This window comes from Rattus rattus, chromosome 1 (genome assembly GCF_011064425.1).
Source record: "Rattus rattus isolate New Zealand chromosome 1, Rrattus_CSIRO_v1, whole genome shotgun sequence".
In the NCBI taxonomy this organism is placed as follows: Eukaryota; Metazoa; Chordata; class Mammalia; order Rodentia; family Muridae; genus Rattus; species Rattus rattus.
In genome coordinates, this window is record NC_046154.1 from 10,101,632 (window position 1) to 10,678,347 (window position 576,716).

Below are 576,716 nucleotides of genomic sequence, written 5' to 3' on the forward strand. Positions count from 1 at the left end.
TTTAGAGAGTATGTGTTTATCTACAGATACACACATGACTATTTATTTAGAATTGAAGACACACACAAAAAAAATATGTGTTCCTTTAAAATGAGAATAGAGAACAGTCGTGGGCCCTGGCAAGTGCTTTTATAATACATTTATGACTATGGAAAAACAAACATAAACTTCTCTTACACGTCTTATATGTCCTCTCTCTCTCTCTCTCTCTCTCTCTCTCTCTCTCTCTCTCTCTCTCTCTCTCTCCTTTCCTTTCCTTTTCTTTCTTTCTTTTTTTTTTTAAGGACTGGCCCCACAAAGTCATAGTGCCTTCCACTCCTGCATTCTGCCTATAGACCCCGGTTGTCCCCAAAGGTGCGCTGACACAGCCAACCGGCTGCTTTAAGGATGCTCTGCGGGACGAAGCGGCGGGATGCAGCCGTGACGTCACGGCCCCGCCCCGCGGGGTGATGCTGCAGCTGCCGCGGCGGGGCCGGGGGCGCCGGGCTGGGACGGAGCTGTACCCCGGAGAACCAGGAGCCCAGCCTGGGAAAGGGATGCCTCCCGTCTGGACGCACAGGTACCGGGCGTTGCCTCCTGCGCCGTCCTCCCAGTTCCACGGCTTTGCGCCGGGAGCAATGCTGCTTAGGCCCCAGGATGATCCTAGTGCCCAGGCTGGGGGCTCCAGGCGGGCATGGAGACCTTTGTTCTTCTTGGGTGTTTAGTGAATTAAGCTGAAAGTGGAACCTCCGGGGCGCAGCACCTACAGGCCTAGAGGGAGGAGCAGTCTGGTAAAATTTGCACCCAGCATCTGCTATGTTTATTGAGTTCCAGGCCTGTTCCCCGCCACCTGGGCAGGTGTCATCAGCTTCCGGTTCACCTCCTCCCTGAGGCTGAGCCCTCCGGCTGGCCAGGGGGCGTTGTAAAACATCTCCCAGGATGTCTGGGTTACTGGGAACAGCACCCTGTCTTCTTACCTCTGTCCTGAGTCATATCGCTGAGGGTGACATGCTAAGGCTGACACCAGAGGGAGGCAAGCCTCCCCTCATTCTCTTCTGAACAATAACCTCTCACGACCCCTGGAGTCGTTAAAATGCTTGTTTTTCTGTTCTTAGGGGGAGGAGAGTCGGGTGCTGATAAAATCAAATTCAATGTGCGTCTAGTTGGGACTTTGGAGGCACGTTAGCCCTCAGGAAGGAGTCAAAGTCCCCGAGATGAGGTATTAGTACTGGGCCCTGATTCAGTACTTCATCCCTCTAAGAGGCCTGAGCTGTCAACTCTGAGAATCTGTAGGAGGCAAAAGGGAACTGGCCCCCAGGCGGCCCCATGGGTGGAAGCCCCCTGTTCCCGTTTTTTTTTTTTTTGTTTGTTTGTTTTTTTTTTTTTACAGAGAAGAAAGGAGAAAATGGGTTGGTTCCAAGTAAGATACTTTTTTTTTTAGTGTTCAAGTTACTGGATGTTGCTTCTTGGTTAAGTGAGTGCTATTGAAACAGCTATAACAGGTTGGGGATGGCTCGCTCAGTGGAGAAAGAAATTGCTGTCTAAGCAAGAGGACCTGAATTCGAATCTCCAGGTCCCATTTAAAGCCACCAGTAACGCTGTGGTTCGTGTGCCTGCAATCCTGGCATTCCTAGAACTAGACAGGAAGCAGAGATGGGAATCTCATGGGTGGGCTAGCCTGGGATATCCTGCTGCAAGTCAGCTGTTGTATCCCTAAACAAGATGGGAGGTAGGACCTCCACCCACCAAGACGTCTCGCTGACCCCAGAAAATGTAACTTTTAAAAAGTCCTTCATAGTGTAAAATTTTGTAAAGCATTTAACAAATATATTTTATTTTTAAACTTTATTTTTTCATTTATTCATGTGTGTGTATGTGTGCGTGTATGTGTATATGTGTGTGAGAATGTGTGTGTGTATGTTGTGTATGTGCATGTGTGTGTATGTGTGTGTGCATGTGTGTGTATGTGTGTGTGCATGTGTGTGTATGTTTGTGGGTATGTCTGTATGTGTATATGTGTGTATGTGTGTGAGAATGTGTGTGTATGTTGTGTATGTGCATGTGTGTGTATGTATGTGCATGTGTGTGTATGTGCGTGTGTGTGTGTGTGTGTGTGTGTGTGTGTGTGTGTGTGTACGTGCGCCAATGCCTGGGAAGCCAGAGAGGGCATCAGATCCCTTGGAGCTGAAGGTACAGGTGTTTGTCATTCACCTGATGTGGGCGCTGAGAACCAAGGGTCTTCTGCAAGAGCAGCAAGTGTTCCTAACCCCAGGCTATCTCTTCAGCCCAGACAAATACATTTTTTAATAAAAAAAGGTTATTCTGGACCAGCAAGATGATTTAGCCAGTAAAAGCATTTGCTACCAAGTCTGGCAATGTGAGCTCCATCCCAGGGACCCGGATGGTACAAGAGAACCAACTACTGCAAGAGCTGTCCTCCTGCTTCCACAGGTGTGTTGTGGTTTGAGTGTACACACACACACACACACACACACACACACGCACATGCACAATCTCCCTTGCACACGTGTGTAATGGTTCCTGTACACACACACACATGCATACACGCATGCACACTTGTCTGGCTTCTACACTTTTTTCATGGTTCATGCACACACATAAACATACATGTACCCACACAGGCACACACACTCAGGCATGCACATACACAGGGACACATACACATGCACACATCACACTTCCACAGGTGTGTCATGGTTTATGTGTATGCACACACATGTATGCATGCACACATGCCTTGCTTCCACACTTTTTTCATGGTTCATGTACACACATAAACACACATGCTCACTCACAAACTGGTAGATAGACAGACAGACAGACAGACACACAGACAGACAGGTGGTAGGTAGGTAGGTAGGTAGGTAGATAGATGATAAAGGTAATTCTGACCTGACTCCCACACAAACAGGAAGCTGAGTAAAGACATTCTCACACACAGCTGCCGGGGCAGGATTGTCCAGACTGCAACCACGGTCCTCCACGCCGAAGTCAAAGGGACAGTTTCTTTGTTTGTTTGTGGGTTTGTTGGTTTTGGTTTTGGTTTTTCAAGACAGAGTCTCTCGATGTCGCCCTGGCTGTCCTGGGACTCACTCTGTAGATCAGGCTGGCCTCAAACTCAGAGATCTGCCTGCCGCCTCTGTCTCCTGGTTGCTGGGATTAAAGAAAGGCATGTGTCACGAGCCCAGCTAGAGGGATAGAACGCATACTCCCTGTGTGCACTTTAGCCTGGGGGCGGGGGAATGCAGATCGGAAAGAGGGGGTACAATGCGGTGTCTCTTAAGTGGGGAGGGCCCAGGAATAGGTTCCCAGGAGAACGTGTGCTGTGTCCAACAGGTAGAGTTGGACCAAGCTCTCAGCACAACTGTATCAAAGACTCTGCCTCTGAAGAGCACAGGCTTTGAGACAGTGAAGCTCTAGGGGTCCCTAGGACCTGCCTGTGCTCTGAAAGGAGGGCTGGTCAAGCCACCGGTGTCACTTTGCAGAAGTCCCTGAGCTGTGGGAAGGAAACACACACAAGCTTAGCCTTTAATATATATATATATATATATATATAATGTATGCGAGTACATCATTCAGACACACCAGAAGAGGGCACCAGATCCCATTACAGATGGTTGTGAGCCACCATGTGGTTGCTGGGATTTGAACTCGGGACCTCTGGAAGAGCAGTCAGTGCTCCTAACCGCTGAGCCATCTCTCCAGCCCACAAGCTTAGCTTTTAAAAACTATCAATCTCGGGCTGGAGAGATGGCTCAGCGTTAAGAGCAATCCACTGCTCTTCCAGAGGTCATGAGTTCAATTCCCAGCAACCACATGGTGGCTCACAACCATCTGTAAAGAGATCCGATGCCCTCTTCTGGTGTATCTGAAGATAGCTACAGTGTACTTATATATAATAAATAAAAAAAAAAAAAAAAAAAAAACTATCAATCTCTAACTAAAAGATAATTGTAACTATTTATGTATGCAGTCAGTGGTGCGGTGTGCAGCTGCAGGCCAAAGTGCGGCTTTCAGGAATTGGCTCTCTCCTACCACGTGAGTCCTAGGGCTCAAACTAGGGTCTTCAGGCTTGATACCAATGAGTGATGGCCCACTGAGCCATCACCCAGCCCCTAAAACCTTCATCCTGACTTAATCTTCATATGTGAACTGTATTTAAAGGAAGTACTACTTGAATACACAGTTCTCAGGCCCATCTGTCCTCAGTTTACAGGACAACCTCTTCCTGAGGCCACCAGATGAGTCAGTTGTTGCTGTAACAGGAGATGAGCCTCACCCCCATTACCTCAGTGTAAATCCGCCTTTTAGTCAAGGCTCCCCGTCCTTCACCATCAGCCAGTATTCCACTAGTGGCTTCGTCTCTCCTCGCACCTTCACTGTGGCTGACAGCCCTTTCTCTTTCCGACGGAAGAGCCCCACTGCCTAGGACACCTGTTCTTCACTTCTTAACCCAACTTGAAGGGAAGAACGGTGACATTCTTCTTCCTCTGTGACCTCAGTGACTCCATCCTCAGTAGTTAATGCATGGGAGGGTGAGGCGGGATGTATGGGGGGGTGGGCAGGTAGGCGGATGGACGACACCACCTGTGTGTGACTGTGACTGTGGCTGAGGAGAAGGAGGGGAAAGCGGGTGCACGGAGAGTTGGCTGGATTGGAACGGATGGTGAACACATGGTGATGGATGGTAGATGGGTGAGTGAACAGATAGAGGTTAGGTAGATTGACAGTGAGTAGATGGCGACGATGGGTAGAGTGTGGATGGATGGATGGAAGGTGGGTGGGTGGATGGGTGGATGGATGGGTGGGTGGGTGGATGGACAGAAGGTGGATGGGTAGGTGTATGTATAGATAGATGTATATGTGTACGGATGGATGGATAGGAGGGCGGGTGGGTAGATGGATGAATGGGTGAGTGGCTGGATAGATGGATGGGTAGATGGATGAGTGGGTGGGTAGATGGATGGATGGGTGAGTGGCTGGATAGATGGATGGGTAGATGGATGGGTGGGTGGGTAGATGGATGGATGGGTGAGTGGCTGGATAGATGGATGGGTAGATGGATGAGTGGGTGGGTAGATGGATGGATGGGTGAGTGGCTGGATAGATGGATGGGTAGATGGATGGGTGGGTAGGTAGATGGATGGATGGGTGGACAGACGGACGGACGGATGGGTGGATGGATGGGTTGGTGGGTAAATGGGTGGGTGGATGGCTGGATAGATGGAAGGATGGGTCAATGAATGGGTAGGTAGGTGAGTAGGTGGATGGATGGAGTGGGTGATTGGTGGATGGATGGATGGATGAGTAGATGGATAGGAGGGCAGGTGGGTAGATGGATGGATGGGTGAGGGGCTGGATGATGGATGGGTAGATGGATGGATGGATGGATGGATGGATAGATGGATAGGTGGGTAGATGAATGGGTGGGTGGGTGGATGATGGTTGGGTGGGTGAGTGGGTGAATGGATGGATGGATAGGTGGGTGGACGGATGGGGGGTGGATAGATGGATGGGTAGATGGATGAATAGATAGATGGTTGGAAGGTTGATGGGTAGATTGATAGTGGATGAATGGGGATGACAGTGGATAACAGATGAATGGATGGTAGATTGATGGATGGTGGGTCAATGGATGGTGGGGAGATGAAGGCATGATGGTGGATGGATGGATGGAAGAGTGATAGATAAATGAGCAGAGGGTGGATGGGTAGATGGATAGTGACTGGATGGAGGGCAGTTGGTAGATAGGTGGGCAGATGGAGGGGTAGGTGAATGGACAGAGAGCAGATTGACAGAGGGTAAATACGTGGAGGGTAAATGAGCGGGTGTTCCGAATCCTGCTCTCTCTGTGTGCAACTGTGCCCACCTCTGCTCTCTCCTGAGGAGCTGCCTGGGTGGAGGGGTAGTGCAGGAGCCTTGAGCATACAGGGCGCGTAATTTCTAAATTCGTAAAGAAGGCAGTGACACCAGTAGCGTCTTGGGGCATGGCTTCAGACTGAGGCTTGACCTAGTCTGGAAGGCCAGCCTTCGATGGTCATCTTGGTAAATGATGCTGGGGTTGACATGGAACCCAAGGCTGAGAGAAGTGCAGTGGTTTGGGCGCCTACCTCCCAGGACGTACGGCATATGTACCTGGGCATCCGGCAGACTTCCAAGACTTCTTTGCTCTGATGTCTTTGTTCCTCTCCTTGGGCTAACAAGGGAAAACATTGGGTACAGCGCGTGTGAGTCAGCATCGAAATCAATTCCTTTAGTTTATAATCCAGATTTGTTTCATAATGGCAGAACATGGTTGGACGCTCAGGGAAAGGTCTCTGAGCAGCAAACCCTGGAGGGCACGGGGCAGAGAAAGGTTTTTGTGTTGCCAGTTCCCTACTAGGCTCTGGGTGGTATGAAATTGTCGCAAAATATAAGTACATTGGGAGTGAGGACTCTATTTCTCACCCCATGATGCTGTTTCAAATTCATTCATTCATTCATTCATTCATTCATTCATTCATTCATTCATTTGCGGCTCTAGTGATAGAGCCTGGAGCACACTAGGCAAGGGCTCTGGTACTGAACCACATCCCCAGAACCAGTTCATTCGTCCTCCCTTCCTTCCTTCCTTCCTTCCTTCCTTCCTTCCTTCCTTTCTTCCTTCCTTTCTTTGTTTCTTTCTTGAGATAGGGTTTCTCTATGTAACAAGCCCTGGCTGCCCCAAACTCACTTTGTAGACCAGGCTGGCCTGCCTCTGCCTCCTGCGTGCTGGGCACAAAGGTGCACGCCACCCCACCCGGCTCTATTTTTTTCTTTCTTATTTATTCCTCTCTCATATATTGCATCAGTCTCTCCTCCTTCCTTGCCACAAGTGCACCCCAGATTCATTCACCTCCCCTCAGAAAATAGCAAGCCTTAAGGGACATCAACCAAATACAGCAGAACAAGCAACCATAAGACCCAGCACAGACTCACACATCAAGGCTGGACAAGGCAACCCAGTAGGAAAAAAAAAAGGGGTCCCAAAGGCAGGCAAAAGAGTCAGAGACAGCCCACACCGCCACTGTTAGAAATACCACCGAACACCAGGCTACACGGCCATGATATATGTGCAGGGGACCCATGCAGGCTCCCTGATCTCTGCAAGAGCACTTGAGCCCAGTCCCTCGATTCTGTGAGCCGTGTTACCATGGTGGCCTTGATCCTCTGCTCCTCCAGTCCTTCCTCCCCCTCTGCAGGACTCCCCGAGCTCTGCCTACTATTTGGCTGTGGGACATTGCATCTGCCCCCCAGTCACAGGATGAAGTCTCTCTGGTCTCTCTGATGCCCATTATCCTGCACATCCTGCAGACGGGACAGGTTGGAGGTTTCCTGGCTGGGCTGGTGTCCCGATCCCACCACTAGAGGCCTTGCCTGGTTACAGAGGACGGCTGGCTCAGGCTCTGTGTCCCCATTACTAGGAGTCTACGATAGTGTAACTGCGGTAGGTTCTATGGGGCTTCCCTTAGAGTGAGCAGTTCAAACGCCATAGAGGTTTACGCTCTTGACTGGAAATTTACTTGTCAATAATGGTTGAAAGGAAAGGGCTCGAGACCAGCATCATAGCACAGCACAGCACAGCACAGCACAGCACAGCACAGCACAGCACAGCACAGCACAGCACAGCACAGCACAGCACAGCAGCACAGCACAGCACAGCACAGCACAGCACACAGCCCAGCACAGCCAGCAGCACAGCACAGCACAGCCCAGCCCAGCACAGCACAGCACACAGCACAGCACAGCACAGCACACAGCACAGCTCAGCACAGCACAGCACAGCACAGCACAGCACAGCACAGCACAGCACAGCTCAGCACAGCACAGCACAGCACAGCACAGCACAGCACAGCACAGCACACCACAGCACAGCTCACCACACCACACCACACCACACCACACCACACCCACACCACACCACACCACACCACACCACACCACACCACTCTCCCCCCAACCCACACCCCCACCTTTGCTGCTTCGAGGCAGGCATCTGGCCCCTTTGGCCCCTGTGATGGAGTGGGTATAAACACAGGAACTGAGCTGACGCGGTGACTTTCACCGTATGGAGGAAGGGCTATCTCTTCACGAGTGAACCACCTCAGTGTTCAGCCCCCAGGCGGCTCCTGCCTTTCTGAGCGTCTAGTCCTGTGGAAAAGAAGGAAAGGCAAGATCTGCCCAGACACCTACAAGAGGGTCTTTTTGTGTCTGTCCTGACTCAGACTATCTGGGGATGACCCCTGGAGTGCTATAGGACTGGCATTCTCTGTCCCCACCCCCACCCCCACCCCCAGGTAAGGGGCCCTGCTCCAGGGGCTGGAGAGATGGCTCAGCGGTTAAGAGCACTGACTGCTCTTCCAGAGGTCTTGAGTTCAATTCCCAGCAACCACATGGTGGCTCACAAACCATCTGTAACAGGATTGTGTTCATATACATAAAATAAATAAGTCTTTTAAAAAAAAAAAAAAAAGGAGGGGCTTGCTCGAAAAAAAAGAAAAAAAAAAAAAAAAAAAAAAAAAAAAAAAGGAGGGGGCCCTGCTCCGTCCCCTGAGCACTGGGCTCTGCTTGGGGACAGAATGCTGGGGTTGGGAAGACAGGCAGAATGGATTCTGAAAGATTCAGTGCACACTCAATTTTCCCCAAGTGGATGGCAAGTGGACCCTAAGAGAAGGGGCTCATGGGAAAGATGGCGGCTCCACCTAGGCCTCCGTGAAGTAACTGTTGTCCCTAAATGGCCTTCCCTCACAGCGACGCCCACCAGCCCTGCCTATGATGATCCCCCCAGCAGGCAGCACCCCTCCGGGAGAGGCCCTCATCCCCAATGTGGCTCCTCAGGACTTCTGGAGGTCTCCCATCTCCAGCTACTCAGGGTCCGTGACACGACACATCAGCCACCGGGCCAACAACTTCAAACGCCACCCCAAGAGGAGGAAGTACATTCGGCCCTCTCCACCCCCACCCCCCAACACCCCATGTCCCATTGAGCTGGTGGACTTTGAGGACTTGCACCCGCAGAGGTCCTTTTGGGAGCTGCTCTTCAATGGCTGCATTCTGTTTGGAATCGAGTTCAGCTACGCCATGGAGACAGCGTATGTGACTCCAGTACTCCTGCAAATGGGCCTGCCTGACCAGCTCTACAGCCTAGTGTGGTTCATCAGCCCCATCCTCGGTGAGCCCCGATGGTGGACGGCCTCTGGAAACCTCCGGAAGCTTCCAGAAGCCTCTGCTGAAGCAGCTTGAGGGACCTGAGGGGACAAGGGAGGAGTTAAGTTCCACTCCTTAGTCTGGGGCTGTGGGAAAGCACAGGTATGGCCGGCCACATCCTGGATTCTAAGTTCTTTGATCTATGCTGGAGGGTAGGACAGGTACTTAGCAGACCCCAGGATTTTCTCCCACCAAGCTGGCAGTGTAGAATCTGACCCATGGAGTTGATGAAACTAGGGGGGCAGGGGCGCGGGGGCGGTGCTAGGATTCCCAAGGAAGGTCCCAGGGACTCGGTGTCTTGTACAATCCATAGAGACCAGGCCTGGGTAGCTCGGGTCTGCAACTTCCGGTCTGCAGCGCGTGTTCTTACCGCCAACCGCGATCTTGTTGCCTTAATGTTTCGGCCTTGGGATGTTTGCTTGCCCGTAGCACCTTGGGAGTGTGAGCTTCTTTAGCATCCCCGTGGGCGCTGGAAGCCCTGGCAATAACACCGGCCTGCTCTGTTTCAGGATTCTTGCTGCAGCCTCTGTTGGGTGCCTGGAGTGACCGATGTACCTCAAGGTTTGGAAGGAGACGCCCTTTCATTCTTGTCCTGGCCATAGGTCTGTTGTTTGGCATGGAAAGAAAGAAACAAAGAAGGAAGGGAGGGAGGGGCGGAGAAGAGAGGGGTTCAATTGTTTCCTTTTAGGAAAGTTGAAACATTTTGAGCACAGGCAATTCTCAGGCCCAACCTTGCCTGAGTCAACACTAAGAATAAATCATTTAGCTCTTTGTTTGTTTGTTTGTTTGTTTGTTTTAATGAGCTAATAAAGTTCATCTTGAACTTAATCAGTTTGATAGGATAAAAGCCCTTTCTGTAGGCGACTCCTACAGGCTCCTCTTTAAAAAAAAAAAAAAAAAAAAGAATTATTTATTTATTCTATGTATGTGATGAGTACACTGTCGCTGTCTTCAGACACACCAGAAGAGGGCGTCAGATCCCATTACAGATAGTTATGGTTACAACACATGGTTGTTAGAAATTGAACCCAAGACCTGTAGAAGGGGAGTCAGTGCTCTTTTCTTTCTTTCTTTCTTTCTTTTTTTTTTCCGGAGCTGGGGACCGAACCCAGGGCCTTGCGCTTGCTAGGCAAGCGCTCTACCACTGAGCTAAATCCTCAACCCGGGAGTCAGTGCTCTCAACCGCTGAGCCATCTCTCCAGCCCAAGACTACAGGCTCGTGTAAAGTCCTCAGTCTCAACCTAGGAAGTGAGTGGGTGGGGACAGAAGGGCTCCGTTTTCTCTGGTGACTTTGTCTCTCTGTTTCTAGGGGCATTGCTGGGCCTCTCGCTCCTGCTCAATGGAAGGGACATTGGTATGGCCCTGGCTGACACAGCCACCAATCACAAGTGGGGCATCCTCCTGACGGTGTGCGGGGTGGTGCTGATGGACTTCAGTGCAGACTCAGCAGATAACCCCAGCCATGCCTACATGATGGATGTGTGTGGCCCGGTGGACCAGGACCGGGGCCTGAACATCCACGCCCTCATGGCGGGTGAGTACTCTTCCCCAGCTGCATGGGGTTTAGATGTGTGCCCTGGGGGGGGGGGGTCCTTCCTTACCTCAGGATCTAAAGATAAGTCGATGAATTTCAAATATATAGGTCAGCATTGAAGTGAAATGTCCCGCCCACCGAGGAGAGAGCTGACTCCTACAAGCTGCCCTCTGACCTTCACATGGGCACCAAGACACACACACCATACCCCAGAATAAATAAATAGAAAATACTTATCCTGGAACTGGGGATGGGGCACAGTTGGTAGAGTGCATGCCTAGCTTGCACAAAACCCAGGGTTCCCAGCGCTATATAAACCAAGTTTGGTGCTCACCTGCAATCCCAGCATTTAGGAGGTAGAGACTGGAAAGAAAGAAAGAAAGAAAGAAAGAAAGAAAGAAAGAAAGAAAGAAAGAAAGAAAGAAAGAAAGAAAGAAAGGAAGGAAGGAAGAAAGAAAGCCAGCCAGCCAGCCGGCCAGGTGTGGTGCACGCCTTTAATCTCGGCACTCAGAAAACATGCAGATCTCTGCGAGTTCCAGTCCAGCCTGGTCTACACACGGAACCCTAGGCCAGCCAGAGTCACACGGTGAGGCCCTGTCTCTAATACATAAGCCAGTGGACTGTCCCAAATGCACTGGGTGGAGGAGGAGCCTAGAGAGAAGGACCAGAAGTTAAAACTTTTTACTACTCTTTCAGAGAAGCTGAATGAGTTCCCAGCACCCACACAATTGCCTGTGGCTCCAGCTACTGTTGTTCTAGTGCCTTCTTCCTGTCTCTGTGGTACTGCATAAAAGCACTGAACACACACACACACACACACACACACACACACACACACACACACACAGTCACACAGATACACAATCCACACACACACACACACATACACACACACAGAGTCACATACACACATACACACACAGACACATATACACAGACACACACACACATACACACACACACACACACACACACACACACACATACACACACACACACACACACAGAGTCACATACACTCATACACACACAGACACACACACACACACACACACACAGAGTCACATACACTCATACACACACAGACACACATATACACAGACACACAGACACATACACACAGAGTCACAAACACTCATACACACACAGACACACATATACATATACATACACAGACACATGTATACATACATACACCTACAGACACAAATGCACAGAGACACATACCCACACATACTCATATATACAGACACACACACATACACAGACACACATTCCCATACACATGCACATATACACACAGACATACACACGCATACACATATACACACATACACATATATACATACAGACACATACACACACAGGCACATATACACATACACACACAGATATACACACTCATACACAATCACAGACACATACATATACATACACTTACACACAGACATACAAGCACACACGTATACATTCACACAGACACACACACACACAGACACACACACACACACACACACACAATCTTGAAGTAAATAAAGAGTATGTGTCTTTTGAAACCTGAAAAGGTTGGGCATGAGTAGTGAATGGCTCCTGAGACCTTGTGGTTGCACAAACTGTCCCTGCCCACCCTTGTTTCCTGCATTCCGCTTAAAGACATCGTCCTCCTGGCACATTAGACGAGTCATCAGGGCCAGGCTATGGGGACTTTAAACAGTGAAAACCTTAGCATCTTTTATTGTTGCAGGCAAACACCATGACCCAAAAGCAAGTTGTGAGGACAGTGTTTATTGGGCTTACATTTCCACATTGTATTCCATCGCTAAGGGAAGCCAGAGCAGGAGCCTGGGGGCTCGATGTGGAGGGAGGCTGCTTACTGGCTTTCTCTTTACATCGTGTTCAGCTGATTTCTTCTAGAACCCAGGACCACTAGCCAGGGGATTGGAGCACCAGTGGGCTGGGTCCTCCCCCACCAGTCACTAATTAAGGAAATGCCCTACAGGCTTGCCTGCAGCCTGACCTTATGGAGGCGTTTTTCACAGCCAAGGTTTCTTCCGCTAAGGTGACTATAGCTTGTGTCAAGTTGACATAATTTAGCTAGCACAACCCAGGAGAATCCATGGACATGCAGGAAATGAGGTGACAAGCAGGCCCGGCCAAAGACCGAGGTCACCCTGTGCCACCTCGGCTGGGCCTCGGGTCTGGGGCAAGTCAGCCTTTGTCTGTCCTGGGGATATCCTTGAATGAATACAAAAATTACGAAAACAAACAAACAAAAGACCTCAAGAAGTAGCATGAGGTTATTAACAAACTGTTTTGAGTAGGCCGGGTCCCAAATCTAACACAAATACAATGTCTGGGGTGTTCATGCCTGTGAATACATGCTGTGCTCACATGCGAGCATGCCTGTGTTGTGCTCAGTGACATGAGAAGTGTCCTTACCACAGTCAGGGACAAGGCAGGCATACACTGACCCCAGGGCGATTGTGCTGAGACGGTGGCCAAGGGCAGTCAACCTTGTCAGACTGTGTGACTGCACCTACTAAGACTTCCCAGGACATACCGATAAGTAGTGCAAAAATTCAGCAGAGGGTTGGGGAGTTAGCTCAGTGGTAGAGCACTTGCCTAGCAAGCGCAAGGCCATGGGTTCGGTCCCCAGCTCCGAAAAAAAAAAGAAAAAAGAAAAAAAATTCAGCAGAATGCTGGGGTCTCAGTATTCCATTTTTCTAAACATTTATTCATTTTATGTATGTGAGTACACTGTCACTGTCTTCAGACACACCAGAAGAGGGCATCAGATCCCATTACAGACGGTTGTGAGCCACCATGTGGTTGCTGGGATTTGAACTCAGGACCTCTGAAAGAGCAGTCAGTGCTCTTAACCGCTGAGCTGTCTCTCCAGCCCTCAGTACTCCATGCTAAAGTCAGAGCTGGGATACAGCTCAGTGGTAGAGCTCTGGCTTAGACGCCCAAGGCTGGAGGTTTGATCCTAGCGACACAGGCAGAATAAAAGAGAACAGTCATCCACGTGTGCTGACTGTGCCCCAGAACCAGGGGAGGCAGAGGCAGAGGATCATGGGAGTTCAAGCTCAGCTGCTCTACACAGTGAGTTCCACGGTGGCCGGGTCTGCATAGCAAGACTTGTCTCGAAACAACAAAGGGCCATTCAAACGGCTCCGTGGGTAAAGGTACCTGTCCCAGCCTGAGCTGTCTGATCTCCCAGAACCCACGCGGCAGAAGGAGGGAACCAACTCCTATAAGCTGTCCTCGGACCTCCGCATGCGCACTGTGGGACGCACCACTACCTGCCCCGCCTCTAGAATTAATGAAAATGTCATTTAAATGTTTTAATTAAATAGGAACAACAAATATTTAGAAACCTCAAAATGATATGAAAGAAAAAAAAATCCCATTCAAAATAGCAGTTTGCGGGGGAGGGGTGAGAGGGCTCAGTGGTTAGGAGCACTGGTTGCTCTTGCAGAGGACCTGGGCTCACAGCGCACGGGACTCCAGATCCAGGGTATCCGGCATCCTCTTCTGGCTTCCGCAGCCTTCTTGTACATACACGGTGTATGTAAACTCAAGCAGGCTCACAGACATATATGTAAAATAAACGAAGAAATAAAAACCCAAGGGTTGGGGATTTAGCTCAGTGGTAGAGCGCTTGCCTAGCAAGCTTGAAGGCCCTGGGTTGGTCCCAGCTCCAAAAAAAAAAAAAAAAAAAAAAAAAAAAAGAAAGAAAAAACCTTAAAACAGAGCCATGTGTGTGTGTGGCAATGTATACCTTTAATGCCAGCGCTTGGGAGGCCGTCACAGATTAATTTTATTTTATTTTTATTCATTTATTATATATAAGTACACTGTCGCTGTCTTCAGACACCAGAGAGGGCATCAGATCCCATCACAGATGCTTGTGAGCCACCATGTGGGTGCTGGGAATTGAACTCAGGACCTCTGGAAGAGCAGTCAGTGCTCTTAACCGCTGAGCCATCTCTCCAGCCCACAGATTAATTTTAATATCTTAAACCTACCCTTGTTTAAGGGGTGCCGGTCTTTGATGGTTCTTCCAAAAAATGAATCAAGAGCTAATTATTAGGACCCCAAATTCACCCGTGAGATGGCTCGGTGGGTAGAGACACTTGCTGCCAAGCCTAATGACTCTCCAGTTCCCACGGGCCCTCCTCAGAGGTGACTTTCCTCATGGTAGCCGCGAACAAGGATGGCCAGGGGACGTATGCCTACACACAGGCGTGTATGCTGCAGATGAGGTCTTGGTGCATCTGTGCTGCACCGAAGCTCAGGTGGGTATCTTAAATCGGTGGATTGGTTAGGACCAAACAGCACCTTCCGCGGCTCTAACAGTTCCTTCCAAACCAGAGGACTGGTTTGTCCTTCCGCTCCCTGCCCTGGAGCCAAGCTCCAAGGTTAAAATGGAGAAGGGAGAATTCGGTTGACCCTGGGAGCATGTTAGGAATACCTCGGGGGATTTGGGAAGCAGCTGCCCTTACATTTTCTGGGGTGTCGATGGGACAGATGCTTCCTGGGTCCTTGGAATTGACTTGCTACTTCATGTTCTTCTAAGAAATGACTCCACCTTTGCTGGGGTCCCTCCCTACCTGTCTGGATAGGACACTGAATCCCTTTTCTCTCCGAACAGGTCTTGGAGGAGGGTTCGGCTACGTGGTCGGAGGCATCCACTGGGACAAGACCAGCTTTGGGAGGGCCCTAGGGGGTCAGCTCCGCGTCATCTACATCTTCACAGCCATAACCCTTAGTGTCACCACCGTGCTCACCCTGGTTAGCATCCCCGAGAGGCCCCTTCGGCCGCTGGGAGAGAAGAGGACAGCTATGAAGAGCCCAAGTCTCCCGCTGCCCCCTTCCCCACCTGTCCTGTTGGAGGAGGGGGCGGGCGACACCCTCCCGTCTACTACAGCCACCAGCTTGTACGCCAGTTTCTCCAGTCCCATCTCGCCACCCAGCCCACTCACCCCCAAGTACGGCAGCTTCATCAGCAGGGACAGCTCCCTCACAGGCATCAATGAGTTCGCGTCGTCTTTCGGGACCTCCAACATAGACAGCGTGCTCATCGACTGCTTCACGGCGGGCCACGACAATTACTTGGCTCTCCCCAGCAGTGTCCCCAGGCAGGCCATCAGTGTCAGCTTTCCCCGGGCCCCCGATGGTTTCTACTGCCAGGAGAGGGGACTGGAGAGGAGAGAGGGGCCCCTGACCTTGGGCTCGGATGGAGATGTGCTAAGGGTAGGCTCTCTGGACACCTCTAAGCCACGGGCCTCGGGGATTCTGAAGAGGCCCCAGACCTTGGCTCTCCCGGACGTGGGGGGAGGAAACGGCCCTGAAACCAGCAGGAGAAGGAACGTGACCTTCAGCCAACAGGTAAAGGGCAAATGAGTGTCCAGGGGGAGGCAAGGATCCATCCGGTGGTCCCTGGCAGGACGGCTGGGAGCTAGGAGACCTCAGACAACGGCTAGAGAGCAGGCTCTCAGGAGAGTTTCAATGAGACAGATCATTTTTTTTTTTTCTTGGAGCTGGGGACCAAACCCAGGGCCTTGTGCTTGCTAGGCAAGCGCTCTACCACTGAGCTAAATCCCCAACCCCGAGACAGATCATTTTAATGGGGGAACAAAGGCTATTTAAACCTTGGGGGTGGGGCTGGAGAGATGGCTCAATGGTTAAGAGCACTGACTGCTCTTCCAGAGGTCCTGAGTTCAATTCCCAGCAACCACGTGGTGGCTCACAACCATCTGTAATGGGATCTGATGCCCTCTTCTGGTGTGTGTGAAGACAGTGACAGTGAACTCACATAAACCTTGGGGGTGGTGAGGAGGGGTTTGCAGAGTGAGTGTACATCATTGACCAGGGCCAGGGTGCTGGGGTGCCTCATTTGCATAAGGAGGAGTTCAGGTACTGCTGGACATAACCTTATAAGGGGAAAGGAAATTTAACCTTAACCTGACTACCTACCGGGCTATGTGACCTCTTCCAGTGCGGACAAAAGTTAGGGCCCAGGGCTCCGTGTGTCGGACATGTAGGCCTGGGGAGCAATTCTACTCCTGCCCATCTCAGAAGCACGAGATTTCCAGGGTTTGGCCACACCTAGACCCCACTCTTGTTCCAGACCTGCTCCCCTCCCCCACAAGCTCTCCAGCCGCACAACTGCCCACGTGGGCCCTGTGAACATGGTGCCAACATAGCTGAGTCTCAAAGGAAGATGTAACACCACGGCAGGCTGCAGTGTCTCTCAAACCTCCCCAGTGTGAGCAGTCGCTCCTACTCATGTCTGACACTAGCTGACCCTGAAGGGCTACGTGCTCCGGGGTGTCTTCTGCAGAGGGACAGAACCTTCCGGAAGGCTGCTTGAAGCACCTTTAGTATACCTCAGATTGGCCTTGAGGCTATGGCTGCTACTGGAGGTTACTCTCAGGGCCTCAGCTGGCCAGGTGCTTGCCTTGTGAGGGCCAGAGTGAAAACTGGTGTCCTCTACATGTACATACGTGCACCTGTATCCATGTGCACGCACACATACACGCACGCGTGCGGGCACAGAGACAGACAAGCAGGCAGGCACAGGGCACTCACCACCTCGAGGTGGAGGTTTCTTTAAAAGCAAGACCGCCTTCTGATCTAGGTACACATTGTCTGTGCGCTTTTGGCCTCAGGGCCCTCACAGGAGGAGAGAGAGATTGGGAATGCAATGATTCTAGGCCACAGCTCTCTGAAGCATCTAACCTGCACAGGTCCTTCTAGGGAGGTTGTTCTGGAGTCAGGAGGAGTGGACCGTGACCCCCGAGACACCAGGTCTACTGCCTCTGCTGGGGGGAGGGTTCTGCAGTGCGTGGCTGCTCCTCCCCGGGAGGCGTGCCCAAGTTGCCGGCCTGTTCAGCCAGTTGTCTCCAGAGGCAGTGTTTCCTAACTGCACAAATCAGGGGCTTGTCTTCTTTGTTTTGATGACATCCAAGTAGTTTCTCTGGCCCATTGTCAAGTGGCGTGGACTATTTCACAAAACCCAGGGGGCTCCCGTCATCCCCCCTCTTCTCTCATTCCCTCCCACCTTCCATTCTGTCAACAGTGTGGTTTGGGAATAAGTTCTTTGAAAATAGTAAAAACGTAGGCTGCAGAGATGGCTCAGCAATTGAGAGCACCGGCTGCTCTCCCAGAGGTCCTGAGTTCAATTCCCAGCAACCACATGGTGGCTCACAACTGTCCGTAATTCCAGTCCAGAGAATATAATGCCCTCACACAGACATACACGTGGGCAAAGCATTAATGCACAGACAGACAGACAGACAGACAGACAGACAGACAAAATAGTTAAAATTGTGGGCTAAGGGCTGGGGCTGTACCCCAGTTGGTAGACAGCTGCAATTCAGTCTTTGGCTCTCCAACCACGGATGGCTGGTGCGTGCGTGTGTGTAACCCCAGCACCTGGGAGTTTTACAAGACACTGTTTCAAAAAGAAAGTAAGCTAAGGGTTACCTGACGCTTTCAGCTGTCCTCTCCCACGGGCCTGATAACAAGCTTCGTTGGTATGGCTGCTCTAGGGTCCAGAACCACAGACTTCCCGTTTCCTTTTCTTACAAAGATAGCCAGGTGCCCACAGTGCCACCCGCCCCTGTCCAGAGGCGCCCTTGCCACCCCTTCCTCCTCCTCATTCTCCAAACAGCTCAGTTCTGGGATTCGTTCGTTCACACTGGAGTCTGTGCCTCCAATCCAGGCCGGGCCTCTGCTTTCATTCTGCTGACAGGGGGGTGCCTGTGCTCAGGAGGGACCCCCTTGAGGGATGAGGTGTCCTCTGATGTGGCTGGCTGTCCCCGACCTGTGCAGAGAGGGCTTTATGCTGGTCACCCTGAAGTAAGTTTTCACAGCCTTCTCTCGTGGGGAAAAAGCAGTGAGGGCGGGCTGGGCTAAAACTGATCTGCATTTCACATGTGTGCGATGTACACACGCGTGCACATATATGTGGAGGTCAGAGGTCAACTTTGGGTCTGCTTCAGATGCCATCCTCCTTGCTTTCTTTTCAGACACCAGAAGAGGGCGCCAGATCCCATTACAGATGGTTGTGAGCCACCATGTGGTTGCTGGGATTTGAACTCAGGACCTCGGGAAGAGCAGTCAGTGCTCCTAACCGCTGAGCCATCTCTCCAGCCCCCTCCTTGCTTTCTTGAGACAGGGTCTCTCGGTGGCCTGTGACTTGCGGATTAGGCTAGGCTAGCGGACCAGCAAGACAGGGAGGGACTCTTGTCTGTCTGCCTCCTCAGTGCTGGGGTTGCAAATATGGGTTTGGTTTCTTTTTCAGCCTTGATTTGGAGGCTGCAATTCATATCTCACGGCTTCATGGCTTCATTTACCAACTGTCCCTCTCCCGTGACCTGCATTTATTTTAATTGTATCTCTGCTTTTCTGAGGGGTTTCCTTCTTCTGTGTGACACACACACACACACACACACACACACACACACACACACACTTACTTACATTCTCTCACAAACACCATGCACACGTACGTACATACATACATACAATAATATTTATTATAATAATTATTATTATGAAATTAAAGGTTAGAAAAGACAGAGGTCCCTCCAGTGTGTGCTGTGGGCTGTGTTCGGTTTCTCAGCACACCCTGTCGCACACCTCTGTGGGGTGTGGGCCAGATGGCTCTGACTTGGTTGGTGTCCGTGGCTCTGTTCCAGGTGGCAAACATCCTCCTGAATGGTGTGAAGTACGAGAGTGAGCTGACGGGCTCCAGTGAGCAGTCGGAGCAGCCGCTGTCTCTGCGGCGTCTCTGTTCCACCATCTACAACATGCCCAGGGCCCTGCGCAATCTCTGTGTCAACCACTTCCTGGGTGAGCCGTGGAGCCCTGGTCTGCGACGGGGTGCAGCCAACATGAGTTTAGTAATATTCCATGGGCTACAGGGACAGCGCAGTGGGTAGAGTGCTTACGTGAATCCTAGTCCCAGCACCGCGTAAGCCAGGTAATGCCGAGAATCCCAGCACTCAGGGCGGAGGCCGGGGGAGCAGACGTTTAAGGTCACTTTTGGCTATATAGCAAGTTCTATGCCCTCATGTAACTTAAGGCCCTGCCTCAAAATTAAATGATAAATAATAGGGGTGGGGAGAGATGGCTCAGTCACTACAGTGCTTGCCACACAACATGGGGACCAGAGTCTGGCTCCCCAGCACTGCATCATCATCATCATGATCATCATGATCATCATCATCACCATTAACACCACCACCATCACCATCACCACCACCACCACCATCATCACCATCACCACCACCATCATCATCACCATCACCACCACCATCACCACCACCATCATCATCACTATCACCATCATCATCACCACCACCATCACCACCACCACCATCACCACCACCATCACCATCACCACCACCACCACTATCACCACCACCACCATCATCACCTAGACATGGCAGCACACATCTGTAATGTCAACACCGGTAAAATGGTGGCTCACAACCATCTGTAATGGGATCTGTTGCCTTCTTCTGGTGTGTCTGAGGACGGCAACTGTGTACTCACATAAATAAATTTTAAAAAAAATGAAAAGAGGGGTTGGGGATTTAGCTCAGTGGTAGAGCACTTGCCTAGGAAGCGCAATGCCCTGGGTTGGGTCCCCAGCTCAAAAAAAAAAAACAAAAAAAAAAAAAAAAAAAAGAAAAGAAAACAAATTCCTATCGTTCTGGAAACCAAATTTCTCTCACTATGGAAACTGTCACAGATCAACCAAAATGGGGGCACTTTGCAGAGGTCCTTGGCCCTGGCTAACAGGCCCAGGCTGGCCTTGAACCTCCGACCTCCTCGCCCTCCCTCCCTTTCTAATGCTGAAATCACAGGTGTGAACCACTCAGCCTGAATGTTACTCCCTGGCTGGTAAGAGTAGCAGAAGGTGGGGCGGGACCAAAGTCTTGGTGGCCGCAGGACACAGCCTCTGTCCTCCTCTAGGGTGGCTCTCCTTCGAGGGCATGCTGCTCTTCTACACGGACTTCATGGGTGAGGTGGTGTTTCAGGGCGACCCGAAGGCGCCACACGCGTCGGAGGCGTATCAGAAGTACAACAGCGGCGTGACCATGGGCTGCTGGGGCATGTGCATCTACGCCTTCAGTGCAGCCTTCTACTCAGGTACCTGCTGACTGCTGCATGCATGCACTCTTCCTAGTGAGTGAGCAGGAGGCCATATCCGCAGCTGCGTGCCCGAGGTCCCCCTTCAGGGAAGGCACCACGGCTGTGTTTTGTTCAAGTCAGTAGCTACTGCTGGGCCTACCAGCTGCATTGACTGGACCCAGGGTAGATACCTGGGGTTCAGAGGCCAGTCCTGTGGGTGTCAGGCCTCCAAAGAGGAAGCACACCAAAAGGGACATGACTGGACTCGCACAGACCTAGTCTCTCTCTCTCCTTCCCCTCTCCCTCTCCTCCCCCTCTTCCTACCCTCCCCCTCCCCCTCTCCCTATCCTCTCCCGTCCCTCCTCCTCTCTCTCCCCTCTCCCTACTCTTCCTCTCCCCCTTCCCCTCTCCCTACCCTCAGCCCATCCTTTTTCCCCTCCCTTTCCTCCTCTCTCCCCCTCCCCCACCCACACTAGCAGAGTGGGGCCGGGAGCAAACCACGAGGTCATATAAGGCTGGTATGTGGCTGCCAACTCCATCCTTTGTACAAGGCTTTGTAGACAGTAGGGCCGGAGGAGGCCTGGGAAGGAGGCAAGCAAGTATCCAATGGTAATGTGGGGGACAGGAAGAAGCAAGAGCGTTGAGTGCAGGGTGGGCTCAGTGGTTAAGAGCACTGACTGGGGTTGGGGATTTAGCTCAGTGGTAGAGCGCTTGCCTAGGAAGCGCAAGGCCCTGGGTTCGGTCCCCAGCTCCGAAAAACAGAAAAAAGAAAAAAAAAAAAAAAAAAAAAAGACTGCTCTTCCTAGAGGTCCTGAGTTCAAATCCCAGCACCCACACAGTGGCTCACAACCCTCTGTAATGGGATCTGATGCTCTCTTCTGGTGTGTCTGAAGACAGCTATGGTGTACTCACATACATAATACAGATAAATATTTAAAAAAAAACAAAAACAAGTGGGATGGCTCAGTGAGTAAAGGTGCTTACTGCCTGATGTTTGATCCCCAGAACCCACATAGTGGGACAAAAAAACAAATTGTCAGGGGTTGGGAATTTAGCTCAGTGGTAGAGCGCTTGCCTAGCAAGCACAAGGCCCTGGGTTCAGTCCCCAGCTCCGGAAAAAAAAAAAAAAAATTGTCCTCTGACCTCCACACATATGCCCCAGAACACCCATATCTCCCCTACCCCAGCCCTACCACTCATGCTAAGTGAATATTTAAAAAAAAAATCTTTTGGGGTTGGGGATTTAGCTCAGCGGTAGAGCGCTTGCCTAGGAAGCGCAAGGCCCTGGGTTCGGTCCCCAGCTCCAAAAAAAAGAACCAAAAAAAAAAAAACCAAAAAAAAAACAAAAAAAAAAAAAAACAAACAAAAAAAACCCAACTTTTTTTAAGTACAAAGCCACTCTTGGCTCAGAGCCCACACAAAGAGTACGCTGGGGGGAGGGGAGGGAGGAGTTGGGAGATGTAGCTCACGGTGGGAGATAACAGTATGTCTCCTGCCTTCCTGCTTAGGAAGGACGGTGAACAGAGGATGTTTATAGGCTGGGGTAGAGCTCAGTGCAGTAGTCTGTGTATGTTCTTAGCGTGTTTGAAGCTGAGTCCCGTCCCCAGAGACCCCAAAATTGATGCTCACTTGTGCGCCTGGGGTGAGCACTTAGGGGGTACTGGGCCCCCCAGCCAGGTGGCCTTCAGTTTTACTTAAGCCATTGGCATGCCTTGATGAAGATGACACCCAGCCGTGGGTCAGACTCGCTGCTCTCATCCCCAGAGGTTTAGCCTACGATCCCAGATCCCACGTTCCTGAGCCCCTTGGGAGTCTCACAGATCTGTAGAAGCCTCGGGACTTTATGGGCCAGGTGTGAAGGAGGACACCCCAGGTCCTGCTCTACCATGCAGCAGGCCTGCAGGGGTGTCTTCCCTTTCTAGCCATGCTGGTTCCCTGTGTCTCCTCCCTCTGCTCTGCCCAGCGGAGAGGTAGAGCAGGGTAGAGGCCTGGCCACCTATTCGGCCTCTGTCCTGCCCGCAGCCATCCTGGAGAAACTGGAGGAGTGCCTGAGCGTCCGTACCCTCTACTTCATCGCCTACCTCTCCTTCGGCCTGGGGACTGGACTGGCCACACTCTCCAGGAACCTGTACGTGGTCCTGTCCCTCTGCACCACCTACGGCATCCTGTTCTCCACGCTCTGTACCCTGCCCTACTCTCTGCTCTGCGATTACTACCAGAGTAAGAAGGTGGGTCCGGTCGCCGCTCGCTTCCTAGAGGCCACTTACAGAGAACTGTCCTGTGTGAGCCCCGAGGCCTCTGTCTAGAAACGGAGGTCATCTAGGCAGAGGGCCACAGCTCTGAATGAGGGAGGAGCCCTTCTGAGTGTGTCCCCTCCACTCCTGCAGCTGCTGGCCCCTTCCTTACTACATCCAGGCTACTTCCCACGCTGAACAGGGACACCGGGGGAGGGATTCCTTAGTAACAGGGGTTCAAGGCTGGGTCTAGAGAAATGGGAGGAGGAGGAGGTTACCCAGGCCTATGCCTAACAAGGAAAAGAAAAAAGGTTCAGCCCCAAAACTTTACTCTGTGTGTGTGTGTGTGTGTGTGTGTGTGTGTGTGTGTGTGTGTGTGTGTATGTGGACCACCGCTCTCCTGTCTAGGTCAGAGGACAACCTTAGTGTAGTTGGTCTTCTCTCTCCACCGGTATACAGGTAGGTTCTGTAGCTCACACTTGACTGCGAAGCAAGCCCCTGTACTCCCTGTACCCTCTTGTTGGCCCCCAGCACGGGCTCTCTTTTGGCAGCTGCACTGAGATCGAGTTCCCCGACAGAGCTTTTGCTTCGGTTTCATTGTCCCTGATGGTCCCACGTAGCTGAAGCTGGCCCCAAAGTGGCTATCCTGTCCCCTCCACTCCCTCAGGGCTGGGACTATAAGCATGGGGGACCGTACAGTGACTCAGCTGGGTGTGAATCAGGAGTTCAAGGTCCTCTACCACATAGCGAGTTTGAAGCCAGCTGGGGTTGTGAGAAGCCTCCTGAGAACTCAATAAAGCGAGTGAAACCACGTGACTGGTTTTTGATAGAGTCATGGAACTACACAGCCACGGCCCTGGAGCCACGCTCAAGGTGCTCAAGCAGGGACGGTTCGTGCCGGCAGCCCATTTTCTGGTTGCTACCCCTCTGGACATTGGCTGAGCCTTGCTTGGTCCTCCTGTGCCTCCTGCCTGGTCTTCCTGGGCCCATTCTTTCCCACCGCTGCAGGGAGGTTGTGGCAGGTCTGACTGACGTGGCTGTCTCCCGGTCAGTTTGCAGGGTCCAGTGCGGACGGCACACGGCGCGGCATGGGAGTAGACATCTCGCTGCTCAGCTGCCAGTACTTTCTGGCTCAGATCCTTGTGTCTCTGGTCCTGGGGCCCCTGACCTCCGCTGTGGGCAGTGCCAATGGTGTGATGTACTTCGCCAGCCTCGTGTCCTTCCTCGGCTGCCTCTACTCCTCCCTGTGCGTCACCTACGAAATCCCCTCTGCCGATGCAGCCGACGAGGAGCGCCAGCCCCTCCTGTTGAACGTCTGATGTGTCATGATCTCAACCTTGGACTTGAAGGTGGTCTGCTGCAGGCTGGCCCCTGAGGAACCAAAGGCCTTGGCAGCCGGCCAGGCTCCCAGTGGGATGTAAATACAGGCTAAATAAACAACTGCAACAATCGTATCCAAGGTTGTGAGGTCACCTGGGCCGAGCTACCCCTCCCTGGGGGGTGGGGGTAGGGGTGGGGGTGTAATGTGAAAATCATTTATCAAAAGTGAAGATGCAATTCAGAACTCAATGGTAGTTCTCCATCAAGGATGCTTTTGATATCTCCCTGCTCCCGGGAGGTTTGCGACAGTGTCTGGTGCCATTTGCCATCCAAGGATATCACAAACATCCTAGGATACACAGCCTCCTACCACAAAGGTTCATCCAGCCCAAGATGGGGAATGTGTGCACCTCTGGTAACTTGCCACATACTCTGCACATTGAATCATGGTCACAGAGTTTTGTGGGGTTTCTTTTTTTGGGGGAAGGGTCAGGCTCATAACCGTCCATCTAACATCTATCCACCATCCATCTATCTATTTACCCACCCATCCACTTATCCACCCACGCACCCACCCATCTATCTATCCATCATCAATCATCCATTCATCCATCATCAATCCACCCACCCATCTATCTATCCATCATCAATCATCCATTCATCCATCATCAATCCATCCACCCACCCACCCATCTGTCCATCCAACCACCCATCTATCTATCCATCTACCCACCCATCCATCTATCCATCATCAATCATCCATCTATCCATCATCCATCTATCTATCTATCTATCTATCTATCTATCTATCTATCTATCTATCTATCTATCCATCCATCTACCCACTCATCTACCCACCCATCTGTCCATCCAACTGTTCATCCATCTATCCATCCACCTACTCATCCATCCATCCACTCATTCATCCACCCACCCACTCATCTATCCATCCACCCACTCATCTATCCACCCATCCATCTATATCCATCCACCCACTCATCCATCCACCCATCCATCTATCTATCCATCCACCCACTCATCCATCCATCCACTTGCTTTATAGTTTGGGTCTGAAGGCTTGGTCCCCAGCCTGTGCAGTTGGGAAGTCATGGAGTGTTAAAAGGCGGAGCCTAGTAGGAGGAAGTTGGATCACAAGGCAGACCTTGAAAGGAACACCAGGATGGTGGCCTCTTCCTCTCTCTTTGCTTCTTGCTGCCATTAGCCGAGGAGTCCCTCAGTTACACCTCTCATGTGTTGCATGGGGCCACCACGAGTTTAATGCAACAGGGACCATGGCCTAGGACTCAAGATGACAAAGGAAAATAAACCTTTTCTCATTTAAGCTAATCTCTTGGGCATACCATGCACCCACCCAGGAGATTCCAGTCAGTGCCCTCTGGGGGCTGGCAGCAGTTCCTCAGGGAATATAAATGAACAAGACACCTCCCCCCCAAAATTAATGAACAGATGTTCATGCTTAACGATGGTGCTATGAACAGGTGTCTGGGCTGCTCTCTGGTGAGATGCCATTGGGCAGTGTCCTACAGAGGGAGGGGACTATCTCTGATGAGTCTGCTTGACATGTCTGAGAACATATCTCAATGTACCCAAAGAAACAATACTCTTGGAGGGTGTCAGGGATACAGTTGCCCACCTCACCTGCCTGCCATCATCTCACAGATGAACACTGAGGGTCCCTGGGTGCTGGGACTATACTGAGCCAGGCTTACAGAGAGACAGAATGTATGGGCCATGTCTCTGGGCTTCTAGTCCTTCTTAGTGACCTGGAGGGAGTTGACTTCTCAAGACCTGGAGCCACCTTCTGCCACCAACTTCTTGGCTTGCTCAAGGCTCTCTTAATGATGTCCCTGAGCCTCTCTCATCCTGCTGGTGTTTAACTGGGGAGATCTGGGGAAAGGGCGGTGTGGTAGCTAGTGTACTGGGCATGGTGTGGGGGCTAAGTGGCCCCTAGTGCCTCCATTGCATTGGTCCTGAGTCCTTTGCCCCGTCTTCAAGAGTGTATCACCATGGAGCCTATCAGCTCGCTCTGACCAGTTAGGGCCGGTTGAGCAGAAACCACATGGCCTCTGTGGTAGGATGGAGCCTTTGGCTCACAGACTCGCCCTGGACCCCAGGATGCAGCATCTTTCTGTGCTCTGCCTTTTCATCTGGCTTGGTCCTGCTCATGTCACAACACCTCGGTACTCAGGCAACAGCAGGAGTCTGCCTCCTGTCTAACCTGGCCCCGGCCTGTATTCCAAGCCCACTTCCTCCTATCCTGCCTCAGCATCAAGGCCACAGGCCCCATGCCTGTGTTCAAGTGCTGCCCATAAGTAAAGCCCTTTTCTCTGCTCAGTAAGAGCCCATGGTCCACCTAGACCCGTCCATACTGCCGTTCCTCTCAAGCTCCCCAACACCTTATTCCTGAACTAGTGAGCCCTTTCTCTGCCTCCAAGTTCTGCCTTTGTACACTTTGTGCTTTAAGAAAGTGTGTGTGTGTGTGTGTGTGTGTGTGTGTGTGTGTGTGTGTGTACCTGTGTGTGCATGGGAGTGGGAGCTAGAGATCAATAGCTAGGGCTGGCCAGTTTGGGAACTCCAGGAATGCTCCTGTCTCTGCTTCCCCAGTGCTGGGATTAAAAGCACACACAACCGACTTTTTCTGTGGGACCCTGGGATCTAAAACAGCTCTTCACGTTTTTGTGGCAAGCATTTCACCTGCGTTCCCTCCCCAGGCCCCACTCTGTGTTCGAGCTCCATGCAGTCTCTGGACCTTTTCTGAGTCCCAGCTACAGGGACTGGGCTCAGGCTTCTGCCACCACCAGGGACCATTCAACTACACAGTAAGCAGCGTTTAGTTTTCTCCAGAGTGTGGTGCTGAAAGCTAGCCTCTGCTCAGGGTTGCTCACTCTGAAAGAGAAATGACTAGGGAAGCTGCATCCAGTGTTAGCTTGTCAAATCCTGGGTCCTCTTCCTGGAACTTTCCATGTAAATATGAACACATCGCTTTTCCACATAGGGGCGGTTGTCAGCCTCTTCCTGAAAGCTGGCTGTGTCTGCACTGTATCTGACCCAGGTTGGAACATGGCTCAGGACTGCACTTCAGGCTTCCCCCCAGCAGGGGGCAGTGGAGCAACCGATGCAAGCAGAGCCCAGAGCCCCACCCACGGGTTGGCTTCCAGGCTCTTCGCTGTTCTCTAGATCACTTTAGTGAACCTGTCAGCTCATGGAGGGTTAGAAAAGGGTTTCTCCCCTCTACCCAGTGCCCTTAAGGTGGTCCCCATGGAAGAGTACCAAAACCAAAACTGAAGCCACGCTGTTAAAACAGGAAGCTGCCCTCTTTGCTCTGTGCGTCTCAGAAATGCACTGTCCCAAGTACTCATGAACTCTCTACTTGGCATTGAGGACGGATGCCTTGACGCTTGGTAGCTTTCTTTCCCATCCGCCTTGGTCACCAAGGGATATTAGGGGTGTGGTCAGCTGGCACCCTAACAACCACTGTAATGGGTGGGCTACAGGGCATCATGGGAACAGAGGTAGGTTCTCTTAAACATGCCAGAACTCACAGGCCCTGGGCTCCACTAGTCCTCTTTAGTTCAGAGCTTATGTGCAAGGTCCCATACTGTGCTTGAAGTGCTTTTCCCTGAGTGAACAGATAAGAGCATCTGAGGACAGTGCTCCTGGCACCAGGGTACCTTCTGGGCACACAAGAGCTCTCATGGCAGAGCTGCACAGAGATTCTTGACAGTTCCTTTCTGGGCCCAAGATTCTTGGAAGCTACACACTACTCAGTACCCATGGGGGACTCCCAGCACGACGCCTTGGCACTATGGAAACTGGTTTGTCACCATAGCATCTGGGAGGTGTAGTCAGGTGTCTACATTGAAGGTGGAGGGAGGGGAGGAAGGAGTGGGGACAAAGGGCAGGGAAGAGAGATCCGGTTACTTTCAGTGGGCATTTACAGGGTACCATTGTGCATGCCCCATGCCCTGCAGATACATCAGAGAAAGCAAGGAAAAGAATGTCCTGTTTGAAGACGAATCTTTATCTTAGTTGCAGCATCTACCAGGGCCAGGCCTCCCTGCACAGCCAGTCAGCCCTGTCATCTTTTCAAACCTGTCCCACTGTGACCTTCCGAGGTTGCCCCTTAACACAGAAACCACCTCCCCAGCTGCTGCACACACCTTCATCTTAGCCATGGTTTGTTCACAGGGTGGCCCAGAGGACAGCTAGCTTTGTGGCCACTGCCACCTGGTGGCCAGGATCAAAAGTAAATTCTGTTCTGCAGTGAACTAGAGCTTAGCAATCAATGACTGAAGGCGGTGACGTCGGGATGCCAGGCATAGAACACAGTCCTGAAGCAGCTGAGTCAAACTGGTCTTCCTGCAAGCTCCTGTGGGCTGGCGGTGAAGATGGCTCAGCGCTCAAAGTGCTCGCCTGGCCAGGGTGAGGACCAGGATTCGGATGCCCAGGCCCCATGTGAATGCTGAGTGATGCCACCACTCGTGGCTAGCTGCACTCTGAGAGACCCTGCCTCAGTGTCTAGAGAAGACAGCCACAGAGAAAGACAGTGTATTAGGTCTGGGCCTCCACCCACATCCTTCCCCCAAAGCCAAAACCAACTAATCTCGTTTTCTGAGTCACCCCTCAATAGAGGACAAACTGAAGGGGAGAAGGTCCTAAAACCTGTCCACCAAGGCCAGAGACATGAGGGCAGTGTCAGGACGGTGAGCGGGAGAAACGGTGGGGAGGAATGTCTGCAGTGGGCACCTGCTCCACAGAGGGTCTTCATACACAGCCTGGACGAAGGAAGAGGTCAATCTGGCCATTCGTGCATAGGTACCAAGGGGCTTTGAAAGGGCCACCTACCCAGTTACTTACCCACCTACCTGTCCTGCAAAACAGTCACGGAGCTGTCTCTGGCCTAGTAGCAAGAAAAGCTGATGATGTCCCAGACAGAATTGGGCTGGGGGTCCACAGTGCAGTTTCTGACCCGATTCATCAAGATACAAATGGCTGTGAGGGTCATGTAGGGTAGAAGGGACAGTGATGCAGCACTCAGAGCTTCATCTGCCAGGATTCCTGGGCAGGAATGAGCCCGGTAAGTAGTCTGGGAATGGGCACCTCCCAATACTGGGAGATCTAAGGGTCAGACACCTGATGTCCAAAGTGCCCAGAGAGGGAGGGCATGAGCTCCTGAGCCAGAAAGGGGTCATGTGTCCCATTCACGACCCATGCTGTGCCTCCTATGGCCCAACACCAGCAGGCTCTGTTCTGTGCACCCCAGGATCCTACCCTGCAGCATGAACCCACCACTTCTATAGATAGCTACATGGCTCGCTGATTCCCTGATTCTCTCAGGGACAGGCACCTCTCTGGTTTGGGAGTATGATTTGCTCAACTCCCAGTTAACTGAGCAACAAGGTCCATCGATTTTAAAGCTATGGGTTCAGAAACACACCTGGACCTCCCAAGGTTGACCAGAAAACTGAGGGTGTAGGCGTCCTCTGGTTTGTGACCTTTGCCCTTCTGGTGCGTGCTCATGCCTCTGAGGAAGACATCTGGTTCTCACAGCAGTTTGCATGCACAGCTCTTCTGACTAGTGTCTGGATGTTTCCAGCTACACCTGGGAGGGCACTGCTGGTCACTAGTTTACCCAATGCTACCTCTGCACTCTCCTTCAGCACAGCACACGAGGGATGCTTATCAATAGAGAAGCTACGCGCCAGACTATACTGATGTGGTTGAGGTCCAGGACCTCCCACAGTATCAAGTCCTAGGTGAGCCCCTGTGCAAAGACCAGAATGGGGCTGCAGGGCCTCCATGCCCAGGCCAAGGATCTGCTTCTCAAACAGGCTTGGGGGACCATGGGGACGTGACTGGAGTGGCTTCAAGAAGGGCTGGCCTGAGATGGGACTGCTGTTTCACCTCATCCACTCAGATGTGGGCCCTCTGCCTTGGATAAGCAGCAGTATAACCGGCCTGACTAATGTCCACAGCCTACCTGAATGAACACTAGTAGGTATTTGTGAAGTAAAACCCAGACACTTATGTATCCTAAGAACCGAATCTTGAAAAAGTTCTTGAGAACCTCTGGACTCTTACACAAGCAGAATGTAACAAGTGTCACCTGTCAGAAACCAGCTAGCCACCGTGAAACCAACTTCCTCTCCCTCCTCCCCGCCTTCCTAGTCTCCACTGACAGCTGTCCTCGCCTCCTTCTGCAGGACTTTTAGCTTCACTCCATGAGAATGTGTGCATCCCTTCTTCCTAATCTGCTCTGTCACCTAAGTCACTTCAAGTTTCATGCAGGCTGCTTCAAAGGGCAGGTTTCATTTTTATTTATGACGCAGTAGTTTCCCACAGTCTATATATGTGATGTCATATGCATGTACATCTCCTTGTTAGTAGTAACTGTTCAGTCAGCGAGCACTGTAGCTACTGTGATGTCACCAACACGTGTTTATGGGTTCTGCTGTCCTCTCTCCTTTGCTCGTATACCCAGTATTGGGGTCGTGGGGGAGGGAGGTGTCACAGAGCAGTTTTACTTTAGCCTAAGTGACTTGCTGGCTGACACTTGGGTCTTAACATTTAAGAACCAAGATAGCTGCTGCCTGGTCTCCGTTCCCAAGCTGCTTAAGGGCTAAGAATGCACACATTTAACTGCTTCCTCTTCCCCTCAAGTGGGCAGCACCTGACCCGTGCTGTCCCTAGGCCTTCCTTCCTGGCAGGCAGTTTAGCAATACACTCTCTGGGCTGTTCCTGCTCCACTTCTTGAAAAACCATGTCTTTAGTATCAAAACTTTCAGGAGAAAATGTCTCTGGTTATCAGAAGCCACAATAGTAATCTACCAGGTCCTGGTCTCTGGTGGCCATGTCTACACTTACAGGAGATCCAATGTGTGTAGTCTCTTGGAGAAACCTGGGGAGCAGTGGTTTTTGACTGTTCTCACACCGAAACCCTTTTATTCAGGTTCCTCATGTTATGGTGACCCCCACCCCACACACACCATAACATTTCTTTGCTACTTCGTAACTGTAATTTTACTGTTACAAATCATAACTGTAATTATCTGCTATGCACCTAGTATGCCACACCTGTAAAAGGGTTGTTTGACTCCCAAAGGGGTCATGAGCCACTTTCCCTACAGGGTCTGTGACACCTAGAATCTGGAAAACTCTGAAGGTGGTTCCAACCTCTCCTTAGCAGGCAGGGGATTCTTCCCTGCACATCCTAATGGTATAGGTTGAGCGGTGGATATGGGTAGCAATATCTTGGTTTTAAAGAGCAAGGGGATTGGCTAAGGCAGCTCTTCCTCCCAGAAGCACAGACCTGTCTCCAGAAACTGTTCCAGGCGGGTAAGCAAGCCAGACAACAGGGAGCAGCAAGCTTGCTTCCTCCATCCCCTATGGCTGTCTGCAGTGCCCCACCCATACCCTCCAGGGCCCATCTCCAGTGCCCCACGCACACTCCAGAATGAGACAGGGCACTGACCAATACACAGGGTGCTGTAGTGTAGCTTGGTTTTTATTTATGTCCACAAATATTTCAAAAAAATTACAAAATACTCAAATGGAGAAAACACAGAAGTCACGATTTTCTGGGTGTCTACTGTTTACACTGTGTTATCTCATGGCGAACTACTCATATATACATTTAGCTCCGAGATCTAAAGAAATGCAGCGATCAGAATGTCCGCTCGCTCCACTGCAGTGAGACGTGAAGCTCAACCTTGACGACACTGAACAAGATACGTACAGAACACGGAAAGCAAACCCAAACTTCAAATCAAAGCAAGGAAAATCCAAAAGGAAGCCAAGAGGCCAGGCTTCAAAGACGCCACAAAGGTCCAGGGCCTCCAAACGAACTGCTGTCAGTCACGGAGAAATGAAGGCTCTCAGCGCTTCACCTTGGGACAGGGGAGAAACCCAAAACTAAGAGGGAAACACTGCCAGACAGATTTCAAGTACAGACTTCAAAGTACTTCACTCTTTCTCTTTGGAAATGGGTATTAGAGAGGAAATAAAGGGTTAACTGAACGGCAGACTCAGTTAAAAGGGGAAGGAGGTGGTGGCGTGGGACAGAAAGGACCTGCCTGTCCAGAGCCTGTGGGGGTCTTCCTCAGTCCAGAGGGCTGGAGGGCAGGCAGACCATCCGGAGGCCATGTCACCAACCCCAGAGGAAAAAGATGCCTTCATGCCAAGGCGGCCAGAAGGTCTGATGACAAAAGGTTAATTTGAGCTTGCCTCCTATGAAGAACCAAAATTAAGGCAGAAATGGAATGAGAAAAACAAAGTTAAAAAACAAAACAAAAAAGCTACAAACATCTCCAACGGACAAATGGATCCTAGTTGCCCCATGCATGGCTCAGGGAGCATGAGGCTCTGCCTCCTGAGTCAGAGCCTGGAGCGGAGTGAATGCCAGCTGAACCACACACACTTCTCTCCACGGGGCCAGGGCACACCTCGTCCGCTGCCATCGATGGTCCTTGGCTAGCTAGCTGCTTCTAAATGCAACACTGCATGCCAGAGTCCAGGGAGGGTCACAGCTCTGGTAGGAGAACTCCATCAGGGACAGCGGGGCAGGAGTCAGCTCTGCTCCGAAGGCCTGCTGGAGAGGACTTCCCAGGGGAACCTGCTTCAACCAGGACCATAATTCCTATTCCAGGAGGAAACGCAGGACACAGCTTCCTGCACAGCCTGCTGCATAGCCCTGAGCACAACCATACAACCACAGTGACCCTAGGGGGTTCCTCACTCTGAAGTCTCTCAGTCGGTGGCTGGCACGGCGTGGCGTGGTGACATGCACATGAGCAGACTCTAACATTCCTTTGGCAAGCACATGGCGTAGGTCTTTCATGTGCTGGGTACTGCATCATTTTCTTGAGCTTCCTAGAATGTTTATGACAATTTATCTAGAACAATCAAACATGTGCATAACACTCTAGGGAAACTTATCATCAGACACATCCACATAAACATGCGCTTTCTATACCAGACACAGGACAGTGGGGACACCAGGGAACAGAGTCAACGCTGAACCCCTATGAATGAGGAAGGAGGCTCGCTCAAACACGCCTGCCACTGCACATGCGAGGGACAGACAGAAGTGAAATCAAAGCAGCAAAACAAAGAGCCTGTAACACTGTCCCTGCCAACCCTTGGGTGCTCACTGCTGTGACCAAACCTAGTCCCAAGCTCCTGCCTGCTTCAAACTAGAAACAGAAACGCCCATCTTTTCCCTTTAATTAAAGGGATAATTATATATAACTTTTTATTAAAAAATCAACTCTGTATTCTGTCAATAGCTGGTAGGAATTCACACTTTGTGACATGGCTGGAAAAAATAGATCAGAATAGTCGTCTGTGGACAGAAAAAAAGACTTCTAAAATTATTTATTTACAGATGTAAAAAGCCATGCTGCAGAACTGTCTCAAATTATGAAGATTTCCTACAATGTAGTAAAATAAAAGATTTTTTAAAAATTATAGCTCTTGGATTTCAAACTCATACGCCGCGTCTTTGCAAACCCCGTGGGTTCCAGAGCCCACGTGCCTCAGTGTCTGCGCGCACAGTGAAGGGTGTGAACGGACTCTAGCACCTACTGAGAAATCAAGGAAAAGAGAACTAAAGCCAAACCCCAAGATCGCAGGTACGTTTTCTGGGTGTCAGTCCAGCCCAGGACACGCCGTTTCTGGGGGACTGTCATGCAGGGAGACCTCAACTGGTCTCAGGAAATCCTCTCAACAAACAAACACTACTATGCAGATGTGTTTTTAGTTGTGGGTTTAAATATAGAGAAATCTTTAGACGATATTCCTCTTTGCTCTTGCAGCGCCTACTAGATGTAAAAGTCCTGTTTCTGCCCCCTAGAACTGGGGTTTCCACAGCAGCATAACAAATAAATAACTTATAACTGCTTGTCACCTTCTTTCTTCAGTCGACTGGAGAGAGAGGAGAAAACAGAAGAGTGGACATGAGGACGAGCTAGGTGATGCAGGAGGGACCCTGCAGCACAGGCAGAGCTGGCCAATCCGTCTGCTTATGGGTTCCACCCACCCAGCAGTCTCTCATATAGCCAAGGCGTGCTTGCATGCATCCCTCCCTCTCACCTCACCTGTAATAATCCTCCTGACTGGGTAGATGGCCACCATGCATGTGTGGATGTCCATGCAGCCACTGCTGCTCCATGGCTAGTCTCTGCAGCTCTGCTGACTGGGCATGCATGGCCTGAAGCTGGTGGGCCGCTGACATGGGGGGTGGAATAGCCCCAGGCAGGTCTCGGGGATAGGGGGTGCCTGCCAAGCGCAAAACAGGCTCTGCTACAAAAACAAGTCAAGGGAGCCATGACCAGAGCAACCAAGACAGACCAGGAAGGAGGGGAGAAAGCCTGCTCAGCAGAGCACCCACCTAACAAAGGAAGCTGAGCCAGCCCTTCCCAGGCTCCACAGAGTCCCTCCCAGGGGCGGGGCTGTTCAGTAGAGCCCCCAGGCAGGAAGGAGGCTCATACTAGTGGCTCCAGGACCTGACTCCCAGACCTTGCCTGCCCCCTTCTCCTCCCTATACCTCAAGCTGTCTGTCCGTGCCTGTCTGCTGTCCTCTGTAGCCCAGGCAGCCCGGGCTCTTGCCAGGCTATTTTGCTGTGCATCGATGGCCTTTGCACTTCAAACCCTGCCCCGCAGTCTACCTGCCGCTGTGCAGCTGGTCAATGAAACTGCTGATCTGGCCCAACCCAGCTTCTATTTGGAACCCCATGTCCTCCTCCAAAGACTTCTTACCAAAAACTGGGTGGCGTAGCATCTCGTGCTCGTGGGGGGGCTGTCCAAGTAGAGGATTGGGGAGGGTGCCCGGAGGGTAGGGGAAGCGAGCTAAGTGAGGGCCAGCAGTCAGGGGGTCAACCAGGGGGTGAACTGGGCCTGCTGAACCTAAAAAAAAAAAAAAAAAAAGACGCAGGTCCAGATGCAGCGGGTGCACGGCTCTGGCGCTCTTTCCTTTCTGCACTACCACCCAAGCTGGCTCTTGCTCATGAGGACGGAGTACCACCCGGATGCAAAGAGTCCTGGGAGCACAACAGTAAGGCAGAGAGTGTACAGAGCTCAGCCCTGACCAGCCATTTCTTGCCACCATGCCTAAGACTGCTGAGCACTGAGCTCTTTGTTTGAGAACCCAGCATAGGTGGGCGCAGCCTTGTCTCCTCAGCTCACAGCCAGGAGCCCCATACTCTACCTGGTGTATTCACCCTGGGTAGTCCGTCCTGGGTCCCTGGTGAGGTAACATTTTACCTCAGGCCCTCCATGGGCCCCTCCAGCTGTTCACACTGGCTTCCTCTCACCCCTTGGGGACCTGTTGCAGTAGCCTTCTGATCTCAATGCTGCCCCACTTTTGGGACTCATAGCCAGCCTCCCTCATAACCAACTCCATGAAGCTTTGAAGGAGTGGTTGGTGCCTCCTGTGCCTACCTCTGCTGCAGACCAGTCTTCCCACAGCCATCCAGAGAGTGGACGGACCTTCAGGACTGTGCTTGCCTGGCTATCAGTTCAAAGCTAGCAGGAGTCCTGTCCTCTACCCTCCCATCCCATTGTGGGAAGAGGCATTTTCTTTGGGCAGCCCAGTGCGTATACCCAGACCTGGCTCTGAAGACCACAAGAGCCTTGATCTGCTGTCTTCTACCCACAGCAGAGGGCTAGGCTTCCCCACTCTAGCAGGCCCAGGAATAGCAGCTTCGAGACTCACTGCTCAGGGAAGCCCGTAAGTGTGATTCTCAGACAGAAGCTGCCTTCCAGCCTTGCCCTGAATTGGGTACACACCTTGGTGGAGAGGATCCTGCTGGTGGAGGTGGAGGTGGGAGTGGATGTGTGAATGCTGGTGGTGGTGTGGAGTAACATTGAACATCTGCAGTCGTGCCAGGGGGTCGCTGGTGAGTGACGCCATACGCTCGGCATGGATGCGCTCAGCTGCCAGTCTGTCTGGGTAACTCATCTCAGGCCGCAGCTGAGGACCTGCTAGCGCCAGTCTCTCCCGCTCCAAAGGGTTGAGGCCCGGGTGGAAAGAGGCAAAGGGGTGGGGGCCAGCTGCAGGAGGGATGGTGAGGGCGCTGTGCCTGGCAAAATGCTCCATGGGGTTGGTGGCTGGGTGCAGGGGGTCCAGCTCTGGGGGCTTCACCTCAAAGCCTGGCTTCATCCTCTCCCGCAATTCCCGCTCCCGGATCTCGCGCTCTCTGATCTCACGTTCTCGGAGCTCCCGCTCCCGGATGGTGGGGTCAACATTGTACAGGCCAGGCATGTGGTAGGCCAGGAGGGGGTCGGTGGGATTGAGGGGCATGTAGAAGGGGTGGTTACGGTTGGTGGGAGACATGACATGTGGCCGAGCATATTCGCTCAGTGTCCGGAGGGCAGGTGTGTCAGGCCCAATATATGGGGGCACAGCAGCAATTGTGGTCGGTGGTGGCTCGAAGGAGGGTCGCATGTGACCTGGACCACTGAGCTGAGGGTCACTAAGACGGCCTTCATGTGCTGAGCTAGAAGCCTTCTGCTGAAGAAAAGAGGGTGTGAGGATGGGTGCCAAGCCATCTGGGACTAAGACTGGTGCTCACTACAGAGATAGGCTAGGCCCTTGCCCTGTTCCAGTGTCAGGCCAATTTAGTCCCTTCACCCCAACATAGTGACAAGGGACCTTTGCCAGGCCCAGACACCAGGATAGCCCAGACTCTACTACAGCACTCTGTTCTGTGCCTGCCTGCAGTTCTCCTTGTACGAGGGTGGGTGCCTGTGTGCACTTGTGAAAACAGTTACAGCTGTGTATCTATGTCCCAGGGAGCCCAGCAGGCTATGTATGAAACCTATTCTGATGGAAGTTTCCAATGCTGCCACTTCTAGATGTGGCATCCCCCATCCCTCCTGATCAAGCAGGTACCAGATACCCCAGCCCAAAAATGGGCTTCACAGCACAGCAGGATGCCTCTGTACACAGGGGTCCTAAATCAGCCCCCTTCCTGTTTCTCTGACACCTTGGGATTAAGGAGGAGGCACAAATCTATAGGCTGCAAGGAAAGGACAGGCCCATCGGTCAATTGAGTTACAATCATGGCTGCCGGGCAATGGCTTAGAGCCTTCAGAAAGTCTAGAGAACACACCAACAGCCTGGGATCCATGCTAGCCACCACCCCTGGCTGAGGCAGCACCCTTCAGGACTCACAGCAGCGCGCTCTGCTTCCCGTTCCCGCTCTCTCTCCCGCTCTCGCTCTTTTTCCTTCTCTTTCTCTCGCTCTCGTTCCTCTCGGGCTTTCTGTTCAGCCTCCCGCTTGGCCTTCTCAATGGCCTCCTCCCTCTTCTTGGCTAGTTTGGATCCAGCCAGAGGCATGAAGTACAGGTCTGTCCGTGCACACGAGTTGTAGCCCCGGTCCAGGTGTTTGTAGAACCTAGAGAGGTGGCAGCTCTGGTTGGGGCTCCTGCTGAAGGCTGCGCCCTCCCTGGCCTCCACCAAGTCCATCCACACCCAGCTGGGCCCAGGAACCAGTACCTGGCAGACTGGCTAGCATGGCTGGGGGTGTCCACTACAGTAGGCTCAGGGGATGGGCTCCTGGGGGGTGGAGGAGGGCTCTCTGGCTCCTCGGCCTCATCCAGAGCCTCTTCCTTGATCTGCACAGCAGGAAGTGGGCAAGATGGCACCCCTGGAACATTGCCTCCAGAAGACACAGCAGCAGAGCAGGGTGGCTGTGATGAGGAGCTGGGCCCCGCAGGAGGGGTGGAAGTGGGGGGGCAGGAGGGTGGGGTGATGGGAGGGGGGCCTCCAGGTACAAAAGGGTGCTGGGGGAATGGGGATTGCGAGGGCACCTGGTGGAGGCCGCCAGTGGTAGGGTGGGAGGCAGCAGGGGGCGGGAGGCTCTGACTCTGGGTCAGCCCAGGGGGCTGGGCGGGTGAAGAGGGCAAGGGCTGGCTCTGAGGCATAAGCTGTAGGGGTGGAGGGTGGGCTGAGGGAGGATGGTGTGTGGACAGTGAGCTGAGGGGCTTCAGGGCTGGTGGGGGTGGCAGATTGGCATTCATTGAGAAGGGGGAGGGGCCTGAGAGGTGAGGCGGATGTTTGTGGGCCTGTGGTGCTGGAAGCTGGGGAATTGGTGTGGTGGGTGGGGGTTTGATGTGAGGCATGGCTAACGGGGCAGGAGGCAAGGGCTGTTCCCTTGGGGGCTGTTGAGGCTGCAGTGCCGACTGAGAGGCTGGAAGCTGTATGGTGCTGTGAGGATGGGCTGCTGCTGGGGAGGGGCCCAGAGGGCCCTGACCTTGGGAGGGCTGGGCAGTCAGTCCAAAGGGCTGAGGAGGTCCTGGGTGCTGTAGTAGGGGTCCAGTCTGTAGGCTGTGAGGGCCAGGAGGGCCCTGACCATGCAAGGAGGGCTGGGGGTGAGGTTGTGCAGAGTTCTGGCCAGGTGGTGCAGTCATAGGCTGCAGTGGAGGATGCGGTGAGGGCAGCCGAGGGGGATGCAGGGTGGGCGTCTGCTGGATGAGGGTGTGGGCTGCAGGTGCCACTGTAGACTGAGTCTGGTTAGGGGGCTGTGAGGTTGCAGGGGAGCCCTGTGGAGGGACTGTAGTAGCAGAGGGTGTAGGCCCTGGGGTGGGAAGCTGGGTTGTCCCTGGAGGGGCTGTGGAGGGAGCAGAGGCAGCCCCACTGGGAGCTTGCAAGGCTGGAGGCTGGGTCTGCAACATCTGCTGCTGTGCTGACGAGTCCGAGTCGCTCTCATTATCCTGAGGGCTGGGGATACTGGGGGACGTGCTGCGGTTATCCTGGTCGATGTCTTTCGGGTCACTGCTGCCCTCATCATTGACACTGCGACTGTCGGAACTCTCCCCCTCACCTTCAGAGGGAGAGTTGGGGCGGCTGATCTCCTAAGGGCAGAGAACCAAGAGATGGAGCCACTAGAAAGCGGCTCTGCCCCTGCCTGTGTGGACACCACCACGGTCTGTGCAGAGGCGGCAGGGGGCTCCGCTCTTGCCTGGACAAGGCAGGGTCCAAACTCTCTCTCCTGAAGTTAGGCACTGCCTTCCCCAGGAGAACCTGAGCTTCTGTGTGGTGGTGGTGGGGGGTGTCAGGGCGTCACCGAAGCCTCACCTGGGTCTTTGTCTTTTTGGAGGTGGCCCTGTCAGTGTCTTCTGTGTCGGAGGCCACCTTCTCCCGCTGGCGCTTGGTGTTCTTCAGAGGGGACGCAGCCTCTTCCTTCACTTTCTGCGGGGAAGCACAAAGGGTGAGTCTGCGGGCGCTGTTCCTCATTCTGAAGCAAGGGTGTCCTCCAAAGGGCCAACAAGGGCCCAAAGGAGCCCGAGGTAGGAACCAGACTCCTTGGCCCTCGGAGCCTTTCCAAACACTCCATTCTGTATTTTGGGGGCCTTGGCAAACTTGTGGCAGAAGACCCTATTCTTCTAGGACCCAGGCCTCCACCTGCAGCCCCTAAACCAGGGAAATGTCAATGCCCAGGCGGGAGCAAGGGACCAGGAAGCTTGCACTGTTCCCTCAGCCCCTGACCTTGGCCGACTTCTTCACCGCCTCTGCTTTGCTGTCATTGCTGGAAGTGCTGGCAGCACTGGGGGAGTTCCGGCCACTGGATCGCACGTCCTCGTTGACAGGTGAGGCGCGGCCATCAGGACTGGCGGGCTGCTTCTTCCGACCACTGCGGAGTGTAGACATCTGCCCTCCAAAGCCGAAGGACAGTGAGCATGGATTCCCAGGCCCCACAGATGCCCACCTAAGTCTAGTCATTGGCCAAGTAAGATAAACTGTAAACTCACTCAAACCCAGAAAACACATCCTGAGGGAATGAGCAGGGCTCTGAGGGGTCAGGAGAAGTCGGTTGACTGTCCACGCTCACCAAATCACACCACAGAACATTTGTGGAGTTAATCAAACAGGACAGGAAGCCACCCAATTAGACACTGCGGTTTAGCTCTCACAGATGCCTGGCTTGCAACACACCTCTGTAAAGCCACAGGGCTCAGCTGAGCTCAGGATACAGAAGGGTGGGCCGTTCTACCCACCTGCCGCCTACCAGAAAAGCCCTCAGAGAGGTCAGTGCTAGAGAGAAAGATCCCTCAGTGCTCACTGCCTCAAGCCTCAAAGACCCTCCTGTGGTCTTAGACACACCCGACCTCTGTCAAACAAAGCAGTGGCCATTCCTGTGTTCCCCACCCTACAAACAGTTTCTCGGTGTAGCCCTGGCTGTCCTGGACTTCACTCTGGAGACCAGGCTGGCCTCAAACTCGGGAGATTGTCTTGTCTCTGCCTCCTGAGTGCTGGGATTAAAGGTGTGTGCCACCACTTGTAGCCAGGTTAGGCCTGAATTTATTTTATGGCCATCGCTCTGCCACAGCTTCCCAAGTGCTAGGATTATAGACATGAGCCACCATGCCTAGGCGGACAAATCCTCACTAAAGAACCTATACAAAAACACGGGATCAAATACTGGAAACACCACCTGCAAAGTTAGAAATATGCCCACTGGAGGCAAGTGGCCTATGTGCCTATGTTCTGAGGGACTGGGGGGGCTGGCACTGCGTTATAAACACCAGTGAGCTTTCTGAACAGCAAGTTCCCTAAACACACCACGCCCCCAAGCCCAGAGGCGAAGCTACTTACTGGCTTCAGGGAGAGCAGTGCGCAAGAGCTAGTGTGTTTCTGCCTAAACCAACTTACTGAGCCCCGAGCCCAGGCCCCCAGCTCACCGAGCCCCGACTCCGCCGCGTCCTCATGCTATGCTTCCCACTGAGCCCATCGTCCTCCTCCTTGACAGGCTTGAACATGAAGGGCGGGGGGTCCACGGGCTTCTCGATGGGTGGCAGCTCACCGTACTTCTTGAAGTGGATGCGGCAGTCTGTGCACAGCAGGATGTTTTCTCGGCCCCCGTGGTGCCAGTCTTTGGAGGCTACATGAGGGTAGGGGACGTGGGAAACCATCTCTGTGTCTGGGGATATCTGAACAGAGGGGTCCTTTTGTGGGCTCCCCTGACCCTGAGTCACGAGAGTGACTCAAAAGTATGAGCTTGGATAGATGCCTGTTCCCTAGGCAACCCAAAGCTGATGAGGAGATCACTGGTCAGTCCCATGTAGCCACCGCAGGAACAACAGAACCCTCCCTCACCATGTATGAGTCCCTCCTACCAGTAAGTAAGTATAGTCCTGACTGCTCACCGGGAAGCAAGTCAGAAGAGAGGGTCAAGTTTCCCGAGCACAACCAACACCAAGTCAACCACTGCCTGCTGCTTTTCCATCAGCACAGTCTGAGCCTGGCAGCCCAAGGCCTCGCCTGGCCCTGCAATGAGCACCTGCCCCCTGCACTGAGGGCACCTGAGGCCACTTACTGGTGGTGAAGCAGTGCCGGCAGGCGTACCCCTTCAGCTCCTGCTCGCTGTCCTCGCTGTCAAAGTCATCCTCACTAGCCGAACTCAGATCCACTGTACAAGGTGGGCAAAAGTGGAAACAGAAGAGACGCCATCATGTTCCGCTGGGAGTGCAACCAGCAGTAAACTAACCACACAGACTGAATGAGCATCCGTCACAAAGGCCCATTTTTAATTCCCCAGGAGCTGTCACCAGAGCAAAGAGCTTGCATGTGTGAGGGGTAGTACTCAAGGTCCTGCTCTGCCAGGAGGCTGATGTCATGCTGGAGTCCTGTGGTGGCCAGCACGGGTGAGTCTGGTGAGTCTGGAGTGGTAGCAGTGTACCCACAGGACTGTCTGCCCTCGTCCATCTGAGCAGCCTGGGAGTCTCTTATGAACCTAGATGGCTGCTGGCCCGCACAAAGCAAACACAGAACACTGGTGCCTCAGGGCAGTATTCAGGGCTGGGGCAGAATTGTAAAGCACTACTGTTTCATTCTAGTTGGTAGGGGCCAAAACCCACAGGGCCTCCCTGTTTTATTAGAATGAATGTCACACTAGGACTAGGAAGCTAAGCTTGGTAAAGCAAACAAAAGAAGAAAGCGGAACCTTGGGTCAAGCTTATATTTTACAAAATGTGAAAGAATGGTGAAATTTATTAGAAATACTTAAATGTAAGAATAATTTTTAAACTCTCCCACAAGTGTCAGTTTGTCAGCACTAATGTACAAACATGTACACGCTAACACACAAACCACACCATACAAATCCCTGGCTCACCAGTTCACAGGCCTAGAGCTGGACACAGATATGTCTGCATGTGCGCAGTCTCTTACTACCCTTGGCAGCGCCAAGATACCCCACTTACAGAATTCACTGGAAGGAGGTCTGGAGGGCGTGTTGACAGGGGTGGACGCTGTGCGAGTCTTAATTCTTCTGAACACAGCCTGCCTGCGGTGCCGGCGGTGGGCACGCGAGCTGGCTGCCTCTGGTGTTTTCTTCCAGTAGTAATAGAAGGTAATCAGTTCCCCCTGCAAGACAGAAGGGCAGCTGTCAGTGTGCACCCGCAGTCTCCCTGTCCTCTCGTCCTCCTGAGCAGGGTAGCAGTATCCCAGAGTGAGGCTTGACAGTCCCGTCCTGCAGCACAGCAGAGTATGACCTCACACCAGGAACCCAGACTATCCAAGAGACTAACAGGAAATAAGGTTCCCACTTGCAGGGAGCTGTTGTGAGTATGCAAACTGAGTGTGTCCTGTGCGTACGTACGGAAGCATCTGCACAGCACCCAGTGAAATCACAAGTATGTGAGGGGATGCTCACTACCTCAGAGACAGTTATCAGAGACCACAGGTGAGCTGTTGGGAGCCAGGGCCAGGAGACAAACTGCTTTCTTCTATCTCCCTTGATCTTAATGGGCACACTGCGCAAACTAGCAGGAAACCCCTGAGGCCTAGCAAAAGAAGACAGAGCGACTGACACCCTTCACATACTAAGCCTTCCTGAAAACTGCAGCGTCAGGGTATGGGAGCACCGTGGCAGCTGTATGCTGGGCTGCACTGTCACCTGTCTCCTGCACAAAGAGTACTTTCACCTAGCAAAGGCTGGCTAATGACAAACTTTAAAAAATAAAGTTTAAAATTTATCAAGTATACAAAATAATGGATTTAAAAAACCATTTTTATAAAGTGTTATTTCTTAGAAAGAGCCTGGGAGAAGTCTCTGCCTTAGTCTTAAATGAACCAGCACAGCAGGAGCAGGTTGCTCGCTGGTCCTGGAGCCCTGCTTACTCTCTCCATCTGATACTCTCTGTCTCAGGAATGAGGTGACCAGGAAAAGAAGAGGCAAAGCTGTTTTCTTGGGAGCCAGGTTCTAAGAGCCAGGAAGATAAGTAGGAAAACCAGGCAGAGATGTCTGGAGAGCATGTACAAGTTCTTGAGACTGACAGGACAGTCACAGCAGGCTGCATCCCAACACTGCCAGTGGCCGTGAGTATCTGTCCCTATGTGCAGAGGAGAGCACAACCTTGGATGTCCCTCCTCAGGTCTATGTTCACGTGTGTGTGCATGCGTGGGGGCGTGTGGGTGCGTGTGTGGAGTGAGGAGAAGCAGGATCTCTCAAGGGAATGAACTCAGGCAGGCTAGGCTAGCTGGCTGGCCCAGGGATCTACCTGCCTCTGCTCCAGCACCGAGATCACAAGCAGGCACCACCACACCTGGCTTTCTTTGGCATCTGGGAGCAGACTCTGCTTCTCATGTTTGCATGGCAATGCCCCAGGTGTCAGTACTTGGTTTTTTGAGACAGGGTCCTACTGTATGGCCCAGGTTGACCTCGAACTCATGACCCTCTTGCTTCCAACATCAGAGTTCCATGAATATAGAAGTAGGCTGCCATGCCTATTGCCAGATCCTTAATGGGGTCTATGAAGCAGGACCTGCCTGATCTACCCATCTCATGAAGCTGTGGATGTGTTTCACCCTAACGGGTCAATACTAACAAATGCCACTTACCACCAATGCTGCACAATCAGACACTGTCCCAGGCTGGGGAGGTCAGGGAGCTTCCACCAGAGCCTAGAACACCCATGCCTGGATCTATGCACCCCAGCTCAGTCCCACCTAGTACTTGATCAGCACTTGATCAGTACTCCCTAGAACAGTAAGGGAGACTCAGGAAAACCGCCGGGGGCTTTCTAACTTTTCTGCCATGTGCTGTGCCTCAAATAGCTGATGCCCAGTGGTAACTGGGCCTGAGCCTGCGGGGCTACTATGACCTTCTTCCTGCCGCTTTACTTTCCACCATCATGACTGGGGAATGAAATTTCCCACAACAAAGCTGGGCAGACACCTACTAGTGGACTTCAAAATCTCTGTCTACTGAAAACTGGGCCGCCTTAGCTTATCCTTCAAGCACTTCCTCAGTGGTGTGCTTCATCAGGGCCAGTGGGCAACTCTGTCTAATAAACCAGAGTCTGCTCTTACTCTGGAGCTGGAGAGAAGAAGCAAAAACCAAAAGCAGGTCACTGCTGTCTTCAGACACCAGAAGAGGGCATCAGACCCCATTACAGATGCTTGTGAGCCACCATGTGGTTGCTGGGAATTGAACTCAGGACCTCTGGAAGAGCAGTCAGTGCTCTTAACCCCCGAGCCATCTCTCCCCATCAAAAATGTTTCTAGGAGGCATTTGTCTGAGTCTGGTATTGCCTCACACAGTAACAATTGAGGACTTTTGTTTGTTTTTCTGAGACAGAATTGGTTCTGTGTAGCCCTGGTTGTCCTGGAACTCGTTCTGTAGACCAGTCTAGCCTTGAACTCAAGAGATCAAACTAGGGGTTGGGGATTTAGCTCAGTGGTAGAGCGCTTGCCTAGGGAAGCGCAAGGCCCTGGGTTCGGTCCCCAGCTCTGAAAAAAAAAAAAGAACCAAAAAAAAAAAAAAAAAAAAAGAGATCAAACTATCCTCCCATGGCACCCACACCCTACTTTTTTTTTCTGACTGCCCTAAGTTGTTTATTGGCTATGAATTTTACACAGATATTACGTGTATTACGGTAATGGTGGAGCTGAAGAGTGTTGTGCCTTCTCCAGGCTTCACGGATCCACCAATAGTGTGGTGGAACTTGTGGCCCTTTCCAAGGCCACACTCTTGCAGCCAGCAGATGTCAGCCCACGCATCTCCCTGTGCTTGTGGACTGGTTTGGTGATCCATTGTCCACCCTACTTCTTAAACATGAATGCTTGGACGAGTCTGTAATGGTTTAAGACAGCACAGGAGCTGACTCAGCAGTTAAGACCACAGACTACTCTTCCCAAAGGACCTGGGTTCAGTTCCCAGCACCCACATGGCAGCTCACAACTGTCTGAAACTCCAAGATCTGACCCCCTCATACAGGCATATATGCAAGCAAAACACTAATATACATAAAATAAGTTAAAAATAAAAAATAAAAAGACAGCACAAGTAGACTAGAAAAGGAGACATCAGGGATCCGTGCGGGTGAGACCTGGACCTACAGCAAACAGTAAAGGCTCCAGAAGCCAGGCTGACCTGCTCCGCCTGACTCCTTAACAGCTGAGGGCTCAGGGGAAAGGTGGCAATGCAGGTACAGCAAGCTTTGTCAACAAGTAATGACAGCCGTAACAGGAGAAAACAGCGCCCAGGGCAGAAGAAACCTGAGCACCACGGTCACGATCAGCCACCAGGGCCAGGTGGAAACCACGGTCGAGAAAATGAAAGAATATAAATTTAAAAGGCAGAAAGCCTACATGGCTAGAACTTGTAGGCATTGCTTAGGCTTTAAACAGTTTTAAGTCATTGCTGTGTATGTGTTTTGGTATGGGAATGCTTATAAAGGCCAGAAGAGGGAGCAGAACCCCCTGGAGCTGGAGTTACAGGTGTCTGCCACACACGGTGGGTGGGTGCTGGGAACAAACTGCAGAGCCAGCTCTCAGGTCCCACATAAAGATGTCTACTCACAGAAACAGTATTCTCAATAGCTCCAAACCAGAAAAGGGAAGCACGTGTGGCCAGAAGAATTAACTGGACTGTAAGTATCCATTGAAATGTTCCAGGACAAGAAAAGCTGCAAGGAGAGCTGAGAACAGCAAGAGAGAGAGAGTCAGTGGCTGCTGAGAGAGCTGTAAAGTGGGTCAGGAGAGGCCTGCGAAGGACCCAGCTGAGTAACTACTCAGGAAGAATATACAAAGGCTCACACATAAACGGTGTTAAAACCTAACTGACTGTATACGAAGAGTGTGGGTATATTCACCCCCCAACACATAGTATACACACGTCAATAATATGTCAATCAAGCTGATAAAACAATAATAAATCCAGGCCAGGTTTTATCAGCTGCCTCTCTCAAAGGCTGCCATGGCCACTGAGGGATTAAACATGGAGGATTAGAAACAGCATATTGCTGCCTGCATGGGTGGCTAGGTCTTGAGTACAAACAAAAGGACATGTTGGGAAAGCTTTGGTTCTACAAATAGGGAGTGAAGCAGCTCTCAGCCTCACCAGGAACGAAGTCAATTGCACTTTAATCAAACATGCATGGTGTGTAGCAGAGACCCGCTGCACATAAATTCAGGGAACAAAAGCTGCTGCAGAAATCAATAGCTCACTGAAACATTAACACAGGCAATCATTGATCAAAAGGCAGCTCCACAAAGGCAGCCTCGCAAATTAGCTCCTGCTTTTGCTTGCAAGCAAACACGGAGGTCTAAATGTTGTTGACACGAATGGCCTATAATAATCATTCTGTTCCCAGTGCTCTCACCGCATCTTACCATACTGTGTTACAGCCGACTCGTGTGACATCAGGTGCTGTAGCTATACACACCATGAGATGCTAATCCAATACAGAGCCTGAGAAAAAGGGGGGGGGGGCACAAAGCCACTTTTCCAATTGTCAGCCACAGGCCCCAGTTCGGTACCCTACTGGCCAGTGTTAGCACTAACACACTCTCCTTCCAATTCCTCCTGCCCTCCCACCTTTTGCAGAGGGGAGCTGGATCACAGGCAAAGCCTCCTAGGAGATCCATCAGAGATGTCTTCCCTGGATATACATACAACAGGTGGGAGGTGAGGGGAGACTACTGTTGGGTTCCAGTGACATTTCTGTAAAAGGATGAACAAGGGGAAGGAAGTGCCACACAGGCCATACACAGAAACAAAGGCAGGAGGTGGGGAGGGGGTGTGCTGCTTAGGTAAACCCTTCCTCCTAAGTGGTTAGGAACTTGAGGAGTCAACGAAGACTAACAGAGGGCTAGAGCTGTGGGGAACAGCTCCAGGGCCGCTGGCCCCATCCTCCTCACCACTTGACTTCAGAGCCTTCTTGGTTGCAAGTCTATCAAGTTCACTCACAAGAATAAAGTGTCAGTGTTCCCACAGCTGCTCCCATCTTGGACCTGGCCTAAAGCCATTTCAGGCACAAGTTCTGCTGCTGTGGCAAAAACAGCAGGCTGAGTCCCATCCCATCATGGGCATGTCTCTAGCGGACAAATGAGGAGGCTGAGGGCTGAGGCTGGCCAGTACCAGCCTGCCTGCTCACCCCCTGGTCTCATAAGCAGTTTGTTGTTCTACCATTAGCATTTGGTAGACTCCAGAATTGGGTTTGTTTACTTTTGTCAGCCAATGTAAAGCTGAGTGACTCTTGTCCTGCTCAATTACCTTTTAAAAGGTAAGACAAGTTGTCTGCCTTCTCTATCCTGAGGGGCCCATGGAAATGAGGTCTAGATCGCTAAGGCACTGGAAGCTTCTAAAACACCAAAGCTGCCCGCCCCCTTTCTTTTGGAAACAGGTTCTATGTAGCCCTGGCTTCAAACTCAGAGATTCTCCTGCCTCAGCCTACTAGATGCTCAGATGAAAGATGCCTGGCCTCCGAAGGCCTGTCTTAAGGACACATCCCCAGAGTGGGCGTGGGCATCTGTGACCACGGCATGTGTGCGTGTGTGTGTGCGCGCGCGTGCGCGCGAGTGTGTGTGTTGGCGAATAGGGCAAGGCACACGTGTGGAGGCCAGAGGACATCTTTTAAGGGTGGGTTCTTTCCTTCTACCATGTGGATCCTAGGGATCAAAGTCAGGCTATCAGGTGTGGTGACAAGCATTTTTTCCTGCTGAGTCATGTCAACAGCCCTATCCTCACACCCCTTTATTTAGCGCAGAGCATGTTATCTGCCTCCCTCCAAGACTGGGAGGAGAGAATGTGGAGGGTGTGGCTTGGCAGTGACACCAGGAAGGCCTGTCCAAGCACTCCTTCTCTCTCTAATTCTTTGATGGCCCAGAATCTATATGCGGACACTGTCCTGTGCAGGGTCACAGTAGGCACTGAGAAGTTGAACAGGGCCTGACGGTGCACAGGGTGGCCTTACTCCTGCCCTCCTGGGTTCATCTGGAACTGCAGGTGCAGGCCAAAACACAACATTCAACGTTGGGGACTGACCCAGGGTCTCCTGCTTGCTAAACAAGCGCTCTACCAACTGAGCAGCACTGCCAGCCCTGGAATCTGTAAGATGCAGGATTATGGGGGCTGGAGAGACGGTGCTGGTTAAGTCCGGTTGCTCTTCCAGAGGTCCCAAGCTCAATTTCTAGTCGCCACATGGCAGCTCACAACTGTCTCTGAGTCCAGTTTCAGGGGATTTGGCACTCTCACACAGACATAAAAACATTTTTTTGTTGTTTAATTTTTGTTTTTTTGATACAGAGTTTCTCTGTGTAACCCTGGCTGGCCTGGAACTCACTCTGTAGACTAGGCTGGCCTCAAATTCAGTGAGATCAGCCTGCCTCTGCTTCTGGAGCTGGGATCAAAGGTGTGTGCCACTACCCCACTGACTTGGAACTCACTTTATAGACCAAGATGGCCCTGAATGTAGAGATCTACCTATCTCTGCCACCTGAGTGCTGGCATTGAAGCTGTGTACCACCACTGACTAGCCCAAAATAAGGAGATAATATTACCTGTTCCTATGTGGAAGATATTCTAACATGGGGACATAAGAAAGGGCTGCGAAATAACCAATGTGGAAGGCCTTAAACGTCAGTGTTTGTGTTAATTTAGAATGGAACTCTTGCTAATTTAGAATGCCAACACTGTGCTAAAAGAGTGTTTCTACAGGGGAGCTTCATAACCACCGACCAACCCCAGAATGGAGAGCTGGTGCAGAATCTGCTGCTCCTGCTGAGGATCTCAGCATGAAGCTGTCCCTGTCTGTGGGATTGCAGGGGTGTCCATGCTCTGCACCACCTTGAACAAGGGGTCCATGCTATTTTCCAAGGAAACATTGCACCTACAGCAGACAATTAAAAACAAGACCCAAACTCAGAGAGAGGGGGGGGGAGGGGAGAGAGAGAGAGAACACGAGAACACCATGGGGAGGGTGGCCTGGTGGGGTGGGTGGGTATGAGCCATCCCTAGGAAGGGCAGTATCCCTGGGATCAACTCCAGGGATCTTCCAACTCAAGAAGCCTAGCTTGGCTCCCTGACTTCCCCGACCTTCTGCCTGGAATTACAGCTGCATCTTTTCTTGGCAGTAAAGTTTCCTGGCACACAGCCCTGTGCAAGTCCTTCCTTCCACTGTCAGATTCAAGCTGGACCTGACAATGTTGGGGGGATCTCAGGTTAGAGACTGGGCACTGAGCCACTATGTTTGGGAGCAGCCACTGCTTAAGGACTTCCCTTCAGGCATGGTAGGTAGCTCATGTCTTAAATGGCAGCACTTAGGAGGCAGAGGCGGGCAGAGGTCATAGTTCCAGGGTGGCCTTCTGGAACCACAGCCTCCAGCATTTAAAAGGCTGGGTTGAAGACTCCTGACTTAGCACAGTCTGCTTCCAGGCACGGCCTGTCCTCAGCGCCTCTTCTGGGAGAGACAAATGCAAGGGAAGTGCTCTTGGGCTTGGTTTGTCAAGAGCCCAAAGAGATGGTTCTGAACTAGGCACCCTTTTAGTAGAGGGAAGAAGAGAGAGAGAGGAGAGAGAAAAGAGGGGGGGGAGGGAGAGGAGGGAGAAGAGAGAGAGAGGGAGAGGGGGAGAGAGAGAGAGAGAGAGAGAGAGAAGAGAGAAGAAGAAGAAGAAGAAGAAGAAGAAGAAGAAGAAGAAGAAGAAGAAGAATAAGAAGAAGAAGAAGAAGAAAGCAGTCTAATTTGACAAGGTAAAATGTGCCCCTTCCTCCTTCTCCAGTTATTACTCTCCATTTATATAGCGCAAAGAAAAGGAAATAGCCTGGGCTACTCTTCAATCCCTAACACTCTGCTGTCTGGGTTCCTGGTTCAGCAGCCTACTGATCCTGTATCTATCTGGCCTTGCATCTCTACTACAAAGTACAGCCTGGAAGCTCCAGCCCCTTGCTTGGCTGGCCTACCTCTTCTTTGGAGGCTAGCTCAGTCTTCTCAAAGCCCTGTCCATACCTGCCACTTTTGCAAACCAGGTTCCAGGTACTTCTCCACCTCTTACAGATTTTCTTCTTTTCTTTCTCCTATTCCCTATCTCTCCCTGTCCTTGCCTTGTGCCAAACACTACGGTCAACCGCTGTTCCTTGACCTTCAGCCCAAGCCACAAACCACTTAAGCCATGGTGTGAAGAGAAAACTGGCTCTCACAAGTTCGGATCTCTATATGCGCACCTCCCTCAGACGAAAAATAATTCTGAGTAAGTAGACTTTAAGATTGGCACTGTGGCATATAACTGTAATCCCAGCACTTGGGAAAAGAGGGAAGAGAACTGCCTCAAGTTTAAGGCCAAAGTGATATACACAGAGAATTTAGACCAGCCAAATATTCACACACACACACACACACACACACACACACACACACACACACACACACACACACACACACACACACACCCCACCATCACCACCACCACCAACAAAATGCTCAGAACCACGAAAGCACTGGGGGCTGCTGGGGTGGGTGTCCCTGCACCCAGTGCCTTGTCGCCGATCCGGCCTACAGCTCTGCTAAAATCGAAGTATTGATTAAGTACATACATAGATTCTTCCCCCGTAGCAGCTTTATAAATGACATACCTACAATGAGCCTAAGGCTATATGACAAACTGTTGAAAGCACAGCCCAAACCTAGGGTTCCTGCCAGATGTGGAGATCACCAGGGCTCCTGTCTCAGGGACAGGCTCAATGGGAATCCTAAAACAGTGGCAAGCTGTACCACAGAACACACACACACACACACACACACACACACACACGCGCACAGACAGCTTTGATCTTTGGCTTTACTGAGCGGTTTGCTTAAATGAAGACTGCTAATATAACACCAATACAGGAACCCTGTTTTCTCAGTTGACATCCCAAACCCTAAGAAGTCAGTTGTTGCTATCAGGTTTTTGTTCCCCCAGCTGAACACTCCATTGTTTCCTGAATTCATTTTACCAGAGTTCACAATAGGGTGAGAAGGACTTCATGCTGTCGGCTCTGTCACCACATCACCTCTGCTAATGGGTCTTTTGTGTTTGTCTGTTTTTGAAGTAAAACCACACTTCTGGCAGCAGAGAAGGAAGCAGGGAAAGCCGCAGCACGTCAGATGGTCCTCCTCCATCTCATAAACAGCTTTCTCTTTATTGGCCTTCACTGTAGTGCAATCTCATTATCCCTGCACAGCATCAAAGTGACATCACTCTGGCCGCCTATAACATACACCGCAATGGAACATTTAATGACGAGAGCAGGGTGAGAGGTGGAAAACGGGAGGGTGGTGTGTGGCAGGGTGCTTTAAAGGATCATCAGCTGTATCTGTGCATTCCCCTGAGGTGATAACTCGATGGCAGGGGCTGGAGGAAACCTGTTTCTGAGCTCAAAAAGGAGTTAGGAGAAAATGTTTTTGGGTGGAAGCACATAATGAAGGTGGGGAAAGGAGGACGGCTATCTTAATACGGCGTCTCGTGGGCATGGTTTTTATGGACTCAGCAAATTATCACATACAATCTACTTCTGTAAGCTGAATGTTCAAATACAAGACAGACTTCTTCGTTAGGAAGAAAGGAAGGGAAGAGGTATTTAATTTCTTAATCAGGAAGAAAGGAAGGGAAGAGGTATTTAATTTCTTCATCAGAGAGGAAGGAAAGGAAGAGGTATTTAATTTTGTAGCAGTATCACATTTATTTAATAAAATGAGCAGAAACAAAGTTTACTCTTCAAAGTACTTGTGTGAGCCCTTGCACACACACAGGAGCACATGCAGACATTCACACACACACACAGAAGGGGTGAAGAGGAAAAGGAGACAATGAATCTCACACCTCAAGTCTTTTACTTAAATTTGGGGATTTTAGCTAAGTCAAAGATCTTAACAGAATTTGGAGAAGCCAGCACGGGTGTGCTCCCAGCCAGACTGGCTGTCTCCTGGAGGCCTGAAGCACAGACATCCCAGGGCACAAGTGTATGGGCTAGGCTGAGCTGTGCTCACCAAAGTCCATGCTCGGTCCATGTTTTTGGGTGAGTTCAATGGCTCCAAGGATTGAGGTCAGGGGAGTAGCCATGGGAAGGGAGAGAGGGAGGGAGACGAGAAAGAAAGAAAGAGCATGTACAGACCAGAATGTCTGGATTATATAAGGAAGAGCCTTTGGGGGAAGGGTAGCCCAGTTTCTGGGCTGGAAAGTTCAGGGTTGGGGGCAGGATCTGCCGGGTAGGGACTGAAGGATGCTGAAGAACTTGAAGGCCAGGCCTGCTTTGGTTTGTAAAATATGCACCTTAGCCCCTTGTCTGGGGGTCTGAACAAACACCAAGGTCTGGGAAACCATCAAGTCCTCCAGGCTGTGAACAGGGCTCCTGGAGAGGAAGAACAATCTACTGGGGTAGATGGTGCCAAAGAAGAATGGTGTGGGCAAACAGCATAGTGACCGTCCCTCACCCAACTGGCCACCCTCTTTACAAGCTGGCACCAGACCTTATTGCAGTCAGGAGCCCCAGAGACAGATGCTGGGTGATGCCTTCACTGCTCCAGTGACTCAGGAAAACCAGCTCGACCTTGCACCTTTCCCAGTGCTGAGTCCCAAAGAATCACCTCACCAAGAGGGAGAAACCCCTCAAAGTTCCCACAGATAGAAAGCTAACCTCCATCACATCTGAACAAATTCCTCATCACTCTGTGGCCAGGGAAAAATTTTCTGCAAGGAACATATCTCCTGTTCCAGGACAGCAACTGTGTTAGCACTCTCCAAATAGCCCTGTGATCCTGACAGGGTGTGTGTGTGTGTGCGCGCGCACACGCGCGCAATTTTAAAAAGCACAACACAAAACTACAGATCTTCTAGTCACAATCTGGGCCATGGCTAGGTCTCCTCAAGGGTCTTGTCAGGCCAGTTGGCTCCTACACAAGAAAGTGAGTAGTGTATTGATTGTTGGCATTCTTACTCCACGCAGGCTGCTATACTACAGCCCTATTAGGACACATGGATGGTCAATTAATGGGAACTCAATTAATTACTGCAGCTGCAGTCTTATCAATGTCTCCACCCTGCAGAGAGCTTGGGAAGATGAAGTCGATTTCCCAGAGAATTGAGAACTTCCTTAGTCATTTAGTTCCTATCTGAAAATTGCCAGATGGCACCAGGCATGGTAGTGCCTGCTTGTTATCCCAGGGCAATGGAGGTAGGACAACCAGGAGTTTAAGGTCAGCCTTGGTTACACAGCAAAGTCACACTGCAGACCACTAAAACACACCATAAGGCTCTCGGGTCCTTCCTCATAATGCAGCAAGCTACGCACTTCACTCAGCATGCTGAAGGTCTGTATGAAAATCTTGAGAGCTCTTCTGGGGAGAAAGCATTCTGTCACAATGGATACCAACCTGTCCCTGTCCCTGGCAGACACGGGAGGTGGCTGAAAGGGGTGTGATGAGCTACTTCATGGAGAAATTGTGACCCTCACTCCTCCCAGCTCATGTGCTGAGAGGTAAAGATGGTTTCTTCATGCAGAACCTGATAAGAGGTCACTTCGGGATTGAACAGAGCCACACAGAGGAAAAGATATTGAGAGATGAGCTCTGCATTCTTCCCACTCAAACCTGAAATCGCAGAAACAACTCTGGAAAAAAGCCCACCAACATTTAACTTAAGACCTTTAAAACTAGAGTTTCTAGTTACTGACAGACTCCTCTGACTGACAGGTCTTTCCAGACTTATCTCAACTGACACTCTGCAGTAAAGGACATAGACCCCCCTTTAAAACAATGTCAAGAAGAGTAGCACTTCCTGACAGCTGGCCCCCTTTCAGGGCACTAGTCCCAACAGCAGATGCTACTCTGACATCTGCTATGACTTTGGACCCTCCACATCCACTACATCTGGCTTTTAGAATGGTTCCTTCACAAAAAAACAACTGACGGCTTTCTCCACATATCCTGCCTTCTGGCCCCCAGGTTCCAGGAATGCATCCTCCTGGTTGCTGCTAGCCAAGCCTACAGCCTTACATTGCTGTCTTTCCTGATCCCTAGGGAGAGTTTCTGTTAGCCTCTTCTGATGAAGGTCATTCTCTCGGTAGGACCTTTGGTGGTTCAAGTCAAGAAATCTAGCAGAAATAAAATGAATGCCTGATTCTTTCTTTTTTCTTACTGAACTCAAACACAAAGGATGTTGGTAGACTCTAGATTTAGGATCCCAAGCATTAACAGCAGATGCCTGACTTGAGAAGATGCTCACAGGACTGGAAATCTTTCATGGGTTGAAGAATGCTTACTAGTCTTCCAAAGGACCTGGGTTCGGTTCCCAGTTACCAGATGAGCTACAACTTCAATTCTAGGGGACCCAAAGTCCTTCCTCAGGCACTCATAAACTGACACAGGCGTGCACAGGTACACATAACTTTAAATATTAAAAAAGGTGGGCAGCAAACACTCACTAGTGTGAGTCCAGAAACAGGAATACCACATAGGTATCCTGAGCAAAGGTAAAGTGTCCAATGGTTGCAGACATGGCATATTAAGTTTTGGAAATCAGAACTTTGGAGTATTTTAGCAAAGTTTTTCAAAGCTGAGGTAGTAGGTAAGTAAATGTAGATAAGTAGATGGGAAAATCACTGTGAGATTCAGAACTGAAGTTTACTGAGCTTCCACGCGGCTCTGATTATCTTCGGTCAGGGCTACTCTAAGCAATGAAACCGGTTCTTTATCCCACGGGCCTTCCGTGTGGAGGGAGGGAGGTGGTCATGTACAGGCAAAGACCTGGAGTGGGAAGCCACTGTGCCAGATGCTCTTGAGAAACTACACAAGCCTGGGCTTGAGCTGTCTTAAACCAAATGAGTGAAACCAGAGCCAGAAACCAGGTGCGCTGCTGCGTGCTTATAACAATCCCTTTACCTCCAGGAGCAGACAGCAGGATCGGGAGTTCAAGGACATCCTCACTAACTGCTGGCTACAAGAGACCTTGTCTCAAAACAAAAACAAAACGAAAAACAAAACCAAACAACAATAGAAAAACAAAAACAGGAGTTGGGAATTTAGCTCAGTGGCAGAGCGCTTGCCTAGCAAGCACAAGGCCTTGGATTCGGTCCCCAGCTCCCGAAAAAAAAAAACAAAAACAAAAAACAAAACAAAACAAAACAAAAACATCAGCCCTAAACAGAACCCAGGTCTAATGACACTTTGGCCTTAAGTCCATTTACCTGAAGAAAGTATTCCTTATTTTTTTTTTGGTTAAGACTTATTTTTATTTTTTTATGAATGTGAGTACACTGTAACTGTTTTCAGACACACCAGAAGAGGCATCAGATACCATTTCAGATGGGTGTGAGCCACCATGCGGTTGCTGGGAATTGAACTCAGGTCCTCTGGAAGAGCAGTCAGTGCTCCTAACCTCGGAGTCTTGTCTCCAGCCCGTGTTCCCTAATCTTACTGCTGTATTTTCTGGACCTGTCTTCCCATCCCTAAATGTTTAATGCTTGTGGCGCTGTGCCTGCTCAAATGCCTGCACACCACTGTGTGCCCGCTCTCTTGGACCTGGAGGTACAGGAGGTTGTGAGCTGCCACAAGGTCCTCGCTATCAAACCTGTGTAACCGAGAAGGGCAGCTGGTACACGTAACCACTGAGCCACTCCTGCCCGCCCACAGGATGAGTAACGACAGACCTGAACCTCAAGACCAAGACTGAGCATCAATCACATCTTGCAGAGCCTGCACCAGGCTGTGGACTGACCATGCAACAAGCTTCGAAAACCAATGGAAACGAGGACTCAGGCGGTGCTGTGACCAGAAGCATCCACAGTAGTACTGCTCCTGGCAGTGTTAATGCCTCCACCACCCACCAGGGAGCCCACAGTGATGTCAGGTTCACCTCTGCACCCACACTGCATCCTAGGACTGGGTACCTGCACAGCTGCCTCCACAGAGATGAAGAGGCTGCCTTCCCATCTGAGGCACTAGATTGGTCAGATGGTGTGTGTGCCCATGCATGTGTCTGTGGTGGTATGCCACTGGGCAGTAGAAGAAAAACTACTCATTATTATCCAGCCCTTCTCAACTTGAGCTGTATAGCTGAATCACAGGACTCTACTACACAGCCTCAGACAGTTCTGCGATGAACAGGACACAACTAGCTCCACTCTGCATATCTAATGCTAATGCGACTAGGCCGGGAGTCTCAGTCAGTAAGGACAAACGAGACTCAACACACCCAGCACCTTTTGTTGCACAGGACAGCTTTTGATTTACCCATTAACCCACATTCAACAAGATTAAAAACTACCCAGGGCCAGAATCCCCTTCTAGGACCCAGTAACAGAGCACAGGGCTTCCCAGGCCGTGCCCTTTTCCTGCTCTTCTAACTCTCCTGTACTGAGCACCCTCTGACAGTTCTCTACTCTCCCTGAGGCTCTCCAAGCCAGCCAGGTTCAATATTAATTCCTTCCTTTATGGGTGTGGTTGACAGTCAGGACTATACATTATCTCAAAAGTCAAAACAAATCAAAACCCCAAACAAAGAAAAGGACCAGAAATTCAGGAATAAGTTCACCTGGAAAGTGTGAACTTGAAAAGCACACCGCTTCCTTCGCCTGTTGTCCTTCCCTCAGACCACAGGTGCAGCATACAGCATACAGCCAAAGAGTCACGGTTATTCAGCCATCCTGACCTACATAGCTAGTTCTAGGACAGCTAGGGCTACAAAGTGAGACTTGTTTTAGAAAAGAATCAGGGTTAGTGATGGTGCCTGGGAAGGCCACGGTCTAACTACCCAGCTCCTGCCTAGGCCAGCTTCGCACTAGAACTAGCAGGCTCGTGCACACCAGCAGCCTCACTGCTGCCCCGCCTACCCTGCTTCCATTCTGATGAGCAGAAGAACTGAGGACTCCATATTTTATGGAACCAGTACAGTGGCACAGAACTTAGTCAACCAATGCTAGGCTTGACTCTAGGCAACACATAACCAAGAAAAATAAAATAAGAAAAAAGAAACACATATACATTCAACAGAGTATTAGTAGGATTAAGAACAAAAACAACAAGAAACACAGCTACCAATCTACAGCTGGCTACTATGGAGTTTCCAGAGCATGGCCACACTTCAGTGCAGAACGCAGAACTATCACAACATCTTGTTATTTCATTTCATAACATTGTAACTGTTTTCAAAGTTACGCACGCACGCACGCACGCACGCACACACACACACACACACACACACACACACACACACACACACACAGTGGTAATGTGGGCACTCTTGAGCTGCAGTTCTCAGCCTGTGAGTCGAGACCCCTTTGGAGGTCGAATGACCCTTTCACAGGGGTCACCGTAAGACCATCATAAAACACAGACACTTACATTATGATACATAACAATAGCAAAATTACAATTAGGAAGTAGAAACAAAAATAATTTTATGGTGGTGGTGGTGGTGTCAGCACAACATGAGAACTGTTAATCACAGTGCTAGGAAGGCTGAGAACCATTGCTCTAGAGCCTTATAATCCAGCCTATTACAGTTTCCAGAATGTGTCCCTTACATTTTCTCTGTTTGAAATTCCCAGGGGCCTGTCATGCCAGGCACATGCCTGACAGCCCAGCCCCAGGTAGGTGGAGACAATAAAATCTGGAGTTCAAGGTTACACAGTGATGTGAGCAGAGCCTGAGCTGGGTGAGGCCCAGTCTCAAAACCTCAAAGGCCAAACCACAGCTTTAGAAGGTTTAAGAGTTTTTAAGCAGGAATGGCTGCTTCCTAGTTCTGCACACCTGCTGGATAGACTGGAAATGCAGTGGCCCTCAGAGAGTGCTCCTGCTCTTAGGAGTCTGAAGGCGACCGGAAGGAGTCCCGCCCACCTCTGCCACACCCTTTATAACCATAGTCTCTGCTATCTCTTAATTTCAGTTCTCAGTTCCCGGGAGGGGAAACTCTCCCCTGATTCTATCCTTCCTTATTCCCAGTTAGATTTAGCTGCAATTTTCAAATATGCTCTTCTTAATTAAATGAGGTTCTGTTACAATCTCCTGAACTGCCCAGTGGTTTACCGTGTACAGTAGGGCCTGGCTTCACACACTCAGTCACATTGTCTCTGTCACACACCTAACATCTGTAACTAGAGATGCCTTTATAAAAAAAAAAAAAAACGGGGGTTGGGGATTTAGCTCAGTGGTAGAGCGCTTGCCTAGGAAGCGCAAGGCCCTGGGTTCGGTTCCCAGCTCCGAAAAAAAGAACCAAAAAAACAAAACAAAACAAAACAAAACAAAACAAAAAAACAAAAAAACAAAATAAACAAAACATAAAGGAAAGACAAACTCCTACTTCCCCTGCTGCCTCTAGCTTTCTGTTTGTGAGGCAGTGAGGGCAGTCACAGCCACGGCTACTGCACTCTAGATTATGTCACACTGTGGCTGCTTAGTAAATATTCACAAAACCAAAGGGTAGAAGGGATGTACTAATCCACCCTTTAAATAAACAACCTAAAACCACTTAAAGAGGACATATTGTCTTACATTTGTTTGTAAGATATAAAACCCCCAAAACTGCAACAGAAAATCCACCAGTTATTCCTGGTTTCCTTGACCACAGTTAGAGTGGTTTGGTGCAGGGGACAGAGGTCAGGGCTAAGAGGCTGACTTAGGGCTGTCTCAATTCCAGCACAGGGCCTGACTCCCTTCCATTTCACGCTTCTCTGTGTGTGCTGCAGCTGGTGTAGGCTCTCCCACGCTCAGCACATGCTCTACCTGCAGACAAGCTCCTTTCTGGAAAGTGGTTCTCCCCTACTTCTCTAACCTCGGACCCTGCAACTTCTAGCCTCCCCAGATTATTTTTTAAAATTATCTTTTTAAGGATCAAAGAGATGGTTTAGTATTGAAGAGCACTGGCTTTTCTTCCAGATAACCTAAGTTCAGGTCCCAGCATCCACACTACTTAGCATCTCACAATCTTCTACTTAGGAGATCTGACGCTGTCTTCTGGCATACATGGATACTGGATGCATATGGCACAGACATATGTGTAGGCAGAACATTAAAACAAAAAACAAAAACAAAAAAAACAAAAACAAAACTCTTATTTTTACCTAGCGCTCACCCATACTAACCACACCTAACAAGATCCACAAAACCCTTTTCCTAACTCCTGAGTCCCAGCCATCATGCTTAACTATCTAATAATTAGCCCAGGGCGTAACAGTTGACTTTCCCTATCAACAAACCACATGCCTTTACCTCCACTGTTGCTCGTAGTAGCTTTAATTATATCCCTAAAAGTATGGCCACTGACAATGGTAAGGATCTGTCTACAATGGAGACTTCTGTGCTAGAGCCACACCAGCATTTAAGGTCGGGACAGGCAAACACGCAGCTGCTACAAAAGGCTACAATGAAAATGGTTCAACTGGGCATCTGTCTGGAAAATGACAACGTGGATGAGATGTCTCCAGCGAGCTTCAGCTACTCATGAACAGCGAGCCACGCGGACGGCTCACAGAAGAGCAAGGCAATGAGGAACATGCTGTGCCAGCTCAGGGTCACAGCCAGGTTTACACTTCACATATGACAGCATTCTAAACTGTGTACAGTAAAACCAAGCTGGAGATGGCTTGAGGGTGGAGTTGGGTGGGCCCTAGTTATACTTACTGAAGGCTTGGGATCAACTCACAGTGCCTACATGGCAGTCCACTACTGTCTGTTACAGCTCCAGTTCTAAGGGCACAACGCCCTCTTCTGGCCTTGGACACACAAAGGGTGCAGACATATATGCAGGGAAAACACTATACACATTAAAACAAGCAAAAAAAACACTCCTCCAAACAACAGCAAAGTCATCTGGAAAGGCAGGCACAATGGCAGGCACCTACTGGCCCTGCTCCTTAGGGGCTAAGGCAGGAGGGTTGCTTAACCCAGGATTTCAAAACCGTACCCCACAACATAGGCGAGACCCATCTCAGAAACAAAGTTCCTGACATACTAAAACCCTGTACTGTGTACGAGGCATGTGTGGTGGGGAACTCCTAGGAGGGACCAGAAAGACTCAGATAGGGCTCCTGACACCTCCGGACACCTCCCACCATGGCACCGTATCTGCCTGCATCAGCCCTGGCTTCCCCAAGTTCCCAAACCAAAGCTCCCACTGAGCTGAGGAAGACTCACCAGTGTGACCTGTGTGGTCTGGGATCTGAAGCCCACATGGCAGTGAAGGCAGGGACCACTTTTACAGTAGCAAAAGGACATAAAACATCCCACAGACTTATGCAGTTGGCTATTTTAAAGGATATGAACTGGAATATAAGATTGAGTCAAAGTTTTGCTTCCTCTGAATATTTCCCCCAATTTTTCAGTTAACTGAAAAAATTTGAAGGGGTGGGGTGGGGAATGTGTATGTTACTAGGAATTGAAACAAGTGTTCTCACTGAGCTGAACCCCAGTCCATTCAAAAGGTTTTACTTTGAGACAGCCTTCTGCTCAGGCTGGTCTAGAACTCACTCTGCATCCCAGATGGGCCTTGAACCTGCTTTCTGCCTGCCTTACCCTCCAAATGCTTGTGTGATGAGGCCCTGCTGGCTCACCCTTTTTTCATGGAATCTTCTATCACACCCTACCCTCTGTGCAAAGCAATTTACAGAGAAGTGCATGTAAATGCAGATGCTTGCCCTAGGAGGTCAAGTCCCAGGTGGCTTTAAGAGGAAAAGGAGATGGCCGCTGGAGAAGCCCCAGTGGAGATTTCCCACCTACTGTCTCACTTTAACACTAGAGTGTCTCACAGAAGCCCTTGGCGCTCCCTGAGCTCGAGACTGGGATAAACAGACTTCCTTCCACCAGCTTCTAGACAGACCCCAGGCTCTGGCAACACCTTCCATATCTTCTACTCTACCCACACACAGTAACCACCTTCCATTTCCTTTACCCAGCACACTCGACAGAAACTCATTCATTAAACTGTTATGTCTTAATTAACTCCATTCACAAAATGAACTCTACTCCCGAGTAACACGTATGTCCACAGGAGTAACTGAGCCCTTTCAAGCAACAAAGGCAGGCATAGGCAAAGTGGTATTTCCATTATTAGCACCAGGCAAACCACACAAGAAGATAGAACATGAACTCTCAGTTCCACTCCATCAAGAAGCAGGTGCTACAGAGAAAAGATAAATGATCTTAGGTTCCCAGGCACATTTGGTCATTGTCCTTTTCCTGTCAGAGAAGGAGCCTCAAAGGGGTGCATTCTTTTCTATGCTAATGACTCCCAAAGCCTAGGGTTGACAGGATGGAACAGGCTGCCAGAAAGATCAAGGTAGGATTAGGAAATGGAGTTAAAGAACTGAGGTTTTAGCCCCTTCTCCAAACTTCAGAAAGAAAGGCCTGAAGGTTGAAGGTTAACTTGCTCACCAATGACCATATAATGCATGATCTCCCTCCATTAAACCCCAGTAAACATCTATCTAAAAAATTACTCCGGGGTTGGGGATTTAGCTCAGTGGTAGAGCGCTTGCCTACCAAGCACAAGGCCCTGGGTTCCCCAGCTCCGAAGAAAAAAAAAAGAAAGAAAGAAAGAAAAAAAGAAAAAAAAAATTACCCCAATCTCTCCAAGGGACAGAGGTTCAGGGAGCTTCTGGGTAGCTCCATGAAGATCTTTAAGAGCACTGGCTGCTCTGACCTCCAAAGGACCTGGATTTGGTTCCTAGAACTGATGTGGAAGTTCAGGAGAGCCAATGTCCTCTTCCGGTCTCCACGTGCAGTGCACAGACACATGCAAGGAAAACACACACACACACACACACACACACACACACACACACACACACCACACACTCAATAAAAAGAGAAGAACTCAGCAATGGAGCTCTTCTCCATAGGTGATTGACACACACAAGAGGGTGGTACACATCAACTTCTTGAGGACAGAAATTCATGTCCTCAGGACCCCTCCAGATGGTTCCTACACACCATTCACCTGCTGCTTGAGTCCTGTAAAATATCTTGTTAAAATATATCAAGTAAATGTGGAGTAGTGTTTGTCAGCCATCCTAGGAAACTAATCAAACTCAATTTGTATCCAGATTATGGGGTCTGAAAGGGGGTAGAGGTGGCACACACCTCAGAGTTTAGCTGTAACCTGCCTCGGTGCTGTGTAGTGTCTGAGTGGACTGATTGTGCGCTTGCTGCTACAGAGTGAAGTTCTCAGTGAGATGACAGAAATCTTTCTGTGCTAACTGTGCTCAGTAGAGGAAGAAAAGAGGTTTTAATGTTTTAGAGACTGAAGTTAAAAGTATCTCAAGAAAAGAAAGATAAAAAGGTGTGTGTGTGTGTGTGTGTGTGTGTGTGAGTGTGTGTGTGTGTGTGTGTGTGTGTGTGTGTGTGTGTGTGTGTGTGTGTGTGTGTGAGGTGTGTGTGTGTGTGTGTGGAGGTGTGTGTGTGTGGTGTGTGTGTGTGTGTTTGGTGTGTGTGTGTGGGGGGTGTGTGGGTGTGGTGTGTGGGTGTGTGTGGGTGTGTGGGTGTGTGTGTGTGTGTGTGTGTGTGTGTGTGTGTGTGTGTGTGTGTGTGTGTGTGTGTGTGTGTGTGTGTGTGTGTGAGTGTGTGTGTGTGTGTGTGAGTGTGTGTGAGTGTGTGAGTGTGTGTGTGTGTGTGTGTGTGTGTGTGTGTGTGTGTGTGTGTGTGTGTGTGTGTGTGTGTGGGTGGTGTGAGAGGAAAGGAGAAAGGGAGAGGAGGGAGGAGAGAGAGAGAGCGCTTTTCACTGCAGTGACAAAATACTTGAAACAATTCAGAAAGAAAAACAAATGTATCCTACCTCATTTCCAAGGTTGCTGTTCATGTTCTGGGCTGGTGTGGGTCTGTGGGAAGTCATGATAGTGAGGGCAGCCCTGAGTTGCCCACTCCAAAGCAGCCAGAGAATGAAAAGAATGAGAAAATGAAGAGAGGCCCCCAACCCCTGAGCCATTTCTCCAGCACACGTCTAGTTGCTCTTAACCACGAGCACTCGTCTGGAGCCATCTGAAGTGCCCGCCTTGACATACTCCACGGATGAGGTCTTCAACAGTTGGAAACAGACATGAACTTCTCGAGGAACCATTTTACACAGGCAATAAGAGGAAGTCAAGGTCCATTCTTCCACCCCAAACTAAAGGCAGCCTACCATCGACCCTTGAGTCTGCATGAAGGACATCTGAGAACACGAAGGAAGAAGCATGACGGAAAGACAACGACATGGGAAGCTCAACTTCCAGCTGCATCTCCTGACATCCTATAACCCCACTATCCACTTCTAACTCAAGTGCAGACTGCTGTAACTAAATCCCATGTAGAGCCACGCAAATCCACCTCAGATACACTGCAACTTAACACATCATCGGGGGAGTTTGACAGAACGCTCTGTTATAAGTGAGCTGAGCCAAGGTTGTTTCTGTGAGTTTCAGCCCAACCTAGGTTCCTGTAGAGTGAGACCCTGTATCAACACATACAAATGAACGAATCAGCCAGATAAGCCATGTCTGCACATCACAGCACTTACATGGCTGAGGCCAAAATAAGAGGAAGAGAAAGAGAAGAAAATTGAGTTTTAGAATGAGTGACCGAGGGCTGCAGAGATGACTCGTTGGCTAAGAGTACATAGCACTCTGCAGAGAACCAGAGTTTGTTTGGCTCCCTGTACCCAGGTCAGGTGGCTCACAGCCTCTTAACTCCAGACTGAGGGTCCTGTGCCCTCTATTGCACATCATCTTCTACATGTGTGGGCACCTACACATGTGTGCACGTCATTACAAATAATGTGAATTGGGTTGGAGATGGACTGGAGAGCCTTGAGTATGTTTATTGTGCAAGTTCACTGACGACCTACACCCAGAGTCTAGAGAATCTGATCTTCCACTGACCATAGTAAGAGAGTCCTCGTGGACCCATACTTCGTGGGTTTAAATAGTAAGCAGGGAAACTAAGCTGGAAATTCAACTTTGAACTCTCTTTTTTTCAACAGCTACGCAAAAAACCCTGCCACAATAAAGCTCCTGGTCACATGTGCTGTGCTCAGCAACATCATGGTGGAAACAACACACCAGGTGTCAAAGCTTTAGATGGCAGTGGGAACACAGCCCGTTTGCTCTCTGGCCCCACAAAACAATAAAACGTTTGTCTGTTCAGTGGTGGTTCGTGCCTATAATCCCCAAACAGGGCAGTCTAAACAGCATTATAAGTGTGAAGCCAATTCTGTTTAATGAAAAAAATTTAAATTGAAGTCATGTTGAATTTATCTAGAAGCACCGCCAACCACCATGTTGCTTATCCATCCGGGATTTTGGTGGTGGTTGTTTTTAAATAACACCTCGCTATCGTGCAGCCCATGTCGCCTCCACCCCTGCCATGGTCTCTGGGTGCTGAGACGGTATCTTCCCTGGCTCCCGGATCCTTAGAAATGCCTTTGTTTAATAGGTTTTGTTACTGTTTTTAAGCAAAGGCCTCATATACCACTTATCACACCCACTTCAAGGATCTCATACTTCCTATTGCCGCCTTAGACAACGGTATAAATCTCTGTTATGTTCTATTGGCCCTTGTGGGTTCTCACTATTTCAACCACAGCAATTTCCCCATGTCTCCATAGTTCCGTTTACAGTCTCTGGGTTTTCTATATAGTTAAACAGATCACAAGTCTCAAGTCTTTCTTTCTTTCTGTTCTCTGTGTTATCTCACACACACACTTTTCACCTAGTTATGTAGAAATTGGGGTGCAATGAGATTGACCATCCTTATTTGAGTCCTCATCTTCAAGGAGCAGCTTTTCCCATAACTATGACGTTAGTGTTTTGGGCAGTTACGGGTTTCAGATTAAGGGAATGAATGCCCCACTACTCCTAGTACCACAAGTTATCACTACTAAGAATGACAAGTAAGCTCTGCACAGAGTATGAAACGCAGCAAACTGCATTTGAGCTTAGGGTTAGGGATTAGGGTTAAGGTGAATGTCTGTGACATCAACACTGGGGAAGCAGAGGCAGGATGATCAGGAGGTCAGGACTGTGGTGGTTTATACTGGTTGTCAGTCAACAGAGCAACAATCACCTAGGAATTAAGTCTCTGGGTATGCCTATGCCTATGCCTAGATTAACCAAGGTGGAAGACTTGCTTTCCTGTGGGTGCAACTTGCCTTGGAATGTGGTCACCAGAATTCACTTCTCTACTTCCTGACAGTATCTGCCTCATGCTCTTCCATTATAACTTCACTGCTATGAAATTCTATAACCCATGGGCTGGAGAGATGGCTCAGCAGTTAAGAGCACTGACTGCTCTTCCAGAGGTCTTGAGTTCAAATCCTAGCAACCACATGGTAGTTCACAACCATCTGATGTGTCTGCTGACCCCTTCTGGAATGTCTGAAGACAGCTACAGTGTACTCATATATAATACATACATACATACACACACACACACACACACACACACACACACACACATCTTTAAGAAAGAAAGAAAAAGGAAGGAAGGAAGAAATTTTATATCCTTGAGTTGTGAATCAAAATAGACACTTCCTGCCTTAAAGCGGCTTCTACTGCAGCCAGGTGGTGGCAGCGCATGCTTTTGATTCCAGCACTCAGGGAACAGAGGCAGGAAGACATTTCTGAGTTCTAGACCAGCCTGGTTTACAGAGGAAGTACCAGGACAGCTGGCTATACAGAGAGACCCTGTCTTGGGAGGGAGTGGGGGTGCTTTTATCAGATATTTTGTCAAAGCAAGACAAGGAGCTAATAGGAAAGGCCAGCTTTGACCACAGAGCAAGTCTGAACCAGAATCAGCTACAGAGACCCTATGTCAAGCAAACAACTCCACAGATAAACAATAAAACACTCACAAACACAGAATCTCACCCCACACACGCTCCTTCACAGATGCTAGTGGTTAAAGCACTTGCTGCATAGTCACGAGGACAGAGTTCAGATCCTAGCAACCCAGGTGGGCACTTAATGAACACATGTAACCCTAACTCCGAGGCGAGGGGAGACACGACTATCGCTGGGGTTTTCTGCCTTCTAGACTACCTGAGAAAATGAGAGCTCCACGTTCAGGGAGAGACCCTGCCTCAAGAGAACAGAAGAGGGACAGAGCACACCCAACCCTCCCTGCTGGCTTCTATATGTGCAGGTATAGGTGGATGTCTATATATAAGTGAGGGCTGGCACAAATTAGGTCAGGGCCCGTGACTGGACAGTAAAAAGTAAGGTGGGGCAAAGCTTTTGTAAGGTGGAAGAGAAGGGGAAGGAGGGGAGAATCAAGATGGAAATAGGAGGACGACCCAGATCCTGGAGGTCTGGAATGGCCCTAGGTAGTTATGTACATTTCTTAAGGGATGGATTCATAGTAAATCTATCTTATCTAGGCAGGAGGTTTACATCCTTATCATTTGGTTGTGAGCTTACAGTTTAGATGTACTGTGGACTGAGAATTTAACATATCAATCTGATTGATAAATTACAGTTTATTGAGTCCTGATTTCCCCATGGAAGTTGGGACTGTGGTTAGAGTCCATGACAGGGAGCTGTGATAGGTCAGCCCCATCCTGGACTTCTAAAGCCCTGATTTTACCGGGTAGCTGGAACCAGAGAGTTCGTGGTTAGTAGAGAGCAGCCGGGAGAGATACTAATTAGAGATAAATTATGGTCGGCTCCATATGGCCCTCCAGTGCTGGAACTAACTCTAGGGACCAGTGTGGCAAGGTGCTACACTGGAACGGCCTGCTGGACCGCCTGGATCTGAGAGTACTTGGGGGCAGCGTGAAGCCGCTGAGATAAAGATACCACGCAGTGCCATGTGGCCTACGGGTGCTGATGCTACCCACAGGATAAAAGGTTCAGCCACTTTTTAACATTTACCACAACATGCAGGTGCTGGTTCAGGTTCATGTCCAGGTAACCCGTGTGCATACACTCAGGCAGGCAGACCTGTGTGCACACATGTGCACACACGCACACTCAATCTTTTACATACATAAATGAATTAATCTAAAGAAAAAGGCCATTGAGCAATATAAAGGTATTTTCTGACTTGCACACGCACAGGAATGCTCACACACAGTGACTGAGTGAATTCTGACTTGCACATGCACAGGTGTGCTCACACACAGTGACTGAGTGAATGAATGACTGAGAGAACATGGAGGGAAGTATTCTCAGGAATGGTCTGGGTGAAAAGCCTTTCTCTACCATAGCCCCAAGCAAGTAGAAGGAATCTAAACAGTTGAGAGCAGAATTACACAGGGCTTAGACAGACATTTTACATCATTCTATTACATCTACAAAGATGTTTGTACATGTGTGAAAACCAAGAAACTGTTGCAAGCTAGAGCAGTTGACATTTCCACTTCACTTATTCAACTAGTCTTTAAAAAACTAAGAGGTCCTGACTATATATTGGAGAAGAACATTTCATTTCAGGCAATAATCAGACGTACAGGTTTTTGGGAGAAGCGGTGAGAAGAACTAGCCTCACGTATTTTCCAAAGCCCCATCAGAACCACAAATTTAAAAACAAAAGCCCAGTGCATGGACTTTAATCCCAGCACTGAAGAGGCAGAGGCAGGCACATCTCTGAGTGAGTTCTAGGACAGTCAGGACTGTACAGAGAAACCCCGTCTTAGAAAAAAACCAAACAGAACAACAACATCCCAAACCTCCACCCCAAACTCTCTATCGTCCAAACACGCTCTGGCCAGAGCAGGCAGCTAATGCATGCAGCGGCAATCAGCCGGCACCACAGAGTGTGGGCTGCAGGTCCATCACCCTGGGGAAACTGAGGATACCCTATTTGGCACAGCCTCCTCCTATGGCCAATTCCTGTTGGTGACTTGGATCTTTCATAGACTTGGGCAGCACTCGCCATTACAGAATTTTGTCTTCATACAACTCAGTTCTGACAGGCTAGCCTGGAAGGAACTGGGGTTACCATTTTACCAAGAGACGGAGACCCAGGGAGCTGGAGAGGTGGGTCAGCGGTTAAGAGCACTGGGTACTCTTCCAGACGTCCCGAGTCCAATTCCCAGCAACCACATGGTGGCTCATAACCATCTATAATAGGATCTGATGACCCCTTCTGGTGTGTCTGAAGACAGCTACAGTAATATTCATATACATTAAATAAATAGATAAATCTTAAATAAAACGAGAGAGACTGAGACTACAACAGGAATCAAGCACATTTTTATCACAATGCCCTCTGGGGTTTCCGGATCACTCTGACACAAACAGATTGCACCGACACACGAGACTGCATGCCTGTGTGCTGGCCAAAGAATCCTACTATAAGTCAGGAATTTCAGGAGTAAAATCTCATTCTCGTTCTATGAAAAGTAAACACTGCCTGAGAACCAAGTAAGCACCAAGCACTGAGGCTACATGGTGTGAGGGCCCCCTTAAGACTCGCCAGATGCGGACTTGGACGTCCCTGTGCTCACGTCTAGTATCTAGGATCTTAGCCTCATCCGCCAGTGTGCTGGGAGGAATGGGAAAATGCTGTCTGAAGGGCTCTCTGTTGCTAGGATGAAAAGAGCTATAAATATGAGGTCAAAGCAATATTTAAAAAAAAAAAAACATTCGAAAGCTTCAACCACCTCTTTCTTTTGAAATGGAGAGCCACAGAAGATCAAAGGAGACCGTTGTTTGCTCACTGCTGTTCTGGGAGGCTCCTCCCTGCACCAGGCAGAGTCCCAGAGGTTAGACAGCATGATTTTAAACCTAACAGAGTCTCAAGACAAGCTGTACAGCCTCACATGGAGGGCTCTACCAATAATCCTAGCACGAATGAAGCAGGAAAATAAGAGTTAGAGGCAGCCTAGGCCAAACAGCCAGAGTGTGCCACAACTTTAAAAAGAATCAGAAAGAGCGTGTTGTACGGCGGTTTCCTGGAACACCTGAGCAAAGGCAGCAGAGGGAACCGACAGAGCTTCCACACAGTCCATCGCCTCCTGCACTCAAAAGCACAAGGCTGGGGATGAGGAAAACATCACGTTGCGAAGACATGCTTCTCCTTGCTTCCTCTGCCAGGCACAAGGAGTCCACGAGGCCTCAGCAGCTTGCACAACACCATGCTTAACCTTGGCTCAGTCAGCCTCCTCAGCCATGAGGAGCAGGCGGGGCAAGGGGAGCAGGGTTAAACTTACTGGAAATAAACTTAATCAAAGCCGAGCAGTAACAAAGGGCACCGGAGACATTTCTACTGTATCGCATCCCACAGCCTGGCCACGAGCCCGGAATTTTCATTACAATTTTTCAAAGGGAGGGAGAAAAGGAGGAAAAAATGTTTCACAAAAGCCCTATCAAGGCCCCAACCCAGGATGCCCTGCCACACAACCAAAAATCTATGAGAGGCTAGCTTTTCAGGGAGTCAAAACCCAGCATGTGGAACCTGGCAGGCCTTTTATATGGTGGGAGGGGTCCTTAAAACCACTACTGTTCTGCACTGAAGTCTCCAAGTTTCACAGATCATTAAAGGTCTCTGAACCACAGAGAAAGGAGGGCAGAGTTAAGGAAATAAATCAAAAGTTCCTCTGGGATGCACAAATGCCTACTTGGAACAGGCTTTTAGCACGAACACCCTCACACTAACAACAGGGAGGACTTTTCAAAATAAAAGCAGAGAAGAGATTTGCTCTTGTTATAAGCAATACACTTTTGGTTTAAAGGTTACATGTGCTGGAATGAACTGTGGAAGAAAGCAGGTGAACAAAAAGCCAGAAGAGCATTGTTTTGGGGGCCCCCAAACAAGTTAAGAAGCCCTGTGCTGATCAGGGGTAGGTAGGCTGACAGAGAGGACCAGGGGACTCTCTCCTTGTCATCCTGCCCTAAAATAGTTTCCCACTAATCAGAAAGAAGTCTCTTGTCTTTCTTGTGAGCCACATACAAGTGAAGACATGGGCGAGGACCTCCCTCCCATTTCTCAGGTTAGTCCCATCAAGTTCAAAACCCAGAGAAGGAGCACAGGAGGTGGCCGGGAGCTGTGGGCTTCCCTGAGTCTGGGTCGACTTCAGCTCTCTGGCAGATAGATAGAAGCCCCTCTGTTAACTTAAGACCAGAATATTGATCTGCTCAAAGCACCTCAATAGCATGCTTCCCAAAAAGAACCAAATCCTGATATTGGGAACTATCAACAACATACCAAGGCAACTAGATATGTGTCTATCTTAGGCCTCTCAAATACTCAAACATGCAAAAGTCACCATTCTTAACACACCCACCCCCAATGCAACCTTAAACATATGGAACAAAGAGACAACAGCAATAGCCAGAACTCCGTAACTCAAGTGTCCCTGAAGAAAGTCTTCATTTGAACGGTGTTCAGAACCTCAGTGGTTTTCCATTCACACTGCAAACAGAGGATAAAAAATTCCAGAGACCGTTTGCAAGATAATAAAGTAGCATGTGATGGTGACTCACTAACAGATGAAGAGAAGAAACCCAATGACAGCCAGGAGGCTTAGAATCCCACACACCTCCATGGGCAGAGCCTGCGGAGAGTGTGCCCTTGCTCAGGCGCTTGCACATGGTGAGCAGGACTAGGCTACTGGCTCAGTCGATGATCAGCACAATAAACTCACTGAGAAAAACAAAGCATGGTTTTCAATCCTAATCCAGCACACAGCCGCCTCTGTGCAAACACTGAAATAGGAAGGCCCTCTCTGGTACAGTGAGCCCAGGCACTAGTCTTACGCTGGGGCACATAAGTTAAAGGTTCTTTGCCCACTCTACAATGTGGATGGTGTTGATGTCTAGGTTTTCAAGTCTTAAAAACAGCAGCTAAAGGGGTTGGGGATTTAGCTCAGTGGTAGAGCGTTTGCCTAGCAAGCACAAGACTCTGGGTTCAGTCCCCAGCTCTGGAAAAAAACAAACAAACAAACAAACCAAAAACAGCAGCTAAACATGTACTTCCTTCCTCGAGCTTCGGACCAGACCCTCATGCTGATACAGGCGCAGTGCATATAAATACTTATGTGCGCACAGTGGAAATCCGTAAGAAGAATAAGTCTTAAGACTGGCATTTATCTAGATTTTTCATTTAAAATAAAAATAAAATTAAAGGATACAATTCTGCGGGGACAGATAAGTTGGTTGTGAAGACAGTATGGAAGGCTCCAGAAGCCTTGTGGTTCCAGTAAGTCAGCAGGTGGGTGTTTTCAAGACAGCTCAGCAAGGAGCTCCATGAATCAGGTAGGCTCGATCTCTCCTCCACTCACAAAGCACAGACCAAAAGCTCCCTTGAACTCCAAACTTTGCCAGCCGTACTAATACATACATCTCAAAGGCCAATCCTCAGAAATTATAATCCCACAATTCAGATGGACTCAAGACATACATTTCCAAAGTCAAAGAGAAAAACACAAACAGAAACAAAGGAAAAGGTCAGAGTAGTGAAACTTTAACTAAAAACTTAACATTCCAGGGAGGAGTGGTTAAGTCCGTGTCTAGTTCCCTACGAGGACCTGGGTTCTGTATTTAGCACTGACAGAATAAAACAACCACCACAAGCAGACATTTAAGCAGGATCTGGGAAGATGGCTAAGTGGTTGAAGTAATGACCATGCAAGTACCAGGAGCTTGGTTAAAAACCTCCTAACCTAGCCAGGTGAGGGCACACACCTTCAGTCCCAGCACTGGGGAAGCAGAAGCAGGTGGATCTCTGTGAGTTCCAGGCCAGCCTGGTCAATAGAGCATGTCCAGGGCTGGTAACACTGGTTACACTGAGGAATCTGTCCCAAAAAACCAACCAACCAACCAATCAAACAGACATATGGATAGACAGATAAATCCTATCTCAAAAGAAGGCAGATAGACAGACATCCCCTAAACCATGTACAGCAGATTCCTAGGAAGTTCACAGGCTTGCTAGCCTGGCTCACACACAAGAGACCTTGTCTTAAAAACAAGATAGGATTTGGGGACAGATAAAAGTTGTTCTCTGGGCTGGAGAGATGGCTCAGCGGTTAAGAGCGATGACTGCTCTTCCAGAGGTCCTGAGTTCAATTCCCAGCAACCACATGGTGGCTCACAACCATCTGTAAAGAGATCCGATGCCTCTTCTGGTGCATCTGAAGACAGCCACAGTGTACTCATATATAATAATAAATAAATCTTTAAAAAAAAAAAGTTGTTCTCTGACTGCCATGTGTGCACCCTGGCTTGTATGTATGACTACACACACACACACACACACACACACACACACACACACACACACACACACACACACACACACACACACACAGTAAAAAATAAACCAGCCAGTGGTGGTAGAAGTAGCCTTTAATCATGGCCCTTGAAGGAAAAGGAAGATGGATTTCTGTGAGTTCAAAGCCAGTCTACAACTGAGTTCCAAGATAGCTAGGACTACACAAGAAAAATCCTGTCTCGAAAGAAAGGGAAGGAAGGAAGGAAGGGGAGGGAGGGAGGGGGGAGGGGGGAGGGGGGAGGGGGGGAAGGGAAGGGAGGGGAAGGAAGGAGAGGAGGGTAGGGTAGGGTAGGGTAGGTTAAGAGCTGGAGATTGGCTCAGTGGTTAAGAGCACTGATTGCTCTTTCAGAGGTCCTGAGTTCAATTCCCAGCAACCATCTGGGATCTGGTGCTCTCTTCTGGTGTGTCTGAAGACAGGTACTGTGTGCTCTATACATTAAATAAATAAATCTTTTATTTTTAAAGTCCATTATAAACACAGTTTCTACAAAGAATGCACTGCATAAAGACAGAGCTCTCTGGTCAGTTGTCAGTTTGCATGTGTAGGATAAGTTCACGAACAGGCATAGGACACACGTTAAAAACAGCAAAGGGCCAAGACCTCAGCTTTAAAAACTGCCTTCTTTCCAACACTGACACCAAGTTTCCTCCACAAAAACCACACACCTGCTGAATTCACATAAGGGACACAGTCACACCCTCTTAGATTACTGCAGCTAAAACAGTGCCTGTTGGCATGGTGCCCTACACCTGCAATCCCAGGAGTCCAGCTGCAAGACAATCTCTAGGTTCAAGGCCAGCCTGGCTATAAAAAACCTGACTCAACCAAACAAAAACAAAATAGTCAAATAGCAGACAGGCCCTGGCTACACTGAGGTAGACAGCATTCGCGTGGGAGCCGCTACAGTGAGGCAGCACCACAACAGCCAGCATCCTTGCTGCCTAGATGCCAAGCCTAGGCTGGGAGACTTCAGACAGCACCTAGAGCTAAGCTGTGCAGAAAACAGTGGTCAGGTCTTAAGGCTCTCCATTTTGCCTGCTGACTAATGCCTCAAATCCACTCACATTGCTTCCCAGGCTGGCTGGCTATGCCAGTAAAGAAAGCGATATTTGAAGGCTTCTGTATATTTGTTTGTTTTTTAGTCTTTGAGTCAGACACCTGTCTCTTAAGTGCTGGGATTAACCCATCAACACCTAGTGAATAAGATTTTTAAAATATAAAATAAGGTGTTACAACTATGCTTCTTTCTCTTTCCATATTTAATTTTACTTGTGTGCTTGAGAGTGCCTTCAGAGACCTTAAGAAGTCAGACCCTTGAGTCAGAGTTACAGGTGGTTGTGAACTGATCCACCTGGGTGCTAAGAAAGGAAATTAGGTTCTCTAGAAGAGCATCAAGTGCTTCTGACCACCAGCCATCTTCCCAGACCCACAACTGTATTTCTAAGACAAGAAAATGGAGTGAGAGTTGGAGGGGGGAAAGTTATATATTAAGAAACTCTATTGGGCTGGAGAGATGGCTCAGTGGTTAAGAGCACTGACTGCTCTTCCAGAGGTCCTGAGTTCAATTCCCAGCAACCACATGGTGGCTCACAACCATCTGTAATGGGATCTGATGCCCCCTTCTGGTGTGTCTGAGGACAGCTACAGTGTACTCACATACATGAAATAAATAAATAAATAAATAAATAAATAAATAAATAAATAAATCAATCTATCTTAAAAACAAAGAAAAACAAAAGAAATTCTATGATTCCTCAAAGAGATGGCGTGGTGGTTACAGCACTGGCTGCTCTTCCGAGGGACCAAACTCAAAAGGCTGCTCACAACCATCTGCTATTCAGATTCAAGCCTTGTCCACAGAGAAAGTTCCAGGACAGTCAGTATTACACAGAAACCTTACCTCAACACCCCCCCCCCCAAAAAAAAGCACTGGCTGCTCTTCTAGAAGACGTGGGTTTAATTTTCAGCACCACAAGGTGGCTCACAATTCTCAGTAACTCCAGTCCCCAGAGGCTCTGACTCCGCCTTCTGACCTCCACCAGCACTGCATACACATGGCGCACAGACATGCATGCAGACAAAACATTCGCATAAATAAATGTTAGAAAAGGATGAATATACTTTGGAGGGTTAGGATTTTGAGGCTGTGTAAGCAGTTCCTAAACTTTACTGAAGAACTACGATTTCACTTAAACCTCTATTTTAACAACAAACTAGCCATCTTGGTTCACCAGGCAGAGACAGGGAGCTGAGAGCCTCGTTGTCCACTCTGCTGTGAGCAGCTGGCGATGTTCAGTATCTGCACCGGGGGACACGGGAAGAGCAGAGAAGCTTCTCGAGTGTTGCTCTGGAGCTGCCCCACAGCTGCCTGTCCTCTGAGTATCAACCCAATCTGGAAGCCCACCCCGTGTGCTCTTATGTAAGATTAGGCGTTACAACTGTTTACCTAAGGTTATAATCTGAAACTAAACAAAGCCTCCTGCTGACACTGGAGTCATCTTGATCTCTTAATGCTAACAGAGCTTAGATGACTCACTCTTCCATCTGGGATGACATGCTGACACACGCCACTCGGCCGTGGGATGGAATTCACACGGCTAGTCTACATATCATCTGTAGAATTTGCCCCCAGAAACATGGCCGATTTTCATGCTATCTAAGCATGTTAAAATTTAAATCTCCAAAACTTCCCATCCCATCACACAAAGTTAATAAAATCTAGCTGTCCCTTCTCTGGGCAACCCAAAGCCTGTGAGCTTTAATTTTGGCCCAGGTGCCCCTGCACTAAATCATACAACCTTCTGTGCACACTCATCCCTAGTGGTCCTATGCTACAACTGTCCCTTCTTTGCCACCTTCACCCGTGATGCAGAATGTCTCTCACTGAGACCGGAATGAGCGAGCGTGTGCTCTGATGGTAATATGTGGACACTTCTACCTGCACTTACAAGTGACAAGAGTTTAATCTTTCCTGAAGTAGTTGTTAGAAACTAAAACTGAGGAGGGGATCCAAGACATCCAAGACCAGTGCCTCCACGCCTCCCCTCTCTACAGGATGCCTCGTTAGGAAACCGAACTATCTACTCGCTAATCTGCGCTGCATCTGAGCGGAGCCGCTCACTATCCCACGTCTGTGAGGGTGATGCTCCTGCCCACACGCCACTGCTGCCAACAGCAGGCAGAGCTACACACAAACCCTCAGAGGGCAATTTCCCAGGAACCACTCTTCTGTCCAAATAAAGCACCCGTGTTTGCAGAGCGAAGAGAGACCATCCTTATATTTTGAGTGTAATCATCCTGAGATTTTATAAGAAACGGCAATGTATATGGGAAAATTATCTTGGGATCTATCTGTGTTGTAGGATCTGAGTCTGTCAGGCCTATTTATTTCTAACATCCAAGGCCAGGCCCATGTGACTCATCTACCCAATAGCAGAGCAACAGCACTTGGAATCTCCGAGAGACCTGGCCTGGAGGACAACAAATTACAGAACATCTGGGAGGAAGACCCTGTGTGGGGCAGAGGGGCTAGCCCTGCCTTCTCAGGAGTGCAGGACACTCGGCAGTGTTTACACAGATGCGCTACACCCAGACCCCAGTGTAAACTGTTGAGAGCTCTGCAGTGGGCAGCCTCAGTCACTCTGAGACACTGCTCAATCCTAGTTTATCCACCAATCGTACATTTTATACATGTGATAAAGAGAGGCAAATGGGGAAAGAGGAAGGAAGAACTGGGTATGTGCACAGCTGTAATTCTAAAAAGATCTGACTTGTCCTAATACCCATTCAACTATAAACAGTTGACTTCCTTAGTCACAGCCCCTATTCCCACTTCAGTGGGCAGCAGCACTCGGAGGAGAGCCAGGCCTAGTGCCTGATAACAAACACCAGAAGCCAGTGCTCAGAAAGCTGATGTCCATCCCACACAGGCGCTTCCTTCAGAGGCAAAGGCCTGCAGGGAACAGGAGGAATGCAATTCCTGCAGTGTCCTCCAAAAGCTTGGAAATCTGCTTCCACCCAGGAACTCCTGCAGGTCCTCACTCTCTTTCACCTTCCCTGAGTAACTCAAGAGAAAGGGCAGGTGACTGAGGAAAACGGTCCCAGAGTAGGGCCACCGTGTGCATGTGTGTGGCCCTGGCAGTGCAGGGCTCAGCAGTAAAATGCTTTTCTAGCTTGTTGAGTCCAGGGTTTGATCCTTAGCAAGCACGCACATGTGCACACAAAGACTTGTTTCCAACAGAAGGTAATAGGTTGGGAAGAGAAATCATTTTATATATTCTTTACAGATATTACCTTTTGAAAATGGTCCCACATGTTTAAGAGTTATCACATGGTCTCACAGGAATGAAAAAGCAAAAGGACCCAATAGCCTGCCTGAAGCCCACAGCATAAGTGGCAGAGACAACAGTAGTCCAGTGTACCAACAGTTAACAGTACTCTAGAGCCCTCTCTTTTTTTCTTTAAAGGTTTTTCTTTTTTTAATTATCTTTATTAGCTAGGCAGTGGTGGCACACATATTTAATCCCAGCACTTAGGAGGCAGAGGCAGGAGGATCTTGGTTAGTTTGAGGGTATTCTGGTCTACAGAGTGAGTTCCAGGACAGCCAGAGTTACACAGAAAAATCTATCTCAAACAGAACAACATCCTCCACCAGTAAAACAACAACAAAAAAACCAACCAACCAACCAATCAGACAAAAACCCTCCCTCTATATACCTGTGTGTGTGTGTGTGTGTGTGTGTGTGTGTGTGTGTGTGTGTGTGTGTGTAAAACATTTATGGGGCTCAAGAAGTGGCTTGGAGATTAAGAGCACTTGCTGCTTTTGCAGAGAACATGGTTTGGTTCCCAGTACCTACATGGTGGTTCATAACTGTCTGTAATTCTAGTTCCAGGAGAGCAAATGCCCTCTTCTGTATCAGACATCCATATGGTACACAGACATACATTCATGCAAAACACTCATACATATAAAATAATCTTTAAAAAATACTGATTTTGAGGCTAGAGAGATGGCTCAGCAGTTTAGATCGCTTACTGCTTTTCCAGAGGACCCAGGGCCAATTTCTAGCAACCACATTGTAGCTCACAACCATCTGCAACTGTAATTTTGGTTCTAGAGGACTCACAAACACCCTCTCTTCTGATCTCCCCAGGCAAGACAGTCATATACATAAAATAAAGTTTTTAAAAATCTTGATTTATTTATTTTATTTATACGGCTGTATGCCATATGTGTTCAGAGGTCTGAAGAGATTGCTGGACTCCTGAACTACAGTGGCAAGGGGCTTAGATGCCTGGTGTGGGTGCTGTCCAGCGACTTCTGCTCCTCTGCAGGGGCAGCACACATTCTTAAGCTATGCACCATCTCCCCAGGGTCTCCCAGGCTGACACCCAACTTTAACCTGTCAAAATGTGATTTGAACGTCCCACAGCACCAAGCTGAAGCAGAAAAAACCTTCAGAGAGATCGGGTGCTATAGTTACTGGCCAGGCCAGCAATAAACACAGGTCTACTGACCCTCCATAACCTAATCAGACAGGCTTCTATGGTAATGCCTTTCTGATGTTTCAAGTCTTCTAGGAATAGTAAAGGAAGAAGCTAATAATTCAACAGAAGAAAATGTGGCAAAGTATCTAGATTATAAGAATTTTCTATAAAGTTTCATAACCACACGGTTTTTTATCAAGGAAGTTCTGGAGCACTGGTACTGCAAAGGTGCTCATCTTTTGCAAGAGAAATGACCTTCTCCTCCTGTCTCAGTGCTCTGTAATGATTAGCCTAGCCAAGGTGACAGCTAAGGAAAACACAGGACAGGGGCTCCCCTAGCTGATTAGAACACTTAGCAGATTCACCCAATGATCAACTCCTCCCAAGCAGTCAGAAGGAGTCGGAACTAAGGACACTCAGCAGAAGTGTGCAGAGGTCACCCAGGGCTGCAGACCACTCTGCCTCCTGTATTCCAGTGACAGTGCCCACATGAAATACAGCCCAGCCACGGCAAGGGAGGGGAAGCCTTCCTGGAATGATGGGCAGAAACCTCTTACAGGGCTGCTCACAGCAGGAAAAGGCATCGTTAACTCAATTAGACCATGATGTGGGCAGCCGAGAACAGGTGGGATGAGGAGGAACTGAATTTCTAATTAGGAAACCAGGTAAGTAACACTGATCTAGGTTAAAGGTCAGTCAGGTCTGTCTTCTGCTATTCTGTTGACTAAAACTGTTGTGTCTCCAGCTGCCTAGCAAGCACGAGACCCTGGGCTGATTCCCAGCATCCAAGCCCCACCTCCGTATGAGGTTTTGCTTTAATGCTCAATTGTACGACTTTTCTTTTGTCTTCCTTGCTGCCTTTCTTTCAAAGCATCCAGATAAAACGCTGTTGAGGTTTCTTCTGTCAGACCTTTATGCCTTACAACTTTCGGCAGATAAAGGACAGAGTTTGGCAGGGCTGGAGGGCTGAGGCGACTGCTAAGGCTCAATCCCAGCACCTGTAACAAAAAGATCTGAGCTGCTAGGTTAAGGATTGGCTATCAACTTTAGGACACATCTCACTGACTTTTCCATTCAACCCAAAGAAGACTGCTACATTTGAGTCAAGTCACTTTCATTTTTTAATGTATGCAACAAACTTAGAAAAAAACGAGAGTCTCTGAAAACTTAAGGAGAGTTTCTACATCACTGCTGCTCTGCTCTCCACACCAAGTCTCTCCAGAACCTGTTCTGGAGAGAGGAAGGAAGAGAGTGTTTCCACAACAGATTCTAATATCCATAATCTGGGTTCTCAAAGGCATATCAGTTATCAGGAAATCAGTAACTACCAACACAGAGCAAAATGGCAGATTAACAAAACCCTACCATCACTTTTGTAATGGATATTCTTCATTCACCCTCTCTCAGATTAAATATCAATCATACCCCCTGCCCCAGGTCCGAGGTACTTCTGGTCACTGGGTCAGGCTTGAAGCTGCCAGCAGGGTGAGGTGGGTGGTCCACTCCCGCCTTCCTGGAGGCAGGCAATTACAGGTAACTGAGCTTGTACCCTTACAGCATCACCTACCAAGGAAGTCTCCTCAGTACACCCTCCCACAACAAGTTCATCAAAAGCGACTGTCAGCACTTGACCCTCAGTTTTTGAAACAGCAAAGGAATTTTTTAAAGCTCCCATTAAGTAACTAATAAAAACCCTTTCCACTACAAAGTGCAAATATTTAAAGCTGGGACAGTAAAGATTTAAAAGAATTTTCTCTAGAGCACAGCAACATTAATATAAATAAGTGGAGGGGAAATCCCAGCAAAATTCCATAAACCTCAATTCTATCCTTTGGCTTGGTCTATGACTTTTCACAACTACCAAATCCAAACTAGCGATAAAATGCCACTTCCCATTCCAGCCACTGGATTTAAAATTAGATGTTAACTCTTAGCGATCCCTTCCCCCCAGCTAACTCTGTTCTTCCCGTTACAACACGTTCTTCAGAAGGATAAGCACAATATGTCACTTTGCTATCTTAAAATCACTAGCTGAAGAAAAGTAGGAATCCGGAGGCCAGCCTGGGTCAGGTACTGTGCGGGGTTAAAGGCACCATTTCCTAAACCCAGATGCGAAGCAGCAGCAGAAGCTGAGCAAAGGGGGGAAAAAACAAGTTATATAAAGTCCGATTGTACTCACGGTTTCCTTATTGGGAAGCAGCTCCTTTCTGATTCTGAAGAAGTTCTTGCCGTACTGTCGGAGCCCCTTAACGAAGCGTTTCTGTGATAAAAAAGAAACAAGTGAGAGAGATGTAAAAACCAAAACCAAAACAGGATGTCAGCAAAGCAAAGATATCTGCAATCAGCAGAAAAGCAACCACAGAAAAGTCTGAGCTCGGGAATATTAGCCAGGATGCAGGCTTTCAGCGGCACAGCTGGGACCTGCTGGCAGGGCAGGGCAGCCCCTGGCCTGCGGGGAACCACAAGCAGCGCCGCGCGTTTCGGGAAAAGCAATCGGAGCTAAGGCGGCCTCCGGGAACCACAAGCTGCAGGAAGGTGCAAACAACCAACAGCCCGCGTTGCAATAAACCAACATAGCAGCTTTTCGCCTGCGGAAGCAGATGCCTTCGCAGAAGTGTCTCGGGCCGATACGGCCCTCTTCCCATCCCCTGACGGCGGAAGCCCACAAGGAGCCTCTAGCCCCAGAGCCCGGAGCCAGGAGCCTCTGGGGTCGAGCCCCCGGCCCTCCCGGTTTGCCCGACCCGGAGCAGACTTTCACTTTGCCCGGCTCCACGAACAGCTCCCACCTCCGATCCGATGAAGACTCGCAGCTACAGGTAAGGAGGCCGCGCCCGTCCCCGGGCTCCACAAAGCGCAGGGCCAGCCGGCCGCGGGCTGCTTGGCGTGTGACCGCGGCGGGGCCGCGCGGGGCGCGGGGCGCGGGGAGCGGAGGGCGCCGGGGAGGAGGCTGAGCGCGGCGAGCCTGGCGGCGGGCGGCTGCAAAAGGCGGCCTGGATCGCCGCCGCGGCCCGCTCGGCTCCGCCCCGCCCGGCCCCGCAGGCGGCCAAGCCCTCCACACGGCCTTCTCCGAGTCCTCCCTGGGAGCAGGTCACCGCATCGGCCAAACTTGCTACCCACCGGGGCCAGGCCGCCTGCCCACAGTGAGGCAGCGAAACCCGCGCCGGTCTCTCCCTCTCGTCGTGGCCACTCCGGCCCGCGGCTGAGGCGTTTGCTCCCGCCAGGCCCGGGTGTCAGCCTGCACTTCGCAAGTGATCACCACGGAAGCGCCCCAGCCAATAAATCAGCTGCCCACTGGGAAGAGGGGCCTCCCACTCTGGGTGTCAGAGACCGCGGGACAAACACAGAGAAGGGCCAGACCTGGCCTGTAAGACCCATCTACAGCCTCCTACTCTAGTCCTGCAGGCTCTGTGAGTTCCGAGTTCTCCCAGTGCTGGATATGACTCATCACTGTCAATTTTCAATATAATTGATATAGTTCAGTGGGAAAAATCTGTGAGGTACAAGAAAGCAGCACACAGTCCTTGGTATGAAGAGCAGACTTTTGGTACACTTGACTTCTGCATCAGCCATGCGATCAACAGGCAGCCTGAGCTGCACACAGCATCTCTACGGAAACTAGAGCAAGAAAGAGCTCAGTCCTCAAGGAGTTCCAATCAGCCCAGAGAAGCAAATAGGTACAGATGGATCTTGGGCCTGTAAAGAAAGCAGCAGAGGAACAAAGGGTGGTGGGTGGAGCTAGGAAGAGGAAGCTAGCTCTGCTTGACTTAGGGGATATGACAAGGAAGGGCATAAGCCTGCCAGGTGGGCTCCAGCTGGGCTCTGAGTTGACCAGGAAGGACTTAGGAACATTCTGGAAGCCCCAAGGAGGACAAGGTATGCAGAAAAACTGACTGTTTGCAAATGAGACTTAGAGGTGAGTGAGGAGCAGGCTCCACAGAGCCAATGGCAGACCAGAGGTTGAAGGTGAACTTTCCCTGGGGAGGCCCAAGTTGTGCAGTAGGAACAGAGCAGCAGAGGCTAGTGGCACAGCACTGTAGGAGGCGAGGCCCTGGGTTCATTTTAATGATTTACTATACACGTAGCACTGGGAGGGATGTGTATTAAACTGTGACTGGCTTGTAGCAGGTAAGATGAGTGCATGTAGTCAGCACGGAGCTCCAAGGTACTTCGTGAAAGCAGCAAGGGCCAGCTCATCTGTGCACCAAGGGAATCCGGAAGACAGTGGACTGTTGTGGCCTTTGGCCATCCAGAACATCTTCACACCAAGGCAGGATGGCAAGGAGCAGGCTACCAATGGGAGGGGGCAGTGTTTGTAGGTTGGAGGGAGCTTTGGAAAGAGGAGATGGTTGGTAGGAGATGGTTTGGAGGGTGGAATGCCAGACTGTGGCCTAGCAATATATAGCACGTTCACCAGAAGAGAGAAATGAAGGCGGTTATTCCAAACTTCTGGATGTGATAGAGCAGGTCAATGAGTTCAGAGTCTGCGCTCTCACAGATTATGAGAAACATCATTCGAACCAATAGTAACTATTACATATGTGCTATATCATCCCCAACCTAATGAAGGAACATCATGAAACAGATCAAAGCCACCCGAGTCACCCAGCCTCACACATCCTTGTGTCTTGATTATGGAGTCCAGTCTGTAGGTAGCTGTCCTGAGACTGTATGCACACTTTCCAGTTCATTTAACACCAGTTCTGAGATCAGCGGCTTGACCCCTCCTTCCAGCCCACTGAGTGCAGGCCCAGGCCCCAGCCCTGGCCCTTCCTCCCAGAACTCAGCTCACCATACAGCCTGTGACAAGTCTTTCTTTGCCAAGGAAAAATTTCAAACCTACAGCTTTTAAGCACACTGAACCCTAGCACCAGGAAGGAGGAAACAGTAGGATCTGAAGCTCAAGGTTATCTCTCCTCAGCTGCATAGCAGATTTCAGAACAGCACAGGCTCCATAAGACCCTGCCTTAAAAACCAAAACAACAATCCATGGGCTTTCCCATCAGCCCCCATTATCCTTCCTAGCCCTTCCAAGAATAACGCTTAACTCTGTGCTCATGTTCTGAGCCCTGATCTCGAGGCCTGTCCTACCTTTCCATTCAGATGCCTGATGATGTCAGTCTGCTTCCAGGGTTCATTTAAAAGACAGACTCGAATCCCTTTTGCTCTAAAATTAAAGTGCTGTGACCAGCTCACTCACTGACTGACAGGAGGTGTCATGTACTCAGTGTATAAAGCTGCAAAGGCAGGAATCTTGTCACATGCCACATTCCTTCCTGGCACTGGGCAGTTGGGCGTTCTCAGGTTTTTGAAACAAGTGAAGTCAGCTATGCTAGAGTTGGCTCATCATGGAAATAGACTAAGAAATGGAGAAGAAGCCACAGTCAAGCAACATGGCGCTTGCCTAAAATTCCAGCACTTGCGAGATGGAGACAGGAGAATAAGGAGTTCAAGGTCATTCTTCTGTACACCGTGAGTCTGAGGCTGCCCTGGCTCCATCAGACCCTGCATTAAAGAAACGGAGCGAAGAAACCAAAGCAAACAAAGCCACACCAAGCAGACAAGGCCCACCACAGAAAATGTCCACTCTGGGCTCTGGAAGCAGGGTTGACCTCTGTTCGTGCCACCCAGTCCAATTATTTTCTTATCCTCTAAATATGTTTCCTGGGTTTGCTTTGGTCTTTTTGCTCTTCAAAATTCCCAGGACAAGCACCACCTCCTGTGTAGGACTCAGGCTCTAAGTTTCTTGAACGATACTCACTAGTGTGCATCTATGAAGGCTGCGTCCACGAAGCAGTCCCACTGAGGACACTCACTTGGCTGTCTCACAGGCATCTCAAGCTAACTACAGAAACTTCCAGAAACACGAATCTGACATCAGATGGTGAGTGCAGATCTATGACTGCTGCCCATGCATGACAAACAAGTGCAAAGTACTCTTGGCCTTACTCTAAGAAAAAGAGGAAGTCAAAGCTTCATGTGGCCTGTGCTGTTACTTCTCTACGGAAAGCCACAGGCCTCAAACCAACCAGACATCTGCTTCTCAGGGTAGCTTCACCTTGTGGTTTACCAGAAATGCAGAGTGGCCTCTAAAATCGAAACAAAGCCAACCCCTCAGAGCACATGGTGACTATGTGAGGACTAGCTTCTGAGGCAGGCAACTCCATCCCTCTGTGCACCCGTCTCCACACGAAGACATTGATGTTTTCAATAGTAATTTAATAGTTACCATACTGACCTGTTTACAGGAGAGGAATGCTAACCACTAAGTTCATGGTCAGGTCTGTTTCTTAAGTCTTCCAGCAACTGAAATGGACCCCACACTCCTAAGGCCTTCTCTATACTTCTCTTATCCTGATGTTGTGATTCCCAATGCCAGGCTGCCAAGGGTGACAGAGAAAGAACCTGCGTGTGTTTAAACTGTGTGACTGGCTGGGTCATGCTCCACCACCTGCACCTGCATGTGGCTGCTGAGGCTCTTGGGAGGCTGGCACTTGTTTCTTTGGTACTTTGCACTTTGGGAGCAAAGCCTCACTGCTTTCTATTTATGCATCCTCACAGTCAGTTGAAACCCAAATACACCTATACTTACCCATGGCAGAGAGATCACTCTTCATCTTCCCACTCAGTTTATGAATGCGATACAGGCTTGTCACTTGAGTTCCTAGTAGGAAAAACTTAACTTCTGGCTTTAGAGAATATGACTGGGGCTGGAGAGATGACTCAGCAGTTCAGTTGTTGCTCTTTTTTTTTTTTAAAGATGTATTTATTTACTTGTTTATTTATTTACCTACTTATTTTATGTATATAACCACACTGTCCTTGACACACCAGAAGAGGGCATCAGATCCAATTATAGATGGTTATGAACCACCATGTGGTTGCTGGGAATTGAACTCATGACCTTTGGAAGAGCAGCCAGTGCTCTTAACCGCTGAGCCATCTCTCCTGCCCAACACTTGTTGCTCTTATGGGAATCTGAGTTTGATTCCCAGCACTCACATGGTGGCTCACAGCCAGGTCTAACTGCAGGTCCAGGGGAACTGACACCCTCTTCTGACCTCCAAGGGCACCCGGCACCAGCACCAGACACCACATGGTGGACTTACACACATACAGGCAAAAAAACTCATTCACATAAAATAAATGAATTACTACAAAAAAAAAAAAAAAAAAAAATTAAGCGTGAGTGCCAACATCCAATACCATTAAAGTTGTGGGTCAGCCAGTCTCCTTTCCCTCCCCAAACTCACCCTTCCCTTGCTTCCCTCACCCAGAGAATATATGAAGTCATGAAATTAAAAACTTACTCAATGTGAAAACTCTGGCAATCAGTAAAATGCTTCTGAGCGTCCTACAGCCAGGACTTAATGTAAAACTTCCTAAAACTGACATTTTGCCAGGACAGCCATGGTTACACAGAGAAACCCTGTCTTGAAAAACTAAACAAACAAACAAACAAAAACCCAACAACACAAAAGGACATTTTGAGGGCTGGCAATGTGGCTTAGCATGGAAAGAGGCTTGCATCTAATTCTGACAACCTGACTTCCAAACCTAGGACCGGCAAGATGTCCTCTGACCTCTAAATGAGTCTTCTGGCATACAAAAGCCCGACACAAACAGTCTGACACACACACAAACAGTATGTAAGGAGAATATTTCTAATAAAGACACATGTCAAACTCTGGCTTCGGATTAGAACAGAATCCCCAGACATTTTTGAAAAGATCCTAAACATACTTCTGCCATTCTGTGCTACGTTATTTATGTGGAGCTGTGCTCTCAACCTTGATATTATAAAATCTAAATATTGAATAGCTCTGAAAAACCCCAAAATGCTTAACACCCAGCATTATTAAATATTCAACCAAGACTCCTTTTATGTCAGCACGCACACCCACATTACCATTGCACATGCTTTTGTTGCTAATAAATAGTAAAGTCTATACATTTCTGTACATGTTTGATTTGCACATGTACTGTACATATCCGTCTACCCAGGGCTACCTACCATCCAGGTAGCAGGGGCTGAAAGGAGGGCATTTGAGAGGTCTGTGTGCAGCCTACTCTCCTGTTTCCTCACAGAGAATTCCAACATGGCTGTTTAGTCACAGCCATTCCCGAAACAGGATGATGCTCACAGGAATAGATGCAGGATAAACATTAATCTTGCTGCCAGGCTAATGTGTTCTGAGGCTCCTGTGCTGCTGCTTGGGACACCTGCCTACATGCGCTCACTCACTCGCTCGCTCGCTCTCAGTGCACACAGGCCTCCATGCCCTTGCTGTGCTCTCCTGTCTGTCTACCCCGAGACAGCTAGCTGGGCCTGGATAGGAAGCTTCACCGTCACTCAGCAAACAGAGCAGCAGTTTTATGTGTGTCTTGGCATGGAGAGGGTGGTGAGGTGTGCCTAATGTCACAGTAAGATGGCTGCACACTACCTTCACAGCCATCGCCCCAGGCTCTACTGCCAGGACCTTCTTGGTCCCTACAGCCACCTAAGGAGGCAAAGCTTCTACCAGCTCCACTTCAGAGACAAGGAAATTATATGGTATCCATGGTACCAAATCCTTGACTCAGGGTGGGAGGGTCGAAGGTGACATATATAAACAGGGGGAGCCTAGAGACTGGGATAGGGTGCAGACATTAAAAGCAATGTATAGGTCAGAGATAAGGTTTCTGTTTTAAAACAAAGTATTAAAAATTATCTAGGGGGCTGGAGAGATGGCTCAGTGGTTAAGAGCATTGACTGCTCTTCCAGACGTCCTGAGTTCAATTCCCAGCAACCACATGGTGGCTCACAACCATCTGAAATCAGACCTGGTGCCCTCTTCTGGTGTATCTGAAGACAACTACAGTGTACTTATAATAAATAAATAAATAAATAAATCTTTAAAAAAATCTACATATGGGCAAGTAAAGGCATCTCACTGTTTATCCTGTCTCAGCCACTTACAACCTTTTGTTTTTTATATAAAGTCCCTGCCCCCTGGAACGACGACAACAACAAAAGACTCTGAACACCAAACTGGACAGTTGTGAAAGTCATAGAGAAAGGTGAGTCCCGTGGATCATCCGTGTACCCCTAAATCATATGCACATAAGGCTCCCTCAGAAGTCATCTGACCCAGGTATGCAGCAGGGAAGAGAGCAGAAAAGAGGGGGCTAGGCTGGACCTCTGCATTAGACACTGGCTAAGAGCTTTCAAAATTAACTCCCTCTGATGAATTTTAAGTAGTGATCACAGTCAGAAACTCCACACGACTTCTCTCCTTGGGCCTCTTACATAACAGTTTAGAAACACCGTGGGTATTAGAATGAGTCCCACTGTGAAATGGCCTTCTGCTCTATCCTGTTTGCTGCACAGACTTCATGTTAATATGCACTGGTTCTCAGGGGACTGAGGAGCAAGCAGGTCTGCAAGTAAGCAACCTACAGTCATCCTCCCACCCACCCCAGAGACAGACACAAAGGTGTGAGTCCTTCAGCCAGGCAGTGGGAAAACTATCCACTGTTGCCTGAAAGGCAGAAAGGCAGGAGGAAAGGTGTCTTCATTCGGCTAATGAGGAGTATTGCAGTAGGGAAAGTACTGGCCCCTTTCCAAAGCGTGCACTGCATGCCTGGTTCCCATTCTGTGGCTACCCTGACAGAGCCCACTGGGTGAGAGTCTACTCCAGGTAGCAAACAGTCCCTCTGGTAGTCAGTCAGCATCACTCCATTGCCCTCTGAGAGTCGCTGCTATACTGCTCCAAGATGTGTCATTTGCTTTAGATGTAAGCATGTATACACTAATGAATGAATGAAAAGTGTCCTGGTGACATTCCATTTTTGATAAAACATAGCACCACAGTGTGCCTAGGAGGAGACCACGGCTCCTGGTTTCTGTCTGCAGTTTAAATACATTCCTCAATGGTTAGTGTTATTCCAATGCAGTTGAAAGTTTAATTAACTTTAGAAGTTCAGTATAGCAAACTATGTAAACTACTGTTCTTTTGGGCCAGCTATAATGGAGCACACTTTTAATCCCTCAGGAGGCAGAGGCAGAGGCAGAGGCAGAGGCAGAGGCAGAGGCAGAGGCAGAGGCAGAGGCAGAGGCAGAGGCAGAGGCAGAGGCAGAGGCAGAGGCAGAGGCAGAGGCAGAGGCAGAGGCAGAGGCAGAGGCAGAGGCAGAGATTTCCAAGTCTGAGGCCAACCTGGTCTCCATAACGAGTTCCAGGCGGCTAGCTGTCTAATAACACATTTTGGGTTTTGTGGGTTACTTTACTGTGTTTTGCCTGCATGTGCCAGAAGAGCTCAGAAGAGGGTGTCAGAGCCCCTGAAATGGGGATGGTGTGGTATAGGACAGACATGGACAGATGGTTATGGACCACCATGTATGTGGGTGCTCCAAACAGAACCCAGTCCTTTGCAAGAGCCATTTTCCAAGACCCCTCTCTCCATATGTTCCCTGAGCCAAATATGAACACACACTTTATTCAGAGAGATACTGTCCAGTTTTGTGTCCTGATATGAGGCTACATGGGCTAAAGATATGACAACCTTGGGCTATGGGCTAAGGACATGACTGAGGAGTGCTGGACCGCGTACCCTGAGCCTAAAGAACTATCTAGAGTTTCTCAGTGTCTCTCAAGTTCCCTGAGTCCCTTCAGGTCTTGCTGTAAACAGTAATGGCAGAGGTAGCAACACGAATAGCCATGATACACTTGCCCAGACAGGAGTCCCTGAGCCACTGGATAGCTAAAGAGTCAGACATGGCGTGTGGGCGTTAAGTGCTTCATGTCCTCCTTCATCCTAGACGTCCTCTGCTGTGCTCCTGCTAAGGCCAGGCCCTCCCGGCAGGGTTCCTTTTGGTGATCAACATGCTTCCTGGGCAGCAGCAGTCATCACAGGCTTAGTCAAGGTATTTTGTGCTTACTTCCTATGTGGATCTTAAGATTCTCCCCCTCACACCCTTTTATTCCAACAGCTGCCCCTCAGCTGTTGACTTCTTATGAAGGACACTCTCTTGGGACTGAATTAGGTAGAGACTAAAACATTTCATAAGCATACAATGCAACACACAGCCATACAGGCCCATGGCTACTCTGAGGACTCCAGCTACCCTGTTGTGCCCACTGATCCTGCCCTCACTACTCACCAGGCAGAACCTGGCACAAGATTAATTCTAGCTGCCTGGAGACCCTCCGCAGCTTATCTGAGCCCCCCGCGCCTTCCCAGCTACTTTTCCTCTTACAAGCTAGTGGGGTCCTTAGCCCCCTTAGTACTCCTGCTGCCAGCTGCAGGTGAGTTCTAGAAGCCACACCTGGTGCAGCTAAAGACAGATGTGAGTTCTTGGACCCTTGCTCTCGCTACCTGCTGCCATGCTTCCTCTGGCGTTCTGTGATCTTTCTCTTCCCTAAGCTGCGTCTGGTCATGGTATTTTATCACAGCAACAGGAAAGTAACTAATGCCAGCAACAGTAATAGAAGTTCAGCCACCCTGAGCCAAGTGGTGCTGGCACATGCCTTTAATCCCAGCACTGGTTACCCAGGCCAGCCTGGTCTACAGAGGGAGCTCCAGGACAACCAGGGCTACACAGAGAAACCCTGTCTTTAAAACAAAACAAAAACCAAAAACCCAATCCAAACAAACAAACAGGGCTCAAAGCTGCTCCTGAATTTTCCCTCCATAGAAACTGAGGGAGGACATATTTTTAATGTGGTTTTCGGGGTGGCTTTGTTTGTCTGTGATTGTTAGGAGTGATTTGACTTACGTAGATCACTGAAACCTTAACCTTGACAGATCGGGCATTACACACATGTAGTCCCAGCACTTGGGAGGCAGAGTTCAAAGCCAGCTTTAGCTATAGGTGAGTTTGAAAGCAGCTGGTGGTACATACAGAAGACCCTAGCAAGACAAACACAGAAAGCTAACTAAAACCCTTCAGTCTCAATGTCAGCCAATACTAATGTAAATAAAGAAGCAAACTGCTACTCCTTGGACAATAAGCAAGATCTGCTCTAACACCACCTAGTTCTGAGCATCACATATGGTAGGAAACTTGACATATGAGATACTGCCAAACTGTAGAGGGAAGGGGCTGCTTCAGGTGTTACAGCCCCCACATCTGATGACATGGAGCAAGTGGGCCTCAATCACTGGTTTATTGATTACATGAATAATCCGGAGTTGACTGTAGTCCTTCCAGATTGCCTGGCTTCATTCCGTCTGCCCATAGGCTTCCACTGTTGAGTGTCTAAATAAACTAACACAACCAAAGGATGCCTTATCTTCTCCACCAAACCTACATGATTACTAGAGGATTTAAGCTATACTCTCCCTACCAGATACCTGCTCAAGGTAAAGAATAAACAATTTTCTATTTCAATATCTTTGTGTATTGATCTACTCCTTCCCAGGCTGTCTGCTAGCAAATGAAAATTGCTTTTTTTTTCCATTCAAGGACCACAGACTCGGGGAAATGACCACATGTCAGATGGCTTCCCCCTAGCTTCCCTTACCTATGACTCTCCGAGTTACAGCAACTGTGTTGGGCACACCAAAGTCCTTTACTTCAGTGTGCTGGCCCAGTCAAGTGGGAGGCAGGGAACAGCAGACCGACAGGCGTGGAGATTCAGCTACACACACCTGCCAATTATTGGCTACATTCAGATTAAAAATAACCTGGCTCTAATAACAGAGCCCAAACAGCCATTCTCTCCCTGTGATATCATTCAAGCCTCTCCATATAAATGCTCCAGAAAGTGGTTCAGAAACATGCAGTTAAATGTTCAGCTTTCATTAACAAAGTTGATCTCGGCACAGAGCAAAGGTGGATAAAGTAAAAAGAACAGTAGCTTGGCTGTTAAAACGCAAAGGGAAAAGTCACTTCAGTGAGGAAGACCTTGATAAAACTTGTTAAGCAGGGGTAGGGGATGTGTAAGAAGCCCATTCCCCCAGGGGCAGCGGCACAGGCCAGTGCTAGAAGAGTAAAGGCTAAAGGATCCCAAGTTGAGGGGTATCCTTAGCTACATAGCAAATTCAAGAAGAGCCTGAACTACAAGAGGCTATGCCTCAAAAATATGTCTTTATAAGTATTTACATTATGAAATTATATTTATGTAAGTATAAATGTATTTACATTGCACATAAATATATACTGTTTATATATTGTTTATATGTGTGTGCATGTGTGTGTGAGTATGTACCAGTGACTGCAAATAATGAGATGCCCAGAGCATCAAATGCTCCCTTTATGGAGGTACATAACTGCACTGGGTAGCTCAACTCTGGGCAACAATAACCCATATTCATACAGACATGTGATTTTAAATCAAATAGACCACATCTGTAAGCCATTATGACTACTCGACTTCCTGAATCAGGAAGAAGCGCCACAGGCTTATTATAGTTCCTGATAAGGAACTTTATTTTCTCTTCATTTGATATTAGCCTGAGTTCCCCACTGAACTTAGTTCAGCTAAGATTATCACCTCCCAGAGCAAAGAAAACCAGCTGGGCATGGTGGTTCACACCGTTAGCCCCAGAACTTGAGAGGCAGAGGCACACCAATCTCTTTAAGTTCAAAGCCAGTCTGTGTGGTGTACACAGGACATTCCAGACCATCCAGGGATACATAGGGAGACCTGACTGAAAAAAGAAAAAGAAAAAGAGAAGAAAAAGAACACACAAGACAAAACAAAAAAGATTAAGAGCCCAAAGGGAAGGAAAAATCAATGTCTTTTTAGGAAATGCAGCCCAGTGGAGCTAAGAAGCACTTCCATCAATCAAAGCCAGACCTCGGTCATCAGTGAGATTCCTGCCAACCAGTGGTCACCGTCTCTCACCCATCACAGGCACCCTGTTTGCTCGTTCTGTCCCCACGAATGATGGCAGTCACACTCAGGCAAGTCCCTAAAGGGAGGCTCCTAGATAGGAATCTGGTATGAGCCAATCACAAGGCTGCCCTGCTGGCTTCTGTTTAGAACAATAGTGCTCCCAGGACACCTCACTTTTGCTGAAAATATTGATACTGAGGGAGCATGAACACAGCTGTGTGTAAATTACACACACAAACAGATTAGCTCTATCTGCTTCTAAGGAATACAAACACACTAATAATGCATCTGCATTCACAGTTGGAGTCTTCTGCCCCCGCCTCCCATCCGGATGTGGAATGTGGTTTCCCAGTACTTGTCTGCTGGAGAAGGCGTCTGAGGCTATGAAGGGAAACTGCCACAAGAGCTGTGGGGTTAGGGTTAGGGTTAGAGTTACATTAGTTAGAAGGCTGTGAGGGAGTCAGGAGCAGGGGTGGGGATGGGGACCCATTACTCCTGGAATCTTGGAAGTGAAGGCAAGACAATAATAGTGAGTTCAAGGCTGGGCTGGGCTACGCTGTGAAAGATCAACTCAAAACAGAAAAGTGGAAGTTATGTGAGGGATGGCAGAAAAGGCAGCAGAAGCAGAAAGTGGGAGCCCGGAGTGTTCCGACAAGCAGAGGCTCTGTCTTCTATAATAGGCACACAAAGACACATGTGTGCACACACTTGAAAGAGACCCACCCAGACACCTGCTAACAAACCCGGAAAGCTTTGTCTCCTGAAACATGTTTTAGGAGAGTATTTTATGGGAAGCAATTTTAGCTTTACAGCAAAAATCAAGTAGAGATACAAACATCTCCCACATTAAGACTTTTAAAAAGTTTGTTTTGAAAGATAAAAAATCCATAATTTTATGCTTGTGATTAAATCACGAATGCACAGGTGGTTGTTGTTTAAATAAAGGCTGGGCTCTAGTCCAGGCTTGAGCCTAATAAGGCCCCACAGCTGACCTCCATCGAGTCATTGACATTGCCCTGGCCTGGCCTGAACTTCTCATCAAGTGTGGTGTCATGAGTGTCTCATCTAGCACGGAAAGCCAGAAAGTATTAGCTTAAAAATTTTTGAGCATTTCTGGCCAGGCATGGTAGCACAGCCATTAATCCCAGCTCTCAGGAGGCAGGAGCATGTAGATCTCTGTGAGTTCTAGACTAGCCTGGTCTACATGAGCTACATGGTGAGACTGTATTAAAATGAACAAACAGCTAGCTCCAATAACAATATACAGACACAACAAAACCTAATTTTATTCTTATATGTGTGATAAAAATCCTCCAATTAACTTCTTTCTTTTATCTTTTTTTCAATGTAATTCCTATAAACCAAGAGAGGGGGAGGGGGAGAAAGAGGAGATCCATTTCTAAGGCTTGGTTTACGATGCTTACAGTTCCACCAATAAATCATCTCCCAATCTGGGCTTGGAAAAGCACTGGCCACGGTTTGATTGCTCCAGCCCCAGGTTGCCAGGCAACCAGCACAAGGGGGAAGTCTGAGAAGAGCTGACAGATAGCCAAGTGGCTGAAACAACAGGCTTCTCTCTGTCAGAAATGTGTTTCAGAGCACCACATGCCCACCTCTGCTCTCTGCTAAACACGACATGACTGTAAAATCAAAATCAAAAGGCCACTGTAATAAAAACACACTTCCTGCCCAATTACCAATTGTTAAAATGCTGTGGGGAGGCCCAGATCACACAGTGTACTGCAACAGAAACGTGACACTGTAACGAGACGAAGTCGGCAGCATTTGAGAAATCTGATCTAAATGCAGCCCTGTCATTTCAAGTCAGGGACCTGGTGCGGAAAGGAAATCAGCAACCGAAAAAAGCACCAGAAAGAAAATAGTGACTGTTAGAGTATGTTAAAGAAACAAACCAAACAACTAAGTTGCAGGTGAGGGTCACAATTACTTCATAAAAACAAGAAACTCTTCAACTGTTGACTGTGGCCTAGAGACAATGACAGTGTCTTCCCTCTAGTGGACTTCTTCAGGGTAGATCAAGAAGCCACACATATTGGTGATTCCAAGTGGATTCCCAAATGCTTGACTGTGAACTGAATTATCCGAGATCTTAAGTATTCTTAGGATAATGTTGATATGACCAGTCTGAGATTTAAGAGTTTCTGGAAACGTGTGAAGCACCCAGCCAGGACACTGTGCCAAAGGTATAACCAGCATCAACTCTGGGCAGTGTTCTGCCATGAAACCATGGTACTGAACCTGACATTTTGAATGTTCTAGAAGTTATCTGTGGTATCTGGAAGAGAGGCAATTCTTAGTCTGTTTTATGGCACAGACCCTTTGACATTCCGGCCAACCGAAGTCTCCTAAACACAGTTTGTGGTTGCCTAAACACACGGAGCTTCAAAGGGAGCCAGAGCTAATGCAATTCCACCACTAAAACATTGCTAAGGATTATTTTTACGTATATAAGTCTTGCCTGCATGTATGTATGTGCACTGCATTAGTTCCTTAGAAGGCCAGAAGACGGTGTTATACACCCCAGAACTTGACTTAAAGGTTACTGTCAGCAGCAATGTGGGTACTGGGAACCAAAGTCAGGTCCTCTTGAGAGCAGCCAATTCTTACCAGCAAGCCATCTCTCCTAACATTTTAAAAGGTGTGCTGGAGGGGTGTGTGTGCTACATGAACAGTGAAGAGCAGACCTGCCAGAGGGTCTGCTATAGGGAGGAGGTGTTGTGCACTTTCCCCACAATGTGAGCTCAGAGCACAAGGGCAGGAAATAGTTCATTATCTGATGACTAAAGCAATGTCAGCCAGTTCATGCTTGGGATACCCAGAATGATCCTCTCTCTAAACTACAAACCCACATCCTACCAAGTCTCCAGGACTCTTCTGGTGACAAGATTGACCATTCAAATAGTTCTAAGGGAATCTATTCCCAAACCCTCAACTTTCCTAGGATTCATCTGTCAGAGAGGGCCAGTTTCTCCCCCTAGCCCCATCTGTCTGTCTGTCTTTGATGAGACAGGGTTTCTCTGTGTAGCCTTGGCTTTTCTGGAACTCAGTTTGGCTTACCTCTGCTCCCGAGAGCTAGGATTAAAGGTGTGCCTCACCACTGCTGGCTTTCTTTTCTTTCCTCCCCTCTTCACTGGTGAGGCAGAGGCAGCCCCTCTCCTAGGAGAAAGCCCTAGTGCTCTCAGGGTACTGCATGGAAACAACTCAAGGGCCCAGGGCTTAAGTCAGATACATTCTATTTCTTTGTTTTCACCCAAATTAGAAGTCTTGGTGAAATACCATCCGTTAGGCAACTGAAAACAGAACCCAAGCACAGACTACACTTGGGCATTATCATGGAGGAACTCAAGTGAGTGAGTGACGCTAGCAGACCCTAATGCCATCTGCTTGTTCACATAAGCATGGCTTCCAGGCACTGACACCTACAAATAACTGACAACAGGAATAAGCAGAACATGATCTCATTCTAAGAACTAATTTAAAAGTCCCATCGTATAGGCCAGGCAGTGATGGCGCACACTGTGTACATGTAGGCTGCATGAGTTTTAGTTCGCATGCATGTCTGTGCACCATGTGCCGGGTACCTCTGGAGGCCAGAAGACAGCATGGGAACTCCTAGGCCTGGAGTTACAGGTGTTGTGAGCCAACACGTGGGTGCTGGGAACCAAACCTGGGTCCTCTGCAAGACGTTAAGTGCTCTTAACCACTGAGGATTTCTTCAGACCCCCATTTTATTTTAAATGTCAACATTTGTATATTAGAAATTACATCCTCATGATGAATAAATAAACACAAAGCAAACAAACAAGAAAACAAACCGCAATGACAAACTGTTGGTATTCTGTCTAAGCTCCACTCCCACGGCTACCTGGCACCAGCCAGTTAGGCTCCGCCCCAGTTGCCTAGCAACAGCCAGCTGTGCCTGACTATAAAGGGGGCTGCTTGCCCCTCCTCTCCCTCTCTTGCTCTTTGTTCTTCCCTGCTCTTCCCCCTTCCCTGTTCCTTCTCTTCCATCCCCCACTTCCCTTCACCTGCTCATGGCTGGCCTTTCCTCTGCTCTCCACCTCTTCTCTCAATACCACGTGGAACTTGGTGTTCAACATGGTAATGGAGCCATGTTAGCTCGGTGTACTTTGACCGGGCACGGGCCGAGATCTAAACACCAACACAAGCTATGCCAAGACAGCTAGTGATACGGCTCAGAGGATGGAGTGCTGTCAGGCACACAGGAAGTACTGAGCACACTGGAGGGTGAAACAGAAGGAAGAGAGGTTCAAATCCCGCCTGGGCTGCGTGAGAGGCTAACCTGGCATGTCAGTTTGAACAGTTGCAGATTTTGTGCTGTTTTCTTTTGAGATAATCTCTCACTATGTAGACCAGGCTGGCCTAAGTCTCAGAGTCTAAATGCTGAGATTACAGTAGTGCTACTATGTCTGGTGCCCGGGGCCAGAGGGGAAATTTCTTTCTTTCTTTTTCTTTTTGGGAAATTTCTTTTTAAGTTTTGTTTTACTTTGTACCAATTGAAGGGAGACATAGACATTCTCTGGAGTACCAAGCAAGCACTACCCATATCAACCAGACTCATCAGACTCTGGATTAACTTTATAGAACAGTGAGGCTGTCCCAGCATTCCATCTTCCTCTGTGCTGGCCTCGGGGGAGCTTCCCACATTCTGACTCTGTCCTTGCCGTATCACCCCTTCTGTTAAGGTTGTTGTGTCTGCCAGAAACCTTGTCCTGACAGTCATTTAATAACTGTCTCTCCAATGGCATTTCCTTCCTAGATACCTGGAAGGGGCCTACCTGTTGAATCAGTAGTACCTTTCCTTAGAAAGAGGGCCGACACTCACCTAAAGCAGTCTAAGGCATTAAGTCCACCAGACATCAGGGCTATTTCACTTTTGCTTTTTGTTCTTGTGGTAAAAATACTGTAGGCAATCGCACACCTACAGAGGCTGTTTCCACGAGACAGAGGACTGTAGGATACAACAGGAGGGTGGAGAAAGGGTGGGTGAAAAGGAGACAACCAAGTGAGGAGATGAGTTTCTTATTCTGAAGGAATCACAGACCACAGAATAACAGAACACTAGTCTTCTCCCAAGGCGCTCAGAGGGCAGGCGGGTGGACACGGTGGCCTATGCAATAAGATTTAATCTGCTAGGAGCAGAAAAAAAAATTTCCCTTTCCAGGCTTAAGAAAGGATGAAAGAAATGTTCCTTTCAAAAAGGAAATTAATCATCCACACATTAAGCTCCTCTGCATCTTTGTCTGTCTGTCTTAGGCCTTTCAGACTTTTTGATAAAACATACTATACTGAGGAAGCTTCAAGAAAACGAAACTATGGTGACAAGGGAATCCTACCAACTAGAATCCCATTTTAAGTTCATCCACTTTCCTCAGTCCTCTCTCCGGTCGACGGGAAACCAGCTGCTAAGCTTACCTGCAAGGGTCTTTCCCAATCTAGAAGTCATAGGGAAAGCCTGACCAGGCACCTCTATCGTCACTGTTAAGACAAAGCCCTCACACGGCAGAGACCTGACCTTCACTAGGTGAGGAAGCAGACAACAGGACTGCCCAGAGTGTAGGTGTCAGCTGCGCACCCACTTCTCCCCAGTCCTGCCTCCCTCCCCACAGCTCCTGTACGCCTGCACTGTTTTCAGCGTCTGCCCCGCTTAGAGGGCCCGAGGAGTCCAGTTACCTTGTCAGCTGTGCGCTCTCATAAACAGCAGCACTGCTATGTCCCTGTCAAGGACCAAGGTGGTGAGCACACATTCCCCTCCTACCTTTGCTTTTCCAGCGTGGCTCAGACCACTCTTACGCCCAGCCACAGGCACCACTGTAACAACTCTAAATGGCTACTTGTACCACCACAACTTTGGCCAGTACTGTCTTCTACAAATGTCCCAGTGTCCCTGTTCCCTGACCTCCTCTTCCTCACGTTAAATCCATAACAGCATCCCCTGGTGCCTCCAGTCCTAGGGTAGCAAGTCCACTTCACCATCTAGGTGGCCCATCCACTGGCCCTGCTCAGGCACCTTTAGTAGTGTGTCTGCCAGCATCACAGTTAGGGACATTCTGAACACCTTACCCACTGACCTTCTAAGGCTCTGTCTGTGTGCTATTTCTGGTGTTCTTTATTTCTAACAAAGCAGCCTGTGGGAACTACACCAAACACAAAAACTAAGGTCTTTCTGTTTACCCTTGCACAGCCTAATGTTAATCTCACAGGATCCCTACCCATCTAGCACCTCTGTCCTGATTTCCAAGTCTCCTCGTGTGGAATTCTGGATAGCTATAATCTTGTGACAGTATAACAGGGAGCACTGCAGGAGGGGGACAGCACAACATGAGGATGACATGCAGTGCCTAACAGCCAGCCAGACGTTTCCAGGTAATCTTAGGCTGCAGGTGAGTCAGTCTGAACGTGGAAGGAAGCCAACTGCACTCAGGAGTTGTGATGATGTAGTGTCCAGCTCAATCTACACTGCACATCTCATGGTATTTGCTTCATCTTTTCTATTAATGCTAACACAGAAAAGGCAAGGAAAGCAAGAATTTTTCTCTTCTTAGTCTTGGTCAAAACTGTAAATAAACCCACGCTCAGCCTTTCACGACTTTCCATGTCTTAGTCTGCCATAGAAGCTGCAGAGAGGAGGAGGAGGTCCAAGCTCAGGAACATCCATGCGGATTCTTTCCCTGGTCTTCCTACCGAGTTCAAGCCAAGGACAGGGCCAGTCCTAGCATTCCCCACCTTAAAAAGAAGCACTGGGGAATGGGGAGGAGGGGGTGCTGGAGAGATGACGGTGCAGCAGTTAAGAACACTGCCCGCCCTTCTAGAGGTGCTGGGTTCAATTCCCAGCAGCCACATGGTAGCTCGTGACCATCTAGGAAGGGACCTTCTGGCATACAGGAATACAAGCAGATGGAGCACTCCTGCATTAAAAAAGCATCAGCGGGGGTTGGGGATTTAGCTCAGCGGTAGAGTGCTTGCCTAGAAGCACAAGGCCCTGGGTTCGGTCCCAGCTCCGAAAAAAAAGAACCAAAAAAAAAAAAAAAAAAAAAAAAAAACATCAGCGCCATCACAAGTAGGGCAGGGTGGATTCATGCCTGTAACCCAGCACCAGGAAGTGGAGATGAGAAGCTCAACATCATGCTTGCTTACAGAAGCCATTAGTCATTTCCTAACATACTCTTTAACACATAATATTTAACAAGCTGATCCCTACCTTCTGATATCTGTGTCTACTACAACGGCCACTTTCTGTCTCTCTTGAGCCATCTCTTCTTAAACTGTACCGCTATTCTGATGGCTTCTTCACATCCCTCTTCTGCAGTTTAATCACTTCAAGCCCAGCTTCTCCAACCGAGCGCCCCCCTCCCCGCCCCTGCAGCCAACAAGCGCTCTTTTGTTCAACAAGTGTCATTCATTCCTAATTGCTACATCAATTTACATCTTTCACAGTTCCTTCAAATGCACCACAGGTCAGCACCAACCTCCTCCACACACATTGTCTGTGGCCTTGTGGTGCTCTGGAACACAGGGGAAAACAAATGCTCCTAGTCATGTGCTCTGTGGCCTGGGAAGGACATGCAGGTCTGTGACTACCTCTGTCTGTAAGTGCCATGCAAATGCTCAGAACACCATGTGGGACTAATGGTCTCATGATTATTCCATGAAGCTTCTCCTGTATTTCCTTTTGCTTCCTCCACCTCAGTTCCTCTCTGCTGGAGCTGTACTAAATCTGTCCTTAGAATTGCCAGAGTAAGGACCAAGTAAAGAGGTCATTTGGTAATTCTGGATTGCAAACCATGTTGAGTCAAAGGTGTGAACTGACTTTTTCATACCTTTCCCAATCACCATGGTTCTTACCCAGTCGAGAGGTAGCCAGGATCCCAGCATTAGTCAGGTCCATGACAGATTCTGACCTGGCTGGTCTTCAGTGTGGCTGGAGCACTGGGAAACTTGCATTTCCAGCAGTGAGCATACTGTGTGGACTCAGAACCCTCTTCTCCAACTCCCCCTGTTGCTAACCAGGCTGATCCTCAGAGCAGACTCAACTCTGCCAGCGACACTCATGGCAGACACAGAGCTCAAGACGGAGAGGTAGAACTGCACTCATAAGCTGCACTCAATCTGGGCAGCCTTCTACCAACCTGGCCCACTCCTCAGCTGGGTGTCCATGCTGCTCGGTGACATCCCATCTGTTCTACAAAGCTCCCCTCCAACTTCACCTCCTCTACAGCTCTCCCCACACCTGCTGGCTATCCAGCTTCTCATCCCTGGGGACACAGAACAGTGTCAGGAACAGCAGGGCACAGAAAAGTTTAGACTATGTTGCTGTCATTCATTTACATTCATAGCTAAGTTTGTCAAAGACACCATAGGAGGACAGAGTTCCCCGCCACACTGCTAAGCAACTGCAAGGTTAGTAGTGGCGCTGGCCGAAGCCTTACACAGTGTATTTGTTCAAAGTGGTGCTCGCCTCCCCCACTCCCCGGCATGCTTTTTTGAAACAGGGTTTCTCTGTGTAGCCTTGGCTGTCTTAGAAGTTACTGTGGACCAGGCTGCCCTCAAACTCAGAGAGTGCTAGGATTATAGACATGTACCACCATTCTCAGTTTGTTCCAATGTTTTTAAAACCTAAAACCTAAAAAAAAAGTACGGGGTCTCTCTATTATACAGCCCTGGCTGATCTGGAACTCTGGTCTGGAACTCACTATATAGATCAGGCTGGCCTTAAACTCATATCTGCCTGCCTCTGCCTCCCAAGTATCCTTTTTTAAAAACTTAAGTGAGTTAATTAAAAAAAAAAATAAATCAGGAGAGCAGAAACAGCAGTGCTGGGAACAGAAGCTGCTATCCACAGTGACAGTGATGGTGAGCATGGTGAGGACACCTCGAGAGCCTGGCAAGGCTGAGAGCAGTGCTGGTGAAGACATGGCAGGCAGCATACAGCTTGGTGTAAGGTGATGAACAGCAAATCCTGACGTTAGCTAACCAGCCCCAAGCACTCTGCGTGTGCAGGAGGCACAGAGAGGCCTTCTTGAGTTGTGGGAGCAAGCGGATTACATACCTCATAGTGGGGGTGGGGTGCAGCCTGCTTGACAGGAGTTTGAAGTGGGGAGAAGGTTATGCTGCTGAAATCACAGTCCTACGAGGCTGACACTTACCAAGGATGGCTGCACCAGGGTCAGAAAATGAAGTCACCTCAAAACTGAAAAGAAGTTAGGCCATCTCACAGGGTGATCTAAAAACACCCTTAAGATCTGTGCTGCTGAAGGACTGGGGATTGAGGAGGAGGATTCTAAAAGTTCAAGTCCACCCCAGTCTTTTGGGGACACGTGAGCAGCTTTGCCTGATACCTAGAGTCCAGGTCATCTCCTGCAGCAGGGGACAGTGAGCACAGCCACTGATGCCTTCTCTATATGAAGTCCATTCCTTTTGAGATTGTCAGGTGGGCTACAGGTCTAGGTCATCCGGCCCCCCATGCCTATGCTTGTGATGACCTTGCTAAACTCATTTTCTAAATTCCTCTTTGAAAAATGGATGACGAGGCTGAAGAGATGTCTCAGTGGTTAAGAGCGCTGGCTGCTCATTCAGAGGACGCGAGTTCAATTCCCAGCACCTGCATGGCAGCTCACATCTCTCTGTAACTTCAGGATCTGACACCCTCACACAGATATACATGCAAACAAAACACCAATCCACAGAACATTTTTTTAAAAAATGTATTAAAAGAAGGCTGGAGAGATGGCTCAGCGGTTAAGAGCACTGACTGCTCTTCCAGAGGGCCTGAGTTCAGTTCCCAGCAACCACATGGTGGCTCACAACCATCTGTAATGGGATCTAGTGCCCTCTTTTGGCCTGCTGTATACATAATAAGTAAATAAATTAAATTAAAAGAAATAGCAGTTGCAAGAATGCAGATGAGGGGGTTGGGGATTTAGCTCAGTGGTAGAGCGCTTGCCTAGCAAGTGCAAGGCCCTGAGTTCAGTCCCCAGCTCCAGGGGGTGGGGGGGAGAAAGAATGCAGATGAGCTTCTTATTAAAAAAACAAAGAAACAAACAAAAACCAACCAGGGAAGGAGGGAGACTAGAAGTTGAGGCCCTGGCTGGTATATGTAGGCTGACCGCACCTGTTTGGGTAGGGAAGACTAGCAATGCCTTTAATGTTAAAGTCTGCTTCTCAGGCTCCACCATTCCTTCCCATTCCACACAGCTCAAAGACAGGTGCCTAACACATCTCTGAAGCCTATCCCTGCAGATGGGGAAGATTAGAAAAACTACAGCATTGTGAATATGCACGTTAGTTTCATTTTTAAATGTATTTCCCTTTCTATGTTTTGTTTGCGTGAGTTTTATGTGTACCATGTGATAGGTGGCTGTGGCGGGCCGAGGGGTTAGGTCCTTTAGAACTGGAGTTATAGGCGGTGTGAGCTGCCCGATATGGATGCTGGGAACTGAACCTTCTGTAAGCCCAGTAAGTGTTCTCAACTACTGAGCCATCTCTCTAGCCTCAAGTTTAATAGAATATCTTTATTAATTTAGGAGACAATCTCTGGTCCATTTTCCTTACTAGGGGAGGAAAAGGATGGAATGACATCAGATCCAGATCTCCTCCTGTCAATCACATCTGCCCGCGAGTGCAAAGCTCCCCGCCTCTCTTTTCTATCATTTCTTACAGTAAAAGAAAAGCCAACCCCACAGGAAGAGGAATCTTATCTCCTTGGGTTCCTGCAACAGGCTGGCCTCCAACTCACAGATCAGCCTGCTCCCCAAACGCTGGGATTAAGGTATGCGCCACCCTACACCTGGCTCAGTCTACTTGTTATTAAACACAATAATTCTGTTTAAAATTATTAATGGGGTGGGGAATTCAGGCTGCAGCACACTTGTGGAGTAGGTTCTCTCCATCCACCTTTTTGTGGGTTTACTAGACACTTGTCTGGTTCTCACTGTCAAGAATAACCACACAGAGCACCCACGGCAAGGTAAGCATCACTGACAGTGGGAGAAGGGAGGCACAGGAGGCTGGAGTGTGTGTCACAGTAGGCAGCTTCTGGAGTCGCTCTGCTATGGAAAGAGTGCTAGGTTGTACAGCACAGCTTGTCAGTCAGAGAGGCAGTCGGCCACTGCTGCCAACTCCTTCCTACTCATCGCTGATACCTTACTAAGTCTGCATGACACTGGCAAAGGGTAAGACCTCTCTCCCCTCACCCTTGCCCACCCCCCTAGGAACTGTAATCTAGTGAGTAAAATCAGACAACTGAGGTGGGGAGGTGGTTTTTCAAACAAAGATATGAAGGGAAAAGGACCGGCAATTATGTGGTTGATTCTGTGAACTTGAGGAGTGTGCATTGGGCCTCAGTAGATGACAGCAGCAGAGGAGCCTTGCCTGATAGGTCACTCAATGGAGGTAACCTAGGCTCTATAGGAGCTTCTCGTCTATCTGACCCACTTCAATATTTTTCTGATTATCTACTAACCCTGTTCCATGTGCTGGGCTAGGTTCTGGGGACACAGAGAATTAAACTACAGTACCTAGACCCCATGGTTGAGCATGGCGACCCCTGAAGAGACATTCGACTATGGCCCAGTGGGCAGACTTGACACACTATCAGTGCCTAGGACTGAAGTGTTGGGAGAAAAGAACTGCTAGGGAGTTAAACTTGGCCAGTACTCTAATTACCACATATAGCACTAGATTCTGGGTCAGCGGACATGGCAGATGTAGTGCAAACTTTTAGTTCCAGAACTGACGTGAAAACTTACAGAGTCCTGTGGAAAGTTGGTTAGATGGTGTTTTGCTGGCACAAACAAGTGAAGGAACATGTTGATGAAGCAGACACAGGTGACAAGATGTTTCGCTAAAGCAAACACATGAAAGGACATGTGATGAAGAATTCTTTGCTAATGACACACATGTATTGGTCCTGCTTACATTCCTTAGTTGAGCTGCATTTGTCAGGACTCCGTAGAGAGAAACACCAAAAACCTTCTGGTGGTGAGCTGCAGTTTCTTGCTGCTTCTGCAGACTCGGGCTGACTGGATGCATGTGCTGAGGTAAGGCGTGTGGAAGACACATTATGTCTGGAGGGTATACATAGGACTCAGGGACGGGGTTGGATGCGGAGCTTGGCTTGCGGACACAGCTGGCTGTGCAATGCTCTTGGGTCTTGAGTCTTCACAGATTTTTGCTTCGCTGAGAGAGGCATAGCTGAGAACTTTTCCTGGTGTTCCTGCTGGCCCTGGTCCCTCCTGCTGACTAGAGGCTGAGGCCGGGCTGTCTCTACTAGGCAGTGCCCCTGCTGCTGATTCCTGTTTGCTATCCCGACTCTCCTGAATGGACTGGTGTATCATCTGTGAAGTGTGTGCGAGTGGATTGAGCTGCTGCCGACCTGGGAACTGAACTGCTGATTCCCAGACAACACAGACAGGAGCTGCTACAAAGGACCTTTCCAAACAGGTTCACCACCCCCAACCCCATCCTTCCTTTCCCACTACCTCTGGTGGGTGGTGGGATAAAAGAAAGGTTAAAGCATTTAAGAACCATCAATTAGCCATCACTAAAATAGACGTTTGAAAAAATTAAAACTACAAAGAACTCTAGAGGCAGAGGCAGAAGCAGGGAGAAATCTTTGAGTTTGAGGCTAGCCTGGTCCACATAGTGAGTTCTAGGCCAGCCATGGCTACATAGTGAAACACCATGGAAAACAAACAACTACAACAAAAGTCAGTAAACACAGAAACTAGTCAACTTTGTCAAATAACAGTATCACAGAGATGCTAGCATCGGACCCAACAGAGAAAGATTTCTCTCCAGTAGGTGATAAAATTCAGGATATTGGTTTGAGAATCCTAAACTGCTTCAAGCTTACTTCCCTGGTTAACCTCCTAGTAGTAGCTATTCTGAGGCAGGGGCAGTTCTGCCATTTCCTTTTCAGGTATTTTCTTATGCCTGAATACTCAGGAAAACAGCTCCTTGCACAGACAATAAACATTGTCCACTCTGGTTATAAGACTAAAATGCTTCAGGCTCCACCCTAGGAGAGAGAAGAGGCTGACTCAGAATCCTACACTACAGAATCAACAGATACAGCAGGGAGGGCGAGGCAGGAGGACTCAGAACTGCTCATAGGCACGCCCATTACCTCAGTTACTGGAATGGAGTTCAGAGGAGCAGGCATGAGCTTTGAGAAGCCCACAGCCTACTTACTTCAGTCTCCGCTCTGGAGCAGTGTAAGGTAAGCTTTCCCTTCTAAGCCAAGGCCCCACACTCAGATCTCCTCATCTAGCGTGCAGACACCCAGATGACTAGACCATTACAGCACAGTGAACACGGCTTAAAGCGCACGGGCAAAGCCTAGACTAAGCAGCCTCTTTTGTACTCCAGTACAGCACCCTACAATCGACAGGAGCTCTCACATTGGAGGGGATCCCTGCATTCTATTTCTTTGGTTCAGAATGTTCTTCTCCTATATATTTGCAAAGTTGGCTCTCACATGTTTTACAAGAGTGAAATTTCAGGGCTACCTTAGTAGTTCAGTGTGCTGCCCTGCACTGCATATTGCTTTCCTATGCTTTGGTTCCCCTGAGTTATCACTTGCCAGTGGGTATCAGTTCTTGTTCAGTGCCATGGCAACCCCAGGAGGGCAGGCACATTTGTCTATTTTGTTCTGCTCTAGCTTCAGCATAGCAACCAAGGTTGCCTGTCTGGATCTCAATCAGTAACCAAATCAAAACCAGATAAGCCCTTCCACCCCTGGCAATCATAGGGCTACCCTGACGACTACCTCTACAGGAGAGGGTTTCGATATCAGACAGAGGGATACAGGGGACAGCGGGCTCTGAAGGAGCTCCATCCTCAGGGCACAGTTCCTGTTTTTTACCTCCTTTCTTTCCTTTCTCCCAACACTGAATCCCAGTTTGCAGTCTAGTATGTCTCACCCTCGAAAGAGTAAGGCTCTGATGTTGACAGACACAGAATGTTCCAAGCACACACATTAAAACTAACTCTGTTCTGTTGCTAAGAAACTGAAGAAGAAAAGGGTTTCCATCCTCTTCATTTATAAAATATCCACTTTGTCTCTGGGAGAACGACATGCACTTTCTCCAGCCCCCTTGTGTCTTGTTCTCCTTTAACAGAACAGAGAAAGACGACTGAGCTGAGCAGTGCATGCCAGCTCCGCTTCTCTCCGTGTCCTTGAAACCGAGATGGAAAACCTGGTTTCAACAGCCTTCTGCCCTAGTGTTTATGAATCTTTCAAGCCGAAGACACCTCCATTGTCCCTCTCAAGCAAAAATGAAAAATGCTCAATAAAAAGTAATCTTTGACTAACATGATTACTCTGAACTACAGGTGCATCCAGGGCACGTTTGTATCCATGGCTGTATCTTCCCTCATCTCCACTCTGCTCTACCTGGCTCCAAGGTTCAAACACAAAACACAAGCACACACACACACTCTCACACCAAGAGCCCTGGATGATGACACTATGTATGGCTGGCTTTAAAAGAAAGTCAAGTAAAAATATGTGTATGAGATGATGAGTTTTAGAAAATGAAAACTGCTTTACAGGTGAAGAGGGAAAAACAGGAAAACAGAACACACCTTTGGCCACACTACAGCAAGGGGACTGGGAAGGAATGAAGCCCTGCATGTGAAGGGAAGGCCACAGCCTCACCAGCAGATTTCACAGAGGCAGAACCTTCTAATGCTTGTAGATGTCATTCAAGGATTTAAAAAACTATTTTCCTTACAGCTTGTTAAACAGTAGAATCTTTTTGAAAACTGACAGAACTGATTGCCTTCCACCATCTTTCTGTACATAGAATTGACTTTTAAAATTTTTCTTTTCTTTTCTTTCTTTCTTTTTTTTTTTTTTTCCGGAGCTGGGGACCGACCCCAGGGCCTTGCACTTGCTAGGCAAGCGCTCTACCACTGAGCTAAATCCCCAACCCCAAAACATATACTCTTTTTTTTTCCCAGATTTTTTTTTTTTATTAACTTGAATATTTCTTATATACATTTCAGTGTTATTCCTTTCCGGTTTCAGGGCAAACATCCCTCCCCTCCCCTTCCTTATGGGTGTTCCTCCCCACCCTCCCCCATTGCCGCCCTCCCCCAACAGTCTAGTTCACTGGGGTTCAGTCTTAGCAGGACCCAGGGCTTCCCCTTCCACTCGTGCTCTTACTAGGATATTCATTGCTACCTATGAGGTCAGAGTCCAGGGTCAGTCCATGTATAGTCTTTAGGTAGTGGCTTAGTCCCTGGAAGCTCTGGTTGCTTGGCATTGTTGTACATATTTTTCCCAGATTTTTTAAAATTAATTTATTTATATGAGTACATTGTAGCTGTCTTCAGACACACCAGAAGACAGCACCTTATCCCATTACAGATGGTTGTGAGCCACCATGTGGTTGCTGGGATTTGAACTCAGGACCTCTGGAAGAGCAGTCAATGCTCTTAACCACTGAGCCATCTCTCCAGCCCCATATAATTGATTTTTAATTCACTGTCTTATTTCCAGAGAACCTGACAATAAAGTCTGTCCTCTCTCCACACTACTGACTTCTTTAAACAAGGATTTGCTTCAAAGGCTGAAGGGAGTTAACCACAGGAAGCAGCCCAACCTTATGGGCAGTTGAAATATTAGGCAAGTCTTAGCTGCATCTAGCTTAGTCAGGAAGGTCTGAACATGACCCTGGGTCCCACTACAAGCATACACCAGACTGAGGAACGGCCAGCATCCATCTGTTTCCTATTCTTACAGCTGAGAACTTAAGCTGTTCATTAGGAACGGAATTAGCATAAAGCTACATGTGGTAATGCCACACAGGACCATGTCCAAACCAACAAAACAAAATGGAAGAACAAGGAGCGGATGGAAGGATAGTAGACATTCAGTTTCAAATCGGAGGAAAGGTAGGGTAGGTGTGGTGGCTATTCCTGGTTGTCAACTTGGCTATATCTGGAATGAATTACATCCAGAATCGGAAGGCTCACCTTTGATCCTGATCTTGAGGTTGGGAGATCCAAGTTTCTGACCTGGATCTTGGTATGGAGATCTTGAGGAAAAGTGGCTATGAATCCCAGGAGCTTAAGGCAAGATCTCTGAGTTCAAGGTCACCTGGGACAAAGCAAGTCCTAGACCCAGGTGGGGTGGTACACACCTTTAATGTGGGACACACCTTCAGCTGGACATTTACATAAGAACTTTGGAAGAAGGGAAGAGTCTCTCTTTTTTGCCTGCCTAACTCCCTCGTGGACTAATCCACCGCTAGATCCTTGGACTTCCATTGACAGCTACTGCTGATCGTTGTTGGAGAGTTGGACTACAGACTGTAAGTCACCAACCAATTCTCTTACTATGTTCTGTGACTCTAGAGAGCCCTGACTGAGACAGTAGGGTTCATTCTCCCGTCCCTTAGGCAGACATCATGTGATGACAGACAGGATTAGGTTGGCACACCTTTGGTTTAGACTACTGCAGAGTTCCCATAGGAAGGACCGTATTTTTCAGCTTAAAATTTTGGTCTAGATGGCTCAGTGGTCAAGAATACTTTTTGTTCTCAAGGTTTCAGTTCCCTGCACTCACATGGTGGCTCACAACTGACAGTAACTCCAGCTCCAGGGGGTCATATGCCTCTGGCATCCCCCACACCTGTCTCGTGTGCACACACCCATTACTATTTTTGAAAAACTCAGCTGGGCACGGTGGTGCGTGTTTGTCTTGAATCTCAGCACTCATGAGAGAGGGACTGGATTCCAGGCTAGCCAGAGCGTCAGAGTAAGACCCTATCTCCAACAAAACCAACCAAACAACCCTGTCATCAGAATTTCAAGTCAGCCTGGGTCACCTACATTGAAATCCCATGTGTAGAAGGCTGAGGTGAGGAAAATGCTGAATTCATAGCCAAAGGGAGTCACACAGATGATCCAATCTCAAAACAGAAAACCAAACCTGAGGGTTCAACACTGTATGGCTCAGTTGACATGCACACAAGTCTAAGATGTAATCTGAACTACAATGTTATAAAACATATATTTACATAAAAAGATCTAAGCCGGTTTTAACAATGTTCTAGCCTAGGGGAATGGCGTATATTTAAAATGATACACTAACAGATCATCTTAAGTGACGTATAGGGTGCCATCACCAGCATCGTTCAGATCACTATGTAACACCAGCAACTGTAACAGATGTGAAACCGGGGTAGGCTAGCGACAGCCTCTTCCCTGCAGCACACTGTCCCCTCTTGGCCCTCCCAGCCCCCAGCTGTTTCTTGGATGTTGACTTTGATTACATTTTCCTCTGCTGCCACAGGAACAGTAGTAAAATTCATTGTATTTCTGCCCCGCTAAGCAGCTCTGTCTTCTGGCTGGACAGAAGGAACAATGAAAACAATGTTTTCTGGAGCAGACATTGTGAAGGGGCATGAGGAAGGCATCTGTAGTGCGGCTGGGGAAGACCCCAGCGTTTGCATTCTTTAAGCGGGGAACTGCGTGGCCAGCTGCACTGCTCACTGCACTGCAGACACGCAGAAGTTAGCTTGCTGCGTCTGTGTCCTGTCAATTTTGAGAGGAGGCCATTGATGTGTATCTATGATGACGGAGTTTTAAACAGCAAGAAGAGTTAGGAACCTGTGAATGAATCCACACACATGATCAATCTGTCAGGATTGTGGATTTGATTTTTTTTAATCTAGGTGGCTCACCTCAATGAATTACAACAAAACTGATATAAAACATTTAATGGGAAGTATATTTCACAATAAAAGCTACAGTTACCCAAGATGAGTGGGATCACCCTGCTGTAATACTGTAAACAACAAAACCTTTACCTTTAATGATATGTTTTACTGAAACCAGCACAAAAACCAGCAGCCACAGAGCAGGAAGCCAAGGGCGAGCTCAGCACAGTGCAGGCGGCGGGGCACCCACCCAATCCTATAGCACTGCAAGTCAGCCCAACTCCACAAGGGAAATACAGGCCTAGAATTGAATTCTTGTTAAATTAGCATCCCAGTGTTTCCTTAATCAACAGCTGAATGCTAATTAGAAGCACAGCAGCGATGGACCCCGCACAACACAGCCCCAGAGGCTTGCACACACACACACACACACACACACACACACACACACACACACACACACACAGATTAGTAACTATAAAAGCAGGGAAGGGGGATTTCATCTGCTTTGATTGGGTGCAGCTCAGACTGTGGCCTCTGTATTATGTTTAAATGTGTTTATCATGTTTAATTAAAAACTTAATAAACTAGGATTTGTGTTTTTATTTTAACAGACTGATTTGTTTTTGTTTCTTTTCTTTTTTCTTCATAATTTCTATGAGTTTGGATGACTTCTTAAAAAGAAATGGTGCTTTTAGCATAAGGTATGTGAAATTGGTTAATCATTAATTTAACCCTCACAGACAGTATCCAGCCTTTTGCTCTGGCCAGACGATCCGGTAGGGTATGGAAAGAGTCGTCAATTTACTAAACACTCGTTCCTAAAACACCTCTCTGATCTGATCCAGTCCATCTACCATGAGATCTGCCATTAGGTGAGCTACCAAGGCAACTCTTGTAAGTGCTCTATGAATGTAGAATTTGTTTGTAATATCTAGTTGAGGAATTGGCAAAAACTAGTTGTGCTGGCTAGTTATATGTCAATTTGACACAAGCTGGAGTCATCAGAGAAGAGCGAGCTTCAATTGAGAAAAATGCCTCCATAAAAAGAGGGCTTAGAAAACCCTGTAGGGCAATTTCTTAATTAGTGATTAATTAAGTGATTTAATTTAGTGATTGAAGCCAGTCAGCAGCACCCTCCATGGCTTCTGCATCAGCTCCTGCCTTCAGGTTCCTGCCCTGCTTGAGTTCCTGTCCTGACTTCCTTCAGTGATGAGCAGTGCTGTGGAAGGGTAAGCAAACTAAATCCTGTTACTCTGGGGCCCAGGGTTTCATCACAATAGAAGCAGGACAGGAAGTTCGATTTTAGAGCAGCAGGGCTTACTTCCATCAGCCCCAACTTAACTTCCCTTAGAGTATCATCTCATCTCCATAACCCAGGAGAGAGACTACAATACAAGGGGAAGACATCCCACTGTCTGCAGAAGCAGTGGCTGCCATGCTGCTGCTGTTGCTGCTGCTGCTAATAAAAATGATGAATAAGGACCTGAAGACTTCTTAAAGTCAAAATCCACCTGCTCCCAACCCTGAGACAGGGCTGTGCTACCTCTGAGAGGTCCTGGAAATCTCAAACACAGAGGGCAGTCTAACTCTGCCACCCAAGTACTGGGATTAAAGGTGTACACCACTAAGCCGGCTACAAAAGTCTAAAGTTTAGGGTCAAATTTGGAAGCACGTAAAAGTTCTTACATCAATTCATAAATATCAACCAAGCACTCCACGTTTTCAAATGCTGGACTTGAGAAGAACTTAGTTACAGCAGAGTCTTTGCAAACTAACAGTCTGCAAGCTTGACACCGGGAGACTCCCCTCGCTGTCATGAGTAAAGTAGGAACGCAGGCAACTGGGACTAGAGGCAGACAGGCTGGAGAGACCTGGATGGCTGGACACTTGCTGCTCCTGCAGAGTTATCGCCTCCCACATTCATGCTGAGTCACAGCTCCAGGGCAGTCTGGGTTTCTCAGAGGTCTCTGATCTCCAAGAGCACTCACTGGCTTGTGTTTAAATTTTATTCAAAACAACAACAAATCTAAAAATATAACTTTTTTTTTTTTTGGTTCTTTTTTTTTTTTTTTCGGAGCTGGGGACCAAACCCAGGGCCTTGCGCTTCCTAGGCAAGCGCTCTACCACTGAGCTAAATCCCCAACCCCAAAATATAACTTTTAAAAAGAGAAAACATGTCTGTCATCCTAGCAACTGGAAGGTGAAGGCAGGAGGATTAGGAGTTCAAGATCATTCTTGGCTACACGTGGAATTTGAGAGCCTAGGACACGTCTCAATAAAATAAAGAAAAAAGAGCAACACACAGAAGATGCAGGTCAGAAGGGGACAATGGTTACAGAGCAGGCAGAAGACTGAGCTCTAAGCTCAGCTTTAAGGTACAGTTACGGTCTATGCCAGGGGTCCTCATCCTTCCTAATGCTGCAACCCGTTAATACACTTCCTCATGCTGTGCTGACTTCCAACCATAAAATAATTTCATTGCTACTTCATTACTGTAATTCTGCTACTGTTATGAATCATATTGTAAATATCTGACATGCAGGTCATCTGATATGCTACCTCCAGAGGGATCTTGACCCATGGGTTGAGAGCCAATGGTCTATACTAAGGGACAGAAGCTGAACTCTTCAGTAAAGGAAATGCAGGTCACCTTTCTGGCCCAGCAGAGGAACACTGATCTCACCATTTACAACCATTTTGTGGAAGTAACTTATGAAAATCAGATAGAAACTGAGTGTTATGATCAAATTAACACACAAGAGACAGCAAATAACCAGAATGTTTCAGGTATATTGGAACACCAAAAGGGAAAATCAAAGGGAGTTCGGCTGTGCACCTACTTCAGCTTGAAGACCTTTGTGTACCTTATTCCTGCCATTCCCAGGGAGAAACTCACCAGAGAGAATGTGGTGAACTCAACAGAAGGGGTCCCACTGACACAGCTGATGCTCTCAGAGCCAAAGGCAGGCTAAGGTAAGGAGGGACTGCCTTGTTGCCACCGTTAGCTATTCAGACTTGACGCAGATGCATCAGAAGCTTCCTCCAACCTATCAATCATCCACCATGTCCTCTCAGCTGCCTTCCGGATTTAAGGTTTCAGAAAGCAAAGTTTAGCTCTCACAAACAAGGGAACCATTAGATCCCTATACCCTGCAAGGCTACGTGGCTTTATCACGCAAACATGATAAAAATGAGCCCAAACCATCGTGCTTCCCCTGTTAAGAATCATTATCTCACACTTGGAATGTCTGCCACTTTGGAACCCTGCTTTGTTTTTCAATATGAAGCTGGATTCCTTCGGATGCTCAAGGCTCCTCATCCCCACCTTCCTGCAGCAGCAGAGCCAGCACGAGAAGAGCTGCAGAAAAGAACTCATCTTTCTTTTAGAAAAGCAGAAGTCAGGACTCTGTTGTGTACTCTAAACATTCCAGAGGGAAGAAGTGGCCATAGAGAAAGGTCAGGGTGTCAGGGCTGAAGCAGTGGGAGGTGGAGCAGGAAGTGGGGGACAGCAGGGTGGGAGCAGCGACTGGAGGAGGCGGCAGGAGGTGAGGAGAGACACTTGGAGATCAGTGCTCAGGCTGCACCCACAGCGCAGTTCCACTTGGCACAGCTGGGCAGGACACCCTGTGACACTGTGACAGGCCAAGGCAGAGGAGCATCTCAGTCTAGTGTACACAGTGGCTCTGTCCTTTACCCCCTATGTCTTCCTCTACAAAGGCTTTTGGAAAATTGAAAATTGACCCAATCAGAATTCTAGCTCCTTCCTATAAAAACAGGCTTACGGTGAACGTGTGTCAGCATGACCACTCAAAACAGCTCCGTTTTGTTTGTTTTTGCTTTAACTGAACAAGAGACTCCTGTGGCTCCGCCTTCCTCACACATGGACTTCACCCTAAGACCCGCTAACTAGGAAAATGTATTTGTGGAGCAAATGACAGCATTTCACCCACAGTTCCTCAGGTGATGCTTGTGCTGCCCCTGGGGCCAGGGGACCATCTCTTCCCCGCCTCCCAGCTTCTGCCCTCTCTCTACTGTGTCCCAGCCACCGCCTATTTCCTGCACATACCATTCACAGTGTTTACCTAAGGACTTCCTTTCTACCTGAAGTCCTTCAGGTCTCCCCCCCACTCCCCAAGTCTCTAAGGCAGTGCCCCGTCCAGCTGCTCCCACCTCAGCCTGCCCGTTTCCTGGACACTTCCCACCACTAGACACATACTGAGCTGAGTCCCTCTTAGGACTCTATCACAAAAGCACTTTTAAATACTTTTCCTTGGCATGCTTTAGAACAGAACTGAGGAACTTTCCACCAACTCTGTGTATTTCAGTTGCATTTGACCTCAAGGGCAAATGTCAGGCAGTCACTGTCATGTTGCAAAGGCACAGGAAACCTGTGAGCTATTTACAGCAACACCTTTTGAAAGTCACTGGCTGGGAGGTAGCTTCATGAGCTAGCTCTGTGGGATGGAATCGATGTGTATGGACTCCTTCCTCTCTCCATCTCCTTTGGTGTTCAATCAAGTCAATGCTTCCTGCTCTGGAGCAACTGTTCTCAGCCCGATGTCCTATGAGCCTCAAAATAAATTCAAGTCACTATTCCAGGTTCTGGTATCACACACTATCCTGCACCAAAACCAAAATCACACCAACCTTGTTTAGGAGTAACTGTTAAACTCAGAGAAAAAATCGCCATCACCTATGGATCCTACTGAGACTAAAATCCAATCAAGTCTTTCTTAGCGGTTTTCCCTTGCGTGGGACACATCGCAGGCACCTCTCAGCGGCAGCAGAGAAGGAAGGACATAGGGGTTCTGCTGTTTGTTCCTTTGAGTCAGGGTCTCGAGGAACTTAGAGAAAGGCTGGCAGGCAGCAGCACAGCAACCCTCCTGTCACACTTAACATAAAAGGGACTTGAACTCAGACCCTCATGCTTCTCAGCACTGCTGTTCCCTTTTATCATCAACAGTCTGAACGAGCCCCTTCCCCTGGAGCAGGGAGGTTGTATACATGGAGCACCGCAAAGGCCCAGGACACAAGGCACATGTGGGCTGACGCTTACCACTTCATCCTCTGTCCAGCACTTCTCGATCAGCTTGGGCACAGGCTTCTTCACCAGGCGCTGCAGGGCTTTGCCAGCATCATAACTGCTTTCATGTAGCTACGATGACAATGAGCTTCGTTAATTAACTATCATGCAGACATCAAGGCAAATCAATAACTACAAGTCTCTCACACACACACACCCCTATATTCTTTCTAGAGGAGCCATGGAAGAAAAATACTTTGTGGTACTCCACTGTCACCTGACCACTTAACCCCCATCCCCATTGTTGGGGCTGTCCCTTATGGTACAGGTACTGAAGGTTCAGTTCCCAGTGTGATGTCACTGGGAAGTGTTAGAACTTCAAGGGGGAGGACATATATGGGGAGAGAAGTCTGTTTTTTGTTTCCCACCTTCCACAAAGTGAGCAGCTTCCTCCAAAGCAGCCTCTATTGCATAACATGTTTAACAAACCTTTTACATTTCCAAGATGATTTAGCTCAGATATTTGCTATAATCGTAGAAAACTGATGTGCCCAGGGAAGGGGACAGGTAAAGCAGAGAACATTCTGGCAATAAGAACAGCATTAAGGCTTGGTGAGGGGGGTGCATGTCTTTAATCCCAACACTGGGAAAGCAGAGGCAAGCTGAGGTCTGAGGTTGAGGCCAGCCTGGTCTACAGAGGAGGTTCCAGGACAGCCAGGGCTACACAGAGAAACCCTGTCTTGAAAAAACCAAACACAAAATCAAACACGCATGCACCCCAAAACCCAAGAAAGCCGACAACTGTAGAACACGTGGCTTGGCATGGTGCTCAGCGCACACGCATGGGCCCTCAGTGCCTTCACTAATCCTGTAAGAAAGATGTGCCTGTATTTAATCTTCCAATGTAAGAACGATTGTCACACCGTCTCACAAGTGAGGAAACGATACCTTGGAAAGATAAATTCAGATGCTCACCGTGAGGTGGAAGTAAAGACTCAAACCCACCTGAAACCTCATGCTCCTGTTCCATTCTTTTGTTTATTATTTATTTATTTATTTATTTATTTATTTATTTATTTATTTATTTATTTGAGACAAGGTTTCTTCCTCTGCGTAGCCCTGGCTTTCCTGTCACCCCCTCTGTAGACCACCTGCCTCCATCTCCTAAGTGCTGGGACTGAAGGTGTGTGCTGCCATGCCTGGCTCTTACTCCATTCTTCCCAAATAATCCTGAGGATAGACTAGATTCTGTCCTAGTCTTTTTAGCTAAGTAATTTACTAGAAAGCATCAAAAGGGCCCAAAATATAGACCTTCAAGAGACATGCGGGGTTGGGATTTAGCTCAGTGGTAGAGCACTTGCCCAGCGCAAGGCCCTGGGTTGGTCCCCAGCTCCGAAAAAAAAAAAAAAAAAAGAAGAAGAAGAAAAAAAAAAAAAAAAAAAAAAAAAAAGAGACATGCACTCTGCTGTGGCCTCCACATTCCACATCTCCTGTCAGATGGTGCTAAGAACCCTGGCAGAAGGATCCTCATGACTAATCTACACCCTCAGAGCTTGTAGTACTCTCTAAAGCCCTGGCTAAGACCTGCCTGTCTCCTCATCATAGCTCAAGGTGGCCAACCTCACTGGTTCAATTAGTGAAAGAATGAAGGCCTTCCTTCAAGTCCTGTTCTCAAACAGGCCCCACCCAAGCGGACACCTGTCTACCTGCACGCTTTAAGCCTTTCCATCCGGTCTCTGCAGCCGCTGCACAGAGAGTAAAATAAGGCTGGATGTTCATACTCTGGTCAAAACAAGTGAGCACTTGTTTTGTTTTGTTTTGTTTTGTTTTGTTTTGTTTCTCTAATACAATGAGGACTTTTAATGATAGAACACGAAATGAAGCTGAATGGAAGGAAAATTTATATGCCTATTCAATTAAAAAAGCACATATTTTAGTGATAATTTAAAATAAAATCAAGTTGATCAAATTGAAACTTCTAATAAAAACCTCAAGGCAAGAAATTAATATTTTATAAGCAGTTATTCTAGTATATGGGATAATAAGGCAGCATGGAAAACTATGGGTCATGGAGAGGGTCTGCTTGCAGAAAAATCTCAGCCACCATTTTTATGAGGAAGAGTCTTGCTGGACTGGTAGGACTGGTAAGCTCCAGGTTCAGCAAGAGTATCTCAAAAACCATGGTGGGGAGGAGCGAGCTATTCCTGAGGTCTGAATCAGACCCCAGCACAAATCCCAGGTGGCGCACATGTACCGCTAGTCCCAGGGTGCAGTGCCTTGAGCCCTGAGGGCTCCTATAGTCATGTGAACACACACACACACATGATTATAAGTAACATTCTTAAAATATATTTAAAAAAGAAAAGAGGTTAGGAGCACACTAGCTGCTCTTTCAGAGGTCCTGAGTTCAATTCCCCGTATGCACATGGTGGCTCACAACCATCCATAATGGGATCTGATGTCCTCTTCTGGTGTGCCTGAAGACAGTTACAGTGTGCTCATATACATAAAATAATAAAAAGAAAAAGTGGATAGTGGTTAAGGACAACACATGATGTCAACTTCTGGTTTTTACATGAACACAGTACAGGCGCAAGTGTGCTGTGGGAACTGGCACTTGGCTCAGGGATGGCTCTGGGAGGGGTGCTCAGAAGGGAGAGTCACAAAGAGAGGAGAAGCACTCACTCTCAGGGCCTGACGTGTAGAGCAGGCTGGCCTCACACTCAGAGACCACCTGCCTGCCTCCTGAATGCTGACTACGGTTCTGCAGCCCCAGGCCTGGCTCGGCTCCATTTTATCCTCTGCTAGACCAAAAACCGGTGAGGTTATAAACAAAGCCACCAATGCTGCAGTTCATGAAATTTCATGAGAACTCTATTTTTTAAACATTAAATCTTAGGTGTCTGGGACTAGGAAATTGCCTAGAACATACAGCCCGGTCTAGGAGTGAACTAAGATCGAATGTCATTCATCCTGCCTGCCTCTGGGAGAACTAGACATAGTTTTAGGCCATAGCTGGAGAAATATGAGTGGCTACTGGACACGAGGCTGCTGGTTTGTCGGAGAATACACTGCTGCTTGCATAAGGCCCTCAGCTGACTTTCTGGTGGGGTGCTGAATGGATGGAGAGTCAGCCCACCCTTGCATATACGACTCCATCTGGACACGCCTCAGACGGCACTGATATCGAAGCAAACATAATGGTAGCCAGGCCCTCCTTTGCTCTCCAGTTCCTAAGTTCTCAACAAGCAACTGATCTTTTGTCAGCCTAGCCTCTTAACATACTCTGGCTTCTACCAATCTAAGCTCAATCAATACTTATGAACCACCACCTAGTTCTTCCCTGAAATAAACATACATACATACATACATCTGGAAAGCACAGGGATCTTGCTAGAAGGACTCCACCTTCTATCATCACCATCACCATCACCATCATCCTGCCTTGTAAAAAACCATTTATTTCAATTACATGTGTGTATCTCTCTGCATGTATGTCTGTATGTGTAGGTACATAAGTGCAGGTACCTGTAAAACTCAGGTCCCTTGGAGCTGGAGTTACAGGTGACTGAAAGATGCCTGACACTGATGCTGAGGTCAGACTTGAACCTTCTGTCAAATCACCATATGCTCTTATCGGATGAGCCACCCTGCCCCTGAGGGAGAACATCTGAATGCAGCAGTCGTTCACGTCCAGGTGACAGGAACCCTAGCTGAGAAAGTGTAGGGCAGGCTCGGTGGTAGTTTCATATCCTTTAAAAGACACTACCATCGGGGTGGTGGCAGTGTACACCTTCAATCCCAGCACTCTGGAGGCAGAGGAAGGAGGATCACTGAGTCTGAGGCTGGCCTAATTTCCAGAAAGAGTTGCAGGAAAGCCAGGGCTACACAGAGAAACCCTGCTTCATAAAGCCAAGAGGAGGGGTGAAGAAAGAGAGAGAAGAAGAAGCACCACTGTCCCGTTACCCATGGGAGGAGCTTCCACGTCTCCCAGGGGACATCGGAAAGGAAGGGCGGGGCCTATGTAAACCAGACGCTTCTCTAAATATTCACATGAAGGATAAAACTCAACTTACACACATTCAGAGACTAATGACCACTAATACAATAGAAGAGTATAACAATAGACCGGAACAAAGTTGCATGCTATCTACGGCTTCTTTCTGGGGTTTTTCATATAATTAAAAAGTCATACTTTATTATATGTATAGGAATACAATAGGATGGTTTAATTTTAAAGATTTACTTATTTTTACAGGTATGAGTATATTGGATCAGCCTGGAATGTTGGGTTTGCAGGAACTGCCCATGTGGGTTCTGAGACCGGATCCCCATCCTTGGCATCTTACCTGCTAAGCACCTCCCGACCACCGTGATCCAGTTTTAAACAGAAGAGAAAGGACGGAACCTCAGGTTATAAATACCTTCCACCCTTAAAAAGTCTGACAAATAATGAAGTTCCTGATCCCACTAAGGCTCAGTGGCTGGTCTAAGCCCTAGTGCTATAGTGCTCAACATAGTCCCTGAGAAAGCCCAACCTCCACAATCACTGCCTCGAAAAGCTAAAAACAAGACTTTTAAAAGCTATTTTTGAAGTCTAGACAGATGGCTCAATGGTCAAGAGCACTAACTGCTCTTCCAGAGGACCTGGGTTCAATCCCCAGCAAATGGCAGCTCAACTGTGTCCAAAATCAGACACAAATGCAGGCAAAACATCAGTGCACATAAAATGAAGATAAATAAAAAATATTTTTAATAAGTGTTTCATTTAAACTCAAGAGGCAGGAGTGGTGGATCTCTGTAAGTCGGAGGTCAGTCTGATCTACAGAGTGAGTCCAAGGGCGGTCAGGACTGTGTAGAAATACTCTGGGGGGGTGGGGGGGGGCAAAAAAAGGGGGAGGGGGGGGGGGATGGGACTTAGGCCAGGCTTGGCAGTACACTGGGCAGGCAGAAAGGTTTGAGGCCAGCCTGGTCTACATGATGAGTTCTAGGACAGCCAGGGCTACACAGTAAGATCCCATGTAGGACAGGGCTCCACATCCTCCTGTTTGCCTCAAGGGTGATGGGACTAGAGTGCACTTCTAGTTCTGGACTGCAGTTAACTCAAACAGTAGAAACAAAGATTGAGGGCTGGAGGGAGAACGCAGTCATGCTTCACCAAAGATACATTTTAATACTCTACAAACGATTAGGGCCCTCACAGCTCCTTACCAGCTGGGGAAGGCGTGGAGGGCAGAACCTCCTCACCCCTCGATGTGAAGTCATTTTACTCGTCTGTAACAGACCCTGCTTTAGGTTCTCAGATGGATACAGTTATAAACAACAGATTGTGGGCAGAGGGAATCTCTGGCAAACCATGGTGTAATGTGGAGCAGTGCACAGGGGACAAATTCCCATCCACACAGACCCCAGGCTACTAAGAAGATGGATTCTACCTGCTTTGGCTGAACAAGAAAGCTAAAGGAGAAGAGGTTATTGGATCTCATTACTGATGGTTGTGAGCCACCATGTGGTTGCTGAGATTTGAACTCAGGACCTCTGGAAGTCAGTGCTCTTAACCACTGAGCCATCTTTCCAGTCCAAAAGAAAATAATTTTAATGGCCATTTTTAGAGATTCAAATAAGATGGCTAATATTTTGATTAAAATTGCAAACTCTTACTGACATGAGAAATATGTGAAGATGTCCATTTTAGCTCCTCCTCCATAAAATAAATAAATCTTTAAAAAAAATTATATTCCTTACTGCCTGATAACAAGCACAGTCAGTGCCTCACTGCAGGTCTGAAGTTAACATAGATCCTGCTCCTTTGTATTGCGATCATTTTATCCCCTCGCGTGTGTCTACACCACGTGCACGAAGTTTCTTGCAGAGGCCTGGTAAAGGCATCGGCACATGACATGGGTGCTAGGAAAAAATTCTGGTCCTAGACCAGAGCAGCAACTCCTCTTTATTGCTCAGCCATGTCTCCTGCCTCCTGGTCTCCACTGAGACACACAGTGAGGCCATGCACTGCAGGCCTTGCACTGTTACTGAGGTAAAAGGTCCCAGGAGAAGGCAGGGGAAGAAACAGTGGTGAGACAATGGAAACCCTATCTGACAGCTTCGCTCTGTAGTCAAGGGAAGGCAATCAAAGCAGGATAACTGATGATTAAACCTTTCTGCCATTCTGTAGCTAGCTAGATAAAATCTGGGATTAAATGCCTTTTTTACGGGAAGCACAGAGGATTGTGTACTTTGGAACTACTGAAAACAGCACTGCGACAACCAGCCACATGACTTGGTCTCACATCTGTGACAGCAGGTGAGTGGAGAAGCACTGAGACTGACCCCCACCCACTGAACAGATGCCATTCAGGAAAACACATCCCCAGTCGTCACTATGGGGACAGCCAAGGGGGAGCAGCATGAGTTCTTGCTTATTTTCAGCCAATGAACTAGGATTTAAAGATGGGGATCTGGTAACAACGTAGGGGTCCTCTGTGAACCCACCAGCTTTCAAATAGCTCTATCGGTTTCTTTTTTCTAGCCACACTTGGCCCTGGACTGTACCTCACAGCTTTGGCCATGATGTGTCCTGTCCTTCATTCTGGCACATCTTTGTCACAGAGCGTACACGAACCTCTTATACATGTCCTCAGAAAAGCAGAGAGCACTGGACAAGCAGCATGCTTGTCTAACTACAAAGGGCTAGCTGAGCACCTCAGCATGCTCGCCACCAAGACGCACAGCAGGACACAGGCTGTGCAAGGACAGGACAGAGGACTTCCCTGCTTAAAAATAACAGCAGCGAAACAGTTGCCTTATTTCTACTCTTTAAGAAAAGTAACTGTTGATTTGAACCACAGAGCCAAAGAGGAAACTGGTACCTCCCCCCAGCTGAACCAGAAACTGCCAAGGACCCTGCCCAATGTTTTCTATAGCTTTGCAAAGACGGCCCAGGATCCGAGGCAAGGTCAAAACTTTTTTTTTTTTATTTATGCTATGTGCCTTTGGTATTTGGTCTGCATGCATGTCTATGTGAGGGTACTGAATCCCCTAGAACTCAAGTTACAGACAGCTGTGAACTGCCATGTGGGTGCTGGGAACTGAGCCCCGGTCGTCTAGAACAATCACCCAATTCTCTTAACCTATATGAGCCATCTCTCCAGCCCTCCCCCCTTTGTATTTTGTTTTTCAAGACAGGGTTTCTCTGTGTAGCCCTGGCTATCCTGGAGCTCACTCTGTAGTCCACCTGGAACTTAGAGATCCGCCTGCCTCTGCTGCACCACCATCACCAGGCTTCAAACTCTTTTAAAACATTCTTTAGTTAATGCATATGAATACACTGTCGCTGTCTTCAGACACACCAGAAGAGAGAGGGCATCAGATCCCATTACAGATGGTTGTGAACTCAGGACCTCTGGAAGAGCAGTCAGTGCTCTTAACCTCTGAGCCATCAATCCAGTCCCAGACTTCAAACTCTTAAAAACCAACCAATCAAACAAAAAACCACCATCACCAACCTAATTATACAGAGGATTATTCTGCCCATGGAGACCAGAAGAGGGCATCGGACCCTTGGAACTGGAGTGGCAGATGGCTGTGAGACACCACGAGACATAAAATAGTTCTAGCCTACAGTGTGTCCTCCCTGGCAGTGCTACTTCACATACATGGCTCAGACTTTCAGAGGTTGTTCAGCCCTGACCCTTCCTGATTAGCAGTGAGAGAGGATCATGCCACAAGAAGGAAAACACATTTCTGCATAACTGCCTAAGTTCATGTGCTCCTCTCACTCTCCCCGACAAATCACTCCTTGCTTATTACTTTCTATAATTTAATATATGTAAGTGCTTTACTGGCAAGCCTCTCAAAAGAATAAATAATACTTAATGACTGCCTACAGTTTAATTAACTCGTGATTGAACTTCTCATGGACTGCCATAAACATTAAATTATACCCTTCCTCAAAGCCGCCATGCATAGAAATCTTGTCTGAAGCCTTAACTCTCCTGCCTCGACAATTCTCAAATTTCAGCAACTTTGTGCATTGGACACAGAGGTGAGAGTACCAGCCTTAATGCCTGGTTATAAAGTATGTTATTTTACAGAGCAAGGACGAGGTCTTAATTTAAATAAGATTGAAAATGTGCACAATGTCAGAACACCTCATTTACATTACAGCAGTCATTAAAGGCTCTGGGTCTCTAGTTTCCTCATTAGCATAAACTCGAGTATTACCGCAAGGTTTCCAGCTTCTGCTGTGGCTTCTCATAGGAGCTGCCATTTCTGCCTGTGTGATGTTGCAAATAAATTTTCTTTTTGGCATGGCTCAGCTGTCAGGCACCTCTGTTCTATAATGAACCCATGAATTACATCTCCCTGCTCTGACATTGCTGGTCTCACACATCAAAATATTGTTCTTCAATTGTAATTTATAACTTAATTTAAATGTCCCTTTTCCTGTGACCTTTTTAGATCAAATGGCAGTGAGCCTGGCAGTTTCTACCATACCAAAGCACCGTTTACAATTACAGTCATTAGAGTTAACTGCAGGAAAAGCCTCAGTCAGACTGCTTTCAGGCCAAATGTTTAATGAGTGTAGTCTATTAAGAACAATGTAAGATTAGAGTTTTCTGCTATCCAAAACGTGCTATATACATAGCAAGAAACAACAAACATAACTTAGGAAGGGGGGGAAGGAGGACTTTATAATTCTTTGTATGCTTTAAAAAATGATGTAAAAATTCTTCATGAGTAGGTGTTCTGTGTTTGAGTGCATATGTGGGGGTCACAGGACAACTCTGACAGCGCTCTCCTTCCACCATGTGTGTTCCAGGTACCAGACTCAGCTTGGGAGGTTTGGCAGCAGACGATTTACCAGCTCAGCATCTCGCCAGCCTGCTTCATGTACTTAATATTAACATATGTCTAAAAAAAGGCCTTGTCAAAATGTCTTCCTCTCTGTAACTCTAATAGATTCATTCATACTCCAACATTAGTAACTAAGTACGGAGTACAAACTATGATAAATATGATATATGTATAAATTACAAGATACATAAAATACATGTCAAAAAGCTACAATTGAAAATATAAGCCTCGCATTTGCCAAAAGGTGTGGGATGCACAGCTAGAAGCCTAGCATTTGGAAGGCAGAGGCAGTTAGATCTGTGTGAGTTCAAGGCCAGTCAGGGCTACACAGTGAGACACTGTCCACAAACAAACAAACAAACAAACAAACAAACAAATAATCCTGGCATGACTTTAATCCCAGCACTCAGGAGGCAGAGGCAGGCAGATTTCTGTGAATTTGAGGCCAGCCTGTCTGATCCTCAGAGTGAATTCCAGGCCAGCCAGGGCTGTTACACAGAGAAATCCTGTCTTAGAAGAACACAACCAGCACCAGCACCAGCACCACCAGCAGCAGCAGCAGCAGCACCACCATCAGCAGCACCAGCAGCACCACCAGCACCACCACCAGCACCACCACCAACACCACAACACCAGCAGCACCAGCAGCAGCACCAACACCAGCAGCACCAGCAGCAGCAGCACCAGCAGCAGCAGCAGCACCCCACTCCCAAACCAAAATCGACCAGCATGGAATTTATTTTGTTTGGTCACTGGTCCATCAGGTATGGCCACTTAGGTACTATTGCAGCTAACTTTGTCTAAATATACTAATGGGAGCAAAGAAACAATGGCAAAAACACAGAATTTAGCTGCTTAGAAAAGGCTTGAAGGAAAGGTGCTATTAATTCTTACAAGAAAATGGAATCCTTGGGCAGCTCACCTGCTGTCGTGTTTTGGAGTAAACTCTGGCGCTGTACCCAGTTCCACAGAAAGGACCCCTGCCCAAATCACTTTCTCCTACCAACAAGGCCCCAATGGTATCCTAACCCTGAGTTACACAGAAGAGAGGTAAGCAACACTTAGTGGCCACTGCCTTGCTGTGATATGAAGCAACAGATAGGGTTTATAGAGCCCACAACCCAGGAAGAAGTCGATGCTGCAGTCCCAGGCCTACAAAGCTCCATCTAGAGCTGCTGCAGGCAGACAATGCAGTGCTCATGATGGGCAGTGGCACTTCATTTGCAGTGAACAGGTCTTGTAGCTAGAGGTGGGTAAGGGGAGGCCTGAAGTCAGCAGAGAAAAGACCCAACAGAACCAGGAAACAAAACCAACACCAGCCTAAGAATGTGGAGCGACTCTGAGAATCTGATCAGTGTGGTGGGACTAACCTGCCCGTCCTTAATCAACAGCAAACAGCACAGCCTTGGGAGGAGGTAAAAATAAGCAGCAGTTTGTCCTAGCAACACGCCAGGGTTGTACTCCTTCCCAAACACTACTGTGGTTAGAAACAAGCTGGTTACCATCTCTTGCTATAGGGATTCTGAGGATGTGCTAGACTCATAGAAAGAAGAGCCTGAGCTAGCAGGAAGACTCTCAAAGCAAGCATTAAAGGCCGGACGGCATGTCAACAGAGGCTGTGCAAGCCACTCTGCAAAGTGACAGTGAAGCACCTCTCCAAGTTGTGGCTGAGCTGAACCATCTGGCTGTCTGCAGAGAAGCCTGGGTCCACACAGGCGAGGACTTGTATTGACGACACAGACAGAACTGATCAAATATCTGTGCTTCCCAGAAACCCCTGGCTCTGAGAGACAGGGGAGTCATCTCACGTAAACCTCTTATTTTCCCAGCTGCAGAAAGGAAGAGAGAACCTGTTTTGGAAGGCTGCTGCATAAACATCCCTTGTTCTCCCTGATACTAAAAGATATTCAATCAAGGGCATCTGACCAGAGAGAAGGGAGTGGGGCAGCTCACAGGAAGCATTATGGGAACGTAAGCACTTCCTGGGACAAAATCCTTGAAGAAGCCAGTGCACCTACTTGTCTCACCTGGAGCACAGGGCCGTAGGCTGCTTTCGTCTCCAGTCTGTGGACAGCTGTATGTGACAGCACAGACCTTTCCCCCGAACTTCTGAGGAGGCCAGTTATCATCCACACATTTAACATATATAGTTCTTTTCTGAGAAACAAAGTCTTTCTTTCTTCCTGCTTGCTTGAATGAGTTCAGCCACAGCCAGTAGCTCCTTAGGGGAGAAGGGTTCATGAAAACTCAGCGACTGACTCTGCAGAGGATTCAAGGCTTGGGACATAGGATGGGTGTAAGAGGCCGTGAAAGCTCCAGATTATGCATGGGAAGGACCGTCCTGTCCAGGTCCATCCAGAAGGGAAAGGTTTCCAAACAAGTAGAGTGGATCTGGACCCTTGGCAGACATGAAAACACACATGCATTCATTCTCAGCACTCTCACAGCTTTGGAAACAAGGCAAAAAATGAAATCCTGTGCAAAAGGATACAGGGTGGGCTGGAGAGATGGCTCAGTGGTTGAGAGCCCCGACTGCTCTTCCAGAGGTCCTGAGTTCAATTCCCAGCAACCACATGGTGGCTCACAACCATCTGTAAAGAGATCTGATGCCCCTCTTCTGGTACATCTGAACACAACTACAGTGTACTTATATATAATAAATCAATTTAAAAAAAAAAAAAAAGGATACAGGGTAACAGGCAGACCACAGCTGTATCTACCTGGTGTGGCACAGGGAAAACCACTCATAACTGCTAACCTGCTCCAGAAAAAAGGACTCCCTGTGTTAGACCCACACACTAGTGAAGAACTGTTGTGTAAGTAAGGAAACACATCTGCAGAACTTACTTTAAATTGCACAGCAGTTAATGCAGAACAGCTGCTGCCAATTCACAGCAGCCTTACCTGCAGTGGCTGACAAGCAATTTTAATGTGCAAATAATTATACTTAATGTTCTGTACATAACAATAAAATTATGGAACAACAACAACAACACCCAAAGTGCTCCCACAGTAGCACATGTGAGGTTCAGCATTGGGAAAACTGGATGACAGCTCTTCAGTCTGCACAGTTCACCAGGAGTGAGCTGAAGGAACTGCCGTCTGGTTGTTAGGAAGGAAGAAGCGAGTCTCTGTGTGAACGGTGCTCTCCAGCCTTAGAAATGGAGCTGCCTCACAGCCCTGAATTAGCAACCAGAAGTAACTAACTCCACAGAGACATACAGCCCTCTGCCTGCTAAGAACAGCTTTTCTGGGAAACAGAAGAGTAGAAGCTGTGGCCAACTGGAACTACAGTCATTTGTCTCCTAAAATGTTTGGTTAACTGGATCCCAACAATACCGAGTCAGGCTCATTCAGGATAACAAACAGGGCAGCAGGAGACATTAGCAGTCATCTACAAAACCTACAGTCAAGTCGGGGACACGACAGAGAAGATGGCAGCCTAGCCAGTACACCACAGGCCGAGAGGCCAGCTGTGCCAGGCTGAGGGAGCCTGACAGAGGGAAGGAAGGGCTTGCTTTGTGAGCCTCGGCCTTCATGCCGTGCCATGTCAGACTCCCACCTCAGGAAGCCTCCACGTTTGAGATGGACAGAGGCAGGACACAACTGACCCACCCATCAGATATTCTGGGAGAGCTGTAAAAGTTCAGCCTCTATTCCACCTCCAAGTTTAAATGATCATAAGTAAGAGACAGTATGTTTATTAGTTTGTAGATGATAACCACAGTCTAAAGAAATATGAGGATTAAATTTGCCCATTCATAAACAAACTTTTGCCTAGCATGTAAAGAAAGAAATCAATGAGCATAGTGGTAGTGCACACCTTTGATCCAGCACTCAGGAGGCAGAGGCAGGCAGATCTCTGAGTTTGAGGCCAACCTGGTCTACACAGAATGAGTTCCAGGACAACCAGAGCCACACAGAGAAACTGTTTTGAAAAGCAAGACAAAACAAGCAAACAAACAAAATAAAAAAGAAATCAGTGAGCCAAACCGTTGATGTCAACAATTAAGGTCAGATTCATTCATGGGGTGAGGTGTGGGGGGGGGGTCTGGGGTAGCCTTGAGTCACTCCTTATCAGAGCTGTGGTATGCTGTTTTAGGGAAGGTGCTCTGTTAAGATAACATTTTTTTATGGAAGAATGGGTGATACTATGACATGGGAGACACTTGAAGACAGTAGCCTCAGTGAAAGAGACGAGTTCAAATGGCTGGCTATTATACAAGCGAATGATCCTGAAGTGATCTTAACAGACAAATCCAGTGACAGAAAGCAGTGAGTGATTGTCCAGGACTGAAGGATGTCAGTTAACAGAGCAGGGCTCCTTCACGAGGTGATGAAATGCTGACACTGACAGTGGCAGTAGCTCCTTGGATCGTAAACACATATTAAAACTCAAACTGCACATCTTTTTGTTTTGTTTTGTCAAGACAAGGTGTCTCTATGTAGCCCAGCTATCCTCAGACTCAGAGATCCTTCTGTCTCTTGAATGCTGGGATTAAAGGTGTGTGCCGTCAACACCACCAGGCTCAAACTGCGCATCTTAAATGGGTGAATTATATAGAATTTGAATTCTATCTTAATAACTTACTATTTTAAAAAGACAAGAAGGAAATGACAGCAGAACCTGGCAGAGTGATGCATACCTGTGCTCCAAGCACTTGGAAAGTGGAGGCAGGAGGATCTGGAGGCAGTCAAGGTCATCCCAAGGCTAGCCCTGGGCTATATGAGACCCGGTCTCAACTTAACTACTGTGGTAGTTTTAATATGAATCTGCCTGGATACTGCCATACCTCCCACCGTGACTAAACTTCTAAAACTGTGTTCCAGCACCAATTAAATGTTTTCCTTTATAAGAGTTGCCATGGCTGGGGCTATAAAGTTGGTGGTTAAAAGCACTGACAGCTCTGTCCTGAGTTCAATTCCCAGCAACCTCTGTCTACAATGGGATCTGATGCCCTCTTTTGGCTGGCATGTGTACGTGCATATAGAAAACTCATATACATAAAGTAAATAAATCTTAAAATCAACAACAACAGTTGCCGTGGTCGTGGTATATCATCGTAGCAATAGAATACAAACACCTACCAACCTCCTAGAGCCCTACAAAGAAAGGGGTAAACATACTTGATGGAGGTTCATATGAAAAGTAGGGCTGGGACCTAGACTGTGGGGGAGCCATGCAAAGAGCAGGACAAAGGCAAAGCCAGTGAGCCTCTCATCGTAACAGAGATTAAAAATGTAAGACAGGGGTTGGGGATTTAGCTCAGTGGTAGAGCACTTGCCTAGGAAGCGCAAGTCCCTGGGTTGGGTCCCCAGCTCCGAAAAAAAAAAACCAGAAAAAAAAAAAAAAAAAAAAAAAAAATCATAAGACAAACATGGTACCAGAGTATCAATGTGGGTGGCTATGATCCTCCTATCCTCGCCAGAGAAATCAGTCCAGATAAGCAAAGCTATAGCCTGCCTAAAAAAGATGGAGACATTCAACACTGAATTTAAATCCACCCTTATTTAAATGGGACCAAGAGTAAAAGATACAACTTACATTACAACATCTTTACTGACAACATTACGACTATGTCTGACTACAAAGGTAGCTATGTTTAGTAAATATCTTTATTCCTATTAATCCCTTTAAGTTTTGCTTATTACATCTCACTCCAACCTGGCCTCAAAAAATCTTTCTGCCTCTGTATTCAGGCTGTAATTACAGGCATGTGCACCACCAAGCCTGACCACAATAGTAAATTTCTATTCACTTCATTTTTAAAACTAAAGCTCCAAGCGCAAGGCCCTGGGTTCGGTCCCCAGCTGAAAAAAAAAAAAAAACAAAAAAACTAAAGCTCAAAATGTTTCCAACAGGTCAAAGCATAACCTATGAAAGAGGCTGACATGTACACACTAATGTGCTGACAATCAGTTGAGAAGGTCTTGGGTATACCACAAACCCCAACTACAAGGCGTCTGTCCACACCCTCTTCAAAGGAGTGACCAGCAGCACACAGCCCTGCACGCACCGACCCTGCTGTCAGCAGCACACAGCCCTGCACGCACTGACCCTGCTGTCAGCAGCACACAGCCCTGCACCCACTGACCCTGCTGTCAGCAGCACACAGCCCTGCACGCACCGACCCTGCTGCTGCATACTCACAGGCTCATCAGCATTGATCTGCATGAGTTACTGTCCTCAAGTTTTTTGGATTTGCATAATAAAGACGTAGCAAGTTAACTTTTTTCACTACCCTTTTTGACAAATCACTTCCCCACCCCAAAATCCTACATTAACACAAGTTAGCAATGACTAGCAACTTCATGTTGCCTTGTGTGGATAGGGCAGTAAGTACTACTAGGGAATGCCCATGAAATCAAAGTGAGGAAGAGTTGTTCACACATTGTCACAAAAGGGACTCCAGCGGTACCTTATTTGGGACTAGAAATAGCCACAACCCTGCGGTAGTTTGAATATGCTTGGCCCAGGGAGTGGCACTGTTTGGAGGTGTGGCCTTATTGGAGTAGATGTGTCACTGTGGGCGGGCGTGGGCTTTAAGACCCTCATCCTAGCAGTCCGGAGAACAAAAGGTGGAACTTGCAGCTCCTCCCAGGCCACTGATGCTGCCATGCTCCCACTCTGATGATAATGGACTGAACCTCTGAACCTGTCAGTAAATGTCCTTTATAAGAGTTGCCTTCGTCATGGTGTCTGTTCACAGCAGTAAAACCCTAACTAAGACACCCCCTAAGCACTGCAAAGCTAATACAAGCTGGGAGATGCCAATGTTGTACATTTAAGATGAAAGACTAGAAACTCTCTAAGGAAAATTCTATAGATGTATTTTTCAGACTACAAAGGGTCAAATGAGGGGGGGGCTCTTTGGTTGGCTCATCTGCAGATTCTGCCAAACCAACTTCATAATCCAAAGATCTACAGGATCAACTCTGACATAGCCTGGAGCTTGATTTGTTCATTCAACCATACAACCAGCATTAGCCTTCCCCTGTACCTACCAGGAAGCAGGGTAGGGCTCAGAAAACAAGAGGATTAGTTAACAACTGGTTGTCGACTCCTTTAGTGATCAGAGATGAAACACCACTCAGCTAATGGGAGCTTTTGAGCTTTTGCTGGAGCTGTGGGTGTGCGTGAGTAAACAAGCACGGGCAAGCGCGCGCGAGCGCGCACGCGCGCACGCACGCACGCACGCACACATAGTCTTTGGACTATGTAAAAGCTTCATCCACATGTCTAACAGCCAGCCACAGTTCAGGGAGCAAAGCTGTCCAGGTGGGGATGACAGCTCTGCTGCATGGCTATAAAATTTTACTTATGTAAATTAAAAAATAAAAGACGTTGGGGTTGGGGATTTAGCTCAGTGGTAGAGCGTTTGCCTAGAAAGCTCAAGGCCCTGGGTTCGGTCCCCAGCTCCGAAAAAAAGAACCAAAAAAAAAAAAAAAGACGCTGAGTGCTGGAAGAAAAGGTAAACATAAAAATGGCAACAAATTACTCAGAAGTTTATTTTATTAAAGGAAGATACTATGAGCCTCATAGTATCGATTTAGTAAAAATAATTCAGCATAACAGATGATCTCTTTTGTAAATGGGCAGCAGCAGAGATGGCTGACTCAAACCCATCAGGATAAGAAGGCGCTTCTAATGCTTACGGCATCAAATGTCGCACATCTACACACAAACTAACACTACCTAGGTCATAAAGAAACACTTCTAAAGGTATCAGTAACTTAGCAATCCTGAATTCACAGAGCTCACACTTCAAAGTCATTATAAGCAGCACACGGTACTCACAACATTTGGGTGACTGAGGTAGGAGGCATAGACAACCCAGAAAGCTGCAAGGCAGATGGGGCCATGCAGTGGTGCTCTGCCTTAAGAACAGGCAGAACCAATCAACCACAGAGGCAAGACTCAAAATGAGAAACTAGAGAAAGAAGGAAACAAGAAAGCTGGAGAGCCTATACGAACATCAGACACAAGAGACACCAGGACAAAGGTACAAAGGTTAGTACTGGGTACAAAGAGCTCACCCCTCCAAAGCACAAGAGCGAGTACACCCCAGTACTACAGAGGTCCCTGTGCCCAAAACATGACCTCAAAACACTGTGAAAATGAGCAGGGTCTAGGGAGGTGCTAACAGGGGCAATAAGAATGTTACAATGGTGACTGTTATTTGGGCCGGCGTTCCATACTGTACCAATCAATAATCTTGTCAGTTATGAGACAGATGAGTCGGAGGGCAAACCTTCAGGGTCTTTACCTACTGAATAACACCTCCAGACCACTGCCCTTCGACCTTAACCTCTCCCCTCCTCTCCCTCTCCCTCTCCCTCCCTCTCTCTCTCACATACACACACACACTAGAATTAAAAAACGTATGAGGCATTTTACCGAACATAAATCGTATGCCAAACCAGTAAACAAACTGCAAAGGATGAGACCTTGGAGCTGGAGGGAGAGCTTGCTGGACAAGAGCATGCATTGCTCTTACAGAGGACCCGAGTACAATTCTCTGTACCCACATCATGTGGCCCACACCACTCTGAGGTCCATCTGCAGAGGACTCAGTCCCCTAGCCTCTCAAGACAGCGCGCTCCCATATACACACAGGCACACACTTGCACATAATTTAAGAGAGCCAGGCCAGGGCAGAGCTCGCCCTTAATCATTACCAGCACTCCTCAGGAGGCAGAGAGGGCAGAGATGGGGGAAGGTGGGATCTCTGTGAGCTCAAGGACAGCTAAGGTTGAGAAACCCTATCTTGAACATGCACCCCCAAAATACAAAAAAAAAAGTTTAAAAGCATTAGGAAAAGCAAGATAATGAAAGCAAAAGCAGGAAAAGAAAATAGAAATCTGTGATAAAAGCAGTTATTTATCACCCAATATGTGGAAATTCGTCAAACTACACATCCAGCTGGAAGGAAGCAAGTTTAGTGGAGAGTAACAACAGAATCAAAACCTACTGTTCAAAGACCAATTTTGATAAATCTCTGCTTACAGTGATCCAGAGAAAACAAAGTCAAGGTCTCAGAAAAGACAGAAAGGCTGACAATTAGAAAGTCTATAGACGGGGTTGGGGATTTAGCTCAGTGGTAGAGCACTTGCCTAGGAAGCGCAAGGCTCTGGGTTCGGTCCCCAGCTCCGGAAAAAAAGAAAGTCTATAGACATTAAAAATTAAACTCAATGAACTAGAGAAAAATAAGTCAAAATGTTAAAAAACACAGACTTACATATTACTAAAGCTGACCAATATGAAGTAAGATAAACTGTGAAAAGACCTATATTTGTAATTTTATTCTTTAGATTGTCTTATTGTTTTCTATTATATAAGGTACTATTTTTTAAATATTTATTTTATGTATGTGAGTACACTGTAGCTGTCTTCAGACACCTGAAGAGGGCATCGGATCTCTTTACAGATGGTTGTGAGCCACCATGTGGTTGCTGGGATTTGAACTCAGGACCTCAGGAAGAGCAGTCGGTGCTCTTAACCACTGAGCCGTCTCTCCAGCCCCTTATTGTTATTTTAAGTGTTGTGTGCACGAGCCACCCGAGGCCAGAGAGGAAGTCAAATCCCCAGGAACTAAGTTTCAGGAACTGGGGTATGGACATCAGGGACTGAAAGCCTGTGATCCATAAGAGCAGCGAGTGCTAAGTCCATCTCTCTAATCCCCATAAAATTAAAATCAAGAACATTCAATTTTATTTACTTATTGTGCACGCAAGAGCACATCTGTGTATCGTATGTCAGCACAGATGCCTACACAGACGCCTGGATGTCAGAATCCTTCCCCTTACAGAAGAAGCGTACTCTCTCCTCCTGACATGTGAGCCCCAAGAACCAAACTCAAGTCATCAGGTTTGGCAGCAAATGCCTCACCCACCGAGGCAGTCACAGGCCTACTAAATTTTTTTTTATTTTGTAAAAATTATTTTATCAATTCTATTTTTGTATAAAGCACAGGGAGAAACCTGGCCAATCAATGTATGACTGTGACCACAGGGAAGGGGCTTATCAAACTTTGAAAGTCCAAAAACAAACAAATGTGGCTTTTACCTGTCTATAGCAACTGTCCATGCTTTGCACACACCCAGGTCCAGACGGTGAGGGAGAGGTTGCTGAACTCACTTCCTAAGCAGTTTTCTGCTGTCCCATCTTTCCAGTCAGAGATCTGTGGATGTGCAGACCACACTGCCCCTGGCTATGGTAGCCCTGATGTGTGATTTACTTTGAGATCTTTGGAAGCATTACCTGCCAACTCCTGCCTGAGTGGTGAGGTGCTCCCGAACTGCACTGCAGCGCTGTACACAGCAGCGGTGGCACCCACCCATCTAAGGCTTCAGGTGCAAGTCTTAGTGTCTGTGGATGCGGCCCCCAGGACACTGGAGCCCAGCTCTCTGAGTGAGACACTGCCTTAGCCTGGACCTTCCCACCATCCCTTCCAGCTTTGCCTCCAACCATGGTCTCCAGCGTGGCTGCCCCACGCTCACTGCTCTCAAAGTGGCGGCCCTACTTAATTTTAAAATGATTCATAAATAAATATTCAGATTCCATGACTTTACTAGTTCTTACAAAGGTTTAGCAGTAAGAAAAACTATTTTACAGATTCACTAATATATTACACAAAAATGAAGGTTCTCCGTCAACATCCCGCATGAAGCCATATATGAAGTTCTTTAAGGGAAACACTGACAAACAGCTGGGCATGTGGGGCATGCTTGTGATCTCAGCAGTGGGCAGGCAGAGGCAGGTGGCAGCCGTGTCTGCAAATCGAGTTCTAGGACAGGCAGGGCTACACAGAGAAACCCCATCTTTAAAAAATAAAGGCATATATTAACAAGTGGGCTGAGACAAGAGGGCCGAGAAAGTTTAATTCTATTGAGGAATAGCTCATCACCATTTGAAGGCAATGTCTTCCAGCCTACCAAAACAGGACAGCCACTAAGTGATGACGATCTCATCAGATACAAAATGACCAACCAACAAAATCAACACCCTTTCATGATAAGAATTCTCAGTGTATTTAAACAACAACTCTGTACGGCATAGGCTGGAAGCTGTCCAAAATCATCAGTGATTCCAGGAGAATGCAAGGAAGCTCAGATAACAGACACAGACGGAGCACCCACCTTTAATCCCAGCACTCAGGAGGCAGAGGCAAAGGCAAGTTGATGTCTGAGTTCAAGGTCAGCCTGCTCTACAGAGAAAGTTCCAGGACGGGGTTGGGGATTTAGCTCAGTGGTAGAGCGCTTGCCTAGCAAGCGCAAGGCCCTGGGTTCGGTCCCCAGCTCCGGGAAAAAAAAAAAAAAAGAAAAGGAAAGTTCCAGCACAGACAGGGAAATGGGGAGAAACTTTGTATGCAGGTTTGAATACAAATGATTCCTGTGTTTGAATGCTCCAGAGGGAGTGGCACCATTAGGAGGCAGTGGCCTTATTGGAATAGGTGTGGCCCTGTTGGAGGAAGTGTGTCAATGTTGAGGTCTCCTAAGTTCAAGCTCCACCCAGTGTGACACACAGTCTCCTGTTGCCTGCAGATCAAGATACAGAACTCTTAGCTCTTCCTCCTGCACCAGGTCTGCCTGCAGGTTAAATTATATATACATTAATATTAAACTAATGAGGAAGTACACAGGTACATACGATTCTTTATTATTAGTGTTTGTTTGTCTGCCTATGTGTCCTGGACACACATGAAAATCACGACTGTTGGAGAGGACCTAACTCACTTCATTTTAGAATAGGCAGACATGTTGGACCGTAAGCTTTCACTTCCCAGAAGGACAGCTCAGGCTTCTCAGAATAACTGCAGACAAGGGGCAGCTAATCAACAACTGCCTCAACATCTGGCCAGGGCTGACAACAGTTACAAAAAGTCCCTCTTTCCCCTGAGGTAGGAACAAATAAACAAATCTCCCAATCCTCATGAAGGTGCCCCAACCACAACTAGAAAACCCTTAACTGGCTTCAGTCAGCCATGCTGGCTGTCTCTGCAGAATCAACAGTCTTGGTCTTTGCATACTATTCAAGCCTGGGGTCTTCTTTCATTGATTCTCAGACCCTTCCATGTTCACTAAGAAGACAAAATAAAAGAGGACATGAGCTCTCCAAAAGGATGGAGACGATGTTTATTGTACACAGGGGAAGAAGGCAGGCAGAGGAAAAGTCCAGGCTGACCATGGTCTGGACTAAACAGGACCATGAGAGGAGAGAGGGGAGAGGGAAACATGGCACCTGGGAAGGAGAGTTGGGGAGGGGTGGGATGAGGTGAGCTGGGAAAGTGGCCAGCATCTGCTTTACTAGGTTAACAGGCACCTCAGCTGGGCCTCGGTCCAGGGCTTTGAGAGCTAACAGGTGTGGGTGCTGGGAACTCACTGACGAGCCACCTTAATGCATTAGGTTAGATGAGACTCAGCACGTGGGCTCTGCACTCAAATTGCGTTCACATGACCTTAGACTGTTACTTGACCTCTCTAAACTTAGATTCCTGTGCTTTAAAAAAAGGTGAGTAAAACTGCTATGGCCAGCGTTCAATGCCTGTTCAGGAAGACAGCTCAGCAGCTAAGAGAACTTGCTATCAAGCCCGATAATCTGAGGGGGTTGTTGTTGGTGGTGTGTGTATGTGTTTGTTTTTTAGATACAGGGTTCTCTGTGTAGCCAGGCTGTCTGCAGACCAGGCTGGCCTCAAGCTCAAGATCCGCCTACTTTTGTCTCTTAGTGCTAGGATTAAAGGAGAGCACCACCACCACCACCACCACCACCACCACCACCACCCACCACCACCACCACCACCACCACCACCACCACCACCACCACCACCACCACCACCTAGTCAATCATCTGCGTTCTTAATCCCTGGAACCACAAGGTAGAAGGAGAGAAATGACTCTTGTAGGATGTTCTCTAACCTCCACAACTGCAGAAGTGGCACACTGCTCCTTCCTCACAAGATAAACAAATGTTTGTTTTTGTGACTAGGTTTCTCTGTAGTCACGGCTCTCTTGGGGCTTGGTTTGTAGACCAGGCTGGCCTCTAAGTCAGAGATCTGCCTGCCTCTGCCTCCTCCCCCAATGTTGCTGTCTGCCACTACACCTGGCTGGTTTTACTTTTTTTTAAGGTAACAATAGCAGAATCTCCTTCAGTGGGTATTGTAGGGATGACCAAAGATCATCGGTGCATTCAGGACCCAAATGAAGGAGGCTTCAGGAAAGACATTTGTTACTAGGAACTCATTTGAAGCGTCTCATAATCCTAGAGGTCAGAAAGATTAAGATACAGACCTGGAGTTGCAATGTCTTTCCCTACAATCTCAGAGACCAGTGGCTAAGGCAATAATAATTTTTTTCGTGTGTGTGTGTGTGTGTGTGCGCGCGTGCATGTACACATGCAACCCCAAGTATATGAATGCACACCATGTGTATGCAGGAGCACATAGATGTCATGTCAGATCAGATGAGGGCTTTGGATCCTCCTGGAACTAAAGTTACAGGCAACTATAAGAAGCCATGCCAGTGCTGGGGACTAAGCACAGCTTCTCTGCAAGAGCATCAGTGCTCTAGGTGCCGAGCTATCTCACCAAAAATTCTCCTGCTAATTTTTAATTTATGTCTCTTTATGTAATTTATTTTTATATATGAGGGTATGTCATGGGGAAGGAGGAGTTACAGGAGAGACTTTCAAAGCTCCTGCATAAGCAAGGACTCTGAACTGCAGAGCCAGTATCATTTCTGTATCCTAGCAACACCACAGTACCCTATAGCTTTGTCACACCTTGCTGCATGCTCCTCTTGTGCTCTCTAAGGTGACATCAGAGACTTACTGTATTCAGTGCATTGAGAGTGGTGTCATCCCGAGACGCTGCGACACAGCCATCCTCTGTGGAACCTCCGTCACACATTCCTGCGAAGGCTGCCATGCTCCTTTGGGGAAAAGGACGGAGTTTCCTTGATCAGCACACATCAACATTCGAATACACAGTGATTTTTAGTCCTTAGTTTACATGTACATCTTCGGGAAGACTCCATTATTACATGCACATTATGTCAGTCTAACCCTTCCTCCCTAGGGACAGAAGTATGACTGCAACAGGTCTGTGTTACTTCTCTTGTTTTGCACATCCTTAGGTTTCAAATCTGAACACATGAAAAATTCTCTTTCTCACAGTCCTCCCCTGACTGTTATTTTAAAGTATCCACATGTACCATTACCAGGCATTAAGGACTTCCAAGTCCCTGGACACTAGGCGGAATCAACTGCTCTCATCTACATACCAACTGCCTTTCATCGAAACAACAGCGAGGAGACAAGAGCATGCGACAGTCACCTAGCTCATTTACACTGTCTCTTCTCTGCACCACCGTGCAGCACTGTGGACTGCACGCAGCCAAGATGGAGCAGCAACCCCAAGCTATGCACTTCAATCTTCACTACTGCACAGGGTGAGGCTGCGGGGAGTACCCCAGATCACTACTAAGTAGGCTCTGCCTGGACTCCGGCAGGAAGGGGCTGAAGTTTCTGTCCTGTCACTGGCATGTTTGAGTTCTATAGGATAACCACAGATGAATGTTCCCGTGTAGAGAAGCCACACAAACCTAAGCTGGGGTCAGACGCTCATCGAGAGGCACAGTACAGAGAACAGGAAGTAAAGTGAGGTGAACGACTCTCGCAACTGCAGTGAGCAGTGCTGGTAATCACACAGATGGCTGAAGAGGCTCCTTCTGAGGAGGTCTAGGCCTGGTGTGCGGCTGTATCAAGAGGAGGGAAGCTGGGAAGCTATGTCTGTCAGGTATGAAGGACCACTAGGGCAGACAGCAATGCTCAGAGTGAGACAAGGCCCCACCACTAAGGAGGGTAGGGAGACGTTTTACGGATACTCAGTCTGGGCGCCCTGTCCTAATTCAGAAAGCCTGGGCTAATCTCCCCTTACCTTGCTGCCCTCAAGTACATGAGGAGGTCACAGTCACTGACTCCAGGCATCCAGACAAGTTCCTCATGCTGAGTCACAGTGTCACCATCTGGAGAAGGAAACGGCTGCAAATCTGGAAGTTTGGCCTGTAAGACAGGGATGAAGAAGTCACCATCAAGGTAGGATACTGGAAAAAGTTAGTGCAGAAGCATCTTCTGGGCCTGGTGCACTGGTCCACCTCTTGAGCCTCTTTCCTTGGGCAGCAGGAAAGCTAGACTAAAACTGAACCATTGAAGTCACATCGAGACTGCACTGAAGGAGTAGTGAGCGGCTGCAAAGCTGACAGAATTGTGATCTAAAGGTCACACACACACAAATGGAGCAAACAAACACCAAAGTATCACCGAGTGAGTGACAGCTCTGAAGAAAAACAAGACACATCTCCACAAACACACTCACAAGCCAGACACATGGCGACTCACGGGACTGCCCCTAAGGATGGTTATGTGCACGGTTAAGATAAAACAGAGCTACTGAAGCTAACAGTAGAAAAAGTCTCATTAATGTAAATGGTGGAAACAGCATGGCTGAGGACTATGAGAGCTGCTTGTCAAGAAATGGGATGGAGCTCTCAGAGAGGAGAGTACTGTCTGACTTGCTCTGACTCTGCAAAGTGAGGCGAACGGTATGTGAAGAACAAGGCATCGCTGTTACACATTACCCCAAATAATAACAGAGGCGATGAGTAGCCAGACTGAGTAATCAGGACTCCCGCCTGCACTGTGCTGAAGCGGGCAGGTAAGCGGGCAGGGACAAGAGGCTGCCATAGCTACCAGAGGCCTGGCAGAGGTCAGACACCTGCAAGGAATGTTACCCAACATTCCTATGTCAGCAGAGATAAACAAGGGCATGGTGCTCTGATATTTTACACTCTGCTGATGTTGAAAAGCTCTCGCTCATATAGAGCTTAGAACAGAATACGTGGAAAAGAGCAGACCAGAGTGGAAGCAAACACTGGAAAAGCAGAGACATGTAATTAACCTGAAATAGTCTAACAGGCACATGAAATGAAACTCCACATCCCAGTCTTCACTAGGCAGGTTGCTTATGAGCCATGTGCTTGTAGAGGGAAGAGAACACGGTAAAGCAAAGACAGGAGTGGATCTGCCCCAGCCAGGAGGACACCCTCGTTTCACAGGAACTCTGTCTCTCCCACTCCCAATAAGGAAATCATCACTTTTCCCCCCCATACAGAAACCAGTTTTAAGCAAATGAAAATAACTTGTGGGAAACCTCTAGAAAGTATTTTGGGAGCAAAGATTTTTGGAGCCATGTGAACTTGCAGCAACGAGCCAATCCCTTTGCATCAGATGTGCACTGAAAGGCAGCCCTAGGAGTTGCCTTCAGCCTCCCTCCACTGGCCTGACAGCTCCCAGAACTGTCGGTGAAGACGTAAAAGTCCATGGCCTCTAGGGTTAATGTCATCAGCTCCAGCAGCAGCAAGATCCTGAAAAACCCTAGGGAAGCCTGGAGTCGCATGTCATAGGGGAAGACCAATTTTGGAGGTCTGAAGGAAGTATTTTTGCTTCTATTCAAGAAGGGTATATTGCCTTGCTTACATTCAAAACTGAGTTGGATCACCATTCTCAAAAGTAAAGTGTCCTCTTTGTTAGGAAACTTCCATCATGAGACTTCAGATACGCTGGTTGGCAAAGTTTTCTCAGTTTCTCCTGGGTTTGAAGTCCCCACCCAGCCTCTTGGGGGGAGACCCATTAGAGGTAGATGGACAGACAGGTCTTGGATAAGGAATTGGGAATGATCCAGTCTCACTTCTGGCCATGCATTCACCTATACATTGTTTAATCAGGTCTGGGACTGCAAGATGCTTTTCTGGAACAGTGCCCGGGCTTCATTGAGTGTGTGCTGTTTCTCTTTGATGCTGTCCTCCATCTGCCCTGATGCTGCCTGCCATTTCTGTGCAAGCCTGAAAATGCTTCCCGGTAGAGGCCGAGGATTTCTTGTCAGGTTGCTGCTGTCATCTTTGGACCCACTTGGAAAGGACTTCAGACCGGAAATCTTCACTTTAATGACTAATTTTCTGTTTCTGAATGCTGGCTATTCAAGTTTTAAGGCAGTTCTGGGTTTGTTCCTCAGTGCTGCCTTAAAAGCATCCACACTCTTGTCTAGTGATGCCACCCTATGGCATGATCCAGGACACAGGTAAAGTATGGAATACGACTGAAGGTTAATACAGAATGTGCACGTGCAATGTTTTGGATGGTCTGTTCTGCAGCCGCCTGACAACTCTGAGATACATAAACTCCTATAAAACTCTCATCTCCCCCAAACTCTTGGTTGGCTGGCTGACTGGTTTGGAGGCAGGGTCTTGCCTCTGCCAAATGCAGACATTACAGGAGTGTGGCACTATACTAAGCAAAGTAGTGATTTTTCCCCATTAGCATTCCCCTTCATAGCATCTTATTGGGTGCTGTCAACACCACCCACCCACCAAGGGCAGTGCTGGTCATAAACAAAAGGACTCTGGCTTGGCAAACAAGACTGTTATGGGTAAATGAGCCTAAAGGGGGGTTGGGGATTTGGCTCAGTGGTAGAGCGCTTGCCTAGGAGGCACAAGGTCCTGAGTTGGTCCCCAGCCCGAAAAAAAAGAAAAAAAAAAAAAAAAAAAAAAAAAAAAAGGAAAAAAAAAAATGAGCCTAAAGGTTCCTATTGACTAGAGAATCCCGCAGGGTCTCCTTTAGCTTAGCGTTTTAAGGACCTAGAATTCTGGGTCAGTGCAGACAGCCTGTACCAGCTCAGATTTCCACTCTGCCATAGAAAATCGGTTGGCTTTTCTACCACTTTGCTTTTCTCTCTACAGCCCACCCCCACCCTATGATAGCCTTGGTAGTTTGATCCCCCGATAAGTCTTTCTGCCTACAGAATAGTCTAGTTCTGTAGTTTCTCTGTCCCATCACTTACAGGTGCCATGATTAATTCTACTTAATATATAGTGACACACTGGGGTAAGATGAGAACAGGACGGGTCCCCATATGGAAAACCCTAAGTACTGTGCTTTGTGCCCGCAGGCCAGGTCCTAGGATGAGCTGATGTAACAATGGCTCCTTATTAAATTAATTAGAAAGTACTATAGTTGGGGAACAGGACCAACCCCTGGGGAGAGTGCGACTAGAAACAGTGACCAGGTGGTCCAAAGGGAAAGAAATGGCAATAGCTTTAATGATAAGGAACGAGGTTCACTCTATCACAGTGACTCAGGAGGGGAAGGTGACTGGGGATAGTGCTCAAGGCAGGACTCTTTCTGAGGACATAGGACAAGGTGAACTGGCTAAGCATAGGCCGTGCACGGCAGCACTGCTCCTAACTCAGACAAGCTCTACCACACAGGGTGGAAAAAGGGAGGCGCTCAAACCTGGAGGACAGAGCAGCTCTGAGAGCAACAGAAAGGAAGGAGGCCCAGAGAGTGAGCACTGTCTACTGTTTATATAGAAGGAGGGGAGGGTAAAAGTAAGCGGGACGAAGAAATCACCAAGTTTCTAAAGGAAATGTAAGAACAGACTGGACAGTTCTAATCGGGAACTATTTCAAGTAATGCTAAAACATTAATTTACTACACAGTCCTCAGGCCTCATGGAATATAATCGAAAGGCAAACAAAATTTAACAGCACACTGCTTCCAAGCAGCTGTGAGCATAACTCAGTGGCAAAGTAGATCCCAGGAACAAAGAAAACAAAAGGAAGAGGCCACAGCAGTGCAAGTATTGTTCTTCTGGGCCATAAGATAAAGGGACAAAAGCAATTAGGACAATGTCACCATACATGGGGAAAACAGACAGATTTAGATGAAAGAAAAACAGGGTTAATAGAATGTTAAAAGTTTTCAATTTAAATTACAAGTGCCAGAATGAACTTACGTATATAGTTTTATACACACACACACACACACACACACACACACACACACAGAGAGAGAGAGAGAGAGAGAGAGAGAGAGAGAGAGAGAGAGAGAGAGAGAGAATATATATCAGAGGGGAAGAGGAATAAGGGAGGGAGAAGTGGAGAGAGTATTGAATATTGGAGATATTTATTGACTTGGGGTTCCCAGGGTGGCTCGGCAGTTAATAGTCATGTATTGTTTCTGCAGAAGACAGAGCTCAGTTACTCGTGTTGGCTCTCAGCAGATGCCACCAGGTACACCCAGGTACACTGGGTGTGGGCTGCCTACTAAAGCACTGCCTGCCCATCCCCTTTCCTACCTCCTCCATCCTTCCTTCTCGTGTTCCCTCCCCCCCTTCTCTGCACCACCCCCGCTCTTCACTGCCCCCACGGCTTTACCATGAATTGTCTGCCTAGCTTATGTTCACTTCCCTGCTTCTCCAGTCCCTCACCCATCTCCCTCACCCCAATAAACCCCATTTATACCAGATCTGTTGCCTGGCATACTTTCCCAGGGGCACACCTTGGCATGGGCTCACCAGGTAGCCCCTTACCCCATTATATTTTCTAACACTCTGCAAACAAACCATGCAGTGAACAATTAATTGTAACTCCAGTTCTAGAGGAAGTCAATGTCTTCTTCTGGTCTCCTGGGGCAACTATACCACATACATACATCCCCCGGACAGAAGCATACCCATATAACTCTAAATTGAAAACAAGTATTTTAAAAAAGAAATTACTGTTTTATTTTTGTATTTGTGGTGTGCATCTGTATGTATGCATTTTATTGCATGTGCGGGGCACATGTGTGTTTGTGGGAGAACATGCAGAGATGCCTGAGGTTGATGGAGGAAATCCTCCTCAGTAGTTCTTTGATTTTATTAATCGAGGCAGGATCTCTCAGTCAAACCTAGAGCTGGCCATTATGACTGCCCTTGGTAAGCAGCTGCTCTGGGGACCTCACTTCTAAAGTCCTCTGCAGGAAGTACAGGCAATGAACTCTGGTTCCCATGGTTACAGGACAAGTACTGTGTGCGTATGTGTTTGTTTTTAATTAAACTGATTTACTTTTGTGTTGGTGAGGGTGGCGGTGTACCACAGGGTACATGTAGAAGTCAGGACAACATGCAGGAGTCAGTTTTCTCCTTCCACTATGTAGTGGGCAGGATTGCCATGTCACCAGGTTCAAGCCATCTAGCCAGTCAAATGGCAAGTATCCACTGAGCCATCTCCCAACCCCAAGACAGAACTTATTTGATTTGGTGTGAGATATTATAATTACTTCTTTTATAAGAGGGTTTCTTTATCATTGCATTGTTTGTAATTAAAATGCTGGATTTGTGAAGCATTTCAATTACCAAAGGTAGGAGGCAGCATGAGGGAGAGCCTACAGAACAAGGCTCACCAACTCTGCAAAGCTTAGTGACATGAGGAGGCGGCCTCATGTTCCCACTTCGTAAACGTTATTATCTACTGTAGAAAAAAGCTAAAAACTTTAAGAAGGTGTGATGGTTTGTATATGTTTGGCCCAGGGAATGGCACTATTAGAAGGTGTAGCCTTGTTGGAGTAGGTGTGTCACTGTGGGTGTGGACTTTTTATTTAATTTATTTATTTATTTATTTATTTAATATATGTCAATACACTGTCACTCTCTTCAGACACAGAAGAGGGCATCAGATCCCATTACACAGAGTTGCGAGCCACCATGTGGTTGCAGGGAATTGAACTCAGGACCTCTGGAAGAGTAGCCAGTGCTCTTAACCACTGAGCCATCTCTCCAGCCCGGGTATGGACTTTTAAACCCTCATCCTAGCTGCCTGGAAGCCAGTCTTCCACTGGCGGCCTTCAGATGAAGATGTATAACCCTCAGCTCCTCCTGCACCATGCTGGCCTGGATGCTGCCATGTTCCTACCTTGGTGACAATGAACTGAACCTCTGAACCTGTCAGCCAGCCAGCCCCCAGTGAAATGTTGTCCTTATAAGAGTTGCCTTGGTCATGGTCTCTGTTCACAGCAGTAAAACCCTAAGACAGAAGGTAATTTGATTTTGGTACTCCAAAATTTTTCTTAAAAAAAATTTTTTTTCCCCAGATCTGATATTGAATGTACATTTGATTCTTAAATGAAAGCACACAAACCCAAGCCAAGTAAATCTGCTTCTTTCTGTTTAGGCGCATCCTCCCCTAGCAGTCACCTTTTCTGTCGGGGTAGGAAATAAATCTTAAGTCAAAGTCTAGTATGCAGATGCTGCACCTTGGAAACAGACTGTGGGAGAGAAAATGGGCAGAAAGTCCAACACAGGGGAAGAGGAGAAAGGGCGGGTGATGAGTAGCACGAGGAGAGAACCGGGTCCTGGATTCAAAGCACAGCTGCAGGGTAGGACAGCCTGAGTAGAGCAGAAGGAGAAAATCTATTCCTCTGTGTGTCCTCTGATGTACACAGGCATGCATGCATATGCACATACATTCATGTATGTGCTCTCTCGTGCATGTACAAAATAGAGAACTGTAAATAGAAAGAAATCACAGCCCAATGATGATTTACAGTGCAATAGTGCATGCCTTCAATGTCAGCACTCAGAAGGCAGAGTCAATCTGGGTTACATATTGACAAGCTGTCCACCCTCTAAGATCAAACAAGGGGCTCAAGTTTGGTTCCCAGGCAGATCATAACTGCATAATAAGTACATTTCCAGGAGATCTCAGGCCCTCTTCTGGCCTCCAAAAGCAACTTCATTCATGTGTACATACCCACATGTGTTATAACAACAACAACCACCACTACTACCAGGACATGATGATGCATACCTTAAAATTCCCCACGTGGGGGCTGGAGAGATGGCTCAGTGGTTAAGAGCCTGGACTACTCTTCCAGAGGTCCTGAGTTCAATTCCCAGCAACCACATGGTGGCTCACAACCATCTGTAAAGAGATCTGATGCCCTCTTCTGGTGTATCTGAAGACAGCTACAGTGTACTTATATATAATAAATGAATAAATCTTTAAAAAAAAAAAAAATTCCCCACGTGGAAAGAAGGGCCAGGCAGATCTCTGTGAGTTCGAGACCAGCCTAATCTACATCCTAAGTTCCAGGTCCAGAAACTCTAGTCCAGAGGTAGGGATAGAGCAATGCAGGTCATAGGCAGAAAGCTTATTACTGAGTTAGTACAAGGCCCTGGGCACCACCCCCACAAATCCACAGTCCAGAGGCTGTCCTGGTCAGGCCCACCTAATAGCCCACTCCAGGAAGACTATCCTCAAACAAGACCAAAATTAAAGGCCCTGCTACTGTGTATTTCTGCCTTTGTCATAAAATGAGAAACATCTAGAAACACTGTCCCTCTGTTGGTTTCTGCATTTTGATAAATATGTCTGTACTGGCTAGTTTTGAGTGTCAACTTGACACAAGCTGAGTTATCACAGAGAAAGGAGCCTCACTTGAGGAAATGCCTCCACGAGACCCAGCTGTAAGGCATTTTCTCAATTAACGATCAAGGGGGGAGGACCCAGCCCATGGTGGGTGGTGCCGTCCCTGGGCTGGTGGCCCCGGGTTCTATAAGAGAGCAGGCTGAGCAAGCCAGGGGAAGCAAGCCAGTAAGTAACATCCCCCCATGGCCTCTGCATCAGCTCCTGCTTCCTGACCTGTGTGAGTTCCAGTCCTGACTTCCTTTGGTGATGAACAGCAATGTGGAAGTGTAAGCTGAATAAACCCTTTCCTCCCCAACTTGCTTCTTGGTCCTGTGTTTTGTGCAGTAATAAAAACCCTGACTAAAGGGTTTGGGGATATAGCTCAGTGGTAGAGTGCTTGCCTAGCAAGCGCAAGGCTCTGGGTTCGGTCCCCAGCTCCAAAAGAAAAAAAAAAAAGAAAGAAAAAAAAAAACCTGACTAAGACAACGTCTTTAATTTTTCTTTATTTTTCTCTCATCAAAGAGTTAAAATAAGTTCTGAAGAAATGTATGTGGCATACAAAAATGTTGAAAATCTAACTACAAACCAACCAACCAACCAACCAACCAAATAACAAGAGAACAACTAAGAGACATCTATATCCTTTGTGGCCACACAAGGATTGCTGTGACTGTGATTTCAAGCACATTGGCTATCTCTCCAACACACAGTCCACTCAAGTGACAGGCCAGGGTCATCACAATATGCCCATTTTCCCTGGAGTTTAACAATGGGCAACATGACACAACACATGTCCATGTCAAACCACTGAATGCAGCTCCCATCTATGGAGAACAGACTAGTGAGGATAGCAACACGGAACGCCAGTAATGCTTACAAAAGACCAGGTCTCCACTGACTAGGACAGCCCTGTAGGAAGTGTGAACCACAGTGGCCAGAGTGCTCTCCCATTAGAGTTTCCTAACTGGTACCAGAGTCCTAAGCAGAGGAACCTTAGTGCACGAAGCGGATGCCAGAGCACAGCTCACCCAAGATCCATCTGAAAAGTACCAGCCATCTTGTCTCTGAAGGAAAGCATGCTAGAATATTTCTCCTTCTTTCTAGTGGTGGGAGTGGAACGTAGACTAGAGCCTCACACACCCGAGGCAAGTGCTCCACCGCTGAGCAACACTGTCCTTTTGAATAAAGTTTGCTTACTTTATTTTATATGTGTGAGTACTTTTCCCGGTATGCCCATATGCAGTATATGTGAAACTGGAGCCTACAGAAGCCAGAAAAGGGTATCAAATCTTTTGGAACTAGAGCTATAGATGGTTGTGAGCCACCATGTGGGTGCCAGGCAACTGAACCTGGGTCCTCTAGAAGAGCAGTATATGCTCTTAACCAGGATCTAGCTCTTTGAATTAAAGTACACAGTAATTAAATGTTCATCAATGGATAAGTATAATTCCACATCTATGAAGAAGACAGTCAAGCTCTCTGACAAGGAGAGCAGTGGCTCTGGAGGCTTGAGCAAGAGAAGAGGGAGTTCCTGCTGAATGGACAGAGAGGGTCAACATGACAGAACCGCTGAGACAACTCCTGGAAATGGGGTCTGTGACAGGTGCACGATGACAACACATTTATAATGTTATGGAACTATAACCTTTAACATGGGTAAACTCTGCAGCCTTTTTTATTTTACTTTTTGAGACAGGGTTTCGATACTGAGCTCTGGCTGTCCATGAACTCCCTATAGACCAGGTTGGCCTTTAATCCAGAGATCTTTCTGCTTCTGTCCCTTGGGTGCTGGAAACCTTTTTTTTTTTTTTTTTTTTTTTTATTTTTTTTTTTTTTTCTATTAACCTTCAAGTTATGGTATAAAATTATGGGTTTCATTATAACACTCCATAAAACTGAAGGCTGTCAGACTATCCTCACTTTCTCCCTGTCCATCATCCCATCTTCCCACAGTTGCTTTTTATGTTTTAATACTTGGGAGCCTGGCCAGGAGAAAAGACCCCTGAGCTGGATGTAGTGCACATGCCTGTAACCTCAGCACTGAGGAGACAGAGGCAGGGTTAGAAGTGCAATTCTACATACACTACAGAGTCAAAGCCAGACTCAGCTACAGAGCAGTACACTGTCTCAAAACAACACAATCAGAACGTCAGGATGGGAGGAGAGAGCACACTCACTGCATGAGCATGGAGGCCTCGCTTCAGCTGCCAGGAGCCACATAAAAGCCAGGTGTGGCTACTGCCCCTGTAGCAAGGACAGGGTAGGGGAACTGCTAGAGCCCGCTGGCTGTCAGACTAAGCATAGGGCCAGTGAAAAACTGTCACAGGGACACCACCACCACACACACACACACACACACACACACACACACACACACACACACATACACACACACACACACAGAGAGAGAGAGAGAGAGAGAGAGAGAGAGAGAGAGAGAGTGTTGGAGAGAGACAGAGAGACAGAGAGGCTCATAAAACCTGTAACTCTGGATTTAAAAAGAAATAGAAAATTCTCCATATCAATAACCATTCTTAAGATGCTATTCAAAAGAATGAAGATGCAACTGAGAAACAGGAAATAAAAAGCTATTAAGTTATTTTACCTGATGGCTAGGGCCAACTCGAATTTCTCCTTGGGTACTATTCAGCCTCCTGTAGTGAAGAGAAGAGAAGGTTAACATGATTGTTTTGATGTAAACATTTGAAGATTTTTTTAAGGAAAGTAACTCATTTCAAGCAGATAAAAGGCAACTTTTTGTTGTTAATACTTGCTTATTTACTTATGTGTATATGTGTCCCCATGGAGGACAGAAGAGGGCATCAGATGGACAGGGAACTGAAGCCACAGACAGTGAGCTGTCATGTGGGTGCTTCGAATTGAACCTGTGTCCTCAGGAAGAGCAGCCAGTGCTCTTAACTGCTGAGCCTTCTCTCCAGCCCCAAAAAGACTTCATAAAAGGGAGCCAGTCCCTCACTATTTCTAACACTGCTTCAGCCACGCAGGCTTACAAGCGAATGTCCTTAACCTCCCATCCTTCCGAAGACTGCAGCCTCTTCTGCTATCTTCTTATCTCCTGTAGCACTCGCATGAGGCATCTCCAGGAAGCCCTGGCTCTCACCTCCTTACTCTCACTATGTAGATAGATCAGGGGAGTCTGAACTTCTGATCTCCTCTTCCTTCCTGGGGGCTGAGATTACGTATGTGCGTGCGTGCATGCATGCGTGTTGACAAAGACCTTTAATCCCACCTCTGAGTCTGCATGATCTATAGAATGAGCTCCAGGACTGCACAGAGAACATCTTAAAAAACAAACATATGAACAAAACAATGAACAAACATAAGAACGAAACCAAACAATGAACAAAAAATCAAGCAGTGTCTCATCCTTTTACAGGGGATCCTAGGGGCCCAGACTCAGGGGACTCGCATTTCAGGCAAACTTTGCAAAGCTACATGGCCTGCCTCCTACTTTTCTTACACTCCAAGAAACGTTCTCATCGAGAGAACTGTTTGGGGGTGGGGTTGGGGGGGTGGGGTCAGCAGTAGCAATGACAAGGGGCAAGAGGACAGTAAAGATAACATCAAAAATGTAGTCCCAGTGCTAAGATTCTTAGAAAGTACCTGGCAGGGAGGTGGCATAGAAATCCAACCAGAAAAGATCCAGATACCATTATCATGAACATAAGACAGGCCAGTTCAGAAGAAACCGTAAGTTAAGGAAAGTTAAGGGCATTCGCCATGCTTCCAATAATGTCCAACCAGCTGCCCACAGGCTGCATACAGCCCAAACTAGCCATGATCAGGGCCCTACATAAAATGATAATTTTCGGAAGCTGTTTTGTGACTCCACTGCATGTTTCTGCAGTGTGAGCTACAACAACATGCTGTGGTGCAAACAAGATGTATACCTCCCACAGCTCAACCAATCCCTGACTGAGGGGGGCAAAGTTGCTCATTTGCTGTTGTTTTGTCATCCTGTGTGTCCCTACTCCTGGCACACACAACCAAGTCACTCAGCCTGGAGGGCACTGGACATCTCTGAAGGAGATGGCAAGGAAGAAGGTGGGCATTATCAAGAGGGAATAAAACCACGACAGTGCAACAGAAGCAGGCCGACTAGAAAGGGGTTATCATGGTGACCGTGCACACAGAGCTCACTTTATTAGAGTAGGCATCCGCTTTCCTTTTTGACATAGAAGCTTTAGACGGACTTTCTAATAGATTATGTAGCGAATAACTGCTTCAAGAACCATGTCAAGAACTCAACAGGCCAAGTCAAAATGACTTTCTAAAACTAACTGCTTGGTTTGGTTTTGGTTTGGGAGATAGGATTCCTCTGTGTAATCTCAGCTCGGCTGCAATTCACTGTGTAGATGAGGCTGGCCTGGAACCCAAAGATCTGCCTGGCCCTGAGTCTAGAGTGTATACCACTACCCCAGGCTGTTTGCTTTTTCACTTGTGGAGCCACTATTCCCACCCTAACATGTTCACTTCTATTTCCTAGGTAGCTATGACTAAGCTGGCCTGCCACAGCCTTTCCACGGCCCTTCCGCCTGCAAGGAGCTCCTACTGCACCTCAGAAAGTCTGAACCACAGCTTCTCTGGTGACTCGGATCTACAGCTCCATCTCTGACCGACTCTGGAGTGTCTGTGCGATCGACCTGTGCTGTTCCCTGATGACTGTGCAAGCTACCCACCATCCACGTACTCAGGAGCAGCAGGCAGATCTCTGTGAGGTCAAGGCTATCACGGTGAGCCATGATTACTCAGAGGACCCTTGCTCGGAAGGGTAAGACCAAGAGCGACAAGAGGTGCCCTCAGGATCCAGCTGTTGTAGGACCTCAGAGCAGCAGCTGCTCCTATATTTGTTGTGCTGCTACGGTCGCATTTAAATTAATGAAGAGACACAGCCACACACAGTTATGCAACTGGACAGGACAGAAACATCTCAATAGCTATCCCGCTTGTTGCATTTGCTGCTTTTGAGGCAGAATCTCAATACCTAGTCTCAAACTCCAGACCCAGGACTGCTACCATCACATCACGCATGCGCTGTCGTGTTGTTTCCACTCTCATACCACACCCAGACCCAACACTAGCTGATGCTGTAAGGACGGTGTGCAATGTTTTGGTTTCTGTTTTGCTTTACTGCTGGAATGGCAAGCATCCTACTGCCAAATGAAGTTCCCACATGAAGGCTGGTGTGCAATGTGAACATAAATACTTACTAATAATCTTCTAGACTGTCAAATGGTACACAGAGACTCAAGAATTTGTCCTCTAGCCTCCATGTATGGAATGTACACACACACACACACACACACACACACACACACACACACACACTAATCTGAAAAAAATTCTAAGTGAGGGGCCTGCAGAACAGCTCAGGGGATAAAGGAGTGTGCCACCAAACTTGATGCCTTGAATTGGAACACATGATGGAAGGAGAGACCCAACTCTGATCTACATGTGTGTAAAGTTAATTTTAAAACGTAAAAAGAAACCCAATCACATACAAAAAATAATGTCAATATAACTTTCGTGATGAGGAGGAAGCTCAGTGGCTGTAGGTGCTGGCATGGGAAGGGAAAGAACCCCCTAGGACAAGGCTGCATGACTGAGAGGACTGAAGAGGGCCACTCTGAGGAGAACAGCTGCACCCTGATATAGGTGCACAGATACAAACACTCATGTATGCACACATGAGCCCCTGCCACACTTGCATGCACTTCTGCTTGTGGCTCTATGTTTGTTTGTTTGTTTTCTGAGACAGGGCTTCTCTGTGTAGTCCTGGCTGTCCTCAAACTCAGAGATCCACCTGCCCCTGCTTTCTGAATGCGGGAGCTGAAATTTTTAAAAAGTCAACAGATGTGCTATGAATAGACTGAAATGAGAAAGAGAGGCAGACCAGGGGGAGGCTGAATAGCAGACACTGCCTGCAGGTGTGCTGCAGCCGGCTGAGCCAGTCACTGTTCAGTCAACCCCAGAACACGTGTGTGTGTGTGTGTGTGTGTGTGTGTGTGTGTGTGTGTGTGTGTGTGTGTGTGTGAGTGTGTGTGTGTGTGTGTGAGTGTGTGTGTGTGTGTGAGTGGGTGTGTGTGTGAGAGTGGGTGTGTGGGTGTGAGTGTGTATGTGTGTGAGTGTGTGTGTGCATGTGTGAGTGTGTGAGTGTGAGTGTGTGTCTTCCTGTGCAGTCCATACTGGACTCGAGCTGACAATTCTGACGTCGTCTTCCAGGGACTATTTATAGGCCAGCTCCATGATACCCGCTGACTTCTTCCATTTTCTTCTTCCTAGGAACCTCTGATCTGAAACACTAAAATACCATGCATCCGGCTTAATATGCATCTGCGTGGTCATAATTTTAAAAAGCTACCATTGTCTCTCCTAGCACAGGGAATTTCTCTTATAGCTAATATAAATTATCTATGTTTTGAAAAATACCTGACTGTCAACCTCTACTGTCTGACAAACGTTGGTTGGGATTTGAGAAACCAACCAGGTGCTGAAGCCAAACAAAAAGGAGGACCGTAGGTCACTGTGCTTGTTTTTCAGTATCAAAAAGAAAAAGAAAAAAGAAATTCATTGTAGATGAAATCTGATACAAAAGAAACTGATGTAACAAAGCAGTATCCATAGCAACTACAACTTAATATTTCAGCTCTCTTCAGCTGCAGTGGATTAAATAAAATGACAAGATGTTCCCTTTGAAAAGTAACCTGTTACCATGGAGACAGTTTAGTCTAAGAAGTAAACAGGGAGTGGACAGAAAGAGGCAGAGAAAGCTTGCATCTAAATTTCAAAAGGGAGAAGAGTCTTTGCTTGAAGGAAGCATGGTGGAAACCACCAGCTACAGAAAGATCTGGTCGCTCACTCACAGGCTTGCACCACCCGAGGGCTGGCCTGAGAATGGACATCATCCCAAAAAGGGAAGTGGGAGGGAGGGGCTGCACTCTGGGTATTTACCGCACAGGGCCAACCATTCACACTCCTGAAACAGGATAGCGACTCAACTCAACTCTAACGTTTTAGTCTTCACATGCGCTCGTGCGCGCGCTCTCTCTCTCTCTCTCTCTCTCTCTCTCTCTCTCTCTCTCTCTCTCTCTCTCTCCTCAGCTAGTAAGGGCAAATAACTGAGCTGTAGAAACAGGAGAACAGCTCTGGCATGAAGTCAACAGAGGCCTGCTGCAGTCACTGCTATTCTTAGCCCTCTGTGATGGCCATCAGTCACAACAGGACCAATCTGCAAAGCTCACTGTGGCCTCTATCAGCCAGGACTCTTTGAAATAGTTACAAATAACACCCTGCCCTGCTCTGAAGAGAAAAACCACCATGAAGACAGGAGCCAAGCCTTCTTTCAGCTCCTCACCATGCCCAAGAGCAGACTGGCTCTTACCAATGCACAGTTCATAGCTGTAACTGGCAGGCAGTAAGTGTGCAAAGTGAAGGACCTCTTTGGAGCACTTTTGCCATGTGTGCTGTGTGTACTTCTCGCTCTCCCCATGTCCTGTCTCCCAGGCAGTCGGTCCTCCATTTCATGTCACTCTAATCTTGGAGAAGAGACATGTAATACTTACTTTTCAGACTGGCTTGTTTTACTTAAAAGGATGGTCTTGCGGTTCCATCCATTTGCTTTCACACTTTTTTATAGTTGAATCCTCTCCATAAATAGCACACTGCCCTGTTCTATTTCTAGTGAGCAAGAACCCAGGCCATGCCATGTGCACAGGTGGCCACGGTGGACAGCACACAGCATTCCCAGCATACTGCTGGGCTCCCCTGGCAGGTGGGCCTTGGGGTGCTATGGTGGGTTCCACTTTAGGGCTTCGCGAGAAACGCCTGTAACTCATCTCCCAGTGTCCACACTATTTCATATTACTGGAAACAGTGTGTGAGTGTTCCTCTCTGCCCACTTCCCCTTCAAAGTCATTCTGATCTCTGTTTATCCAGCGCAGTCAGTAACTGCAATGGCCAGAACAAAGTGTTCAGATCTCGGAGCCAGGGTTATAGGGAATTATGTGCCACAGGATGTGGATGCTGGGAATTGAACTTCTGACCTCTAACAGACGCCCTATTAGTTTCTTTAGATTTATTTATTTAATGTATATACATGTTTTGCTCATATGTATGTACATGCACTACATGCATGCCTGGTGTCCTGGGAAGTCGAAAAGGAACATTGGCTCCCTTGGAACTGGGGTTAGGGGTGGTTGGAAACCACCATGTGGGGTTTCGGAACTAAATCCCAGAGCCTCTGGAAGAGCAATAAGTGTTCTTAACCACTGTCCTATCTGTCTGGCAACCTTTCTCATAGCACACCCCTAAATTTGCTTCCTGATTCACAGTCTCTGACTGAGGTGAGCGGATCTCAATGCAGTTTTCATTGGCATTCCCCAGTGTCTAAAGAGGCTAGACACTAATAAATATATTTTGAATGAACAATGACTCGAATATTCTAAATCTGTGTATCTTAGCTATAGTTAGCAGCTGTAGGCTATATTCCAAGGTCATAAAGTCACTCGGGACAGAAGGCTAACCTTCCAGGCAGAATCAACCCGAGAACAGGTCTGACAAACTCTAACAGGAACAAAGTTCAGTTTTCACTCAAAAGCAGTGAAGTGTGGAGAGCAGCCCATGCCCTCAGGCATGGAGTCCACAGCGGCAGGCTGCAAAGCCTAAGTTCCTCTGAGCCAGCTGCTGGGAAGCTCTCGACAGTCTTGCACTCTGCAGAACAGAGGAAATCCTGAGCAAGGAAAGACTACTCTCGAGAAGTCATAGCAATCGATTCCAGAAGCAATTCTCCTGCGGGCTTCTTCAGACTATAATCCAGTGTCCAGAGCTAAGAGCTGGCTGACAAGTAAACTCTATGCTGAGAAGAACCATAAATACAACCTTCCCCTCAAAACCATCCATCTCAGATCAGAAAAACAGGGCTTGAAAACTATGTTGGAATTGGTGTGGTGGCACAAGGCAGAAATTCTAGCACTTAGGAGGTTGAGCCCGAGGCTGAAGAGCTGGAAAACAGACTGGATTATTACAAAAGGAAGGGAAGAGGAAGCAGTCACTCACTACTTAGAAGGAAGACTGTGCAGACAGCAGGAGAGGAGCTGCCCTCAAGTGCCTGACAGCCTTGTTCACTGACTCACGTTCCTCACCTTCCATTCAATGAGCTGCACAGGGCGCTGGCAACTCCATCTAACTCTGCCCCACTCCAGGCTCTTTATTTGCTGCCCAAATACAAATGCCTTTAGCAACCACGGCTCGGCAAACGTGCGTTCGGACGCATACTCACACCAAAGGAACAGCTGTCCTCTAGGATTGAGCTGATCTCCTAAGCAAAGACAGGACTTTCCATGCACTGAAATCAAACTACAGAAGAAGCCTGACGCAGTCCCAGAGAGAGCGCAGCCAGTGAGCAAGGGCTACGGCACCCTTCCAAGGCCTCTCTGCCCCACAGGAAGAATCTGCAATGCTTTAAGTCCAGGCCACTGCATAAGAACTCTCTATTGTAGGGCAAAGAACCAGAAGACATCAGCTCTCTTCCTCACTGGGTACTGTTAGGAAGAGAAACACCATCATAGGTAGCAGAGCAGCTCCCTCACTGTGTTCTATTCAAAGTCAGACCTTGACACCGGGTTAGTAAAAAGAAAAGAGAAACAAAAAAGAAAAAAACAAAACAAAACACAAAGAAAAGAAACACCAAATGTTCCCAGATATAGAAGGAGACTTCCTTAAAAACAGAGGCTAGAGAAATGGCTCAGCAGTTAAAAGCACTATCTCTCTTCTAGTGGACCCAAGTTCAATTCCCAATCACATGGTGGCTCATCATTGTCTATAACTTCAGTTCCAGGGGATCAAATGCCCACTTCTGGTGAGCTCTGGCACCAAGCAAGCTTGTGGTACACAGACATACACATGGGCAAGTCACTAATAAGCATAAAATAGGTAAAAAGTAAAAATGAAATTTCAGGACCTAGAAGGGTAGTATATGATTATAATCCTGGCTATGAAAGAGGCTGAAACAGTATGGTTGCCAAGTTTAAGGCCAGTCTAGGCAACTGCATGAGATCCTGTCTCAAAATACAATGAAGTATACAAAATACCATGAAGTATACAATGTAATGGAGAACATTTAACTAACAAACAGCTGTCAGGTTGTGGGTTCAATCTTCACAATAGGGGAAAAAAGGTTTTATTAAAGAGGATAAAGACAAATATTTAAAAAGAGCAAGGAGAAGGCAGACTGGTCTAGTGTGGACAGCTGGCTACAAACAACCACGACAATTCCTAATGCTTTGCTACTGAACCACATCTCCAAGAAACTGGAGATGAGGACGTGGGAGTCGCGACAACACACGCACCTCTGCACTGTGCTCATCACCTTTCCAGAGACCAGACCCAAAGAAGGCCAGCCCCGAGCACACCAGCAGCTGGCCCAATGCCATCGAGTATGTGGACACCAACACCATCTGGCTTCAGATCCATTCACCTCTTTTAACTGCTGACATCAGCATTTACTGAACACATGTGGTTTGGGGTTGACGTGTTCTGAAGCAGGGCCTAACTGGCTATCGCTAGCTGATTTGAAATTCACTCTGTAAACCAGAATTGCTGCAAACTCAGATTCTCACGCCTCTGCCTCTGGAGTGCTAGTCACTTACATGCTACACCTATTTAAACATATTTATATCAAAGATAACACTTGGGGCTGGGGATTTAGCTCAGTGGTAGAGCTTACCTAGGAAGGCGCAAGGCCCTGGGTTGGTCCCCAGCTCCAAAAAAAGAAAAAAAAAAAAAAAAAAAAAAAAAAAAGATAACACTTGTGTCACGCATTGGTGGCTCACATGTGCTGTCCTAGCACTTGGGTGGAAAAGGTTAAGTAGGTCTCTGAATTCTAGGTCACCCGGAACTGCATAATGAAACCCTATTTCAGTCCCTCTTATTTCCCCAAAAATGATCCATCTGCCAGGCCCTATACTACAAACCAAGGTTATAAGACTGAATGGCCAGGTGGTGGTGGTACACACCTTTAATCCCAGCACTCGAGAGGCAAAGGCAGGTGGATCTCTATGAGTTTGAGGCCAGCCTGGGGAAAGTTCCAGGAAAGCTAGGGCTATGCAGAGAAACCCTACCTCAAAAAAAAAAAAAAAAAAAAGAAAAAAAATAAGTGACCCCACCCAACAGAAAAATAACTACAAATAAATGTGTATTTCAAAGACCGTTCACAGAACTGATCTCCAGCCTAGCTGACTTAAACAACAGTTTGCTGCAGTGTCAGTATGACACACTGTTTTAAACATGGTTGTAAGCACCTGTGGCACCTGGATCAGAAACTTTATGATGCAGAAGATTATCAACCCCGTGTATGTCTACAGCCTTCCTTTAGCTGGTGTGCCCCTCCCCCTTCCTATCCAACTTCTTTCACAGGCTTACAATAAGCGTGTGCCTGGCACGTAGAACATGGCTCAGTAAGGACAGAAAGCAAAGTGGAAAAGACAAAGTGAGCTCAGGAGGAAGAAGTGGTCGGTAGCTCAGGAGACTAGAGAACCAGCAACATGCTAGACACCAGGCCTGAGGCAGCTCAGAGCGGCCTCAACCAGGGAGTCTGCCCCAAAGACGAGACTAGAAGCAGATGGCATTAAGAAGCGGCATCAGTGACACACACAGAGCAAATGTGTCCAGGATGCTCACCAGGGATAGGCTGCATGCACATGCACACACACTCAGTGCATAACGCCGGCCTCACTCAGATTTCCAGTCAAGAATCTATAGCGATGGATGAAGACAGACATGTCCCAAATACCCTGGACAGAAGACAGACTTTCAGAAGCAACTTTCCCCCAAAAAATGAATTTTCTCAAGATAGGAGAGTAAGGAACAAATGCATACACACAGAAAACAGTGTTGCTGATTTTACTGCATGTGAAGCATAGAAAATCAATTCTGAAACCCAGGACTATTCACAAAGCAGAGCCAGGCACTCCAAACCTCCCCATCAAACAGATGACTGCACCAAATGCCATGAAAGCTGGACTCGCCAGCCAAATAGGTGGGCCTCAACCTCAAAAATTTAAACTACGAAAGTAGTAGTAAAGTAAAGACCTTACAACAAGAACCACAACAAATCAGTATTCCCTCAAGCATATGGTCTGGCTCCAGAAGCAGCTTTATACACTGTGGGACACACAGGGTACGATTCCCAAACTTCCCAACATAATGTTCAAACACACACTGTCATAACAGAAAGTGGCTCTCACAGGAATGGTAATCAAACACAGAAATAACAACAAAGACCCTAACCCTACATTACTTCTCTACACAGCACCTTTTTGGTTCAAATTCTACAATTAAGTATGCAAGAATACAAATTAATGCTTTAGGAATATTTTAAATGTTAATACTGCTGAACCCTGCCCCAATCAGAGGCCTCTTCTGACAAGATCCCTGTTTGCAGCTAAAACCTTACGAGTCTTCCTCCTTAGTGTTAATACACAGTGAACTTCTCCTGTCCCCTAGAAGAGGATGATTCACACTCCTCTATCTTAGAGCATTTTCTACAGTCCTCACAACTGCACAAAACATGACTTATTTCTAAATTGTTCCCAACCCTAAAGGGGAGAGGAAATGAGAGGCACCAAACTTCTCTAATTCCCTGTTTGAGTAAGAATTCCACTGCACAAAATCTGCTTATCCTGATTGGCTCCCTAGTAAACCATGGTAACAGCCTCCTACCTGGTTCTCTCTGAAAACAGGAGGGGGAGGCAACTTCATCTGGGTAGAGAGGGCTACTCCATGGTCAGACCACAGCCACAGGTACCAAATGTGACCTTGTCCATACCTCTGCCTTCTTTGGCCCCAAACTCATCCACTCTCCTCTCCTACTCAGTGCAAAAATCACACAAAACACACACACACACACACACACACACATACACACACACACACACACACACACACACACACCATAAAGCACAAAGCTAAAATAAATAAAAGTATATGAATCTCAATTTAATACAGACATTAATATTTAGCCTCTCAAAGCTGGCAAGAAAATTGCCACAAACTCCAAAAAGAAGGCTTTGCTCCTTCAGAAGGGACAGGAGAAGCTGCTGTGTGATATGACAGCTCCTTTGCACACCAGGACATTACAGTTGCAGTCGTCAGCCACAGCTACCCCCTCATGTGTCACTTGGCAAAAATTATAATCTGCTCTAGCAAACAGGCTCTCAATCAAAACAAGTTCCACCCACCTTCAAAGCAACCAATAGCTGCCCACCTACCACCCTTCCTAAAACAGCCAAACAGATCCATTCTGTGGCCCAGCAATCCCTACAAGGCGCAAGGGTAACGAGGCAGCCTGCAGGTTTGCTCTGTACGTTTTGAAGACAGACAAGCTCTACAAAACACACTGGGCAAACCCAGGCTATAATCACACTGAAGAGAGGAAGAGGTGAAGGAAGGGGGCAGAGGCCATGGATAGACTCACAAAGCTTCACACTGTACGTCTGCTTAATTCATCTCCTGCTAGACCCCATGCACAGCTCTGATTTTATGCTTCGCAATGTCACCTCTGCATGGCCAGCTGGCTGAATCAAAGGCTTCAGGAGCATGCACTATGAATGGCGAGATGATTCATAAACATCTTCAGAAGGAGCTTGAGCAGCAAAGCCAACGGCTCGGGAAGGCCAGGGGAAGATCGCCTACCTGCAGGGGCTGAATGGGTCATCCATGACTAACAGAGGCTCTCGTGAGTCTAGCTGGATTCCTCACCTCTACTTACTGCTAAAACTCTGCCCTTTTCTACTCTAAGTACTCAAAATGGAGGCACATGCAGGCTGAGAGACCTCACAGAGCTCTCACTGAGCTTGTGCTATGACCTAAGCCTTCACGCAGAACGCTGAAACTTCCCTCACACTGACAGGACTGAGCATGTGCTGTGACCCTCCCTTATCCACACACTGTCTCTCCACAGCGCAATCAATCTCAACCCTGCTGTTTCCGTAAATAAAGACCAGCCAACAGACTCTGCAGCTTCTCCTAGCACACCAAGCTAGTGTGCAGGGAAGTGGGGCCTTAGAAAGGGGATTCCAGACAGCCAACACCAAGGAACTCCACAAGCCAAGCCAGGGAGAAGCGTCTGTCCATAGGCGACAACAGCAAGTTTTCTTTTGTCTTTTCTATTTTTAAGTAAGTCAGGTTTTTAAGTAACCACCTTTTCAACAGAGAGCAAGAACTCGGGAACAGGTACAAATGACTGCAGCTGGAATTAAATGCAGAAACAGAAGCATGCTTGAAGCACAGTGCAGTGCAAAGAGAAGTCAACTAAACACAAGTCTTTTTGAAAACCCTACGCACTTGACAAAAAGACCCAGCAAGAGAGCGAACCATACAGGTATGGCCACAATGGAGACGGCACTAACACAGCACATAAGGAATCCCATGCTTCATGCAAAAGAAGCCCCCAAATCTCCAAGGGATTAAATTATAGCAGCTCCTAAGGTAATTAGTATGAGCCCAGCCAGGTCTCCAAGAACGAACTGTAACAATAAAAACATCGACAACGTTCAAATCGAGGATGTGGGGGCTAGGGGTGTAAACTCAGCAGCAGAGCACTAACCTAGCATGAATCGGAATGTGGGCTGACACTGACCTTCAGTAAAACAAACATGCATGCATATGCCCTCCCCCAAAGCCTAAAGACATCGGTTATAAACACTTCGGCATCCAGCAGAAACCCCCTCATTTCAACTTCCCTGATTCCTCCTACTAAGCCCAATTCGCGTAGCACTATTTATGAAACTAAACCTATTAAAAACTCATTTTGAAAGATTTCTAAAGCCATGTAGTCCACCTTACTATACAGCAATACTAAGGACCAAAGCACTCGCTCGCACTGCCCACAGACCAACCAAGAGGTTCTGATAAAACGCTACAGAACAAGTCTGTCTTCTCACCCAATGTTCATGTACCACAAAGGACTGTCTGTCATGTAAGAAATAACTGATATGTAGGTTATTCCCACCTGCAAACTGAAAGATGATTTTTGCACCACTGAGCTATAACTTAAAAAGAATGATCACAGAATTCTCCCAAAACATAAAAGATAAGATGGGGGTGGGGTGGGAGTGGGGGACACACAGGACCAACTGTTTCTCTGAAATAGAATGGAGAGTCAAAAAATTAAAATCTGTTCGAAGAACAGGAATGACCTACAGATTCTCAGAGCAGGACACAGTGCTCAGTTCCAGGTGCCCTCTGCCTATTCTGTGAGACAAAGTCTAAGCTGAGGAATCTACATATTTCTGCAGAAAACATAATGTACAGCATACCGGAAGTGCCAAGGGGCTGAGGATGAGACTCGGTTATAAGAGAGCTTGCCTAGCATGCATGAAGCTGCGTGTGAGCCTGGGCATTGCATAGCCAGGCAATCCTAGCATTCAGGGATTGGGAAACTCCAAGTTCAGGGGCACTCACTCTCGGCTCTGTGAAAAGAATTAAGTGCAGAGAAAGAACACACAACCAGATTTATCTGGTTTCCCTTTGCCCCAACACATGAAAACAGGGCAATGGGCTGAAAGAACATTTCCTAAAACCATTGCAGCTGACAGTATGGAGAGCTGCTGAAATGGAGTGCCCCACACTAGACTGGCACCAAAGAAACCCTTTCACACAGAAAAGGTTCACGTGAACGAAGGATAAAAAATAATTCAATGGATCTACACATAGGAACTATTACACTAAAAAGCTACTCCAAGTCAGGAAAATCTTATTTCCAAAATTTTTGTTTAGGTGTCACTCCCTGGGCCACCCAAGCTTCTTCTGAATCCCAGTAGGAAACCGGCTGTTTCTCCTCAAGAGGTAAATGGTGACTGGCAGCTCTTCCCCCTGGGTGTGCTTTCCTGACATTTTGTTGTTGGCCAGGGCAGGCAGCTAGTGTGAGCTCCCTTAAGGGAGAAGGCGTGCGGGCTGCCTATTTCCTCTTTCTTCCAGCCCATCGTTGTGCTGAGGGACCGCGTCTCCCCATACCTGCTCACGCTATCGTGGGACACTTGGCCGCAGCACTTGGTGTTTCTTTGACCTGAGTTAGTGGTGAAGAGTTCTTTCAGTGTTCTGTCACTTCTAAGAGTAAGCCGCAACATTCAGACAGTTTACCCACAGCCGCCTTGCACAACCTTGCACTAGGGTAGATCCTTCCTTCCAGAAGCTTCTCACGTATGTTCTGTCTGTCATGGGGCCTCACTGGCATGAGTCTGCTTTTTATATTATCTCCTCCTAGAGATGCTCAGGGTCACAGCGGGCTTCCCTGGAGCCAACAACAAACCTGCCTCCCACCATGAACCAATGACATGCTTCCTACTCAGGTTTTCATATATGGAACCCAGTTCTGCATTTACAGGATTTAAATATTTTATTCAATATCTAAAGATGTTTTCTGACAAAAAGTTACTGAAATAGTAAGACCTGGGCTTGGTGCTATTCTGCTGAAGGCTTTTCAAACATGGGAGTAACCGAGAAAGTAGCTCATCCCAAACACTATGCAAAGACCCTACACGAGATAAAAGTGTGAAGCCCCTTGTCAATGAAAATACCTAACAACCTCTGTAATCACCAAGACGTTACAAAATATCAAGACTTTACACAAGTCACCTTCAGAGTTAACTATGATCACGTTCACATGACAAATGCAGAACAGACTCCAGGAAGTGAATGGCTTACGGAAGAACACAAACATAGAGCGCTAGCATGAGACTAGAACATGACAGGCTAAAAGGAGAAAATCCTTCCTAGGGCTCTTAACTCAAAGATGAAGCAGCCAGGCTAAGCCGGTATGAAGTACTAGTTGAAACAAAAAGTGGGGCCAGAGGGGGGGAAAAAAAAACACAAAAACACAGAACTGAGACATGGCTAAGACCAGTTTATTGTAGCTCAACCAAAGAGTGTTTTGGCTGACTATACAGTAGGTCTAACTGGTCTTATTTACCAGGATCTCTGAGCTCAACTTTCTTTCTTTTGGGGGGATGGGAGTTTCAAGACAGGACTTCTTTGTGTAGCCCTGGCTATCCTTGAACTCATTCTACAGAGCAGACTGGCCCTGAATTCAGAGATCCATCTGCCCCTGCCCCTGCCCCTGCCCCTGCCCGAGTGAGCCCTGGGATAGAAGGTGTGCACCGCCATCGTCTAAGTACTCAGTAGACCTTGAGCAGACTGTTCATATAATCTATACAATACAATGATGACACTGCCCTGCAGAAGTAAACGTGGAATGACTCTTGTTTACAGAGGGCAAAGTGAATGTTCCCTGAGTGTCTGGATATCAGACACTGAAATCAGAACTGAATCCTGGGGTTCAGGTTAGGCTGGCACCTGACTGGAGGCTCTCATTTATCTCTCCCTCTTACTCTGTATCCTATTTGAGCAGAAAACCAGACACTAACGGTAAGCCCCAATAGTGTATCCTCACATAGCCACAACAGGCAGAGTGGGCACCTTTCCCAAGCCAGGCCAGCCTAAGAATACCATTCAAATGTCTACGCATGGTTCTCAGCACCCTTCACTAAACAACATTCATGTTGGTAATGTCTGACCTAATAATGTATCATTCCTAGAGGATAACCCCTCCCTTTCTTCAGGTATTACAGATGCACCTGAGAGGTCTGCAACACACAACTACTTTATCATCCGCTGATATTTGTGCTTTTAAAATCCTTGACAGAACATGTCACATGTGACTAATGACCATTATGGACGTGAGCACGTACTCTCTTGACATACAAATATAAGTGAATTTTTTGTTCAATTATACTGAAGCAGCTGATGTTGCTTGACAGCGACTCATTTCCTTCTCTACTGACTTCTTCAGGGTCTCTCACTGGACTCTGCTTAAGTTCTCCCTCTGTTCTCCTGCTGGACCTTCCTTCTCCCACCTGCTCTCCTTTGGCTCTGTCTTCTAACTAGAGTTACATTAGCTAAAGCTAGAAGCCTCACCCCCGCCCTGGCCCTTCCTGTCTTCTGCTTTTGTGTCCTGTATTTATGTGGGAAAATGTAGATTCTCCATATGTCTCTCTAGTCTCTGTTCTGCTCTGCTGTTCATTTTCCTCCTCCTCCCCTACTCATCTCTCTCCCTCACACCTTGCCTTGCACTTCTAGATGTCATGAGAGAAAGCACACGATACTTGTCTCCATAGTAATTCCCTGTAAGATGTAAACTCAGCAGAGGTTTTTCTCCCACTGTGAAGACGCGGCTGTTTCCTTTGCCGTGCAACAGAATCCTATCCCACGTAAGGCTTTTGTTAATTACTATTATTTATTAGCTAGTGGAGTGCTTTTCAGTTCCAGGTCTTACACAGAAGTTTTTATGTGCACCGGATGACTTTTGTGTGACATGAGAGACAGAGATTAGTCTCACCCTTCTCCTTCTCTTATCGCCTCTGGCTATCCAGGCTTAGCAGAACCTTGTCCGAGGAGGCTCTCTCTTCCCCACGTATATGCTCTGCACCTTTGTTAAGACCCGGACGAGGTAGCCAGCCTCTGAGCAGTACCGTGCTGTGCTGTGCTGTGCTGTTTTATGGCTCTGAGGTATCACAGTATCTCCCATAAGTGTGCTCTTTAAGGTTGCTTAAGTGACTTGGGATACTTGTGCTTCTACCTAAGTTTTAAGAACTTTAGTTCTCTAAAGAATATCAGTGGAAGAAGGGGTTGAAAAAGAAACTATTTCTGGACTGTTTTTAGGAATATAGTCATGTTCATAGTATGAATTTTGTAATCTTATAATCATGGGAGGTCTTTCTAAGTGACTTTAGTGTAATTGTATTATTATCTGCATAGTTATTGTTATTCATATGTCTCTGTGTGTACACTTGGGTAACCATGAAGACCAGAAGAGGATGTCAGATCCTCGGGTGGTGGGAACTGAACTCAGGACTCCTGGAAGAGCCATCTCTGCAGCTCTAGGGCAGTGTTCTTAGGTTTTCCATTGTATGGGTCCTTTCTTTGATTAGGTTTAGTCCTAGCATGCAGGGAAGGGGGGAACTGCTTTCTTTGTTACTGTGGCACTAGGGAGTGAACACACTGCCCACGTCCTGCTAGTTTAATACTCTACCACTGAAGTATTTACCTAGCCCACTTTTTTTGAAATATTTACTAATTTAATTTATATGAATATATTGTCACTGTCTTCAGACCCCGGAAGAGGGAATCAGAACCCATTACAGATGGTTGCTGGGAATTGAACTCAGAACCTCTGGAAGAACAGCCAGTGCTCTGAGCCATCTCTCGAGCTCCCAGCCCAATTTTTAAAAGCTACTGTGAATGTGATGCGTTCTCTTGGGTCCCTTTCTTGGTATACTCATCATTGGCATAATCGATTAATCCATAAATACCCAGTGATTTTTTTTCTGTACATCACATGCTAGCCCAGTGTCCATGCAGGTCATAGGAGAGTGTCAGATCCCCTGGAACTCAAGTTACGGGTGGTTGTGAGCCACCCTGTGGATGCTGGGAACTGAACCTGGGTCATCTGTAAGAACAGCAAGTGTTTTTAACAGCTTGAGCCAGCCCTGTGTAAACTGCTCTTTATCTTCATTTTAGCAGGCTATACAAGAGATCTAGTTTTACTACCTTTATGACTGTTTTCTTTTTTTTTTGGTTCTTTTTTTCGGAGCTGGGGACTGAACCCAGGGCCTTGCGCTTCCTAGGCAAGCGCTCTATCACTGAGCTAAATCCCCAACCCCATGACTGTTTTCTTTAGCAAACTGAAATATGAGCTTTGATTTTCAAACATAGGCCATATACCAAGAATATATTTGATAGTTATATTTCAATCGCCTCTCCTCCCCCATTCTCACAATTAATATAGGGCCTATGCACCTTATGCAAGCATTCTACACTGAGTTACATTTCAACGCCTCCTTTTACCTTTTGCCTCAGCCTCCTAAGCAGCGGGATTCCAGGCTGAGCCAGCAGACCCAGCGGCAGGCTCTGGTTAGTTTTACATGTGAGCATACTCATCTTTTACTGCCCGGGCAGAGTGGGAGAAGCTGGCACTCCTGCACTAGGCAGACTGGATACCGTCTCGCTTACCTGTCCATCTCTTCCCGGGACTGCCAGCCTCTGGGATATAGGTTACTCCCAGAATTCTCTAATAAGCCTCAGGACTTCACTGTTACTGATATAATGCCCGTTGTCATCTTTAATGTGTTGTCAAGTTGTCTCTTCCCTCAGTTGGTTTGCCTAGGCTTTATCAAGTCACCTTGTCCGAGTCAGCCCTTTGACTGACTTACCACACTGTTCTTAAGTCTCCATGTCATTCATTTTCTTCATGGTCTCAACTATTTCTCCGTACTCTCTTTGGTAGTTAGGTCTGTCCTTGTTTTTCTATGACCTTGAAGTGCATCACTAACTTCATGCTACTTCTGACACCTTGGCACTGTTCAAAGGAGGAGAGTTTACTAAGCACATTGTGGAGGAGGGGGAGAGGGAGAGGCGGAGAAGGAGGGAAGGGGAAGGAGGAGGAGGAAGAGAGGAGAAGAAGGGGAAGGAGGAAGAGGGGGAGAAAGAAGAGGAGGAGGGGAGAAGGAAGGGGAGGGGGGAGGAGGAAGAGGAGGAAGGGGGAGGAGGGGGAGGGAGAAGAGGAGGATTGGCAGTGACTAGAGTGACACACATCTCTCTTCATTTTTTTTTTAAAGATTTTTTTTATTTATTATATATGAGTACACTGTAGCTGTCTTCAGACACACCAGAAGAGAGCATCGGATCTCATTACAGATGGTTGTGAGCCACCATGTGGTTGCTGGGATTTGAACTCAGGACTTCTGGAAGAGCAGTCAGTGCTCTTAACCACTGAGCCATCTCTCCAGCCCCATTTTTAATGTAAGCCTTCATAGCTACACATGTCTTCTTAGGACTGCTTTCAATCTGATCAGGAATATTTGCATTTCATGTGCTTCTAAGAATTGCTAAGTTCCTCCCTGATTTGCTGTTCACTCGTGGGTATGTGTATAGCTTGTGAGTGTGTTCAGAAGCGTGTAAAAGTCAGAAGACACCACCCTCAATGTCACACCTGTGTTTCTTTTGAAGAATCTTTTTTCTGTTGTTGAAACAGGGTTTCTCTGTGTAGCCTCTGGCTGTCCTGGAACTTACTCTACATACCAGGCTGGTCTTGAACTCAGAGATCCGCCTGTCTCTGCCTCCTGAGTGCTGGAAGTAAAGGTGTGCACCACCTCCATGTGGACAGTGCCTTTCACTGGTCTGGCACTTGCCAACTACACTGGAATAGAGGGCTAGATGACCAGCAAGCTCCAGTTCTGCCTGCCTGTGCTGGGGCTGCAAGTGCAAGCACCTCGATGCACGCTTTTATTTACACAGGTTCTGGGGATTGAACTTGGATCTTTATGCTTGCACAGCAAGCACTTTCCTGGCTGAGCTATTCCCTGAGCTCACAGCTTCAGCCATTTCTTTCTTTCTTTTTTTTTAAGATTTATTTATTTATTTTATGTATGTGAGTGCACTGTAGCTGACTTCAGATGTGCCAGAAGAGGGCACCAGATCCCATTACAGATGGTTGTGAGCCACCATGTGGTTGCTGGGAATGGAACTCAGGACCTCTGGAAGAGCAGTCAGTGCTCTTAACCGCTGAGCCATCTCTCCAGCCCAGCAATTTCTTTCACTATTAGTTTTTAAGCCTTATTTCACTACGATTTAATAAAATCTAAGAAATAGTTTTTGTTAACATTTAAAAACTGAAGCAGAGGCTCTCCCTAAAACTGGAGCCTAACTATGCCATCCATATCCCAAACAAGGCTGCCTGGGCTAGCCTCACACCCACCCACCCACATACCCTGGAAAGCCCCTACCCTCTCAGAGAAGGCTAAGGGGGAACCAGAAGGACGGGGTAATATTTGAGATGTAAACAAACAAACAATTGTTTAAGACTTGCGTTCTAGGTTTAAGTCTTTGTCTGGATGTACGCACACACCGCATGTACGCATGCTACCTGACCAACATCACCTGGCAGCAGTATGACCCCCTAACCTGGAGTTATGACAGTTGTGAGACATTATGTGGGGGCTGGAGATCAAATTTGGATTCTCTTTGAGAGCAACAAGTGCTCTAAGCTACCAAATCATTTCTCTAGCCCCTGGTAGGATTCCTTTAATATCTAAATGTGGTCTGTTTATGAAAAGATTGTTTTGCTGTTGTCGGATGGAATGTTTTATAGATATCTGTTCAGTCCATTTGTGGTACACTTTTAATTCTGAAGTTTCTGTGTGGATTTGGTGATCGGGACAGGGATCTAGTTGACCTATTCATTGATGACGGTGAGCTATTAAAAAACCACCTACTAGGGGTTGGAGAGATGGCTCAGTGGTTAAGAGCACTGACTGCTCTTCCAGAGGTCCTGAGTTCAAATCCCAGCAACCACATGGTGGCTCACAGCCATCTGTAATGAGATCTGATGCCCTCTTCTGGTGTGTCTGAAGACAGCTACAGTGTACTCATACATAAAATAAATAAATAAATCTTAAAAAAAAAAAAACAAAACACCACCTACTATTAGCTGGGTGTAGTGGCTCAGGCCTTTAATCCCAGCAAATGGGAGGCAGAGGCAGGTGGACTCCTGAGTTAAATGCCAAGCTGGTCTACAGAGCAAGCTCCAGCGGGGCCAATGCTACACAGAGAAACCCTGAGTCAAAACACGGAAAACTGAAATGAATAAATGAACAAACAAAGGAACAAAGTCACCCCTTATAATTTTTATCTTGGCCTATCTGGACCTTTTTGTGTAGCAGTATTTTAGTCCCAACGTTGAGAACATATCTATTTTCAACTCTTATATAATCTTCTAACAGGGCCTGGCATAGTGACACGCGCCTGTTTTTTAAACGCCAACACTCAGGAGCCAGAGGCAGGTGGATCTCTCTGCTTTTGAGGCCAGTCTGATCTACAGAGTGAGTTCTAGAACTCTCAAAGCTACCTAGTGAGATCTTGTCTTTAAAAACAAAACAACAACAAAAACCTCCAACTGTCTTGGTCCCTTATTTACCACACAGCGACCTTCATCTCTTCTAGCCTGGGCCTGGCCTCTGCTTTATCAGATGGAACCACAGCTAACCCTGCTGGCTTCCAGCTCCCAGTCACTCGGCATACTAACAGCTGTTTTGCTTCCATTTTTGTTGTGATAAAGCATTCTGATAAAAGGAAGGAAAGGTTTATTTATGCTCGAAACTCTCTATTGCCACTGAAGGACCCTAAAGGCTACTTGCCATCCACACAAACAGAAACTCGGACAAAGGAACTCAATTCATAGCCAATGAAGAACACCAGGAACTATGCAGACAGACCTAGCTAGCTTTCTTTTGCTTGCTCTCCATCTTTTTAAAGGTTTAGTTTGGCTTTTAAGATAATTTTGTTCACGTGTACTTGTGTTGTCCTACATGAGTTTATATGTGGCATGTGTGTGCAGTGGCCTACAGAGGCTAGAAAAGGGCATGAGCGCTCCTATAACTGACGTCATGTATGGCTGTGAGCCATGATGTGGCTGCTGAGAAATGAGTGTGGGTCCCTGTTAGTACAGCAGCATCCTAGGAGGATGCTAGTGAGCCATCCTCCCCTTTATCTAGCTTTTTAAACAGCCAAAGATCACCTGCCCAGGAAACGGTGCTCCCCACAGTAAGCAGGATCCTCCAGCATGAAGAAGCAGTCCTCAAGTCAGTCCTCCACAAGCCAATCTGACCCAGGTAACTCCTCGACTGAGACACTCTTACGATGACCAAGTGAAGCTGCAGTTAAGGCTAAGCAGGCACAGGGCCGTCTTCCACCCTTAGGCTGTCTTCTGTGGTGAAGTGCATCTCTTGTACCCACACTGCCTTTCGTGTAAGTCATTATTCTGTTACCCATGTACACCTTACCAAGATGGCTCCAATAGGGTGCTGTTCATCTCCTACTCCTAGCTTCAGCAGACCTTGTCAGTGTTTCTGGATTTCACACCTGAAGCTAACTGAACAATAAGTATCTAATTTTCCAAACTGACTTATCTTTTCCAACGCATAATGGAAGGCTTGACAAAGTCTGCATCAAGGCAATGCTCTCCCAGTAAACTGAAGGCACAGAAGGCAGCCCTTACCTGCCCTAATCCCTCCTACTCTCCACACCCTCACTTCCATGCCTTTTCTTGCAAAACAAAGTCCAGGCAAACCAGGAGCTGTCCCAAACATCAAAGGCACAAGCTGTGACATGCAGGCACCGAGTCATTGTTTGGCATCTTGCTAACTTACGCACAGATATGTACATGCACAAGCACACACATGTGGGTGAGAAGGGAAGTGGGTATAAGTGACGAAGTGACTTACCTTGTCTCAGGGTTGTAGCCTAATATGTAGAAAAACGAGTCCACTCGGGCTTTAAATTCACGAGCAGCAAATATGTCAGAAAAATGGGAGATGTTGCACTTCCCTCTGAGGATAAAAACAAAAGACAAAATGTATGTTTAAATTACTTTGCAGTGGGAGTGAGGTGGGGTGAGGGAAGCACGTGACTAAATCTACAGAGTTTATATAGTGTCCATGCTCGATTGGCAATTTTTATTTTTGTTTTGTTTAAATGGTTGCTTCAGTATGCCCCACAAAGTACCACAGAAGAGAAGAGCGACATCGCTAGGTGTGACCTTCAAGTAAAGTTGAACCATCCTTTAGCCAAAGCTTATGTAATACTACAGAAGCGCAGAGAGCCACGTCCAGGCTCCGGAACTCAGGGTACACGACAGAAACAGCACGCTGCTCAGCGGGCTCGCCTCCCCATGTGCACGAGTGAGCACATGCACTCTCCGCAGGGTTTGCACAGCACCTGGGTCTGTCTCACAAGCAAGGAATTCTCTCCCACTGTTTGGTGGGATGGTAAGAAGGGGTGAGTTTTAAGAAGAAAACTGCCATCTTCCCCACCTGGTTGAAACATCTGGACTAGAACTTTCTAGCACATCGCTATAATCCCAGTACCAGGGAGGCTGAGCCAGGAGGACGGCAAGCACAATGCATAGACAGGAAAACTGTTTTCAAAAACCATCCTCAAAAACCAGGAGGAAAGAATCGGGAATCCTGCTGTGGGGTGTGCAGAGGTGGTGGTACACTCTGGGCTACACACTCTGAAGACAGCCTGGTAAGGTCACATGCTAAAGGACAAACAGGAAGGACAGAGCCTTCCCTAACACAAAACACAAGAGAGGGATACGAGTAAAAATCATAACCTAGAAACAGACTTCTTTAAATGAGCAACACGTAGGAAAGGCTTCCCATACCTGAAGTGTATGTAAAGCAAAAGGACTCGCACGGGCGGGAAGCAGAGGACTCGGCAGCATGTCGGCAGAGCCGACAGACAGTCTTCCTCAGTAATGAAGACAGCAGAGGATCTCAAGAGTCTTTCTATTTTAGGCTACCAGGTTAAAGGAGAGAACTGTTTTGAAGAGTTACTTTCCCAGTTTCCAATCGGTGTCTGCAGCTCTCCTGTGAGCTACATGAATACTCTCAGAATCCCGTCCTGATTTTGTATATTTCTCAGGACATGGCTGTGTATAGTTTACACTGTGGTTTCTCTAGGTGTAACAATACACACAGAAATTAGCATGGTGCCCAACACCAACACTCCTAACTCCAGGCACTGCAGAAATCCTGCTGGCACCCAGATCCCTGAAACGAGACTGGCTTACATCCTTCTCTATTCAACAGGACAAAAGTCAGTACATTCTTAGACTTGGTGGTGGTGGTTGTTGTTTATTCGTTCTGTTATAAGCTGGGAATTTCATTAAAATGATTTTTAATTTAAGAAAATTTTAATATGTTTAGTGCAACTAATTTTCCTTTGATCATTTTCTAAAATACATGCCAAGAATACATGCATTTTTACAAACTTTTTTTAAAAAAAGATTTATTATATGAGCACACTATAGCTGTCTTCACACACACCAGAAGAGGGCATCGGATCTCATTACAGACGGTTGTGAGCCACCATGTGGTTGCTGGGACTTGAGCTAAGGACACCAACCCTCATTTTTTAAACTTCTTTTGTTTTAGCTTTACTTCCTCTTATATAAAAAGTTATTTTAAGAGGAAGTATCACATTTCTGAGTATAGAGGACTTGTATTCTTTTGTTTTTCATGGTAAACTACTAATTTATTGAAATGCAATGAGGTAGACATTTTTGTTTCACAACTTAAAATACAAGCAACTTTTAAGAGTTTAACAAAGTGAGGCTGGAGAGACGCAACTCAGCAGTTAAGAACACTGGCTGTTCTTTCAGAGGACCAGGGTTCAATTCCCAATACCCAAATAGCAGCTCACAACTGTCTGTAACTCCATTTCCAGAGGATCTGACACCCTTATAGAAAGACAAAACACCAATGCACATAAAGGTAGATAAATCTTTTTTTAAAAGTGACAAAATACAGAAAAAAAGGTTGTGTGTTATTATTATCCAGAGTTCAAAGTTCAACAAGCTTCAGATCAGTGCTTGGGAAAGAACTAACGAGAGCTGCACAAACCCGTGCACAGCAGATCTCTAACCCTGGAAAGCACACAGAGGTCACAGAAAACAAACAGAAAAACATACTGTGCTTTTTAGAGAGAAAAAGTCATCAAGCATGGCCTTTCTCCAACATTTGATTAACACACTCGATGCAACCATTCGGCCAATGCCAGCATCTTTTCAGAGAAGAAAAGAGGTTATCACAAGGCTTATGTGGAAACAGTTAGTCCGCACACTGGAACCCACGTTAAAACTTAGAATGCAGAGATCTTAACTGCTAGCAGGGGAAAAAGTGCTAAACATCGTGTGGACAAAGACACAGACCAGCTCTGCTGTCCAACAACACACTAACACACGTGGACAAACCAGTAAGAAAGTCCTAGGCCAGTCCAAAACTGTGCAGCTTAAGCTGCATGAGACAGAGCTCTGATGCACAAAACTTCTTAAAGGATTCTCTACAGAGGTAATTCATTCTTTTAACTCATAAATATAATGGCAACTGCTCATAGCAAAGCAAGGAGGTAAACTAATATAGGACAAACATAATGAAAACTAAGCTCTGAACAATTTGGTCAAGGGCCATGAACTTCAGAAACTTTACCCTGTTACCTTTCTAAAACATGAATCCTTAGGTAAGACGGTAGACCGAACCACCTTAGTATTTTTTTTCTTGTAACTACTAGAAGTATGAGGCAGAGAGTGAGCAAGCTGAAACACAGCCATCAATCAAGGGCCACTTCTGACCTCCCATACTGTCTTCCATCAGGGCACTATGATAGCACACAGTCCCAGTCACAATTCTGTCAGAGAGCAGCCACTTCACACATCGCCAACAAAGCGCCATCTCAATAGGCAAAGCAACACAGCGAGCAAACGGCCAGAGATGGGCCTAGTGTGTGGGCTCACATACGCTTGGAGCTTTGCAAGGCAGCTCCTAGGGCTGAGCTTAGCCCCTATCCAAAGACAAAGAATGAATACCCAATCAAGCCTACTGGGCAACAAGAAGCAAAATCTGTGGATACTGGATATCATCAGTACCATAAGTAACTGTATTATATAAGCTTTTCTTTCTTTCTCGAACACTAATTTTTATAGACCTTATTGAAATTCAGTAACTGAAAAAGAACACAAATTAGTAAGGCAACCCATCTGAGGCCCTCTGTGAATGCTTTCCACATGCCTGCTGGAGTAGATGTTAGGTCAAAAGGTAAGTGTTCAAGTTATGAGGCCACTGCCAGGTCACATGACCCAGAGTGTCAAAAGGATAATCCAAAAATCAACAAATCTGATTCTGTCACAAAGCTGTGTCATAGCAGGATTCAGCTGAAGTCATCTTATTTGAATCTGGCACTCTCTACTGTTATGTCACAATGTCAACCCAAAATGCTACCTAGGCAACAGATAACTCAAACACAGCATCAGCTCAGGATGCTGGCCTCAGCAGCAGCAGTGCGAGGAGCCATGGGATAAGGACAGGCACCGTGAGGTTTACCACGAAGGTAACGATGAGGGAGACGAAGGCCACGGGCTCAGAGCAGGCCGCCGGGCAGTAACGCCGGCTCAGCACGCACTTCCCAACATGGCCCAGACTGAGGAGGAACTTCTTTTGGGAAAGGAAAAGCTAAGGTGTCACAATTTACAAAGCAAAGCCCAAAGAGGAATTCTGTTTTCCTTTTGATTCATGGTGACTAAAGGACAAAGCTCTCCTTCTCTTTTATAGCCTAACCCTAGCACCAGCTTGAAAGAAAAATATAGACATCAGCTTCATCACAAGTGAATGGGATGGCAGAGCCCAGTCAATGGCCGCACACAGCATGAATCCATGTGCCTGAGTCCTTTGATCTCTGACAGAATGGTGCTAAGAGCCAACACTATGAGCCTTTTCTTTTTCCTTTTCTTGTCCTCTGGTTTTCTCCATTATACTCACTCGATTCCCTTTCATGTGCCCATGAACTGTTTTATTTGTGTCCCCTTCAAAATTAAATTTTATCTACAGTAGCAGTGCTGGCTTACAAGTGTGAAAGAAGAGAGAGCTTCCCTGGAGGCGAGCTACAAAGAGAGAAGCTGACAGAAAACACTGAATCTCAATCCTCATCGTCACGTCTCACTCATCAACAGTTTAAGCGAAAGGACCCTAACTTTGGAGAAGAAAAAAATGAGTAAATGAATACTAACAGGGTTCTGCCACTACATCCTGTTTGATGGGAGGCAACCACAGAAACACCCCAAAACTCTCCTCGGTGAGATGCTACTGCTGAGAGTGAGGCTGGAGCCACACACTGGGCATCAGACACTGACAAATGCCAGTCAAAAAGATTTACCAAGCCAGGCCATGCAGTGACAAAATGAGCACTTGTCATCCAGTCACCAGGTCACCAAGAAACTCACTCTTCATTTAAGTCTAATAAAGAGAAACTGGAGAAGTTTCCTCAATGAGAGGCTACGACTGCACCTCTCTGTGGTTAACCAGAACCACATGTCAGCCTGAAAACATACACAAGGAACCTTTGTAACAGAGCAAGTTGTGCTTACATATTTAGGAATATATAACGTGCATCTTTATGTAACAATGATTAATGCAAAAAGGGGCTATGAACTTGAAAAAAGAGAAAGGATAAAAATGCCATATGGGAGGGCTTGGAGGAAGGAAAGGGACGTGAGATGATATACTACAGTCTCAAAAAACAAATCACTTAAGAAAAAAATGGAGGGGTTGGGGATTTAGCTCAGTGGTAGAGCGCTTGCCTAGGAAGCACAAGGCCCTGGGTTTGGTCCCCAGCTCCAAAAAAAAAAAAGAACCACCTAAAAAAAAAAAAAAAAAAAAATGGAGATGAAGATTTCGTACCAGACTTACTGCTTTTTGTACAACTTTTTTTTTTTTAATAATTCTATCTTTTTTAAAGGATGCTTATTTAATGTATATGAGTTCCCTATAGCTGTCTTCAGACACACCAGAAGAGGGCATCGGTTCTCATTACAGATGGTTGTGAGCCACCATGTGGTTGCTGGAAACTGAACTCAGGACCTCTGGAAGAGCAACCAGTGTCTCAACTACTGAACCATGTCTCCAGCCTTCTGCTCAACATTTAAGATACTATCACAAAACCTAACAGCCAGGAAAGATTCTAATCAGATACCTTGGAAAAAAACAAAACCTTATGTATTGCTAGTGGGGAAGCCATAGTGCTACCAGGATGCAAACCTAGAGTGAGCCACATTTATCCGTGCCCAGCTACTCCACAGACCTAAGAATGCTAAAAATCAGATGAACGTCATCTATCAAATCTGAATAGCGTTAAAAATCCCCAAATATATTCATTTTAAACACTTATGTCAAAGCATGTTGGACATTTTAACTAGAACTTGAAGTCCTTTAAATCCATGACCTCAACCAGTGAGAAGCTGAAAGGAGCAGAAGGATCGTCAGGACAGACGCTAACATGGCCGGCGGCCTACAGTAACATTCGTTTCACAACCTAAGTGAACCCCCATTAACTTGCTTTGCTAGCAGATAGGCTTAATTAAAGTCTGAGAACCCACCTTCAAGGACAGACAAAAGCTTTTGGGAATTTGGGGAAGTTTATAAACCACCCAGACATTCTTGAAATGTAGCGGAAGCCCGGAGACAGTCAACTCTTATCACTTCCACCCCTCCTGTGGCAGAGCTCAGCATACCACAGACCAGAAAGCCACACGGCCCCACTAGTTGTTTTTACAGAGTGCAAGAGAATTTTACATCTTTAAATAGTTTTTAAAAAAAGTGGGGGGTTGGGGACTTAGCTCAGTGGTAGAGCGCTTGCCTAGGAAGCACAAGGCCCTGGGTTCGGTCCCAGCTCCAAAAAAAAAAAAAAAAAAAAAAAAAAAAAAAAAAAAGAAAAGTGGGAAAAATTCCTGAGAAAAGAAATGAAAATAAAACAATTCCTTTCCATTTTTGTAAAGGCTCAAGTGGACCTCAGCCAACTCATTCATTCGTTATCTATGCATTTGCCCCACAATGGCCACCATGAATGGACAGTTGGGACAAAGGCCACAATGCCATATAATCTGAGACCCAATGGTTACAAACACCAGTCTTAAGTAAATACCCCAGCCTTCTGCCTAAAGTAACTGGATCTTTCTTTGTAGTTTTGCACAGGAGACCGCAGGACTGTCACTGAACACATGACAGGTGAGCACCACGCTAGGGACAGCCACATCTCACTGTAAGTTGTTTTAAGCTAAAGCCAACAAGGCTCAATGGCTTTTACTGTACTCGAATTCTATTAAAAAAAAAAAAAGAGAGAGAGAGCGAGCGAGCCTAGGGGTTTCGCTGTTGTCTGATACACCCTTATTATTTATCATTTACAGAGAGGAAAGCTGAGCTGTTAGCTACTGTGGAGATCTGAACAGGTTTGGCTCCCATAGCCTCATGTGCTTGACCGTTTGGCAGAGGGTGTGGCAGGTATAGCTTTGTTGGAGGAAGTCTGTCTGTGGGGAGGTGGGCTTTGAGATCTTATATAGGCTCAAGCTACACCCAGTGTGATACACAGCCCTCTTCCTGCTGCCTTAAGATCAAGATGCAGAACTCTCAGTTCCTTCTCCAGCACCACAGCTGCCTGTAAGCCGCCATGCTCCCTTCTTGATGATAATGAACTGAACTTTTGAAACTGTAAGCCAGCCCCAACTAAATGTTGCCTTAATCATGGTGTCTCTTCAGAGCAATAAATCCCAAACACACACAGGTACTATACTTGCTATGTCACTTAAGAGGCCCCAAACCAGCCAGACACTTAGACACAGCATGTGCAAGGGGACAGATCCTGGCCCTGCTGTGGAGAGGGCACGCAGGACAGAACAGAAGGGCACAGCCACATTGATGGGCTGCACTGTCCCCTCCTGCTATATCTTTAATACACTCCCCTACTCTTAAGCATCCTTTTTAGTAAAAACGTTCAGACATAAAAACTGAAGAGCTGGGCTGGAGAGAGATGGCTCAGTGGTTAAGAGTACTGACTGCTCTTCCAGAGGTCCTGAGTTCAATTCCCAGCAATCACATGGTGGCTCACAACCATCTGTAATGGGATCTGATACCCTCTTCTGGTGTGTCTGAGGACAGCTAGTGTGTACTCAAATAAATAAAAAAAACTGAAGAGCTAATAAAAATCCCTAGATTTTCTTATGCTTTCTTATATTTAACATTTTCTTTATTTGCTTCCCCCGCCCCCATCTTTTGTAGCAATGGGGCTTGATTTTTACAAAGGTAACTGCAGAACTTCAGGGAATTTCACCCCAAAAACTTTAGCAAATAACACTATGAAATATAGGGAGAGGTAAAGTGGAGTTAGACAGTCTCCGAAATTTCAGTGCCCCAGGAAACAGAGGAGTGTTAGCTTGTCAATACCATGAGTTGTTGTCTGCCTGGACGCAATGACTACCGCAGATCAGAGCAGAGTCACTCCCGCCTCCAGGACACCCCCAACCCCCGAATTCTTACCTCAGGGCAGCAGCATGGTAGGTGTCAACATAATCAGAAATGAAGAGCTCCCGGTTCTTGATGACTGGATCTGTGATGACAAGTTCTCTTCCAGAGTCTACCAACAAAAGAAATTAGTTAATTAAGAAGATATTAAAATAGTTTCCCAAAACAAGGAGGAAATTTTTGCAAAACTTTTCTCTCAAGTTTATCTCAAACTAAAGACAAATAATACCACCTGGTTACTGTCAAAGTGCACCCATCCGACAGGAAGGGACGCACAGCAGGGGTGGCTGGGGACCGGCTCTGGCGGGCTCACAGACTGTTCACTACAGCTCTCACCAAGCCCTTCTGTGCAGGCAAGGGGGGGGGGGGGGAGGACACGACGACACGGACACACGGAGGGAGGGAGGGAATTCTGTTGCCACATCCCAGTAATTTGTTAAGCATTTTATTTTTCAGAAGAAACAACTTCATTTTACTTATTGTTTTATTATATGTGCATTACGTGTGCATGTGTTTATACTCAGGTAAGCACAGTCCACAGCAATGTGTGCGGAGGTCAGAGGATAGCTTGTGGGAGTCAGTTCTCTCTTCTCATCATGTGGGCTTGGGAACTGAACTCAAGTCATCAGGCTTGACAGCAAGCAACTTAACCTGTGCATCTTTCCTGTCTGAATGCCTGTTTCTGCGTGGCAGGGTCTCAGCCCCTGCAGTAACTGAAGCTGACCTTCAATTTATAATCTTCCTTCCTCTCTCTCTCCCAAATCCTGGGATAATAGAAATACACTACCACATTTGGCCCCAATCATAACTGTTTACTGACAAATATCCCAAAATGGAATGAAGACACATACTGACTGAATTGAAAAGGATTAGTAAGTAATTATTTTTGTTTTAAAAGGCCAGGAGTGGTGGCACACACCTTTAATACCAGCACTCAGTAGGCAGATGTGTGTGGATCTCTGAGTTTGAGGCCAGCCTGGTCTACAGAGCAAGTTCCAGGACAGCCAAGGCTACACAGAGAAACCCTTCTTGACAAAAACAAGACAAAAACCAAACAAACCTCACTTTTATCTTTTCCAAGATGTTTTTAAAACTTGTACGGAAGGCTCCCTGTGCTGTCAGCAGCGGCCTCTGGAGAAGCAGTGTGAGGAGGGACATAGAGGGCTCATGCTAGGCTGCTCTAGGCACCTCTCTAAATTTAACCTCTTCATATAGAATACCAGGGCAAACCACCCACGGCTCCAGAAACATAAGGTTCCTCTCAAGAACCAATTTCCAAAAAGCTACCATACACGTGCATAACTGTAGCACACAGTATGGTTATACAGAGCTTCTGTGTCATAGGTTCAGAGGAGATCAGCTGCCAGAAACCACTGTCCTATTCTAAAAGGCAGCTACGAACCCATATTTCAGTGTTACTCTGAAAGCTTTTCTCTGAAAACCCTGGGACATGGGGAGATCCAGTAACACAAGCTCCTAGAAAAAAACAAGGACTATAACCTCACAGGGTTTTAAATACTGTCTATCACTAGGTTAAATACAGGAGCTTAAAGAATTACATTAATGCTATTTTTTTAAAAGATTTATTTTATTCATATGAGTACACTGCAGCTGCCTTCAGACACACCAGAAGAGGGCATCAGATCCCATTACAGATGGTTGTGAGCCACCATGTGGTTGCTGGGAGTTGAACTCAGAACCTTAGGAAGAACAGTCAGTGCTCTTAACCGATGAGCCATCTCTCCAGCCCACATTAATGCTATTTTTAAAAAGTGTATTACCGTGTGCTCAGAGTTTTTTTTTTTCTCAATTTTTTTGTTTTGGTATTTTCTTAAAGATTTAAAAAGTGTGTGTGTGTGTGTGTGTGTGTGTGTGTGTGTGTGTGTGTGTGTGTGTGTGTGTGTGTGTGTGTGTGTGATATGTACCGAGCATCCACAGAGGCTACAGGCACTGGATCTCCTAAGGCTGGAGTTACAGTGGCTGTGAGCTGCCTGCTGGGACCTGAATGTAGATCCTTTATAAGAGTAGTAAATGACTTAATCAGCGAGCTATGTCTCCAGGCCTCTCTTTTGCTGTTTGTTTTTAGAGAAAATGAAAAATAATGCAAGAGCAAGGTGAAGGGATCCAGCAATGTTCTTTATTGCAAGCTCTTTTGAGAGAAATTATAGCATTAGTAATATCATTTAGCTGATGTTCTTAAGAGAGTCACCCAAGCTAGGAATCGTAAGCACCTTATCAAGGGCGTACGCACCGTTTTCATTATGCCGGTCCTGAACCAAATGCTGATAGACAGAATCTGGAACTTCAGACTGACGGTAGTACCATTTGACGTTCATGAGTAGATGGTCCCTCTTACTCTGAAAAGGAAAATCTAACAGCATTAGGGACAGGTCTCAGGTGCCTGCACGTGCACATCACACCTACGATCAAAAGCCCTGCATACAGTGGACAAGGGGGCAGCAGGAAGCAACGTGACTAACAGTGGAATTGCTGGCCCCAGCCACCGCACCCTCAGGTCACAACCTGGCAACTGCTTGGTTCAGAGACAAGAAAGACAGATCTTGCACATCTCAGTGTGACTCATTCATTACTACAAATTCCTTAGTGCTAATGAAGATCACATGAGAAAGCATGTCTGCCTTACCCTGACCGTGCTGGTAAACCAGTAGGCCAGAGCACACCACTGAGGCACACTAAAAGTGACAAACTAGAAAGAACTTACCCAGAGACACCTGACAGTGTCTTCCCCACCAAGGTTTGCCTGTCACAAACTGTCTCAAATTCTCCCTTCACTGTGGGCCTCAGAATTGTGTGGAAGCCACTGCTGCATGTCAGAATGATGGACCGCACCACAGACAACAGGTGGTGAGGAGAATGTCCAGCCACACAAGAGGACCACCCTGTACCTCTGATCCCAGAGCGGAGCAACTTATCACACATCACCACTGGTAAAAACTAAGAACTCATGTCCATCGCTGCCCGGAAATGTCTGTACGAGAACTAAGCACGTATTTCTGAAAGTTTATTTTGACAGCAGACATTGTCTCTTCTGTTTGAAGGCTGCAGGATACATCCCGAAGTCGACTGCTTGTATGTTAGGGTGAGACAGCTCAACCAGGAGAGCACTTCCATTTCCTGGGCTTCATGAAACAGTTCATTCCTGAGACAAATCTACCTGAGGTAAGGGTAGAACTGTCCCTCTTGACAGCTTCTAACTCTTCTCAGAGGCTCACTGGGCACGAGTGTATTGGTCAAAGCTCAAAAAAGTGCTTCACATAGTAAAGAGGACAACTGAATTCTGAAGTACGCCAGGGACCTTCGTTAATGAAGGAAGACATACCTTGGTTTACTGAAGGGACCAATCTCTACAGGACCAGCAAGGGCAGCAAAGAACTGCTGTAAATGTCAGCATAAATAAAAATGTAGAGTGCAGTCCCCCAGTGCACGCCAGAGCCACGATTCTTACTTTGTATCAACTACAGAGAGTGAGCACTGCCTGTGTGCTCACAGTAGACAGACTGTTCACACAGGGCAGGCACGCTGCAGTAAGTCTGTACTATTTACTCCACAGAAGAAACAGCTTGAGAGCGTCACAGAAAAAGTGCTGAAGTTAGGTTTAAAGAAAGGAGCAGCCCCGTTCGTTCTGCAGGAGACCGACCATATCACAGCTGTGTAACCTGTGGGAAGATGGGACTCGTTCTCAGCAAAAGCAGAGGCCAAAAAGACAGACAGACCGACCAAGTGGGATCAGCATGCAGCGCACCACACTCCATGCTCAGGCTGAGAGGAAGACGTTGAATCCTAGCCGCTGTCTGACTGAGAGTAAGTTTACAAGACAACTGGGAAATTTTTAACTCACCTACGACTACATACACAGGTACTGACAGGCAGGATGCACCAGGCATGAAAAGTGTAGCTAAAACATTCAAAGAACAGAACATGTGACCACACACACACACACACACACACACACACACACCCCTTGCATAAAGTTTATTCTGCCAAGAAGACCCAAGAAAAATGCTCATCCTTCCATTTTATTCAAGTGAAAAAATAAAGAACATGACCAGAGCAGCATCACCAGTTTATTTAAAAAAAAAAAAAAGAAAGAAAGAAAAAAGAAAAGAAAAGAGCCGTCCAGGACCTGCCTGGAACCCAGCATGAGCTCACTGAAATGAGACACAGTTACAAGCTTAACTGCCTTTGGGCACCGACACACACACGATGACTGTCCCCTGGCAACTGTTAAATGCTGCACCTTCCCTAAGTTATGGCAGTAAAAATGTCTCTAAGTATTGCTAACTCTCCATGTGAGGACAAAATGAAGTCAAAGTCACTTGAAAAAACATAGAACTAAAAGATTTTTTCATGTTTTATTTAGGGTTTAAACAACAGAAAACAAAAACAAAGCCAGAATGGTCACGTAAAACCTGGCCCAAGCACTGTAGAATAAAGGACACGATTCACTAGAAAGCACAGGAAAGATGGTCACCATGAACTGCCAATGTTACTGCCCATGTATGTGTGACTCTGGTCACTTTCTTAGATTGGTTTCTCTTTTGTCCTGGAAAATGCGAATAACTTAAAGACCTTGTAAGACTGTAGAGAGCACTGAAGTGAGGTGAGTGTCTAAGGAAAAGCCCCATCCATTGTCTGTCAGGAGCTTGTGGGAGAAGCTGGAGCCATTCTGCCTCCAGATCTGTGAAGGGTGGTGCTGCCCTCCAGGCGCCACTGGTGAGGACCTCCCAGAGCAGCTCCATGAGCTGTGCTCCAGCGTCTGAGCATCTGTAAGATGCCTGACAACCTGAACTCACCAGAAGGACTCTGGATCCAATGACTGGAAACTGTACTTTTTTTTTTTTTTGCTGAACCTAGCCAGAGATACTGGGAACCGTTAGTTAGTTAGTTAGTTAGTCAGTCAGACGTGCTATTTCTACATTACTAGTTACCAACTGAGCCGCACATGCCCAGTGATTCCATAGAACAAGCAAAACAAGACGAAACTCTGGCTTATTTATAAGTAGCAACTCTCTCAAAAAACGCTGCTGGAGCTCCTGATGCAGTCTTGCCCATTGACCAGGGGGCGGCAGTATTGCGTCAAAAACATGAATACTTAAGATCAGACTTCCACAGATACAGAACAATGAAGGTAGAGTCAAATGAAAAAAAACCCAAAACAAAACAAAACTGTAAACATGTGTGCACCTGAAATGGCACCATGTGTCTAGAGCAGTGTGACGGAGCTGAGTAAGGTTACGTCTCAGTGATGTGGTGAGAGTGACAGTGGTGAAGGAACGCAGGGGCTACTTCAGAGTTCTGAGCTACACTGGAAGACAAGACTGCAGTTTGTCTGTACCCACGAGTGACTTAGCAGCCTCACTACGCCCTTAAAAAGTGAACAGAGGGAAGGCCAGTGGGTTTCTAGGTCACTTCATGTGTTTATAACTCTGTCTCCCACAGACTAGGGCCAGTACAAAATGGAACTATGGTGTTCACTAGCTTTACTTAGTGTTAATATCCTAAGGGTTACAATGTCCTCTGGAGGACACTGCTGTAGCAGGAGCTCTCAGGGCAAAGGCCACACCACACTGGGAGTTGCTGAAGGCCTCCTCTGATTCCTACTCCTTTTAACAACTTGCACTGAAAATTAAAATAAAAAAGTAAACCCAGGGTCACGTGGCTTACCATCAGCCCCTTGACTCTGAATCCTGGTTTTCTAAAGCCCTAAGCTCTGACTCTGCAAACAACATGAAGCCTCAGCTTTCTGTGTCCCTCGCTCTCCAGGCTGTGGAGACTGGGACGTTCGTATGGAAGCCGAGTAACAGCTCCCTCTCAGTAAACCTTGACCATTGCCACTGTCCTGCCCTGCAGAGGAAGAGAATTGCCCCACAGGCTTTGCTTTTCTCAGACTCAATGCTCTGCAACTGTGGGCATCATTGCTTTAAGAATTTCAGCAGCAGATCAAGTGTTTCTAACAGTGTTTCACTATTTACAATTGACACACTTGAACACTAGCATAAATCTCACAGAAATTTATCGCCTTCACTAAACACTGAACCAAGAAGAGACTTCCAGGACGAAGGCACCCTGGGCAGTATTTCTGAAGGAAAAAAGAAGCAGCAGGAAGTAAAGGCTTTCCCACTCACCACCTTAGATTCACACAAAAATGAAGGTCAAGAAGTCAGACAAGGCAGAGCTGAATAACCCACCAAAGGTGTGTGGCCATTTGCTAGGGGAGCTCTCGCAACAGTGGCTGGGCTGGGGAGGAGGGTGCGCTGCGCCCCGAGGCTCCCATTAGGATTTACTGTTCTTCAACCCCATGTCGTCCTGTTCCCACTCCCAAGTCCTGGGCCTACAGGTGCATGGCATGGTGCTTGGCTGCGCTGTCCTTAAGATCTATGTAGAGAGAGACTTGAAATCTGCGTCAAACACAGCAAATTAAGGCCATTTGCCACCTCCCACAGCATCCTTGCTGTCATGGGAATAGTGGGTAACTTGAGTGGATAAAAGACAGACGCAACGTGCTGCTTCTGTGAGTGTCTGCACAAGTACCTCTGGAGGCCAGTGAGTGACCGTGGGCTGAGGAGGGCAGACCCCACCTTCTCAAGGGCATCAGCCTAGGGTCTGTACAAACTGAGAGCAAAGCATAGGCATCATCCCATCAGCCTAGGGTACAAACTGAGAGCAAAGCATAGGCAGATTCCGGAGCTGCAAGGGTGGGGAGCTCAGGTCTGCAGCATTAGTTTCTCCGACTCTAACGTCCTCACACCCACTGGGTCATGCTTCCCCAGGTCTCCAGTGTGCAGGTGACTTGAGGTTAAGCCTCATTACGTCCACAATGATGCAAGCCATCCCTAGCACACCGCCCTATCCCCTTCTCTCATTGGTTCTGTCTCTCTGGAAGACACTAACCACTAAAAATTAAACACAGGCTTTGAAAAAAATCCAAATTTTGGTTCTAAGGCAAAGGTAACTAAAAATTAACGAATTCTCATCTAAGTGTATTTTACTCCAGGAGTTATGGTCACACCAGATAAACAGAATCACAAATGGTCTACTTGATCCAAAGGATATTTCTCATTACAGGGAGAGAAAATATTTACTCACAATCAGCTCAGTAAGAAACTACCTTGTTCCCCTAAAGTTTTGACTATTTTAAGAACTTCTCTTATCAAAACTCAAGCCTCAGCAACCCTAAATTTGCCATCTTATTAATAAAAGTTGCTGTTATGACAGCAATGGTGCTGCCCACGTGGGGGAACAGAGAGGGAAGTCACGGGGTCCTTAACATCAGCTACAGGGCACAAAACAGAGGCGCAGAGCTGGTGCTCTTCCGAACGTGCCCTTCCTAGTTGGTGGCTGTCTAGGAAGGGCTAGTAGGCGTGGCCGTGTTGAAGGTGTGTCACTGGGGCTTGGCCGAGCCTCGGCCTCCCTCTAATAGAGTAGCTAGCTTTCCGATGACAGCACTCTCTCAGCTATTGCCCAGTACCATGCCTGCTGCCATCATGGGCTACCCTCTGAACTGTGAGCAAGCCTCCAAGGAAATGTTTTTCCTGCATAAACTAGTCATGGTGTCTCTTCACAGCAAGAGAACAGTGAAGACACCTTCACAAGGGCATCGAAATACGAGAAGGTATGCACAGAGTCTAACATCTCATGATCACAGTGACCAACTCACGGTTAAAGATGTATCTCAGAGACTGTTCTTAAATTTGATAGCAAAATATTCTGAAGATTTGTATTGGTCAACATAGTTTTATCTCCTCAAACTTCTTAATCCCAGGGAATCAGTCTTTCCCTCTGGCACAGGGTCTCTGGCTGGCCTAGAAACTCACTATGTAGACCAGGCCTGCTGGCCTCAAAATCACAGAGCTCCACCTCTCTGCCTCCTGAATGCTGAAATTAAAAGTGCCACCATACCTAGGTATTGATTAAATTCTTAAAAATTACTGAAGTTGCCCTCCCATGCCCCAACCAAGCAACCAACCAACCTTCTTTCCTTCCTTTCCTTCCTTCCTTCCTTCCTTCCTTCCTTCCTTCCTTCCTTCCTGTTTGCCTCCGTCCCTCCGTCCCTCCCTCCCTCCTTCCCTTCCTTTCACTATGTGTTGGTGTTTTGCCTGCATATATGTCTGTGTGAGGGTGTCAGATTCTGGAGTTTCAGAGTCGTGAGCTGTCACGTTGGTGCTGGGATTTGAACCTGGGTACTCTTGAAGAACAGTCAGGGCTCTCTGTAGCCCCCAGAATTACTTTAAATTAATACAGGCCAAGAGAATCAGATGCCTGTGTGACTGGACTGACAGGTAGATGTGAGTCACCTGGTATGGTGCTGAGAACTGAATTTAGACCTGGGAGGCCAGTGTGTGCTTTACTACTGAGTATCTTGCCAGTTCTAGTTTTGCTTAGAGACAGGTTCTCACTGTGTAACTTTGGCTGTCCCAAAACTCCCTGGCCTCAAACTCACAGGGAGCCATTTAGCTCTGCCTCCTGAACCCTGAGCTTAAAGCGGTATGCCGCCATGTCCAGCAAGACTTTATTTTCAACGAACCAAACTGAGAAAATGAACAGTACTTTTCATTTCACTTTCTTCTGTAGCTAGAGCTTTTGGACCCCTGGCCTCAACTTCTTTGACTCTGACTGGCCTAAACCGTATTCTTGTTCCTGCTTCTGTTACTGCCCTCATCGTCCGTGATGCACTTGTGAAGAATGAGCATGGAAAGGCACTAGAGTCTTGGTCTCATTAGGAGATGATGTGACCGCAGGCCTGGGAGTAAACTCGGCCGCTTTCCCGATGAAGAGGGGGAGCTGTCCAATGATCACGGCCAGATTCTGATGTGCAAACATCAGCACTGCCCAGTTCCAGGAGACAGCTGAGCTGAGCTTCCCCATCTACTGCTTTCCAATTCTGCTTCAAGATGGCAGACCTGGTTAACACCGTAAAATAAGTTTCAGGGAACAAACTCTTACAGTTAAGACCTTTGGGTTAGAAGTCACTGTTTAAGCTGAAGTTCGCTCACATAATAACAGAAACCTAATTACAGCTGACGCTCCTAACTGGCCATAAGTAATTCAAATAGCCGGCTAAGAAAAGAGAAAATCAGTAGAAACACTGAAAGATTACATTTCCCATTTTATGTAAATTAGTTTTTCCTGTTTTAGATGTCTTAATTATTTTTCTTGTTCCCATTTACTCAAATCAAAACAAAGACTGTAACCTCTAATACTTGTTGGTCTATTTATAACTTTTCCTCCCACTCGTTTTCTAACACAAGCATGCCACGAAGGCTTCTATCAGTCCACATGCTGGGCAGCAAGGGGACCCTGGCTGCTGCAGAGGAGAAACGGAAGCAGGAAATGAAGAAGCTTAGCTAACCTGGGTAACCCATCAGAGAATTCTGTCAAGTGTATTCTGTCAAGTGTAGGCAGAGCTGGGAAAATACTTTAAAAAAAAAAAAAAGTGTGGGGGGGGGTGGGGATGGTGATAGAGAAAGCCAAGAACTACGTACATTTTAAAATGGGGGTCTTGGGGAAGGGGATTGAAATAGGGGGTTTCCAGAGGGGAAACCGGGAAAGGGGATAACATTCGAAATATAAATAAAGAAAAATATCTGGAGTTGGGGATTTAGCTCAGTGGTAGAGCGCTTGCCTAGCAAGCGCAAGGCCCTGGGTTCGGTCCCCAGCTCCAAAAAAAGAAAAAAAAAAAGAAAGAAAGAAAACATCCAATAAAAGAAAAAAATATAAAATGTGGATCCTTGTCAAAAAAACTTCTCATCATGCTCTAGCACTAAAGTTTTAGAAAGATTTTTTTTCTCTGAAATCATTATCTTCATTTTTGAAAAACCAGTTTAGGGTTATTCTTGAACTATTGAGACATAATTTACATAAAACAAAATTATTTGTAATGCTGAGTAACTTTGAGTCATACACCAAATTAGTGTTATCAGTCCAGACACAGGATGGGGACCCACATCCATCACCACAAAAAGGCAACTCATAGAGCCACAGGGCTGTCCTGAGGCAGCTGGCTCTCGAGATTACTACAGTCATGTCCTGACCTCAGTTCTTTGCTCTCTCACACTCTCCCGTTTATACGAACAAATCACTCCATGGAGTTGCTGTGCATCGATCTACTGCCATCGGGAAGGACTACGGACAAACCAAAACTCCAGGTAAAGTTCAAACCAACTGCCAGGTAAAGATGTACTACGTCGGTCTCTAGAAACTTCCAGAGATCGCTTATGGCAGTAGTGAAAACAACTGGCAAAAATAGGTGCCGATTCATTTTAAGGCATCCTTCTGTCAAACCATAGTCAGTATTTAACGAGCACCTGCTAGGAACTGAGCGGTCTAGAAAGGTCAGTGTGAACAGTTGGGGAGGGGAGATCGACAGAGCCTGCAACGCTTGCATTCCACAAGCAGCAGGCCCACTCCTGGGCCCGGATTCAGATTAACCACTAAGTCAGAAGCAATGAGACCTGCCATTTAATAGCCACAGAACACCAGGCAAATAACACTCATTTACACTGCTGTTTAATTTCTTTGGATATTATATTCCTTAAAATTAGTAGTCTTGGGCTGGAGAGACGGCTCAGTGGTTAAGAGCACCGACTGCTCTTCCTGAGGTCCTGAGTTCAATTCCCAGCAACCACATGGTGGCTCACAGCCATCTGTAATGGGATCTGATGCCCTCTTCTGGTGTGTCTGAAGACAGCGACAGTGTACTTATATAAATAAACCTTTAAAACAAAACAAATTAGTAGTCCTCTCAAAAGTTCTTGAGGATGGAAAGAGAAAGTTATAAAGATAGCTTTGGTTGCTTCCAAAGTGGAGAAAGGAAGTAAGTAGCCGTAATGAATCCTATGGCCAAGCATTTAAACCTGATGCCATGGCCCTGTGCAGCCTAGAACAATCATAAATGAATTAAAATATGAGATTGTTTCCCTTTCATTTGTTTTGAAACTCAATTGCATAGGTTTCAAGCAAGAACTTTGTAGATGGCAGTATCATAGCCAACTGTCAAAGGGCTGGATATACTTGTCACATGAAGCTCTACCTGAAAGAAGACCAGAGAACCCCAAATGTCGCTGTCTTGCCTTGTTAGCTCAGCTTAGGCTCAGCTTGTTCAAGAAACCTCTCAAAGGTTCCAAGTGTCCGTGCAACTATGACCTGACACAGTCACTGCGGTAAGTATTCCATAGGAACATGAAAAGAACGTATGTGCATTTGTGTAGCTGTTAGAAATATGGCATACGGGAGGGGGGAGGGGATACCTCTGTGAGTTTGAGGCCAGCCTGATCTACAAAGTGAATTCCAGGACAGCTATGGCTCTGTTACCCAAAGAAAGCCTGTCTCAAAAAAACAAAACAAAATGGAAAGGAAGAAAGAAAAAAATGAGACTTTGCAAATGACAAGTAGTCAATTAAACTACTGTTCAATACTCTGTAACTGCCAACAGCCTATATGCTCACTAATGTGCTACTTTGAATGCCTACTACTACAGGAAATACGCTAAAATCTTTGCAATTTTCTAAATAGTCATCAACAGTAGAACTGGGACAGATTGCAATATAGCCTTGTAATGAGATATTGTACAGAAAGGGAAGAAAATCAACAAGCAGTGTGGATGAACTTTCCACAGACACACAAGCAAGCACACAGTTCTCCTAGTAAGTGCTGTCCTACAAGAGCGGTGCTAGTCTGCCAAGTACCAAGAGTAGTGGGCCCCGGGGAAGCGTGAGCCACCAAAGACAAGACAAGACCATGCGGAAAGACAACGTGAGGTTGAGGGGGAGGGGAAGATAGACAGACACTGATTATTAAAACCCATTCTGAAAACAGTCACACATAAAAAAGGGTAGATAGGGGACATGTGGGGGCTGGGGATGTAGCAATGGTAAAGTGGTGTGAAATTGTAATGACAAATGCATGCATCATAGAAATAGGTCGACTACTTAGTACATGCTGTCTAGATTATTGGGATGTCATGAAAAAGAGACATTTATTCATGCTCTATTCCAAAGTTATTCTGATGCCCTCTTCTGATACCCACAGGAAGTTACACAGCCTTGGTTATCCCCTACCCGCTTCCCGGTAAAATAAAGCTTAAAAGTGAAACCTTGAAAAGACATAAAACATAACCCAACAGAGAGAGATGCCACCGCTCAGGTTGGCGGGTCCATATGGGATCATGCTAGGGAAGCAGACTCTCGCTTCCACAGAGGCATACACCGTGCACACAGGCACAGAAGCACTCGTGCACACAGCCTTGTGGAGAAAACCTGGATAACAATTATCAAAATAACAAGTACGCTCTCAGCTGTTTCCCAAACAGTCCCACTCACGGCAATTTCGTCTAAAAGTATTTTTAAATATATTTCATTTTATGTGTCTAAGTGTTTGTCTGAATGTGTGCATGTATATGTACCATCTGTGTGCACTGCCCAGAGGCCAGAAGAGATTGCCAGATCCTCTGGAACTGGAGTTATTGGTTGACTGAGTCACCTGACGTGAGTGCTGGAGCACGGTGAGTGCTCTTAATGGCTGATCCAGCTCTCCTGTCCCTCTAAAAATATTTTTGTACATACACAAAATAAATATAAAAATCTGATATCCATAGCTATTTGGGGTTGTCCCTGGCTACTCTCCCTGAAACATGAGACTCTGCCTCAAAAAGAGGTAAAAGTGGGAGAGGCCAACCCAGTATCGACTGACAGGTACTAATCAAACTATAAATTATCTAAATAATAAATCATACAGACATGTATTTCCTAAACCAGGGACTGAGGCAAGGGTGATGGTGAATGCTGCCACCAATCCTAGCATTGAGAAGGTAGAGGCAGGTGGATTTCGGTGAGTTTAAAGTCAGCCTGGTCTATATAGTGAGCTACAGGCCAGCCATAGTTACATAGTGAGTCATTGCTTCAAAAGAAAGGAGAACAAAGAGGGAAGAGGAGGGAGGGGAGGGGAGGAGAGGGGAGGGAAAGGGAGAAGGGAAGGGAGAGGGGAGGGGAGAGGGGAGGGGAGAGGGGAGGGGTGAGTTGGAGAGGAGAAAAGTTTTGTGGATCAGGAAACTCTTGGAACAGTGTGCCTATCTTACAGAGTCTCTGTTCATTTACACACATGCACCAAGACACTTTAAATAAGAACACAGAAATCCATTGACAATTACCTATGAGGTAAGGTTTTAAGAAATAAGAATTTGGGCCAGTAGAGTCCCTAGCATAGGATAATAATGTCAGGCTACCTTTTAGTAACTTTAGTACATGTGTACGGGTATCTGTTGAAAACCAACTGGAATTTTTAGCATGTATGCATCTACTTGTGCCATGGCACAATATGGGGTGCCAAAGACAACTTGGGGGAGTTGGTGCTGCCCTCCAGAGTGAGTCCTGCAGACTGAACTCGGGTCACTGTGCTTGATACTAAGTGTTTTTACCTGCTGAGTCATCTCACTGGCTGCAAAAATTAAAATTTAAAAACAAAATAATACAGGCTGTTTAGCTTCAGCCATAGGCCATTGTTTTCTCTTTCCCTCTTACCTGGACATATTTTTGCTGCTTCTTTCAATGTAGCTGTCCATCCAGCAGATGACAGACAATATCTATCTTTTATGCCATTAGTGCATAAAACTGAGTATGAGTGTGGGTCCTTGGAACCTGTGTGAGAGTCACGTTTGGAAGTACATGCCCACTGTGCCAGGGATGGAGAAGCAAGACAGGAGGATCCCAGGGAATGGCCTATCAGCCAGTCTCTGTAACACGCCCTCAGCTGCCTGTACAAGAAAGCTGCACACACCCTTGTCCCCACCGGTGGCCTAATACTATTACTTTTCACAGAGAACCTCATCTTTAAACACTCCTCACACTTGTATGAGTGTAAAAAGCACAGCAGCTTAAAGATGGGATGTAGAACAAGTCATGTTTCTCAAAGCTACCTCAGAAAACAAGCAATGAAAGGAGATCCAAGTTGCCCCAGCCTGTTCATACTGTTCCTTCCAGGTAGGCTGTGTGCAAACTTGGGGTCAGGAGGCCATTAATAAGGTGCAATGTGTCCTCTTCACATCGGCCTGGTTAGCACTTCTGTGCCTGCACTGCACATGCTGGCCTTATAAATCACAGCTCACTGTCCTGCGCAGTAACCAAACAACTCGCTAACAGTTGAGGGCATCATCACAAGTGGATTGAACTACTATTTGAGTATATGCTCCAATAATTAAATTCCTTTATAGTTTTCTACCTTTAAACCTAAAGGCAGGCAACACTAAAACTGAATGCCATCTCCGGGCCCTCCTGACTGCCATGAAATGTCACTTACACTACAGAGCTCACACCCCATTACTGAACACAAACAGCCAGACCATCTATCACTCACATTAAAACAAGCAGAAAGCAACGGTGAGGCACTGGAAGCCATCACATGGTTTAAATGGTTTCTCTCCTTTCAAATATCAAGGGGTTCTCTTTCCCAGCACATCTCACCACGGGGTTTGGCCTTTTAACAAAGAGAGCTTCCCAAGTTGAAAGAACATTTAGCAGATAGGACACACAGCAAAGCCCAGTTCAAAGCAAGAGACATCTGCCCCTTGTGTTAAAATACAAAACAGTAAAGGGTCTTTTATATTAAAAATAATAAATACACATAAAAGGAGAGTTTTGTCAAGAAGTCAAGCACCAGCCCTGACAGAGTCTTTGCCTTTGGTAAGTGCCCACGATTTAAGGGAATAGTCTAGAATCTATTCATTTCTTAATTCTTGAGAACAAAGAAATCTATCTTAAGCTGCTTGCTTGGCGCTCTCAGTCAAAGCACCATGAAGCACAGAGCTGCTACACACGCACTATCCAGGATTAGCGCCTGAAGAAGCCCGGAGCCGCACACCACACGGCCACACTGTCTACCTATTAGTGCCAAACAAGGATCCTCAGCATGGGTCAAGACCATTACCCTGACTCTAAACGGAGAGGAGAAACAACCGGGAGAGAAGGCCGAGAAATCGCTGCTAGCCCCAGAGTCCGTGCCAAGAGAAAACCGGCAGTGAGAAATGGTTGGAACATACAGTAAACAGTGACCAAGAAAAGGGGATCCCGTGCCACAGCAGAGACCTGGCAGCTACATTTCAAACCAAGCTCTAAAAGAGAGGCTGCTGGTTTCTTTCTGCTTGTCCTGCAGAGGGCTACACAATGTCTACAGAGCTGGAGGCTTCTAACTCAGGGTCTTCCACGATACAGCACCGTCCTCCAGTCTGAACTCTAAGAGGGCCCTGTCCCCCAAGAAAGTCTAAGACCCAGAGGGTGACAACAGCAGCCCTTTCAGTTCCAGTTATTCCTAGGGCCAAATAAAGTCTTGCCTTGGCAAGTTAATAGTGTATGTATGGTATTGCCTATATTAGAAAATATCATGTCCTACTATTACAATACTTGATAAGTTTACATAAAACAAATAAGATTTATCCAACAGGGGCTGGAGAGATGGCTCAGTGGTTAAGAGCACTGACTGTTCTTCCAAAGGTCCTGAGTTCAAATCCCAGCAACCACATGGTGGCTTACAACCATCTGTAATGAGATCTGATGCCCTCTTCTGGTGTGTCTGAACAGCTACAGTGTGCTTATATATAATAAATAAATCTTAAAAAAAAAAAAAGATTTATCCAACAAATACACCTTAAATTGCTATGGTATTTACAATGGACTATCACATATTTGAAAATTGAAAAATTCAAGCTCTAATTGTTTGCTGGAATACTACATCATATGAATATATTTAAGAGAAAGAAAAATAGGTTTTCCCAAATATCTAAGCCCTTCCACTGACATAGCCACTCCCTTGGCTCAGTGTAAAAATTTCCTGTAAGTTAACCTACTTAACTTCACTGTTCTGGACACTCTGTAACAATCAGGAAACTCGAAACTTTACATAAACCTGCTGCCAAGGGTCAGTACTGGTCATGGCATAGTCCCATTATCTGCTGCTAGTCTTACACCACCCTGGATATCTATTTAAAAAAGCAGGGGGCTGAAGAGATGACTGTGCTTCCACGGGTCCTGAGTTCAATTCCTACCACAGGGTGGCTTGCAACCATTTGTAATTTATCAGATGCCCTCCTCTGGTGTGTCTGGAGACAGCCACAATGTACTCACATATATACAATAAATAAATCAATCTTTGAGTGGGGGGAGGAACACGAACACACAGGACTAGGAAAGAAGGCCTCTCGTGTAACGCAAATCTGTTATTGGACCTTGTATGAGCTGGGCTATCCCAGGGGAAACTCAAGGAGTAAAGGAGAGCGATGTGCGCAGATAACAGATTCCTTTGTCTGACCTGACTGCCTTGTGTTTTGTACCCAGTCCTTCCCTTACGGCTTTATGCTGAAATGCTGGCAGACATGAGAGACAGACAGCACATAAGATTTAGTAGTTAGTATTTGTGGTCCTGGGGGTAAATAAAAAGGCATTTTGATAAAAACTAACAGCCCAGGTATACTGAGAAGATAGCTCCAGGGAGAGCACAGCTTGCAGACATTCCTCACATAAAAACAGATCAATAGTAAGTCAAAACAAAAGCCTGCTGACAGCACAACCAAATGACACAGATGTTTACATGAACTCTGCACACAAGCAAGGACAGGATAAATTCCCATCAGCCGTCATGTCTGGGAGGAGATGAAAAGCAGCCTCGGGAATGTGAGAGGCAAGGAAGAAGACACCAACAGGCAAGGAAGTGTAGGTGACCCTGTGTTGAAGAGAGGGAGGGCTGGGCCAGGCACACAGGTTAGACAAGTAAGGCTAAAGGAGTAAACAGAGTCTGTGAGCTCTAACAGCAGCCCTTAACACACCCCTGTCTGCGCAAGGCCCCACTGCAGGGGAAAAGCTGTAAGTAATAGAAAGAAATTTCAACAGAACAGGAAAAATAGACTTAAAAAAAAAAAAAAAAAAAAGGCTCCAGTAAAAGTCAAAGATGAAAGAACTGGAGCTCAGAGTCCAGGACAGCATTTTTGTTGTTGCTGCTTTGTGTTCTAGTGGTGATGGTGGTTTTAGTTTTGAGGCAAGGTTTCTCTGTGTAGTCCTGGCTGTCCTTGAACTCACTCTGCACACCAGGCTGGTCTCAAACTCAGAAAATCCTCCTGCCTCTGCTTCTAGTATTAAGGGAGTGTGCCACTACTTCTGGGCTTTGTTTGTTTTTTAAAGCCACAATACAACTTAGGAAAGTTCTGAAATTAAAAAGGAAATCATATTACTCAACCACATCAGTCTAAAATTTTAGGGAAATTAAATTTACAAAAGGAGCAAGAGAAAGCAAGCGTTACAGAGCAGCACGTTATACGCTCTGCCACTGGGGAGGCTGAGGACTGTAAAGGACAGGTCAGTGCAGGGCGCAGGGAGGTCCTTTCCAAAACCGCCTAAGGTCAGGAGCTCAAGTGGAGTGCGTGCACGCATGGAGTCTAAGACAAACTAACAAGCAATTCCAAAACAAAGGCACTGTCAAATAGATGCCTCAAACAGGAAAGCGCCTACAGGAAATGAAGCAAAAAATGAAGCAAGAAAAAAAAAAAAATCACCTAGGAAAAAAAAAAAAAAAAAAAAAAAAAAAAAAAAAAAAGAAAGAACCAAATAGAAGATTAAAAGGTTGAAGAAGGAAGGAAATTGCACTGACCTCTGTTAAATTGCCCATCTGAATGCTTTGGCACAGGGTCAAACACACAAACACATACTAATACTATAATAATAATAATAATAATAATAATAATAATAATAATAATAATAATAATAACTTTTGTTTTTTTAAAAAAAGGACACAAAGCAGTCAGATCTGCCGGCGTGACCCCATAGCCCTACCATTCGGGATTATAAACTCAGTCAGACACCATCTTTACATCCCCCACAACCCCACAAAGTACCACAGAGAATGGTGAGGACGCCTGCATTACTATGGTCCCTGTACAGTCAAGTCAGGAAGATCAAAAGTTCACGATCATTCTCAAATGCTCTCTGCTCACATTACCAGACCTGAGGGGAAACACACACGTCTACATGATGGCCACACAAACTGTAAGAGAAGGAAGTCATCACTGTACTTTGACAGCAGAGCTCTGCACCAATAAAGGCACAGCTTGCAGGGTCAGGCGTGCACCACGACAACTGGTTGAACCTTTTATTCTATAGCTCTAAGAATTGTGAGTAATAGTACCAACATTAGTAATTATTACTCTGTACTTTTCTGTGGGAGACACGATAAAGACAATAATTAATTATAACATGTTCTAATTCTGGCGTCTGTGTTCTGGGAACCAAGAGCACAGTGGACTCCAGCTGATGTCAGATACAGGCTCTGCCTGCGACCTTGGACTGCAGCCAGGTGTATCGTAGGACTACAGTGTGCCTGACCAGTTTCCCTTGAAGTTAGATACATTCTCACACCATTCAGTATAAATCAAATGGCCTAGAAATAAAAACCCAACCCAGCAGCAATGAAGCACAAACTGGATTGTTTTTGAAATATCATTTCCCAGTAAAAAGAAACTAGACAATGTCGTGGAGAGGTAGTTTTTGGTTCTATAGCAGGCATATTTGAGGATGGAATACCTTCACATACAGTCAAGTAAAACTATCAAACTCCAAGGTCAAATAAAAAAAGACTCCAGAGCCAATCCCAAGAAGCACCCATGATGGGGCAATGTGGCTTCCCTAAGGACTAATGATTACAAGCATGAACAGAAACCCATCAATGGCACCTCCTTGATGCCTCTATGGCAGCTCAGCATTGGAATAGATAATAAAGGGGAGAGGCGGTCTTCACAGGGTCTGGCCTGACCGCCACAGACAAGGAGGAATGAAAGGGACTCTTCCAATCTGTAACTTCGAAGGATTGGCTGGATAGAAATACAATAAAATCGGATACTACGTGGCTCCTGACAAACACACAGTGCAGTGATGAGGTGGCGTGAGGGAGAACAGCCACACAAGCTCACAGCTCTGAATGCTTGGCAGCTACTACTAGGAAGTATGGCCTTGTTGAAGGAGGAGTGTCACTCACTACGAGTGGGCTTTGGGGTTTCAGAAGTCCAAGCCAGGCCGAGGTTCCCTCTCCCTGCTGCCTATGAACACAGATGCAGACTCCCAGCACCATGTCAGCCCTGAGTGTTCACATGCTGCCCACCATGACCACGACCGACCAAAACTCTGAAACTGGAAGTCAGCCAATTAAATGGCTTTGACATGGTCATGGTGCCTTCATAGCACTAGAACACAAAGATAACTAAGTGTAATTCTGCTTAGATAGATGAGAGCTAAGACTATCCAACACACAGGATGGAGGCACCAGGCAAACAGTAAAGCTCAGATGGCCAAACCCCTTGGTTAAGGACAAGGAAAGGGAGGGAAGACTGGATGGGTTATTATGTAACAGATTTGGAAAACTTATCATAGACCGAAAAAATCTGTTACCTAGAAAGCCACACTCAAAAATATGATATAAAAAATGTCTTCTCTACTCCAGGGTGTTGGTTAATCCTGGAGGGAAGAAAGGGCTGTTACGATAAGGGAACAGGCAGCCAGTAAAGGCCTGGGAGACAGTTGGACATCATAGTGATTCATGAACAACATAAATGCTCTACCTGTGTGTTTGCGTCTCTGAGTACAAAGAGATTTGGAAAATATAAAAAGACAAAGAGAAGCAAGCACTGATCCCACACTCCGTCTGAACTCTGCTTCTGAGAAGCATCGGCTGCAGCTCTGCTAACCAGAAAGCGGGAGAGAGGGCAGATGTCTATGTGAACAGCAGTGCCAGCAGGGCAGAGGCAAACATCACTCCTCAGGCAGATTCAGCTGGGCACCAGCCGCACGGACCCTGTGTGCCGCAGATGAAGACCTCAGTGCTGACTGACGTCAATACTCTACTGCTGACGGTCAGCGCCAAACTGCCCTTGCCTCGCTGCTGCCTTGTTTTAACTGTGAGACATTATTTCACAATGTAACCTAGGCTGGCATTGAACTCTCGGTCCTCCTACTCCATCTCCAGATGGCTGAAGTTTCAAGCATGAGCCACTACACCCAGTACCACCTCATTCTCATGAGCTTGTCTTTAAAATTACCCCTACCGACTTCCACCCTATATATATATTTCATGCCAGATTAAAGAGGTTCATGTTAGTTTCAAATCTTTTTGAAGTCATCTTTCCACATATTACCTGCATGAAAACAATTAATGTTAACTCAAGAGAATGAACTATAATGCAGCTCAAAATTTTAGTTCTAAGTCATTAAAATAAACAGACATATAAAAATCTGTTGAAAATGTTGATTTCTGGGCTGGAGAGATGGCTCAGCGGTTAAGAGCACTGACTGCTCTTCCAGAGGTCATGAGTTCAATTCCCAGCAACCACATGGTGGCTCACAACCATCTGTAACGGGATCCAATGCTCTCTTCTGGTGTGTGTGAAGACAGGGAGAGTGGACTCATATAAAATATGTATAAAATAAATAAATAATTCTAAAAAAGAAAATGTTTATTTCTACCAACTAAACCCCATGGTCTTTACATAACTCTAGTCTGCTCTCAGCATTTTCTGAATGTTTTCTCGTAAGATAAATCTCTAATCCTGGAATGGCTTTACCTCCCAGGTAAAGGAGAAGGGCTGTGTTTAGGGATCTGGTTCTCTGCTGAATGCTGCAATTCCAGCACACAGTGCCAGCACCCTACACGGCTATCTACCACTTCCCCCAGGAACAGAGCTCCTGCAGCACCCTACACGGCCATCTACCACTTCCCCAGGAACAGGGCCTCCTACAGTACTGGGGAAGAGCCAAGATCAACATTCAAGCAGCCCAGTGTCAGCCAAGCTACCAAAGGCCTATGTCTCCCCGCCTTTCACTTTTCACTGCTTGTCTATGGGCAGCCAGTGACTGTGAGTTCACTGCAGAGCCATGTTTTTCCAGAGTACAATTAAAATACTGTACGAGTACCAACTGGCTTTAACAGGTCTCTAATCAGTTACTCTCCGTCTCTGCACTTAATCTCCCAGTGGACTGGTGACGTGAAGTCTATGCCACATTCGAGTCCTGGTCCTTAAGGATGGGTGTGCTGCATCTACAGCTCAGCGGCCATTTTCGACCACAGTGAGCCCTCTTCACTGAAGACGGAGTCAAGAGCAGGAGCCTCCCTCTGCCCGGAGGCTCACCTCATCTTACAGAACAACAGACGGCCCTACAAACCACATGCTACCTACGCTACTTGTCATAAAATACAGCATCACAGAGCATTCTCACGAGAGCAACCCTGAGAAGTAAGTGAGGTTGAGTGGTGTCTCCATCTGACAGCTATGAAAACCAATGCCCGACAGGTTAAACAGCTTGTCTCAGTAGCACAGCCAACCAGTGTAGAATTAGAGAAACGAAGCCAGCTGGGTCCCCCTTCCACGAACAATCGAGTTCTCAGTGAACTGAAATGACCTCATCACAATCATATATAAAACACAACGGAAACTAGAGATGGGAGCTCACAATGACATACGTCTATACACCACTGCATAGAAAGATCAACAAAACGCCACAGTCAGCAAGGGAAGGCACATTACACTGAATGGCTACACTGAGAGTTTGCCACATTTTATAAGGCCAGCAAGCAATTTAAAAAAAAAAAAAAAAAAAAAGGAAAAAGGAAAGACAGAAACTGCAGATGATTTCTTACTTTTTATTTGTTTTCTAGATGGGGCCTCAGATTACCCACACAGGCCTCAAATTCCTGGGCTCTGATCTTCTTGCCAAGTCTCTCAAGTAGCTGGGAGTACAGTGGCAACGGGGCACACCAGGTTGAAGGCTTGTAACAATGTAGCCAACAACGCAGTAACTGAATCCAAACTGAACAACACTTAGAACAATCCCCAAACTCCGAGATACATCTGTCCAGTAGAAGTACTTCTCAAACACTGAGAAACTGTGTCATGCTTAATTATAATCTGTTGTGTTTCAATATAGAGATTTCTAAAATAATAATAATAATAATAATAATAATAATAATAAGTCTCAAGAACCACCACTGTTAGATTTCTGAACATTCTTTAGAAGTAATTATGTAATGGCGTGGAGCCATCCTCACTTCCCAGGAAACAAAGACATATTATCAAACAGCCGTCTTGTTTAAAACCAAAAAACAACAAACGGAAAAGTCATCTACAATGGTGGACTACTTTAAGCAAATCTCCTTCACCTAAATGGGTGCAGGCACTGCGCCTGACAAAAAAGACTGCGGTATTTCTCAAGTCAGTACTAGATTAAACAGAAAAGCCCTCCTTTTATTAAATAAATGTTTCAGGTACATAAATACCTGGCTAGGACATTAAAAAACAAGCAGGAATCACCTTTATTAATATATTATAATTTGCATATTAAACCTCATATTTCTCTATTGATTTAAGCTAATTAACAAGAAAAAAGCTTACAGCACACACTAAACTCCTCCAAGAAATAAAAGCTATTGTTTAAAAAACTCTGCCAGGGTCACTGACAATAGTTTCCTGCAAGGATCTTCTCACCTATCTGCTTGTTTACTACACAGAAGCAATCAAAAGGAAAGGGATGAGAGGCGGAGATATGAGCTGTGAGCGCAGGTGGAGGTACAGGCATACAAACTCCCAGCTCAAATACTATAGGAAGGAAGTCAATTCTCCACTAAGTGCAAACCACAACACAATCCTTACAGCAGTGTAAGCAACAGGAAGCAGCACGAGGAGGAAGGCAAACTCCAGGAAACCATCAAGTTTCTATTGTCTCAGGGGCCTGTAGACAAGGGTCCCCGCTCCCCTGGACATCTGCCTATTTCCCCAGTCTTTTCTGGATAAAAACACACAGCTGAGCATGAGTGTATGGAACATCTGACAAAAGGGAACAGCTACCACAGAGAAGACAAAACAGAAAACATTTACTATCTGGCCCTTAAGAGAGAAAGTCTGCCAGGCCTGTGTATCCAAGGAATCTGTCTGGCCTGGAAAGATGACTCTGCTTTAGAGAGAGCACTGGCTGCTCTTACAGGGGACTGGGTTTGGGTCCCAGTACCTTGTGCTGGCTCACAACCTCATTTAACTTCAGTTCCAGGGGATCCAACACCCAGAAACCAAATAGTACACAGACAAATCAACCATATACATAAAATAATGATTTTTTAAAAACTGTTAGAGCAGGCTAAGTAAAATACTGCGTGAGTTTAATCCCAGCATTGGTGAAGTGACTTGGGATTAAGTCCAATGGCTGCCTGTGTTATACTGTGAAATTTCTATTCCAAAAAAGGGGAAAGAGGGGCTAGAGATGTCAGCCTTAGGAGCACTGGCTGTTCTTACACAGCATCCAGGTTCAATCCCCAGCACCCACATGGTGGTTCAGCACCATCGCTAACTACAGTTTCTCTGGGCACCAGGTACCCACATGGTACATAAACATACACACAAACCCCACACATTTTAAAAATCAATCTTTAAAAATGCCCAAGGAGAGAGAATAAAGAAAAAGCATCCATCAATAGGTAATATATACTTATTACTGGACAACTACACAAAACATGACAGCTCTCTCTAGAGGGGCAAGAAGCAGTCTCTGTCTGACAAGCACCTGGATTACAGCTTCCCTTCAGCAGACTGAAGACTGGCCTAGAAAAGAACTGACCCAGGTACAAAAGCTCCTCAATCAGTATGTCAGATGCACGTCGAAATGACAAATAACTAGAAACCTGCACTGGTATTACCCGTACCTTTGAGGGAACCAGAAGGACTTGTGATGTAGTTGTCCAGTCATAGAGTATAGCGCACTTGCCTAGCCCTGGCAAGATCCTGGGTTCAAGCCCCAGAAGAAACCCAGTTTGAGTAAGAAAAGGAATTCCTTTAGAGAGATGAATCCAAGTGGCACGCTGTGGAAGCAGGGCTGGCACTCAATGCTGGCACTGCTCAAACGCAGGAAAACGTCAACCTCAGCAACCCACAAGACCACAAGCATTACCAGACAAGGCAGGTGCCTGAGGCAGGATCCGTCTGTAAAGGGGAAAGGGAACCGGCCTCATACTAGTCCTAGCAGTAGTTAAAACGGCAAGTACTTAACCATTTAATTCATAATGAAGTACACTTTTAATGTGACATTGTTTACATTTTAAAAACTTGTTTACCCAAGTCTCTGAGATTATAACTCAAACAAGAAGCCAATAAAATGAAAAATATTCTAGGTCCTTTTCTAGAAAACTCAACTTCTTTGTCTGACATCATAAAAGTAATCCCTATTTTCTTAAGAGCAAGCAGAGGAAGGGCCATTTCATCCAAGTAGTAAATAGGACCACTGAGTGTCCTCTGCAAATGTGAGTGGATGATATGTCTACCCAGTTAAAATAATACGCTTATAAGAACTCCAACTACCAATAGAACACTCTAACCAAGCAAGCTGAGCATTTTAAATGTGTACTCTGAATTACTAGGATAGGAATGTACAGGAGCCAGCCTGCTGCATCCCCCACTTGGACAATCACCTGTGTCCTGCATTTACTCCACCAACCAAAATGCATCCTAAATACAACTTAAATGCATTCTGAAGTCAGGTCGGCAGTGAAAACGACCAACTCTCGGAGGTGGCGGACCATGTGGACAGGCAGTACCTAAGAGCTAAGACTCCTCTAGCCACCCTGGGCAATACACAGACTCAACAGCAGCCAGTGTGAGGCGGCATGCGATACTGGCTGGGTAGGAGCCAGGCAATTACAAGTTACACTGTTCACACAAAGCCACCTAAGGTCAACTTGTCCAGGGAAACCTCGGATTCCCCATACACCACAGCCTCCCTGTAGTGCTGCACACACCACGCAAGAGGCCGTGCACACAAGCCACTGCCACTGCCCTGGATGCACACATTTCACTGCTTTCTTTCTCTGTCTGTTTCTCCTTGTGCGTCTACCTTCCTACACAGTCAGCCCCTAGGTACGGCAGAGAAAGACTTTCAACTCTGAGCAGTTATCTAAGCAGTCACCTCCTGTTTCTTTACTGGGCTTGGCCTTGCCTTCTGCTTCTGCGGGAAATGTCTCTAACTCAGCCTTGCCCTTGGAGGGTTAAGACAAAAAAAAACCCTTCCCTCAGCAACAATGTTACCTCCACCAAAAGCTATGATCATCACACTACCAGTTTTGAAGCATTGAAGCCATTTAATCTCCCTTACAGAATAGGTTCTTAGTTCCCTGAGTAGATGCAGTGGCCAAACACACTGTGTGAAGGCCTCTACTCTTCAGCCCTTAGCTTCTTTCTTACTACAGCATCCCTCTCTAGTCCCCTTACACTCACAGTCCTGCCTTCGCCTCCAAGCAGCTGACGACACGAGCTTGTACAACCCGGTACGCCAGCTGACTTTCTACTTACTTTGCATCATGAGGCAAGAATTTACAGTTAAACACAGCTTAAACGGTATTGCAGGGTAATGAAATACGCCCAATGTGTGTGGTATTTGGGTATCACGGAAATAATTTGTCAGCTAGCCATCAACAGCTGAAAACAGAGAACAAACATAAGTAAGGGGTGGGGATAGTGTGTGTGCCCAACAGATAACTTACGGAATATACAAAGACATTTAGACAAAGAAAATCACAAATCTGTTCAAGAGCACAGTGAAGTGGGAGGAACTGTCCAAAGGGATTCTCTGGCTGATTTCAATACAGTGCCTCACAAATCTCCCTACACCATGGGCAAATCCCCAGTCCAGGCAAATCCCACAGAATGGAACGCGGGGAGGGAGCCTTAATAACAGCACAGCCAGGAGTAGGCACTGACTCTGTTCTCAGCAGAGGAGGATGCTTAATCTTCGGCCTCACAGCTCAGTGACAACATCAAGAATTTAGCCACAGCACCTTCCTGACACACGATTTCTCAAACAATAGCCTAGAATTCTCTGTCATTTTTCATCCCTCCTATAGACTCCTTGGCCTCATGCATGTGTCTTCCTACTTGGACCATTGTAACCGTAACACTGCTTCAATTCCTACAGATTAAATATGTCTGCCAGGAATCCCGTTTCCCGTTTCTGTCATGAATGTTTGTGATTATGCACCAGAGACTTTGCACATCCCCAGCTGTTGGTTAACAAGTCTGCTTCACGGTGCAAGTTAAGACTGACCATCGAGATGGAAACAGCAGGTGCAATACCATATAAAAACACAAACCAAAACCTTTCTCAACTACCGAAAACAATGTGCTGTTTTACTCTATCTCGTAAGTGGAACGAACACTCAACTCAATTCTCAAAAACCAAAACATGAAGCGCAGGCTTCTCCCAAGCCAGCCAAGAAGACAGTATGAAGCAGCGAGATCACCTCATGTCAGGTACAATGACTGCTCAATATTTGGGGTGGGATGAAGGAACTGCTGTCATTTTGAACTAAATCTTAAATTTCTCAACAAATTAGTATTTTGGATTATACAATGATCAATTCAACCAAGTTCAGAGCCATTAAGAATTTGATTTTAGGGGTTGGGGATTTAGCTCAGCGGTAGAGCCCTGCCTAGGGAGTGCAAGGCCCTGTTGGTCCCCAGCTCCGGGGAAAAAAAAAAAAAAAAAAAAAAAAAAAAAGAATTTGATTTTAAGCTGGCTGGTGGTGGTACACACCTTTAATCTTAGCACTCAGGAGGCACAGGCAGGTGGATCTCTGAGTTCAAGGCCAGCCTTCTCTACAAATCAAGTTCTACAGAGAAACCCTGTCTTGAAAAGCAAAAGCAAAAAAAAAAAAAAAAGCTGATTATAGCTTAGCATATTGGCGCACACATCTTTAATGCCAGCACTCAGGAGGCAGGCAGAGGCAGACAGATCTCTGTCAGTTTGACAACAGCCTGGTTTATACGGAGAGTTCTAGGACATCCAGAGTGATACAGTGAGACCTTGTCTCAATTAAAAAACAAGGAGACAAGCAAACTCTAATTTGACTATAAATAAGCCTTACCTAGCTGAGCGTGGTGGCGCACGACTTTGATCCCAGCACTTGGGAGGCAAAGGCAGCAGTGAGTTCCAGGATAGCTAGAGAGAAACCCTCTTTCTTTCTCTCTTTCTTTCTTTCTTTCTTTCCTTTTTTTTTTGTTTTTTTTTTTTGTTTTTTACGGTTTATTTATTTATTATATGTACAGCATTCTGCCTGCATGTATAGCTGCAGGCCAGAAGAAGGCACCAGATCTCATTACAGATGGCTGTGAGCCACCATGTGGTTGCTGGGATTTGAACTCAGGACCTGTGGAAGAGCAGTCAGTGCTCTTAACAGCTGAGCCATCTCTCCAGCACGAGAAACCCACTTTCACCCCAGAGAGAGAGAGAGAGAGAGAGAGAGAGAGAGAGAGAGAGAGAGAGAGAGAGAGAGAGAGAGAGAGAGAGAGATGGGGGTGGTTGGGAATAAGCTTACACACAATGGCGGTCAGACACAAGCGAGTGCAGCTGACCAGCAGCACTGTGCCAGGCACAGTGTTCATACAAGTGAACACAGTAAGAGTGGCAAAGAGCGGCAGAACCCAGCAGTGTAGTCTGTACATGAGTGACATGGGTGCTCCCAACAGCCTGAGCTAAAAGCCGTCCGTTTCACCACAGGCAACTGTTTACTCAGAAAGAAATACCAGCCACCCTGACGGAACTAATGTTGGCACTGAGGATTCTTTTAATTTTGAGGTTTGATTTGAAATGATCTTACAAATTGCCTTTCACAACTGTGTGGGGTGTAAACACAAAGACTATGCTTACTTTAAATGCTGGGGGAGTAGGACCTGCTGGGCAAGCCCCCTACTACAGCTCACACCTGCAGCCTCCTCGGAAAATAAGGGTTTTCTCTCTGTGATCGGTGTTATCAACCCACATCCCCAGAATCTCTTGGGATGCTCTTGGGAAAGATAGCGATCCGGGAACTGACTAGGACTGCTGAATTCTTCTTCACCTTCGCCATCATGGTTGTCGCTGCTGCTGTTGCAGTTTCACAAGTGAGCACACGGATTCTCAGAGAAATCAGGTCACGTGATTACAGAACAAGGCACTACAGTATGAGGAGTGAAAGGTGTCACTGCTATGGAGGAATCATTTCAAATGAAAACCACAAGTGACCCCCCACCCCAGGGTCCCCACCAGAAAGCACTAAGACGCAGCAGCTGAGCAGAGGGAGAGGCACAAGCTGGCAACAGGACTGAACAGAGGATTCTGAGGGAGGAGCATGTCCACTGCAGAAGAAGAGGGGCCCAGAACCCAGCACAGCAAGGTAAACGAGGAAAAGAAGAGGTCAAAAAACAGGCTCTTTTCTGCAGTTCGCAAAACTACAACCTGAGCTTGCCATCTATAAACTGCAAGAAGACATACTACAGAGCGGGGGAGGCATCCAGGCTCCACAGAACTGAAAGGCACGAGCTCTTTCACCACCGCCCAGAATCCCATTTGCTTCGTTTGTTTTTGCTTTTTATTGTTGTTTGTTTTGTTTTACCTGATACAGGGTTTCTCTGTGTAGGCCTGGCTGTCCTCAAACTCAGAGATCTGCCTGTCTTTGCCTACGGGAGTGCTGGGTTAAAGGCATGCGCCACCACCTCGCCAGCCAGAAATCCCATTTCTATGAAGCACAGCTCTACAAATGCTTCCAGAAATCCTACTGACTTCATTAAATAAAAACGTTAAGAGTTTTTGTCACCTACACAGCTTATAGTCTCTGAAACCATCAGTCAACATAAAGCTGACCTGAGAACTCTCCCTTATGATTTCCATAGGCCTTCTTTAAACACCGTCTCTAAACAGTCAAGTAAAATCTAGTGCCATTGCTTGGACAATGGCAAATCAATGCTTTCCCAGTTTACTTTAATGTAGACGGATCTGTATTGCTGACAACAAGAAGTTAATCTGGGACATCAACACTACACTTCACATGACATGAATACCAACATTTAACTCTTTCCAGGCTGAGCAGGCTGTAACACACCTGAGTAGAACTAGTGTTAGATCTAGACAATGACCCAGATGCAGGGAACCTATAGCAGCCCTATGCTTCAGAAAGCACGCGGCTTTAACAGAACCACCAAAGGCCGGACGGCAAGCAGGACACCCTTTGTTCTTGGACTGGAGAGATGGCCCGCTCTTAAAAAAGACTGGAGTTGAGGTCCCAGCAGCACCCACAGTAGGCACATCATCTCTAACTCCACCTTCAGAGCACCTGCCACCCTCCCACACACACACACACACACACACACACACACACACACACACTCTCACACTCACTCTCTAACCTTTTGGTGAGCGTGGTATGTTGGTGTGTGCCTCTGGTCAAAGCTCATTGGGAGGCTGACAAGCTCAACAGTTAAGAAGCTGAGTAGCCCAATGAGACCCAGTCCCAATAATAACAACAGTGATATAACAATAAATGGTGCACAGGAACATATTTATGAACACCTGGAACAGTTAATGCCGATTGCCAATTTGAAGGATCTAGAATCACCTAGGGATACCCGCCTCTGGGATGTCTGAGAGTGATTATCTAGATGAGGACAACAGAAATGAGACGATAGCCCTGAATGTAGGCAACAGCATTCCAAGGGCTCCAGTCCCAGATTGCAGAAACGGGGTGGGGGTGGGTGGGGGGAAGAAGACAGAGAAAGCTGGCTGGGCACAGTCGTCAAGACTTTCCAACTACAATAAAGACACTCTCATGTAGGCCCTCCTTACAATGCTTTGGTCAGAGCATTGTCTCACAGCAGCATGTAGCATGTCCTTCAGAACATCCGGTAGAGGTCAAGGAGAGCAGCATGGGGTTAATGGAAAGACAAACCTGACACAAAGGAGCCGTGCTTTGGCCTGAGTGCCCCTCACTGCACAGAGGACAGAAAACCCCACACTCTGCCGGTGCATCAGCTGCCGGCTGCATATGCAGAGAAAGCTAAATTATGATGCAATGAATGTTATCCCCTAAAACTAAATAACAAAAATAGTCTGTTAGCAAAGCCGTCTAGTGCATCGTGAGAAGGAACATTAATGACATTGTCTGCAACCCTGTAATCAATTTTCTCTCCGAGCAGCTCTCTCATTACACTATTCTAGATCTGTGTGCCTGCAAAATTTATGGGGGCTCCACATGAGAATGGGGGTTCTGCCAACTGGATCCAGCAAGAATGACTTTGGCAGCATGAAACCATTAAAGACCAATCAATACAATTAGCCTTATGCAGCAGCATCTGACTCAAGGAAGACTGATCACCATGTTATCGACTCTTCTCCAATCTACACTGAGAATGCCATCCAAGGACTCCGCTAATAATGAATTTATTTAAATCCTCAGCGGATGCAGAAAAACAGCAATACTGATCATCACTAAGGCTAATATAGAAAGCTTACCAAATAATCAGTGTAAAATGGGCAAATTTAAAATCCTTTCAGCCAATCTCGGTGAGTACCACAGTAAATAAAAGAGTCTAAACTAACATCACATTGATCAGAGCAAATATATAAACCAGCCTGTAAGTAAACTGTATTTCTCGGATATATAAAAGAACGATATGTCTGACTGAAGCTTCACAAAGAAGCAGTCAGATGCACTGGTTTTGTCCCTGGAGGATGTAACTCTCCAGTGCTGAGGGTTTTACCCCCTGGATCAGGCTCTACCTTCCGCTGTGTGTGGTTATTACCTCAAGAATCCAAGGCTGCCATATGAATCCGCTGTGCTAGGGTCTGATTCCCTAGTGATTTCAGCAACCATCTAAACTGGCAGTGTTGTTTTAAGCATTCCTCCTGGTTCTGTTACACTTGAGGTGGAGATGGAGGAGTGGTAAACAAGTCTTACTCTACAGCCGCACTCAGTCCCAGTACTGAGACTCCAGGCATGTGCAGCCACACCCGGCTTATTATAATTACTGACAGCAATCTCTATGGGCGTGTTCTCCATTGCACACAAGGAGACAGCCCTATTCCCTTTTATACAGTGCACACCCTTACCAAGTGAATCTTCTGAAACAATGGCTTCTAAGCGCTCAGCTGGATTCTTTCTAAGCCTTCAAAAGCTCTCTCCTGCTAGCCCATCAAAACCTTGCCTAGTGCAGCCGCCAATCTTCTGAGACTTCAGCTCTATTTGACACCTCCATCTCTACCTCAGCACCACTCACATGTGCTCTCCGTGATGTCCCGCATCTTCTCACAAGAGTACGCTCTATACTCTCTACACTTCTTAGGAGGCACATGCATCCTGTCTACCTAGATCATACCGACATGCCAAAGGGTGCAGCTCAGGATTCTAATCCTCCTCACGAAGCACACCCACGCGCTATAAATGCACACAGAGTTCTTAGTGCCAGGACGGTGACCCTGCACTGCACCTAAATAACTGACCCTATATTACCAGTGTCTGGTACTGTCCCTGTGTATGTGAAATGACTACTCTCCTGTATTATTTTCTAGTTCAGTCTAATTGGGCTTCTTTAGTGATAGTCTTGGATGCTCCAGTCAAAACAATAAACACCTGTTAACATTCTAGAAATGTTACTATTAAAGTCCTCCGAAAAGATGCCAAGTGACACAGTCCACAAACGGGAAGCTACGGCACTTAGAAAAGCCGCCCTGGGCACCACCACTGCTCCTGCTGCATCTCACACTCATCTCTGCTCATCAAGCCGCAGATGGATTGCCAGGGCACAGCCAGGAGAGGCAGAGCCATCCTCAGTCTCAGTCCACTCAAGGGCCCCTTGACTAGTACTACAGAAAAGCCTCACTGTGTGTGAACAGCATTCTACACTGTGACCCCTGTGCAGGCAAAACAGTTTAGCTTTGTGGGCCTGGGGTCCCCAAAGAGCCTTGGGAAACACACATTCCACACTTGGACTTAAACTTACCCCCTTACCCCCATCTCAGTTGCCAACATCCATACTCGCTGCTGATTGCCAGCTCCTGCTCCTTGCAGCAGCCCAGCATGCTCTCTGCTGGTGCCAAAATACCCTCCACCGAGCCCACTCACGTCTGGACCTGTCCTAGAGGGGTAAGGTAAGTCCCGTATTGTGCTTCCTCTGTGCGTGTACTTATTACTCTTTTACAAACACATAGCATACAGCACACTTTTAAAGGGGCTCTGGGAAGGGAGGTAATGTCCTATTTTATACCCTATGGGATATAAAATACTGATAGCTTTTAAAAACGGGATTCTCCTTACCCCTACAGGCCCTCTCCCGGCTTCAGAAAGGTGCTGTGGTGGCTGTGATGCCACCGGCAGAGAGCATGCTGGGGGGTCACACAAAGCAGGAGCTGGAGATCTGCAACAGGCCTGGGAGTTGTGGACCTAAAAGAGAAAACAGTTTTAAGTTAAGGTGCCCAACACCTCCATCCTGGTTACTAGGGGCACTCAGCACACAAGCAGGTGTCCGCGAGGGTCCGTAAAGAGCAGAGCCACTGAAAATGTGTTCCCACGGTGGAGTTAACCTTCCCACACTTGTCAAAGCTGCTTTTTCATTTCAGTGTCAGCACCTGCATGGCCCTTCTGGCTCTGTATTTTAACCTGAGTCCATCTTAAGCGTATGGTGTGTGCCCCTCAAAATAACCAAGGTAATTCAGTGCCAAAGCACAGTGCAGGCTTGACTCATCCTAAAAGCAGCATTCCACGGTATCAGATACACGGAGAGAGAGAAAACCTGACTGACGGACAGACAGACACACTGAGCTTTCAGAAGAGCTTCTATGCACACGTGCATGAGGTCCTGCCGCCTCTTGCAGTCCCATGTCTACTTGTGCAAAGCTGAAGGGCAGACAGCAGCTTAGGACAGGACAGCAAGTGTACTGAATGGATTGGAATTTCCTCAAAATGTCCCAATAACTAACGGGGAACCCATATCAAGTTCACAAAAGCCATTTCTGCCAATAACAAAAAAAAAAAAAAAAAATCATCCCTGCAGCCACTTGGTGGTGGCATGCCACTAATCCCAACATCTGGGAGACAGGTGCAGGTGGACCTCTGAGTTTGCGGCCAGCCTGGTCGACATTCAAGTTCCAGGACAGTCAAGGCAGGACAGAGAAACCTTTCTCCATACTACTCCCCACAAATCAAGCTTATCACGTATGAGAAGCCTTTTGAAAAAGAAACCCTAAAAACACTAAAACCAGCGGAAGGATAAAAAGCAACTTCTGAAAGCCAGTACTGTCCCTTAAACACAAGAGACACCTCAGACAGAGCTCCAAGTTGCACCTTTCAAACAGTCAAGCACACACAGCTTATAAAAGCCCAACCTCTCCAATTTCATGTGGTGCTAAATGATCTTTAAAAAGAATCCACAAGACTCAAATACTTATAAGAACTTGTTGTATACAGTTATTTAAGAATTAATCAAGTAAGCTTTACTATTGCATCTGTTGGTATCTTACTACGTGTTGGGTGTTTTTTTAACTCATTTTCTGTGGAGTCTCTCCTTCTTACCACACCTCAGTAGATGGCTTTAGGAGACATAACCTCCATGACTCCAGGGCACAGTAAAGTCCAAGTAGAACACGCAACTGTGTGTAATACAGTCCAGTGTAGAGTGCAGTCAGCATTTTTTCACAATAAACAATAAAACAGAATATCTAATAAATCTCTTCTGTCAAGAATTCAATTAACCAAAATTCAAATTTAAGTATCAAATCCTCCATTCAAATTATGAGTTTAGGAACTTTTAAAAACTGGGGCTGGGGATTTAGCTCAGTGGTAGAGCGCTTACCTAGGAAGCGCAAGGCCCTGGGTTCGGTCCCCAGCTCCGAAAAAAAAGAACCAAAAAAAAAAAAAACCTAGGATAACAATTCTCGACACTTTGTTTTAAATATATAAACAGTTCAAGCAATTACAACATTCTAAGCATGTAAGAAAAACCAGTCTTTAAAGGCAACTTATTGATCATATAAATCAGAAAACACAGATTATATCTGAGCCAATTTGAGCTGATCATTAATACAAAGACCCAAATATATGTATGTGTGTGTACATATATATATATACACATATATATATAGTAAATTTCCAGTTATGAGGGTCATTTTTGAACAAGACTTCAGCAATATTCTTACACAGTAGACCTCTCGAAATATCATTGCCTCGAATTCTATAAGCCCACTGAGAAAAACTAGAATATGCAGTTTCCCACACTGAAAATTTTCATAAAGATAACATGTTCAATAAATTATATTTCAAGGTAAATATTTTAAAGAAATGCATACAATTAAGCAAAGTTTCAATTACTTCTTGACAGTCCTAAAATCCAACTAAATTAAGAGAAAATTAATTATCCAGCTTTGAAGTAACTACGCAGCATTAAAACTTTAGCTCCAAACAGCCTGGCCTGCCCACTGTTGACAGTGACACCTCTGAAGGGTGAGGAAACGGAGTGTGAGTTCTGAGATTGACTCCCGCAGCTTCATTTGATTTCTACTTCGGTGGATACTTCTCTGTCCGTTTCTGAATTGACATTCACATACACAAAAAGATGTGGCAACTGAAGAAAACATCTGAGATCTCTGTAATTAAAGAGCAGTGTGGCCAGCAACAGCCTCTATCTTCTCCCAACGCCACACAGGAGAATTTAACTCTAGCTCACACCTCTTGACTATAAAAACTACACGTGCTAAGACTGCATCCCTGTACATCTTGGTAGTAGTATATAACCAGAATCCCAATACCTAAGGACCTTAAAATTTTTTTAAAGCAAGTATGGGTGCCTTAAAAAAAGGAAGGCTCTAGAAGAAGAGTTTGGCACCGATTCATCTTCTTTACATTCTTTTGCCTATGCACAATACTAGACAATTCTTTAAACAAACGAAACAAATCACAACACAAGGAGACAAATGTCAGAAACGCCAACATCCAGAGGCAGACCCCATCCTAGACAATGTTCATGCTTGACTTTCCATCTAAATATGACCTACTTGCAAGGTCGCAAGCAAGAGAGTGTGCGTGTGTGTGTGTGTGTGTGTGTGTGTGTGTGTGTGTGTGTGTGTGTGTGTGTCCCCATCCCAACTAAGATCATCAAAGGCAGCAACTAATGGATCAGAAATGAGAATCAGAAAACCTGAAGTCAGAATTCACACTACCAACATGCTCAGCCTACCAACATTCACCTCAGCCCAGAACAACACATCCCGATCCTGAATTACACAAGCTCGAGTTGATAGATTTCTGGTCCCACCCCATATCACTGAAAAGAAGGCTCTAATGTGATATTGGCCTGCCGCTAAAACGAGTAAGCATTTCCCAGATGCCCGTGCATTGTATATCCATGTACAATCACAACAGCCAAATAGGACTAGAACAGCCGTACCCAGTACAGAAGTCCGCTAAGTCACCGGTGCAGAGCCGCAGCTGACGGTCAACTCCCTGCGGTTCTCTCCTACTGCACTGTCAGGGATGCAGGAATAAAACGCTATGGGCGATAAAAGTGTTTTGGAGTGGCTTCTGAATACTAGAGCTCAAAGAGAAATTCCAACCCTGCCTCCCAAAGCCGCTCAAACATAACAGGAAAATACATAGCAAGGTATGACATGATCTAAGGTAACTAGCAGCTGGAAGTCCTTGGTTATTCCATAGTCAGAGCCATGAGAATGGCTGCTGTGTGGTAGACAGAGAATGCAACACCATGTTCCTCCATCCACAGTTCAGGTCACTCAACGAACAAGTCACCGGAATACGGTTAATAATGTTAAGGTGTATTTAGACAAGGTTTAATCTTAGAAATGAGATTTCCTGTTTTACAATGAGCTGATGGGGTTTACCTAACGTACTCTCTGCGATAATCACAGATCCTTCCCGGGGATTTTATTTGGTATACATAATCCAACAACTGCCCAATCTCGGGAACCCACACCATCCTTGTGTGTAAGGTAAAGTATGGACGACAGCCACATGAGCTCCCACGGCTCTCATTCCCATCATTAACAGAGCTAGGAATAAACAAACTGTGGTCAGTCACTACAACAGCAACTCCCCTCTCACGACTGAACGGTGAGTCAAAACTCACTTCAACAGTGCACCCTGTTAACTTTCTCAGAATCCACAATTACTTCTATGTAGAAATTATTTCATGTATACTTAAGACTTGAGATTATAGAATATTAATATTTTTACTAAAAACAAGTACTCCTTTCAGAACAGGAAAGTTATGTCTTCCTCTCTATCAATCCTATCCGGTGTTCTCCAAAAATGGCTGATGATCAATAACACCACAAACTCCACCACTCGAATGTACGGTTGCCGAAGTGTGCTCGAATAGTGTGTGCTTCCTCAGTGCCCTGGGTTGGGCTCAACAAAGCTCATAACAAGTTCCCAACAAATGCTGGTGGGAGGGCTGGTCGTGAACGTTCCTTACCAACTCTGGGATAGAGTACACCTTAATAATCAAAACAAGGGGCTGGGGATTTAGCTCAGTGGTAGAGCGCTTACCTAGGAAGCGCAAGGCCCTGGGTTCGGTCCCCAGCTCCGAAAAAAAGAACCAAAAAAAAAAAAAATAATAATAATCAAAACAAAACCATCGAAAGACCAGACGCATAAAGTGACCTTGGAACCCTCTGGAAGGAAAAGTTGAAGGTGTTATTCCAGGTCCTTTTGGTCCATTCAATCTAGCCCAAGTGGACCCACCCTTCCCAGAGAGCGGAATAATCTAGAACCTAGCTGAGAGGAGTGAGTCGTGGGCGGACATAGAGGGAGTGGCTACACTAGCACCCTCTGGGCCTTCTGCTTTCTCATCTGCTCATGCAGGCTGGCTGGCCCCTGCTGGCAACAACCTTACTATCATAAATGCAGTACCTGATTTACCCTTTCAGCCCCTCTGTCGACTACCGTAAAGCCTCAGTTTCCCCCAATTCAGAGAAATGAATACTTTCAGGCCAGGTCAACAAATACCCACAATCCTATCTCCATCATCACTGCTTCAAGGAAGAGTCACTGCTTGAAATCAGTTCTGAAAACTATGGTACGAAGCATCTTTCTATAATGATGGCCTTGCCTCCTGCCTGTATGTCAGCACACGCTGTCCATTCACCTCGTCTACTTCTTCCATGAACAATTCTAATTTGCATATTTAAACAAAACTAGTTTTCTTGGCTTGGAACTAAGTTAACTATATGAATATAACATAAAAGAACCAATGTTTCCCAGCAGAACACATAATTTACTTCCCTTGAGAATTCTGCCTTCAGAGTATTTCTCCCTTGGAGCCCCTCCCCGTCTCCACTCTTGGGAGTTCTCACTTTTCTTAAATTAACCTGTTTGTTCCCAAAACCAAACACAATGGAGAGGAGGGAGGGGAGAACACTAACCTTCCAGACCTGGCTCAGTTTGGAGCCTGCTGCTCTGCGGCACCATGGCCTCCAGCCAGCCCTGTGAGAGTGGGCTGTAAATGTACCTGGCAGTGTAGACGGCAGAGCCTTGTGTGTTCTGACGATGAACTACTTGCTAAGGCAGAGGCCAGAGAGCTCATCCCGTAGACAAGATGACCACAAAAGTTGTACATATTTGGACACTTCTGAGAATAAGGAACATGGCTGTTTGCATAGCCTGGCATGCTCTACATGCCACAAACTCTGGAGAGACACCCAAGCAAGGCCAAAAAAACAATCCAGTGTTCACACACTGAACGAGCTCATAAAACACTACCCAAGGCTTTCAGAGTTCAACACACAATCATTCTGGTCTAATTGACTAGTCCATGGCTCTAGCCCCCATGACTCCATTCACTGGCTTTACTGTCTTTAGCAGTATCACCATAGAGCATCCCACAGTGCTCCTACAACCTCAGCACACACCTTATTTATACTCCAAACCCTACCACAGCACAGGACTGTTATGCTGAGGGAACACAGCTCCTAAAACAACCCCAGGCCAAAGGAGAAAAACATTGTGTCGTGCAATACCTCAAAGCTAATTCTCCTTTTAAAGCTATTTTATTCTTCTGCTTTGCCATGTTGTTTGCTATGGGCAAAATCAACTCCAATCTCTTCTTTTTTAAACTCAGGGGAGAGGGAGGGGGAGGGGAAGAAGGAGAGGGAGGACAGGGAGAGGGGGTAGAGGGAGAGGGAGAAAGAGAGGGAGAGGCAGAGGAAGGGAGGGAGGGAGGGAGGGAAGGAAGGAAAGAAGGAAGGAAGCTTATTCCCACTGCTTGCCTATTTCTCCTATACCCTGGGTCAGCTAGAGGAAAAAGTCAAGATTGTTCTCACCCCTTATAATCTTTTCCTAAGAGGTACACAGAACTGAGGAAGGAGGAAAAACATCTTTCTCCTAGGAGCAAATATTTCATCATCTCTAATATTTTTATATGACAATGAATATGGAATCTCAAAGAGAAACACACGAAAGACTATGTGGTTTAAAAAGGAACGGAAACATGCTGCACCCTATGCCCCACTTGCTTTTGCAGTTAGCATGAATGTTTTAACACTGACAGCAGAAGCTTCGGCGGTTACTGCTGTTAAACGATTACCGCACCTCAGCAGGAACCTCTGCTGAGACAGCCACTCTCACGCAGTAATCAACATGTCTATAAGAAATACTGACCAAACATGAGAGTGTGCACTCGGGGGGTGGGGGGCCACGAAGGGGCTCAGAATCTGATGGGACTCTAAAACAAAATTCTTTATCATTTTATTTCATAGCTATATATTCTCCATGGTGCACTGGTACTTGGTTCAGCAAAATCCCACACACAGATAACACACACAGAAAGAGCAGCAGCTGCAGCCTCTACCAGAATAAACCTCTTCTGGAAACAAGGCCACCTCCCAAAGTTTCAGGTATCAGGCAGTATCTGCAAAAAAAAATCCTTGTAAAGAAAACATTTCCAAAAATGGCAAAAATTCACATTGCTAAGAAAACTAAATAGGAAACATTTGATTTAAAAGACAAAGCTGCAAGGCCACTTTGCACAACAGACAGGGACCTTAGAAGCAGTCCAAACAGAACAAATCTTACAAGTGAGTGCACAACTGGCCTGCTTTGCTGCCTTAGTTCTGTGAACTGAAACATCACAAACGTGTGTGAGCACAAACACTCTCAAGTAATGACGCTATTTGGGAAATATGGCATCCACAGATACAAAGACAATACATTTGCTACGAAGTTAGACTCAGGGTTACTTTGCATTGTAGGCTGTGGCTCACATGGGTTAAAGGATCCCATTCTAAGATCACAATGTTTCACAGTTCACAAGGATATTGCTTCAACATTATTTTACACGTTATCTGTGTGAGGGAAAGACAGTAATAGTGATGTTTAACTGTGTTGCATGAAATAAGAGAAATCTTTGAAAAATCAGAATATTAATGCTGAAGAACAGGTAAACACATGGGTGTGAGGTACACATATGTACACAATACTGAGCCAAGAAAACAGGGGTTGGGAGGGGGGTGTCTGTCTGTGCAGCAGTGCTGTCCTGGAACCACCTGCCTCTGTCTCTCAGCACTGGGATTAAATGTATGTGTCACCTCACACGGCCTGAGCGTGTTTGTTTTACAAACACCCAGGGATTTACTTTGAGCCCAAAGTGTGCCTAAGAACGGTCTACAAGCAAAGATTTTGTCAGGAGCACTATCCAGACAGCCTTAATCCTAGGCTAAACTCCTTTCTCCCAAATTCGGCTCCTGGGAGACCCTTAAAACTGGACATGATATATAATACATACCCACCATCAGAGCGAAACTACAGTGGCCCCCGGAAACCAGCATCTGGTTCACCTTTTCTAGGCATTAATCAATAACCTTGCTCCAGGCTCTTAAGAATAGCTAAAAGCAAGGAAAGCACTTGAGACGCTAGCGAGAACCTGAGCCTGTCACAACAGCTACTAAAGGAGTAAGGACTTCAGAAACACTGTGTGTCACAGCAGAAAAGCATTCCCACCATGGACAAGCCACACTGAACACATTACTCCAGTGCACAGCCCAGAGGCAGATAGCACTGTCCCACTCCGGTTAACACACCAGTGGATACGCAGTGAGAAGCAATCAAAGATGTCAGCCTGGGGGGGCGAATAAAGAGATGGGGAGGGACAGAAGGAGGAAGAGAAGAGAAGAGAAGAGAAGAGAAGAGAAGAGAAGAGAAGAGAAGAGAAGAGAAGAGAAGAGAAGAGAAGAGAAGGTAAGGCAGAACATGGGAAAATGCTTACCAGTTTGAAGTCTTGGATGCTGCAGATGAAATACGGTGTGTTTGGCCGCCGACTCTCGATATACACGCAGTCTTGAAAAGAAAAAGGAAGTTTTTTTAAAAAGTAGCCATAGACAAGACTTTTAAGACCATAAATAAATAATGCATAAATAAATAGCTAGGTAAGTGAATACATAAACACATCAATGACAAGGCAAGTACCTTTTAATAGTAAAAACATTCCTCTGGGTAATAAACATTAAATTATAGATAGCATTAAGGTAATGGTTCTTTCTAAACATGCCTCTGATCGTTTACAAAAAACCTAATAAAAGTCTCAATGATTCTGTTCAGAGAAAGAAAGCTCTACAAAACTACCCATATCCAGATGGAGAACTTTAGGTAACAGAATTACTTAACTAAAAATTACACATCAAGCTGGGCAGTAGTGGCAAATGCAGAATTCAGGAGGCGGAGGCAGGGGGATCTCTGACTTTGAGGCCAGCCTGGTCTACAGAGTGAGTTCCAGGTCAGTCAAAGTTACACAGAGAAACCCTGTTTCAAAAGCAACAAACAAACAAAAAACAAAAAACAAAACAAAACAAAATTACACATCAAGACAGGTATGTGGCACTTGCCTGTATTCCTGCCTCTGGGAGGACAGAGGGAAGGAGGCACACACTTTAAAGCAAATCAAAAATCTTTTAGACACATTCTTTGGAAAGAGAAACAGCTTTGCCACATGCTACTTCATTTTCAGTAAGTATTTTTTGAGGAAGATACTTGAAAACTCAGCCTTGAACATACTGCCAACAATAACCACAGCTTTATAGGATGAAAGCTATTTGGTGCCTATGGATAATTTACTATCAAGTTATTTCTTGACTGAAAACCAAAGCAGCCAATCAAATACGGAATGAAGTAAAGCAAAGATTTTCTTCAGAAAGAAGAGCAGAGCACGTTCCTCAATCACACTGGACGTGGCCATGCTTGGACAATTATTTTTGACATTTACATCAGCTGAAGGGTAAAAGGCTGCTTTTAAAAACTGCCTGTTAAGACGTATTTTTTAAAATTGCCTGTAAGACAATTATTCACCAAGAAGTAAAAGTTTCCCAGTTACCAAATCTGGAAGTGGGACAGTAATGCCTACAGATACAAAAGCCAATCATCACATCTTCTCCCCTGCCCTTCAGAACGTGCATCTGTAAGAACAATTGCTTTCTGGCAACTTGGGCAAAGCCGGTATTTCAACTCCACATACTTAAGAGCCGAGACATTAAATGGAGCCACAGAGCCATTTCAGAAAGAGAAGGAACATGAGTCTATGGAGGTTTCAGAATTCCCCTGACTGATCTCTCAGATGAGAGAGCATGAACCCCTGAAGGCCCATACCAATGTGGATCAGGATGAGTTACCCAGGGTCGCAGAAGGTAACGACCTCTGCTGCTGCACTTAGGCATCTCCAGTGACACTCTCCCCACAATGGCTAAGGCTTTTCTTCACACCCCTTGTTTGTTACAAAAGAGCAGCAGCACAAATCTCCACAGAGAAGCTGCGGCTCTCTCTGGGCACTGGTGTGGCTCACAGAACTGTAATCTCACCGCTCAGCAGAGGACCGTAAGACCCGCCTCAAAATTTAATACAATTTTGGAATAGGCCCAAAATTCTTAATTTCCATGTTGTAGACCTACTAATGCAGCACCAGTAGTTCAACTCTCCAGGCAGCGATTACATACTCACTCACCTAAGCACAGAGGGAGAAAGGCAATCTATGCCTTTCTCCTTCCTGTCTCCTTCCACAAAGCCACACTTCCTTTCTTTTTAAATTAAGCTGCTTGTTCATTTCCTTAAAAACAATCACGACAACTTCCTAAGTGAGGTCCAAAGATTGGTTCCCACAAAATCCACCTCCTCCCCTGGGATAAATCCTCCAAAAGAAATACCAATTCATCTGCGTGCTCTGTGACAACCCTATTCTTTCTTTATTCTACCAGTTTTGAGCACATATAGCTTACAACTAATTATGAAGTGCAGAAGAGGTAAGACTTCTTGTGGCTCCTCTGTAAAGGAGTAGTAAGCACTCCTTAGCAATTCACAATCCCCATCATCTGGCAGTCAAGTGGTTTGCACTCCTCCCCCTCCTCCTCCCTCCCCCTCCTCTTCACCATCTCCAGAGTTCTGAAATAGCACAACAACAATCCAAGACTAATGTATGCCACTGGTGTGCCCAAGGTCCGACAGACCGGACAAATGTGGGACACTGAGTCCCCATTATATCACAGAGAAAGGCTTTATGTACCACAGACCCTCTTACTCTGGAGTGCAAAGCACTACTGATTTATATACTAACAAGTCTCCATCATCAGCTGTGCTGCCCTGCTCACACAGCATTCCAGAACTTCAGAGATGGAGGCAGGGCGATCAAGTGTTCAAGGTCAGCCTTGAACAAACAGTGAGTCCAAGAGTAGTCAGAACTCTATGTTTTTCTGCTTCAATAACTCTACCCCCTGTAATCCCCCCAAAGAGCTTTCCAGAGAAAGGAGAGAAGAGTTATGTCCTGCTATAACTGGACTCAGGAAATGTTCATCTCTAACACACCAAGGCAGGACATCTAAGAGAGAAGAAAAAGGGCGACTGTTGCCCCCCGCCCCCCGTATTCCAAATTCTACTGGACCTGACACGCATAGACTAAAGAATGGCTGCCCAAGGGAAAGGCTACCACTTGAGGGAACAGCCTGAAAGCTGACCTATAGAATTACCACATAGAAGGCATCTTTTATCTTTATAATTTAAATAATTACCACAGCAAACCACACTGATACAAAGCTGTGAATTTACAAAATGATTTCAATATACAGGAGGGTGTCTGTAGGACCTATACTGTATCAGAATCTCAGTATGCTGTGACATGTATGTGAGGCAGGTAAGATCACTCTCAGAGGGGTTGGGGGTTTAGCTCAGCGGTAGAGAGCTTGCCTAGGAAGCACGAGGCCCTGGGTTCGGTACCCAGCTCCGAAAAAAAAACAAAGAACCAAAGAAAAAAGATCACTCTCAGAGCAGGCAACAACAGATTCTGTGGACATTAAGAATAATAAATCATGGGGTTGGGGATTTAGCTCAGTGGTAGAGCGCTTGCCTAGCAAGCGCAAGGCCCTGGGTTCAGTCTCCACCTCTGAAAAATAGAAAAGAAAAAAAAATAATAATAATAAATCATGGATCACATAAGTTAAATATTTTTCCAAGCTTAGTTAAATTTATCATTCAGGGTGGGTAATGTTCTGCTTTAACCAGATTTAGCTAATGTATTTTTTGTTTTTTAAATGATTTTTAATGGCTTATTTATTTTATTTTACCTGCATTGGTGTCTTACCTACATGTGCTGGGTCCCCTAGAACTAAAGTTACAGTTAGTTGTGAGCTGCCGTGTGGTGCTGGAAGGAGGAGCAGCCAGGTTCTGAGCCACTGCGCCACCTCTCCAGCCCTGCTAGAGCGTTTTTAAAATAAGAATGAAACATTACTAGAGAGTTAAATTTTTTTCTTCCTATAAAACAGAATGACCCATCTTAAGACAATGTACTCACAAAGACAAGACAGACAGACAGAGAGAAAGAGGAGAGTGTACTCTGGGAAATACAATTTTCTTTTAATGCTCTTTCTGTTATGCTACTCCACCCCATGCACCAAAAATGTTAAACTGAGTCATTACAAGTATTTTCTCTCTGGTCTCATTAATCAAACAGCTTATTTAATTAAACAATTTACATAAATGTTTATAGCTAGCATAAAACCATTTATTTTGTTTTTATTTGTAGATCCTTCTGTTTGTTTTTGCAGGACTTGGGGATCTAACCTAGGGCCTTGTGCACGCTAGACAAACCAAACTCTACTTCTAGCCCCAAAGTAGTTCATTTAAAAAGGCAAAGTTAAGAACGATGTCAAAAATCCACAGATGGAATGCGTGAGCCCAGAAACCTTCTAAGTCAAAGTGATTTGGCAAGACTATCGTGCAACTTCTGAAAGCATGGCTCCTCTAAAAGCTGATTGGTTCTAAGACTGATTTAGTCAACTGAACTGATAGTCCTCAGAGTGACAGCCTGAAGCCAACAGAAGCACTACAGACACCTTTTGTTTTAAATGTTGAAAGCCCCTCATCTTTGTTGCTAAAAGCAGCAACTCTGAGCAGACAATGCTATCCATTAAATGCACAATGCACATTTTCAAAATCACTCACAGGAAAGCAGGCATTCACCAGAACGAGCCAACAGTTGCTGTGGGGCAAATATACATTGTTTTAATCTTAAAATCAGCATGCCTGAAATGGGCCAGAAAAAAATAAATGAGGCTATTGTCACCACTATCAATTATTCTGAAAAACAAAGGATAACTACTGTTTTCTTTAGCAGGGATGTCTGGAAATGAGACGTGTTTGTACTGTTTTATACTTTAACACCAAGTCTCTGCACAGAAGCAGATTACACAGTGATACAGTGTCACTTGAAATGCTCGTGACCAGGAGCATCAAAACCCATGATATGGGAGATGATACTGAGCAGGGATATTTCTGGTTGTTTCTCACAACCTCAACATTGCTTTGTGTCCAAGAATCAATGCTGCCATCTGCAAACAGAGCCCTCACTGAGCTGAAGAGGGAAGTCAGCCAAACAGGAAGGCAAATTCTCAAGGCAAAGAAAAGCCTCTCCTTTTCCAAAGTCAGCAAACCAGCAGGTTTATGTAAATCGAGCAGGGAAGCAAGTTCCTCCAGGGTAAAAATCATAGCCTGCCACATCAGGCAGCCTGTCATTGCGTACACAAAGCACCTATCAGCATCTGTCCTGACAGTCTCATCGCTAAGCAGAGTGGACACTTATTTCACCCCCTAATTTAGTAAGCAGTCTGTGAGCCCTAGCATTAAAGCTATGTTACACTACACAGGCAGTGTTCAGCCACTGCTCTGCCCCATGCAGAATCTTCCCTCCATCAATGTGTTCCCACCTATTAATCTTTGAAATACTCTCTCATCCCCTTGCAAAGAATGGCAGTGCCACTCTAATAGAATTTCAAATAGAAAACCCTTTCCTTGTGAACAAAGCCCTTCTCCCAGAGAGCCTTTCAGAGGCAGTGTTGGCTGGGTAGCCCGGCAGTGGGCACGGGAAGCCGACCCTCAGGCACCCGCTCTTCTTTCATTTCTCTTCGACGCTAGCTCCATCCCTGACCCTCAGAACCATTCCACAACGTGACAGTGAGCTGGTAAACTATTGCAAAAGTAAGTCTGAAAGTATCTCTCTAGATAACACAAGTGTTTGCCAATCCCAGCGGGGGGGGGGGGGGGGGGGGGGCGGGCGGGGGCGCACTGGAGGGCACGCAGTTCTATTATTCTCTACCTCACTCTCTTGAGACAGCAGCACTCCTTGAACCTGGAGCTCGGCTTGCTAGAAAACAACTCCAATCCTGGTGTCTGGACCCAGACCAGAAGCACTGGTACACTGTGGGCTCCAGCAAGCCACCTCTACCGTCACCATCCTCAACACAGCCAATGCCAGCTGCACTGTTGGCTTCCACCACGAGATCCACTTCCTCAGGGAAGACACTCAGAGCTTCTCTGAGGAGCAAGTAAAGGAAAAAATGAACTTAGGAGTTACAGGACCCTAACCAAACACTAAAAAGAACACGAAACATTCTGTCACAGGTGGAAAGGGGCTGGCTCTCGGCTGTCTTCTAGAGAGAAGAGCGTGGCAGTATGTGAGAGCAGTGGACAGCTTCAGAGGGAGAGACAATACCTTCCCGATCATTTCCTTAGCTTTTGATTTGAACTCTGTCAACCATCACCAAATTTGATGGAATCATCTTGATAAACTCAGTGGAAGGAAAAACCAGTCAGGATCAGCGGCTCCATTGTCTACAAACTTCTTGGTAACTGAATCTGCATACTGAAATGTCTATCAGTTCTAATGCTGCAAGTTCACAGGGACTCTTGTCCACATAGAAAAGCATGGTGAAGGAGAATGGGAAAGAAGATTATAATAAACCAAAGTGTTTTCAAATTTAGACATGTCTCTTTTCTAGATATCAGGAAGTCTTCCAGTACATTAAACTCTCTAAGACTGGGCTGGCGAGACAGCTCAGTTGGGAAATGCTTTCTTTGCAAATACAAGTACCAGAGTTCAATTCTCTTGTCAAAACCCAGGTGCAGTGAGGTGCCCTTGTAACCCAGCACCTAGGTGGATCTCAGCCAACCTAGTTTACTCGAAGGCAAGTGAAAGCCTTTCTCAGAAACAAAGCACACAGTGCCTGAGGGGCGATGGTCAAGGTACACACACACACACACACACACACACACACACACACACACACACACACACACACGCACAAGCATGGACCCCCTCTTCCATTCCCCGCTCCCGTGTTTAATGGGTGGCCCCAGACCATCATCCCCCAACATGAGGCAGTGCTGCTGCTGGCGTTCTGGCATAGCTGGTGCAGTGTCCCCCTTCCCACAATCAGATGCCAACTGGGTTTGAAAACAGCAAAACAAGACAAAGCAGCGTCATCCTGTCAGCAGCAGAAAGCATACCATGGTGATACTCAAAATATCAACCATGGCTCACACCTGCGTTACCCAAAGGGCAATTTAAGCTCTAATCTCCACAAGTTATTATCAAAATGTTCCTTGTAACTTGTACTGAACCCTTACTATGAGAGTTATTCTAGTTAATTCAAAGTCCAAACCCCAGTTAAGTCAATTTCTCGGAATTTATAACTTATGTTTTGGTAGCATTTGTACACTTTTTAAAAAAAAAAAAAAAAAAAAAAAAAAAAAGGTTGGGGATTTAGCTCAGTGGTAGAGTGCTTGCCTAGCAAGCACAAGGCCCTGGGTTCGGTCCCCAGCTCCAAAAAAAAACAAAAAACAAAAAAAACAAAACAAAACAAAACAAAACAAACAAACAAAAAAAAACCCTGCAATCTAAGAAAGAAATTTTATTTTTAAAATTGGTGTTGGCTCAGTGGTAAAGCACTTGCTTGGCACGGACGCACCCATGAGGTTCTGCTTCATCAGCACCACCGCTAACGGTGCCACAGTTATGCCAGCCCGCCCGCCTAGAGAAGGCCCCAGTGTGTCTGTGCAGCATACTGTACCTGACTTCTTAAGACAAAACATTCAGGTAGCTGTTCTATCCCAGTTCACTGGCTCACCATAAAATAAAAAACTGAAGGAAAAGATTCCTTCTCAAAGGGTCAGTGAGATGACACTCAGTAGGTAAAGCCTCAGAACTGAGTTCAAAGCCCATTCAGAATGCAAGGAGGACCAGTTCCCAAAGGATGTCCTCGGACATCAGTATCCCCCCCCCATACACGCAAATAAAAAAAGACTATTAAATTGGACTGTTCTGATTACTAATCAAAATGTTGAAAGACCTTTAACTCAAGGAATGAAAGTGGACCATGGGCCAAGCATGGTGACACACTAGGTCTATAATCCAATAACTTTGGAAAGCTGAGACAGCAGGATCACAAATTTAAAACTGGGATACACAATGGTACTGTCTCAAGAAAAAAAGTGTGTGTGAGTGTGTGTGTGTGTGTGTGTGTGTGTGTGGTGTGTGTGTGAGTGTGAGTGTGTGTGTGTGAGGGTGTGTGTGTGTGTGTGTGTGTGTGTGTGTGTGTGTGTGTGTGTGTGTGTGTGTGTGTGTTGCTGGATACACAGCTCAGTGGTAGAGCATTTATCCAGCACATTCTCGATTGTAGGATTCATCCCAGGATCACCTAACAATAAGAAAGGCAGAAGCAAATCAAATGATGTGCCTTTAGGAAGCAATGCAGCAGCACTGTGTTCCCAGGGAAGACGCCACGCCCTGCAGGAAAGTCGTCCTGAGAGGCTGGAGGAGCCAGGGAGGCACAGGTAGAGGCGGGCTCTGCTTTGTAGGAAGTGCTTCAGACAGACTTTATAGTGATCGCTGCAAACACACAGGACAACTCAGAGCCCGCGCTAGCTCTCTCCTTTGTTACAGTGAATCCATTTTCCTTACGGGCTTTCTGCTGCTGTTTAATGGACTGTCATGATAATTTAGATTTCACCTATTTATACCAGTCAAGCCTGGCTCCTGAGTGTACAGCAAATGGAACATACTTCTATTCGCTGGAATTAATGACAGCTAATTGTAACATGCAGGTTCTGTAGCTCAAAAAACAAAAACAAAAAACAAAATCCACCATGCATATATTTCTAGGTAAGGGTGTTGGATTCCTAGAGCTGGAGTTACAGACAGTTGTGAGCTGTCACATGAGTGCTGGGAACTGAATCTGGGTATTCTGGAAGAGCAGCTACTGAGCCATCTCCCCAAACCCTTTTGTACTTTTTAAGCATTTATATTGTAGTTCCTTATACAATGAGTAATAATATAATATTCTATCTCATTTAAATATACTCCACAATCTTAACTGTAGTCCAAGTGCAAGAAATGAAAGTCTTGCTGAAGAACGGACAAACAGACGCTCTACCATGACGGCTGCTTCACACTGGCCTGTCTTTTGCTTACTGTTGGATAATTTCTCATATCTTTTGGTTCATCAAGATGTCAAGATCAGTTGATAGTTATTGAAAGCAGACTAAGTATGCCATGCAGATTTAGACAGAAACTAAACACCAGGCTCGTGTTGTGATGCTCGACTGAATTGCTTCCCGACTTAACAGAAACATCCTCAGTTTTCTTTACAGATACAGTCTTTCACCTACATACACATCCTCACAGTTGTGTGAGACACTTAAAGAACTGTATCAGATCAACATCCAGGATCTGCTGCCCCAACTATAACCACCAGCATCACAGACAGAATCAACGTAGACACAATTCTAATCCCAGCACCCAGAACAGAAACAGGCAGAGAGCTCTGTGAGATTGAGGCCAGCCTGGTCTACAGAGAAAGTCTCCATCATCCAGGGCTATGTTCAGAGAAACCTTCTCTCTCTTCTTCTCTTCTCTTCTCTTGAGAATAAGGGAGGGGAGGAGAAATCAACCGATCCAGGCTGGTTTAGAGTCCCTACTGCTGGGCCATCAGCCCAGCCCTGCTAGATCCATGTTCTATTGCTGTTCCTACCAGAGATGTCTGTCCTTCTTAGATAATCCTAGCCAAATTTCAGGGTCCAAGTCTACAAGTCTATGCTTCCACATACTTTTAGGCTCTAATGGTCTGCTGAAAGTTTGTAATGACAAGCCACTTTATTTAAATATGCAAATTTCTGGCTTTGAACTCACAGAGATCCAAATTTCTCTGTCTCCTGACTGCTGGGATAAAAGGTGTGAGCTACCACTGCCCCAGCCATTTCAGCATTCTGTACCATTCTTCTAAGACCCACCTTTGTAAGGTCAAACACAAGGCTGTGTTCTCATTTTATAGACAGATTATAAAAGTGTTGTTGATGGTCCAACTGAAACCAAAATCATGTAAGCCTGTCCAGAGTCTACTCTGGACTTGCAGTGGCTTTCCAGTTTTATCCTTTGCTGTGATCTACATAAAGTTCTAAGAGCAATGGAACCTGTCTCTACTCTTAACACAGCCCACTCTCCCTGCTCCCTTGCAGCAGTGCTCTTTCCAGCTCTAACTATATATAGTTGATATAGATGGCTGGTTTTGTTGTTTCTGTTTTCCATTCTAAGCCAAGTACTATATACGGGCATTTAAGAGTAATTTAAAACCTACTCATTTTTACATAACTGAACAAATACTGAGATCTCAGGCTCCCAGTGTGTATCTTCAGCCCACTGTGGATCACAAGCAGTCTGAATTATCTGAAGAAAATGGTTTACATAGACAACAAACAACTTCCATTCTCTGTGTCCTTGGATGTAACATGCATGACTCAGCTCGGTGACACATAAAAGGAAGACGGCAGGCTCTATCGTATGTGCTAATCTGCCATCCACCTGCCACTTTCATAATCCAAATTAGCAGAGATTTGAAGGTCAAAGTAGTAACATATCTATCTATCCTGAAAGGAAATGAGACTTCATTTCTTTCTTTCTTTCTTTTTTTTTTTTTTGGTTTTTTTTTTGGAGCTGGGGACCCGAACCCAGGGCCTTAGCTTACTAGGCAAGCGCTCTACCACTGAAAACTAAATCCCCCAACCCCTGTGAGACTTCATTTTCTGTCCTAGCCACTGACAGCTCTTGTGTTTCTTTCTTTCTTTTTTAATTTTAAACCCGAAACTATATTCAACACACTTCAATGAAGGGCTGCAGCTGCTCTGGGCCAATCCCACACTTACTGAGAGCTTTGCTTTTGCATGTTCTTTTAGTAATCTGAACCTCAGAAAAGCCATGTTCTGAACATCTGCTGAGACAAAATAAATCAGAATTTAGAGAAAAAAAGAATTGAAGACTTCTCCATTTTAAACAAAGTACTAAAAGCAGGTAACAGTCAAGTTTTATTACACTTCTGAAGCTGCGAACCCTTGTGGTGTCTCACACCTATAATCTCAACACTCAAGAGGCAGGGTTACTCTGCGTCCAAGGCCAACCGAAGCTATCTAGTGAGATTCAGGGCAGCCTGGCCTACAGAGAGACCCTGCCTCAGAAGAAATTAATTAAAGAGCCCGAGCCAGCCCCATACTCCCAGCAAAGAGCAGCATGTGTGTGAGCTGGTGGGACCCTGCCACCAGCTTTCCTCACTGACTTGTCACAGGCGCTCTCCCTCCCCAAGGCCCCTCCTTTCTATGGCTGGTAGGCCAGGTCCCATCTCTCCCTTTTTTTTTTTTTTTTTTAAATTCTTTTTTTTTTTTTTTTTTTAGCTGGGGACCGAACCCAGGGCCTTTGGCTTCCTTGGCAAGCTCTACCACTGAGCCAAATCCCCAACCCCAGGTCCCATCTCTCCCAAGGCCTTGCTTTCCTATATGAACTGTATTGGAGTTTGACAGATGGTTTAGAGAAAGTCTGATTGATGTATTGTAGAATCTCCCCAGGTCTATTTTCTCTTTCACATTTCTGTGTCTTTTCATAGACAGCAAGAATCTGAGGCAGCACAGTCATAAAAGGCTTGGAAGGAAAGTGCTTTCTGCCCAGGAAGAGTGACTAGTCTGGCTCTGTGGCTTCTTGCTGGATTAATCGGCCCCAAACGTCCTCTTTTAATGGAAAAGGAATTAACACACCCAGCGTTACAATTTGGTGCATTCTAGACATGGCGGGTATGCTCCACCAGTGAACTCACAGCAGCTGTGGGTGCCTGAATAAACCAGCACAGACAAGCCAATCAGCATAGGTGTGTGAAAGGCTCCCAAGACTGCTTCACACTGAGGAGATACAGCATGCCACACTCCTGGGGAAGAGAGAGCCAGCTTTTCCTTCAGGGATGGGCCACTGACAGGCTGCTGATTCTCCAGGGGACATCCAAAACAGAAGAGGACATGACTTTGAGAGGAAGATGTTTGTGTGAGGATCTGAAGGAGTTGTCAGGGATAGGGTTGAATATGACCAAATACATTGTATTTGTATCAAGATGACAGCTATTCCCTGTGGGAGGAAATGTGGAAGAATAACTCTAAGCCATTTTACCCATTATTTTTTCCCGAATTGATGTGCTATTCATGAACTCAAAAGATTACTTTGATCAAAAACATAATAAAAATATTAACATAATAAACCAATGTAATATATATATATATATATGAAACTAATTAAAAAGTAAACAATAAAATTGAAGATAAGTCAGTAACATCAGGCTGGTAGTGTCATACCCTTACTTCCAGCACTTGAAAAGTGGAGGCGGCTGGAGAGATGGCTCAGTGGCTAAGAGCACTGACTGCTCTTCCAGAGGTCCTGTGTTCAAATCCCAGCAACCACATGGTGGCTCACAACCATCTGTAATGGAATCTGATGCCCTCTTCTGGTGTGTCTGAAGACAGCAACAGTGTACTTATATATAATAAATAAATCTTTAAAAAAAAAAGACATTTCCATAAAATAAATGAATAAATAAGCCTTAAAAATATTTAAATTTGGAGGCAAGCAGGTCTCTGGGAGTTGGAAGCCAGCCTGGACTGCATACAGAACAAGTTCTAGAATGGCCCAGAGAAGCACAGAGAAACCCTGTCTCAAAAAACAAACAGAAACAAAACTGGGACCCCGGTAGTAAGGGATCACAAACCTTCATTACCTTCTGCCAGGATTTAAGAGCGGCTTCCAGAGGCAGATGAAACTAGATGGGACCAGACAGAACAAAGCTGACAACTCCTTGCCTGTAAAGAGGAAAGGCTAAGTCTGGTTGCTGAGGAGTCCACCCCTAGGGTGCACAGACAGCATAAGGGGTGAAAATTTCTCCCACACCCCGGCTAGCGCAGCTGTTGACTCAAACTGTTATCCTCCCTGTCTTTTTGATTCCTGTGTGAATTTGTTTCCAAAGGGAACTCACAGATGCACCTTCCCAGAAAGCATAGGGACTGGGAGCAAATTTCTTGGAATACCATAGCATTGAAAAGTTAAGGCTAGGTCAGGAAGATGATGGCACACATTTGCAACACCAGCACTCAGAAAGTTGATGGAGGAGGACCACCCATCCAGTGTGAGTTATACAACAACAGCCTTCCATTAACAAGTGAGTGGACAAATGGAAAACTAAGCTGACTATATTCCAGCTACTGGGGAACTGAAGGTCAGCCGTACCTTACAGGAATACCTCTCTTCTAAAATGAAAATATTAAAATTAGACTTGTAATAAAATAGAAACCAAATGCTGTGGCTCAGAGGCTGATGGGGGAAGGTTACCACAAGCCAAGGTCAACCAGGACTACAGAGTAAGACTGTGACTCAAAACTGATAAAGTCTAAATGAATAACAAACAAACAAACAAACAAAAACCCACTATACTGAATTGCTTACCACAATATAAGAAAAGTTGTGCAATACAATACCATGCATTTTTTTTTCTTTTTTTCGGAGCTGGGGACTGAACCCAGGGCCTTGCGCTTGCTAGGCAAGTGCTCTACCACTGAGCTAAATCCCCAACCCCTACCATGCATATTTTTAACTAAGAAATTGTACTAGCTATGACTCCCCTAAGAGCATTCATCATCTCCGCATAACAGTGAATATAGATGTCTGAGCATGCTCCCTATGAAGCAGCATGAGAGCACTGATTTGTCCCAATGTCCCCATGGCTTACTGCCTGTCATCAGAATTAAAGCAATGGGTGAGTGTCGTCAGAAAGGTAATAAACGAATAAAAATAAAAGCACATTTTCTCCTTCCAACTTCAATCCCTTGCCATCTACTCAGACTCTTTGGTTAGCCACATGCCAGGTTATAAACCCCTGCACTAACAGCACACGATGCATAATATCTATAAGCTGTGGGTGGTAGCTTATTGAAGCAGAGCCAGCATAGGCTGCAGAATGAGACACTCTCTAAAACACAAAGGCATATATTAAGAAACTGCAACCACACCCCTCTGCGTGTGCACTATGGGAAGTGACCACACAAAGAATGTTAATAGTGGCTTTAAATTTGAACTTTCCCATATCTGAATTTTTCAATTTTCTTTCTTGAAAATGTACCATTTGTTCACTGCAGAGGAGCCAGGCTGAGAAGCAATCAGATGTGAGAGATGACAAGCACAGTAAATGAACAAACACAAACAAATGCTCAACTCAACCAAAGCACTGGTCTGGCCAAGGAAAATCAGTCCAGGCGAACTCGGGGAAAGAACATAAAAATGGAACTGTCTAGCCCCCAGAGCTTGGGTAAAGCACACTGCTGAGGCAGCCAGAACCCACATCTTCACACATCAGATGCTCAGCACTCAGAACCCAGCAGCTCAGAGAAAACAGAAACCCGTAACAAAGCTGATGGGGCGTCAAATAACCAGCCTTGTCCTGGTCCATCCTGAGTGAAAAGAGCACTTTCTAAAAGGATTGCACATTTCAGGTCATCAAATCTCTCTTGTTTTGATAGCTACTGCCAGCTTCAAAATCATTCCAGTTTGCAGGCATGAAAGATACTGTCTTCCAGCCAGTACAGAGAACAGACCAGAAACCAGATCTCCATCCACTGTGTAGTCAAAAGGGGAGGCACGAACGTCTACGAGAGGTTAAAGCATAATTTCCAAGGCTTGAGCTGACAGAATGATTCTCAGGTGCAACTGTCAAGTGTGTTTTTATAGAATGGTGCTTATTCTACCACTTTCTGGGTAAACTGTTCTTGATTATGTAACGGTACAAAATACTGGGTAATATCTTTCTCTTCTTGTTGAAGAATACCAACAATTCTTCCCTAAACAGAAGAATTAGAACTACACACAGCATTACTGACATCCTCCTGGTCAACAATGGCAGCACACTGGGATGAAGGGTCATGGAAAGTCTGAAACCAAACACCACATAGCGATGACTGTCTTCCTGAGAACTAGCAGGTACCTAGAGCATTACTGACAAACTCAAATTCAAATCTTAAACTAAAAACTGAAAATTACAAGAAGTGATATAATTGGTGTCATATCCTCAGTAGTCTTGTGATAAGCAACAGTCAACACCCTGCAGCTTTGTTACACTGCATCGTCTCCACAGCCCCATCTACAGCGGCACTGAACACTGTCCGTCAAACACCAGCATCCGCCCAGCAAAGCCAAAGCTGCACCTGCAGCAGGCAAGGCGAAGCGCTAGCCTTCTCTTCATCTTAGGCACCCAGCCTTCTTTCTGCGCCACACAGCACACTGCACTACTGAACAGGCAGTTCCTAAAATGTCGATTACAGAGAGAAATGTAGAGATTTAAGTAAAAGAGTATATTCACTATCAGGCTGAGTGGCGACTGTGGAAGCGCTATCATACACGACCTAGACTATGCTAATTAGACCCATACACAACCTACACTATGCTAATTAGACCACTATGCTAATTAGACCGAGCAGACTTTCAACTGCAAAGTGATAATGGTTTAAAGGGTAGGTTTAAATACACATGTAACGATAATATATATTAATTTAACATACTTGGTAAAGTGACTTCAGGAGTTTACTCATTTTCATGAGTTTAAACTTTCACCAGAAGAGCTAAGTAACTAACTTACCTCCATTGATTTTATGACAGTAAAACTATCCACTACAAAAAAATTAATTTCTTAAAAATCCACCATAAAATTTATACTACAATGTAAAATAAGTAGAAATAGTTATTTACATTTTTTTCTTTCATGTTTCTAGCATTTAGGACATTTAGATATCTCTGAGGCAAAAGTGATTCATACAAGTATTTACTATGGAATATTTAAATGCTTCAAAAAAAATCAGCCATGACAATGTACAATTTAAAGAACCTCAACTAACAAAATAAATATCCCACTCCAGTTTTAAATTCATAGACAGTATTTTTAATTTTGTAAAGTCTAATTTCTCAGCTGGCGAAGCTGTCAGAATAAATAGAAGACAGTATCTGGAAAGACGGCAAACACATGGGTCAATACCAAATCCAAGCCAATCTTGGAGAGCAGGGCCAAATTCTTGCATTTCAATTGAAGCTACGTTATCCAATTCAAGTCTACCGTGCCACTCCAAATCACACTGTCTCCTCCACAAAAGAGCTTTTACAAAATGGACAGTATGTGAAAGAGTAAACAAGTCTCCAGCAATTTTCTCAGCCACCACAATGCAGGGCATCAGCGTAATTATAATAAAGGGAACATTTAACACTTAACTGAACCAGCAAAAGCTGAACCTCCAGAGCGCAGGAGTTCAAACTCTTGTTCACTAAGCAAAGGAGCAGAGGGTGTCACATAACTGCAGGAGATCGCAGTCCAATTATTCTCCAGGTAAATACAAATCTTGTTCTGCTATGATTAGGGAACCGACTGTCACAGACCAGTGACAGATGTGACTAGCCGGTATGGAGATCTTAACAAAGGAACCCAGTCCTCTCAGTGTTCTCTCCACACCATGTACCTTTAGCTTCCTAGGAACAACAGAAAGGGTCTCCCAAAGTCGTCAACTCATTGCCACCAAAAAGACCCAGAGATACAGCGCAAACACCTCTGAGGATGACTACAGTCTGTAGCTATGTGCACAGTGACAACTTGCTCTCTCATTCAGCTGTGGACTCTGGGTGCTGAGGCAGGAATAAACACATGCTAGACATTAATGTTCTTCCCTGAAGTTCATAAACTCATTTCCCTTTACTTCATCAGTACTTTTGTAATAGGTGCCTACCTGTCCAATTGGTAGGCTTGTAATGTTTCCCAGAGTGCTGGGATTAAGGGCAATGCATCATCGCGCCTAGCCAAATTATGACTTTAAATCTTGAATAAAATGTAAGGTGTGGGATCGCGAGATGGTTCTGCAGGTAAAGGTACTTGCCACCAACCCTGACAACCTGACTACAATACCCAAACAACAGGCTGGAAGGAAAGAATGAACTCTGACCTACACATAGTACTGGATGAATGGATGGACGGGCGGACAGCTGGACAGCAATACACGGACAGATAATAGCTAGGAAAGCCTTTTTAGGAAAGTTTTTTTTATTTTTTTAATTTGGTAGTGTCTTTGAACACAGCCGTTGGTTTTGTGGTGCTGGGATCATTCCTAGCACCTACTGCACCTCAGTACTCACTTTTACTACTTACTGATCCACCTCCAACCCAGAGCTAAAGGAACTGCAGAGCGCACTTTCAGCAGAACCTAAGAAAGCATCAACTAGAGGATGGGGCCCTGAAACACAGAGGAGCCAACAAAGCCCTCTGTAGGTCCACTGGACCTGCTCTCTGCTCTTATACAGGGATCACGGCAAAGCATAGGTTTGCTTTAGGGTTTTTTCCATGATATATTTATTTCCTTGACTTGTAAAAACTGTATGAGCTTCAAATTTCAACACCTATAAAAAAAGGTTTTTATTGGCATACAGTCAAACTCACTTATCAAACATTATTTATTAACATTCTCGTGACAAGGGACAGAGATGACAACTACATCAGACCCTCGCTGGCCCGTGGAAGACAAGTGTACCTTTCTGATGATGCTCACCAGGAACAAGAGACGCAGCTCCACAGGTCATGCACTCAAAGCACCCGAGACGGACTAGAGTCAAAACCACCGAGGTTAACTGACCATTTACCAACCTGCCCACCAGGTGTCAGGAGCTTCACAAATGTCTTCACCACGATGACTAAGCCGCTGCAGCGTCGCCACCTCAGATTCCTCGCCACACATAACAATTGGGCTTAAAATTCAACTAATATCATAAACTCCAGAGCACTGACAGCCAGCATTCTCATACCTGTGCAAATAACTTCTTCCAAATGGACTCACGTTTGCTCCGGAAGTCCCAGGTTTCCAAGGGATCCTGTCATTTACTGTGACAGACGCAAGAATCTGTGTGCTGCCCTAATCTAGTTCTCTCACAAGAGACCTTCAGAAGGTAACCAAAACTAGTTAGTGAGACAGGAACACTGAACTAGCAAGTGGCATACTAACAGCTATTCTAATACGCAGGAGGATTACAGTGCACGGAAAACTATTCTTATCTTCAGAGAGTGAACACTCAACAGCCTTTTCTCCACACAAATAACCTCAGAGACACATCCCAAAGGGTTCTTTCGCCATCAGTTACCCCATGCCCATATTAACAGCCAACTCCTAACAGCTTTGACAGCGCTCCCCAAAGGAGGCCTTCTGCCTCTGCTGGTGCTAATCTGGGGAATACTAGACACTTTCTTCCTACCTGAAATACACCATGAAGTACACTTGAGGGAAAAAGCTCTCTGATACTGCTGTAACAGACAGGCAGGAGGGAAAGCATACAGTGCTTATGGGGATGTGGCTGCCTGAACCTGGTAGGTATGTGTGAAGGAGCATTGCAAAGTGGTGAGGAGGTCTGTAGACTAAAAATCTAGTAGAGTGAGACAGCTGTTGCCAGTCAGGAGACTTGACCTCTCCAATAGTGATTTTGCTCTGCCAGATCTACTGTGCTTTACGTGTGTATGTGAGTTTGTATGCATTTGGTGTCTTAAGAGGCCAGAAGAAGGCATCAAATCCCCTGGAACTGAAGCTACAAGTGGTTAGCAACACCATGTATGTTCTAGGGAACACACCAGGATCCCCTGTAAGAATAGCAAGTACAGGGGCTGGAGAGGTGGCTCAGCGGTTAAGAGCACCGACTGCTCTTCCAGAGGTCCTGAGTTCAATTCCCAGCAACCACGTGGTGGCTCACAACCATCTGTAATGAGATCTGATGCCCTCTTCTGGTGTGTCTGAAGAGAGCAACAATAGCTGCAGTGTGCTCACACTCATTAAATAAATCAAATAAATTAAAAAAACTAGCAAGTCCAGTTAGCTGTTAAATTACCTCTCCAGCCTCAGTGCTTTAATTTGGGATTATTAAAATAGAGAAGGCACAAGACGGAAATAAGTGCACGATTACAAGCACCTCTTGGAAGTCACAGAGCCTGGAGAACGGTATAGAGAGGACTCTAAACAAAGTAGTAGAGAAGCAGGAAGGGCACAGCGGCAAAGACTTTGCCATGGCTTCTTCTGAACCTACAAGTCATCTGAAAAGGTTTTCTGAAAGGAATTTTAGCTGATGGGTTTAAATCAAGGGGGCATGAGTCTTAGAAGTTTTTCTCTAGTTCCTTCAGGGGAACATGGTCCTGCCAGTTTACCAACCGTGGGGTTGCAGCCTCGTTACATCTGGTGCCCTGGTAAAGGGAAAGATCTGACGGACAGGGCTGTTGTTTAGCCCTCTTGGTCTGCAGTGCTCTGCTACTAAAACCCCAGTATCCCGCCACTGCCTTATTATGCTTCTCAGGTAGGAGGAAGAGCCCCAGCAGACCGCAGCTGTGCACACTAGAATCCCAGGAGCAGTCTCGGGACGGGAGTTACACTGAGGAACTAAATGTATACAGAAAAGGACGAGTGTGAGACAACTTCAGAGAATGGACAAACTTACCTAAGCACCCCCAACAAAAGCATGCCTAGAACCCTCGGGCTCCTCTCAAGCTAATTCACATACCATAGCCCACACCCTACCTCTCTCCTGACTTCAGACATTACTGGAACCTTTTTTGAAATGTCACACGAAAAGGAATCATACACTATTAAACTTTTGGATTCATTCAACTCCCTAAAGCTGTTATTTTTTAAAAACGCTATCTCTTTTAATTCAAATGGACACCCAAGCTTCAAAATTTTGCCTCATTTGGATTATTATCGGTTTAATTCCATGTCCATCAAGAGAAACTATCACATCTCAATTTTAAAATATAAGTAAAACTCACTCTCTCTCTCTCTCTCTCTCTCTCTCTCTCTCTCTCTCTCTCTCTCTCTCTCTCACACACACACACACACACACACACACACACACACACACACACACACACACACAGAGGAATGATGACATCTGTTAAGGAAACTTGGCAAGCCTGGGAATGGAAAGACAGTGCCACTGAGCTGATGGTGTAGCATCGTCCTCCTGGACAGAAGGGTTAGCAATGGAGCTGACAACAAAGTGGTGAGTTCCTAAGGGCAAAACACCGTGACTCCAGTGAGGAAGAACAAAGGCAAAAAAACCCTCTGTGCAGGACAATGAACAAACGTAAACCTTAAATTCTAACTGATACCAGCTTACATCTAAGAGCCTGAATAGAAGGCTGACCTCCTGAAGTAAGGAGCACAGCAGCCTCTCCTCAGAGAACCACTGCAGGCCCATTTGTTTGGTTGGTTTGTTGGCTGGTTTTTTTGAGACAGGTGGAGAACTAACCTGTTAGTTCTGGCTGGCCCAACTCACAGAGATCCACCTGCCTCTGCCTGAGTATTGAGGTTAAAAGCATATATCATGACCTCCCAGCCGAGGGTTCGTCCTTAATAATACCTCAGAAGTAATTAAATACTATAGGAGGATAGGAGTGTCAAGTTTTCCACATAGTATAGCCAATTTAAAGATCTACCAACCCTTGAAGAACTCCCTTTCAACACTCTCTAAAAGCACTAATATCTGAGCGTCAACTAGGAAGCCGTGCACCAGACCTCTATTTCTAGTGCTTGGGAAGTGAAGTCAGGGGGTCAAGAATCATCCTCAACTGCATGGAAATGATTCGAAGCCAGCCTGAGTTACATGAGAATGTCTTCAAAATTAAGGAAGGAGAAAAAGACAGATGTGCACAATAACACATGCCTAGGGCCAGCTGCTCAAGAGACTGAGGCAGGAGTCACAAGTTCAAGTCTTGCTGAGGGACTCAGTGGGACCCTGATTTGAAACTATATATATTTAAAAAAAAAAAAAAAAAAAAAAAAAAAAAAAGCATAGACTGTAATTTGGTGGTAAAGAAAAAGACCCCAAGTTCAGTCCCCACTACAAAGGCAACAGAGAACAGAGACACTGAGAGTGAGACACCAGAAAGGAAAGGCAAGGGCAGGGGTGGGGGCAGGATATGAAAGTCCATACAGGCATCTAGTCACAAAACCCTACTCTTGACTTTTCAGTAGACATGAACCTGAAGAATAGGCACTATTTAGCAAACTTCCATTTAGAAATTACTTGGGAAAGTCATTTAGCTTGAAATGTAAGCTTCCTGGACCACTCAGTAGCAGTCACTTGACAAAGGGTCAAATGTCCACATGCCCAGCAGAGCTCAGATCACAACAACTCCCAATAGTTCGGGTGCTCCAGTCAGCTCTGTTTATGCTGACTCTGCATCTGTGCCTCCAATCACACATCCAACATGGAACAGGCATTGTTCCAGCACTCAGGAGGCAGGAGCAGGCAGATCTCAAGAGTTCAAGGCTAACCTGGTCTGCAGTTACAGGATAACCAGGAAGGACTACACAGAGAAACCCTGGTTGGAGATGGGGGTGTGGGGGTGTGGGGGTGGGAAGTGAGGGTTAAAGGTGAAGGGAGGGAGGGAACCATAGAGAAAAGGCACCTGTGCTGTCAGACACTGCAACACAGCATTTGCCACAAGAAGAGCATTTCCACTGTCCTCAGTCTTAAGTAGCCGATCTACAGCTGCAGTGTATGAGATGGTGCGCACAGGTCAGACAATGCTGCACATACTTACTGTACAACAGACTAGAGGACTGGGATACGGGTCAGCAGTAGAACCTTGCTCAGCACTCTAGAAGAAAGTGACTTGAGCATCCACAGATGCACACATTGGGGAGAGGGTATCAATCAACACTTTATACATAAGAGCCCCCCCCCAGCTGTTTTGTAATCGAGCCCTCCCACATTTCTTTGAGAATATCAAGAACTTCTTGACAAACTGTAAAAGGCGCACTGTTTCCTCAACATGGTTCCTCGAAGAAGTTAGTTTCCTTCTTGAGATAGCAGCAGAGACTGCCGGTCTATGCAGAGCAGAGGCAGCAGCAGGTGTTGTTAATGTCTTGCTGTAGGACTTCTCAGAGTTAACTAATCATGCATCTCTCACGACGGGATGTCTGAGCAGCCTTTCCCAAAAGCACCTGACTCCTAACTTACTGGAATGTCCCCAGTGACACAAGGGGAAGACTCCATCTTATGCACGTCAAGCAGAGCAGAGCTGGCATTTGACACTGCACACTGCGGCTGGCAGTGACTCCAATAACCCGTCCCATGTTGTGTGTCAGAGAAGGAAAACAGCGCAGCTTCCCTTTGAGGCTGCTCCTTCCTCAGGAATCACAACAGACTTGGCCCCCAGTGCGCGACGCTCATCTACAGCCTCTGCTTTCAGGAGGTGAGGACAAGAGAGCGCCAGTCTAACCCCACGGGGCTGGGTGACGAAGTGCTTTCCAGGTCGGCCCGTGCTCATCAGACTCTGTATCTTAAACCAAAAGCTAACCCAAAGCAAAACAAGAAAGCAAAACAAAGCCCCCTGTGTTAAATGGGCAAGCAAAGCCATAATGGTCTGAGAGACTGGGCAGCTGAGACTTCCTGGCGGTCTCTGTTGAGTCTGAATCAGAGAGACTGACAGCACTGGAACCTGCATGGGCCTAACGCTCCCTAGCAGAGTTTCAGGTCCCCTCAAACACTCCATCACTGACTATTCCATGTCACACACCTCTCCTCAACTGTCAACCAAGAAAATTATAGTTATAAACAGGAGTTTGTCTAATGCTGGTCATTTTCAGAAAAATCAAAACAAACTCCTACATGACTTCCTTACAACGAGGAACTTTCTACAAACACACTCAGAAGCTGAGTTCTCTTCAGTAAAATGACTATGCTAGGTTAACGACATCCTGGCATCCTTTAACTCCTGTTGGGAAAATTTGAGACTGGGTGAGGCCCCGGTGTACTGATCAGACTTCCTATGAACTTCCCGCATGGCTTAGGACACTGAGTGGGCAGAATATACCTACTGAGAAGAGCACAGGACACCCGGCCTAGCTGCTGTCATCTGTTGCCACTCACTGATAAGCTAGCACACTCCTTTGGTAAAGGCTCACCCAGGAGCGATAGATCTTGCTCTGAAAGGAGTGCTGAGGCCACTCACTTAATTTTGCTACCTCAACCACTTTCTGCTCTCATGAACTCCAGGTCTGCCTTAACAGCTACAGGAAGTCTCCTGCGTTTGAGGGAGAGCCACATCTCTCCCTCAGCCCTGTGTGGACACCATGTGCTGCTCTTACCTCCTGGTCTGTAGACAACATCATCCTCAGTGATGTAAGACGTTATCTCGCCAGTGTCTGTCCTCTCGTAGCGGGACTTTTTTTTCGGAGGTTTCTTTCTGCTCTTCTTGGTGGACTCCTCCGTGGTGGCACTGTTGTTGTCGTTGTCTTCGTCCTCGCTGTGATCACTTTCAGCATAGTTCTTGGCTCCTCCCTCCAAGGTGCAGCTCCTCCGAGGCCTGGCGTTCTCGCTCTCTCTAGCTTTGTCTCTTTTATCTCTCTCTCGGTCCCGGTCCCGGTCCCGGTCCTTCTCTTTGTCTTTGTCTTTATCTTTGTCAGCTGTCATGATTCTCCACGTGCCTTCTTCTGTCCTCTCACGGCTAGGCCTCCGTGAAAGGTAGACAGTGAGCCTGGGCTTCAGTCTTCTGAATTTCTTACTCAATTCCAGGGAAAATCCAACCACTCCAACAACCCCAACGTTTCAAAAATGCTGAGAGAGAGAGAAAGAGAGAGAAAAGGGAAGGTGTCAAATCGGCTTTTCTTTGATGCTTCAACGTTTCCTCTTATTTGCGTCCTAAAATAACATCTGCTCTTTTAAAGCTCAGAGCTGGAGGGAAGGCTCAGCAGTTAGGAGCACCTGCTGCTTTGCCAGGTTCCTAGTTCCGAGCACCCACAAAGCAGCTACTTTGTACACTGCCTGAACACCAGCTCCAGTGGACCCAATGCTCCCTCTGCTCTCCAACGTGCTGAATGCATGAGGTGTGTATACACAGATGAAGGAAAGTACTGATACATCTAAAATAAACACATACATTTCTATTCATTTATTTATTTACTTTTATGTGCATGTGTGTACCTGCATGAGTTTATGTCCACCACTTTCGTGAAGGAGCCCACAGAGATCAGAAGAGGATATTGAATCCCCTGGAACTACAGCTATAGGCAGTTGTGAGGCACCACCAAATCTGTTGTTGTTGTTGTTGTTGTTGTTGTTGTTGTTGTTTTAAACCATTACCCTTGCTTCCAATATAAAAAATATCTCAGATGCCACAATGGAAAAGCCAGACCAGTGATATACAAATTCCACACAGTCCCGAGCCTTGCCACTTTCACAGCGTGAAGTTTGCTGCCTAACTTAAAAACAAGACCTGCTGAATGGTGAGTGCACAGTGAGTGTATACTCACTGGTTTGACCTTTCTAAGGAAAAAGGAAAGTATGCCCTGTGAGTATTGTACAAAGTTAACTCTGACCCTGTAAATTTAAAAAGAAGGAACCTGGAGTACAATTTGCACAGCTATGGGAAAGTGGCAGGAGTCAGCGCACTGCCTCTGAAGGTTGCCCAAATCTCTCAATTCCCAAGACTCCATTTGAGATTAAAGAGAGGGGAAAGCTTTATTTTGCCTGTGGTAACAAAACTACAACACAATCTCCAGTTTTAAGGACTCTTCGGTGATTCCCACGCTTTTCCAAATTCCCACTCTTAATAGTCTTCTGAATGAATAAGTTCTCCAAAACTACCCACAAACCTAAGAGTGCACAATGAAAAGAATGAATCTTGGGCTAGAGAGATGGCTCAGCTGTTAAGAGCACTGACTGCTCTTCCAGAGGTTCTGAGTTCAAATCCCAGCAACCACATGGTGGCTCACAGCCATCTGTAAAGAGATCCGATGCCCTCTTCTGGTGTGTCTGAAGACAGCTACAGTGTACTTACATATAAGAAATAAATCTTTAAAAAAAAGAAAAGAATGAATCTTAAACTCCAACCCAGCATAATTGGTTTTACAAGTCAGTTCTAGAAATCCTAATAATCATTAATCTATTTCCCACAATCATCTGTCATTGTCCCCAAAATCTCATCTCATTTGAGAAACAACTGTTACAAAGTACTGTCTAGGTGCCAAGTGCTTGGGACTAAGAATACAGGACTGCTCGCACCTGCCCTCCACTCACACCTGCCCTCCACTCCACTCCCTCCACACCTGCCCTCCACTCCACTCCACTCACACCTGCCCTCCACTCACACCTGCCCTCCACTCCACTCACACCTGCCCTCCACTCCACTCCACTCCCCCCTGCCCTCCACTCCACTCCACTCCTCACACCTGCCCTCCACTCCACTCCACTCCACCTGCCCTCCCTCCCACCTGCCCTCCACTCCCTCCCCACTCCACCCCCCCTGCCCTCCCTCCCCCCCCTCCCCTGCCCTCCACTCCCTCCCACCTCCCACCTGCCCTCCCTCCCTCCCTCCCCACCCCTCCCTCCTCCTCCCCCCCTCCCTCCCTCCCACCCCTCCACTCCCTCCACTCCACCTCCTCACCTCCCTCCACTCCCTCCCTCACCCTGCCCTCCACTCCACCAAGCTGCAAAAAGGAGACAAGTAATCAGACAAGAGCCATCTGCTTCCTGTGCTTCCAGGGCCAGATAGGAAACAACAAATGCAAACAAACAAAAGATTGGTCCTGTTTACTTAGCCAACAACAGATAAAGCAGTTTGCAATTATATACTTCAGATGCAGAGGGAAGTTTCTCCAGTCATGCCAAAAGCATAAAAATTATCACACTCTCCAAAGCCCACAGATGAAATCTGATACACCAGAAAACCCTCTCTATCACCACATCAAATATCCTCAGGAATTAATTCAAGAAAATGAAAATGTTAAGCATCTCCAAGATATGATTGAGCAATAGCACTGGTCTAGCAACTGCACTAAATGCAGAAAGCTTTAAGTATGAAACACAAACCTGGTTACTTCTTTCCACATAGAAAGCATTTTCATACAGAATTTCCATTTTAAGCATATTTCAAAACAGGGGAAAACCATTCTCGTGCTCATAAAAGTTTTGCAAAGATGAATCATCTACTGTGCCCAAGGCTCTGTAGGCCGATGGTGTTACCAGGTGAAAACAGATAAAAGAAACCAAGCAAGCCAATCATACAAGAAAAGGAGTCTAGACAGAGTTCAGTAGTTACAGACACCAGTTGTTCTTTCTGGAGAACCTGAGGCTAATTACCAGCACTCGTGTGGCAGCTAATCCAGATCCAAGGGAATCCAGGGCCCTCTTCTAGCCTCTGGGAACACCGCAAACATGTGGTGCACAGACACACAAATGCAGGCAAAACACCCATACGTACAAAATAACACAGTAAAGCAAAACAAAGTAAAATAAAATAAAAGGGGTTGGGGATTTAGCTCAGTGGTAGAGCGCTTGTCTAGCAAGCACGAGGTCCTTGGTTCGGTCCCCAGAGCCGAAAAAAATAAAAAAATAAAAAAATAAAAAAGGGAAGAAGTCTATCAGCTAAAAACAGCCTCTGATATTGACACCATATCAAGGCCTACTTGATTTCCTCAGGGAAGATCTTAGTTTGGATTCTGCCCTGTAAGGCAGAAAGCTTTTAAAGTTTAAGAACAACAATGTTTTCCTGACTAGTGCAGTAACTGTCCCACTGGCCTGGAAAGGGAGTGCTCACTGTTTGAGAAGGATACCCTCAGCTCCAGGGACGTGATGCCGTCTGCTGGCCTTTTGGGCAACTGAAGTAACATGTGCATAGGACCACCACCCCCCACGTGCATAAATGCACAACTAAAGTAACATGTGCACAGGACCACCCCCCCATGCATAAATACACACTTAAAACACCTGTACCTTTTTTTTTTGTCTGTCTAAAGATAACTTCTCCAAAAACGTTGAATTAAAAACCAATGTTACTTCAATATTCAGAGAGGAAAAGGATAAATCCAAACTTTACTATTCTCTACAAAATTATAAGCTCTATTTATAAAGAAAATGGGTCCTTTTTGCCAAAGTTTTTTTAAAAACCAAGGAAAAAAAGAGAAAATATTCACACACACGTAAAAAAATTCTGTGTGCGCACACACACTCACACACACACAGAGCACAAATATATTTCTCTATTACTAATGTATACAAACACACAGCAATTACCTACACAATCAACTGTGAGAAAGTTACAGTGGTTCCACTGACCAGGCGCATTTGCCTCTCAAATAGTTCAGCAGGGATAATAATACGTAATGTTCCTTTACATGTAACATGGAAATCATGACTGTATATACAGCGATGTGACATCTAAAAACAGGCACCCAGGAATCAGATGCAATGAAGAGAGATGACACTACCGCCTTGCTAGGAATGCCTTCAAAGTAGAAGATACACAGGAGGTTCACAAAGCACGCCCCTCACTGGAGTTGTCCTACCCACTTTATACACAAAACAGCAGAGATATTTCCACAAGGCCACATGCCAACAAGTACAAATGCAGGATCTGAAGCAGCTGCAGCTGGGCAAAAGCCCACCGGCACTGCCAGGCCTCTCTGGCACTGCAGCCCATTTTTCCTACATGGCTCTGGGCTGCTAATTCACATAGGTCTCACTCACAACCTGCCTCTCCCTCCAAAACTAACTAGTTGAATGTTTAAAGCAGTGTTTGTCTCCAGCAGGAATGACACGAATATTCCACGTGTATGTAACCAACTGCTCGAGGGAAGCAGGCAACAGTATAGCCTTCATTAAAAACAACATCTGATGTACAGCATATCTCAGGACCACAAGGGCTACCAACTCGCTGCACACATGTACACCGTGTGCCCCTCGCTCCTACCACTCTGGAGCAACGAGCAGCAAACACGAGCATCTCTCCTCTGTAGAAGTCATATTCCAGGAAGTGGAAGACCACAAATATGCCCACATCCAACGATCTCAACGTGGGGAAGCCAATGAGGACCAGAAGGGCTGCAAAAGAAGACGACTTTCTATCTGGAAGGAGCCACCAGGGCCAGGAGGGTAGACTGTGAGGAAAGGGCAAGTGCATATTATCAGCCTGCCCAGACACAGTCAATATCCAAGAGGCCAAGCTGACTGAAGGAACAGGAGACTAAGAGGGGCTGGAAACAAGTTCAAAGGCTGGATGGACCTGGCAGACATTAGAGAACTTGGAGGCTTTGTAAACGTGTTGGCGGTCACTCAAGGGCATGAACTGACTCTAGCTGACATCCCAATAAGGATGCAAGCAGTAAAGAAACAATGACCACCTTGCCCACAGACAGATCAGCAGTCAAGACACTGATCACACTGGCCACAGTGAAAGAGAGAGATCAGCAGTCAAGAATGCTTGCTGCTGGGGTTAGGGATTTAGCTGCAGTGGTAGGTAGAGTGCTTGCCTAGCAAGCGCAAGACCCTGGGTTCGGTCCCCAGCTCCGAAAAAAGGAAAAAGAATGCTTGCTGCTCTTCCAAAGAGTTAAGTTCCCAGCAAACACATCACATGTCTCAAAACTTCCTGGAACTCCAGCTTCTAAGTGATCTAAAACCCTGTTCTGAGGAGGAAGGCACACAAATATAGTAATAAAGTATTCCTTTCTTAAGGACGATAAAAGCAGGACATCAATTGTCCTCCTCCAGCCTATGAGTGCAAACTCAAATGCATGTGTATGTGTACAGACACATGTACATGACACACACATCAGACTCATGCACATACATACAAACACACATGCGCACAAACACACCTACTTTTCCAGTGCAATGAAGGCCATGCATTTGGGAAAAAATTACCTCACAGAGGAAAAGGCATGTCAGAACTGACACCTACAGTGTTTTGAAAAGAAAAGTATCAACTCTGGTGAAAGGCTTGCTTTTGCAAAATAGTGTGCTGACTGGATAGGATTGAATGAGAAGATACAATAATGGGGAGGGGAGGGGGACCATCCTTAAAATATGAAAAATTTAGATATTAAAAAAAAAAAAAAAAAAAGATTGGGCTGGAGAGATGGCTCAGTGGTTAAGAGCACTGACTGCTCTTCCAGAGGTCCTGAGTTCAATTCCCAGCAACTACATGGTGGCTCACAACCATCTGTAATGGGGATCCGATGCCTTCTTCTGGTGTGTCTGAAGACAGCTACAATGTACTCACATACATAAAATAAATAAATAAATCTTTGAAATGAAGGAAAAAAAAAAGATTAAAGGGCTGGAGAGGTGGCTCAGTGGTTAAGAGCACTGACTGCTCTTCCAGAGGTCCTGAGTTCAATTCCCAGCAACCACATGGTGGCTGACAGCCATCTGGAAAGAAGTCTCTTCTGGCCTGCAGGTGTACATGCAGGCATGTAGATAGTACTCATATACATTAAATAAATAAAAAAATTAAAATACCTTTAAAACCAGAATTAAAATTAATTACAAGATTAAGTCAAGAGTCAAAAATATTTTTCTTGATTCATGTAAAATTCACTTTTCCAAGAAAGCTTCCCTTTTCTGAGTTTCGGTCCCTGAGTTACTCACCTCAGTTACTCAGGCCAGACTCCAAAGGACACCAAATGCACTCAGTGAAACCTAATTGATTGTTTCTCACTGAACCACAGCAAAAATATATCTGTATTTTTCATATGTTCAACCAGACCAAAGACATTCGCAACGTCTGTGGTTTGTCAAGCACACTCGCACTGTCTCTGAACTTACTCACTGCTCCATACCCCCACCCCCCACTAACTATTGTCTCGGAGATGACAAGAACAGGATTCTGGGTGGTGGAGGAGGGGTGGCCTTTGAGCTCTCCATCCAGTGCAGCGGATCAGTGCATGTTTCACTGTCCACATGGGATGGTGTGACGGAGATGCATATCGTGCATCACACAGTCGACTACGCTCCTTGTCATTGTTGAGTCTGTGTCACTACATTGGTATGTGCACTTGTCTAAAGCACAAATCCATCGCATGTTCCCTTTCAAAGGTTCCACACGGGGCCTTCCTGGTGGATTCTTCAGACCCCACCACCACTGTTTTCTATACTGTGGCCAGGGTCTCCTTGGAAGAACTAAAAACGTCACGTTGATCCGACCTTCAATCCTTCCATGTCTCCTGCTGTAAAAGCACACTACGGCTACAGCACACTCTACAACACTGTCTTTTCCTGACCTCCTCCCCTTCTCTCCACACCCACGCTGGACCTCACCTGCCTCCTCTGCAGACTCCTTCCTCAGTCACCCTGCTCCTCTCCTGCCTTGGGCTTAGAGCCCAGCAGGAATTTCTTCAAAATATAATGGCCTGTCCAAATTTTGAGATTTAAGTTTCTTCACAATATTTTACAAACTGGAATTTTATGTTTATTTGCATGACTTTCTTAACTTGTCTTCACCTCCAAACTGAATGCTCCTTGAGGCACCAACCCTGACTCACTCCGGACACGGTGATTTCCAAGGGTAGTGATTTCTTCCTTCCACCCTCTTACATAAGTGAGATCTGTAAAGAGCCCATTGTAAGATTCACTTGGGAATAACTTGAGCTGGCTGATAAGCCACACAACACCATCATAAGAAGCAATAAGAACAGCATTTTAGATGCGAGAAATTCAATACTCCAATTAAAATTTTTAAAGATTTATTTTATGTATGAGTTCACTGTCATTATCTTCAGACACATAGAAGAGGGCTCGGATCCCATTAGAGATGGTTGTGAGCCACCATGTAGTTGCTGGGAATTGAACTCAGGACCTCTGGATGAGCAGCCAGTGCTCTTAACTGCTGGGCCATCTCTCCAGCCCATAATCGAATTAAATTAAAGGGTATCCAATTAAATAGATGTCCTTGATGGCAACCTTGGCAGGGGAAGCACACTGCACACTGGAAGACTCCTTCCCTCACTGAGCAGTCAGTATACACTAAGCAACGTCCATGTTGAGTTCACTTCATCTTCACTGTACCAAGAGTAACAGTGTTAATTTATCATTCAAACCAAGATACATCTGAGAGTAAAGAGATATAAACAGCAATTATGCAGAAAAATGTGTGTAAACCATACCATGGTAACAGCTATATAGCCTTATATAATTCAACAGGTGTTATTGTAGAAATGCCACGGCAGCAAAAGGCGGCACAGAAAGAGGCTAAGCAGCTGACTAGAATCACACAGGTGAAGTTTCTTACACCGGTTTATAGCCCACCCTACAATGCACTTGTGGTGCTGAGATTAAACACAGGACATTGTACATGGCGCATAATTGCTCTACCATAGGGTTAAATCCCCAACTCAGTCAGAGCCCAACTCCCCTGACTCCCATTTCTCCTCTTCCCTACCTCTTTTTTCCCCCCAGATGGGGTCTCCCTATGTAGACCAGGCTGGCCTTGAACAGAGATCCACCTGCCTCTGCATGCCAAGTGCTGGTATTAAAGGTGCACACCACCATGCCTGGCCAGAGTCCATCTCTTAACCCAAAGCTATCCTGCCTTAAATGATGAGCCCCAAAATTCCAGGTCAGACCATGTAGTGAGCAAAGAAAACCTGGTGCTGTTACAGACTATTAAAATCAAAAAAGCATTGGAAACAGGCAATGTGAGAATTATTTCCCATCCTCAGTTGCTGAGTGTCAGACCAAGACTGATGATGGCTCATGCCTCTGAATCCTAGCACTTGGGAGTCAGAGGGGCACATGTCTAAGTCTGTCTATACAGCTGAGTTTCAGGCTAGGCACAATGGTGGGTGGGGAGAGCTAAAGGACTAAAGGAATGGTTCAGCAGTTAAAGGTTTATACTGTTCTTACAGAGAGCCTGAGTTTGGTCACAGCACCTACTTCAGGCTGCTTACAACTGCCTATAACTCCAGCTACACACACACACACACACACTCCTATACCTAATAAAAGTGAACGTTAGAAACTGTTTTAGGGAGCTAGGTGTCGTGGCACACGCCTTTAATCCCTGCACTTGGGAGGCAGTAGGCAGACAGATCTGAGTTTGAGGCCAGCCAGTCTACACAACAAACTCTAGAACAGCAAGGACCAGAGACCCTGTCTCAAGAAAAAAAAAAAAAAAAAAAAAAAAGAAAAAAAAAAAAAAAAGAAAAGAACAGTCTGAATTGGAAGTCCTCAGTGCCAGAAAAGCAGCTGCAGCCCAACAGGCAACAGGAAGCCACAGGTGAGCTACTACAGCTGCGTGACTTGCTTTCAAAGGGAAATCAATTTTCTTTTCCTGTTCTCTTTTATACCAACATGCCTGAGAAAAAATGTAATGACTTAGGCTCCGGAAAAGGAAATGTCACTCTGACACATGGTGCTCACCGTGTGAGAAATCAGGCCTTCTCATAAACAGCACCCTGCTGTGGAGAAGGCCCCAGCACATGCCCGGGAGTCACTCATGAAGCTGCAAAATGATACTGAGCCAGGGACTCAGCAGGTGAGAAGGGAAACGGTCCCATCTGAGACCCATGCTGTGCTGTAAGGTTGGTCCATCTGTCCAAACCTAAGCATCCAAGTGAGGCGACGACTCTCTACCTGTGTGGTCAGTAACCAAGAACATCATCAATCCCGCTGGGAGTCCCAACACTCATTCTGAGAATCCAGGGCTTGCTGAAGGTCCTAATGCCAATGCCCCCGAACAAAGGGGTCAAAGGCAGAGAGCAGCCTTTGTAGCAGGAAGCAGGAAGCCTTGGCCAAAGCTTTTGCTCTCATACACAGATGGCAAGACACTGAATGGCACTCTCTAAACAGGCTTCAGGAGAAGAATTGCTAGAATTAGACTGGTGGAATATCAAACAGAACACCTTAGCTTCCTCCCTAAGGATAAAAGAGCAAAACCTCACTCAGCACACGATTAACAGCTCTACTGAAATTTTAGAACTCTGTCTTTTAGGGGCCAGAGAGAGAGGCTCCATGGTTAAAGCACTCCTCCGGATAACCCAGGGTCCATTTCTAAAACCCACGTGACAGGCAGCTCCTAACTTTCTGTAACTCCAGTTTATGGGGATCAGTTGCTCTCTGCTGGCTTCCATGGGCACAAGACACACAACACACATGGTACACAGACATAAATGCTGACAAAACACTCACACATGTTAATAAATATGAAGACAAAGGAACAATTTTATCATCATAAACTGAAGCAGAAACATTCTAGGATGAGCTGTCCTAGCATATTTCCAACACAAAATTTAAACTTTTGAAGGTTTTGTGTATATGTCTGTATGTATAGACACATATTCCATGTCAGTGCACATGTGGCTGGAGACCAGACACTGGCATCATGTCTTCCTCAGTTGCTCTCCACCTCATTTTGAGACAGGATCTCTCCTTGAACCTGGAGCTCACTGACTCGGCAAGACCAACAAGCCAGTAAACCGCAAATCCATCTGCGTGCGCCCCAGATCCAGGATTACGGACTGGCGCTGCATGGCCACACCTGGCTTCTTACAAGAATGCTGAGGCTTAGGCAGCAAGCACCATATCTCTCCAGCCCTACCTCCAACCCTCAAATGGGAAGCCTTTGGTCACCACACACAGAACTGTGCTGCCTTTTACTTGCCTATAGCTGTTTATTCTATTCAGCCCAAGAAGAGAAATTCACAGTTCACTTTAAACAAAGGTGTGTCTCCAGTGGTACTTTCAACAACTGGAGTTAGGTATCTCTTTGTGCGGGGTGATGGTGGGCAGGAAGGGGGTGCACCGTGCAGTACTGGATGCTTAGTGATGGGCTCTCCACAGGTAGGTTCTGCTAGCACAACCCCAAGTTCTAATCAGCATTACAAAAAAGAAAAGAAAAACCTCTCCAGATATTGCCACATAATCTCTGGGAAACAAATTTTTGCACAATTGAGAACTTAAATACCTGTGTTGTTTTATTCAAAATTATGCCTGACTAATATGGAATTCACTGGCCTAACACCATTACTTCCTTGTCCTGCTAGCTGTGGGGACAGAGCAACACCATTACAAACACTCCAATGTGACAAGTTCTTTGTTCTCCAAAATAAACAGAACTGCCTGGAACAGTAATTATAGGGATGTCTCAAGCTGAATTGGGAAAACAAAAACAAAGTATCCCGAGAATCTAAGGGTTATTAGGAGCAAGCACTCCTGCTTCTGGGCCAGGAAGGGCTTTAGTTCTGCAATGGAAAAACTAAGAAAGGAAAAGAAAACCATAAGAACAAAGCAAGTGGGTGCAGAAATAGCTCAGTTGGTGAAATGTTTGCCCTGAAAGCAACAGTCCCCATACAAGAAGAAAGAAGAAAAGGGGGAATATACGAAGTGTTAGGTAAGACGTAGGCATGGGGTAAGGTCAAAAAGCTCTGGTGTACATGTAAACCTAGCCAGCAGTCCTCACTCGGCACAGAAACAGGACCGACAGTAATAAAATAAAGTATCGGGAATAACAGTCAGGGCAGAAAGAACACACTGGGGCCGATCCAGCCTTACTTAGCACGCACAAGGCCCCAGCACTGCACAAACCAAGCATGGTGGCACAGCATGAGGGAGGTGGAGGCAGGAGGATCACAATAAAAAAGGATGTGGGGAAGAAAAAAAAAGACTGAAACAAATAGGGCATTATGGGGAGGCCAGTAAGTTTGTGAAGGGAGCTGGGAAGGGGCACCATGACGCACACAGTGGCAGGGTGGTGGGAAGTCACTGAAGCCCCGCCATGGAAGCGGTGCATATTCCAGAGAACTCTCCTACTTACCAAGTACCTATGAGCAAACTGCAGATTAATGCCGTTACCAAATGTTACATTTAATAAAATCCAGGCAGCTCCGGTCCTGGCTGGTTCCCATTGGAGAAAGATATATCAGATAGAAACATTTCCACCCCCTGCTGTTTCTCAGGGAACTACAACAGCTGCCCAAATGAGAAACTTTTGCCAAGTTAGAAAAATTAAAGAGGAAAAACTGCTTGAATGATCCTCACGCTGCAAAATAAAAAATGTTACAAGACTGCAAAAACAGTTTTCTTAGATTTTGGAACCTGAGTGAAAATGTTAAGTTACTTAATGTGGTAAACACATAAGTAGTAAAAAAAACAAAATTGAGGGCTGGGAAAAGGGCCCAGTCAGTAAGTAAAGCAGCCTTGCAGCATCTACCCCTCCAGGAAGATAGCATACCTGGAAATCAAAAGAAAGAAAAAAAAGAGGATCTCTGAGATTCTCTGGCCATCTACCTTAGCCTACTGGGTCAATCCCAGACAGTGACAGACTGTCTCAAACAAACAAAGTTGGCCAGAGCAATTGACTGTTAAATGCACATGCCGCAAAAATCTGATGACCTGAATTTGAAGCCTGAAACCCCATCCACATGGTAGGAAAGACTAAAATGAAAGTTGTTCTCTGAGCTCCACACGCATGTTGTGACAGGAGCACCCACACGCACTCCCCCCACAGGCATGCACTATAGATGTGCACACAATATGTGGGACAAGACTGGACAGCACTGTCAAATGTGCTCAAAGGGTTCTCAGGCCTCCACATGCACACGTGTATACACGGACACAGTAGAATATAAAGCACAGCAAACAGAGAGAGATGGTGATAGGTTTGCCCAGTGATGTAAACAGTGCTGCATACATTGACTCTGAAAGGATCAAGTGAAATGTGGAAAAGCTGATATAAGTGTCATGAAAACGGTTCTTAAATACCTGATGTGAAGTTTTAATTAGATTTATGTTTTAAAAAATCTAAGTGCAAATTATTTAACAATAGAAGTTATTTACTGAATGGGAACAGGCTAAAGGTGATGTGTGACAGTAAAGAGTGGGTTTATGGCCTGAGGTGCAGCTCAGCTGGTAAATTGCATGTATTGTATCCTTGAAGTCCTGGGTTGGCTCCCTAGCACCTTATAAACCAAGCACAGTGACAACCAGCACTTGAGGACCCTGGAAGCTGACCCTGGAGGAGGAAGACAGGACCTGGCAGGTGGAGAGCCTGGATGTCTATGCCAATTTTAACAGAGTAAAGTGGTTAATGAGGAAACTCTCTTCATGAGTAGAGCTAATGTGGACTGCGCTATCTATCACCTACTTCCTACTGGGGAGTCCCCCATCCCTCTGACTACAAGAACAAGGAAGGAAACTGCACAGAGAAGCCTAGGACAGACAGCTCCTAGAACACAGCTAAGGCTTCGACTGACTGGCCTTAGAAATCTTAGAATAAGACTGAATAGCTTAGAACACTCCTAAGATATTCAGCCTGAGCTATAGTTTGCTTCTGATATTAAGCCCACTGAATTTTCATTTTCTATACCACTGTCAAAATAAAATTAACACACAGTACCTTAAAATAAGTACCAATAAGTCGGACTTAACAAAATAAGAAGATGGCAGCACCCTTGGATCGGGTGTTTACAGCAGAGCTCTGTAAGAGTAAAGGAACCTGAAATCTGTAATCAGTGTATGCGCTAGGGAGGCGGCAAGTCTAGACCCTGATAGAAGAACTTTTAATATTTGAATCCAAGAACAAACTCAGCCTTCTCATGACAGCAGTAATCTGTTTGTGGCTACTAGCTTTATAGGATGATAGAATGCCTTCACAGACTGCAGACCCCAGCCCTGCTCAGCATGTAACATAGTCTCCAACTCTAAGTTCCTTTAGCCCCTATTCCAAACAGACCACCTGGAATTTTGAGAAGCCAGTCAGAAGACCACATCATGAGTTTCTCACAAAAATATAACACCTTCCTAAAGCCTTCTGCCAAGATCTGGGAAAGAAGATTATTACTTCACAAACCATTAATTTGTAAGGCAAAGGACTAGAAAAGAAAAGTGCCAAAGGAAAAAGGAGAAAAATATTGTTTCTTTAAAGAGTGGAGAAAGGTTAATGCTGTCTTTATATTAAAACATGCCTAAAATTAAATCAGTAAAAAATGTTATTAAATGTCAGCTTTAGTTTAATAACATCTACAAAGGTATAGCTTTTCCATAAACCACTGGCTTAAGCAAGGCATCATCTTGACATTTGTAAATTAACACAGGCTGTTATGTTAGTAGCACTAGGTTAAGAGATCCCCTTGCCAGGCGTGCTGCACGCCTCTAATCCCAGCACTCGGGAGGCAGGCGCCGGTGGATCTCTGTTGACTGCCTTACTGGAGCCTCCTTGAATAGGTATCCTTCATTATCTGAAAATGACCCTGAAGAATTTGATAATTAATTGAATCTTGAATTCTCTCCACCTTTTGATGAGGAACTTAGAGAGCCTAACTGATAGTTCATTTTTGAAATAGTATCAGCAGCACAGCTAAGAACATCCCTGGTGTCTGTGCTCCCCAGCAGCGGGCATGGCACTGCCAATGCTGTGAAAGCCCGTCAGTGAAGAGGACCTGTCTGGTCACTGCGAAACCGATTCTCTATGTTCTTCAGCCAAAGTTTGTGGTGACTTCATTAACAGGGTCCTCTGATATAGTTAGAGTAGGTAACTGTCCTGTGGTTTTGTTTTTTAATGCCTCTGTGACCTTACTGACGAGTAACTGCTGGGGAGGCGTCCTATGACTTAAACTGTGACTGTCACTAGACCATTACTTCTGAGAACAGCATTGTCTACACAGTAGGGTAATCCTATTTGAGGTCATTTTGTAAATATAACAAAGTTATATCTTGAAATTACCTTACTACATTTTCAAAATTATTTTAGTAGTAAACAATCTTTTTATTTTACTTTTGCTATTGTATTATATTTGCAGTCTTCCTTTTTCCCCCCTCTCGAACCTTCTCATATACCTCTCCTTGCTCTATTTCAAATGTATGGTATCTCTTTTTAATTATTATTACATATACACACACATGCACAACCCCACACATAAAACAGAGACAAAAAATACACATATATACACATATGTGTGTGTATTATTCAAATATACATACTTTAGGGCTCACCATTCAGTACTGGATAGCCAATAGGTGTACTCTTCCCTGGAAAAGATTACTTTTCTTCTCTCAGCATTCTTTGTTGCCTGTAGTTCTTTGTGCAGGGTTGAGATTTTGAGGTCTCTCCCACCATCTACGCTGCCACGCCTGCTGTCATTGCTCAGCTCATGTTTAGGCAGTCAAGCTGTGAGACTTATGTATGTAGCTTCTCATATTACTACGAGACACAATCTCACAGCAAACTCTTTGGTCATCTGGATCTTACAATCTTTCTGTCTCCTCTTTGCAATGTTCCCTAAGGCATAGGTAATAGAGTGTTTTGTAGACATATCTATGGGACTGTGTTCTAGAACTCTACGTTTTGATTTGTTGTGGTTTTCTGCCATAGACTTCATGTGTTGCAAACAGATGTTTCCTTGATGAGGGGGTGAGGATTTCCCTTATGTGTGGATAGAAGGCCAGTCTGATCTACAAAGCGTGTTCCAGGACAGCCAGGACTGTTACACATAGAAACCCTATTGCAAACAAAGAGTGTTCCTTGATTTACAGAACTGAACATTGTCATTCAAAGATAATTTCATTTGAATTTCTTTTTCAAGGTTTAAAAAAGGAAAGAAACAGCTATGTCTTTACCAGTCTGAACTACCTAATTACTGGAGGGGGGAAGAAGCAGGAAGAGGGGAAAGGGGAAGAGGAGAAGTGGGGAGGGGGAAAGGAGGAAGAGGAGAAGAAAAGGAAGGGGAGGAGAAGGAGGCAACCTGAATAACTGGGCATGGAAACAGAAAACAGGAAGACTGGAATACAAGACTAGCCTCAGTTACCAAAGAAAGGTAGAGCAGCAGAACACTAACTGGCCACCCTGTGCCAGAGTCAGGCACAGAGACTGCACTTGTTCCACCAGCAAGCAGATCTCCCACCAAGACTGGCATAGGTCATGTGCTGATCAATACCACAGCTATTTTTTTCTAAGCTTTGATCTCATGTAGTGCAACAGAAAAAGATAGTAGATCAATGGACAGATATGGTAAATTAAATACAGCCTGGATCCCAACTGTTCAAAGCTAAGTAGTATCCTTGATCAACTTCCTTAATTTTGTACTGAAGAAAAAAATTAAACCTATAAACTAATGCTCATTCCACATGCTAGAACCATCCAGAAAATTACCAGATCCCCAGTGTAAAAGCATACCAAGGAGCTCCAGGCTCTGCTGACCTTGAAGCGTAGCTGGGAAATGCAAGCAACACTTCAAACATACACTGCCAAAACAGCTGACACGCGACCTGTAGTGGAGGACTGAACTGTAACAGGAGCAGAGCTGTAACAGCATTCTCAAGAATAATGCTCACACGCACGCCCCAGCAAACAGCACTTCGTGGGGAAAGCTTTCAATAGAAAACTGTCATTTTTGGTTCAAGTTAATCTGATCATGTCCATGAGACTTGGATGTTCTCCCCCTAATTTGCCTCACAAATTCCAAACTAATGGACAGTATGATTACTCCCAGAGACTGTGCCATTTCCAGTAATCAGTCATTTATGGTATTTTTTAATCAGCTAGGTATATATGTGCTGTGTCTTCCCTATGGGCTTATCACTTCTAATACCTTAATGAAATAAAAAGATACCGAGTATACAAGGAGTACTTCAGAATACAAAGAACTGTAGACTTAGAAAGAAAGTAAAATTAAAAGGAAGCTTTTATCTTTGGGGAAAAAAACACAGAAACCATCAACAGTAGACTTTGAAGGCATTTTGAGGAGCCCCATTTCCAAACCCTTCAGGTAAGTGAATTGGACTCTCCACTAGGATCAACAAACAGTAAGGTCCTACAGTCTCTGACACCATCAACATGTCCAGCAAATGTAACGCCTGGCCACCAACCTGAAGGAATAAAATCCAGATCTGTCTGGAATTTGAAACGCTGTAGGTAAGCAAGGTAATAACAGAAGTTCAATGAGGTAAGAAAGAAGGAAGGATGGGGTGTGGGTGGGGTACTGGTGGCTGTCATGCTCTCGTTAAACTCAATCTGCCTCCAGAAAAGACAAGAACAGAAAAATATTTTGGAGACACAAAAACACAAAGCCAAAGGAATAGATGTTATGCCTGAGATGCAGAGCACAGAACACTTAAAACATTTTCCAAGCCAGATTGCTCTGGGACAGACAAGACAAGACAGGACAAGACAGGACAAGACAAGACAAGACAAGACAAGACAAGACAAGACAAGACAAGACAAGACAAGACAAGACAAGACAAGACAAGACAAGACAAGACAAGACAACCAAAAATTTATTTAAAAAAAAAAAAAAAAAATTCAGAGACTTCCTGACAGGTAACCCCAAACCGGCAAGCACAATACTATTATCAAACCCTCTGTGGCCTGGCATGTCGGTGCACGTCTTTAACCCCAGCCCTACAGAAGCAGAAACAGGTGGACTTCTGCGAGTTCAAGGCCGTGTTGTTCTACAGCGTTTCAGAAAAGCCAGGTATAAATAGTGAGACGTGTTTCTAAGTAACCCAAAACCAAAGAAACCATGTGACATTGAATGTGGCACACATCACTTACAAATCCCCAGTGCGGCTACATCCCCATTTACAGAATTTACAAACCGTCACTGCTACCTCTCACCGGGGACAAGGAGGAACCGGAAGAGAGTCTTAAGATTGAGCTCAATTTAACTAATCTGGAGTTAGGTGGGAATCTGACTCCCAGACATGCACCCAATCAACATGTGACTACCTGCTCAGCAGGTTTGAAAAGGAAACACAGGGTCCAAGGACCTTTGTTACCAAATTCCTGGCTCAATTTAAACAAAGGTGTGAAGAATGGCTGTTAAAGGAAACCAAACAACACACCACTCAAGCCAGGTTTTTTGTTTTTGTTTTTGACTATAAAGAAAAAGAAAGCACATGCCTGAAACACTACCAAGCTTCAGATAGTGCTCAAAGTTAACCTGGGCTAATATAGGGAAACATGTCTGTCTGAAAAGGACCTAAAGGAAGAAGTATAGTTCCACATAGAACGCTTGCATACCAGGTGCTAAGCTCTGTGTTCAATCCCCGACTTACGATAAATGAGTAAATGCACAAGCAGTCAACAAACTACTGAGGGGAAGAGGACCGAGTATGGAAGAAAGCCTTCAATCCAACCAGCAGCCTAGGGTACCAAGGAAGAGAGACCACTCCGGCTTCAGTGCACCTGCAATCCAGACTCTTCACCAGTGGGAAAGGCAGAACCGACTTCCAATCAACCAAAGGACTGTCACATAGGACAGAGAGGGCAGCATGCAAGGGGCCATTGCTGGTTCCTCTATCAGATGGTACAAGACTGGAAGAAACCATGGAGGGAAGGAAGCACTACTACCCTTCTTTACTCCTAGTCCTCTCACCTTGGTCCCCAATTCTTGCACTTTATATATAAAGGCTACCTGTCTTCTGTCTTAAGTTTTAATATTTCCATTCCACAGCTCATATATAAAATACTGACTCTTCCTTCAAGGCAAGGCTACTCTGGTCATTTTTCCTTCCCTACTCACCAATTTGGGCTGCCTTCCCGGAAGGCCTGTGCTTGGGCTCGCCCCTTCCCTTTTCCCCTAAGACAAAAGTGAAGAGAAGGAAGGCAGTGGCACACACCCTACCGCTGTGAGAAGTCCATCTGTGTACAGCGCCCAGGGAGAGGAGCTGGGCAGTTCCCATCTGTACAGCCAGCTGTAGAGAATCTCCAGTGAACAGCAGCGGAAGTCTCCAGGGAACATTTACTTTACTAGTAAGAAGCTTGCCTTCACTCCTCTAAAAAACCCTTCCAGTCAGGTCAACTTTCCCTTGCCTAAAGAAACATGGTCTCCAAGATTCTATTTAAAGCCACAAGAGCAAGCAGTAGGCCATATTTACCTTGAAAGCACTCAAACATTTGATGAGTGCAATTCATTAGACTTCATTTTTCATTAGCCACTAACAAGTTTTCCTCTTTCATAATCAAAGAGCACAGATTCTGAAGGTAAACTGATACGGTTCTCATTGACAATTTTTGAGCTTTCTTTAAAAAATTATTTCCGTGTGTGTGTGTGTGTGTGTGTGTGTGTGTGTGTACACGTGTGCCTGTTGTCTATTTGTGCTATGCTAAGGAGGCCCGAAGGAGGGAGTCAGATCCTCTAGAACTGGAGTCACAATTATGAGCTGCCTGATGTGGGTGCTGGGAACCAAGCCTAGGTTCCGTGCAAGAGCACCAAGTGTTCTTAGCCACTGTGTCATCTTCCAGCCTGTTCCCCGCTTTCTGAGACAGTCTCTCTACACAGTGTAGCCCATCTGACATGGAGCACATGACATGATTGCGGCTTGCATGAAATTGGGATCCTCCTGCTTCTGCTTTCCAAGAAATTATAGATTTCTAATCAGCTTATATGATGATGGGAGGAGACCTGTGTCTGCTACACAGCACTCTACCAACTAAGCCATCTCCAGCCCTCTTCTCTTCCTTTTAAAGGGCTGCTCTGAGGTTTTATCTTACGTAAGCAGTAGCTCCCAATCTCAAAGTTCTCTAAAAGAAAATACAATGATAAAAGAGGTGACCACAACAGAGACGGTCTCAGATGTCCCTCATTCAAGGTCAGGTCACTGAATCAAGGTCATCTGATGGCTGTAATGACAAACAGCTGGCTACTAGCTACAGGACTATGGATTTAATTAAACAAAATATAAAAACCAGTTCCCCAAATTTTAAGTGATTTCCAACTAAATATGTGTATCCAGCAGCTGTCATATCAAAGAAAGAACACGCCTGTCACTACAGAAATCCATTTCCACTGATCTAGAAAAAAACATTAAGAATCCTATTTCATCAGCAAACTACTCTCTTTTAATCCACCCTAATTGCTTCCAGTGGACTTTACTGCTGTCTTTCACAAAGCCAATAGATTATCGTTCTAAGAAGAGCCAGAGGCCCAGAGCAGAATGGAATTCTTCCAGCAATTTCCACAACTTGGCCTGTAGAAAAACCAAGCAAGGCTGCATCCCCCACTACACCTGACCAAGGAAGCCACCCCGGCAGGTCTTGCTCCCGAGTCCCATGATCTCACCTGCTCAGCACCCTTTCTTTGTAAGCGCTCCTTCCAATACCAAGTGCCCTGATGCCTGCACACATCCCCCATCGCTTGAAAAGCAGAGCTAGAGTCTTTGGTGATGGGCTATAAGCAATGGCAGTCTCGAAAACTCATACGTGTATCCATTTTCAGGGCTCCTGTGATCCTGAACAGCAGTCCTGTGGTGGTGCAGGAGACTGCCCATTTTCCTGCATCATAAAAACAGAGCCTTGATTTCTACAAAGTTGGTATGTTATTTCTGTATGTATAACACAAGATGATGGGCAGAGGTCTGCTTTCCTGTAGACTGCAGGTTTGAGAACATGTGTTTTCATTGCTTTTCCTCCAGAGTGCTTGCTACACTGCAAAGCACTCTGTGAGCACTACACCAGTGTGACCTGCTGTGGGGTTGATTATCATGGAGTCTCACGCAGAGAAAGAACAGCAGCAAAAGAACTTGTGGCTCTGAGCTCACATCCTGTATAAAACTGTTCCCAAGTATCTGATAATAGCCAGGAGTGGTAGTGCACACCTTTGCCCCAATACTCAGGGAGTCAAAGTGGGTGGATCTCTGCAAGTTTGAAGCCAACCAAGACTATAGAGAAACCCTGTCTCAAAAAACAACCTGACCTATAGTCTTCATGATGTAATTCAATAGTAGAGGCTATAAAATAAGAACCTGGGAGAATGCTACCAGACACATGAGGAGAGGTCCATGCATAAGACTCCTCCCAAGGGCACAGCCAGTGGGAATGAGGGGAGTCAGGGAAACTTGTTCTTGGTCAGTGATTACTATTCTGACATTTTGGGTTATTCTTTTATTACAAGCAGAAAAACACACTGAGCGTCTGAGTTCTATTTCTCTAGAGCATTTACTTCTTTTTGCCCTCAAGTTCGAGATACTGATGGTGCCTGAACAAAAAACCAGCACCTGTCACCAGAAGACAAAACATGAGTAGCTTCTAGCCAAAGGATTTGTGAATCTGAAAAAATAAGCAAAACTAAGATGATGGTGTAGAAAACAAACTTCCCTGGGAATTCCAGTTTTACTTCGAAGAGTTGGGTAGGACTTGACAAATAGTAAGGAATAATTTAAGAACAAGACAGAAAAAGATATGAATTAAAAAGAAAAAGCAAGGGGACAGGAGAGTCCAGAAGCGTCTAAGCTGAGCAGCCAGGGGGGCTAAAACTGTGTGCTTCAAGGCAGAAAGGATAGAGAGGCTGCAAAGCGTAACAGCTCTGTTTAAATGGGTCTTTGGGGGATGGGGAGAAATAAAAACAAATCAGTCGGGATGGAAAAAAGAACTATACCACTCCCTCCAGAGTGAAGTCAGGTCCTAATTTGGAAGTGAGAGTACCTTTATTCACTGCTCATATCCACCTCAGGTTAGAAACTGCAAACTAAGAATGTTACAATCCAAGATAAGATGGGGCATGTGCGTGCATGCGTATGTATGTATGTGTGTACGTACATGTAAATATACCGATATATACACACATGTATATATACACAGAAATATATACATATGTACCTATGTGCATCACTTCTCAATGGTATAAGAGCCAGAAAGCCCCACATTCTGCGTGATTCTGCATGCTTGGTCGGTTGTTTGGTTGCTTTTGTTATTAAAGCATTCCATATATATGTTAAAATACAGACTATAATTTTGAAAGGCTTAACCTCATACCTAGAGAGCCAGAGAATGAAAGTAAGAAAAGATAAAACAAAATAAAAATAAAAATCTTCAAGTGTTTTAAAAATAAAAACACTTCATAAAATAATTATAAGCACTAACACAAAGAAATAGTAAAAATGGGGAATTCCCAAGAAATAGATTTCTTTGGTTTTTAAAACCATTTCTTTCCCAACTTCCATAACAGTAACTGAAACCTCCCGGAAAGAAAAACTAACTGGAAGACAGCACAACAGCGGCTAAAGGCTGGGGACAAAGCCCTGCAGTGGCAGGCAGCACAACCGTAACCAGGCAGGAACACTACACAAAAGGAATAAATGATAGCAATCTCATGGGCAACTATTCAGCAACTAAATTATTTATAATAACCAGGAATGTGTCCATTAATATTTGTGTCAAGTGCTTTAAGTCTAGGGTTTTACAAGCCACTGCTCACCATCTAACATTATGGCAGAAAGGCAAACATTTACTTGGCTTACTCATTCTCTCTCTAGTATTCTATTATTTCCCTTATAAAAATCTGTGCCAAATTTGACCACATATTAAAATGTGTTTTTAAATTTATAAACAAAATTATGAGGCTGGGTACCAATCTATATAGGTCAGTCGGTGTCTCTCTGTCTCTGACTCTCTCTCTCTCTCTCTCTCTCTCTCTCTCTCTCTCTCTCTCTCTCTCTCTCTCTCTCTCCCTTTTTTCTCCCCCCCTCTTCGTGTGTGTGTGTGTGTGTGTGTGTTTTTTTTTTTTAAGGATAGACATGACCTGACACCTAGGCAAAGGCTAGAACAACACAGGCAGCTGCATGACACATGTCTCAATGTTTCAGGAGAAATAAAAAAGAATATCCTTGATTGGAATTCTAAGGCCGTCTAGGAAGTAGGCCCAGAATGAGGGAGAATCCTCATCCATATTGAAAGATCTGGTCAACTACGATAATCCAACTAGGTTTTCCATTTTTGAAATCAGCCCTTAAGTACTATCCACTCCAGAGCAAACACTTCCACAGCTCTCTCGTCATTACAACCTCCAAAGTCCCGGTGAGATAGGCTGACTTGGCGTTACTGCCTTCAGGCCACTGACAGACAGGGATTTCTCTCTTCCTCACCCATGGGCTTTGCTCTGTGTGACAGGGACTTGTCCCTTTCCTTAGAGTACAGTCTGTGTGTTCCTCATAATTTCTTGACTAGTAATTTATGGACTCTGACAGGAGAAATTCTTCTAAATTCAATATAAATTGTGCTAACATCGAAGCCTCTGGAATTGCTTAGCCTATACAATCAGTTTCTGTTCTGAGTGAAAAACTATACTTGTACCAATTTTAATAACCCATCTAGTTGAATTTTACCAAAAATTATTACAATCACTTATTTTATGAATGCTTTCCAGGTTTGAGATTAAAATGTTCACTAACTCAGACTCCAGGTATACAGGTAATGAAAATTGTTATCTACAAAATAAAAATAACTTTATTTCCTAATCCTACTAACACCTCTATATCTATGAATTCAAGGTATGTAATTATGTAAGTTTTCCTCCAACTTCCATAATCACACATGCACACACGAAGAAATGAGTGAATGAATAGTAAGTGACAAGCGAACACAAGAATCAGCAGAGGTTTAAAGGTCTTAAAGGTCGGGGTAGAGTTTGCGATAGGGATCTTGCACCAGGCACATGCAGGGTTCTGAATCTGAGTCATCATCATCGTCTTCTTTTTTTTTTTTTTTAAAGTGGGGGGGGGTCTTTTTCTAAAACATGAATATGTATAAACTCCAAATTTCCAGTGAATGACCTCATAAATCAAATTAAAGAAATACCACACATTAGAAATGTTTAATTGCTAAGAGTCTATAGCATCAAGACACAAAACCTGGACTCAAGCAAAAGGAGAAGACAGCTACACAGAAGCAGTGCACAGCCCAGCTCCACAAGGCCTTCTGCACCCCACTTTAGGCTTTCTGGTCTGTTAGGAACAGATGCACCAAAGGGCACTACTCTTCAGATCTAATAGCTCTACTCAAGACTGAAGAAGCTCATTACCTAACCCTGCTGAAGACAAGAAAGAAAATCACTCTTCTATAAATCTCCAAGACTAGAAAACCCCACAAACCATTTCCTACAGAAGAGAAGGAGACATGAATAGCCCTGGTCAAGAAATAGATATTTTACAAAATACCAAAAGTTATAAATCAGCCAATTTTCATTATGAAAGGAATTTTATAAATACATCTACCTGTATGATTTTCAGGTTGCGGTTAATATTTTGTGTATGTCTGTCTATGTGAATTTATGTGCCCCACAAGTGTACAAGTGCCCAGAGGGCCACGAACAAGCTGGAATTAGAGATGGGTGCTGGGAATTGAACCTGGGTCCTCTGACAGAAAATCAAGCTCTTAGCCAGACCAGCTCTCCACCCTCACTTGAATGTTTTCCAAAAAATCAATAGGAAAATAACCTTAGTTTGGAAACAGAAGTATCACAACAGGTCCTCTCTCAAAGGTGGGCTAATAACACTGTCTTCCAGCACCGGCCTTACATTATCACACTTGAGGAGACTTTATAATGAGAAGCACATACCACTTTACATGCACAACCTTAAATGTGGCATTCTTCAAACAGCACCAAAAGTCTTTTAGAATATTTTAATAATCAACTACATTTTCAATAAATCAATGCATTGAGCAAGTTAAACATTTTAAAAAAACATAAATTTTGCTACAAAATCCAGAATCACCAAGCATCATAAAGCAAGAAAGGATTTCTCATTAAAAAAAAAAAAAAAAAATGTGCCACGTGTGCAATGATGACACACACTTCCGGGGTAACCAACTGCTTTCTGACTAGATGTGAGGTTTGCTCCGGAAGACTGAACCCATGCCTGGCACTCTAAACCATGTCAAGAGCCCACAGCTGGGGAAGACACTGGCCCTAGAAAGAACCTACTAAACATTTTGCTACGTGGCCAGGTTGAGAAATGGCCCTGTGTGTTTACACATAGACTGTCTTCTTCTCCCTCTCTGCAGAGGGCAGCAGCAGTTAATCAAGACCATCTCTGAAAAGAGAGCAGGGGCATGGGGAAGGATGGTCTGAAATGTTGTTTTGTGAACATGATGTGGCCACTGCATTCGTTAACTCACTGGTTATCTGCACGAGATCAAGCCAACAAGATCAGTCCCCATTCCAACTGACTGAACTCTGCAAATTAAAAAAAACCACATAAAGAAAACTTTAAAAAGAGAGAACATGAAAGTGGAACAGGATCATACTGGAGATGCCTGGCAGAAGTGACTGGAGAGATCACGAGTGGACATAATTGGAATGCACAGATACATGTACGGCATTATCAAAAACTAAAACATACTCTTTCAAGTAAGTATATAAACACATTCATGTATCCCATAGGTACTCCTCCATTCAAAGTCCCCTTTCTCTCAGTTCTTTCCTACTCTTACCTTAACATATTTGTTTTCTCTGTGCATTCTGTCTCTCTGTCTGTCTCAAATACTCAAATGCAGAATCACAGTGTGCAAAGCTAGACACAGTGGCACACACCCGCGATCCTAGCACTAAGGCACAGAGAGGAGGCTGTGCTGGAAGCAGAAAGATTAGGAATGTAAAGTCAGCATCAGCTCCAACAGCCCTAGAGCCTGCGTGTGCTAGAGTGTGCTAGCGCGGAATCACACGCTCTCCACTAAGACTGAACCTTCAAACTCACGTGTGGGGTTTAATATCTGAGGTGTGCCTACCTCAGCCTCTTGTGCAGCTGAATTACAGGCAAGAAATACCATATCCAACTGGGTGCAGGGCGGGGTGGTGGTGGTGGTATTATTTTGTTTTGAAATTGAGCCTTACCATGAAGCCCAAGCTACCCTCAAATTTCTACTTTTTATGTTCACTTTTTGAAGGATTCTTATTATTTATTCCTTTTAAAATCTTTAAATTATTGAATGTATGTGTACAATGTGCACTGCTTGATACCTAGGGAAATTAGATCTCCTGAAAATGGAGTATGGGATGGGTGTCAGCCATTGTGTGGGTGCTGGAAATCAAATCCAGAGCCTCTACAAGAGTTAGCCACTGCTGAGTCTTCTCTCCATGCTGTTAAATTCTCTCATACAACTCCAGACACCCTCCAGCTTTTGACAGTTCTGCTTCAGCACCTCCTGAACACTCAGGTTACAAGGTGCCGTCACAATCACTCAGACTCAACACCCATGAATTTTATGAATCAATAGGGAACCAACACTAAGAATTTTATCTAAAGCACTTGGGAGGGGGAGGCAAGAAGATCAGGAATTCCAGGTCATCCCTGACTACATAGCAATGTCCAGGCCAACCTGGGTTACAGGAGACCCTATCTCAAAAACAGATCAGGAGCAGGGTGACGAGGGAGGAGAAGGAATGTAGCTCATCTGAGACGTAAAAGCTGATTGCCTATATTAAAAATATTTGTGTCTAACATTTGGAGTCCACCACATGCAAAGCCAATGCTTGTGGAAAGCCACGGTTTCTCCAGATAATAAGCTAAATAGACAGACTTCACTTCCAGTTGCTGTTCTCATAATCACTCGATCATACCCTGAGGGGAGCCATCAGTCACTGAGGAATTTAATAGCTGACTCCGAGTCGGAGCGCTGTAAACAAGAGCTAAGTGTGAGCAAGTGGTCAGCCACAGGCCGGCTCAGCAGCATGAGTTTCGTTATATCCAGCACATAAAGTGCTGTTCTACAAGTCTCCACCATCAGGGGCCACAGAAGAGTCAAGGAGAGCAAACCTGACAGGAATAGGAACTGCACCAGCGGAGGTGGAGATGGCTCAGCGGTTCCATTCCCTGCACCCACATGGAGGCTCACAACCATCTCTAGTGGGATCTGATGCCCTCTTCTCGTGTGTCTGAAGACAGCGACAGTGTGCTCACATACATTAAATGAGCAAATCAATCTTTTTTAAAGGGGGAGGGGGGATGCATGCACATGCACATGTGACCTGAGCACAAACCTATTGTTTGGAAGGCCCACCAGAGGGAGCCCATGTTAAAGACAACATGGCCTTCATAGGGAGTTCCAGACCAGCAGGAAACAAAAGAAGCAAAGAAACGTGAAAGCAGAAATAAGGAAGGCTGGTTCTGGGAACTAAGCGAACAGTTAGTGTAATATGAAACTCTGGTGATGACAAAAGCTGGATCAACGCAAAGTCAAGATGCTCTGAGCAAGCAGGGCCAGACACTGCTCTAACTGTAAACAGGTACGGCTCACTCGGCAGACAGACGTGCAGGGAGTTCCAGATCATCCTCTGCACCAGAGCCAGCGCCAGCCCAGCCCACGCTGTGTGAGACCCTGTTTCAACAAACAGGTCCACGGGTGAGAGCGATGGCTGAGGGGGAAGGAGAAGAAACTTGCTGCAAAAGCCTGGTGCCTCCGTTCCATCCTGGAAATCCACATAAAGGCAAAAACCGACTCAAATTGTGATCTGACCTCCATATGCACATCTGCACAACAGTAGTAATTACAACTTTAAGAGGCAGACAATAAGTATACAGTATCTACCCCACGGTCTGTTACAATGGCATTTATGTAAATTATAGTCTCCAAGATAAAACTTCTTTTCTCAGTTTTTATTATTCAGAAAATGGTCCTCAATAAAGAAAATGATGTAATTCTTTAAGTCTATACCTATCTAGTAAATAAAAGCTAATAATACTAGGACGGTAAACATTTCATTACAGAATTTAATGGATGTGAGAAGGATACTCTACAGACAGAGCACATCCTATGACGGAAAAGTGACCAGGCAGGCAGATACTTACATAATAGGCTGAAAATGTAGCTCATGGACAGAGTGTTTGCCTCCCATGCAAAAGGTCCTCAAGTCCTCAGCACTGCCCCATCAAAAACAGATTAACACACGTCCTCCATCAAACCACGCATTTGTTTTCCTTTTCTTTCCGAGACGGTGATACTACACAGATCAGGCTGATCACAAACTCCCAAGTTCTACTTGCCTCTTACTTTAGTGCACGCGACACTAAGCACAACTCCCAACACAGATTTAAAATTCCTTGAGCCGGCGTCCCATCCCCGGTACCAGGGGTGGGGGTCAGGGTGGTGATGCAGTGATCTGAATGGAAGGTGTCCCTGTACAGCCTCGGGCATTACATGTTTATGCCCAGTTGGCAGCACTGTTGGGGAGGATCAGGATGGATAGCCATGCTGGAGGAGGTGTCACTGGGGGCAGACTTTTTAAAGCTGCGCCATCTAAGTTCTCACTCTGCTCACTGGCTGAGGTGAGACCCGAGTTCCATCCTGAGTGCTGCTGTCGCTGTACTTGGCTGCTGCCATGCTTTCCTGATGTCAGCAATGGTCTCTCTCTCTCTCTCTCTCTCTCTCTCTCTCTTCTCTCTCTCTCTCTCTCTCTCTCTCTCTCTCAGAATGGTAATCCCAGAATAAACTCTTACTTTTGGAAAAAAACTGTTCATTTTATTATTGTTTTGTTTTTGAAACATCATCTCACTAAAGAAAATACCCTACCCCGAAATCATAGCCCAAATGGGCCCAGGGCTTCAAGATTACTGCCACCCATGGAATTCCAACCCCCACTGCACTCCTGAACCTCTGAGATCATAGAAACAGAAGACCTGCTGCATCTTCCGCCCTGCAGTTCAGAAAAGCCATGAGCACATGACACATCTCATACCTTCCAACAAGGACTATGGTATAGTCCTCTGGATGAAAAGGCTGCTCTTACCATTCTGAGGTCAGGCTGGGTCTATTCTCTTTTTTTCCTCACTGGTTTATTGCTAGTCCTAGCTGGCCTAAAACTCACTATGTGAACCAGGCTGGCTTTAAACCACAGAGATTTGCCTGCTTCTGCCTCCAAAATACTAAAATGTAAAGGTGCACACCACTATGCCTGTCCCTAAACTGTACGTTTTTTACTAGGCAAATATTAATATATATAATTTTAAAAATTTATTAATTTGAGCCCCTCCCAAAAATACTTGTTAAATCTTGACAACAGAAAAAAAAAAAAAAAAGCAGTCAATTTGAAGAAAGATTTGGAGGCTGTACCAGTGTTCACTATCTCCTGACATTCAGGATCGCCTGGGTGGGAGAGGCCCCTCTGAGCACCCCTGCAGGGGATGATCTGGGCTGCCCTCGATGAGAGCCACTACTGTGTAAACGGACAAAGGGCCTAAAGCAGGTGCTTGCCTAGCTCTGCTTCACTGCTGAGGCCACATTACCCAGTCTCTGAGCTTATGCTACTGTGACTTCTCCATCAAGACAGTCTGACACTTGAGCCCAAATTAACCCTCTCCCTCCCTTAAGTTGTTTTGTCCAAGTATTTTATCTTAACAATATAAAAATAAACTAAGACAGGTTCGTGATACAAAAAAACAACTCCAAAAAGTTCCTTACATACTATATATGCATGACATGCCAACTATGTTTCAATGTTTAAGAGGATAAGACTGACGAGTAAATTGGTTAAACCTTTGAATGACCCACCATAGACTCTCCAGGCTGCAAAGGCGGCTGGGCGGTTAGGAACACTGCAGAGGACTCAGCTTTGATTCCCAGTGCATACATGGCATCACACAATCTGCTCTAACTTCAGTCCCAAGGAATCCGATGCTCTCTTCTGGCCTCTTCAGGCACAGACACACATGTGGTACACAGACGCACATGCAGGCAAAACATTCATACACATACAATGAAAATTTCTCCAATCTTAGTCCTGAAAGAAGGTCACATAAAAAGAACCTAAATAACTCCTCCTGTTCTCTATGTGAAGAATCAATCAGCCTGAGAAACCCTGAAGGCCGCATGTGAGGGAGTAACATCAACCAGCATTCTATTCAGAGACACCCAGTTCACTTCTCATCCGGAGACTCAAGCCCAGCAGAGACCTGTTCCCACCATCTATTTTTAAATTACTTTCGGATAATCTGGGGGCTTCGTGGTAAAAGCAGCTGTGAACACAGCAGCGCACACCACTGGAGGCTTCTGACGTGACAGTGTGGCAAATCACAGTGAGTGTGTGCTCTGGTTTCCTCTTCTCAGGCTCGGCAGCTGCACAGAAACTACCACGTTTAAAAACCAGATCAGTAGGCGCTCATTGGCTTTGGAAAAGCAGGTCTGTTTAGGGCAGAACTGAGCAATGAGTTCAAATGTTAACAGCATGAATGCTTGGCTTTCCCATAAAGATCGAAACATACCACAAATTCTTTAAAATATCTATACATAACTTACAATTGTTATCAAAATTAAACTACTTCTTTCTAAAGTTACTTATAGTCATTGCCTAGTCATTTTACCCACCCAACCCAAACACAGCTGACATACAGCCACCATCAACTCCTACAGCCCTTCTAATGCACTAAGCTGCAGTTTCTCTTGCTGCCATCCTTCTGTTCCAGCTCTGAAGCCAAACCTCTCACTTCTAAGAGGCTCAGTGGTCAAGTCACCCTTTACTTTATTAACTACAAGCATCGACTTCAAAAAGAATAGGGGTTTGTGGCCCAGCAAGATGGCTCATGAGTTAAAGGTATCCTGACACCAAGTCTAATGACCATCTCCTAGGTCCATATATTATAGAGAACAACTCCTGAACACTGTTCCTCTGACACCCACACATGCTGACATGTGCCACACACACACACGCACACGCACACGCACACACACACGCACACGCACACACACCCCTACCCCTAAAAACCTTTTAAAAGACAAGGATTTACAAAACAACACTACTCTTCATCCTCCCTGAAGGAATGCTTTAAATACTTTATACGAATGTTAGCTGATTTTTCTTCAGCCTTGGTTATTGTCAAGGAAGCCTCATTGCCTCATCAATGGCGCTTTCAATGAAACATTAGGGGCCGACAGTTTCATACCTGCACACAAGAGAGCAAGAAAGGAATGGTTCATGAACTGTATCTACAAGTCCTCTTCCCATTTGTGCAACAAAATACTACAATCAAAATTTATATTAATCCAGGACTGGAGAAGTGGCTGATATAAGGTCTTTGAGTCACAAACAAACAGAGTTGACTGACTAGAGAAAGGACTGAGTTTTGAAAATCAGAGAGACAGCTCAGCATCTAAGAGCACTTGCCAGCAAACCTGACACTCAATCCCAGGACCACACGATAGAACTCTAGAAGACCTCCACGTGTTACTGCATAGACATCCAAACACTCATTAAATAAAACTAATTGATAATACAATAAATGTAATTTAAAGAAAATCAGAAGAATCTGGAATCCTACCCAACTGTTCAATCTCTGGTAGCCTCAGTTTCCTGGCTTTGACATGGATCTGTCTTATACCCACAAGGACTAAATAGGCGTGTTGGGTTTGTTGTGGCCCCAACCACAAAAGAAATGGAATTATCTTCAATTCCATTGTCCAGAGAAAGGTAACAAGCACTTCTGCTGGACTGATTTCTGGCCTCTTACTCTACTGAGTAAAGACTGGTATGTTGCTAGGATCATACTGTACAAAGTTAAACAGCTACTGATTAACATAAGGGGGGAAACTATCTTAATTTTCTCTCCATTTTCTTTCCCTCCCTCCCTCTGCGTATGTATGCATTCAATGGAACCTGGGGTATTTTCCTCTATCACTCTCCACCTTACTATTTTAAAGTCAGGATCTCCATCAATGAATCTGTAATCCAGTGACTTAGCTAGATGGGGAAAGTGGGCAAGCCCCTAAGTTCTTCCTGTCTCTGGTTTCCCAGCACCACAGTTACACTCAGTTCCCAGTTATGCTCAGCTTTTATGTGGGTGCTGGGGCTTGAACTCAGGTCTTCATACTTGTGCAGCAAGCACTTTTCCTAATAAGCCCGCTCACCAGCCCCAGCTGTAATGACTTTAAATGCCTGCATACTTCCTTGCATAGACAGATGATGGTTCAAACATCCCAGTTTCCAATATTATATGCTTAAACCTGGCAAATCACTGTATTTATTTACTGTCTGTTTTGGTGGTTCTCATATTCTTTTCTTCTCAAATACTCTTCCTCTTTCTGTATCTGAGAGATGAGCCACAATGTAGAAAGGTGGCTAAGAAATCCTTTATTGACATGAGAAGTGCACTTTTAATCACACAAGGAAAAGCAAATCACTTAAGTAATGCTTAATTGTGTTTCATTTCAAAACAAAACACTGCCATGCTCATGGATTGACTTTGGTTTTTATTGTTTGATGATTGGTTTTTTTGGTTTTGTTGTCTTTCAAACAGTGTCTCAACTCTAACTCAGGCTAGTCTGGATCTCACTATGTAGCACGGACTAGCCTTAAACTATTCAGAATCCTCCTTCCTCCACCTTCCAATACTGTAATTACAAGGGTAAGCTACCATCATCAGCCATGTGATCTCCTCCTATTTCATGAATTTACTATGCTCTCTTTTCTTCTTCTCCCACTGTACTGAGTGGTGAGGACAGGGACTCTCCGTCCTCTTGTACTGCCCGCCCATCATTAGGGCACTTGCTGCACTGTGCATGAAGTGTCGGGTCTATCCTGAGTACTTCTGCAGAGTATATGGTTTGAATATTGTTGCTCTATTAGAACCTTATTCCCCAGTGCTGCAGTGCTGGAAGGGCCTAGTAGGAATTAACTGAGCTATGCATGAGTGGACTGATGAGGAACAGGCTAATTTTCTGAAAGTCACCCCACTCCTGCCCTCCCCTGCTCTCCCCATGCCCTGCCATGCCCTCCCCTACCCACTCCTACCCACCCCTGCTCACTCCCATTTGCTTTCTAACCCTTTGGCCTTCAGCTACTGAACAAGGCTGTTACCAGGACATGGGCCAAATAAACTTCTAATTGTTCTAAATTACCCAGTGTAAGCAAGGCACAGTGCCACGCACCCCTAATGCCAACCCACAGAGGTGCAGGCAAGAGCAGGAATTCTGAGTCAGCCTGCACTTCCTGAGATCTGTCTCAAAACTAATGATAAATAATTAAAAAGATAATTGGAGCTGGAGTGATTAAGAGCACTGGCTCCTTTTTCAGAGGACCTGGGTTCCATTTCCCAACACCTGCACAGTGCGCCCCCCCCATCTGTAAATCTAGTACCAACAGACCTAATGCCCTCTTCTGGCCTCTGCAGGCACCAGGCACACATGTAGTGTACAGACAGACAGATGCAGGCAAAACGTCTACACATATTAAATCTTTAAAAAAAAAAAAAAAGTAAGTAAATTATTCAGCAGACTACAACAGGACACACACCCTTTAGGTAGACTCACCGTTTTCCTACATTGAAACTGTCTGTTGTGTTTCCCAACAATTAAATGTCAGCATTACTGTTTTAATGTTTTTCATTACAAATATGTTATCTGTCCCCTACGTCCCAGATACACTATTACTGTTTATATCCCAGACCTGTGTCAGGAATAACAAACATCTAACAGGACTTGGGAACTAGTGTGCTCAGCCTGGGCCTACGACACACCTCGGTTCCCATTTTAATTCAGCAGTTCCTTGCTGCCAACACCAATCTTTCTACTTTCCTCAATCAGATACATTATAAGGTTTTCTAGAAAGTATACTCTTTTCTCACCCCAAGTTATTTCAAGAATCCACTCCTCTGATCACTTAAAAAGAATGTCTATCCAAGATAATCTTTTCCGCCACCCACAGCAGTACAGTAAGAAGATCCCACACACTGCCTTTATTTATAAACACACTGCCTGTCAGGTCTGCTGCTATGGCTATGTTCCCGACAGTCTTAGAAGCCTATGATAAGTGCCGCACAGTCCTATCTTTTCACCAAGATGACGACAGTAAAAGGACCCAGGCAGAGAAAGGGGGCAGTCTAATTACAATCTGTCCCTCAGCCTTCAGAGACTGACTTCATCACTGGCCTACAAACAAAGATGTATATCTATTCAATCTTCAATCTTGAGGAAATCTTCCTAATAATTTGGTACCAGTGACACATTTTTAAGTTTATGTTTGTGAACACACGTCCCTCAACAGAAACATTTCTAAACCCTTCTATGAATTGCCTAGGCCAAGGCCCTGGTCACCATCTCTTCTCAGGGCCTTTGGTGCAGTGAGAAGATAAAAGACAAAGAGGAAACAGTTTAGTTAACACCATGGATGCTAACACTTGTTTGATTTTACAAAGTAACACTAGAGAACAGAGTCCCTTCCTCCCTCTTTACTAAACAATATAGTGGCTTCCTATTATAAAATTTTCTTTCCACTTGCTTCTTGGACTGCACAATAGCAAGCAAAACCTTCTGACCTTGGGGAATAATGGTAAATATAAAACCTATTAACATTATATGGTCCTCAAAACCAAAAATAAATTCTCACAAGTTAACTATTACACGAACAAACAAAACCTTGTTTTGTTTCTAACATTTGTTGAAAATTAATCATGGTGGCAATGGGCAAGGGATTAAGAAACAGCCCAGGAAATTCACAAAAGCTCTAAGATAAAACCACCCTGTAGGAACAGCCAGTGCCGCCTGACCTAACAGCTGTACACAGCCACACTAATTAAATCGAAAAGCTGGTCTGCATAACACACGGGCAATGAAGCCTCCTGACAAGTTGCCACAGGCCATCGCCACTCTTTCTTGCTCTACCCTATAATGTAGAAAGTGAATCAGACATAGCTGAAGGTACCTAAATGTTCTCTCCCACACACACACACCTATAATGTAGAAAGTACATCACACACACACACACACACACACACACACACACACACACACACACACTCGTGAGCATTTCAGAAATTACCACAATGATAGACTACAGCATGGTCCTGTGGATCATTAAAACACTACACAAAGGAAGTAGAGCCACATTACATCAGCTCTTGCCTCAATTCATAAATGCAAAACCGCAGAACAAGGCAAAAATCTAAAAAGCCTTTTTCTGGAAATCTTAGTGTGAATTAACATGGGTTAGGTCTTAAATATATTACTGAACGGGTCTCATTGATGTAACTCGCTCAGAAGCCAAGGGGAGGGGAAAGTGTAATCTTAGTCAATTTTATCATGCAAGAAGATCAAATAGCACTTCAAGAGCAGCCTGCCAAACAAGTGCCTGCCAGAGCACAAGGAGCTCTGGCTCTGGAGTGAGAAGCGTCAGGCCAGCCCAGAGATCTTTACTGAATAGCTTCAACACTACTAAATTAGAGCTGGCAAAAACCAAACACAGGCTCCAAAGACCGCACAGGGCACTGCGTGTGGAGTCGCTGGCCGGCACCTGCACACCTGTCTCCTGTTCTCTCCTAGCAGTGTAAATACTCAGAAAGACCTCCATCTTTCCCCGCCTGAGTCTACAGTGCTTGAACATGAAAAGCCAGCCGTGCTCCTGGGGATAATCACCCACAGGGTCAACAGGACACTGTCCCCATATGTAAGCCATGCTCCTGGGAATAACTGCCCACAGGGTGGACAGGGCAGTGTCCCCAAGTGTAGAGATAATCACCCACAGGGTGGACAAGGCAGTGTCCCCATGTGTAAGCTAGCTGTGCTTCTGGAGATAATCGCCCACAGAGTGGATAGGATATTGTTCCCATGTGTAAGGACGGTCTTAAATCGTGTCTGCTTTAAATTTGGAGTTCCCTGGGAAAAAGGAACAAGAACTCAATACCACACTTTGGCAGAGTTTAAGGTCTTTGTCAATTCTGTTCGCAGCTTTTCCTTAAATGTCTCAATCTTGAAAGCATCCAGGAATACAATTTCAAAGGGAAAAATGTAATCTCATTGACCCCATGTTGAGTCACATACCATTTCTGAGATTGGACATATGGCTGAGAGGCCTCCAGCCAACAATGCCCCCACAGAGTCAGTGCCACATGTGTGCCAGTAACTCTTAAAGACTGAGAGTCAGCCGATGTAGCCTGTGAGAGGTGTTTCCCTCAGCATACAGTAAGTGGTTAAGCAGGTCTCATAGCAGCAGAGGACTTTTTAATAAGCAAGGTGGTGGAGAGACCAACACACACACACACACACACACACACACACACACACACACACACACACACAGAGAGAGAGAGAGAGAGAGAGAGAGAGAGAGAGAGAGAGAGAAAGAGAGAGAGAGAGAGAGAGAGAGAGAGATTTAAACTAATATGTAATCATTGTCAAGAACCCTGTACTGCAGTTATTTTGGCCAAGAAGCAAGTCACAGGTGATCAGCATTTCTTTATTACCAATTCATTAAATTCATTTTATTTTTGAACTTACTTTACTCCTCAGCAAGCAGTAAAATTTCAGTAAAAACAGCTACTTTTACATTACACACTGCTCATCTTCAAACAGGCTTTACTTTCAGAAGAAGAAAAAACAAGCAGACTCAAGAAACACTTTTAAACTGCCTGTTCTCTGCCCCAAAGACGTTTACTATTCCGTTTACGTTAGGTGAAATTTCCGGTGCTGTGAACTATCAATAAGAAACAAATTCCAAGTGGAATGTAATGGGACACTTCAAAAACCAACTCCCCACTCCTAACACTCACCAGTTCACCTCTCAACACCCACCTCCGGGAGCACACACGCCACTTGTGTGTCCAACTTCCAGCCCGAGACCTGGGTTGCCTCGCAGCACAAGGCCGCCGGCCACTTGCCTGCACGGCTGGGCCAGACCTCCTCCTGGGGCGCGGGGTCCCGCAAGCCCCAGGGCGAGAGCCGGGCGGGCGGAGCCGAGGAGGCGGGCAGGGCTGGGCGGTGAATTGCACCTCCAAACAAAAGGAGGCCGGGCGCCGGCCGCGCGGGTGGGTCCGGGCTGCTACAGGCGCCGGCCCTCGACTGGGGATGCGCCGGGCCCCCGGCCACAGCGCTCACTCGAACTCCTTCAGCCCCAGCGGCCTGGCCAGCACTGCCACGTGCCTGTGACCCAGACTAGAGAGAAAGAGCCGCCGGAGCGCGACGGCGGCCAGCAAAACCCGGGCTGGAATGAGGTCGGTTCCGCACGCGCCCAGGCCGCCACCATGGAGCTAGCACACACACAATGCCTGCCGCAATTGTAGCCTGCCCCGCCACCCTCAGGTTCCCCCAATGCTCCCAGCGTTCCCAACAGCCGGAACTGCAAGGCTGCGTGATTGATGGCAGCTCTTAATAGCGTGGTCAGCTAGAAAATGCATCTGCAAGCAAGATATTAAAGAGGCAGCGCATCCCCGATTGTGATCAGCAGTTCACACATCCTAGAGCAGCCTCAGCTTCAACCAGGAATACTAATGCTAAACTGCCTCTGATGCCTAACAAATGCAGATGACACAGCCATGGTCCACAGACAGCCAAACACTTGTTTCAAAGACCACAGGAGAGCAGCATTGTTTGATGGCAAACATTTCTGACCCCCGTTTTCCGTATAATTTAAGAATTTCTCTTAGTGACTTGATTAAATTTCTCCCAACCGTTTCCAAAAGGAAATAAAGATCCATCTGCTGCAGAAAATGTAGGTTAAGCTGGACTTGATTGAAACTCACCTAATAAAGCCAATAAAAGGCACACTCTTTGTCATGTGGCTTTAAATAAACAACTCACCAGCTAGATTCCAGGCTTCATCATTAACTCAACTTGTAAATTCATCTGAAGAGAATCACCAACTGACAATTTCAAATTTTCTTCCCCAACTCCCAATGAAGTCTATTCAAAATATTATCAACTTGCTAAATTTTATTAAAATTAAACCTAACTTTACTTGTACCATGTACTCTACTGCTTATCAGTAACAGCAAAGATTATTTGGTCCTTATAAAGGAAACATTCTAGGAATTCTTAAGGACTCCAAAAAGAATGTGAATTTAAAGTACAAACCTAGCTATTGACCCAAATTAAAAAGTCACATATTCCACATTTAGATTGTCAATTGGTGTCTTTACTAGTGTACCTTTCACCTTCAAGCAAATTTTCTAAATGGTTTTATGCACGTTAATTCAACTTTTAAAGGCAGAATAAATTTTCTAATTTACTGGGTATCTTTTCTAGGCAGAGAATTTTAGACAAGATTAATTTTTTTTTCCAAACTGTCTAAACAAAGTAGAAGGAAGGCAAGGGTAGAACCCAGGGGCTCTTCCTTGTTGGCACCAATCATGAAACTGACATGAGAGGCCAAACCTACTCCATCTTGAAACCAGCCTCCATCTTAAAGAAAAAAATAGCTTGAAAACTTGACCTGCAGCAGATTCCAAGCTACACCCGCATACCAGGTAGGACCCCACGGCTTGTCCTTGGCAGAGTCACTCCCTAGCTACTTCCTAGCAACAATTAATCAAAGATGAATCTGACTGTTTCAGGTGTACTTTCAGACCGTTTGCCACTGTGTATGGTCTTGCTTCAGAGCACCCACTTGTCGGATTATAATCATTCTATTTATCAGATGTTTGCCAGACCAGACACCCTCTCCATCACCCCCTCCCTTGCTCCTATTGTCCTATAAACCTTGTCCAGCTGAGGGGTCAGCTGCTCCACCTTCCCCTCCTGTCCTGCTGTGTCAGGGTTGGGTTAGAGGAGAGCTCAAGCCCGAGCTTGTAAAGAAAGACCCTACTGTTATTACATTGGAGACGGCTCCTTGGTGGTCTTTTGGGGTTCATGAACACTTCCTAGCACAACAACATGTCTACTGAAAAAGCAAGTGGAGAGAGGACACAACAGTTAAGATGACTGCTCTTGCAGAGGACCCAGGTTTATTCCCTGCACCCAGAAGGCAGCTAATGACAGTAACTCACTCCAGTCCCAAGTGATTTGACACCTTCTCTGGCCTGTGGCAGTTACATACAGATAAAACACCCATACACATAAAATAAAAATGAAGTTAAAAACTTTTTGGGGGGTGGGCAAGAAAGACCATCTATCTACCTTTTCAAGGGAAATCTTGCTCCAAGAAACTGAAGTAACTTCTGAGAAGCTAAGGCAGCAGGCACAGTACCTCTGCTGCCCTTAAGGTGGCCATGAGCAGTACAAACTGGAATGCTCTACAGTGTGAGTCTACATCGGCCACAAGCGCCACTAAACACTACTCCTCAACGAAGCCATCTGAAAAATCTGCTTCATAACTAAATGGCTGAGTAATCGCTATGTATGTCAGAGATCAATCCTAAAACCTACCTACAAAAACTACCCCTGTACTCCTGTACACAGCAAAGCCTCTAGAGGATTTGTTCCCCATCTCTCTCACACACACACACACACACACACACACATCCCTGAGATTAAGTTTCTCTGTGCCAAGAAACTTACAGAGAATATATAAAATGGGAAAATAAGAGTCACTGCCCATAAATCAAATATTCACAACCGACATCTGTGTGCTTAGCACACCAAGTATCTGGTGAGGGCCAAACAAATCTTTCCTGACAGACCCATAGTCTAGAAGGGCTGGTTCACAGTGAGCCTGAAAACACTAATAGTAACTCAACTCCTACATTCTGAGCTCCGACTACACCAGCTCTAGGAGTTCTGCACGCCTTGATAGCACACTATTTTAAATTTGATTATATGGGAAGGGATGATATGCACATATGAAGTCATGTCAGAGGACAACTTAGTAGAGGTTGGCTCTCTTCTCCCACCATGTGGTCCTGGGGATGAGACTTAGAGGTCATCAGGCTTGGCAGCAAGCACTTACATCACTGAGCCACCTCAGAGGCGGGGTTTACAGAACTTCATGACACAAATCCTTTGCTCTTCTTTCACAGCCTCTTCTCATCCACCCACACCCAGAGCACCCAGTTACACCAGTCTTTCCATTTCCCTACATCAGATTTCTGCCGTAAGCCCACACTGCTTCTTCCACTGTAGTATTAATTAATCATCTCCCAGATGCCCCTTTCACAGGCACCAGCATCTCAAATAACCAGCATCTGACAAATGACTCCATCCTCTCCCACCTGTCAAATCTAACACAGCACTACTGAGAGCTCAATGGCTAAGAGCCATTTGCACCAAACCTGACAACCTGAGTTCCGTACTTGGAAACAACACAGTAGAACAGAACTGACTTGCCAGGATGTCTCCTGACCATCCCAAGTGTCCACATGGCAGATATGTTCTAGCACAGCGTAAAATGTTAGAAGAGAAGGAGGAAAAGCCCAATAAAAAGCAAGATCTTCTACCCAAGTTATAACGATGCAAACATTGGTCCTAAAGTGATTTATACAGACCCTGAGACCCAACTAGTATTCTATTTGCAGGTACAGGTTTTTAAGAGTTACTGAGGAGCTAGGAGTGATAGCATATGAGTTTAACTCCAGCACTAGGAAAGCAGAGGCAGGCAGGAAATCTGGCCTCCATAGTGAATCCAAGCCAGTTAGAGCTACATGGTGAGACCGTCTCACCAAAAACACTCAACGGAAAACAGAAGCAGGTCCAGAAGCCACTATTAATTCAAATCAGTTCTTGCTCTTTCTGACATTTAGGCAATAGGTACTCACACTGAGCAACATAAACAGAAGGCAAAAGTTTGAAAGCCTTTGTACATGTATTCAGTCTTCCATGTTATCCTGAATATGAATGACTGTATTGCAAATTCTGCTCAAAGAAAGAGGAATGCAATGAATTTAATGTTCACTTTTTCCCTGTCATGGAAGACTATTCAAAGACTCTTGACTGAAAGTTCCCAGTATGGTCATAGACTATTCCAAACCTCCACACCACGCAAAGCAAAGAATTTGCCTTAAACCTAATTGATATGAGTTTGCAACTAAGGCATCTGCAGAGGGAAGTTAAGCGTTAATATAACAAAACTACACATTTTTCAGGTGCTTTAGCACATGACAAAGACTGTTGCATGGCATGGATGAAACATGCTAGGTACGCCCAGCCTCGCCAAGACATTCTATCCATGACTGCTCTCAGTACAGTGCAGGGCAGGCAGCACTGGGTGCCTACCCGATCTCCTTCTAGCCACATCAGGTATCACCTCCTTTTGCCCTAAGCTCCACTCCACACTAAATCCAGTTCCTGGTTTCCTAATAACCTTCACTTATCAAAACAGCCCTGTCAAATTGAATGCCATTCACAGATCCTGAAAGGAGACCGCAGATGCAGTGAGGAGCAAAGCATTCCATCCTCTACAGGCCTCAGCATGCAGCCAAGTGAGCGGACATCTGACTTTATCCTAGCAGTTATAATTAAATCAAAAGTCTACTAAACTAACATTAGAGCTATGACCAGGAACCGCCCATGGGGAAAATATGAAGCACACTCTGGCAACATCTACATAGGGCCCACGTTATTAAAGACCCTCAACTTCCAACTACTGCTGTGTCTACCCTCTCTAAACTCTGCCTCTCCACAGCAAAGAAGACTCTTAATTGCATCTTAGAGAGATGGGAGGTTTGCCTAGTCCTCAGGATGACTGAAAGAGGAAGGAAGGCTATAGTATTTAACGTGGCATTTTAAACAATGGTCATCACCACCACCACTACCAACAACCACTGACCAGGCAAGGTGATTACTATTTGTTATCCCATCACTTGGAAGATGAGAAAAAGAGAACCACAAGTTCAAGGTTAACCTGGACTTCATGAACTCCTGTAGCAAAAAAAAAAAAAAAAAAAAAAAGTCAAGCATACATTAACTGAATCATCAGTTCTGTAAATACCAGTCCGTAAGGTGAATATTTTTTTTTTAAATATTACTATGTAGAATCACGGCTTCATAAAGATATCTTGTTTCAAAAAATGAAATAAGTAAATAAACAAATGGACTCAGCAGTGCTAACTTTAAAAATGAATAAAAAAGCCAGGAGTGGTGGTATATATCTGTAGTCCCAACTCTTTGCAGGAAGAGGTAAGAGGAACTCTGCAAGTTCAAGACCACCCTGTGTTATAAGGTGAGACTTGTCTTTCCATTAACTAATTAGCTAATAAGGGAAGAGATCATAATTTACTGTAAATATTTTTCCCACATTATGATATCTTGTTTTCAATTTTAACGTTTAATTGCATACATGCGTGCATGCGTGTGCAGGCATCCACAGAGACTAGAAAAGCCAGGCGTTCAGAAGGCAGGGCCCAACAGTTACGGCTCTCCGATGTAAGGACTAGGAATTGACCTTGGTCCTCTGCAACGGCAACAGGAGTTCCCATCACTGAGTCATCTCTCTGGTCCCATAACATCTTCTTTTTTGAAACCTAGAAAAGTTGTCTACACTTTATGAAATAAAACTTATTAAAGCTGCCAGGCAGTGGTGGTGCAGGTCTTTAAACCCAGCAACAAGGAGGCAGAGACAAGCAGATTTTTGAGTTTGAGGCCAGCCTGGTCTATAGAGCAAGTTCGAGGACAACCAGGGATGCACAAAGAAGCCCTAATCTCAAAAAACAACAAGGGAAGGCAGTTTTTCTAATATATGGTCTTATGGATATATATTAGTTAAATTTATGTAAATTACCTTTCTCCTTTCCAACCTACCAAAATGTCACCAGTTTAGAAAATCTTAACCAAAACTGTATTTCTTTCTGAAGTTCTTTTAGTCTTTTTTTCTTAATTAAAATGTTGTATCTTCCTATACAAGAATCTAAACAGCTCTGCTCAATGGCTTAAAGTCTCTCCAGGTTCTCTTCTGTATTCAAATTTGCACACATCTCTAAGACCATGCTTGTCATTTGTCTGATGGTTCATTCTGTTGATTTTTATTTCAAAGAAATGAAATCCTGTTTATAGCAACTTGTTCTCGATTTACACCTGACCATCAGCACCCCAGTCCTGATAACAGTTGCACAGAATTTTACAGTGTGGGAAAAGAGAAATTAGGAAATTCCTTCCCGAAGCTGTTAACAGAGTTTCTGGGTTTGTTTTTCCTGTTATAAATACTCTTCCAACAAGCTTCCATGAGAACTCTTGTTTTGGAGTACAAATGTATTCTACAGAAGGGGAACTAGGGACCTTTAGTTCACCTTGCTAGTCAGAGCTTAAAGGCTGGGCCAGCCACAGTAGGTGCAGGCACATACCTGCGTGCTGTGGGAACTCTCCTGAGTCTCTCACCTTACTAACGGTGTCTTTTGATTATCCCTCCTAATGTAACTAGTCCTAGACATATAAGTAAGTCAGTCTAGCCTTTCCTGAACACATTCTGGTATCTCTCATGAGTGAAAAAGTTCACTATGAAGCTGCTTTGGTGTTAAATTCCACTTGAGCTTGCTTCTTAGCAACAGACCCCTGCGTGCTAACACTAAGATGCTATGGACCTTCAGAAACCACCCCAGCCCAAATCAAAATGGTCTCTAGGTTCCAGTCTCCCCAGAAAGGTTCCAGAGTTCCTGCTGATCTAGCACTAAGTGGTGACAGCTCCTCGGTAGGTAAAGGTGCTGAAGAGCAGAAATGTAAAGCAGTCCATCAAGCACCGGGTAATGACTATGTCCACAGAAAACCATGACCACACCTGCCACGACCAAGGAGTGAGAAGTTTATGTAATTTGATATCGTCATTTTAATATTCAATTTTGCACTTAGTAAATAAACTCGCGAATAAATATAAGTTAGATAAACAATATCGCAATCCAAACAACAGACTTTCTCTTTTGTTTTTGAGACAGGGTCTTGCTGTATAGCCTTGCCTGGACTCAACAGTTCTCCTGCCTTTGTCTCCTAAGAGCTGGGATTAAAGATATGCATCACGAAGCTCAGGTCCCTACTGGAGGAAAGTCATTAGAAATGGCATCAAACTATAAATATTTACATACAACATGAAGGCTAGATACTAATTAAACTTTTCTTTATGTTTTATACTAATGGAGCCCCAAACATATGTCACATATATTAAACAAACAATAAGTATTTAAAAGTATTACACCTCGGGAAATCTTAAAAAGTGTCAACATTACTAAAACATATTCTAGGGAAGAATCAAAAATCAGGTGTGTTATCAGCTTGTCTGTTTACAAGAAGGGAGAAGTAAACATAACCAAAGGTCAGCAGGAAGCACAGATCCCAAAAGTGAGCATCTCCCCCCAGGAAAGCAAACAAAGTCCTAGGGCAGCTCTAGGCAGCTTCCTACCTGCCTGTGTTTATTCACTCTGAGACCGAATGACAGACAAGGGGCACTGAGAGGAGAGGCTGGGGATGCTCAGGACACATCTTGATGCTGGATGGGATGTTTAGAATGAAGCCCTTGAGTGTCTCAGTGGGGGATCCAGCAAAGTTTACTAAAGGAAAATAAGGAATACCAAGCCCCAACCAGAATCATTACACCAAGAACTCAAAATATCAACCAGATATTTGTAAAATCAAAGTAACATATACGAGCTTGAAACACCGCTTCTGCCTTTTTGTTGTTCCTCTGGTTTGTGATTTTTCCAGTACTATGCCTCTAACAAACTAAAGTCTCTTAAAATAAAGTCACCTTCATCTTTCTCAGGAAAAAATACTTATTAAATGTTCCAAAAAAAAAAATTAAATGAGTACTATTTACAAGGTTCAACATCTCAGGGAGCACTACTGAGTCAGTAATTCTCTGCATAAAGAACAATTACTTCCCTACAGGAAATGTCTGACTAGCCTAATTCAAACCATGCCAGGATGCATTGATTAAAACAAAGTCCAAAACCAGGGTAGGAAGAATGCTTACAAAAACAACACAGAGCAGCTCCTAGTCTGTGCCCTGAAAGAAGCTGAGAGGTGAGGCTGTCAGGAAGACAAATGCTCAACACCTATTCTGGGAGTTTAATCTTTAACTGACCAGAAAAGACAAATATTTAAATCACAGGAAATTCTGTTTCATACAAAGAAAGACTCAGGCGAACTTCTTGTGTTTACACCATTTCATTAATCCTAACAACAAAACCAAACACTGATCATTCCCTCCAATCTTCAGAGCAAGCTGGCTGGCCACAATGGAAAAGCACGATAGCCATGGCTGGCTGAGTATGTGTGTCTAAAGGATCGCAATGCAAGCTGTGTCCCAAGTCCTGAAAGGAAATGATTGCCCCATGCCTCCTTTGCAGTCTCTCCAGGTCAGGGCAGGCCCTTCCTTCCTTCCTTCCTTCCTTCCCATGAGTTTCCTGACCTGCCAATTGCAGGAGACACTGAACATGGACATACGGTAGGGACTCACCTCTTTCTTTATCTTTTGCTGTACACCAAGCAAGTATCACATGGGGAGTTCTGTATTTTTTGGGGGGGAGGGGGCAGGGGGCAGAGGGGCAAGGAGGGAGGAGGGAGGATCTCGGTAAGTTCGAGGAAAGCCTGGTCACATAGTAAGTTCACAGCCAGGCAGGGCTAGAGAGACCCTGTCTCAAAAAAACAAAACAAGCAAAACAAAATGAGAAATCCGGTGCTATTCACTGAGGAATATTTATCAGCACATGGCCTCATAGTCCCAGCCTACAACCAAAGAAAGCAAATACTTTTATTATTCGTTTTTTCCAACCAAGGACTAATTACTAGAAAGGAGTTAAAATGATTCCCAAACAACTAGAAAAGCACACCGTCCAGAAAAACTTTATTATAAAAACTGAACCATAAGTATTAAAGGCTCATCTTCAACATTATAGGAAGAACAATTGTCTTTTATAATAAAAGCTTTTAAAAAATTCATAGTAAAAAATGCTATGGCTTTTTAAAAGCAATTAGAAGTGAGGTTAAGAATTAATACTAGCCATTGATTGCCTGCTCTTAATTGTTATAAAGGGATTGGAGAGCTTACTGCTCTTACTGAGGACCAGCACTCACAAAAAGGCTCACAGTCTGTCGCCCTCCTCTGGACTCTGCAGGTTCCTGCACTCATGTGCTATACATAAACTGAAGACACAGGCATATTCTCTCTCTCTCTCTCTCTCTCTCTCTCTCTCTCTCTCTCTCTCTCTCTCTCTCACACACACACACACACACACACACACACACACACACACACACTAGGCATTTTTGGTAACCATTATATAAGTATTTGTTTTGTTTGCCTGTAGACAAGGTTTTGATGCATCCCAAGTTAGTCTAGAACTCTATCTCCCTATGTGGTCAGGAAAGACCTTGAAGCTCCTGATCCTGCTGCCTCCCTCAGAGAAGACTGGCATCTGCACGCCTCTTTACTGCTTACCTCTACCACAGCTCTCTCTAGGAACAAGGCTCGACCTACCTCTGCCTTACTCTAACATAATCTGACCAAAGGCAATCCCTTAAACAAGCCATCCTACAGGCTCCCGAAAGCTTGTGGTTCAGTGTTCACTGTGCTACTGCTGAAACTGGAAGACACTGAGCAATGCCTTAAGTTTATTTCCACAGCCAGGCAAACTGGCTCGAATAAGAGTATAAAACAAAGACACTTCAGAAGCAAGCAGGTGCAAGGCTGGCCCAGTCTATACAGCAAGTTGAAAGTTAGTCAAGTTACTATTTCCAAGGACAAGAAAATTCTGTCCCCCTACAAAATAAATACAACTCTCTCTCTCTCCTGCAGCCAAGCACAATGCCAAAAAGAGGGGAAGGCCAAGGGAAGACAAAGCTGTTCTAGATAAATGGTAGAAACCATCAGGAACAACTTCAACAGTACAGTAAGCGCCACCGTCACCAAGGAGGCAAACTCCTACATCTGAAGTCTGCAGCTCACATGCAGAGCTGGAAAAGAACAAGTCACGCATGCATGCATGCACTCACACACACACGCACGCACCTACGCACAAGTTTTCAATAGAGGGTTTTTCTTTGTAGCCTTGGCTGTCCTTTATAGATCCACTTGCTTCTGATTTTAACCAGTACTCAACATCATAGTGAATATAAATATTGAAAAGAATCTAGAATAAAATGAAGTTATATATACTATAATACTTAATGTGTTGAGAATAGGGGATGAAGACAAGCCTAGGGTCTCCAGCACGTTAAGCCAGCAGCACCCTATCACTGAACAAAACCCAGTATTTTCACATAGCATTATTTGCTCTAAAACTGGAATTACAAACAGTTGTGAGTGGCATGTGGGTGCTAGGAATCAAACCTAGGTCCTCTGGAACAGCAATAAATGCCCTTAACCACTGAACCAACTCTCCAGCCAGATTTCTTTCTTTATTTTTTTATGAGAAAAGGGTTAGAAGTATCACAAGTTTAGAACTATTATTCAATAAATAAAATCCAACTTTTTTTTTTTTTAAGAAAGTAGCAATTTTTTTTTAAAGAAAGTAGCAATAATCTATTAGGAGCTGAGAAAATAATTAGTATTTGTAATATTCTTAGAAGCAAAATTTTTTACTGTTTGCCTCAAACATAACATGGTGTATATATATAACTCTCACTCTCCCCCTCCCTCACATCCCCAAAAGCAATTATTTACTGGTTATGCATTTTAAAGGTTTCTCTTTCCTTTCTCTGTAGGGCTATCACAGTGACTCAGTTCACAATTTCACTATCTGTCTGGTGTTTACTCCTGTCACAATTAAATGACTCAAATAGGGGAAATGTATCATCTCACAGTCTGGACAATAGAAACCCAACATTAAAATATCCACAGGGGGGTTGGGGATTTAGCTCAGTGGTAGAGCGCTTGCCTAGCAAGCGCAGGCCCTGGGTTCGGTCCCCAGCTCCGAAAAAGAGAAAAAGAAAAAAGAAAAAAAAAAAAAGTAAAATATCCACAGGACTGGTGTTTTCTGAGGCTGTGAGAATAGATCTGCTTATAGGCCGCCAGCCACACTCCTTGATTTTGTGACTCTTAGGCAGATATGGCTGGGGCATAGTTAGCACTCCATAAATAATATTTATATCATTATCACAAACAACAGTTTTGTTTTTAAAATAACATCAGTGTCTCATGCCCACGGAAGGCAGAAGAAGGCATCAGATCCCTAGGAACTGGAGTTAACGAATGGCTGTCCTCTGAAAGAACTGCCAGTGCTCTATCCACTGAACCATCTCTCCAGCCTCAACAGCTGACATTTTAAACAGGAAAGGAGAATTAACAGAATTGAGATTTGGCATGAAAAAAAATTTTTGGACGACAATGCAAAATTTGATATGACTCTGGGTAAGCAAAAGCAGAGGCTGAAAGGCAAAGTTATGTTGTTGAGTTGGGCCTCCAGACCCAGAGGACCTACAAGTCTTCTCTTGAAGTGCCTTTGTTTTGATCATCGCAGATCTAATTAGCTAAGATGAAGTCACTGAGTGAGTCACACCAAGATGACAGACACTGTACAGAAGGGGGATTTACACAGAGGTGGACATTAGAAGGAATGACAAAACAGAGACCCATTAAGAAAATACTGCTATCTAAGAACTTCACAGAGAGACTTGAGAGATGGCTTGCTGGTGAAGAGCACGTGCTGTGCCTGCAGAGGACCTGGGTTGGCACCCACTACCCACATGGCAGCTCGCAACCTATCTACACACCAAGTTCCAGAGACCTGACAGTTCTTGAACCTGCTGGCGCCTGCAGAAGCATGATACACATAAGACCATGGAGAAGGCGCCTGCAGAAGCATGATACACATAAGACCATGGAGAAGGCGCCTGCAGAAGCATGATACACATAAGACCATGGAGAAGGCGCCTGCAGAAGCATGATACACATAAGACCATGGAGAAGGCGCCTGCAGAAGCATGATACACATAAGACCATGGAGAAGGCGCCTGCAGAAGCATGATACACATAAGACCATGGAGAAAGCACTTGTATAGACACATAAATAATAAAAATTCCTTTTAGGAATTTTACATGTAGAACTACGCTCCTATAGATGAATAATCTACTATATCCGTGTGTCAGTGTGCGAACCAGGAGACAATGGTGCGAAACTGCATCTGGTCAATGCGGCCACCTAACTGCACAGCCAGGATTTAAACTGGCCCTGCCTGCCAAAACAAAAGGCTATCTGGCGTAATAACTCAAATAATCAGTCGATAGAGGCTTCTATCTCTGACCCTTTACCTGCCTATCACAAACCAGTCAGAGCTTTCGTTAGATCAAAGACAGGGTGCTAAGTAGGAACTGCTGACCTGCACTTAGGGCTGTCAAATCCTGAAACCCCTACATTAAATTATCCTATTGATCAATTAAGGTATCCATTACCAAAATGGAGGAGAACAGCAAATAAAATTACAAAATGACAACTTAGAGGAAGAAAACCTAACGACTTAGCCATATACGCCCTTGGGTTGGAAATAAGAATGAACAAACACTTCAGGGTCCGAAGGGTTTTCCCAAGACCAGGGCAGCAGTGATACCGCCTGTGGTTCATCATGAAGCATGCAGACTCTGTGCTCTCCTCCTCCGGAAAACACAGAACAACCTAAGCAGTAAGTGAGCTTTCAAAATGAGGAGCAGTGACTCTAATGGGGGAGGGGTGCTTTAAGTGCCAGCCAGTCTTAGCCTCCCCACCACCCATTAAGTATGTCCCATGACACCGCCAAATACAGCCTTTAAAGAGTTCACCACTGATTAAACTCTTCTACAGCTGGATGACTTAAAGCTCCATTAATCCAGACTGTACTTTAGGAACTGGCTTGTCACAGCCAGGATCAAGAGAAGTAAGAGTTATTTAAGTCAACCAACTGCCTACTGTGAAGCAGGAGCAATGTCCGCCATGCAGTACTCAGTGCCAGCAAAGTCTAACCAGGAGGCTGTGTTTAAAACCAAACACGGGGGAAAGCCACTCTTCCACAGAGGGCAATCTGGCTCTTTCAAATAAAAATAAATAAAAAGGCTTTGTTGCTGAGAACACATAAAATTTGAGACAACCTGCTTTCCGGGTCTGGGAGATCACTATTTCCACACTGCACAAACCAACAGGAAAGAAGGCCCTGAAACAGAACCAGGCTTCCTGGCAGTGAGGGACTGAGCAAAGCAACCTGCAGGGCTGCAGCCGCCTCGCTGGCCCACAGTCTGCTCAGCCTCGCTGGCCCACAGTCTGCTCAGCCTCACTGGCCCACAGTCTGCTCAGCCTCTGCCCAAATCCCACTCCGACACAGAAAGGTAGCTTCAGATTTTACTAACTATAGGAGTCCATTTTTTTATTCTTTTATTTTGTAATATGTATCAGTCTTTTGCCTCCAAGTGTATCTATGAACTTCATGCCTGGTGCCTGTGAAGGCCGGAAGATACCAGATCCTACAGACCACAAGTTACTGATGATGTGAGGCACCATGTGGGTTCAGGAAACAGAACCTAGACAAGCAACAGTGCTCTTAACCACTGAGCCATCTCCCCATCCTAAGAAAACCAGTTTTAATCTTGTTCCCTCCCAGTATTCTACCTGTGAACCCAAAAGTTACCATTGGAAACTGCTCTCAACTGGAGACACACTCAGTGAACCTGTATTTGATCCTGACAGCACAGGACACAATAAGATGTAACATGTATATCATCGCGTATACTAACAAGTATATTTATCCTTTATGGTAACAAAAGCAACCATATTTATATGCATAAACTGAAGTTGGCACTTCTGGGTAAATACAGAAACCATCATAGCGTATAGGCTGTACAGAGGTAGACAGTGGGCCATGATGGTTTCTGTATATACAATAACTGTGAGAGTGGATTTAAAAAGGAAAAGTATTTTATGATATAGAAAATTCAAATGTTAATGTTCATAGATAAACCTTTATTGAAAATGTTCTTGCCTGTTCCTTTACTTATTTGCTTATGGCAACTTCTGTATGTCAAAGACAAGGTTGAAGGAGGCTGGAGAGATAGCTAAGCCATGGAGAACTGGCAGCTCTTACGGGGGGGCTTGCATTTGATCCTGAGCACCCACAAGGAAGCTCACAACCGTCCTTAACTCCAGTTGCGGGGAATCTGGGGAATCTAATCTCCTCGGGTACCAGGCCTTCACATGGTACACGGAGATGCATGCAGGCAACACTAAAACATAAATTGTCTTTAAAATAAAAAGGGGCGGGCGGAGGTTGCTGGGCATAGTGGCACACACCTTTAATCCCAGCACTCAGGAGGCAGAGGCAGGTGGCTCTCTATGAGTTTGTGGCCAGCCTGGTCTACAAAGAGAGTTCTAGGACACCCTGGGCTGTTATACAGAAAAGCCCTCTCATAAAAGACAAAGAGGCAAAGGGGGTTGGAAAACTGAAATGCAGACAACAGAGTCTGCAAAGCCCAGAATATTTACTCTCCGCTCCCTTTGTGAAAGGTTCTCTATTTGTAGACATTGTATAAAGAATAGTCAACTTCCTTTCTCCAAAAGCCTTCAAACAACTTCCCTTTTCACCCCTTCTAAGAAAAAATGAATAGAAAGGGTAAAGGGGCATGAGGGGCACACACAAGGGAGGAGGAGGAGGGGGAAGGAACGACGATAGTTTATGTACTTCCTGTGCATGAGGTGTGGGAAGAGACCCAGAAACAAGTAGTCCTAGTGTTCTGAAGCTGCTCTCTAATACCCATAACCGAAGTGAATGGTACATGGGATTACCTTTTTAACTCCTAATTGGTTTCTTTCCAAAGACATGGTTGTACCTGTTCTAGGTCTAACAACGATTACACAGGAAATTTCAGTCTGAAAATATTAATATGCTCGAACAGGCAGACTTCCCACAAGGATGATAAACTTGAATAGATAAAGCAAATAAACATAACTCAATAGTTTCATGTCAGCCAGGCATGGTGGCACACATCTACAGTCCCAGCACTTAAGAGGATTGAGACAGAAGGACCAAGAGTTCAAAGTCGGGGTTGGGGATTTAGCTCAGTGGTAGAGCGCTTGCCTAGGAAGCGCAAAGCCCTGGGTTCGGTCCCCAGCTCCGAAAAAAAGAAAAAAAAAAAAGAGTTCAAAGCCAGCCAAGGCTATGTGAAGTTTCATCCAAAAAAAGGAAAGAAAAAGAAAAAGAAAAAAAGAAAAAAACAAAAAACAAAAAACAACTAGACCATTTGGAGCTAGAGAGCTGGGTCGGTGATTAGAGCAATTTCTGTTCCAAGCACCCATGTCAAGACAGACCACGAGAGCCTGCAACAACAACTGCGAGGGATCCAACACTCTCTTCTGGCCCCACACAGCTGCACACATGCTGCCCTCACGCGCATGCACACACGCAGAGCTCGTTTAGAGGAGGGCAAGATGGTAAAGGCACTTGCCACCAAGCCTGATGGCCTAACCTAGATCCCTTGGGACACACATGGTGTAAGGAGAGAACTGACTCCCACCAACTGTCTTCTGACTGCCGTCGTTCTCTACCTACGGTTAGGTTGGTTATTACACCTAACAAAGTCATGGCCTAAAAGAGTTATAAAGAAACGAATCGCATGCTTGCTTCCCCCCATAACTGTCTGCTTATGTATATTTTCTAAATAAATAATGTAATAATTTTTGAAGGCTCATTTAGACTTCAAAACAGTTCTTTCCAGACACACTGGATGGTTTTCCCCATAAATGAGTCCCAAGTACATGAGGGAGCAGGAGCACAAGGTTGGGGACAACCTAGACTACATGCAAAGAGCAAAGCGAGCAGTTTAGCAGAATCCTGTCCCAAAATAGAATTTGTAAATGGCTAAGGACATACTTCAGTGCTTAAAGCATTTGCCTCATATGCTGCAAGGCCCAAGGTTAACTCCCCATTGATGGTGGTGGTGGTGGTGGTGGTGGTGGTGGTGGTGGTGGTGGTGGTGGTGGTGGTGGTGGTGGTGGTGGTGGTGGTGGTGATAAAAACTATAGTAACAGTACAACGGCAATAATGCACATTACCTGAAAATCTAATGCCTTCAAGAATCTGAGGGGAAGGATCAGGCCTACTGGCTCATTCATGTAATTCAGGTACGCAGGAGGCTAAGACAAAGGATCCCTACACCAGTAGGTGAGACCACTGGTTCAACCCCTAGGTCCCTAAGGGTAAATAAATTAAAGGGCTAAGTGACTGGCTTCACACCCTTGAAACACTGCTGAATGCAGTGCACACAATACATGAGGAATTCTAGAACATTTAGCACTGGGAGACATCAATACATTTAGCATCTGATTTCAACAATTTCCACTCGGCGTTGTTGAAAATGTAAGTTTCTAGCAGAGGGTACACTCAGGTTCTACCTAAAAAGGTTTGTACACACCAGCTAGTCCCTTCCTTTTGCTTACTGTTCTACAAATGCCCGAAAAGCAAATTCAGTTCAAATGAGTAGAATCAATAAAGTCCCAGTTTTTACATGCAGTGTGTTTACACCAAGCAGAGATATTCTCTAAGGTCAAATAATTGTGATGTATTGTCTAGCAAACCTTCTAAGCCAAACCAGATCACTTCTTTCCAAAACTCACATTTCCAAAACCTAGAAGACCATGTGGGAGGGAAGAACTCAGAGCCCCTGATTACATTTCCAAAGCACATTCTTGGGTTTTTTTCCAAATGAAAACTTGGCCAGGAGGACAAAGATGCCGAGCTGCACTGCCCTCTAGAGTCTCCTTCTGAGACCGCTCTGAGCTCGAAATAATTAAGTTCTAATTATAAAACTCTTCTAATTACACAAGTGTTCGGTGTTCTAATATTGTAGGCTGACCTTTTTAATGGATTAGTAGTAGTTATTAAAGCCTATAATATTTCAATTACTATTATTAAAGGTCAAAAATACTTGCCAAAAGAGAAAGGACTACATCCAAAACAAAATTTTCTAATTTGCATTTCTTTTAAAAAGTTTTAAAAGAACTCAACTGCTGATGTCCATAAAACAAAGCCCCCTTGGAGCCTGGAGCCTGGAGCCTGGAGCCTGGTGCACGGTGTACGGTGCATGGTGCAATCAGCTCACAGGCCGAGAACACAGCTCAGCCAGAAGAGCCAATGCTCCCCAGAGATCAGCCCCAGCAGCTTCCATCTGTCCTGTGGCTCCTCACAGTCCCTGCGGAGCAACCAGTGTTCCACAGGGATCTTAAGGAGCTAATGAGAAGCCGTGGCAACCAAGACCTGGGTTAAAGCAAACACTCCAATGCCCACTTCCTGAGCATGCAATGAGCAGCCTGGATGGAAAGTAAGCAAGCCACGCCCTAGCTAAGGACTCTAGCATCTCTGACAGCCTAAGCCTAAGTCCTCATACCCAAGAGCTTATCAAAAGTTACTCATTTGTATTTTTTTTTTAGAAATCTTTTTATAAACATATTTTTAGATTTATTTATTATATGAGTACACTGTCGCTGTCTTCAGACGCACCAGAAGAGGGCATCAGATCCCATTACAGATGGTTGCGAGCCACCATGTGGTTGCTGGGATTTGAACTCAGGACCTCTGGAAGAGCAGTCAGTGCTCCTAACCACTGAGCCATCTCTTCAGCCCCATTTGTATTTTTCATTCATGCGCACCACTGGCAGAAGTGGGTGGGGCCTTGCCTGTCACAGTGAGTTTTAATCTAGCTTTGTCACCCGAAGGGAGGGAGGGAGGGAGGGAGGGAGGGAGGAGGGAGGGAGGGAGGATTAAAAAGAAAATGTCACTGCTCCTGGCAGTGTTCTTGTTACTGAACAACCATCCTCATTTTTTTGCCAGTGCACAAAAGAAATCTTTCAGAGGAATACAGGAAAATCATTGAGAGGCCCAGAACTTTATATTATACCCAAAAAATCATATTTCAAATAGGAAACCAAACAAATGTTTCACACCTAAATGTCTATTATTACTTTTGAGTGAGCCTTATAAAAGTAACCCTGAAGCTGGGCAGTAATCTCTAATCCAGTACTCGGGAGACACGTAGGTGGATCTCTGGCTTCTGAGTTCCAGGTCAGCCTGGTCTACAAAGCAAATTCCAAGACAGCTAAGGCTATACAGAGAAGCCTTGTCTCAACAAAACAACAACAAAAACGGAATCTTGAGGGTCCACTGCAATGCAGTGGGAGAGCTGTGGGAGTGAGTATGAGATGGGATGGCTATGGTAGCCCATAGGTCAACAATGATTACAGCCCGGTTTCATAAAAGTTGTATCCCACAATGACAATTGAGACTGGATCTGCCTGCAGGACCTAAAGAGACACTGCTATAGCCAGCACTGACGGATCTGTCAGCCTTCTCCAGACTGACATAAAGAATGTTATGTTTATGAGCTCCATCTCTATGTCCTAACACTGGAGATGAAATGGTGTGGAGTCAGAGGAAGGAAGACCTGTGTAACAGATTCATTCAATAGGATTCTTCACATTAGGCTTCCCAGAGACTCAATGAACAAGTCCAGTATTTTCCTTTTCTTCTTTAAAAATATTATTGGGCTGGAGAGATGGCTCAGCGGTTAAGAGCATTGACTTCTCTTTCAGAGGTCCGAGTTCAAATCCCAGCAACCACCTGTAATGAGATCTGATGCCCTCTTCTGGTGTGTCTGAAGACACAGTGTACTCATACAAATAAAATAAATAAATCTTTAAAAAAAATAATAATTCAGTTTAAAAAAAAACAGAAAAAAGTAGTATTTCAGGGACTGGTGGATGTTTTGAAAGAGAAGAGCACTGACTGCTCTTCCAGAGGACCCAGGATCTGTTCCCAGCACCCACATGGTGCTCACAGCTACGTGCAACTCCAATTCCCAGTGATTCAATGCCTTCTCCTGACCGCCTGACATTGCACCCATGGGATGCACAGACACATATGCAAGCAAGCAAAACACCCACACACATCTTTTTTTTTAGTTGCTGGGCAGTGTTGGCACACACCTTTAATCCCAGTACTTGAGAGGCAGAGGCAGACAGATCTCTATGAGTTCAGTGTCAGCCTGGTCTATAGGTCTATCTCCACAACAGCCATGACTACAAGGAAAAAAAGTGTCTTGAAAAAACATATACTTATTATCGTTATATTTCACGTGTATGAGTTCTTTGCCTACATGTATGCCCCTAGAGGTCAGAGGAGGGCATCAGATCCCCTGGGACTAGAGAGACAGTTTGATATGAGTCAACACGTAGGTTCTAGGAATTGAACAGGGCCTTTAAGGGAACAAGTGTTCATAATCATTTGAGCCATCTCAAGTCAAGTTATAAGTTTAAAAAAAAAAGAAAAAAGAAAAAACCAAACAACAACAAACTCAAAAAAAACAAAAAACAACTTCTATGTACCAAGTGTGGTAGCTCACATTTTTAAATCCCAGTACTCAGGCAGGCAAGTCTCTGAGTTCAAGTCCAGCCTGACCTGCATAGTGAATTCCAGGCTAGCTAGGGATACAAAATGAGATCCTGTCTCAAAACAGACTTAAGACAGGAAAACAGGTCGGCACAGTGGACATGCCTTGTGAGGTAGGGGCAGGTAGAGTTGAGACCAGCCTGGTCTACAAAGAGAATTTCACAACAACCAGAGCTACACAGTAAGACTCTATTTTTAATAAAAACAAAAAAACCAGGAAAAGCGTCACAGACCTGACAGCTGAGCTGCATATTCTATTCTAGGGAGGGGGGGAAGCTGAGGTGACGGCTCACTGGACGATAAGCAACTCCACAAACCACCTTCTGACCTCCACACGCCCTCAACACACACACAAATGACAGTAAATAAAGAAAATAAATATATAATAGAGAAGTTTGCAAAAGCTAACGGAAACATGCTAATAAGTTATAGTTTCAAGGCTAAAAGACCACTTTCCTCAAAAATAAAATCTAAGGTTCACAATACTTCTATTTCCTCAGTGTAAAAAATTCTTGAGGAAAATGAGCATACGTTTGAGCAATCCCACCCTCACCCCCCTTTTTGGTTACTGGACTTGTTCAAAAGAGCTCTAAGAGGAAGAGACCTGATATGAACAATACCAAACTGCTCTGAGTGCATGGGCTGTCAGAGTCAAGCTTCGAGGAATGGCACTGAGCACAGCACACCTCAGCTCTTGCTCAATTAAAGCTTCAGCCGAAGGCTGACACGAAATAGACATTTTAAATAGTTCTAGACTGTTGTGTGGTTTGGGGGTTTTGCTTTCTTGTTCTTTGAGACAAGATCTCTCTAGGTAGGCCAGCCTAGGCGTTAGTCCTGGGAGTACTGGGAGTACAAGTGTGTGCCGCCGCACAGACTAACAAGCTTAAAGTCAGTGAGGTATAACTGGAGGTAAGAGAAAGAGGCCAGCACAGAACTCTGGGTAAGAGCAGATACCGATTCGGAACCTCCCTGCCCACACCCTTGCTCCAGGAATTAGGAGCTCTGAATCTAACAAGTGAGATGATGTCTACTTTGCTTGTTTATCCTGTTCTGCCTCTGGACCACCACACGTAGGTTCCTCTGCCCAAAACAGACTTTTCACCCTTCTCTAAAGCAACAGAAGGAATATAATTTTTATATAAAAAAAGGCTGTGGTCTAGATGGTACAACAATGGTTATCTCCTGACGCAAAGGACAAGAATGCAGAAACTGTTCACTTCCCAGGACCGGATGCCTCCCATATCTGGTGCTGCAATTAAAGAGGTAGGACTCTGGGAGAGCTGCTGCTGGTCTTCAGTGTATGCCGGAGGGAGAGAGGGAGAGAGGGAGGGCAGGCGGGCAGACAGACGGACCAACAACAGAACGGAATAGACAGACTTGCCACTGAAAGTGAAGGCAAGCACACAAAAAGCAAAGCTTCCTTCTTCCATAGTCTCTCATGTGGGCAGCAACCAGAAGGGCGAGTCTTTTAACTCAAATGATCCAATTACAGAAACCCCTCACAGTTGAGCCCCGCTGCTTGGGTTTTAGTTGATTCCACAAAGTAATCAAGTTGACAGCAAAGATGAGCCGCCATCTTAATCATCCACCGGGCTCTCTCTTGCTGTGTGAGTCACCTAGCAGAGCCCTGCTCTTCCCCACATTCAGAATCCCACATGCTAAACTACCTCACCTCACCACTGTCAAGTCAAGGGAAGTCTCTTCACATTAAATCCCAAAGAGTTATTAGCAACATTTCTGGAACAAAGCAGACCCTGGGTATTAGCTATCAAGTCAGTCCTCGATGGGAAGTGACTGGATGCATTTCATGAAGTGCACTAAAAAACCTACTGGAGAAAAAGACTTTGGCTTGGACATTTCGTTCAAACTGCTGATCAGCATGCATGGAATAAACAATGATACATACTTTGTCCCAAAGAAAAGGAGCAAATCTTTTATCTTATGACTAACCTGTTCAAGCTAAATACACCTACCATTCCTCAGAGGAAAAGAGAAGTCAACCTGCCTTTAACATAAGCTGAATTACACTGAATTAAGGGAAACTGTTTTCAAGGTGAACAGCACCAACCTAAGTTAGCACATGCATGAAAGGATCCCATTTATTTACACCCAAAAAGTTTATTTACAACACAAAGTAAATACTGCAACATGATATTCTAGTTTAACCATGCCTCCACCTCAGAAATGACATACACTGTTTTCCACACCTTGTTTACCCAAACATGGCCTAGAGTCACTGTGAAAGCACACTGTTTTCTCTGAAAGACCTCTGGAATCAAAGCTAGACCCTCCCTTAAAAAAGTCTCCATTGGTGAGTTTCACACTTGCTTTTCAGCTTTTCCCCCCTTTTTAAACAAGAGTCTCACTATATAGTCTCAGCTGTGCCCTAAGTCATTGAAACAACAGGGAACACAACTGACTAAATCATGCCCTTCTCTAAGGCAGGAGCTTTTTCCTGTGCTCTAAGCACAAATCCAACAGCACACTCGGGTTCACAAACAACACTCCAGACGCAGTGAACCATCACACCTGTTCCTCTTTATGCTTCTGAGAGACAGGGCTGCATGTGTATGTAGCCCAGGCTGGCTTGGAATCCCTCATATGCTCCGAATTAGCCTTGCTGCCTGGCAATGCTGCAGCCGCAACCTTCCCCGCACTTAGATAACAGGCATATGCCACCCGGCCCTGTCCTTCATCTGACTGCTCCTGAGTGTCACCAGAGATAGTAAGATGTATAGCATATATACCAACACCTTATAACACAACTACATAGAATCTCATCTAAAACTGAAACCAATTCTTTAAGAAAAACACCATCATTTATCTTGACTAATTTTTAAGACAATGAAAACTCAAAAGTGGAATTTTTTGTCAAAGGACATTCTGCTGGAAAATGTGGAGCTGAGTCCCCATGCTCCAGGCTCTCCTGGAAATTATCTGAAATTCTTCTCTCACCCTACACCTCAAAGATCTCATCCTGATCACTTTAACACAATTTCTGCCTTAGTTCAAAACCTTGCAGCTTCTGGTCTTGGTCACGGTCACTACTACAATCTCACAGTTTAGTGCTGCCTCAAACACTGTGCCCTGCCCCACTCTATCTCCAAAGCATTGACAGATGCACCCTTCATTTCTAAACGCTGTCTCCATACTCCAGCCCAAACACAGTCTGAAACTCCAGAGAAACAGCTCAAATGTCAGAAGCTAGTGTTTTCAGCTGACATATGGATATGCATGAACTAATTCCAGCACACACTCTCAGTAGCACTACCTTCAAGACTCATTAACATCACCACACAGAAAGGGGAGAAATGAGGTAGGGAAAATCTAGTTTGTCCAACTCCCTTCTTAGCCTCACAAAAGCTTGAAGTCCACCAACTTCCAAATTTCTCAAATTATTTTCTCTTTAAACACATGGTCTTGGGCTGGAGAGATGGTCAGCGGTTAAGAGCACCGACTGCTCTTCCAGAGGCCCTGAGTTCAATTCCCACATGGTGGCTCACAACCATCTGTAAAGAGATCCGATGCCCTCTTCTGGTGTGTCTGAAGACAGCTACAGTGTACTTATATATAATAAATAAATAAATCTTTAAAAAAAAAAAAGTCTATGTAGCCCAAGCTAACCTCAAATTTACAATTCTCCTGCCTCAGTGTCCAAAGTACTAAAACCACAGGCATGTACTGCCATGCTTAGCTTCTCTTGCTGCTACAGCTTCTGCTGCTGTTTCCTCCTCCTCCTCCCCATTCTCTTCTTCTACCTCTTCTTCCTCCTCTTCCTCCTCCCCACCATCCTCCTCCTTCTACTACTACTACCACCTCTTCTTCCTCTTCCCCCTCCTCTTTCTCCTCTTCCTTCTTTTTCTTCCTTCCTTCTTCCTCTACCTCCTCCTTTAATTTCTGGGTGCACATACACCACGTATGTACCACAGAGGCCAGAGGAGGACACCAGAGCCTCTGGCACTGGATTGTAGGCGGATGTGAGTTGCCTGATGTGACTGCTGGAAATCAACCTTGGGTCCCTCTGAGAGTAGTGCTCCTTAACTGCTGAGCCATTTCTTCAGGCCCTTCTCTCTTTTTCTAATCTGTCTGATATGATGGTACAAGCCTATAATCCAGCACTCAGGAGGCTAGAGGAGAATCGTGAGATCAAGACCAGCCAGGGATACATGGTGAGACCCCGGCTTTAAAAAAAAAGGGGGGGGGAGGTGGCTGGAGAGATGGCTCAGTGGTTAAGAGCACTGACTGCTCTTCCAGAGGTCATGAGTTCAAATCCCAGCAACCACATGGTGGCTCACAACCATCTGTAACGGGATCTGATGCCCTCTTCTGGTGTGTCTGAAGACAGCTACAGTGTGCTCATATACAATAAAATAAAATCTTAAAAAAAAAAAGAAAGAAAGAAAAAGAAAAAGGAAAAACAGGATGGAGAGGAGGCTCAGTGGTTAAGAGCACCGTCTGCTCTTCCAGACCTGGGTTTGATCCCTAGTACCTGCATGGTGGCTCACAACCATCTGTGACGCATCTGATGCCTGCTTCTGGCATCCTCAGGAACCAAGTCTGAATGTGATAAACAAAAATACATGCAGGTGGGGTTGGGGATTTAGCTCAGTGGTAGAGCGCTTGCCTAGGAAGCGCAAGGCCTGGGTTCGGTCCCCAGCTCGAAAAAAAGAACCAAAAAAAAAAAAAAAAAAAAAAAAAGCAGGTAAAACACTCATATACATACAATAAAAACATACAATAAAAATTGTAGTAAATAAATGCTAGGCATAGCAGTGCAGGTCTCCGATCCTGGCACTGAAGAAGCAGAGGCAGGCAGCTCTTTTTGAGTTGAAGGCCAGTCTGGTCTACGCAGCAAGCTCTGGCCACTCAGGGTAACACAGCAAAACCCTTTTTCAAAAAGAGGTGGATGGATGGATGGATGGATGGATGGATGGATGGATGGATGGATGGATGGATGGATGGATACAGGAGAGATGGCTCCACTGTTAAAGGCACTTATTGCTCCTATAGAGAACATGAATTCCAATCCCACTGCCCACATTATGGTTCACAAACGTTTATAATTTCAGTTCCAAGGGATCCAACAGACCAAGCACACACATGGTACAAATACCTGCATGAAGGCAAACCAATCACACACAAAATGATAAACCTAAAATTAAGTAAAACAAAAAAATACATTAACTTCTGAAAGGAAAAAATTTCTATCATGCCTACAGGGCCCAGTACTTACTGTGTTGATTAAAGTGTTTTGTAATAAAATATCAGAACATACACTTTAGAAGAGGAACTAACAAAACAAATGGTTCTCTTTTTTTAAGGTTCGGAGGATGAGTTTGAGACATGGTTTCTCTATGTAGCCCTGGCTGCCCTAGAACTCACTCTCTAGACTAGGCTGGCACTGAACTCAACAGAAATCCACCTGCCTCTGCCGCTCTGCCCCTCTCTACCTCTCTCTCTTTGCCCCTCTCTGCGCCTCTCTATCCCTCTCTCTCTCTCTGCCCATCTCTGCCCCTCTCTACCTCTCTCTCTCTGCCCCTCTCTGCCCCTCTCTACCCCCTCTCTCTCTGCACCTTTCTACCTCACTCTCTCTGCGCCTCTGCCTCTGCCTCCCCAGAGCTGAGAATAAAAGCATGCATCACCATGGCCTGGATAACAAATGTTCTCTAGTCAGGCAATTCAGGGCAGGGGAAGAAGATGACGGTGATAATAATGGCCAACCTTTATCAAGATGTAGAGTGCTTTCACCTCCACTCCATAAAACAAACAGAACTTTTAGACAAAGATAAAGAAGTGAAGTAACACATCCAAGGTCACACAACAATTGGGGTCTGGATTAAAGGCTCAGACCCAGGTTCCAAACCACTTCCTACAAACTGTAGCACAACACACAGCAGCAGCTTGTTTGTGCTTGTGTTTGTATGGGGAGCTTAGTTTGTTGGGAACTTGTCCTGCTACAAGAATTCAACTGTGGCTAACGTTTACTGGAATTTACAGTCATAGGTGGCATATATTGTTGGAAAACAGTATACACGTACATACGCAATCAATCTAACTGAAGAAAGAAAGCAGGCAAAGTGACGGGATGGCCGCTTCATTTTAGATTGTGGCCTGGAGAGCTTTCCTGAGGACTAAGACTGAAAGGAAGTCCAAATTATAAGACAGAAAAACCAAACCAAGAGCCCAATAGTGAAGGACTCCAGACAGGAAGTTACAATAAAAGTAACATGCTGAAGTGAGCCCTGGTTTGTCATTCCTCAAATAACAGAATAGACACACCAATTTAACTGTAGCTGAGTGCAAGTTGGGCACTGACCAGGGGTTTTATGAGAAACTTAGAAATGCCAGAACCAGCCTAGGGCCATAGCGAGAAATGTAACTTGTGTTCCAAATGGGATGAGAAACAACGATCTTATAAGAGAATGGTGTGATCTACATTTCTGAAAAGCTCACATATCCTGCTACGAAAAACAGATTACAGAATGACAAAAAACAGAAGCTGAACGAGGCTGTTAAGAAAGAGAAGGCTATGGGTTTGGGTCTTCGAAAAAAAAAACCAAAAAAAAAAAAAAAAGAAAGAGAACTGTACTTGAGAACTGTCTTGGACAAAGCACAGTCAGTAGGGATTTGCTACATGGATGCTGCTGGAGAAGATGAAGACAAGGGCCAGCATGGTGCAGCATGCACGTGTAAGGTGCTGATCGGCACAGCTACTGAGTGTCTTGGAGGAGCCCAGTAGGAATAGGTTTGAGTTCTTTTAGCATCTTCTTGACCACTTGGCCAGAATCAATGGAATGGGTCTAACTAGGTTCAGATCTTCACACCCTTCTTCTCAAGCAGTTTATCTCCACCCCCACAGCCCAAACCCACCACTGTCTCTGCCTCAGCACCCGATCACCAGGGCCAGCCGGTGTTCCTCTCCTCACTCGGCCTCTCGGCATTCTGTCACGGAGTTCTGCTTCTGGCAAATGCCACAGACAGATCCAAAAAGAACCAACTAATTGTAAACAGTCTATAGCAGACTTACAGACAGCTATTAACTTCGACAAAGAATGGCTAAAGCTGCTGATTCTAATGCACTGACAGTGTGAGCTTCAGCTCTATAATCCTGACGGTAATTCTGGAGTCTATGCCAGTTCTTATCAGGGGAAGTACAACACATTTTTTTTTTCCCTAGAATAACACTGAAAAATTAAATTTCTTGTTTGTTTACTAAGACATGGTCTCACTATGTAGCCCAGGCTAGCTTCAATCTCATGATCCTCCGGCTCTACTGAAATTACAGGAGTGAGCCATCCTGCCTGGGGTTTGGTTTGGTTTTGTTTAAGTTTCCGTGAAAACTTATTCTGCTCCCTTCCAGAGCTACTAAACATCCCAATTAAATACTAAAATGCCCTATTGTTTTGTGCCTTTAAAGGGGTTTCTCCTCCCAAAAGCTGAGAAGGGAAAGATAAGGGAAGAGAAACCCAATTTTCAGCCAGGAATGAGAACAGGAAAACGCTCCTTTCTGAGGGGCGCAGTGGCCACAGGCACATACGTGGCAGCGATGGCCCTGTCACACTGCCCCGCTCTGCCGTCCCTCCCGCAGCCCTTCCGCTCTACTTGCCTTCTTTCCCACTTACCAGACACAGTCATGCTCTGGCCACTGACTACCACAGAGCAGGACACACACAACAGTGCCTCTCAAACCAGAATTACAACAAAGATGGCTTCACCTCCTGACGGCTCGCACTCAGCACCACGGCCTAAGGCGCTGAAGGCAAAGCGTGGGAGTTGCGTCTGTCCCTCCAGCACGACAGCTCAGTGTGCAGTAAACATCCAAGTCTGCCTTCCACAAACTGCAAGAAAAGGAGATGTGCAGCAATTGCAGGCCTGAGCTGGAGACAGAACTCAGTGCTCATGTCCCCTGCAGCACAGACCACTGTAACTGCAGCAACCACGACTTAAAGTCGGGACCGCAGGAATTCCCCAAGAGGGCTAGATTCTCTGGATCTTCTGCAACTGCCAAAAGCTTCGCAGAGCAAACAGAAAATACACTAAGAAAAATGTCATACCAATTTTCAGTAAGGTTTCCTCACTATCCAGACATTTGCCCCAAAAGGAGACTAATAATTTAATCAGTATTTCTCAAAATGAATTCAAATGCTTCTGATTAATCTATGCACATACATGTTTTTATCCCTGGCACATGCATAATATAATAAGGAAACGCTAGTGGAAATCTTTTGGCTCTTGATGAGGATACTTAGTAAAAATGTTTATGCTGAACAGCAGCAGCAGCATGGGAAGGGGAAGGAAAAAGGGAAGATGGCAGAGAGGCAAACAGCAAACGTTCTAAATAATAGTAGTGCACACTGAACTACAGGAGAGAGACATGCATTTCGTAAGAACAGTTCCTTCCACATAACTCTTGTCCAGTGTCCACCAAGACCTATAAAGGAAACAGCCATGGCCACAGTCACAGCCACAGCCACAGCCACAGCCACAGCCACAGCCACGGCCCTGACCCCGGCCCCGGCCCCCGACATCCATCGCCATATAAAGGAGGTTATCAGGGAATGTTTTGTTGTCGAGAAAGAACCTCGGCAAACTCCCCCAGTGTGCCCAGCTCTCACTATTGACCACCCTCAGCCTGGGTCAGACAGTTCTTTTGGCAGTGGTCGGCAGTCAACAGTGCGATGCATAATTACTTAGAGTGCTTTAGGAATGCTCAACCCGAAACAGGACATCTATTTTAACACCACCATCACCAAGGGCAAGGGACAATTTCGGAAAAGGAGGAGGGAAGGATGTAAGAGAGGCACAGGAAGAGGAGGAAGCTCTCTGAAGCAGTTTCCGGGCTAATACACCGCTGCTGCAACCATGAAACCATGACTGACTGCAGAAAACCTGGCACGAGATCACGCAGGACAGCAGCACAGTGTCAGATGAGCTCCAGCCTTTCTCCAGACTGATGAGCTGTCAGTCAGCCTTGGGCAGCTGCTGGGGAGAAAGAATAGCCACAGGTCCTGGGCTCCATCCAGCGAATGGCTCCACAGCGATGCGGCACCGGCAGGCAGCACTAACTACTCAGCCTTGGTGGTGAAGGGAGAGGACAGGGTAGTAAGAGATGTGCTGCCAGGAGCTGGAGGGAGAAATTGAGAGGTAGGTCTATTTCACTGCATACATGTATAAAACTCAAAAAAATAAAAAAATAAAAAAGTTAAAATCATCAACAACATGCTAAACACTAATGAACAACTACATCTGCAAAGTTCCATTTAGTTTTTCAACAGGGTCTTTAATGCTTCTTTGTATCTAAACTAAAAAAGTCACAAATATTAGCTCTGATTTTTAAGCATCCTAAAATAAAGATTTCTTAAGGTAAAAAGATAAGGGCTGGAGAGATGGCTCAGTGGTTAAGAGCACGGACTGCTCTTCCAGAGGTCCTGAGTTCAAACCCCAGCAACCACATGGTGGCTCACAGCCATCTGTAATGGGATCTGATGCTCTCTTCTGGTGTGTCAGAAGACAGCTACAGTGTACTTATATATAATAAATAAAAAATCTTTAAAAAAAAAAAAAGATAAATTTGAGGCTATCCTGGTCTACACAGCAAGTTCCAAGCCAGCCAGGGCTACATAGTGAGAACTAATGAAAAGAACAGAAGAGGGACAGGAGGGTGAAAGTGTGAGAGAAGGAAAAAGAAGTGGTGGTGGTCGTGGTCGTGGTGGTGGTGGTGGTGGTTTTCTGAGACAGGGTCTCACTGTGTAGTCCTGGCTATCCTAGAATTCACTCTGTAGAGCAGGTTGGCCTCAAACTCAGAGAGATCTGCTGCCTCTGCTTCCCAAGTGCATCAACATTCCTGGCAGAAAAGGTAATTTTTAGGTGCCACGTAAGAATCGGATAATGGTATGTGAGACTACCTTGGCAGCGTTCTGGCTTGTACATAGAAGGTGGTGATTGCTCTGCTCTGGTTTTTGATAAAGGAAAACTAAATACTTGAGTGCAGACTGAAAAAAAATGGTGTCATCACAACCAAATTATTTTCTTTCACTCTCTGAAATGTGCTCATTTAAATTTATTCAACTTATTTCTTACACCTTGTGTTTGTGTTTGTGTGATGTGTGAGAGTGAGAGTGGACAGACCAGTGTGTGTTGCAGTCAGAGGATAACTTTTGGGAGTGCAATGTTGATTCCAGATCGAATCCAGGTCATTGGATTTAGCACAGCAAATACTTTTACATTCGGAGCCATTTTTATGGCTGTCTTTGGCTAGTTTGTGGGTTCTTTCTTCTTCTGCCCTTCTCCACCCTTTTTTCTCTCTTTCAAGTAGGCAGGAGAGAAAAAAGGACAGAGGGGGAAAGGGTGACATTATCATTAGACTACTTCCTGCGGCTTAGAGGCCTCGAGTTCCTTAGGACAAGTTTGATCTTTGCTGGCAGGATAGCTTAACAAACTATGACCAACAGCAACCAACAACCCACACAGCTTCTCAGGGTCCTAGTTAGTATTTATATACCCTCTAAAAGGACCCCAGAATTCCAAATGTCACACAATCCCAGAAACCATCTGCAACTGACAAAACTCACATTCCCTGAGAGAGCACAAGGCAAATCGTAAGTCAGCTGCTGTGGACAGTCTGAAGCAGCCCCATATCCCACTCCTGGGATTAAAACAAAAATGTATTCTTATAATATTCCTCTGTGTTCTAAAGAAACCAAAATTCCAAAACTGTCACTGCAGTCTCTGTTGGCCAGAACCAATCCTCTAACCAGATATTTACAGGAATGAAAGGAAGGGTAAGAACATGGAAACGCAGTCAGCTGTGAAGGCTGATTTTGAGGCAATGTGGACCAATCTAAAGAGAAAAAGAGCAAAGCCCCTGTTCCTCTCCTCATGTTCCCTAGTCCCATTATACCCTCAACACTGAGACAGCCCCTCCCCTGATTTCACTTCAACTAGCTGAACTAGTTAAACCAACTAGCTGAACTAGTTAGATCAACTAAATCCACACTGGGCGAATGGTAGCTACACAAAAGTCAGCACGTGGGCTGGGCTGTGGCTCCCACACTGTCACCGTGTGAACCTGCCTCACCATTTTCCAGCCCTGTGTCAGCTTTAATTACCATCTCCATCTAGGGAATCTACTCCACTCAGGGTGTCATGTGTCTTGTTTTCTTAGGATGTCTCTCTCTACACAGGCCTGGCTGTCCAGCACTGACCATGCTGGCCTCTTAACTCAAGACATCCACCCACCCCTGCATCCCAAGTGCTGGGTTAAAGGCACGCACCAGCACACCTAAGCCTGGCACACAGTAAGCCTGTTTTAAAGGGACCACTGTTAGTTATTAAACAGTGATCCGGGAGTATAACCCTTAAACTATCTGCTATAGTTCAAGTGATGGCTAGAGCTGGAGGGCTGAACGCCAAAGTCTTCAGCCTCTGGGAGCTCAGACAGGTAAAGTCGCTGCGCCGTGCACTTGATGCGAGTACCTGGCAGATGTATGCAACAAAATGCCGGCCAAGAGGTCCTACAACTTGATGAAGAAACATCAAGAGAAATTATCTCTCACTGCTAACAGGTGGAGAGAACAGGCCTCCACTGTGTTTTTCTTTTTGCTTTTAGAAATTAAATCAGCTGTGGCCAGCTTGGCTCTTCTAGTACCATCAATAGCACCAATTCTCTGGCTTTGGTTTTCCTGTAGAGCTTTCTCCTACAGTCACAAGTCAGTAAGAGGGGGGCTCTTCCCCATCCACGTCTACAGATGTGCATGCTTCTGCCAGGCAGCCGGGAAGAAGTCTTCCTTCCCCAAGACGTGGGGGTCTCAAGGAGCAGCCTCACATCAGCAGCCAGCATTTCCAGAATCATCACAGGAATTCAGCCTGACCACAAGGAATTAAAATTTTCTTTAAAGGGGAAGTAGGGAAGGGGGTTTTAAAGCATGAAGTTATTTTATGGCCAGATAAGGAACAACCTATGTAACAGGAAGAACAAGCTTACAGAAAGCAAGTTTTCACTCGTTACCCGGCTTACTTAACAAGTCCCATAGCTCCTAAGTACACTCAGCAACCTGAGGAGAGCCTCTCCGCCAAATGCAGAGTGCAGTGCGCAGAATACCCATCCCACCTGCAGTCCTCTGAGGCCTAGATCCCTCTGCCACAGACCTTCTCCAGACAACCTCAGGAAACCCTGCCTTCGCATTCTGTATGCTCACACCAAATCATTAAGAAACCGTTCTTTTAAAAAGAGGCGGGTCCATAGGGGCTACTAATGATTACATCACTAGTCATACACCAGATCAATACCACACTCAAAAAAAAAAAAGAAAAGAAAAGAAAAGAAACCACAGGTCTGAAACACTTTATCCTCTTAATGTTAAGACCCTTATGGTACCATTCTCCCAAGGACTGACTTTAAGGATGGTCTAAGATTTTAAAAGACTAGTTTAAAATAACAAAAGGTAAAATTTACATAGTTCTTAACTGTGCAGCCGGACCTAACCTAGACTAACAGGAGACACCACTATTATCCCATTCTACATATGAAGAGACACAGAGGAAAAGTAACTCAGAAACAGCAAAAACAGCACTTTCACTCAGACATTGGACTCAGGCTCCACTCTGACTGTTTGCTGAGCTGCTCTTCACAAGAGCTTTAAAAAATAACGTCAGGGCTGGAGAGATGGCTCAGTGGTTGAGAGCACCGACTGTTTTTCCAGAGGTCCTGAGTTTAAATCCCAGCAACCACATGGTGGCTCACAATCATCTGTAGTGGGATCTGATGCCCTCTTCTGGTGTGCCTGTGGATGGTTATAGTGTACTCATATAAAACAAATAAATAAATCTTTTTAAGAAAAAGTCTCTCCAAAGGAAAAAATATGAAGCTGAACTTTAAATGTGACTTTTGTCTAAGAAAAGCAGTATCTATGTTTGTTCAGGATTGGGGTAGGAGACACACCCTGAACAACATAGCAACATTTGGAGGTCAGATGACAACTCTGGGGTCTCTCCATCCACCTTTATGTGGGATAGAACTCAGACTATAAGGATGTCTGGCAAGTGTTCCTACTTGCTGAACTGGCAACCATACTGTTGCCCCCACCCCTTGAAATAGCAATTCCACTGCCTCAGTCTCATGGGTACTGGGGGTAAAGGTATGAACCAACACAGCTAGATGGCTTTTAATTTATTTTACACGTATGGGTATTTTGCCTGCAGATATGCCTGTGCTCCACATGCATGCCTGGTGTCTGCATGCTGTCAGAAGAAAGCATCAGATCCCCTTGGAACTAGAGTTACAGGCATTTGTGAGTAGATGTGTGGGTACCAGGCATCACACCCAGGTCCTCTGAAAGAGCAGCCAGAGTCCCAGAACTCGCTGGTGTAGACAAGAATGGTCTCAAATTCAGAGATCTGCCTGTCTCTGCCTCCCAAGTGCTAGAATTGAAGGTGTGTGCCACCACTGCTTGGCCAGGCCCCTTATTTCTAATACTTCTACCTAAAAGAAGTTCCTGCAGAATAGGAAGAAGGGAGGGAGGGAGGGAGGGAGGGAAAAAAGGAAAAAGGAACATTTGACATTGTCTCCTAACTATGAGAGACAAACAAGGAAGAACTAAATTATGGTATTTCCAGGATCCTTTCGGAGCATTCAGGATCACAGAAGTCACAAACACAAGAGCAAGAATTCAGAAAAAGAAAAAAAAAAATTCAGAAAAGTCCAAAGCACTGCACACAACTTCTGCAGTGAGAACCCTGGCCAGCTGAAGGGTAATATAGATGGTGCTAAGGACAGCACTCCCTCTCCTGGAACCTCTGCTTCTTCAGTCTCCTTTCCTATCCCACACTGTTTCAAGTAACCAAACCCATTTCCTTTATAGGAAACCAATGGCACCAAAAGAAAATCATTCCAGATCGTTTATGCTGACAATAATTTAAAGTGCCAAACAAGGAGAAACAGACTGCTCAGCTGCTCCCGCAGGGACCTATGCTCAGCCCCCGAGACCAATGAGGCGGCTCAGACCCTGCCCAAACTCCAGCTCCATCATCTGTGAGGCTACTGAAGAGGCTACTCACATGCGTGTGCACCGACATGCAAACACACACATAAGTAGGAGATCGCAGAAGAAAAGTGCCAAACTAATTCACTGCATAGTTTGCTTTCATAATTATAAAAAATACTTTCCAAAAGTGTTTACTCAAAATCCTATTTAAAGAAACTTGATTAAATTATTACGAATAGTTTAACAACAACAATAAGCAGCCCTGGACTATTAAAAAGAGATGTATACTATGTTATTTTAATAGGCCTGAACGATGAAGGCTCGATATTATTTCAATTTTTAAAGGTCTGTTTATGAAATGCAATCATCTTCCATTAAAAATGCAAGCTGTGCTTCAGCCAGAAGCTCCTCGTAATGGTTCACAGGAGGCCGCTCTCTGCTATCACCTCCTCCCCTGGGAGCTTCCTTCCGGTGTGCCATCAAACCACTCAAGCTATTATTAAGGACGCTTCCCTGGGATAAAGGAGGAAAAATCTAAAATAGATAAATGAAATACACTGTCCCAATCACCTCACAACTGCCTCTTTTACTTGACTGATTTATATCTTTTTCAGTCAAAAGCAAGATTATTTCTTTATATTCTGCATTGTTGGAATCATTTATTTTCATGGGCCAGATTATTAATAGTATTCAAAGTGAGAAATTCAGAATTTTTAAAGTTAGAGGTTTTGATTCACTTATTCTGGTATTTTTATACGAGAGTTCTTTTGGCTGAAATTTTTAAAAATTTACCTTTTACATGGTGGGTTTTAAAATGTTCACTTATCAAAGTCAAGACACTCCAAATTGAATTTCAATTCTCTCATATTTAAAAATGCTAATGCAAATGGATCTTTTAATGCAGCAGCATCTGGCTCATTACAACATTTGGTTTGAACTAATAAATCCTTAATTATTAAATCCTGGTGTTCAATTTCTTTCACACAGATAAGCGAAACACATACTGCTACAATTACAAATACCTAGTATAAATTACTTACACATGGAAAAGCCTTTCTGTTAACGCTCTGGCTGTTCAATAAGAACACAAGTATCTCAGGGAAACACATAGCTCAAAATTCACCATTAAACATTTGAGCCCTGGTATAGGGAGGTGCCAGAGTGACTGACGGAGCAAATATTTGACACTGCTGGGCACTCAAGCATGATACACAGAGCAGTATGTCTGCCTGTGCAAATGAGCCACTTTTGTTTTTCCCGAGCAGGATTCCAGAATAAACATGTCAAAGTGGAATATTATCATACACCCTAATTCTGGCTTTCCAAAGCAAACACGCCCTCCACCCCACCTCGTGTTTTATTAAGGTTTTACTCCTGAAGGTATGTGATCAAGGTTAGTGCATCATGACGTCTCAAAGGCCAGAATCCCGAGAGAACATGCTTGGTTTTAAGCCTTAATGCATGGTTGGGGGAGGGGACTGTTTTGCACTCCAGGCCCCAGAATACCCCCCCAATCCCTACAATTCCTTTTTCTTTTTTAATCAGCAACATCTGACAGTACTGACTGAATATTTTACAATGGAGTTGCAGAATGTGTGTGTTCAATCGTTAGGCTTCCCAGAAGATTCATTACAGTTACATTAGAAAGTCAAATCAGGCAATTCTGCAGTCTGGTGAAAGCTAGCATATGAAAGAAGGTTAATACAAAAGAATTTCATTTTAAATAGAGGGCATTTAGGACCTTAAAAAGCAACATTATGATAAAAATTTCAAGATATTATTTTGGTGTGAACCAAGCTTTACAGATCTAGTTCCGGAGATGTCCAAAATGCTGTTCTACGAAAGGCACACAGGGTAGAGGCTGTGATCTGCAAACGTCTGCCATATCAAAGGATCCTCTTGCTAGGAACACAGAGAAAAATGTTTTGCCCTCACCCCAGGGAACAAGCCCTCAGTTCTGGTGATGCTGATAAAGTGGTATCAGGAAATAGTCAAAGCATCCCGTGTCCATACAAAGCACTACAATGATTTACACTGATTTTGATAAAAGTGAAGATTTTTTTAGCTCTAGGACATATTCTGTAACAAAAATCAATTGGTTAATTGTTTTCATATATATATCTGTAAAATACATACACACATACATATAGCACGAGAAGCCCAGTGTTGTGTTTAACTGGTATTTGTGTGTTAGTTTCCTCTCTCTAGATTTCAGGCTTCAACAAACCCCTAACTGATCTCATTTATGTGATTTGTTTCTACTCCTTTGTGAGTAACCAAAGATGAAAACCGAGTGCCTACTGAAATAAAAGCCTCTTCACTTAGCACAGATGATTTACACAATACAGTTTCCAGTTCAATACAAAGACTCGCCCTTGCATGAACAATTTAAAACCCAAACAGCATGGCAAGAAAATCTAACAGCATTAGTAGCAAACATGCCAGGTTTTAGGGCTAGCCCTGTCAGCATACAGATAGACTCTGCAGACCACAGGCTGCGCTTAATTTAATATGGAGCTAAACACAGTCAGCACATCTGGGGCATCCGGATGGTTATCAGGAAACACTAAATCTGACTTTACACACAATCTCATTCACTAGTCTATTTCTACTCCCATTTTACCTTAAACGCAAACTGAAAACTTACGTTTCCTTTTGTTCTTCATTTCCTAGCAATCTTCTAATTGTTGACAGATGGACAGACAGGCCGGTTTTGTAGAATTTGGTTTTTACACAATTTGGAGTGCATACTTCAAGGGTGGGAAAAAACAACCTACAAATCCAGTACATAAGATGTCAAGGGGCCCATGCAGTGAAGATGCCTCTGCTCTGGGCTTCCTTCACGCCCTCCACTTCCGGGGAGCATAAAAGGCAGTGTAAGAGTCTGGAATGGGGTCGCACAGCTCTAATCTTAGAGTGGGGAGGAGGACCCCTGTAAGTTTTAAGCCAGTCTATTCCACATATTGAGTCCCAGGACAGCCAGGGCTACATTGAGAGATCATGAGTCAAACAACAACAAAAACAAACATCAAACAAACAAACAGGGGGTAGCCCAATGTCGGGCTAGAGAGATAGCTCAGTGGTAAGAGTGCACATTGCTCTTCCACATGACCTGGGTTCAGCACCCACACAGCAACTCACAACTGTCCAGTTCTTTGACATCTCTTCTGCCCTCCCTCCATGGGCATCAAGCACACACATGATACACACACCTAAATATAGGCAAGCAAATCACTCACATTCATAAAATAAAAATAGTAATTTTTTAAAAATAGGCAATATAGGGGCTGGGGATTTAGCTCAGTGGTAGAGCGCTTGCCTAGCAAGAACAAGGCCCTGGGTTCGGTCCCCAGCTCCGGAAAAAAAAAAAAAAAAAAGGCAATGTAAACGTTTGCCCGGTTACCACTGGCTCATGGGACTGGTCAGAGAATACAAATCAGTTAGGCTAACTAACTACACAGCAGAGAGCAGAAGGCGTCTGAAAACAAAACCTAAAGTCTTTCTGGTTTCTTTCTAAGACTGTGACAGTCTCCCTGTATATAGCCCAGGCTGGTCTGAAATTCATGATCTTCCTGCCTCACCTTCCCCTGTAATGGGATCAAAGGCATGTGTCAGCAAACAAGTCTATAAAACGGATTCAGAAATGTTTCCAAAGTATACAATTCTAAACGGTGGCAGAAAACAAAAGGCAAAAAGTACCTAGTGTGGTGGCCATGCCTTTAATCCCAGCACTCAAGAGGCAGAGGGAGGTAGTTTGAAGCCAGCCTAGTCTATAAAGTGAGTTCCAGGACAGCCAGGGATGTTACACAAAGAAACCCTGTCTTGAAAAAACAAACAAACAAACAGCAAAAAGGTAAAAACGCACGCAGTGCTGGACACAATCTATTTCACATCAGATCAAGCAAAACCTTTTTTTTTTTTTGGTTCTTTTTTTTTCTTTTTTTTTTTCAGAGCTGGGGACCGAACCCAGGGCCTTGCGCTTCCTAGGCAAGCGCTCTACCACTGAGCTAAATCCCCAACCCAAGCAAAACCTTTTTAAAGATGTATTTTTTTTTTATATATGTAAGCACACTGTCGCTATCTTCAGACACATTAGAAGTGGGCATCAGCTCCCATTAAGGATGGTTGTGAGCCACCGTGTAGTTCCTGGGAATTGAACTCTGGAAGAGCAGTAGGTGCTCTTGACCACTGAGCCATCTCTCTAGTCCCCAATTTATTTTTTTTTTTTTTAAGATTTATGTGTTTATTATATATAAGTACACTGTGGCTGTCTTCAGACACACCAGAAGAGGGCATCGGATCTCTTTACAGATGGCTGTGAGCCACCATGTGGTTGCTGGGAATTGAACTCAGGACCTCTGGAAGAGCAGTCAGTGCTCTTAACCGCTGAGCCATCTCTCCAGCCCCCTGTCCCCAAACAATTTATAAGCAACTGTTTTACAAAACAGAATTAGGAAGCGAGGAAAAAGCTTGGGTTAACATGAGCAGGACTTCCAAAACAGACAAAGATTTTTAAACTTTCAACAAAAAGAGGCATGGTATATGCACACTAATCCCAATACAGGGGCCGCCAAGACATGGGGTTCGCTGACCAGCAGCCAAGTGGACTCAAGGATATTAAGCCAAACAAGAAATGCTGTCACAAAATAGAACAAAGCAAAACAAAGGATAAAACAGACCAAGGTGGGTTTCTAGTGTACATGAAATATACACATTATTATGCATGTACACGTGCACATATGCATCCCCAAAACTCCCAAAATTATATAATCCCTAAGTTTGCTACTAAAGAAACATAATATCACATGTGATACACATTACTGCCTAAACTGCAATATTCAAACTAATGAAATTTTATTACTTTACTCTGAATGCTGTTCAGTGAAAAGAATTTTGATTTGTACAGGTGCCCATGTTCCTGCAAACAATCCTAATGAAACTCATTAGGTTATAAAATATTTTAAAAGAAAGGAAAAAAATAACATGAAAATAGGGGGAAGGCTAGTTTGACAGAAGGGATCAGAGGAAACGGGAGAAGAGAAGAGAGAATAACAGGTGAAAATAATCAAATACATAGTGTACATGTATTAAAATGTCACAGTGAAGCCTACTGTGCAGTGAATATACGCCACTAAAAACATTTTTCAGGAACTGCCAATCATAATACCTTAGATGCAGTTTGCTTTACGCTGAAGGGCCTAAGCTATGATCCTGCATCTAAAGGGAATATGGGACACACACACACATTTCTGCTTAACTTTTCTCATCTCGATTCAAACATTGTTTTTTCCAAAGTTATAAAATTAATGCAGCTGCTATCATATTTTCATCGTCTTATGAGTAATACTCTCTCTACAACATTAGTCTGTGTTGCTAATGTACCATTTTTAAAGTATTCTGTGAAGTTAAGGATCACCATAACATTTTTTAAAATGTGCAATTCTACTAATTTTGCATTGAAAATGTGTTACAGTTTTAGTAGGTATGAAGCTGTGAAAATGATTCTGTGATTGGAAAGCTGTGAAGTGGAAATGTCAGGGTCTTAGGAGAGTCAGTCAGCTGTGTTGGATGGTGTCTGGCTGGGGCAAACACGTGAAGGAGTGATGTCCTGAAGGGGACACAGGTGAAGGGCTAAGGCAGACGCATGAAGGAATGTGTCACTGAAGCACACACAGGTGAAAGATGTTCTGCTAAAGCGAGCGCATGAAAGGACACGTGACGAAGGAGTCTTTGCTAATGACGTGTATGTATTGGTCCGATTTACATTTCGTAGTTGCGTAGTTGAGCTGCATTTGTCAGAACTCCACAGAGAAAAACCAAAAAGCTTCTGGTGGTGAGCTGCAGTTTGTTGCAGCTTCTGAAGCCTCGGGCTGATTGGCAGAGTGATGTCATTTGAGACAGACACACGTGCTGAGGTGAGAGCCATGGAGGACATGTGATGTTTGGAGAACATAAACAGGACTCGAGGGACCATGGCTGTGGCTGGGCGTGGCTTGCTGATAGAGCTAGCTGTACAAAGCTCCTGGATCGCCTGTCTCCCCTGATATTCGCTTCCCTCAAAGAGGCACGGCCTGGAACTTCTCCTGGCGTTCTTCCAAGTCCTTCCTGTTAACCCATGCCAAGGCTGAGGCCTGGCTTTCTGCTAGGTAGTGCCACTGCTGCTGATTCCTGTTTGCTCTCCCAACTCCACTGAACTGGACTGCTAATCCATAAAGTGTTTGTAATTGGATCGAGCTGCTGCTGCTGACCTGTGAACTGAACTGCAGATTTCCAGCGATATCCAGATGACACAAATAGAAGATGCTCCAAAGAACGAATCAACAGCTCCACTTCTCCTGCATCCTTTCTTTCCCACTACCTCTGAGGTGGGTGGTGGGCTAGAAGGGAGGTTGAAACATTTAAAAACCATCATTAAAAACAGGGTTTGAGGGTGTTGGGGATTTAGCTCAGTGGTAGAGCACTTGCCTAGCAAGCTCAAGGCCCTGGGTTCGGTCCTCGGCTCTGGAGAAAAAAAAAAAAAAATTTCGGCCTGGAGAGATGGCTCAGTGGTTAAGAGTACTGACTGCTCTTCCAGAGGTCCTGAGTTCAATTCCCAGCAACCACACGGTGGCTCATAACCACCTGTAAAGAGATCCGATGCCCTCTTCTGGTGTGTCTGAAGACAGCTACAGTGTACTTATATTTAATAAATAAATAAATCTTTAAAAAAAAAATAGGGTTTGAAAAATTAAAGTTGCAAAGCCACCTGAGTTTTCATTGCTAATTTTCAAAAGCTCTAATAGGTGAAAGATGAGGTAGGAGCTGGCCCTTAGCACACTAGGAGAACACAGTGCCACACACCTGGACTCCCAGGATTTGGGAGGCAGAGGAAGAAAGTCCAGAATTCAAGACTAACCCGGCCTTTCCAAAACTTGAGCCTTTTTGTCTTCATAAGGGCTGACAAGCTGGGCTGCCAAATACAGTTCCTTTGAAGGCATGCCCTATGTGACCTAAAGCCTAAGGCCACCTCCTCCCAAAAGGGCCACAAGCTGAGGACCAAACTCTAACACACTGGCCTTCCGGAAACATTTAAGATGCAAGTTAGAGCAGCTGCTAGTGAACTGAACTCAGTCTTGAACAGGGAAAACTTCCAATGGTATTTCCCTAGTGTTAACGTTAGGAAAATGATTCTTTACAAGAAATAGAAAAACGCCTTGCTGACCTAGGTAAAGTTATTACAGGTTATTAGAAAAAACTTTATTGGGGTTGGGGATTTAGCTCAGTGGTAGAGCGCTTGCCTAGCAAGCGCAAGGCCCTGGGTTCGGTCCCCAGCTCTGAAAAAAAAAAAAAAAAACTTTATTTAGCAGAAATAAAAATCTGTTTTGGATCTTAAAAGAGCTGATCCACATCTCTTCCCCTCTCTTCATTTTGTTGCTTAGATTTGAGGGTAGGGGTGTGTGTGTCTATAACTCTGTGTGTGTCTGGGTACATATCTGTGTGTTTGGGTAGCCTGGTTACTTTCCAAGTAGATCAGGCTGGCCTCTAACTCAGAAGACTCAGCCTGCCTCCTGAGTGTTGGGACTAAAGGCACGCACTGCCACACCTGGCTCCTTTTAGGTTTTGTTGTTGTTGTTTCTCCTCTGTTTCTTTGTGTAGCCTTGGCTGTCCTGGAACCCACTTTGTAGACTAGGCTGGCCTCAAACTCAGAGATCCGACTGCCTGTGCCTCCTGAGTGCTGGGATTAAAGTTGTGCACCGCCACGCCCAGCTGTTTTCATTTTGGGGCCAAGGTTGCCTTTATGTCAGGCAAGTCCTCAGAGCCTTATAGTTCTGTCATTTGGCAAATGAGGCTATCGTTTCTCCTGAATAGCAAGACACAATCAAAAAGATACTTAAGCAGAAGTCAGCTTTAAGTAAGGGCTGGAAAGATGGCTCGGGGGTTAAGAGCACTGACTGCTCTTCCAGAGGTCCTGAGTTCAAATCCCAGCAACCACATGGTGGCTCGCAACCATCTGTAAAGGGATCCGATGCCCTCTTCTGGTGTCTGAGGACAGTGACAGTGTAGAAGGGAGGGCAGGAAGGAGGGAGGGAGGTCATCGAAAAGTAGAGTCAGTGAAATGTTATGTTTTCCCTTAAAAATTAAAATTAGTATTTTAATACCAATATTACTTTACTGTCACATTAAAGTAGAATTTCTTTATGTGAGAAAATTATTAAAGCCAACTCCATATTTCAGTTTACTAATGTAACACAGAAATAAGCATTACCCTTCCAAAGACAACGGTGCAAAGTACAAGAAAAGGACCAAGAGCACACAAATGAATGAGCCAGGTCGACACAAACTCAAAACAAGAATAAAGACAAAGCAGGAACAGGTAAGGAAGGAAGAAAGAAAAGCTGGGCTGTGGTAGCACACGCCTTTGATCCCAGCACTCAGGAGGCAGAGGCAGGTGCATCTCTGTGAGCCCAAGAACCACCAGGACTACACAGAGAAACCCTGCCTCATTCATTCGATGAGCTCCAGAGCTCAGGTCAGCCTGTGCAAAAGGATGAAGCGCTCAGTTCACAACTAACTACACTATCCCAAGTCAGTAACCATGGAGAGAAGCACACTGTGGTCACTACCGTGAGTCAGACTCGTAAGTATCATTCACATCAGCTGCCACAGTCTAGAAGCTGGTTTGGGGGCATGTCAAATAAAACCTCAGAACAGAAAGGAAGGATCCCAGATTGAGAGCATGCTGTAGTCCTGCATGCACACAGAACACAAACTCACAGAAGCAAGCGCGCTCGTGCGCACGCACACGCACGCACATACACACACACACACACGTTTTTCTATTTGTTTTAAGCTTCAACTAGCTCCATTCTCAAGATCTTTGACTTCTTTCCAGAGACACTTACTGTGAAAGGCTGATAATCTACAAACACACACATAAACATTTACACATATAAAGTCAGGCACAGCCACATGGACCTGTAACCCCAGCATTAGACAGCCAGATCCCAAGGACTCACCAGCTGGCCGGCCTAATCAAAGCAAGGCGCTTCCAGTTCAATTTCAGACCCTGTCTCAAGGCAGTAACACAAAGAATGACAATCCCCTGGCCTCCATAGGTACATGCTTACACACTCATGTCCAAGTATGCAACATGCACATGAACATGCACACAAAAATTAAAAATTGTGTTTATAATTCCTTTCTAAAAGCAGTCTCTTCCCATATTCCCAAATCCTTAATGGCACTTCATATCCCTAACTACTCAAGCTTTATGGCCCCAGGTGAAGAGTAACAATTACTCCAACGACTATCAAATCCAATTGGCTTTCACCGCTACAGCACCCCTATCTGCTGCAGTGCACTTCTGCTAGCCATTAGAAAGGTTAGGTTCCTATTACCTTCCACCCAGTCTCCAATCTCTACAACTTTGGTTTTTGTTTGCTTGTTTGTTTTTTAGATTAATTTATGCACATGAGTGGTTTATCTGAAAGTATGTATGATACATGTATGTGTGCCCTGTGCGCGCTTTGTACTCTGGGAAGTCAAAAGAGGGAGGCAGATCCCTGAGAACTGGAGCTATGGATGGTTGTGAGCCCCCGGGTAGGTTCTGGAAACCAAACTCAGGTGGGTCCTCTGCAAAGTCAACAACTGCTGCTAACTGGCTGCTGAGCCGCCTCCAGCTGCTCTATAGCTTCCCTCTGCTCCACAATGTTCGCACGCACATGCAAGCACCCATCCTAACAATCAAGTTTCAAGATTCAGAGCATGGCTCAAGAAATGCTTATTGGGTGAACTGCCTATCTCCAAGCCTAACAACCTGAGTTCATTCAATTCCCCAGGATCCACAAGGCAGAAGAGAACCAACTCTCGTAAGTTGTCCTCTGACCTCCACATGAGCCATGGCACACGTGTCCGCACACATACACATAAATATACAAAGTAATTAAATGTGATTTTTTTTTTTTTTAATTTTAAGATTCAGGTAAAGTTTCCTCTGACCTTCACAGCAGTACCTCACCAGGCCCTTTCCAGTCTGTTTCAGCCTCATCACAAAAGCCTGCATGGAACACAAGGGTCACCATCTTCCCGTTGGAAGAGCTCCTCAGGACCAGGGAGACTGGTCTGTGGTTGGTCTGTGAGTCTCCACAGACTTTAGTGAGAAGACACTGTTCACGCAGGTATTCAAGACGTGATAATGGGGTAAAAAACACAGTATTGTAACACAAATACTCAAATCTCTGCTTGACTTCTAGAACACTGTAGCATCTGCAAACAACCTTCATAATTCTTAAGGAAGCCATTTTTAAATTTTAATTTCATTCCTGAACAGCCAAAATGGTTTCCAACTGTTCACCAAGGTCAAGAACCATCCTCCCTGACCCCTGTGACTTCAGCTCTGCTAACCTTTGCCATTTGGAGGGGGTAGGAGATGCTTGTCTGTTTGCTTGCTTGTTTGTGACAGAATCTTGCTATGCATCCCAGACTGGTTCTAAAGTTTTGGTCTCAAACAATCCTCCTGCCTCTGCCTAAGGAGTAGCTGGGCCGATACACCACAGTGTCTACCTGCTTCTGGATGGGAACTCAGGAGGTTCTCTTCTGATAATGCACATTCACTAAAAATGAACTCATTCAAAATGGCTGCACAATTTAACTGTCCTCATTTCCCCAGAACTACTTATCCAGATGCTGTTTGTTGTCTTGGTTAGGACACCACCTCTTTTTTGCCTCTTTTTCCACAAGGCCATGGAGAAACTAGGCTGCAGAGATAAAGACCGGAAGTCTAAACTGACTTCATGACCCAGGCTCATGGAAAATGCATTATTTTGCCTTCTAAAGTTTAGTTATGCCTCTGCCCTCCAAAAAGAAACATTAAAACACTGGCATAATCTTTCAGCTAGATAAATAAAGCTAAACAAAGCAAGGAATGACTGACATCTCCTGTCTGCAAACCTTAGCAGGTTTAGAGAGCACACATACAGAGAACTGTATCTAGACACCCCACAGGAGACTGACCTCAGTAAAATCCAACCCTAGAAACAATCTAAATTCAGTCTAGGTTTCTGCATCCCTGAAAAAGTACAGAGTGCCATGTACTCTTGGATCGGAAATGAGAGAACCTTGGACCAGTGTGATTACTGTTCAGCAGGTAAAGGAGCTTACCAACAACCCGACCCAAAACTCAATCTGCAAGACTCTCATGGTGAAAACAATGCCCACAAGTTGTCCTCTGACATCAACATATCGATGTGTCACACACACACACACACACACACACACACACACACACACACACAGAGAGAGAGAGAGAGAGAAATAAGAGGTTCTTCCTAAAACCCATGCATGACATTTTATATGTAGTATTAATAGCATTATTAAAATACCTGAAGAACGAAAGGTTCTAGTGAGTTGAATATATTTATTCTGAAGTAAAACTCTAACTCCAGGTCAAACAGATCCCTGCCACCAGCAACCAGGTACCTACTTTAGGAGCCTGTTTCCAGAGCTCTGTCCTCTCAGTAACACTGAGGCTTCCTTCTCAGGCTTCCCTTTCCTGCAACTGCCTCTGCAAGCCCAGGAGCACGCAGTGCTGCCCTCTGAACTCAGACCTGGCTCAGATGGCAGACAGGTTTCCCCTATCCTAGCTTTAGAGCAGTGGTTCTCATACCAGAGATTTAGATTAGGATTCATAACCATAGCAAAATTACAGTATGAAATAGCAACAAAAAATTTATATTTGGGGTCACCGCAATATGAGCATTACAAAGGTTGAGAGCCATTACTCTGAGGAAAATGTTATGCAACAAGAAGAATGTGAGGCTCTCTGTGGGGCTGCTCCAGCGCCATTGGGAAAACAGGAAGCAAAGCACAAACACCGACCCTGCCCAGGACCAGCAAGCCTTACAGAGGATTGTTTTAAAGTTACATGCGCCTTGACCTCTTTTATATCAACAGTCATCTATGCATCCCTTTAGCTAACCATGGACCTTACAGCTGGATGTCATGGAGGCATTTCCTCAAGGGAGGAGGCTCCTTTCTCTGCGACAACTCCAGCTTGTGTCAAGTTGACACACAGACCAGCCAGTACAGAAGGGAAAGGTTTATTTGAGCTCACGGTCTCACAGCTTCATGGCACACAGAAAAGAGCTATTCATTTACAATCACTAGGAAGCAGAGAGAAGAGTGGGCTAGTGTCCCAATGTCCTCCTCCCACATGTCCCCAGTGATCCAACTTCCTTCCGCTGGGTCCTATGACCACAGAACAAACCTTAAACACATGAGCCTTTTTGGACACTTTCAAACCACAGCAAGCACTGGACAGGAGGTTCAGGAGGGAACAGTGTTTACTACAAAGACTTTTACCTAATGAAAAAATCAGATTTGTATTCTTAAAAGTATCAAAAGATACTACTTTGCCATCATGCCAAGCCTGCTGAGGAGTCACCATGAGCAAGGCCCACCCTCTCAAATTTAAGAAGTTTATGGACAAGGAGCTATCACTGACATTTACATGGAATGCTCTGGGGCTTTGATCCCTTTATGAATCTATGATTGAGTGTATAGGGATGGTAACCAGTGGACAGCAGAATGACATCAGAACAATGGTCACACAGGAAACAGCAGCATCATGTCAGAAGCCTTGGAAGTCTAAACAATGGCTGTGCAGTGGTGGTGTCCACATCCCTCCCCAAGGACCTCTACGACAGTGATGGAGAACTGGGTCATGTACATTTTCATATGGAACCTTTTGCTAAATAAACTTCTGTGATGCTCAAAAAACTCAAAAGAAGATAGGGGGGGCTGGAGAGATGGCTCAGCCATTAAGAGCACTGACTGCTCTTCCAGAGGTCCAGAGTTCAATTCCCAGCAACCACATGGTGGCTCACAACCAACTGTAAGGGGATCCAATGCCCTCTTTTGGCATGCAGGTGTACATGCAGATAGAGCACTTATCAAATAAATAAATAAATAAATAAATAAATAAATAAATAAATAAATAAATCATTCAAAAGAACAAGAAAATACAGATTTGCAGAATCATGAACTGCAGTTAAACCCTCAGTGGGACTTGTCGACCCAACAGACAAGTGACAGACATTAGATGATGTCACCATGGCTAGAGAGCTGTAGCATGGCTGTCCTGGTTGGTTTTGTGTTATGATAGACACGGATCAAAAATTGAGAAAAAGGGGGTTTTGTTTATTTGGCTTATAGTCCAGTCCACCATCCAAAGAAGGCAAGGCAAGAACTCAAGAAAGGAGCTTAAGCAGAGATCACTGAAGAACAATGGCTGTTGACTGCTCTTTCCATGGCCTGCTCAGCTGGCTTTCTTACTCTGCCCACATCCACCCATCTAAGAGTGGTGCCACCCACAGTGGGATGGGGCATGTCTATCATTAATCAAGAGAAGAGACACTGACACTCCTACACGCCAATCTGATGGAGACAATTCCCCAACTGAGACCCTCTCTTCCTAGGTGAAACTTGTCTCTGTCAATAGTGTTAAGTCACTCTGATAAATAGTTTGGCAGTTCCTCAAAATACTAATGAAGAGGCCTGGCATAAATCTACAATTTCCCCAAGCAGGTGAACACCCAAGAGAAATGAAAACACATATTCACAGCAATGTTGTCTGGCAAACAATGTCTTCAACTGTAAGAAAGAGAATGCTGACACTTCAGAATGCCACCATGATGTTCAAGCACATGCTGTCACATGGTACAGTACCTGACACAGGAAAACATGTAACCATTGCCCGGAAAAAATCGTTCCCCATGGATCAGGGATCCTTAGGGTTTTCCTTTCTCAGTAACAAAAACATGCATTTCCCACAGTGTAGAAGCACCAGACATTCTGGCCGAAATGCCGCCTAAATGATGACAGTGCAGATGCAGGAAGTGCCTGTCTTCCTTCCTGTTCACTTAAACTCTCCTACACACAAGCTATGTCTTCACGGTCTTCTTCTGACACCCTCTGAAGAACATGGAAGGAGCAGAGTGACAACAAGCAAGCAGCTATATGGAAATCACGAGCATGTGATAAAAGGGTGCACTCTCACAGACTACAGCTAGCCAAGAGCGGGTACACGCACCAATGTTCTTACGACTGCCTGGGCCACTGAGCAAATCCTGCTTCACACAGAGTGGAGGAAGCACACCGACATCCTCCATTATGACAGCGCTGCTCTCAAGAGTCAGCACACGGCTCAACCCATGACAGATGAATGGATTCAAACAAATGTACACATGCATAATGGAATCTACTTAGCCATTTAAAAAATTGAAACCCTGTATTTGCAACAACACAGATCAAACTAGAGGAAGACATTACACTATATCAAGCGCAAGAAGCTGAGCACCGAAAGACACACGCACGCAGCATGGTGACACTAACTTACAGAAGGCAAAATTAGTTGATCTTACAAAAACAGAATAGTGACTGCTAGAGAAAAAGAAGGGAAGAGGAGAAAGACAGGTAGCAAAATGGGTACTAAAACAGACAGGAGGGACCGTAGAGTCAGCAGCAGTTAAGAGCACTGGCTGCGGGCTGGGAGATGGCTCAGTAGTTAAGAGCACTGACTATTCTAGTGGTCCTGAGTTCAATTCCCAGCAACCACATGGTGGCTCACAACCATCTGTAATGGGATCCGATGTCCTCTTCTGGTGTGTCTGAAGAAAGTAACAGTGTACTCATAAATAAATAAATAAATGAATGAATAAATAAATAAATAAATAAATAAATAAATAAATAAATATCTTTTAAAAAAAAAGAGCACTGGCTACTTTCCTCTGACACCCTCTTCTGACTCTCATGGACATCAAGCACACATGTGGCATACATACACACATGCAAGCAGAACACTCATACACATAAAATAAAAAAAAATAAATAAATCTTTAAAAAAAAATTTTTTTTTCTTTTTTGGTTCTTTTTATTTCGGAGCTGGGGACCGAACCCAGGGCCTTGCGCTTCCTAGGCAAGCGCTCTACCACTGAGCTAAATCCCCAACCCAAAAATTTTTTAAAACTCTTAAGGATTTAAATATTAAATACTAAACTTCAAATAGTAAAGCTCAACCTATAGGAGAAGGGAAGGCTAGTTACTCAACAACACAGGAGAGTAGGGAGCTTCCATTTATACTCACAAACAGAGCCAGAGCTTCCCAAACATAGAAACAATCCATGTGTGGGAAAGGGAGATGTCAACTACCCTGATCTGACCATAATACACTGTTCTGACTGTGAAATGCCCCACCTGACAGGCTTCTGTCCTGACCGTGTTCCCAGCTGGAAGAGATCTGGGAGAGTGTACGAACTTTAGGAGGAAGGTCTAGCAACCAAAATAGATCCTAGAAGCAAGACTTTAACAGTTTATCTGGATCTGAGCTGCCCCAACACACTCCCAACCAGAATCAAGGCAAAACCTTGCCACTAACAGGCACTGTTGTCACACCAGCACAATACACAAGTGCGGAATTGCCCTGCTTCACCAGATAAACATTGACAAATGTGCTGGGCACAGTGGCACCTGACTTTGATCCCAGCACTCAGGAGGCAGAAGCAGACAGCTTTCTGGAGTTTGAGGCCAGCCTCCTCTACAGAGTAAGTTCAGGACAGCCAGGGCTACACAGAGAAACCCGGTCCCAAGAAAGAAAGAAAAAAAAGTATGAACAAATATGAGATAATATAACAGGTTAAAAATAAAGTCATCTCTCAGGCTGGAGAGATGGCTCAGCAGTTAAGAGCACAGACTGCTCTTCCAGAGGTCCTGAGTTCAATTCCCAGCAACCACATGGTGGCTCACAACCATCTGTAAAGAGATCCGATGCCCTCTTCTGGTGTGCATGAAGACAGCAAAAGTGTACTCACATATATAAAATAAATAAATAAATCTTTTTTAAAAAGTCATCTCAAAGGCTGGAAATTCTAAAGGGCCTGTTGTGTAAGCAAACGTGAGGACCTGAGCTTGATCCCCAACACCAAAAAGTAAAAAACATGGTAAAGCACAACCCCCAGTGCTTGGCAAGTAGAGACAGACAGATCCCTGGAGATTCCTACTCGGTAAGCCTAACCAATCAGCAAACTCCAGGCCCAGTGGGTTTTCTTGTCTCAAAAACATAGGGGTGGCACTGGAACTCGGTGGTTAAGAATGCTTGCTGCTCTTTGGAAGGGACCAAGATAAGTAAGTCCCCAGACCCCTTATCAGGTGACTCAAAATGACCTGTAACTGTAGCTCCAAGGAATCCAACACCCCAGTCTGGCCTCCACTGGTACTGTGCCCACACAAGCCCATTCTCAGACACACACATAATATTTTTTTAATTAATTTTTTTAAAAAGGGGAGGGGGTGGGCATCTACTGAGAAACAACACCCAAGGTTGACTTACGGCCTCTACATGCACAGCCTCTGTCTGTTGTCTGTCTCTCCGCCTGTCTGAGACACAATAATTAGTCATTCCTACATAAAGAAAAGTACCTTTAAATTAAATTTAGCAAGTATCAAACAAAAGATTTAATAAGATTCTATGATGCCTTGCTTTGGTAAGAATATTATTTTGGCCTTGAAGTTTTCAGTTTTAAAAAAAAGAAACAACAGGATTTTGAAGAAAAAGAAACTGCTTTAAAAAAAAAAAAACACAGCTAATTTACACTAAGTGAAAATCTGTTCTGTACCTTTAATATAGTAGCTAATAAATAATAAAAGAAATTTTGTTGATTGAATTACCACAAGAGGGCTTTAAAACTCTTAAACTCCAAAAATGTTACTACTATTTGACACCTCAATTTTAAAATCTACAAATCAAACATCTGTCTAAACAGAGATGTTCAAGAAATATTCCATTCTTTGAAAGATGACAGCAGTAAGCTTGAATTGGATTAAATTGTATCCAGATGGTGTGTCTTTCATAAGAAGTTGTATCCACACAAAGCAGATACTGAAAATAACGTGCCATTTTTCTGGAATTCACTGGTAAGGGAATAAATAACAACTAACAACGGAGCACAATGTCCCCTCGGCGTGTCTAACTAAGCAAGTGATCGTGTTCCTCACACTACAGTCCGAATCAATGTTAGACATCCTCCCTTCGTCTTCTCCTGAAGCACCCGCTGTACAGATAAGTAACTGTTACAGAACACTGTGAGACTGCGTGCATCCACCATTAGGCTTAACAAATGTTAACATATGGCCATGTCCGCTTCAGATCTTTCCCTACAGCAATTAATATAATAGTGTGGATGCAATTACTCTCTACCTCCTGTTTTTGTTTTCCTTTTTTCTATTACTATTAAAGGACATAGAAGTGCTTACGCTTTATGTTTCCTGATTGTTTTAATTCCATGGTTAAAACTATAATATTTTGGATATAAAACACTAGGTTTCAGAGAGAGAAAACATACATGCATATCTATTTGTTTTTCTTTTCTTCTTGGTTTGATTTTTTTTTTTTTTTTTTTTTTGAGATAGGGTTTTTTTGTTTGACCTTGGCTTTCCTGTTACTAGCTCTTTAGAGCAAGCTGGCCTCAAACTCAAAGAGATCCACCTGCCTCTGCCTTCCATGCCTTACCACTGCCCACCTCTTTCACCGTATTTTTAAAATGGGGCTACTAGAAAAAATAAAACATTGCATATATATTTCCTGTTAAGTTTACTGTGATAGTTTGTATATGCTAGGCCCAGGGAGTGGCAGAATTAGAAGGTATGGTACTGATAGGGTAGGTATGTCACTGTGGGCGTGCGCTTTAAGACCCTCATCCTAGCTCCCTGGAAGTCAGTCTTCCACTAGCCGCCTTCAGATGAAGACGTAGAACTCTCAGTTCTGCCTGCACCATGCCTGCCTGGATGCTGCCATGCTCCTGCCTTGACAATAACCTGACCCTGTAAGCCAGCCCCAATTAAATGTTGTCCTTAAAAGAGTTCTGTAGATTGATGTTATGCAGTTGACGACAGACACAAGACAAAACGAAGGCCCGTCATTGGACGAGAAGGAAGGGAGGCAAAAACAGAAGTTTTAGAAGGAGAGGGAGAGGTTGGGGATTTGGCTCAGTGGCAGAGCGCTTGCCTAGGAAGCGCAAGGTCCTGGGTTCGATCCTCAGCCCGGAAAGAAAAAAAAAAAAAAAAGGAGAGGGAGAGGCAAAAGGAGCAGAGAGAGGCAACAAGGAGGCAGATGGAAACGATCCTTGCCTTGTAGCTCTACATTGATACAGGTTGTTATGAATTATTTCTTAAGAGATGGATTTCTATAGGTCAATTTATCGTATCTAGGTGGGCTTATCAATTGGTTTTATATCCTTACCAATGTTGTGAGTTTACTGTGTGGGTGTCTTATGGAGAGAGTGTAACATGTAAATCTGATTTGTTGGGTTGCAGTTTCTTGAGTCTTGACTTTACTGAGTAGCTGGAACCAGAGAGTTCGCGCTAGTAGAGAGCTGCCTGGAGAGATACTGACCAGAGATAAATTATGGTCAGCTCCATATGGGCCCAGAGGTGCTAGAACTAACTCGAGGGACCAGCGTGGCAAGGTGCTGAACGGCTCGTGGGTCTGAGAGTACTTGGGGACAGCGTGGAGCTGCTGAGATAAAGATACCCTGCAGTGCCATGTGGCCCTATGGGTGCTGGCAACAGTGCAGGATAAAAGGTTTAGACATTTTTTTAATATTTACCACAACAGAGTTGCCTTGGTCATGGTGTCTGCTCACAGCAGTAAAATTCTAACTAGGACACTCATCTTACATGTTTTAATGCTTCTTGACTTTATATGTCATCTTTGCACAGGAGCAATGGACTCTTCTATGGATTGTTCCAAGTTTTAGCATGTGTGCTACTAAAATGAAAATGCATCCTGTATTTCTAATGCAGCGTTATTCTGGATATTGAAAAGTAGCACCAGAACAAGTTTAGTAATATTCAAAATCGGGACTTAGACAGCAGGGCACAGGAGCAGTTTGTAGTGCTAGCCACTAGTGAAGTAGGTAGCTCATTTGAACCTATCAGTTGGGAGGGTAGGACCAGCACAGTAGCAGGAAGTCATCTCATATTTTAAAAAAAAAAAAAAAAAAAAGTGGGTTTTGTTTGTTTGGTTGTTGTTGTTTTTCTTTTCCTACTTAGAAAAAGGAGCTGAAGGAAAAAGCTAGACTGTTAAAAGCACCCCCTGGGCTGGAGAGATGGCTCAGTGGTTAAGAGCACTGACTGCTCTTCCAGAGGTCCTGAGTTCAATTCCCAGCAACCACATGGTGGCTCACAACCATCTGTAATGTGATCCGATGCCCTCTTCTGGCCTGCAGGTGTACATGCAGGCAGAATGCTGTAAACATAATAAATAAACCTAAATAAATAAATCTAAATAAATAAATAAATAAATAAAAGCACCCCATTCCTACAGAGGACCATCCACCACCAATTCAGTTCCCAAGCACCTACTTGAAAACCATCAGTTCAAAACGACTACCCACATGATGAACACACATGCATGCAGGCAAAACCCTCACATGCATAAAATAAAAATAAATTAATTTTTTTAAAATAAAAAATAGCCAGGTATGGTGCACCTTTCATTCCCAGCACTGGGAAGAAGAGACAGGCAGATCTCGAGAGTTCCAAGCCAGTGGAACGTTAACTGCACAGACATAGGAGAACTGAGATGGAAGAGGGATTGCATTCTGGGAAAAGCAGGCTTCCACGTTATCCTGCTACACCAATGAACAACCCAAATAAAGCTTCATTTTGTTTGTGTGACTGGAAAATTACTCTCCTAGTTGGCTCAGTACTAGCTTGAATAGCTAGCGAGCAGGTCTAATACAAGTCATTCACTCATCTAACAACTTCTACTCACTGGGCACTGGTGGGTGTCAGGAAAATAAAGACTGGCTTGCTTCCTCGTGTGTACAGGGAAGGCCTATGAAAATAATAAACAAGTTAACAAGTGTCATCCCACAGGAGTGCTCGTTTTTCCTGTCCAATCCTATCTTTAGCATCAGCATTTAGGAGTCCTTGGATGCTGTAGGCACTGAGGTTTATTTTAGGGGTGATAAATTCGCCATTCCAATGTGTTCATACCACAAAACTCATTTTCTATGTAAATATTTTCAACCGATGCACTCTGCAAAACACATACACAGCTCTCAGGGACTTCCCACAACAAAGTACAAGCGCTCTGTACCACTGTCCTGATTCCTATTGGTTCAGTGCTTAATCTGGAGTGGGGAGACTCAGTGACTAGTCACTCTTTGTTTTATAAAAAAATAAATAAATAAATAAGAATATCTTGCTAGGCCAGGCATGACAGCACATGACTTTAATTCCAGTACTCAGGAGGCAGAGACAGAGTGAGTTACAGGGGAGTTTTATATCTAGGAAAACCCTCTCAAAAAACAAAAAACAAACAAACAAACAAAAAAGCAAAGACTATTTTGCTATAAACAAGATGAATTCCAACTGTTAAGCATCATGCATGTCCAATATAAATCTGGTCTAGAAAGCAGAGATCCAAGCTAACATGGTCGACTTCTGCCCTTCTCGGCAGGTGGGGAAAAACAAATCGGATCTCTGTCAGGTCAGGAATAGGTGAGCCTGTGCACTACTTCAGCGCTTCACGCACTAACAGGCTATGCACCCATTATAAGCCATGTTAATTTAAAGATACAATACACAACTGGGTGAGGAAACCAGCAGATGTCAGAAATGTTCAATGGTACTGAATTCTGCCAGCAAAGTCATACAACAGAAGAGAACAAATCATTACAATCTCAAAGTACATTTAACAACTTGAACGATGTTAATGTTCTTGTTGTACTGAACAGAGTAATTGAAAAATATATCTAGTGTATTTCTGTTTTAAAAATACATTTATACTTCTTTCCAAGCTACCAGGGAATACACAGTAATACATTGACTCAAATAAATAAATATATAAATATAAATATATATATATATGTATGTGTACACGTACACACACACACAACACACACACACACACACACACTCCATGTAAAAGAGTCTTAAAGAACTCTAACATTAATTATCTACGCTTTTTTTTGGGGGGGGGGGTTCTCATTATGAAGCCAGCCCAGCCTTGAACTTGCTATACAGATCAAGCTGGCCTCAAACTCAAGAGATCCGCCTGCTTGCCTCCTTAGGATTACAATTAAAGCCGTGTGCACCATACCTCTCTTGCTTAATTTCGTGGGTTTTGTTTTTGCTTTTTTTGTGTTGGGGGAGGGTGTTTGGGGGACAAAGATGGCCACAACCACTCACCAGCTGATAAACTGACAGGATCTCTGGCTTAGACCTTGAGCTTGCTAATTCAGCCAGTCTAGATAGCTTGCTCTCAAGATTCGTCTCCACCTCCCCATGCTAGAATTACAAGCAAGCCACCACAACAGCTCACGTGTGTTTCAATGGGCACTGGACCTCTGAACTCTAGTCCTCATGTAAACACTCTGCTTGGGGAGTCATCTCCCCAGCCCTATTTTATTCTAAGCATGGTTGGCTTCCTAAATGAATTACACCATCACGTCATAGACTAAGAAAATAAAGGTTTGGTTTAAAGTAGGTTACAGAACAGCCCATAAGCTTAGTAACATGTTATCTCTCTGAAGAACAAGGAAGTCTGGATCTGTGCTGACCCTTCCGCATCTACTGAAGTCCCTTCTAGTCACAATTCCTCCCAACAATGTTCTGCCATTGTGCAGGGTAACAGACAAGAACAGAGATCCTATGCGGTCCTATTTCTGTGACTCACCACAACATAGACACAACATGCCCATCACTACAACCACCCATCAAAGACACTCTTCAGCACACAGCACCCTAGCAAGTCTGAGCCCTGCAGACTAGTCTGTTCCAGGGGCCCAACAGAACAGAGCATTCCCTTAATCCTGTTTTTTTCCAGTGCCTCTCAGACACCACTTTTCTTTCTCTGGCTTGCACTCACTGCTTCTGCAAGTTCCTAATTTCTGTCTTTATTTGGCAAATTATTTACAACCTATATACAAGCTAATTCACTTTAATGACTTTAAAAAGTCAAGTAAGAGTTGCTCTATCACAGAGATAAGAACCATCTCACCTCAAGAGGATACACATGGAGTTATTGTGTGTTCATGCGTATTACTGTAATTCTTGAATAATCCAATCCTCACCTGCTTTTCCTAAAATCATGCCATTATTCCAGAAGAGTAGAATTCAATCATGTCATATATCTACCCCAGTATATTTGATCATGATATAACTTCTCCCAAGACAGAACTAGCCTCAAGCCTCAAAGTATCCACCCACACTCCTGTTTCCAGCACAGTTATAGCAGTGCGCCCCACAACGGTCCCCCTTCTTACTCATGCCTGCACTGGCCAGCACCTAGGCATTTTACAAGCACTGGAAGAGCTGGCCTCTTGATTACACTTTGCATACATGGACTCATCTGATTTCCCAAATCTCCCATGAGACATTATTATCCCCACCTTATACTTGAGAAAACTGAGGCCCAGGGAAGGTAAGTGGCTCCCTCATTTACCTAAAGCTTCTACACGGCAGAACTATGCTTTCAAGCCACACTGTCTAAGCACAGCTGAGCTTCCCTATCTGAGCAGTCTTCTCAGTGGAAAATACCAACAACTCATCACAGCATAATCCAGGAAACCCTGACCCCTGTTAGCCCTCACACTCAATGCACTCACCCCTAACGTCGTAATTACCCTATTGTCTGCATCCAATCCAATCGATTTTTACAACTACTTCCTATGTAAATTCCTTCAACTAATGTCACTTAGGGAACATTTCAGTACCTTTCCACTCCCTGGTACTTTCTTCCCTCAGAGAGAGTTCCTAGGTAAGTCTGCAGGAGCCATCAGCCAAAGGTTAGGAGAAGTAACTCCGGCCCGCTCTCTGCATGCTATCAATATTTGAGCTTCCACTTAAATATTTTCTCCATTACTGTTAAAATAACATCAAAGTCAAAAAGTACAACTGTTTATTCTGAGTGAAGCCAAAAATGCACTTCAACCTCTGAAGAAGTTCTAAACCAAGAAAAAGATTATCAATCTTTTACCTGCCAACATTTGTACTGCAACCTATTTAAAGCAGTACTGAGGCTGCTCCTGTTTATACTGGAGATGGACTTATCTAAGGAGTTCTTTGCCTTCCGGAGCGGGGGGGGGGGGGGATACCAAAACTCACCAAAGGCTTTCCTTATGTTTCATTTCATTCAAATTTCATAACAGTGAACTAGGAGTATGGCTAAGTAGGAGATCACTCGCCTGGCATGCACAAGGTCTTGGATCCCTAAGGAAACTTACGGCTTTAGACAGGTCAGTTTGAAAACAGAACTTTATTTTTGAGACAGTCTCCCATAGCTTAGGCTAGCCTCAGTTCTATGCCTATTACCTTATCAAACCACGTTAGAATCACAGGTGCACGCCACCACATTGAGCTTTAAATATTATACTTTTAAGGAAAGATTCGGGCTGGAGAGATGGCTCAGAGGTTAAGAGCACTGACTGATCTTCCAGAGGTCCTGAGTTCAATTCCCAGCAACCATGGTGGCTCACAACCATCTGTAATGAGCTCTGATGCCCTCTTCTGGTGTGTCTACAGTGTACTACAGCTACAGTGTACTCATACGTATAAAATAAAATTAAAAAAAGAAAAAAAGAAAAGATGCATAGGATGGGAGCTGGAAAAATAGCTCAGGGGTTAAGAGCATGCACGCATGATTCTCAACTCAAGCCCCTTTGACTGTGAATCCTACATTTTAGCTCAAAAACTTCAAACGTATACTCAAAGTACTCCACAGTAGACAGCCAGTAATTTAGGTCATCTGGTCCAAGAGAACAATACCATCAAGAGAACAACCCAACAAGCCCTGCTGTCACCATAACCAAAAAACAAGATTCAGGTGAAGAAATGATTTTCCCTACAACGAATAGAAAGGTCCATTTCTGTGCCAGTCAACAAACCTTCCACACTGGGAAAAGGCACTTACTTTCTCTACTATGCTCAGATCCTTACAACAGTGGTTCTCAGCCTTCCTAATGCTTCAACCTTCAATCCAGTTCTCCATGTTGTAGTAACCCTAACCATAAAATTATGTTCATTAATACTTCGTAACTTGGGGTTGGGGACTTAGCTCAGTGGTAGAGCGCTCGCCTAGCAAGCGCAAGGCCCTGGGTTCAGTCCTCAGCTCCGGAAAGAAAAAAAAAAAAAAAAGATAAAATACTTCGTAACTTTAGTGTTGTTACTGTTATATATTATAATGTAAATATCTGAGATGCAGGACATCTAATATTCTATCCTTGTGAATAGGTCATTCGACACACACTCCCAAGGGGACAACATCCACAGATTGAGAACTACTGCCTTAAAAAAAAACACTATCATCTTCAACATTCATTGTGTCTCCTGAGACAAATTCATGAGGACACTGCTCTTTTTTATAGAAGCGTAGATGAAAATCTCACTGCCGAGCCTGACAATCTACATACGTTCAATCTCCAGAACTCACAGAACGGTGGGGAGAACCAATACCATAAAGTTATCCTCTGACCTCCACAGACAAGTCATGGCCTAAATGTGCGCTTTCTTTTCCCTCTCCCTGTCCCTGTCCCTGTGCCCCTTTCCCTCTCCTTCTGCCCCTCTCCCTCTCACATACACATACACACACAGAGCACCACCTCCACCACCCCAGCTGTAAACCCTCTGATCTACAATGGTGACCTGCCTACAGGATATGCTGCAGGAATAGTGGCACAAAGTCTGTGGGAGTAGCCAACCCCTGTCTGACTGGATTTAAGGTCCACTCCATGTGATTAGAACCCATCCCTGACACTGCTCAGGTGGCCAAGAACCTGAGACTAGTTAAACAGGTGAGGAACCTAACAGAAGACAAAATACTACTGTGCTGCTAAAGGAACATGGCAATAAAATTTCTCCTAACAATATTCTGCTAAACTCAGGTTAGTGTCTCGCTTAGCCATCATCAGAAAAGCATCCTCTTGCAGTAGTCGGGAATAAATGTACAGACCCACAACTGGACAATAAGCAGAAAGTTAAGAGAACCGATGTTGAACCAATCAGTTCTAAATGGGATGTCTCAGTCGAATCCCTCCCCTCAGGGCTCAGGGAATCTGTGGAGGAGGCAGGAACGGTGTTAGAGCCAGAGGAGTTGGGGGACACCAACTCAACAAGGCCTTCCAAACGCAGCAGGACCAAGGGACCTGAGAGCTCACAGACACTGTGGCAGCAGGCACAGAGCACAGGCTGCCTGCATGGCTCTCAGCAATGGGGTCCTAGTGCTGAAAGGAGAATTGGCACAAGCCACCATCTCTAACCCAGAAGCTATCTCAAATTGACAGCGGCTCACAAAAGAAAATTTAGTTTTCTCCTACGTGGTTCACTGCATACAAGCAACTCTTTATGGCAGGCCCCATGCCCAGCAGTGCAATGAGAATTCTGGAATTTTGGTTTTTAAGGTGGGATATGGGGCTGCTTCCGACTGTGCACAGCAGCTGACCATGATTTGCCTCATGCTCTAGCAGGGGCATGACTTTGTCAGCTACAGATAGTTTCTGCAACTGTGCGATGTCTGGTTCTGGAGACTTTTGAGTAATATAAATGCTAGAGCCCCGAGAAACACGGCGGGCTGTGGATCGATTTGCTCACCACGGCACACACAACCAGACCAGATGGCTGAAGAGATCTGGTGGTCTCTGCCTCCCACTTCACTGTAATAGTGCTCACATTACACCATACTTGCCTGGCAAGTGCTTTACCCCGAGTCGCTTCCCCAGCCCTGAGTCAATACTGTTCCTGTTGTGCTGTTTTCTAACAGTGTAGCCTTGGCTGTCCTGGAACACTCTCTATAGACCAGGCTGGCCTCACGCTCTGCCTCCTCAGTGCTGGGATTAAAGTGTGTGCCACCACTGCCCTGCCCTAATAAAGTTAATCCAAGCACTCCACTGAGATTAATCTTGAAAAGATTATCTCTGAATCCCACACAGTATTGCATCCAATCCATTAATCCAATTCTCAGTCCAAATCTGTCCTGGTTTAGCAGTCTTTGGATGACTTTGAAGGGTGATAGTCTACAATCTTTTGGGTTCCTCCTTTTGCCAATTTTATCTTAATTTCTGTTGTTGATGTTAATATTCCAATGACTTGTTTTTGGACATCTCTCTACACAGTTCATAACTAATATCTTCCAGTTTCCCAGGTTTAATGACATCCGCATGAAGACCTAGCTGCACATCTCTAATCCATGTTTCTCATTTGAATTCCAGACTCCACCCAATTTAAAAATAAAAAAAATTAAAGCCTGTTCAAGGGCATCTGAGGGCTGCCCAGCCCAGGTCAGTCTGTGACTTGGCAATGCTGAATACTGAAGCCTGAGACTTATCTTTGACCCCTCTTCCCTCCTGCCCCATCCTACATCAAAACTTCATCAGAATTTACCAATACTGTCTTTTAAATGCATTCAAAAGTCACTTCTCCAAACACACTGCCACCACCTTGGTATATGCCACAAGCATTCTTCACATGGTTTGTTATTACCATAATCTCTCTTTATGTCTACTGTTCCTTTTAAAATACAAATTATGTCTGTTCCTTTAAACGGCCCCAGGGACACCAGAAAGTTACCCGCTAGCTCCTACCGCCTTCCCAGTACATACTATATTTTGTATCTGTCTTGTCTCTGCAACAAGTCAGATGGCAGAGACCAAATATTGGTCCTCCAAAAGAGTCCTAACCCTGAACTCCTGTAAGTGTGTCCTATTTTGGAAACGCTGTCCTTGTTCATAAAATGTCAAGATAAGAACATCTTTGGCAGGAGTGAGCCATAAATACAATGGTGAATGCTCTGAAAGGAGGAAATGGCAGACAACAGTGGAGGTGTGCCAGAAGGCCACACAGAAGACAGAACAGACTCCTGCCTCCCTTGGCCTCCAAATAAAATCAACTCTGCAGACACCTGGATCTCAGGCTTCTGGCCTCCAGATCTAAGACAATAGCACTCTGGTACCTGGGAACACCAACCTTCCCCTTGCTCATTCTGCTCTGATAAGTTTTCTTCTCTGTGCCTTCCTTAGGACCTTCCTACTGGCCACTTCCTTCTGCCTGAAGTGATCAATCTTCAATGAGTACGCAGGACAAACTCCCACCATTTCTCCTTTTGATAAATATTCTTTCTAGAAGGCCTTTCCTGATGCTTATTAAAACTTCAACTACTTCCCTTCTCCTACTTCCAAACTTTCTAATATACTCTATTGTTAAAATACTTATAAAATCCCTATATACTAAATAATATTATTGTTTTTTGCTTACTAAGTCCATCAGAATATAGGCTCCAGCAAGCCAGGTTTCAGGGCTTGTGTTTGTACTCCGACTTGGAAGTCGTCCTCCCTACTTTACAGTAAGTGTTTACTCAGTCTATCACATATATGACATGTGTGTGGGTATTCACGTACCATGGCACACATGTGGAAGCCAGAGGACAACTCTGTGGACTTGGTTCTCAAAACCTTTCCAGCTGTTTCACAAATTAAAGTCAGGTTGCAAAATCAACTCCTTTACCTGCCGAAGGCCATAAGCGCTCTTCCCTACTTTGGGCATCAGTATATCTTAACATTATAAACTGCCTGGCAGGTATCAACTATTTAATAAGTAATGACAAAATTTTTAATTGGATATGTACATATATTTTTCTGAAAAGAGATTCATCAGATTAAGAAAGCAGGATACTAAGGTTTCCAAGTCTTCATTCTCAAGGTTTAAATGAAGTAGGAAAGAAGCATCTAAAAATTCTATCTTACAAGCCAAAACCAACTCTGAAGAGAGAAGAGAGAGGAAGGAGGAAGAGTCCCTTCGATTTAATAGTCTAGAATATCTTCACACTCTTTTCAGCTCCCCTTTATAAACTACCCCGGCTAACTCAACATGTCTTTCTAGCCAAAGCAACAAGCTCAAGAGCATCACCCAAGGCCTCTCCACATCCATTCTAAATCTGGGGAGCCGAGAGAAACCATGACCTCTGCAACAGCCATCATTAATGTGGAGTGAACAGACATTTTCTCATAATACAACCTCACTGCTTGTAACGCCTTGAGAAACCGCTGTAGAATGGATGCATTCAGCATACAGCTTTTGAATGAACCGTAGAGCGGAACAATGAGAAGCAGCTGAGCACAGCCAAAGCTGTTTGGATTTCCATAACAGCAGACAGGCACCCACTGCCTTCCTATCTCTGCGGCAACCTATTTCACAGTTAATATTACACAGGTCTAGTTGAACACAATCACACTAAATGCCAAATTCAGCATATTACTTACCCAATCACACTGTCCACAGACACACCTTTTACATTAAATAAATGACCATTACATATGAGATATTTACACAGCTGCTGTTACAGAATACTCCTTATTTCTTTAACACAGTTTAATACAGCTCCCTCAACCATATCTTGTTGTTTCCTCACAACTATAATTTTGCTATGGTTATGAATCAAAATGTATGCATGTGATATACAGAATATCTGGTATGTGACCCCTATAGAGGTTACAACGCAGAGGTTGAGAGCCATTGCATTAGCAGATGAATTCATGACACAGCAAAGTCCCGGCCCTTGCCCTTCCTTTTTCCACTCCTAAGCTAAGAAATTTCAAAGATACAGAATGTACAAAACATTCTTAACAGAAAAGCATTTTAACATGGATTCAGTTTCCCTTGAGCTAGTTTTAACTGGTAGTACGACTTGCATCTCTCAGGATACATCAAATCACAAAATCCAAATCCAACCTCTCTTGGGTCCCTCAACCACTACCAACCATCACCCTAACCCAAGGCCCCATCCTATTTCACTCTGATCACCACAAAGACCTCCCAAGCAATCTCTGAGCTTCCGCTCTTCTCAGCAGCAAAGTAACTAACTACACAGTGGCCAAAGAGCTCTGTTTAACCTAGAAGTGTGATCCTGGCTGCTTATGAAACCTTCTAATGGCTTCCGATTACATGCAGAATGACAGCCAGAAGGATTAAAGTTTTCCTCCTTCCTCTCTCTTCTCTCTTCAGAGTTGGTTTTGGCTTGTAAGATAGAATTTTTAGATGCTTCTTTCCTATACTCATTTAAACCTTGAGAATGAAGACTTAGAAACCTTCTTACTCTGATGAATTCTGTAAATCTCTTTTCAGGAAAATATATTTGCATACCCAAGTACTCCTGCTCTTTCTCCTGCTCCCTGACCGCAGCAGCGAGCTCCACCTGGAGACATTAGCACTCTCTTCCCCTGCCTAAGCCCACGCCCTGCACTGCCACCTTCTCTCAGAAAGCACTGTTGCCTCGTCTTACTTTTCTTTTTAATCTAAGAAGTAAAACATAAATTTCTTTATTCAAAATAAAATATGAGCAAGGCAAATACTCTTATTTTATAAGCTATCTGTTTTGAAGTGATAGTGTTTTGAACCATAATATACAAGCAAACATGCATACCTCCTATAAATAAATGTATGCTTTGCTGTATGGCTTCTCTGTATCATTAATTTAAAATACTGGGGGAGGGGTTGTGAGCACATGAATACGTGGCTCATGTGTGTACATGTTAAAGCCAGAGATAAATACCAGGTGTTATTCTCCACTGCCCTCCTTTACTCTGAGAGAGGTCTCTTCATCAAAGTCCAGCGACCTCCAGGATCTGCCTGTGTCTGCTCTCCTACACACACACGCACACGCACACACAGGCACATGGCCACACACATCCGAAAAGCTAGAGTCACAGACAGATGCCACCATGTCCAGCTTTTCTGTGAATGCTGGGAATCTTAACTCAGGTGCTCACACTTGCTCACTGCTTACTTTCAAGTATCTTTAAAGGCACTCCCAGTGCTCTCCAAGTTCACAGGTAGCAGTTGTTTCTTACCAGTGCAGCATGCTGAGAGGTGCCCAACCAAGGAAAGGTCATTACATGAAATGCCTGAACTGAGGCTTGATGAGTAAACAACGGGGAAAAAGAGTTGAAGCAGATGAGGGATAACCAGGTATAACTGAGAGACCAGAAAACAGAATCATACACGAGATAGCTATGACAAGATAAAATTCTAGTGTTCAACTGATTTTCCATGCAAAATCTCTACAGGAGCACTGGTGATGCTCCTCTAAGCCAATCTGTCCTTCCTTCCCTTCAGCCTCTGCTGTCTGACCAACAGGAGCGGGGCAAAGAACAATGGAACATACCACACAAGCACTCAAGACACCTGCCCATCCGGACTGGGCAGCCATTTCCTGCCCATTGCAAACTGAGCCACAAATCAGAAGGCTGACTTTCCATCCCCAAGCTCCTTACTCTATTACCTCTCCCCCCATTCACTCAGACGCCAACAGAAATTGTTCCTAGCATTCTAATCCCTCTGATCTGGTCTGGTCTACCTAATTCATATCTCTGTTCCTGATTGCAGGCTCTATTTGCTTGGCTCTGTAACTCTCCTGCCTCAGCGTGACACATGCTTGACTGTCCTAACCAGTTCTCCCAGTCTCCTGTTGAAATAGTACTCACCTATTCTTAGCTTCCTGACGCATTAGTCCATCTCTCTAATCAACAACAATCTCAGGGCTGGGAAGAGAGCGTGGCAGTTAAAAGTGCTGCTACTGTTTTTTTGTTTTTTTTTTTCCCGGAGCTGGGGACCAAACCCAGGACCTTGCACTTGCTAGGCAAGCTCTCTACCACTGAGCTAAAATCCCCAACCCCTGTGCTGCTACTGTTATGAGGCTATGAACTCAACTGCAAGCACCCATAGGGTGGCTCACAACCATGTATAACTGTAGTCTTATGTAATTCTCATATAATTTGATGTCATCTTCTGGTGTGCAAGACATACATGCAGGCAAAACACCCATATACTAAAATACATATACAAATTTTTAATAAAAAAAAATTATCAGCTGGGCTTGGTGGCGCACACCTTTAGTCCCAGCACTCAGCAGGCAGAGACAGGCAGATCTAGTTCAAGGCCAGCCTGGTTCCAGGACAGCCAGAACTACACAGTAAGTAAGTCTTGAAAAACGATGGATGGATGATATATAAAGTTATATGAAATTAAGATGTATTTGTAGGTTATGCTAAGCAGCTCTCGGCTAGTTTTGCCCTGGACAGCCTTCAATGCCACACTCTTGCAGCCCTTTCCTCCTCTGCTGTGAGGCGAAAGGTACTAACTTTTATTTTTTTATAATCTGCTAAATTCAGCATTAAATTTGAAAGCTACATATCCAATACCTGTTGCCTGGCTGGTCCTGGACAAAAAGCTAAGCCAGACATCATTTGGTGTCCGGTTGTTTCTTCTCAGGAACGACAGATGTAGGTACAAAACTAGGACTGAATTTATGTGCTCCTCTGGCCAGGAAGCAAAGCATAGTCCCCAAGAGTGTGGTGTAGCTCAAGGAAGCCTCATCAAAGTGAACACTTAAGTGGAAAAAATGTTTTTGCTTTGCTTTTTTGAGACAGGATCACATGTGGCCCAAGTGTCCTCTAACTTTCTATGTACCTAAAGATAATTTTAAATTCCTGATCGTCCTGGTGCTCAACCATGTTCAGCCGCAAAAAAAAAAAAAGGTACCGGGAAACCTCCCTGAAGATACAACCTGAAATTAAAGGCTTTTGTGATAAGAACAACTTTTTTTATACTGATCACCTGACCACCCTCGAAGGATGATAAGCACCTTCTCATAATCAATGTAATAAATCCACAGGAAGACGGTCCTCCTGAATCTTTAAGTCTGTAAGTTAAACATACAATCCCTGTGGTTCCTCAGTAGGAACCACACAAGAAGAAAAAAGCTTTTTCAATCTGCCAATAAGCCAGGCAGAACGAACAGAGAGAGGGAGTAAACCCACCCAAAAGCACATTCGACACACGTCAGAATTACAGATCTGATCATCCTCAACAGAACGCAGGGAGCTTCACAGACAGACCAATAGCCTTCTCACTCACTCTCACAGCCCCGAAGTCTGTAAGGTTGAGCACACAGCTTTCTCTGTGAGACGCACATCCAACTGTGTTTAGCTACCCATACTCATCATTACTTTACAGGCCCTTCTTCCTCTCACACCCTTAGCATTTCAAGACAGTTTCTCTGTGTAGGATAAACTGTCCTGGAACTCCCTATGTAGACCAGGCTGGCCTCAATAGCCTCAGACTCAGAGATTGGGCTGCCTCTGTCTACCAAGTGCTGGGATTAAAGGTGTGTGCTGCCACCACGGCCCAGCGGACAGACCTTCTTATAAGGACCACTCAAACCAAAAGTTCTAAGCACTGACCTCTAATTCAATGAAACAGGAACAACAGGACTGTCTGAGAACATTACATCATATGGCTACCACCGCTCTTCCAGCTAACCCCACAGGCAGGAGGCTAAAGCCCTCCACAATCAACTCTGTAGAAATAGATCCCAATGGTACATTCATACATGGTCACACCCAAACAGTCACCTGCCAGAAGACAACTGTCACTACACAGACTAGAAAGCCTCACAAAGCTGTCAGTGTCACTGCAGATTTTGCTAAAGGAAGCAGGCATCTTCCACCTTCTTCAGATGCGGAGTGCAAATGGGTCAGACCCCTCTGTCCTTTGCTTTAGCAACGTTCAGGCCATGAGCACTCCCTCTAGACATCAACTGCTTTTTAGTAGTGTCTTAACACCAAACATCGGCCTCAAACTTAAGAGGGTCTGAAGAAGCTGTGAAGGGTGAGAACATAAAAAAACAAGATCTATTTTTATACAAGAGCATAAAGTAAACCGCTATGGTGAGAAGCACAGACAGGGCCCAGTCATGACAGCTGCATCAAAAGCTGGAGAATCCCAAAGGTTAAGAGCACAGCAGCATGTACACTGACAGACAGCATGTACACTGACGGCGAGTACACTGACAGCATGTGGTACTCCGCAAATGTTTTGCAGCCCTCATTTTCCATCCTCCAGTCATTTGATCACCTCAAACGATGCCTTGGATTTCAAAGTTACTCTCACACAAGCAAGGCTGGCAATCAGCATCCTGGAAACTTGTAAGAACAAGAAGTAAGCAAAATGGACTTGCAGGTGTGAGGAATTTATGAGCACTTACACTCACTCTACTAGAGAGTGATAAAAACACACTCACTTAAACCAGAAGAAGACACACTACCCCATATACCCTAAACAAAAGTGAGAAAATGTGTATGAACACCTCATGAGAGCAGGTAATTAGCCAGACAACTCTCCTTATTAATTCAGGGTAGTTCAAGGCAGAAAATAAATATATTATTTAAATAAAATAAAATTTAAAGGGGTTGGGGATTTAGCTCAGTGGTAGAGCGCTTGCCTAGGAAGCGCAAGGCCCTGGGTTCGGTCCTCAGCTCCGGAAAAAAAAAGAAAAAAAAATTTAAGCTGGGTAGTGGTGGCACACACCTTTAATCCTAGCACTTGGGAGGCAGAGGCAGGTGGATCTTTTGAGTTCAAGGCCAGCCTGGTCTACAGAATGAGTACCAGAATAATAAAGGATACACAAAGAAACCCTGGCTCAGATAGATTAGACAGATTAGATATAGATTGGATTAGATTAGATAGACAGACAGATGACAGATACACAGACAGACAAAAGTAAAGATCCACTAGGTACTCAAATTACAAATTAATCTTGACTCCCAGAAGGAAAAAAGGGGGGCAGGGGCCCTCAGTGTTTCCTTTTTCAGGCTCCACCAGGGTGGGGGCTGCCATCTCTCCAGGGCCACACTGTGGTAAGGCAGAAGCACCTTGATCTCCAGACTCTTGCTCTCCTACCCTTACAGAGAAGTCTATATACAGACCCCAAGTTAACACTTTTTCCCTCTGCCAGTCCGAAGTCAGGGGTAGCCTAAATACAAGTGTACCCCATACCACGAACTGTTCACCACTCATGTGGTACTGAAGAGAAAGAGTCCTCATTGTCATGTAGGCCTGATCTCTCCTCAGAACCCCACCATGGTGCCATCTAAAGATCTACGGAGCTAATAACTCCTTTAGGAAGTCTCTTATCCAAAAACCAATATACCTCAGCTCCCCCACTGAACCCCAAACCCAAAGTCTTTCAGCTACAGGCTAACTCTCGCTCTCTCTGTATTTTCACGGGCCTGACCGAGACAAGCAGAAGACTTTTTAGCCATTCCCATTTCTAGTTCAATCTATTAATACCATCATCTCCCATCATATTTCTCCATAAACAATACATTTTCAGAGTCCTGGGACTAAAACATACCTGAACAGGTTGCAGAGACACAGACAAGGCTTTATCACTCTTCTAAAGTGCTTTGTTTTTCCTCTGCCAGTACTGGAAATTGAACCCAGAGCCACATGCATGCTGAGAATAAGATACCTTTTAAAAAACCAGCCATGGGGCTGGAGAGATGGCTCAGCGGTTAAGAGCACTGACTGATCTTCCAGAGGTCCTGAGTTCAATTCCCAGCAATCACATGGTGGCTCACAACTATCTGTAATGATCTGATGTCCTCTTCCCTCTTCTGTTGTCTCTGAAGATGGCTACAGTGTACTTACATATAATAAATAAGTCTTAAAAAAAAAAAAAAAAAGTCATGATGGTAAGCATCTATAATCCCCGAGAAAGAACTAAAGCCAAGAAGTGTGGGATGTTGTCATTACCCAAGTGAAGGCAGGTACAAGATAGAACGAGGCCTGTCATTGAACGAGAAGGAAGGATGGGCGGGAGAAAAGTTTGAGGGAAGAGGAGGAGACTGGAACAGGAAGGCAGGAGAAGCTGCCGAGAGAACATGGAGGTGGATGTTAAGATTCCACACTATACAGGTTGTTATGAATATTCTTAAGGCATGGATGTGTACAGGGACTTGTATGTTTAGGTGAGCAATTATATCTTATCAATTGGATCAGAGGTTACTGTGTTGTGTATTCTTTCTTGTGGCGAATTAAGCTTAAGAGGGTATGTGGCAGCTGGGACACTAAGTCAGCACGGAATTGAGATGTATATATCTGGGAACTGGATGGGTAGAGAGATTGCTGCCAGGCTCAGAGAGAGGCCGTCAACAGTGTGTTATGGGATAGAGCAAAGAGGGTGAGAGGCTTTGCTGATTGAGATGAAGATATCTACGGGATATCTAGGGGCACTGCGGTGCAGGATCTAGTGCGGGATAAAAGATACCATTTTTTATAATTTTACAGCAACAAAGAAGATCCTTAGTTCAAAGCCATCATGGAGTACATGAAGCATGGTCTCAAAAAGGAGGGGCTGGTGGATGTCTAGGTGTAAAGAAAACCCTGGATCCAATTCCCAGCATCACATAACCTGAAAGTGCAGGGCTCAGGAAATGGAAGCAAAAGCTCAAGGCCAGAATGAAATATATGAAGCCTGCCCCCAGCCTCCTGTGGTATCTCTGGTCACAGTCAGATAGCCCAAAAGGCTAACAGCATGTGTAAGCAAGCCTGATAGTTGAGTCTGATCCCCAGAACTCACCTAAAGTTGAAAGAGCAGAACCAACCTTAGGAAGTTGTCCACCAGCCTCCACATGTGCATCATGACATAGGAGCTCCAATACACAACAGTAATGGACAATAAGGAAGCTGGAGAGATGGCTGAGAGTTCAGTTCCTAGAACCCTTATGTGAGAAAAATAAATACATAATAATATTTTTTAATTACACCTGGGAAGATGGGTCAGTTGGTAGTGTGCTTGCCACGCAAGTATCATTTTAGAGCTCCAGGTGCCAGGTAAACATCTGTAATCCCAGCATGACCAAAGAGAGACCAGAAAACCCCTGGGCTTACTGATCAGCTAGTCTAACCAATCAGAAGCTCCAAATTCAGTGAGAGCCTGCCTCATACAGTGTACTAGAGAGCAATAAGAGAAGACAGCTAAGTCATTCACTGAGCCATCTCTCCAGCCGCTCCATGGCTCCTTCCCACCTGCACCTGTGCACCACTGTGCTCATGTGATGCCCTGCACCTGTGCACCACTGTGCTCATGTGATGCCCTGCACCTGTGCACCACTGTGCTCATGTGATGCCCTGCACCTGTGCACCACTGTGCTCATGTGATGCCCTGCACCTGTGCACCACTGTGCTCATGTGATGCAGTGGCTAAGAAAGCAGAGCACAGGCCCGCAGGCCAACTCCTACCCAGGTGAAAATGGACTCTGGACCCTGGCATGTCCACTAGGTGGCCTACCAAGCTTCTTTTGTGTAATGCACAGGGGCTGCCATGCTTCAGGACAGTGACCCTCCAATAACACACAAACACGGACAGTGGTTTCTTTGCTTGCTTGCTTTTGAAGTAATTTGTGGCTGGAGAGATGGCTCAGTGGTTTAGAGTACTTGCCGCTCTTGCAGAAAACCAGGGTGTGAGTCCTAGCACCCACATGGCAGCTCACAACCATCGGAATCCAGCTCCAGGGAACCCAACACTCTCTTCTGGCCTCTACAAGCACTACATGCATGTGATACACAGACATATTTGCAGGCAAAACACTCATTATACATAAAATAAATAATTTTTTTAAACTGATTTTTCTCATCTCTAATCAAGTACATCTAACAAAAATGCTATCTTCAGGGGTTGGGGATTTAGCTCAGTGGTAGAGCGCATGCCTAGCAATCGCAAGGCCCTGGGTTCGATCCCCAGCTCCGAAAAATAGAAAAGGAAAAAAAAAAAAAAATGCTATCTTCAGGAGTCAACTTCAAATCAGCATCTTACATAGGAAGTTCCTTTTCACTTTGGCCATCTTTATTTGTGGATATACCTGAATGAGTGAACAGTCTCCCAGTACAAACGGAGATATATACAAATGTAGTCAAATGCTATGCTGAAGCAACTCAACTGCGAAGATCCAGACAGTCAGGCCAGTGACCCAAGTGTAAATCAGCATCATCTTCAATCTCCCTATCAAGAGCTAAGCTGGAAGAGGGTGTAAGTAAAGTCACACCCTCTTCCTGTCCCCACCAAATCCAGAGGTAGATTCAAGACACAGCCTGACCTATCACCATGACCAAAGATGTCAGTGCTGGAGGGCTAATGCGTGTTAGCACTGCTTTTCAGGAAGTGCTGCAGACATCTTCATCCTCACAGGCACAGCCGCCAGAGCTTTAGACAAGCACCAAAGCCATCTCTGTGCTGGCATCCAGTCGTGATGCCTGTGTATCAAGTTGGTAAAGGCCCTCTGTGCAGAGAACCAACTCAGCCTAATTAACCCCATGACAACAAAAGCAGGGGAGGGAGAAGCTGCTGCAAAGCTGACCAAGAAGGGCGACTCAGCAGTGCTTTGTCCGCGTAAGTAATGGTAAGAATACGAACTGCAGACCACAGAGGTCACTGGGGAGGACTTCAAATGTAAAATGAACAAGTAAGACATTTACCTTTAAAGAAAGAAAAGGAAGGGGGTTGGAGAGATGGCTCAGCGGTTAAGAGCACCGACTGCTCTTCCAGAGGTCCTGAGTTCAATTCCCAGCAACCACATGGTGGCCCACAACCATCTGTAATGCCCTCTTCTGGCTTGCAGGCATACGTGCAGGCAGAAAGCTGTATGGTGTATGCAAGAAAGCATGTGCATGCACACACCTGTATCACATGTACATACATACATATACACACCTGTATCACATGCATATACACATACATGCACATACATTTATTTATAATAAATATTTTTTTAAAGTTTTTTGTTTTAAATAACTCAAATAGAAAGGAATAAAAACACACAAAAAATGTCAAGACACACAGTTTTAAGGATATTTTACTAATAAAAATAATTGTTAACTAAATATTTAGGTCTACCCACAGCAAAGGAAAGGGGGTTAGATGCTTGGCTCCATCAGTCAACAGGAAACTATTTCTGACAGGACTCAAACAACTTTTTTTTTATTCCTGAAGACGGTCTTACTATGTAGCTTTAGTCAATTTGGAACTCACTATGTAGACCAGGCTAGCCTTGAATTCACACAGCTCTATCTGCCGGTCTCCCAGGCCCTGGGACAAAAGGTGTGTGCCACTACACCTGGCACTCACATCAGAGTGTGACAATGTTGATCAGCGGCAGACACAGTGAGGACAGCCTCCTCTGGGTGGGATCATGGAGCAGTTAACAACATCTGCTGAAGGATTCCATGACACAGGAGCTGGCTGATGCTAGAGACCTGAGACAGTTGACTCCAAAAACCAGACAAATTACTTACAAACTATTCTCTACACAAGGTATCTGTGTGGCTCACAAAGAAAACACACGTGGGCAGACAGCTGCTGTTGAAGGGGAACAGTTTGGTCAACTCACTAGAAACACAAATACTTTACTAAGAAATCTCAAATGTTAATATAAATAAATAAAAAGGCTGGAGTAACAAGGAACGTAATCACTGTGCTTTTTTTAAAAACCTAATTTTAAACCACTTACCCTATTTTTTAAAATCTTCTCATCTCAGAAAACTTCCTTACTTTCAGGAAATATTCAGGACTTTCTCTCACCTCGAGCAGTTGAAAATCAGTTTCAACTATAAATTTTTAAAAAAATCACTCCCTACCCACTCCCTATCCAGTACCAAAGCACCTTCAAGATTCCAAAGCAGTTGTCACACATAACTCCATTTCAGAACCCAACCAGGCTGGCTGCCCTCTCTATCAAGAAAAGCCTCAGACTGCAAAACCAGAAAAGGCGTCAGCGTCTCAGCTCCCATCTGGAGCCGCTCCTCGGAGTGAGTCTGGAAAGAAGAGCACAGACTCAGTGGTGTCTGTGTGTAGTATAATCAGTCACGCAACGGCTAGTGTGCTGGTTAAACTTCTTATGGTCCCGCCACAGAAACCTAACAAGAAACAACTCAGAGGAGGATGTAGCTGGGCTCACAGTCAGGGAAGGTACAGCCCATCTTGGTCCATGTGATGGAAGTGAGCACACGCTGCCTGCTGCACTCCGAGAGTAGACAGAGCACTGCCTAGTAAGTCCCACCATAACAACTTCTTCCAGCACTGTCCCACCCCCTAAACGATCCACACTCTCCCCAAACAGTACACCAGTAGGGAGCAAATAAATGTTCACACACACGAGCCTATAGAGAGTTCACATCCAAACCATAACAGCTGCCATTCAATGTTACTTTTATCTAAGCACTGGGTTTTAGTGTGGGAGATTTTCATTGACGTACGTATTTTTGCTGTTGAGTACTGTACATGCTAAGCACATGTCCACTCACTGAGCCAAGCCCTAGCCATTGCTTGACTGTTTTTAAATAAAGAAGCAGCTAAGCAAGCGCAGTGACTGTGCCTGTGCTCTCAGCACCTGAGAGGGGGAGCAGTGAGGTCATACATGAGACCACATCGCCTACAGTGAGTCCAAGATCAGTCTGGGCTACATAAGCCCCCTAAACAAACAAACAGATGGGCAATCCTTAGAAGTCCAACAACCCTTTCACAATAGCCAAGTATCAGACATCTTGCACATAAGATATTTACATTACGGTTCATAACAATAGCAAAACTACAGTTATGAAGTAGCAATGAAACTAATTTTATGGTTGAGGGTCACCACAACATAAAGAACTATATTAAAAAGTTGCAGCATTAGGAAAGTTGAGAACCACTGCAATAGATACAGTACTCACAGGTAAGTACTCTGTAAGCCTCTGCTTACCATTAAATTCTTATGTATGAAAAGACCACCAGGGACTAGAGAGATGGCTCAGCGGCTAAGAGCACTGACTGCTCTTCCAGAGGTCCTGAGTTCAATTTCCACCTGAGTTCACTACATGGTGGCTCACAAGTTATGGAATTTGATGCCCTCTTCTGGTGTGTCTGAAGACAGTGACAGTGTACTCACATACATAAAAAAAAAAAAAAATAGGGGTTGGGGATTTAGCTCAGTGGTAGAGCGCTTGCCTAGGAAGCACAAGGCCCTGGGTTCGGTCCCCAGCTCCGAAAAAAAGAACTAAAATAAATAAATAAATAAATAAATAAATAAATAAATAAATAAATAAATAAATCTTTTAAAAAAATCATTAGTTTTGCTCATGGTCAAAAATATAAATTAAGATAAAATACTACACATTCATTCACCTACGAGATTAACAATTAAATGGCTATAATACTTGAGGTTTGTGAGAACATGAGAAAATCTTACAGGATAATATAGTTTTTCACTTATATTTTGGTTTTGGTGGAGTTTGGAGGGTTTTGTTCGTTGTTATCTGGGTTGTTTTGGGTTTTGGTTTTCTGGTTGGTTGGTTGGTTGGTTTGATTTTTGGCTTTTCTTTTGGTGGTTTTTTTATTTTTTGGGGGGGGGGTGAAACAGGGTCTCTCTACATAGCCCTGGCTGTCCTGGAACTCACTATGTAGAACAGGCTAGCCTCAAGCTAGCCTCAAACTCACAGATAAGCCGGCCTCTGCCTCTGCCTCTGCCTCTGCCTCTTGGATGCTAGGATTACAGAAACATACTACTATTCCTACCTTACTAGCAGGTTTTGAAACAAAAATGCACATTCGTGAATTCAAGAAATATTCCTGAAAATTATTCCTGAAACCTGTACAAGTATATAATGATATGGGCAAGAGGACAGTAAAAGGGAAAAAAAAAAAATCAAAACCATTTTCTGTATCCATCAATGTATACAAACATACAATCAAGTTATTTAAAAACCAAAACATAGATGAAGCATAATTATAAGAACTGAACTGAGAAATATGTACTTGAAATATTAAATGGGGCTAGGGATGTAAGGTAGTATCATTGGTAAAGTGCTTGCCTTATATCCATGAGATATTGTGTTCCACACCTAGTACCAAACAAAAACAAAGACACCAACCTAAACAAAAATACATTAAATAAAAGGCAAAAACCAAAGCTAATGTTTAAATATGCACAAAAACCATCTGGACAGTTTTCCAGGAATGAACGGCCTATTTTTATTACATCAGATGATTATAATGAATACATATTTTATAAGTGTAATTTGTAGCCATTAAATAAAGCGATCCACACTATGAATCCAACTGTCCCTTCTGGTGTTCTAAGTCCCAGCCAGACCAGGTTACACTCCCTTTGAGAAGTCAGCCCAAGCATCTCTTTTCCCACCTGCTTTCAACTCGGTTTGACCAGCTGCCAGTCACAGCTTCAAATATAAATTATCTGGGTTGAAAGAACTAGGCCTCCCTGAATCTACTACAGGACATTTTAAAAGAACTTAAGATGAGAGATGGAAGGGGGAAAAAAATCGAAACACAATTTGATAATCCTCATCATGGAAGCAGCCAAAGTACTCAGCATGTCCCTGGATTCTGGCCTCTGTGCCTTTGCTCCACGCAATTTCCTGACTAAAATCCTCTTAGCTACTTACCACATGTCCAAATACTGCCGATCCTTCAGAACACGGGCTAAACACCGCCTCCTATACCAAATCCTCCCTGACTCCTGCAGCCAGAGATCATTCTCTTCCCTAGACCACAGCATCGCCACCCCTCAAGGTGACTTCCTCACAGAGATCCAGCTGTGTATAAGCCTTATCTTTCCATTATGGAGAAAATTCATCACAGGAGCAGCTGCAAAGGGCACAATTTGTATACTGGTTATTTCCTAGGCACCACTTCTTACATAAATTAAGTCTTATGTCACTAAAGCATAGAAAAAGGGAAGAGCAAAAAGTAACAAAAAAATGAAAGGACAGGTTTTTACTATGTATTGAATTAGCTCATGGTTACATGTGACATAATATACAAGTATGAAGGTTAGGCTCCCTCCCTCTTCCCTCCCTATACATGCTGCCTGCCACAAAGGGAATTGCTATGACCAGTTCCTTATTTTTTAACTTTTTAAATTTTTTACTTTATTTGTTTTTTTTGTTTTTTGGGGTTTTTTTTTTAGATTTATTCATTTATTATATATAAGTACACTGTAGCTGTCTTCAGACACACCAGAAGAGGGCATCGGATCTCTTTACAGATGGTTGTGAGCCACCATGTGGTTGCTGGGAATTGGACTCAGGATCTCTGGAAGAGCAGTCAGTGCTCTTAACCGCTGAGCCATCTCTCCAGCCCCTTTTGTTTTTTTGTTTTTGTTTTTGTTTTATTATTCTTTTTTTTTTTTTTTTCGAGCGGGGGACCGAACCCAGGGCCTTTGCCTTGCTAGGCAAGTGTTCTACCACTGAGCTAAATCCCCAACCCCCTTTTACTTTATTTGTATTGAGTGTTTTTGCCTGTATGTATGTCTGTGTACCATGTTTATGCCTCGTACTTTTGAAGGACAGAAGAGGGCACCAAATCCCCTAAAACATGAGTTAGAAATGGTTGTAAGCCACCATATTGCCTGGAATTGAACTCAGTACCTCTAGGTCTATCTCACTGTGTAACTACAGCTTGCCTGGAACTCACTATGTAGAGCAGGCTAGCCTTGAGTTCACAGAGATCCACCTGTCTCTGCCTCCCAAATTCTGAGATTAAATTCAGGTGACTGTGCAAATGGCCAGGATGGTTCTGGAACAGCACTGGACAAACACGGAGGCCTTTCTGAGTGCGGTCTATGAATATTCAGGTGCCAATACCTGTAAATAACCTCACCTCAGTTCTCAACCAGATTATGACAAGTTTCTTAATAGAGGAATGTTTTTATTTATTGAAAGAGTTGTTATTGTTGTTTGAGACAGGGTCTCTCTACACAGCCCTGGCTATAAACTGTGTCTATAAACCAGGCAGGACTCAAACTCAGAAAAACCAGCCTGCCTCTACTCCCAAGTTCTGAGGTTAAAGGTATGTGCTAGTACATGAATTTGCTTGCATTTGCAGGCAGGCAGACATAGACACATACGTGCGCACGTGTGCGCGCACACACACACACACGCACACACACACACACACACAGACTCACATGGGTCCAGGTACCCATGGAATCCAGAAGAGGGCAATGAATTCCCTGTAGCTAAGGTTATGTCACTTGTGAACTTTTCAATATGGGTACTCGGAACTAAGCTCAGGTTCTGTGAAAAAGCACTAAGTGCTCTTAATGACTAAGCCCTTTTACAGTCCTTATTACATGGTTTTAGGAAAGCCTTGGAGCTATAGAAAAATAGAAGCAGAAAGACTGGAATCAGGAGTTCAAAACCAACCAGATCTACCTAAGTTCCAGACCAGCTTGGACTACAAAATGAGACTGTCTCTCTCTCTTTAAAAAAAAAAAAAATATATATATATATATATATATATATATATATAAAAGCTGTCACTCACACCAGAAGAGGGCATCAGATCTCATTACTGACGGTTGTGAGCCACCATGTGGTTACTGGGATTTCAACTCAGGACCTCTGGAAGAGCAGTCAGTGATCTTAACCACTGAGCCATCTCTCCAGCTCCCAAGACTGTCTCTAAATAAACAAATAAATGTCCTTAGAAATTAGAACCTCATAGCACATTCAGAACCTTGCAAGGATCAAAGTTGGCAATTTACAAACAAAAGTAAAACTAAAATTTATGACAACTCTATAACTGTCCAAAGTTTATTTGTATGCTAGGGTAAACAAGACTATGAAAAATTATATATCTTATCTTGTAAAAACCAAAGGTACATGAGCTATGAGAAGGAAAGTTAATTGTTATCAGAAAATTTACAGTGTAGCCAGGCAATGGTGGCAGATACCTTTAATCCCAGCACTCAGGAGACAGCTCTTCCAGAGGTCCTGAGGCCAGCGTGGTCTACAGAGTGAGTTCCAGCTCCAGGATAGCTAGGGCTACCCAGAGAAATCATGTCTTAAACAATGAAAAAAAAAGAAAAGGGGAGGGGAGGGAAGGGGAGGAGAAGGGAAGGGAGGGGAGGGGAGGGGAGGGGAAGAAAGAGGTAAAAGAAAACATACAGCACATATATTCTAAGCAGATATGTCCCCAAAATTGTTTATGCATGGCAAAACTTTTAAAAGACCCATAAAGACCTTAACATTCTCGCAGGGCTAGAAAGATGGCTCAGCAAGGTGCTTGCTGCTCTTGTAAGAACACAAGTTCCCTTCCTAGCCCCAAATCAGGTGGCTCACAACTACAGTTCCAGTGAATACAATGTCCTCTTCTAACCTCTGCAGGCACCAGGCACAGATGGCACTGGCACTTGGGAGACAGGGCAGGCCAGACATGGTTACACATAGTTCTTCTTGTGTCAAGAGGAAAAGAAAATGATGTGGGAGTCAGTGAGATAGCCCGTCAATGCTAACAAACTGAATCAGACCCACGGATCCCACATGAAGGAAGGAAAAATCAAGTCTAACTTACACACAAACATCATGCCATGCACTCACCTACACACACACACACACACACACACACACACACACACACACACACACACACATACATACACATATAATGAATGAATTAATGAAAACATCTTTAAAAAAAAATAAAACCGGGGTTAGATTTGCTCAGTGGTAGAGCCTGCCTAGGAAGCGCAAGGCCCTGTTGATCCCCAGTCGAAAAAAAAAGAACCAAAAAAATAAATAAATAAAACCATGAACATCACCTAGGTTAACCTCCAGCCTCCATACACAAACACATACACCAACCCCCCCACCCATAACCACAAACAAACCTAGGAAATTTAAGTGAAGTTAACACATTTTTGGTGAAAATGATGAAACAGAGTAATATTTTGGTATATGACACATACTACAAAGATTACAAGAGGTCCCACCTGCTTGGTGGAATTAGAACATGGTTGGGCTGTCTTGACTACAGGTCTGTGGCAACATCAGCTTTTCCTGTGCTGTTGGCTGTGACTAAGACTGTTCACACTACATCATTAAGTAAAATACTGCCTATAACAATGTTCCTTTAAGAGAAAATAATTTGCTTTTAAGATCTGTCCTCAAACATGTTTTCAAGGAAATGTAGAGAGGAAAAAGGCAGGCAGCCAATCAGATGGAGCATATTGCATGATGAAAAGGCACACAGACTCTCTATGTGCACACCACTAAATTAGAGAGGGGTCTAATGTAGCTCAATTGACAGCATTTTTCCCATTCTTGATTCAAATAACTCTAGAATACATCTAATTTTAAATATGAGTCTGTAGACTGATATAATTCAAAGAAAACTCTGCCTTTAAGGGTTTATAATCTAGTGGGAGGAAACACTTAACACCAAAATACAAAGTTTGGGGATTGGTTTGGTTTGCTCTGTTTATTTTTTCGAAGCAGGATCTTGTTATAGTGGCCTTGGCTGGCTTAGAATTCATCATGAAGACTAGGCTGGCCTCAAACTGGCATCAATTTTTCTGTTTTGTCTACCACATGCTAGGACCCCATGTATATGCCACTATACTGAGCTAAACGACAACTCTTAATAAAATAAACATGAAGGTATAAAGTGACAAAATGGCTAAGAAGAAGGTTAAAGAACGTAAGAATGGGTACTAGGAGTCCAGTGTGGTGGCACGAGCCTTTAAAGCAGGACTCAGGAGACAGAGGCAGGCAGATCTCTGAGTTTGAAGCCAGTCTGGTCTACAGAGCAAGTTCCCGGTCACCCAGGGCTACACAGAGAAATCCTGTGTAGGGGAATAAAAAGAACAGGTACTAGGAAGTAGGAATGAGGAAACCATACCGGTTGGTTTGGTTTGGTTGGGGGTAGGGGGTTAGAGGGAGGAGAGTGTTTGAAACAAACCACAGGAGTTAGCTCTCTGCTTGCACAGCCAAAGCACCTTAACCCTCCAGCACTCATATATAAAGCTGGTGGCGCAAGATGAGTGATAGCCTGGCTAAACCAGCTAGCCCTGGGTTCAGGCAGAGTTTATGCCTTAGCAATGAAGTAGAGAGCAACTGAGAGAAGCACCTCTGGCTCAGCCATATGCACACCAAATGCATACAAGCCCACAACTCATACACATACACACACACACACACACACACACACACACACACACACACCACGGACATAAAGAAATAAGCCAGGAACAACAAAGCAGAAAGTAAATGATGCTTCAACAAGGCAAGGGTAGGGGGAAAATGATGACTGGTGAAAGGTTTTGGTTGGGTTACTCTCCTGAGAACCAGCAATAACTAGTTCTAGTTACTGTAAGGCAAGTGCCTCAGGATAACAATCCATGGAGAAAAAGGGCCATCTAACCTGCCATAACTCTCTCTCCTCTGCACTCCTGTGGTAGTTTAAAATTAAATTCGCAATTTATAAAACCTTTGAGATTTTGGTTTTCAGGTATGTGTGTTTTGTCTGCACGTGTATCTTCTGTACACCATGTGCATGCAGCAATGCCTTCAGGGGCCAGAACAGGGCACTGTATCCTCTGGAACACTGGGGTTACAGACAGTTAGTACCCACCATGTGGATACTGAGAATTGAACCTGAGACCCCTGGAAGAAGAGCTGGTGAAACCATCTCCCCAACCCCTCACAAACTTTTTGATGCTGCTCTTTTCAAGAGCTGTCACTCACTCCCTGGAGGCAGGCTCTAATTAATGACCTGATTCCAACTAGTACAATACAGTAGAAGAGATGATGCTTGCCAGGCATACTAGCACAAACATTTAATCCCAGCACTCAGGAGGCAGAGGCAGGTGGAGCTCGGTAAACTGAAGGCCAGCCTGAGCTACGTAGCCAGCTGCAAGTCAGTCAAGGCTATACAGTGAGACCCTGTCTCAAAGAAATGTGGAAATGAGTGTGGGGGCGATATATGACTTCTAAGACTAAGTCATAAAAAAGGAGAGGCAGGTCTGTGTTCCCAAGCTCAAAATCAAATACTATGTCATGAGGCCATGCCAGTAACACTATGGAGAAGGCCATGTGGCCAGAACTGAAGATTCCCTGCCCACACCAACTCGAGACATACTGAAGCAGATCCTCCAGTCCTAGCTAACCTCTTTAACTGGAAACCTCAAGAAATCCTTGTGCAGGAGCAGTCAGCTAAGCCACTCTCAAGCACTATGCTGCGACCATGTTCTGAGGCACTCTGAATATGCAATACACACAGCCACACAGCTCTCGGGTAGCTCGTCCCTAACATCTTATCCGCTCGGGTAGTACCAATGCTCAACAGAAACATTAGTTCCTAGCTTGTCTTCATCTCTGCAGATCTCTAGGCTTAACCTAATATTTTGTGTGTTGAAAGATTCTTGCACTGCCCACTCTAGACTTACTGCAGTTGTAGAAACTGAAGAGATTGAACTCTCATTAGATAAGAAACCTACATAAGAGAGTAGGGTAAAAGGAAACTACTGATTTGATTCATCAGACATGAAATAAAGGTAATAGGGGTTGGGGATTTAGCCCAGGGGTAGGGCACTTGCCTAGGAAGCGCAAGGCCCTGGGTTCGGGCCCCAACTCCGAAAAAAAAAGAAGAAAAAAAAAAAAAAAGAAAGAAAGGTAATAAATACTGTGTTCCAATACAATCACAGAAGAACACCATGTATACTGAAAGAAAGAAAGAGCTGGGCCTTGTCTACCTTGGATGTAGTAAAGTATGCAAGCTGCCTGAGCAACAAAGCAAAAGCAGGGTAATAATCACAACCTCTCTATTTTTTTAATTGTATTTCTAGTCAGGGATGGTAGCGTACACCTTTGATCCCAGCACTCAGGAGGCAGAGCAGACAAATCTCTATGAGTTCAAGGCCAGCATGATCTACAGAGTGAGTTCCAGGACAGCCAGGACTACACAGAGAAACCTTACCTTGGAAAAAAGAATTTATTAGGGAGCATATGCCATAAAGTACATAGAGAAGGCAGAGGACTTTCAGGAGTCTGTTTTCTCCTTCCAGCACATGAGTCCTGTGGATTAAACTTGAGTTGTAGTCTCTAAGCACTTTTTATCCTCTTAGACATCTTGCTACAGTTGTGGTACCACACAACTTACTCCTTTGTTATGGAGAAAACGAACCAGTCTCAGGTCAAGACAGTATTAAATTTTACATATGTATTTCAGAATATGTCCTACAGAACATTAGTATACAATAAGGTTACACACATTCTTTTATATATATATATATAATTTATTTAATGTATGTGAGTACACTGTAGCTGTCTTCAGACACACCAGAAGAGGGGATCAGATCCCATTACAGATGGTTGTGAGCCACCGTGTGGTTGCTGGGACTTGAACTCAGGACCTCTGGAAGAGCAGTCAGTGCTCCTAACCGCTGAGCCATCTCTCCAGCCCCGGTTACACACATTCTTAAAGGGCAGGAGGATCCTTTTCTCAAGTTTAACTCTCTTGAGAAATCCCAACTGGATACCATGCCATTTTTAAGACTTTAATGGGCTAAGATACATTATAAATCAATCTGACTACAGAATACTTACAACCTTGCAATTTAATAGGGTGTCTTTAGTCCAGTTAGGCAAACACTGACTTAGAAAAGCAAGTAGGTAGACAAGCATGCAGGTGAACAGATTTACAGAAAAAAGAAAAAGACAAACCTAACAAAAGGCCTCACCTAATGAAAAGATGATGTGTGCTTAGTAATGACTATGTAACTTCTTAAAACATAGTAACTATTATACAGAATAAGCTAGAAAAGCCAACAACAACCAAAGCAGATGTCAACAGAAATGAAGATGGGAAAAATCAATAAGTCTCTAACAAAAACCAGAGAAATCGCTTTCTCTAGACCAGACATACAGAATGACTTTCACTACCATGTCCCTGCACATGAGCTGACAGAGAGAGGTGAGGACCTAGCCCAAGTGTAGCCCATCTGGAGGGCTGAGAGCAGCTTATGAGGTAGCCTGACCCTAAGCCCTTAGCCAACGCCCGCAATAACTAAGGGCCTATCAGATGTCTCTTGGGAAATTTTAATTACAGATAGAGTCCTTAGTGAAGTGGAAACAGCGTAACCACACAAAGGAAGCAGAGATAAACAGCTGAGTTAAGTGCAGAGAATTAGGAGGAGGGCCCTGGCTATCCAGTACTGAGCAAAATGACTTCTTCACTAAAAATCAGAGCTGGACTATTACTGCCTAACCTGACCCAGCTAGCTTCCCCCCCCCAGCTAGCTTTAAGTAGAAACCCTGCCAGAGAGAACAGGACAGCAGGTCAACATGATTTCAACCCTTCTGTGACCCACATAGAAAAGACATGGAGAGACAGTGAGGCAGCAGAGGGAGGGACACTGAGTCTGGGTTTAAGGAGTATCCAGGGGGAAAAAAACAAAACTTTTTTTCCCTGGGAAAAAAAATAAAACTTTTTCTTCCCTGGGAAAATAAAGACTTATTGGTACTCCAAAAAAGAGTATCCAGGAGCTGAGGGCACGGCTTAGTAGTGGAGCACAGGCTTAAACACAAACCAAGCCCTGGCTTCTATCATCAGCATCAATGAAAAATGAGCTAAGAGGCGCCAGTTAAAATATACCTAAATGGGGCTGAAGGGATGGCTCATCAGTTACGAGCACTGGCTACTCGTTTGGAGAACCCAGGTGCAATTCCCAACAACCACATGACAGTTCATAACTGTCTATAACTCCTGTTTCAAGGGATCCAACTCCTTCATACAGACATATGCAGTCAAAATATCAATGTACATAAAATAAATTATTACACACACACACACAAACACACATATATATACCTAAATGATGCTTTCATACATGAAACATACTTAAACCTACAAGCCAGAGCCCCTGCACCCCATGACTCATTAATCAGAACTGCTCTAGGGTGGATATACTTCCCAGAGCCACCAGGTTCTGCCACAAAGGGAGGTTTCCCAAGCTGCCCCAGGCAGTTTATACAAGCAGTAGACAGTTTATACATGCAGACGCAAGCCTGCATTCCTGCCTATCCACACTGTCTCTGATAAATACACACACACACACACACACACACACTGCACTCTTGACACAGGAAAGGATGTCCTCTGGGAGACTGGGTGACATGTAGAGGTGCCAAGAAATGTGCCCCTACATGTTGTGGTGAGTGGATGCTGGCAAGGAACTTTTGCAGAAGAGGCTCTCAGCAGCTAAGACTGTCTCAACATGCTGCATGGCACCATTCTCTTTTGGTGAGTTCAAGCCAACAGTGCAAACACTGTCCCCTTTAGAATGGCGTCCTTACTGCTAGTCACAGCCCTTCTCTAGGGTAGTAGGCTCAAAAGATTCTGCTAAGGCGACAAAACATCTCAGGCTGCTAAAGCTCAAAGGACCAGCACCCCTGACCCCTGACGCTCGCTACTCCAGCGCTGGAGGCACTGACAAACCTAGAGGTTTATACTCCGGGAGGCCTGACCTTTAAGAGCTTAAATTTCTGTTCCAATTTCCCCCAGTATTTGAAAAGACTTCGAATGTTTTATGTTCTGAGCAATCACAACATCCTAACCAAAGTCCTTAAAAGTCACATAATAACTAGTTTAAAATTAGGACATGACCATGCCTTCAACATCAGAACAAACAGTCTACAGTGATTCCTCAAACGAGTGTTCTATGAACTAGAAATACTATTTTGTAATATAACCACATAAAGACTTCACAGAAAAGACACTGCTTATGGTTGTTAATATATTAGCAAATTTTACCAAATTAAAGACAATTCTAGCCAGGTGGTAGCACACACCTTTAATCCTACCCCTGGGAGGCAGAGGCAGGTAGATCTCTGAGTTTTGAGGCAAGCCTGGGCTACAGAGTGAATTCCAAGATAGCCAGGGCTACACAAAGAAAGCCTGTCTCAAAAGAGCAACCACAACAGACCTAATGCTGTAATCCTGGCACTTAGGAGGTAAAGACACAAAGTACAAGGAGCGTTCATGGCATCCTGAGCTACACTGAGTCTGACACTAGCCTGGCTACACAAAGCCCTGCCTCAAAAAGAAGGAAAAAAACAAAAACAAAAAACAAAAAAACTTTCTTTTTACACTGACAGAAACAGATCCTTTTGCTTACACACATAAAAAAACTTTGATGGATCATCAAGATGGCTCATCTGGTAATGGAGCCAGCTTGCCTGGTAAGCCTGACAAAGTCAGTCAAATTCCCAGGACACACATGGCAGAAAGAACTGACTTCCAAAAAAGTGTTCCTAACCTCCATATGTATACATGGTACCCACACAGATTAGTATGTATCCAACCATGACCCCACACGCAGTTTAATAATTTTTTTGAGAGAAAGTCTCACTATGAAGCACGACCGACCTAGAACTCACTACTACACCATACTCAGAGAGATCAAACTGTCTCTGCCTCCCTCTCATGGGATTAAATTCAAATGCCACCACAGTTGAATAAAATGTTTAAAAAATGTTTTAAGCTTTATTTTTTTATTGAATGTGTTTGGGTGCTTTGCCTCCTTGTGTGTCTGTGTGCAGTGTTCTAAGAGGGTGTGAAGAGGGTGCCAGATTCCCTAGAGCTGGAGTTACCCAGGAAGTCACCCTGTGGAAACTGGAAATTGAATCTGGGTCCTCTGGATAAGCACCCACTACTCTTAGCCATTGAGCCATCTCTCCAACCCAAAATAAAAAATGTTTAAAGGAATTTATGTTAGCAGTTTTATCTGACCCAGTTACCTAATATAAGAACATGAATTATATCTTAATTACTTGGCACAGCAACAAATTATTTATGTAAGTCACAATTCCAGGGCAACATGGAAACACACACCCATAATCTCAGCACTCGGGAGGCCAAAGCAAGCTTCCCAGGAGTTTGAGATCAACATGGGCTACATAGCCAATACCTGCCTCAAAAAAATGTATTAATTAATTATGGAAATCCAACCAAAACTCCAAGCTAGTAAATATTTGGGCACACTTGAGTTATTTGTAGTCAGATGTTCATTGAAATGGCAAAAGCAATCTTAGAAATACTGTAACGAATATTTAAATGCACATTTCTCACTTAAAAAACACTAGAATCGTGTTAGACAAGCTAAGTACAAACTAACATGCTTGCCAAAAACCACACTTAAATAGGATATGCAAAGCTTCAACTGTGGAATAACTATTAGGGTGCCAATAATTAATAATTATGCATGATTCAAGAAAAACTTCTCGAGGTTAAAATCCTATGATCGACTACAGTCTAGCGTACAGTGCTACCAGAAAACTTATACAGAACAACAGGGTAGTGCTCTCTCTCTCTCTCTCTCCCTCTATGTGTATCTGGAGGAGGGCGTGCAGGAAGAAGAGGAGGAGAGATGAAGTTCACAGCCCGGTTACACTAACGATTCACTTAAAAAAATGAATTTCCTGCTATCTTAACCTTTGAATCAATTGTAAAAGTAGCTGCCAAAAGCAGTTAGCAGGAAAGCACACAGCTCCCAAAGGACCTCCGAATATACAACCTATTCTACTACTTAAATGCTTTACTGATTACTGAGATTTCAACAAGATGTGAAACATTCAAAGCCAATCTTAAAGCAGCAGGTGCTCAGAACGTCCATGGTAGTGCTCAGCACACATGGGTCTTCGGTGCAGCTCATGTCCAGGACGCCTGTTCTAGCACCTGACCCTGCTCTTCAGTCCCAGCCCAACATTATGGACATTACTGCAGGGTCTGGTGTGGATACTGTCTTGCTTTTTAAAAACTTGGTTTACTGTCCGCTAAGTGAAAAGGCACTGGGATATTTTACTCCTTGATTTAGTTAACCTTTTTAGCCTAAATTGGCTTCTGGATACTCCAGTCTGTTTTCAACAAACACTGACAGAGCCTACACTGAACTGAAGCTACCTGAGTATTTTCCCACTAAATAAATACATTTGAAATGTTCACACTGCACTGTAAAAGGTGCTCAACCTTAGGCACTATGTATCAAGCTTTCAGAACTAAAATGAACCAGCAATGGCTTTAAGAATGACCAGTCTAGAATAGACGTTTACAGCTACAACCCTCTCTAACTGGTCATTGCACCCATGATGATAAACTCCTGGGAGGCATTTATCAACAGATTATTTATGAAATCGCACATACATTCAGAAGACTCTGAGGGCTAACCATAATCTTTTGTGTTAATCTGTATACACAGTCAAATTTTTGCTAGCCTCTAGTTTATTAAAAAAAAAAAAAAAAAAGAAGCCCCAAGCCATTCTTCAGGCTTGTTTAATACTGACATGACTGTTGAAAACAGTATGGGATACTGCACCACTAGCTACACAGAACTACTGATTTCAGTGAGAGTCCTCAGCCCAGCTTCTCTTCAGCCTCTTTGGCAGGGAGTGGGTGTTTAAATCCCAGAGGAAATCTCTGATGCTAGGATTTTACTTTCCCTAAGTTTATTTTTTTAATGATACCAAAAAGTTCTTAAAGAGCTGCTGGTGTATACAGTCTCCTACACCTGGAGTGCAAATGAGTCCCTATTCCGTTTTCTAGTTTAAGACAAAATACAGTTCTCACAAAAAGAAAGAGCATCAATTCAAAGGAGTCCTTGCAAGTCACAATGTGAAAATACCCCTGATAACAGAACAAATTAATGTCGAGACACAGCCAATAACACAATGAGGCTGCAGTGCGAGTGCGCCTGTCAAAGGGCATCTGTATTAGCAGCCTGGGGAAGTGGCATTTGCAGAAAGGCACAGCGGCTGTGTTTAAAAGAAAATCATTAAGCCTCAGCCGTTAATCCCCTCCCCCATCCTCTTCACTGGATCGTCAAAGCAATTAACCAGTAGAAGGTGCTATTCTGCAACCCACATGTATTCACACTAACCTCCATCCTTGGCCCAGAGCAGGATTTAGCCAGGTGGACTCTCAGCCCTGCCCAGCATTCCAAAGGGCCTCTACCACAGCCCCTAGCCAGAAAACCAAATCTTCTCTTAAAACACTATTGAGGGAAAAAACTATATTGATAAGTCAAGGACCATCAACCAATAGACACACACACACACACTGCTACATATTAACCTCAAATACAGTCTTTATCACTGTAACTGAGACAACCTATTTCTACTTAGAAAGGCCCTGGTCACACTCAGCAAAAGAAAAAAAAACAAATCAAGTGAACAAGAACAAACCTGTCCCTCACAGAGTCTGGGGTTTCGAGGAAGGGAAGGCAGAGAGTGTAAGGCCATGGCAGAGTTTATCTTTACACAGAAAAGCAAGCAACAGAAAGCAGGGCTGCAAAGGCAGGGAGGGAGACAGGAGTCTTCCTAACGTGTTCCAGAGTGTCCTTTAGTGTCCCATGCACTCATCTGCCTTGCAAGATTGGAAAAAAAAAAAAAAAGCAGACGTGCGATGGGTGAAAGAAAACTAAACAAGAAAAGCACCTTCCCATCCCCCATCTTCTCTCCTCCCTCCCCAAAAGAGCTGTTTGTCTGTGCAGACCTAGTCCCAAATATGGGAGTGAGAGAGAATGAATGTCTGTATGGAAGAACAATAAGCCCTCAGCCTGGTGTTGTGTGTGTGTGTGTGTGTGTGTGTGTGTGTGTGTGTGTGTGTGTGTGTGTGTCTGTGTGTGTCTGTGTGTGTGTCTGTGTGTGTGTGTCTGCTTCTGTCTCTTCCTTCGACCTCAACAACAGAGAGAATTGGAAGTCAAGCTTTCACCCAGACTAGGCCATCAAAATCAAAGATGGTTTGTAATTTAGGGTGGAATTAACTCGGCAAGCAAATCCATTGAAGGAAATATCTAGCCAAAGATGATTTTATTATTGTATAGATCCAATCCTCTCTCTCCCCTCCCCCATCAGACTGAGACTAAAGAAACCAGTGTACACCAGACAAAAAGGTCTCTCTTTAAATGGAAAGCGATTATAAAAGCTGTTTGAAATCTAAACCTAGGATGTATTCGTTTGAGCTGCACTAAATGTCTGTTTTGTAATGCACCAAGTTCACACTCACTAATCTGTTTTGTTTTGTTTTGTGTTTTAAGAATTGCTTTGCAGAAGGCTATTTCAAGATTCACACAAAACTACTTTTTCAAATCCACCTTAAAATAGCAGCACATACTGAAACATTTAAAGCACCCAGTTTCTCAAGGGCACATTCTGCTGAAATCAATGTTTGAAGTCTGCAATCAAAAAAAAAAAAAAATGTAAGCAAACCTTGGAAAAGAGACAGAGGATAATAACTATTCAACAATGAATCATTTTCTTTTCCTTTCAACAACTTCTCAAGCAAACAGTTTCAAAGGAAACCTGCGATACTACCTTCTCCCCATAACCCAAAATATAAAATCAAGAGGGCACCCTCTTTCAGACAGCAGAACTTAAATCAGGACAGAATTCCATGCCGCTGCAAATGGTATTTGGTTCCATAATTTTGGAATCACAGAGCTTCAGTAAAGAGACTTGAGAACACAAAGGGGGAACCTTCCTCCTAATGTGAAAACGAGACTTTAATGAGTCAGTTCCCAGACCCCCACATTCACAAATATCCAAGAAATGCACAACCTCTCACAGTTGAGCTGCTCGGCTAGTGGCATGTAACAGTTTAACCTCAGACTAGTGAGAGCGTGCCTAAGAAGCCAAGAGAGAGCAGGGGTCAAGAGGCACGTTGTACAGTCAGTCACCTGGCCCGCACAGGACCAAAGGCAGCGTCCGGCCCATGGTTCCCCGAGGGTAGGTCTCCATTCTCACCCTCTGCTTTCCGCCTCAGCTTTCCCGGTCGAGCCCCACCGCCCACCAGAGCACCCGGACCCTGGAATGAGGGGCCGAGGAAGGCAGCCCGCGGCGCGGCGCCGACAACTTGGACACTTACCTTCCCCTCAGGCGCTACACCATCAATGAGAGGGGTGGCGGCCGGGCTCCGGGGAAAAGTGCAGGGACCGGGTGGGAGGCCGCGGGGGCCGGCGGCGGACCGAGGGCGGCGGGCGCGGGGCCGAGGGAGCCGGCCCGCGGAGATGCGACGCCGGGGGGCTGCGGGGCTTCCCTGCCGGGACTTCGACCTCCTCGGGTGGGCCAAGCCTTCAGCAGTGGGAGCCCAGGACCATGTCTGGTTTTGTGGATTTTTTTTTCCCAGAGGGCGAGAGGCTCCCACAGGAGGATGGTAGATGTTTTTTTTTTTTTTTTTCCTTCCCTTCAACTAGGAGAGAAAACGAGGCGGAGACAAGGTGGGGAGCGCGTGAGGGGACGAGGCGCGGGGAAGGAGGCGGGGACCGAGGCCCGGAGGGGCGAGAGGCTGCGGAGCGCGGGGGGCGGCTCGCGAGCGTCTGTGGGAGCAGCGGCACCTCCGCGATGGTGGCGGAGCCGCGGGGCTGCTGCGCCGACCCGCCGCCCACTCCGCGCTCGGGCCCGGCCCACCTCGCAGTATCGAGCGTCTCTATTGGTGCGTCTGGACGTGACGCCCGCGGAGAACGGACCAATAGGAGGCGGAAGGCGGGCCTGGGGGCGGGATGTTTGCTCCGGCTCTCTCTTCCATTTTCTTTTTTTTTTTTTTTCCTTTTTTTTTCTTTTTTTTCTATTTTTCCTCTCTCTTTTTTTTCCTTTTTAATAAAATGAGCAGAAGGCAAGGCAAGGGGAGAGGCCAGGATTTGGTGGCAGCGCGGCCGGGCCCTTGGTGCGCGCTCCGGGCGGCGGCCGGAACCAGTGCAATGGGCTCCCCGCCCCAGGCATGGCTTTGTGCCTGGCCTGCCCTGCCCGGCCGCAGGCAGAGCTCCCAGAGGCTAGCCCTGGACTGACCCTCCCGAGATGGTCTACCTCAAGTGGTCAGGTCTCGGGTGGGCTTGGCGACTGTCCACTTGCTCCTGTTACTACCAGAGTCATAATTTGCTTTTTTCAGTCATTTAAGAGACAGATTCCTACCCCTTGAGGTCCAAGGGGAGCTACAGAGTGTTGGATCCGAAGTATTTGCTCTGATGTGCAATTCATAATGTTTTTTGAATAATGTGTGACAGAAACCGAATTGGGAAAAAAAAGCCGAATTGGGAAAATGTGCTGCTTATTTGATAAGAATAATAAAAGCCTCATTAAGTACTGAACAACAGAACTCGAGGGATGGCACAATGGTTAGGAACACATACTGCTCTTTGCAGAAGACCCCAGTTTGGTTGCCAGCACCCACATCAGGCGGCTAAAGCTGCTTGTAACTACAGCTCTAAGAATCCAACGCTCCTCTAGCCTCCACGTGCACAAACCACACACACACACACACACACACACACACACACACACACACACACACACACACGGTTTTTAAAAATTAGTAACAAAGAACAGACCGTAACGTAACGACAGAGTTTTTTAAAGAGAGCAGTATCTGTGCTGTGATGGGGGAGGGGAGGAGGCATGGAAAAGTTTCACCGAGGCCTGGTGGCTCTTACCTGCTATCTTAGCACTGGAGGGCCAGAGGCAAGAGGATCTTAATTAAAGGTTAAGGCCTACCAGGTCTACAAAGTGAGTTTCAGGCCAGTCAGAGCTACATATGGAGACTTTGTCTCAAAAAATGCCAACAAAAAAGGAAAGGGAAAAGGCCAAACATCACCTTTAAAAAGTATTACTATGGGGCTGGGGATTTAGCTCAGTGGTAGAGCGCTTACCTAGGAAGTGCAAGGCCTGGTTCGGTCCCCAGCTCCGAAAAAAAAAAAAAAAAAAAAAAAAAAAAAAAAAAATTACTATCTCCCACTACACTCAAAGACATACTCACCATGTGTGCCACACACTATAAGCCTGAGTCAGGGCAAGCCAAATGCTCCTGTTCTACTTAATATAATTTATAGGATGGAGGGGGTTGGAATTATAATTATAATTACCAGTTTTTGAAATGCGTATCATGTTTACTGCTTTCTTTCACAGACTCTGGCATGAATCCAGGGCGAATCATCAGCCTATTGTTACTTTGTTAATATTCTATAAATGCTTATTGGTGTCCTCAAACCATACACTCTTCTTGGAGGAGTTAAGGTCTGTATATAATAAAATAATTAAGGGATACGGCATGGCTTAAAATAATTCACCCATCTAGTTCAAATAAAGGGATAATTTTCTCCTTGGAATGTCTATTCAGATTATAATTTCCACATCCAAAAGTTCCTTTTAAGAATAATTTCAACTGGGGTTGGGGATTTAGCTCATTGGTAGAGCGCTTGCCTAGCAAGCACAAGGCCCTGGGTTCGGTCCCCAGCTCCGGAAAAAAAAAAAAAAAAAAGAAAAGAAAAGAATAATTTCAACTAACAGATGTCATTGAACTGTGTGGCCCAAGAGATCTGAAAGGAAATGGGGTCTTCTTTTTCAATTTAACATTTTTTTTTCTTCGTAAGGGGTATGTGCATGCTATAGTGCTCCTGTGGTGATCACAGGATGGCTTTCAGGGGTCTTTGGGTCTCTACTCCACAGACTCCAGGTTTGCAGTTGAGGTGGTTAAGCTTGGCGCCAAAAGCCCACAACTAAGCCTTGCTACACCTTTCAACAAGAAAAGAAAATTCTCTCCTTCCAAATAAAATGAGGGGCTAGAGAGATGGCTCAGCCGTTAAGAACACTGACTGTTCTTCCAGAGGTCCTGAGTTCAGTTCTCAGCAACCACATGGTGGCTCACAACCATCTGTCATGAGATCTAATGCCCTCTCTTGTGACAGTGTACTTCTATAAAATAAATAAATAAATAAATAAATAAATAACAAATCTTTTCAAATAAAATGAGATCCTGGATCTAGAGAGCCGGCTCAGTGTTTAAAAACATTTGCCGCCGCTCTCCCAGAGGTCTGGAATCCGGCAACCATGTAGGGCAGCTCCCCAAGTGCAGGGAACTTCTGCTCCCGGGTTTCTGACATACTCCTCTGCCCTCTGCAGCACCTGCACACGTCTGTGCATTCACACATGAAGCAACACAAACATATATGATAAATTAACAATGGCTAAAAAGAGAAATGGGGAGGCTAGCTGATGACTTTTATTTTTTATAGCTGACTAAATTTTTCAGTGAGTAAACTGCACTCAATCGACCTGGTAGGTATGGAGCTGGTTAACACTGCATAAGAATAATGAAAGACAAAACTAATTAGATTGCAGGAGAATCTAGCAAAAATCTGTGTATATAGGTATGCTCCTTTTTGTTTGTTGTATATCTTGTAGTCCAGGCCAGTGTCATGGAGAAAGGCCTTGAAATTCCTTTTTTAAATATGTATTAACTGGCCAGGCATAAAGTGTGTATCTTTTTAAAGGATTTTTTTAAGATTTATTTATTTATTATATATAAGTACACTGTAGCTGTCTTCAGATACACCAGAAGAGGGCATCGGATCTCTTTACAGATGGTTGTGAGCCACCATGTGGTTGCTGGGAATTGAACTCATGACCTCTGGAAGAGCAGTTGGGTGCTCTTAACCACTGAGCCATCTCTCCAGCCCCTAAAGTGTGTATCTTTAATCACAGCACTATGGAAGCAGAGGCTGGTGGATCTCTGTGAATCGAGGCCCGCCTGGTCTACACAGTGAGTTTCAGAACAGCCAGGGCTACATATAGAGAGACTCTGTCTCAATAAAAATCCAATAAATAAATAATGATGTACTCCTTGTATATACATGTACGTATTTATGTGTTAGGGTGCATGCACGCCACAGCATAAATGTGGAAGTCAGAGGACAAACTCAGCTTTTTACATGGGTTCTGGGCATGTGGTGGTTTGAAGGAGAATGGCCCCCATAGAATACTTGGTCCCCAGTTTGAATTGTTTGAGAAGGATTAGGAGATGAGGCCTTCTTGGAGGAATGGGCTTTGAGGTTTCAAGTCTCTACCTGTTCCCAGTGTGCTCCCTGTCTGCTTCCTACCTGTGGAACAAGGTGTGTCCTCTCAGCTGTCCCTACCCACATGCCTTTGCTCCACCATGATGCTAAACCTCTGAAACCACAAGCCTAACAAATTCTTTCTTCTAGAATGCGTTATCACAACAATAGAAAAATTACCTAAGACAGCCATCCGAACTCAGTCTAGCACAGCAAGTGACGTTTACTCCCCGAGCCACCTCACGGACGGACAGACCTTGGAGTTCTGATCCTCCTGCTTCCACCTCCTAAGAGCTGGGAGTTGGGGCCTTTTTTATTAATAGAGATGTGCACGTAGGTAGAAATATCCGAATTCCCCATAATTGTAAAGCACAATATGCTACGGGGTCATAAAATTAGCAAACTAGGCCTGGGTCCATGAAAGAACTGTGGTCCTGCTACAGAGCCAAACGGCGCACACTTCCCTCCTAGGATCTCAGAGTCTGATAATGGAATAACCTTTCCGATATGAACAGCTATGAAACCGTGACTGAGAGCTCACTGTGCCCCAAGCGCCGTGCCCAGCGTGTTATGTTCTTTTGCCCACTTAGTCCTGACAACAGCCATGAAGCCTGTTACCTTCACCTTCACGTTAAAGGTCAAGGAAGGAGGACTTAAGGAAGTTAGATAATTTGCGGAAGGTTGAAGAGGTCAAACATCTAGTAGGGATTTTTTTTTTTCATGTGAAATTAGAACATTTTTCCTCGTTCTCTTGAAATGGGAATGATTGTTGTTATGGAACCAAAAGCGTCAAAGACTTTCGTTAGTTTTATTGCCTCAACACAGGCCAGCCTCTGTTGTTGTCACTGTTGGTGGAATCACTTAGCCCAAGCTGCCTTTGAACTCCCCAGGTACCTAGAAAGGACGGTCACACACCCCCTAAGAAGTGATTTTTAAAGGCCCTTCTGTTCTTATTTTTATATGTACGGACGTTTTGTCTGTGTGTATGTCTAGGAACCACTTGCATGTCTGGTGCCTGCAGAGGCTGGAAGAAATTGTCAAACGTCTGAGACTGGAGTTACAGACAGTTGTGAGCTGCCACGCGGGTGCTAGAAATCAAACCTCTGGGAGAGCAGCTGGTGCTCTTAACTACCGAGCCGTCTCTCCGAGAGCCATTTCTTTGAATTTACTTTTGTGCACACAGAAATCAAATCAGAGCTATAGTCCTACACACAGAGAGACATATAGGAAGGACAGTGTTTAGAAAAAAGAAAGGGACCTGCTGCTGGGAGAGCACGAGAAGGCAGGAGGTCACAAGGGGGGCTGGGTAAATACAATCAAAGGACAGGGGTATGTCTATGAAAATGTCATAATGAGGGGGCCAGAGGGATGGCTCAGAGGCTAAGATCATTCATTCCTGCAGAGGACCTGGACCCAGTTCCCAGCACCCACATCGCAGCTCATAATCATCTGTAACTCCAGTTCCAGGGGCTCTGACGGCCTCTTCTGAGCCTCAGAGACACTAGCACGCCTGTGGTGCACAGACATATTTGTAGGCAAAACACTCATACACGTAAAAATAACTACATCTAAAAGAGGTCTTAAAGAGAGAAAGAAGGTATCATAACGAGGGCTAGAGAGAAGATGCAGGACTTAAGGACACTTAGCACGTGAGCAGCAGCTCGAAAGAAGTCGATAACTCCGGCTCCAGGAGACTGAGTGCCCTCTTCTGACCTCCAAGAACTCCTGCAAGAGCTCACATACACACATATGAGTAAAGTTAAATAATTTCTTTAAAAGAAAATAAAATGAAACCCACCATTTTTGGATGCACGCTGACATTGATTTAAGCTGAATGTGGTAGCACACAACTGTAATAACAGCACTTAGGAGGCGAAAATCGGAGGATCCCAACCTTAAGACCAGCCTGGGCCAACATGTGGAAACCCTGTTTAAACTAGAAAGGGAGGGGGGAGGGAAGGAGGGAGGAGGGAGGAGGAAAAAGTATAACAGTCAGTATCCTCCGGCATCACTTGACAGGATCTAGCATCACCTTTGAAAGGGGTACAGTGTTAGTGACTTCCTGGTGACCAATGCTGCCTCCTTAGGAGGCAAACCGACTTTGCTTGTGAGGGATTATTGAAATTAGGTTAACTGATGTGGGAAGACCCACCCTTCCCAGTCTGGGATGCTTGCCCTGGTCTGGGTTGCTTGCCCTGGTCTGGGTTGCTTGCCCTGGTCTGGGATGCTTGAACTGAAAGAAACAGAGAAAGTGAGCACCAGCATTCATCTCTCTCTCTTTGCTTCCCTACCGTGGGTGCAGCTCAAACAGGCTGCCTCAAGCTCCTGCCACCCCAGCATTCCGACTATGCTCCCGGAACTGTGGGTCACGATGAACCCTTTCTCCCCAGAGTTACTTTGGTCAGGGTCTTTTACCAAAGCAAAGAGAAAGGTGACTAGTAGCGTAAGGTAAATCCCAATTGATAAAAATGTTGGTCATGGGCTGGAGAGATGGCTCAGTAGTTAAGAGCACTGACTGCTCTTCCAGAGGTTCTGAGTTCAATTCCCAGCAAACACATGGTGACTCACAACCATCTGTAATGGGATCTGATGCCCTCCTCTGGTGTCTGAAGACAGTGACGGTGTACTCACATACATTAAATATATATATAAATTTTTTATTGGGTTTTTTTTTTTTTTGAGACGAGATTTCACTGTGTAGACCTGGCTGGCTTAGAACTTGCCATGCAGAACAAGATGACCTCAGACGCACAGCTAACTGCCTGCCTCTGCCTCCCAAGTGTTGGGGTTAAAGGCCTATGTCCCCATGTCCGGCTTCTATTTTTAAAAGAACAAGTTTGGAGTCCGGCCGTGGGAAGGGCAGGAGTGCAGTTCGCTCCCAGCTGTGAAATGGCTGAAGGTTAAGGCACTTGCTGTAAGCCTTACAACCAGAGCCCGCATGTTAAGTAGAAAACCTGAGGATGTCTGTCCTCTGACCTCCACGTATGTAATACGCCCGCTACATACACACTGCCCAGGGAAAATAAATATGAAAGGAGAAGTCTGTCCATGCTTCAAAATGTCCTCCCAGAATGTTTCCAACAAGCCCGGTGGGCACCAAACGAACGCGTGGTGAGCAACTTCTGATTTCATTAGAGTCTGCTCTGTTCATTTTTTTCCCCCCTTCCTTTTCATCTCAAGCATGGATAATTTTTATAATTAAAAAAGAAAGAAAGAATGCGAGTTCTTTGAACATATGGCTGGTAACTAGCCTTCCTAATCTTCCAGAAGTACTCAAGCTTTGGAACATGTAAATTATTTTCCCCTAAAACGCCTTGAGCAAAGCTAGATCGACTCGGCAAGCCTCGTAACAGACTGGAGCTTGTTTCCAGGCATTTCCTACGGAATTGGCTTCCCAGTTTATGTAGTGAAAATCCAAGCCAATAATGTGCTTCCTTTACCTCCGGCTGCACTTTTTCAGGCTGAAGCCAGTGCAAGCGATGTTCGCTTGGCTTGCGTTTATGTAGCCACGGTGGGATTTCACCTGATTCACTGCACATCAGGATTCCCTCCTCCCTAGTCCCCCTGGCTCACAAGCCAGACAAGTGACCCCTGGAAGCCTGACCCTGCCCTGCCCTGCAAGGGAGAGGTGGGTGCTTACTATATTTGCTCCAGTAAAGGTAAGATTGCTTTTCTAAAGGAAGGTGTGGGCCAGTGAGATGGTTCATTAGATAAAGGCACTTGCTGCCAAGCCTAAGGAATAGGGTTCCACACCACCACCACCCAACCTGCGACCCAGACGCTGGAAAGAGAGAACCTACATCCGCAGGGTCCCTTTGGCCGCCATACATGTGCCACGACACGGCATGTGAGCAAAACACACACACACACACACACACACACACAAATGCAAACGTAAGCTGGGCATGGTGGAGCATGCATGTGATTCCAGCACTTGGAGGCAAGAAGATTATTAGTTTAGTCATAGTGAGTGGAAGGTGTCAGCACAGGATTACATGGGAGCCTACCTAAAAAATAAAATGTGTTTTAGAAGAGGCCTGAGGAACCCCTTCCTTTGTTTGTATGTGTCTGAGCAGGACAGCTGAGGTTCCCGGTTCAACCGCTCACTCTGCTGGATTTTATTTCACGGTCTGTTTGCCAGCATGCTCAGCTGGGGTGGCCTGATGCTCTCCTCCTGAGTCACACTGAACTGGAGTCACGAGGCCTTCTAGATGAGCCCTATGCCCACCTGACCACTTGTGGTTATTAAGAGTCTCCTAGGACCTGTGAAAGAACTGAGGGCGGAGACAAGGAAGTTCACTGTCTTGGCCCCGATCCAAGTTTGATAATTAGGAACCCTCCTCCCTCTGTCTTCCTGCCGGTTCGGGGAGCCCTGCGACTCCACGCTTCCTGTTAGAAACAGCTGTCCACTGTTAACAGAGCCAGCCAGCAAGCAGGAGAATTCCACCTCGGGGAAGCTGCGTTTAAAGATAAATATTTTCCCCCTATCTGGTAGATTGCTTGGGTTGAAGGCATTTTCTAGGGATCACAGGGGCATGATAATCGGTGCTGATAATGGGTGCGAAAACAGTACTTACTCTAAAGGCCAAACAAACAAGACAAAGGGGACGTTAGGAGGAGTCCCCCCCCCAAAAAAAAAACAGGATTTTCTAAAATCATGTTTAAGAAACCCAGAATTTAACTGAAAACCCGACGGGGTGGAACAACTCTCGGATGTGGGAAGAACACCAAAACTCAGCTCGGCCAGACAAGCTGAAATGTCCAGGTTAGTCAAATCTAGGCCAGCCTCCTCCATTCTGTTCAGTCCCAAGTACACTTGCGCCCCATCTGTGGTGTGCGTGTGTGGTGCTGGAGAATGGACTCAGAGACCCATACCTGCTAGGCAAATGCTCCAACACTGAGCCCTCAGCCAAACAGTCCTTAAAGTTGTTTTCAATTGTATTTATCTTATGTGCACAGGTGTATGGCTTGTATGCGTGTCTCTGCCACTGTGTGCCTGGTGCCGGAGGAGGGCGAAAGAGGAAGCCATGGGATCCTGTAGGCTTGAAGTGAGCTGCACATGCACTTCAATGGCTTGAGACAAGTTCACACGCATAGTCCTGGCTGTCCTGGAACTCATTCTGTGACCAGACTGGCCTCACAGGGATCTGCCTGACTCTGCACTGGCACACGCTTTATTGACTTATTTTGGGGATGGGCACAAGTGCACCAGGGTAGAGATGACGGCGTCGCCTGTGTGCTCTCACCTTCTACCGCGAGGGTCTCTAGGACATAACTCAAATCCTCAGCCTTGATACCTAGGCCTTTACTCTGCCAGCCTCTGGCCAGCCCCGCATTTTTGAAATCTTGAAACAAAGCATATAGTCTTTGAGACCCAAAGTCTGGTTAATTAATTTTGGGGGTGTGTGTGTGTGTGTGTGTGTGTGTGTGTGTGTGTGTGTGTGTGTGTGTGTGTTTTGCAATGTGTTTTTTTTTTTTGGTTCTTTTTTTTTGCTGGGGACCAGACCCAGGGCCTTGGCTTCCTAGGTAAGCAATGTGTTTTTAATAAAAAAAAAATGTTTATGGCGGAGATGCATCACTCATTTATAGAATGTTGGCCTAGTATATGAGAGGACCTGGGGCCCTGGGTTCAATCCCAGTATTAGTTTTAAAAAGAAAGAGGAAGAGGAAGAGGAGGAGGAGAAAAAGGAAGAGGAAGCAGCAATTTGGCCAGTGGGATGGTGAACATCTTTAATTCCAGCCTTTAAAAACAGAGGCAGTCAGCTCTCTAAGAGTTCAAGGCCAGCCAAAGCTACATACTAAGATCTTGCCAAGAAAGAAAGAAAGAAAGAAAGAAAGAAAGAAAGAAAGAAAGAAAGAAAGGAAGGAAAAAAGTGGGAGAGTGCTTAATTTGAAAGCAACTAAGACATCCTTGGGAACGACATCAATGCTATTCCTTGACAATTAGAAGAACAAGCCATCGGTCACATGAAGGCCCAGAGGAAGCTTAAGGACATGGCAATGAGTAGAAGAAACAAACGAGACCACCATCGGATTGGAATTATTTGACATTTCTGAAAGTGACTTTCCAGAAAAGACGCTGAAAGATTGGGAGAAAGAACAAGGTGACCAGGGAGAGCAGTGAGGATTTTTAGGGGCTAACATTATTATTCGTTATGATATTTTAAGGGTAGATACGGAAGGTGGAGAGATGGCTTAGCAGTTAAGAGTGCCAGGTTGCCAGTCAGGAAACAGAGCTCAGCTCGTTGGTCGGGTGCTTACCCAGCATGCAGGAAGCCCTGGGTTCTGTCCCCACACCCTGCACCAGGCATGGCGGTGCTCCAGCATGAAGATGGAGACAAGACAATCAGTAGTTCAAGGTCATCATCTCCAGCTACACAGCAAACTCCTGGCCAGCCAAGGCTCCATTAGACCCTAAATTCAAAACAAATACTGCAAGTGAGGAGCCTCAGCAGGAAGGTAAAGGTGCGGGCTGCATAAACCTGGCAGCCTGAATTCAATCCGTAGAACCTACCTTATGCTGAGAGAAGTGATCCCACAGGGAATCAATCTGCACACGCTCTGTGGTACACAAGCTGCCCCCCCCTCCGCCCTCCCCATCACTAATAATAATTCTTTTTACGATTTATTTTTTGACTGAGCATGGTGATGTGATGTGTGCTTTTAATCCCAGTATGTGGGAGGTAGGGGTAGGTGGATCTCTGGAGGTTGAAAACCAGCCCTGTCTATAGTAAGGGCCTGTCTTAAAGTGGGGGAGGGGCTGCCTTACACAGCTAGGCAAGCAAAAGACGCTCGTCCCCAAGCTGAACAACCTGAGGGGGACCCCCTGAGCTCACAGGGTGCTGCAAGCTGTCCCCCCACCCCCCATTGCCACAGCCATGCCTCACTAAGAAACATAATAACAAATGCACTTAATTGGTCCGTAGACCAGGCTGGCCTCCAACTTAGAGACCCACCAGCCTCTGCTACCCATTTGCTGGGATTAAAGGTAGTGTGCACCATGACATCTGGCTCTGTGAGAACAACATTTTAATGTGTTTTTATTTTTAAGCACAAATACACATCTGTGTCTGTGTGTGAGCATGTACGTGTGAGAGTGGGTGTCCTAGGAGAACAGAAGAGTCCCTAGGAGTCCCCTGGAGCTGAAGCTACCAACCGTTGTGAGCCACCCAACATGGATACTAGGAATCAACCACTGTGTCCTCTGCAAGAGCGGGACATAGTCTCAACTGCTGAGTCATTTCTCCAGCCCCTGTAAAATGTTAAGTTAAAAAAAAGGGAGGGTAGGGGAGGAAGTAAAGGAAATATATATAAATAAGATAAGGAATTATTTTTCAAGGGAAAAGGGGACGGGGAAGGTGGCAAGTGGGTAAGTGTGCTGATTAGCAAGTCCGAAGACCCATGTTCGATTCCTGGGACCCATAGGGCAGAGGAGAGCGCCGACTCCCACAGGTTGTCCTCTGACCTCCATACATGAGCGAGTAACAGATTTGCAATGCATGTCTTCCCTCGTGGAGCCCGATGAAGCTACACTCTGACCTCAGGAGCAGGTGACCAGGGGAACAGGAAGGGCAGGAACACAGCCCTCTCCCAGCAGCTCTCACACTAACTCACCTCCCCCAGCGGCCAGTCCCCAGGCAGCTCTGCTCCACTCCATAACCCCAGCTCTCTCATGGCCTCAACTTCCTCAGAACCGTGCCTTTCATGTGGTCTCTCTTGGCTTCTCTGGTTTTCCTGTAGCTTGCGGCTTGTCAGCTCCAGCGGCTTCTGCCAAATGCCTCATGACTTGGGCATTTCCTAGTTAAAATTCCTGAGAGGGAGAAACTAAATCAACTCAGCCCTGTCCTGATCGCTGAAGACTGTCATAAACCGACCCAGGGCAACAGCTTCTACAAAGAGAGGCAAGGAAGCTTCCCTCGGAGGCCAGGGTGGGGGAGGAACGGTTCTTCTCCGTTGCTATAGGAATATTTGAGATAGGGTCATAGATTAAGAATAGAGGTTTGGCGGGGTTGGGGAGTTAGCTCAGTGGTAGAGCACTTGCCTAGCAAGCGCAAGGCCCTGGGTTCAGTCCCCAGCTCCGGAAAAAAAGAAAAGAAAAAAAAAAAAAAAAAGAATAGATGTTTGGGGTTAGGGCATGGCTCGGTGGTAGAAGCTCCTCCCACACAAGCATGGGGTCTGGAGTTCAGAGCCCCAGCACCCAAGCAAAGCAAGGTGTGGCAGCACTGTAACCCCAAAACTCCTACACCGAGTGATGCGAGGCAGAGACAGACCTATACTGTAAAGCTCTCAGGCCAGCTAGCCCAGCTTATGCAGCATTAATGAGAACCTTTCTCAATATGGAAGCTGAGGACGATCACCTGGGGTAAGACTTCACCAACATGCTACATACAGCACATGCGCAGACACACTCGAACGCGCATGCGCACACACTGGCTCACGCAGACACACCTGCGCTCACACTCTCGCACACGTGTACAGAGAGGAGGAGGGGAAGGGCAGAGGAAAGGAAGGAGGAGGGGAGGAGGAGAGGGAGAGAGACAGGGAGACAGAGAGATTAAAACAATACTAATAGAGATAGGCTGCGCTCTGGCTGTGCTCTGGCTTGTCTATCGGCAAGTACAAAGCAAGAGAAGAGAAGGACGAAGGGGAAGCCGGTGTGTTTGTTTACAGCTCTCAGCTCTGGACTCCAGAAACCCAAAAGTACGATACTGCATCTGCTCAGCCTCTGGTAACGGCTCGTGCTGCCTGGACTTGTCTGGAGAACTGAGAGGTCATCATGGAAACACAGCAAGGAAGGGTGTGGGCCAGAGAGGCAGCTCTTATTAGCAATACTCTCCCAGGAGAGCAACACACTTCCGTCCTTGACACCTAATTACCCCCTGACAACTCCACCTCCTGGATGACCAAATTTCCACAAGAGTTTAAAGGGGACGTTTCAAACCATAGACCTATATGAGTAACTTCAGTGTGTGTGAAAGGCACATGGGCAGCCAGTGGGTTGCATCAAAGTAACAACAACAACTACAGAGGCTGGAGAGTTGGCTCGGTGGTTAATAGCACTGGCCGCCCTCAGACAACTTGGGTTCGCACAACTGTCTAAGGTCCAGAGCATCCCAACACCCTCTCCTAAACCTCCAAGAGCACCAGGCATGCACATGGTGCCCATGTGCACATTCAAGAAAGAAGCATTTATATACGTATTCTTTTAAATTAAAAAAAAATTACAGGGGTTAGGGATTTAGCTCAGTGGTAGAGTGCTTGCCTAGCAAGCGCAAGGCCCTGGGTTCGGTCCTCAGCTCCGAAAAAAAGAAAAAAAAATTACAATTAGAATGTCTTGGACTTAGTGTTGGAATTTTGCCCAGTGGCACAAGCTCTCTGGGCTTCATCTTTGCACCCTATATAACTTGCCATGGTGGCTGTCACTACTGGTTGGGACCCAGTGTGTAACTACAGGTGACCTTGAACTTCTGATCTGTGTCCAACTCCAGAATATTGAGATAAAAGGATCTACTACTGTGCGTGTTCTATTGTACTAAAAACTAAATCCAGGATTTCTGCATGGGGGACAAGCAACCTCTGGGCTGCATGCATGGGAGGCAAGCATGTGCAGCATGCGGGGGTGGGGGGAGCATTCTCCCACTGTGCTGCATGCCTAGCCTAGGAATCTATATTTTGGTTTGAGGGTTTGTTCTATTTTATTTGCTGAAACAGAGTCTCACTGTACAGATCAGTCCGGCCTGGAACTCACAGAGGTTGGTTTTCCTCTGGCTTCTTCTGGCTTCTAAGCATCAAGACTCAGGCGCGCACCACCTTATCCAGCTTCAACTGGCTTTTCACTGTTCCAACTCAGGGTGCCAGGTTTGCATAAGCACTTTTACCCACTGAGCCAATTCCCTGACCTCTTTTTTAAAAATCAAAAACAGTAATTTTGGCATTTATTTGTGTGTGTGTGTGTATGCGTGTGACCTGCTTGCTTATTGAGAGCCTACAGACCAAGGCACACAAGAGGGGATCAAAGCACAGCTTGTGGCAGTTGGTTCTTCCTTTCTACCTTGTTGGTTCCAGAGATCAAACTGGGAGGCAAAACATGGTCTCATGTGCAGTCTGGCCCTGTCCACCAGGGATCTGGAGAGAGATGGCTTTTAAAACATGGTCTCAATGTGGTGGCAGTCTGTAAAGAGATCCTTCCTCTTCTGGTGTGTCTGAAATTTGTTACATATAATAAATGAATAAATAAATCTTTAAAAAAATTATTTAAAAAAAAAAAAAACACACCAGGGATGCTGCACACCCAGCTTAGGTTTTCCCCATAGAGGACGATTCTCATCCTCCTAAAGCAAACCCGGAATCAGTCCTATTCTCAGGACACAAATCCCCCCACCCCCGCCCTGTTTACATCCTGTGGTGGGCCCAGTGCTCTTTCCCTGGTCTACGCCCTAAGCAATGTCCTCCTCTTGACACTCCCTGTGCAAAACCACAGCGTTGAAGGGAATTCCAATTGCTACCGGAAGGCACCTGCACCTGTCACCCAAATGAGGCTGGCCATTTTCAGTCTCAAACGCGCGGCCGCAGACCTCAAGTGGGCTCACAATGCCTCCTGGCAATCACGCAACGCTTCTCCCAGTTAATTTCTTTTCTCATTTTCCAACCAGTTATTTCCCAACCCCAGCTTTCCGCTCGCTCAAGACTCCCTCCCGACGCTCCCTCCCGTTCGTTCGCTCTCCCCCTCTGTTGATGGATTTCTTTCCGTGTCCGTCGTGAATATTGACGCAATCAGCAGAGGGATCGCACGGACTCCTCCCGCCCCCACCCATCCATCCTTCTCTAAATCCACACTCTGGCTCCCTGCTTGCAATTAGGGATGAATCATCTATGCTCCATCAAAACCCAGCTCTCTGCTGGTTCATTCGCTCCCAACCCCTCTCATTACTCAAGGACATGGTTCAGAAACCCTCCCTCTCCAGGCTCCAGCAGGTTTTGTTTTGTTTTGTTTCCTTTTTTCCCTCTCTCTGTTGGATCCCTACCATTTGAATACAAATAAGATGGGTTTTATTTCTCCTCAAGTCTTCTCTTCCCCTCTCTTAAAAAAAATTTACTTATTATTTCTGTGGTGTGCATGCTCATGCATGGACCACAGCTCAGCTCTGGTGTGGAGTTAGGACAGTGCTGTGAAGTTGGTTCTCTGTGAGCTTGTTTATAGCACAGTTTCCAGGCAAGAGGTCTGCTAGCTGAGCCACCTCACAGGCTAGCCCTTAAGCCTTCTCTTGATTTCGCCGTATACTTCTTCTTCTTTTTAAAAGATTTTTTTATTTTTATCTATATGAGTACACTGAGGCTGTCTTCAGACACACACCAGAAGAGTGCATCAGATCCCATTACACATAGCCACATGTGAGCCACCACGTGGTTGCTGGGATTTGAACTCAGGACCTCTGGAAGAGCAGTCAGTGCCCCTAACCACTGAGCCATCTCTCCATGCGTACACAGTACACATCTATGCTCACTATTTTATGGGAAATAACTTATTTATCTATTTATTCATTAATTTATTTTTTTAAAAGATTTATTGATTTATTTTGTATATGAGTACACTGTAGCTGTCTTCTGACACACCAGAAGAGGGCATCGGATTCCAATACAGATGGTTGTGAGCCACCATGTGGTTGCTGGGATTTGAACTCAGGACCTCTTGGAAGAGCAGTTGGTGCTCTTAACCACTGAGCCATCTCTCCAGCCCCCCATTCATTTATTTTTATGTTGTAAACACCCCACCCAGACTTTAGCCGCTAGGAAGGCTGAGGCAAGAGTCTCATGCATTCAAGGCCATTGTGGGTGACTTGATGACCCCCTGTCTCAAAATTAAAAGTTCAAAAAGGGATTAAGGGCTAACTTAAAGGATGGCTCAGCGGAAAGAACCTCTTCTGACCTCATCCAGCACTGCACACAAAATGCTGTGCACCCATGCACACACATGTGAGGCCTCCAGTCCTTGGAAGACAAAGGTAAGATAAGAGTTCAATGTCTTCTCCAACTACGTCGTGAGTTCGGGACCAGCTTGGGCCTTATGTATGTTAGACAAGTGTTCCACTACTGAGCTACTTCCTCAGCCGTCTTAGCGGGGTTTCTATTGTTGTAATAAAACACCGTAGCCAAAAGCAACTGGAGGAGGAAAGGGTTTGTTTAGCCTTTACAGTCTGTCCTTCAGAAAGGTCAGGACAGGAGCTCTAGGCAGAAGCAGGACTGAAGCAGAGGCCATGGAAGAATGCTGCTTACTGGCTTGCTCCCCAGGCTAGCTGGCTCAGCCTGCTTTCTCATACAGCCCAGGGCCACCTGTACAAAGGTGGCACCGCCCACAGTGGGCTGGGCCCTTCCGCATCAGTCAAAAAATCAAGGAAATGCCCCACCCAGACTCACCTAAAGACAATCTGATGGAGAAGTTTTCTCAGTCTGTGTTCTCTCTTTCCGGGTGGCTAGAGGTTGTGTCAAGTTGAAGAAAACAAAACAATGACAACAACAAAAACAACAACCAACACATCAGAACAGTTGATTAATAGCTGTAATATGAAAGGAAATGCCACCCAGAAGGCCAAATGAGTGGAGTTTAATTTCCATGTATCCACTTCCTGTTTGTGTTGTGGCACACGAGGAGTTGAGAAACAATTCCCCCAAACAGGGGGGAAAAAAAAAAAGTCAACTTCAAATTTAACCGTTCGTCTTGGATCTACCAGAGAAAAGAGACTTCAGGCCAACTGCTCACCCACAACAGCGAAAGCTGGCCCACAGCCATAGAGGCCCACAGCTTTACCTGCACAGGAACACCACTTGACCCAGGGTAGGAAAATCTACAATGAGCTACAGGCTCAATTACAACTCCTTTTGAGTTCCAGGCTCTGGGGAATGCCGGCCAAACATTCTTTTCTTTTCTTTTTCTTTTTTTTTTTTCCGGAGCTGGGGACCGAACCCAGGGCCTTGCGCTTCCTAGGCAAGCGCTCTAACCACTGAGCTAAATCCCCAACTCCCAAACATTCTTTTCTAAACAACAGCCTCAGCCCTGCAAGTTCCCTAGGAGGCCAGAAGGGGGCGACAGTTCCCTCGAACTGGTGTTCTAGAAGGCTGTGAACTGCCGCCCTGTAAGTGCTGGGGATTGAACTCAGGGACTCGGCAAGAGGTAAGTGCTCCTAATTGCTAAACCAACTCTCCGGTCCCTAAAAATAAAGTCGTGTTTTTTAAAGAAACCATTTCACTGGTGCCTCATTGACCTGGTGAAATTTTCGAGAGATAAGCCAGAATATCACAGCCCAAGCTACCGGCTCACTGCAACATGGGGCCCTAATTACAGGACTGCAGAACCCTCCCGACCCCACACTTAGCAGCGCAGTACTAGAGACCTACCCACCACAATCCCTTCTCCCTGCTCCATGTCTGGCTTTCAACACAAAATTACAAGGCACACTGAGAGGTCAAAAGCAGGGTTCTAGTAGACAAAACACACGTTCCGCCAGCTTGTCAGAGCAGTGACTTCATCTCAGGGCCTGAGGACTCTTGAAAATTCTAGGGTACAGTCAACGCGGGATGGGAAGGGAAGGGAAGAGATGTCGGAGTGCTACTATGAAATTCATTTTGATCTTATGGATCTAAATTAGGCTGCGCAGTGGGAAGCGGTCCCCTTCGGCATAGCCTAGCCTAAGCCCTGACTTCCTGAGTAGGCTTTGTGGTGGGGCTTCCTAGAATCGCAGAGCCACAGGATGCATACATGGGGGGAGGGAAGGCAAGTGACCTGCACCTGTGAGTCAAAACAGCCCAGGGTCCAGACCTGCTCACGCATAGGTCACACACAGGTCCGTGAGTTAGAGAATGTGCCCTACATCTGCTGTGGGCAAGGGCGTTTGCTGCCAAAAGGGATTCTCTTACTTAGGGTTTCTTTTTAGCTTTTTGGAGACTGGATTTCTCTGTGTAGTTCCTCACTGTCCTGAAACCCTGTAGACCAGGCTGACCTCAAACTCACAGACATCCCCCTGTCTCTGCTTTCTGAGTGATGGGATCAAAGGTGTGCACCACCCACTGTTCTCCAAGCCCTTGATTCTGATTCCAAGGGCCTTTCAGATGCTCACGGAGCTCTCCAAAATCAAATGCAGTGCACAGACACAAAGCAAAGTTGGGGGAGGTGTCCCTCCTCTGTTCTCAAAGGAATCTGCTCTGAGGATGAGGCCAGGCCAGCAGTGAGGACCCAGAGGTTTTCTTTCCCTGATACAGAGGCTTCTCTCCTCCCTACTCACAGGCCTCTCCCTGCAGCTCTTTCTCCTGATGGTAGAGGGGGCACCTCATACTGCATCCTTTACCTACTGTCTCATGACAAGCAGTCATGCACACAAGGCAGGCAGCCCATTAAAATCATGTGAAGATGGCTTCTGGCTGAGGTGACCACCAAATGACAGAATGTTTCAGAGCAGGAGGGGGAAGGCAAGCAAGGGACACCAAGGTATATAAAACTCCATTGCTCCAAATGACCAAATATTCATATAAATATAGTCTTTAGGGCTGGAACAATGGCCTCTTTCAGATGACCCGGGTTTAGGTCGCAGCACCCGTATGGGGGCTCACGACTGCCTGTAACTCCAGTTCCAGGGGTGTCTGCCCTCTTCTGAGCTCTGAGACTCCTCCACACACCTGTGCACATAACTGCACTCAGGAACACATAAGTCCATAGGAAGAAATAGCCTATATTGTTGCCTATCCCGCCTGAGCCTACCTGCCCTTGGGGGTTGGAGGTGAGGTGGTTCAGAGTCAGGGACACAGACTCCATGAGCAGGTGAGAAACACCACAGCAAGCTCATCTGAACGTGTCTGGAAGCTCCTTTAATACCCACTCATGCCCTCATTGGTCCCAAGAAAGCATCTCTTCTAAACAGCGGTTCCCTATTGGCTGGCATTGTCTATCCAGCAATCCTTAGTCTCTCGGGTAGTCTGCAGTTAGCTACTGCAAGAGATGCTTTTGCAGCTGTGCAGCGCTTACACAGAGGCGGCCCCGCCATTCCTGCTACACTATATAACTAGCATCCTGATTTTGTTTTCTGTGCGAAGGATTGGACCCAAGGCCTTGTGCACGCTAGACTCTAGAGTTGAGTCACACAACTAGACCAAACATTGCAGTCATGTTGTCTGTCTGTATTTTGAGACATCGACCCTCTATGCAGCCAGTTGACCTGGAACACACTACGTAGATCCTGCTGGCCTGGAACCTGTAACGCTTTTCCTAAGTGCCCCCTAAGTGTAGAATTGGGCCACGGCATGTAGTCAGAACTGCAAATGTTCTCATTCTTGAACATATGTGCACTCAACGTGTTGGGCTAACGCAACACACAGTTGACTAAGGTGGGGGCTTTTGCTTTTTGCAGGGCTGGGAGTAGTATAAGCCTTACCATGTAGCCCAGGTTAGACCCGAACTCTTTACCCTCCTGCCTTTACCATCACAGTTCTGGGTTTGGAGCCATGCCACACAGTATTCTGAAAGCTAAAATCCTTCTTCCCAGTTGTGTTCAGTTTAATTTCCTGATAGCCAAGTGCCTTGTTCATCTGCCTTTCCGTGTTTGTTCTCATTAGTCAGTCGTACTCTGCAAAGCCGTATTTTTGTCGGGTTCTGAGTAATGGAAATGAATAGATTGATTTCTCAGCTAAGCTAAAAATATGCAGCATAAAGAACAATTAAAAAATAACACTAACCGAACCACCGTGGGCCCATCGCTTATTTTGGTCTATGCCACAGCCCTACAAAAAGATGGCACGGCCATTTCTGGAGGAGGAAACATGTCTTCCAAGGAATATATTTGCTTACCTTCCGGTTCATAAATACTGAAACCGCTAATGACCTGTGAAGGCCTCCACCCCTCCCGGGAGCGGGACTTCATTGCCCGTCTCCACCCTAGACCCCTACTTCTATATTCTATTTATACCCTGCAGCGATAAGACACACCTCGCTCTCGGTGATTATCTGGTAGAATATCACAGTTTAATTAAAGTATTTTGGTCTGGGTCCAAAGCAGTCTTCTCTGGGTGTCACTGAAGTTATGTTTTCTGACGCGTGCATGCCAAGACTATTAGGCCTGTGGCCTGCTGTCGTTTTGTGTCCATGCATGAAGTCCATCTATATTTTAAGGTTCAATATTTAACAGTACTTATCGAAAAGGTTAAAGTCTTGACAGGCTCATTTGGCTGGTTCTTAGCCAGGCTAATTTACAATTAGTTTTACACTTCGTTTTTGACGGAATCTCACAGAGCACACAGGCCAGCCTGTATAGCTGAGGATAACGTTGGACTTCCGATTCTCATGACTCTACATCCCAAGTGCTGGGCTTATAGGAACATCCCCTGACACTCAGTTGAACTTGGTGCTGGAGAGGAAATCCAAGATCTCAGGTGTGCCGGCTGAGTACCCTGACCAACTAAAGTGCATTCCCAGCCCTCTACGTGAAAAAGGAAAACACACTGGCAGCGGTGGTGCAGCCCTTTAATCCCAGCCCCCAGGAGGCAGATCTCTGTGAGTTCAAGGCCAGCCTGGTCTACTGAGTGAGTTTCAGGACAGCCAGGGCTACATAGAGAAACCCTGTCTTGGGCTGGAGAGATGGCTCAGTGGTTAAGAGAACTGACTGCTCTTCCAGATGTCCTGAGTTCAAATCCCAGCAACCGCATGGTGGCATGTGACTCACGACCATCTGTAATGGGATCTGATGCCCTGTTCTGATGTGTCTGAAGACAGTGACGTGTACTTATATATAATAAATAAATCTTAGCGCGTGCACGAGAGAGAAGGAGGGAGAGAGAGAGAGAGAGGGAGGGAGGGAGAGAGAGAGAGAGAGAGAGAGAGAGAGAGCGCGAGCGAGCTTAAATACCTTTTCAGGGCTGGGGATGTAGCTCGGTTGGTAAAGGACCTTGATTTGACTTCCAGCACTGCATTAAAGCAGTTGTGATAACACAGGCCTTCAATCCCTCAACTACTACAAAGGCAGAAGGATCAGGAGATTCAGGTCATCCTCAACTACATAGCAAGTTTGAGCCAACCTGTGCTACAAGAGACTTGGTTTCAAGACAGACAGACAGTGGGCGATGCTAAGGAGCTGGCTCAGCAGTTAAGAGTTCATATCTAACCCTCACATAAAAAAATGGGTGCGGCTGCACAAGCCTTTAATCCTGGTGCTGTAGAAGGGACAAAGGGAGAAGAACTCCAGGGCTTGCTGGCCCCAGCCTAGCCCAGGTTCTATGATAAACCCCGCCTCAAGAGGACACAAAGGAAGACTGATAAGGCAGGACACCCAAGGTCCTTTACCTGCCCTCTATGCACTCACAAGGGTGTTAGGTGGGAGAGGGGTGGGGGTGGGAGCAGCGCACACACAAACAAAAGGGGGACTCTTCTATTATTCATAATAAAAGTTTTGCTTCTAAAGTAACAAAGAGTTTACGTCTTCTAAAGGGCCTCCCATAAAGGCAATAAAATCACCCTGAAGATTAAAATCTATCGCTTAGAAAATGCACAGGGGACAGACTAGCCAGATCTGAGAATCATCCAATAGCCCCTGTGACAATCAGTCCCTTGCAGAGAAACCCAAGTTGGGTTTTCCTGGCACTCATTAAAAGGAGCCAAGTGATTTCCTTTGTTCTCGGCTGAACTCGAAATTCCGTTTGCTCACAAAGGGCGAGAGCATCAAAGCTGTCGCTAATAATTAGCCCAACCTACAGATATTTATTCCCTTCTTGTACATTTTTTGCTGGGAGAGGAGTATCACTTGAGATTCACGCCTTGCTTTGGAAGCCCCCAGGATGCTTTGCGAGTCTTAGCCTAACCGCATTCCTTTGAGGTCACTAAGTGGACCGTTCACCCTTCCTGAGAAGAAACTCCAATGGGCCTTCTGTAGGCCAGTGCAGCAGGAGTGTCAGTGAAGCCAGGCACATAGCAGAATGGTTAATCTGTAAACGCCAAGCAGGGACTAGGGGTGTATGCCACTGGAAGAGTGTGTGTCCATGTGCGCAGGACCTGACATGAGCCTGACATGAAAGCCAGTAGATGTAAGCTTACTGTGGTCCCCAAGTTCTGGGAGATGTTCTAGGAATTGAATCCTGGGCTGGAGAGATGGCTCAGTGGTTAAGAGCACTGACTGCTCTTCCAGTGGTCCTGAGTTCAATTCCCAGCAACCACATGGTGGCTCACAATCATCTGTAATGTGATCGGATGCCCTCTGTAATGGGATCGGATGCCCTCTTCTGGTGTGTCTGAAGACAGCTGCAGTGTACTTAAAAATAAATAAATCTTTAAAAAAAGAAAAGAGGGGGTTGGGGATTTAGCTCAGTGGTAGAGCGCTTGCCTAGGAAGCGCAAGGCCCTGGGTTCGGTCCCCAGCTCCGAAAAAAAAAAAAAGAAAAAAGGAATCGAATCCTACCTCAGGAAGAGACTGTGTGAATCTCCACTCGTTGCCGATTGGTCAGATGTTCTGGAGCCCAGGACTTGATAGTTTTTTTTTTTTTTTTTTTTTTTTTTTTAAATATTTTATTTATTTATTATATATATACACTGTAGATGTCTTCAGACACACCAGAGGCATCAGATCCCCTGATGGTTGGAGCTACCATGTGGTTGCTGGGAATTGAACTCAGGACCTCGGGAAGAGCAGTCGGTGCTCTTAACCCTGAGCCATCTCTCCAGCCCCTTTTTGTTTTTTTTTTTTAAGATTTATTTATTTATTTTGTATATGAGCACACTGTCGCTGTCTTCTGACACACCAGAAGAGGGCATCAGATCCCACTGCTGTGGTTGTGAGCCACCATGTGGTTGCTGGGCATTGAACTCGGACCTCTGGTAGTGCAGTCAGTGCTCTTAACTGCTGAGCCATCGCTCCAGACCGGTGCTGAGCACCTTTACCCACTGAGCCAACTCTTAAAGTTCCCACAGACTCGGCATCAAAACACTGGGCCCGGGGTTGGGGATTTGGCTCAGTGGTAGAGCGCTTGCCTAGGAAGCGCTAGGCCCTGGTTCGGTCCCCAGCTCCGAAAAAAAAAGAACCAAAAAAAACCACTGGGCCCAAGTTCCCAACACTGGACCCCACGGAAGACACACTCAGCCGCCTCCAACCCACAGCAGACCGGTAAGAGGAACAGGTTTTTGCCTCACCAAGCTCTGAACATGTCTGAACCATCCTCACTGCTCTGTGGGCTCAGAACTCACCTTCTGGCTCTGATATCCAGGTGTTGATGGGTCAGGGTCGAAGCCTCTGCTTCATCCGGCGCGCGCGCGTGGGCTTCTGGGAGTCAGAGGAATGGTGGGAGGCGACAGACCGGAAACAGTTAAGATGGCCTCACAATCTGAGGGGCACAGGCTACGTCCTCCAGGTACGGTTATTTTCTGTTACTCTACAGCCCTCCGAGAACCAGTTCCCCCTCCTCCTCCTCCTTCTTTTAATTAATTAATTAGTTAGTTCATTTTTAGATAGCGTCTCGTGTATTGCCTGCTGGCCTAAAACACTGTATGTATCCGAGCGTGATCCAGAATTTCACATCCTCTACCCCTGGCGTATGTGGTGCTGGGATGGCACCCAGAGCTTCCTACATGCTGGGCAAGTACTCTACAGGCAAGTTACGTCCTAGTCCCTGGGTCTAAGCCTTTTGAGGGAGCATGCATGCTTGCATGTAAAACCCATGAACCATGCAGACCCCCCAAGTCTACATCCTCTTCTGACACTACTGTCACTAGCCTATGGCCATGTATCAGGGGGCACTGCTCCAATATTCCTGGAAGCTTCTAAGTCAGCAGCATCCCACTCTTTGCTGTTTTCTGCCCCTATAAAGCTGTGTGTCCTGGGGCTGGAGAGATGGCTCAGCTGTTAAACTGGCTGCTCTTCCAAAGGTCCTGAGTTCTGGGGTTGGGGATTTGGCTCAGTGGTTCAGCACTGCTTGCCCAGGAAGCGCAAGGCCCTGGGTTCGGTCCCCAGCTCCGGAAAAAAGAACAAAAAAAAAAAAAGGTCATGAGTTCAGTTCTCAGCAACTGCACAGTGGCTCACAATCGTCTGTAATTGGTTCTGATGCCCTCTTCTGGTTTGTCAGGGACAATTGTGGTCATATAAGATAAATAAATTAAAAAAAAAAAAAAAAAAAGAAAAGAAAAGGGCTGGAGAGATGGCTCAGCGGTTGAGAGCACTGACTGCCCTTCCAAAGGTCGTGAGTTCAAATCCCAGCAACCACATGGTGGCTCACAACCATCTGTAATGAGATCTGATGCCCTCTTCTGGTGTGTCTGAAGACAGCGACTTATATATAATAAGTAAATAAATTTTTAAAACTGTCGTGTTTAGAACCCAGGCCCTTGGTGCAGAGTACCCTCAGTCAAGGAGAGTTTGCCTAGCATGGGTGCTTAATTGCTGGGAGCAGATAAATGGTGGGGTGCTGCAGGCAGACATTTTCTCTTTTGAATCAAAGCAGCCTCAGTGAGGTAGAAAACACAGTAGGGCAGGCCACAGTCCTTCGCTCCTTCTGTGCTATTTCCAGCCGTCCTGCTGGGTTCCTCGTCCTTCCAGGAAGGAGAAAATTAGACACAAGTGTAACAGAAACGTCCATCTGCCAACTCAAAGGAGTCTGGAGCCACAGACAGGAAAAGAAAAACCTCCTAAATTTTGTACTTGAGCACTTTTATTTCTGTCAGCTCAGGGGTGTTTTTTTTTACAGTGTCTGTGCGAAAATGAGGAGGAGGAGAAGAGGGAGCCCACCTTGGGCTGGCCCTCCCCTTGCCTGGTGTCCAGTAGTCTGACCTCCATGGGCATGATGGCCTCTCTGACTGCCTCTGCATTCTCTGGTGTAGCTTCAGACTGCAGGTGTGAGACCTCCTCCTCCGAGTGTGTTTGGGTCTGACGGAGGCCCTCCAGATGAGTGCCTTGGCAGGGAGCCCACTGGTCTCGTTACTCGTGGCTGCTTCTGTCCTGCCCAGCTCCTGAGAGCCAGGCCAGTTCTAGGAGAGAAAGGGCTGCCCAACCCTGGTTTTCTTGTTTCCAGGAGCATGTGATGTGCTCCTGGCGCATGGCTGGCATCCCCAAACACAGCTGTACTGGAGGGAAGATGCAGGGTTGGCTTAGCACCTGCACTGTTTGGCTTCTTCAGGGGCTGGCAGAGGTTGGTGGCAGAGCAGCTGGATCCACAGATCCTCCGCCCACGACTGCCTTGCCTTCCCTCCCTCTCTTGAAAGGGAGAGAGCAAAAATGGCTGTCAGGGAACCAGGGAACGGTAGCTGGGAACTGCTTCCCCACGGACTGAGGTACCAAAGTGAGCCCAGGAAGAAGTGTCACCTTGTGTCCTACGGTGTTGGGCCTTGTGTCACATCTGTACAAACGCTGAAGAGGCTAGGTGTTGACAGGAGCATGCTGTCCAGGAATTTTCTTCTATCCAAAGACGGCGCCATTCATCTCCCTGAGCTTTGTTCCAAGCTTTGGGTTGACTTCACCCCAGCTCTGAGCTACAGCGAGCCAAGGATAGAGAGACTCTGTCCAATCCCAGGAAGGGCGACCTGGTGCCAACTGCTGGGGCTACAGAGCAGGGCTGGGAAGTGCTCCAGGGCCGGCTAGCCAACAAGCCTGGATCACGGGGACCCTGTGTTCAGGATGGCTCCACCACTCCCCCTGGTGGCCAAATGGAGCCCAGATTGGAGAAACCTGACCTGACCACTCCGGTCAGCCCGGAAGGAGATCCCAAACTGCGTCAGCTCTGGAGGATTTAGGATCCCTCTGATTGGCTTTCCAGCCCTCACGATTTTGAGAGAGAGTCATGGTTCTGTATTAGTAAGTGACTGAGGCTTTGAACTCTGGGAAGACCACGTGACTGCCCCAGGAATTCCTTCTCTTCTTCCAATACATTTATGTCTATACATACATGCATGCATACATACACACACACAGAAACACATGTACACACATATATGTGTACATACAAACACACACATACATATACACGTGCACATACAAACACATGCTCACACACATACATATATATACACACATGTACACATATACATGCAAACACATACATACACATGCATGCATACATACACATGTGCACACACGTATATATACACACATACAAGCACATGCATGTGCACACATATAGGTATACATTCAAACACACGTACACACACATGCATATAACATATATGGACCTTCAAGACCTTGGATTAGGCAGTAGTGTCCTATATTTGGTGCTAAAATCACTATAAAAAAAATTTGCTAGACTTCATCAAAATTAACCAGTCTGCGTGTCAAAAGCCTATCAAAAAGCAAAAGGAAGACTTACAGAGATGGGGGAGACATCTTCAGGTTAAACATCTGGAGGTGTCCAGGTCTATAAAGAACTGATACAACTCGTATATAAACACCAGGCAAACGAGTTCACCACTCATACAGCAGCCCCTGCCACAGTCTCAGCACTTGGGACAAGGAGGCAGGAAGACTATGAGTTCGAGGTCAGCCTGGCTGTCCTAGCTAGACCCTGTCTTAAACAAATAAAAACAGGAAGCTGGAGAGATGGCTCCGAGGTTCAGGGCGCTGGCTGCTCTTGCTGAGGACCTGGTTTTTAGCACCCATACGGCGGTGCAAGCCCATCTTCACTCCAGTTCCAGGGGCTCCGATGCCCTCTTCTGACCTCTGTGGGTGCAGGGGCAGGGGCGGGAAGATGAGGGCGCACATCTTCCACTCCGCTTAACTCAAGCCTGTGGTGTGAGAATGAGGCAGCGTCCTTCCGCTACTTAGTGAGTCCAAGGCTAGCCTGGGCTACATGTGATAATACCTCATAGGGCCAACCAAAGAAACATACAAACAAGACTTAAAGAGATTCCCTCTCTGTTTCTGCCTGGAGACCTTAGTCTTCCTGTGGCAAATGTGGCCAGGCCTTCGGTTTGTTTATTTGCTCACCAGGACACCTGCTGGGCCCCAGGTGCCCCTCTGATCCAGGAACCGCTGCACTGAGCACAGCCCCAGAGCTTTGTACAAAGGAAGAATAAATGGGAGACAGATGTGTGGCATTCCAGGTGAGGCTTGGTATCTGTCTCTCCTGGCAGAGAAGCTCTGCGGAGGCCGAGTGCCTGTGTGCATTTCGGCAGGTGGTAGGATGTCCACTTATGTGGAAAGTGTTTCTCAGAGCAGCAAGGGCCAGCATCCTCGGTTTAGGAACACTGGCAGGAATAACTGGCAGTCACGCTCACACTCCACAAGTCAACACCTCCAGGTAATTGCAGCCACTGCCGGAACACGGCAGAACACTTGGAGCCAGAATATACATGGTTAACAGTTTGGATGCGCGCACTAAAACCTGCTACACCGTACACCTGGTGATGAAAATACAGCAACTTTTATCTGTTTTGCCACCGTAAGGGTAAAGCGTTAAGACCTTGTTTTTCAAGTAATGGCTTTGCAACAGGGTCAGAGCCTGGAGAAGGGATGAGGCTCCAGCAAGACTACCGTCCCTGAGGCCTGAGCATGCTCTTCCTAAGGAGAGCTGTCTGGTGGCCAGATGAGGGAGCCCCGGAAGGTGACTGTCATCAGTCAGCGGCAGTCTCACAAGTGGTGGCTGTGCATGGTGACATTAGAGGGTTTTTAATTGCTCCTGAATTAATGTGCTTGCTTCTCACCCCTGGGGCACCTGGGTTTAATTACTGTCTTAGGTCACATATGCAAATGAGTCTGCTATCATTCCTGGCCCCCATGGACAAGCAGCTCTGATTACCAAACCTTTCCATTCTGCAGCCTGAATGCCAGGTTGGCCTCCCGGAGGGCCAGTAGGGAGAATCTCAGAAAGGTGGTGCTTGCTCCACAGTCAGGGCCTACAAGAAAAGGAGAGCCCAAGGGTGTGCCAGGGGCTGCTCTCAAACTTGGGCGCCAGGCATCAGTGGTCAGTAGAGGAAGAGACCAGACCCAGGAGCACCAAGCACCGGAACCCATGAGCGCTTGGCAGTACCGGACTTCCAGGCTCAAAAGCCTTACAGAGGCCTAGAGAGAGGGCGGCAGAGAGGGCTCTGCAGGTAGGTCAAAGGGCATGCCGCCAAGTCTGACAACCTGAGTCTGAGCCTGGGGATCCACAACGTGGAAGGAGAGAGCCAATTCCAACACATTATCTTGTGCCTCGGCACATGAGCAATTAAATAATCAAATAATTAAATATTACTACAATTAAATAATTAACTGTAATTTTTTTAAAGGCTAGGGTTTGAAGGTTTAGCTAGCAAACCCAAGGCCTTGGCTTCAGTTTCAAGTTCCTGAGGGAGGAAAAAAAGAAAAGGCAGAATCTCACACACACACACACACCACACACACACACACACACCACACACACACACCACTCACACACACACACACACACTCACACACACTCACACTACACCACACACACACACACCACTCACACACACACACACACACACACACACACACTCAGAGTCTGAGCAGGTACATCAGCAAGGCAAGCAGGAAGAGGGGACACAGCTGCCAGAGTAGGTGACTGTTGGCCTCTGGGGTATGTAGGACCAGTGTTTCTCATTTCCCAAACCGAAAAGACCTATGCAATTAATAACAATAGTAGTGATAATAAATTATTATTAGTACTTTAGTACATTACGTTATATTATATAATATTATTTTACATATTATTTATTATCACTTTACAAAGCAACACGAAGGAGCTGAAGCGACTGCTCAGCAGTTAAAAGCACTATTTTCCCAGAGGACCCGAGTTCAGTTCCAGCATCTACACCGGGTGGCCCACAACCCCCTGTAACTCCAGCTCCAGAGGCCCGATTCTGGCCTGAGGGCCGCGGTACACACACCGAGGAAGGTCAAAGAGAAAAGCAAAGCAAGGTCGGGGCATGGGTCAGGTTGGGGCATGGGAGGGTTCTTCTGAGGATGCTGGGAATGGTCCATCACCTCTCTGCTGCTGCTTGCTCGCCTATTGGTTTATTTACATTTTAATTTTTGTTTTACGGATGTGTATTTTGCCTGCCTATATATCCACGCACCAAGGGGACTAGAAGAGGGCGTAGGATTTCTTGGAACTAGAGTTCCAGATGGTTGGGATTAGCTGTTTGGTTCCTAGGAATCAAGCCTGGGTCCGCTGCGAGCACAGTAAGTGCTCTTAATCGCTGAGCCATCCATCCTGCCCTGTGTGTTTGTTGAAACATGACAAATTGCAGTTCAGATGAAGACTTGCTACTGAACGCAAATCATACCTTCATACTGCTGATTCACACAGTAGGGCAGAGCTTCCAACTCCGGTCGGCAGGGGGCGCTCCTGAGGAATGGCAGTGAGGCTGGGGCCAGAAGGATCGCTCAGTAGGGAAGAGCACTTGCTGGGCCAGGCAGTGATGGCGCCTTTAATCCCAGCGACTGGGAGGCAGCAGCAGGAAGATCTCTGTGACTCCAAAGCCAGCTTAGTCTACAGAGCGAGTTCCAGGACAGGCAGGGCCACACAGAGAAATCCTGTCTCCAAAAACTAAATACAATAAATAAGATAAAATAAAACAGTATTTGCTGCTTTCCCTGAGTACTCAGGTTTGGCTTTCAGCACCCATGTCAGGCAGAACACAACCATGCCTTTTTCTGGCTTCTGAGGGCACCAAGCAGGCAACATGCACACATACATATATGCACACACTTAGTATACATAAAAACTACACTTGCAAATTTTAAAATATCTTTAAGGGAAGAAAAAAGACAAAGGTGGCAAAGAGCAGGGCTTACACTTGGAGTCCAGCCCTGAGAAGCTAAGACAGGGGGATTGTGGGAGTTTAAAGCCAGCCTGGGTGACTTAATGACCTCCACAACAAAAGCAAAACAACAAAAGTTTGGGGGAAAGGCACCTTCTGTTGTTGCAGGGTCGGAACAGAATACCGCTCCACTTCTGTTACATCCCTGCCTCGGGTTTCAGGGAAATGCCCAGGTGCTGGAGAAATCCAGAACCTTCCATGAAGAAGACAGGGACTACTGATGTGCACCCTGATACCAGGCTCAACAAAAACTACTGGCCAGAGGAGTAAGGATTGTGTCCCATGGTGCCAAGTCTGTGCAGAAAACAGAGGAGGTGAAGAGCTCTCAAACAAGCCCCACTCTGCTGACTTACACCTCCATTATCACCTTTGAAAGTCCACAGCAGGCCTGAGCCTGAAGTGCTGCTGTATGTAATTCCGTCACAGGCAGGAGACCCTGGCTCCAATCCCCAGAGTCCTCCTCAAATCTGCAACAATCATGAGGACGGCAACTAACTGCACATGTGCACACACAGTGCACAGGCACACAGGCACACAGGTGTGCATGCACACAGTGCATATGCACAAAGACACACACAGGCACATACACAGAGGCACACATACACACACACACACAGTCATACATGCCCATATACACACATGCTCACACACAGGCATACATACACACATGCTCACACACAGGCATACATACACACACACATGCATGTCCATATACACACTCACACAGAGGCATGCGTGAAAACACAGGTGTACATGCACACAGTCCAATGCACACATGTACACACATAGGCACACAGGCATACATACACACATGCAAGCCTACATGCACACACCCGCACACATGTGCACACACATGCATGCCCATACACAGGCACACACACGCACACACGCACACACACGCACACACCATTGAGCAGTGCAGAAATAGGTATTCACAGTACCCAGGGGAAGTACTGAGACCTACTGAGCCAGTCTGTCCCTTAAGACAGACTGTAAGGTTTCACTCCTCATCTCACATGGGGTACAGTATCTGATGGTTCAGCCTGTTTTATTCTGAATGGTAGCTTAAGCCGATGAGACACTGCGCAGTATATCTGTAACGAGGAGCTCTCGGGGATGTGGGGTGCGGGCTGTGCCCTTGGCTACTGCCTCAGTGAGGCTTCTGTGGATGTGGGGAGGCAGGCATTGGGATCCCTGCTGCTCAAGAGGGCTGGGCTGGCTGCATCTACAGACCCAGCTCAGAATCCGCCACCAAGGCACACAGGCTCCCTGTACAGCTCTTCCATGTGTGGCTGGGATCTGCGGACTCAACTGCCATCTTCCTGCCTCAGCTGGATTCATTCCCACGGCCAGAGGGCCTTCATGGAAGCCTGGCTGCTTCCCACTTATCCCTGAAAGCTCCATGTTCTAGCCCTGCCTAGTCACTGCCAACCCTGGGACCCATTCATTTCCTGCTAGTGGTTTCTAAGCCTGGCTGTACTCAGCTGGGGGACCTTGTAACAAAGACTGAAGCCTTGGGCTCCAGGGGGAAGGGAGGGGATTCTGGGATGAAGCCTGAACAATGAATCCCCCAGAAGACTGTCATGTGGCCAAGTTGGAGAAACACTGCTTTAGACGATTTTGTTCTAAAGCCAGAGGCCCAGGAATTTGTGCTAAAACCACAGACAGCAAACACTTGTTTTGGGACATGCAAGCCGAGATGTTAACAAGCGCTGATGGAGCGGTTTCCAGCTGCAGTCTGCTCACTGCCACTCAACGGAAAGGAGACCGAGAGCTCGCCCTCACCTCCACGTGTGACGGCTGCAGAGGTGGCTCAGCCATTGAGGGCACATGTTCCTGCAGAGGACCGGTGTTCTGTTCCCAGCACCCAATTGGTGGCTCCTTATTCCAGATGGTCAAATGCCCCTTTCTGACCTCCACGGGCACCAGAGACACAAGTGGCATACATGCACACTTGCCAGTAAACTCATATCATTCTTCTCTTTTTTAAAAAAAAATACGTGTACACTGTAGCTGTCTTCAGACACACCAGAAGAGGGCATTGGATCCCATTACAGATGGTTGTGAGCCACCATGTGGTTGCTGGGATTTGAACTCAGGACCTCTGGAAGAGCAGCCAGTGCTCTTAACTGCTGAGTCATCTCTCCAGCCCAAATATTCTAGGCTGGATAAATGCCATTATCTGGCAATCAAGAAATGTCTGTATAAATCAGGAAGAACCCCAAATCTGAGGCTGGAGGATGCTCACTGGTTTAGATTGCCTTTGCTGTTACAGAGGACCCAAGTTTAGTGCGTAGCCACACGCAAGCCAGATTACAGCCACCTGAAACTCCAGCCCCAGAGTATCTTCCAGGACTCTGGACTTACATGTATATTATCAGTAGACAGAAACAAGACATATAATTTAAAATGGTATTAAGTGAAATTTGCTGGGCATATCGGAGTTCAAGGTGAGTTTAGTTTCAAGCCAGGCTGAGACGGTGATAGACCATTCCAAAGATAGGACAGAATTCTCTTCTGAAAGACAAGGCATTCAGTCAGCCTCAAACTTCGAGCAATTCCGTCTCAGCCTCCCAAGCGTCGAGATGACAGGTGTGGACTACAGCACTGAGTTCTGGAGTCTACTAGAGGTGTTAAACGTTGCAAGGGTTATTTCTGGCTTCGTGGTATAGCTGCGTGGTCGATGTGAATCTTATTTGGAAAGCACATAGGAAGACTTGAAGGGTGTCCACTGTTAGTGTAGTGTCCCTGATTTCACAAACACTAACCTATTACTGAGAACCTATATCGCTGTGGCAGTCAAAAACCATTGTTACGGTACTGACCAGTAGATATGTATCCCACCTACAAATCAGCTGCTGGGTCACCAGGAAGAGATGCTGTCCTCTCCTGGTGTGCCTGAGGGTGGGGAAGGGCAGCTGTAGCAGACTGCTGCTCACTTCTGACAGGTTCTGACCTGACACACAAGCACAGGACCAGCCACTGCAATGCCTCTCCTGATTCTGCTCCACAGATCGGGTTATACCAGGACTCACTGAACCGAGTCCAGAAGAGGGGCCTCAGAACCTCAACCCGGCCATCTAACCTCACCCTGGAGAGCAGGGTCTTCTCTATTGGGTCCTGAGGCACCTGGGCCACCTTGTCAGCCTTCTTTTAATACAATCCTGAGCTCAGTGCATCTGGGGACCTGCCCAAGGTTTTCCATCTGTGCTGTGCCTGTGTACTTGAGACTTTTAATGCAGCAGCAATGGTGATCTCACTCTGTAGTCGGCCAGGATTTGTGTGAACCATCGCTAATGCTGTGTTCTTAGCACTAAATGAGATCTTCTTCCTTCTCACAACCGACAAGTTCTTACTCTGAGGCACTGCCCTTGAACACACACCACCTTAACCATGCTTGGTGCAGATTTAGCTCAGTGGTTCAGTGACCCCAATGAACAGAGTGACTTGACTCCCTTCAGGGCCCCAAACTAGCAAGGAAAATAATTCCTCTGGCCTCCATGAGTTTACACATCTCCCACATTTGCTGGATATCGTTCTTGCAGGAGTCCTCCCTACCTCAGAGCATATTCATAGGTAACTGCATTGGTTGATCACCCCAAGCTGGGTGATCCCCATCCCCAGGCCATCACAAATGAGATGCCAGCACTCTCATGGGCTTCTGCAGCTTTTATTTTTGCATGTAAACCACTGGGGGGAGTCTTGATGGTGTGGGCACCCTAGAGATTACGCTGGAGTTCGGAGGGCTCCAGACACTAGCTGGAAAGTCAGGTGACAGAAACAATGATTCAGACCGATCACATGATTACAAAGCTGGGGGCTCCAGCAGGGCTCCGGGTGGTCGGGGTGGACGTCTAAGGAAGCAGTGACATGGGAGGGGCAAGCACTGGGCCAGCCTTGAGCTGCCTGGATGACATCAGAGACAGAGGATCTGGTAGCTCCAGGGATCTCCAGTCCATGCCTTACTTGGCCAGGGGGTTCCTGAAGGACCTGCCGGCAAACTTGGCTTTGCTGCCCAGCTCCTCCTCGATTCTTGGCAAACAGAAAAGGAAAGCAAAGTTAGCTCTTCGTGTAAGAGGACGCAGGGGACCATGTCTGTTAACTCTAACCCGTGGTTGGTGGGAACAGGGAAATTGCCATGAATTTGAAATCAGACCTGGAGACAGTTCTGAGCCAGCCTGAGCTACATACATAGAGATGCTGGTTACACCCGGGATGTGGGCACATACTACTGTCACCCAGCCCTAAGAGTGGCTGGAATCTCAAAGGTGACATGTTCTGCCTTCCACCAGAAGGGCGTGCTTGTGGATGCACACACAAAGCCACTGTCTGTGCCTGCCTTGAGATCCCACGCCCACCCATTTGTCTTCTTGCTGCCAGAAAGGTCTTTACCTAAGGATCTGATTGTACTTGGCCAGGCGCTCAGATCGGCAGGGGGCACCAGTCTTGATCTGGAAGGACAAAGGAAAAGCCACCATTACAGAAGCAACAGGGACACAAAGGCCTAGATCCCAGCCAACATGAAGATCAAACCCCCACCCCAAACTGCTCCTAGGTGGGCAGCTCTTACCTGCCCAGTGCAGAGCCCCACCACCAGGTCGGCAATGAAAGTGTCCTCAGTCTCCCCAGATCGATGGGACACCATGACACCCCAGCCATTGGACTGGGCCAGCTTACACCTAAAGAAAGAACACGGGTCAGATAGATCATGCAATGAACCCTGCCTGCCATGTGTTGGACGGTCTTCGTGCCTGAGCTATAGCCTCTGTGACCCACCCTCCTCTGAAAGCTGCTCTCATCCCTCTGGATGCCACCATCTCACAGCCACCAGGAATTCAGTCCCTGAAGCCCCCTCCCTAGGCTACTTACGCCTGCAGAGACTCGGTCACAGAGCCAATCTGGTTCACTTTGAGCAGGAGGCAGTTGCAGGACTTCTCGCCTGCAGCTTTGGCGATCCGCTTAGGGTTGGTCACTGTGAGGTCATCCCCCACCACCTGGATGCCTGCAGTAGCTGTGAACTTCTGCCAAGCATCCCAGTCGTCCTGGTCAAAGGGATCTTCAATGGACACCACTGAGAAAAGAGACCGGCTGTCACCAGGGGCCTGGTCCCCCAGCACCTCCTCCTCTCCCTTTCCTCTATGAGCCTAGGGGGTTTTGGTCTCATTAAAAACTGATGTTTGAGATTGTCACATGACACACAGAAGGTTTGAGGTCTTGCTGGGATTAAAGGAACGTCTTAATCTGGTGTGAGACAAGGTCTTTGTTGGCTTGAACTCATGGTGTAGCAGCACAAGGTGACCTTGAACTTGCAATTTTCCTCTTCTACCTCTACACAACATACTACCTCACCCAACTCAGGGATCTGTCTGCTCTGATTAAGGGTGTATACCACAGTATTCAGTCAACATTAAAGTAAAGACAATGTATGGACCTTTTGTTCCAGCTCAGCATGAGCTACTAGTGCTAATGAACACTGTCACTGAAAAAGAAAGGGGCAGGTGGGAAATGAGGAATGGGCCAGGATCTTGGCCTAACCCTGACCAAACTGAATAATCTCTACAGGAACTGGTGTGAAGTCTCATGGCCCAGAGCCTTGACTAGGGAGCCCCAAACTGCCTTGGAGCCCTCACCTGGGTAGTCCTTGATGAAGGACTTGTACAGGTCGGCCAGCTGGTCAGGTGTGATGTACCGGCTGGCGTCATCTGGAGACTTGAAGTCCAGGTCATACTTGCCAGCCCTGTAGAACTCGGAGGCAGCCACATCCATGCCGATGACAACCTGCTCAGTGTAGCCGGCCTTTGCAATGGCAGACTTGAGCAGCTCCAGTGCTGGAGAGAGACAAGGGAAAGGGAGTAAGGGGGTAAGACTCCATTGGAACAGCTGCCAGCAGTGTCTTCAAGAGCAGGGCGGACTCTGTCCTGGCTGGGATTTTATTCCTACCGTGGGTCAAAGCTACTGGTCAGGGACACTGGGCCTACTAAGTGGCAAAGTCATATTGTGTCTAACACAGCCTTTCTTGTGGTCAAAGATCCCACCAAATTTAGTGCCAGGGCAGCTGAGCAGATGCACCTACAGTGACCAGCTGAGATCAGCTGTCCTGAGGACAGAGGCGGGGCCCCGAAAGGGAAGCCTCACAAGAGCCACCTCAAGTCAAGCTGCAAGAGTATTAGAGTAGGGCAACCACATGGTGGCTCACAACCATCTGTAAAGAGATCCAATGCCCTCTTCTGGTGTATCTGAAGACAGCTACAGTGTACTTATATATAATAAATGAATAAATCTTTAAAAAAAAAAAAAAGTATTAGAGTACACCTCCTGCTACCTGCCAGACCCCAGAGCTGGGCGTGCATTCTATACAGGTCTGAGGTCACAGAGTGCCTGTAAGATGGCTGATAGAGGTTTGAGTCCCCAGGCCACAGTGGATGGATGGCCATGCTGATGGCAGGCGCACCCACATACACAAAATTAGAATCCAGGTCAATTACCAGCACACGGTGGCTTACTTATGAACTCTAGCTCTAGGTGATCTAGGACCTGCCTCCAGCTACCCAATAAGATAGCAAAGACACAAACAACAAACAAACAAACAAACAAAAAAACCCCAAAGCTCTTAAGCGGCAGGTCGGGTGGACAGCACAACATAGTTCCCAACGTCTCTACCTTCTTTGTTCTCCAGGATGTTAGGTGCGAATCCACCCTCATCACCCACATTGGTGGCGTCTTTCCCGTACTTCTCCTTGATGACGTTCTTCAGGTTGTGGTAAACCTCTGCTCCAATGCGCATGGCTTCGCGGAAAGAGGATGCCCCCACAGGCAGGATCATGAACTCTTGCATGGCCAGCTTGTTGCCAGCATGAGAACCGCCGTTGATCACATTGAAAGCCTAGGAGGACAGGAGTCATGTCACCCACCCAGGGAGGACAAGGGAGACCCACCACAGGGCATGAAGCCCCTGAACTCCATAGCTGCCAGTTGGTCCCTATGAACGCGGTCTCCAAATGCTCACTAGGACTCGTCTAAGAATTATCCCCTTATTGTGCTGGGCATCAACACACACAATAAACAGGAGGGTCCTTGTGGGTACCTATGGCCGCACTCTCAGCCCCGCCATGGTTAGTGCTAACTGTGACCCTCCCAAACGCTGATGGAAGGAAGGTGCAGTCCTGCCAGCTTCCTGTCTGCCCTGACTGTAACCTAAGGCTTCACTGCTGCCCCGACTTCTCTAATACGAAGGGTTGTAGTCGGGAACGGTAATAAACCAAACACTTCCTTTCCCCAGCTTCTTTTTCTTGGGATATTTTACTGCAGCAACAGAAAGGAAAACAAGACAGACTTAGTGTCAAAGTCACTCACTGGGACCGGCAGGATGACTTCAGGGTTGCCGGCCAAGTCAGCAATGTGACGGTAAAGGGGCACCCCCTTCTCCACGGCACCAGCCTTGCAGACAGCCAGGGATACTCCCAGGATGGCATTTGCACCAAACTTAGCTGGAATAGAATGAAAATGGTGAGCAGGGGCCATTTCTTAGCCTGTTTCCCACTGGGCTGCATAAATGGCCCACCCGCCCTCCTGGAGATTTGCGTGTTGAATCCACAAGTGGCTAATTACGAATCTCCAACCGACCACTGAGGAACAGCTCCCCCTGCGCACTCACATTTATTCTCTGTGCCGTCCATCTCGATCATCAGCTGGTCAATCTTCTCCTGCTCCACAACATTCAGTTTCTGGAGAGAGACAGGAAGTGAGGGCTCAGCTACCACTTGACCCCACTCTCCCACCAAGCAGCTCTTCAGAACCCTGGGAACCCTGGGAATTATGTGCACTAAGTCTGTGGCCATGGGGCTGAGAGTGGAGCTCAGCAATGGAGCTTCTCAACGTTTGCCAAAGACTGAAGGGGTAGAGCAGAGAGAAAACAAAACCTCGCTTCACTCGCTCTATTCAACAGCTCCAGGCATTTCCTGTCCAAAGACTACAGTCTACCTAGGCTACACACACACAAGGGTGTTCTTGGATAAAAATTAATAAAGTTCATTGTTCATTCAAGCAGGCAGGGGTCTGCAGAGGCTACCTGTAAAGCTCTTGGCCAAGACAAGGACAGAACACCATTGTTTGGTGAGAACACAGGTTGTCCAGGATCACCTTACCAAATACTTGATTGGTAAACATGGCTATTTGGGGGAGTGTTATATGAAGCAATAAACTGTTTCAATCAAACAGCGCACGTGGGTGCTGGAGATGGCTCAGCTGTTAGGAACACTTGTTGCTAATGCAAATGATCTTATGCTCTTTCCTGGCTACCCCAGACATGCACATGGCCCATACTACACATGCAAGTACATCACTGTATATTCATTCACAGACACTATGTAAAATATACATCCCTGCGGTGCCATGCGTATGAGTGGTCAGCCCTTGCTGTTTTGTTTGACAAGGCATTGTTGAAGGCAAACATTTGCCCAAGCAGAAAGTTCCCAGAGGCTAAACCTCCCAAGAGTGTTCAAGGAGGGCCTAGGGGTGATGGGACAGTGGGCACACAAGGAGGCGCCCAGGAGACTGGAGCAGGCAGTTGTAATGAGCAACTGTCTGGGGACCAGACAAAGAACCAATCAGTGTTTGTTACAGGCTCGCTGGGGACAAAATGGATGATACAGGGCCAATCTGTGATTCAAGAGGGAGGAACTAAATGTTAGCAAACAACAGAGGTGATGATGGCCGGTGGTCCCTCTGAGAAGCGACTGGGATAGGACCACAAAGGCAGCACACACTGTCCTGGGACAAGCTGTGGCCCATGTCCCTCACACTGACCACAATCTCAGCTGGCTGTGAGCCCCCTCACACTGGTGCTGGGACCAACCTCAGCTCCTGAAGGGCAAGCGCTGCTCTATGAGCTTCCCTTCCAGCCTCAAATGAGGATGTTTTAAAGTGGGGACAGGGTTGAATTCAGGGCTTAGCATTCAGTATGAAAACATCAAAAACGATGGAGGCTGGCGTGGAGTTCTATCTCCTTACACTAGAATTGCAGCACCTGCTTCCACCTACGTCCCCAGTCCCACCCAGTCTGTAACAAAGCCATCCAACAGAGCAATAAATCCCAAAGTCCCACTGCTGCCGGGAAATGTCCCATGACACACAAAGGTCAAGAGAGCATATGGCAACATGTCAAGCACTCCCCACCCTGCCCCAGACTCAGGCGCTTTCAGAAGCAATGGCACACACTGGCAGCAGGCAGGTTAGACTCCAAAGCTCTCAGAATAAGCAATTCTTGTGAAGAGGAGAGGCCTGGCCCTTGCTCTGGTGGCATGGATACACAGTAGTTACAGGGGATGGGTCCTACCTTGCTAACCAGAGCAGGTGCAATAGTTTTATTGATGTGCTCAACAGCCTTTGAGACACCTAGAAGAACAATCATGAAATTACTTACACAATTACAGTACACAGGCTTGAGCAGCCTCGCTGGAGCACCGGAGTCCTGGGCCCAGAAGCCCGAAGAGCCTCCATGGGATCTTGTTAAACCCCCATCCCCCAGAATGGGGCTTTCTGTCCCAGTCTGAGTCCTCTTCCCTAGCGTCCCGGGGGGGTTAGAGCCACACCAAGAGCCATGACCAGAGTGCTGGGGGGGCGGCGTTAGTTCAAGACCATGCACTGGGAAACCCAGCTGCACACCAGGATGCCCAGCGTGTTACCTGAGTGCACAAGGCTGGTGCCAGGAACTCATTAACATACTTAACAGGTCTGGAGACGCCTGCCCATTAGAGGTGAATAGAGAAGGAAAAAGACTCAGGAGAGAAAGGATTCAGAGGACACAGAGGAAAGAAAGTGAAGGAAGGAGGCAGGGGTGCTTCAGTAGTCAGGCTTCTCATGCTGGCTGGCTGGCTCCTTAGCCCTGAGACCCCCTGACACAACCTCCAATTCCCGCTCTCACCACTATTGGTTACAGTAATGAACTTTCCCTAGAAAGACCAGACTGGGGGTTAGGGATTCAGCTCAGTGGTAGAGCGCTTGCCTAGAAAGCGTAAGGCCCTGGGTTCGGTCCCCAGCTCCGAAAAAGACACCCCCCCCCAAAAAAGACCAGACTGTGCAGGGCTGTATCAGAGAAAAGGCTGTGCAGGGGGTTGGGGATTTAGCTCAGTGGTAGAGCGCTTGCCTAGCAAACGCAAGGCCCTGGGTTCAGTCCCCAGCTCCGAAAAAAAGAAAAAGAAAAAGAAAAAAAAAAAGGGCAGGGCCCAACTCTGTCTGCAGCACCTGGGGTGAGCAGACTCCATTTACAAAGGTCAGAGCCACACCAATCTTAAAGATCTGAAGGCCGGGCTGGAGAGATGGCTCAGTGGCTAAGAGCACCCGACTGCTCTTCCAGAGGCCATGAGTTCAATTCCAAGCAACCACACGGTGGCTCACAACCATCTGTAAAGAGATCCGATGCCCTCTTCTGGTGTGTCTGAAGACAGCTACAGTGTACTTATATATAATAAATAAATAAATCTTAAAAAAAAAATATCTGAAGGCCATAGATCTGGGAGCTGGTTTGATCAGGCTGATCCTGTCAACTGGACACCAGAAAAGCAAAAGAATTGCCTGTAGGTCCCCAGTGATGGCATCAGTCCCTTGTGGGAGGAAGGCGAGAAGGAGGCCCTGCTGCTTTCCTGATGGCAGTGCTCAGCAGTGCTGTGGGTGAATGCCTGGGAGAGGAAGAGGTTGGTGCGTGCAGATGAGACGTCCCTATCCTTACCCTTCCCCATGAAGCGGGTCTTATCATTGTCTCGGAGTTCTAGGGCCTCGTAGATGCCAGTGGACGCACCGCTGGGCACCGCAGCACGGAAGAGACCTGGGAACAGTGGTGGGAAAGAAATTCAACATTGGGCAGTCCCAATACACAGGAGGCGGAGGCAGCAGGATCCATGTCTGAAGCCAACTGGGACCAAAGAAAGTCTTGTACGTCCAAGTCCCCAGTTGGTAAATCCTCACTCAGAAACACGACAGCCTCCTCACCCGCCTGAGTCTTCCACGACACTCTTTATACAGAGTGAACACAACTGCCTGAGTGAGGGACATGCAAGGTAGCATTGTCTGCGCCCACCCTGACTTCCTGCATATCCAGATGGTCCTGGCCTAGGTGAGGCAAGGCTCGTCAGTGGCCATAGACGGGGAGATTCACAGTGCAAAAGCTGGGTACACGGACTAGGGTGACACATAATGTCACCCCAGGCCTGGGTTCTTATGTGGGTCCTGGGGGTTGGACCCTGAGCCTCATGTCTGCACAGCAGGCATTTTCCTAACTGAATCACCTCCCCAAATATCGTGGTCCACAGTTCCAATCTCAGCACCTAAGACTGAGGACTTGACTTCAGTGTAGGCTACATACACAGGAAGTCTTATGGCAAGATAAACTAATTATCGTAAAAAGCGCTTTTCATTGGCAGGCGAAAGCAAAGATTCTAAAGAGCTACAGTTAAGACACCCATCTTGTTTGACTGTTTAAATGTCAATTTAGGGGTAAAGCTGCACCAGCAGGTGGAGCCATCTCCCACTATCAGACACCTTGTCATGCACCATGTCACCAGCAGGTGGAGCCAAACCCTGCTATCTGACACCTGATGCTACCTAGCATTCCTGGTATTCACCAGGAAACATGGCCAGAACACAGCTGAGAACCCCTGGCAAAGACAATGGCGGCCAACAAGCAGGCTCTTGCTTGTGATTTGAGGATCCCTCATTTCCTGGGACAACGGGTAGGTAGGGCTGGGCTCTGGTGCTTGAATTCTGAGTCACACAATGACTCAGCCCAGACTGGTGAGCTTGTGAGCTCTGTAAGACGTTGCTACATCTTGCCCAGGCCTCTTTCCTATGGCACCCACTACATGCATCTCTACATCTAGATGCTGGAGTCAGCACGGGTGGGCTTTTGTTTTGTTTTGTTTTGTCTTTGAGTAGTAGAAACAGGGCCTTGCTATGTAGCCCAGGCTAGTCTAAAAACTGGCAATCCTCCCTCCTGAGCAGTGCTGAGATTTATGGTAGTCGCTGCCACACCCAGCCAATCTCTCCTTGCAATGCTGTGATTTAAATTTAGGACTTCCCACATATTAAGCAAATGCTCTGCCAAACTATATCCCCACTCCCTTATAACACAGGAGTTCCTCACCATGGGAAGCTTGGCCTAGAGGAAAAAGCAGAGCTTCCGGGCTGTCTCCTTCCTTTCATGTGGGGAGAGAAGGCTTCCCCCTCCATTGGCTGATCCGATCAGGAGGCCAGGCTTCTTTAGGAGCCAGGGCTTAAGCCCTCCCCTACCTCCCTGCCCCGGTGACCTACCCAACCCACATCCTGTCTTAAATACCAAGAAGCAAAGCCAGACATGGTGGCAGATGGCTCAGCGGGTGGAAGGCTCAGAGGGATCAGAGTAGATCAGACTCTGCCTTGCTTCCCCATCACATTATCAATAAACTGTGGTGCAAGAGACCAGGAAATAACGTGGGTCCGTGTACCTTTTGCGGTGTAGAGATCCACCTCAACGGTGGGATTCCCACGGGAGTCAAGGATCTCTCTGGCATGGATCTTGAGAATGGACATGTTGAAGTTCTGTAGGGGGAAAATAGTTCATATATTACCCATACACTCTAATATAGGTTTATTTATCCCAAGAGATCACCCCCAAGATCCTGGACCTGACAGAGAACAAGTGGGCTACGTACGGAAGTCACTTATAGCCCTCTGAAGCTAAGTGTTCTGTGGGCAATTAAGTAAATACAAACTGGACAGAACTATGTTCTGGCTGCCCAGCGAAGTGGGAAGTAACAGAGAAGGAAGGTCAGCGATTAAACAGACCTGTAGACCGGAGGGAAATGCAACATTGCGAAGCAGTGTGATTGTGGAAAAACAGAAACCCCAATTCATCAAGTTGTACCCATAGCAAGGGCAGAACATTCAGCAGACACAGATTTGATAACCAGTAAGAAATTGTGAGAGGAAGCCAGAATCCCAAACTCCTTGGCTGGTGGTCATCAGTACTGCCATTCTCTAGCCCGGTGGCACATGCAGGCTAGCTTGCCTAACACGTGGGCGGTCCTGGGTTCAATGGCCGCCATATTTAGGCAAGAGTTGACTTCTATTTCAAAGGGAGACCTTGTCTCGCCTTTAAAAGGTACCCAAAGTAGATGTCTAATTAGAAAACACCCCAGAGGAAGAGGATATTGGGCAACAAACAGCAAGTCTAAAAAGAATGTCCCTTTCTTACTTCTTCCCCAGCAGGCTTTCCAAGAAAGGAATCTACCAAACGGCTTCTAGAACTGAATTGGACGAGACATTAAGACAATTAGCATTCGGAAGCTGTTATCTAAATAGATTCCCTACACCTTTTCTGGTGAGGTCAAGGAAGCAAAGGCATACTTTTTGTTTCAATAAGTTACTTCTGTGCTTGTGTCTTCTCTAAGACAAAGGACCTTTATTCACTAACCAGGAATAAAGTACCCACTTTTTATCCACTATGTTATAAAATCTCACACCTGCACTTCCTATGTAGGCCAAGCTGACCCGAACTCGGTGATCCCCATCTTCAGCATCCCTAGCGCTAGATTTTCAAGTGTGCATCACCAGGCCTGGTTCCTTTATGGGGGCGCGGGAGCCACGTGCCACCGCGGCACTCTGCAGAGGCTTTATAACCTGTAGGAGTTGGTCCCTCCTTCCACCATTTGCATCTAGCTTGGATCTTTAAGCTAGGCAGCAAAGGTCTCTAATCAAAGGAAGAAAATCTCACCCACTCGCTCTATCGGGATTGAACGCCGGACTAAGGGCAGGAAAGTGGATCTAGAGGTCAGTCAGGCTTATCACCTCAGACTGGCTCTGGCCTACCCCGAAAGCAAGTCAGCTAAGGGACTACATTGTCTAGGCCAGAAAGAACAGGAAGTTTTCTTACGACTAGTAGCCACCCAGTAAGCCCGCAGCTCTTGCCTAACTCGGTCGAGGTCTCCTGAGGGCTTGCTTCCCACTTATCCAACGGGACTGCTGCAATTTCCTCTACTACAAGTACCTAACCGACACTCACTGGTCAGTAATATTCCAGAGCAGAGATGGGTTGGACCACTCCCGCCCAGTGACGCTCGATTGCGGTTCAGGAGACACAGCCCCAGCAGGATCTACTAGGGTGGGGCGCTCTGCCTCTTGGGCATCCTTATTTATCGCCCTTCCATTTTGAGAAAAAATTTAATGAACACCGGGGCGGGGGTTAAGTCGCTCTCTCCCTCAAAAACCTTCCACTTAGCTACATAGAAACAAGTACTTTTTTATTCTCCACGGCCGCGATCATCCGTGGCCTGCATTTGCTGTTGTCCGCTTGGGTACCCGGTTACATTCCAACCCTGAAGCTCGGGGGTGACTGCGAGGGCCTGCACCTCCACCCTCCAAGAGCCTGCGTCCTTCCACGAGGCTGACCCGAGTGCTCCCAGGGTAGCGGCTCGTGCCCAGAGTAGGGGGTGACCGAGCTCACCGGGTCACCAAGAGGAGTTCCTAGGCGAGCTGTGCCCAAGGGGAACACGGACCATACCTGGCAGTAGGATCGCTGCGGAGGAAGGAAAGAGGGTCCTGGAGACACCGAAGGGAGTCTTAAGGACAGACGTGAGCGCGACTCGGTACCGGAGCAGCACTAAGCGCCTCCCACTCCGACTTCCTAGCCTGCTCCTTAGGCCCCACCCACTTCTCCCCTTTCGAGTCCGCCCACCCTCCGTGCCGCCACTCCATTGGCTCTGCCTGCCGTCACTCCACGAGAAGAGCGTGACCAAGGCGGCCGCTTGGCCTGCCCGGTCTAGGGGCAAGGGCACTGGGGCGGGGGTTGTCCTTCCTGGCTGGCCTCGCCTGCCTGAGGCATAGGCGGAATGCCGGGCGAGCCTCCCGCTGGGAACCTGGGGCCCAGCTGAGGGTCTACAGGGCCCGGATGCCGGGCGGGGCGGGGCTGCACGGCGGGCATGAGGGCTTGAGCCCGCGGCACGTACTCCGAGTCCCACACGCACTCGGCGAGGCTGCAGCGCCTCACGTCCGGCCCACGACCTTGCTGATGACCTTTAGGGCTGGGCCCTCCTGTGGGCCTCCCCCCCCGCCGGGAGGTGCTGGAGCCCCCGGCGGTGTGGAAACGTTGATGCGCGGCCTAGGGGCCTCACTCCCGCGTGGAATTGACGGAGGTGGGGGCATGTGCTACTGAGCCTGCGCACTGGGCGCCCCCCGCCTCCACCAAGTCTGGTCCTGGCTCTCTGGTGCCATCTGCCAAGGTGACCCCGTCCTTTTGTCCTTTCTGTAATGAGTCTCAGGCCGAGTTACCCAAAGGAAAGTAAACTTTCCCTTAATATTACCTACTCATTTGTTATTGTGTGGAGGATACCGAATCCTACCGTCCAACTCATGCTAAGTAAAGGCAGTACCTTTGTGCTACACCCACTCAGCCACTCCACCCTACTCTAGAACTTTCCCTGTTTCTCCGATGTGCTAGCTCAGTGTGGATTCATTCTCTATCTCTGTTACTGTCCCCTTCTTGAAAGATTTAATAATACCTTTCCCCCTGTCAGTGGTCTAGATGAAACCTCCCTGGACTCTTCAGATCCATAATCGTGATTAGAGTTTGGGGTTTGATGTAGTCCCGAGGCATTTCTCAAAGCTTTAGACTGATACTACAAAGTGATGTGACAAATGTCCGGAAGGGGTGGGTGGAGCCATTTTACTTTTCTGATAAAGAAAATAAAGGTGGGGGTTGGGGATCTAGCTCAGTGGTAGAGCGCTTGTCTAGCAAGCGCAAGGCCCTGGGTTCGGTCCCCAGCTCTGAAAAAGAGAAAAGAAAAAAAAAAAGAAAAGAAAATAAAGGTGGTGTTTAACCACAGCTGTTGGGAGGCAGAGTCAGGCAGACCTCTGAGTTCAAGGCCTGCCAGGTCTACATAGTGAATTCTAAGTTAGATAGGACAAAGCAATGAGACCTTGTCTCAAAAAAAAAAAAAAAAAAAAAGAAAAGAAAAGAAAAAGAAAAGAAAGAAACCCTGTCTCAACAAACAACCAACAAAAAAAAATTTTTTTTAAACAAAACAAACAAAACAAAAAACAAAAACCTTGTCTTAGAACCCTTGAGATGGCTCAGGGTCAAAGATACCAACAGTCACACCTAGTAGTAACCTGAGTTTGATTCCTAGGATTCATTAGGAGAGAACTGACTCTAACAAGCTGTCCTCTGACCTCCATCCCCAACCTCAAAATGTAAGACTAATTAAAAAAAGAAAGAAAGTAGCCATCAGATTGAGACAAGCTCTAGCTACTAAGAGGGCTGATCTTGTCTCAAACACTACAAAAATTGGCTCTCAATTTCTGCAAAGCACACACTTCACTGAAGGGAACACATCTCTTTCTGTTGTGTTTTCTCCACATTTCTCTTAGGCTGTAGTCTGGGAGTTAAAGTCCTATGTTTCTATCTTTTCTGTATTATCTGTCTTTCAGGAAGAGATTGAAATGTGTTCTTGACTGGTTTTTATATCTTCTAGTCAGCTACAGGAAGCTGCTTAATAACCCTTAGCGTTCTGCTCCAGGCAGCTCCTGACCGAGGTTTCTAAGGCACTGGGTAAAACTGAAGGGTTATTGAGTCCAAGGTGTTAGTACACGCAACAAGTTTCCATTGTTAAAGAAGCAAGATCTTTGGGATTAAATTTAACGAGGACCATCAAGGAAATTGTAAAATGATTTGTAACTTCACCAGCAATACACTGATGTGTGGTGGCTGCTTACATCGAATGTCTCTAGTCCCATGACTCAGCAAATAAATCAAAAACCTTCTCCCAAGTTTTATAAGAACTGGGAGAAATCGGACACTCCGAACTCTTCTGTGTGAATCTAAGACCTCGGCACCTAGAGGTCTCCTGACAACCTCTTCACTTTACAGGAAAATGGCTGGGGAGATAAAGATAGATTAAAACAGCTGTCTGCTAGACCCAGTGAATCAGGCAAGAATCTAAAATGGAACATTCGCCCAGGCAGCTGCTGCCGCTGCGAGCTTTCTGAAGGTCTCCACACAGGGAAATCCTGAGCCAACATTTCAACCTCAAGCTGTAGTGGGAATCTTTCCACAAGCCTTGCCCTGCCACACGCCCTCTGTCTCCGTGGCTCTCCAGGCTCTGTTGCAGGCCCTACTCACAGTCGCCTGCAGTCAGCACAGGGTTATTTCCCTTATTACAGACATTCTGTTGTCATTTCTCACAGACAGTAGCTTGCTGGGCAATTGCATGGCAGTGGCAGACCAAAGGCACGGGGAGAGGAAATGAATTACCGAGACTTCGGAATGTTAGACTTTAAGGCCTTGCCCGCAGCTGGACACTAGACTGAAAAGGAGACCAGCATGTGTCCTGTGACCCACCTGTGAAACCTCTAGTCAACTGAGAAAATGAAATACCTCTTCGTGGAAAGAGGACCTAGGCCATGTAGCTCAGTTGGTAGTGAACCTCGGTAGCACACACAAAAGCCACAGAATAACTCGGGATGGTGGCACGTATCTGGAATCCCAGCAACCGGGTAGAATCGGGAGGATCGGGAGTTCAAAGCCACCCTTGGCTATAGAGCAGTTTGCTGGGCCCTGCAGAATGCTCCTGTTGAAATTTGTTCTTTTTGTGCTCATCTGCATGTGGCGAGATTCGGGTTCCGATTCAGTTTGCAAAAATAAAATAGGGCTGGTGAGGCCCAGTGGGTGAGGGTGCCTGCTTCAAAGGCTGAGTTTGAGCCCCAAGTTTCATATGGTGGGAGGAGAGAACTGATATCCACATCAGCCTTGTGTTCCCACATGCATGTACGGATATGTATGTACCCCTATACACACATTGTGTGTGTGTGTGCACACATATAAATGTGCATACACACATGTCATACGTGCAAATAAATTATTAGAAATGGAATGATAAAATCCAGGTCTAGGGCTGGAAAGATGGTTCAACGGTTAAGAGCACCCACTGCTCTTCGAGAGGTCCTGAGTTCAAATCCCAGCAACCACATGGTGGCTCCCAGCCATCTGTAATGTAATCCGATGTTCTCTTCTCGTGTGTCTGAAGACAACATGTGTACTCATATGAAATGAATAAATAAATCTTTTAAAAAAAAGATCCAGGTCTACTTTTCCTAGAAACCAAATCCCCTTCCATTGTTATCACGTCCCTCCCGAATTTTCCAGTAGGAAGGACAAACACTTTTTGTCTTCGTGAGTTGCAGCCAATATTCTGCCTTTGAGGATGGTTTTGAGGGCAGCCATTAAGGCAACACAGTCCCTGGTGTCTGTGTGTATAGCGGTGGGTGGTGGTGGCGAAGTCGAGGCTCTCTGTAGGCCAGGGTGGCCTGGAACTCAGCTCCTCTGTCTTAACCTTGCAGGGTTTGGGGATTACAGGCAAAAGCCAACACAGCGTCATGGGCCTCTTCAAAGATGACTTAAGCTGTAGGAAGAAGGAATGGCGAGAAATGTGTTTGGGGAGACAGACCTAAAAACACCGAATGCTGTGTAAAACGTTTTCCAGGGACCTTGAGTAAAAGAAGTAGGAGAAGGGATTAATGCTAGAAAGCCCAAGAAAAGGAAGCAGGGTTTGGGGAATCATAGCATGAAGGTCCTCCTTGTGCCCACAGGTCTCCATTTAAACCAGGAATGTCAACCACAAGATTGTCTTTCCAATGGGAAAGATGAAAAACCCGCTCTTCCATCCCGAAAGCTGAGACTTGGAGGTAGTTAACAGACTGGGGACTCTGCGTTATCTGTTGGGCCAGGTCATATCAGGCTCTCCCAACCAGGACCAGAGGTGGCTAGTAATCTAAATGACCCTGATAGCCAGAGGCTTCCCCAAAATCCCCCAACCAGGACCAGAGTGGCTAATAGCACAAGTGACCTCTATGCTATCTGTATGACCGAGGCCAGGACAGAACCTTAGGCCCTTAAGCTAGTGCAGGGAGCTTATGTCAAGATCCCCTCTTCTCGGAGGAAATGGCATATACCCTGGGTTGAGTATCAATGTAACTACGCATATTTATGCACCAGAGATTGTGGGCTTAAATACATTCGGAATAAACTTCCTGCCAGATTGATGAGGTCAATCTGTACCTGGTTTTCGTTCATTTTTTTTTAATTTATTTATTTTTTGTATGTGAGTGCACTATTGCTATCTTCAGACTTCAAACACACCAGAAGAGGGCATCAGATGCCATTACAGACAGTTGTGAGCCACCGTGTGGTTGCTGGGAATTGAACTCAGGACCTCTACAGTCCGCCCCACCCCCCTTTCCATTCTTACAGCTTCACCTTCACCCTTTCCTGTATGACACCAGCAGTGACACCCCCACACACACAGCTAGGGAAGACAAAAGGTGGCCCCCAGAGAGCTGATGCCCCTCATAGGAGCTGGGGGGGTGGGGTGGAGGTGGGAGGGGCAGCTGAGGAGCAGACTGGAGCAGGAGGTTGTCTTCAGTGAGGCTGTCTCAGCAGACTACAGAGGAAAGCATGTCCTATCAGGGTGCTGGAAGAACGCTGCCCCATGCTCCCAGGGCCTCAGCTTCACGGGATGCCTTTTCTTGGAAATGTGCGTGATACTCCCAAACCTGCAGACGAAGGCTTTAGTCATACCAGCTCCAGGTGGCTGCTCTGAGCAGGCTGGGCCGACAGCCCAGAAGGTGCTGGCGCCTTACAATTAACAGCAGCTTCAGCAGTTTTCTTCCGTGACAGTTTTCTTCCCACTTCTCTTGGATCTCACCTGTTTTCTCAGCATTCTAAAGACGGCCACTCATTGCCCTTTGTGATCCACTGAGGGGGAGGGTTTCCACCAAGGTGAAACCGAAGAGAATGAGAAAATTCTCCCTCCACCCTGTCATAGCCAGCTAACATTGCCCGTGGAAGTTTTATTACCTGCTCACTCGTGTGTAACCCTAACCCTAACCTATCACCAAACCCAAGGCTGCCCCCACCTCATCTCTAATGTCTGTTGGTGCTAGGGATTGAACCTGGCACCGCAGAGCTACTCCCGACTAACCAGTAGGTTGTAGATGCTTATATCAGTGGAAATACTGAGAAGAGAAGGGGCCAATTCAGGTAACCAGCTCCCCATCCCCACCCCTGATCTTTCAGCAGGAACTCCCCCAGACAAAGCTGGTCTGCCCCCTGGATTTGGATGATATACTCAGCATGAAATTTAGTTCCTTAATTTGTTTTCTTAGCTCAAACAAGGGCCCAGAATTAAGAGCTGTGACCTCAGGGTTTGTGGCCGCCACCTACTCCCGTGTTCTCTCTCCGGAACAAGTTTGTAGCTAAGAAGGAAAAAACGTTGCCAAGAAGAAAGCCCAGTTACACTGTACCACAAATGGAGTCCCAGTTGCTAAATGTCTCCAACCCCAGGCTTTATCTGACATTTCTTCAGGAAGGGAGTAACAACAAGCCTCATTACAATCACCTCTGTAGTGAGGGTCCCCGAGGAGTCCTGATGTTTATTGTCTTTTTGTTTCCTGGTGATGAGGAAAGTCGGGGGTGGGGTGGGGAGAATTTCACTGCAGCATTTATCAGATGCTGGGGAGATTCTAGAGGCCTAACAGATATGCAGAGGGAAGGGAGTGAGCAGCCTGGGGGATGCCTAATGGGTATCCTAAGAGGCTGATCTCAATCTCAGAGGTAGATAAAAATAGGTGCAGCAAGCTACAGAAGATTCACAGGTCATTTGAGCTCAGCGGGAAAGCGGTGCCAGTGAATGGCTGACTCGGAATTTGCACTACACAGGTCAAACAAGGTGCCAGTGGGTAAATTACTTCCCTTTGAGGGCCTTCTGAGTGCCTGCCCTGCCTGCTGTGGAAGCATTTCTCAGGCTTAGGCTGACCTGAACACAGTTGGTTGGACTAAGGGTCAGCACAAAGGGCAACCTAGGACACAGCCCAGCCTGAGAGCTTTGTACAATCCTGAGGGACTGGCCTGCCTAGGGGGTTCTGCTCCTTTGGGAAATTTGAGATCCTTATATACCAAGGGGGTGCTCTAATGGTAGGAATAAAGTGGACATAAAAAGACGCAGCATTTTGTAAGCAGAAGCCACAGGACTGGAAAATCCTGAGGAAACATTCCTCAAGGCTGTGGGAGGAAGCCTAGACAGCTTGCTGCGATCAATGAAGGAACAAGATGGCAGTTTCTCTGAGCTGTGACACATGCCCAGAGCTGTGGTGACATTTTAGTTCTCAGGAGGCATCATGATCCATTGATTCGATTATTTCCCAGAATCTCTCCAGGAAGGCCCTGTAACAAGTCAAGGGGTATCCTCTGCACTCTGTTGGAACAAAGCCCCCAGGTTTGACTCAGTGAGACCCGAAGAGAAGCACCATGTCTTTTATTTATTTATTTTTATTTTTTTTTTTCGGAGCTGGGGACCGAACCCGGGGCCTTGTGCTTGCTAGGCAAGCGCTCTACCACTGAGCTAAATCCCCAACCCCCTTTTATTTTTTTATTTGAAGATTTTATGTATTTAATGAATATGAGCACACTGTCGCTGTCTTCAGACACACCAGAAGAGGGCATCAGATCCCATTACAGATGGTTATGAGCCACCATGTGGTTGCTGGGATTTGAACTCAGGACCTCTGGAAGAGCAGTCAGTGCTCTTAACCACTGATCCGTCTCTCCAGCCCTGAAAAAGAGAGATTTAAAATGTCACTGCAATAACTTTTTAAAACTAAGTATAGCACCGATAATCCTAGAATTTGGGAGGTAGAGACAGCTGAGGCCTAGGCAGAGAGACGGCTCAGCTGCTAAGAACACTTGCTACCCCTGCACAGGACCTGGGTTTGGTTCCCAACACCTTACATGGTGATTCCTGACCTTGTGAGAAGGCCACTTGGACATGGGTTTAAGCAAAAGGAAATTCTTTATGAGCCAGATTACTCTGGGTGTCTGGTCTTCTAAGCACAAAACCATATCCTGGGTTAACACAGTTAACAGTTAGCAAGTGTTAGCGTTTTCTTTTTTTTTTCTAAGCTCCACCCCACAGTTACCTGGCAACAGCTAGGTGTACCTGCTTACTATAAAAGAGGCTGCTTGCTGCCTCTGTTCTCTCTTGCTCTCTTGTTCCTGCTCTGTCCTCTTACCCCTTCCCCTCTCCTATTCCCCTCCCCCGCTTTCTCCACATGCTCATGGCTGCCTTTTACCTCTCTCTCTCTCTCTCAATCAATCTCTCTCTCTCTCTCTCTCTCTCTCTCTCTCTCTCCCCCTCCCTCCTTCTTTTCTCTGTCTCTACTACCCTCTCAACTCCCCTCCCCATGCCCTGAACAAACTATTCTATACCATCCCATCCCGTGTCTGGTCCCTCAGGGGGAAGGGATGCCTCAGCGTGGGCCCGCAGAGGCACTGCCTTCCCCCATACCTGACTACACCTCCAACAAACACATTCCTTCTCCCCTTTGTCTTTTTATAAATGCAACAGCAAGAACGGTTAGCCAGAGGCAAAACTACAGACAGCAGAAAGCAAGGTTAGCACATTCCCCTAAACTACGCACTTGGATGGATTAGACTTTGATGGATTAGGTCTTTGGTCTGCAGGTGTTGCTTCGTGTGTGTGTGTGTGTGTGTGTGTGTGTGTGTGTGGGGTGTGTGTGTGTGTCTGTGTCTGTGTGTCTGTGTGTGTATGTGTGGGAGTGGGGGGATGGGGAGGGGGGGGGGGGAATTGCAAGGCCTGAATGTTACTTCTATCATGGTATCTGCTATGCTAAGGTCTGGCATTGTTATACAACCATCTATAACCCTAGTCTCAGGGTTCCCAACACCCACTTCTGACCTCTGTGGGCCCCAGGCATGCTTGTGGTGCATATACATACATGCAGTCACAACACTCATGTATAAAGTAACATTTAAAAAAAATTAAAATTCACTTTTTAAAAAAGAGCTCAAGGTCATGCTTGTCTGCCTAGTAAGTTTGAGACCAGCTTGGGTCTACATGAGATCCTGTCTCAAAGACAAGGCAAGGCCAGGCATGAGTATGTGCGATTTTAAACTTTTTTTTTTTTAAGATTTATTTATTTATTTTATGTATGAGTACACTGTCACTGTCTTCAGACACACCAGAAGAGGGCATCAGATCCCATTACAGATGGTTGTGAGCCACCATGTGGTTGCTGGGATTTGAATTCAGGACCTTTAGAAGAGCAGTTGGAGCTCTTAACCTCTGAGCCATCTCTCCAGCCCTCCAGCTCCCATTTTTAGTATGTTAGACAAGGACTTACTATGTAGCCTTGGCTGTCCTAGAACTTGCTTTAGCCAGGTTGACCTCAGATTCAGGGATCCCCCCCCCATGGTGGGTGGGGCCATCCCTCAGCTGGTGGTCCTGGTTTTATAAGAAAGCAGGGTGAGCAAGCCAGGGGAAGCAATCCAGTAAATAGCACCCCTCCATGGCCTCTGCATCAGCTCCTGCCTCCAGTTTCCTGCCCTGTCTGAGTCCCTGTCCTCACTTCCTTGGATGATGAATATGGAACTTTAAGCCAAATAAACCCTTTTCTAACCAACTTGCTTTTTGGTCCTATGTTTCGTTGCAGCAACAGAAACCCTAAGTAAGACAACCCATAAACTCTCTGGGGGTAGGGGGCAGGCTGAGAATTAACATCCCAGGCTCCTGGTTCTTGTTTTTTTCACTACATCCAAAAGTTTGAACCCAGGAGTCCCTCAGAGACAAAGATGCTTCTGTTTCCTTCCAATTCAAGGTCTGTCTGCCCTGTTTGGACTCTCTCCAGGGACTGGCTGCCTATTCACAGACTGCTGGCAGGAGGTGGTCACGCTGCTGTGCCAAGATTCTCCTAATGGGGTCTGGGTGCTAGGCAGAGGAAGCCCTTCCCATGCTGTCAGATCCACAGAGGCCACTTTCCAGGCAGCCTTTATAAATCACCTCAAGGCTTCTTTGTGTGGTGTGTGGTGCTAGGCATCAGACCAGGACCTCATGCCTGCTAAGACGCATGTCTTCCGGAGCGACGCCCAAGCTCTGTAGAGCTCCTTGTACTGAGGTGAATTTATTTTCATTCATTGGTATACCATGCCTAATTGGGGCAAAGAAGTTTCTTTTCTTTTCTTAAAGATTTATTTATTTATTATATATAAGTATACTGTAGCTTCAGACACACCAGAAGAGGGCATTGGATCCCATTACAGATGGTTCTGAGCCACCATGTGGTTGCTGAAAATTGAACTCTCCCCCCCCCCCCGGAGCTGGGGACCGAACCCAGGGCCTTGCGCTTGCTAGGCAAATGCTCTACCACTGAGCTAAATCCCCAACCCCAGAAATTGAACTCTTGACCTCAGGAAGAGCAGTCAGTGCTCTTAACCACTGAGCCATCTCTCCAACCCCTCTTTCCTTTTTTTCTCTCTCTCTCTCTCTCTCTCTCTCTTCTCTCTCTCTTTCTTTAACTTTGTAAATTGAAATATTATTGAATATGGTGACACACACTATATATAATACCAGCTGTTGGGAGTGGACACAGGAGGATCAGGAGTTCAAGGCTAGCTTAAGTTACATAGCAAGTTTGAGGTCAGCCTGGTCTACATGGCTCACTGAGTCAAATATATATAGAGAGAGGTAGCGTCTCATTGTGTATATGTGGATAGCCTCAAACTTGCTATCATACCAGGCTTGTCTTTAACTGGCAGAGATCTGTCTGCCTGTGCCTTGTGTGTGTTGGGATTAAAGGTATGTCCCACCACACCTAGTCCCAGGTGTTTTTGTTGTTTGTTTTTTGAGACAAACTCTCACTATAAAACCCAGACACACCTAGAATGCATAGCGATCTTCCTGTCTCTGTTTCCCAAGGGCTTGGAGTACAGCCATGTGTCACTATATCTGAGTTTTGTGTGTATCTCGAGGACTTGGCTCTGCATCATAGTTTGAATATTATGCACAATTTCACTACTGGCCAACAGATGGGCATTTAGGTTGGTCCCGAATTTTCCCACTGATAGGCAGGGCTACAACAAAGACATTGAGGTGCGATGTTGGCTACAGTAGCAATCTCTGGAATCTGTGTCCAAAGCACAGTTTGCTAATCTGGGCACGATGCCATAGTTAAAGTAACAGAAATCAGGGAACATCAGAAATGCACATCCGTGGGAGTGTCTGCCTAGTTTCTGCTTCTGGCTTTTTTTTTTTTTTTTTTTTTTTTGCACCTCTACCTCTCTCTGTCTGTCTGTATGTTTCTCTGTCTCTCTGTCTCCCTCTGTCTGTCTGACACACACACACACACACACACACACACACACACACACACACACACACACACACACACACACATATTTTCTTCAAGACAGAGTTTCTCTGTGTAGTAGCCCTACCTGTCCCGGAACTTGCTCTGTAAACCAGGCTGGCCTCGAACTCACAGATACACCTGCCCTGCCTCCTAAGAGCTGGGATCAAAGGCATGAATCGTCACAGCCCCACTCGCCCTGTATCTGTTCATCTTTGCTCATCTGTGTCACAGGCAGAGTGGCTTTTTCTGCAGGTACTAAGATGTTCCTGTTCTTCTAAGGTTGTCAGAGCTGTCCTCCTGAGCTCAAGGGTGCTGCTTTTGGCTCTGCCTAAAGGACGCTTTCCATTTTGCCTGGCTCCTCCCTGCTTCACAGGGAAGGTGCTGAAAACAGGAGACCTCGTAGCTGTCTGAGGTGATTGTTCCTGTACTATCGCTTTCTTGGGAAGATCTGTCCTGGACAGAGTCAGCCAAGGGCTTACACACTCACTCACCTGTGTGTGTTGAGTAAAGGTGCTGGCAGGGTGCCAGGGCGCCGTGAGAGAGCGCAGGTACCTGCTGAGGCCAGGCCACATCAATACCAAAGGTGCACGGTCCTCTTAGCAGGACCCTCTTGGCTTCTGGTCCTCAGAAATACACAGCCTGAGGTTTAGCTCAGCATCTCAGAGGAAGGTCGCTGAGTATAGATACTTCCTGCCTCTGAATATAGAACAAAGCCATCAACTAGAACCTGGGGCTCTGTGTGTGTGTGTACATGCTCTGTACATGTATCTATACATGAGTGTGTAGATACATGTGCCTATGTGTTCATGCCTCCGGGTTAGAGGTTGAAGTTAAGCACCTTCCTGTCTCCTTTCTACCATACTTATATTTTGTATTTCCCCCCGTGGTTGTGTGTATATCTACATGGGGGTGAGCACAAACAAGGCTTTTTGTTTGTTTGAGACAGTTTCTCTGTGAGCCCTGGCTGTCCTGGAACTCTCGCTGTTCCTGCCTCTGCACCCTGAGTGCTGGAACTGAATGCGTGTGCTACCACACCCATTGTCTGGGTTCCTTTTCTTTCTTTCTTTCTTTTCTTTCTTTCTTTTTTTTTTTTTTTTTTTTTTTTTTTTTTTTTTTGGAGCTGGGGACCGAACCCAGGGCCTTGTGCTTGCTAGGCAAGCGCTCTACCACTGAGCTAAATCCCCAACCCGGGTTCCTTTTCTTAACTGACCTCCGCTGCTATGTTTCGAGGCAAGGTCTCTCACTAAACCTGAAGCGTGTTGTCTGAGCTAGGATAGCCACCAAAAGAGCTTCAGGGACCCACCATCTCTGGCTGCCCAGTGTTGGGGTTACAGGAGTCATTGGGCTCTGAACATGGCTGCTGGAGATCCAATCTCAGGTCCTCATGCTTGCCAGGGAGACAATTTGCCCATTGAATCACCTCTCCAGCCCTGTACCTTAAGAACACGACTATAGTCTATTTCATATTTTAGATAGGGTCTTGCTGTGTAGCCCTCGATGATCTGGAACTCTGTGCGAACCAGGCTGGCCTTGAATTCATGTGGATCTGCCTGCCTCTCCCTTCCCAGTGTTGGAATCAAAGTCTGTTGTGGTTTGCCCTGAAGTTATCTGTATTTTGATGCTAATTCCATTGCCGCAAGGACAGCTGCCTAGTCACATACTCAGAACTCTGGTGACTTCACCAGAACCACCTCCTTATTGAATTTGTAAAGTACAGGTGAGGGGCAGGTACAGGATAGAAGGAGGCCTGTCATCGGAGGAGAAGGAAGAGGAGGAGACAAGAACAGAGAGAGACTGGAGGGGAGGGAGAGATTCCACGCTGTACCTTTACAGGTTGTTACAAATGTTAAGGGATGGATGGTACTGGGCTTTGTATGTTTAGGTGGGCAATTATATCTTATCAACTGGGTCAAAGGTTATTGTGTTGTGTGCTCTTTTATGTGACGGTTTGAGTGTAGGAAAGTGTGCAGCGGCAGGAGACTCTGGGCCGCCGAGGAGTTGGGAATGTGTTTCCGCCAAGATACCTAGCAGATGTCTTGGGGCACCGTGGTGCAGACCTAATGAGGTTAAAAGACACCTATACTTTATTTTTATTTTTATTATTGATTTATTATATATGAGCACACTGTAGCTGTCTTCAGACACCAGAAGAGGGCATCAGATCTCATTACAGATGGTTGTGAGCCACCATGTGGTAGCTGGGATTTGAACTCAGGACCTCGGGAAGAGCAGTTGGTGCTCTTAACCACTGAGCCATCTCTCCAGGCCCTTCCTTTGGTTTTTGTTTTGCTTTTTTGATGCAGGGTCTCATGTAGCCCAGACTGGCTTGGAACTCTCTGTGTAATAGAGCATGGCCTTGAACTCCTGATCCTCCTGCTTCTCCTGGGCACAAAAGCAAGTTTACACGGTTCTGAGTAACAAACCCAGGAGGCAAGCACTCTACGGAGAAGTGACCCCACCCTACAGGATGAGTTCTGACAAAGAAGGACATGGACTTAAAAAAAAAATGGACAGTCTGTTCAATGGATGGCACTGATAGACTTGGACGTCCATAGGCAGAAGAGTATAGAGTTAGCCTTGGATCAGCTTGCTGGGATAAAACACCATGACCAAAAGGAAGTTAGGGAGGAGAGGGTTTAGTTCAGCTCACAGCTCTTCAGGTCACACTCCATCACTGAGGGAAGTCATGCCAGGAACCTGAAAGCGGGAACTGATGTGGAAGCCATGGGGGAATACAAATCACTAGCTTCCTCCTCCTGGCTTGCCCTGTTTGCATTGCTATACACCCCAGGGCCAACCTGCCCTGGGCAATACCACTTGCAGTGGGATGGGCCCTCGCCCATAAGTTATTAATCAAGGAAATGGGGACTGGAGAGATGGCTTAGCAGTCGAGAGCACTGGCTGCTCTTTCAGAGGGACCTAGGGTCCGTTCCCAGCTCCCACATGGCAGTTTACAACCGTCTGTAATTTCAGTTCTAGTTGGAATCCAGCATCCCTTTCTGGCCTCCATGGGCACCAGGCACACTTACATGACAAACACATACATGCAGACATGCGGGGGTCCCTTAGACTTCCACAGTCCACAGAGTGGGAGGCAAGAGGGCACCTGCACACAAGTGCAGACCAAGTACAGACAAGCAGACACACACAACTAAACATAAATAAAAGCAAAAAATTAAAAGAAGAGACAAAGGGCTGGAGAGATGGCTCAGTGGTTAAGAGCACCGGCTGCTCTTCCAGAGGTCCTGAGTTCAAATCCCGGCAAACACATGGTAGCTCATGTTGTTGTAAAAATATAAAAAATAAAAAAAAAGTATTGTCTTTTACCTCGCTAGGTTTGGCACTGCGGTGCCTCAAGATATCTGCTAGATATCTTGGTGGAAATGAAAGACCCCCGGAGCGGGGAGACCCTCACTCAAGACTCGGGATGATGCGACCCCTCCCCAAGAACTCACGTGAGACCGTCCTTGCTGTAATAAACATGAGGTTTATTGATAGGAACCAGTGCACTGGGGTCGAGACTCATATCCCAGGCAGGGGCACAGGAGTTCGACCCCGAGAGGCTGGGAGAAAGGGTATTTAAAGGGAGAAACCACAACCCAAGGGGGCAGGGGTGGTGTCACTGGAAAATCACAAGAATGCCAGTGAAAAATCATAAGGAGAAACTCCCTGTTTCTCAAGATTGTTCTCTAAGATTTTAATCTAACTTTATGGTCAGCTAGTACAGGTAGAGGGCAGGGTCTGGAATTTGAGGTATTTAGGGCTTTTTTAAACTTCTGACTTCTTAGCTGCATTTTTTATTCTTTCAGAAACACATCCCAACTCCTCGGTGCCTCAGGATATCTGCTAGATATCTTGGCGGAAACACATCCCAACTCCTCGGCGGCCCAGTGTCTCCAGCCATCGCACACTTTCCTACACTCAAACCGTCACATAAAAGAACACACAACACAATAATCTTTGACCCAACCGGTAAGATATAATTGCCCACCTAAACATACAAAACCCAGTACCATCCATCCCCTAAGAACATTAATAACAACCTGTAAATACACAGAGCGGAATCTTATAGTCCGCCTCCATTGTCCTGCCACGGCTTCTCTCCTTCTTTCCCTGTCTCCTCCTCTTCCTTCAAACTTCTCTCCCACCCATCTTTCCTCTCCTCCGATGACAGGCCTCCTTCTATCCTGTACCTGCCCCTCACCTGTATTTTACAAATTCAATGGGGAGAAGGTTCTGGTGAAGTCACCTGATTCCTGAGTACAGGACTAGGCAGCTGTCCTTGGGGCAGTGGAATTAGCATCAAAATACAGATAACTTCAGGGCAGACCACAACAGACTCACAACCATCTGTGATGGGATCTGATGCCCTTTTCTGGTGTGTCTGAAGACAGTGACCGTGTACTCATATACATAAAATAGATAAATAAATATTTTTTAAAAAGAAGTTTTAAAACAAACAATTTTTGTTGTGGTTTATTGTTTCTTACAGGGTTTCTCTCCATATCCCTGGCTGTCCTGGACTCACTTTGTAGACCAGGCTGGTCTCAAACTCACAGAGATCTGCCCGCCTCTGCCTCCCGAGTGCTGGGATTAAAGGTGTGTACACCATCAATTCTTGAAAAATTTTAAAAAATACATTTACATTTGTTCATTGTGTGTATGTGTGTACATGCATGAACATATACCATCGTGTGTGTGTGTGTGTGTGTGTGTGTGTGTGTGTAGGTCAGAGGACAGCTTCTAGGAAGTTGAAATCAGGTCATCAGGCTTGGAGGCCAGCACCTCCCTGGTCTGGTTATAGAGCTTTTAGGTCTTCCGGTCATTGGGATCATGGTCTTGAAGGGCATGATACACTCCTTCTTTCCTCTTCTGTTCTTTTTTTTTTTTTTTTTTTTTTTTTTTTTTCCCTGGCCAGCTGGGGACCTGAACCTAGGGCCTTGCACCTGATTGGTTCTACCACTGAGAACTAAATCCCCAACCCTCCTCTTCTGTTCTATATGTGACCTTCTTTTTTTTTTTTTTTTTTAAAGACTTTATTTATTTATTACATACAAGTACACTGTAGCTGTCTTCAGATACACCAGAAGAGGGCATCGGATCTCTTTACAGATGGTTGTGAGCCACCATGTGGTTGCTGGGAATTGAACTCATGACCTCTGGAAGAGCAGTCGGGTGCTCTTAACCGCTGAGCCATCTCTCCAGCCCACCTTCTCTCTTTATAACTGGATCATCATCCCAGGCGTTTGCTACAGTATCAGAAAGCTTGTTGATCAGAGTGGATGCAGAAAAGCTCAGCACCCCTAGCATGGAGAGGGAAAGGCAAATCAAAGGCGGTGAGATATCCCAGCACTCTAGAAGAGACCGCTATCGTCAAACCGGGTGAACAGCAAGCGCTGGGACCGGGGCTGCATCACGGTAGGCAGAGTGCTTGCTTAGTCTGTTTGAAGCACTAGTAGTCCATAAACCGATACGGGGTTATGTCCTCCCCTCTGGAGGCAGAGGCGGGAGAATCAGAAGTTCGAGGTAGTCCTTGGCAGCGCTGTGCTTTTGATGCCAACCGGGCAGGTACGTGAGACCCTGTTAGAGAACAGAAGGGGGCATTGTGGTGTGTTTCTGTGGCCCCAGAACTGCTGGCATATGTGGGGGCAGGTGATTCTGATCTCCCTGATGATCTGAGTTACACTCCGGAAGTCCAAGTAAAGGTAGAGAAAGAAAACCGACCCCATGAAGTTTTCCTTTAACATCCACATTCCCATGAGTGCACGCGCACTCGTGCATCTCTCTGTCCCTCTGTCTCTTTTTGACCCACGCACAATTAATAATCACAAATTAAATAGTTTTTTATTTTCTAATGAAATATTTTTAGATTTATTTATTATATATAAGTACACTGTAGCTGTCTTCATGCATACCAGAAGAGGGCACCAGATCTCATTACAGATGGTTGTGAGCCACCATGTGGTTGCTGGGATTTGAACTCAGGACCTCTGGAAGAGCAGTCAGTGCTCTTAACCGCTGAGCCATCTCTCCAGCCCAGTTGTTTTTTTTTTTTGTTGTTGTTTGTTTGTTTGTTTTGTTTTGTTTTGTTTTAATGAAGGCAGAGAGCTGTAAAGGAAGACACCCGGATTCAACCCCTGACCCCTGACCTCCGCGTGTGCACACATAGACTCCCCCGCCTCCTTTCGGTCGCCTGGATCATGGCCGTGGGTCTGTGAACAAGGTGTAACTTGTCCAACGTTGGAAGACACCTGCCCGCACAAAAAGTCCACAGACCCCACACACACACACACAGAGCAGACAAATCAATCCAATTTCTTTTTTTATTCAGAGGAAATGGAAACAGTTCCAAACCAGTCCTCCGAATCTCGATGCGACCTGCTTGTGAGAGTGAGGTGAGCTTAGTGGTGGAACTTTTTCCTGTCATGGATTTGACTCCTGGCAGTGGAAAAATCTGTAGAAGTGATTGATATGTAACAGTCCACTGCAATTGCAAAGTAAAAAGCAAAAAGTTTTCAGGGCTGGGAAAACGACTTAGCAGCTAATAGTGCACGCTACCCTTACAGAGAATCCAACTCTGGTTCTCCTAGTTATCAACATCCACACAGGGCAGCTCACAACTGCGTGTGACTCTAGGTCCAGCGGGATCTGGTCTTCACGTGCACCTGAATTCATGTGTACACACCCGTAGATAGCACACACACACACACACACACACACACACACACACACACACACGTAACTAAAAGTAAAATAAATCAGGGCTGGAAAGATGGCTCAGTGGTTAAGAGCACAGGCTGCTCTTGTGGAGGCCCAGGATCAGTTCCCAGAGCCCACGTGGTGGCTTACGAGCGTCTGTATAGCGTTTGTGACAATTATTGGGTTTCCTATTGACAGCAGGCAACTCTGTAATTTCCGGCATCTGCACAGTTTTGCCTGTGGCCAGAATCAGGATCAGGGATAATGAAATGAGAGCTGACGAGATGGTTATTCAGTTAAGAGCACTGGCTGTTCTTCCAGAGGACCGGGGTCCGTTCCCAGCACTTACATGACAGCTTACAACTGTCTGCAGCTCCATTGCTAGGGGGGTCTGATGACCTCTTCTGGCCTCTGCGGGCACTAGGCACCATACACATAAATAAAATGCATTTGGTGAATAAGTCGTTTTATTAAAAATAAGTAAGGGTTGGGGATTTAGCAAGCGCAAGGCCCTGGGTTCGGTCCCCAGCTCCGAAAAAAAGAAAAGAAAAAAAAAAATGCCGGGGTTGGGGATTTAGCTCAGTGGTAGAGCACTTGCCTAGGAAGCGCAAGGCCCTGGGTTCGGTCCCCAGCTCCGAAAAAAAAAAAAAAAAAAAAAAAAAATGCCTTAGTGCTATCGTCCTTGAAACTCCTACACCACGAAAGACAAGTGCCAGAAGAGAAGCCGCAGGCTTGAAGCGAAGAGAAGAAAGATGAGGCAGAGGTCCAAGTAAACCAGCTTGTGCACCCAGGAAGCCTGCAGGATCAGAAGAAAGGGATGCTGAAGGCCCGGACACTGGAACAAGTTGTTGGACTGTGTGCTGCTGTTGGTAATAAGTCTCAGTAGACCTGGAACGTCACCTCGCCGAAGTCACCTGGGAAAATGACTGCTTTCCTTACAACCCAAACAGTTCTGAAACCCTCCTGCCCTGGACCTTCGGCATTCTGGGTAACTAGTTCTGTTCTCTCTTGTAGCCAAGGGAAACTTGTGTACAATAAATTCTCTTGCTGTTAGCTGAAGATAGATAGATAGATAGATAGATGATAGATAGATAGATAGATAGATAGATAGATAGATAGATAGATAGATAGAAGCCAGGTGTGGCGGTGCACTCCTCTAATTGCAGCACACAGGAGGCAGAGGCAAGTGGATCCCTGAGTTCAAGGCCATCCTGGTCTACAAAGTAAGTCCAGGGTAGCCAGGGCTCTGTTACACAGGGGAACCCTGTCTCTAAAAGCCAAATTAAAAAAAAAAATATGTGTGTGTGTATGTGTGTGTGTGTGTGTGTGTGTGTGTGTGTGTGTGTGTGTGTGTGTGTAGACAAGTGAGGGAGGTTTTACCTCCTGGGGCAGGTTTACCCTGGGAACTTTGAGGAAAGATCAGAGTGGCACTTTGAAGCCAGTGGTGAGGTCCAGTCAGGGTTTCTTCCTTGCATCCTCTGTCCCCAAGGATCCGGAGTTGCAATCTGAGGGGATATGGGGAAATCCTCATTTATTGGAAATTATTTGTCACGAGTTGGAATTTTTTTCCCCCTGGGTATGCAGAGAAGACCCTAACTCTGGAGATAAGTCAACCCACTTCTCCCTGTGATCCACCATCTTGTCTCCCCAGGGACTGTTAAACACTAGCCAGGGCGTATTCCCCAAAGTTCCCTTGACTAGGCAGAAAAGGCTGTGCAGAACTTACCCAGAACGACCTAGGAACCAGGGGTCAGGCGGCCACAGGCTGTGCCGGGGCAAAGTTCAGGCTTAGAAAGTGGGTGTTCAGCTATTAACTCTCAGGCTGCCAGGGAGGTGGAAATACACACGGGGGTACCTCTGTTGTCAGCTTCCACATCAACTCAAGGCAAGCCCATGCTTTGAGTGGCTGACACAGGGAACCCATGTGGATTCAGGACCGGGAAGGAGCCTGCCGACGACCTGGCTTCCGGTTGCCAAGGCTGGGCAGACTGAAAGTGTTCCAAAGTCCTAGAGTGATTGAGTTTTCTGGAAGATCCTTGACCCTTTCAAAGGGCCTTGAGAGGGTTGGGGATTTAGCTCAGTGGTAGAGCGCTTGCCTAGGAAGCGCAAGGCCCTGGGTTCGGTCCCCAGCTCCAGAAAAACAAACAAACAAAAAAAAAAACAAACAAAAAAACAAAGGGCCTTGAGATTGCAGACTTGTAATTCCAACACTAGTAACGCTGAGGCAGGAGGATGGAGCGTTTGAGGCCAGTCTGAGCTAGATAGGGAGACTCTGGTTAAGGAAACAACCGAAGACCTTCTGTAACTTAGGGAACTCCTCAAATGTCACGGCAACGTTATTCTTACTGATAGCTCTGTGTGTGTGTGTGTGTGTGTGTGTGTGTGTGTGTGTGTGTGTGTGTGTGTGTGTGTGCGCGCGCGCGCGTGCGAGTGTGCATGTGTTTCTCAAAAGGCAGGCAACTCACTCATCACTGATCTTTCCCAGGTAGTGACGTCTGAGCTTCTAAAGGCTTTGTGGTCAGCAGGGCGGAGGTCATGCAACATTTGGCAAACATGTGGAACAAGAGTGCCGAACACGCGGGAGGCGCCTGCCCAGGTCCCTCTGGAAGATGCTCCTCCCCCTGTAGCCACTCCCTGCTGGTGGAGGGAGGAGTTTATAGGCAAGGGAGTTGGAGGCTGTGTGGAGTCTTGCTGCCCTGGGTCCAGTGAGCAGAATGTTTTTTGGGAAAGGACACTCAAGTCAGTGGTGAAGGCAAGGCTGGGCTGAAGGAGAAACTGAGGCAGGAGGTTGAATCGGTACATCCGGGCATCAGTAAGTATCAGTTGGCTTGCCTTGGGCCAGGCAGGTCCCAGTGAGAGGCCACCTGTGAGGATTCAGGATGTGGAGGAGGGACACCTCCAAGCAGGATCCTGCTCGTGGGGAGCCTGCATTACCTGCCTGTGGCATTGCTACTTCTGATTTGCTTGAGAAGGTCAGTACCTCTGTACTCAGTACCAAAGGTCAGTTTGTCCATCTGTAAGATGAGTCTGAAACACTTTCTCTCCAGGTGCCTCAGTGGTTGAAAACACTGGCAGACCTTGGCTGTCTGTAAATCTAAGTTCCAGGGACACCCTCTTCTGGCCTCTGTGGCCACTAAATGCAGGTGGTGCAAAGACATCCCTGCAGGCAAAACACCAATACACATAAAATAAAGTAATATTTAAGGGCTTGAGAGACGGCTCCGTGGTTAGGAGTACATTCTGCTCTTCAGAACTCCCAAGTTCCGTTGCCAGGACCCATGTTTTGTGACTCCAGCTCCTGGAGACCCAGTACCATCTTCTGGCCTCTGAAGACACCCATACATCTGTGCATATACCCACACAAGACCCATATCCATACACATTGCTAAAAACAAAATAACTCTTTTTGGGTGTGGTCATTCCAGCTTTTCCATCCCAGCAGTTGGGGTGCAGGCAGGGAGGTCTCTGAGTTGGAGGCCATACTCCAAGATAGGAGTTCCAGGCCTGCTAGGAACTCACTGAGAGTTCACGTAGAGAGAGTCTGTTTCAAATAAAACAAAACAAACTTAAAATAATTTTCATCGTTTGTTTTGTGTGTATGGGTATTTGATTTGCATGCCTGGTGTCTGCAGTGACCAGCAGAGGGCATCAGATCCCTTTCAAAATGGAGTTCTAGATGCTTGAGCGCCACCCTGTGGCTGCTAAGAATTGAACTCAGATTTCTCTGGAAGAACAGCTTAAGGCTAAGCCATCTCTCCAGCTCTCACAAAATTAAAAAAGAAAAAAATGTTTTTCATGCTGTACATGGAGCCCAAGGCCTTCCCACACACACGCTCGGCAAGTACTCTGCTAATGAGCTACATACAACCCCAGGCCTTCTCAGGAACATTCTAAAATATCATTTAAATAGATAAAGTTAATATTTAGCCAAGGATTGAATTCCCGATCTTCCTGCTTCAACCTCCAAAGTGCTGGAATTACAGGAGTGTGGTACACAGCTTGCTTGCTCTTTTTTCCTTCCTTCCTCTCTCTCTTTTTTAAAAGATTTTATTTATTGTATGTATGTGACTACACTGTCGCTGTCTTCAGACACACCAGAAGAGGGCATCGGATCCCATTACAGATGGTTGTGAGCCACCATCTGGCTGTTGGGAATTGAACTCAGAACCTTTAGAAGAGCTCTTAACCACTGAGCCATCTCTCCAGCCGGCCTTCTTTCCTCTCTTTTCTTTTCTTTCTTAAACACTAGGGCTCAGTGAGTAGAATGCTTGACTGGTGTCAATCCCAGAAGCACACAGACCAGGCGTGGTGGTGCACACTTGTAATCGGTGTGAAGAGGGAGAGGTGGGAAGATCAGGAGTTCACACTCATCTTTGGCTATACAGGGGAATCTGAGGCCAGCCTGAGGCACATGAGACCCTGCCTCGAAAGGCAAAAACAGATGCTGGAGAAATGGCTCAGTGGTTGGAGCGGTGGCTGCTCCCTTAGAGGGCCTGGCCTCGAGTCCCAACAACCACATGGAGGCTCACAACCGTCTGTAACTTCGGTTACATGGGGACCCATGCCACTGACATTCACATAGCTCGGTACACATATATATATGCATGCAGGCAAAATATTCGTACACATAAAAGGGAAAAAATCTTTTTAAAAAGGCAAAACCAACAATAGCAGCCCACCTCCAACCCCAGAGGACAACAAACCCACCGAACCAGAGCTCGGCTGTGTAGACCAGGTTAGCCCTGAACTCAAAATCCCCTGGCTCTACCTCAGGTGTGCACCACATCTGACTTGCTTTTTTTTTTTTTTTTTAAGATTTATTCATTTATTATATATAAATACACTGTAGCTGTCTTCAGACACACCAGAAGAGGGCATTGGATCCCATTACAGATGATTGTGAGCCACCATGTGGTTGCTGGGAATTGAACTCAGGACCTCTGGAAGAGCAGTCGGTGCTCTTAACCGCTGAGCCATCTCTCCAGCCCCTGACTTGCTTTTTAATTGGGAAGAGAATTTCCCTGGGTTACCCAGGATGGGCTCGATCCAGCCTTTGTCCTTAGCCTCCTGGGTTGCTGGTTCTATAGGTGAACACTACACATGGCCACTTTTCATTTCAAAAGTGAAAGTTGTTGGCTGGGCTTTCTGGTCCAAGCCTTTAATCCCAGAACTCAGGTAACAGAGTCAGGTGCTTCTCCGTGAGTTCAAGACCAGTCAGGAACACATGAGACCCTGTCTTAAAAATATAAAATTAGGGGTTGGGGATTTAGCTCATTGGTAGAGCGCTTGCCTAGGAAGCGCAAGGCCCTGGGTTCAGTCCCCAGCTCCGAAAAAAAGAACCAAATAAAATAAAATAAAATAAAATAAAATAAGGGGCTGGAGAGATGGCTCAGTGGTTAAGAGCACCGACTGCTCTTCCAGAGGTCCTGAGTTCAATTCCCAGCTACCACATGGTGGCTCACAACCATCTGTAAAGAGATCCGATGCCCTCTTCTGGTGTGTCTGAAGATAATGACAGTGTACTTATATATAATAAATGAATAAATCTTTAAAAAATAAAAATAAAATTAGGGGCTGGAGAGATGGCTCAGTGGTTAAGAGCACTGACTGCTCTTCCAGAGGTCCTGAATTCAAATCCCAGCAACCACATGGTGACTCACAACCATCTGTAATGGGATCTGATGACCTCTTCTGGGATGTCTGAAGACAGAGATAGTTTACTTATATAATAAGTAAATAAATCTTTAAAAATAAACAAACAAACAAAATTAAGCCAGACAGACCTGGTGGTGCGTGCCTTTAATCTCAATATCTGGGAGGCAGAGGAAAGTGAATCTAGCCTGGGATACATAGAGAAATCTTGTCTACAAATAAATAAACACAACAAAATGAAAACAAAATAAATAAATCATAAAAGGTATGAGTAAAAGAATTACACTGGGGCTTATTGTGTTTTTCCTCTTACTCAAACAAGAGCAGGGACTTCTAGAATCTGCTCTGTGCTGGCTCCTTGGTCTTGATCACAGGGAAATTAGTCTCAGCCCTCCAGGTGATAATTAAAAAGCCACCTGCTTTTGGAGGAGGCGATCAGGAGCAGGTTTTCTTCTAAGTCTTTCAAATGTGAGCTGTAATCACCCCAGGGTTCTGCATTCCTGATTCAGAGCACCTGGCTTCTTCTGGGAAGAAGACTCAATGGAAGTCACACCTCAGTTTGGGGAGGCGGGGCAGGCTGTGGCTTCCCTCCTTAAGCTCTCAGGACTGCAATGGGGTTCATGAGCTGTAGCCTTCCTTGCTGTTTCTCTGTTTAGAAGTCTGGAAGGGGGTGGGGATTTAGCTCAGTGGTAGAGCGCTTGCCTAGCAAGTGCAAGGCCCTGGGTTCGGTCCCCAGCTCCGAAAAAAAAGAAGTCTGGAAGGCTGGGGATGACCCCATCAGTAGACCAGAGCCCCAGCACCAGGGAGCTGTGTGTGAGAGCTCGTCCCTGTATCCCTGGGTCTGAGGCTGCAGAGATAAGAAGATGCCTGGGGCTTTCTGGCCAGCCAGGTGAGTCAAACAGCTCCCCTCTAGGTTCAGTGAGAAACTGTCCAAAAACAAAGGTGGAGAGGGATTGAAGAAAACCCCCAACATTGACCTCTGGCCTACAAATGTGGCTATGTGAGAGTATGCAGGAACACACACACACACACACACACACACACACACACACATGCACACATGCCCCAGAGAAGACAGAGAGAGCAGAGAACCACAACACACTGTCTTAGGAAACTCTTTCTTTCTTTTCTTTTTTTTTTTTTCCGGAGCTGGGGACCGAACCCAGGGCCTTGCGTTTGCTAGGCAAGCGCTCTCCCACTGAGCTAAATCCCCAACCCCTCTTTCTTTTCAAGATTTATTTATTTATTTATTTCATGTTTGGGTGCACTGTCGCTCTCTTTACCCATACCAGAAGAGGGCATCAGACCCCATTACAGATGGTTGTGAGCCACCATGTGGTTGCTGGGAATTGAACTCAGGGCCTTTGTAAGAGCAGTTAGTGCTCTTAACCGCTGAGCCATCTCTCCAGCCCTAAGCTTTTTTTTTTTTCTTTCTGAAATCAGGCATGGTAGTCTCAGCACTCTGAGCACTCCAGAGGCAGAGGCAGGAGGATCACTATGAGTTTAAAGCAAGCCTGGTCTACAGAATGAGTTCTAGGATAGCCAGGGTTCCATAATGAAACCGTGTGTGTGTGTGTGTGTGTGTGTGTGTGTGTGTGTGTGTGTGTGTGTGTGTGTGTGTGTGTGTGTGGGAGCTTTGTCTGAAACTTTCTATGTATTTCTAATGGGAGCTTCTCGGGGTCAGTTTTCTGGAACTTTCATTTAGGACAAGTGACCCCTTTCTTTGTTGATGCCAAATCGGGATACTTTACTGTACACTGCTCCCAGTATCTCCCCTCATTACATTTTCCTTTGAAAGGAAAGAAAACATGACCACGTAGTGACCTGGAAGGTCTGAATAGACTCGTTAGAGAAATGCTCAGGTGGAGGGCCTGTTCAGCTTAATGAACTCACAGCGGCTGTCCAGCTTCATTTTAGGCTAGAGGTGATCTTCAAGCATAAAGCCATGACAGAGGTCATTCCGGAGATTTGGGACAAGCCACTCTGTTTGCCAAGCTGTCATACAGACTGAGCAGATGTCAACTCCCTTCAGGCAAATGAACTTCCTCTCAATGGGCCCCTTTATCTGCCCTGTCTTTGCATTTGTTTCCATAAACTGACCAGTCAGACGCACACGTATGAAAGGAACTGTTCAAATAAGAGAAACAGAGAGATTGAGGTCAGCCTGGGCTACATAAGAAGGCTCAACGGTTAAAAACACTGACTGCTCTTCCAGAGGTCCTGCGTTCAATTCCCAGCAACCACACGGTGGCTCACACCATCTGTAATGGGATCTGGTGCCCTCTTCTGGTGTGTCTGAGGACAGCTACAGTGTTCTCTCTCTCTCTCTCTCTCTCTCTCTCTCTCTCTCTCTCTCTCTCTCTCTCTCACACACACACACACACACACAGCAAGTTGGGGTGTAGCTGAGTTGGTAGAATGTTTGCTTACCATGCTATGAGGCCTGGCGTTTGGACCCCAGCACCACATAAGTCAGGTACAGTGACACAGGCCTGTAATTCCAGCCTTCAGGAGACAGAGGCAGAAAAGTGAGGGTCTCAAGGGGCATCCTTGGCCACATGCCAAGTGAACTTTTCCTGAGCAGGACCAAACAAATGTCTGCCCTCTCCCCGAGACAGGGTACTGACAAACCAAAGTACTTCTTAGAAGTGCACTTTTGTGAACCAATGAAGCTATTGGACTGACTTACAGAGCATGGGTGAGCAGTCTCAGAGGATGGTGGATGACCTCAAACAGCCACAGCACTGGATGGTCTCACCCCAGCATGGAAGAAAATGCCCCTATAGCTGCACAAAGGGAGCCTCCCATCAGTTCACCCTCCATCGACTCCTGAGGTCACATGACCAGGTCAGGTGGGCAGAGTTACACACAGCTTTGTGGGGGCGGGGGAGGTGTATAGGGTAGAGTGGTTGGACTCTCAGGTGAGGATCTAAGACCCCCACCTCTTCTCCCACGAAGGAAGGTCAACAGGTCCGATCTTTTTTTTTAAATTAAAGATATATTTATTTTATGTATATGAGTACACCGTCATTATCTTCAGACGCAACAGAAGAGGGCATCGGATCCCATTACAGATGGTTGTGAGCCACCATGTGTTTGCTGGGAATTGAACTCAGGACCTCTGGAAGAGCAGTCAGTGTTCTTAACCGCTGAGCCATCTCTCCAACCCCCGATTTTTTTTTTTTTTTTTTTTTTTTAGATTTACTTATGTGTATGAGCATTTTGCCTGCATTATGTATGCATTGGACTCTGTGTGTGTGTGTGTGTGTGTGTGTGTGTGTGTGTGTGTGTGATGCCTCTGGAGGTCAGAAGTGGGCGTTAGATCCCCAGTAACTGGAATTACAGATGGTTGTGAGCCATCATGTGGGTTCTGGGAACCAAGCCTAGGTTCTCAGCAAGAACAGCAGGTGCTCTGAAGCACCGAGCCTTCTCTCTAGTGCCCAGCAGGTCCAGTCTTGACTGTGTCACATCTTGTAGTCACAGAAGACCGCACTGTCTGCTATTTATGCTGGGACAGCACTTACAACAGTGAGCGTGAGGCCAGCTCGAGACAATATATTGATTAAGACTGAATCAAAAGTAATATGAAATATATACTCTTTATTAGATCCTGTCTTTAAGAAAACATAAAACACAGGGCTGGAGAAATGGCTCAGTGGTTAAGAACACTGGCTGCTCTCCCAGAGGACTTGGGTTCAATTCAAAGCACCCACATGACAGCTTACAATTCTGTGTACCTTTAGTTCCAGGGTATCTGACACCCTCACCCAGACATACATGCAAGCAAAACACCAATGCACATAAAATAAAAACTAGTAAGTGAGAGAAAGAAAGAAGGAAAGAAAGAAAGGAAGGAAGAAAGAAAGAAAAGAAAAGAGCACTTGCTCTTGCAGAAGACTATGATCCCTTCCCAGAGTCCATATTAAGACACTCTGTGACAGACTGTGACTCGACCTCCAAGGAATGTAACACATTCTTCTGGCCTCCTTAGGCATCTACATGGCGTGACAGACATTCACACAGACATATACAAATAAATAATAAGAAATAGGGCTGGAGAGATGCTCAGTGGTTAGAGCACTGCTCTTCCAGAGGTCCTGAGTTCAAATCCCAACAACCACATGGTGGCTCACAACCATCTGTAATGGGATCTGATGCCCTCTTCTGGTGTGTCTGAAGTCAGTTACAGTGTACTCACATACATTAAATAAATAATATTTAAAAAAAAACCCAATCTTGGGGTTCACAGTGTGATCACATATCCTGCAACACCCTGGCTTCCATTCCCAGCACTTACGTGTCTGTAACTGCAGTTCCAGGGCTTCTGACACCCTCACACAGACTCACGTACAGGCAAAGCACCAATGGATATAAAAATAAATTTTAAAATCTTAAAAAAAAAATCAGCATGGAGTCACACTACAGTGTCATACCACCAAGAAAACCAAACCAAACCAAACCTCTTTGTTTAAGCAAATAAATCCAGATGAAAGGTAGATTACTGTCCAACTTCACAAAAGGGACAGCTTTTAATTGGGCATGGCAATGAAGTTCCTCCTGCTTTAATCCTTCCACAAGGATGACCTTTTGGTGGTTCTCCCTTGCCCACTGACCCTGCCTAACAAGGGAAGTACTCTGGAGCCATCAGACCTCCTGGTGTGTGTTTGTTTTTTTAGTACACTATCGCTGTCTTCACACACACCAAAAGAGGGCATCAAATGGCCATTACAGATAGTTGTGAGCCACCGTATGGTTGCTGGGAATTGAATTCAGGACCTCTGGCAGAACAGTCAGTGCTCTTAACCACTGAGCCATCTCTCCAGCCCCTGCTCTTTGTTACTGTGTTTACTTTGTGCATCCAATGTGTGCTTGCCTGTGGTCACCTGTGCTTGGTACTCAAGCTGGGATCAGAGGACAACATTAGAGAGTTGTTTCTTTCCTGCCACCCCATGGGTCCCGGGGATTGAACTAAGATGCTTAGGCTTGCCAGCGGGACCTTTTGCCCACTGAAGTATCTGACTGGGTCCTGCTGCTGCTGCTGCTGCTGCTGCGTGTATGAAGACAGCTCTCACTGCTCAGTTCATCAGAACACTTAATTCTATAACGTGGAATGAAATCTCTTCCAGTTTTAGAAATGGAAGAAAAAAAAAAAACGAATTAGGATCTTGACTAAATTGTTATCCTGTATGTATTGAGACCTGCCCCACTAGCACAGTTGTAGCCATTTTGTTCCGTGCCTGCCAGCTGTTTCATACTGTCCTTCAATATACCTGCCAGTCACTGACGCAGAAGAATAGCTTGACTCAGAGCAGGGTCATGCGGACCACGTACCCTGTTATGTATGTTATGAGTTTTTTTTTTTTTTTTTTTTTTTTTAAAATTTTTTTTTTTTTTTTTCCGGAGCTGGGTACTGAACCCAGGGCCTTGCGCTTGCTAGGCAAGCGCTCTACCACTGAGCTAAATCCCCAACCCCTGAGGTTTGTTAATCTTAAGAAATTCCACCGTTATAAGCTTCATGTAGGATCCATCAAGTTAAGCGTCAGTATGAACTGTTACGTCTAAAATGGCCTGAGTCAAGGCAGATCACCCGGCAGCACCTGCGAATGACCTCATTGTGGGTTTTGCGGTTTTTAGCCTTTATAAGCTTGCCCTGAGAAATGTCCAGCTCGAAGCTTTGAGCTGGTGCCCTGGTCAATCAGCCTTGGGGGTGGGGGGTGTGCGTTCAATAAACCATCCTATTTTATCTGAGATTGGTGTTCGTGTGGTTTGTGGGGTGACTCCTGGACATCGACAATATGTGTGTAATACACGTCACGGCATATTACCCTGTCATCGAACAATGAAATGTGGACACATGACGGAATGCAGACGAGCCTCAGAAACATGAAGGCTGCTGGTGTGTGATTCCACGCACATAAAACATGCAGGAGCATAAACTGTGGGTGTCAGGCTGTCCCCTGATCCAGATCACACTGCACTACATACATAGAAGTGGTAGATCCCTCATCATCGTCCGCCTTCAATGAGACGGGGTCTCCTTATGTAGCTTTGGCTGGTCTGGAACTCACAGAGGTCCGTCTGCCTCCTCTGAGTGTCGTGGATTGGTTCTAATGCTATTTGTGTTAATTGGACTCCCGAAACCACGCGGAAACCCTCTCGTCTGAGCCGAGGGGTCCCTGCCTGCAGTTGGCTCTGATTGGGAAATGAAGTTGCCTGTGGCCAATGGCTGGGCAGGTAGACAGAGGCGGGACTTCTAAGATTCAGGGGCAAGAAAAGCAGGAGAGAGAAAGACTGAATCCTTAAAATGGGGGTGGGGGTTGGGGTGGGAGCAGAGAGATCAGACTTGAGCGAGCAGGAGAGAAAGCATCCAGCTATGTAAGAGTCAGAGAAGCGACCCCAGGGGCCACTACCGGGATTGGGTCTGGGATACCAGAAATGGAATATAAATTTTAGAAAGTCATAATTCAGGAATATTGGAGGGAGAATGTGCTAGTTGTGGGGAGGTTTGGAAGTCCCCAACCATTGCACCGTTTAAGGCATATTAAAAATAAGGCTCTGTGTGTGTGTGTGTGTGTGTGTGTGTGTGTCTGTCCGTCCGTCTGTCTTTCAGGAATCCAAAATATTTGGATGGGCGTGCACCCACTGGGAAATATAGAGCAATATTAGCAATCTACCACTACAGCTGAGCCCTGGAATTAAAGGTGTACACCACTGCCACGCCTGGCCAATGCTCTGTTCTAAAACAGTGAGTGCCTATGTATATGCATGTGTACTATCTGATGTATTCAGTACCCAGGGATGTTAGAAGAGGGCATCAGATCCCCTGAAACTGGAGTTCCAGATAGTTGTGAGCCACCATGTGCTTCCTGGGAAAAAAACCCAGGTCCTCGGCAAGAGTAGTGATGTTCTTAGCATCTAAACCGTCTCTCCAGCACCCGATGCTATTATCTTAATTTGGGTTCCCCAAAACAGAGCAGATGCCAAGTCATGAGTTATTACTGAAACAAGTGTCAGGGAGGAAAAGAAGATGAGGTAGGACCAGTAGGCCTCTGGGCTGAACCCTAAGAGGGTTAATGCCAGCCTGGTGTGGTGGCACGAGCCCTGATCCCTGCTCTCCGGAGCTTGAGGCAGGAGGATCAGAAGTCTGCTCCTAGTCTGGGATGCATAGTGAGTTGAAGCCAGTTTGAGTTACAATGAAAGATTCCGTCTAAAAAACAACAAGGGGGCTTCTCCAGGTAAAGGTACTTGCCACAAGAGCTTGATAACCTGGATTCTACCTTCCTGGAACCCACATAAAGGTGGAGGAAAAGTCCTGATGTCACAAAGTTGTCCTCTGACCTCCACACACACCATGGCAAGGGCAGAATCTCACTGCCCATATCTTTCTCCAGTACCATCAAAAAGCCAAAATGATGATGGTGGTGATGATGATGGTGGTGGTGATGATGATGGTGGTGGTGGTGGTGGTGATGGTGGTGATGGTGATAGTGACGATGGTGATGATGGTGACGATGGTGATGATGATGGTGATGATGGTGATGATGATGGTGATGATGGTGATAGTGACGATGGTGATGATGGTGATGGTGATAGTGTTGATGGTGATGATGGTGACGATGGTGATGATGATGGTGACGATGGTGATGATGATGGTGATGATGGTGATGATGATGGTGACGATGGTGATGATGATGGTGATGATGGTGGTGATGGTGATTGTGATGGTGATAATGATGGTGGTGGCGATGACGGTGATGGTGGTGATGGTGATAGTGATGATGGTGATGATGATACACAATGCAAATTTCACTTCAATATAACAAATTTGGATGTCTTAATTAGGGTTTTATTGCTGTGAACAGACACCATGATCAATGTAAGTTTTATAAAGGACGACATTTAATTGGGGCTGGCTTACACGTTCAGAGGTTCAGTCCATTATAAAGGCGGGAACATGGCAGCATCCAGGCAGGCATGGTGCAGGAGTAGCTGAGTTCTACATCTTCACCCAAAGGAAGCCAGGAACAGGCTCAGCATCCTAGGAGGAGCTAGGAGGAAGGTCTCCAAGCCCACCCCACAGTGACACACTTCCTCCAACAAGGCCACACCTTCTAATAGTGCCACTCCCTGGGCCAAGCATATGCAAACCATCACACTGGGGCAGGTACTAGATGAACAGAGCCTGTGGCCCACGATCTACCACTGAACCCCTCCCCCAGCCCCAGTGAAACAATGTTTTTTTTTTTTTTTTTTTTTTGGTTCTTTTTTTTGAGTTGGGGACCGAACTGGGTTTGCGCTTTAGGTAAGCGCTCTACCACTGAGCTAAATCCCCAGCCCTGAAACAATGTTTTAATTGCTTTCTCTATATATAGGTATCTAATTGACTAGAATGCAAATTTCTTTTTTTTAAAAAGAGATTTATTGGGGTTGGGGATTTAGCTCAGTGGTAGAGCGCTTGCCTAGCAAGCACAAGGCCCTGGGTTCTGTCCCCAGCTCCGAAAAAAAGAGAAAAGAAAAAGAAAAAAGAAGAAAAAGAAGAAGAAAAAAAAAAGAGAAAAAGAAAAATAAAAGAGAGATTTATTTATTATATACACTGTAACTGTCTTCAGACACACCAGAAGAGGGCATCAGATCTCTTTACAGATGGTTGTGAGCCACCATGTGGTTGCTGGGAATTGAACTCAGGACCTCTGGAAGAGCAGTCAGCGCTCTTGACCACTGAGCCATCTCTCCAGCCCAAGAATGCAAATTTCTTACAATTCCAAACACCTTTTTCTAGACATCTGTGTGCTCGTGAGATAGCCAGCCCTCGGGGACTATAGAGCCACCAAGGTCAGGCCTCTGTCCTTGGGGCACCCTCCTCTGCCCATCCTTCAGATGGCCTCTAGGGACCAGCCATCTGTAGTCACACCCTGGGTCTTGCATGAAAATGGTTCTTTCTTTCTGCACGTGGGCCCTCTGACCACTGGGTGTCATGAGTGTACAAAGTCTCCTTGGGACAGAGCCACTGCCATCAGGGAAGCGGCTTCAAGCCATCTGTTGGTGGCTCTTTTTGTCTCTGCAGAGGTCACTGAGGAGTGCTGGGCCTGTGAGAAGCTGTTTTCTTTGGAAGCATGACATTGAGCAGTAGATCTCCTCGCGTGTTCCCCCAGATAGCTCAGGAGAGCGTCGTTATGTGGGAAAAGTGAAAATGTAAGATGAAGTGTTCTTCAGATACTTCACAGTGGTTTGGACCAAGACAGGGAAAAGCCCTAGGAGCCTCCGGTCTCAGGCAGCTTCTGTTACCTGGAGGATTAAAATGGATGCTCAGTAGGTTGCTTGCCCAGCATCAGTGAAGCCAGGAGTTCACTCCAGCACCCCACAACCCAGGCATGGGGAGCATGTCTGGAACTCCAGCACTTAGAACTGGAAGTCTGAGGGTCAGGAGTTCAAGGTCAGGCTGGGCTGTCTGCAACCTTGTTGCTCAAAATTAACTAATTAAATCCTCATTATCATCTTATTTCCCATCTGGTCCTTAATTGGACAGGAGAGTAATGACCTTGCTACCGTCCTAAGAATAAGGTCTGTCTCTCCTGTGATCGTGGGACTCATGGCCACGGCTGGATTCCACACCCATAAAAGACTGTCTCTCTCCTTGCTGAGAGCCATTCAGGGAGGGCTGACTGCAAGCTGGGACTTATGTGACAATACCATCACTAGCGTTTATTGTAATTTTTTACTTTATTTTGAGCCGGCATCTCACTGTGTTCCTGGGGCCGGTAGCAAACCTCTGGACTCAAGCTATTCAGTATCTCTTCAGCCATCCAGTAGCTCGGAGGACAATCTTGTGTGCCAACACAGTCGTCTGGCCTCGCTAGCTTTTTCTTTATTTGACTAGGGCTGGAGAGGTGGCTTAGTACTTAAAGGGGCCACTTCTCTTGCCAAGGACCTCAGTTTGATTCCCTCAGGTGCTGCCCAGAACTACAGCTTCTTCTGGGCTTGAGGGATACACAGCACACGTACCATATTGACATAGACACGGGGGAAAAAAAAAGTCATTTGGGTTTTTTTTTAGTATAGAATAGAGTTTATTCAGAGCATGGGAAGGGGAGTCAAGAGGATAGTAAAGGCAGAGAAAGGCAGAGAGAGAGAGAGAGAGAGAGAGAGAGAGAGAGAGAGAGAGAGAGAGAGAGAGAGAGAAGGGAAGGGAAGAGAAGGGAAGGGAAGGGAAGAGAAGAGAAGAGAAGAGAAGAGAAGAGAAGAGAAGAGAAGAGAAGAGAAGAGAAGAGAAGAGAAGAGAAGAGAAGAAGTAGAGGCCGGCCATGAGCATGTGGAGAGAGCAGGGAGGGGAATGAGAGGACAGAGCAGGGGCAGGAAGGCAAGAGCAAGAGGGGAGCAAGAGAGCAAGAGGAAAGAAAGCCTTTTTTAACCATACGTGTGTTTGTCTGTGTAGTGGGGACAACGGGCTTGGAATCGTGTGCCTCCACATCGGGCTTTGCTGGGCTTTGTTGTTTAATTTTGAGATTAATTTAATCACCACACCCTGCTCTCCTCTTCTCCTCTGCTCCCCAATTCATGGCCTCTTTTTTTTTTTTTTTTTTTTTTTTTTTTACCGATTATTATTGTGTGTATGTCTGTGTATGTCTATGTATGTGTATGCATGTACATGCACATATATACATCCATGCATACACGTACACATTTCTGAACAGGAGCTATTCAGCCCTCGTATGTGTGTTTTTAGGGCTGACTGGCCGTAGATAACCAGTTGGTAGGCTCCCTAAGGAAGAGCCTCTCCTGCTCCCAGCTTTCTTCGAAGCCTCCATGAAGGCAGAAGAGCTGGAGATTGAGCACAGAGAGGATAGAGTCAGGAGGTTGAAGAAAACACTATCCACACATCTGGATAAGTCCTTTTACCTTAATACCTTAGAAGATTTTATTCTATGTGCCTGCGGTTGTCTGCACGCATGCACATGTATGTGCACCGCATGCAAGCAGTGGCTGTGGGGGGCAGGAGAGGGCGTTGGATCCCCTGGAACCTGAGTTGCAAATGTTTGTGAGCCGCCACGAAGGTGCTGCGAACTGAGCTCAGGTCCTCTGCAAGAGTGGTGGGTGCTCTTGACTGCTGAGGAACTTACTATGTAGACCAGGCTAGCCCTGAATTCACAGAGATCCTCCTTTTTTTTTTTTTTTTTTTTTTTTTGGTTCTTTTTTTTTTGGAGCTGGGGACTGAACCAGGCCTTGGGCCCTGAATTCTACCACTGAGCTAAATCCCCAACCCCTCACAGAGATCCTCCTGCTTCTGCTTCACAAGTGCTAGGAGTTAACACATCTGGCTCCCAAGGCCTTTTTAAAAAAAAACTTATTTACGTGTCTTCAGACACATCAGGAGAGGGCATCAGATCTCATTACAGAAGGTTATGAGCCAACATGTGGTTGGATCTCTGTGAGTTGCAGGCCAACCTGGTCTATATAGCAAGTTCCAGGGCATCCAGGGCCACAATGAGACCCAGTTTCAGAAACAGTGGTGGGGGTTGCAGGGGCAAGAGGGAGTTGGAGAGAGGTTGCTCATAACTGTATCTTCAGTCCCAGAGGATCTAGTCCAGAGCCCTCTTCTGGCATCCAAGGGTATTGCACACAAGAGGTGCACACACATGTGCAGACAAAGCTGGGACACACTGAAAATAATAAAATAAAAAAAGGAAGCAAACTCTGAGAAGTCTCTTCAGAAGATTTCCCATGTGTCTGGGTGTCCAGAAATGAGGATGAGTCTGTCTCAGCTCCAGGAGGCACTGGGAGGTGACTGGGGAATCAGGCAGCTTGATCAGGTTCGTCTTCCGTGCATCGTAGAAAATGAATTCAGAGACTGAGTAATAAAAACATTATCTTCATATAAAAGGACCAAAAGTTCCTAACAGGTAGAGAACGAGAGTTAGGGAAGTGCTTAGAGGATTGAACTCATCTGTCTGTCCATCCATCCACCTACCTACCCAACCATGCATTCAACCACTCAATCCATCCACCCACCCATCCATCCATTTAACCACCCATCCATCCACCTACCTACCCACCCACCCATCCATCCATTTAACCACCCATCCATCCATCCATCCATCCATCCATCCATCCATCCATCCACCTACCCACCCCTCCATCCACTTAACCACCCATTCATCCACCTACCTACCCACCCATCCACCCATCCATATGGCTTGTTTTGAATGTTTAAATATCTAAGCTCACTTGTAAGTACTTGCTAAGAGTTTTTGTTTTGGGTCCTTTGTTAGATTTGGACATCAAAGATAGAACAGGTTGGTTAGCCTCTCCAGACGAGGTCCTGTTGGTAAACATGTGGGTTCTGAGGCTTTCTTTCTCTCTCTATTGTGACTGCCTCAGGGAAGCCCTGCAGGGCAAGCCACAGACAATACGTAAAGAACAGGCTGCCCCAGCGTGGCTCTCATGCTGTGGTTTACCCAGCCCTGTCTAGCCTATGGTTTTATTTTGTTTGTTTGTTTGTTTGTTTTCAATCTTTAGAAATATTTGACACGAATACATCCTGGGTTTGTTTTTTTTTTAATCCTGAGAATATATTTCTATTTTTTAAATTCAATTTTTCTAATTTTAAACCTTTTCTTTGTGTGTGTGTGTGTGTGTGTGTGTGTGTGTGTGAGAGAGAGAGAGAGAGAGAGAAATAGAGAGAGAGAGAGAGAGAGAGAGAGAGGAGAGAGAGAGCGCGCAAGTATCACCCAGCACGTGTAGAGATCCCAGGACAACGTGTGAGAGCCCAACATGTGAGAGTCAGTTCTTTTCCTCCTCCCTGTGAGTCTGGTGATTAAACTCAGGATAGGTCTTTACCCACTGATCCATCTTGTCTAAAACAGCAAGGCAATGCGACCTCTGCTGGGTTCTTGTCTCCAGGTGCCTGCCCCAGGCTCCAGCCCTGTTTTTCCTTCAGGAAGAACTGGAGCCTTTAAAGCCAGATTAACTCTTTTTTTTTTTTTTTTTTAAAGATTTATTTAATTATTTGTTTTATATATGTGAGTACACCGTCGCTGTCTTCAGACATTACTGAAGAGGGTATCAGATCCCATTACAGATGGTTGTGAGCCACCATGTGGATGCTGGGATTTGAACTCAGGACCTCTGGAAGAGCAGTCAGTGCTCTAACCGCTGAGCCACCTCTCCAGCCCCCAGATTAACTCTTAACTCCTTTTTAAGTTGCTTTTAGTCGCGGTGTTTACCACAGCAACAAGAAAGCAAACTTCGTGGTGCCTCAAGTGCCTTTCCCAGGTCCCCAAGGCTGGCCTAGTCCAGTCAGCTGACTGTCATAGCAGAGTGGCCATTGAGAGCTCAGGAAAGCTGTGTCACTTTGATCCTCCACAGTCCCTCCATGCCCAGGAGCCTCGAGTCACTGCTGAGCTGTCATTTTGTCCTCTGAGGTCTGAATCCAATTTCCAGAAAACCCCGGTTTAACCTAACCTTTGTATGTGTGTATGTAGGATACACGTGGAGGTCAGAGGTCAACCTTGGGTTTCGGTTTCTCCAGAGCAGTGCATCTTGTTTTGCGACGAGGTCTCTCATGGCCCCCTGGGGCTCACCAGGCAGACTAGGCTGGTTGGCCAGGGAGCCTCAGGAACTGCCTCTCTCTGCCCTATGCTAAAATTACAGGCCCACAGCACCAGTGCCCAGCTTTTACATGGGTTCTGGTTTTTACCCTTGCACAGCAAATACTTCACCAAATGAGCTACCCCTCCCCCCACCCCATAATTTAATCTAATGGTGGTTCCTTCCCTCACTGCGGCAGGCTAAATAGTTATCTGGGTCCCCTGGACACTGTGGTTGGTTTCTGCTGTTGTGTGAACTTTTCCCAGGAAGCTTTGAACAGGCACCTTTTCACCCAGACGGGCGTGCATGACGGGACCAAGGTACGATTTCACCTGAGCTCAACCTGGTGAACCCAGTGAGTTTATTGTGTTTCCTTACAGCTGCATAGGCGACTCCCCTAAAACAGCTGCATCGTTGCGAAGTCCCTCTCGATCAAGGAAGCTGCGTCATGGGATCACCTATTCCCTTAACTCCACTCTCTCTACAGCCTAGACTCTTCTGAGATCACTTTCAGTGAGGGAGAGGGCAGGGAGCATGAGCGATAGCCGATAGCTGAAATCCCAGGTTAGGGTCTTTTAACTCCCTTCCTCCATCTACTAGTGATTGTCGGGAACTCCCTCACGGCAAACCAGGGGAGCCATGTTGTTTTTTTTCTGTTCCAGTTGCCATGGCTACCAAGCAACTCCAAGGTGGCATCAGGTTAAACCTGGAGGGAAAAACACTACACTGACGTTTACTAAGAGACTTGGCACGAGTGAGCTGGGGTCCTGAGGAGGGTCAGGATTGTAAGCTTAGCAACCTTGATCAAGGTTGGAGGTCAAGGAGGGATGAGGAGCAGGTGTGATGGAGGCCAGAGAGTTGAGTGATTTGGGGGTGAAGGCACAAGCCTGGTTGCAGGTGGCCACCAGGGGCTAAAGAATGCATTGTCTACTTGGGGCCTCTGAGGCACTAGTCCAGCAAACACCTAGACTTGACCTCCTGACCTGTTAGATGGTGGGTCTGTGCCCCTCTTTCTCACATGTGTCGGTACACATATGTACTTGGATGCCCATGTCAGTGTGTGGCGTGTGTGCGCGTGCGTATGTAGAGAGGACCGCCTCTGGTTATCATGCCCCAGGCGCCTTCCGCCTTCTATTTGAGAGTCCCCTACTAGCCTAGGACATCACCAAACAAGCTAACCCAGCAAGCTTCCAGCAACCCACCTGCCCTTTCCTCCATCTCACTGTTTCGGGGAATTATAAGCGCTCATCGACCACCATGCTCGACGTTTACATGGGTCTGGGAGTCTAAACTCAGGTCCTCATGCCCTCGAGGCAAACACTTTCCAGACTGAGCCCAGTCAGAGTTTGCCTTCCTTTAAGCACCAAGGTTGTGGACATTTGTTTCAGTGGCACTGAGAAGCCAATAGAAACCTCTTTCTTGCCAGGTAACACTCACCACAGGTTTTGACTGGACTTGATCAGTCGAGGGTAGGGTGGAGAGGCACAAATCTTTCCTAAAGAAGTAAATGGATAGGGGTTGGGGATTTAGCTCAGTGGTAGAGCGCTTGCCTAGAAAGCGCAAGGCCCTGGGTTCAGTCCCCAGCTCCGAAAAAAAGAAAAAAGAAAAAAAAAAAAGAAGTAAACAGATAGGGAGGTACACTGGGTGGATAGAGCAGGATCCAGGCTCCGTCAATAAGCAGCTGGTCCAACTAGCAGGAGAGACCAGGGAGCAGTTAGCCCCGGTGGCTGGAACTATGCTGGGTTTGTACCAGGAAGGGTGTGGGTTAGGCAACGCTACTCATAATTTTAGATGTTTGGGTCCTGTGTTACTTGTATCTAAATTAATAGTAAAGAAGACATTTTCTAACCAGCTTTTGGGATGGGAGGTCTTTTTTATGTGCTGACACCCACAAAGAAGAATCATGGATGAATGGATATATACGTGTGTGTGTGTGTGTGTGTGTGTGTGTGTGTGTGTGTTATGCATGTGGAAGTGTGTTTGTGGCTTATTCTTATGCACACACTTCGAAGCCAGAGGACGATGTCTGGTGTCCTCAAAGGAATAAAGCAGGGAGTGACAGATCCAACATAGGACATCCTCAGAAAGAAAGCCATGGCCGGGGCTGGGTACATAGCTCGGTTGGTAGAGGTCTTAGCCAGCATGCATGAGACATTGGGTTCAATTTCAGCACTGTGGATGCACACACTTGCTTAGTTAGAATCAGCACTTGGGAGCAGAGACAAGAATATCAGATGTTCAAGGTCATCCTTGGCTACACAGTGGGTTTGAGGCTAGCCTTGGGTACATGGGAGCCTATCTTTAAAGAGAAGAAAGAAAACCGTGAATTTTTCCCTTGAGTGCTAGGTAAATTCACTGCCACTGAGCTATACCTCCAGTCCAGGAAAGCTTAGATATGGCTAACAAAGCTGGCTTTACCAGGTGTGGTAGCCCAGCACTCAGGAGGCAGAGGCTAGCACATCTCCGAGCTGGGGGTCAGCTTGGTCTTCTACAGCAAATGCTAGGACAGCTAGGGCTGTCCGGGTGTTCTAGGACCACCAGACCAGGTAAGACCCTGCCTCAAACAAATCGAGACGCAGCACAACAGCAGGAGGCAAGACATCGAGTGGGCTTTGACCGTGACCGATTGAGCGCTGTAGTGCTTACATGGGAAGTCTGCGTGGAATGGCTCAGCCTTTGTGATTCCTGGGAGCATCACAGTGGATAATGGCCTCTCTGTGTCGGGTACAGCATATTCTTGGGCAACCACAGCCACTCTCTGTGTCAGTCCTGTTTGAACCTTAGTGTCGGCTCACTGGGCTGTCTTCCAGCTCACCTGTGCTCACCTTCCTTGATCTTGTCTCTGTTCCCTGTGCAGACGGATGGTTCCTCCCTGCCGTGTGGGTGGGTGGGTTGAGCACACCTGGGCAGGAGGTATCTGCCTGTTTACTTGGGCTGCTGGTACTTCCTACTCACCTGCGATGACCATGCCTCCCTCTCTTCTTTTTCTTCACCTCTTTGGGCCTTTCCATGAAACAGTCAGTCATACATCCAAGAAGCACAAAGACTCCTTTCTCACTCTTAACCTTCCACTGTGATGAAGACGGGTAAACGTGTCAGCTCATCGGACAGAGTCAATAAAGTCATGAGTTGTGGGAAACAGGAGGGTAGAACCAAAATACGCTCCAGTGAGCTGGGGGGGGGGTGTGGGAGGATGAAAGCAGGAGGACTTCACACATGCAGATGCATGCGTGCGCACACACACGTACATGTGCACACACACACACACACTGAGGCATGTGACCCACAAACACAAGAAGCAAGGTATCTCCTCTTCAGAGTCGATGGATGGAAAATTTTACGGTCAAAGAAGTCAATGGGTCAGAAGTTAGGCAACGAAATTGACATTGCTTTGCTGTGAGTCCATCACTGGGAGTATGCCATCCGGAAGAGGGAGGGACCGGCACCTAGCAATGTGCCCTCGTTTGCAGGTGGCTGTTGGATTTCAGGAGCTGATCTGATCTTTCTTTGTTAAGTTAATTGCTCCCTTTAACAAGGTGACAGCATTGACAGCTGTGCATGGGGATGGGCAGCAGGACCTCTGGACAATGGTGGTGGCAGTGAGGTTTGAAGTTACAGACTCCACCGTAGCCATGTACATCTCGCAAAGAGACCCATGGGCCATATAAGCACAAGGGAACCCCAAAATGCTAACCTCAGGGTTGCAGAACCCCACGGGAGATGGGGCTGGGAGGGGCTGGGAGTGGTGAACACAACCCAGGTTGCCACTTCCTGGGATCCTCCTGCCTCAGAAAAGTCGTTCTCTCTTCTCTGCCTCCTTCCCCTCCCTGTGGAAACATGTCTCCCCCAAGACCCAGCCTACTCTGAGTTCCCTCAACTCCAGCCCCCTCCCAAGATCAACTGCCTCCCGGACCCTCAGTTCTACACTGTTTCCTAATGTAGAGTCCCAAAGAAAATCTGCATGCTTTAAACCCCTAACACTCTGGAGGAAGAGATGGGCAGGTCTCTGAGTTCAGGGCCAGCCTGAGATCAGCAGTCAGACCCCGGCTCCATTTTGCATTTTTCACTCAGCTTGAACAAGATGCTGCCTTGTCTACAGTTGGTGGGATGTTGCTTTCCTTTTGTTGAGAGATGGCGAGCTTCTCCTGTCATCCAGGTTGATCTCAAACTCAATACATACCCAAGGATGATTGTTAACTTCTGAGTGCTGGAAATATGGTTGTACCTCCATACCAAGTTTATGTGATGGTGGGGATTGAAACCAGGCTTTTGTGCATGCTGGACCATTATTATTTATGTGCGTGTGCACGAGTACCTGCGTGCACATGTGTTTGCATGTATGTGTGTGTGCATGCATGTGTGTGCATGCGTGTGTGTGCATGTATGTGTGTGTGTGCGTGTGTGTGTGTGTGCGTGTGTGTGTGTGCGTGTGTGTGTGTGTGCGCGCATGGGTTCTGGTGCTGATGTTCACAGAGACTGGAAGAGTGTCAGATCCCCGGGGTCTGGACTTAGAGGTAGTTGTGATCTGCCTGATGTGGGTGCTGGGAACTGAACTTGGATCCTTTGCAAGAGCAGCACTCCATCTTGACTGCTGAGCCCCTATCCCCACCCCCTCCCATTTTCATGACAGGACTCCATTTTGTACCTTAGGCTGGCTTCAAACTCCTGGCAGTCACCTTGTCTAAAACTCGCTACACTCTCCTGGCCTCAGTCTCCCAGTCATGATGATATCTATTAAACACTTCAGCAAATATGGGGCTCGTGGGGTCAACAAGGTGGCCTTCACTGTAGGTCCCCCGGGGCTCATCAGATCAAGCAATACCAACTTAGATTTGGGTTTGAATTTGGAGAAGTTCCATGACCTAAAGAGCAAGTGTTTTGTCTCTTCTGTTCCCTCACAAAGTGTCACAAAATGGTGTGACAACGGTTACTCCCTTGTCATAAATGAGAAGCTGAAAAAATGCTGCCAGTTACCATGCTACTCTGAGCACACGGGACTACTGCTGAACTCCTGTGTGTGTGTGTGTGTGTGTGTGTGTGTGTGTGTGTGTGTGTAGGGGGTGGGGCACTGTCCCAAGCTCCTGTTGAAGATGGGGAAACTGAGGCACAGAGTAGTTGGGTGACTGGTTCCTTTGCAATCCTTTGGGCTCTTGAGCTTTATGGGTTTAGAATTTCACTGGGATCTTCACGGCGACGGATGTCCCCTGATTAAATGGCAGCAGGGAGCCCTGCCCGCCACCTCTCGTACACTCGCTAAGACTCCACGCTACTCCAGGTTTTGCTGTGCCAGCGAGCAGATCGGTTCTTTGCATCTGGCCAGCGTGGCAGGTGCCCTCCAGGAGCCCCCGTCCCCCATTGCCTTTGCCTCTCTGAAAGATATGGCATACACTGACTTGTCGGGCAGGCGTACCTGCCAGCTTCTCCTGCACTAACCACATAAAGGCATAAGGATCAGGCCACGTATTGATGCATGCCGGCCCGGTGTTCCCAAGTTCACCGCAGCTGTCAGAACAAATCCCCAGGGAAATAGGAGCGCCCACACCTCCTCTACCTCAGAGACCCCAAGGCATGTGTGCAGATGAAGCTCAAAAGCCTGGCTCCCAGGTCAAGAGCTGGATAAACCCATCTCTGCCTCTAACTGGGCCCTTCCGATTGTCTTCCCAGCTGCCTCCCTGGCCAGGGAATGGGGGTCAACCCTTGAGCCATCAGAGATGTCCTTGTGTCCACTCTGGGACAGGCAGGAAATACCAACGGGGATCTGGCATGGCTTTCAGACCCTGGTGACTCCACTCCGCAGCCAGGAGAAAGGGCAGAGGACATCACGCCAATATCCAGGAAGCCCCTGCTTCCGGGTGCACCTCGCCTCGGGCTCTTCGAATCCCTCCAGCTCAGTCATCGCTCAAGGGCCACAATGGCTGCACTGTGTGGCCGGTGGACTGAGTTTCCAAAGATGTTGAACAACCAGACGCGGGCTAATTGGCTATGGTAATGCCCTGGGAGGAGGTGAGGCACGTGCGCGAGGCACCAAGTCAGAAGGGCCATTGTGGGGAGCGTGTTATTGTTCAGAGGGCGCAGCAAGGGCGGGATCAGCCAGCTGGACCTGGCAAATTGTTATTTACAGTTTCTGAGCATTTAAAAGAAGTGCAGCCCAGAACCTGTCCTGCATTCAGGGCTACAGCATCTGCCATGAGGGCTCTGGTGAGCGTGGTGTCCTTGTTCTTCCTGGGCATCCAGGCCCTCAGTGAGTGGAGCTACTCAGGTAAGCTGACAGCTGGCACTTCAGGACAGAGTGACAAAGCAGCCATCTGCACTGGGTGTGTGGGTCCTCTGTTGGGGTCTGCCTGCTCCTGGTGGGTTCACATGTGTTTTGCTGTCTCTGAATGAACAAACAGACTTAAAACCCCCAATGAGCGAGAAGAGGAGACAGCGTTAGGACCTTTCCCATTCAGTACTGGCTGCTTCGAGAGCCCACTTCTGTGAGGTTGTTATTGGTATCAGAATATGTGACAAAAGAGGCATCTAGAAAGGACAACCAAGGTCTCATAGAGACTACTAGGTCATAGACAGCTTCCTCCTCGGGAATGTGCCCGCTCAAGACTCATCCAGGTCGCCTTGCCTCCACCAGAGCTCACTGACCTGACCATTAGATGCCCAGTCAGACTTCCCAAAGGGAACTTAAGACGAATCTTCCCACCTGTTATCTTCTTAGGACTGGGTTGGGGGGTGGGAGTGCCTGGGGGAGGCTGGAGGCTACCGGACGGTGCAGGAGGCCAGAGGGATACAGGGCAAAGTCTGCTCTGAGTGGTCTGCCCAAGTCCTAGATGAAGGTGACCGTCAGGGACATTGTGGAGGCTCAGATAATAGAGTTCGGAGGGCAGGTCCACACATTACCCTGTGGGAGATGGAGCCCACACCTGCCTGGGAGGGTCGTGGCTTTTCAGTGTCTCCCAGCAGCCTCCCCGGCAAAGCTTCAGAGGGGACAGAAGAGGGAGGATTCAGATGGCAAATCCTGGGGTTCTTTATGGTATCAGGGGTTCCCAGACTGAAGGTCTCCCCCTCACATGGCCCCCACAGGGCCTGGAGAACAGGGTGACTTTTGTAAATGCCTGGTGGGTTCTCTCTCTCTCTCTCTCTCTCTTTTCCCTAGCACTAGGACTGGAGACCAGCCTTGTGCATACTAGGCACGAGCTACAGTTGAGCCGTGCCTCTGGCTTCTTCCCAATACCTTCGAGACACAGACCTTAAGCTTTTGGATCAAGGGAGGGGCTGTGCCACGGAGAGACCTGCTCAAAACTTGGTTTGAATTATTGAGCAGGAGGAGACAAAATAAACTTTTCTGTTGACTGCAAACCAAGAAGCCCCAGCATGAGCACCGTACCTAGAACAAGCCATGTGCTCATTGAAAGCTCCCACTGAAGGGTCCTCAACTGCAAAGGGCAGAAGAGAGCTGGGCAGGGCGACCTCACCTTTAATCCCAATACTCAGGAAGCAGAGGCAGGCAGATCTCTCCTGAGTTCAAGGCCAGCCTGGTTTAGATACTGAGTTTAAGGACAGCCAGGGCTACATAGATAGAACCTGTTTCAAAAACCAAAAGTAAACCAAAACAAATAAATTAACAAAACCCTTCAGTGGTAAGGGTCTCTGTCATCTGCAGTGACCGCTCCTTATTACTCTGGCTTTGGGCTTTTTAACCACTTCCCAGAGGACATCCTTCCTCCCCTTCCTATCTCACTCCCTCCTTTCTTTCCTTCTCTTTTTGCTTTTGGAGACAGGGTTTCTCTGTATAGCCCTGGCTGTCCTAGAACTCACTTTGTAGACCAGGCTGGCCTCGAACTCAGAGACCAGCCTGCCTCTGCCTCCCAAGTGCTGGTACTAAAGGCATGCACCACCACTACAAGGTTGTTCTTTCTTTTTTTTAGGAATATCTCGATATGTTGCCCAGGCTGGCCTTGAACCTCCAGCTCATTTACACCTGGTATCACAGGGCTGTAATCCCAACACCCAAAAGACAGGAGGACTGCCACAAGTTCTAGACCAGCTAGGACTACATAGTAAGATGTTTCAAGGAACAAAACAAAACAAGTTATTTCCTGGGTTTAAAAAACCTTCTGCCTCTTACAGAGAGAGAGAGAGAGAGAGAGAGAGAGAGAGAGAGGTCCTCTCAAGTCTGCCTCCTGAGAAGCTGGAATTATAGATACATCCAAGTTTTATTTTACTGTTTTAGTGTTAGTTTTTAAGGTAGGATTTAATGTAGCCCACGATGACTTGAAATTGTTTTGTAGCTGAAGACAGTCTTGTGCTTGTTATCATCCTGCCTCTAACTCCACAGTGGCTCCGCCCCTGCCAAACACCCCCCCCCTCGCTCCTCCCCTCTGTTTTAACATGATGCTTCTTCAGGTGTCCTGCGTTCACGGGTTGTCGTTTAAATGGTCTTTGCCTTCCTAAGAACCAGAGAAGAAGCTAGAGCAAGAAGAAAGCTGCTGATTTGGGGACGCGGGGTAGGAGGGCTTGGGAGTTGCAGCAGCAGGGGAAGCTGGGGTAGGGGTGGGGCTCAAGTCCAGGGCTTGGAAAGGAACACTGTACTCTCTGAAAATGAGGTCAGGGGTTCTTGTTAGGCACAGGCTTCCTTCAGGAGCCTTTATCATGTGACTACTACAGGGCAGAGGGCCAACTACTCTGCAGGAGACCCTTGGACATGAATCACCAGCTCTGGTTCTCACCGCTGGTAGCCACAAAGGAAGAGCACCATCGCCACAACCCAAGTGTGGGGCTTAGTTTAGAGCTCTTCCACCCAGAAGCCCCTGACCCCAGCCTGGTGAGAAGCCCCAGAGAAGGCTCAGAGGAGTAGCTCTGAGTTGGGTCCCACTCTCTCCTGTTGCAGGGAATGACGGCCTGGAAGAGAGTCGGTGGCCTGAGAAGTACCCTTCCTGCGGCGGGGAAAGGCAGTCGCCCATCGATGTGAAGAGGAGGGAGGTGCACTTCAGTAGCTCCTTGTTGCCCCTGCACATGGTCAACTATGAGGAGGAGGGGCTGGAGCTCCCTATGACTAACAACGGACACACAGGTAGGGAGTACTGGTGGGGCTGGCTATCCAAACGGAGTGCGCATGCGTGCCAGCAGCAGGCGCAGAGACCCAGTTTTCTCGGGCTGAGGTAGGACCTATGGCCTTGCACATGCTAGGCAAACCCGGAGGAGGGCTGGCTCTACTTGTCAACGTTCCTCCTTTTAAAGACAACCCAGGCTGTTTTCAGTAAAGGAGATCCTGAGCTCCTGACCTTCCCCATTTAATGCTTCCTTAGTGCTGGGATTACGGAAGTATACTACCGCAGTTTATGTGGCGTTAGGTATCAAACCCAGTGCCCAGTGCCCAGTGCCCAGTGCCCAGTGCCCAGTGCCCAGTGCCCACTGCATGCTGGTCAAGCATTCTACCTCAACCCCGTTGAGGGTCGGTCGCCTGAGGACAGCAAACATCTGGCTAAATCGTCACTCCTCACAAAGGGAGCAAATGCTTTCAACTGTCTATTCGGCGGAGGAAGCTCTGAGGGGTCTAGGTTCCTGGCTCCCACGACTCTCGGCAGAATTCACTCAGCAACTTCTTCCTTTAAGGTCTCTTCCATTCTTGAGAACGTAGGTTTTTTTTTTTTGAGGCTCTAAATAGTAAGCGTTGTGTTCTACAAAGCCTGGAGTCGTCTGTTACGTTCATCCAATCACAGGCTCTGAACTCCTTCATACGATTTGGGAAGAAAGAACATTTCAAATATGAATGTTTGCTCTTTAAGAAAACATATGCCGGGGTTGGGGATTTAGCTCAGTGGTAGAGCGCTTGCCTAGCAAGTGCAAGGCCCTGGGTTCGGTCCCCAGCTCCGAAAAAAAGAAAAGGAAAAAAAAACAAAAAACAAAAAACCATATACCACCGCGGCCAATTAAAAACGTTTAAATGGTGGGGGGGGGGGAATCTGATTAACACGGCCCTCTTGTGGAGATCAAGGGTTAACTTTATGACTAACATTCCCATGTCCCATAAGGTGGGACATGGGAAGGAGCCCTCATCAGTCTTGCCAGCATGCAACTCTGCCCACAAGTCATCTCAGTGGCCTGGTAGGCATCCGGGTGACTTTTTTTTTCTCTTTTAATAATTTTATGTACATTGGTGTTTTATCTGCGTGTATATCAATGTGAGGGTGTCAGAAGCCCTGGAACTGGAGTTACAGACAGTTGTGAGTCGCCATGTGGTTGCTGGGAGTTGAACCCAGGTCCTCTGGAAGAGCAGTCAGAACTCTTAACCACTGAGCCGTCTTCCCCAGTCCTATGGACTTAATAGGCAGCAGGACGGACGTTGCTTTCGTAGTCCCAAATCAGATCCTTTTAAAGAGTGCTTTTGACTCACTGTCACTGCATGTGTGTGATCTATGTGTGCGGACACACATCACGGACATCAGAGGACCAAAGTCAAGGTGCCAGGCTTAGAAGTCAGGCTGTTTTATCTGCCAATCCATTCAGCTAGCCCCATCTTTTTTCCCCTCCTGGAGACAGGGTCTCACTTTGTAGCCAAGGCTAGCTGAGAACTCATGATCCTCCTGCCTCAGTATCCCAAGACTGCAGGGATACATATTGAACACCCTTTCTATCCTCCTACATTGGAGACCTAGGTCTCGTGCCTGTGTGGCAGACACTCAGCAAGTGAGCTGTACCTTTTTGTTGTTGTTGTTCATTTTTAAAACAGGGTCACATAGAGTCCAGGCTAGCCTCCAAATGCAGATGCAGCGAGATTGGCCTGAAATCCTGATCTTTCCGTCTCTGTTTTTCCCCACTGCTGAGATTACACGCATGTGCCACTGTGCCCCACTGGAGCCTTCCCACTCCAGCCTAGTCATTCTCTGGAGCCGCTACCCAGTTTTACTCTCGGATAGCTCATTCCAAGACACAAACTTTTTAAAGGTCTGAGTCAGTGGGGTGAACATCTGCAGTCATTTGACCCAAGTAATGTCCCCGTAGGAAGTCTGGGGGGCCATGTGGCAGGAGAACCCATTTGTTTTCCCTCCGGCGAGAGCCTCACATTTCAGGGTTAGTATCTCAGTCAAAGTCAGTCCTAAGTTAAGCAAGAGCTCCGGTCCTGGCTGACTGTGTAACCTGGTTTCTGGTCTTCTGAGGACAAGTCGAGCCACATCATGATGGTGTGTGGTTAGAGATGAAGAGGTCAGGTTCTCAGCCAGCTCTGTTCCTGCCCAAGGCATAGTATGACACCTAGTCTTCCCATCCTCAGGGTCAACTTCCTTGTCCACAAAACAGGAGGGCTGGAGCCTGCCCAGCATGGTGCTGCCTCAGGCCCCAGCAGAGCTGGCACTCCTGTGGACTAGCTAAAGGACTAGCTACCTGGCTAAAAGCCATGAAGTCTTGCCTCAAACTTGCAGGGACAATCCTCCTGCCTCAGCTTCCAAGTGCTGGGATTAGAGGCATATACTCTGGGCAATATTTTTTTCTGAGCGTTCCCATTTTATAAGACCGACACGCCGGATCTCCTGCACCATAGTCCTGCCCCCTGACTGGTTGGTTCTAGACAGAGAGGTGTCCTGACACCCACCTTGGCCTGCTCTGTGCACCACAGGTGCCCCAGTGCCACCTTCCCTTCGGGGACAGTGTTCTGATCCATCAAGGACACCCCGGGTTGCCTCTGGTGGGGAGTGGGAGCTACTTATGGAGAATCTGAGTCTCGTTGTGCCATGTTCTCTCCCACAGTACAGATCACCCTGCCGGACACCATGTCCATGAGAGACTCTGACGGCACTGTGTACACGGCAAAGCAGATGCACTTTCACTGGGGCGGTCGGGACTCAGAAATCAGTGGCTCTGAGCACACCATCGATGGGATGAGGCACGCCATAGAGGTACGTAACAAGCCCGACAGGGTCCCCTTCCTTTCAAGCTCCAGAATCACCTTTCTTTGTGCCAGTGTCTGCAAGCCAGGTGTCACGTATGTGCACTTCAAGTGAGTGTGCACGCACATATATGTGCATATGCGTGGAGGCCAGGGGTTGATGCTGTCTTCCTCTGTCATACACTCTCTCTCACTGATGGGGCTCTCATCAGCTGGCCACCGAGCCCCAAGGATCCTACCTCAGAGATTATAGATATGCAATACTGTGCCCAGTTTTCCTTTGTGGGTGCTGGGAATTGAACTCAGTTCCTCATGCTCGACAGCAAGTGCTTTACCAGCCGAGCCATTTCTCCAGCTCTACCTTTCTAATTCAAACAGCCAATTTTAATATTGGCTTATTTTTATCAAAGTAACCAATATGATTTCGTGCAGTGGTTGATGATGGTTCAGTCACCCTGTGGTCGAATTTATTTTTGGTTCGTTCGGAAATGACTCTATGTCGCTTGTAGGGGAATGTAAACAGGGTAAACAGGGTCTCTCTAGGGTCTCTCGTCAGAGAACTCACGACACGGCAGGAGTCTCTCATCTGTATGGCGGCAGGACTTCTCTTTTCAGCTGAATTTGTGTGTTAGCGTTTTAGGACACCTCTTTGGCTTGCATCCATCCTCGGGCTGATTTCCGGCTTGGGAGGGATCACTGCTTGCCGTCTTTTTTTTTTTTTTTTTTTTTTTTTTTTTAGGGTACACTGTAGCTGTCTTAGGACACACCAGAAGAGGGCATCAGATTCCATTACAGATGGTTCTGAGCCACCATGTGGTAGCTGGGAATTGAACTCAGGACCGCTGAGCCATCTCTCCAGCCCGCTCGCCCTCTTCTTAACCCCCCTAGAGGCCCCAGGAGGGCATAGAGGACTCATGTAATCCAGACTCTGCCAGGGCGAGTTTGGGTCAGGGCAAACCAGAGCCACAACCTTCCAGAATCCCACTTACTCTCTTTTTAGTCTCAGAAACGTTTCTGGTCTTGACATTTGGGATCTGTAGCCTGCACGGAAGGAGAGAGGCCGGAGTTGTTTGTGTGGTTTAGATTGAGGTCACGGCGGGAGCCATTCACATTCTCTCCCTGCTCTTTAGAATCTTTAAGTGTTTGAAGACCAGAGGAACTACCCTTGACTTGCTTTTCTCACTCACAGATTCACCTTGTTCACTTCAACAACAAGTACGGGACCTACGAGAAAGCCGTGGACCAACCAGACGGCTTGGCGGTGATAGCGGTCTTGGTTAAGGTAGGCTGGAACTACGCATGTGTGTCTGCACGTAGGTTATGGCTGGAACTACGCATGTCTGCATTCTGCCTGTAAAAGGAACTACGCATGCGCGTCTGCACTCAGGCTATGCCCTCATGTCCGAATGAGGTATGCGGTCTGAGTGACACGTCATCTCATTTTCTCTCTCCATCCCTTCCTAAGTTCAGCTTTCCTGGGAAAGCTTCTCAGTAGTTTCTCCAGCCCTTGGTCACTCTTGTGTTATGAACCATGGGGCCCTGGGGAAAAAGATGACTTAAAAGAGCTGGAATCCCAGAGGGGTTGACTAGACACAGGCTGGTCTAATGGGCCAGGTGAAGCCAGTCAGACGGATTCTAAGAAAGTCCACGCGATGGACCTAGGGATAGGTCATTTGAAGTTGACAGGAATCTGGGCTGGAGAGCTCAGTGGTTAAGAGTTCTGGCTGTTCTGGAGGACCGGGGTTCTAGGCTCAGCACTCACACGGCAGGCACAACCAGTTCCAGGAGATCCAGGCCTCTGAGGGCACCACCAGGTTTGCATATAGTACGCGGACATACATGCAGATAAAACACCCATACATATAAAATAAAAACAAATAAATCTAAAAAACAAATTCAAGGTGGACAGGAGTCTAATTCTTTTTTTTTTTTTTTTTTTGGAGCTGGGGACCAACCCAGGGCCTTGCGCTTGCTAGGCAAGTGCTCTACCACTGAGCTAAATCCCCAACCCCAGTCTAATTCTCAAAAACTAAATATTGAACTGGATAAAGCCATAAGCAAAACGAAATACCCAGTTGTTTCCATAGTACCTCAGAACACAAACACGAAGCTGGCTGAGGCAGTGCAAACCCATAATCCTAGCATTCAGGCTGCTGAGGTAGAGGATGGAAGGTTCAAAGTCAGCCCGGGCTAGACAGTGAGAACTTGTCTCAAACAAAACATAGCAGAGCAAGATAAAAGAAACAAAAGCAAAATAAAAAAAACACGCAACCCTCTTCCCACCATTTCAGTATGGGCTAGAGGCAAACAGTACATTAAAACATTTATTTCATGAAATCGGGTAGAATTTCTGCTAAGCATGAGTTCCAGAGGACATTCCCCCAGGGTTCTTCTGGCCCCTACCCCTACTGTGGTCAGCCAGGAGGTTTCTTCAGGGCAAGGCTGGCCTGGAAAAGCAAGTTACATTTCCACCTGGGCAGCAGAGCAGGCGGGGTGTGAGGTGCAAGTTGAAGCCCAGGACCACTGTCAGTGGAGTAAAATGTGATCAAGTGGTCAGAAAACACAGAGAACTCACAAACAGAACAGTGTGAGGGGTTGGGGAAGTAGGGGGTAGGTAGGGGGCAGTCCAGCGACAGTGATATCAACCAATCAGATCTTTACCTGGAGGTCGATCAGAAGAGACGGGGGGGGGGGCGGCAATGGAGGCTATAGGAGCTACAAGGGTGTGGGCAGAGCTTCTCACAGAGAGGATCAGTAGAAAGGCAAGTCACAGGGGTTTGAGCATGGCCTCCATCCAGTTCACTGTGACCACAGAACTACGACTGTCCCTAGGAATTCCAGCTAAACAAGAAAGGTGACATCTAACAGCCAAGTATGGCCAGTCAGTGGTGGCACACGCCGTTAACCCCAACGTTCAGGAGACAGGTGAATCTCTGTGACTTGACGGCCACTCTGGTCTACGGAGTGAGTTCCAGGACAACTAGGGCTACATAGAAAAACCAGGCCTTGAAAAACCAAAAGAAGAGAGCTAGGTATGTTGGTACTGCCTTTAATCCCAGTTTGAAGCCAGCCTTGTCTACTTAAGAGAGTTTGAAGCTATCCAGGGCAAGATTCTGTCTTAAAAATAAATAAATAAACAAGCAAACAAATGAATAAATAAAAGAGTGACACTTAAAAACTGAGCAGAGAGGGGTTGGGGATTTAGCTCAGTGGTAGAGCGCTTGCCTAGGAAGCGCAAGGCCCTGGGTTCGGTCCTCAGCTCCGAAAAAAAAAAAAAACAAAACCCAAGCCAAACAAAAAAACAAACAAACAAACAAAAACTGAGCAGAATTAGGTGTGGTAGCTCACACATGGATTTGCAGCATCCAGGAGGCTGAGCTAGGATTGTTGTGAGTTCAAAGCCAGCCTGGGATACATGGTGAGTTCTAGGACAACCTGAAGTAAAAAGGGAGACATCAAATAGTAAATAAATAGACAGATAAATAAATAAACAGAATTTAAAACCTAGAAGTCTCAAGCTTAGAGGAGGCATTAACTACTCTATGCTACTGGGGAGCACATTTTGCAGATTAATGTGCTCAGAGGCAAGACCTAAACAAGCAAAGAAATACACAAACAAGAAAGCACCCTAACACAATTTTAGAAGCTCAGAATCAGAATTGCTTCCATATATGGTCTGACATGTTCACATTTCAACAAGAGAGGGTTCCTATGCTAAGAAATAGGGAGATACAGGAACTGGGGAGCTAGCTCTGTCAGTGCTTTCCGTGCAAACTTGAGGACACATACACATACACACACGCGTGCACACACACACACACATGCACACACACTCACAAACACACACGGGCACACACATGCGCACACACTCACGCACACACACAGGCACATGCACACTATAAGGCAGAAATAAGAGCCAATGAGATAGCTTGGTGGCGAAGTAGACTGCCCTGCAAGTATGGTGGCCTCAATTCAATCCCTAGAACCTACCTAGAGAGAGAACCAATTCCACAAAGGTGTCCTCTGACCTCGATACATGCCTGACTCAGTCATGCGCCCTCCCCGATCATACAAACACACAGTACTAATAAGGTTGAGAGAAGAAATCAGGAGAATAATATGAATAATTCACATAGTCTGTATGAAGGAGAAAAAACCCCAACAGAAAGGCCACAGGGATCTGTCAAAGAGGTGTGTGCCTGTAACCCAGCACTTGGAAACAGTATCGGATTCTTGCAAATCCGAGGCCAGCATGATTCCCGTAGGGAGTTCTAGACCAGCCCAAGCTACACTAGATAGCCCAAGCACTGTCTTAAGAAACAAAATCCAGCCGGTCAGTGGTGGTGCACACCCTTAGTCCCAGCACTCAGGAGCCAAAGGAAGGCGGGTCTTTCAAGCTGGAGGCCAGCCTGGTTTACATAGTGAGTTCCAGGACAGCAAGGGCTACACAGAGAAGCAAGGGCTACACAGAGAAGCCCTGTCTCAAAAAAACAAACTGAACCAAAACAAATTCAAACCTAAACCAACCAAATCAACAGGGGAAAACAACAACAAAATATGCCTTTTAGCAGAAGCAACTTTTATTTTCTTCTTTAAAAAAAAAAAAAATCATTGATTCTGGCACCAATGGATCTGGCGTCCTCTTCTGGTTTCCCTGGGCATTGCATGCGGAGGGTCCAGACACACAGGCATACTCTGATACACATTAAACTAAGTCAGTCAAATCAACATTCATACAACAGAGTGTTCTAGCAATAAGGCTATAGCTTCTTCTGGGACATCATGTCTGTCAGGACCCCTGAGGATGGAGATGAGGGCAGTTGGTAGCAGGGGACAGTCAGCTTGTCTCCCACTAGGACACCTGAGCCATGCTACCTCCATGTTTTTTGCTCAGCCTCCCAGCTGAGACATCAAACGACTGGTGTGGGCCAAGTTCTCCCCAGTGCTGAGTGCTCTGTGCTTCTCCCCAGGTTGACGATTACACAGAAAACGATTACTACAGCACCTTCATTTCTGAGTTGGAAAACGTCAAGTATGCAGGTAAGGAATGCCCGCAGGAGGAAGGCTGTGTGGGTAGGGAAGCCACAACCCTCCAGAGTGAAGCCAGGTCTCTTTGACTGAGGGCCTCTTCCCAGCCCTTTCTGCTGTAGGTTAAGAAGGGGAGAAGGCCTCTGAGAAACCACACGTAAGTTCTTGTCCCCTGCCCTCTCTCCAGCTCCTAAGGACGGAGTTTTAAGTTATCGATGTGTAGGGGTGTGTGTCTTAGTGCTCAGACACAATCTCCAAGGCCAGAGCCTTCGTAATCAGTTGTCAAGAGAACTGGCTGCTCTCGCAGAAGACCTAGGTCTGTTTTCCAGCACCTACATAGCCGCTCACAACTGTCTGTAACTCCCGTGTCAGGGGATCTGAAGACAGTTTCTGACCCTTTTGGGTACCAGGCATGTACATGGTATACATACATACATACATACACAAATACATACTACACACATACACACAACATTCTACATACATACTACATACATACTACATACATGTTACATTCTACATACATGCATACATACATACTACATACATACAACATTCTACATACATGCATGCATGCATGCAGACAAAATACACATACATAAAAAATAAAAATAAAATTTAAAACGTATTCTGTATGAAGAGTGAGGAGATGATTCTGCAGTTCCACAGTCATCAGAGTTCGGACACCAGCAGCCAGCAGTGGAGATCACTTGACATGGGTGCCGAGAGCCACACCAGGGGCTTCTGGGAGAGTAGTATAATGCTCTTAACCACTGAGCCATCCCTCTAGCTTCTGGAAGTCACCGGAAGTCACTTCATTTGTTTATTTTAAAGGTGAATCTACACATATGCATCAGACAGTCGTGGGCTGCCACGTGGGGGCCTGGGAATTGAACTCAGGATCTTTGAACGGGCATTGAGTGCCCTTAACCACAGAGCATCTCTCTAGGTCTAGAAGTCACTGTAAAGTCCAGGCTGGCTTTGAATCCAGGGACAGGTTTGGATCTCACTCTCCCAAGATAAATAAATAAACCGTGTGCCCCACCAGGCCCAGCTCTCTGCTGTTCACCCAATCCACAGAGCAGTAGCCAGGGGACAGTTTTTTAGCCTTCGGCTCCTTTATTCTGTGGAGTAATCCAGGGGACAGGTTTTCCTTTATTCTGTGGCTTAGGTCAGCCACATTCCTGAGGCAGAGCCCAAGCTCTCCCTGCTGGGGCGGCAGAGTTCCTTTCTCCGACATTCCCTGTCTTTTCTCTCAGAACAAACCACGACACTGAGAAACGTTAACATCCGGAACATGTTGCCCGAGGACATCAAACACTACTACACCTACCAAGGCTCGCTCACCACTCCCCCCTGCACGGAGAATGTCAAGTGGTTTGTGTTTCAGGATTCTGCCACCATCTCCAAGGCCCAGGTAACAAGACCTCCGCTCCTCAAAGCCTCCTCTTCACTGCCTGGGTAGCAAGGACACGCCCAGAAGCCCGCATGACTCATCGACTTAAGCCACACACAGGCGCTGAAAGCTGCCTCAGTCAGGGTTTCCGTTGCTGTGACAACACTATGACCAAAGAAATGGGCGAGGAAAGGGTTTACTTGGCTCATATTTTCATAGCACTGTTTGTCCTCAAGGGAAGTCAGGACAGGAACCCAAACAAGGGAGGACCCTGGAGGCAGGAGCTGATGCAGAGGCCGCGGAGCGGTGCTGCTGACTGGCTTGCTCCTTGATGCTTCCTCAGCTTGCTTGCTTTTAAAGATTTATTTATTTATTTTTATTTATTATGAGTACACCATAGCTGTCCTCGGACACCAGAAGAGGGCATCAGATCCCGTTAAAGACAGTTGTGAGCCACCGTGTGGTTGCTGGGATTTGAACTCATGACCTCTGGAAGAGCAGTCATCGGTGCTCTTAACCACTGAACCAACCATCGCCCCAAGCCTGTATTCAGGGTTTTGAGGAGAATTGTTCTCTAGGTCATCTTTTGTCTTACAGAATAGTAAATAGTCCAGGCACCTGAATTAATCAACCAACCTCTCTCCCTCCCTCCTTTCCCCTCCCCACCCCTGCTACCTTCTCTTCCTCCTTCTGATAGGATCTTACTCTGTAACCCAGTCATGGCAATCCTCCTGCTTCAGCTTCCTGAATGCTAAGATTACAGGCAAGAGATACCACGCCCAGCTCTGCTTGCCTCCTGACTCTAGATGACAGACAGCACTACACGTAACACCACACGTAACACCACACGTAACACGCCTTTGTTGGGCTGAGTACTGTAAGTACCGTGGAAGCCACAGGCGAGTCTAATATTGCCTTAGACTGATAGTTTCCCTCAGAAACGATTTTTTTTCCCTCTTAAACGTCATTTCTCTTCTCCAAGAGAAGATGGAGAAAGATTCTATTAGGCAAGGACCCTTCCATGCACAAATGTCACTCTGTAATCTGGAAGTGTCCCCAGAGAAGAGACATAGCACCGGCCAGTTATCTCTGGAAGGATCCTCCTTAAATCTGGACCTGGACCGACCCGACAAGTGGCGTCATTAGAAAAAACAAAGCCAAGTGTGGGCTCATTCGCCTGTAACCTCAGTAGAGGCCGAGGCAAGAGGTTTGGGAGCTCAAGACCCCCCCACACACACACATACACACAGTAAGTTCTAGGATGGCCAGGGCTACCAAAGAAGAGGTTATTTAAAACCAAACCAAGGCTCAGATTATAGCTTGGTTTTAAGAACACTTTTCTAGCATAACAAGGCCTTAGGTTTGATTCCTACTGCTGTGGGGGGAAAATCCTAAAACACACAAGAGAAAAGACAGTGTGGAAGAGGATCATCGGGCTGGAGAGATGGCTCAGTGGTTAGGGGCATTGACTGTGGTTCCAGAGGTCCTGAGTTCAAATCCCAGCAGCCACATGGTGGCTCACAACCATCTGTAATGGGATCTGATGCCCTCTTCTGGCATGTCTGAGAGAGATGACGGGTGGAGAAGAGAGGTTCAGCTGGGTGTGGGGTGCATGGCTTTAGTTGTAGCACCTGGGTAGCAGAGGCAGGCTGAACTTGGGGAGGTTAGCCTGGTCTACATAGTGAGGTCTAGATTAGCCAGGGCTATGTATCAAGACACTATAATAATAGTTGATTATTGTTGTTGTTATTATTATTATTATTATTATTATTATTAGATTAGATCAAGAGTTAGCTACAGAGAGAGGGCAGGGGACTCAAAATCTTAGAGGGACGAAAATGAATGTAGAATCCAGACTTTCTCATGCAGCACAAAACAGTTTTCAAAGATGTAGCCAGAATATATTTTAGAAAAACAAACACTGAGCTCACCGTCATATATTTCTGTTACTGATTGTTTTTGTGCCATTAACCGAATACTAATATAAAAAGAGGAGGTGAGACTGTGTGGAGATGCCTGCTGGGAAGGTGGACAGAAGGACGGTGAGGAAAAGGTTGCCAGACCGCTCAGAACAGATCGACTTGACGTTTTCTGACACGGTCACTAACTAAATGCTTTCCCATTCTCCAGTGCTTTCCGCCTCATAACTCACCTCATGTTGTCTGCAGGCTGAGAGAATAGAGAATGCGGTAATGGATCACCACAACCAGACCATTCGAAATGGTTACCGCAGGACGCAGCCCCTCCACAACAGGGTAGTGGAAGCCAATTTCCCATACTCCCCGGATGAAGGTGAGTGCATTAACCCCTCGTTCCTTTGTGAGGTTCATGGGGCTCGGTGCCCTTCCCTCTTCTGCGGTCCCTTATGGATAGAGAGGAATTCAAGGCAGGAATGCTCGCAGGAGCCAGCGTGGGCAGGGCAGGAGAAGATGGGGGACGCCAGTTGCTCGGGCTCCGTGAGAGCAGCAGAGGAGACACCACGTGCTTTGTAGCCTCCCTGGTCTTGAGAGTTACGGGGAGAAACTGGCAGAGATAATCCGAAAACTCTCCTCTGAGTGTAGGCCCAGCGAGCAGGGCGATTTCCCAAGAGCCTGTGCCTCCCTTCCTCTGGATCCTGAATATCTCTCACTTTACAAATCACACCTCTACTCACCGCCCTACAAATTGAGGCCCATTCTCACCCCTCCCACTTTACTTCCTGATTCATTTATTATTTCCTCTTGGGCCGTTTCCCAATACACTTTGGACAGAAAAGCGACACTGGGCATGAAGAGTGTCTGCTGTGCCCTGCTCACAGCATGGGCTGTGACGATTCCTAGTCCTAGAGTGACTGTCACGTGGTTCACGCAGATGCGGGCTAAGCAAAGAGGGTTCAGGGTGATGTCTGTCACGTGGTTCACTCAAACTCATTCTCTGGTCTTTTTTTTTTTTTTTTTTTTTTTTTGGTTCTTTTTTTTTTTGGAGCTGGGGACCGAACCCAGGGCCTTGATTTTCCACTGAGCCAAATCCCAACCCCTCTCTGGTCTTTTTTTTTCCATGATTTTCCATGTTCCATTTTCTCTGATAAATTTTTTACTCTACTTAAATGTGTGTGTGTGTGTGTGTGTGTGTGTGTGTGTGTGTGTGTGTGTGTGTGTGTGTGTGTGTACTTTCTTGCAACTCATACCATTTGGAGTTTTGTATCCCACATCCCAAAAGCTCTTTCCATGGGAGATTCTCCAGCTTACCCTCAGACTCACCCAGACAGGGATGCTCCCGGGTGTCAGTGTCCTACAGATCCTGGAGGTCTTCCCGGTGAACCCACTGTGCAGGCAACTGCCTCACCTCCCACCGGGCATCAGGAGGCCTCGTCCCTCACTGCCACCCATGGGATCTCAATGATTGGGCCCTGTGCTGACTAAAGTGCAGAGAAGAGATGTCATTCTGCTCCACTCAGCCACATTGCACGACCGCAGCTCTGTAGGATTCCATCACGGATAACTATGGATGACTGAAAACAACATTTTATACAATCTTTTCTTAACTGACCACATCAACTAATCATGCAGAAGAAACCAAGGAATCAAAAGTCCACAGGTTAGAGGACTTGGGATGTGACTTAACATTAGTACATGCGTGAGGCTCGGTGTTTGCTTTCCCAGCAGCATGTACACACACACTATACACAAATACATGCGTGTGCGTGCACACACACATACACAAGCACATGTGCACATATACACACACACTATACACAAATACATGCGTGTGCGTGCACACACACACATACACAAGTACATGGGCGCGCACGCACACACACAAACACACACACACACACACAGAGGAACTATGGCTAATATTCTGCGTTCTCTCTTTCCTAAGGTACTTCCAAGTTTGATCTTTTAAAACTAGTCTTTCCTTTAAAATGCGTATACATGGTTTATGTATACATGCGGTGTGGTTGTGGAGGCCCCAGGTCAACACTAAATGTCTTCTTCATTTGCTCGTCATATTCATTCATTCATTCATTCATTCATTCATTCATTCATTCTCACTATGTAGCTCCACCTGGACGACAATTTTCTGTGTAGGCCAGGCTGGCCTCACACTCACAGACAGCCATGTACGTGCCTCTGTCTTCCGAGTGCTGGGATAAGGTGTGTGCCACCATGCCCAGCTCTCCAACGTTTTTGTTTGTTTGTTTTAAGGCGTGGTTTCTCACGGAAGCTGGAACTCATTGACTTGGCTAGGCTGTCTCTCTCCATCCCACTAGCGCCGGGGTAACAGGACCCAGTGCTTCTGTGAGTCTGCAGCTCTGGTGTCTCAGACCCTCATTTAGGAGAGCTGAGGAATCCTGGGGTGACTGAGTAAAGGATGAAGCCCCAGGTGAAGGTGTGGTGAGTGTGTGTTGTTTGACCTGGGCACAGCCATGTCGGAGTCCCAAATGCCTCACCTATGGCAGTAGGCAAAGCCTTCCCCAGGTGAGGCTCAGAGGAGCCTCAAAGCATTCCTGGGGCCTGAGTGTGAGTGTTGGCAGTGTGTGCAAAGGTGTGCACGTATGAACGATTGCGTGTGCAGAAGCTAGTGCTGCAGCTTCCTCCTCCCAGCTGATTACTGCCCAATGCTGCTCCCTACTGAGATGTTTCCTACTGAGACTAGCTAGCCCCTCCTTCTAGGCTGTATGTAAGAAAGGTTCTGGGCTGTGCGTAGTAGGTGCACTCCATCAGAGTGAGTAGAACTTACCCAATCCCAGTATTCCTGTACGTGTCTCTGTCCTTCCTTTGTCCCCTTGTTGCCACAGTCAGGTTTCCAGGATCAAGCAATGTAGGATGTGGCACTTTGTCAGCTCAGTCATCTCTGTAGCTCTGTAATTGCTTCTTTCCTCCCTTCCCCCCTCTCTCTCTGTCTCTCTGTCTCTCTCTCTATGTCTCTCTGTCTGTCTCTCTCTGTCTCTGTGTTTCTGTGTGTGTCCCTTTGGAACTCTGTAATTACTTCCTCCCTTTCTCTCTGTCTTTCTCTGTCTCTCTCTGTCTGTCTGTCTCCCTGTCTGTCTGTCTGTCTCTGTGTCTCTGTGTCTGTCTCTGTGTGTGTCCCTCTGGAATTCTGTAATCACTTATTTCCTCCCTTTCTCTCTCTCTCTCTCTGTCTCTCTGTCTGTCTGTTTCTCTCTCTCTTTCTCTGTCTCTCTATCTGTCTCTGTCTTTTTGTCCCTGTCTCTCTCTGTCTCTCCGTCTCTGTCTCTCTCGTGACAGTGCTTCCCTACATACCTCTGGCTGTCCTAGAACTTCTCTGTAGCTCAGGCTGGCCTTAAATTCAGAGGCTGGCCTGCCTACTGGGATAGAGTCATGGACCTCTGGCTGTCCTTTTTTTTTTTTTTTTTTTTTTTTTTAAATTTTTTTTTTTTTTTTTTAGATTTTTTTTTTTTTTATTTATTTTATTATATATAAGTACACTGTAGCTGTCTCACCAGAAGCATGGATCTCTTTACAGATGGTCAGAGCCACCATGGGTTGCCTCATGACCTCTGGAAGAGTCGGTGTCAACCGGACCATCTCTCCAGCCCCTCTGTGCCCGTCTTAATTCTTCTTTTTCTTCAATGTGTTCTAGTCTCTAAGTACCACTTTTACACAAAAAACATGCACGAGAAGATTCTACACGGTTTGAAACTAAAGAAAATTAAGAAGAAGAGAAACCACAGCCATTGAACCGGAAATGAGACACCGACACCAAGGGCTCACCCTGCCCCTTTGCTAAGGAATCCTGGAGTGTGGGTCTCCTTGCAACCTGCAGCAAGGAGTCTCTGACTAACCCAGAGGGAGTTCTCATCCCTGAGAGGAAGTGGAGCTGCGTCAGCCAGAAGAGAAGGGATGTGGGTGAGACCGAATGGACTTGGACGGATGTGCAAGGAATCAGACCTTCCATAATCCCCTGTCAATCATCCACCTAAATTTGGGGTCTGCGGATGCAGCTCATGGTAGAGACCTTGTCATGACCTTGGGTTTGATCCCTGGCACCAGCAAAAAAAGAAAATCATTCACTTTGATCTACGTTATAAATCAGCCCGAACCTCCCTTTTTAATGTAATAAAGTGATTTTGGAGATTTTCATTTTTAAATTATGTGTTACTACTCTTTTGTACCACTGTATTTTTAAATTGAGGCTTATTTATTTATTTAAAGATTTATTTATTTTATGTGTATGAGTACACTGTAGCTGTCTTCAGACACACCAGAAGAGGGCATCAGATCCCATTGTGAGCCACCATGTGGTTGCTGGGAATTGAACTCAGGACCTCTGGAAGAGCAGTCAGTGCTCTTAACTGCTGAGCCATCTCTCCAGCCCCAAAATTTGCTTTTAATTTTATGTGTAAGAGTGTTTTGTCTATATTTCTGTGTATAATATGTCTGTAGTCCCCAAGAAGGCCAGAAGAGGGCGGTGAAGCCCCCGGGACTGGAGTTACAGATGGTTGTAAACAGCTGGGAATGGAACCATTTCCTCTGCAAGATCAACCAGTGATCCTAACCATTGAGCAATCCCTCCAGCCTTTGTGTCACTTGGAATAACCCTCATTGCCCTATTCTGAGGGTCATGAGGTATGACCTCATGAGGGTACGGAGCTTGCAGAGGGATGTGTATTTCTTTTCTTCCTTCCTTCCTTTCTTTTCTTGGTTGTGAGCCTAGCCTTTAACGGCTGAGCCATCTCTCCAGCCACAGACAGAGGTCAGAGGGCACCTTATGGGAGTCCGTTTTCTGTCTCTGATGTGAGCTCAGGGATCTACCTTAGGCTGTCAGCCTTGGCTGCAAGCGTCTTTACCTACTGAGCCATCTTACCTACACCCTTAAGTGTTATTTTAGTCCAGAGAATAGCAAGTGGGAAGAGATCATATCAGTCGTGCCAAATAGACATTGGGGCTGAGTATGATAGCACACAACTTTAATCCCAGCTAAGACTCAGGAGGCAGAGGCAGAGGCAGAGGCAGGGGGATCTCTGTGAGTTTGAGGCCAGCCTGGTCTACCTAGTGAATTGCAAGACAACCAGAGATTACATAGTGAGCCACATCTCAAAATACATTCACACACACACACACACACACACACACACACACACACACGCACTCATGTAGACACACACATACACACACACACACATGCACCTGCACCCCATACACATATACACATACACATACACACAATATAATGACAGACACATACACATGCACACACATACACATGCACACAAGCTCAGCGGCATACCTAGCACCATGGAAAAAGCTGAATTCTGTGTATCCATAATGCTCTCAACAATGCTGGTAAGGGGTCTGGGGAGAAGGAGCTGTTGCAACTTTAGATTTTCTCAACCCTAATTTTAATAATTTTAAGTTCTTTGGCCTTTCTCCTAGCCCACCACCCACCGGGGCAGTGGGAAAGAAAGGTTATTAGGATACGGGGGCGGGGGGAGTGGACCTGTTTAGAAATGGTTCTTTGGAGCAAATCCCATCTGCGTTGTCAGGAAATTGGCAGTTCCATTCAAAGGTCAGCAGTTGCAGCTCGATCCACTCGCAAACATTTCACAAATACACCAGCAATCCAGTTCCGTCATGTTGGGACAGCAGCGGCAGCAGCTGTAGCACGACTAAGAAGAGACAAGCCTGGCCTCACCCCCTCTCCTTAGGTGTAGAGGAGACTCCATAACCCCTTGTCTTGTATCCTTGACTCTAAAGCCAGAATCACGTGGCCGTGGGCCCCTTGATCTAGTACATCTTCACCAGCTTTCTGTTTTCAGTGGTTTCCTTCACTGCCTAAGCTGGGCCGTCCTGGGACTCACTGTGTAGACCAGGCCTGGGACTTTCCAGCACCCATTTTGGGTGGCTAACAGTTCTCTGTAACTCCAGTTACAGGAGACCTAGTGCCCTTGGTGGCCTCTGAAGGCACCTGCATGCATGTGGAACAACACACACACACACACACACACACACACACACAAGCATACACATGCACTTAAAATAAAATAAAATGAAATGAAACGGAATAAAATAAATCTGAAAAAAATCACCTTTCAAATAAATCCGTATTCGCAGGTTCTGGCTGGACCTGGTTTTGGTGCATGGTTGACAATTGCAGTTGGTAAGGGCATTTTTCCTTGGGGCAATTCCAGCTCGTGGGTCCAAAAGGCACAGTTGGAGAAGCTCTGTGAGAGAACAGACTCAGGTTATGGCTGCCGTTAGTGCCTAAGAGGAGGACGGCCCATAGGATCATGCTATTACATATGAAGGACATGATTATGTCATATATAATTATATAATGCACAGTTATGGATACTTAATGTAAACAATTTGCAATTTACTTTAGCATTAAAGCACATTATATAACACAGCACATATTACCTCATGGCATATGGGATGGTTCAGGGTGACAACTTTCAGAAACACAGAGTATTGTTCACACCACTGCTCACATGAGACAAGCTGGGATTGGTTTCAGGAAATGCAGGTCATGAAAAAATATGTAATACACTCCAAAGACGGGAGCTCCACAGGTCAGGTATGGTGCTGCACACCTGTGGGACTGTGAAAGGCAGCCTTGTTCTTGGTTGAGCTAAGGCTAGAAATCCTGGAGACCCTGAAGGGACAGTAGGAGCTTTGCCTGTTCCTGTGTACCAGGCCCCTGTCACTAGCCGCAGCCACCCATAGATTTATGGCCACCAGTCACATAAGGACAATTACCCCCGAGCCCCTCCACATGCAAAGGAAGTGTGTGACGTGTGGTCACATAGACTCAAGACAGATCTCCATGCTAATGAGGTACCTAAAGGCCTGGAGGGCTTAGCCAATAAGCTTTCCTTCCCAGAGTCTCCTCCCTGCAAAAGGTATTTAATCTCAGACCCTCCCCTGAGGAGTAGGGTATGGTTTACTCATCCACTTTTCTGCCATGACAATAAATGACTTAAAACCATGGACTGCCTCTTTTCATCGGGATCTGCTGTGGGGAGCCATGGAGAAGGCCTTGGTCTACAGAGACGCTGCCTAATCTTCCATAAAAGGCCTCTCTGAGCTCCCAAGCAGACCAAGCCCAAGCCTCAAGCTGTAAAGCCAAAGACTTTCCCCTTGGGGACCAGCCGAGGGACTAGCCGGATCCCCCCCTTCTCCCTCTCAACCCCAGGCTAGACCCAGCCTGCAGGCCTCCACTTTGTTCTCAGCTCTTCCGTGGCATCCAGCGACACCTGAATGCCCAAGAGCCTGAGAACCAGATGGCCCTGGCCTCCTCACAGGCCTGGGATCCTCGAACGGACTCTGGCTCTCCTGCACTTCAAACTGTGCTTTCCCACCCCTGATCAGTGTCCCGGGGCTTCCCTACTGCCTGATACCTTCCCACGGACAGTGTGGGGTAAGCAAGGTCAACATCCTGCATCCAACCTCCTAGGGCAGCCAAGCCCTGTGTTGGAGCAGATGTGGAGTGGGACCCACAACCCTACACTCCTGTGATCCCAGGTCAGCTGTGGTGCTGCACACTTGTGCTCCCAGGTCAGCTGTGGTGCTGCACACCTGTGCCCCCAGGTCAGCTGTGGTGCTGCAATCTCAGTGTTCAGGAGGCAGAAGCAGGTGTGTTTTGAGTAAGAGAACATCCTGGCCTATACAGAGAGACCTGACTGAAAACAAGATACCGGTGGTAGGAGCATAGCTCCAACAACAGAACATTTAACATGCTCAGGGATCTGAGATCCATCCCCAAAACTGATAAGAATAAAAATCATGGCGGCTGGAGAGATGGCTCAGTGGTTAAACACACTGACTGCCCTTCCAGAGGTCCTGAGTTCAATTCCCAGTAACCACATGGTGACTTACTACCATCTGTAATGGGATCTGATGCCCTCCCTCAATGTGTCTGAAGACAGTGACCATGTACTCATATACTTTTAAATAAACAAATAAACCTTAAAAAATATAAAAATCTAGGCAATTTAGTATGTGACTGTGATTCCAGGATTCGCCAGTAAATACTGGTGATTGCCCAGTGGAGGCAGGAGAACCAGATGTTCAAAGCCATCTTTGGCTACATGCTGAGTTCCAAGCTAGTTAGAGCCTGGTGAGCACTGCTGTGTTTGCCAGTTTTAAGTTGTAAGTCAACTTGACTCAAGCTTGAGTCATGGAGGAGGAAGGAGCCTCAAGGGAGAAAATGCTTCCAAAAAATCAGCTACAGTCAAGCTTGTAGGACATTTCCTTAATTGGTGATTGACAGAGGAGGGCCCAGCCCATTGTGGTTGGTGCCACCCCTGACCTGGTGATGGTCCTGGGTTCTATAAGAAGGCAGGCTGAGCAAGCCATGGGGAGCAAGCCAGCAAGCAGCACCCCTTCATGGCCTCTGCATCAGCTTCAGCCCTGCTCAAGTTCCTGCTCTCACCACTTCTGAGGACGAGCTGTTATAAATAGAACTGTGAGTGAAATGAATCCTTTCCTCCCAATTTGCTCTTGGCCATGGTGTTTCAGGTCGCCTGTTTTAATAAGAGGTTCTGGGGAGATGGCTCAGTCAGGAAGGTGCTGGCTACACAGCATGGGGAGCTCTCCGTCCCCAACACCCACCTACAAAGGAAAAGCCGGGCAGAGAGGTGCAGTCTGTAATTACAGTTCTGGGAGGCAGGGACAGGAGACTCCATGGGACTCAGTGACCAGCCGAGAGAGCGAGAGAGTGGTCCAGCCTCAGAAAGTAAAGTGGAGAGTGCTTGAGGCAAGCCTCCAGCACAGACCTCCCACTCCACGCTCATGTGCCTGTGGGCACACACAGGTTGAGCCCCACAAAAGGGAGGTTTCTGCTTCCTCCTTTTCCAGTCGACTCTTTAGCATCTGAGAATAATGCCTGGTGTGTATATTCCTCAGTGCAAACATGTTAGGAGGAGAAGTACTTTGTAAAATAGCCCTAAAAATTAAGAAAGGGAACCCAGGAGGAATGGCAAGAGAGCAAATGGACAGTTTCCAGAAGTAGGTGTGATCCACAGATCTGGGAAGGCTCCCCCTCGAGGGAGGAGAGATGGCTCAGCAGAGAAGACCACTGGCCGCTCCTCCAGAGGGTCCGGGTTCGGTTCCCAGCATCCGCATAGAAGCTCACGGCATCTTAACTCCAGCTTCAGCCTCCTCTGGCCTCTGCTGTCATTGCAAGCTCACGGTGCACATGAAGACACGCAGGGCAAAACCACTCACCAACAAGCAAAAGGACCCCACCTCGTTCTTCCACAGAATGGAATTCAGGCATGGAAAGGGAAAAGAGGGAGCTTATCCCATCTCCAGACAGATGCAGGGAGGCCTGACGTTACACACTGTGACAGTGAGGGAGCTCTGCCCAGTGCCAGTGAGCTCTGGGGTTTCACCTGTCTCCCTCCAGTGAAGAGATGTGCACAGATGTGTGCACAGATGTGCATTGCCTCGACATGAGCTTTTATGTGGGTGATGGAAATCCCACATTTCGGGCCTCACTGCTGTGTAACACTTTACCAACCTCCCCAGCCCCACAATGCAGTCTTCTAACCCGTGTATGTGCGATGTGAGAGTGAGTGTGTGTGTGTGTGTGTGTGTGTGTGTATACGTACATGAGGTACATGTGTGTGCACAGGATCATGGTGGACCGGTGGACCACCTAGGGTGTCCTTCCGCAGGAGCTGATCTGAGCCTTGATGACTGGGCTGTGCTGGCCAGCCAGGGAGTGCCAGGACCCACCTATCTCTGCCTTTCCAGTGCTGGGATACCAAGTGTGCCCCCATACCTGGCTTTTTATGTGAGTGCTGTGGCCCCAAGTTAACCCTTCAAGCCCTGAGCGACCATTTTACCAGCTGAGCCAGCTCTCCTGCTCTCCTAATTCTTACAATTGAATATTAGTGGGGAAGACCTAATGTTTGTCAAGAGATTAATATAAAACAATGATGGGGCTGGAGAGATGGCTTAGTGGTTAAGAGCACCGACTGCTCTTCCAGAGATTCTGAGTTCAAATCCCAGCAACCACATGGTGGCTCACAGCCATCTGTAATGAGATCTGATGCCCTCTTCTGGTGTGTCTGAAGACAGCTACAGTGTACTTATATATAAGAAATAAATCTTTAAAAAAAATAAAAATAAAACAATGATGGCTTATAGATCATAACAGCATAGGATGAGGGAGTGGAATCAGACACATCAACAGGGTTAAAAACTCACAATGACCTTGAACCACAAACACAGGCGGCAAGAAAAACAGCATGCTACTACTTCTAAAAAGTTGGACAATACAACATGATCTACACATAATTTTAAGAAGGCAAAATACGTAACAAGATAATAAAGAAAGACCCAAGGCAGAACAGTGGTTCTATCCCTTAGGAGGGGCGGTCAGAGAAAATGGAGGATGCTGTGCTTGTAATGACCTATTGCTGAGAGCGGCTGGGGTAGGGCACTGGAGGGTGCTCATTACTCCTTATTGCTATTTATTCCCTTGAAATACGAACTTAATCATGTCATTTTCCTACTGGAATACCTCCAGTGGTTTGCCATTACATGGAATTAATTCCAAAGCCTCCACTGTGGGCTATATCATTTGGCCCCTGGTTATTTTTAGATTGTCAACTTTTACTGAGTCCCCTTAGCTCACTGAACTCTGGGCCATGGTGTTCCAATCTCGGGGCCTTGGAATATGTGTGAGTGTGTGTGGGGGTGTATGTGAGTGTGTGAGAACGTGTTAGTGTGAGTGTGTGTATGACTGTGTATATGAGAGTGTGTGAGTGTATGTGAGTGTGTGAGAATGTGTTAGTGTGTGTGAATGTGTACATGACTGTGTGTATATGAGTGTGTGTGGGTGTGTAAGAGTGTGTTAGTGTGTGTATGAGTGTATGTGAGTATGTGAGTATATGTGAGTGTGTTAGTGTGTGTGAGTATGATTGTGTGTGTGAGAGTGTGTATGAGAGTGTGTGAATGTATGTGAGTGTATGTGTGTGTGAGCACAACTGTGTGTGAGCGTGTATGAGAGTGTGTATGAGTGTATGTGAGTGTGAATGTGTATGAGTTTGTGAGAGTATATTAGTGTGTGTCTGAGAGTGTGAGTATATGTGAGTGTGTGAGAGTTTGTTAGTGTGTGTGAGAGTGTGTTAGTGTGTAAGCGTGTATCAGTGTATGAGTATATGACTATATGAGGGTTTATGAGAATGTGTGTGAGTGTGTGTCTGTGAATGTATGAGTGTGTGTGTGTGTGTGTATGTGTGTGTATGAACACACATGTCTGTATTTGTGTGCGAGTGCTTGAGGGCCTGTGCCATAGCATGTGTAGAGGTCAGGGGACAGTCTTGGGTATTGACCCTTGCCTCCTACCTTGCTTGAGACAGATTTTCTTGGTTGTTTGTCATTGATAGCTGGCCTGTGACCTTCTGCTGCATTCTCCTGCCTCCCACAGCACCAGTACGGCGCTGGGTTTAGAAACACACCCGCTGTGTGGGGCTTTGAGTGGGGTCTGGAGATTTGAACTCAGCCCCTCAGTTCGTATTCTTTTTTCTTTTTCTTTCTTTTTTTTTTTTTTTCGGAGCTGGGGATCGAACCCAGGGCCTTGCACTTGCTAGGCAAGCGCTCTACCACTGAGCCAAATCCCCAACCCCTCAGTTCGTATTCTTGTATGGTACATTTACCTACTCAGCCATTGCCCCGGCCTGGAAGATATTCTTTTTTCCGGTGCTTCTCTAACCTCGGCAGAATAAAGACAATCAAGACACCTAACTCACCCACACATGAACGTGGCCCATCCCAGCACACTGTGGTGGACAACTGCATCTTCAGAGGCAGGCACAGGGAGAGGCGGGCAGGGAAGGGTGTGAAGGGCCCGGACTAGGCTTCCCTGGCCACCAACCTGCCTGCCCCTGCTGCTCGGAGGTCTGGCTTCTGTCAGTCCAGGACCTCCCACAGGCCACAGAGGAGCTGGGCTTGGGTAGCACTCGAGGCTCTCGAAGGACAGTGAAATAAACAGAAAAGTTCATGCCACCTACTCCAGGGACAACATCCTTGAGAGCAGAGAGTTCTATACTTAGAAGTTTTCAAAGCGTCTTATTTTAAGTCTTTATTACTGTTTTAAATTTAAAGACAGAGTCTCACAATATATAGTGGCCTGGAACTCACTATATAGACCTGGCTGGCCTTGACCTCACAGAGATCTACCTGCCTCTGCTTCCTGGCTGTTGGGATTTAAGGTATACGCCGCTCTGCCCACAAGGCACACATGCTGTGACATACATGTGGAGGTCAACGGACAACCTCTGGAATCAGCTCAGGAATAGAACCCAGGTACCACGCTCCGTGGCAAGAGCATTTACCTGAGGAGCCATCTCTCCGTCCTTAAGAAAGTTTCAGTAAATTTTAGCCGATAAGGCCTGCTTGGGGTTTGAAGTAACCAAAAGTTCACCATTATCTCTTTTATTTCTTTAGGAATGAGGACAGGCCTGAAATAATTGTGGTGTGTGTGTGTGTGTGTGTGTGTGTGTGTGTGTGTGTGTGTGTACTTTAAATCACAGAGCCTTCCTTGCATGCTAATGCCCCCCCATACAAGTAGCACTGATAGGGGTTGGGGATTTAGCTCAGTGGTAGAGCACTTGCCTAGCAAGCACAAGGCCCTGGGTTTGGTCCCCAGCTCCGGAAAAAAACCAAAACAAAACAAAAAAAACCAAAACAAAATAAAAAAAAAAAAAAAAACAAGTAGCACTGATTCTATAAGAAGCAGCAGCAAGTAATAAACTCAAATAAAAACATCTAGAACTTGTCAATATTTAACATTTCTGGGCTGGGTGAGGAGGCTCAGTGGGGAAGGGCACTTCCGGCTAAACCTGATCACCTAAATTTAGTCCCCAGGACCCACATGGTAGGAGGAGGCAAGAACCTGACTCCGAAAAAGTTGTCCTGTAACCTCCAGCCGTGTGTCCCGTGGTCCGAGACCCATACTGTCTGGCACACGCTAAAAACATGTTGAGTTTTTAAAAGGGTCTGGAGAGATGACTCAGCAAAATCACCTATAACGTTTTTGTTATTTCCAGGCAAACTGACTGTGGCCATAATCGTGTTATTACGGTTGATTTCTGACTCCAGCTTACCCTATTACAGAGTAGAAACTGTTTCAAAACAACCCAAACACCAGCCTGGGGGTGGAGGGTGGGGGTGGGGAGGAAATTTCCTGGTGATAATTTGAGGGTAACACTCTTTAAGCCGACTTTCTGAGGTCAACCTTGTTTTCTGAAAAAAACGTTCTCGCGGGGTCACCTGGGAGTCATGTTCGTTAATGTCAGAAAGCCAGTTTCTGTCAGAGGGAACGAAGTCATCAGGTGGACTCCTGATGGGATCGGGGACAGCATCCAGGAGACCCCAGGGCAGGCCCTGAGGTTTCAGTGTTTAGAGCTGGCTGCAGGAAGCTCTGGATGGGCATTAGAACCCTTGAGAAACTGGGCATCCTTTGGAAACAGCGAGGCCTCTTCCAGGGCACAGCCTGTGAGTGTTGCTGTCACTCGTGCCAGAAAGTTCTGAAAGGCCATTTGGGAAAAACAAGAAAACATTAGGTGCTGCCTGGGGCTGGAGGGGAGGGGCAGCAGAGCGGGAGGCCTCTGCGGGGAGGGTGCTGCCCTCTCGTGGCCACGGTGAGGAGTGCCCGATGTGTGCACACTGGACTTTTGAGACCTAGGTAGCCCCTAGTACAGAGTGTGCACGCAGTTTCATGAGGCTGTGAGCATGTGGGGGCACACGGTACACAGATTTATTAGAGTACCGGCCCAGCGGGAAGGAGGAGTGAGTGGGGGAGGTGCGCACCGAATGCTCTGCGGTGCAGATACTGAGGTAAATCAGTCCACAGACCCTGTAAAGTTACTTTTCTTGTTCCGGGACAAAATACCTGACAAAGCAATTTAAGGAAGGAAGGCTTAATTTTGACCCACTGGTTTGAGGGCCTCTCATGGGGAGGCACGTAGCAGGATTGAGAGGTAGCTGTTCACATTGCCTAGGTCGTCAGGAAGGGGCAGGGAGGCACAGAGACACGCAGGGAGACTGAGAGAATATGTTGGTGCTCAATCAGGGTGGTTTATTTTTTTAAGATATTTGTTTATTTATTTATTTATTTATTTATTTATTTATTTATTTATTTATTTAATGTATGTGAGTACACTGTCGCTGTCTTCAGACACACCAGAAGGTGGCATCAGATTCCATTACAGATGTTTGTGAGCTACCAATGTGGGTGCTGGGAATTGAACTCAGGACCTCTGGAAGGGCAGTCAGTGCTCTTAACCACTGAGCCATCTCTCTAGCCCCTCAGCTCATGAAACGGTCGGTGTGACCCACATTCATGATGGATCTTCTCCCATCTGTTAACCCAAGTTAGAATTTCTCCCAGGCATGCCCAGAGAGGGGTCTCTAGCTCCTGTTATCAATCAGTGTTACCTGAGGCAGGATAGACGGGAGAATTGTGAGGACAAGGGAAGAAAAAGCCCCTCCGCTGGTGTCTGGCTGAAGCCTCTTGCCAACTGAGAAACTGGGATTCTAACTCAGTCAACAACGTTTGGGCCAGCAAGATGGCTCAGCACATAGAGATATCGCCGGCCAGCCTGAGTCTCATCTGCTATATGGTGCAAAGCGAGAGCTGGCTTCCACAAATCGTCCTCTGACCTTCACACTGGAAGGTCACTCACACACACAGAGTAAATAAACGAAATTCAAAAACAACCCAGCATCTGCTATAGACACAGATGTAATCGTCTTCTCGTATGTAGATATTTCGTGTTAAAGTAGTAACTTCGGGGTTAAAGGTCCAGCCCTCCCACCTGAGCTTATAGTAAAATGTCATAATTAAGGCCCAACTCCATTAGACCTAAAATTCTTTTCTTTTTTTTTTTTTTTTTTACAACTTTTTTTTTAAGGCTTTTTTTTTTTTTTTTTGGTTCTTTTTTTCGAGCTGGGGACCAACCCAGGGCCTTAGGCAAGCCTGAAAATCCCCAGCCCCCTTTCTTTTCTATGCTCAAACCACAGTTGTCAGTTGGGCCTGAGTCATCGGAGCGGAGGTCCCAGACAGCCCGAGGGTGGAGGGAGCTCCCAGGGTGCTGCGTGCAACGTTGGGAAACTGCTTCCTGCTTCTGCCCTCACAAACGCTAACTGTCCTACTCAGCTTTCTGTTGCCGGGTTAAACATTAGGACCCACCCCGCCTGTGGGAGGAAAAGGCTATTTGGAGTACGGGTTACAGTCCACTGAGTGGACCCATGGTAGGAACTGAGTCAGGAAGCACAAAGGAGCACGCTGTCTGCCTTCTTCCTGCTTCTGTGCACCTTAGCTTCTTTATACACGCCAGGGCCACGGTGGGCAAGACCCTCCTCCATTACCAATCAAGAACGTGCCCAACAGACATCCGCATAGGCCAAGGAGAGAGGGGGACAGGGAGGGAGAGGAGGACGGGGAGGGAGAGGAGGACGGGGAGGGAGAGAGGAAAGGAGGAGGGGAAAGGGAGGGGGGAAGGGAAGAGGGAGAGGAGAGGATCCCTTTAATGATGTTCCCTCTTTGCAGGTGTGTTGACTACCAAAAAAATATGACTAACGTTTAAGGTGATAATAACCGTCACACCCAGTCAAATAAACCAACAAATATTGTTGATGTTTTGGTATTGGGGCTGGAACCCAGGGCCCTATCAAGTACTCGTTGCATGCAGCACCACTGAGCTACACCTCAGCCTCGATCTGGATTTCGTGTTTCTATCAACAGGTTACTATCCCCCCCCCCCGCCCCCCAGATTTATTTATTTTTCTTTCATGTGTGTGGGCGTTTAGGCCTGGATATCACATATGTGCAGTGCCTGCTGTAGCCAGTAGAGGGCGTGCGACAACCTCTCGAGTGCCGGGACTAGGCGTGCGAAAGACTCTGATAAAATACCGCCATAAGGAACACAGCGAGTCAAAGCTACACTGTGCGGCTGATAAAGGTGGAGACCCACACCTAGTGAGTCTCTAATAAACTAAAATAAGCTGCCCTCAGGTATAGCGTCAGCACAACGGACGACCACATTAGGAACCCACTCACCTCCCTCGAAGACAAATAACCAAAACAAACCTCTCATATGGGTCAGGGCGGCACAGCGTGAGAACCCACTAACAGCCACAGCTGAAGGCCCCATGAGGCCTGGCCTCCGGACAGCTGACCCCAGCACCCCAACCTGTCACAGAGCCGTGGTCACCCTCTTCAGCGTCCCCTCCTCTCTGCTGGAGGGCTCAGCTCAGAATAGAGGAAAGGATTGGTGCAGAACCCCCTGCCTGCTGGAGGCCCCTAAACAGGGACTCGTGGGATGAGACGGCCGGGCCCCATTTTGTGTGTGCCTTTGCTAGGCACGGGATCCAGAGCGTCATGCATGCTAAGCATACATTCGATTACTGAGTTCTTTAATCCCTCAGCCCCCGTCAGGACTATCCATCTCTGTCACAGACTGAGGCAGGATTCAGACCCCAGAGGAGGGACAAGGTGGCCCACAAGCATTCATAAGTAACAATTGGCCTTCCTCTGGCTATGGGGTTCAAACTCATGTAGCAATCATCCCCTCCGTCCCCCAAGGAAAAGAAAATTTCAGCTCAATGGCACCTCCTGGTGTCTGACAGGAGCAATCACAACAGTATTTGGGGAAACACTGTGGACAGCTGAATACATGGAAAAAGGCGGATAGTATTAGAAAAAATGAAAAATTTGAGACATTTAATAAGATACCAGGAAGACCTAAAAAAGCTGTGAGGCTTGGTAGCAAGTGGTTCTACTCACTGAGCCATATTTCCAGCCTGTGCCTGGCTTTTTATGCAGGTACTGGGGCCAGAACTCAGCTTCTTGTGGCAAACACTTCATAGACTGAGCCCTGACCCCAGACCCCTGAGAGTGGGCTTTTGCTAAGGGGAAGTTTGAGAGAAGAACTAGAGCCTTTTGTTTACGGTGGACACGAGTCTGTCTTAAGGGAACAAGAAGGGGGTCCGGGACTCCCGTCTGTCCTGCTGTTTCCACTGTGACTGGTGGCATGCAACATGCCCCTTTGAGACTGAAGGAAGGGCCAAGGTCTCTCTTGTGCAGAGTCACAACCAGCTCACAGTCACCAGGGCTGAGGTGTGATGTCCACAGCGCCCTCGAGAAGGATTCCAGGCAAACCTCATCCAAGAATGAGGTTGACCGTGAAGACATCATTGATCAGCAGGTCCCTTTCTGCTCCCACGGCTGACGACATGACCTGGAACAGTGGGGGTATAATGTCCCAGAGATTTCTAGGGAAGGGTCTGATGGGACCCAGCTGTGAAAAGACTCCTTCATCTGTGTTCTTTTTTTTTTTTTTTTTTAAAGATTTATTTATTTGTTTCATGTATGTGGGTACACTGTTGCTGTCTTCAGACACACCAGAAGAGGGCAGCAGATCCTATTACAGATGGTTGTGAGCCACCATGTGGGTGCTGGGATTGAACTCAGGACCTCTGGAAGAGCAGTCAGTGCTCTTAACCGCTGAGCCATCTCTCCAGCCCTTCATCTGTGTTCTTACTGAGGCCATTTCTGGTTTAAGGAATCCAGTGTCGTTGATGGAGAATCCTAGGGAAAACTACCCAGCTGTGTTCTAGAAACCAAAGGTCAGGGTGTCCTTCCTAATTTACCTTAGCCCTGGTTAAAACTGCTTTTTTGTTCAGGAACCCCCTCCAGCTGACTAACTGCTTATCTTAGCTTCTGTTAAAAAAAAGGGGGGGGAGTGAGGCTGGAGAGATGGCTCAGCGGTTAAGAGCACTGACTGCTCTTCCAGAGGTCCTGAGTTCAATTCCCAGCAACCACACGGTGACTCACAACCATCTGTAATGAGATCTAGTGCTGTCTTCCAGTGTGTCTGAAGACAGCTACAATGTACTCATATATAATAAATAAATAAATCTTAAAAAAAAAAACAAAAAAACTTTGCTTCCAATTGCTTATCCTGGGAAATGCCCTCCGATCCTCCCACACGCCACCCCTACAACTGCCCACAGAGACTCCCTGCCCTTCCTTCCTCATACTTGGGTGTGGTCCCAGCTGGATTAAAGACTTTCAACTGGCTATGCACGGTGTCTGAGAGTCCACCTCCTGTGGGCTACTTGTAACAGAAAGATGTGTCTAAGAAGTGATGGCTAATACTGGTTGTCAACAGAATGATTATCCGGTTGGGTTTAGCATTGTCTAGGAGCAAGGCCTCTCAGCGCATCCTCGAGAGACGGTGTAGACTGGGTTGATCGAGGTGGGAAGACACCCTGATTGGCAGACACACGGCAGCCATCATTCAATTTCCTGACTGACTGTGGTCGTGGGTCTTGTCACTGTCACTTCCCCAAGAGTCTATAGACTGTAACCTCAAACTGTGAGAAAACAAAAGCAAACAAAAGCCCTCTCCCTTAAGTTCCTTTCGTTAGGACGTTTTATCAGAACCCAGGAAGGAAACTAAGATGGGGCTGGAGAGGTGGCTCAGTGGTTAGAGCACTGACTGCTCTTCCAGAGGTCCTGAGTTCAATTCCTAGCAACCACATGGTGGTTCACAGCCATCCGCAATGAGACCTCTTCTGGTGTGTGTGAAGACAGTCACAGTGTAGGCTGGCTAGCCAGTGAGGTTCTGGAATTCTCCTGTCTCTGCTGGGCACACCTGGCCGTTCACATAGGTAGGTGATCAGCATCAGGCTCGGGTCCCTGGGTTTGAAAGGCAGGCACTCAGCTGACTGAACCATCCCTCATCCCTCATAGCAACCACTGAATATTATGGTTTGGATGTTTGTACCCAAAGTTTCATAGGCTGAAAGCTCAGTCTTCAACCTGTGGGACGGCCTGCTGGGAGCTGGCAGACCCCCCTCCTCGAGAGGTAGAGCCTAGGAGGAGGTCTTAGGTTATTTGTGGCATGTTCTGAAAGGGGACGTTGTCTCTCTCCACTTCTGGATCGTGATGTCAGAAGTCTGCTCCGCTGCACATTCCAGCATCTCATGACATATTTGATGTCACCAGCTCCCCAAGGTCCACCCCCTCGGGGTCATGGAACCCGAAGAAAGGAGGCCAAATAATCTTTTATTTTTGTTTATTTTTAAAGATTTGTTTATCTTGTATATGGGAGTACACTGGAGCTGTCTTCATGCACACCAGAAGAGGGCATGGGATCCCATTACATTGTGAGCCACCATGTGGTTTCTGGGATTTGAACTCAGGACCTCTAGGAGAGCAGTCAGTGTCCTTAACTACTGAGCCATCCCTCCAGCCCCTATTTATTTATTTTTACAACAGGGTCTCTCTGTGTGGCCCTGGATGTCCTGGAACTCACTCTGTAAAGCAGGTTGGCCTTGAACTCAGAGACCCGCTAGACTCTGACTCATGAGTGCTGGGATCAAAGGTGTGCGCCACCACTGCCCAGCCTATCTTTTTTAAGTCAGTTAATTGCCCCGATTATTTTCTTATAGTAACATGAAGCTAAGACCCTGAACTTGTAAAGATTTAGCTTTGAAAACATGAACCTATACCTCATGTTAGTTTTTATATATTAATTAATAATATATAACTAATTATATATTATTAATTAATTAATCAATAATATAGAATCAGAGAATCAGCTCCCATCAATCAACCCTCCTCTAAGTCCCCATTAGCCCCGTCATCCCTTCACGGTTAGCCTTGAAGCCAACCCCCTGCAGTAAATCGGGGCTGTGTTTTCCAAAGTCTTCCGGTTGCTATGGGAGCACCAAAGTCTCAGAGCTGTCTCCCTCCCTGGAGGACTGGTCCCCGAGAGCCCTTCTCAAAGAAGAAACTATGTATGGGTCCTCAGAGGCATCAAAGGGATGTTTGCTTGGTTGTCAGAGAAGGTGTGTGGGGCTTGGCGGTGGTTACTTCCTTCTCCTCTGGAAACTCCACTCCATTTCTCTTGGCAAAAATACAGTTGATTTCTACGAACGTCCTGCCCTTGGTCTCAGGGATTACCACGTAGATGTAAGCGGCAGTGAGGAGACAAATGCCAGCAAAGATGAGAAAGCTGTAGGCCCCGATGGCCACCTAGAGAGGGAACAGGCAGAGGGGGACCCTTCAGACAACCTTTGTGAGTCACAGGGACTTTCTCTGCGGCCGAATTTATTATAACTCCAGAGGGGGACAAAATCATCGGGAAAACTGGGCCCCTCCCTAAACTCCAAAGGAATCTTTATTGTTTGGCTCTGGTGTTGGTATTCTGTTTAAGCTCCACCCGCCACAGCTACCTGGCAACAGCCAGGTATGCTCCGCCCCACAGTTACCTAGCAACAGCCAGCTGTGCCTGACACTATAAAAGGAGCTGCTTGCCCCCTCCTCCTCCTCCTCCTCTTATTCCCTCCTACCCTCTCTTACTCTCTCTTACCCTTGCTCTTTGTTTTTCTCTGTTCTTGCCCCCATGCCCCGCTCCACGTGCCCATGGCCGGCCGCCTTTCCTCTCTTCTTCTACTCTTCTCTCATTAAACCTCTCCACGTGGAACCATGGTGTTTGAGTGTTTTCTGTCCGGGCGTGGGCCGAGATTCGAAACCCTAACACACGGACCCTTCCTGAACTGAAAGTCTAAAGTCTGGCAGACTCAGGAGAGGGAGGCAGCGAGTTTGTTCCTCCTGTCTGCTGTCACTTCTGACCTTTACCGCCCGGAGCCATTTCCAGCTCCAGGCACAATCCCTCTATAAGCGGGACACGACGTACGCAGGGATTTTGAACTGGGTTCCACGGCCTGCGCTTCTAACCCCAGCACCATGGGTGCCGAGGCAGGAGAATTATTAAAAGTTACACGCTGGGGTAAGGCATTGCCAGCTGTGAATGTTAGGTTCTGGGTTCGATTACAAGCATTGGAAAAGTAAGTACATCCAAGGAACTGGGCCAGAGCGAGTCTGTTTGTGCTCCTTTGAACTGGGGGATCGTTGGGTTTTAGAGATAAGGAGTCCATGTAGGCCAGGTTGGCCAAAAACTCTCTATGAAGCTAAGGATGACCCTGAACTTCTGATCTTTCCACCCTCACTTTCCAAGAGCCGGTTTTACAGACCTGTACCACCATACACAGTCTGCTGTGCTGAGGATCGAACTTTGCGCGTGGTAGGAAAGGCTCTTACTAACTGAACTACTTCCCTATCCTCTGGGAGGTGTTCTTCATAAAGCAGGAACTACTCTCTGCCTCTAGGTAAGGCCAGTGGCCAAGTGTGGGACCTAAAACCAGGGAATTTGGTAAGGTCGAGCAGGTTGAGACCCAGAGATGACTCGGTGGGCACACACCTAAGGCTTAGGTGACTCCAAGCTCCCTGCCTGACTCCTGACTAGGAACACCAGCCATGCTTCTCACATAAAAGAGATGTGTCTGGACACGCAGGCTCAAAACAGGGTTCTCCATGCTAATGAGGTACCTGGAGACCCAGAGGGCTTAGCCAATAAGTATCTCTTCCCAGACATTCCTCCTGCAAAAGGTATTTAATCTTAGGCCCACCCAGAGGAGTGGGGTATGGTTTTACGCATTCACTTTCCACCAAGACTATAAACTGTTTAGAATCATGGACTCTCTCTTTTCATCAAGATCTGCCATGGGGAGCCATGAGGAAGGCCTTAGCCTACAGATCTGCAGCCCAATCTCCAGCCTCTCTGCGCTCCCAGCCACCAAGCCTGCCTTCAAACTAAAGACAATCACCTGGGCTAGGACAAGCCGGAACACCTCTACCCAACCCCACCACCCCCACCCCGCCACTCTGCTCCCGCCCCTGGGCTAGATGCTGTCCCCAGCCTGCGAGCCCCCAACTCCGTTCTCCTCTCATCTTTGACTACCAGTGGCGCCTGAATGTCCAAGAGTCTGAGAACCCCATGGCCTAGGCCTCCTCACAGGCCCAGGGATCCCCTAACCAGTTCTGGCTTCCCCACATCTCAGACTGCGCTTTCCCAACCACGGAGCGGTGCCTTGGGCACCTCTTACAGCCCAGCACCCGCCCCAGCCTCAGCGTGGTATAAACGCAGTCAAACTCCCCGCTTTCTGCCTCCCCAAGAGTCCGTGGGCAGACGTGCCCTGTGTCCGAGCGGACGTGGGCCAACAGCTAAAGATGGCGTGGAGGGCCACTCACCTGGATGGATGGAAACGTTAAGCCCACGATGAAGTTGGTGAGCCAGTGCACAGCCCCGTCCACTGTGAAGGCGGCTGTCCGAGAGGATTGCAGGACGATCTCTGTCCTCACCACGGAGGGGACAGGACCTGGGGGTAAAGAAGATTCGGAGGGTCCTGAAGGTTGCTAGACCCTGACATGACCTGACTTCCAACCTCACATTGTTAGAGCGCCTCACCTCCCTGTACAGGCCACCCCTTCTGAGGACCCCCAAAAAAACAAAAAACAAAACAAAACAAAAAAACCCTCAACTAACCAACCAAACAAAAACCCACCCCATCTTTATCCCCAAACTATGGCAGGGGTTTGGAAAGCCAGGGCTGGCTGTCAGCACAGTTTCTCCCAACTGGATGCTCTCGGAGGTTTGCAGAAACCCAGCAGATGCTTCTTGGTATCCTCACAGTGCAGTCCTCTCCAGCCTTGCTTTCTATCAGCCTAGTTTTGAAATTCTTGGTTGTCAGGAGTCGCTGTGCCCTGTGAACTCCTGGCTTGGACATTGCTGTCCCCCTATAGCGTGTACAGGAATGGTAATACCAACTCTTCGCCTCTTTCCTGATCCCAAATCTTTCTCTGCTGTCTCGTCCTTGCCTCCAGAGAGGGTCTTGTCTCAAATGTCTATAGCTATGTTTCTCCCTGATTGTTACCTCCACGGGAAAAAAAGTATTTTTTTAGGGGCCGGTAAGATGGCTCAGTGGGTAAAGATGTTTGCTGCTAAGCTTCAGGACCTAAGTCGATTCTGAGACCCACAAAGTGGAAGAAGAGAATCATCTCTCACAAGTCACATATGCACTGTAGCATATTCAAACACAGGCATATAAATTAATTAATTAATTAAAAATCTAAAAAAAAATTTATGTTTCAGACAAGGGCTTCTTTATCTCGGGCTGGTTTTCTTTTTTTTCTTTTTTCCCTTTTCTTTTTTTTTTGGAGCTGGGGACCGAACCCAGGGCCTTGCGCTTGCTAGGCAAGCACTCTACCACTGAGCTAAATCCCCAACCCTGCGGGCTGGTTTTCAATTCACCTAGTAGCCAAGGAATGTGTAGCCCAGGCTAGCCCGGAACTCATTATGTATGCATGAATGAAAATGATAATACATTTTAAAAGATCAAGTGAGTCCAGAGCCGGGCAGGATAACACACAAGGTAATCCTAGCACTTGGGTGCTGAGGCAGGAGGATTGTGAGCTTGAAGGCAGCCTAGTAAGTAAGTTTATAGAGTAAGATTCTGACTCCAAAACCCTCAACCGAAAAAAGAGTCCTGGAGCCGTACAGGTCAGAAGGCGAGCTGTTTGAAAGATAGTGGAGGAAAAATGAACGCGTAGCCATGCACTCAACAATTTATTGAGCACCTTACTTGTGTCGAGCTCTAGAGACTGGTAGAGGTGGTGGAGTGGAGCGAGAACTTACTGGGCCCTATGGAATGTCCCACGATGTAGGAGAAGACACAGATGATGCCAAGGTAAGACAGCTCAGGGACCGTGCTCTGTGGGAGAAGCAGCCCTGTGCATCAGAGGGCGTGGCCTGGGACCTCCAGGGGCCTCAAACCAAGAGCCTCACCAGGAGCTGAAGCCACCCGCAGTTCTGCCAACCTGCTGCAACAATTCCGAGTCCCACAGAGACTACAATGGCTCTGGGCAAGGGGAGGAGGTAGGGATAAAGATGGAGACGGAGGCCCTTGTTCACCAAGACTACCGCAACCGTACCTGACGGTGGTGGTGGTGGAGTTGAAGGTTTGGTTTAGGCTGTTTTGCATTCCCAGATATGTCTGCGTTTTATTTCCATGTCACCCTCTCTGAGTGCGGATAGCATTGTTTTTATATTACAAATGTGGATCAGAGCCCACAGATTCCTGAACACGGACCAGGAGGACCTCAGCCCCTCAGGGATAGAGCAAGGACTGTCACACACTTGAGGTGACTCGGTGGGGATCTCAACTTATTTGACAGTTGTCTGCAGAGAGTCCTTCTAGGTAGATGGTTTGAATATGCTTGATCCATGGGAAGTGGCATGTTAGGAGGCGTGGCCTTGTTGGAGGAAGTGTGTCACTGTGTAGGCGGGCTTTGAATACTCCTAGGCTCAAGCTCCGCCCAGTGCAAAAGAGACCCTCCTCCTAGCTGTCTGCAGAAGCTGGTCTCCTCCTGGGTGCCTTTGGATCAAGATGTATAACTCTCAGCTCCTCCTCCAGCACCTGCCTGCCTGCTGCCATGCTTCCTGCCATGATGATAATGGACTGAACCTCCGAAACTGTGAGCCAGCCCCAATTAAATGCTTTCCCTTAGAAGAGTTGTTTAGGTCATGGTGTCTCTTCACAGCAGTAAAATCCTAACTAAGACAGTGCCCTAGGAGCAAGGGAACCCCAGGCTACCTCCTAACACTTGAGGTTCTGTTCCTAACGGCCAACAGAATGGCAGATACAAAACCAGGTTAACAGACTTAACTGAACTGAATGGCAGGCTCCAAGCTAAGTGGCCAGCTACTGATGATGGTCAGGACAGATGCTGCAAAGGAGTGGAAGGGTGGGGAGCCATGGAGGGCCACCAGGGCTTCTGATGGAGGAACCACAGAGGAACATGATCTCTTTCCTTCCCTTCTCATATCCCCTCCTGGTTTACATAATGAGTTCGTGGCAGGATTCCAAGAGAGGATCTGGGCCCAGCTGTCCCCATTACAGAGGATTGCCTCAAGAGTGTGTTTATAAATCAGAGTCCAGGGGCTAGAGAGACTACTTAGCACTTGAAAGCATTTGCTGTTCTTATAGAGGACCCGGGTTCAATTCCCAGCATCGACATCAAATGGATCACAGCTGCATGCAAGTCCAGGGTTACACCAAGTTCCATGCGTGCATGTATAGACACAGGGGAGCAAAATCACTCACGAGCTTCACATTGGGAATGGGTTTTCTAAAGCTGTTCTCCATGAATGGCTTTGCTGGAGAGGGCTGAGACCCATCCATGCAGTTAGGACCTCAAACCCCTTATGCCAGCCTCCCAACCACAGGGCAGAATCTGAGCACAGACCTGAAGGAGGAGTGCCACCGTCAGCACTAGGCAGGCAGAGCTGCAGATGCCATAGCCAGACAGCAGGAGAATCCGCCGTCCCAGACGCTCTATGATGAAGGCCTGCAGAGGTGACTGAAAATGAGTCTGTTGACCTCAAAGCTCCACCCTCTCCTGCTTGGCTCTCCTTAGGGACCCCTCCCTGCTACATCAGGTGGCCTATTTGGTTCAAGTTACACCTTGGGATTTTGCCATCTTTGTCATTTACAGACCCTTGGGTATCTACTCCCTGCAGCCCCCTTTCCCTGTAGTAACCACATTAAGTTCTTTTATGAGCTGCCTGCTTGACTTACTGTACACTATGCATGCAGTACTCTTGGAAGACAGTAGAGGGTGCTACTCCTGGAACTAGAGCTACAGTGGTTTGAGAGCTTCCCAGTGTGGGTGCTGACAACCAAACTCAGGTCCTGCACAAGAGCAGTGAGCACCTTTAACTGCTGAGCCATCTCTCTGCCCTGAGAACCATATTTTCTAGTCTCTGCATATAATACTGCGGCACCTTTGGGACTTTCTCACTCAGAAGGACTCCTCCCCTAGCGCCCCGAAGAGGCCAACAAACCCTATTGTCTGAGAGTCCATCTCTCATCTTCAAGGAGAGCAAAGGAGAAAGGACCCTACCACCAATATGTAAGCTGGTGGATCCTTTGTCCCTTCCCTCTAGCCTTCTGGGTTAGATCTATCCATCATCCTAAACACAGACTAACATCACCAGTCCTTCCTCCCCACCCCTTGCTTGGAGAAATCCCAGACAGAAAAATAGGTCTGTCTGCCCCTGGAGACACAGTCTGAGATGGCCACTGTGCTCCAGTCTGGCTTTCTCTGGATGGCAGTGGTCACCTTCGTTGTGCTGACTAATTTAAGTCAACTTGACACAAGCTCGATTCTTGTCGGACAAGAGAGCGTCATTGAGAAAATGCCTCCATAAGACCAGTCGGTGGGTGAGCCTAGAGGGCTCTTTCTTAATTAATGACTGATGTGGAAGATCCCAGATCCATTGTGGGTAGTGCCACCTCGGGGCTGATGGCTATAAGAAAGTAGGTTGAGGGGTTGGAGATTTAGCTCAGTGGTAGAGCCTCTGGGTTCAGTCCCCAGCTCCGAAAAAAAAAAAAAGAAAAAGAAAAAAAGAAAGTAGGTTGAGTAAGTCATGAGGAGCAAGCCAGTAAGCAGCACCCCTCCACGGCCTCTGCATCAGCTCCTGCCTCCAGGTTTCAGCCCTGTTTCAGTTCCTGTCCTGACTTCCTTCAGTGATGAACAGTGGTGTGGAGACTTGATCTGGTCTCTTTTTAACCACAGGTGATTCTTCGGCCCCAGCTGACCAGGACTACAGATTCCCAACCCAAAATAGCAAGCAGCCCTAATAGTGTCTGTAGGTGACTCTCTCTGGAACTTCACAAGCCAGGCCTCCACCATCTGCACTGTTCTTTAGGTGTTTGTTTGCTTTTGAGACAGGGTTACTCTGTGTCACCTTGGCGTACTCACTCAGTAGACCAGGCTAGCCTCGGACTCAGAGATCTATCTGCCTCTGCCTCTCGAGTACTGGGACTAAAGCCATGCCCACCATTACCGGGCTCAACATTTCTTATCTCCAAACTCCTAGCATAGCTCTCCAAGCTTTGCATACTTTGAACTCAATGGACTTCCTAGCTCAAAGTCCCAAAGTCCTTTCACAATCCTCCCCAAAATAACATCGTCAGGTCTGTCACAGCAACACCTCGTGATCCTAGAACTAAATCTATATTTTAGCTAGTGTTCTTTGGAGGAATAGAATCTACAGGTCCAACTAGTCCAACAATGGTTGTCTACCAACAGAAGGTCCTAGAATCCAGGGGTTGCTCAGTCCACGAGTCTGGATGTCTAAGGTGGTCTTCAGTATCCACTGAAACTCTGACGAAATCGTCTCTAATGCCAGCGAGAGCGAGAACAGCAGGCAAAGAGTGAAACTTCCTTATTCCATGTGCCTTATATACTGCCGCAGAAGGTGTGGCCCAAATTAGAGATGGCTCTTCCAACCTCAGATGATCTGGATTAAAGGTGGTTCTTCATTGCGGGGCAGTGGTGGCCCACGCCTTTAATCCTAGCACGTGGGAGGCACAGGAAGGCAAAAACTCCCCCAACCCCCACTGCCAAAAAAAAAAAAAAATCCCCTACATGTTTGGGTTTCAGTTAATTCCAGATGTGGTCAAGTTGACAATGAAGAGTTAATCACATCACAGCTGGATTTGCAGCCCTTGCTTGCTCTTGAGTCTCTGTCGCCCAGGCTGATCTGGAATTCACCAAGGATGACTTTGAACTTCTGATCCTCCTGCCTTTGCCTCTGAAGTGCTGAGATTGTGTGAGCTATCATGTGTAGTTCAATACCGCTACTGGGGACCGAACCCAGGAACGTGTGCACGGTAGGCAAGCACGTTAGGCAAGCGTTCTACCAAATGAACTGTGCCCCAAAACTTGACCAAGGTTACTATTGCGCCTCCCAGACTAGGGTCACCCACAATCTCTGGCCTGAGGGGCTTCTGTCTTCCAGTCAGGGGACTGTTTGGGGACCCTGACGTGAGAGCCCCCCCATCCCCAATAACTCACCGAGACGAGAGTCATCACCAAGTTGATGACACCAGAGCCCAGAGTCACGTACTGGGACTGGGTGGGGTCCACACCAGCTGATGTGTAGATGATATCTGCGTAGTAGTTGACCTGCAGCATAAACAGGGATGTGAGCGGAGGCCCTGAGACAGCTCACTGGATTCTCTTTCTCACTGTGAGCAATAAGACAGTTTTGGGAGCCTGGGTTGGGGACCCTCAATAGGATGGAGTTAGCAGGAAGTGGTGAAGCTAGGCACCTGGTAGGTCTGACTCCGCCCTGGTATCTCTGAGTCTTGGCTTCTGTTCTTATAAAATGGGAGCCAGGCCACAGTGCCACTAGGTAGTTTTCCCTGTATGACTTTACTATTCTGAACACAGCTCTTGATTGTTTAGGGCCAGCTCTGGCCCAGTCCCAGGAGAAACTATCCCCATTGGGAGCTCCCAAGATCACCTTGCGAAACAACTCATCTCTTAAAGAAAGATGTCACCTCTTCTTGTTCCTTCTCCTAGGCACCAACAGGGTCCCCTATCCTCTCTCCAATGGCTCCAGAATGGGCATTTAAGATTTTCCTTTGGCCACCCACAGATAGAATGAAATAGCCACCAGAGAACAGGACACATTTCCACGGCAAATGAGTCTACCAGGGTCTCCTGACCTAGGATCAAGCAACGGCCCTTCTCTGGAGCCTGTGATTGGGACCAGAGGTCAGGCACTTCTCTCACGGTCTCTTATGGAGAGGGCGAAAAAATCTACAGGCAGGAGATTTTCTTTTGGGGACTAGGAAGCAAAGAAAAACAGACAAGAGAAGAGTAGAGGGTGGGGAGAGGTGGTACCCATGGAGTCCGGAAGAGTTATAGATGGCTGGGAGAGATAGATCATTTGAGTGCTGCGAAAGGAACCTGGATCCCAGGCAGGAGTAACAGTGGTCTTAACTGATGAGCTATGTCCATCCATCTGTCAATCTGTCTGTCCGTCCATCCATCCATCTACCCATCTATCTATCCATCCGTCTTTTCCCTCTCCTCCTCCCTCTGTCCCTTCCTCCCTCCCTCCCTCTCTCTCTATCACTGATGATCTGCCTCCATTCATCTATTATTCATCTTTCTTATTTTTATTGCGTGGATTCATTCTCTGTGACATTCTATGGCACTCGAGTGGAAGTCTGAAGAGCTAGATCTCTCATTCCTGGCGTGGGTCCCAGGGATCAAACCCAGGTTGTCAGGCTTGGCACAAACAGGTCTTACTACCGAACCATCCTGCAGGCCAAGGTCCTGTTTGTTACAAAGGAAACACCAGAGTGATAACTTGCACTACGCTCCAGGACTCTCCTCCTCCCAGCACCAGCTTAGTAGCTCGTCCCTCCTGGAAGCCGGACTTAGCTTTACAGAGTCAAAATGCAAAATGCAACCCCCGAACCTTCTGTGAATTCAAAAAGACCCAAGGGGACCAAACATGTGGGGCGAGGTGGTCCCGCGTACCGCGTTGATCCCGGACAGCTGCTGACCCGCCATGAGCACAACGATGGAGATCAGCTGCCAGCGCAGGGGCCGAAAGGTGAAGAGGTTGAGCACGGACAGGCGACCCTCGGCTTTCTCGGTGCGCTCCTCTGTCCGCATTTCTTCCATCTCAGCCTCCACATTGTAGCTGTGACCTCGCAGCCTCCTTAGAGCTGCAGAGCAGAGGGGCGGTACACCACACTCACCCCCTGCCCTATTGCACCTCAGTCAGTCCCTTCTCCAGAGCCCGGGCCTCACCTCAGTCACCCTTGCTCCCCCTGCACAAGCTCTCTGCTCTCAATCATTGTCCACTGTGACCCTGATCCGGTTCACAATCTTACCAGATGCGAGGGTCAGAGGGTACTTTTAATATTTACAGCAACAGTACCCGCCCCTTCCGTGCCCCTTTGTGCACTGGGAACCTGGGTGAGTCCCAGTACCTTGTCTTGTGGTCTCCTCGTCTCCTTTCTCAATCAGGGTGTAGCGGGGGCTCTCAGGGAAGAAGGGCAGAGAGAGGAGCTGAATCAGTGCAGGGACCCCTGTGAGAGCCAAGAGGATTGGCCAGCCTGGACGGAACACAAATGGCGGTTTGAGACTCGAATCTGCTGCAGGGAACCTACAGAGGCACAGGTGCTTCCCCTCCAGGTCCCTCCTCACTGCGCCCAACCAGGTGATAAGCGAGGCTGGTGGCCACCTAGTCCTTGACAAGATGTCGCTACCCACAAAGAACATTCGTATTAAAAATAGAGGAAGGGACCTGGTGGGTAAGGACACTTGCATGAGGACCTCGGCTGACTAGCAAGTACCCACCTAAAAAGTTGTGTTTGTGCAGGCCCCTGACCCCCAGCATTCGGGTGGGCGGGTCGGGGAAGCAGATCCAGGGAGCTCATTGGCTGGCCAGCCTAGCCTAGCTGATTTCTGGATCGTCTCCTCCCATCCCCAGAAGTCAGCACCCTGCCCTGGACAAGGTCCTCTATATCCACAAGCTGACCTAAAGGTCACCAAAACACCTTCCCGTTTGGACCATGGGTAACATTGGGCTCAGCCGAGCTAGGGGCTGTACCACGCATGCCCATGGTTTATTAGTTCTCCACGCCTCACCCCCACACGTAGCTGGTTACCGGTGGCATTGCCCAGGATGGTCTGCAGGCTGAAGATCTGAGCCAAGAGGATTCCAAAGATGACGAATACCTCCGTCATTGTCCCCAATGTACCCCTGAGGTTCTGAGGAGCCAGTTCTCCCAGGTACATGGGAAGAGTACTGTAGGCGATACCTGGGTCAGAGGAGACGGGAATCAGGGCCATAAGAACAGTCCCCAGCCTCTCAAAACCCAGGGTCTAAGGTCGTTTCAATCCCATCTCTTAAAGCTTGAATCTCTTGCAGGGAGGATGCCCCTGGGCCGGGAAGAGCCTGTTCCTTATTTAGTTTAAACATGCAACCGCAGCTTTCCCCACCCGACCATTCAGCTGGAGAAATTCCTTTTCCCATAGTCTGGCATTTAGACAAAAACTAGTATTCCCTCGGGGACTTGAGAAACTAGTCCCTACCTGGAAAAGGAGTCATTCTTATCTCTGACAAAAGGGATCGTTGGCTCTTCCATTGTATATGCCTGTAGTGTCTGTTAGCACATCAAGTTCTATGCTGGCCTCTAGGCTCCATCAATGTTTACTTACAAATATTTGTTAGACACTTTAAAGCCCTCCATCCAAGCACATAGATTCCCCCCTTCCTGGTCAACTGTTCCCTTAAAATCCTAGAAATACACCACCACCACCACCACATGCCACCATATGTCACCCCTAGCTCCTGTCCCTTCTCTCTGCTTTCCAGAGACACAGAGGTTTAAAATAAACTTCTCCCTTTTCATCCATGGAACAGCTATTTAGTTTCTTTACTGTAGCCATTTCATTCAAAAAATGATACTGTTTCCTCCCTGGCTTCCGGTCCAGATTACTGTTGGAGGGGAGGAGTCTAGGCTGTGTAGTAACCCTTCATATGGACTTAAATGTCCATCTTATCTTGGTTGATTTTCTGTTCTTTGTTTCTTTTCTTCTTTTTGAGACAAGGTTTCTCCGTAGCTCTGGCTGTCCTGAAATTTTCTGTAGACCAGGCTGGTCTTGAACTCACAGAGATCCATCTGTCTCTCCTTCCTGAGTGCTGGGGCTAAAGGTGTGTGCCACCTGGTGGTCTTCTGTTATTTCTTAAGCACACATCACTTAACATAGGTTTCTGGTTTTGTTTTGCTGTGGTACTCATGCATGCTAGGCAAGGACCCTACTACAGAGCGGGGCTCAGACCTTCCTTTCTTTTATTGTTTTCTGGGGGTCTGGGGATGGAACTGAGAGCTTTGTGTATACAAGGTAAGTATTAGCAGTATAGCTCTCTGTGGTAGTCTGGATGAACACTCATACACTCTTAGGAAGGGCCATTGTTGGGGGGTGTGCTTTGGGGGTGTGGCTTTGTTGGGGGGTGTGGCTTTGTTGGGGGTGTGGCTTTGTTGGGGTGTGGCTTTGGGAGGAAGTATATCATGGGGAGGGGTGGGAGTGGGCTTTGAGGTTTCAGAAGCTCAAGCCAGGCCTGGTGGCTCACTGTCTCTTGCTGCTGCCTGTGGATCTGGATATAGAACTCTTGGCTACCTCTCCAGAACTGTCTGCCTGTGTGTCGCCATGCTTCCCACCATGACGATAACAGACTGAGCCCCTGTATTGTGACCCAGCCCCAATGAAATGTTTCCTTTATAAGAGTTGTTCATGGTGTCTTTTCACAGCAATAGAAACCCTAACTAAGACCCCGGCCCTGGAAGATACATGTAGGGCTGGTTTGGTTTTTGTGTTCTTCACAGTAAGGGAACTTTCCCCTCCTCTCCCTCCATCTGTCCTCTCCTCTCTCTTCCTTTCTTTTGAGGTCTCAGGATTGTTAGGTCTCAAACCTAGACAAATGGTAAGGGTGCCTATTTAACATATCAAAGCAGACCCTGACTGTCACATGCTCCCAGCATCCCTCTGTCCCTATCTGTTATAGAGTCCCCCTGGCTGGCATACCCTCCCCCCGTCCCCTAAACTTCTCCAGCCGAGCTTGCCTTTCCCCAGTGGCTCTGACCTATGTGATCCATTCTGGTTATGCATGTTTTCTACTTACACCCTCCTGGTCTCAGGGCTCCCCTCTTCCCTCCCCTCACGTGGCCCAGCTCAGGGTCATGGTCACTCTGGACCCTTCCAGATGCCTCTGTTTATGCTGTCCCTCATGTCTGCAATAAACCTTCTTCTGCACATACCTAGGAACAGTTATGTCCTCCTATTCATTCATTCATTCATTCATTCATTCATTCATCCATTCATAGCCCTGGCTGGCCTGGAGCTCACTCTATAGACTGACTTAGACTTGAATCTACATCGATTCCCTTGCCTCTGCCTTCTGAGTGCTGGGACTACAGGCAAGGTGGACGATTTCATGACATAACGGGGAGGAGCTGGAAAGCATGCGACTTGCTAGGGCCTAGGACTGGAAACTGAAGGAAATCTAGGGAGGCAAAAGCAGATAGGCCAGACCCCCGTGTCCAGGGTTGGCTCCTGGTGCTGGGCACCCATGCCTTAGAGCTGTCCCCTGGCCAGTGCACATCAGAAGGCCCTGGGTGTTCAGTGGCCGCCCTAGGTACCTGCGCAGATTCCCACCATCACTCGAGAGAAGATGATCAGCTCAAAAGCCCGGGCAGCTTTGCTGGCTCCCATCAGGACGGCAGAGGTTATAGCGAAGACATTGTTGATCAACAGGGTTCCCTTTCTGCAAGACAGCAGGGCCCGGAGGGCAGGGGCACCCAGTAGATGCCTTGACACCCCAAACCCGGTATTCCAGGCTGTTCCCTACAGAGGAGCTATGCCTGAGAAGGACTAGAAGATGGGGCCGTGTCCTGGACTATTCCCATTTATATATGTGCCATATATATATATATATATATATATATATATATATATATATATATATATATATATATATATTAAGGAAGGGTAATTAGGTCTCCTCACAATGGACTAGGGCTCTTATGATATAATACATAAACACTCTCTTCACAGATACAAGAATGGCCCACGCTGACCAAGAATGAGAAAAGCTGTATGGAAGTTGGAAGTGTGTTAACATTCCCGGAAGGAAGCGCTGGGGCTAGCAGGAGTAGGGGAGGGGAGGTATATTTCAAACACTGCAGCCATTCCACAAGTAGTGACTGGTGGGCAGTCAAGCCCCAGTTGTGATGTCTAGACCAGACCGGATGTTGGTCAGGGATGCTGACCAGATCCCAGTAACAGACATGGTGCAGAATGGGACTAGATGACCTCTAAGGCCAACAAGGTTAAATCCCAATGGTCTGTGGAAGGCAGGGCTGAGAAACAGCTCTGATCTTGTTTTGGTTTTTTGAAATAGGGTCTCCTGCAGCCCAGGCTGGCCTTACATTTGCTGTGTAGCCAGTCCTCCCGCCGCCGTCCCCAGAGTGCTAGGTTCTACCACACTCAACCTAGGGGCTGCTATTTACTCCCTGTCTTCATACATGGAGGTGTCAGTAACAGAATACCCAGCCCCTGACTGTTATAGGTAAAGTAGGGCTGACAGGGTCCTTATTAAAAAAAAAAAAAATATCCCGGGCTGGAGAGATGGCTCAGTGGTTAAGAGCACCCGACTGCTCTTCCAGAGGTCCTGAGTTCAATTCCCAGCAACCACAGGGTGGCTCACAACCATCTGTAAAAGAGGTCCGATGCCCTCTTCTGGTGTATCTGAAGACAGCTACAGTGTATTCATATATAATAAATGAATAAATCTTTAAAAAAAAATCCTCTGCTGGTCAACACCTCAGGATATGCCAAGATCCACAGATGTGCAATCCTATACTCCTGATAGCCTCTTATTCTGATCCCTCAGAAGCCTGCTGGCCGCGCAGAGGCTCAGGCTGGTGGGTCTCCATGGAGCAGGCTGCCTCTACCTCACCCCCTGGTCATCCTTTGTAATACAAGACTAGGGAAAGATGTCTTTGAGAGGCCAAATGAGGTGGCACACACCTTTAATCCTAGCACTTGAGAGGCAGAGGCAGATGGATCTCTGTGAGTGACAGGCCATCCTGATCCACAGAGTGAGGCAATAGCTCAAAAATCAGTAAGTAAAAGGTCTACAGAAGAGGGCCGTGAGCCCGGGTCTTTAGCACAGTGTAATTGAAGTTTACAGGTCATAAACTGTACATAGCCTGACCTACAGCAAAATTAGGATCTGTCGAATTCTTTCTACACTCAGGTGCACAAGAGAGGAAAAGATCACTGCTCACCAAGTATTTACAAGGAGAGGTTTCTGGGTCCAGCTTCCATAAACAGACATTTTGAGGTAATATTTTCTTTAACACACAAGGAGCCTGGCTGCTATGTTTTTGGAGTTATTTGTCCCGAGGGGCTCCCCAACTGCCCATCCTGACACAGGCTAGCTCGGTTCGAGAGCAAAGCTGCATATGCAGAATGCAGCTGCGCCCCACCCTGTGACTTTAACTGAGTCCTCGCCTTCCTGGGGACCTTGAACGGCACAAACCGCCTTATCTTTACCATGCCTCTGCAGCGTGGGCCTCTGAGTAGCCAAGCAAAGTGCACAGAGCTGGGCTTCATCTCCAAGGCAGATATGCGACCAAGGCACGTGTGGTGACTCAGCCCAGTTCCCAGCCTCGGGAGAGCATACCGCTGAGCCCATGTATAGGGCGCTGCTGGATCCCAAAGTCACCTGACCCAGCCCCCCCCCCGCCCCTGCCCAGGGCATTTCGGGATACCTGCCGCAGCGCTCACGAGGCACTGAGGTAAGCACCAGTAGAAGCTGTCCCTAGGCAGCTGTCGGGGAAAGAGTTTCCAAAGGGTCTGTGGCAATATGGAAGCTTGCCTTTAGATCTGATTTTCGGGGTGGTCTCAATCATCGAGAGAGCCCGTGGCTAAGATGGATCTCGAGTTTGGGAATGCCGCCTCCCTTTTACCTGCCCCACTTATTGACCATCATGCCAACCACCAAGGAGCCCAACAGCCCTCCCAGAGGGAACATGGAGACCGTGCAGGACCACAGGAGCAGAAGCGTATTCTCGTCCATGAACGTTCCGTGCCGCTCAAAGTACGTGTCGTTGTAAAACGACTTCAAGACCTGAAAGACAGGACCCCACCCGCTGCTCGAGATGCTGCACAACTCACAGGAATGGCAATGTAAGTTCTCGGCTGCCCCTTGTCATCACACAGAGACGACCCATCCCTGCCGGTACCCACAGGACACAACCGAATCTACCGGCTTTCTGTTGGTACCTGGGGCGCAAAAGAATATTCTGAGGAGAAGAGACGGAAAGCCAGCCTGAAGGAAAGCTGTTAAAAAATTCACTTCCGGGGTTGGGGATTTAGCTCAGTGGTAGAACGCTTGCCTAGCAAGCGCAAGGCCCTGGGTTCGGTCCTCAGCTCCGGAAAAAAAAAAAAAAATTCACTTCCGTGGCCTTATTCTGCCAGATGAAGTGTAGGAAAGAAGCCAAGGCACTGGGCCTCCCTGGGTTCGGTCCTCAGCTCCGGAAAAAAAAAAAAAAATTCACTTCCGTGGCCTTATTCTGCCAGATGAAGTGTAGGAAAGAGCCACGCTAGCCGTGTGACACTGGGCCTTGTCGCACTCCATCACTGAGCAAAGTCAGCACAAGAACGCAAGGCCCTGGGTTCGGTCCTCAGCTCCGGAAAAAAAAAAAAAATTCACTTCCGTGGCCTTATTCTGCCAGATGAAGTGTAGGAAAGAGCCACGCTAGCCGTGTGACACTGGGCCTTGTCGCACTCCATCACTGAGCAAAGTCAGCACAAGAACTCAACAGGGACCTGGGGGCGGGAACTGAGGCAGAGACTCTGGAGGGGTGCTGCTCCCCGGCTTGCTCCTCATGGCTTGCTCAGCCTGCTTTTGTATGCAGCTCAGAGCCACTTGCCCCAGATGGTACCACCCACAGTGAGCTGGGTTCTCTCATCTCAACCTGTCAATCAAGAAAACGCACCACGGTCTTACCCACAAGCCAGTGCAGTGGGAGTATTTTCTCAATTTGGGCTCCTTCCTCCAAACGAACTCTAGCTCACAGCAAGTTGACATAAAACTACCCGGCGTTAGTTCTAACAGTGACATAGCACACAGCTATGTCATACTTAGAAGAGATGACTCAGGGCTGTGCATTCAGCTCAGATGGGGGAGCGCTTGCCTCCTACGCCTGAAGCCCTGGGTTCCATCCCCAGCCCTGAATAAGAATGGTAGATCTCAGCACTTGGGGGCGGTACGAGAGAATCAGAAATTGAAGACAAGCTTCAGCTATATGTAAAATTCGAAGCCAGGCACAGCTACATGAGGCTCTGCCTTTGAAAAGTGCGATGGGGGGCTGGAGAGGTGGCTCAGCGGTTAAGGGCACCGACTGCTCTTCCAGAGGTCCTGAGTTCAAATCCCAGCACTCATGTGGTGGCTCACAACCATCTGTAATGGGATCCGATGCCCTCTTCTGGTGTGTCTGAAGACAGCTACAAGTGTGCTCATATACATAAAAAAAAACTTAAAAAAAAACTTAAAAAAAAGTGCTGAAGGGAGGGGAGGCTGGAGAGATGGTTCAGCAGTGGGACACACACACACACACACCATGGGAGAGAGAGAGAGAGAGAGAGAGAGAGAGAGAGAGAGAGAGAGAGAGAGAGAGAGAGAGAGAGAGAGAATGAGAAAGAGAGTGAGTGTTCCCAAACTGGGAATAGCTCAGTGGTAGAGATTGTGCCTACCATTCTAGAACCCTGGGTTTAATTCTTAAAACCACAAAATCCCAGCACTGGGAGGCTGAGGCAGGGGGATGGCTCAGGGCCCAGCTTGATGTACATAATGTTTCAATAAACCTAGGACTGGGACTGGTAAGAAGTTCAGCTCATTGCCAAGGCTGTTGACCTGGGGGCCATTCAGATCCCCAAGGGAGAAGCAGAAGAAAACTCCTGTACCCCATCTTCTCACCTTTACACAATCACTCACTGTGGTAAGTACATGCCCCACGCATACACAGCACACGCAAGACACACTGAACAAATACAAATAAGTAAACACGACAATACAAGTATATTTTTTCTTCTCTGTTTTTGGAGACAGGGTCTCTCTGTATAGCCCTGGCTGTTCTGGAGCTTGCTATGTGGAGCAGGTTGGCCTTAAACTCACAAGAGATCCTCCAGCCTCTGCCTCCCCAGTGCTGAGATTAAAGGTGTGTACTACCATGCGATAAGATATTTTAAAAAATAAAATCACCTGGGCTGGGGATGTTCTGTGGTAGAACGCTTTTCTGGCCTGCATGAGGCCCTGGGTTTGATGTTCAGTATTGCAAAATATACCACCACGAAAACCTTCATAGCATCAAAGACACTCATTAAGGATCACAAGTAATGAACATATGTGTAGATAATATGCACACATGGCCAGGCTTCTGCTGCACACCACACGTCTCCTCTCCAACTTGCCCCAAATGCAATCCCTAAATGTTAACAGACTTCATTCTTGATGTGTCTGTCATCCACAAATGCCCCACCCTCAGGTGAGCAAGGCAAGGTACCCAGGCAGAGAACCCAGGTCCGCCCACACTGTCGTCCCTAGAAAAGATGATATTGCTGGAGAAAATGGCTCTATCTGGCCCTGGTCCTCAGAGGTGGGCATCTAGGGGACTCCTAGGAGAAGGTGGAAGCTTCCAGAAGCAGGACAGCATCTGACTTCTACCCGTTGAGACCCACCTTGTGCCCACCTTGTGAGGCGTATTGATCACGGCGATGTTGTAGCCATACTGGAAGGCTGAGCCGAAGGCTGCACTTAGGGTAGTCAGGACCAGTGTGGGCTGGAGGCGCTGAACCAGAGAAATTCCAAGGTCAGGGACTCTGTAGGGTTGGCTCCTATGACTTCTAGGATTGGGGTGGGGTGAGGGTGGCCAGGCCTCCGTCGGGGAGCAGGCTATGATCCTGGAAGGGGGGGGGCTATCCGGGAAGGTGACTCAAGCAGGTGTTGTCTTGTTTCTAGGTACACATTTTTCCTGCCTTTGACCTTGAAGGCTGAGGGACAGGGAGGGTTGTGAAGCAGCACTCTCTGGCTTCAGCAGGCTCGGGGCTTGGGTGTGGCAGTCCCTCCTTGACCATCTGGAATGGTGCTCCCCCAAGCCCTCCTTGATGGATTGATCCCAGGGCCCTCATCTGCATACAAAGGTCTCCATCTTGGTGGCAGGGAGGCAAAGTCAGCACTTACCGCTTCCATGTGTGGAGAAGGCAGAGGTGTCCCGGTCTCCGGGCTCTTCATGCTCTTTCCGGTAGGTGCACAGGTGCGCTGCTCCCCTCCAACGCTATGGGCCCTGCTCTGCCCGCTGCCCCGCTGGGTTTGCTGGTTCCCTGAGCCTGGCCTCCCGTATGATCCTATTGCCCTCTGGACCCTAATGGCTTTCTGCACGGGACCATTCTCCTTAGCAACTGATAAGATACGCGTTGATGCTTTGCCAGTGGCATCCGTGCACAGGGTGGGTACCTCTTTGTGTCCTACAACCCCCTGACCAGCAGCCCCCCTGACGCCACGAGGAAGGGAAAGGCCACTGGTTGGTCCCCTGAAGTGAGTTCTGAAAAGCGAGGCAAGCTGCAGTTTTGACCTTCTCTTGGGCTTTCCCTCTAGGTGTGCCTCCTTTGTGCCTTGGCTATCGGTCTATGTGGGAAAAGCACTCCAACTCTGCTGACCATGGGGGCAAACACCTATACAGCGTTTGGGAGTCAGGAACAGGAGGACTATGGGTTTGAAATTAGTTCAGGAAACTCAGTAAGGCTTCACAAAACAAAACTAAACAACAAAACCGGGGCTGGAGAGATGGCTCAGTGGTTAAGAGCACCGACTGCTCTCCCAGAGGTCCTGAGTTCAAATCCCAGCAATCACATGGTGGCTCACAACCATCTGTAATGAGATCCAATGCCCTCTTCTGGTGTATCTGAAGACAGCTGCAGTGTACTTGTATATAATAAATACATAAATCTTTAAAAACAAAACTAAAAGCCAAACGGAGGGCTGAGAAGGGGGCTCTGTGGCAATCAGCTTAGTGTGCAGAAGACTCTAACTCCCATTCTTGGTATTGTGAAACAAGGCAAAAAGGCAACCTTGATAACCTTATATTTATAATTAATTTATTATTATTATATCATTATTATTGCTGTGTATGTGCGGGGGTGGGGGGAATGCATGTGTCACAGCGCACATCTGGAGGTCAGAGGACAGCTTGTAGGAGTCAATTCTCTACTTCAACCATGTGAGTCACTGGGATTGAACTCTGATCATCGGGACTGGAAGCAAGCGTCTTTACATGAGCTATCTCGTGAGCCTTCTGTGTTTTGTTATATCTCTGTGCGTATTAGTTACTCTCCAGTTGCTGTGATAAGGCAGGACAACCAGAGGCAACTTAAAGAAGAGAGAGTTTATTTTGGCTGATGGTTCCAGAGAGGTTGAGTCCATCAGTGCTGGGAGGCAGAGTGGCAGGCAGCTGGGGCAGGAAGCCGAGAGCTCACATACTAAACAGCAAGCCCAGAGCAGAGAGAGCAAATTAGAAGTGGGATAAGGACCTAGAATGTCACAGGCCACTCAGAGTGACAGCCACACCACCTGGATCTTCCCAAATCGCTTCACCAACTGGGAATCAAGGGTTCGAATACCAGAGACATGGGGACATTTCTCATTTAAAACACCATGGTGTGTGTGTGTGTGTGAGTGTGTGTGTGTGTGTGTGTGTGTGTGTGTTTGTGTGTGAGAGAGAGCGAGAGAAGTGTGTGACTATGGACACGCACGAGGAGGCCCACAGGACAACTTCAGGTGTCTGTTATTTTCTTCTATTGTTTTCTTGTTTGAACAGGGTCTATCGCGGTTGAACGCTGCACGTGCTAGGCTAGGGGCAACTAGCTGGGGATTCTCCTGTTTCAGTCTCCTGACTTTACACGTGATCAATGGGATTCAGACCCGTGCTACTATTTCCAGCTGTTCCATGGGTTATAAGATGTCAAATTCAGGTCCTCACACTGCTGTGACAAGTATTTCACCCACTGAGCCATCTCCTTAACCTATAACCTTATTATTTTTTTTTCTTTTTTTCTTTTTTTTCGGAGCTGGGGACCGAACCCAGGGCCTTGCGCTTTCTAGGCAAGCACTCTACCACTGAGCTAAATCCCCAACCCCGACCTTATTATTTTTAATTATACTTTTAAATTTAAGTATTGGGAATAATGACTAGAGGTATTTAGTAAATAATTGTAATTGCTGTGACACCCCAAAAACCTGTGTGTTTGGGCCCCCAGCTTGTTTGGTGGAAACCTTTAGGAGTCAGGCTTGCTTGTCAGGAAGTGTTGAGTCATTGTGATTTGCTCTTGAAGAGGATTGTGGGATACCTGTGTCTTCCTTTCCCTTCACTTCTTGGCTATGAGGTGAGCGAACTTTATCTGCTCTGTGTCCCCATCATGACGGGATGACTCAAGACACAAAGGCAGAAGCACAAACTGACCATACAGGGACGGCTCCCAAACAGACATAAGTGCATTCCTGTTTTAGCATCGATTATGGGGCGGCAAATGGCTGAGAATAAGGTTGTGTGCTGCAGTGTCTGATGGCCTGAGTTCAATACCAGGAACCCACGTGATGGAGGGAGGACTGATCCCCCTTTTCAGGAAGAGGATAAATACTGATAACACAGGTGTTTAATAAGTCAATAAAACATTGAATGACAGAATAATTGTGTCAGAATCATGTGTTAGGAAAGAAAGGAAGGAAAGGGAAGGAAGGAGGAGAAGGAAAAGAGTAGGAGAGGAATGGAGGGACGAAGGGAAGAAGAAAAGAGGGAGGGAACAGGTTCTGTATATCTGCTCGAAAGCCCGCGGCTAGGGAGGTTGTCTCAGTCACTGCTTAGTCTATTACTAGAAAGAGACACCATGCCCAAGGCAACTCTCAAGAGTCCTATAAAAGGCATTTAACTGGGGCTGCCTTACAGTGTCAGAGTTTCAGTCCATTATCATCATGGCAGGAAGCATGGCTGCACCCAGGCAGGCACTGGAGCAGTGGCTGAGAGGTACAACGTGATCTGTAGGCAGAGAGAAACACTGGGCCTGGCTTGGGCTTTTAAAACCTCAAAGCCCCACTTCCTGTGACACACTTCCTCTGACAAGGTCACATTTCCTGATCCTTCTAATCCTTTCAAACATTCAAATATATGGAGACTGAGCATTCAAATATATGGGTCTGTGGGGCCATTCTTCTTCCTCAAATGACCACAGAGGTCATAGGTCTAGGGGGAAACCTACTGTTTTCCTCAAAGGTCATATTGTCAAATTGCCTTCTGTGTGTGTGTGTGTGTGTGTGTGTGTGTGTGTGTGTGTGTGTTACATTTTGGCTAACGAGACAAAGTGTCATCAGCTGACCTTTAAGCTGACCTTTAAGGTGACTGGTGCTTGGTGAAGTAAGTGAGGTGGAGGTGAGGGGTTTTCCCGAGTATTGAGATAACAGAGCTTTGTGACCTTTCAGGAGAATTTTTCAGTGTCGGCTACGGATAATCGCTTCTGGGAAGAGGAGCCCCAGAACCTGAACTTAATTTCACCCTTTGAGCAAAATGGAGACTGAATACAACATGGCTACAGCCGTGTTAAACAGAGCAAGACTTATCGATTGGTCAGGGCTGGAGAGGTGGCTCAGCGGTTAAGAGCACTGACTGCTCATCCAGAGGTCCTGAGTTCAATTCCCAGCAACCACATGGTGGCTCACAACCATCTGTAATGAGATCCAATGCCCCCTTCTGGCACGCAGGTGTACATGCAGATAGAGCACTCATCCACATTAAATAAATAAATAAATAAATATTTTAAGGAAACCAACATAGTTGATCAAATAATTCATATAATCACATGACCAAACTCATATATTTGTGGGGATAGTGGCCATGAAAGCTCCATCTTAAAAAGAGATACCATTATCATCATCCCTCTAAAGCTCAGGGAACATCATGGAAGAAGGGCAGGAAGGGTGCAAGAACCGGAGTATGGTGGTGATGGTGATGGTGGTGATGGTGGTGATGGTGGTGATGGTGGTGATGGTGGTGATGGTGGTGATGGTGGTGATGATGATGGTGATGATGATGGTGGTGGTGGTGATGATGGTGGTGGTGGTAATGATGATGGTGGTGGTGATGGTGATAGTGAGTGCTGTGAGTGTGTGAGTGTGAGTGATGTGAGTATGTGCTGAGTGTGTGAGTTCTGTAAGTGCTGTTAGCATGCGAGTGCATGAGTGCTGTGTGTGTGTGTGTGAGTTCTGTGTGTGAGTGTGTGAGTACAGTGAGTGTGGGTGTTGTGTGTGAGAGCTGTGAGTGTGAGTGCTGTGTGTGTGTGTGTGAGTGCTGTGTGTGAGTGTGTGAGTGTGAATGTTGTGTGTGTGTGCTGCTGTGTGTGAATGTTGTGTGTGTGAGTGCTGTGTGTGTGTGAGTGAGTGCTGTGACCGTGAGTGCTGTGACCATGAGTATTGTTGCTGTGTGAGTGAGTGTGTGAGTATTGTGAGTGTGAGTGCTCTGTGTATGTGAGTGCTATGTGTATGTGAGTGCCGTGAGTGGGTGAGTGCTGTGTGAATGCTATGAATGTGAGTATTATGAGTGCGAGTGCTGTGAGTGTGAATGCTGTGAGTGTGAGTGCTGTGAGTGTGAGACTCGGCCTCATTCGGGCTCTGAATGTGTCTGGCCACTGGGGCTAGAAGACCCTGGCAGAGTCCTGTCCTGTCCTTTCTACCTCTGCTGTCAAGGCTTAAAACCCTCCCCGTGGGGACTCACCTGCCCTGTCACATTTCCATTTGGATTCACCCAAGTGTCATTTCTAGGGGAGGAGATTGGTTTTGGATTTCGGAGGTAGGTTCTTAAGTGTCCCAGCCTAGTTTGGAATCCCCTATGTAGCCAAGGATGGCCTTGAATTCCTAATCTCCTTCCTTTACCTCTCGAGGGCTAGGATTGCAGGGCCGTGCCTACAGCCACACCTGGCTTAGCCTTCCGACTTCCATCTTGACTTCAAACCTCGGGAGACTGGGTGTTTGTCATCAACTCTGACCACACAGGTGTGATACAGATGAGAACGCACTCAGGCCGAAGGACAGCAAGAGAGAACTGTTCTAACCATCCCTGTCTCTGGAGTTGTCCTTGTCCTATGCACCTACCTTCTGCCCTTGTCCCCACCAAACTGTGCCCCTTGGGGTCACTGGCCACCAAATCCAATGAGCCTCTTCCTCTGGCCCTTTCTTTGTGGTTCCCGGTACAACGCCCAACTTCTGTAAATACTGAGCCCCCCTCACACAAACGAAGTCTAAACCCAGTCTCAAAAAAGTTCTGGGGGCCTATGTTCCTCCAGGGCTCCCCCAACTCTTCTGTGGCACAGATGGGGGTGATTCTCTAGACTGTATGTGTGACTAGGCCTGGGGCTCTGCTCTGCTCTGCCCAGCCCATGTGCTGCCCATGACACTCAGCTCTTTCCCGTGGCCTCCATGTTCCTCTTCCCCATCTCCCTCCCAGGCTTTCTCATTCACCTTCTCTTTCTTCCGTCCCTGTGCTTACCACCTGGGCTCTCCCTTCTCCAGTCCCACCCAGAACTGCTAGGGACTCTAAGAGTGACTGTGTGTCAAGGCTGGAGATAGAACCCAGGGCCTTGTATCTGCCGGGCTCTGCCACTGAGCTACACACACTCAGCCTCCAGGACTGTGACAGCCAAGTTCAGACTCAGGGTGTTTCTCTAGACTTAAAGGGTCACTGGCTGTGGCAGAGCACCCATTTGATCCCAACACTCAGGAGGCAGAGGCAGGCAGATCTGAGTTCAATGCCATCCTGGTCTGCAAAGAAAGTTCCAGGCCAGCCAGGGATTTCTAAGGAGACCCTGTGTCCACCCTGCCCCAAGGATTTATAGGCCCTGCTATAGCCCGCAACTTCCTGTATTTCCTTCTAGACCAAAATATTGTGGGGTCCCCTGAGCAGAATGCCGTACTCCTACTGAATCCTCGCTGACTGGAGAACCCTTCATATTTCCTAAGTCTTTATCACCCTGCTCCCATGCCACATACCTCCTGCTATATACCCCACCCACACACAGGAAACTCTAGACGTTTCTATGCATAACTATCCGTGTGAGACTTAAATTGTGAGTTCATGCCAAGGTCTCCAACTCTAATCGATTGCCACACGGAGTATTCCAGGATCCATACCATCGTCATTCTCCCACATCCCTGCGATCCACTCAGGATCCATACCATCGTCATTCTCCACCGCCCTGCGATCCACCCAGGATCCATACCATCGGCGCTCTCCCACTGCCTTGCGGTCCACCCAGGATCTATACCATCGGTGCTCTCCCACCGTCTGCCATCCACTCACGTAAGTGTCCTCTCCCCTTTGTTTCTCTTGTGGGTTTACATAGGAGAGCTTATCCCCAACCACATCAACACAGCAGAGTACCAAACACGTGCATGACTGAGCTAGACCTACGAGCATTCGAAGTCATTTAGCCCTGCAGCAGCCTCATGGGACAGGTTCTGCTTGTTCCACTTTTACTTGAAGTACAGAAAAGCTAAGTGACTTGGCATTTTGCATACCTAATGGCAGAGTCAAGATTTGAACCAGGGAGTAGATTCGTGTAGTGTGAAGCTTTTGCTACCCCACCTTGATGCTGTGGGAACGGGCTGCGCTACCAGTCCCCGCCCAGAGAATATTGGATTCGTGGATAAAGGCGCGCTCATGTACACACACACACAGAGAGAGAGAGAGAGAGAGAGAGAGAGAGAGAGAGAGAGAGAGAGAGAGAGAGAGAGAGAGAGAGAGAGATTCAGTTTCAGTTTCAACCGGCTTTTGGCTCAACTGCTGGGCGCCTCCAACCTATCACGGCTAGCGTGCCCTTCCCAGTACTCCCAGCTCAGCATTCTCTCTCAACTTCAGTTGCTCAACCATCCTCAGTCCCAGCTCAACACCCCAGCCTCCCGCCTGGAAAAGCGGCCTGTGGTCACTCTCACGCGGCTGATTGGCTTTTCTCCCTCCCAAGCATGGCGAGAACTGCTTTCCTCTCTCCCGCGTCTGCAGTCCAGCCTACAGGGACCCAGAAGTCCCGCCTATTCCATCCAGCTCATTGGCTGCTAGCATCTTTATTGATGGGTCAAGAACCAATTGGGGAACGGGGTCTTAGCATCAGACCCACCCCTACAGATTAGGGCTCTCCTGACTGTTCCTGTGGGAAGAATCTGCAATGGCACCACAGACCCTAGCTCCGGACTCTGACAGCACCACTCCCCAGCACTCAGAGACTCGGTCCTTCCGTGTCGGAAAAGTCTTTATATCTGTAACAACCGCTCCAGACTCTCGCAACTTTCCCTGTTGTCCTGACTGCTGCCGTTCTCGCCATAGAAGGCACCACATTCGCATCCCAGAGCCCACTTGGGACCTCCTTTCTCACACACACACTTTCTCTACCTCAAGGCTTTCTATCTTTCTCTCTCTCTCTCTCAATCTCTCTCTCTCTCTCTCTCTCTCTCTCTCTCTCTCTGACTTCAGTTTTGCTACATTGATGTAAGGAACATCCGGTCCCTCCCATTTCCCTTCCTGCGGCCTCCTCTTCAGGCCCCACACCTTGGTCTTCAACATGCAACTGCAGGCACGTGGGGTCTCCGCAACTCCCCTGACTTTACACACAGCACGTTACATCTTTGCAACGCTCTCCCATCCCTTCCCTTGGCAGGGAGTGTCTGTGGGACTCTCCGTGCCAGATCCTGCTCTGAGGAGACCAGCCACCCTCAGCAGCGGGGGACAGCGGGGTCGCAGAGAACTGGTGTGTCTTGGTAAGAAGTGATCAGATCTGTTTTATTGGCTAAACAGAATACTGTCGTTGACAGTTGATAATTCACGCTCCGTGTGTCTCCCCAAGTGGTCTGTTCCTCAGCTTTGTGACATGGCTGGGTCAGAAAAAGAGGACCACATCAATCACCAGCAGATGCCAGTGGTCTCTCCACGCCCATGGGAGGAGCCGCACAAGGGATTTGGCTCAGTGGTAGAGCGCTTGCCTAGCAAGCGCAAGGCCCTGGGTTCGATCCCCAGCTCCGAAAAAAAAAAAGAATAGAAAAAAAAAAAGTTAAAAAAAAAAAAAAAAGGACCGTCACGTCTTGTCTCTCGGCAACTGTTTTTGTTAGAAAAGCAATGTTACAAGACCCTCGCCACAGTCAACCCAGCAAAGGCCAGGTATGGCTTTGTATGCGACCGAGAGCCCGTGACTGGCCTCTATGGTTAGGGACAGCACGGAAGCACGAAAGCCCGTCAGGTGTCCCCACTGAGTGGAGGCTGGTGACGGGGCTGCCATTCCCCGCCAGGCTCGTGTCCCTTCTAGTGTCACAGACACTAAGAATCCAGAACCAAAGTCTAGACAGGAGGCCCATGCAGACTGGCCATACTGCCTGGTGGCCTGGCTCTGCTACTGCTCCAGGGTAGCAGGTGGGAGGTCATTAAGCTCCTTTTCCTCCTTCTCCGGATATACGTCCGACACCTTGTTCTTCTTGGCAAAAATCTGGTTGATCTCGACAAACGTCCTGCCCTTGGTCTCTGGGACGATCATGAAGATGTAGATGGTGGTGAGGAGACATATAATCGCAAAGATGATGAAGCTGTAAGGACCAAGGCCCACCTGTGGGGAGAGGGACGGGCGCGTTGGGGTGTGCTACAAGGTTCTGGATTGGTGGCTTGGGGGACGTGGGTGATGCTGGGGCCTTGGGCCCCACTCACTTGAATGAATGGGAAGATGAGACCCACGATGAAGTTAGAGAGCCAGTGGACGCTGCCTCCGATCATGTAGGCGGACGGCCGGGAGGACTGCAGGAAGATCTCGGTGATGAACAGGGCAGGGATGGGACCTGAAAGAGGGAGGGTGGGGGGGGGATGAGGGAGAGGCGTGAGAGGGAAGGGGTGCGGGGAAGAAGAAGACGGGAAGACATGTAGCTCAGGGGGAGACACTTTCCCGGACCGCACAGTGGCTCACAAAGGGGTCCTTGAACCTATGGGTGTCTTGGCGCCCTAGCTGCCTAGCCACGGGGGTGGTGTGTATCGGCAAGACACGGGACTTTGTGAGGTGTCTCAGTGAGGATACGGATGCAGTTCTTAAGGATGGTAGGCATGAGGGACAGATGACAGAGGCTGCTTGTGTACAGAGGCTACAAGCATGGTAGCACTGTCAACCCATGGTGCTAATCACACCTACCCACCCCTCCCCGATCCTGTGCTAAAGAGAGCAAGGGGGGTGCCACCTGGGGCCGCATCCACCCTCCCTGGGGATTCTTAGAGAATACCACGTGGGTCACTGAAACCATGGAAGTAGCCAAGGGATACATACTGGGCCCCACGGCATGTCCTACGACGTAGACAATGACACAGACGATGCTGACATAGGGCATCCAGGAGATGGTGTTCTGTAGGGGCGGAGAGACAGGTCGTTAGTGCGGAGCAACGCGAAGGCTGGCCAGGGTGGGAGCCTCGGGGACCTCAGGGCAGAGATGGGCACTGGGATCTGGAAGGAGCCTGCAGTGACTGCTGTGCAGCTTAAAGAGATCTTAGCAGTCACCCGAGGGGGAAGCTGGATTTGCTGTGGGAAGGACACAGTCCCTTGATGACATCTGACAGCGGCTGTACTTGCTAGACCAAACCCATGCCGATGCCTCGCCCTTCGCTACGGTGAAAAATGTAGGCTGGGGACAGCGTGGGTGTCCCTTCTGAGCAGGGTCACCAGCTTAGCCGGCATCTGCTGTGTTAATCTTTTCCCGAAAATGCCTCTGACCTTCCAAAGGGCGGGGCTTTTGCTGGACCTTGTAGCTAAGTCACTTGCGTGCTTTGAGACTGTGGGCAACTGTGTGCTTGACCTGCCGACCTACTGTGTGTGAGCTCAGCCTGTATAAGCATGCTCTCCCATCAGGGCGGCAATATGACCAACCTGACTGTGCCTTGGTTTCCCATCCGGTCAGCTTTTAAGACCTGAGCTGATGTGCAGTAGCTTTAAACTTGCACTTGTGCGTGCATGCATGTGTGCGTGCACGAGTGTTCGTGTGCGTGTGTGAGTGTGTGTGTGTGTGGTGGCTGTCATTTGCTGAAATAGCCAATAGGCTAAACGCAAACTTGAACAACCAATATCCAACAAGTGTTGGAAGGGACATGTGGAGATAGGCTGATAGCATCTGTGTGTGGTTTTGAAGGCTAGTCCAGTCCAGTTGGGCTCAGTATATAACGTCTTCCCTTGTAAAGCTCTGTTGAAAATTTTCCGCGAAAATAGTTTGAGGCCGGCCTGGTCTGCACAGTGAGTTCCAGGACAGCCAGGACTACATAGAGAGACTCTGTCTCAACAAACAAACAAACACAAACAAACAAACCCTCATCCGTTTCCATCTCATACTATTTACTACACTGTTCAACAATATCAATAAACACAGAACAAAGCCCTGTGTTAGAGACAGGCATCAGAAACACACACAGCACACAACACGGATCTAAAATGCAGACAGGTGGTGGGGGGACACAGGGGAGGAGAAGTCCAACGCGGCCTCACTCTTGGTTAATGAACCCTGAGAGGGTCCCCACCCTCATTTCTCCATGTGACGCCACCGTCTCTAAGTTTCCTTTAAATGGATTGTCAGCACGGAGTTCCTCACCTGCAGTGCCAGTGCGGCCGTCAGCACTATGCAAGCTGTGAGGCAGGTGGAGAAGCCGATGAGGAGAAGAATCCGACGTCCCCAGAGCTCTACCACAAAGACCTGGAGGCGTGGGAAGGAAGACCGTGAGCTTCTAGACCCAGAGCCCAGTGTTCTCGTGGGACAGAGCACCCCCACCAGAGGCTGCCATCTTAGGAATAGCCCTCACGGTCCCTCAACCAACTTTTGAGGGGTGAGGACGAATGTGTACCTAGCCACTGGTGTGCAAACAATTGTACATGCATGCACAGAAGCATGTGTCGGTGGGTGGCTAGTTCGGAGGCCCAGCTGTGTTACTAGAGCCCAGATGTTCACTTTTAAATGAGAGCTCACGTCAACAGCCTCGGTCCTGTGGTTAGAGGCTTCTGACCTCCTGCAAAGAAGCCAGGCACTGGAGTAGACTTGAGAGAGTCTATCTACACGGAGGCCTGGCTGGCTCATCTGCCCAGGGGCCAAACCCCACTCAGGATCTAAGCGGTGAGTCATGAGCCACAGATCCCTGCAAGGGCCCTGTGCAGAGACCCTGCACTTCTGCCATGCTCAGCAGTCTCGGATAGAAGAGGTTAGGGCACACTGTGGGAGCTCTGTGTTAGGGGTCCATGGCTGACCGCCCCGCCCCAGTCAGCAGAGGCTGGGGCGTCAGAGCCCTGGGGGGCATGTTGCAATCTGAAGGCCCAGCATCATCCAAGTCTGGGGGCTTTTACACTCCTCAGATGTCACTCCACCTCTGGTGACTTAAGGGACCATTGCCTCATGGGCACTCACCGTGACCATGGTCATGAACACGTTGACGGCCCCAGTCCCAGCCGTCACATATTGGACGTCGTTGCTTTTCACCCCTGCGCTGAGGTAGATCTGGTCAGCGTAGTAGTAAATCTGGAGGAGAACCACGGGGTTTGGCCTCGAGTGTAGGATGGCCAGTGGCCCGCCGCACTCCAGCCCCTCAGGGATACGTGAGAGAATCATCGTCATAGTGTCAGAGCCTGGTCGCTCACACTGCCTTGTCCCCTCCGAGCTCACAGGGCACCCGTACCGCGTTCACTCCTGACAGCTGCTGGCCGGCCATGAGGACGATCGTGGAGATGAGTTGCCAGCGGAGGGACTGCATGCGGAACAGCTTCCACACAGAGATGAAGCCTGCCGCCTTCTCAGCCTCATCCTCCTTCCGGATCTCCTCCATCTCCATGTCCACATCTTTCCAACCTCGAAGGGTCTGAAGGGCTGAGGGAGAAAGAAGAGGAGGGCATGAGCTCAGAGCTGAAGAGCCCGGGGAAGCCTGGCGGGGCGGGGCGGGGCGGGGCGGGGCGGGGCGGGGCGGGGCGGGGGCGGGACCCAGGGTCAGGAGAAAACCACCACAAACCTCACCTTTCTCAGCAGCGGATTCATTTTTCTTCTGAATCAGCAGGTAGCGGGGACTCTCAGGAAAGAAGGGCAGCAAGAGGAGCTGCAGGCCGGCAGGGACTCCAGTCAGACCCAGGAGGATTGGCCAGCCTGCAAGCAAGGGTCTAAGGGTCACAGAAGCATGGAAGGAGTGGAGACCTTTTTCTCCACTCTCTGAACTGCGCCAGGCACTCTGCACCATCACCCTGAGGGAGGACCAGGGCTCTTTGGGGACAAAGTTTGACTTTTTCAGTGGACGTCTGGTGACTTTTTACACAGTGGCTGAGGCATGACTGACCACAGCGCACCGAGAAGCTGGGCAAACAAAAACAAAATCTGGCAATGGCAAACGTGGGCACGGACGCGGGGGAAATGGGAAGTCTCCGTGTGTCGCTGTATGGACCTGCGTTGTCCTTTAGAGGCTAGCTGGCTGGAGTGTACTGAGACAACCCTGCCATCCCACCCCAGCTGTGTGCCCAGAGACGCTTGTGTAGGGGGGACAAGGACTCCTAAACTGGAGTGGTCAGAGCAGTGCTGATAAACTCGGAAACAAAAGCAACAGTAATGCTAACGGCTGTGACACAGAAGGACACAGAAGCCACCCTGTGGTCCTAGGACGGAACTAAATACTGAGGAAAACAGCGATGGCCCGGACAGATCTGTCCAGCGTGGTGCGTTATGTGAAGGGCTGGACGGACGGCTCGGTGGCTAAGAGCACTTGCTGCGGATCTGGATTCGGTTTCTAGCACCCAGGCAGTGGTAAGGGTAAGGCTGACTCTGGCTGCCTGTGATTACATGGCTGACCCTGCTCATCCAATTTAAGGAGTTCTGTATCACCTGACAGCTGGTGAATAACCAATCGCGTGTTTCCTTTTGCTATAGTCCAGGCTGGCCTGGAACCTTTGTCTTCCTGTCTCAGCCTTCTGGGGGCCGGGATTACAGACGTACATGTACCATGGTGCCCAGCCTACGTGCGCTTTGGGTTTTGAGTTTTTACATTTTTATTAGATTTACCTATTTACTTTATGGTGTGTGTGTGTGTGTGTGTGTGTGTGTGTGTGTAGAGGAGAGGGAGAAAGAGAAGGAGAGAGAGGAGGGATGAAGGGAGGAGAGAGAGAGAGAAATAAAAGAAGAAAGGGGAGGGAAGGAGAGAAGGAGGGAGGGGAAGAAATACCACTGAGACCTTGCATCAATCAGAAACAACTTGTGACATCACTTTCCTCTCTGTTCTGTGTGGGTCTTTTTTTTTTTTTTTTTTTTAAAGAAAATACAATGTAACTCGTGCTGGCCTCAAACCTACCACTGTGTATGTCAGGCTGACTTTAAGTCTCTCAGTCTCAGTCTCTTTCCCTCACCTTCTGAGTCAAGAAATTGGTTGATTTTGCCTAGAATATGAGTGCCATCCAATGTCAAGCTCGGCTTCCGTCTGAACCACCACCTTCTAGGCTGGAACAATGACCTCCCACCTCCTTCTGCTCTTTGATCAGAATTGGCTCCAGATCACTGTGGGACCCTCCACCTATCTCCCCTGTCCTGTCTGTGACAAGTGCTGCGGTCTCCCATATGAGCCACGGTCACCAGCCCCTAGGGCCCTCCTCCCAGTCCCCTACACTGCAACTCTCCTCGCCAGGGCACCAATCCAGATCCCACTTCTCAACCTTGGCCACTACGCAGTCTTGGGGGCCTCCTTCCTGCGCCTCCTCTGACTGCGCCACCTGCTGGCCAGCCCTGTTTGAGCGAAGCAGTTGTCCTAAGCCAGGGGTCTAAAATGGTCGCCGTTAAATCCCAGCCCTGCACAGCAGGAAAGTCACAGAGGAGGATGGAGGTCTAACACACTACCCTTTTGCAGTTCCCTGAAAGCACAAAGGATCCCCACATTCTTGTCTCCTCTGCCCAGGCCTAGAATGTTCTCTTCTGGACAGAACTGTCCCTTCCCTCCTGCACAGTGTGATGTGGTGGAGAATCTGCGCCTGCTGTCTGGGGCTCCCTGAGGCTCATCCTTAGTCCGTTCATCTTAGGTCCCAGCTTGTAGGGATAACGTGACACCTTGACGGAGGTGTCCAGGACAGGTGGAGAAACGACAGGAAGACAGGGGAACATGGCAAAGAGACACAGAGCTAGGCTCAGGCTGCAGGGTTGGAATCTTAACAGGATTTCTCATGTGTTTCCAGTCTGCCAAGCCTCAGGTTCTGTATCTGTAAAATGGGTGTGTTTAAGGCACATGATCTCACGAGGCTGCTGGGAGGAACAGATGGACTATTACAGAAGACATGGTGCCCAGGCCACGGCAGGCACGATCACGGAGACTGGTCTCCCTCTCAGACGCTTAAGGCTCAGAAAGAAAGACAGGAAGGAAAGGAACGAAAGAGAAGAGGTGGGGGCAGGGCTGGGCTCAGCTGATAAGAGTGTTTGCCTAGCATTTGCACAGATCTCTGGGTTTGGTCTCCAGAACTGCATAAAACAGTTGTGGTCCACCCCCACACCCCACCCCGTAATCTCAGGGCTTGTTGGGTGGAGGCAGGAGGACCACCAGGAGTTCAAGGTCACTCTGACTACCATGTGAGTCTGAGGCTAGCCTGGCTTACATGAGACCCTGTCTCAACAGTGGGACAGAGAAAGAGGAGGTAATGGTGCCATTTGTTAGTAGACCAGTGCCTTCTGAGAAGGTGAACGGTCACTTAGCCGTTGGAGGGAAGTAGGCTCTTCCTGCTCAGTTGATTCACCTTGCTGTCCTTTAGAAGGAACTTGTCACCACGTGCTTGTTCAGCTCCGGAACGCCACATGGAAAAGGACAGTCCCCAGGGGACTGACTGAATAGGGAGGTCAGCGGGAGGAAGCTTCCAGTAATGGTGGTAGGGGTTTTGCGGGGGAGGGCTGGGGCCTCTCTTCTTACCTTCCTCGCTTGCCAAGACACTCCGAAGGCCAAACAGCTGGGCCACAAGGATGCCCACAGTGATGAAGAGCTGAGGAACCACTCCAAGAGCCCCTCGAAGGTTTTTGGGGGCTAGCTCGCCTAAGTACATGGGGACCACATTGGAAGATATACCTGGAAGGAGAGTCAAGAATACAACTGGGAATGCTGGCCAGCTGCCTCAGAGATTAAGAAGAGCACTGGCTGCTTTCCCAGAGAACCTGAGGTAGCTCACGACCATTGAGAGTGAGATCTGGTGCCCTCTTGTGGCGGGCAGGCGTATGTGCAAGCAGGACACTGCATAGTAAATAAATCTTAAAACAAACAAACAAACAAACAAAACAGAACCAGGAAAGTGTCTGGTAGAAACCAACTGTGTCTTTGAAGACTCAATACACCGTGCCAGGTGTGCAATCTAGCCTGAACCCCACCCCTTAAAATGGGGATAATTCAGTTGGTAAGTGCTTGCTGTGCAGGTAAGAGGACCCGAGTTCAGTTCCCAGAACCCACATAAGGCTGGGTTCGAGAGTAGGTGCTAGGCAATCTCCATGCAGGGGGTCCGGGAGCCAGGCAGATCAATGCTCTCCAGGTTCAGTGAGAGACCCTGTCTCAAAAACACGGAGGATTCCTAAAAAAACAACCCCCAGAGGCGGACCTCTCCCCTCCACACACATGTGCGCACCTCTACACCCTGCCTCTCACACACACCCTCCCATAACACAGTGAGTGAATGGATGGGTGGATGGATGGATGGATGGATGGATGGATGGATGGATGGATGATTGGCCCTTGCAAACACCTCTTCTAATTCTTAGTCCCTTAAAAACTTCAAGAAAAGAAATCACGTGGACGAAGCTTCTGACAATATTCGCTTCTGGACTGCGTTACCTGGGGGTGCAGCCCAGCCAGACCTTATGTCCTTGCTCCTGACTGGCCCAGGTCGCAGAGGGAAGAGGATTAGACACACTCCCCTCCTTTGACTCAGGGAGAAAAGAATCAATCGGGGAAAGGCACCACAACTTTCTGGGGACAGCATGTGACAGTAAACCCCTGCCTTAGGCGACTCATACACGAAGCAGGCAGAAGGTTAGATCCAGGCCAACCCAGGATACCAAAGGGACGCCATGCCTTAGAAAAGCTTGGAGTGGAAAGTTAGCTCAGAAGAAAAGTTTACAGTGTAAAAAAATTGCAAATTTCAGTACACATTGTTGAAAATCGGCATTTCCTGAATTTATGTATGCTGGGGTACTTTGAACCCCACTATGTAATCTGTTTCGAAAGGTTTGTTGTGGGCTGGAGAGATGGCTTAGTGGTTAAGAGCATTGACTGCTCTTCCTGAGGTCCTGAGTTCAAATCCCAGCAACCACATGGTGGCTCCCAAACATCTGTAATGAGATCTGATGCCCTTCCCTCTTCTGGTGTGTCTGAAGACAGCTACAGTGTACTTATATATAATAAATAAATAAATAAATATTTTAAAGAAAGGTTTGTTGTTGATTTTTAGTAATGTGACTTGCCATGTGTGTTTTGTGGGTGTGTTTACAGACTTGTCAGATCCCCCCGGGAGCTGGAGTTATGGGTAGGTGGTTGTAAGCTGCCCGACCTGGGTACTAGGAACTGAACTGAACCATCTCTCCAGGCCCCTGCTATGTAATCTTGTAAGATTTCCCGCCATGTCAAAATATAACTCCTTTAGGAATAGATGAAGCTGGGGGCTGGTGGGATGGCTCAGTGGATAAAGGCACCAGCTGCCAACCCTCGTGACAACCCTCGTGATCTGAGTTCAAATTGCAGGGTACGCATGGTGGAAGGAGAGAGGAGCTTACCCGGTTCCCCCATGAAAGAAACAACTAAATATAAAAAACTGAGAAACAAAAATGCAAGAGCTGGAGAGGTGGCTCGGCAGTTAAGAGAACTGGCTGTCCTTGCAGGGGTTCTGAGTTCAGTTCCCAGTGCCCTCAGCCTGTAACTCCTGCTTCATTGGATCCGACTCTCCCTTCTGGCCTCTGCAGGCACCTGCACTCATGTGCACACACCTCCCCCAGTTCAATAATAAAATAAATATTTAAAAAAGGGTAAAGCTGGGGTGCTGGGAGATGAGTCGAGTGCATGTCTAGTGTGCACAAGGCTTGGGGTTCCAACCCCTGTCCTAAAGTAAGAAGGTGAGGAAGCTTGTAATTTAACCTAACGCTGTGGTGTGCACCTCTAACTTCTCTGGAGAGTAGACGGGATGGCTGCAAGTTCGCCTCCATCCTATGTTGCACATTCCAGACCAGCCAGGACTATGTAGCAAACCCTGTTGCAATCGTTGCAATTAACAAAACAAGGGGAGGGTGGAGAGATGGCTCAGTGGTTAAGAGCACTGACTGCTCTTCCAGAGGTCCTGAGTTCAAATCCCAGCAACCACATGGTAGCTCACAACCATCTGTAATGGGATCTGATGTCCTCTTCTGGTGTGTCTGAAGACAGCTACAGTGTACTCATATAAATAAAAAATATATATATAAATAAAATATATAAAAATATATAAAATATATAAAATAAAAATATATAAAAAATATATAAATAAAAAAGAAATAACGACAAAATAAGAATAAGTAATACGCCTGGTAGGCGTGTCTGAATTAAGTTCATTTACAATCTATACTTTGAATATTTTCGGGGGAGGGGTCTTGTTAGGGGAGGGGTTTTGTTAGGGGAGGGGGTCTTGTTAGGTAGACCATGCTAGCCTCAAACTAGAGGTCCTTCTGCCTCGGCCCCGCAGGGCTAAAATTACAGGAATGCCGAATGGCTAGGATAGATTCTGCAGACCAAAGTGGGAAGACCTTTGAGTTGGAACAGGGAGGGACAGGGAGGAGTGTGGGGGAGGGGGCGGAGCGGGGAGGGGTAGGGCGGGGCGTGGAGGGGGTAGAGGTGGGGTGGTGAAGCAGTTGTAAAGTCTGCATTCCTTCTGGCCAGGGAAAGCCTTCAGTCCTCTTGCCAAGGAGTTGTTCAACAACAAACCCGTGGACTGTGAGCCTCCGGAAAGAAAAGCGCACAGCTCAGCTCCCTTTGCTCCCCAGGCATAGCTGGGCTGTTTACCTCGTTCTCTGAGCTATGCGGCTGGTGCGGGTGGTCTAAGGGGCTTTCCAGAAGCGGCTAACTGAACACGGGGCAGCTTTGAAAATCCAGCTGGGCAGTGATTCTGCAGCAGATTACAAGAGCCCTCTGACTCGGGCCTCACCCGGTAGCCACGGGCTCCTCCCTCCCGCGGGCCATCCGGACACGCCCTGTTGCCCTGGGGCTGATAAAGGAGCCACTGGCCGCTGCCAGGTGTGATGGCCATGTGCGATGCACACGTGCCACCATGCCCTTCCTGGGGAACACCCTGGAGGAGGTCACTCAGATGTTCCTCAGTCCCGGCTTTATAATTTTGCTGACTGTTTATTTACTGTATAACTATAATGTATCATTTGTATCATGAAAACGACAACAAAAAATCCAAACGTCTGCTGTTAAGACAAACATTGAAGTGATTTGCAAAGATGTGGAATAATGTCGCCCTTCTTATAAAACTTTTGTTAAAAGTTTTTTTTTTCTTCCCTGAGGCAGCTGTCTTAGGAATCTTAGGAAGCACAGCCTGGTCTTGAGGTCTTGAACTTAGCACACCTAGCATTTATATTGTTTTGTTTTCTGGATAATTATCTTTTATGAAAACGCTGTGTGTGTGTGTGTGCGTGTGCGTGTGCGTGTGCGTGTGCGTGTGTGTGTGTGTTCGTGCGCATGTGTATGTGTATATGGGTGTGTATGTATGTGTATGTGTGTGTGAGTGCTGTGTGTGTATGTATGTCTGCACATGTGGGCCATGGCACAGGAGTACCACACTCCCAAATAAATATGCAAATGGAAAAAATTGACTAGAATCAATATTAACTAGAAGTATGCTTCTTGAAGTAAAAAGGTTGGAATTTCCACACACCCCAACCCCCAACCCCACAAAGGTCTAGGCCAGGTGTGCTAATGCACACTTATAATCTTAGCACTTGAGTGGCTGATGCAGGAGGATTGCTAAAAGTTTGAGATCAGTGTGCGCTACAGAATGAGACCTTGTCTCAAAAGCGAACACAAGCAAATAAAAACAAAGCAGTCGAGGTCTTGTTACATATAAACATGTCAGGCTAGCCTCAAACTGGTAATCCTCCTGCCTCAGCATGGTAAGTGTTGGAGCCCCCGTTGCCACAGGTTAGGATTTATTTCTGTGAATGAAGCCACTGGTGGAGCAAGTGTCCTGCCACTGGGCTCTATCCCTGCACTCTCTTTACTTTTGTTTTGCTTTGAGACAAAGTTCGCCCGAGCTGACAGAGAGCACATTCCTAGTCCAAGCTGACCTTGAACTTCCCATCCTCTCACCTTTGCTTATCAAGGAGCTGATATCATAGGCGTATGCCACCAGGGCCAGCATCTGTCAAGATTTTTAAATTACATTCTCTCTCTCTCTCATGTGTGTGTATGTATGCTGTGTATGTGTATGTGTGTTTTGTGTGTATGTGTGTATATGTATGCTGTGTATGTGTGTGTGTATGTGTGTTGTGTGTGTGTGTGTGTGTGTGTGTGTGCACTTTTGGGGGGAGCTGTGCTTCTATCATGTGGACTCCTGGGATAGAACTCAGGCTGTCAGGCTTGGTGGCAAGCATTTTGTCTAGGCTCCACCCGACAGTTACCTGGCAATAGCCAGGTGTGCCTGACTCACTATAGCAAATGCCTTTTTTTTTTTTTTTTTTTTTTTTTTTTTTTTTTTTTCTTTTTTTTTTTTTTTGAGCTGGGGACCGAACCCAGGGCCTTGCGCTTGCTAGCAAGTGCTCTACCACTGAGCCAAATCCCCAACCCCTCCTGACTCACTATAAAAGGGGCTGCTACCCCCTCCTTACCCTCTTGTCTCTTGCTCTCTCTTCCTCCTGCTCCCTTACCCTTTCCCACTCCCCCGTCCCACCTCCATGAACTCATGGATGGCCAGCCTCTCCTCCTCCTCCTGTTCCTCCTCCTCCTGTTCCTCCTCTCTCTCTCTCTCTTCTCTCTCTCTCCCCCTCCCCCCCTCCCCCCTCCCTCCTTCCCTTCCTCCCTGCTCCTTTCTCTGTCTCTACTATTCTTTCAACTCCCTTCCCCATGCCCTGAATAAACACTATACTATACAATACTATACTATACTATACTATACTATACAATACTATACTATATTATACTATACTATACAATACTATATTATATAATACTATACTATATAATACTATACTACACAATACTATACTATACTATATAATACTATACAATACTATACTATACAATACTATACAATACTATACTACACTATACAATACTATACAATATTATACTATACTATACTATACAATACTATACTATATAATACTATACAATACTATACTATACTATATTATACAATACTATACTATACAATACCATACTGTACTATATAATACAATACTATACTGTACTATATAATACTATACTATACTATACAATACTATACTATACAATACTATACTATATACAATACTATACTATACTAAACAATACTATACAATACAATACAATACTATACTACACGATACTATACTATCCTATACAATACTATACTATACAATACAATACTATACTATATAACACTATACTATACTATACTATACTATACTATGGCACAGTATTCTATACTCAGCATGGGCCTGCAGAGGCACCCCCTTTCCCCACACCATACTGCCCCTCCACCAAACATATTCCTGGTTTCTCTTTCTTTTTATAAAACACAACAGTGAGTACTTTTGCTTGATGAGCCATCTTACCAGCCCTAATTGTGGAATTTCAGCTGTGATTTATTGGTCAGAGTTGATTATTATGTTATTGTTATTGTTTTTAATTATTGGAAACCTATCCTGAATGCTCATGATCAATGGGAAAGAGACTGTACCAGCTCACGGCTGACAACTTCTGGGAGTTTTCTAGTTCTTGAGAAGCTTTCCCAGGGAAAACCAAAGGCCAGATGAAGACAAGATCAATGACTGCTGGGGCATTGTCAGGGGCAGCATGGGGGTGGGGAGCATGACTCAGTACTGAGTGGAATCTGCCCGAGGGCTATAGTTTTCCCCATGATATGGTTACCCTCCACACACACACACACACACACACACACACACACACACACACACACACACACTCCCATCCTGCAGTTCTTCACTTTGGCTAGCCTGAGCTAACTATTGTAGATCAGGTTGGCCTCAAACACACAGAGCTCCATGCCTACTTCCAGAGTGCTGGACCAAAGGTGTGTACCACCTCTGGCAACACCAGCTTACGGACTTCTCTGCCTGCTAATGGACTTGAGGGATTTGCTCACATCCAGTCAAGTCATCCCTCCACCCCACCCCACATTTGGAAGGATAGAAGGCCATTCTGATATCGGCTAGGAGATGCAGAAGGACAGCATTCAGGAGGTGCCCACCCTCCGTCTGAAGGACCTTGAGAATTGGCAAGGCTGCTCCTAGCTGGGCACTGACTGCTGGGAAACCCCAAGAGTAGCTTTAAAAGCGTCTCTTTCTCTGAACAGTTAGGGAAGAGCTTTCCAAAACTAACTCAGGACCCGCTGCAGCCTGGGTTGAGAAAGCTGTCGGTGAGGTTTACAAACCAGCTCACCAACCTTTTCAAGACTGCAAATCACAGTTAAAAAAAAAAAAATACAGAAATTGGGCTGGAGAGACGGCTCACCAGTTTGTGAGCGCTGGCTGCTCTTCCAGAGGACCTGGGTTCGATTCCCGGCACCCACGTGGCGGCTCCCAACTGTCTGTAACTGCAGTTCCAGAGGATCTGACATCCTCACACGGACACACAGGCAGGCAAGACACCAATGCACATAAAAAATAAAGCTTTAAAAATAAAAACCCCATGACAGCCCAGAAACCTATTGTCCGACTTGGTTCTCTTACACACGCACAGATAAACAACAACTGAAATAGAATTTCACAAGACCTGTGACGTAGGGCAGTCTATCAGACAAAGGCGCTGCTCACTAAACAACGCTACCCTCCCACAGGCTATTATCCTGGTCAGTGCTGAGATACTGAGGAAAAAGACCAGGCTGGAAGACTCCTTCTAAACTCAGGGTTTGTAGTATACTCAGAAAGAACACTTTTCCTGGGCTAGGAATTGTGGCTCAGTATAAAGCGATTGTCCAGCTTGCATGGGGTTCTGGGTTCAATCCCGGCTTTTGGAAAAACAAAGCAAACGACAGCTTCCCCTTCGGGAAGCATCGCTGCGAAGGTCTGCCCGCTGCCTGCCCAAGAGGACGAGGGTCAGCTTTAGTTTCTGTGCTTCAGAGGCCCCAGGCTGTATGGGATCCCTGGGAGGCACCAGGAAGGGTTCCTTACCTGCACATATTCCAACCAGAAGTCTGGAAGCAATTATTATCTCAAAGGATTTGGCAATTTTGCTGCACCCCATCAAGATGGCTGGCAGGATGGAGAATATGTTGTTGAACAGTAAGGCCCCTTTTCTGTGGAGAGTAAAAGTCGGGTTAGCTTAAGGATCCATTCATGCACTCGGCACGAATTCATTGTGCATTCAGGAGCATTCAGTCAGTCAACAAACACTCCCTAATGTCTGCTCTCCAAGGTGTCCCCTAGTTACAGCAGTGACAGAGGCCAGGCTCACATCCTGCTGTGGGAGCAAAGGTCAGAGGGCACTGGTGACGGGACAGAGGAACATGGACTGAGATACGAGGCCTGGGCTCCTCTCTGAGCTGTCTCACCGGCCCTAATTGTGGAATTTCAGCTGTGATTTATTGGTCAGAGTTGATCGTTATGTTATTGTTATTGTTTTTAATCATTGGAAACCTATCCTGAATGCTCAAGATCAATGGGAAAGAGATTGTACCAGCTCATGGCTGACAACTTATGGAAGTTTTCTAGTTCTTGAGAAGCTTTCGCAGGGAAAACTAAAGGCCAGATGAAGACAAGCTCTTAGCACTGAGAAGACTGAGGTATGTGGGCTGCTGGATCTGACGGCTCAGGCCAAACCTGGTGGCACAGCCTCAAACACAGACAGACTTGGCACGCGGCTTGGGCCTAGCATGTGTCCAGGCCTGGAATCAGTTCCAGTACAACAACAAAACAAACAAAAACAAACAAACAAACAAACAAACCAAAAAAACATAAGAACAGACTAGAGACCACTGTCAGGACCGCTCTGCTCTTGTAGAGGACCTGGGTTCAAGTCCCGATACCTACATGGCAGCTCTGTAACTTCAGTTCCAGGGGAACTGAGACCCTCTTCTGGGGTCCCGGGCATCAGATACACACATGCAGGTAAAACGTCCACACACATAAAATAAAATGAAGGATTGGAAAAAAAGACGAATTAAAAACCCAGACAAATAAAACTGAGTCTGGACACAGATTTTTGTACCCTTCACAAAGAGCAAGTCGACAAGATAATAGACGAAAATGTAAAACTAGAAAAATTCTCGAAGTATAAACTCTAGGTGGCTTTGAGATGAGTTTTTAGGTTCATTGCCAAAGCACAGTGCATGAGAGTTAAAGAACTTAAAATGCTTAAGATGGAGGGGAAGAAAGTTGGAAAACATAAGAATTAAGATAGCAAGAAGTGAGGGGGGGGTTGGGGATTTAGCTCAGTGGTAGAGCGCTTGCCTAGGAAGCGCAAGGCCCTGGGTTCGTCCCCAGCTCCGGAAAAAAAAAAAAAAAAAAAAAAAGTGAGGGGGCTGGAGAGATGGCTCAGTGGTTAAGAGCACCGACTGCTCTTCCAGAGGTCCTGAGTTCAATTCCCAGCAACCACATGGCGGCTCACAACCATCTGTAATGAGATCTGATGCCTTCTTCTGGTGTGTCTGAAGACAGCTACAGTGAACTCATAAAATAAATAAATAAATCTTTCATAGCAAAAGCTATTATGGACTAAGATCGAGGCCAAACAGTAGTCTTGAGAAATGCCAAAATATAAACTGATGTAAAAATAAAAAAATATAAAAAACACAAGGCTATAAGAAAGAGGCAAGTGGAGGCAGGCATAGTGGCTCATGTCCCAAACTTCTAAACTTCTGGCATAGGATGCTGAGGCAGGAGGATTACCTTCTAAAACCCTGCCTCAAACACACACATACACACAAACAAAAAACCCAAAAAAAAAACCAAACCACTCTGGGCAGTGGTGGCTCCCAGCACTCGGGAGCCAGAGGCAGGCAGATCTCTGGGAATTCAAGTCCAGCCTGGTCTACAGAGTGAGTTCTAAGACTCTAAGGCACAGAGAAATTCTGTCTTGGGGATTAAAAACCAAAGCAAAGGGGGTTAAAGAGGGCAAAGAGGGTTAAAGAGGTGGCTCAGTGATTAAAAGCACTGGCTGCTCTTCTGTGGGACCCAGGTTCGATTCCTGGCACCTACCTGATGGCCCACACACAGCTGTCTGTAACTCTATAGGCAACAGGCTTGTACACAGTACATATACATGCATGCATGTGTGTGTGTGTGTGTGTGTGTGTGTGTTGTCCACAGAGGTTTCAACACAGCCTCAAGACACACAGACAAACAGACAGACACACACACATACACATATACACACACACAGACAGACACACACATACATACACACAGACAGACACACAGACAGACAGACACACACACAGACAGACACACGCAGAGACAGACACACACAGAGACAGACACACACAGAGACAGACAGACACACACATACACACAAAGAGACACACACACATATACACACACACAGACAGACACACATATACATACACACAGACAGACACACACAGACAGACAGACACACACAGATACAGACAGACACACACAGACAGACATATAGACACACAGACACACACATACACACACAGACAGACAGACACATAGACACACAGACAGACAGACACACATACACGCACATATACACACACAGGCAGACACATACACATATACACACACACAGACAGACACACACATACATACACACAGACAGACACACACAGACAGACAGACACAGACAGACATAGGCACACAGACAGACACACACATACACACATATACACGCACATACACACACAGAGACAGACACACAGACACACACACATACACACAAAGACAGACAGACACATACACACAGACAGACAGATAGACACACACTCATATTGAAGACATTTTTGAAAAACGTAATCTCGCTATGCCATGTATGATGGACTAAAACCATCTGCCTCTGAACGGCTGGGATCATAGGGCTGTGTCCCTTGCTCGGCTATGACAGAAGCTCTTTAGATAGTGTGTGGCACATAGAAGCCATCCATAAATTAAGTCACGGTGGCTGTTTTTAAAAATATCTGCAAAATCTTTAGGCATCTGCAAACAATTGAAACCATGCTGACTGAATTCCAAGTCGTCATCTCAGTGGGCAAGGCTTGGCCCCACCTGGGTAAGAGTTCGCTGGTGTTGACCTGCGTCCTGCAGATCTGACCCACGCTGGGGGCCCAGGGACAAAGCTGTGAGTTCACACTAACCTCGCAGGACAACCTCAAGGTCTCAGATCCCCAACCAGAGGTTGTAGACTTAGGGAAAAGATATAAAGATTTATTTATACATTTAATGTGCATGAATTATTTTTGCCTAAATGCATGTTTGTGCACTGTGTGCATGTGTGCCTGTGGAAGTCAGAAGAGGGCATCGGATCCCTTGCAACTGGAGTTACAGATGGTGAAGAGCTGCCAGGCAGATGCTGGGGACCAAAACTGGGTCCTCTGCAAGAGCAACAAGTGCTCTTATCCACTGAGCCGTCTCTCCAGCCCCAAGACTCAGTACAAAAGAACTGAAGTTTCAAAGCAAGGTCCAGACTCTGGTCTTGATTCAAGACCATGCCTGGGTCTCACTTTGTAGACCAGGCTGACACTAAACTCAAGATCCTTCTGCCTTCACCCACTGAGTCCCGAGATTATGGTATATCCTACAGCAAATGGGTAATTAACTCTTCCAAAGCCAAGAAACACTAAAGGGCAAGTGGCTTTTGGTTTGAGTGAGGCAAGGGACATAGATTCCTGTGTCTTCTCTGGCCCACAGTGTTCATTCCAGGGGATGTCCCCAGCCATTACTGATGTCTAGATCCCCAAACATTGGTCCCTGCCCAGCTTTGTTGAATGACCCTAATAGAAAGAAAATTGGCCATGCTGAATCTACCCTCATCTTATGATGAGGACTTCTGCTTTAGGCCTGTGTTTAAAGGCGGACGATAAATATTTATGAGTTTTGGGTAATAGAAATCCATCTACCCTAATGGGGGCATGTGGACCCGTGACTGCAATCCCATCAATTGGGAGGAAGAAGCAAAATCAGTCAACCAACCAATCAATCAATATCAATCAATCACAAGTTCAGTATCACCCTTGATTACATAGTGAGTATGAGGCCTCACACTGGGCTACATGAGACATTGTTTCGAAAATAGAAACAGGACAGATGGCTCAGTGGGTAAGAGCACTGACTGCTCTTCCAGAGGTCCTGAGTTCAATTCCCAGCAACCACATGGTGGCTCACAACCCTCTCTAATGGGATCTGATGCCCTCTTCTGGTGTGTCTGAAGACAGCTACAGTGTATTCATATAAATAAAATAAATCTTTAAAAAAAATAAAAGGAAACAAGAACACAGGCTGGGGAGATGGCCCAGCACAGAAAATGTACCTGTTGTGCAGAACCTGAGTTCTGATCCCCAGAATACATCTTAAAAGCAAGGCACAATGGCCTGTGTGACTGGAGCCCCAGCAAAGAGAGAAGCGCTGGGCACTGTGGGGAAGAGGAGGCTCGAAGCCTTCTGAAGCACACTGACCGGCAGCTGTGCTACCTCAGAGGGCCACACTGATGCGATGGCGTGTGTAACCACCTGAGACCATGCCGAAGGCCATGGCCAGTGCTGCCGCTCAGGGCCGAGTGAATGGGTTGGTGGTCCTTGATAAGGCTGGGCTCTGTGAAGTTCCCTAAGATTCAGTAAAAAAAATGGGGAGGGAGAGATGGCCTCGTGGCTAAGAATCCTTGCTGGTCTTGCAGAGGACCTGGGTTCGGCTCCCGCACTCACGTGGCAGCTCACAACAGTCCTGAATCCCAGTGCCGGGGGATCTAACGTCCTCTTCTGACCTCATCAGGCACTGGGCACACGGGGCAGTGCACATACTTACATGGAGGCAGAACACTCATGCACATAGCACGACGAGAAGAATGCGGTTTTTAGAAGAGGGACAGCGGTAGAGGAGAGACATTCAACGTTTATCCCAGCTTCCGTGTGCATACATCAACACTTGCCTTAGCACGCTTATATTCACACACCAATACCAGTAAGTGTACACACACACACACACACACACACACACACACACACACACACACACACACACACGCCAACCTACTCTTCTCTTACCTGCCCAACTTATTCACCAAGAATCCAACCATGAGAGATCCTATAAAACCTCCGAAGGGGAACATGGAGACAGTCAGGGACCACAGCAGCGTCAGGGTGAAGGACTCAATGTTCTCCTTGTTTCTGTCGTAGTAGGTGTCGTTGTAGAACTGCTGCATGAACTGAGGGAGAGAGGACACGGAACCAGTTTGCTCCGCAGAAAGCATTAATCGTTGCTTAGCTGCAGGATGGGACAGCCCTACCGGAGACAGGGACAGAACTGCTTGGGTAGCCTGTTGTTGGGTAGCGGGAAGAACTCTGGCAGGCCGACCCTCCTCTCCCCCCACCCCCGTGGTGTTTCCCACACCCCGGAATGGCTGTAGCCTTGTGGATGCTATGGTCGCTGCCCTCCAGATGACCCCACACGCGGCCAGGCCACAGAAAGGTATGCTCTTGAGAGTCTGAGCTCTGAGGACTTAGTCATTCACGTGACCTGGGTCCTGAAGGGGCTTCCCTCTCCTTTCCCTCAAGGGGTAGGCTGTGTTTGCTCTCTAGGGACCGCAAGCAGCTCCAAGCCCCTGGTTCACTCACCACGGTGACCTACCTCTGAGGGCGAGTTGACGGCAGCCACGTTGTACCCATACTGGAAGGAGGAACCAAAGGCAGCTAGGAAAGTTGCCAGGGCAAGCACCAGGGTCAGCTTCTGCGGGAGGTAGGGTAGATGCCAGTGAGGGACCAAGCGGGGACCACGCGCTACTTCCAATGTGCTCATTCTAGTCTACTCTAGATCCAAAGGCTGACCTGCTGAGGTTAGAACCGGCTGCCAGCCAGGCAGCCCCTGTGTGATGGTCCTTTACCTCCTCAGCTCAAACAATCCTCCTGCCAGACAGCCAGGGTACCTGGGACTCCCGTCAAATGCTTCTGCAGCTGCCTCACTGCAGCTGGCCCTCTGGTGCTTTCCCAAGAGTTCCTCGAATACCATGATCCTATGCATATGTGCATGTGTGTGTATGTGTGTGTGTGTGGGGGGGGGGTCAGGGCTATGTGTGGACAGCTTTTGAGGAGTTGGTTCTCTTGTTCCGCCTTTGCATGGCTTCCAGGCATCAGGTTCAGGCCAGAAGGTTTACCTGCTAGGTGCCTTCACGTCTCTAGACAGCTTGGGCCCTTCTTCACAGACAAAATCAACAGCCACAGGGAGGGGCCTCTGTCAGGTCTGCTCACCATGGTATCACCGGCACTTAGACCGATGCCTGGCTCAGTTGGCTGCAGGATAGATGGATGGGTGGATGGATGGGAACTGGGAATGGGATACTGACTGGGTCTTGTACGGGCAAATTAAGTTTTCCACCACTTAGGGTAGTTGTTATTATTGTTGTTGTTGTGGTGGTGGTGGTGGTGGTGGTGGTGGTGGTGGTTTTGTTTTGAGACAGATCTTGTTAAGTTGCCCAGGGTGGCCTTGAACTTGAAACCTCCTGCCTCAACCTCCCTGAGTTTTTTTTTTTTTTTTTTGTTTTTTTTTCCGGAGCTGGGGACCGAACCCAGGGCCTTGCGCTTCCTAGGCAAGCGCTCTACCACTGAGCTAAATCCCCAACCCCAAGTTCTTACATTATAGATGTGAGCTACCATGGCTGGATAATTTCCTTTCTTCCTTCCTTCACTTCCTTGCTTCCTTTCTTCCTTGCTTCTTCCCTCCCTCCCTCCCTCCTTCTCTCCTCCTTTCCCTCCTCCCTCCCCCTCCCTCCCTCCCTCCTCCCTCCTCCCTCCTTCTTTTTCTTTCTTGAGACAGAGTCTCTCTACATAGATTTGGCTGTCTTGGAACTTGCTATGTAGACCAGGCTTCAAACTCACAGAGATCTGCCTCTCTGCCTCTCTCTCTGCCTCTCTGCCTCTCTCTCTGCCTCTCTGCCTCTCTGCCTCTCTGCCTGCCTCTCTCTCTCTCTCTTCTCTCTCTCTCTCTCTCTGCCACTCGCCTCGCCTCTGCTGGTATTAAAGCCATGATCCACCGCACCTAGCCCCGTGCCTGACTTTCAAGAACAGGTTGTGATAGAAGAGTCCTAGTCTCTCAAATCTCTGTCTCTAGCTCCAGAGATTTCTCTCAAGAAGTGAGCTGGCTGAGCTGGGGGCCCTCACAATAGGGGCATCTCTTATTTCCTCAGAAGTAGGTCCCCAGCAGGTCCTTGACTTCTTAGCTAACTGCTTTGCAATGGGTACCCTCACCTACTGTCAGCGTATCAATCCTGTGAGCAAACCCTTCACTGCTGACACCGTTTAGACCTTAGGTTTATTGTAGCTATGGGTATGTGTGTGGGTCCGTACATGGGCAATGAACATGGATGTTGGTGCCCAGAGAGGCCAGAAGTGTCAGACCCCCAGAACTAGAGTTATAGATAGTTGTAAGCTGCCAAATGAAGGTGATGGGGACTGGGTTTGGGGCCTCTAGAAGGGAGCCAGGGCTCTGGGTTCCAGCCCCTAGGTAGCTATTTCATTCTCTGATGGAGAATGTACCCCATGAGGCCACATCCCACCTGTGGTACCAAAACTGACCATTTTGCCCTCAAGCTGGGTCTTTTCCCCTTTGCCCTCCTGGAACTGTAGGACCAAGACTGAGCACCAACTAGCAATAACAGACGTTTTTACTCTTGGTCAAAAACAGAAGTGGGGGAAGTTTTACAAATTAACCTTTTGTTTTCTAGGGTGTTATTAAGTTGCCTGGGCTGACCTTGAACTCTCCGTAGCCCAGGCTTCCATTGAACTTGTGTTCCTTGTGTCCTAGCTTTCAAAGTAGTATAGTAGGTAGGCCGGGTTTTCTTCATGGTGTGTAATGTGTATTTGTGAAATGATTAGCACAGGTTAGCTCATCAACACATTCTCCACCATGCTCAGTGAACACAGGTTTGTATATATGCTCAGCCCAGTGAGCCGCACAATTAAGTGTGGCCCTGTTGGAGTGGATGTGGCCTTAGATGGGTGTGGCCTTATTGGAGTGGGTGTGGCCTTATTGGAGTGGGTGCGGCCTATTTGGTGGGTGCGGCCTTGTTGAGTGGGTGTGGCCTTGTTGTTGTGGGTGTGTCGCTGTGGGTGTGGGCTTTAAGACCCTCATTCTAACTGCCTGGAAGCCGATCTTCCACTAGCAGCCTTCAGATGAAGATGTAGAACTCTCAGCTCCTCCTGCACCATGCCTGCCTGGATGCTGCCTCATTTCCATCTTAATGATAATGGACTGAACCTCTGAACCTGTAAGCCAGCCCCAATTCCATGTTGACCTTTATAAGACTTGCCTTGGTCATGGCGTCTGTTCACAGGAAAGCCCTAACTGAGACAACAGGCAAATACACTCAGCGGACTCCAAGCACCCAGGGCAGGCGTAGCTACAATCAGTGCGTTCACAGTTATTCGAGTTGCTGCATCATTAACCACGTCACCAGGCCCTGAAGTGAAGGGCCAGGGCTTGCTCTTCCCTTGTAACAGGAACCGAGCACTCTGACCGGCATCATCCATGACCATCCTCCCCCGGCCCCTGGCAACCGGCCTCCTAGTCTGCACCCAGGTCTGATAATGCAGCATGTGTCCTTCTGTGTCTGACTTCTGCCACCTAGCCTGACCATCCGCTTCCAAAACCATGGAGGCCACAAAGCCACAGGACGACCTTCATCTTCTGGGAGTGATGAACTGTATCTCTACGTGGTTGAATCCTGTGGCAAGGGAGTTACCGTCTCACCACTCTTCAGAGGAGAGGGAGAAGAACTTGGAGCTAGGGCATAGCTCAGCTACAGAGCCCTGGTGGAGCTTAGACAGGGCCCTGAATTCCATCTTCAGCACCCCACTCTCCCCAAATTACTGGGGAACCATCCTGAGGCTCCGGTAAAGGCTTGACCCTGTTTTGGATGTGATTCAGGCAGGGAAGGAGGCCTCCCAGCCCCGCCCGGTCTATATAATAAGTGTCACACATAGGTGGGCTAATTAGTCAGTCAATACCAAGCAACCGTGAGGACCTAGGGAGGACAGAGGGGAGGTGATTCTCTCCAGGACACTGAAGGAGACATGGCAGAGACACACATCACACAACATGTCTTCGTCATCCAGAGCACTGTTTCATAGGAAAAGGGGGACGTTTCACTCAACGGTTCTCAAGTAGTTTTGAGACCTGAGCTGCAGAGCTACTGAGGGACAGCTGGGTCCAACTGCTGCCTGCCATCTTCTCAGGAGACTACGCGTAGCCTCTGCCTCCCTGGCTTCTCCTAACCCCTAGGCTTCGTGCCTGGACAGCCGAGGGGCAGGCAGCCAAGGTCAGCCCACATGCTAGTGGCTGTCTGGGTTGTTTCCTTCCGAGGAGCTCATCTGCAGAGTGCACCCTTGGGGACGTCTCTGTTTTTTATTTCTCGTGGAGTGGCAGGCGCCGGAACTCTTGTGACCCTGAACATTCAAGTCTCTACTCCCGGATGCCTTCCTATCAAATACGGGTGATTGACACTTGACCCGTCTGACAATTGACCCGTCCGACACTTTCTCAGGCAGGAGGACAATCTCAGACAGGTTGGGTGGTAGCGGCACAGGCCTGGAATCTCAGCCGCCCAGAGATGGGATGGTTCAGTGGTGAAGCACTTGCCTAGCATGCATAAAGCTCTGGCTTCAGCCCCCAGCACTGGGAAATCAGCAAACAGCAAAAACAGAACCAAACAAGTTCCCAGGTTGACTCTAATTCTGGGTTTCTGGGAGGGATGGATTCTGCCCTGTACCAGAAGTAAAGTGGGATACTCCTCATCATTGTAGGCAGCCCCATTGATATCCCATGCCCAGCGTCAATAGTGAGGTCATCTGCACCATAGGACAAACCAAGCAGTAGTATTGGCCAGAGGTCTCAGTCCTGGCCAGACACCTCCTGTGCATTGTCCGTCCTTTCTTTCTTTCTTTCTTTCTTTCTTTCTTTCTTTCTTTCTTTCTTTCTTTCTTTCTTTCTTTCTTTCTTTTTTTTTTTTTTTTTTTTTTTTTTTTTTTTTTTGGTTCGGAGCTGGGGACCAAACCTAGGGCCTTGCGCTTGCTAGGCAAGTGCTCTACCGCTGAGCTAAATCCCCAACCCCCCTCCTGTGCATGTTCCAGCACGCAGGGGAGGGCAAGGTGGTCAGTGCATTTTACAGAAGTCACCAAAAGAGTTAAGCACCTAGGTGTGATGGCACACCCCTACAACCCTAGCGCTTGGGAGTCAGAGGCAGGAGGATCAGGAGTTTGAGGAGTTCCAGCCTCAGAGGCACAAACTGTCTCCATAACCAAATTATCTAAACGATGCGTCCTGTCAAGGTCTTAGCCGCAGCTAAATTGGGGAGGAGCTGGAACCAATCACAGGTGCCTCTCCCTCCCAAACCCACGCCCACTCTGTATGCCATAGGCCGAGAGCTTCCAGTCCACGTGTTAAGGACCTTGATAAATAACATTTCGCACGGATGCCTGCTCCTCCCCACCCACTTATGAGCGAACGCCATGGGAAGCGTTAAAATGCCAATTCCTTGAATGCGTTCATCGATTCCTGTTACCTTCTTGGCACCAGAAATTTTTCTCAGCCAAGGAAATCTACCCCTAGTCTCCAGTTACACTGTGAGTTTGGAACAGAAAAGAAAAAAAATTTTTTTTAATGACAGGGTCTTCAGCCTAGGCTGGCTTTTAATTCCTTCTGTAGCTGAGATTAACTTCAAACTCCTTATCTCCTATCTCTCCCTTGCAAGGCTAAGCCACAAGTGTGAGCTGTACCTGCTTCACCTTGGACTTTATGGACCCTTTGCAAATACTTTGCAAGCTGGCCGGTTCTCCCCAGCCCAGTTCCTGGCACTTTCCCAGCAGCTGTTTCAGTGGCAGGATTCCCGACCGGCATCTGTCTACAAACATCATCGCCCTGACTCCTCTAAAACCCCACTATTTGGGCTTCTGAGCAAGCTGCCCTCTCCCAGACAGAGCATCCAGCTGAGGGCGGGCTCTGCGATACCAGAGCGCCCGGGAGTCCCACGGGCGCCCGGTGGCTCTGGCTGCCGCCAGCCACACACTCACCCCTGTCTTCTCTTGATCCTCTTTCTCCATCGTTGCTCTGCAAGGGTAGCCTGCAGCTGGCTCACCTCCTCAAAGTGTCAGCTGTGCTGTTCGGGGAGGGAAGATATTTAGGTTGCCCTTTGGCCGTGCCAACTCTCAGCCAATCGCATTTTTATTGCCAGTCTAAATCAGAATAACCCTTTCGGGCGCTGGCAAACTGCCCTTCCTTTCATTTCTGCTTTTAAGTTAGACATCTAGAGTTCGGCCAAGCCAGTGGGTCCCCTGAAACTGCCGTCTCAGCGAGGTACCCAGGGGAAACGGTTCCCACTGCTCAAGTCTTCGCCAGTCACGGCCTTGAAAGACTGACTAGAAAGGGTATTTCTGTCTGGAACACACGGGCACCAACAGCTGTTACTGGTCCTATGCCACATTAGATAATGGGCCAACAGATGTGGGTCGTAAAGGCTTAGCCTAGTGGTGCCCACCACGAGGTCTACAGCCAAGTGTCCCTAGTGGAGAGTTGATTCTTGCCCAAGCAACCATGCCGAAACTATTATTATTATCATTATCATTATTAATAGATTATTAGTAATAGATTATTAGTAATAGATTATTATTATTAATTTATTATTATTATTATTATTATTATTATTATTATTGCTGGAGACTGAGTGTGGATCCCTGTGTTCTAAGTCCGGAGCTATACCGTGGCCTTAAGTAACACTGTCTGAGGAGAAAACTTTATTGTCTTTTTAAGGAACCCCGAGTGGCGCGGTGAGATACACTTTTCAGTATTGGGAAAGTAGTAAATACCTCATCCTCTTTCTTTGCAGTGCAGGGGTCACCAGAGGCTGGTCTGGGTCCAGCAATCTGCCCACAGGCTGGCCACCACGGGCTCCTGCGCTCGGCACGTGTTCAGCTGCTACGGGGCTGACTGGACCAAGTGGCCAAATCCAGAGCAAAGTCCCACCAGGCCCGCAGGTTTTCATCCTTGTTAGACATGCTCCTTTGATTTATTTACTGTAGCCCGAGGTCAGTCAGCGGGTGTCTTTCTTCCCCGCCTTCACCCTTCAGCCGTTTATCAGGAGCCCACTTTGAGTCCAGAAGTGTAGATCTGCTGGGGTGGCAATGCACAGTGGGGGTGTCTCCTTCCAGGAAAACTTCGTTGTTTTTGTTCCCTCTCCAACACGTGGGTCTCCAAATAAGGCGTGACAGGACCAGGGTTCTTCATATATTTCAAATAGTTTGAAGGAGAAAAAAAAACAAAACAAAACACTCCGAAGAAAATGCACGTAGATTGAGGGTGATGTCACTTCCTGGGGTGGGAGAGAGAGGTGGGGTACAGAAATAAAGAGCTGAGTTTGCAGTCTTGGGAGAGCAGAGACCAGCTTCTTGGCCCCCAACTATTTCTCTTCTCTCTGCCCGTATTGCGGTAAGATGAGATCTGAAAGCTTAGGGTTCAATCCCTGCCTCAACTTCCTCAACAGGGTGGGTGGGTGCCCGTCTGTGGTCAGACCCTGAGAGAAGTATCCAGACAGAGGGATCTGGTGCCTGCGCAATCGCAGTTCAGCGTGATCGCAATTCAGCGTGACCAACACTCATCCTCAGTCCCAAGAGCACTTGCGGTTGAGCTGAGCCGGGTAGGGGGCAGGGAGCGGGGGTGGGGGGTGGGGGGGTGGAGCTGCATGGGGCCCCATGTCCCCTGGAGGGAGCTGGCGATTCTGTTTGGTTCTCCTCATCCTGAATGGTCTTTTGGGCTGGCAACTGCGCCTGCCCACAGGAATCATGGACCTTGCCCCCAGGACACCCTCAGGGCTCTCTTGGAAGTTATTCTACAGATTTGTCTTCTATGTCCCCTGAAGAACCTGTCCCCAGTTTCAGGAGCCAGCCAAGCCATGGCCAACAGACTCTAGGGCTGGAAGGTGACTAGTGAGCACTCTTGGGGACACAGTACCCCGTGCTTCTGGTTTGGAAGTGTGTGGGTGGATCTTCATGGTTTTCAGACCTGCTGAAGCTTGCCTGGCCATCTTGCCCTTGCTTCTCTGGCTTCTGGATAAGGAATGAAATCCGCCACTGTATTTTAGCTCTGGGATTCATTTTTATGCTTGCGTTTGTTTTTTTGTTGTTTGTTTGTTTGTTTGTTTGTGTTTTGAGACAGGGTCCCATTCTGTAGTCCAGGCTACTCTGGAATCCACTGTATAGTCCAGGCTGGCCTTGAATCTAAGATGGTCCTGCCTTGGCTTCCCAAATGTTAAGGGTTACAGGTCTGAGCCTCCCGCCCACGGGGCATTTAAAACGGCCTTTAGTAAGCGCCAATGAACCTAAGGACACTTTGGTGAATTACAGAGCACAGAATGAGGCGGGTTGAAGAAACGTATATGACAAATTACTAATATTTTCCAGGAAGTTGACCTGGGTTTCAGAGCCATCTCTGATAAGAGCCAAGAGATTGCCTTAAAAAGAAAAGGTAGGGGCAGGTACAGTTCTTGGGGCTGGACTCTAGAGGGCCTTCTTCGATGCCCTTCTTTTTAGGAAGCCTTTGATCCACTGTGGGGAAGGATATGAGATACTCAGAGCCCACCAAGCATCGTCCAGACTTTTTACATTAAGTTGCTTCTAAGATATTTTAAAATTTCGATTTATGTCATTTTATCTGCGTGTCTTGCCCTCACATATGTGTGCACACCACATGGTAACTGGTGCCTGCTTAGGTCAGAAGAGGGTGACAGATCCCCTTGAACTAGACTTTTATGGTTCTGGGCCACCATGTGGGCGCTGGGAATCAAACCTGGGTCCTCTGTCAGAAGAAAAAGTGCACTTAGCTGCTGAGTCATCTCTTCAGCCCTTAAGTTTCCTCAAAGTGGGAAAACAAGTTAGCCAAAAATTCTGGGATGTAGGCTTAGGTCTCAGATCTCAATTCCAAAATGATTGGTAATGCAACACAGAAACTTTGCCAACACACACTATCAGAATGAGTGTCTTGCCCAGTGTGGGGGCCCAGCCTACAATCCCAGCACTTGGGAGGTGGGGGCAGGCTCTCAGAAGATCCAGGTCATGCTTAAATAGACAGCCTGGGCTATGGAGACCATATTCAAAACAAACAAAAACAAACAAACAAACAAAAATTAGGGAAGAAAAGGAGGGGAGGGAGAGAGGAAAACAAAGTTTGGAAGCTGCTTTTTCTGAGATGTGAGTTGATGTATGATTTTCCTGTTAGTCCGCGTTTTTATTTACTGAGCCTTTTTGCTATACTAGGGAAGAGAGAAAATGGATACAAAAATAGCCCTGGTCACTTGGGGTTCAGACTCTCGTTGGGGAAGCAGAATGTCCTAGTTTGTTTCCTGTTGTTGTGGTAAAAACCACAACCAAAAGCAGTTTAGGAAGGAAAGCGCTGTTTCAGCTTACAACTCCTGATCACAGTGCATCCTTGAGAGAAGCCCCGGCAGAAACTCAAACTAGACTAGGAACTGAGGCGGAGACAGGGAGGCACACTGTTTGCTGGCTCGTCTCTATGGCTTGCTCTTTTGATACATCCCAGGACCACCTGCTCAGAGGTTGCAACATCCATACATAATGCTCCCACCCCCCACTTGCCCACAAGCCAATCAGATGGAGGCATTTTCTCAATCGAGGTCTCTCTTCTCAAGTCAATTGATAAAAAATTAAGCAGCAGATGGAATATAGTCAAATGAACAAACTGAGTAACTCAGGAAGAGTGAAGGCTCTTGGCAGGTCAGGCACTGGGGAGTTGAGGTGGGAGCTGAGCAGGAAGTTGGGGGTGGGGTGGGAAGAGTACTCTGGTCGGGGGCTCCAGACAGGGGACAGTGTGAGCTGATAGCCAGTGCTTTGCAGTGAGGGAGTTGCTAACTGAGGTTGTCTGAAGAGCATAAAGGAAAGGGGTAGGGCGTTGAAAGGAGTCTGGAGAGATAGACAGACAGACAACTGTAGTGTAGCCCTTTGTCTGTTTTTGTTTGCTTTTGTTTTTAAGACAATGTCTCTTTACATAGCCCTAGCTGTCCAGAATCTCACTAGGTAGATGAGGCTGGCCTTAAATTCACAGAGATCCACCGCCTCTATCTCTTGAGTTCAGGAGCTTGCTTTTTTTTTTTTTTTTTTTTTTTTTTTTGAACATAGAGAAGGTATTTAGAATTTGGGACGAGCCAGGTGTCCTGGTTTCCTTTCTATTGCTGTGATAAAATATCTTGACCAAAAACGACTTAGGGGAAGAAGGGTTTGGTTAGTTAGTTTGTTTTACAGTCCCAGATTACTGTCTATCACTGAGGATGGCTCAAGGCAGGAACTCAGTCAGTAGTCACATCAGTCACAGTCGAGAGCAGAAAGAAACAAACACAACCCTGCTGCCTGCTGCTCTTCTGTAGCTTTTACTTGTTCTGAATTGTGCAAGATCTCTTGCCTAGGGAATGTGCTGCCCACAGTGGACCAGGACTTCCCATGTCAATCAACAATCAAGACAATCCCCTAGAGACATGTCCACAGGCCTGATCTGGGCATTTCTTCAGCCCAGGCTCTTGTCTCAGATGATTCTAGGTTGCCACAAATTGACATCACACTGGACATGGGTGGTGCATACCCTTCATTCCAACACCAGAAATGCTGAGGTAGGAAGATTTTGAGTAGCCGCCAGTCTGGACACTTCGGCTCAAAGAAAAACGTTTGGGAGGGGAACTGAGAGTATAATTCAGATGCCCAACGTGAATAGGCCCTGGGTTCATCTGCTGAGATGTAAATGGGAAAGCAAAAAATTCGATGAAATGATAACATGCGATTTTTTGGTGGAGTTTTTTTAATATTAATTTTAATTTAAATGGTCTACGAGTGTGTGCCTGCTGTGTGTATGTGCACCCTGTGCATGCCTGATACCCGAGGAAGCCAAGAGGAGGACATCAGACCCCTTAAAACAAGAGTTCATATGACACTGAGTCATACATATCTCCCGTTTCTTGGTGGTTGTCTCGGGTAACCAGGTTGATCCAAACGTCATCCGTAGTGAAGATGACCTTGAACTCCTGATTCTCCGAGTGCTGGGATTGCACGTCTCAACTGGCAGAGGGATGGAGAAGCGTAGGGATAGTTCCATCACGGCTTTGTTCTGACTCTGCTCCAACTGTTTTATGTCTCATACCAGTGTAGGTCAGGCTCAGCCTTTACCACTGGGCCACACTGCCACCCCTTCAGATTTTAAAGGCAGTGAGTGGCCCGAGGGCCCTGGTGTGCTGCTGGATGCTGGTGGAGGTTTCCCAGCTTCTGTTGGCATTCAAATTAGACAGCATTCCCCTATCGAGCACCGACTGGCCTCTCTGTAAGCCGTTATCTTTCCGTGCCATAGGGCATTGTTACTCAGCAATGCGTATGCACGGGGTAGTGGAAAAGCCCTGATGCCCTCCGAGGGCACAGCGTGAGGCAGGCGTGTAAGGGAGGTTGTTTTCGGGTAGGATCTGGCACCAGTCATTTCTCTTCCAGGCTTCGATAAGGAAAGGGTCGTAACAAGGTCCAAGCACACCCATTCTTCAGCCACGCCGCTGTGTCACACCTTGTCTTGAGAGGGAGGTTGACGCGGGATGTCTAAAGTCCAATGCTCACCCAACGTTTCTTCTGTCACCTGTGCCCTGTTCCTAGCTATACTGTTCGGGGGCGCGTCCCCTGACTGGGAGGACCCAAGTCCAAACACTGAGTAAGGAATTCGAGGAAGAGGCGCGAGCGCGAGTTTCTGCCTGGTCATCACTTCAGCAGCTGTCCACGCTGCGAACCAGCGTCTCGGAAGCAGGGAGCCTACCATCGTGGACGTTCCAGAAGCATGACCAGCCTGCTCCGTGCTTTTCCTTCACCAAGAACAGAATTTGACCTTGTCTATCACAGGGTACAGTGGGCAAGCAGGGTGCGTTCCTCAGAATCACGGGCCCACGGCATGAGAGCTGGATTGTTACAGCTCTCAGCAACTTCGCACGGCCTCACATGATTTAGCATGGCCTCTTTGTTTAAAAAAAAAAGTTCCTTTAATTATTTTTTTTCCCTTTTTCTTTTTTTCAGAGCTAGGAACCGAACCCAGGGCCTTGCGCTTGCTAGGCAAGCGCTCTACCACTGAGCTAAATCCCCAACCCCCCTTTAATTATTTTTAAAGGGTGTACTGCTTTTAGTTTTATTTGTGTGTATGTGCAGATATTGTCCTGTGTATGTGGGTGCCCTTGGAGGCCAGAGATGTCAGTGGCCCTTGGAGCTAGAGTTCCAAGTGGCTGTGAGGTGCCTGACATGGCGTTAGGGACCCAGCTCAGTCCTCCAGAAAGGCAAGAAATACCGTAACCGTGGAGCCATCCCTCTACCTGCCCCCGACCCAAAAAAAAAAAAAAACCATCATAACCTTTTGATTTTAATGTGGTTAGAGAACACATAGGGGGTGGGCCTGATTCTATTTACCTTTTAAAAATTCAAGCATTTGTGTGTGGTGTATGTGCACGCATGTGCACACTCATCTGGAGCCAGAAGACAACCTCAGAATCACTGCCCACGTCCTTTGAGATAAAGCATCTCATTGGCTGGAGCTTACAGCTCAGGCTAGACTGGCTGTCGAGCCAGGTTCTGCAGTCCCCTGTCTCTGCCTCAGTGTTTACAGACGCCCGAGGATCGAACCCGGGTACCCGTGCTCTGCAAGACAAGTATTTGATAATCGAGTGATCTCTCTAGCCCTTTCATCTTTTCATGGTTATTTTGGGGGTTAGAAGCCAGGACTGCCTTGGACATGGATATAGCTGGAACTTACATAATCCCCCTGCCTCAGCTTCTTCAATATCACCTCAGCTATCTTAAACACTTTATACGAATTTTTTTTGGTGTGTAACAATGTTCTGTCTTCATGTGTACGTGTGTACCGTGTGAGTAATATACCTGAAGAGACCAGAAGGGACCAGATTCCCCTGGAACTAAAGTTACAGATGACTGTGAGTTGTCATATGCAGGGAAGTCACTGAACCAGGGTCCTTTTTTGTTTGTTTGTTTTAAAGATTTATTTATTTATTATATATGAGGACACTGTAGCTCACACCAGAAGAGGGCATCAGATCTCATTGCAGATGGCTGTGAGCCACCATGTGGTTTCTGGGATTTGAACTCAGGACCTCTGGAAGAGCAGTCGGTGCTCTTAACCTCTGAGCTATTGCTCCAGCTTAACCATTTAACGGGTGCATTTCAGGGATATGTGCATGTTGCTGGGGTTTGATCCCCAGCACTACAAAGCAAGCAAATCTATTTGCTGGTGGAGGGAGAGTATTTGGGAAGGACTGGAGGACGGGAGGGGGAAAGGAACACAATGTTACTTCAATAAAAGCATGTTTCAAAAAAGCGTTAAAAAAAATCTACACAGAAGACCTCACCTGATTCCATTTAAACAGAAACTTTGGGTCCCTAGGAGAAGGTGACAGGGTTTCCATCTCCTCAGGGAAGGGTTCCTCAGCGTTTTGTGAGAGGTCTCAGGTAACCGCTGTGTGGCGCTCTGCGCCTCAAGGCCACCAGAGGGCAGAACAAACAGTGAAATCTTCAAATCAGCACACAGGTCGGCGCGAGCAGTACGACTCCACCCCCTGGCTGTGCTGTCAATCACTCAGCAGCAAGGGGAAAGACTCCAGATAACCTGTCTTCCATTTCCTACCCTCCCAGCCAGGGCAGTGTGTTGTGGAAGCCAGCCGCATCATGGGAGCCACACAGCTTCCCCCTTGCATCCAAAACTACAAGCAACAGCCCACACTCTCAGGGTTCCTGGAGGTCCTCCAGGCGTGGTGGGCCATATCACCAGGGAGCTGGTCGGAAAGGCAATGTTGGGGATGAGCACGGCGATAGACACCTTTAACCCTTTAGGAGGCTGAGGCAGGAGGATTAAGAAAATTCAGGCTGGGGATTGGGGATTTAGCTCAGTGGTAGAGCGCTTGCCTAGGAAGCACAAGGCCCTGGGTTCAATCCCCAGCTCCGGAAAAAAAAAGAACCAAAAAAAAAAAAAAAAAAAAAAAAAAGACTGTGTGGGCTTTAGAACGACTTCTGAGCAAGTCTGGATAACTTAGTGAGACCCTGTCTCAGGTTTGAGGATGCTATCTAATGACTTCTCAGTGTTTCCTGTGTGAGCCGGCCACATATTTACAGTAGCCTGGATGTAGACACCCAAGCATACTTCACAACAGCCACCAGCATCATCGCAATCCAAACGGAATTAGAAGTCGTTAGCAGACTTGCTACACTCCACCTCAGACAGTCCGAAGAAGGCTGAGAGTGTAGCTCTGTGGAGGGCACTGGCCTTGCACGTGTGAGACTCTAGATTCCCTCCCCAGTACCACGAATAATCCGGCAAGCCTGGCTCTAGGAAAGCTGAAGTAAATTTGAGGTTAGCCGTGATAATATAGAAAGGCCATGAGGCGGGGGCGACTGGGTGGGGCTGCGGTTTACCAGCCTAGGTTTGATCCTCCAAGATCGCAGATCTCAGCTACGAGATACACAGGCCTAGGATGTCTGCGTTCCCGAGATCTCCCGTCACTTAAGACCAACACAAATATCTGAGAAGCATCGCCCCCTGTTTTTCCTGAATGTCACCCGTCAATAAATCCAAGATGGTTTTGGCAGTGCCAGCTGATAATTCCAACACCAGGAGTCCCAGACAGGAAGGTGAACGGGAGTTCCAGCACCTCCTGAACTATACAGAACGAGACCCGAGCTCCGAAACACTTTCTCCCAGATTTGTGCCCAGCCCAAGGCCCACTCACCCTCTCTCCTTGATGCTTCCCCAGCAGATCATGGGAGGACTCTCTTGCCTGTCTGTGCTTCCTTCTGGGATGGTGGCCAAGGGGGTGAGGAGAGAAGAGGCAGGGTTGTTCCCCTAGGGCCAGTGAGTGGCTCTCTCTGGTATCTTATCTGCATAAAGGCAGAACTGAACAAGAACATAACTGCCTTGCCTCTCTACCCGCTGCCCTAACGATCTACTCAAAGAAAGACTGCCAGAGGCTGGGGTGCAATGTACGTACAAGCCCGTAACCTCAGCAACAGGGGCTGAAAGGGTACTTGATTCTGGAGCTTGATTAAAGCCCAGGTAACGCAATGAAAAGAAAAGTCATCTGGGTATAGTGGTGCGTACCTGTAATACCAGCTCTGGGGAGGTTGAGGCAGAGGGATCTGCTCAGTGCCAACCCCAACTATGTAGTGAGTTAGAGGCCAGCCTGGGCTACATCAGACTCTGTCTCAACAACCCTGTCTTAGTTTGCTTTCTATTGTCGTGATAAAACACTGACTCAAAGCAACTCGGGGAAGAAAGGGTCATTTTTATCTACGAGCCTACAGTACATCATGTGGGGCGTCAGAACATTAGGGGACTGGAGGCAGGAACCTGGCGTCAGGAGCTAAGGTAGAGGTGGTCTTACTTACCGGTGCTTACTTACCGCTTTGTTTGGCTTTCTTATATCTGCAACCCAGGAACAGCTGCTGGGGAACGGCATTGCCCACAGTTGAGATGCACCCCCCACCCCCCATCCATCAATCAAGAACATGTCCCACAGACCTGCCTGTAGGCCAATCTGATGGAGGTGCTTTCTCAACCGAGGTTTCCTCTAGCTTGTTTCAAGTCGGAAAAACAAACAAAACGAAACACAGAAAACAACCACTCAGGGGAGTTACTGTGGTCAGGTATCTGCCAGAGGAGACTGCGTGGATGGAGGCGTGAGCCAATGGAAAGCCGTTTTTAGCCATCTGGCGACCACACTGGGTGTTTGGGATCTCAGTGTAGCCTTAAGTTGTTTTCAGAATGAGCTTTAAAGCGCAAAAGCCATATCCTAGGTTGGCACAATTCAGTTAACAAGAACGGTTAGCCAGAAGCAGAGCTACAGAAGCAAAAGTGCATTCAGAAACTTGTCCAGAACTACAGACTTTTCTAGATCGGGCCTTTGTTTTCGTTTTGGCTGGAGGTGAGGTCTACTCGTTGAGTTTTACGGCCTGAATGGTATTTCCATCACGGAGTCAGTTGTGCTAAGGTCTGAGGGGCTCTAAGATCTGAGGCCACTAAGATCTGGGGGCCACTAAGGTCTGGGGCTACTAAGGTCTGGGAACCTGTTAAACAACCAAAAACCAAAACCAGACAATTGTGCAAAGTAGCCCTGGGCCTGGGGTGTGGCTCAGAGAACACTTGCCTAGCCTGCGAGGCCCTAGATTCCATTCCTAATACCAGTCCTGGATGTACCTCAAATGTAATATGTTTACACGCTAGTTCCTGCCTCCAGGGGACACTCTCCCCAGGACCATTTCACTCCTGAAATCGGCCTACATTCCTATTCACCTCTATAGAGAGAGAAATACACAAGTTGCGATGGATGCCGGCCTAGTGGGTAGTTTTACTGATTGCATTTTGGGTTTAGTAAGTTTATATATTTTGTAACTAAGCCTTATATATTTTGTAACTCGTCTTTGTCAGCTTGTCCTAGCCAACCATGGAATCTTTGGTGCCTAAACCCTGGCACAGGGAGCCCAGGCAAGCTCTTGGCTCTGCTATCTGCCAGGAAGAAACTCTGGTCCTCCCTCCTTCCCTGGCAGCATGAGTGTAAGGAATTGCCAGGAATGCTTGTACGAATAGAGCACCAACAGGAGTCCTTATTAGGCTGGAGAGATGGCTCAGTGGTTAGGAGCTCTGGCTGTTCTTCTAGAGGACCCTGGTTCAATTCCTAGTACCCACGTGATGACTCATAACCATCTGTAACTCCAGTCTCTGAGGATCTGATGCCTTCTCTGGCCAATGAGGGCACCAGACATGCAATGGTGCACATACATACATGTAGACAGAATGACTATACACCTTAATTAATTATTTAAATTAAAAATTTTTGGGCTGGGGAATTGGCTCAGTTAGAGCACTGGCTACCCTTCCAGGGGACTCAGGCTCAGTTCTGAGCATCCACGTGGTGGCTCAAAACTCCCAGCAACTCCAATTCCCAGGATCCGACCCTGCTTTTGACTTCCAGGAGTGCTAGGATGCACGTGGAACACAGGCATACAAGCAGGCAAAACACTTACACATAAAAAATGTTACATTAGGGGGCTGGAGAGATGGCTCAGGGGTTAAGAGCACTGACTGCTCTTCCAGAGGTCCTGAGTTCAATTCCCAGCACCCACATGGTGGTTCACAACCATCTGTAATGGGATCTGATGTCCTCTTCTGGTGTGTGTGAAGACAGCCACAGTGTACTCATATACATAAAATAAATAAATCTTTTTTGACTTTTTTTTTTTTTTCTGGAGCTGGGGACCGAACCCAGGGCCTTGCGCTTGCTAGGCAAGCGCTCTACCACTGAGCTAAATCCCCAACCCCATAAATAAATCTTTTAAAAGAAATGTTACATTAGCCAGATATCGTGGCACGTGCCTTTAATACCAGTACTCAGGAGGCAGGGGCAGGAAGAGCAAATCTGAGTTCAAGGTCAGCCTGGTCTCCATAGTGAGTTCCAGATGAGACAGAGCTACATAGTGAGACCTTATCTCAAAACAAACAAACAACAAACAAACGACAAACAAACAAAAATACTCCAGGGTCCCCACTGACACCCAAGGCTGTGCCTGGCATCAACGGTGACGTCTTCCATGCTGGTCAGGCAGGAACTGGAATCTTCAGATTGGCTTCATTAACCAAGACAGGCTGACGAGCGGTGGAAGTGGCGATCTGGGCTTCAAGGCTTTCTCCAGTTGTCTTTGTGTGATGCTCTGGGATAGTTAGGTCTCATGATTACCTAGCTAACAGGAAACTGAGCTTGGGAGGTCGGCGTTATCACCCAGTGATATGACTATTAACGGGAGGGGCTGAGGTTGGAGTCTCTCTCCAGAGCCTTGTGGCTTCCAGGCCTGGTAGCACTACAGTCTTCAACCTGTGTGTCATGAACCCTTTGGACATTGAAGGACCCTCTCACAGGGGTGGCCTTGGGCCATCAGAAAACACTGATATTTATTTACAATTCATTACAGCGCCAAAATTAGTTACAAAGTAGCAACAAAAAGAACACTTTGGTTGGGGAGCACTGCAATATGGGGAACTGTGCATAGAGTCGCAGCCTGAGGAAGGCTGAGAACCACTGTGGTAGCAGGAAGTGCTTAGTGACCTGGCCCCTAGGACCATTCACTCAAGGCAAGTTCTCTCTGCTGGGCCATACGTCCTACCCTTGCCTGCTTCTCCCTTCTCCCTCTCTCTCTCTCTCTCTCTCTCTCTCTCTCTCTCTCTCTCTCTCTCTCTCCTCCCTTCCCCTTCCTTCCTTTTTCTTTCTTAATTATATACACTGTTACACTGTAGCTGTCTTCAGACACAGAGGGCATCAGATCTCAATACAGATGGTTGTGAGCCACCATGTGGTTGCTGAGATTTGAACTCAGGACCTCTGGAAGAGCAGTCAGTGCTCTTAACCACTGAGCCATCTCTCCAGCCTGGTTCCTTTTTTCTTTGTGTGTGCATGTGTGTGCACATGTGTTCGTGTGGAGGCAGAGGAAGCATCGGGTGTCATTCCCTCAGTGTCATCTTTCGAGAATGGGTCTCACACTGGGACCTGGGGCTGGCCGATCAGACTGGCATCCGGTAAGACCCAGGGGCCCTCCAGTCTCTGCCTCCCTTGTGCTGGGGTTATAGGTACAATCATCATGCTTACTTTTTCAGTGGGTGTGGGGCTTGAACTCCGGTCCTCATAACTACTCAGAAAACCCCACCTATAGAGACAGCACATGTGACGGCTGCTTCCAGTTGTCACCTTGACTGCATCTGCATCTGGAATGAACTACAATCCAGAAATGGAGGGCACACCCGGGATCCGGATCTTGAGGCTTGAAGACACAGGCTTCTGATCCAGATCTTGACATGGGATGATACACGCTTTTGATCTGGGCCTTGAGGCACAGTAGCCATAGAACGCTTAGGTCCAGGCAAGGTAGTACATGCCTTTAATCCCGGGAGACTGAGGCCAGCCTGGGACAGAGCAAGTTCCAAGTAAGGAACAGTTTAGGTCTGGGCGTGGTGGTGCACATCTTTAATCTGGGCCATACCTTCCGCTGGAGGCCCACATAAGGACAATGGCAGAAGGAAGGCTTTCCCCCTTGTGCTGGAGAGCTGGCTCAGTGATTAAGAGCACTGACTGCTTATCCAGAGGTCCTGAGTTCAATTCCCAGCGGCTACATGGTGGCTCACAACCATCTGTAACGGGATCTGATGCCCTCTTCTGGTGTGTCTGAAGACAGCTACAGTGTACTTATAATAAATAAATAAATCCCTTGCTTGTACTTACTTGCCAGCCCAACTTCTACAGAAGACCAGCTGAAACACCCAGCCTTGTGGGACCGTGCGATGACTAGAGTCTTAGACTTCCCATTCACAGCTGCCCGTTATTGGGCGAGGTGAACTGCAGACTGTAAGTCATTCCAGTAAACTCCCTTAATATATAGAGACATACATTCTGTGACTATGGAGATCCCTGACTAAAGCAGTATGCATGTGGGAAGTTATTCTTCTTGCCTTAAAAGATGTAGGAAGACCCAGCCTGAGAGGAAGCGGTACCATTCTCTGGTAGGGTCCTGGGCTGTCTATGGTCAATATATGTGCATGCATTCATCGCTCTGCTGCCTTGAGGTTTTGCAACTACAAGCTTCCTAAAATGACGGACTATATATGTAACGTCCATTGGCAAGTTAAAGCAGACCTTTTTGCTAAGTTGGTTTTTTTTTTTTTTTTTGTTTTTTTTTTTTTTTTTTTTTTTTTTTTTTTTTTTTTGTTTTTTTTTTGTTTTTCTTTTTTTTTTTTTTTTTTTTTTTGAGATACCATGTAGCCCTGGTTTGCCTGAAACTCTCTGTGAAAACTGGTCTTGAATCTCAGAGATCTACCACAAGCACGGGGACAAGAGGTGTGAGCCACCAGGCTTAGCCTCTCATTGCTTTTTGTCAGGATATTTTATTACAGCAACAGAGATGAAACTAGGTCACAGGTGCACGCTGGGCTGGTCCCTGGAACACACGGTCCCAGAAGAAAATGTACAACTTAGATCCCTGTTGGGGAATCTGTGGGCACAAGACGTCATCCTGCTGGGTGTCCACTGGGTAAGGGCAGAGAGGTCACTAAGCACAGGGGCATTGTGGAGCAGCACGCTGCTCTTCCTGCAAGGAGAAGGTTAGAGACAGCTTGGGAGACGGGGAAAAGCACCGGGTCAGGGAGGCCTGGCACGCCACATCCAGGGACTGGATACATGGATCCTGTGCGGCTGCTTTTCCTGTGATGCCAGTGGTGAGAAACAAAGGTTCAGACTCATGGTCTACATGGAGTTGGGGTACGGCAGGAGAAGGCGGGAGCTGGCGTTCAGAATGAGGTTGGCAGTCGGGTCAGGCAGGAAGGATGGAGAGTCATGGCTGTCAGTGATAAGGAGTGTTGTGGAGGGTCAGGGAGGGTCACAGAGGGTCAGAAAGGATGGGAAACAGTGTCTGAGAACCAGCTGCCAGGGGTGAAAGGCTGTGATGGAAAAGGGCTGTGACTCCAGGACTATAGACCATAGCCTGGGACCTAAGGACAGACATGGTGGTGGTGGTGGGGTTGTTGCAGCCAAACAGAGCAGGTACCCACACCTTCTCAAGTATCGGTTGGCAAGGCCTAAACATGTGGCCAGTGACTATATCCTTAAAAGAAGGTTCTCCAGGCCCCAGCCACCCTCAGGCCAGCCTGATTGGCCTCGCTCACCCCTCTCCACGTCAGGGTGGGGTCAGGTTAGCAGACGCAGGGGGAAAATGACCAGTGGGTTTAATTTAAAACAGCAAGAGTTTGGGCTTTCACGGAGAGTTGACGTCACACTTCCAAAATCTCTCATGCTAGGTTTAATTATGCCACAACCGCGAGCTCACAGAATCGTTTGAAGAGGGGGACGGAGGAGAGCCAGCCCAACAGTGAACAGCACCAGCTGTTCCTGCAAAGGACCCAGGCTTAGTTCCCTTTACCCAGAGCTCACAACTATTTGCAAGTCCAGTTTCAGGGGATCAGACTCTCTCTGGCCTCTAAGGGCACTGCACACACACACACACACACACACACTAAGGTGCACTTACACACGTGAAACACTCACTCACACACACAAAAACAAAGACATAATGGACTCATTTGTACTCTGAACTTCAGACACATAATAATTTTTATTTTTATTTCAGAGAGAGATTGAGAGAGGGAGAGAGAGAACAAATTAAAATGCTTTTAAAAGCTGGCTGGGGGTGGCATAGGCCTGCAATCCCAGAAACAGTAAAACCGTTTAAGGCCTGTCTGAACAACTAGTGCGAACCAGGTTTCAAAACTTAAAATACAGAACAAAAAGGGATGGGAAAACAGCTAAATGCTAGAGCATACTCATACACAGGCATGTGCACGCACACACATGCACACACACACGCACACACGTACACGTACACACACGTACACGTACACACACGCGTGCACATGCACACACACACAGCGCCTCAGAAACTCAGAGGTGGGAAGCAGAACGCTCACAAAGTGCTTGGAGGAGGGGGCATGGCAAGGGCTGTAGCACCCATTAAGGCTGAGGTCACATCTGGGTGACTGAGGGACAGACAGACAAATATTAATAACAACCTGGCAGAGACAGGACCCCACCAGGCTGACCAAAGGGAAGGGGAGCTGGCGGCCTCACAGGAGCTAAGGCCCCTCCTGGCCCTGAGGACTCTTTCTTTCCTCTTCCATTATGAAACCCTGGGTGCCCAGAAGACCCACTTGGTCACTGGCTGAGCCAAGGGTGATGTCTGTGAGCTCCTAGGGCTAGAGGCCAGGCACCAAGCCTTGGGTCACCACCAGCCACCTGAGGTGACATGGCAGCACCGGAAGCTGATGGGAAAAATCAAATGCAGACTTTGTAGAGGGTTTACAGGCAGAATCCTGGCCAGTGGCATCAACCATTAAAAGAAAGCTTGGGTAAGCCCCAGGCTCCAGGACCAGGGCTTTCTGACGTCCCTGTCGAAGACTTCCCTCGAGCAAGGCCCCAGACAGCCAGGGCTCCACGGTGCCCCTGTCCGGCTGGGTTTCTCCCAACGTCATTTCCTCTGTGGTATTTGGTAGGTTATTTTCTCCTCCGCCGGAAACGCATTCCTAGAATTTCCGATCCATTTCAGAAGCCAGGCGATCATTACCGCTGCGTGCTGACAGTGCACAAATTGGCTGTAATGTCTTCACAGGACCTCAGGACGCCCTACACAGTTCTGGTTTTGTAAGCAGAGAGAGGAGCTTTCTTTGACACCCAAAAGGGAACCTACCTCTTGTCGATTTTCCTAAAGAAATGCTTTAGGAAGCCAGAAAGAGAGCATCTGGACACAGCCCTCTGAGGGACTATTCCTTTCCTGAGAGATGTGGGGACATTGACAGAATCCAAGGGCGCTACCTCACCTTGACTGCACACTCCCCACCCTGAGAACCTGCGAGTCAGCTCGCAGCGCCTTCTGAAACGAGGGATGTGTGGATGGAAATGACACTGAGTAAAAGAGACGCAGTTAAGCCCCTCTCTGGCGAGGCTTGTTAGCCCAAGGCTACAGTTCTAGCCTCCTGGGAAGCTGAGGTAAGAAAATCTCAAGTTCAAGGCCAGCCTAGGCAACTTGGTGAGATTCTGTCTCAAAAGGGGGATGGGGTGGGATAGAACTCAGTGGCAGAGCACCTGCCCTAACAGGCACAACACAACAAAAGCAGGCACAACACAACAAAACAAAACATTTTTTAAAAATCTAATCATCAGGGGGCAGAGGCAGGTGGATCTCTGTGAGTTTGAGGCCAGCCTGATCTACCTAGCAAGTTCCAGGCCGGCAGGTCCACATGAGACCCCGTCTCAAAACATAAAATAAAATGCAACTATCTCAGAATCCTATCCCCCAGATAAATACAAAACAAAACACAGAAGCTCTTTGTATTTTGGGTGCTAGGACCAACCTGGAAACGACACTGAGCTACAGGTCCAGCCCGAGGCTGAATCTTAAAACATCGACCTTCGGGGTGGAATCAGTTCCACCTTTCCTAAGCAAAGTGCAGAGCCAGACCCCGCTCCCCACTCACCCCTGTATGAGTCACCGTGAGGACAGGGTTCTGTGAGAACAGCAGGTGTCCACAGGGACTGGGAGCTGAGCTACCTTCTCTCCTAGTACTGGGAGGGGACGTGGATGCTAAGTGATTGACTAATGGCCAGGACTCTGGACTCTGGCCTGTGCTGAAATTCAGATGTAATAAACATCGAGGGGTGACGGAGGACCCACGCAGAGACTCCGTGAGATTCCCATGAGCGTGTGCCTGGGTGGTTTTGATCAATGACGGCATTCCCCTGTGACTTGGGTGGACTTGGGACCTAGTCTAAGGACGTTACCTTCTGCTGACCAGCACTGCTGATTACCCTCAGGGTCTCTAGGGATTCTCAACACCCTGGCAAACCTGGACTCCATACTGTGATGTCTGGGATCCAAGAAGACGTTCGGTCACGCCTGGGATGGGTCCACAGGTGTGGATCCATCTGTAAACAGCTCTGATGGCCCGGGGACACCGGGAAACTGTGTCCTGCACCGGGCAGTATCCTGCATGGCTGAATCTCACGGTCTTTGTGCTCACACAATCAAACCCCACTAAACCAGGGACTCGAGTGTGCAAGGAACGCACTGCCTGCCTGTGATTCTGGGAGGTAGAAGAGTCCACACTGATGGCTGCCTCTCCACCGGGCTCCGAGCTTCACTAGGCGAGGCTTCCAGTGTGCTTGGTCCCCGAATCCTGAAGCAGGAACCAGGAAGGCAGTACCAGCGAGGACGGTGAGCGAAGCCAACTGTTCAAGTGCTGGGCACTTCTGGGGTCCGTCTGGATTCCTGAGATTCCCCCATCTTGGGGGGAATGGGAGCCCCAGGAGGGCTCTGGGTGGGGGGCCGAGGACAGCAGCAGCAGAGAGAGAAGAGCCTTGTGCGGACGGCCCGGGTGCAGAGGACAAACATGATGCAGTTGGCCCCTCCCTGGAAGGTGTTTCCAATGCCCTGTGGGGGTGGGGAAGGGCGTAAACACAGAAAGGCAATCAGGGGGAGTCGGTGGGCTGCTATGAATCCCATGACCTTCCCGTCCCTGCCTCTAAACGTGGGATGAGCTCAGACGTGTGGCCTTAACCAGAGAGTCCTGAACAGGTCTAAACTGGCCACCTAGCCTGGACCTGCATTTAGGCCTTCTGCATTGAGAAGAACCCAGGATCAGTCAACCCTGCCAGGGCTCCTCTAGGTGGCTGAAGATGAGTGGACACTCCAAACCACCCCCGGTTTGGGACACGGAAGGGACAGTGAGCTACCCTGCTTCCCATAAGCCCATCCTGCTAACACACTGGGACCTGAGATGCCTCTGTAGGGTGGCAGGGCCCATGGGAACAGACGTACATGTAGAACAACCAGCACCGGTGCCTGCACAGCCGGGGAGCCACAGAGGGTCAGGACAAAGCGCACGGTGCTCCAGACCCGGAGGCAGATGAATATGAAGGGAATGAGGATCAGTTTCTTATCAGCCATGGAGGTAGGGGAGCCTCGCTGCAGCTGGCGCCCCTCCCAGATGGGCCGGTACTCCGAGAGCGCCTGGTGCTGTGAGGAGAAAAGGGAGCAGAGGCGTGAATGAGCCAGACAGGCCCTCACCGGATTGCCTGTGCTCACCCAGTGCCCACACCAGCCAGGGACGGCAGGGGCGGGCACTGCTGTCTTTCTGATCACTGTGTCTAATTGGTCTCTCTCCTTCCCACCTCAAGCCAACGCAGGTGGCAGGTTCACAGACGGTGTCATGTAGGCTTGTCAAGCCCTTCGCTCAAAGCCCTCGGAGGCTGCATTTCGGTCCTTTCTTACACGATTCTGTCAAGGTAAGCAAGTGCGGCTTATTCTGACCTCTGTCCCGTTCTCTCCCTTGCTCGCTCTTCCAGCCAAGTCGCTCTCCTCTGACCCCAGGTCTCAGCCAGTCCTTGTATCTGGGAAAATGTGCCCAGTTTCCCGCAGTCCCCTCACATTCAAGTCCTTAGCCAGTGTCACATCCAGAATGAAGCTCACAGCCAGACCTCCCGCCAATGGCCCTGACCCCACCCTAACCATTGGCTGCTGTCTGTTTCCCATGGTTCTTCCAACCTCCATCCTCTGAGGCCATCTACCCTTGTTTCTCGGCGTATCCCCCGCCCGCTCCACAATGCGAGATCCCCAGAGTGCAGGCTCGCCCACAGAAGGGGCAGAGGAAGGCACGGAGTCGGTCTTGGCACTTGCATTCCTTGGGGATGGATGTCATGGCAAGAAAAATGTTCAGCTTCAAATCACAATCAAATCTGCAAAACCGACTGAAGTGGCCAAGGATCGAAAGGTGTCGGTTTGAGCCTGGTCTAGGATGCTGAAGCCCTGGTAAGGGGACAGCCATGTTCTTAGCATCCCTGAGTACCAACCTTCAACAGCAACAACCTGATAAAGGGACCCACTTCCTCCTCCCGTAGGGGTCTGAGACAGGACATGATCTATGTTCCCACCTCCCTGGCCACTTCATTCCTCTTCTGAAAACTCTTGCCAAAGTGCAAGAGGAAAACTGTCACACACAGAGGACAGCCTGGCAAACGGGGAGCTCCTGCCTGCTCTAGAAAGCACAGAGGCAAACACCAAGAGGATGAAGCCTGGTAGAGCTGGGGGCAGGGCTTCATTCTCCAGGAGCAGCCCTCATCTTCCCAGGTCAGGAAGGCTCAGCCACTCGTCTGTGTGGGACGCACTGCCAGCCCTGCTCGCCAGCCAGGACTCCAGTGGAGCCGGCGAGGACATGGCGCAGGTGAGGACCAGCTAAACAGAGAACTCGGGTCTCAGAAGACAGATGTAAATGTGTATGGGAATGAGGGGTCCCGAGAACACAAATCAAGAAATATCTGTCAGTCAGAAGTGTCTGCTCGGGGCTAGACAGGATAGTTTTTAATCCCAGCACTGGGGAGGTAGAGGCAGGTGGATTCTGTGAGTTCAAAGCCAGCCTGGGCTACAACGTGAGACTTTGTCACAAAATAAATAAAAAATAAAAATAAACAGAAAGAAAGAACAGACAGACGAGCTGTCAGATCGGAAGGATCTACAGCCATGGCCGTGCCTCACTGATAGAGTGTGTAAGCAAGCAGAGGCCCTCAAGCACTGAAAGACAAAACAACCTAGTAAGACACATCCTCCTTGAGTTTCTGCCTTGAAATCTCAGGGGGTGGAAAGCTTCGTTTCATTACTTGAGAGGCAGAGGCAGGAGGAGCAAGAGTTTAAGGTTGTCCTCCACTTCCATGCTGTCTCCGGGACACAGTGCATTTGATGGAGCGCCCACTTAGCATGCATGAAGCCCTGGGTGCCAGCCCCAGCACTGTCGAACTGGTGTGCTGGTGCGCGCCTGTAATCCTAACACTTGGGAGGTGGAAACAGGAGCAGAAACGTAAGGACACCTTTGATGGGACTCTCTCGTGAGTTTGAGGCCAGCCTGAGATGTTACCCCATCTCAACAAAACAAGACCCCATCCTCCCCAAAAGGTACATTAAATACATGGAAGGAAATGGGGTTCTCACTGGCTGGAGTCTGAACTCAGCGCAACCTCTCTGGTGCGCTGCTTTAGCTACCGATCGGTTTATCAGTTTATCGGCTCCCACTTCTCTGAGGACAAGCCTCCCTTTTTGGACAGCCCTGTGGATTTGTGGTCTCCACCATTCTGACAGCCATAACTGCTTAGTAGCATAAATCCTTAGTGTAATACCGGAGCTTGCCACATGGGGGCAGTGCAGGACCATGTGGAAATGCAGCTCGGCTGTCCAGCTACTGCAGTGTGAACCCGCTCAGCCCCTAAGTCACACCTACACTGGGTCAGCCCAGGGACACAGTCCCTATGGCCCAGCACTAGCTTGCTTCCTCAGAGATAAAGCCTGTCCCCTAAGTGGCACCTACCGCCCTGTTGATGTGCTTCCTGACCAAAAGGTACAGCAGAGGTAGCAAGATGTAAGCCAGCATCTCCCACAGCTTCCCGGTCAGTAGCATCCACAGGACACGGTCCTCGGCCTCCAGGTTGATCCAGCACCAGCCCACGGACACATCAGAGGCATCGTAGCCTATCTTCTTTAGACAGACGGCTGCCACTGTGATAGCCAACGGGACACCCCAGCTGAAGAATAATGAGAAAAGAGAGGTGCCAAGGTTAGCCCATAAGAAAAGAGAGGTGCCAAGGTTAGCCCATAACACCCTACAGTGTCGGCATGGGCAAAAAATGACTGGAGTCCTCTCTGAAGGGGACAGTGCTCCCCAAACCAGCAGCAGTGCTCCTGCAAAACAAGGGAGGGCAGGAAGGGCAGGAAGGGCAGGGAAGCCTGCTCTAATTTAGAATTCCAGGACTTTGGGGCTGGGGATGTGGCTTGGTCAGGAAGGGAACGGCTATCTCTACACCACCCCACCGAAAGTGGGCATGCTGTAACTGCCTGTAGCTCAACGCTTGAGAGGTGGAGACGGATAGACCACTGTGAAATCCAGGCTAACCTGGACTACACAGTGAGGTGCTAGCCTGGGCTACAGAGTGAGACTCCCTCAAAAACAACCTCCCAAAGGACAGCAGCTCAGTGGTCTCTGACTGCTCTTCCAGGATTCTATGCACCACATGGTAACTCGCAACCATCGGGGCCAAGGGGATTTACTGCCTACTGGTAGCCTACAATCCCCAATCCACACCCTGGGTTTTCCCAAGCTCCCCCAGGTTTTCAGGGGACTGAAGGAGGGTTTACACTTCAACATAAATGCTGGTATTTGCAGACTGGTACAAACTGGTGACTCCAGTTTCCGGGGATTCAGCATCCTCTTCTGGCACAAGTTCAGACACACACACACACACACACACACACAGGCAAGACGGTCATATTGAAAAATAAAATAATTAAAAAATAAAAATTCAGTGTTCCTCAGAGACAGTGGTTTCAGCTCCTACATGGCCAGCTTTTCTCCCAGCATCCAGAGGAGCGTGGGCCCCACTCTGCAAATACCGGCATGTGTGTCAAGGCTTAAACTGTCCAGTTTCTTGGTAACTCAGGGGAATTGAGGTTGCAGGATTTGGGGGAATCCAGAGTCTAGAACCATGGGCTGTGGGTAAATCCCCTTGGCCCTAAGGCCTCCTTTCTTAGGCAGAGGAAGTGTTGTCTGGTAAGGGTCAAAGTGACCTCCTAGAACACCCGGCTGGAGAGATGGCTCAGTGGTTAAGAGCATTGACTGCTCTTCCAGAGGTCCTGAGTTCAATTCCCAGCAACCACATGGTGGCTCACAACCATCTGTAATGGGATCTGATGTTTTCCATTTGGAGAACACCCCACAATTAGGCCCAAGTCTCCATCCCAGAAGCCCTGTCCCGTTTCCTTCCAACCAGAGGGATACCTCTTACGGAGCTGACACATGGGTTGAGGGCGCCGACTTTGATGCAGTGGGTTGGGTCCAAACTATCAGTTTGCTGCCACCCAGGCAGGTTGCTTAGCTTCAGCACGCCAGGGCAGCGTTCCCGCAGGGTGGGGAAGGTGACTGCACTGTCTGAGGAATTCACACAGCTCACACAAGCCCAGGCAACCCTACATGTGCTGGCGGCCATCAAGGCTGTGATTATAGCCCAGGCATGGCAATGCATGCCTGTAACCCCAGCACTTGGAAGCCAACCTGGGCTACGTGGCTGTGATGTTGTTATGGGGCTCATCAGAAGAGTGTAGATGGGTGTGTATAGTGTGTGCACATGCATACATACATGTATCAAACATGCACCTTACATATAGTGTACAGTATCATACATGCACCACACATGTGTCATATATGTACCATACATGTGTCATGCATGTGCCATACATGCATCATATATGTGCCACTCATGCACCATATATGTATCATACATGTATACATACATGCCACGAATAGAAGGATGTTCGTGTCCTCGGGTACACGAGCAATGTCTACCTCTTCTCCTGAGGTCCCCAACTGAGACTTGAGAACCAGTGAATTTATGGGGCTTCCTAACAGATCATAGGTGAGGGGTTACTTATAGGGGTGTGGGTGTTCCTCCCCTAAAAGGTTGCGTCTATAAAGCCTTACCTTTATTCAGTAGGAATGAGGACTTCCTCATGGACACCTAGATGGATCCCAGCCCCGCCCCATCCAGTCTTTCTGGGTCTATGTACTCTAAACCCTCCACAAGGCAGGTACATGTTAGACAGAGGTCCATACAGAAGGTGGCTGGAAGTTACTGGGCACTCAAGTGAGGGCCTTGTGACCTCTACGTCCTCATGAGGGAATGTTAACAGTCAACAGGTCTGGCCGGGATAACCCTCCGTAAACAAGCTGAGAGGACAATTATAATAGCCTATACTAAACTAGAAGGACAGACTGAAACCCACATGCTGTCCTCTGACCTCCACGTGTATGCCACGGACACCCATGCCCTCCCTCACAAATAAATACACGTAATTTCCAAAAAACACGCATGCGCATACGCACTTATATTTCTACATTTCTATAGCAAGCACTCCCTATGGCCATGCCCTACAGACAAAGGACTTTCCTTCCAGGGCTGCTTCCCTGAGCCCTGCTCTCCCCGGCCAGCCGTGATCAGGAATTGAGAGTGATCTCCATCACACAGAAAAAGAGGCAGCCTCACAACTTTCATTTTCTGTAACATCTAAGATGAAACTGAGAGGCCCCTAACCCTAGCACTGGAGAGGCTGAAGCAGGGGGATTGCCGGGAGTCTGAAGCCAGCCTGGGCTACATAGTGAGACCCTGTCTGAAGCAACTGAGAACACAGAGAACAAGACATAGCCTGCAGCTTCCCCAGCAGTGACTAAGGGACCTCTTTGCAGGATGAAGGCACCAGTGTCCCGCCCTGTGCTGCATGGTTGCTTCCTCCTTCTTCTCGTCAACTCCACGCCGAATGCTCAGCTTCCTGTCTGCCCGTCTCTGCCTCCATTCAGGGCTAACGGCACTTTAAGCTTTGTGTTTTAAAGATTTACTTATTTCGTGGACATGTGTGTTTTGCCTGCATATTTATATACGCACTCCACAGGGGGGCCAGAAGAGACTATCAGATCCCTCAGAACTGGAGTTCAGGCAGCTGTGAGCCGCCATGCGGATGCTAGGAACCAAACCTAGGTCCTCTGCAAGAGCAGCAAATGCTCTTAACCTCCGAGCCTGCCTGCCTCTGCCCCAATGTTCCTCCCTCATGACTCTGGAGCCGGAAGCTCAAGGTGTCAGGGAGAAGGTTTCTCTTGGGTCCTCTCTCCTTGGCTCACAAATGGCATTGTCTCCCAGATGCTTACAAGGCTGTGCTCCCAGGGATGTACTAGAAGTACAAGTCCCAGGGATGAACTAGAAGGGCCCAGAGAAGAGAAACTGGACAGGATGATGCTTGGCTTTCCTCAGTTAAGCCCTTCTGGGACCTCTCTATTCATCGTAGTTTCAAATTTCCAGGGGCGTGAAACTCATTGTGCACAGGGAGGGGGCAAACCACCCTCATACTAGGAGTTCATATGATGGCCACAGGCAGGTGGCTGTCCTCAGAATACCAGTGTGCTGGATGCCTGCTGGAACCAGGCCCCTTGGGCATTCCAGTTCTGCCCATCTGGAGAACTGTTACAGAATAGAGCACTTTTCTGTAAGGGCATCCTTCCTCCCAATTCACTGAGCTCAGTGGAGACGCTTCCCCCTGCTTTCCAGAGAGCCATCTGAGTCCCTGTCCAGGCCCCAGCCCATCCCACTAAGGGCCCAGGTTATAAGTGGGCTCCAGGGATCGTTTGTGCCACCAGCTCCTCCCACAACCTGATTCCTGTATTTCCTCAGTTCCTCCTGAACTCTGGAGGTTGGCAACTACCGGGTAGGAAACAAAGAGGGGGTCTTCCTTCACCCCTCTATGTGCCAAATCGCAACTTCTGGTTTAAGGACCCAGTGACTGTAGAAAGCCTTAAAAGCCAACAGAGTTAGGGTCTGGGAAATAGAGGAAACCCTGAGGCAACAATGTTTCAGTTTACAAAGGCTCTGGGGAGGAGCTGACGGGAAGCAGGCTGAACAGAGAAGAGGCTGTAAAGAGGCAGCTTCCCCTGGACAATGGCCTCCCATTGTCCCCCTCCTGGGGCAGAGCTAGGACGTGGGAGAGGTTCAGGGGGTCAGTCTCTAGGAAGGCTGACTTGAGGTCATTCTGTGGCTTCAGCTGTGAGAGGGGGAGGGGTGTCCCATGCAATGCACGACATACCTGGTCACACTCTAATTAATCCCCAGCAGACGGCCCTGCACAACTAGGTCCTGGCCACACTGGCTGAAGAAAGATAAACTCTACACTTGGAAGGATCAAAGGTAGCCTCTGAGGCCGTCCCTGGGGCCATGCTCTGGGTTTTCTACTGCTAAGACTTTACCTTATTATCTTGAAAAAGAGCTTTGGGTAGAACAATCAAAAACCAGCTCCAATTTGGGGGTACTGAAGCCCTGGAGTATTGCCCCGAAGGCTGCTGCCCAAAGGGGATCATGGGTGCTGTACTTCCTATCCAGAATCTTCCCTAAGCAGCTCAATAAAGTGCAACAGCCTGAGGTAGGGTGGGGCCCTAGGATTGGCTTCCTGAGTTACATCCTTTCTAGTACTTTCACTTAACGGCTAAACTGAGGCTGCTCCATTCCCCCCCCCCAGCTGAGGACCGAACCCAGGGCCTTGCACTTGCTAGGCAAGCGCTCTACCACTGAGCTAAATCCCCAACCCCAAGGCTGCTCCATTCTAAGCACAGAGACCTCCTCACTCTCAAGTCTAAAAAAGTAAGGAATTTCCTTTTGTTCTATGAATTGACCATTGGAGCTCCTATCTCAGGGCTCTCCCCCACCTCCTACCCCCCCCAACCCCTCTACCCCCACCCCTCCCCCAACTCCCACCCCACCCCACCCCTCCCCCAACTCCCACCCCCACCCCTCCCCCAACCCCCTACCCCCTGCCACCTGCTGTCAACTGGGGCACTAAAGGATGTTTTGCCCACAACCTACTTTAGCATATATCCACCCCCAAACTGGAAAGGTGGCAAATGACTTAAATCCCAGCACTTCCCAGCCAAGGGGCAGGCAGGTTGGTTTACAATAGGGAGTTGCAGGCCAGCCAAAACTGCTTAGAGAGACCTATCTTTAAAAGAAAAAAAAAAAGATTGGGTTGGGGATTTAGCTCAGAGGGAAAGAAAGTGGTAAACAAAAAGAAGGCACATCGGTCGGGCCCCAAAACCAAAAAAAAAAAAAAAAGAAAGAAAGAAAGAAAAGGAAAATGTGAAGACATTTTCCCTTCTGTAGAGCCTGCTCCTCCCTTATCAGCGCTTGTAACAGCTCTAAGCCCCCAGCCTGTAGACCCCAATGACAGCAACTGAACGAGAGCAGGGCGTGGCAGCTGGGAGGTGAAGGAGAGAAGCCTGACCTTAACTCAAAACCAGTCTCCTGTGCGACACAGCGAGTTCTAGGCCAGCCTGGGCTACAGTACTGGACAGACCTCAGCAACAACAAAAGCCAAGCTGGGGCACGATCACTTTTGTAACCCTTGCACTTGGGAGATCAAGAGTTTGATCGCTCACAGGGCTACACAACAAGCTTGAGGCCAAGCTTTGCTGAGAAACCTTCTCAGAAGACAAAAACAAACAGAAATGGGTCTCTCCCCAGCCACCCCACCGCCCTAGCACAAGTCTTCGCGAGGAGGCGACACTGGGACACCGGAGGAGGAATCCCCAAATCCAGTTCTGCCCTTGAGTTCGTGGCAATCCCCCTGCTTCAGCCTCCTAAATCCTGGGATTACAGACATGCCCTACAATGTTTGGGGTACCCTACCTTTGTGTTCCTTTTCATTAAGTCGCGACTTCCAACCCCTTGCAAAGAGTTTTTATGACACTTAAGACACAAGACTCTTCTCTGTCACCCAACAGAGCGCCAGAGGTAGGTGAGGGAGAGAAGGCAATACAACTGCGGTCACATTCACTCACAGACTGCTGGAGGTCAGCTTAGGCAGGACCCTTACCTCTGATCCTTGGAGACAACACCCACTTCCCGCCCCCATCCACAGGACTCTAGAACAGATCTGGCAGAATAGGGATAAGGGTGTAGGTGGCTAATCAGCTCGGGCTGGCTCTGGAGCCCTTGCCAAGGGGAGGGTGGAGACAGCTTCCGGGTTATCTCAGTTGCCTTAAAGGAAGAATGAGTTCAAGACACGCCCCCCGGCAACTCCAGCCCTGGCCACAGGTGGGCGCTATAACCAACGAGCGCAGAAGCACATTCTGATGGATGCGCAACAGGAATGATCAAAGTCGAGCAGGGGCTGGAGAGGGAGCCCAGCTAAGAGCAATGGGGGCTAACACAGAGGACCTGGGTTCAATACCCGACTCCCACATCCACAGCCATCTGTAACTCCAGTCCCTGGGGACCCGACACCTTCTGGCCTCCTTGGGCACTACACACGTGATTCAGGCATACATGCCGGCGAAACACCCACACAGAAAGGAAAGAAAGAAAAAAAAGACAGAGCAATAACCACACCATGCCTGGCCGATGTCACTTTGCCACGTGAACTCCAAAGCACTTCTGAAACCTGCCAGAGTGCAGAACCCGAAACCCTTTGAGGAAGCGGCGGACTAACAAAACCAAGGGACATCCTATGAATCGCCATGCTGAACTCTTCACAAGGCCAGTGTTACGAGTCCAGTACAGTGACCCCTTCAGTCGTCTCAGAACCCAGGAGGGGGGCAAAGGATTTGCCCTGAGTCTGAAGCTAACTTGGGCTACATATGGAGTTCCAGGCCAGCCTAGGCTACAGACTAAGGCCCTGTCTGAACAAAATAGAAACAGGAGCTTGGGATACAGGGAGGAATGCTTGCCTGGGTTTTATCCTGACCCTCAGCGGTGCACGGGAGCCTCAGTGGCCACAGCCCTGCAATCACAGCAGTCTGAAGTAGAAGCAGGATTGGACTCAAACAAAAACAAAAGTAAACGAACAAAACCGTCCATGTCGGGCTAGCAAGATGGCTGGGGGTGGGGGTGGGGGGTTAAAGGTGCTTACTGCACAAGCCTGATGATTCAATCCCTGGAACCCACAGAAAGGTGGAAGGAGAGAACTGATTCCCCAAAGCTGTCTTCTTCCATAGACGGGGTGCCATGACACATGCACTCCCTAAACGACAATACTAAGTGCAAATAAAGTCAGCGTTATTTAAGATGGCCGCGGAAATGAAAGAATGGAGGAGATAAAAAGACATGAAAGGTGTTGGGGATTTAGCTCAGTGGTAGAGCGCTTGCCTAGGAAGGCAAGGCCCTGGGTTGGGTCCCCAGCTCGGGGGAGACTTAAAAAAAAAAAAAAAGACATGAAAATCACGTCAATGCTTAAGCCAGACCTTTCCTCAGAGAGACAAAGGCCAGAGAAAGTCTGCCCATCAGGTGGCAGTGTCAGGTGTAGTTGTGTACAGGTCTGTGTGCTTCTGTTGGAGAGCCGCCGTGCACAAAAGCATTTAGGGAGGAGAAGCATCTTTGTCTCTTCAAGAAAAACAACAGAAGACGATACGGTGCTAACATTCGGGAAATCTGCAAAGCTAAAAATAAGTTTTGCTCAAGTAATTGTTATTCCAGCCAGGAAGACTCATAAAGGGCGCAGACTCTGGAGTGGGTCAGAATCAGTGTCCACACCAAGCCTCCCACTTCCCACTCTGTGGTCTTGGGCCATTTGTCTTCTGTGAGTGGTGGGTGACTGTCCTGTCCACCTCTGGAATTCTAAGTTTTATGCCTGTAATTGGTTTTGGGGATGGGATTTCTCGGGGCTGGGGATGTAGCTCAAACTTCAATCTCCAGAGTCTCCAAAAAAGAAACAGAAAAGGTCTCCCTTTGGTGCCACGGTCTCTCTCTCTCTCTCTCTCTCTCTCTCTCTCTCTCTCTCTCTCTAAGCGAATGCTTTTGGCATACACCAACTTATTTATTTTTCAGGTTTATTTATTTTTATTTTATATGAGTACACTGTCGCTGTCTTCAGACACACCAGAAGAGGACATCGGATCCCATTACAGATGGTTGTGAGCCACCATGTGGTTGCTGGGAATTGAACTCAGAACCTCTGGAAGAGCAGCCAGTGCTCTTAACCACTGAGCCATCTCTCCAACCCTTGGTGCCACATTCTTCTACACCAGTAAACACTCGAGTTAGAGCACCGGCCACCAGCATGTAATAGAGGCCTGCCATTTTGGATGGGAAAGAAGTCTCTTGACTCACTGTTCTTGTATTGTTGGACATTGAAATCAGTTCTAAATCTCGCGATGGCGACAGCACCTCGGCAAGTCCCGGGAACACACAGCATTGTGTGGACTTTGTATTATCTTAGGCTAGGCTCTGGTCAATAGGATTACAGGAGCTGGAGGTACGAGCCAGGGCTTCCTACAAGGATTGCTCCGGATAACAAAACCAAGAAAGCAGGTGGCCCAGCATTGCCAACTCTTTAGTATTGTTATACTGAACAACAGTTAGTACTCGCATTATTTTTCTTCCAATTCAAATGAGAAAATGGTACTCTGCTACTCTGTCAAAGTAACTTTCGAGGGGAGGGACACGGGGTTCTTAAGAACTCTTCACAGACGTATCCATTTGTGCTGTTAGCGTTTTAAGTCCTTTGCAAGGCTGTAAAGTTTGAAGAGTCTGGATAGTCGATGGGCGTGGTAGCACACGCCTTTAATCTCAGCAGCCACGGGAGCCAGAGGCAGGAGGTTCCAGGCCAGCCAAGGCTACACAGGGAGACACTCCAAAGCTGTACATCGGGGAACCCCTAGCAACCGGCGTGGGAGGATCTAGGTCAGAAGTGAACCTGTTGGGCAGGTTCTAGCAAGTCTCCTGAACACAGCAAGCCCTAGGAAGACTTCCCCAAGCATCACGGAGAACTCTCCTAGAGATGCAGACGATGCATGCGGACGAACAGAGCACTCCCAACTCATGGGTTAGGGAACTCATCTTCTGAAGGGACCACAGAGAGGGTTCTGTTTCTTTGCTTAAAAAGTGTCCTGTCTTTCTCAGGTTTTAAAGGAAGGCAGCAGAAGAGAGGTCCTTGCAAAGAAAGGGCTCCTTTTCCAGTGCCACTGACCACCTGTGTTCACACTTCAACCCTGCCAGGGAGGACTTGTGGTGTCTGACGTAGTTGGTGTCTGGTGCATGCTGGAGGGGAGAGGAATCCCGGACTCCTTTTCAGTAGGTCCCTACGCTGGAACATGATGACATGGTACAAAGATTTTGCTTGGCCAGTGGAGAAGAGGGTTCTTTCGTTTCTTTCGGACCCACTGGGTCCTTAGCTTCCTTCCAACAGCTACAAAAACAGGAGGTCAAGTGACTCTTCCCAGCTTGTTGCCTCTGCGTGTGACACCCAGGTGACCTGTCTCTACCGAAGTGCTGACTACCCTCTCGGCCCTTGGAAAGCATTCAAGTTTTTAATAGACAGGGCCTATAATTAGGGCGGACTCCGGTGCCTTGAGCTGAGGCAAGGAGACAGTGAACAAGCCTTAGGATTCCTGCCTTAAACTCTGCACAGGCTGCTGAGAATTTCAAACTCTGAATGGACAGGAGGGAGGCTGGCCTCGGGTACAGCTTTCTTGCCGACAATCATGAAAGCAGGGCAGACCAGCGCAGCAGTGCAGGGCGGTGGGTTTCCCCATCTCAGGGACTCCAGGTGGCCGAGAGCCTGATCCTGACCAGCCTTCTGCCACCTGACCTGAATCCCCGACAACCAAGACCACATAGAATGGGCTGGAGAGATGGTTGAGGGCATGGCTAGGAGAGGTGGTTAAGATCATGTCTTGCTCTTGTAGAGGACCTGGGTTCAATTCCCAGCACCCACATGATGGTTCACAACCATCTATAACTCCAGTTCTGGGGGATCTGATGCCCTTGTGTGTGAGCTATGAGGGCACCAAGTACTCATACATGTGATACTCATGCACGTGCTACACATACAAGCGGTCAATATTCACACATAAAATAAAATGAATAAATCTTTTTAAAAAACGTGTAAGAAAAATGCAGGTAATGAGGGCCCGAAGTCTATAAATGTCATGAACTGCTTAAAAAGCATACCTCTTTGTATTTTATAGTTGACGCACTACCGTCTGACCGAGGCTGGACGCACCACCACCCACTGTGGTATAAAATTGTAAGTTGTGGGCTCTTAGGCCTGGGCGGTCACCTAACTCATCTCCCAGCCTGCAGACTGGAACCTCTCTCTATGGGCAGCAGAGACTGCCAGACCATGGTGAAGTAGGATGCAAAGGGCACAGACTGTCAGCCCCAGTTCCTTTCTAAACGGCAGGCCTCTCCCTTTGGGCGAGTCCTGCACCCACCCACACCTTGCTGGGAGAGGTTCTGGCTAGGGTAGACTCAGAGACTACCTTCTTCACAGATGCTCAGACAGGTTTGGCTCCAATTTCTTGGGCAAGTCGGGCATCCTTCCATGGTTCGGGGATGCATGGGAACATGACTACCAGTAGGACACATCACCTTGCCACCTAGATAGGGAACGCACGAATGCCCCAGAACAGCACCCAAGGCCAGGGACTCATAAGTCTGGGTCTGGGGCCTGGAGGCAAAGCAGTGTTTCCTACTCACCTGATGAGGTGAAAAGCCCAGACTAGGTGGTCCGTGCAGGGCCCGCGCGTAGCTCGGACGATATTGAGGTATAGGTAGAGGGCGATGGCCACGGTCCAGAAGAAGGAACTGGTGTTGGCGAAAGTAGAGAGCGCGCCCTGAAGGACGCAATCCCACGAAGTGCCCGCAAAGTCCTGCAGCACTCCGTAGAAGTACGAGGCAGCTGAGAGCAGGTCCGCCAGCGACAGGAAGAGTAGCAGGCGCCGAGCCCGGCTACGCAGGTCAGGCCACAGGGCGTGCGTGGCCACCAGGAGGCCCGAGCCCAGAGCTGACAGCACACAGGACAGCAGTACCACCGCGCGCTCCCACGGCAGCAGCTCGGTGGGAGGCGCGGGTGTGGGCATGGCCGGCTGGGGACCTAGGGCAGACGGCCAGGGTGCACAGGCCCAAGGGTGTCGAGAGGTCGTGACCAAGCAGAGCCCGCTGTCGCCTCTGTCTGGGCATCAAGGCGCCCGGGCTCGCGTCCCCACGGGTCCCGCCTGCGTCCCAGCCCCGCCCAGTCTATCAACTACACAGCCGCCGTCTCCCCGCGGCGCCCTCCACTCCCTGCCGCTAAGCTCTACAATCCTACCCTGAGTCCTCCAGGTCCCTCCCCTGAGCTCCCTAATCCCCGCCCCTGATTTCTCCAGCCCCGCCCCTGAGAACCATAATCCCCGCCCCTGAGCTCTCCACTCCCCGCCCCCGACCGCTCCAATCGCCTCTCATGAGCTCCTTAGTACCCGCCCTCGCCGCCTCCAAGCTGGGTGACCCTTTCACGAGCACTCCACGCCCCGCCTCTGTAACCCTGCGCGCTCTCCTCGCGCTCCGCCCCTGCGCCCCTGCGCCCCGCCCCCGCGCCGTAACACACTAGCATCTGAAGCTCCATCGCTCCGCCCCAGAGCTCTCCACGCCCCGCCCTTTAGCCCCAGAGCTCCGCCTAGCCCCCCTTCGGTCAAGCTCCTCCGGTGCCCCCAACTTGTGCATTGCTCCGCCCTGGTGCTCCTTCAGCCTGGAGCTCAAGCGCTTGCCCGCATTTCCTCACGTCTCTGCGCTTCTACACTTCCCTCCTACCCAGTACCTCCCAGTCCTGTCCCAATCGTTTGTTGCCTTCTGTTTCCCAGAGCTACTCTAGGGGTTTAGCAAATGGCTAGGACATCCCGTTCTGGGGTGGGGAGGGGAGAATGACATTTTTAGGGCTAATGTTACTTTCCCTTGGTCAGCTTGCTTACTTCTGTTGGGGAGGGGAGGGGCAGTTGTTGGAGACATTCTTTCCGATGGTGGCAAAAACAGGTCCAGAGCATGACCTACATTCCTGAAGCGTGGGTACTCCAAGTCTTCACAAGGTCTGTGGTGGAGCTTTATGGAAGTTTCTAACTTTTGTTACAATGAACATATTGTTTTTGTGGAGCAGGGAGTGGAACACTGGACCTTACACATCCCAATGAAGTGTTCACCTACTGAAATATACATATATTATATATTATATATATATCATTAGTTCCTTCTACATACCTTATTAGGTGCTATTTTAAATGTAAATTTTATTGTTTTACATGCGTGGATATTTTGTCTGCATGGTTGTATCTGTGCCATGTGCATGCAGTGCCCACAGAGGCTAGAAAAGGGCGTCAGACTTCCCCCCGCCCTGCACCATGTGGGGGCTGGAATCGAATGTGATCTTCTGGAAGGGCAGCAAGTGCTCTTAGCCACTGAGCCATCTCTCCGGCGCCAGGTGCGATTTTAAGGAATGAAACATTAGTGCCTATGAGTTGGCCTTGAGTAATAGCCCTGGCGGAACAACACTGACGACCTGAATTTGATTCTTAGGACTCACTTGGTAGAAAGAGGTAAGTCGTCATCTGACCTCCACACCTATGAGGTTCCCCACTCCCACCCCCGCTACGCATAAAATGAAAAATGTAATTTAAAACATGTAACATGAAAAGAAAAAAATAATGAAACATTAGTTCCCAATTTACAGAGTCTTTCTCTTGTCTGAAACGAACATTCTGTATTTTTAGGGATGGGGATACTTTTGCAAAAGACTCAGTTTTCCTTACCAGCTTGCACATTCGGTGGCTCGCAACCACTTATGACTCCAGCCGCAGAACATCCCGTGTCCCTGAGCTCTGAGGGCACTGTACTCCCATGCACATATGCCAGTAGGGACACACACGCATAATTAATAGTAATATTTTTTAAAATGTTCATATTTTTTGGCCCTTTTAGCCCTACAAGTCCCTGGGTTTTAGTACATTTGCAAGTTTGTGCAACCATAGTAATTCTCTAATTCTACAGCATTTGCTCTCCCTCAAGTTTGTGGGCTGGAAAGATAGGTCAGCAATGAAGAGCAGTTACTGCTTCTGCAGAGGGCTTGAGTTTGGGACCCAGCGCCTATAAGGGCTAACAGCCACCTGCCACTCTAGTTCCGGAAGCTCTTCCGGCACTACACACACACACACACACACACACACACACACACACACACACACACACACACACGCACGCACGAGGCACACATGCAGGCATACTCTTGTACACATGTAAAGCACAAATAAGTAACTCTTGTTCTTTTTTTTTAATGAGAGACAGAAAGAGAGTGGATCCAGATAGAAGGGGAGGTTGGCAGAACAGGGAGAAGGTGAGGGAGGGAAAACTGTAATCAGGATATAGTGTACGAGAAAATCTATTTTGAGTAAAAAAGGGGAAAAAGAATTTCATACTAAACATTTGGAAAGCCAAGAAATGATTCTATATTAATGTTGCAAACCACAAAGATAACCATTTAAAACTTGTGAAATCCAAGTACAAATTAAATAGCTGCATATATATGTATATGTGTGTACATATATGTATATGTGTGTATATATATGTATATGTGTGTATATATATGTATATGTGTGTATATATGTATATGTGTGTATATATGTATATATATATATTTAAAACAATGTGTTCCTTAGCTGTTACCCCCAAATTCTCCCCCTAACCTGGCAACCACTAATTTTCTTAGTGTGTGTATGGATCTGTGTACTCTGGATACTTCCTACGAATGGGATGATATAGTGCACGGGCTTTAGTGTCTGGTTTCTTTCACTTGGCATATTTTTCAAGGTTCCCTCCCTCGCTGTAAAGTATCTGTATTCCTTTTCTTTCCGTGAGCGATCACATTCTACTGTGTGAATCCACTCATCAGCCAATGGAAAACCTCTGGTATAGTGAATAATGTTGCTGTAAAAACTCAGATAGAAACGCCACGTGTTCTCTTGGGCGTGTGCCTAGGGGGTGGAATTGCTGGGTCGTATTCTTGTCTCTGAGGAATGTGTGGCCTCTGTCTGAAGTGTCTGCATGGTCTTCTTCACTAGCAGAGGAGAAGGGATGGCTTTGATTTCTCGACACACACTTTTTTGGATGGGTCCTTATATAGTTCTGGCTGGCCTTGAAGACAATATGACCTTGAGTTTCTTGTCCCTTTCCCAGGGGCTAAGATTACAGATTTGCATCATCAAGCCCTTTCATTCATTCTTTCTTTCTTTCTTCCTTCCTTCCTTTCTTTCTTTTTAAAGATTTATTTATTTTGTGTACATGACTACCCTGACGTCATGCACACCAGAAGAGGGCATCAGATCCCATTACAGATGGTTGTGAGCCACCACGTGGTTTCTGAGATTTAAACTCAGGACCTCTGGAAGAGCAGCCTGTGCTCTTACCCGCTAAGCCATCTCTCCAGCCCCCCATCAAGCCCTATCTTTAAAAAATATCATATTTATTTATTTATTTATTTAGCTAGCATGCTGGCTAATTTTGTGTCAGTTTGACACAGTCTAGAGTCGTCCGAGAGAAGGGAGTTCCCAGTGACAAAATCCCTCCATAAGACTGTTCCATGGGCAAGCCTGTAAGGCATTTTCTTAATTTGTGATTGATGGGAGAGGGCATAGCCCATTGTGGGTCAAGCCCTCCTTAGGCTTCTATAAGGAAGCAGGCTGAGCAAGCTATGGGGAGTAAGCCAGTAAGCAGCACCCCTCCATGGCCTCTGCATCAGCTCCTGCCTCTAGGTTCCTGCCCTGCTTGAGTTCCTACCCCTGATTTCCTTCTGTGATGGACTGTTTACCTGGAGTGTAAACTGAAATAAACCCTTTCCTCTCCAAGTTGCTGGGGTCATGGTGTTTCATTCCAGAAGTAGCAGCCCTAAGTAGGACAGAGATTAGTACCAGGGTGGTGGGGTACTGCTGTGACACACCAGACCATGTCTTGGGGAAGACTGCAGAAGGACTTTGGAACTCTGAGCTAAAAAAGCCATCGAGTGTTGAGAGCTCAGTGAAAGGCTCTGCAGGAGCCTGGAAAATAAGAATGTTGAGCACAGTGGGGAAGATGGAGGCCTGGCTTGTGAGTTACAGAGGGAAACAAAGACTCCATGGGGCCACTTGTGTAAGGGATCTGTGGTTCTGGTCAGCTGGGGCTGAAGAGTCTACGTGATTCACAAGGAAGCAGAAACACTGAAGTGAAACTTTGCTTTACTGGGGCTAAGAAGTTTGTGGTGATTAAGAGGAGATCAGTATCACTGAGGCGAAATCTCCCGGGAGGTGTTTCCTCAGGCCAACACAGAAACCTCCTAGAGGTAGCCTAGGTTGTAAATTGAGCTGGCAACCAAACTTGGTGGTGTAAGAGTCGCCCAGGTTGTACTGGTTTTGAGGGCCTGAAGGGGGTGGGGGGAGACATAGAGAGCAACCGAGGCTTGGCGCTGTGAGAAGCCATGGGTAAAGATGCAGCCCAGTTACAGCAGGAGACCCAGTGCTTTGGAGATGGCCACCAAGACCAGAAGCAACAGTGGAATGGAGTCAGCTGGAGCCTACAAGACAAGGTGTGTGTTACAGAGGGCAGAGCTGGGGAAGTGAGCCAGCCTTTTGGAGGAGCCCAGAAAATGACTGACTCAGATAGACATTGAGACATTGAGTCAGTTACACTTTTGGGAGGGTTTTTTGTTTGTTTTTTTGTTTTTGTTTTTGTTTTGGTTTTGGTTTTGGTTTTGGTTAGATCGCAACTATGCCTTGTTCTTTTCTCTTGGATTAAAAAAGCATTTAACTTGTTGTTTTATTTTACAGGAGCCCATAATTGAAAAACTTTGGACTTTTAGAGAAATTGAACCTTTTTTAAATAAAAAAAAAGATTTATTTATTTTATGTACATGAGTACACTGTCGCTGTCTTCACACACACCAGAAGAGGGCACCAGATCCCACTACAGATGGTTGTGAGCCACCATGTGGTTGCTGGAAATTGAACTCAGGACCTCTGGAAGGGCAGTCAGTGCTCTTAACTGCTGAGCCATCTCTCCAGTTCCCAAAATTGAATCTTTTTTGGGGAGAGGCAATCCCCAAATGTCTTGGATGTCTTGGAACCCATTCTGTAGAGCAGTCTGGCCTCGAACTCCTAGAGATCCGCTTGCTGCCTGACTCCGATTCCCAAGTACTGGGATTTAAGGCATGTACCACTACTGCCCAGCCCGAGACTGAATTTTGAAAGTTTTTAAATTGGTAAAAAGTCGTGGGACGTTTACATTTGTAATATATCTTATATTTGTGATATCAATCTGAGGTCTTAGGGATTAATCAAAACCAGAAAACGTTATATCTTAGTAAATGAAGTATTCATGTATCAAGGTAACAAGGGGTCAACTGCGCTGACGAATCGTAAGTCAACTTGACACAGGCTAGAGCCAGCTGAGAGTAAGGAACCCCAACTGAGAAAATGCCAATGTAGGATAGGGCTGTAGGCCCATTAATGAGTCCCTTGTGGGTGGGGGACACCTCTAGTCAGGTGGTCCTCGGTTCTGTCAGAAAGTGGGCTAAGCAAGGCATGAGGAACAAGCCAGTAAGCAGCATCCCTCCATGGCCTCTGCATCAGCTCCTGCCTCCAGTTCCCTGCCCTGTTTCAGTCCCTGCCCTGACTTCCCTCAGCGATGGACTGTTACCTGAAAGTTTAAATGGAAATAAACCTTTTCCTGCCCAGGTTGCTTTGGTCAGGGTTTCATCACTGCCATGGAAACTCTAACTAGACAGTTTTGTGTGTGAGAGAGAGTGGTGGGTACACGTGGAGAGGCCAGAGGATGTTACTGTCCTTCCCTTCATGCTATGATGGTTTGTATGTGCTCAGCCCAGGGAGTGGCACTATTAGAAACTGTAGCCCTGTTGGAGAAGATGTGACCCTGTTGGAGTAGGTGTGTCACTGTGGGGGCGGGCTTTAAGACCCTCATCCTAGCTCCCTGGAAGCCAGTATTCTGCTAGCAGCCTTCAGATGAAGATGTAGAACTCTCAGCTCCTCCTGCACCATGCCTGCCTGGATGCTGCCATGTTCCCGCCTTGATGATAATGGACTGAACCTCTGAACCTGTAAGGCAGCTCCAATAAAATGTTGTCCTTTATAAGACTTGCCTTGGTCACGGTGTCTGCTCACAGCAGTAAAACCCTAGCTAAGACACATACTCTACCTAATTTCCCTGGAGCTGGGCTGGCTGCCAATAGATCTCACTGATATTTCTGT

At 46.9% G+C, this 576,716-nt stretch overlaps 7 protein-coding genes and 1 pseudogene across 14 annotated transcripts; 2 read left to right on the plus strand and 6 right to left on the minus strand.

Moving 5' to 3' along the window:
• The first annotated feature begins 436 nt into the window (after nt 1-436).
• On the plus strand, nt 437-24,596 carry Slc45a1 (solute carrier family 45 member 1). Of its 2 annotated transcripts, XM_032894184.1 has the most exons (9): nt 437-559; nt 8,770-9,190; nt 9,735-9,827; nt 10,535-10,759; nt 15,414-16,150; nt 19,468-19,621; nt 20,750-20,926; nt 22,931-23,136; nt 24,195-24,596. In XM_032894184.1, the coding sequence occupies exons 2-9, from the start codon at nt 8,791-8,793 to the stop codon at nt 24,459-24,461; spliced, it is 2,259 nt and encodes a 752-aa protein (XP_032750075.1). In that variant the 5' UTR covers nt 437-559; nt 8,770-8,790; the 3' UTR covers nt 24,462-24,596. The 2 variants fall into 2 exon arrangements, with proteins under 2 accessions (XP_032750075.1, XP_032750084.1); XM_032894193.1 differs by lacking the exons at nt 437-559; nt 8,770-9,190 and adding an exon at nt 9,216-9,327.
• Nucleotides 24,597-31,966: 7,370 nt separating this feature from the next.
• Nucleotides 31,967-366,092, minus strand: Rere (arginine-glutamic acid dipeptide repeats). 7 transcript variants are annotated; one of them, XM_032894231.1, is made up of 23 exons: nt 365,591-366,092; nt 240,714-241,182; nt 218,164-218,234; nt 210,210-210,335; nt 180,322-180,427; nt 178,086-178,182; nt 170,448-170,552; nt 148,700-148,748; nt 138,750-138,874; nt 137,643-137,742; nt 114,994-115,092; nt 80,586-80,666; nt 42,685-42,847; nt 41,799-41,891; nt 41,164-41,363; nt 39,971-40,132; nt 39,560-39,673; nt 37,979-39,336; nt 37,655-37,877; nt 36,268-36,991; nt 35,239-35,385; nt 34,578-34,758; nt 31,967-34,404 (listed from the first exon to the last, which is right to left on the minus strand). In XM_032894231.1, exons 2-23 carry the CDS (start codon nt 241,036-241,038, stop codon nt 34,371-34,373), a joined length of 4,683 nt encoding a protein of 1,560 aa, XP_032750122.1. In that variant the 5' UTR covers nt 241,039-241,182; nt 365,591-366,092; the 3' UTR covers nt 31,967-34,370. The 7 variants fall into 7 exon arrangements, with proteins under 7 accessions (XP_032750122.1, XP_032750130.1, XP_032750113.1 ...); XM_032894239.1 differs by having other exon boundaries at nt 36,268-36,988; nt 365,591-365,901; XM_032894222.1 differs by having other exon boundaries at nt 34,578-34,782; nt 36,268-36,988; nt 365,591-365,901.
• LOC116892511 lies at nt 140,375-140,990 on the minus strand (annotated as a pseudogene).
• A 32,882-nt stretch (nt 366,093-398,974) lies between the features above and the next one.
• Eno1 (enolase 1) lies at nt 398,975-409,984 on the minus strand. The gene is made up of 12 exons (XM_032894279.1): nt 409,852-409,984; nt 407,798-407,891; nt 406,048-406,143; nt 404,656-404,714; nt 402,976-403,045; nt 402,675-402,808; nt 401,982-402,204; nt 400,952-401,149; nt 400,191-400,392; nt 399,892-400,000; nt 399,714-399,772; nt 398,975-399,353 (listed from the first exon to the last, which is right to left on the minus strand). The coding sequence occupies exons 2-12, from the start codon at nt 407,880-407,882 to the stop codon at nt 399,284-399,286; spliced, it is 1,305 nt and encodes a 434-aa protein (XP_032750170.1). The 5' UTR covers nt 407,883-407,891; nt 409,852-409,984; the 3' UTR covers nt 398,975-399,283.
• Nucleotides 409,985-452,666: 42,682 nt separating this feature from the next.
• Ca6 (carbonic anhydrase 6) lies at nt 452,667-470,873 on the plus strand. Its single transcript, XM_032887507.1, has 8 exons — nt 452,667-452,739; nt 455,362-455,544; nt 458,217-458,365; nt 459,545-459,637; nt 463,326-463,395; nt 464,643-464,800; nt 466,948-467,071; nt 470,366-470,873. The coding sequence occupies exons 1-8, from the start codon at nt 452,667-452,669 to the stop codon at nt 470,461-470,463; spliced, it is 948 nt and encodes a 315-aa protein (XP_032743398.1). The 3' UTR covers nt 470,464-470,873.
• Nucleotides 470,874-486,562: 15,689 nt separating this feature from the next.
• Nucleotides 486,563-505,322, minus strand: Slc2a7 (solute carrier family 2 member 7). Its single transcript, XM_032890979.1, has 12 exons — nt 505,272-505,322; nt 504,781-504,879; nt 501,997-502,157; nt 499,663-499,787; nt 497,128-497,280; nt 496,447-496,572; nt 495,989-496,179; nt 494,510-494,620; nt 491,894-491,995; nt 490,284-490,359; nt 488,840-488,967; nt 486,563-486,781 (listed from the first exon to the last, which is right to left on the minus strand). The coding sequence occupies exons 1-12, from the start codon at nt 505,320-505,322 to the stop codon at nt 486,563-486,565; spliced, it is 1,542 nt and encodes a 513-aa protein (XP_032746870.1).
• Nucleotides 505,323-512,880: 7,558 nt separating this feature from the next.
• On the minus strand, nt 512,881-538,555 carry Slc2a5 (solute carrier family 2 member 5). Its single transcript, XM_032890980.1, has 12 exons — nt 538,526-538,555; nt 533,094-533,192; nt 532,511-532,671; nt 527,466-527,590; nt 520,036-520,188; nt 517,128-517,253; nt 516,796-516,983; nt 516,528-516,638; nt 515,724-515,825; nt 514,418-514,493; nt 513,814-513,941; nt 512,881-513,715 (listed from the first exon to the last, which is right to left on the minus strand). Exons 1-12 carry the CDS (start codon nt 538,553-538,555, stop codon nt 513,506-513,508), a joined length of 1,509 nt encoding a protein of 502 aa, XP_032746871.1. The 3' UTR covers nt 512,881-513,505.
• A 16,679-nt stretch (nt 538,556-555,234) lies between these two features.
• Nucleotides 555,235-570,774, minus strand: Gpr157 (G protein-coupled receptor 157). The gene is made up of 4 exons (XM_032887519.1): nt 570,160-570,774; nt 559,470-559,683; nt 556,934-557,131; nt 555,235-556,546 (listed from the first exon to the last, which is right to left on the minus strand). Exons 1-4 carry the CDS (start codon nt 570,540-570,542, stop codon nt 556,349-556,351), a joined length of 993 nt encoding a protein of 330 aa, XP_032743410.1. The 5' UTR covers nt 570,543-570,774; the 3' UTR covers nt 555,235-556,348.
• Nucleotides 570,775-576,716: the final 5,942 nt, after the last annotated feature.

What these genes read in the sequence shown, in the direction of transcription:
- Slc45a1 (XM_032894184.1), top strand. Translation starts at nt 8,791, where the DNA reads ATGATGATCCCCCCAGCAGGCAGCACCCCTCCGGGAGAGGCCCTCATC. An exon ending in CATTCTTGTCCTGGCCATAG is followed by an intron (nt 9,828 to 10,534) that starts GTCTGTTGTTTG and finishes CTCTGTTTCTAG; the next exon opens with GGGCATTGCTGGGCCTCTCG. An exon ending in ACGTGACCTTCAGCCAACAG is followed by an intron (nt 16,151 to 19,467) that starts GTAAAGGGCAAA and finishes GCTCTGTTCCAG; the next exon opens with GTGGCAAACATCCTCCTGAA.
- Rere (XM_032894206.1), bottom strand. Translation starts at nt 241,038, where the DNA reads ATGACAGCTGACAAAGATAAAGACAAAGACAAAGAGAAGGACCGGGAC. An exon ending in TGTTGTCTACAGACCAGGAG is followed by an intron (nt 218,235 to 240,713) that starts GTAAGAGCAGCA and finishes TTTCTTTTCAAG; the next exon opens with ACTGCGTGTATATCGAGAGT. An exon ending in ATGTACTTGAGGGCAGCAAG is followed by an intron (nt 137,743 to 138,749) that starts GTAAGGGGAGAT and finishes TTTTCCCCAAAG; the next exon opens with GAGCATGGCAGCCTTCGCAG.
- Eno1 (XM_032894279.1), bottom strand. Translation starts at nt 407,882, where the DNA reads ATGTCCATTCTCAAGATCCATGCCAGAGAGATCCTTGACTCCCGTGGG. An exon ending in GGATCTCTACACCGCAAAAG is followed by an intron (nt 406,144 to 407,797) that starts GTACACGGACCC and finishes CACTGTTCCCAG; the next exon opens with GTCTCTTCCGTGCTGCGGTG. An exon ending in CACCTGCTCTGGTTAGCAAG is followed by an intron (nt 403,046 to 404,655) that starts GTAGGACCCATC and finishes GTCTCTCTCCAG; the next exon opens with AAACTGAATGTTGTGGAGCA.
- Ca6 (XM_032887507.1), top strand. Translation starts at nt 452,667, where the DNA reads ATGAGGGCTCTGGTGAGCGTGGTGTCCTTGTTCTTCCTGGGCATCCAG. An exon ending in CAGTGAGTGGAGCTACTCAG is followed by an intron (nt 452,740 to 455,361) that starts GTAAGCTGACAG and finishes CTCCTGTTGCAG; the next exon opens with GGAATGACGGCCTGGAAGAG. An exon ending in CCCATACTCCCCGGATGAAG is followed by an intron (nt 467,072 to 470,365) that starts GTGAGTGCATTA and finishes AATGTGTTCTAG; the next exon opens with TCTCTAAGTACCACTTTTAC.
- Slc2a7 (XM_032890979.1), bottom strand. Translation starts at nt 505,322, where the DNA reads ATGAAGAGCCCGGAGACCGGGACACCTCTGCCTTCTCCACACATGGAA. An exon ending in GATGGTGGGAATCTGCGCAG is followed by an intron (nt 497,281 to 499,662) that starts GTACCTAGGGCG and finishes CCTCTGACCCAG; the next exon opens with GTATCGCCTACAGTACTCTT. An exon ending in CGAGGAGACCACAAGACAAG is followed by an intron (nt 496,180 to 496,446) that starts GTACTGGGACTC and finishes TCTGCTCTGCAG; the next exon opens with CTCTAAGGAGGCTGCGAGGT.
- Slc2a5 (XM_032890980.1), bottom strand. Translation starts at nt 538,555, where the DNA reads ATGGAGAAAGAGGATCAAGAGAAGACAGGG. An exon ending in TTGGTGAATAAGTTGGGCAG is followed by an intron (nt 527,591 to 532,510) that starts GTAAGAGAAGAG and finishes TACTCTCCACAG; the next exon opens with AAAAGGGGCCTTACTGTTCA. An exon ending in AGGACATGCCGTGGGGCCCA is followed by an intron (nt 513,942 to 514,417) that starts GTATGTATCCCT and finishes TCCCTCTTTCAG; the next exon opens with GTCCCATCCCTGCCCTGTTC.
- Gpr157 (XM_032887519.1), bottom strand. Translation starts at nt 570,542, where the DNA reads ATGCCCACACCCGCGCCTCCCACCGAGCTGCTGCCGTGGGAGCGCGCG. An exon ending in TGGGCTTTTCACCTCATCAG is followed by an intron (nt 559,684 to 570,159) that starts GTGAGTAGGAAA and finishes ATTATTCTTCAG; the next exon opens with CTGGGGTGTCCCGTTGGCTA. An exon ending in GGAAGCACATCAACAGGGCG is followed by an intron (nt 557,132 to 559,469) that starts GTAGGTGCCACT and finishes TTCTCCTCACAG; the next exon opens with CACCAGGCGCTCTCGGAGTA.